The sequence below is a fragment of the Bufo bufo genome, chromosome 4 (genome assembly GCF_905171765.1).
Source record: "Bufo bufo chromosome 4, aBufBuf1.1, whole genome shotgun sequence".
In the NCBI taxonomy this organism is placed as follows: domain Eukaryota; kingdom Metazoa; phylum Chordata; class Amphibia; order Anura; family Bufonidae; genus Bufo; species Bufo bufo.
Window position 1 is genome coordinate 452,282,373 of NC_053392.1, and position 443,074 is coordinate 452,725,446.

The 443,074-nt window shown below is 43.9% G+C and overlaps 2 protein-coding genes, 2 long non-coding RNA genes and 2 pseudogenes across 7 annotated transcripts; 4 read left to right on the forward strand and 2 right to left on the reverse strand.

Moving 5' to 3' along the window:
• Positions 1–48,966: 48,966 nt before the first annotated feature.
• LOC120999268 lies at positions 48,967–49,589 on the reverse strand (annotated as a pseudogene).
• A 4,664-nt stretch (positions 49,590–54,253) lies between these two features.
• Positions 54,254–55,677, forward strand: LOC120999269 (annotated as a pseudogene).
• A 20,542-nt stretch (positions 55,678–76,219) lies between these two features.
• Positions 76,220–281,627, reverse strand: NDUFAF7 (NADH:ubiquinone oxidoreductase complex assembly factor 7). Of its 2 annotated transcripts, XM_040429430.1 has the most exons (11): positions 281,541–281,619; positions 252,479–252,564; positions 249,990–250,147; positions 247,310–247,390; positions 205,872–205,982; positions 205,062–205,275; positions 199,338–199,396; positions 189,084–189,197; positions 148,764–148,907; positions 119,454–119,627; positions 76,220–76,438 (listed from the first exon to the last, which is right to left on the reverse strand). In XM_040429430.1, exons 2-11 carry the CDS (start codon positions 252,555–252,557, stop codon positions 76,238–76,240), a joined length of 1,335 nt encoding a protein of 444 aa, XP_040285364.1. In that variant the 5' UTR covers positions 252,558–252,564; positions 281,541–281,619; the 3' UTR covers positions 76,220–76,237. The 2 variants fall into 2 exon arrangements, with proteins under 2 accessions (XP_040285364.1, XP_040285365.1); XM_040429431.1 differs by lacking the exon at positions 252,479–252,564 and having other exon boundaries at positions 281,541–281,627.
• Positions 94,223–100,754, forward strand: LOC120998666. 2 transcript variants are annotated; one of them, XR_005778457.1, is made up of 4 exons: positions 94,223–94,310; positions 100,209–100,444; positions 100,556–100,636; positions 100,715–100,754. It is a non-coding gene; the product is annotated as an uncharacterized LOC120998666 (long non-coding RNA). The 2 variants fall into 2 exon arrangements; XR_005778458.1 differs by lacking the exon at positions 94,223–94,310 and having other exon boundaries at positions 100,225–100,262; positions 100,337–100,444.
• On the forward strand, positions 100,908–102,062 carry LOC120998665. Its single transcript, XR_005778456.1, has 3 exons — positions 100,908–100,932; positions 101,024–101,183; positions 102,005–102,062. It is a non-coding gene; the product is annotated as an uncharacterized LOC120998665 (long non-coding RNA).
• A 39-nt stretch (positions 281,628–281,666) lies between the features above and the next one.
• On the forward strand, positions 281,667–372,148 carry CEBPZ (CCAAT enhancer binding protein zeta). 2 transcript variants are annotated; one of them, XM_040429429.1, is made up of 16 exons: positions 281,667–281,823; positions 284,177–285,678; positions 289,627–289,858; positions 302,058–302,208; positions 305,895–305,983; positions 307,912–307,965; positions 316,481–316,583; positions 325,167–325,226; positions 327,823–327,889; positions 339,694–339,794; positions 341,242–341,299; positions 349,424–349,617; positions 356,710–356,717; positions 366,547–366,606; positions 370,795–370,879; positions 371,902–372,148. In XM_040429429.1, exons 1-16 carry the CDS (start codon positions 281,719–281,721, stop codon positions 372,030–372,032), a joined length of 3,000 nt encoding a protein of 999 aa, XP_040285363.1. In that variant the 5' UTR covers positions 281,667–281,718; the 3' UTR covers positions 372,033–372,148. The 2 variants fall into 2 exon arrangements, 1 of the variants encoding a protein (XP_040285363.1); XR_005778455.1 differs by lacking the exon at positions 356,710–356,717 and having other exon boundaries at positions 366,544–366,606; positions 370,795–370,876; positions 371,898–372,148.
• The last annotated feature ends 70,926 nt before the right edge of the window (positions 372,149–443,074 follow it).

Here is a 443,074-nt window from a genome sequence, read left to right on the forward strand (position 1 = left end):
GGCCTTGTCATGCCACTCTGCTGCAAAGGCTTGCTGAACACAGACATATGAATACAAAATAACTAAAACATAACAGGCAGAACAGATAACAGACAGACGACGTTAATGAACAAGTAGGGAAACCCACAGAGCACAGACAGACACGGATCCCATGGGTCAGCAGCATGGGAGAGAGAGTACAAACCAGGAGCAGGACAGGACAAGACAACACACACCAGGAGAGCTGACACAGAACTGAGGAAACCTCAGCCTTATATACAGGTTCCATGGGTGCAGCAGAGAAGCCACACCCATGGAGCAGACAGAGGATTAACTCCTAATAGGAACACAGGGGAGTTAACCCATACAGAACCACAAATGACACAGGAACAGAACTTCAGCGAGGAGCGCCGAATGAGCAAGAACGGAAGGTCACAGTCAAAGGTAACGACTGTGACACATCCGCCTTAAATCTGGTGAAAAACAATGACCATCTGGCCTGCCGTGGGTTCAGTCGCTTAGCTGAATCCAGGTAGGCCAGATTCTTGTGATCCGTAATTGCCGTAATAGAATGAATTGCTCCTTCCAACCAATGCCGCCATTCCTCGAACGCCAACTTAATGGCCAGCAATTCCCTATTCCCCACATCATAATTTCTTTCAGCAGTCGAGAGTTTTTTTTTAGAGAAAAATGAACATGGGCGCCATTTACTGGGTAAAGGACCCTTGCGACAAGATTGCTCCTACCCCTACCTCAGATGCGTCAGCCTCAACAATAAATGGCTGAGACACGTCCGGTTGCACCAGAATAGGGGCTGAAGCAAAACATTATTTCACAGCAGAAAAGGCCTGTAATGCCGCATCAGACCAGATAGAAATATCAGCACCCTTCCTAGTCATGTCTGTTAAAGGTTTAACCACCGATGAATAGTTCAAGATAAATTGTACTTTCAGATTTTCGGGTCGATTCCAGTCCAACATGGGACGGACCTTCTCGGGATCCATACGAAAACCTGAGGATGAGAGCAGGTAACCCAGAAATTGCACTTCCTGTACAGCAAATACACATTTTCCATCTTAGCATACAACTTATTCTCTCTTAGGATCTGTAACACCTGTCTCACATGATCCTGATGAGTCTCCATATTAGGTGAATAAATTTGTATGTCATCAAGGTATACAACGACAAACCTCCCCACCAGATGATGAAAGATGTCATTGACAAAGTGTTGAAAAACCGCAGGAGCATTGGTTAACCCAAAGGGCATGACCAGGTTTTCAAAATGACCCTCAGGGGTATTAAATGCGGTCTTCCACTCATCCCCCTCCTTGATACTTACCAGATTATATGCCCTCCTCAGATCCAATTTAGAGAACACCTTGGCACCGACAATCTGACTAAGCAAATCTGGAACCAAAGGAAGGGGGTAAGGATCACGGACGGTAATACGATTGAGCTCACGGAAGTCCAGACATGGTCTCAGGGTACCATCCTTTTTCTTTACAAAGAAAAATCCAGCAGCCACTGGGGACTTGGATGGTCTTATATGTCCCTTTGCCAAACTCTCGGTAATATACTCTCGCATGGCCTTTCTTTCGGGTTCCGAAAGATTATACAACCGAGATTTGGGCAATTTAGCACCGGGAATAAGATTGACGGGACAGTCATACTCACTGTGGGGAGGCAACTCCTGATTACCACTCTCAGAGAACACATCAGAAAATTCATAAATGAACGAGGGTACAGTTTTAGTGGTAACCATAGAGAGCGATGCATTAAGACAGTGGTCCATGCAAAAATCACTCCAATCGAGAATCTGTCTGGCTTGCCAGTCGATGTTAGGGTTATGTTTGCTTAACCATGGTAAACCCAACACCAACAGAGCAGATAGACCCTCCAACACATAACAGGAGATAGATTCCTGATGCAAATCACCCACTCTTAAATGAATGTCATTCACTACCTGCGACAGGCATTTTTAGGTGAGAGGGCTGAGTCAATTGCAAAGACAGAAATACTTTTCTCTAATGCATTAGTAGTCAACCCGTGAATACATACAAACTGTCCATCAATCAAGTTAACTCCTGCCCCACTGTCGATAAATGCTTCGATTTTCACAGTTTTGGACTCTAGCGTCACCTCGGCAGACAGGAGAAAACGGGTACTACTAGTAAAAGACAAAAGTAGGTTTTCTTGTTCCCCACCCACACCACCAATAGTAATTTGGGGATTAAAAGTTTTTTCCTTTTTGTTTACACCTTGATGCTACAAGTACGGACAAATATTCACAAAATGTCCCTTATTGCCACAACAAAAGCAGACTCCTTTCACATGACCAAAACTTTTGCCAGAAGTTCCAGGAGTAGCTCCTACTAACTGCATAGGCTCCTCGCAAGGTGCAACCACCAGTGTCTCTACACCATAAGTGTCAAAGGAAGCAGTAGCCTTATTGAACAGTACTTCCTGAAGGTGAGGACCCCTAGATCTCTCCCTCAGGCGTCTGTCAAGACGTACAGCAAGGGACATAGCTGCTTCCAATGACTCAGGATTTTCATGAAAAGCCAATGCGTCCTGCAGTCTCTCAGAGAGACCCTGACAGAATTGGCTACGGAGAGCAGGATCGTTCCACTCTGTATCGGTAGCCCATCTTCTAAATTCAGAGCAATAGGTCTCCGCGGAACGTTCTCCCTGCCGCAAACCCCGTAACTTGGTCTCGGCCTGAGAGATCCGATCCGGGTCATCGTAGATAAGACCCAAGGCTCTAAAGAATTAATCTACCGACCGGAGGGACGGTGATCCGGTCGGCAGAGAAAAAGCCCAAGATTGGGCGTCCTCTTTAAGCAATGAAATAATCATACCCACACGTTGACACTCATCCCCAGAAGAGTATGGACGCAGCCTAAAGTATAATTTACATGACTCCCTGAACTGGATGAAATTGTCACTACCCCCGGAAAATCTGTCCGGGAGAGCCACCTTCGGTTCAGGGCAGGCCTGGGACCCACCACCGGAACCAGAAGCCTGTGGACTCTGAATCTGCAAGACCGTCGCACGGAGGTCTGCTACCTCCAAAGTCATATTCTGCAGCTGTTCGACCAGTGCAGACATAGTATCCATAGCTGCCAGATCAGAACAAAAATGGCGGTATTGGCTCTGGATAATATCACAGATGTAATAGGGCAGAACACCAAAAGACAACAAGAAGAAAGGGTAAAGACACTAGGCCCCACCGCTAGGGAAGGAAAAGGGTCACCACCTATAAAACCCTGCTCCAGGCCCTAACTCCTATCCGTATGGGCACCTCTCGATGGTAGAGATGCCCATACACAGGAACCTAGAAAACCCTGGTGACCCTCGGATGCCCTAAAGGTAATGACAGGGCAGAGACAACCTGTTCCTTCCCTGGTGAAGGAACTAGCATCTCGCTGAGGCCTAGTAAACAACCAGGGGGGGAGGAATACAAAACACAACAAGCGGGACACTTAACTTCTGAGGATGATGGATGAACAGGACTTCAACACTAACCACTCTCCAGCTCTTCCAAAATCAAATGAAGCCATCCAGAGCAAGGAGTGATGGGTAAAGTAAGACTAAATAGGGATGGGTAAAGGTCACATGATCCACACCTGAACAGGAGGTATGGACATACCAGCAACCACAGACAAAGTGAAACCAAAAGAGGCTGTCAGATCACTAATGTGCAGATAATCTTTCAGACCTTCTAAGACCCGTCACAGGAGGGACAAAACTCCATCCAATCAAAAAATATTGGTCGCTATTACAGTATGATGAGGATTGGAGTATTTATGGCAGATAAGGGGATTAAATGTGTAGCGAAAAGAATGCCTACCCTGTCACAAAGTGTCATCCCCAGTTTACTTAAAGAGACACCGCATCCTCCCAACCCACATGGTTACGCCAATTAGGAAGTTACATTCGCGGTCATAAAATCTGCATTTGTTGCAAATGTATGCAAAATACCAAATCTGTAACTTCCACTGCCAATAGTAACTTGTTTGCTATTAGACAAGAAGGAGTTAGGAATCCACTCAGATGCCGCCACCTCTACCAGATTCAAGCGTGTCCATCTTTCACAAACTAGTAACCAGGGATCTGGAACTAATCAACACCACTAGGAGCACATCGAACTTGAATAAGGAAGAGCATATAGCCCTCAAGAACTTGGAAAAGGATCGCAAGCTAATAATAAAACCCTCAGACAAGGGGGGGAACCTAGTTGTAATGGATCAGGACATCTATAAAAAGATGTGCCTAGATATCCTACAAGACAAGGAAACATACGAAGTCCTAGTGCAGGATCCTGGTCCTCTATAGAATTGAGGAAAATCCTGACTAAAGGACTCAGGGACAAACTGATAGATGAGACAGAAATGGACTTTCTCCTACCTAAGTTTCCGGTCACGGCTACCTTTTACTCCACACCAAAGATCCATAAGGGCACCATACCACTAAAAGGGCGCCCCATTGTATCAGGGGTAGGGAGCCTGGGGCAAAATACAGGCATATATATTGATAAAATCATCAGACCCTTTGTGGAAACATTGCCGTCCTACATACGTGACACTTCAGATCTCCTACTGAGACTCAGTGGCGTATGTATGGACGACCAAACTATTTTTGCATCCATAGATGTTGAGGCCCTATATAGCTCTATTCAACACCATCTAGGCCTCAAAGCAGTCGAAGGCTACTTGTCAATGAGGGATAAAAGATGCTCTATGCATAACCGTTTTTAACTTGATCTGCTGAACTTTAGCCTTACTAGAAACAATTTCATCTTTGACGACCGATACTACCACCAGCTCAAGGGCACTGCGATGGGCAGTTCGTATGCGCCATCGTACGCAAATTTGCTCCTGGGCTGGTGGGAAGCCAACTATATCGGATCAGAGAAGATGGATAAGTGGCAAGAGATGATAGTTGTCTGGCTAAGGTTCATAGACGATATCTTTGTACTATGGAGAGGATCAGAGGAGTCGTTTATGGAATTTATGGAGATAATTAACAACAATGACCTAGGTCTCAGGTTTACCTCCGAACACAATCATGACTCCTTGCCATTCTTGGATGCTTTGATAGAAAGAGGCTCAGGTAACAACATAACTACCTCCATCTACAGTAAAAAGACGGCCACGAACAGTATGCTTTGCTGGGAAAGTGCCCACCCTTATGCCCTACGGAAGGGCATTCCCAAGAGTCAATATCTCAGACTCTGACGGAACTGCTCCACTATGAAAAAATTCTAAAGTGAAGCAAAGGATCTAAGATACAGATTCAGGGAAAGAGGCTACCCAGACGGAGTACTGCGAGTGGCCTTTGAGGCAGCATGCTCGGAAGATAGAGACACGCTGCTCATACCAAAGAAAGAGAGGAGGGGGCCAATGAAGACACAGAAATCTGCTCGAATCATTGGCACTTTTGATGACGCACACCAGCAAGTCAGACAGGTGCTATCCAGACACTGGGACATACTCAAAACAGACCCAGATCTGGAAGATATAATAGGACCCTATCCCCTAATAACATATAGGAAGGGTAGAAGCATAAGGGACAGATTGGTGAACAGTCACTACCAGCCCCCTCAGAACCCCGGTAACTGGTTGTCAAGGAGGCCCACTGGTACCTTTAAATGTGGAAGATGTACGGCCTGTAGTCAAATATTGAAAACTAAGGAGTTTATAGGCTCGTTTACACATATAGAATACACCCTACGTGACTATATAAACTGTCTCACTATGGGTGTAGTGTATCTGGCACAATGCTCCTGCCCTCTTGACTACGTTGGCAAAACGAAGAGGGAATTCAGGCGACGAATCAGAGACCACATTAATGACATCCAAAATAAAAAGGATACATCAGTGGCACGTCATATGAATCAGTACCACAATGGAGATACCACCTGCCTTAAATTCATAGGCATCCAGTATGTCCCCAAACCGAAGAGGGGTGGAGATTGGGACAAAATGATCCTAAAGGCAGAAACGAGATGGATCTACAAACTCAAATCCATGACACCTAATGGTCTCAATGAGTACCTCTCATACAAGCCATTCCTGTAAAAATTATATATATAGTAGATTAGACTATACTTATATATATTCAGGAAATCCACTAACCCACCCCTCCCTAGCTACCAACTATCCAAAACACATCTTTATGTACATGAATAGGATATTGCAGACAGCAAAGGATAATCTATACATCCATATAATTATATGAACTAGCACTGATGATGTTTTGGTACACCTACTTTCTGTGTTTAGGCACACAGGGATCATACTGAATCCCCATGTTATGATCGGGGCCTTCAGTGAATCTACTCTATGTATATGTATCCACTCAGTTAGATTTACTCTGTATGTATATATATATCCATATAACTATATGGACAGGTACTGATGGTGTACTGGCATACCTGTTTACTATATACACAGGAGCTGAGTATTGTGTATTTTGGTACACCTACTTTCTGTGTATAGGCACACAGGGACCATACTGAATCCCCATGCTATGATCGAGTGATTCTACTCTATGTGTCACGAGGGTATCAAGAGCCACGTCTGACTCCGTTATACCCGGGGTCAGGAAGTCGCAGCGGGTGGCTGCGCGCTCTATATCTAAAGATCACGTTGTTTCTCAGTGATTGTTTTCTGTGTTTGCCTTGCTATCCTTTTTGTCTCTCTCAGGGATCCGTAGCTTCTCCTCCTCAGCTGTTTCTTGTCTGCCACTCCCTACCTCCTTATATTCTCCCCTCACACTTCTCTAGTTGCCAGTTATAGAGCTTCCTGCCTGGACATCTATACTGACCCACTGGAGTGGTTAATCCTGGTTGTCGTTCCTGAGTGCTACCCTCCGGATCCCTGTTGGGCTTATTGTTGTCTCCTGTTGTCGCCCACCTGGGAATATATGTTGAGTCTGTGTTGTCTGTCCTCCCCTTGGTGTTTTCCCTTAGAGTTAGTGGTGCGGACTAGTGTTCCCATCGCCCTGTTCACTACCTAGGGCTCAGCTCAGGGAAAGCCAGGGCTTTAGGCACGTGATCGGCGTACGGGTGAGGAACCCATCTAGGGACGTCAGGGCAGCCAGGTGCCAGCCGCCAGGTGAGTCAGGGGTCACCATCTTCCCTCTCACTTGGGCAGGGCCTTCCTCGTTCCCTCCCTCTGTGTCACGTATGTGATAGCCACGCCGACCGTGATATTATAACTGGCCTTTACTTTTTGAGAAAATAAAAAATAAAATAAAAATTATATAATTTTTTGTTTGTTGTTTTTTTTTTTCTCTCTCTACTTAGAATCCAATATGGATCCTATTGATGCCTTGGCAGAACAGCTTCAAAGCCTGTCTTTGGAGGTGGCAGGATTGAAGGCGTCTGTTCTCCAACAACAGCAGCAAATGCAGCAGACCGCACCCCCAGCGGTTGCTATGGGTAACCAGGTTGTCACTGAACCCAAGGTTGCTCTTCCCGACAGATTTTCTGGGGGAAGGGACAAATTTGCGACGTTCCGTGAGGCCTGCAAATTATATTTTAAGTTGCGCCCTTACTCCTCAGGTCATGAACAACAGCGGGTAGGGATTGTCATTTCCCTGCTTCAGGGGGATCCGCAATCCTGGGCGTTCTCGTTACCCCCTGGTTCTCAGGCTCTTCGGTCAGTGGAGGGATTTTTTGGGGCTTTGGGTCTCATATATATGGACCCTGACCGAGTCGCCCTGGCTGAGTCGAAGTTACGGAGACTCCTACAGGGAGATCGGTCAGCAAAGGAATATTGCTCAGAGTTCCGTAGGTGGGCTACGGATACTCAGTGGAACGACCCGGCTCTCAGGAGTCAGTTCTGCTCTGGGTTATCTGAAAGGGTTAAGGATGCACTGGCGCTGTATGAGACCCCCCTTTCCCTTGATGCTGTTATGTCCCTCTCTATCAGAATAGATAGACGTCTTAGGGAGAGATCGAAAATTCCGGAGCAATTGGTTACCTCTCCCAAGCAACAGTCAGCCTGTACTGACTTAGATGAGCCTATGCAGCTAGGCGGAACTTCTCGTCAGGTCCGTCCTCCCGAGGTTCGCCGTAGGGGGGGGGGCTTGTTTTTTCTGTGGGGGGAGGGGTCATTTCATTAATGTCTGTCCCTCCTTTCTCAAAAGCAAAAGACCGTCGGAAAACTACTAACCCCGGGCTGTGCGGAGGATGTCAGCCGGGGGGTATACGTTTCCTCCATACGAACATCTCAATTTGTGTTACCAGCGGTCATTGTTTTTGGTGTTAAGACGGAGTCTATTTCTGTTTTTCTAGACAGTGGAGCAGGGGTAAACTTGATTGATGCCCATTTTGCCCGCACTATGGGTTTGTCTCTCTGTACGCTGCAGAGACCTATTCCCGTATTCGCTATAGATTCTGCTCCTCTGTCTCAGAGAAACCTCACCCACATTGTTCGTAATTTACACCTTCGGGTAGGGGACCACCATAATGAGTGTCTTTCATGTTACGTTCTGGAGGGCCTTCCCTCTCCGGTGGTATTGGGTCTTCCCTGGTTGGTAGCGCACAATCCAGTGGTGGATTGGCAGGCCAGGGAGATATTGGAGTGGAGTGAGCATTGCAGAGAGAATTGCTTAAATAACAATTGCTTAATCGCCTCCATAGCTTCCCTACCTACATTTATTTCGGACTTTGAGGACGTTTTTTCTGAAAAGGGTTGTCAGAAACTACCACCTCATCGTCCTTATGATTGCCCGGTTAACCTGATTCCCGGGGCAAAATTACCCAAGTCCAGGTTGTATAATCTTTCGGGTCCCGAGAGACAAGCCATGAAAGATTATATCTCCGAGAGTCTGGCTAAGGGACACATCAGACCCTCTTCTTCACCCGTGGCTGCAGGGTTTTTCTTTGTTAAAAAGAAAGATGGGGGCCTGCGTCCTTGCTTAGATTTCCGTGAGTTAAACCAGATAACCATCCGTGACCCATACCCTCTTCCTCTCATTCCTGACCTTTTTAATCAGATTGCGGGTGCTAAGTGGTTCTCCAAACTTGATCTTAGGGGGGGCCTACAATCTGATTCGTATCAGGGAAGGGGATGAGTGGAAGACAGCTTTTAACACCCCTGAGGGGCATTATGAAAATCTAGTTATGCCTTTCGGTCTTACCAATGCCCCTGCTGTCTTCCAACATTTCGTTAATGATATTTTTAGTCATCTCATCGGCAGGTTTGTAGTCATATACCTAGATGATATCTTAATTTATTCGGCTGATCTGAAAACACATGAGGTGCATGTCAGGCAAGTACTGCAGGTCCTACGGACGAATAAATTATATGCGAAAATTGAAAAATGTGTCTTCGCTGTTCAGGAATTACAGTTCCTGGGATATCTATTATCTGCTTCAGGTTTCCGCATGGATCCTGGGAAGGTCCAGGCAATTTTAGATTGGGATCTTCCTGAGAACCTTAAAGCCCTACAACGGTTTTTGGGTTTCGCTAATTTCTATAGAAAGTTCATTAAAAATTATTTAGTGATCGTTAAACCCCTTACCGACATGACTAGGAAGGGGACGGATTTTTCCAAATGGTCTGACGCCGCTAAAGATGCATTTTCCTCTCTAAAGGAGAGGTTTACCTCGGCACCTGTTCTAATTCAACCTGATGTCTCCCAGCCTTTTACTGTCGAGGTAGATGCGTCAGAGATGGGAGTGGGAGCTGTATTGTCTCAGGGTCCGTCTCCTGGCAAATGGCGTCCTTGCGCTTTCTTTTCCAAAAAATTATCTTCTGCGGAGAAGAATTATGATATTGGAAATAGGGAACTGTTGGCGATTAAACTGGCGCTTGAAGAGTGGCGTCACTTCTTAGAGGGAGCAATCCACCCCGTCACGGTGATTACGGATCACAAGAACCTTCTGTACCTAGAATCGGCTAAGCATCTCACCCCTAGACAAGCTAGGTGGTCGCTATTCTTTACCAGATTTAACTTTGTAATCACCTATCGTCCTGGGGCAAAAAATACCAAGGCAGACGCATTATCTCGTAGTTTCCCTGGAGGGGGTAATGTTTGTGATCCGGTACCTATTTTACAAAGAGGAGTGGTTGTCTCTGCTGTACACTCTGTTCTAGAGGGAAAGGTGTTAGAGGCTCAGCGGGACGCCCCGGCCTCTTGCCCCTCAGAGAAATTGTTTGTACCGTTAAACCTGCGTCTTGAATTATTAAAAGAACATCATAATTCGGCACTTGCTGGACACCCGGGTAGTAAAGCAACCTTGGAGCTTTTATCTCGTCGTTTTTGGTGGCCAAGGTTGCGTCAGGATGTAATGGATTTCGTGTCTACTTGTTCTACTTGTGCACGCGCGAAAGTCTCTCATACACGTCCAGCAGGGTCTTTATTGCCACTTTTCATCCCCAATAGGCCATGGACACATCTGTCAATGGATTTCATCACTGACTTACCGTTGTCGGCGGGTAAAACAGTTATCTTGGTAGTAGTAGACAGGTTTAGCAAAATGGTACACTTTATTGCGCTACCCGCACTTCCTAATGCTAAAACTCTCGCTCAGGTGTTTATCAGTGAAATCGTGAAGCTTCACGGGGTCCCTTCCGATGTGGTTTCGGATCGGGGAACCCAGTTTATTTCTAAGTTTTGGAAAGCTTTTTGTTCTCGTTTGGGGGTTCACTTGTCCTTTTCCTCAGCTTTCCATCCTCAGTCGAATGGACAGACTGAGCGTACCAACCAAAACCTAGAAACATATTTAAGGTGTTTTGTGTCTGAAAACCAAGAGTTGTGGTCATCATATTTACCGTTAGCTGAGTTTGCCATAAATAATCATTATCAGGAGTCCACTGGCAAGTCACCATTCCTTGGTGCATACGGTTTTCATCCCCAATTTTGTACTTTCAAAGAGGGGGGGTCTTCTGGGGTTCCCGAAGAGGAAAGGTTTTCTTCATCTCTTTCATCGGTATGGCAGAAGGTGCAAGTTAACTTGAAAAAGATGAGTGGTAAATATAAATGCATGGCCGATAAGAAACGGTCGCCAGGTCCGGACCTAGGAGTGAATGACTATGTGTGGTTGTCTACTACAAATATTAAGTTGAAGGTTCATTCTTGGAAACTGGGTCCTAGGTTCATTGGTCCCTATAAAATAGTAGCCGTCATTAACCCTGTGGCTTTTCGCCTGGAGCTACCTCAGACTTTTAAGATCCATAACGTCTTCCATAAATCGTTACTCAAGAAGTATGTTCCACCTCTAGAACCATCGCCGCTGCCACCTCCTCCTGTCATTGTGGCTGGTAATCTGGAGTTTCAAATAGCCAGAATTGTTGATTCTCGTCGGGTCCGCCGCTCTCTTCAGTATCTGGTGCATTGGAGGGGTTACGGTCCCGAGGAAAGAATGTGGGTTCCAGCGTCAGAGGTAAACGCCAACAGGTTAATTCAGACTTTCCATGCCTCTCATCCGGAGAGACCTGGTCCTGAGTGTCCGGAGGCCCCTCGTGAAAGGGGGGGTACTGTCACGAGGGTATCAAGAGCCACGTCTGACTCCGTTATACCCGGGGTCAGGAAGTCGCAGCGGGTGGCTGCGCGCTCTATATCTAAAGATCACGTTGTTTCTTAGTGATTGTTTTCTGTGTTTGCCTTGCTATCCTTTTTGTCTCTCTCAGGGATCCGTAGCTTCTCCTCCTCAGCTGTTTCTTGTCTGCCACTCCCTACCTCCTTATATTCTCCCCTCACACTTCTCTAGTTGCCAGTTATAGAGCTTCCTGCCTGGACATCTATACTGACCCACTGGAGTGGTTAATCCTGGTTGTCGTTCCTGAGTGCTACCCTCCGGATCCCTGTTGGGCTTATTGTTGTCTCCTGTTGTCGCCCACCTGGGAATATATGTTGAGTCTGTGTTGTCTGTCCTCCCCTTGGTGTTTTCCCTTAGAGTTAGTGGTGCGGACTAGTGTTCCCATCGCCCTGTTCACTACCTAGGGCTCAGCTCAGGGAAAGCCAGGGCTTTAGGCACGTGATCGGCGTACGGGTGAGGAACCCGTCTAGGGACGTCAGGGCAGCCAGGTGCCAGCCGCCAGGTGAGTCAGGGGTCACCATCTTCCCTCTCACTTGGGCAGGGCCTTCCTCGTTCCCTCCCTCTGTGTCACGTATGTGATAGCCACGCCGACCGTGATACTATGTATATGTATCCACTCAGTCAGATTTACTCTGTATGTATATATATCCATATAACTATATTGACAGGTACTGATCGTGTACTGGCATACCTGTTTACTATATACACAGGAGCTGAGTGTTGTACAGAGTCTCTAAAATCTGACCAGCACCATGAGCGAATGCTAAACCCAACCAATGTATACAGACATTAAGGCAACAATGCCCATGGTTACGTAGAATGGATATCATTGTTCTCTATTGGGTCCGGAGCACTGTTCAGGACAGAGAGAGTTAATGCCATTTCTATTCCTTAACCAGTACTGCTATAATCACCTACTTTTTCCTCTAAACTCAGACAGAACCAAGATTGCTATATAGCAATCACCAACTGAGACTTGTTGTACGGAAGCGTAGCCGGGGACGCGGAGCTAGATCCCCATAGCAACTTACTACGCCCACATAACATGTCACTTCCGGGTAGTGACGGAGCGCAGCGAGCCCGTACTCGCAATGAGGCGGTATCTCGTGATGTGTGTCTCCGTAGGAAGAGGACATGTGATCACTGACGCACAATGTGGGAGGAGCGGTGCGCTTTAAAGGAGACGCGGGAATAAGGAAAGATTGCCACTGCCACAAGAAGATAACAGACACACAGCCACTGCTTCCGGTGCTCTGTTAACCAATATCCCTGATGAGCCGAGTCCACACTTGGTGAAACTCGTTGGATAAAGGTACATTAGACATCTATTAGGGAGGTAAGAGCATAGGGCTTTACAGCCTAGGCCCGAGGTTCCTGAGGCTGGGGGTCATCCTTATAAGGATGAGTGCCCTGACTACAGCCACTGAGGTAATCACACTCAGTAGACTAGGTCAAGTAGGGCGAACACCTAGGGAGAGTTAGGGTCCTCATTAGTAGGCTCCTCCACCAGTATTCCCCCAACAGACTAGGACACCAGGCCTAATTGGCAACTACAGACCCAGTGCGCCCCCTCCCTTTTATAGTGCAGGTTTCTACTACACCTTATTGTCTCACTTATTTTATAAGACATGAATAAAAGTTATATATTAATTTAAATACACAAAGGCATTCTCAGAACCGTATATATCTTATTTGAGACCACTGAGACTATACAATAGGAGGTCCACTAACTAGAGATCCCTATTACAAATATACAATTAGGAAGTTACATTCGCGGTCATAAAATCTGCATTTGTTGCAAATGTATGCAAAATACCAAATCTGTAACTTCCACTGCCAATAGTAATTTGTTTGCTATTAGACAAGAAGGAGTTAGGAATCCACAGAGAGAGAGGGAGAGAGAGGGAGAGAGAGTGGCAAACATACAGTAGCTTATAGGTAATTTTATTTATCTTCAATACTTCAAAAGGTCCCAGAAACCTAGGGGAAAATTTAAAACTAGTGACTTTCAAGTGGATATTTTTAGGGGAGAGCCATACCTTATCTCCCAAGAACTGAGGTTTTCTTCGTCTCTTGTCTGTATTTACCTTCATGCCAGTCACGGCCTTGTTAATGCAGCCTTTGGTCTGATGCCGAATCTTCAAGTAATCTCTAAAAGAGGAATCTACAGTGGGAACCTTAGAAGACCTGGGAACAGGAAGAGGGGTACGAGGATGTTTTCCATAAATGACAAAGAACTAGGAGGACCCAGTAGACTCACTAGAATGTTATAGGAAAACTCTGCACAAGGAAGCAATTGTACCCAGTTGTCATGTTGGGCAGAGACAAATTGCCAGAGGTAGTTCTCTAATATCTTATTGACCCGCTCTATCTGCCTGTTGGTCTAGGGATGATATTCGGAAGAAAAGCCTTCCAGAGATTATAGGTAAACCGGACATCACAATTGGAAACTATGTGTAGAGGAAGTCCATACAACCGGAATATGTGCTCTACAAGTAATTTTGCATTATTTTTGCAGCTGAGGACAATCCTGATAAAGGGACAAAGTGAGCCATTTTGGAGAACCGGTCCACAACCAACTAAATACCTGTACACCTGGCTGTTTTAAAACGTGAATTCAAAAGATTTGAGGATGAATAAGCTTAAGCAGGCTAATGTGATTAAATGTAAGATAAGATATAGCTTTCCGCATCAATGCGTTCTAGCATCAAACAGTGCGTGGTTAGTCGAAGGACTTCATTTATACTCGGTACATTGGGACGAAGCCAATGAGATAGTATACTTCTTTTGGCCGCTGATAGAGTCACATGTATTGCAGCTGCTAGTCGTGATCGAGTTTCCGATCTCACCACATGGAATAAAATTAATTCTGGATCCATTGGGATCTTCGCCCTGGCATTTGGCATTAATCCTATCAATAAAGGATCTCCAGAATGCTTGGATTTTCACACAAGACCATAGTCCATGTGTGATATCTGTATTCGGAAGATTACATTTAGGGCAATGTGTTATTCTCTCAGGTGGAACAGGAGCTGCACCCCTCGGTAAGTGGAAGCCATATACACTCACCTAAAGAATTATTAGGAACACCATACTAATACGGTGTTGGACCCCCTTTTGCCTTCAGAACTGCCTTAATTCTACGTGGCATTGATTCCACAAGGTGCTGATAGCATTCTTTGAAATGTTGGCCCATATTGATAGGATAGCATCTTGCAGTTGATGGAGATTTGAGGGATGCACATCCAGGGCACAAAGCTCCCGTTCCACCACATCCCAAAGATGCTCTATTGGGTTGAGATCTGGTGACTGTGGGGGCCATTTTAGTACAGTGAACTCGTTGTCATGTTCAAGAAACCAATTTGAAATGATTCGAACTTTGTGACATGGTGCATTATCCTGCTGGAAGTAGCCATCAGAGGATGGGTACATGGTGGTCATGAAGGGATGGACATTGTCATAAACAATGCTCAGGTAGCCCGTGGCATTTAAACGATGCCCAATTGGCACTAAGGGGCCTAAAGTGTGCCCAGAAAACATCCCCCACACCATTACACCACCACCACCAGCCTGCACAGTGGTAACAAGGCGTGATGGATACATGTTCTCATTCTGTTTACGCCAAATTTGGACTCTACCATTTGAATGTCTCAACAGAAATCGAGACTCATCAGACCAGGCAACATTTTTCCAGTCTTCAACAGTCCAATTTTGGTGAGCTCATGCAAATTGTAGCCTCTTTTTCCTATTTGTAGTGGAGATGAGTGGTACTTGGTAGGGTCTTCTGCTGTTGTAGCCCATCCGCCTCAAAGTTGTGTGTGTTGTGGCTTCACAAATGCTTTGCTGCATACCTCGGTTGTAACGAGTGGTTATTTCAGTCAACGTTGCTCTTCTATCAGCTTGAATCAGTCGGCCCATTCTCCTCTGACCTCCAGCATCCACAAGGCATTTTTGCCCACAGGACTGCCGCATACTGGATGTTTTTCCCTTTTCACACCATTCTTTGTAAACCCTAGAAATGGTTGTTCGTCAAAATCCCAGTAACTGAGCAGATTGTGAAATACTCAGACCGGTCCGTCTGGCACCAACAACCATGCCACGCTCAAAATTGCTTAAGTCACCTTTCTTTCCCATTCTGACATTCAGTTTGGAGTTCAGGAGATTGTCTTGACCAGGACCACACCCCTAAATGCATTGAAGCAACTGCCATGTGATTGGTTGACTAGATAATTGCATTAATGAGAAATAGAACAGGTGTTCCTAATAATTCTTTAGGTGAGTGTATAGCTCTATGTATAATTTTAAAATATGTTTCTCTCCATATCTCATTGCTAACTATTTTCCTAATCTTGTCCCATCCCTCCAGTAGCTAGTCAGGGAGGTTCATGTCAGGAAAATCTTTCAGCCAGTTCTTAAATAAAAATAGATCTCCTTTCTTAGAATCCACCTCTCTCAAACAGTTATAAATGAACGATAAGTCTTTCCGGCTCTCTGCACCGCCCAGTAATGTATCAAAAAGGCCAGGTAGGAACTCTTTAGTCAAATCTCTCTGCTTTTGCTTGTATGAAGGCCTTAACCTGGTAGTATGCAAAAAAATGGTTCGGAGGTATTCCATATGTGGATTGTACCTCTTGAAAGTTATATAGTTTTCGTTCTTCTTGCTTCCACATGTGAATGACCATTGATATACCCTTCTTAGCCCACTGTACAAACTGTTTATTGGTTGTGGCAGCTTCAAATTTAGGGTGACCCCATAAGATCATGTTTTTTGAGATCCCACACGGAAGGTCAAAAATTTCCCTGGTTGCTCTCCAAGTCGCGATAGTATCCCTAAGAAGGATACTCTGTTTTACAGATAGAGGCAATCGAGAAAACATAGTATGTAACTTATTTTTCCACATGGAGAACTGAGTAATTAGACGTGCCCTGCATCGAATCCAGACCATGCCTCATCAAACTGGCTAAGTTATATTTTCTAATGTCCAGGAAACCTAGTCCCCCTCTGGACTTAAGTGTAATTAGTGTCCGCATAGATATTCTACTCCTCTTATTCTGCCAGATAAAGGAGCGAAATGCCTGCGATAGTTGGTGGACGTCAGTATGCTTCAGAAGGAGTGGCAAGGTCTGCATGGGATAAAGGAGCTTGCTGAAGCTCATCATTTTTATCATATAGCACCTGCCCAGAAAGGATATAGGTAAATTCCTCCACAATGTTAGTTCTGCTACAATTTTCTTAATTAAAGGAGGGTAGTTTAAGGAATAAAGCATATCCGAAGTTCTACCAATCTTTATACCCAGGTATTTGATGTATTGAGTGGCCATCAATACTGGAACCTCCATCTGAATGGCCTCCTTCTTGCTCTGAAAAGGGGACAAGTCTAGCAATTCAGATTTGGTTGTATTAACTCTAAAGCCTGCCAAAATAAGAGAGAAGATCGAAGAGCACCGGGGCGTCAGATCTGGGATGGGCTAAGAATACCAGTAAATCATCAGCAAACAACGCATGTGTTAGGGTCTGGGAGCCTATATATATGCCTCTAATCGAAACGTTCTCTCGCAGTGCTTTCGAGAGCGGTTCCAACGCAATATTAAAGAGCAAGGGAGATAAAGGACACCCTTGTCTGGTGCCCTTTTGTAACTGAAAGGGATCTGATAAGAAGCCCGGAATATAGACCCTAGCCATCGGCGCACTATATAAAGATGTTATATATGTGCGGAATTCTCCTGAGAACCCCATGGCGTCTAGCACCTCATTCAACCATCTCCAGCTCACATTATCAAAGGCCTTCTCGGCATCAATGGCTAGTAGAGCTGGAGATGGGTAAAGTCGTGGGTTGGCCCTAATGTCATCTAATAACGCCATTACTGTTCTGATGTTATAAACAGCTGACCTACCCTGTTTGAACCCTACTTGATGGGGAGAGATAGGCTAGCAAATTTCCTACCAAAGCTTATCTGCTAGCAATTTTGAGAGATATTTTAGGTCATTGTCTATAAGAGAGATGAGATGATATGATGATGCTAGCATATTATCTTTACCCTCTTTGTGTAAGACCTTTATATAGGCTGTATTCATATCAGTGGGTATCTGCTGTCCTTGTAATATCTCATTATATAGTTGTGTAAGTACATTGGTTACATTCGGGGCCATAACTTTATAAAATTCATTGGTATAACCATCGGGACCTGGGGCCTTCCCATTGCTCGAACTTCTAATTACCCCCAGGACCTCTTCTTCCGTGACAGGTCGGTTCAGTGCTAGTAGATCCTCCTGTGTTACCCTTGGCAAGTTCAAAGCTTTCAGCCATCCCACCCCTTGCGTATCTTTATATTCATCTCTAGAATAAAGGGTTTGTAAAATGTACTTAAAGGGCTTCTGTCACCCCACTAAAGTCATTTTTTTTTTTTTGGGCTAGTTAAATTAATTATACTGCGATATATGAAAATATAATGGTCTTACTTACTTTGATTCAGCAGTTTCTTCTAAAAACGAAGTTTTATAATATGTAAATTAGGTTTCTATCAGCAAGTAGGGCGGCTACTTGCTGGTAGCAGCTGCAGAAAACCGCCCCCTCGTCGTGGTGATTGACAGGGCCAGCCGGGATCTCCTACTCCGGCCAGCCCTGTCGGCATTTCAAAAATCGCGCGCCTGTGTTCATTCGGCGCAGGCGCTCTGAGATGAGGAGGCTCGCCTCCTCAGAACTCCCTCAGTGCGCCTGCACCGATGACATCACTGAAATAGAAGACGTCATCGGCGCAGGCGCACTGAGGGAGTGCTGAGGAGGCGAGCCTCCTCATCTCAGAGCGCCTGCGCCGAATGAAAACAGGCGCGCGATTTTTGAAATGCCAACAGGGCTGGCCGGAGGAGGAGATCCCGGCTGGCCCTGTCAATCAACACGACGAGGGGGCGGTTGTCTGCAGCTGCTACCAGCAAGTAGCCGCCCTACTTGCTGGTAGAGACCTAATTTACATACAGGGAGTGCAGAATTATTAGGCAAATGAGTATTTTGACCACATCATCCTCTTTATGCATTTTGTCTTACTTCAAGCTGTATAGGCTCGAAAGCATTCTACCAATTAAGCATATTAGGTGATGTGCATCTCTGTAATGAGAAGGGGTGTAGTCTAATGACATCAACACCGTATATTAGGTATGCATAATTATTAGGCAACTTCCTTTCCTTTGGCAAAATGGGTCAAAAGAAGGACTTGACAGGCTCAGAAAAGTCAAAAATAGTGAGATATCTTGCAGAGGGATGCAGCACTCTTAAAATTGCAAAGCTTCTGAAGCGTGATCATCGAACAATCAAGCGTTTCATTCAAAATAGTCAACAGGGTCGCAAGAAGCGTGTGGAAAAACCAAGGCGCAAAATAACTGCCCATGAACTGAGAAAAGTCAAGCGTGCAGCTGCCAAGATGCCACTTGCCACCAGTTTGGCCATATTTCAGAGCTGCAACATCACTGGAGTGCCCAAAAGCACAAGGTGTGCAATACTCAGAGACATGGCCAAGGTAAGAAAGGCTGAAAGACGACCACCACTGAACAAGACACACAAGCTGAAACGTCAAGACTGGGCCAAGAAATATCTCAAGACTGATTTTTCTAAGGTTTTATGGACTGATGAAATGAGAGTGAGTCTTGATGGGCCAGATGGATGGGCCCGTGGCTGGATTGGTAAAGGGCAGAGAGCTCCAGTCCGACTCAGACGCCAGCAAGGTGGAGGTGGAGTACTGGTTTGGGCTGGTATCATCAAAGATGAGCTTGTGGGGCCTTTTCGGGTTGAGGATGGAGTCAAGCTCAACTCCCAGTCCTACTGCCAGTTTCTGGAAGACACCTTCTTCAAGCAGTGGTACAGGAAGAAGTCTGCATCCTTCAAGAAAAACATGATTTTCATGCAGGACAATGCTCCATCACACGCGTCCAAGTACTCCACAGCCTGGCTGGCAAGAAAGGGTATAAAAGAAGAAAATCTAATGACATGGCCTCCTTGTTCACCTGATCTGAACCCCATTGAGAACCTGTGGTCCATCATCAAATGTGAGATTTACAAGGAGGGAAAACAGTACACCTCTCTGAACAGTGTCTGGGAGGCTGTGGTTGCTGCTGCACGCAATGTTGATGGTGAACAGATCAAAACACTGACAGAATCCATGGATGGCAGGCTTTTGAGTGTCCTTGCAAAGAAAGGTGGCTATATTGGTCACTGATTTGTTTTTGTTTTGTTTTTGAATGTCAGAAATGTATATTTGTGAATGTTGAGATGTTATATTGGTTTCACTGGTAAAAATAAATAATTGAAATGGGTATATATTTGTTTTTTGTTAAGTTGCCTAATAATTATGCACAGTAATAGTCACCTGCACACACAGATATCCCACTAAAATAGCTAAAACTAAAAACAAACTAAAAACTACTTCCAAAAATATTCAGCTTTGATATTATTGAGTTTTTTGGGTTCATTGAGAACATGGTTGTTGTTCAATAATAAAATTAATCCTCAAAAATACAACTTGCCTAATAATTCTGCACTCCCTGTATTATAAAACTTCATTTTTAGAAGAAACTGCTGAATCAAAGTAAGTAAGACCATTATATTTTCATATATCGCAATATAAGTAATTTAAGTAGCCCAAAAAAAAAAAAAGACTTTAGTGGGGTGACAGAAGCCCTTTAATATATCTACTATCTCGCGTGGTTGGTGGCATAGGATCCCCTGATCGTTCTTTAGACCCGTTATATGTGTGGATGGGCGTATTCCCCTCGCTAATGAGGCCAGCATTTTTCCTGACTTATTACCATATCTAAAGAATTTTGCTTCACGCCTTCTACCCTCTAGCTCCTCTTTTTGTCTCAACCAGTGTTCATATTCTAACTTCTTTTCCTGCCAGTCCCTTTTAGTGTCTTTCGAGGGTTTCCTCTGGTGGGCAGTGTAGGAATCCCTTAATGCGGAGGACAATATTTTTAGTTTCTGTGCTGTAGTCTTTCTGAGTCTATTTACGTAAGCTAGAATGTTGCCCCTAAGGACTGCTTTTCCCGCTCTCCATACCAACTGTATATCTCCTGAACTCGAGTTTGTCTCCCAATATTCCATCCACCAGTGCTTCAACATTTCTGTAAATTTTTCATTTGAGTCCAGGTCCGATGGGAATCTCCACAAGAAATCCGTCCCCCTTGGGATACTATCCGTAAGATCCATAATCACAGGGGAGTGATCAGATATTACTAGCTCTCCTATTTCCACCCCTCGAGTTCTGTGTAGTACCGACTCAGAAACCAATAGGTAGTCCAAGCAGGACCAGGAATCATGTACTAGGGAAAAATTATATTCCCTATCTTCCGGGTGTTTGACTCGCCAGGCATCATAAAGTCCCAGATCCTCTGCCACTTTGCTCAGGGTCTTATCCCTATGACAGGGTTTTATATATCTCACCTTTGTACTACGTCTATCTTCCTCATGATACATAACTGTATTCATGTCCCCTGCAATAATTTTATGGGATATCGTGTCTTGTAGGACTATGTTTCTTATGGAAGAGTAGAACTCTGCATTAGCTTCATTAGGACCATATACATTATATATGCTAAAGGATTCTGTCGGCAATTGCAGTATGAAATGCAGCCTCTTTATCTTCCATCATGGAGGTAACCTGGCATTTCAGATTTCTACGGACTAACAGCAACACCCCTCCTTTATTGCCCGCTGGTGGAGAGCCCAAAACCTGCCCCACCCACAACTTATGCATGCGAGGGAAGTCTTTTCTGTCTAAGTGGGTCTCTTGGAGTAGAGCTATGTCAATCTTTAAGCGTTTGAGGTGTCTGAGTATCATCATATGTTTTTGGGGAGACCTCAGCCCTTTAACGTTCCAAGTAGCGATCCTTATCATTTTGCCCTGTCTAAGCTACTTGCCTGACACATAATACTATCGCAGTCGAGATGAGTTAATCTTGAACTTCCCTCCCCCCCCCCCTTTCCCCCAACATAGAACATAAGCAGAACCTAGTACTAAACAAAGGCCCATTGTTGGGCCACAGGTGAAGGTAATTATCAACTCCTCTTCTTCCCAGCATAATCTTACCTCCCCTTCAGGGACACACTGGATTTAAACTCTGTCCCCAGAAAAATGTAGCCCTTATCGTAAAAAGGAACATATAGGCAACATAATAGCATCCATCTTAAAAGTACAATAACCCACAACGTTACCCAGCGTCTCTCAAGCATAGAGTCCTGGTGATGACCATGCTCTTCCTATCGTCTGGTCACTAGTCGCATTTCCCACCCTAAACGGTGGTATGTTGACCATCCTCTTCAGTCCTTGGGTATGAACTGTTGCAGATCCCGCTGCCTGCGGATCCTGGAAGGTGAGTAGCTGTCCATCTGGGGTATGTACTTTCAGCGTTGCTGGATAAATTAGCGCAAATTTGAGCTGTTCCTGGTAAAGGCTGGAACAAAGTGGCGAGAACTCCCTTCTGCGTTTTGCCACATCTGCGGAAAAGTCCTCAAAGAGAAGAATTCGGGATCCTCCCATCTCCAGTGGGTTTTTCAATTTTTTGTAAACTCTCAGGATCGAAGCTTTGTCGGAGTAATCCAAGTAACGGACTATCACTTGTCTTGGCCTTTGGGCCAGGGCTGCATGTTTTGGCGATCCTCCCTTTCGCTGGTCGGTTGGTGGTGGCACTGGGCCTATCCTGTGAGTCCTTTCCACCTTGCACGATGCTGACATTTGTAAAGAGATCGTCAGGTCTTTCCCACAGAGGGCCACTAGATCTAGTGTGGAGACCGACTCAGGCACCCCAACTAAGCTTAAGTTGTTCCGACGGGAACGATTTTCCAGAACTTCTATCTTGGCCTTCATCTGCTTGTTTTCCATCTGAAGCAGAGAGCACGCAGCCTGACATTGAACCTGTGCCTCTTCCAGTGTATTGACTCTCTCCTCCACCGAGTCGATACGACGGCCTTGTTCTGCAATGTCTTGGTGAAGGTGCGCTAGGGAGGCCGACACGGTAGTAGCTAAAGATTCTAAAGTCCGGTAAAATTCGCAACGCTACTTCTAGTGCCAGACTTTTATAATCTATTCCTGCAGACGGCAGTTGTTTTTCTCCGTCTCCACTTGTCTCGGCGTGAAGAAGTGCAGGAGGGTCATCATTTGATAGTGATTGCAGGGAAGACGGGTCCGCCAACTCGCGCGGTACCGCCAACAGCTGTGCTGCTTTCTGTTGTTTTTTTTGCTTGTTTCTGCTCCCCATGGTCCCCAAAAACCGGTCCATGCATCCCCGGCGGGAGATGAGGTACCGATATGTTCGGGTTCTGACGGGATTGCAATCCGGATAGCCAGGGAGCAGAGATTTGCAGAGCAAGTCTGAGCAGAGCTTCACTCAGTGCATCCGACCATTATGGCGCCGGTACCGGAAGTCCAGTCCTTATAACTTTTGTCTGTCCAACACTGAATTTAAATAACTTTACAATGGTACCATAAAGGTCCTCTGCCAAAGCAAAATAAACTTTGTTAAACCCAAAGCCTCATCTACTTATTGGTATAAAGTAATAAACACTTACATACATGTATAATTCATCATCTCAATTATTTGTTCAAGTGGTAATAATACTTTGACCACAACAAGTTTATACGTTTGGAGATAATAAAACAACACATCAATATCATATTTATTCAGATCTTCTGATATTCTCAATGCTGTTTGCAGAGTGCACCTAATATCCTTTGGCATTTTGGTTTGCAGATATACCACACTTTTCTAGCTGTTAGAACGAATAGACTTTTTTCATAAAGGCATACATCAGAACACAGGACTTCTCTTCTTTCATGGTGTGGTCCTAACTCACCCTATAAGACATTGGCGATAGTGACAAGACTGAGACAAAAATTGTACCTCGTGTACAGCAAAAACACACTTCTCTAATTTTGAGTACAACTTATTATCTCTAAGGATCTGCAACACCTGTCTAATGTGATCCTGATCTGTTTCCAAGTCTGGAGAATAAATTAGTATGCAATCTAAATATACCACTACAAACCTCCCCACCAGGTGCTGAAAAATTTTATTCAAAAAATTCTGGAAAACCGCAGGAGCATTGGTTAACCCAAAAGGCATGATCAGGTTCTCAAAGTGCCCCTCAGGAGTATTAAAAGCCATGTTCTATTCATCCCCTTCCTTGATCCCAACCAGATTATATGCCCCCCTTAAGTCCAACTTGAAGAACACCTTGGCACCAACAATCTGGTTAAACAAATCAGGAATCAAAGGAAGGGGGTAAGGATCCAATTGAGTTCATGGAAATCCAGACATGGGTGAAGACCTCGACATGGCCAAAGACCTCTTTTTTTTTTTTCCTTTACAAAAAAGAATCCTGCTGCCACTGGAGACTTGGAAGGTCTTCTATGTCCCTTAGCCAAACTCTCAGCAATATATTCTCTCATGGCCAGTCTTTCAGGTCCAGAAAGGTTATACTGTATTTGTAGCCCTATAAGACGCACCGGCCCATAAGACGCACCTAGGGTTTTGAGGAGGAAAATAAGCAAAAATTTTTTTTAAACCAAAAGGTGTGCTTTTGGTGGGTTTTGAACTAATGGTGGTCTGTGCATGACACTATTATGGGGGATCTGTGGATGACGCACTGTTATGGAGGGGATCTGTGGATGGTACTGTTATGGGGGGATCTGTGGATGGCACTGTTATGGGGTGGGTGATCTGTGGATGGCACTGTTATGGAGGGTGGATCTGTGGATGGCACTGCTATATATGTGTCACCCACAGATCCCCCACCCCATAACAGTGCCATCCACATATCCCCCACCCCATAATAGTGGCGTCCACAGATGCCCTAATATACCATATCTAAACCTGTGGGAGGGGGGAGGGGCCGGTGTCATGCAAATGCGGCGGGGCCGGTGCTGTCACTGTACTCCGGCCCCGCCGCTCACTCACTGCTTTATTGCTTAAACCCTTTATAATAATAACTTTAATTGACGTTCCGATCCCCAGCCCCATCTGTACTACTTACTAAATGTCCTGTAGCAGGCAGAGCAGGGTGGGCGGCCGGCCGTAACTCACTGACGTCACGTGCCTGCGCCGCCTACTTTATGAATGAAGTAGGCGGCGCAGGCAAGTGACATCAGTGAGTTACGGCCTTCCGCCCGCCCTGCTCTGCCTGCTACAGGACATTTAGTAAGTAGTACAGATGGGGCTGGGGATCGGAACGTCAATTAAAGTTATAATTATAAAAGGTTTAAGCTAGGGATGTCCCGATACCATTTTTTTAAGACTGAGTACGAGTACCGATACTTTTATTTAAGTACTCACCGATACCAATTACCGATACTAATTTTAACAATAAAATACACACACATGTATTTTCTGACCACTGACCAACCAAAAGGCCCAAAAACAGAACTATAACATTCCAAGGAGACATTATACTGTATGGGGGCCACAAAGAGACGTTATACTGTATGGGGGCAGCTACTATTATACTGTATGGGACGGCCACAAGGAGACGTTATACTGTATGGGGGCAGCCACAAGGAGACATTATACTGTATGGGGGCAGCCACAAGGAGACGTTATACTGTATGGGGGCAGCTACAAGGAGACGTTATACTGTATGGGGGGCCACAAGGAGACATTATACTGTATGGGGTAGGGTTGGGCGATATACCGGTATCACGATATACCGCGGTATTAAAAAAACGGCGATATGGCGATATCGCTGTTTCCAAAATACCGCGGTATTTTGTGACGTCATCAAAGCGGTCAGCTCACATTGTGCGCTGACCGCTTCTAAACGTGCGCCCGCCCGCCGCTGCACCTTGCATAGCGCTGCCGCTGAGTAACATTACTTCCTCTCGCTCCTGGCCTGGCTCCTTCTTGCTCCGCCTCCCTTAGTCAAGTCTCCACCCACCATCTGACATCATCACCGTCGTCACCCACCGGCTCTATTGTATATGTGGCGATGGCGAATCGATCCCCTGTGTGAGTACTGGTGTCTCTGGAGAGACTTTTCCTGCAGCTGCCTCACTAGTGTGTGCTCTGGTGACGAAATTATAAACTTACTACTTCCCGCAGCGGCCGCCCCGGCTCTCCCTCCTCCTTGCTCCCATATTCAAATCTCTGCCCACCGGCATCTGATGTCAGAATCAGAGCACACAAGCGAGGCAGCCGCGGGAAAGGTATATCGCAAAGTATTACTGCATGTATGGTGGCCTGTGGCCACAAGACCTTATTATAACGCCTCCTTGTGGCCCCCCCATACAGTGTAACGCCTCCTTGTGGCCCCCCATACAGTGTAACGCCTCCTTGTGGCCCCCCATACAGTGTAACGCCTCCTTGTGGCCCCCCATACAGTGTAACGCCTCCTTGTGGCCCCCCATACAGTGTAACGCCTCCTTGTGGCCCCCCATACAGTGTAACGCCTCCTTGTGGCCCCCCATACAGTGTAACGCCTCCTTGTGGCCCCCCCATACAGTGTAACGCCTCCTTGTGGCCCCCCCCATACAGTGTAACGCCTCCTTGTGGCCCCCCCATACAGTGTAACGCCTCCTTGTGGCCCCCCCATACAGCGTAACGCCTCCTTGTGGCCCCCCCATACAGCGTAATGCCTCCTTGTGGCCCCCCCATACAGTGTAACGCCTCCTTGTGGCCCCCCCATACAGTGTAATGCCTCCTTGTGGCCCCCCCATACAGTGTAATGCCTCCTTGTGGCCCCCCCATACAGTGTAACGCCTCCTTGTGGCTGTCCCCATACAGTGTAACGCCTCCTTGTGGCCCCCCCATACAGTGTAACGCCTCCTTGTGGCCCCCCCATACAGTGTAACGCCTCCTTGTGGCTGCCCCCATACAGTGTAACGCCTCCTTGTGGCCCCCCCATACAGTGTAACGCCTCCTTGTGGCTGTCCCCATACAGTGTAACGTCTCCTTGTGGCTGCCCCCATACAGTGTAACGTCTCCTTGTGGCTGCCCCCATACAGTATAACGTCTACTTGTGGCCCCCCATACAGTATAACGTCTACTTGTGGCCCCCCATACAGTATAATGTCTCCTTGTGGCTGCCCCCATACAGTATAATGTCTCCTTGTGGCCCCCCCATACAGTATAACGTCTCCTTGTGGCTGCCCCATACAGTATAATGTCTCCTTGTGGCCCCCCCATACAGTATAACGTCTCCTTGTGGCTGCCCCCATACAGTATAACGTCTCCTTGTGGCCCCCCATACAGTATAACGTCTCCTTGTGGCCCCCCATACAGTATAACGTCTCCTTGTGTTTTTTTTTCTTTTAAACGGGTATTTATCGCGATATATATCGTTATCGCGATAAATTTTTTAATATCGTTATCGTCTGAATATTTTTGATATCGTCCAACCCTAGTATGGGGGCCACAAGGAGACGTTATACTGTATGGGGGCAGCCACAAGGAGACGTTATACTGTATGGGGGCAGCCACAAGGAGACGTTATACTGTATGGGGGCAGCCACAAGGAGACGTTATACTGTATGGGGGCCACAAGGAGACGTTATACTGTATGGGGGCAGCCACAAGGAGACGTTATACTGTATGGGGGCAGCCACAAGGAGACGTTAAACTGTATGGGGGCAGCCACAAGGAGACGTTATACTGTATGGGGGCAGCCACAAGGAGACGTTATACTGTATGGGGGCAGCCACAAGGAGACGTTATACTGTATGGGGGCAGCCACAAGGAGACGTTATACTGTATGGGGGCGGCCACAAGGAGACGTTATACTGTATGGGGGCAGCCACAAGGAGACGTTATACTGTATGGGGGGCAGCTACAAGGAAACGTTATACTGTATGGGGCAGCCACAAGGAGACGTTATACTGTATGGGGGCAGCTACAAGGAGATGTTATACTGTATGGGGGCGGCCACAAGGAGACGTTATACTGTATGGGGGCAGCCACAAGGAGACGTTATACTGTATGGGGGCAGCCACAAGGAGACGTTATACTGTATGGGGGCAGCCACAAGGAGACGTTATACTGTATGGGGGCAGCCACAAGGAGACGTTATACTGTATGGGGGCAGCCACAAGGAGACGTTATACTGTATGGGGGCAGCCACAAGGAGACGTTATACTGTATGGGGGCAGCCACAAGGAGATGTTATACTGTATGGGGGCAGCCACAAGGAGACGTTATACTGTATGGGGGCAGCCACAAGGAGACGTTATACTGTATGGGGCGGCCACAAGGAGACGTTATACTGTATGGGGCGGCCACAAGGAGACGTTATACTGTATGGGGCGGCCACAAGGAGACGTTATACTGTATGGGGGCAGCCACAAGGAGACGTTCTACTGTATGGGGGCAGCCACAAGGAGACGTTATACTGTATGGGGGCAGCCACAAGGAGACATTACACTCTATGGGGGCGGCCACAAGGAGATGTTACACTGTATGGGGCGGCCACAAGGAGACGTTACACTGTATGGGGGGCAGCTACAAGGAGAGGTTATACTGTATGGGGCAGCCACAAGGAGACGTTACACTGTATGGGGCAGCCACAAGGAGACGTTACACTGTATGGGGGCAGCCACAAGGAGAGGTTATACTGTATGGGGCAGCCACAAGGAGACGTTATACTGTATGGGGCGGCCACAAGGAGACGTTATACTGTATGGGGGCAGCTACAAGGAGACGTTACACTGTATGGGGGCAGCCACAAGGAGACGTTACACTGTATGGGGCGGCCACAAGGAGACGTTATACTGTATGGGGCGGCCACAAGGAGACGTTACACTGTATGGGGCGGCCACAAGGAGACATTATACTGTATGGGGCGGCCACAAGGAGACGTTACACTGTATGGGGCGGCCACAAGGAGACGTTATACTGTATGGGGCGGCCACAAGGAGATGTTATACTGTATGGGGGCCACAAGGAGACATTATACTGTATGGGGGCAGCCACAAGGAGACGTTATACTGTATGGGGGCAGCCACAAGGAGACGTTATACTGTATGGGGGCAGCCACAAGGAGACGTTATACTGTATGGGGGCAGCCACAAGGAGACGTTATACTGTATGGGGGCAGCCACAAGGAGACGTTATACTGTATGGGGGCAGCCACAAGGAGACGTTATACTGTATGGGGGCAGCCACAAGGAGACGTTATACTGTATGGGGCGGCCACAAGGAGACGTTATACTGTATGGGGCGGCCACAAGGAGACGTTCTACTGTATGGGGGCAGCCACAAGGAGACGTTATACTGTATGGGGGCAGCCACAAGGAGACGTTACACTGTATGGGGGCGGCCACAAGGAGACGTTACACTGTATGGGGGGCAGCTACAAGGAGAGGTTATACTGTATGGGGGCAGCCACAAGGAGACGTTATACTGTATGGGGGCAGCCACAAGGAGACGTTATACTGTATGGGGCGGCCACAAGGAGACGTTATACTGTATGGGGGCCACAAGGAGACGTTATACTGTATGGGGCAGCCACAAGGAGACGTTATACTGTATGGGGGCGGCCACAAGGAGACGTTATACTGTATGGGGGCGGCCACAAGGAGACGTTATACTGTATGGGGGCCACAAGGAGACGTTATACTGTATGGGGCAGCCACAAGGAGACGTTATACTGTATGGGGGCGGCCACAAGGAGACGTTACACTGTATGGGGCGGCCACAAGGAGACGTTATACTGTATGGGGGCCACAAGGAGACATTATACTGTATGGGGCGGCCACAAGGAGACGTTACACTGTATGGGGCGGCCACAAGGAGACGTTATACTGTATGGGGCGGCCACAAGGAGATGTTATACTGTATGGGGGCCACAAGGAGACATTATACTGTATAGGGGCAGCCACAAGGAGACGTTATACTGTATGGGGGCCACAAGGAGACGTTATACTGTATGGGGCGGCCACAAGGAGACGTTACACTGTATGGGGCGGCCACAAGGAGACGTTATACTGTATGGGGCGGCCACAAGGAGATGTTATACTGTATGGGGGCCACAAGGAGACATTATACTGTATAGGGGCAGCCACAAGGAGACGTTATACTGTATGGGGGCCACAAGGAGACGTTATACTGTATGGGGCGGCCACAAGGAGACGTTACACTGTATGGGGGCAGCTACAAGGAGACGTTATACTGTATGGGGCAGCCACAAGGAGACGTTATACTGTATGGGGCGGCCACAAGGAGACGTTATACTGTATGGGGGCCACAAGGAGACGTTATACTGTATGGGGGGCAGCTACAAGGAGACGTTATACTGTATGGAGAGGCCACAAGGAGACGTTATACTGTATGGGGGCAGCCACAAGGAGACGTTATACTGTATGGGGGCCACAAGGAGACGTTACACTGTATGGGGGCAGCCACAAGGAGACGTTACACTGTATGGGGGCAGCCACAAGGAGACGCTACTGTAAGGAGTCAGGAAAACAATTTTTGAAGCCCCCCCTCCTCAGTATAATAGTCTTGTGGCCATCATACAGTAATGTATATTTCTTCTTGCCCTAATGCCTGCTTTTAGAGATCAATGTGCAGCTTGCAGGCAGGAAGGGAAGGACCAGGGCCATAGAAGACAGACACTATCACCTTTAGAGGGACTCGCTCCTGGCAAACACAGCTCTGCTGCAGTGAATGCAGTGGAGCAGACTGATGTAATTACAATGTATAGTTATTGCAGGGACTCAGAGAATCGTCTGAGAGTTTAATAGTTAAAAGAATCTAATGAGTCAGAGACTGTGTCACCGAGTCCCTGCCAGACTTCCTGCTCTGCTACATGCACCCTGTACACACCCAGCTCCACTACATGCTATGCTAATAATGCCCCCCCCCCCCCCCCCCCCCATTTCCCCCCCATTTCCCCCCCATTTCCCCCGGACGGACTTACAGGGAGCCGCAGAGCAGGGAGCCTGGCAGGGACTCGATGACACAGTCTGTGACTCATTGGATTCTTTTAACTAATAAACTGTCAGACGATTCTCTGAGTCCCTGCACTACGCTCCCTGTGCTGTGAGTCTCTGATTGGTTGGAGGGCGGGGAGGGGCAAGGCGGAGCTAGCTTCCACTGTCGGCTCCTATTACACAGTGCCTGCTGCTGCCCTCTGAAGCTGTTAGCTGTGCGAGGTGCAGGGGCTGCGGACTGACACAGACACATAGAAGCGGCGCACAGGTATCAGCAGTGGTATCGGGGACATTTGCACGAGTACATGTACTCGTGCAAATGCCCGGTATCGGTCCCGATACTGGTATCGGTATCGGGACATCCCTAGTTTAAGCAATAAAGCAGTGAGTGAGCGGCGGGGCCGGAGTACAGTGACAGCACCGGCCCCGCCGCATTTGCATGCCACCGGCCCCTCCTCCCTCCAGCTGATACATCGCAGTCTGCGATACTGCAGCATCGCAGACTGCGATGTAAAATGGCAGCATTCTCCCCATAAGATGCAGGGGCATTTTCCCCCCACTTTTGGGGGGGAAAAAGTGCATCTTATGCGGCTAAAAATACGGTATACCCTAGACTTCGGGAACTTAGCCCCGGGAATAAGGTTGATAGTACAATCATGCTCCGATGCGGAGGTAAATCCTGACATCCACTCTCAGAAAATACATCGGCAAAACCACATATAAAAGAAGGCAATGTCTTAGTAGTTAAAACAGAAAAAGATGTATTCAGACAATTGTCTACACAATGATTACCCAATCTAGAATCCATTTAGCTTGCCAATCAATGGTTGGATTGTGCTTGCTTAGGCCTCTTTTACACTTGCGTTGTCCGGATCCGTCGTGTACTCCATTTGCCGGAGGTGACCGCCGGATCCATAACACCGCAAGTGAACTGAAAGCATTTGAAGACTGATCCGTCTTCAAAATGCGTTCAGTGTTACTATGGCAGCCAGGACGCTATTAAAGTCCTGGTTGCCATAGTAGTAGTGGGGAGCGGGGGAGCAGTATACTTACCGTCCGTGCGGCTCCCGGGGCGCTCCAGAATGACGTCAGAGCGCCCCATGCGCATGGATGACGTGATCCATGCGATCACGTCATCCATGCGCGTGGGGCGCCCTGACGTCACTCTGAAGCGCCCCGGGAGCCGCACGGATGGTAAGTATACTGCTCCCCCGCTCCCCACTACACTTTACCATGGCAAACAGGACTTTAGCGTCCTGGCAGCCATGGTAACCATTCAGAAAAAGCTAAACGTCGGATCCGGTAATGCGCCGAAACGATGTTTAGCTTAAGGCTGGATCCGGATTAATGCCTTTCAATGGGCATTAATTCCGGATCCGGCCTTGCGGCATTTGTTCAGGATTTTTGACCGGAGCATGCTGCGGTATTTTCTCCGGCCAAAAAACGTTCCGGTCCGGAACTGAAGACATCCTGATGCATCCTGAACGGATTTCTCTCCATTCAGAATGCATGGGGATAATCCTGATCAGGATTCTTCCGGCATAGAGCCCTGACGACGGAACTCTATGCCGGAACAGAACAACGCAAGTGTGAAAGAGCCCTTAACCACGGTAAACCCAGAACTATTGGAGCGGGGAGACCCTCCAACATAATGCACAAGATAAATTCCTGCTGAAAGTCCCCACCCTTAATCTGATATCATGCACAACTTGAGACAAACACTTCTGAGCTAAAGGTGCAGAATCAATCGCAAAAATGGAAAGGTTTTGACAAACTGTGCATATGAACGAACTGAGCATCAATCAGGCTCACCCCTGCCCCGCTGTTGATAAACACCTCAATCCCCACAGTCTTTTACTCTAGCACCACCTCGGCAGTCAGGAGAAATCGAGTACTACCAAAGGAAAATGCGCGTTCTCTGACTCTCCTCTCACCCCTCCAATAGTCAGATGGGAATTAGACGTCCCCTTTTTTTTTTCTTTTTGACGCTGAATGCATGGACATACATTGATAAAATGGCCCTTTTGTCCGCAGAAAAAACACACTCCCTTTTTACTACTAATATGCCTAAAAGGAGATCCAGGAGTAGCTCCCTCTAATTGCATGGGTTTCATCCCCAGACCTAAACCCAGAAGTACCTTCACCCAAAGTGTCAGAGGAGGACAATACATCATGTGATAGAACGTCCCGAGAGTGGGGGTTCCTAGATCTCTCTCTTAGGCGTCTATCCATGTATATGGCAAGAGACATAGCAGCCTCCAGAGACACCGGAGTTTAATGAAAGGAAAAAGTGTCCTTTAGCCTCTCAGATAACCCCTGACAAAACTGGCTACGGAGAGCCGGATTGTTCCACTCAGTATCCATAGCCCACCTCCTAAACTCAGAGCAATACATTTCCGCAGAACGATCTCCCTGACGAAGGCCATGCAGCTTGTTTTCAGCCAGGGAGGTCCGATCCGGGTTATCATAGATCCAACCCAAGGTTTTGAAAAATGAGTCCACAGACCAGAGAGACTGCGATCCGATCGGCAGAGAAAAAGCCCATGACTGTGCATCCCCCTGAAGCAAAGAAATCACCACACCGACTCGCTGTTCCTCATCCCCAGATGAGTGTGGACGTAGCCTAAAATATAGTTTACACGACTTTCTAAATAAAATAAAATTATCAAGTCCCCCAGAGAATCTGTCTGGGAGGGCAACCTTAGGCTCCAGACAGGTCTGGTAACCACCACCACCAGGACCAACAGCCTGTGGGCTCTGGATCTGCAAGATGGTAATGCGGAGATCAGCTACTTCCAAAGATAGACCCTTAGCTGATCTGCCAGTGCAGCAATCGGGTCCATGGCTGCCCTCAAATTAACAAAAAAATTATGGTTTATAATGTCACGCTCGTGTGTGGGAGGGAGACACCACACCGGACGAAGAAAGAGAGGGAACAAGGAACAAGGCCTGAAAGCAAGGGAAGAAAGAAGGACACCTCCTATTCAAATCCCTAGTCACAGTCCTGACTGGCTATCAGTAAGAACAGACCCCAAAGGTAGGTGAGTTCATACGCAGGAGTACCTAGAGTCCTAACTCACCCTATAAGACCCTGGCGATAGTGACAGGACTGAGACTAACTGTTCCTCCATAAAGGTAGGACGAACAGGAGTCTCCCTCAGGCTTACAACAAAGGGCAGGGGAAAAAACAACACACAGATAAAGCAAAACAAAATGCAAAAGGGAAAGGAAACACTTAAAGGGGTTGTCCGGGTTCAGAGCTGAACCCGGATATACCCTTATTTTCACCCAGGCAGCCCCCATGAGGCTAGCATCGGAGCATCTCATGCTCCGATGCGCTCCCTTGACCTGCGCTACATCGCGCAGGGCACAGGCTCTTTTGTTTTCAATAACACACGGCCGGGCGGAAACTTCCGCCCGGCAGTGTGTTCGGTGACGTCACCGGCTCTGATGGGCGGGCTTTAGCTCTGCCCTAGCCATTTTACTGGCTAAGGCAGGCCTAAATCCCGCCCATCAGTGCCGGTGATGTCACCGGGGTTCCTGGTAGCCCCGGTATGTCACCGGATCTCCAAAAAATGCCTCTGCCCTGCGCAATTTAGCTCCTGTCAGGAGCATCGGAGCAGGGAGCTAAATCCCCTGTCAGGGGAGCTTCCGGGGTGAAAATGGAGGGATGTCCGGGTTCAGCTCTGAACCCGGACAACCCCTTTAACTTTCCAGTAGCTATGGCAGCAACAGGAACTCAGCCGATAACCAAACAACAGCAGACCACAGATACCACTGAAGCTATTAACCGCACATCATTGTGGGAGAAGCAACTATAAATAAGGAAAGTTAAATGACCACAATAGCAACACCTGGAGGTTAGAGGTGTGGTCAGTACAGAAACAAAATAGACGCCTATTGATCCACAAGGAAAAAAACACTGTCAGATCAGAGCACGTATTGCCAGTCTAACAGATCTTCTGTCACCCACTGTTGCGGGGACGTCCGTATGTCTCAGTACGTCCTTGACACATGGGGGTGTCTTGTAATTAGGGGACTGGCAAAAGGACTGTAGTTGTGTCTATGATTTCAACCCTATCCTCCTCCCAACCCTCTAGGTCAGTGATGGCGAACCTGTTAGAGACCGGGTGCCCAAACTGCAGCCCAAAACCCACTTATTTATCGTAAAGTGCCAACACAGCAATTTATCCTGAATACTACCCTTCCGGTTAGACTGTGAGATTCTCCCTCTTCTAGTCAGTCTACTTTTAACGAGTCATAAGGACAGGTCTCTGGTGTTATCAGAACATTTAAAATGTCACAGCCAACATATAACACGTAGCAACAACAAATCTGACAATACAGACATGAACACATGAAGGGCCCAAAGGAAATGTTTTCAGCACATTTGTTTCTTGAACTCAGTTGAAAAATGTTGAGCTTAATCAAAAATTTTAGCATCAATAAAAATAGAAATAAATCTCAAGAAAAAAATTGAAATCTCCAATGTGCATTAAAATAAAGATTGTACTCTATTTTCTTGTTTCATACACATTCACATTTTGATGTATTCATTTCTTGCTGCATCATCATTTATTCAAATCCATGCAACTTCACACATATTCAACACAACTTAAACTTAAAACCACACCCATTCATATTCCAATGAATGATTTATGGCTGCCATAGCAGTTACACAGCCCTCTCTGTGATATTTTAACATTTACAGATACACACACCACACCCAGAATTGCTGATAATCTCTGCCATTACTTGCACACGTCTTCTGGTCTTTACTTTGCAATCAATCAAAAGCTTATAACAAGACAGAAACAAATTTTATTAAAACCAAATAATTTTATATGACTCAATTGGTGGTGCACATATATAATAATAATTTTTCTTTAAGTCTGGGTTCACACCTTACAATTAGCTGCTTGGAAAAGAAGAAAGAAAAATAATTAAATAATCAGCTTTTCTGTGTTATAAAAGGTATTCTAGATCACTTACTAAACACATTCATTCTAATAATCATTCTATCCCCTCTCCCTACACTATTCAAAGTCACTTTGATTGAGCAGAATCCAACATCCCTTATCTAAGGAATGTTTGGGCTTAGCAAACTATACGTCTCTTAACAAGTCTTTTCTGTTAAGGCTGGGATCAACTATGTGTCTGCTAGCCCACATCCAGCAGTGAGCACCCCTTTCCTGACTCTTATCTCTTAAAAATTCATCCATTTCCTGAGACGTATACTTCAGCAAAGGGAGAAAAACAGAGCTATACAATCAGACTAGAGGAGGATGGGGCCATGAAATACCACTATCTGTGGGTCAATATCGCTTTGCAGGCCAGATACACCAACCCTTGTTGATAGGTGAGACATATTTCTTGTACCTTGTAACATCATATCTATATATATATACATCAACATGTATCAGACAATACTTAATCTTCCAGTACATGTGTTGTCTTTTGTTGGAGGTGATTGCAGGTGGGGCCTGCTGTAATCAAGGATGGATAAAACCAACCCTCTGTGTGTCAGTCTGGGGAGAGAAGATTTGGAAACAGAGGCCTACACAGGCTCTGGTTGGTCTCAGCCGGGAGGGCTGAGGGGCCACGAGGCTACGTGTAGCCAGATCTCTTCCCTGTCTGGACTTGTGTTCGGTGAGCGGACCTGCTAAGGCCTGGATCTTGAGACCCTGTGAATAAGCTGTGCTTAGTGGTGAGTTAGGGAAAAGTACTGTGTATTAGTTAGAGCCCAGACGGGCAGGTATTTATTTTTAAAGGTTATGTTTGTGCCGTTGCTGAAGTGTCAAAATAAAGCACCAGTTTGGACCTTAAATCCTGTTGTTTGTGAAGAAGTCTGTGATTGCGACCCCCTGTTAGAGAGCGATCCCTTACAATTGGTGGAGGATGCGTGCACATGTCCATGCTAAAAGGGCACAAAGTGTTGCTAGGGGCAACGGCATGACAAAAAGAGAAGGTGCTGCTGAATGCTGGTAATCCAGACACTGTTGATATCCTGCTTTGTTACTGTGTTGGCGTTAAAGGGCCGGAAGCCTGGTTGTCCGGTAAAGCTGTTGCTCTTGCTAATTTGGACGCTTCTGCTGTGTTGCAAGGAAAACTTGCTGAAATTTAAAAGGCCAAAAACTCAAGTTGCAGAAACGTCGCTGCTACAGGACTGTTTGTTACCATGGGTCACATGGAGGAATATGTCAGGCGGTCGTGGCAGATAAAACAATATAAAAGAAGAAGGAAGGTCTCTGCCTCGGCGCAAAGTCACTGGAGAAGACAATCTTGGTGCAAGAGTAATTCTTGGTTTTAATAGAAACAACGCGTTTCGGGGATTACAGACTCCCCTTCATCAGGTTTCATAATGATACAATGGGTGTAACACAAAGGTAGATATTTATAGATAAAACACATAAAAAAAACGCCAAAGAGACGCACCTGGGTGACGCCCCCTAAGGGGAGGGGCCACCCCCAGGTGTCATCCGATGTGCAGCTTCAGTTTTTGTAAAGAAAACAGACATGTAGACATATCATTGTTTTAGGGGTTTAGGACTAAAATCGCCGTTCGGTTAATACAATAAACTTTGTTTTCAGTTGATTTATTTATACTATTATTCAAAAGAAACTCTGTCATGTGATCGCAAATACAAGCGGTCACATGACCTGAGAGACCGGAAGCGACAGCATCCTCTAGTGATTGTATTCATCTCCCATCACTAGGGGGAGAAAAACCAGCTCCCCGCTCTCGATACAGGGTAAGTTGCGCATGCGCAAGGATTGTTTCAGAGCGGCCACTGAACACTGTGACGTCAGGTGTCACTTGATCGCTTGTTTCCTAGTCACCTGATTCTTTTGCCGGTACTAGGTTTTTACAGCGATCCTGGCCATAGGTTGGTGTATATTTTGTACAGGCTGTCGCTATTTATCAGGACTCTGGTGGATATTATAATACCAAATGGCTCATAGTAAGATAATGAATCATATAGCTAAAAAAGATTAAAAATAATGATAATATAGAATAATGATAAAAATTGGAATAAAAAGAAATCGGATAAAAGACATTGATAAAGATTTTGATAAAGAATAAATAATTGAGTAATATTCGGATAAAATTGTGGAAAAATAAATAATTAAATGGTGGCATGCTCTGCATATTAATTCCACAGGGCTAGCCAATGGTATCATTATATATAGCGTTCTAATGAAACAATAAATCAGATATTTAATCAAGGTATTAGATTTATGAAATAAAGCTAATGGACGAGTGATATCGTTTTTTTATATACAGTTGCAAGAAAAAGTATGTGAACCCCTTGGAATTATATGGATTTCTGTACAAATTGCTCATAAAATGTGATCTGATCTTCATCTAAGTCACAACAATAGACATTCACAGTCTGCTTAAACTAATAACACACAAAGAATTAAATGTTACCATGTTTTTATTGAACACACCATGTAAACATTCACAGTGCAGGTGGAAAAAGTATGTGAATCCCTAGACTAATGACTTCTCCAAGAGCTAATTAGAGTGAGGTATCAGCCAACTGGAGTCCAATAAATGAGATGAGATTGGAGGTGTTGGTTACAGCTGCCCTGCCCTATAAAAAACACACACCAGTTCTGGGTTTGCTTTTCACAAGAAGCATTGCCTGATGTGAATGATGCATCGCACAAAAGAGTTTTTAGAAGACCTACGATTAAGAATTGTTGACTTGCATAAAGCTGGAAAGGGTTATAAAAGTATCTCCAAAAGCCCTGCTGTTCATCAGTCCACGGTAAGACAAATTGTCTATAAATTAAGAAAGTTCAGCACTGCTGCTACTCTCCCTAGGAGTGGCCGTCCTGTAAAGATGACTGCAAGAGCATAGCGCAGACTGCTCAATGAGGTGAAGAAGAATCCTAGAGTGTCAGCTAAAGACTTACAAAAGTTTCTGGCATATGCTAACATCCCTGTTAGCAAATCTACGATACGTAAAACACTAAACAAAAATGGATTTAGAAACATAGAAACATACATTTCATGGGAGGATACCACAGAGGAAGCCACTGCTGTCCAAAAAAAACATTGCTGCACGTTTACAGCTTGCACAAGAGCACCTGGATGTTCCACAGCAGTACTGGCAAAATATTCTGTGGACAGATAAAACCAAAGTTGAGTTGTTTGGAAGAAACACACAACACTATGTGTGGAGAAAAAGAGGCACAGCACACCAACATCAAAACTTCATCCCAACTGTGAAATATGATGGTGGGGGCATCATAGTTTGGGGCTGCGTTGCTGCGTCAGGGCCTGGAGGGATTGCTATCATCGAAGGAAAAATGAATTCCCAAGTTTATCAAGACATTTTGCAGGAGAACTGAAGGCCATCTGTCCACCAGCTAAAGCTCAACAGAATATGGGTGTTGCAACAGGACAACGACCCAAAGCATAGAAGTAAATCAACAACAGAATGGCTTAAACAGAAGAAAATACGCCTTCTGGAGTGGCTCAGTCAGAGTCCTGACCTCAACCCGATTGAGATGCTGTGGCATGACCTCAGGAAAGCCATTCACACCAGACATTCCAAGAATATTGCTGAACTGAAACAGTTCTGTAAAGAGGAATGGTCAAGAATTACTCCTGACCGTTGTGCACGTCTGATCTGCAACTACAGGAAACGTTTGGTTGAAGTTATTGCTGCCAAAGGAGGTTCAACCAGTTATTAAATCCAAGGGTTCACATACTTTTTCCACCTGCACTGTGAATGTTTACATGGTGTGTTCAATAAAAACATGGTAACATTTAATTATTTGTGTGTTATTAGCTTAAGCAGACTGTGATTGTCTATTGTTGTGACTTAGATGAAGATCAGATCACATTTTATGACCAATTTGTGTAGAAATCCATATCATTCCAAAGGGTTCACATACTTTTTCCTGCAACTGTATATTTATGTATAGTATATAGATTTTATAGATTGATTTCAAAGGCCTCATTTAGCCCATAAGGGTTCAGGCTATTAAGTTTGAAAATCCAGTACATCTTGTGGCGTCTGAGGTACTGGACATCTTTTTGGAGGTGAATTGGAATGAATTCAATAGGTGTTACAGTGAACCCAACACTGGTACCATCGTGGTGTTCAGCCGCGTGTCTAGACACGCTATGTTTCATGAATTTTTTCTTTATATTTGAACGGTGCTTATTGAAACGGTTCCGTAAAGTTTGTATGGTGCGGCCTACATATTGTAGATGGCATGGACATTCAAGTACATAGATTACATAGCTGGAGTTACAGGTCAAATGGTGTTGTATTGGAAAAGATTCTCCAGTGATACGGCTATGGAAGGATGATCTTTGAAGGATACTATTGCAGCATAAGCATCTTTGGTGGCCGCATTTGAAACTGCCTTTCTGGGCTCTAGTATCTGTGTCCTGCTCATTATTAGGCTGTGTAGTTGGTCTTAAGATTTTTCAAGGTTTTGGCTCTTCTATTCGTAAAACGAGGGGTATCTGGAATGATCTGGCTTAGTATAGGGTCTCTTTTCAAGATATACCAATATTTTCCCAGAGTTGCCTTTATGGCGGTATGTTTCTGATTATAGGTTGTCACAAAATTACAGCAGTATAACCCAAGGTCAGTATTTTCCCTTCTTTTCTTTGTTGGAGCCAGGCATTCTAGTTGTGTTAGAGTTTTAGCTCTATCTTTGGCGCCCATAATGATCTTATTTGGGTATCCTTTTTGCTTAAACCTGGATGTGAGAATATTACTTTGTGTGTTGAAATCTGTATCCAGGGTACAGTTGCGCCGGATGTGTTTATATTGGCTAAATGGGATGTTTGCCTTCCATTTCCTGTAGTGTGTGCTGTCGAAGTTGAGATAGCTGTTGCTATCTACCTTTTTAAAGAAGGTACGGGTTTTTATTTCATTATTTGAGATAAAAATCTCCAGGTCTAAGAATTCTATTTTCTTCCTATCTGATGTGCCTATAAACGAGATGCCCCAATTGTTGGCATTGAGGTGAAGTATAAAATCCTCAATTGTAGATTTCTCTCCATCCCAAATAAAAATAAGATTGTCGATATATCTTTTGAAAAAGACGATATTTGGCCAGAATTTACTTTTATATATGAAGGTTTCTTCAAACATACCCATAAAAAGGTTCGCTAGGCTTGGCGCGAAACGCGTCCCCATCGCGGTCCCCCTTGTCTGTTTGTAGATCTGGTCTTGGAAGGTGAATGTGTTATGAGTAAGAATGAATTCTATACCATTTATAATGAAGGTTTTTTGTTCCGTAGGCATTTCGGGATCGTTGTTTAAAAAAACGGAAACACATTCTAATCCCAGTTTATGCGATATGTTGGTATATAAGGCTGAAACATCTAGGGTTAACCAATGATAACTCTCTCTCCATTCTAAATGTTATAAGGGATGTAGAGTCTTTAAGATATGATTTTAGGGTTAAAACATATTTCTGGATGTGAACATCAATATAGTGAGAGAGATTGCGCGTGAGTGAGGTCACTCCGGATATAATGGGTCTGCCTGGGGGATTTATTGCATCCTTGTGAATTTTTGGAAGATGGTAAAAGGTCGCAAGCGTGGATTCTTTTACTAGGATGTACTCTTTCTCTTTCTTATCAAGCACTTTAGCTCCTGACTTAATTAGTCCCTCAAAATCCTCTCTATCTTTGGCAGACGGATCATTAGAGAGCGGTTCGTAGTAGTTGGTGTTTGAGAGTATGTTATGGGCTTCTTTTAGCTACTCCTCTCTATTTTGGATTACAATTCCACCTCCTTTGTCGGCGTTCCTTATCACTATTTCTGTGTTGGACTGTAAATTTTTGAGGGCTATTCTCTCACATGGTTTGAGGTTATGTTTTTTATGTGGATCTAGTGTCGTTCCCTGGTTGATTTGTCTAAAATCATTGGACACTAGGGAATAAAAAGTGTCCAAGAAGTTACCCTTATGGTGTATGGGGTAGAAACTGGACGGTGGTTTAAGGCCTGATGGAATGGCTTTCACTTCATCTCCATCAGATATTGGAATGGTATCGGTTATTGTTCTGTTTTTTTTTGTTGTGTTCTCTAACATTTTAAAATGTCGTTTCAGAGTGAGTTTTTTAATAAACCGGTTAAGGTCTAAAAAAAGATCGAATTCATTGATTTTATTTGTTGGGCAAAATGACAGGCCTTTGCATAATACTGCAATTTCTGCATTTTTTAGAGCATATGATGACAAATTGAAGATACCCATTGGATTTTCAATGTTATTTGGATTTTGGTTCCCAATCAAGTTTTTCCTTTTTATTTTTGTTTTTGTTTTTTTCCTGCTCGGCATCCTCTTCTGAGTTTTTTCTTTTTGTCGGTTTTCGGCCTAGTGGGTAAAAAATGTGTGATGTTGATTGTTTTGGGACTTTTCATGATGGGATATGCTGCCGTGGGGTGTATGAGGGGTGGTAGAGCCATAGTTGTTTTGGGACTTTCCATGATGGGGTGAGCTGCTGTGGGGTGTATGTGAGGTGGTAGAGCCATAAAGGAGGGGCCTGCTATAGATAGATCTTCTATAGATTCGCGGTCGGGATGATTGATGTTGGTATATGTATTGGACACCAGAGGATCAGGTGTTGTGAAGTGCACAGGGGGTGTGTGCGTGTGTACAGTGAGAAGTGAATCGGCTTCTACATCTGAAAAATTAGAGGGGGTGGAGCACCTAGACTGGGCTGTAGAGATGGATTGTGGGTGGGTGGGAAAAAAAGTGGGCGGGAGGTTTAGTGGTCCACACTCTGCCATGATCTTTTCAGGAAATACAATTGATGGAGATGTGGTGGCGATGGTATTATTAGAGATGGAAAAAAATGGAAAAATTGCCTAACTTGCTGGGGGGTAAGTAATGGAGTGTGAAATTCCAATTTGGAGGAGTTGGGTTGTGAGATTGGGGTACCCCTATTGAGTGGGTTGGTATTGGTATGACGTTTGTCCATATTGAGTGTATTTTTCTGAATTTTGGATTCAGTATTCCTAGTGGGTAGGGAAGCTGGGCGGGTGGGTGGTTCCCTATAATCAGATTTGGGATGAAACTGGGTATGGGGATTTTTAGTGAATTTATTACTGTTTGAATACATCTTACGTGGTTTGTAATATTTATGCGGATGATGATGATTTTGTGTTTGTTTTGCGTATGTGTTTGAAGCTAAGGGGCCTGTTGCATCTTTGCTTGCCATGTTGTAGGGTCCCGAGATGCTTTTGGCATCTGGAAAGTGGGGTGGGTTATTTGGCCTGGAAAGTGGGGTGGGTTATTTGGCGGAATGGATTTTTTCCAGAATTTTATATTATCATTGGCAAAGTCACTGCGATCCCGGGCCAGCTTGCCGCTTTTTTTATAGAGGATTTCTTTTTCAAACGCAAGTACCCTGGTGGTAATAAGTCGGTCAAATTTAGGAAAATTAGTGTGTGATCTAAAAATAGACAGTTCTGCATAGCAATCAGAAATTTTTACCCCTAGATCTATATAGAGGGACCGTCTTTTTTCAATCAGTCTGACCATGAGTCCCTTGGCACACTCTAGTACAGACCTGGGCAAACTACGGCCCGCGGGCCGTATACGGCCCGGCGGACCTTTTAATCCGGCCCCCGGCATTTTTGTTGCCGCCGCCGCCGCCGGCCCTGTAACAGCACGGAGTCACTGTCCGGAGTGAGGAGGGGGCGGGGCCCGCGGCCGCTCTGCGCTCCGCTCTGCTGCCTGGCCTGCCTGTCTCTTTAACAGAGCAGACCAGTGGCTGCTGGAGCGTGATGCAGCTGCCGCACAGGCAGAAAGAGGAAGGAGGCGGAGCCCCAGCCAGCAGCCACAGCCAAAGCCAAGCAACTAACAGAACTTACAGGTATTTGGTGGGGGTGGGGGGGGCTCATATAGGACAGGGGGACAGTGTGTGCTTTCCTGCCTGCTACTACATCACCCCCCCCCCCCAGGGATTGTGGGGGTCATTAAGGGTTGGACTTGCTGCTGATGTTGAGTGTGCCAGTGTGTGTGTGTCCGTCCCTGTGTGTGTGTGTCTGTCCCTTTGTGTGTGTGTGTGTGTGTGTGTCCGTCCCTGTGTGTGTGTCTGTCCCTTTGTGTGTGTGTGTCTGTCCCTTTGTGTGTGTGTGTCTATCCCTGTGTGTGTGTGTTTGTCCCTTTGTGTGTGTGTGTGTGTGTCCATCCCTGTGTGTGTGTGTTTGTCCCTTTGTGTGTGTGTCCCCGTCCCTGTGTGTGTCCGTCCGTGTGTGTCTGTCCCTTTGTGTGTGTGTGAGTGTGTCTGTCCCTTTGTGTGTGTCCCCGTCCCTGTGTGTATGTCTCTCCCTGTGTGTATCACCTTGCCCACAGTGTTCCTATGTCTTGACGCAGCTGCTTCAGAACGTTCTGTGCGGGGAAGAAGATGGAAGAGGAGGCAGCGCCAGCATGGAGTCTGTGCGATAGACACAGGGAGGCACACTAAGGACGAAGGTAACACTTCCACATGATCTACACTAGTGTTATCTGTGGTTTTACATAGGACTGCAGGTAACACTACTACATTATTTAGCACTAGTGTTATCTGTGGTTTTACATAGGACTGCAGGTAACACTACCACAAGGTTAGCTCACACAGGGCGCCTGAACACCTAAGGCCGGCCCTGGCTGCGCACCCCAGCGCCAAGGGATGACTGATGTAATATGCCTCTTATATGTGGAGAGCGGTGATGTCACAGATGTAATATATTACTTATAAGTGATATATTACATCAGTGACATCACCACTCTCCACACATAAGTAATATATTACATCAGTGACATCACTGCTGTCCACATATACCGGTAAGTAATACATTACATCAGTGACATCACCGCTCATCACATATATGTGGAGAGCGGTGATGTCACTGATGTAATATATCGCCTATATGTGGACAGCGGTGATGTCACTGATGTAATATAACATTATATGTGGAGAGCGGTGATGTCACTGATGTAAAATATCACTTATATGTGGAGAGCGGTGATGTCACTGATGTAATATAACATTCTATGTGGAGAGTGTTCATGTCACTGATGCAATACAGCGCTCCAGATGGCGACCAAAATGGTCGCCAATGCGCCTTAAAATTTGCAGATGGCGACAAGACTTGTCATAGGCTACAGGCCTGAGGTCTATTTGGTAGTGAAATCCCAGCGCAGGCAGGCATGATGATGTCATCACGCCCGCCTGTGCCAGGACGCGGTGATTTTATGCAGTATTGAGTTTAGCCTTTTGGCCCGGCCCTCCAAAATATTTTCAGTTTCTCATGTGGCCCCATCGAAAAAATAATTGCCCACCCCTGCTCTAGTAGATACTTATCCCATTCAGTACCAAAAGTCATATCGTCTTTGAAAGAGTTGTCAAAACGAAGTCTTAGACCACGAGGTACAATCTGTTCCTGTACATAAATTTCCAAAAAAATGGCATCCAGATGGTGTTGTATCCCATCAGTTATAAGTTTTTCCAGTTTATAAAATAGATCTAGTAATGATTTTTCATCTATTATACTTGCGTTTTCCGCTTCGGCGGTTGTAGTTGTGCTGTATTTCCCTTGATTCCTGGTGTGTTCAAAGATCAGGCGTTCACGTTGCTCGATCCTATTCAGGATATAATCCATGTCTTCTATTAGTTGGTCAAGGTCCTCTTTGGAACTTTTTAGTAAATCCTATGTGCTGCTCACACAATCTGGAGTATCCAGAAACGAAGTCTTTTGTCAAGGACAGATCTAGATTTCCCTCCGGAAAGAGGGAAAAGAAGGGGGGTGGAGAGAAGCGCACAATAGGGTAATATTGTTTACACAAACAAATAAATATAGTGGGATTTATCCACACTCACCTTGTAGTGTTGTGCTTAGATAGGCACAACTCTACTGTAAACTTGGTAATAGTAAGGTCTTTTGTCCAGGGATGCAGCCGCAGATGGTTTATTCTTTTCGGTGGGGTGTCCACTCCCCCAAAAAAGAAAATTTCAATATAAAAGAAGAAGGAAGGTCTCTGCCTCGGCGCAAAGTCACTGGAGAAGACAATCTTGGTGCAAGAGTAATTCTTGGTTTTAATAGAAACAACGCGTTTCGGGGATTACAGACTCCCCTTCATCAGGTTTCATATTGATGCAATGGGTGTAACACAAAAGTAGATATTTATAGATAAAACACATCAAAAAACCGCCAAAGAGACGCACCTGGGTGATGCCCCCTAAGGGGAGGGGCCACCCCCAGGTGTCATCCGATGTGCAGCTTCAGTTTTTGTAAAGAAAACAGACATGTAGACATATCATTGTTTTAGGGGTTTAGGACTAAAATCGCCGTTCGGTTAATACAATAAACTTTGTTTTCAGTTGATTTATTTATACTATTATTCAAAAGAAACTCTGTCATGTGATCGCAAATACAAGCGGGTCACATGACCTGAGAGACCGGAAGCGACAGCATCCTCTAGTGATTGTTTTCATCTCCCATCACTAGGGGGAGAAAAACCAGCTCCCCGCTCTCGACACAGGGTAAGTTGCGCATGCGCAAGGATTGTTTCAGAGCGGCCACAGAGCGGCCACTGTTTCATTAGAACGCTATATCTAATGATACCATTGGCTAGCCCTGTGGAATTAATATGCAGAGCATGCCACCATTTAATCATTTATTTTTCCACAATTTTATCCGAATATTACTCAATTATTTATTCTTTATCAAAATCTTTATCAATGTCTTTTATCCGATTTCTTTTTATTCCAATTTTTATCATTATTCTATATTATCATTATTTTTTATCTTTTTTAGCTATATGATTCATTATCTTACTATGAGCCATTTGGTATTATAATATCCACCAGAGTCCTGATAAATAGCGACAGCCTGTACAAAATATACACCAACCTATGGCCAGGATCGCTGTAAAAACCTAGTACCGGCAAAAGAATCAGGTGACACAGTGTTCAGTGGCCGCTCTGAAACAATCCTTGCGCATGCGCAACTTACCCTGTATCGAGAGCGGGGAGCTGGTTTTTCTCCCCCTAGTGATGGGAGATGAAAACAATCACTAGAGGATGCTGTCGCTTCCGGTCTCTCAGGTCATGTGACCGCTTGTATTTGCGATCACATGACAGAGTTTCTTTTGAATAATAGTATAAATAAATCAACTGAAAACAAAGTTTATTGTATTAACCGAACGGCGATTTTAGTCCTAAACCCCTAAAACAATGATAGGTCTACATGTCTGTTTTCTTTACAAAAACTGAAGCTGCACATCGGATAACACCTGGGGGTGGCCCCTCCCCTTAGGGGGCGTCACCCAGGTGCGTCTCTTTGGCGGTTTTTTGATGTGTTTTATCTATAAATATCTACCTTTGTGTTACACCCATTGTATCATTATGAAACCTGATGAAGGGGAGTCTGTAATCCCCGAAACGCGTTGTTTCTATTAAAACCAAGAATTACTCTTGCACCATGATTGTCTTCTCCAGTGACTTTGCGCCGAGGCAGAGACCTTCCTTCTTCTTTTATATTGAAATTTTCTTTTTTGGGGGAGTGGACACCCCACCGAAAAGAATAAACCATCTGCGGCTGCATCCCTGGACAAAAGACCTTACTATTACCAAGTTTACAGTAGAGTTGTGCCTATCTAAGCACAACACTACAAGGTGAGTGTGGATAAATCCCACTATATTTATTTGTTTGTGTAAACAATATTACCCTATTGTGCGCTTCTCTCCACCCCCCTTCTTTTCCCTCTTTCCGGAGGGAAATCTAGATCTGTCCTTGACAAGAGGTGGCAGATAAAACGGCAGGAAAACCTGTCTAAACAGATGGGTTGTACCCAAAGTGAAGTGGGGCAGTTTGATGCAGAGCGGGAGGCTTTGGAGGCACAACTGCAGTTGGCCCTGAAAAAGAGTCTTCAATGCTGAGGGGACAATTTGTAAAGGTCCAAGGTGTCGGTGATGTTCCTGGAGTTCCAGAGGAAAAGTCTTCAGTAGAGCGTGGGACTAATCGTCCGGAAAAAGATGGGATTCAAGGCCAAGGTGTTTCCCATCATGGCAACCACTGCATTGAGGAGTCTGCATGTGATCGTGGCTACAGGGCAGGAGGTTTCCAAGATCCAGAAGAAGAAGATCTAGAAAGATGATGACCTCAGGGGAGATGTTCCTGGAGCATCCTCATATCCTGGGACTGCAGAACCTGTGATGTCAATGGGTAAGAGCGTTTGTTGTTGCTTGTGTAGCAGACAAAGTGAAAGTGAGCATGGCTATGGAGGTTGGGCATGTTGCTGACCAGTGCTCTGGTACCTTAGAACCTGTAAACTGTGGTGTCAGCTGGCGGCAGTCGCTATGCGCCGAGACGGTAGGTGTTAAGACACCGGGACTAGAGACTGCTACAAAAATGTATGACATTGTGGTGAATAGCAGTCCAGTCCAAGTGTTGTTGGACGCAGGGAGCCAGGTGATTCTGGTACATGCCAGCTTGGTAGCTGGGGACTATGTGTTGGACAAAATGCTAAGTGTGCTGGACATTGATGGAGATAGCAAGAGCTATCCTGTGGCTCTCACTGAGTGTGAGACTCTAGTGGGAACTGGCACTTATGAGCTTGGAGTTGCAAATACGCTCATGCATGGTGTAATGTTGGGCTGTGATTTCCCCTTGTTCTTGGGAAATGGAAACACTTCTGCAGCATGAGTCAAAATTTCTGCAGAACTTGTGCCTATCTCTTTAAATGAAGGTGTGAGGGAGATGAACATTGAACACAATGGTTTAAGCGAAATGACCATTGAAAACAATGGTGCAGATAAGGTGCAAAGTGAACATGTCAAGTTAACAGAAAGGCCTAATGAAAATGTGAAGTTATGTGAATATATAATTGTGATGATGATGATGACACCCCTGCTGGTAAAGAGTTAGGTGATTTTGAAATGCTGATTGATAATGTTGGTAGCACAGAGCTGAGGGAGCCCACTGTAGTAAATGTGCAGGAAAGTGTGGCAGTGTTAGAGGGTGTGGCAGTGTTAGAGGGTGTACCATACGTACCAGGTGTGGATAAGCAGTCTCCATAGTGTTCCATGGTTAGTGAGCTCATGTGCAGTGTTGATGAAGATGTTGTAATATACAATGCGAACCAGGCAAATGAAAGAGGGCCTGAGCGGGTTCAGGACATGAACCTGATTAAGTGGGGAGAAGTCAGCATAGTGTCTGAGAACTATACCCATGCAGTGAAAGAATTCTTTCTACTCTTTCACACATAGTATCTCTCTTTTTCCTTACTCTCTGAATTTTGATCTTGGCTTCTGGAACTCTTTTCATAATATGTATTTATACAATCGACAGGCTCTACTTTTGGATTCTTTGGCTCCCGAACATGCTCATGCCCTTTCGTGGACTGCTGCAGCTCTTGACTGAACTGTTTGCACAGTTGCTTCCAGCCATGGTCGTGTCCAGACCCTTTCTCCTTTGCTTTGTGGAGCTCCTTCAGCAGAGCATGCTTGCCCCCGCTCGCTTCTTTTAAATGCATCTGGTTCACTTCTTTTTTGACAGTTTTTATAGCATTTCTCCAGATTTGCTAGTTCTGGAACGTTCAGAAGTTCCATTTCGACACTCTTCCTTCTCTTCAGAAGTGGTTTTCTCAGGTTTCCTCTGCTTCTTCATTAGCTTTTTCCACTTTGGCAGACTCTCTTTCAGCCTCTTCTTTGGTCTCTGCAGCATCTGAGGATTTCTCCCACTCCAACTCATCGGCCTTAGCTTCTTCAGCCTTTGTCTCTTTGGAGTCTCCATTCACTTTGTTAGCCTTCTCATCCTTCTCGGAAATTGCATCATATATCTGCACTCTTAATTCTTCCTTTTCTTTCTCATTGAGGTTCGAGGCACTGGGGATATTGGGGTCCTTATCAGACTCTTCATCTTCCTCTTCTGGCATTCCCTCCAGAGGGTCACCCAAGACATTTTTCTCCATTCGGGCAAGCTCCAGGAGAGCCATCCCATAGTAGTAGACAGCATCTGCATACTGGTCATCCATTTCCCCGTATTTCTTCCTCAGAAGGAAAAGCGTCGGCGATGGAGCTGATGTCTTTCATGGCCAGGTCCTGGCTACTCACTGCCATGAGTCTCTGGGCTTCTTCATCCATATCAGCCCTTTCAACTTGTTCAGCAGAAACTTCCTCCATCTTCTCTGCCTCGGCCGGCACCGCACTGCAGCGCCACCATCTTCAGACCCATTCTCAACAGGTGCTGACTTGGCTTTCTTTGCCTCTTCTACCTGGTGCTTCAACTGTTTCATCTGAACATCATTTTTCTCTGGTCTTTATACTGCTTTGCGCCTTTCATCTTCAGTTGCATTAGCACATCCTTCAGAAATTGCAGTATTATCCAAAGGCCTGTCATTTTGCCCAACAAATAAAATCAATGAATTCGATCTTTTTTTAGACCTTAACCGGTTTATTAAAAAACTCACTCTGAAACGACATTTTAAAATGTTAGAGAACACAACAAAAAAACCCAGAACAATAACCGATACCATTCCAATATCTGATGGAGATGAAGTGAAAGCCATTCCATCAGGCCTTAAACCACCGTCCAGTTTCTACCCCATACACCATAAGGGTAACTTCTTGGACACTTTTTATTCCCTAGTGTAATAAGTCGGTCAAATTTAGGAAAATTAGTGTGTGATCTAAAAATAGACAGTTCTGCATAGCAATCAGAAATTTTTACCCCTAGATCTATATAGAGGGACCGTCTTTTTTCAATCAGTCTGACCATGAGTCCCTTGGCACACTCTAGTAGATACTTATCCCATTCAGTACCAAAAGTCATATCGTCTTTGAAAGAGTTGTCAAAACGAAGTCTTAGACCACGAGGTACAATCTGTTCCTGTACATAAATTTCCAAAAAAATGGCATCCAGATGGTGTTGTATCTCATCAGTTATAAGTTTTTCCAGTTTATAAAATAGATCTAGTAATGATTTTTCATCTATTATACTTGCGTTTTCCGCTTCGGCGGTTGTAGTTGTGCTGTATTTCCCTTGATTCCTGGTGTGTTCAAAGATCAGGCGTTCACGTTGCTCGATCCTATTCAGGATATAATCCATGTCTTCTATTAGTTGGTCAAGGTCCTCTTTGGAACTTTTTAGTAAATCCTATGTGCTGCTCACACAATCTGGAGTATCCAGAAACTAAGTCTTTTGTCAAGGACAGATCTAGATTTCCCTCCGGAAAGAGGGAAAAGAAGGGGGGTGGAGAGAAGCGCACAATAGGGTAATATTGTTTACACAAACAAATAAATATAGTGGGATTTATCCACACTCACCTTGTAGTGTTGTGCTTAGATAGGCACAACTCTACTGTAAACTTGGTAATAGTAAGGTCTTTTGTCCAGGGATGCAGCCGCAGATGGTTTATTCTTTTCGGTGGGGTGTCCACTCCCCCAAAAAAGAAAATTTCAATATAAAAGAAGAAGGAAGGTCTCTGCCTCGGCGCAAAGTCACTGGAGAAGACAATCTTGGTGCAAGAGTAATTCTTGCTTTTAATAGAAACAACGCGTTTCGGGGATTACAGACTCCCCTTCATCAGGTTTCATAATGATACAATGGGTGTAACACAAAAGTAGATATTTATAGATAAAACACATCAAAAAACCGCCAAAGAGACGCACCTGGGTGATGCCCCCTAAGGGGAGGGGCCACCCCCAGGTGTCATCCGATGTGCAGCTTCAGTTTTTGTAAAGAAAACAGACATGTAGACATATCATTGTTTTAGGGGTTTAGGACTAAAATCGCCGTTCGGTTAATACAATAAACTTTGTTTTCAGTTGATTTATTTATACTATTATTCAAAAGAAACTCTGTCATGTGATCGCAAATACAAGCGGTCACATGACCTGAGAGACCGGAAGCGACAGCATCCTCTAGTGATTGTATTCATCTCCCATCACTAGGGGGAGAAAAACCAGCTCCCCGCTCTCGACACAGGGTAAGTTGCGCATGCGCAAGGATTGTTTCAGAGCGGCCACAGAGCGGCCACTGTTTCATTAGAACGCTATATCTAATGATACCATTGGCTAGCCCTGTGGAATTAATATGCAGAGCATGCCACCATTTAATCATTTATTTTTCCACAATTTTACCCGAATATTACTCAATTATTTATTCTTTATCAAAATCTTTATCAATGTCTTTTATCCGATTTCTTTTTATTCCAATTTTTATCATTATTCTATATTATCATTATTTTTTATCTTTTTTAGCTATATGATTCATTATCTTACTATGAGCCATTTGGTATTATAATATCCACCAGAGTCCTGATAAATAGCGACAGCCTGTACAAAATATACACCAACCTATGGCCAGGATCGCTGTAAAAACCTAGTACCGGCAAAAGAATCAGGTGACACAGTGTTCAGTGGCCGCTCTGAAACAATCCTTGCGCATGCGCAACTTACCCTGTATCGAGAGCGGGGAGCTGGTTTTTCTCCCCCTAGTGATGGGAGATGAAAACAATCACTAGAGGATGCTGTCGCTTCCGGTCTCTCAGGTCATGTGACCGCTTGTATTTGCGATCACATGACAGAGTTTCTTTTGAATAATAGTATAAATAAATCAACTGAAAACAAAGTTTATTGTATTAACCGAACGGCGATTTTAGTCCTAAACCCCTAAAACAATGATATGTCTACATGTCTGTTTTCTTTACAAAAACTGAAGCTGCACATCGGATAACACCTGGGGGTGGCCCCTCCCCTTAGGGGGCGTCACCCAGGTGCGTCTCTTTGGCGGTTTTTTGATGTGTTTTATCTATAAATATCTACCTTTGTGTTACACCCATTGTATCATTATGAAACCTGATGAAGGGGAGTCTGTAATCCCCGAAACGCGTTGTTTCTATTAAAACCAAGAATTACTCTTGCACCATGATTGTCTTCTCCAGTGACTTTGCGCCGAGGCAGAGACCTTCCTTCTTCTTTTATATTGAAATTTTCTTTTTTGGGGGAGTGGACACCCCACCGAAAAGAATAAACCATCTGCGGCTGCATCCCTGGACAAAAGACCTTACTATTACCAAGTTTACAGTAGAGTTGTGCCTATCTAAGCACAACACTACAAGGTGAGTGTGGATAAATCCCACTATATTTATTTGTTTGTGTAAACAATATTACCCTATTGTGCGCTTCTCTCCACCCCCCTTCTTTTCCCTCTTTCCGGAGGGAAATCTAGATCTGTCCTTGACAAGAGGTGGCAGATAAAACGGCAGGAAAACCTGTCTAAACAGATGGGTTGTACCCAAAGTGAAGTGGGGCAGTTTGATGCAGAGCGGGAGGCTTTGGAGGCACAACTGCAGTTGGCCCTGAAAAAAAGTCTTCAATGCTGAGGGGACAATTTGTAAAGGTCCAAGGTGTCGGTGATGTTCCTGGAGTTCCAGAGGAAAAGTCTTCAGTAGAGCGTGGGACTAATCGTCCGGAAAAAGATGGGATTCAAGGCCAAGGTGTTTCCCATCATGGCAACCACTGCATTGAGGAGTCTGCATGTGATCGTGGCTACAGGGCAGGAGGTTTCCAAGATCCAGAAGAAGAAGATCTAGAAAGATGATGACCTCAGGGGAGATGTTCCTGGAGCATCCTCATATCCTGGGACTGCAGAACCTGTGATGTCAATGGGTAAGAGCGTTTGTTGTTGCTTGTGTAGCAGACAAAGTGAAAGTGAGCATGGCTATGGAGGTTGGGCATGTTGCTGACCAGTGCTCTGGTACCTTAGAACCTGTAAACTGTGGTGTCAGCTGGCGGCAGTCGCTATGCGCCGAGACGGTAGGTGTTAAGACACCGGGACTAGAGACTGCTACAAAAATGTATGACATTGTGGTGAATAGCAGTCCAGTCCAAGTGTTGTTGGACGCAGGGAGCCAGGTGATTCTGGTACATGCCAGCTTGGTAGCTGGGGACTATGTGTTGGACAAAATGCTAAGTGTGCTGGACATTGATGGAGATAGCAAGAGCTATCCTGTGGCTCTCACTGAGTGTGAGACTCTAGTGGGAACTGGCACTTATGAGCTTGGAGTTGCAAATACGCTCATGCATGGTGTAATGTTGGGCTGTGATTTCCCCTTGTTCTTGGGAAATGGAAACACTTCTGCAGCATGAGTCAAAATTTCTGCAGAACTTGTGCCTATCTCTTTAAATGAAGGTGTGAGGGAGATGAACATTGAACACAATGGTTTAAGCGAAATGACCATTGAAAACAATGGTGCAGATAAGGTGCAAAGTGAACATGTCAAGTTAACAGAAAGGCCTAATGAAAATGTGAAGTTATGTGAAATATATAATTGTGATGATGATGATGACACCCCTGCTGGTAAAGAGTTAGGTGATTTTGAAATGCTGATTGATAATGTTGGTAGCACAGAGCTGAGGGAGCCCACTGTAGTAAATGTGCAGGAAAGTGTGGCAGTGTTAGAGGGTGTGGCAGTGTTAGAGGGTGTACCATACGTACCAGGTGCGGATAAGCAGTCTCCATAGTGTTCCATGGTTAGTGAGCTCATGTGCAGTGTTGATGAAGATGTTGTAATATACAATGCGAACCAGGCAAATGAAAGAGGGCCTGAGCGGGTTCAGGACATGAACCTGATTAAGTGGGGAGAAGTCAGCATAGTGTCTGAGAACTATACCCATGCAGTGAAAGAATTCCTGGCCGGTCTGACCATCCCGAAGGAGCATGCAGAAGAACGTGACCATGCTGAAGCAGAGGCTCGTGAAATTGAGACCAAAGCACACTCTCTGGAAGAGGCCTTAAAATGAAGACTTAGTTAGAAAGGCTTAACAAGCAGCTGCACACTGAAATGGGAGCAGAGCTTGAAGATGAAAGGAAGCAATGTTCATTGGATGTAGCAGCTAGAAAGAAGCTCAAGATGTATCTAAAAGACTTAGAGGGACAAATTGACTCTGGAAACAAAAATAGAGAAGAAGCCATCAAACAACGGTGTAAATTGCAGGTGCAAATGAAGTATAACCAGAAAGAGTTGGAAGACACTAGAGCATCCAGGGATAAAATTTTAAGTCAGTCAGTCTAAAGAAAATAAAAAGAAACTTAGAAGTCTGGCGGACAGGATCCATATGCAGGAGGAGCTTTCTGCTGCAGAGCGTGCCAAAAAGCAAGCCTTACAGGAAAGAGATGAATTGGCCAACGACAGACTGAGAAAGGCTACTCTCCAGATTGACCAGATGAACGCTGATCTGAATGCAGAACGTTCAGAAGAATGCCCATCAGCAATCGACAAAACAAGGAGTTCAAAACAAAATTGCAAGAATTGGAAGGCTCTGGCAAATAGAAATGCAAGGCAATCCATCACAGCCTTGGAAGCAAAGATCACACAACTGGAGGAACAGCTTGATACTTAAACAAAAGAAAGACAGCCTGCAAGTAAACCAGCCCGTCGCTCAGAGGAAAAGCTGAAGGATGTGCTAATGCAACTGAAGATGAAAGGCGCAAAGCAGTATAAAGACCAGGCAGAGAAAAATCATGTTCAGATGAAACAGTTGAAGCACCAGGTAGAAGAGGCAAAGAAAGCCAAGTCAGCACCTGTTGAGAATGGGTCTGAAGATGGTGGCGCTGCAGTGCGGTGCCGGCCGAGGCAGAGAAGATGGAGGAAGTTTCTGCTGAACAAGTTGAAAGGGCTGATATGGATGAAGAAGCCCAGAGACTCATGGCAGTGAGTAGCCAGGACCTGGCCATGAAAGACATCAGCTCCATCGCCGACGCTTTTCCTTCTGAGGAAGAAATACGGGGAAATGGATGACCAGTATGCAGATGCTGTCTACTACTATGGGATGGCTCTCCTGGAGCTTGCCCGAATGGAGAAAAATGTCTTGGGTGACCCTCTGGAGGGAATGCCAGAAGAGGAAGATGAAGAGTCTGATAAGGACCCCAATATCCCCAGTGCCTCGAACCTCAATGAGAAAGAAAAGGAAGAATTAAGAGTGCAGATATATGATGCAATTTCCGAGAAGGATGAGAAGGCTAACAAAGTGAATGGAGACTCCAAAGAGACAAAGGCTGAAGAAGCTAAGGCCGATGAGTTGGAGTGGGAGAAATCCTCAGATGCTGCAGAGACCAAAGAAGAGGCTGAAAGAGAGTCTGCCAAAGTGGAAAAAGCTACTGAAGAAGCAGAGGAAACCTGAGAAAACCACTTCTGAAGAGAAGGAAGAGTGTGGAAATGGAACTTCTGAACTTTCCAGAACTAGCAAATCTGGAGAAATGCTATAAAAACTGTCAAAAAAGAAGTGAACCAGATGCATTTAAAAGAAGCGAGCGGGGGCAAGCATGCTCTGCTGAAGGAGCTCCACAAAGCAAAGGAGAAAGGGTCTGGACACGACCATGGCTGGAAGCAACTGTGCAAACAGTTCAGTCAAGAGCTGCAGCAGTCCACGAAAGGGCATGAGCATGTTCGGGAGCCAAAGAATCAAAAAGTAGAGCCTGTCGATTGTATAAATACATATTATGAAAAGAGTTCCAGAAGCCAAGATCAAAATTCAGAGAGTAAGGAAAAAAGAGAGATACTATGTATGAAAGAGTAGAAAGAGTATAGATGGATTAAGCATTATCTACTGGGTAGAAAGTCAGTGTTTGTCACAAACCGAGCTCTGCTGGCCTGGGTGTGGCAGAATAAAGGAAAAAGTGCCACACAGGCCACATCTTCCAGTGAACAAGGTGCGATGTGGAAAAATGCTCAGACCTTCGGTCTGAAGAAGAGGGGGGGGGGGGGATATGTGGTGATGTGTACAGTAAGTGCTGGAATGTGTGTATATCCCACCCAGATACCTCAGCAGGGTGAGATAAATAAAATCCAGAAAGCTACAGGGGTTTCAGCAAAGCGTAGTTTGCTGAGACAGTTTTTTCTACATTTTGTTCTGGGTTGGTTTTCATTTGGACTGGTTGATAAGTTTGGTAGTGGGATCTGCCAGTCCACACCCTTCCAGTACGTGTGTTGTCTTTTGCGAGGTGATCGCAGGTGAGGTCTGCTGTAATCAAGGAGGGATAAAACCAACCCTCTGTGTGTCAGTCTGGGGAGAGAAGAATTTGAAACAGAGGCCTACAAAGGCTCTGGGTGGTCTCAGCCAGGAGGGCTGAGGGGCCATGAGGCTACGTTTAGCGAGATCTCTTCCCTGTCTGGACTTGTGTTCGGTAAGCTGTTCTTAGAGGTGAGTCAGGGAAAAGAACTGTGTATTAGTTGGAGCTCAGAGGGCAGGTGTTAATTTTTGATGCTTATGGTGCCAAAATAAAGCACCAGTTTGGACCTTAAATCCTGTTGTCTGCGAAGAAGTCTGTGATTGCGACCCCGTAAAAGCGAGTGATCCCTTACAATATATATATATATATATATATATATATATACAGTACAGACCAAAAGTTTGGACACACCTTCTCATTCAAAGAGTTTTCTTTATTTTCATGACTATGAAGGCATCAAAACTATGAATTAACACATGTGGAATTATATATATAACAAACAAGTGTGAAACAACTGAAAATATGTCATATTCTAGGTTCTTCAAAGTAGCCACCTTTTGCTTTGATTACTGCTTTGCACACTCTTGGCATTCTCTTGATGAGCTTCAAGAGGTAGTCCCCTGAAATGGTCTTCCAACAGTCTTGAAGGAGTTCCCAGAGATGCTTAGCACTTGTTGGCCCTTTTGCCTTCACTCTGCGGTCCAGCTCACCCCAAACCATCTCGATTGGGTTCAGGTCCGGTGACTGTGGAGGCCAGGTCATCTGGCGCAGCACCCCATCACTCTCCTTCATGGTCAAATAGCCCTTACTTTCAAAGTTTTCCCAATTTTTCGGCTGACTGACTGACCTTCATTTCTTAAAGTAATGATGGCCACTCGTTTTTCTTTACTTAGCTGCTTTTTTCTTGCCATAATACAAATTCTAACAGTCTATTCAGTAGGACTATCAGCTGTGTATCCACCTGACTTCTCAACGCCACTGATGGTCCCAACCCCATTTATAAGGCAAGAAATCCCACTTATTAAACCTGACAGGGCACACCTGTGAAGTGAAAACCATTTCAGGGGACTACCTCTTGAAGCTCATTAAGAGAATGCCAAGAGTGTGCAAAGCAGTAATCAAAGCAAAAGGTGGCTACTTTGAAGAACCTAGAATATGACATATTTTCAGTTGTTTCACACTTGTTTGTTATGTATATAATTCCACATGTGTTAATTCATAGTTTTAATGCCTTCAGTGTGAATCTACAATTTTCATAGTCATGAAAATAAAGAAAACTCTTTGAATGAGAAGGTGTGTCCAAACTTTTGGTCTGTACTGTATATATACACACACTAATAACATCTTCATATTCCTATTCTTAATGCTAGCCACAGATCCATTGGCACATACTAGGTACATTAATTATTCATTATTAACTGATAAACAGTTCCTGATGTATCACACTTATCGTCCTTTACAGCTTATATAAGTTACAAAACAAATCTCTAATGCTATGGCCATAGGTCTTTCCTACGCGGACACACACATAGAATTAGGGTACCAAAGACTTAGGCTACTTTCACACTAGCGTATTTTGCGGATCCGTCATGGATCTGCAAAAACGCTTCTGTTACAATAATACAACCGCATGCATCCATCATGAACGGATCCGGTTGTATTATGTCTTCTATAGCCATGACGGATCCGTCTAAGGGCTCTTTCACACTTGCGTTGTCCGGATCCGTCGTGCACTCCATTTGCCGGAGGTGCCCGCCGGATCCGTAACAACGCAAGTGAACTGAAAGCATTTGAAGACGGATCCGTCTTCAAAATGCGTTCAGTGTTACTATGGCACCCAGGACGCTATTAAAGTCCTGGCTGCCATAGTAGTAGTGGGGAGCGAGGGAGCAGTATACTTACAGTCCGTGCGGCTCCCGGGGCGCTCCAGAATGACGTCAGAGCGCCCCATGCGCATGCGACACGTCATCCATGCACGTGGGGCGCCCTGACGTCACTCTGAAGCGCCCCGGGAGCCGCAAGGACGGTAAGTATACTGCTCCCCCGCTCCCCACTACACTTTACCATGGCAAACAGGACTTTAGCGTCCTGGAAGCCATGGTAACCATTCAGAAAAAGCTAAACGTCGGATCCGGTAATGCGCCGAAACGACGTTTAGCTTAAGGCCAGATCCGGATTAATGCCTTTCAATGGGCATTAATTCCGGATCCGGCCGTGCGGCAAGTGTTCAGGATTTTTGGCCGGAGCAAAAAGCGCAGCATGCTGCGGTATTTTCTCCGGCCAAAAAACGTTCCGTTCCGGAACTGAAGGCATCCTGAACGGATTTCTCTCCATTCAGAATGCATTGGGATAATCCTGATCAGGATTCTTCCGGCATAGAGCCCCGACGACGGAACTCTATGCCGGAACCCAACAACGCAAGTGTGAAAGAGCCCTTAAACACCATTGAAAGTCAATGTGGGACGGATCTGTTTTCTATTGTGCCAAATTGTGTCAGAGAAAATGGATCTGTCCCTATTGATTTACATTGTGTGTTAGGACAAAACTGCATGCAGCGTTTTGGTGTCCGCCTCCAAAGCGGAATGGTGACTGAACGGAGGCAAACTGATCCATTATGAGCGGATCATTTTCCATTCAGAATGCATCAGGGCAAAACTGATCTATTTTGGACCGCTTTTGAGAGCCCTGAACGGATCTCACAAATTGAAAGCCAAAACGCTAGTGTGAAAGTAGCCTTAAAAAGTTATTTCTGAACATTTAACACAAGTGCCGTTCTGATCATTGCAGACACTTGGGCGCTTCTGTCTTGCCAGTGCCATAAATTACCATCCTGACACTGCTCTCTTTTCAAACTCATACTCAGAACGCCCCTGACACATTTCAGGAGCTCTGATGTCTACAATCTGCAAGCTCTTACTATACTAAGTCCTACAGATTTTGACTGTAATCTGCTCAGTTCTAAAACTTCCAAGAGAATGTTGCTCGATTTTACCCCACCCACAGTTTGTAGCAGATTTGCACAACTCATGCAACCACTAATAATCTGCCCACAGATTATCAGATTCCTGAAAATGCCCGGGTTACGATTGGGAGTATCGGTACCAAACTACCCTCTCTATGTAACACCCTAGCAACAATAAGCATATTCATTTGCTCAAATCCCACTTCTATCACCAAGTGTTTCAAAACGTGAACATTTGAGAATGAAGAAGTTTACGTGGGCTAATTAAATAAATATGTATACTAAGTGTGATTAAATATAAGATAACACTGACAAATCACATAGAATAATAAAAAATTTATAGTCATCACTTTTATGGGGTAGGACTCCGGTCGCCATGTGTGTACAAGAGATAGGGCAAATCAATACTTGTCTCCTACTTAGAATGAAATCTTCAATGGAATGCACACTAATTTATGTGTGTAACAGAGTTTAAACATTTTAGCCCCTCCTGCAGTGTACCACACACATATCTCTAAGATACCCACTTCTCAGGAAAGTGACCTTAGCACAATGGGGGATGGGTATAATTTAACTATGATTAGAATGTATGTGAGGCGGCTCACTAAGACCCAAAAAATGGAATAAGGTGCTCAATCCAGACAGAGCATACCCAACGCTTGTATTAGGGAATAGAGGATTGTAAGTACAGGGATGGCACTCTAATCATAGATTGTGTATGGAAAAGTATATTTATTATGAGATGGCCTGGTAAGTAAAATGGTAACAGTGTACAATAACAAAAGATGCACAATAATAAAAGTTGATAGTTGATAAAAACGAAGATTCTAAATATAAAAGGATTAAATGTAATACAATGTAATATTAAGAATTATAATATAATAAATTGTAATATAATATATAGAATCTTCAGTTGAATGGTAAATCCTGGGAAATAAGAATATAGAAACAGTATATATATGTAAACGGTTTATGAAAGACTCTATGAACATTTTTTTTCTAGGTATTTTTATCTTTTTATCTGTTTAAGAAAGACTCTATGAACATTTTTTTCCAAGTATCTTTATCTAGACAATTACTTTTTATCTAGGTATCCTCTATATTTTTATTTTTATTTCTATATACTACTTATCTACTATTTTTTCCACTACATATATGAGGGTTCCTCTTGTAAAATAAAGACAAAAACTATAATACCCATCAAATCAACCAACTTGCAAAATCAATCACCTCATTATAGGAGTGATTGACACCATCTATATACCACTCCTAGCCTTATGTATTCTCATTTTCCTATATATTTTTATCCATCTTTTTATATTTTTATTCATCTATTTATTTTCTGACAACCTGTACATTTTTATTCTGGCCACAAACCTAATGTGCCAAACAAAACTGAAATAAAGCAACCAATCGAATATATCAACCTTATTGGCAATGATAATTGGTTGTTAAATAAGTTAATCACTGCCCTATAAATATCACCGCTTCCACTATAATCCTCCACTTACTGATGAAGGGATAGACTCCCGAAACGCATTTAAGAAGCTGAGGATTACTGGAATATTCACTACTCGTAACAGAGTAGGAGAAACACCGTGAACAAGCCTGAAAGAAAGTTCGAGATCACGTGACCGCTCACATCACTCTCCAGATGCGCGAACCACGCCCCCCGGCGTCCTAGGCAACACGAGGCACGCCGCCGACTCCTGAGAATCGGACCGGATCGTAATAGCCTCCCAGGAACAGCCGACTACTATCAAAGAATCCAAGAGAACAAGCGTCGGGAAGAGTAAGTGACCTCTGTAGCCAGAGACAGTGCGGGACGCCGCACTCAGGCACAGAGTCACAGATTGCCATATTTGCAAACCACATTTTGCAAACACATTGAATAGGCGCACCATCGATCCTCTGCTGAGCGGCAATTTGTTATCCATAATATATCCCATAAACTGAGCTACAATTGCACAAAGGGGCAACATTGGATATAAATCCTCTATATAGCGATTATGAAAGACTATCCCATACATCTTATACTTGATTTTATTCTCTGATCAGTGACCACCACTATATGTAAACTGTTTATGAAAGACTCTATGAACATTTTTTTCCAAGTATCTTTATCTAGACAATTACTTTTTATCTAGGTATCCTCTATATTTTTATTTTTATTTCTATATACTACTTATCTACTATTTTTTCCAGGACAATTTTTTCCAGGACATCCATCACCTCTCACCTAGTGGTGATCATCTATCACTCTACAACTTTTTCATTTATTACAATTTTTTTTATTTATTACATTTATTAAAAGGGACAACTTTTACTCACATTTTATATCTATCTACCAGATCTCACAAACACTAAAATATAAATAAATTAATACCTTGTACCCAAATTAAGAGTGTGCCTGCTTATCCTTTATCTTTCTGTAATTTCATGTCTCTGACTGGGTGAGTCAGATCAAGCAGCTCAGCACCTCTACCATTTACCTGAGCGGTAGAGCCGTCTATTCCACTTCTTTACTTTGATTATCAACTTTTATTATTTGCATCTTTTGTTATTGTACACTGTTACCATTTGGCTTACCAGGCCATCTCATAATAAATATACTTTTCCATACACAACCTATGATTAGAGTGCCATCCCTGTACTTACAATCCTCTATTCCCTAATAAAAGCGTTGGGTACGCTGCGTCTGGATTGAGCACCTTATTCCATTTTTTGGGTCTTAGTGAGCCGCCTCACATACATTCTAATCTCAGTATCCAATTTACCCATTGGCTGAGCTCCTAATCTCTAAAAAATGGACATATGGGACTGTATGGAAAAGAAATCTAAAACAATAGAGACATACACATTTGACTTAACAGATGATTTCCTCCCACTAAATTCAACAAACAGATCCAACTCTGAGATTTTCAGAGAATTAGAGAAACTCCTACACAAACAACTCAGACAAAAATGGGAGATCAAATCACTAAACCAATATTTATTAAAAGGCCTGATACCAAAGGGATTAATGTTGATTAAAGACCCAGCAGAAGATCTCTACAGTGAAACATTCAAACAAGAATGGAAAGGGTTTCTACAAGCACAATCATGCATACTAATCCAACTGATAATCAAAAGACGGTCACAGATCCTAGAGGATACTATTGATCAAATTTCCAAATTAAAAGGAATAATAGACAAGATACTAAAAGATAAGTCGTTTAATACATGGCAAGAAAGAATCTGCACCAGCTTAGATCATTTAGAAAGAACAATTATAACTAGAAAAAACAAAAAACTAAAACCCAATACACAATCGAGTCAGACCCAGAACCGGTCAAACAATCCGACCAATCAGAGAGAACATCCACCAAATCTCCCTAATAATGTCACGGAAGACCGTCCTGAAAGACAAGGAGATAAACAAATCAGGAGAAATATCCAAGACCGCTATAATATCCCGACCAACAACTATTTTGAATCACTCTCTTCAACTCATTTTTTAGACTAAACCCCACCCCACCACAGAACAAGGATACGTCACTATTCCCGCTCCCGACAAAGACACAAGAGAGCACTGACCCCCACACACAAATACAATCTAAGACACAGGAACAAAACACACAAGGTAAGCCCATCCAGACAACACAGAGAAAGTACACCGAAGAATACCCCTCACTACATTAGGGAACACCGAGAGGAGACACCAATGAACACCCCCGATCACCAATATCACCAACACGAACCACCAGATGACAGATCCACAAAGAGACAACCCACTCAGGACACTAGATCACAGAACACAAAGAAGACAAGAAGGGGCAGACACAAGAAGAAGACAGAACAGATATCACAGGACCTAGAAAACACATCTAATATTATTGTAAATTTAAGTAACACGACCCTCAATGAGACACAACAGAAACTACTAAACAAGGGACTTAAATTTTCCCCTATAACCAAAATGGACAAGTTCAGTGCATACATAGGAATAGAGAAATTTGTGAGGAAACTCTGCCTAAAAAAATATTTCATCAAGAACCCAATATCTAGAGACAATCCCCAACCATCAATCTACAACCACACTGACCTTAAGGTAAAATCTACGAAATATCCAAAACAGGAAATGGGAGACGATATAGTCACATTCCAGAAATGCATAGAGTCAGATATTAGGAAAATGAATCGAAATAAAACACATTTCAACATGACCAAAAGAGAGATTCACGCAATTAAACAATTACAATTGACTCATAACCTAACCATAAGACCAGCAGACAAAGGTGGAGCGATTGTCCTACAAAATACAGAGGACTATACTACAGAATGTAAGAGACAACTATCAGACCTCGATACATACACCACCCTCAGAAAAGATCCCACAGAAGATTTCTATAAAGAACTAGTAGCATTGACACAAGCTGGTAGAGAAAGGGGCATTCTAAACGAACAGGAATTCACATTTATAACCAACTCACAGAACAGAATTCCCATTTTCTACTGTCTACCAAAGATTCACAAAAATCAAACCAATCCACCCGGTAGACCAATAATTTCAGGAATCGGATCCCTCACCTCCAACCTTTCCCAGTACATAGATAGACTATTACAGCCCACTGTCAAATTAATACCATCCTATGTCAAAGATACAACAGACATAGTGAGGACACTGAAACAGATAGAATATCAAAGTCATTGGCTACTGTGCACTATGGACGTGAATTCACTCTACACTATCATCAATCACAACCATGGTACTGCCGCCCTGAGAGAATAATTGCATTATTATCAGACCCTACACAAGGACCAAATAGATTTTTTTAATATAAGGTGTATTGTTCATCCTGACTCACAATTATTTTATGTTAGACCGAGTATTTTACCTACAACAACGCGGTACCGCCATGGGTACCAGGTTCGCCCCCAGCTACGCCAATATTTATATGGCCCAGTGGGAACACGATTACATCACCCCACTGCTGGGGACGAGCCTGGTACTATGGCTGAGATACATAGATGACATTATATTTGTTTGGAGTGACACGAGGGACAAATTGGATGAATTTTTGAAGGCCATCAATGTAAATGACAGAAATATAACACTTACAGCAAATATAAGTGAAACACAAGTAGAATTCCTCGACCTACTGTTTAAAACAACAGAAAACAAACTATACTGCAGTACATATCAAACGCCAGTGATGAAAAACAATTTTATTTTACACTCGAGTTGGCACCTACCAAGCTGGCTATTAAATATCCCGACTAGTCAGTTTAGACGTCTTAAGAGAAACTGCACGTTAGACAGTCAGTTTGAGATAGAAGCAGTGAACTTGAAAAAACAATTTATAGCCAAGGATTATCCAATGACAATAATAGATAGATCCTTGGATAGAGTAAGGTCAATGGATAGAACAATGTTCTTTGACCAAACCACCACAAACACGATTAAAAAGGAAGAAACCCCCAGAATCATCTTACCATACAATGCCCAGTACAAGAAACTTGAGACCAGCATCTATAAACACTGGCACCATATCTTGAGAGATAAAATCATTGGCCAGTCACTATCTGACAAACCGCTGATCACCTACACCAGAGCCCCTAACCTTGGCCTACGATTAGCCCCAACAATAAAAAAGAACACGACTAAACCCAACTCAAGCTGGCAATCTCTGCAGAGCTTTTTTAGGTGTGGCAAATACCATAACTGCAAGATTACAAACTTCCCGAGAAAGACAACCACGGTGAATGCAACCAACAGTACATACAAACACCAGATCCGGGAACATCTCTCGTGCCACTCTGTAATATATATCCTACAATGCCCCTGTTCTAAGCAGTATATAGGACGTACAAAGCGACTACTCAAAACAAGAATATCAGAACACATATCGAACATCAAAAAAGGTTATGAGCTACACTTTGTCTCTAGACACTATAAGGAACAACACAACTGCGACCCGTCATCACTCACCTATGCAGCCATAGAGAAAATTACACGCCAATGGAGAGGTGGCAACCATATAGCGGCTATGTCTAGGTCCGAATCTAGAAAAATATTTGAGTTCAATACAATGATCCCGAAGGGTCCCATTGCAGAGATCGAAATCTTTGGCTTCTTATGAATAGGATCTAATGCCATACGAATGCCATACGAACATAATGAACATATTGATTACTTGGGTGGGGTGCCCCCCTCGGGAATTGGATCGTAGTCTGGCTGTCTATCAGCACTCCGACCCCTCCTCCCAGGTGGGCCCCTCCCCCTTTTTCCACCATCAATACTCCCCTCTCAACCAAATCTGCATTCACAACCTAATCTGCAGTTTGAGTCCATATGTATACCACACTGTATACAAAGCTATTAATATCTGACCAAACCAAAATATTCAATTAAAACTACTATTGATCCCTATTACCCTTAGGCTAATTATCTGACATCTAACTGATGGCTATAGACATATAATTTCTATTGATTCATCTCAGTTTGTCCCAATGGATTTATCTCTATGGTTTTATCTTTATGAATTTACCCTTGCTACAATTTTTAATATAGTCCTTTTATTATATGGTTTGCTTTATAATTTATCTTTTGGATATCTATTTTATATTGTTTTTACAACCATACATGCCATTACATCTGGATCCCACCCCTCACATCTCTAAGTCCAGTACAAATGTTACCAAACACTGGGGGATAACGTCCAAGACCACTCCCCCAATTACTAATTGGATCCAATTAGGTCCATATATCTAGACCAAAGGAAAACAGGCTACTCATTCCCACTGAAGAAGGAGCAGTGTGCTCCGAAACGTGTATGGAGTATTGAGTTAGCCATACTCAAACCAGCTAGCTAAACAAGAAGGCTCCCAAAGTGAAAAAAGCTCCAGAGCAAACTAAATCATTTAAAAGCTGCAGCGTTTTCCCGCCATCAGCCTCCACGTGGAACGCCGATGTTAATCGAGCGGGAGAGCCAGCATGTGCAGGTGACGTCACCGGAAGTGACGAATAGCAACCGCAGCAAATAGACAGAGCGAACAGCCCCGCGAGCGGGAACACCACACGTGGACGCTGTCCGCCCCTCACCTGCCTACCATTAACCATCAGGAGGGTAACGTACCTGCTAATACAGCAGTATTTTACATTACAACCTACCACTACTGGACTACGAATATAAGAATAAGCAAAGTATAACGGGATGTGATTACACCTCATACAGTAGGCACTCACCTCCTATCTTATCTCTGGATACTTTATTTTTGGGATAAGAGGGCAAACTAATCCAGACTGAATCACACTCCCTAAAGAAGGCATCCCTCACCCAATCCACTTCCTGGATACTATTGGACTGGATACTTTTACCTACCCCCAGAAGGTCCGCATGACTTATATAAAGAACATTACCTACGGCTTTTATTGATTACAATATTTTGTATTTTTATATATACTGTATTTTTATATATACTGTTTCTATATTCTTATTTCCCAGGATTTACCATTCAACTGAAGATTCTATATATTATATTACAATTTATTATATTATAATTCTTAATATTACATTGTATTACATTTAATCCTTTTATATTTAGAATCTTCGTTTTTATCAACTATCAACTTTTATTATTGTGCATCTTTTGTTATTGTACACGGTTACCATTTGGCTTACCAGGACATCTCATAATAAATATCCTTTTCCATACACAACCTATGATTAGAGTGCCATCCCTGTACTTACAATCCTATAATTTAAAGAGGACCTTTCACTTGTATAAACTATGTGAACTGAGTATGCTGCCATATAGAGCGGCGCCCCGGGGATCTCACTGCACTTACTATTATCCCCGGGCGCCGCTCCGTTCTCCCGTTATAGGCTCCGGTACCTTTGCTCCTTAAGTTATAGTAGGCGGGTCTTCCCTTGTCCTGTGGGTGTCTCCTTCTCCTAGGCTGCAGCGCTGGCCAATCGCAGCGCACAGCTCACAGCCTGGGAGAAAAAAACCTCCCAGGCTGTGAGCTGTGTGCTGCGATTGGCCAGCGCTGCAGCCTAGGAGAAGGAGACGCCCACAGGACAAGGGAAGACACCGCCTACTATAACTTAAGGTTCTCTACTTTGCGGTGTAGACGTTCCTGGTCAGACAATGAGAGGCAATCCGCTTGCATGGGCTCTTCAGAGGGGGTGGACTGTAGAGGAAAGACCTGCTTCTGGAAGGATGAGGCCAGGCAAGGTGGTTTCCTAGTGCGTGCGACCTCCTTAAAATGTTCCCTGAATCTCATATCAATTCTTGTGGCCAAGGTGATCAGGCCATTCTGAGTGGATGGACGATTGCAACCAGCTAATTCATCCTTAATCTGCTCAGAAAGACCCTTCCAGAACACCACCAGTTGAGCATCATTGCGCCATGCAATTCTTGCAGCCAGGGTACGAAACTAGATGGCATACTGACCCACAGTCAGAGAACCTTGTCATAGATGCACCAGAGCAGAAGCAGCGGAGGACGTGTGGCCAGGCTCTGCAAAGACCAGCCAGAAGGTAGCCAGGAAACACTGCATTTGAGTAGTCTCTGGACCTCCATCTTCCCAAATAGAATTTGTTCCTCATGAGACAGCAGGGACACAATGAAGGTGACCTTGGACTGCTCAGTAGGAAACATCTGCCTGTGCAACTCAAAGTGGATCAAGCACTGTTTCGGGAAGCCACAACAAGTCTTTAGATCTCCACTATAGCGTGGTGGCAGAGGAAGTTGCATGCCAGTGACACTCAAATCCAGGCTTACAGGCACGAGAACTGCAGGGGTAGCAGATCTGTTGCTAGTGTCTTCCCATTCACCGCCACGGTCCTGGTCTCTGTTCTTGCAGGCATCATCCTTCCTGGAATCCGATAAATGGTTTCCTTCCAGCCCTGCACACTGCATTCCTACCAGCCTCTTCCCTGTAAGGGCCATTGTGTATCACTCACTGTTTTTTTAAAGGTTTTGCCATCTGACCTGAGTGGCCATTCCCAGCCATCCTGCACCTATATAAGTGGTCCAGCCTCTTCCAAGATGCCTGAGTGTCAAAGTTCCTTGTGTCATGTAAAGGTTGCTGTTTGTGCCTGTGTTCCTGACCCCTGCTTGTATTCTGGATTTCCCTTACTGTTTGATCCTTATCTGTCCTGTCTCATCTCTCCTGTTGCTGACCTGGATTGTCTGACCCGTATCTGTGCCGCCTGCCCTAATCCATTGCTTGTACGACTACGCCTCTGCCTCATCCTTGGTCCTGCATTGTTGCTCCTAGTTACGACTCGGCCTGTTGACTATATCCGTACCTCTGGTACCTCCTGGACCAGCTGCCTCGTATGCTAATCCTCCTGGTCACCTGGTGTTCCCCTCGGGAAAGTCTATTCCCACTATTAGGGTTACTGTGAAGAACGAGCGGCTCAATTAGACAACGCCCTTAGAGGAGGTAGTACACGTGGCACAGTGGGTGTACACACGCTGGTTCGTGACAGTACACTCAGGCCATGGACCCCGCTGGACCCCAAGTCTGTTGTTCAGGAACTGTTATATGAGATTTCAGAGCGAACCACAGGAAGTCCTGATGCAATTCATGCATAATGTCACAGCCCGCATAATGTCACAGCCCGGAAAGAAAGATACTAAGGTATTACGTTTCAATATCAAATGTGCTCACGGTACTGAGAAACGTAAGGAAGTAAAACTTCCAACTTTTATTAGTTATGCATTAAAAGAGGAAGGACCTCTATATCACCAAATAAAACTTAGAAAACGTACTTAAATAAGTGTACATGGGCCTTCATGAATAAGTGAATGGTGACTGAAATGCTGGCCTTCACCGCACTGATTTAGATTCACTGTGAGAGTCCAGCAGTCACCATTCTATAGCGGCGTGTAGGATGATGACGCCGCACTAGAGGTCCATTCAATTCACATGGACCTCCCACTTCTACAGCGTATGAAATTCACAGCACTGTATCATGAGGTCCCATAGCAATCAGCTGCCTTCTCTATATTGTATTATAAGTGTATCAGAAAACAGCAGTGGTTGACAAGTAATCAGGCTGATTAAAGGATATGAGCACAATCACAACACCACAGACCTAAAGAGGAGGTAGAGGGTGAGTGTCTCTACTCCTTACTTTATTTACCCCTGGTGAATGTTCACACCAGTGGGTATTGCCTGGTATTAGGTCGGCTGGTTGCCATAGTATTGTTTGTAATAGCATCCCTGCCCTATCTACTGCTCAATGCGTTTCGCCTATGGCTCATCAGGAGTATTGGGTGCAAGCAGGACAAACACATAAAACGCTGTCCGCCTCGTGTCTCAAGGCGTCGGCGCTAGTACCCCTGCAATACCCATACCAGTAAATCCGGATTTGTGTGCCACTGGTGTGCAACTTCCTCTGCCATCACGCTATGGTGGAGTTCCAAAAACCTATCGTGGCTTCCTGAACCAGTGCCTGATCCACTTTGAGTTACACGGGCAGAAGTTTGCCACTGAGCGGTCCAAGGTTGCCTTCATTGTGTCCCTGCTTTCTGATGAGACCCTTGCTTGGGCAAATCCTATTTGGGAACATGGAGGTCCAGAGACCACTAATCTGCATTACCCTGGCTGCTGAACTTGCATGGAATAATGGGGCTCAACTGGCGGTGTTCTGGGAGGGACTTTCTGACCGGATTAAGGATGAATTAGTTTCCTGCGACTGTCCGTCCACTCTGAATGACATGATCATCTTGACCTCAAGAATAGATATGGGTTTCAGGGAATGTTCTAAGGACGTCGCATGCACCAGAAAACCACCTCAACTTGGCTTCATCCTTCCAGAGGCCGATTCTTTCTCTAGTATCCACCCTATCTAAAGAGCTCATGCAAATAGAGTTCCTTTATTTGTCTGACCAGGAACGTCTACGCCGCAAAACAGAGAACATGTGTCTGTATTGTGAAGGCAAGGCCCACTTTGTGAGTAATTGTCCACAGAAGTTGGGAAAAGCCAATGTCTAGGATCAGTTGGAGAGGTGGTCCTAGACAAGGAGACGTACTCTCCGAAACTTTCCGTTCCGGACTCTCTTGCACAAGGGAGTTACACTGTCTGTGCCTGCATTCTTGGACTCTGGGTCAACTGGTAACTTCATTCAGCAGGCTCTGGTCCATCAGTCCCGGCTCCCTACCATCCGACTAGTAAAGGCCTCTGTCAGGGGCTTCCATAAATGGACTGCAACTTCCTGAACCAGTGCTTTCTATTACTATGCCCCTTAAGTTGCAAATAGGGGTTTGCATTCAGAGATGATCTCCTATGTGCTGCCAGCATCCGTGAATACGGTTATCCTTGGTTTACCTTGGCTGTGTCACCATACTCTAGTTCCAGATTCTGCTTTGGGGATCATCCTGTCTGTCCACCTGTTTCTTTGCCTACAGTACCTGAAGACCTGCCTGGATTGCGGATGTCTTCAGTAAGAAAGAGGCCGAGACCCTGCCTCCTCACCGTTCATATGATTGTCTGATTGAGCTTCTGCTTGGTGTCACTCCTCCTCGTGGTCGAGTGTACCCACTGTCGCTTCCTGAGACCCAAGCGATGTCTGATTACATCAAAGAGAATCTTGAGATGGACTTTATCCGGAAATCTACTTTGTAAGCTGTGCAGGGTTCTTCTTTGATAGATCCTTACAGCCCTGTATCGACTATCGAGGTCTCAATAAGCTCAGGGTCAAGAATCGATACCCTCTTCCGCTAATTTTAGAACTCTTTGACAGAATCCGGGGAGCTAAGGTTTTCACAAAATTAGACCTGCGAAGTGCATACAACCTTATCTGCATTCGAAAGGGCGATGAGTGGAAGTCTGCTTTCAACACTCGTGACGGTCACTATGAGTATCTCGTCATGACCTTCGATCTGTGCAATGCTCCCGTGGTATTCCAGGAGTTGGTAAATGACATCTTCCGGGATCTTCTCTATGTCTGCGTGTTAGTGGACCTGGAAGATATACAGAACAATTATCCAGATCTGACCACTCACCGAGGCATGCATGTTTAAACTTTACAGTTGAGAGAGAGTCGACTTTATGCCATACTCGAGAAATGCATCTTTGAAAAATATAATGTACCGTTCCTTGGATACATCATCTCAGATGCAGGGTTGAAGATGGATCCTGAAAAATAGAATCTTCGCGCCGTACAGCGCTTCCTTAGATTTGCTCATTTCTATCGTCAGTCCATCCTGCATTTTTCGTCTCTTACATCTCCGATATCCGCTCTTACTAAGAAAGGGGTGAATGCCAGAGTGTGGGCTCCTGAGACTGAAGCAGCTTTCATCCAATTAAAGAGGTCCTTTGCGTCTGCACCTGTTTTGCTTCATCCCGTCTCCTGCCAATTATTATTAGAAGTGAACGCCTCCTCCATAGGAGCTGGTGTTGTTTTACTACAGAAAGGTTCTAAGGGAAAGATGTTTACTTGTGGATTTTTCTCCAAGCTCTTCTCCCCTGCTGAAAGGAATTACTGTATAGGAGATAGAGAGCTTCTGGCCATAAAACTAGCCTTGGAGTGACGTTATCTATTGGAGGGGGCCCAGCATCCGGTGATAATCTTCACCGACCACAAAAACCTTACATATCTGAAGACAGCCCAGTGTCTGAACCCTCACCAAGCCAGATGGGCACTGTTCTCCCGTTTAGATTTTGAGTTTCACTTTCGCCCGGCCGAGAAGAACATCATGGTGGATGCTCTGTCTCAGTCATTTGACTTCTCCGACCAGCAGGAGGAGCCCCAGTACATTGTAGATCTTGCTCATTTGATCCCTGTGGCTCCTGTCTTGGTCAAAGACATCCCTCCCGGGAGGACATTCGTACCATCTGTCTAGAGAAGACGTATTGTAGCCTGGGGGCACAACTCCAAACTGGCTGGTCACCCAGGGATCCACAAAACCTTAGAACTTTTGTCACGCCACTACTGGTGGCCCACTCAGCCTAAGGATATGTGTGAATACGTGTCTGCCTGCACAGTCTGTGCTCAGAATACAGTCTCCAGGACGAAGCCACCTGGGCTGTTGTTACCTCTTCCTGTTCCAGATGCTATGGATTTTGTTACAGATCTGCCCTCTTCTGCCAGATGTACAGCTATCTGGGTGATTGTGGACTGGTTCTCCAAGGTGGCTCACTTTGTTCCTTTGGCTGGACTGCCCTCGGCTGCTGAAATTGCTAAACTGTTCATGAAACACATTCCACTTGCAAGGACTACCTTGGCATATTGTTTCCGATTGCGGAGTCCAGTTTACTCTGGAAAGCTATTTGCTGGCTGCTCAAAATTGAGCTACACTTCTCTTCCGGTTATCATCCCCAGACCAACGGGCAAGTAGAGCGGTTCAATCAAATATTAGAGAACTATCTCCTGCATTTTGTCTTGGCCCAACACGACAACTGGGTGCAATTGCTAACTTTGGCTGAGTTCTCCTATAACAACCACTCCATTCTGGATCCTCTCCATTCTTTGTTGTTTATGGACAACAGCCTTGTACTCCTCTCCCTGTTCCTACATCTTCTGGGGTACCAGCTGTGGATTGCTCTTTAGGGATTTTTTTTATAGATTGAAGTACACCAAGGACTGCATCAACAAAGTAGTGAATCACATGAAAAAGAATGCAGAAAAGAGAAGAAGAGCACCGCTTCAGTTCTCATCAGGAGATAAGGTATGGCTCTCTAAAATTATCTGCTTAAGGGTTCCCAGTTTCAAGTATGCTCCTAGGTTCCTTGGAACCTTTGAAGAATTGAGGAGGATCAACGAAGTGATATATAAGTTACGTCTGCCTCTCTCTCTGCTGATTCCTAATGCCTTCCAGGTGTCCTTACTGAAACCAGTAGTTCTTAAAGAGGACCTTTCACTACAATAAAAAATCTAAACTAAGCATACGGACATGGAGAGCGGCGCCCAGGGATCTCCCTGCACTTACTATTATCCCTGGGTGCCGCTCCGTTCTCCCTGTATAGGCTCATGGCTTCTTCTACCTGACTCCGGAGATTTTGACGAGGTATTTGAGGTCAAAGACATCCTGGACATTAAGAAGTTTGTCAAGAAGACCTACTATCTTATGGACTGGAAAGGCTTTGGAGGAGAACATTCATGTTCCAAAAGAGATTTGTCTCGTCGTGGACTCAAGAAGAGGGGGCCGGGTACTGTAACTGTGGCTGCTATGCGCTGCTGTTCCCCTGCTTACCGCCGCGGTCCCGGGCGCCGCGTTCAGTCGTGATCTGCTGCTAGGGTTTCCCATTCACTGCTGCAGTCCTGGGCTCTGTCTTTGTTGGTACTCTTTGTACTGGGATCCACTCCACAGTTTCCTTTCAGCCCTGGCCACAGCATGCTTGCTGCTTGTTCCCTGCAGCACTTCCTTAAGGGCCGGCTCAAGTCACTTCCTATGCTTTATAGGTTAGATCATGTGACCTCGCTGACCAATCCTGCTTGTGTTCCTATGCACCTGACTTGTGTTTGTGTTTCGGGACTCCCTCAAAAGTATTTCTGTGAAAATGAAAGGATTCCATAGCAGGAAACTGCTTTTAAGGTTTGCAGCAGCTGCAGTTGTGCTAGCAGGCACAGCCAGCCTCCCTCTTTTCTCACATCTGGGCTGACAGTTTTCATGTTTGTCCCTATTCTACACACACAATTCTTCTTCTTTGTAATTATAGCCTTTCCCCCTTCACTGTCCCTGGCAGTAAAATACAAGTGTCATTGATTTCTGACTGTCCTTGACTCCCTAGGATCGTTTTCTTGGCAGATATTGATACACCCAACTACACTCATTCACAGCCAGCACAGAATTACGTTCTGCCCCTTCTGTCAGGGCACCTCCCTGCCTGCTGCAGTACTAATTGGTTCATCAGAGAAAGCCCTTCCCCCCCCACCTCCTCTCAGGGTCATGTGAGAACCATTCTTCTTCCTCCCTAGGGCTTTTTCCCTATAGATATTTGCCAAATCTGAAAAGATTCGGGTTCGTCTGCTGACCAAAAAATTTCGTACCGAACCCAGTTCAGTCTGAACTGGTTCGCTCATCCTTAAGATTTACACCTATTAGACATATGAGATGATACAACCCCTTGAAGTTCTTCCAACTCATCACTGATAATGTTGAGGATGTGGAGCGGAGGTAGTATTTTTTGTCAAAACTGGATCACACAAGACAGGCCAGTATTTCTCTAAACCAGTTTTCTTCAACTCCATTCCTCAGAGGTCACCTTACTTTCATGATTTGAGAATATGTCACTGAATGAATAACTGTCCTGATGCATTGAATAATAATATCACCTGCTCAATACTAACGATATCCTGAAAACATGAGAACTGGAGTTGAGGAACACTGCTCTAAATGTATCATATCATCCCATTTATTGCAGTATGTCACCACATTCCAGACCTTTTTGGATACTGCTGGTTTAGTTGTAGGAAACAAAGTGTGTTAATCACTTAGAAACAATTAGGATGATTCAATTACTTTGCTGCCTGATGTCTCTAGGAGATCAAAGTGTAAACGGCGAAACTTCACAGGGAACTAGCAAGCTATAGAACACTATTTTTCAGACAGCTTTCCACATGTGAAGGTGCCTGAAAGAGGACCTTTAACCACTCCTGACATGCCTGTTTTAATAGCTTCATGCATTCCCCATGTAACAACAATTCTGGAGCATCTATTCTTATAGCTCTATGTTGTGCCATGCCTTTATTATTTCTACTAGAAGTTATATATAAATTGCTATTAGCCTTCAGTAAGGGTAAAAAGTAGAGGTAACTAGTTGGGGGTGTGTACCTGCACATACTCACTCTATCCAATCAGTGCTGCCATGTTCAGACTGTGCAGGTACTGCACCAACTGGTTACCTCCCCTCTCAAGACTAACTGCAATTCATTCATAACTTCTAGCAGGAATAATAATGGAATGGCACAACATAGAGCCATAAAAATAGATGCTCCGGAATTGTTATTACATGGGGAATGCATGAAACTATTAAAACAGAAATGTCAGCAGTGGTGAAAGGTCCTCTTTAAATAGCCTAGGACAGGGATGCTCAACCTGCAGCCCTCCAGCTGTTGTAAAACTACAACTACCACTGTTCCCTGCTGTAGGCTGATAGCTGTAGGCTGTCTGGTCATGCTGGGAGTTGGAGTTTTGCAATAGCTGGAAGGCCGCAGGTTGAGCATCCCTGACCTAGGACATATGGCCATAAGCTGGCGAATATTAGTGTGCGCGTGTACTCGTCAGAGAAGGCGGCCCAATACAGGCTGGTAGGAAGGGGGCAGGCAGGAAGCAGGCTTTAGCTTGCTTGGACCGAGTAGCACTACTCTAGAGGCCAGGCCTGCTGAATAGGAGAAGGAGGATGCCAGCGGGTCCGCATTGCCAGAGACTACATAGAAAAAAGCAGGGAATCCTTACAGAACAGCCATAATAATGAAAGAATATTTAAAGAAAAACTGAAACACTAAATGCTTTCAAATAAATACTTAATAACAACTACAGTGATGAAACTTACTACCAGCATATTGGAACTGCTGTGGGTATGACGGTGGCATCTTTGCATGCATCACTTAATGGGGTACTTTATCACATCATACTCCCTGAAAGACCATATAGTACTATATAAACGCTTCATCAACATTTTTTTCTCTATATAGCAAGGACCTTGTTAGAAATACTTAGCTTTTGCATTGAACTAAGCAAAAATGGGGGTATGATTTTAACACAGCCTTAAATGTTCTCAGTAAGTGCAAAAACTAAATGCAATAAATGGCAAATGTTTGCAAATAAATTATATTAAGTAAATATTTAAAAACTAATTACAGTATTCAAACAGTTCAGAAAAAAATGTTTATTACAGTGGAGACACCAAGTCAATTGAATTGTAATTCGGTAAATCCAGCTACTGGGTAAGTATCGACTTTTGAATGTCCATTGATTCTTTCCATCCTACTATGTGGAAACATGGAAAAAAACTTGAATCGCTGTCCCATTTTACATGGATTCATGAGAATGTCATAGCTTTGTTTTAAATGTTGCTGAGTAGTCACACATTTATTGTTTTCTAGGAGTACCTGAAACGATATAAATATATATTTTAAATTACTACAACAGTACTTTTGCAGGGTATCACTGTGTACTCTGTAGTATCTACCAAAAAATCAAAACAGTAATCAAACACAAGTAACACCGTATCAGAAGCAGGCATTTCCCTGCAAGCTACTGTAAACAGCAGAATAAATCTCTCTTCTGTCCTGGACTCCAAATATGAAAGCTCTTTGTTGAATTGCTACATTGTATCAAACTCTTTAAATTTACATATAAGCTTCCAGTCTCGGCAGAAAGAAAAGCTATAAAAATGGTGAGGCGACAAACACAAAATGCACTAAGCAATAATTAAGATTTAGGCATTCTGCACACGTCAGTGAATCCCAGATGTGTACTGTCTGTGTTCTCCATGAACAGCACACGTTTTGAATTAATATATTCACAAGTTTAATCCCTTATGGCCCATTTTGCTTTTGCATTTTTGTTTTTTCCTCCACACGTTCCAATATCCATAACTTCTTAAAGGGCTTCTGTCACCCCACTAAAGTGATATTTTTTTTTTGGGCTAGTTAAATTAGTTATATTGCGATCTATGAAAATATAATGGTGTTACTTACTTTGATCCAGCAGTTTCTTCCAAAAACGAAGTTTTATAATTCGGCTCTGAGATGAGGAGGCTCGTCTCCTCACAACTCCCTCAGTGCGCCTGCGCCGATGACATCACCGAAATAGAAGACGTCATCGGCGCAGGCGCACTGAGGGAGTGCTGAGGAGACGAGCCTCCTCATCTCAGAGCACCTGCGCCGAATGAACAGAGGCGCGCGATTTTTGAAATGCCGACAGGGCTGGCCGGAGGAGGAGATCCCGGCTGGCCCTGTCAATCAACACGACGAGGGGGGCGGTTTTCTGCAGCAGCTACCAGCAAGTAACCGCCCTACTTGCTGGTAGAGACCGAATTTACATATTCTAAAACTTCGTTTTTGGAAGAAACTGCTGGATCAAAGTAAGTAACACCATTATATTTTCATAGATCGCAATATAACTAATTTAACTAGCCCAAAAAAAAAAAATCACTTTAGTGGGGTGACAGAAACCCTTTAAATGTTCCGTTTATTCAGTCATATGAGGGCTTACTTTTCTGCGGAAAAAAAATTCCAGATGAAATGCAGAATGCAAAAGTAAATTCCCCATTAAAAGTGCCCTGTCTGACCCAGGAAGAAGTACAGCGGCGTCTTAAAAAGATTAAAATAGACAAATCGCCAAGACCAGATGGCATACACCCCCCCGCATCCTAAAAGAATTAAGTAATGTCATAGCCAGACACTTATTTCTCATATTTAAGGACTCTATAATAATAGGGAGTGTTCCACAGGATTGGCGCATAGCAATCGTGATGCCAATATTCAAAAAGGGTCCAAAAACAGAGCCCGGAAACTATAGGCCGGTAAGTTTAACATCTGTCGTGGGTAAACTGTTTGAAGGTTTTCTAAGAGATGCTATCATATAGTACCTCAATGAAAATAAGCAAATAACGTCATATCAGTATGGCTTCATGAGGGATCGGTCATGTCAAACTAATTTAATCAGTTTCTTTGAGGAGGTAAGTTCTACACTTGACAGCGGCGAATCAGTGGATGTCGTATATCTAGACTTCTCCAAAGCATTTGGACACTGTACCGCATAAAAGGTTAGTATATAAAATGAGAATGCTTGTACTGGGAGAAAATATCTGTATGTGGATAAGTAACTGGCCCAGTAATAGAAAACAGAGGGTGATTATTAATGGTACACACTCAGATTGGATCACTGTCACTAGTGGGGTACGTACCTCAGGGGTCAGTATTGGGCCCTATTCTCTTCAATATATTTATTAATGATCTTGTAGAACTAAACTGTGTAAAGTAATTAACACGGAAGAGGACAGTATACTGCTACAGATGGAGCTGGATAGATTGGAGGACTGGACAGATAAGTGGCAGATGAGATTTAACACTGATAAATGTAAGGTTATGCACATGGGAAGGAATAATGCAAGTCACCCGTGCATACTAAATGATAAAACACTGGGTAACACTGACATGGAAAAGGACCTAGGAATTTTAGTGAACAGCAAACTAAGGCTACTTTCACACTGGCGTTTTGAATTCCGTTTGTGAGATCCGTTTCAGGGATCTCACAAACGGTTCAAAACGGATCAGTTCAGCCCCAATGCATTCTGAATGGATAAGGATCCGTTCAGAATGTATCAGTTTGGCTCCGTTCCGCCTCCATTCCGCTCTAGATGCGGACACCAAAACGCTGCTTGGGGACGGATCCGTTTTTACTGACACAATATTGTGCAATTGAAAACGGATCTGTCCCCCATTGACTTTCAATGTAAGTCAAGACGGATCAGTTTTGACTTGGACTTTTTTTTTTTAAAGAATAATGCAAACTGATCCGTTCTTAACGGATACAAGCGTTTGCATTATAGGTGCGGATCCGTCTGTGCAGATATCAGACGGATCTGCACCTAACGCAGGTGTGAAAGTAGCCTAAGCTGTAGAAACCAGTGTCAGGCAGCTGTTGCCAAGGCCAATAAGATAATTGGTTGCATCAAAAAAGGCATAGATGTCTGTGATGAGAACATAGTCCTACCACTTTACAAATCACTAGTCAGACCACACATGGAGTACTGTGTACAGTTCTGGGCTGCTGTGAACAAGGCAGACATAGCAGTGCTGGAGAGGGTTCAGAGGAGGGCAACTAAAGTAATAACTGGAATGGGTGGACTACAGTACCCTGAAAGAAGTCATGATTTGCCACAAAATGCTAAATTGTCTTCAAATTTTTATTATTATAATTTTTTAGATTATGGGTTTTTAATCAAATTTAAAGTCAAAATTACTATTAATTAATTCACATAAGTGCATTTAAGATATAAAATGCAAAAAAAAAAACTTAAAGGGGTTGTCCGAGTTACCGGTATGTAAAACAAAATATAGCACTGTAATGGGATACTCAGCAGCATGCTGTATGTGTAAGCCTCAGCTATGAGTCTGTGCTTCTAATGGTAGAAGGGGTTAATCTTTCCTGAAGAATCTGACTTTGAAGATGACACAAGACCAAAATTGTTTTCTCAGGAGGAGATGAATGATTTGGTAAGAGACTTGAATCTTCCCAAAGATGCCGCTGAGTTACTCGGATCAAGGCTGAAAAGCAGGAATTTATTGTTGACAGGAGTGTCATCTTCATGGTTCAGACATCGCGAAAAGGAGTTCGTTACTTACTTCCCCCAAGATAACAAGTTGGTTTATTGCATCGATATCGAAGGTCTGATGGGTCAATTTAAAATCCAATATGATTCAGAGCAATTGTGTCTTTTTATAGATTCTTCAAAAATAAGTCTCAAAGCAGTTTTACTCCACAACGGTGGTATTTACGCTTCCATACCTGTAGGTCATTCCGTACACTTGAAGAAAACCTACGAGAACTTGGAATTGGTTCTTCGTAAACCTAAATATGAAGACCATGGTTGGCAAGTGTGGGGACTTGAAGGTCTTGTGCATGCTGCCCGGGCAAAAAGCTGGGTATACCAAATACTCTTGTTTTCGGTGTCTATGGGACAGTCGAGGCTAACAAAATCACTAAACCAAGAAGAGTTGGCAGCAGAGGGCTAAATGTCCTCCGAGAAACTTTGGTACCTTCCCATAAAGGTCTTCTACCACCTCTCCACATAAAATTGGGATTGATGAAGCAATTAGTAAAATCAATTCCAAGAGATGGAGAATGCTTCAAATACTTGGTCACCAAGTTTCCAGGCCTGTCGGAGGCAAAATTGAAGAAAGGTGTGTTCGTCGGACCAGACATTAGAAGGCTTATAGTTGATCAAGAGTTTGTCAATACCATGACGGATCTTTAAAAAGAAGGGTGGATTGCATTTAAAGAAGTCGTACAGAAATTTTTAGAGAATAAGAAAGATCCTCACTACAAAAAGATCGTCGGACGAATGCTGAAAGCATTTCAAGCTTTAGGTTGCCTTATGAGTTTGAAAGTGCATTTCCTCCAGTGCCACCTTGACTACTTTCCTGAAAATCTGGGAGCTGTAAGTGAGGAACAAGGTGAACGATTCGACCAAGACATTAAAGAGATGGAAAGGCGATACCAGGGAAAATGGAGCATTACAATGATGGCAGACTATTGTTGGATGCTTCAAAGAGACATTCCAGATGCTACTCACAAGCGTAAATGCACCAAGAGGAGCCTCACAGGGAAGAAGAATCGAGTTTAGTGTGTGTAGGTGAGCTCATTTCAGTTCAAAAAAGGATTTTCATGAAAAAATTATAATAAAACTTACATTTTATCTCTATTTGCATTTATTTTGAGGTATTGCCTTATTTAACATAGTTACCTAAATTGTCGGGAAACGTGATGTCCTATGACACAATGGAAGTAATTTTCGGATTCAGCGCACCAAAAAACATAAAGATTACGTCGAATAACCAAAACAGCTCTTGAAATTTATTTTTTTGCAGACCTGTGAGTTATCAACATTAGGATTATTCACTTTTGAAAAAAGACGACTGAGGGGAGATCTAATAACTATGTATAAATATATCAGGGGTCAGTACAGAGATCTCTCTCGACTATTTATCCCCAGGACTGTGACGAGGCGTCTGGAGGAAAGAAGGTTTGTACACAAACATAGAAGAGAATTCTTTACGGTAAGAGCAGTGAGACTATGGAACTCTCTGACTGAGGAGGTGGTGATGGTGAGTTCACTAAAAGAGTTCAAGAGGGGCCTCGCTGTATTTCTGGAGTGTAATATTATTACAGGCTATAGCTACTAGAAATGGGTGGTTGATTGAGGGAGTTATTCCGATTGCCTGATTGGAGTCGGGAAGGAATTTTTCTTCCCCTTAAGTGGGGAAAATTGGCTTCTACCTCACAGGTTGTTTTTTTTTGCCTTCCTCTGGATCAACTTGCAGGATAACAGGCCGAACTGGATGGACAGATGTCTTTTTTTGGCCTTATAAACTATGTTACTATGTAACTACAGTAATAACTGGAATGGGTGGACTACAGTACCCTGAAAGATTATCAAAATTAGGGTACTTCAGTTTAGACAAATTATGCCTTAGGGGAGATCTAATAATATAATGTGTATAAATATATCAGGGGTCAGTACAGAGATCTCTTCCATGATCTATTTATAACCAGGACTATGACTGTCACGAAGGATTTTTTCGCCTAAAATAAGGAAAATTTGCTTCCACCTCATGTTTTTTTTTTCCTTCCTCTGGATCAACTTGCATGATAGCAGGCTGAACTGGACAGTAGGGTTGTTTCGATACCAAAATTTTGATTCGGTTTCGATATCATAAAAAAGAATTGAGATACTCAATACCATGCGAAAAAAATAAAACACCAAAAAAGCTGCGTGCATTCCGCATTTTATGGACCGTCAGGCCCATAATAGAACAGTCTGATCCTATTTTTTGCAGGGACAAGGTGACTAAAAAAAAATGGCGAATTGCGCAGTTTTTATTTATTTTTTTCTTCTGTTACGCCGTTCACCGCATAGGACATTTTTTTATATTTTAATAGTTTGGACTTTTCGGACGTGGCGATATGTAATATGTTTATTTATTGTTTATATATTTATGCAAAATTGGGAAAGGGGGTGATTTATACTTAATATTTAGTTTTTTGTTTTTTACTTTTTATTTAAAAAACTATTTCTCCCCTTAGGGGATAGAAACTGGGATCTTTTAATCTCTTGTTCTATTAACCCTAATAGAGCTCTATTAGGGTGAAAAGGACTTCACACTCACCCTGCTGCCCTGTGCTTTGTGCAGATGGCAGCAGGGCGCTTACCATGGCAGCCAGGGCTTCAGAAGCGTCCTGACTGCCATGGTAACTGATAGGAGCCCCAGGATTACACTGCTGGGGCTCTAATCAGAAGCTGCCACTGCACCACCAATAAGGAGGAGAGGAGGGGACCCTGTGGCCACTGCCACCAATGATTTTAATATTGGGGGGTGGGGAGGAGAGGGCGAACTGCGCCACCAATGATTTAAATACTGGGTGGTTGAAGGGAGGGGGCACATTGCGCCACCAATGATTTTAATACTGGGTGGTTGAAGGGAGGGGGCACATTGCGCCACCAATGATTTTATTACTGGGGGGTTGAGGGGAGGGGGCGCACTGTGTCCCCCTATCTGACACCACATCAGAAGGAATACCATGTAGCTTCACAATGTTATCGACAAACACTTGTGCGAGAGTTTTAGTATTAGGTAGACCTGATAATGCTTTAAAGTGCAACATCTTGCTGAACCACCAGAATCACTGTTTTTCCTGAGGAATTCGACAAATCTGTGATAAAGTCCATAGACAAATGAGTCCAAGGTCGGGACGGAATGGACAACGGAAGTAGAGATCCTGAAAGCAGAGTATGTCTCACCTTAGCACGTGCACAAGTACCACAAGCTGACACATAACCCTCAACACATTTACGCAACCCCGGCCACCAGAATCTACTAGAAATGAGATCGACAGTGGATCTGTTCCCAGGGTGTCCTGTGAGAACCGTACAGTGATGTTCCTCGAACACCTTGTGCCGAAATTTTGCAGGAACAAAAAACTTCCCCAGAGGACAGGAATCTGGTGCATCTGTCACTGCCAGTTCTGTGAGAAGGTCTGGCAGACGTTCTTCTCTACCTCTTGTATGATGTTCTTTGTTTTGGTTTCACTTTCTCATCTCCTTTCTTTCTGCCAGGTGTCACTTATTTCGACTAATCGTCTTCCTTTATATTCCCTCCCTTACTGCCTCACTTTGCGGTTTATACTACTTCCTGGATGAAGTGTTCACTGCTGGAGGCTGCTTCTGCTGTTTGTTCAGATGAGTCTTTTACTTTATTGTGTTTCCTTGCTGGCTTGATTCTAGGTGACCCTGACTCTGTCCGTATTAAGCGCAGGGAGCCAGTGGTCGTGTCCCCTCACTATTATAGGGTTTTCAGGTGTCACACAGTCTTAGGTACGTGGGCATGCAATTGTCTACCATAAAGACCCTTGCATGTGCATAGCAATCAGGGAGAGCTCTTAGGGTTTTATAGGGCTCACCTATAAGCTCATTAGTTTGGGATCAAGCCAGTCGCTCGTTTATTTATATGTTCCAGCAATCTGCTAACTTCATCCGTGACATTATAAACCACCATAACCGTCTTAAGCATGGATCCGGTTTCAGCCTTGATTGACCGCATGCAAGGTCTTTCGCTGGAGGTAGCAGATCTCCGAAAAACTGTGTTTCAGTTTTAGGTGACCGGTTCTGCTGGCGTTCATGGAGTTTGTTCCGAGCCTAAGATCTCGCTCCCGGATACGTTCTCCGGGGGTAGTGAGAATTTTGTTCGCTTTAGAGAGGCTTGCAAACTCCATTTTCGCCTACTTCCCCATTCCTCTGGTGATGAGGAGCAGAGGGTGGGGATCATCATCTCGCTGCTCAGGGATAACGCTCAGTCTCGGGCCTTTTTGCTGCCGGTGGGGGCACAGCCCCTCCGATCGGTGGATGAGATTTTTGTATCCCTGGGGCAGATATATGATGACCCAGATCGTATTGCTCTGGCTGAATCTTAACTGCGTCTTTTATGCCATGGCAAACAGTCTGCAGAGATATATTGTTCTGAATTTCGGAGATGGGCAGCTGATACTGGTTGGAATGATGCTGCACTCCGAAGTCAATTTTACCATGGTCTTTCGGAAAGATTGAAAGATGCATTCGCTTTTCATGAGACCAGCGTCGTTAGAGTCAGCCATGTCTCTAGCTGTTCGTATTGACAGGCGTCTTAGAGAGAGAGAGGAGACTACTCTTTCCTGTCATATTCAGCCCAAGGACAGTGGGGCTGTCTCATTCAGTGCGCAGGGGTCTCAGTCTGTCTAAATCCCCTCTGAGGAGGAGGCCATGCAGCTGGGTTGGTCTCCTCTGATAGTAGAGGATTCAGCTCTCAGAGGGGGGTTTGTTTCTGTTGTGGGGGTATAAATCATTTGGCTAATGTTTGCCCCTCTAGGAGATTCATGGAGTTTTCTGAGGGTAATAAAAACAAAACAAAAAAAACCCTCTAAAAACTTTCCATTTGCTACTATTAGCAAGGTTGATGCGGAAATTGAAGGTTTGCCGTTTGCTTGTAGTTCCCGTTTTCTCCTACCTGCCAGGGTGGCGCTAGACAGCAAGAACATTGTGAGATTTTTGTAGATAGTGGAGCAGCTGTCAATCTCATTGATAATCAATTTGCAACAACGCATGGTTTCCAGGTATGCACTTTGGAAAAGGATATACCTGTTTTTGCTATCTATTCAGCTCCACTTTCTCAAAGATTGTTAAAGGGCATAGTTCACAATATCCGTTTGACTGTGGGTGACGCTCATGTTGAGTATATCTCATGTTTCGTCTTAAGCGGATTACCTACTCCTCTAGTGTTGGGGCTACCTTGGCTCACTAAACATAACCCCACCATTGATTGGCAAGCAAGGCAAATAAATGGTTGGAGTGAGTTTTGCAGAGAGAATTGCCTCATGGCGTCTCTTTCAGAGGTTTCTACCAAGACTGTGACATCTTTTCTCTCTCTGAATTTTCGGATGTGTTTTCTGAGAGTGGTGTCCAGGAGTTGCCCCCTCACCGGGAGTACGACTGCCCTATTAATCTCATCCCAGGCGCTAAGCTGCCAAAATCACGACTATACAATCTCTCCCAACCTGAAAGAGTCGCTATGCGTACTTATATCTCTGAGAGCCTGAGAAAGGGACACATCCGACCCTCGAAGTCACCTGTTGCCGCTGGTTTTTTTTTTGTTAAGAAAAAAAGATGCTTCTTTAAGACCTTGTCTGGATTTCAGGGAGCTGAACCGTATCACGATTCGTGACCCATATCCGCTTCCTCTGATCCCGGTTTATACTACTTCATGGATGAAGTGTTCACTGCTGGAGGCTGCTTCTGCTGTTTGTTCAGATAAGTTTTTTACTTTACTATTGTGTTTCCTTTCTGGCTTAATTCTAGGTGACCCTGACTCCGTCCGTATTAAGTGCAGGGAGCCGGTGGTCGTGTCCCCTCACTATTATAGAGTTTTCAGGTGTCTCACACAGTCTTAGGTACGTGGGCATGCAATCCTCTACCATACAGAGCCTTGCATGTGCATAGCAGTCAGGGAGAGCTCTTAGGGTTTTATAGGGCTCACCTATAAGCTCCTTAGTTTGGGATCAAGTCAGTCGCTCGTTTATTTATATGTTCCAGCTATCTCTAACTTCATCCGTGACAGCATCTCCCTGGGCCTCCAACACTTCTGCCTCAAGGTTGGGATAAAGGGCAGATATTACCACCCCTTAGGCCAATATCGGAGCAGGATATTCCGAATCCCCCCCCCCCCCCCCCCCGGAAAGCTACGCGACAAACCATCTGCCTTGACAATCTTAACCCCAGGGCGATAGATAACAATGAAATAAAATCTGGTAAAAAAAAAACAACGACCTTCTGGCCTGTCTTGGGTTCAGGCATTTTGCAGACTCCAGATAAGACAGATTTTTGCGATCGGTAATTACCGCAATAGGATGAATTGCTCCCTCCAAACAATGACGCCAGTCCTCAAAAGCTAACTTAATGGCCAGCAACTTTCTATTACCCACATCATAATTTTTCTCAGCGGCAGAGAGCTAGATTTTCGGGTCGATCCCAGTCCAACAGAGCACAGACCTTTTCAGGATCCATACGAAAACCTGAAGATGAGAGTAGGTAGCCCAGGAATTGCACTTCTGGAACCACAAATACACACTTCTCCATCTTAGCATACAGTTTATTCTCTCTTAGGATCTTTAACACTTGTCTCACGTGATCCTGATGGGACTCCATGTCAGGAGAATAAATCAGAATATCATCCAGATACACCACAACAAACCTACCTACCAGATGATGAAATATGTCATTGATGAAATGTTGAAAAACCGCAGAGGCATTGGTTAACCCAAAAGGCATGACCATATTTTCAAAATGACCCTGAGGGGTATTAAAGGCTGTCTTCCATTCGTCCCCCAAGGTTTTAATACTGGGGAGGAGGGGGAGAGGGCGCACTGCGCCACCAATAATAATGAACATTTTTATACAGAAGAAGGGTGCGGCACCTGAGGGGTTAACTGCCACTGATCGCAGCTCCCCCCAAGCACCCGCCTCCTGGATTTGTATTAAACGTTTACTTTCATTGGTGGCCCAGTGGGCCCGCCCCTCTCCCCTCACTGGTGGCAGCGGCACAGGGGGGAGGGAGAGAGTGCTTCCTTCTCCCCTGTGCTGCTAAGGAGAACACGGAGTGCGCTGAGAGCAGCGAGCTCCATATTCTGTGATACTAGACTGCGCAATAGCAAAGCCTAGTATCGAAAAAAGGCAAATCCCGGTATCGAGGTCGATAACAGACAAAAGTATTGATTGGGTACCGAAAATTCGATACCCGAACAAAGCTAATGGACAGATGTATTTTTTTAGCCTTAAAAGCTATGTTACTACTGTATGTCATTTTTGCTGCACGATGCAATAAAAACAAAAAACAATGGCAGAATTGCAGCCTTTTCTTTATCCTGCTTCCTAAAAAAGGGAAATAAAGTTGTATGTACCCCAAAATACACCCAATAATAATGGCAACTCATCCCACAAAAAATAAGACCCCATACAGCTCTATAGAGAGAGAAATAAACATATAGGGGGACATTTATGAAGACCGGCAATTTAGACGCCAGTCTTTGTCCCTCCTGCACTGGTGGTTCATCTGCGCCATCATCTACAGTTGCAAGAAAAAGTATGTGATATGGATTTCTGCACAAATTGGTCATAAAATGTGATCTGATCTTCATCTAAGTCACAACAATAGACAATCACAGTCTGCTTAAACTAATAACACACAAAGAATTAAATGTTACCATGTTTTTATTCAACACACCATGTACACATTCACAGTGCAGGTGGAAAAAGTATGTGAACCCTTGGATTTAATAACTGGTTGAACCTCCTTTGGCAGCAATAACTTCAACCAAATGTTTCCTGTAGTTGCAGATCAGACGTGCACAACGGTCAGGAGTAATTCTTGACCATTCCACTTTACAGAACTGTTTCAAATCAGCAATATTCTTGGGATGTCTGGTGTGAATCGCTTTCTTGAGGTCATGCCACAGCATCTCAATCGGGTTGAGGTCAGGACTCTGACTAGGCCACTCCAGAAGGCGTATTTTCTTCAGTTTAAGCCATTCTGTTGTTGACTTCTATGCTTTGGGTCGTTGTTCTGTTGCAACACCCATCTTCTGTTGAGCTTCAGCTGGTGGACAGATGGCCTTAAGTTCTCCTGCAAAATGTCTTGATAAACTTGGGAATTCATTTTTTCTTCGATGATGGCAATCCGTCCAGGTCCTGATGCAGCAAAGCAGCCCCAAACCATGATGCCCCCCACCACCATACTTCACAGTTGGGATGAGGTTTTGATGTTGGTGTGCTGTGCCTCTTTTTCTCCACACATAGTGTTGTGTGTTTCTTCCAAACAACTCAACTTTGGTTTCATCTGTCCACAGAATATTTTGCCAGTACTGCTGTGGAACATTCAGGTGCTCTTGTGCAAACTGTAAACATGCAGCAATGTTTTTTTTGGACAGCAGTGGCTTCTTCTGTGGTATCCTCCCATGAAATCCATTCTTGTTTAGTGTTTTACGTATCGTAGATTCGCTAACAGGGATGTTAGCATATGCCAGAGACTTTTGTAAGTCTTTAGCTGACACTCTAGGATTCTTCTTCACCTCATTGAGCAGTGCTCTTGCAGTCATCTTTACAGGGCAGCCACTCCTAGGGAGAGTAGCAGCAGTGCTGAACTTTCTCCATTTATAGACAATTTGTCTTACCGTGGACTGATGAACAGCAATGTTTTTGGAGATACTTTTATAACCCTTTCCAGCTTTATGCAAGTCAACAATTCTTAATCGTAGGTCTTCTGAGAGCTCTTCTGTGTGAGGCATCATTCACATCAGGCACTGCTTCTTGTGAAAAGCTAACCCAGAACTGGTGTGTGTTTTTTATAGGGCAGGACAGCTGTAACCAACACCTCCAATCTCATCTCATTGATTGGACTCCAGTTGGCTGACACCTCACTCCAATTAGCTCTTGGAGATGTCATTAGTCTAGGGGTTCACATACTTTTTCCACCTGCACTGTGAATGTTTACATGGTGTGTTCAATAAAAACATGGTAACATTTAATTATTTGTGTGTTATTAGTTTAAGCAGACTGTGATTGTCTATTGTTGTGACTTAGATGAAGATCGGATCACATTTATGACCAATTTGTGCAGAAATCCATATCATTCCAAAGGGTTCACATACTTTTTCTTGCAACTGTATATAAGGCTACTTTCACACTCGCGTTTTGTGCGGATCCGTTCAGAACGGATCCGTTTGTATTATCTTTAACATAGCCAAGACGGATCAGTCTTGAACACCACTGAAAGTCAATGGAGGACGGATCCGTTTTCTGTTGTGCCAGTGAACGGCTCAGTTTCATCAGACGGACAACAAAACGCTGCATATTTAGACCATGTTCTATGCCTAAAACAGGCATAGAAAATGATAAATGAGACAGGCCTGCTGACCCGCCCTTTTCCCCACCCACACCATGCCCCCTTTTAGACCTGGCGTGAGTGACGGAAACACCCAAACAGTAGTTTACATACACATTTATGGCATTTCTGTAACCAGTAGAACCCACCTAACAATTTAAAGGGTGTGGGTTGTCTTAGATGGCACAAGCTTGACACTTAATATTGGGCACTGAAATGTCATATCTGTGGAAAACTTGCAATTTTATTTTAAACAGTTCCCTGCTTATTAATTTCTGCAAAACACCTGTGGGATTAAAATGCTCACTCCGGCCCCCTTAATAAATCCTTGAAGGATGTAGTGTCCTATATAGGGTCACTTTTAGGGGGCTCCTTTTTTTTTCCCACTCCAGAGCCTCTACAGTTGTCAGCACAAAATATGCAAATCACAACTTTGGACCTCAAATGTTCATGGTGCTCTTTTACTCCTGACCCTGTTCTATGTCTAGGTAAAAGAATAGGGCCACATGTAAGGTGTTTAGAAAACCTGTAAGCATAGCATAATAATAAGAGGGCTGACTTTTCGCACTGGCATAGGCTGGGCACGACATATTGGGCACTCTGTGCTGGGCGATTACGACAAAAATTAAAATCGTGATTAATTGAACATGTAACCTCTATTTCGATTATTGAACGATTATTTGGGGGTGTGGCTTGGGGCGTAGCTTAGCACATGGTGTGATATGACACCAGTGGCTTGATCATATTTTGAGTTCTGCGCTTTAAAATAAAAATAAGGTGATTTTTTTCTCTATTTGGGATTTTTTCTTTGCATCGCCATTTTTTGATAGCCATATTTTAGTTTTGTTAAACAGACCTCTATGGGGGCTTGGATAAGTTGAAGTTTTTATTGGTCCTATTTATTGGGTTAAATGACGGCATGATCGCTGATCCTCATCATTGTGGCCGGTATTCTGCTGTATTATACAGCCGGCAACTGCCATGTATGGATTGGGCTCAGAGCAGCAGCCCTCTCATTACAACTCCCTGCACATAATGCCATACATGTATGGCATTATGCGTTAAAGGGTTAATGGGAGGCAGTGATGGTCAGTTCGCAGTGTTCGCCAGCGAACACATGCGGGCTGCCATCTTTAGTAAGGTAGACTCACCCGTCTCGAAACTGCCTGCTCCCGGTGACTGCATTTAATTTCAGACCGGCTCCCGACACAGGCACAGGAAAGGGCTTACCTGTGCATTGCCGGATGGGTGAGTCTACCTTACTAAAGATGGCAGCCCGCATGTGTTCGCTGGCAAACTGACCATCACTGATGGGAGGCACATGGTGTTATTGATATTTTAAACTTCCATGTGCCTCATATATTAATATTAAGTGACACCAACATTAACCCCATGTAACCCATTATATGAGGACATGATTGGGTCACTTGCTATTAATATGAGGCACATGGAGGTACTAATGTAATAAAACCATGGGCCTCACATCAATACAGGCACACAGCATAAAGCACATACCTGTAAAACAGCAGGAAACCTCCTGTAGCAAGATCTTCCTGGATCCTGCCGTCAGGACCCCTTATGACATCACCAAACCAAAAAACCTGACAGGCAAAGTACCTTCGGTTAATCAGGCTGAGGGTCGGGTTTGTGCATTTGATACTTTTTATGTGTTGTTGCCAGTAAATCAACTACAATGTATCTCACGGATGGGATCCAGCCTGTGCGTGCTGCTGCTGGAATCTTATACTTTAAGGCTACTTTCACACTAGCATTTTGGCTTTTCGTTTGAGAGTTCAGTTCAGGGCTCTCAAAAGCGGTCCAAAACAGATCAGTTTTGCCCTTATGCATTCTGAATGGAAAAGGATCCGCTCAGAATGCATCAGTTTGCCTCCGTTCAGTCACCATTCCGCTCTGGAGGCGGACATCAAAAGGCTGCCTGCGGCGTCTTGCTGTCCGCCTGACGAAGAGGAGTTAAACAGATCCGTCCTGGCACACAATGGGGATGGATCCATTATCTCTAACACAGTCTGGCACAATAGAAAACGGATCTGTCCACCATTGTCTTTCAATGGTGTTCCAAGACGGATCCGTCATGGCTATAGAAGACATAATACAACCGGATCTGTTCATGACGGATGCATATGGTTGTATTATTGTAACGGAAGCGTTTTTGCAGATCCATGACGGATCCGCAAAAAATGCTAGTGTTAAAGTAACCTAACACGTCACTATCTCAGAGATTTATTACATTCCAGAGTGCCTCTAGCTAATCTAAAAACTACTTAGATGCTGTCCTCCGACATGTTTCGCCAGAACACTAGCATCTTCCGGGGTTTGGGCTGCCACTCTGCTTTTTCTTGTTCATGTGTCATATTGCTTCGGAGCAGCTCATCCCCATTCACTTGAATACTGAGCACAGCCGCTATACAATGTACGGTGCTGTGCTTGGTGAGCTTCGAGACGACAGCAGCACTCACAGAAGCGCCCCTGCCTTCTCAAAAAGCTGGTTGGCGTGGGTCCCAGGTGTCGGACCCCCACCGATCAGTATAAAAATCTTGGAAAACCCTTTTAATTCTACTCTGATTAGGCCAAATGTAGCCCCCTCCCCTCTCGTTTAAACCTGATTTAATTGTATAAATTTGAGGTACTTGGTATTTTAAATGCAACATCTGTTAAGTGTAACTCTTTAACGCCTTCTACCACTTTTCAGCTTCCTACCCAGGTGTCACAATGCGGGGGAGGGGAGGAACAACAGAATGACAACAGAAGGAAAATGACCCGAAATTAGGACATAAGGGTAGGGAAAGGAGAAGGTCACCACCTAGGAAAACCCTAAACCTAGCCCTGACTCCTGTCAGTATGAATAGACCCTGAAGGTGGGAATATTCATACACCGTATACCTAGGCCCTAGATAGCCTGAAAATCCCTAGGCGTAGTGACAGGGTCTGAGTCTCAGATGAACGAACCAGCGTCTCCCTGAGGCCTAGGAAACAATGAGCAAAAGGGGAAAACAAAATACAAAGGGGAGAACACTTATCTTCAATAGAAAATGGATGAGCTGGAACTCAGAAGAGGACAACACACCAGCTCTTCCAACTCCAGGCAGAAAATATCAAACGCATGGTAGGAAGTGTGAGTCCAGACTACATAGAGGAATAGTAATGACCACAAGTAACACCTGAAACAAGAGGTGTGGTCATACCAACAACAACATTGCAAAGTGAAACCGAGAGGCTGTCAGATAACCTCAGGTAATGCAAGTCTCTCAGATCTTCTAACTGCTGTCACGGGAGGAATCGTGACAGTATACCCCCCCCAACCCCACCCCACACCCAGGACTGGCCTTGGTAAAAGGCTCTCACCAGGCGACTAGTATTGATGTCGTCCACTGGAACCCACATTCTCTCCTCTGGATTGTAACCCTTCCAGTGAACGAGATATTGGAGGGATCTACTGATATTGGAGGGATCTACTGAGAGTCCACTATACTGGAGATCTGAAATTCAAGATTACCGTCAACCATGGAAGGAGCGGGAGGCAAGGGGGACGGTTCAGCAGGTTTGACATATCTCTTCAGCAATGATTTGTGGAAAACATTATGAATTTTTAAAGCCTGCGGAAGTTCTAGATGAAAGGCTACCGGGTTAATAATGGCAGAGATCTTATATGGAGCAATAAACCTTGGACCCAACTTCCAAGAAGATACCTTAATTTATTGAAATAAAAATGATCACAGGAACACCAAAAAAAAGTTCTTAATTTTTTTGTACAGTTGAAAATAAGTACAAAAAGATACAAAGATAGTGGTGTATGCAGACACCTAAGACAAATATGGGAAGTCAAGAATTATATGAGCGATACAGCATTAGAATGATTAAAATACTGTAACCTTTTACTCAATAACACCCTCCCACCCACCCCTTCCCAACTTGAGCAGAGAGACAGCAATGTCGGCACATTAAGGACAATCATGCGCCTGGGCATCAAGACAGCGCTGTCTGAGTATAGTGGCTCAGACGGTCAGTCACTACACATTAACTATGTAGAACGCCTGGGGAGGGAGTGTATCAAGGTCAGTTGTCCCCGTACACAATCCTGTACTAGCGCCTGTGAAGCTAGTTAAGGCTACTTTCACACTAGCGTTCGGGGCTCCGCTTGTGACTTCCGTTCAAAGGCTCTCACAAGTGGCCCCGAACGGATCCGTACTGCCCCAATGCATTCTGAGTGGATAAGGATCCGCTCAGAATGCATCAGTCTGGCAGCGTTCAGCCTCCGTTCCGCTCAGCAGGCGGACACCCGAACGCAACTTGCAGCGTTTTGATGTCCGCCTGGCCGTGCGGAGGCGTGCGGATCCGTTCAGACTTACAATGGAAGTCAATGGGGACGGATCCGTCTGTCCTGGCTCCGCTTTGACACGGATCCGTTAGAAACCGTTCACGTCTCTGCGCATGCCCAGTAACTTCCTGTCCCTCCCCCTCATCGTCGGCCATTTTGGATTATCGACTTGGTGAGACTGGTAAGTATGAAGTTTTGTCTGTTTGTCTATCTTTCTTTTTTTACTATCTATCTCTCTATTTCTAGGGTGGGGGGGCTGCTGGCACTTGGGAAGGGGTGTGTGTCTGGAACAGTGGGAGCCGCTGGCACTGGTGGTGTGGGCGGTGCTTCTGACATTGCGGGGGTGTTTGTGGCTGGAACTGCGCGGTACTTCTGGAACTGCAGGTTTTTTTGTGGCTGGAACTGTGCGGTGGTTCTGACATTGCGGGGGTGTTTGTGGCTGGAACTGCGCGGTGCTTCTGGAACTGCAGGTTTTTTTGTGGCTGGAACTGTGCGGTGCTTCTGACATTGCGGGGGTGTTTGTGGCTGGAACTGTGCGGTGCTTCTGACATTGCGGGGGTGTTTGTGGCTGGAACTGTGGGGGCTGCTGGCATTGGGGGGGCTGAGGGCACTGTGGGAAGGTTGTTTGGAACTGGGGGCCTGATGTCATTGTGGGGGGCTGCTGGCACTATGCGGGGCTGCTGTCTCTGGGGGTGTTTATGGCAGTTGGGGGGGGGGGGGATTATGGCTCCTTTCGGATTCATTTTTTTAATCATTTTATTATTAGGGTCGTTCCCAAAAAAATAAAATAAAAAATATCTGCGGTGGGCAAGCCCAGATCTATATTTTAAAAAGTAAGTATTAAAAAAAAAAATTGTTGATATATGAGGAAATAGTGCTCTACAAGTTCCTTTAACGTTATCTGCATTTTGTCTGGTATTCTGTTGCGTACAGATGTCGTCAAAGAAGACAACCGTTGGGGGGGGCGTGGCCTGACCGAGCTCGATGGCGGCTGCTTGTTAGCAGAGCTCTCGCCACCAGACCCTATTTTAGCCCTCATCACAGCACTACTCAGTGTCCGGCATGAAGATCCAGTCGAAAGACTGTATGCCGATAACCTCCGGGCGAAGAGACGACTCAAGCCCGAGCCGGGACATGGATAAATTCCTTAACAAGCCGGCTTCTCAGCCGCCAGCGAGGGCACCTAAGATGGCGCCGAAACAGCATGGCGCGGCCCCACGCGACTCAGCCTCACAAGCGTCTCAGTCTCATACACTGAGGGAGGAAGAGGACCCAAGCGAACACAGCTCGCAGCACGGCGATGAGAGATCCGCTCTCACCAGAGAATTTCTAGAAGGGGCGCTACAGAGAGCACTAGCTCCGCTGGCTGCTGATCTAACATCCATAAAGGCGGACATTCACCAGATCGGAGACCGAGTAGAATCACTTGAACAGACACAAGACGCTATACTTACATTCAACTCAGCGGTGAAAGAATCCTTATTCTCCCATACTAGAGCGATGAACTCTCTCTTACTACAAATGGAGGACCAGGAAAACAGGAACAGGCGGAGTAATATTAGGCTCCGGGGCCTTCCTGAGGCTGAGGAAAAAGAAGACCTATTCCAGGTAATGGATTCCCTCTTTCACATATTGCTGGGCCCAGAACAAGCAGTTCATGTCACTGTAGAAAGGGTACATAGGGCTTTAAAGCCGAAACCGACATCCCGTGACAACCCTAGAGATATAATATGCGGTATCCTGAGTTATAGAGACACCGAATTGATCTTACAAGCCGCTAGGAAGAAGGGTGAGATAAAGCTTCAGGGGGCCAATGTGCAGATCTACCAAGACCTTGCAGCTTCTACCTTGCAAAAGAGGAGATTATTAAAGCCTCTCACTGACCTTCTCCGCACCGCAAAGTTCCCATACAGGTGGCTTTTTCCTTTTGGGATCCTAATCACGGCTGGAAACCGCCGCATAACCGTCCGCACGCCAGAAGATCTCCCACCAGTCTGGGAGGCACTGCAACTTTCACCGGTGGAGATTCATTCCTGGATGCCTGTACCACCCATGGAGGACTTTCCGCCGTTGCCTTCAGCATCAAAATGGATGCGGCCTAAACCCCAGAGATCCGGGAAGAATAAGAAAGCCTGGACCCAAGGAGCACCGGACTGAGGTTTTGCCCATAGAGCTGGTCTCCTCTTGTTCCTCATTTTATACATAGGTATTACCTCTCCTGGGACTGCTTTGACGCGTTCGTCGAATCTAATAAGATAGTAGCCCATGAAAATATGTATAACTTTTCTTACTTTTTTTTTTTTCCTTAACATGGTTTTGAGCTATTTTTCACTTTAAGTTGAGGTGTATGTGGCGCTGAAGCGTTTAACCCTTTCTACTCATACTTGCTCACTCCCGGTTAGCAGAAATGTATGATGGAGTAGTATAATTTTCTCTTCTTGTATTATGGTACTCAGGGCTAAAAGCAGGGGTTCTGGGCTGGTCGGGATACACATGTCATTTACATGTGTAATATATTTTTTCCTCCCCCCAGCACAAAATTCCTGCTTTTTCAGGAACTATTCTACATTTATGTTCTTTGTTACACGGTTATAACAGTTTTTGTTGTGTACATCTGTGTCATCTGGTTGGATATACGATCTCAGCCCGTGGATCTATAACTAATTCCCAATGGCTCCGTTAACATTATGTCTATCCACATTTAATGTGCACGGATGCAACAATCCAGTGAAAAGAAGTAGAGTTTTTCAAGTCCAAAATTGCGTCTGATATCGTACTCCTTCAGGAGACACATTTTTCTGACTCACATGTGCCTAACCTTAAAAACTCTCCCTTTAATACTTGGTATCATGCCACTTCTAGCAGTTCTGCAGCCAAAGGGGTCAGTATTGGCATTAGGAGAGGTGTTCCCTTTACGATGCAGGCCGAGGTAAAAGACCCAGAAGGTAGATATCTCCTTTTGAGGGGAGAGATAGGTCACCACACTGTTACGTTATGCAATGTATACGCGCCTAATATAAAAACGACTACTTGGTTGAATGAAATATTGGGTATAATTGAGGCTTTTGCTTCTGGCACAACTATAGTAGGCGGGGACCTAAACTTGGCTCTAAACCCACTACTTGATACTTCCACCCGAAAATCAGCCATTTCCTTTCGCGCTCTTAAATCGGTCCAGACTCGTCTTAGAGGACTCCATCTCAGTGATGTCTGGAGGTCGGTGCATGGTGACAGGCGTGATTATACATTTTACTCTAATCCCCATAAGTCTTACCAGAGGCTTGATTACCTCCTTGTCTCAGATAGGTGCTTACCTGAGGTGAAGTCCTCCACAATACATAGTATCGCGGTCTCTGACCATGCACCGGTCTCCTTCATCCTCAATTTCCCGGATCTGTGTGGCAGGGAGTGGTCCTGGAGATTGAATCACACTCTTTTGGATTCCAGTACTCAGGTAGAGTCCATATCTCAGAAATTAGGGGAATATTTTAACATTAACGTAGACACTTGCACACCAAGCGCCACTGTGTGGGAAGCGCACAAGGCAGTGATCAGGGGGGAATTCATTGCACTTGGTTCTTATATAAAAAAGAGGCGAATGGACAAGATGTCAGATTTGTTATCTCGCATTGCCACACTAGAAATGTCCCATAAACGATCACTCGCATTGAGGGATTTGGAAGATCTGAAAGCTTTGAGACAGGAACTTGAGGAGTTACTAAACATTAAAGCATCTAGGGCCTATATGAGGGTTAAACATAAACAATATGTACATGGAAACAGAGGGGGAAAAATTATGTCAGCTCTCATTAAAAAACGAGACGATCAGGTCTTTATCAAAAGCATGAGAACACAAGGAGGGACCGTTACCTCTGACACTAAGCAGATTTCTAAGATATTTAGGGATTATTATCATACCCTGTACAACCTTAGGCCAGAGGAGTCAATAGATATACGGTCAGCTAGAGATAGAGAAATAGGGAATTATCTGCAGCATCTGACCTTACCAGCCCTAGATGACCCCACTAAATTATCTTTGTTGGCCCCAGTCACTCTACAGGAAGTGCAAAAAATCCTTAGCTCCACACCGTCCGGTAAAAGTCCTGGCCCAGATGGGCTTACGGTTGCCTATTATAAGAAATTCTTTCCAGTTTTAGGTCCGCAGCTGGTTGTTTTCTTTAACTCATTATTAAAGGGGTTCCCTTTGACTAAACAGGCACTAGAGGCTCATATTGTTGTCTTACCAAAGCCAGGCAAGGACTTGGAAGTTCCAACCAGTTACAGACCGATCTCACTGCTAAACGCAGACGTAAAATTATGGGCAAAACTTTTAGCTAACAGACTCCCCTGAGCAGTCTGGCTTTGTGGGGGGCAGGGAGTGCAGGGACAGCACCTTCAGAGTGTTACAAGCTCAACAATTTGCTTTGAAACATGGAAAGAAGCTGGTGTTTCTCAGCACAGACGCAGAAAAGGCTTTTGACAGAGTGGACTGGAATTATATGAAGGCCACTCTGTTGAAGTTCGGTCTTCCTCCTCAGTTTGTGGAGGCGGTGCTGTCCCTGTATTCTAACCCCTCCGCTAAGGTCCAAGTTAATGGTATACTATCACCTGCTTTTAAGATCTCTAACGGGACCCGGCAGGGGTGTCCGCTATCTCCCACGTTATTTATATTGTGTTTGGAAACGTTTATACAAGCCTTGAGACAAGATCCAGCTATCACAGGGCTAAGAGTAGGCAAGGAGGTTCACACTGTGGCCGCATTTTCGGACGATATGCTTCTCTTTTTGACAAAACCTGAAGAAGCATTACCTGCCATTTTAAAACAACTAGAAGTCTACGGCTCTCTGTCCAATTTTAAGATTAATTTGTCTAAATGCACAGCATTAGGTATTAATATCCCGCGAGCGACGTCAGAACCCCTTAAGAGAAATTTCCCTTTTCAATGGCATGACTCCTTCATAACGTATTTGGGTATTAAGGTGACGAAGGACCCCAATCAATTATTTTATCAAAACTTCCCTCCACTGCTGCTAGATATCAAACAGCAATTAGCCGATATAAAGATCCCCTTTCTGTCTTGGATAGGGAGGAAAAACCTGCTTAAAACTTATATCTTACCTAAGCTATTATACACCATGCAGTCATTACCAATACCACTTCCCCAATCCTTCTTAGCGAAGATACGCAGCCTCTTCTCCTCTTTTGTTTGGGGTAACTGCAGAGCAAGGTTGGCATATAGAACACTTGCCAAACCCATAACTAGGGGAGGTTTTGGACTCCCTGACACAGCCACCTATTATAAAGCAATCCAGTTGAGATTACACTCTGAAATTAGCAGCCCTTCGGTAAATAAACTGGGATGCAATATAGCTAGACACTTATTGGGCCCTAGTAGATTAGCAAGCTTATGGGATCCCAAATTGATAGTGAGAGGTGGCGATAGTCGGGGAAGCCTGGACCCCCTCAGAGGAGTTTTGGTGGTATGGTCTAAGATGTCTACACTTATTCGTTCCCCCCCTTGCTTGTCACCATTCACACCCATGTGTTTTATTCCATACTTGGTTGTGAGGGGTTTTCAAGATGACCTGGGACTGTGGGCGGCATTGGGCACGGAGGCAATAGGGGACATCCTGCAACAGAGAGAGATCCCTTCCATCCTCAGCTTACAGTCGAGGTTCCCACATATAACATGGTCTCCCCTTCATTATTCACAATTTCGGAAAATATGTAACCAATACATGGCTTGTACACCTGACCGTCTTGACCCCTCCTGGTATGACGCTATTTTGCTTCAACAGGAAAGCAAGAAAGGGTCTATTTCTAGGATATATAACAAAATGCTAGATAGTGAAAATTCCACTAGACCCCTATTTATCTCCCAATGGGAAAAAGATTTGGGCATTACCTTTGATCCTAAAATAGTAGATAAGATCCTTTGTCATTCTCACGGGTTCTCTAAATGCATTCGGATCCAGGAAAATTCCTATAAACTAGTCACCAGGTGGTATAACACCCCGGTCAAACTTCACGCCATGGACTCCTCCCAATCGGATAGGTGTTGGAGGTGTAAGGTGGATAGAGGAACTTTGCTACACATATGGTGGGAATGCCCCTTGATTTCCCCGTTTTGGGATACAATATCAAAACACATACAAGAGATTTGCACTGTCTCCAGTATACTGACTCCCCTAGGGGTCCTGCTAAACTTACCCACAACCAATTTCATATTAAAAAAACACTTATTGCTGGCTTCATTAGTTGCAGCGGCAAAACTCTTAATTCCAATGAACTGGCTATCCAGTAAACCGCCGGCCCTGACTGATTGGATCAATAAAGTGCAAGAGATACGTCAAATGGAAGAACTGTCTAGCTGGAGTTCTCTGGCCCATGACAAATATTTGAGGGTATGGACTCCATGGCTGAAGTGGCAGGAAAATTATATATCGCCAACGGTGGAATAAGATCTGACTCACATAACCAAGGGACAGGGCAGGGGTCTGGCAGTGTTTTAGAAGAAGATCTTTTGAGACTGATGTATTTTAGAAAATGTATGATTATCTTCCACACCTTGCCCAGATAGGAAAAAGGTAACTGATACTAATGAGGATTATTTGTTGGATTGCTTTAGACAACATAATAAAAATTGTGCAATATTCACTTAGGAGAAGCCATTACCATCGCTTTTAGTGAATTATATGTATATCCTCATGCTATTTTCTGTACTGGACCACAGATGTACTGTTTGTTGTTGTTAATTCTTTTATATTTGTTCACAAAGTGCACTTGTATGTACACTTATGTTATAACGACGAAAGAAAATTTTAAATAAAGATTTGTCAAAAAAAAAAGAAGACAACCGTTGACTGGAGTGACCCACCCAGAAGGCGCCGCCGTATTCAGTGGCCGGTAAGTATAAAATCAACACTTGGAGTTTTTACTGTTTGATTCGTTGCATTAATCAGTATGTGCTCTTATTATAGATTTCGTCTTCATCATCTGCGGAGGGCTCTCCAGCAATGGCCAGCTCACCTGCCCAATCGCCAGCGTCCAGGGGAGGTGGACCAAGCCCGGACCGGGGCTGTCAAGAAGTAAGTGTATATATATATATATATATATATATATATATATATATAGAGAGAGATAGTAATTTTTTGTTTTATTTAAGTACAGTCTTCTAAAAAAAAAATATTTGTTTTTAGCAATCTGCACCTAGAGCCGCCAGCGAGGATCCCCCAGTCGCCTCCAGAGTCCGCGGGAATGAGCGTGGCGGTCGTAGACGTGTAAGTATTGAATTAAGTCGTTTTAATTAGCATTTTGTATTAGGATTTACATTAAATTTTGGATTTCCTTTTTTTCAGGGTTCCGTAGGCTCCACCAGGGAAGATGAGGAGTTCGGGGGTTCCGAGCATAGATAACCTGCTCCTCATCCAACTGGTGGAGGCGCGTCCATCATTATGGGACCACTCCGACCGCCACCACGCCGACCATCGTCGTACCCAGCGGCTCTGGAGGGACATCTGTGCTGAAGTTTTTGAGACCTGGGGGGATCTCGATGCGGCGGCTCAGGAGAAATATGGTAAGTAAAACAATATGTATTTTAATACTTTAAAATATTGTTCTTTTCCTTTCATCATGCTGATTTTAGTTTTTATAGTTTTTTTCGATAGTCAAACTGGTTACAACGCGTTGGCGATCTATCCGGGACCGCTTCAGGAGGGATTACAACAAGGAGGTTCAGGCCCCGAGTGGCTCCGGAGGAACCTCAGGGGCCACCTACATCCATACGGCGGCCCTGGGGTTCCTACGAAAGGCAATGGCACCAAAAAGGTAAATATTTATAACAACTGTTCAAAAAATAAATTGTAAAGGGGCTGTCTGAGACAGGGTAGCGTTTGGCTCCCCTGTTTTGGCCAGCCCCCCACAGTCAGATGGACAACTGTTCTCTCCGTCTGACTGTAAGGGGCTGTCTGAGACAGGGTAGCGTTTGGCTTCCCTGTTTTGGCCAGCCCCACACAGTCAGATGGACAACTGTTCTCTCCGTCTGAGTGTAAGGGGCTGTCTGAGACAGGGTAGTGTTTGGCTTCCCTGTTTTGGCCAGCCCCCTACACTCAGATGGACAACTGTTCTCTCCGTCTGAATGTAAGGGGCTGTCTGAGACAGTGGAGCGTTTGGCTCCCCTGTTTTGGCCAGCCCCCCACAGTCAGATGGACAACTTTTCTCTCAGTCTGAGTTTAAGGGGCTGTCTGAGACAGTGGAGCGTTTGGCTCCCCTGTTTTGGCCAGCCCCCCACAGTCAGATGGACAACTTTTCTCTCCGTCTGAGTTTAAGGGGCTGTCTGAGACAGTGGAGTGTTTGGCTCCCCTGTTTTGGCCAGCCCCCCACAGTCAGATGGACAACTGTTCTCTCCGTCTGAGTGTAAGAGGCTGTCTGAGACAGGGTAGCGTTTGGCTCCCCTGTTTTGGCCAGCCCCCCACAGTCAGATGGACAACTGTTCTCTCAGTCTGACTGTAAGGGGCTGTCTGAGACAGGCTAGCGTTTGGCTCCCCTGTTTTGGCCAGCCCCCTATGGTATACAGTAGACATAGCATAGAACATGGATGTTTTATTTAAAGAACAATTCCTAACTTTCCTTTTTTTTTTTTTCTACAGAAGTGCCAGCAGCACTCGGGAGCCTGACCAACCTCCTGAGGCGGAACCGGAACAGATCGCCAGCGCCAGCCCTCCTGTCCCTCATGCATCGGCTCAGGATAATCCGAGTCCCCTACCGGGTCCCTCCGCTCAACAGAGGCTCTTAGGTTTTCGTCAAAATTTGAGAGCCCTGGTGAGCAGGCAGAGATCCGGTAGGCCAAATCGAGCTGATTATGCGAACCTTGTAGAGGTCGTATCCGACGCTCTAGAAGGTTTTGCCCAACATCAGATGGAGTTTGGTGCTGACTTGATTCGCCGCTGGGAGGGGGCGGACTCGGCGTTTCAACGCAGCCCAAACTACCATTATGGGCTAAGCATGATCAGTTTGATGGACTCAATGACGCCCGAGCAGTTGCATGAGTTCAAGATCATGCAAGAGAACGGGGCATGGGAAATTATGCACCGCCCCCAAATCCCACCCCCATCCCCATCCCACACCTATCCCCCATCCCACACCTATCCCCCATCCCACACCTACCCCCCATCCCACACGAGTGGCCAGTACCGCCAACCTTTCCCTTCCCACCCCCCCCCGAGCATGTGTTTCCTTCTGCTTCTTTTTCTTCTCCTGCCCCGTATTTTCCTCCTACTTCTTTTCAAACTCCCTCCACCTCTACACATGCTCGGGTCCCCTCCTCCTCAGACCCTTCCTTTCTCCACACCCCGCAATTACGCCCTGCATCCTTTCCTGTGGCCAGTAGTTTTACCTCAGTGGATCGCCAGGACAGGGGGGCTACCATTGCCAGCCCTAGACCATCAACCCCACGACAGTCCACCTCCCCTCACCGTTATGAACAATTATAAATATAATTTTTGTTTATATTTATTTTATTTATTTTCTGTATAAAAAATAAAAAAATGTTTATACTTTACTGCACTGTGTCTGTGTTTTTATTGTCCTGTACAGGGAACCTTGGCACTATAGCTGTGTTGAAATTAAAACTACCCTAGTCCACTACTGTGCGTTTATTACAACACCCTTAGTAGTTTTTATATCAAAACAGCATTAGTGCCAATGTCGTAAGATCCATTAGAACATGACCATCAATAATGAGCTATCTTTTGGCTCTTTATTGATCGTAGAACCTATGATTGACACATGAACAAGCAAATGCTTGTTCATTGTTCAATCTTGTGCCCTTTCATATGAGCCCTTGTGGGAGTCACGGTCCATCAGCATCATCAGGAATTCATTAATAAACTGTGATTTTAACGTTTAATGATTTCCCGATGACGCTAATATAACTAGTGTGATTACCACAAGGGACACGCAAGGGACATACAGTTTTTAAAGGGGTATTCACATAGACAATGGGGGGATTTCACTTGAATATGTCCCCATTGTCTGATAGGTGTGGAGAAAATATTGGTAGGACCCGCACCTATATCGAGAACGGAGCGGGGAGCACTGTTGCTGTAGGACACATTTCCCATGGTACGTCCACCACCAAGCGCTAATCCCCGCCTCTCACATAGAAGTGAATGGAGGGCGGCAGCACAGTGCGACCCGCACCTGTAAGACAATGTAGATATATCTTAAAGTGGTATGCCCCCATTGTATGAGATGAGAAAACCCCTTTAAGGCCTCTTGCACACGACTGTATGCCCCAAGAGACATACGGTCCGTGAGCGGGCCCTATGTCCCGTAGTGGCATTGATCGTGCGCACGAGAGCACACAGCATCATAGTGTACAATCATCCTGTGCAAGTTGAGCTGCCCGCGGGGATATAGTCTTACACTAATAGATCATATGAGTGCGGGACAATAGCCCAGTTAGCGGCACAACATGGTCAGCATCATGATGCTCTGTACTCCTGTACGCACGATCAATGACGATCAGGGACATATGGCCCTCTAACGAACACTATACATCTTTAAGTGCATGTAGTCATGTACAAGAGTCCGAAAGGTGTGGTCCATTATCAAAGCCGGACCAGCTTTGGAACTTCAACAAGATAGCCCTGGAGAAATATAGGAGCATTACAACCCTATAGATCTGAATACATGAAGATGGAACCTAGAGATGCTTTTCCTCCCAAAACGGATCCGCTAAATGGATGACAAAACGGAAACAAACGTGACAAACGGATCCGTAAAACAGACGGATCCGTACAAACGGATCCGTCTGAATGGCTTCCGTTTGGCTCCGTTTAGTCAGTTTATTGACGGATCCGTTTGAAATGCCCTTCAAACGGATCCGTGAAACGCTAGTGTGAAAGTAGCCTAAGGAGACTCAACCCACCCTTGCCATAGAGATAAAAAATTATTTGGACAATTTCGTTTAGCATATACTTCCCTTTTTAGTCTCAGGGTTACATTCATCCAATTAATAAACTCTTGCCTTGTGGGCGGAGCCTCTCGTATCCAATGTTTAGCTATCAGTACCCTAGCCTGGAACAGGAGTCTGTGAATACATAAGGAGTTCCTATCCTCCTGTCCTGGGAAATCTAGTAGCCCCAACACACAGATCCCAGGGTCAACATATCTGAGTTGCCGTCGCTATAATGCTTCTGACATCCTCCCAATAGGATCGCAGCCGTGGGCAACTCCAAATCATATGGAGCAATGTCGCTTCCTCTTCCCCACATCTAGGACACATTGAATTCGGACGAACACCAATCCTGAAAAGAAATTGTGGGGTCTTATATACTCGATGAATAAGGAACAGTTGTTACAATCGCTGGGATTCACTAACCGTTAAAGAGGAAGTAAGGGCCAAAATATCTGTCTATTGTTCCTGGGACAACACTCCAAGATCCTTTTCCCACTGGGCCTTTGCCCTAATGGTAGTAGAAGAGGAGGTAGTATCAATAATATATCTATAAAGCAAAGATATGAGGCCTTTAGTGGAGGAGCCATTTAATAAATGCTTAATCACGGAGGGAGAGTCAGCTATCCGCACTCTCTTGGGAAATTGTGCCTCAAACGCATGCCTCAATTGTAAAAACTGAAAAAATGCCATATTGGGCAGGTTCTTGCAACTGTATAAAAGATTAAAAAATTCCAGCTGATTGAAGTTGTCCCAAGAACAATAGACCCTTCCTCTCCCATTTTGTTTCGCTGGGGTAGGCCCCACCGCCTCCAGATCGGTTCATGATCATGGAGGAGTCTACTGAACGAGGAGGCACTACTTAAGCTGCAGCAGCCGTCCGGAGCCGATTCTGGGAGTATAGCCGCAGGATGGAGCCAGGAGAATTCAGGTGCTCAGCGAAGTGTGACTTCCTACATTGCCGGACAGGCCGCGCCCTCCAGGTACCTTCAAATTAATGTTTCTTGTGGACAGCCACACAGAATCACCCACTCTCAGGTTTGGATCACTCATACGTCTCTTGTCAGCCATACGTTTATACTTGTTGCCCATCTTTTTAAAATTATTTTGAATTTTACGCCAAATAGATGACAAAGAGAGGAAAATCTTTCCTCTTCAGGTAAACCAGAAGTCTCAGTACCAGAAAATGTGCCAAACTGCGGATGGAACCCATAAGCCCCAAAAAACGGGGACTTATCAGTGGACCCCTGCCTACGGTTATTTATAGCAGACTCAGTCAAAGACAAAAATGAAGACCCCTCCTCCTGATTCTCTGAGACAAAGCATCTCAAATAAGTTTCCAGATTCTAGTTAGGGAGCTCAGTCTGGCCGTTCGACTGAAGATGAAAGGCCGAAGAGAAGGACAATTGTACCCCCAGGCGAGTACAGAACGCCTTCCAGAACTTGGAAACAAAATGAGTCCCCCTATCAGACACCACATCAGAGGGAATACCATGTAGCTTCACAATGTTATCGATAAACACTTGTGCGAGAGTTTTAGCATTAGGTAGACCTGATAATGCTATAAAGTGCAACATCTTGCTGAAGCGATCAACAACCACCAGAATCACAGTTTCCTAAGGAACTTGGCAAATCTTTGATAAAGTCCATGGACAAATGAGTCCAAGGTCTGGGCGGGATGGACAACGGAAGTAGAGATCCTGAAGGCTGAGTATTTGTCACCTTAGCACGTGCACAAGTACCACAAGTTGACACATAACCCTTAACACATTTATGCAACCTCGGCCACCAGATTCTACTAGAAATGAGATCGACAGTGGATCTGTTCCTAGGGTATCCTGTGAGAACCGTAGAGTGATGTTCCTCGAACACCTTGTGCCGCAATTTAGCAGGAACAAAGAACTTCCCCGGAGGACAGGAATCTGGTGCATCTCCCTGGGCCTCCAACACTTCTGCCTCGAGGTTGGGATAAAGGGCGGATATTACCACCTCTTAGGCCAATATCGCAGCAGAATCTTCCAAATCACCCCAACCAGGAAAGCTAGGCGACAAAGCATCCACCTTGACGTTCTTAACTCCAGGGCGATAGGTAACAACGAAATTAAATCTGGTTAAAAAACGACATTCTGGCTTGTCTTGGGTTCAGGCATTTGGCAGACTCCAGATAAGGCAGATTTTTGTGATAGGTAATTACCCTCTATTACCCACGTCATAATTTTTCTCAGCGGCAGAGAGCTTCTTCGAGAAGAAAGCACATGGGCGCCATTCACTAGGTGAAGGGCCCTGCGACAACACTGCTCCTACCCCTACCTCGGATGCATCAACCTCCACAATGAATGGCTGTGACGCATCCGGTTGCATCAGTATAGGAGCAGAAGCAAAACATTCCTTCATAGCTGAAAAGGCTTGTAATGCCTCATCAGACCAGACTGAGACATGCAAACTTTTCCTAGTCATGTCCGTTAAAGGTTTAACAATCGTCGAGTAGTTCAAAATTAATTTACGGTAGTAGTTGGTGAACCCCAAAAATCGCATAAGCACTTTCAGATTTTCTGGTCAATCCCAGTCCAACACAGCACAGACCTTTTCAGGATCCATACAAAAACCTGAAGATGAGAGTAGGTAGCCCAGGAATTGCACTTCTGGAACCGCAAATACACATTTGTCCATCTTACCATACAGTTTATTCTCTCTTAGGATCTGTAACACTTGTCTGTTAACCTGATGCGACTCCATGTCAGGAGAATAAATCAGAATATCATCCAGATACACCACAACAAACCTACCTACCAGATGATTAAAGAGGTCATTGATGAAATGTTGAAAAACCGCAGGGGCATTGGTTAACCGAAATGACAATATTTTAAAAATGATCCTCAGGGATATTAAAGGCCTTCTTCCATTCGTCCCCCTCCTTGATCCTTATCAGAATATATGTCCCCCTCAAATCCAACTTCAAAAACACCTTGGCACCAACAATCTGATTTAACAAATCTGGGATCAATGGAAGAGGATAAGGATCACAGACAGTAATGCGATTAAGCTCATGTTAGTCCAAACATGACCTAAGAGTTCCGTCCTTTTTCTTAACAAAGAAGAACCCTGCATCCAATGGGGATTTGGATGGTCTAACATGACCTTTAGCCAAACTCTTGGTGATATATTCTCGCATGGCTTCTGTGACGGACTGAACTGTCACTGGGGCTGCTGGAGGAGCCTGAGGGCTAGCCTCCTTCCTACAGACTATGGACCGAGAACAATGTAGACCCCCTCAGACCTTTTGGGGTTACAAGGAACTATGAACGCTGATTTATGTGTGTAATTTATATGCCACATATTACCTATGGCCCATTAAAAAGGCATGGTGTGGATTCAGCAACACAAAAAGGGTTAAATCTTCACTGAGACTCCCACTGATTGTGTTAGTGATGGGATTAAGATAGTTGATTATAATAGCAGCTGACTCCTATGATACACTCAGGAGATAATCCCATCACATGTGTCTCCTCGTCCCCTATTTATTCATTATGGAGGTGGTGAAGATATCTGTTTGCATGTTAATTGTGAATTGCGTCAAAGACAATGCCAGTGTGTTTGTTAATTGCGTCACAGACAATGCCATTGTGTTTGTTGAATAGGGTTAGTTTTGTGTTTAAACTGTACAAAATTGGCTGCTATGTCATGTCCTCAGTATGTCATGTGTATATAAGTCAATGCTGTGTGTTCAATAAAGATTTCCTGTTTTACCCTTCATCATGTTGAGGCTGGTGTTTGGGTAACTGATCGACACTGGGGATTGCTATACGCTGAAGATTTGCTATACTCCCCTGGCTATAACTACTAGCTCTTGTAAGAGCTGTTCCTGCTCTCTGGATTTAGGAGAGGTTCACCCACTGGAGCCTGGAGCCTTGTCGTAGGTCCAGGGTGGGTAGGAGACGGCGAGACCTCAACCAAGCTTCGCAGCCAGACTGTCACCATGTCTGTAGATATGGTGACAGCGCTGAGATCCCCACTGTTACACACAGCCGGGGATCTCAGTTAACCGGACTAGCCAATCACGCGATCCTAATGCCGGCTAAAAGTTTCTGATCCGCACACTCCGTGACTGTGCGGATCAAAACCATGTTAAATATGTTAAATATATTGTGGGGATTTGCTCTGGTAGACAGGGTAAGCGGACGCAGTACAGAGGCAAAAAACAGTTGGTAAAGCAAAACTTCAGTGTTTATTCACACATAAGGAAAAAACAAAATGACAGTTCACAGTCTTGGTGTTAGTTCACACAATGGAAAGTCCAAGGAACAAAACAATCACCTTGTTAGCAGTTTTTTCACCAGCGGTCCACAACAGGCTTTAGGGAGCCTGTTTCCCATAATGCGGCTCTCAGCCCTCCAGCATGGCCCAAAGCCTCAGATCCCAAACACAGACTGACTGCGCTCACCAGTTAGAGAGGAGTAATCCACCCCACCTGACAATGCTGACTGCTTTTAAACCTGCCAAGACCCGGCCTGGAACGTGGGGGGGGGGGGGGGGGGGGGGGGAGAAACCCAGCCAGCACTTTGGCTACTCCCAGTAAAATCCGTCCCGGATGAGCTTTACAGTCATACTAAACAGCTGAAGTGTCAGACTGCAATCTGCAATACAGACACTACAGGAAAAAAAAAACGGCTCTTACCTCACCGAGGCCAGGAACTAGGGGTGGGTGGTATAGGCGATATGCAATATAAATTTGGGCCACGATATGGATTTTCGCCATATCGCCGGACCGCGATATGATCGCGCTCTCTGCGCGCACCATTTTCTCCTGAGCCGGCCGGCACAGTGGAGGGAGAAGGAGGGAGTCCCTCCCTCCCCACTGTGCACGGTTGCCGCTGAACACCAATGAGGACAGAGTAGGAGGGGAGGGACTGTGGCCACTGCGCCACCAATGAATGTGCCGGCCATATCCCACAGGGTCCCCCTCCCCCCCCATCATTGGTGGCAGTGGGCAGTTCCGATCGGAGTCCCAGCAGTGTAATGCTGGGGCTCCGATCGGTTACCATGGCAGCCAGGAGTCACGCTACCGAAGTCCTGGCTGCGATGGTATGTTAGTGAGCAGCATTATACTCACGTGCGCCGTGGCCGCCGGGCGCCCCTTCTTCTGTCTGTGCGGCTCATTGCTAATGCTTATAGCATTAGCAATGCGCCGCACAGACCTATGAGAAGAAGGAGCGACCGGCGGCCACGGCGCACGTGAGTATAATGCTGCTCACTAACATACAATCGCAGCCAAGACTTCAGTAGCGTCCTGGCTGCCATGGTAACCGATCGGAGCCCCAGCATTACACTGTTGGGACTCCGATCGGAACTGCCCACTGCCACCAATGATGGGGGGAGGAGGGGGACCCTGTGGCCACTGCCACCAATGATTAATACTGGGGAGGGGGGGGGGGTGGGTTTGAGTTACCATAGGGGGGCAGATCAGAGGCTGGGGGGGGCAGATCAGAGGCTGGGGGGGGCAGATCAGAGGCAGGGGGGGCAGATAAGAGGCTGGGGGGGCAGATCAGAGGCTGGGGGGACACATGAGAGGCTGGGGGGCACATGAGAGGCTGGCTGCCATGGTCAGCTCCCTGCTGTTGTGTGCACGAAGCACAGGGCAGCAGGGAGAGTGTAAAGTCCTATTCACCCTAATAGAGCTCTATTAGGGTGAATATGACAAGGGTTCTAGCCCTTAAAGAGGGTAATAGTTAATAAAAAGTAAAAAAAAAATAAAAAATATTATTATAGCATTATACTCACGTGCGCCGTGGCCGCCGGGCGCTCCTTCTTCTGTTTGTGCGGGTCATTGCTAATGCTTATAGCATTAGCAATGCGCCGCACAGACCTATGAGAAGAAGGAGCGTCCGGCGGCCACAGCGCACGTGAGTATAATGCTGCGCACTAACATACAATCGCAGCCAAGACTTCAGTAGCGTCCTGGCTGCCATGGTAACCGATCGGAGCCCCAGCATTACACTGCTGGGACTCCGATCGGAACTGCCCACTGCCACCAATGATGGGGGGAGGAGGGGGACCCTGTGGCCACTGCCACCAATGATTAATACTGGGGAGGGGGGGGGGGTGGGTTTGAGTTACCATAGGGCGGCAGATCAGAGTCTGGGGGGCAGATCAGAGGCTGGGGGGGAAGATCAGAGGCTGGGGGGGCAGATCAGAGGCTGGGGGGGGCAGATCAGAGGCTGGGGGGGCAGATCAGAGGCTGGGGGGGGCAGATCAGAGGCTGGGGGGGGCAGATCAGAGGCTGGGGGGGAGCAGATCAGAGGCTGGGGGGGAGCAGATCAGAGGTTGGGGGGGGGCAGATCAGAGGCTGGGGGGGGCACATGAGAGGCTGGGGGGCACATGAGAGGCTGCCTGCCATGGTCAGCTCCCTGCTGTTGTGTGCACAAAGCACAGGGCAGCAGGGAGAGTGTAAGGTTCTATTCACCCTAATAAAGCTCTATTAGGGTGAATATGACAAGGGTTCTAGCCCTTAAGGAGGCTAATAGTTATTAAATAAAAAGTTAAAAAAAAAAAAGTTTAAACCCCCCCCAATATAGAAAACAATATATCACAATATATATCGCATATCGCACATGCTTAAAATTATATCGCAATATAAATTTTAAACCATATCGCCCACCCCTACCAGGAACCTTGATGACACGTACCGACCATCAATGATGGCCCCTTGTTCCTTCCTACAATATATATAATATTTTATTACTCCCCCCCTTCCCGCAGCTCCTGATGTGCCCCACCTAATTTAAGGATGGCCGAGCGGACAGGCGCACGCAATCGCCTGCCCCCCCTCTTCCTTCCCCCATTTTCAGGATGGCCGAGCCATTAGCAGAGTGTCAGCATACAGCTGACACTCTGCTTGAAACAAACGACATCGGTGCTGGCACCGATGTCAGCTGTTTAACCCCTTCCATGCTGCGGTCCATAGGGACCACTGTATGGAAGGGGTTAAGAGATGAAGGGAGCTCCCGCCCTATCCCATCAGACTGCTGCTGTGCTGTGGCAGCGGCAGATGCGTGATGGGTTAACAGAGGGAGGGATCTCCCTCCCTCCCACATCCGGCCGTTGCGCTGCTGTGGCAGGGCCGGATGGTTACCATGGCTTCCGGCTTGCCATGGTATAGCTGATCAGGGTCCTGTTAAAGGCAGGAGCCTAATCAAGCTTACTGTGAGTGACAATGCACTGCAGTACACTATAGAGTGTACGGCAGTGTATTGTAAACCATTAGACCCACTGGATCGTTAAGAATCAAGTGGGTCTGGGTAAAAAAAAAAAAAAGTGAAAAGTAAAAAAAAAAAGGAAATTCTAATTTCTTCTTATAGCAACACATTTATAATTGATAAAAAAATAAATAAACACACTACACATGTTTGGTATCATCGCGTCTTTAACGACCTGTTCTAAAAAAGGATCACAAAGGATTAATGGTGAACGCCATTAAAAAAAAAAAAGAGAAAAACTTTGATGGAAGTGAAATTTTTCCCACCTCACTTCCATAAAAAACTTATTAAAAGTGATCAAAAAGAGTACCAATCAAACCGGCACCTCATCCCAAAAAAAAGAGCCCCTACATGAGACAATAGCCCAAAAAATTTAAAACATATGGCCTTCAGAAAATGGAGACACAAAAAACATGATTTCAGCATCCGTAACAACCTGCTCTACAAAAATATAACATGACCTAACCCCTCAGGTGAACACTGTGAAAAAATAAAACAAAAAGCCATTTTTTGTCGCCTTACATCACAAAAATTGCAACACAAAGCGATCAAAAAGGCTTATACCCCCCAAAATAGTACCAATAAAAACATTAACTTATCCCGCAAAAAATTAGACCATACCTAAGACAATCGATCAAAAAAATAAGAAAACTATGACTCTCAGACAATGGAGACACTAAAATATGATTTTTTTTTTGCTTCAAAACTGCTATTGTTGTATTAAAGTGAAATAAATATAAAAAAAGTAGACCTCTTAGGTATTGTCGCATCCCTAACAACCTGCTCAATAAAAATATCACATGACCTAACGGAAATTAAATAAAAACAGTGCCTAGAAAGCCATTTTTTTCCCTTAAAATGGTACCAATCAAACTGTCACTTCATCCAGCAAAAAAATGAGACCCTACCTAAGACATTAGGTCAAAAAATAAAAAAGCTATGTCTCTCAGACTATGGAGACACTAAAACATAATTTTTTGTTTCAAAAATGCTATTATTGTGTAAAACTTAAATAAATAAGAAAAAGTATACATATTAGGTATTGCCACGTCTGTAACGATCTGCTCTATAAAAATGTCACATGACCTAACCCCTCAGGTGAACGCTGTAAAAATAAATAAAAACTGTTCCAAAACAACCAATTTTTTGGTGGTCACCTTGACCCATAAAGTGTAATAATGATGGATAAAAAAAAAAATCATATTTACCCAAAAATGGTACCAATAAAAACGTCAACTCTTTCTGCAAAAAACAAGCCCCTGTACAAGATGATCGGCAGAAAAATAAAAAAAATATGGCGTTCAGAAAATGGAGACACAAAAACATAATTTTTTCTTGAAAAATGCTTTATGTAAAACTGAAACAAAGAAAGTAGACATATTTGATATCATTGCGTCCGTAACAACCTGCTCTATAAAAATAGCACATGATCCACCCTGTCAGATGAATGTTGTATAAAATAAAAACGGTGCCAAAACAGCCATTTTTTGGTTACCTTGCCTCACAAAATTTTTTATATAGAGCAATTAAAAATCATATGTACCCCAAAATAGTACCAATAAAACTGGCACCTTATCCCCTAGTTTCTAAAATGGGATTGCTTTTTGGGAGTTTTTACTGTAAGGTGTATCTGGGGGACATGGCATCTAAAAATCAGTCCAGCAAAATCTGCCTTCCAAAAACCATACGGCGTCCCTTTTCTTCTGCGCCCTGCTGTGTGACCTTACATCAGTTTACGATCACATGTGGGGTGTTTCTGTAAACCGCAGAATCAGGGAAATAAATATTGAGTTTTGTTTGACTGTTAACCCTCGATGTGTTAAAGAAAAGAACGGATTAAAATGGAAAATCTGCCAAAAAGTGAAATTTAGAAATTTAATCTCCATTTTCCATTAATTCTTGTGGAACACTTAAAAGTTTGTAAAATCAGTTTTGGGTAACTTAAGGTGTGTGGTTTCTACAATGGGGTAATTTATGGGAGGCTTCTACTATGTAAGCCCCACAAAGTGACTTCAGACCTGACCTGGTCCTTAAAAAGTGGGAAATTTTCTTAAAAACTTTAAGAATTGCTTCTAAAATTCTAAGCCTTCTTACGTCCTAAAAAAATAAAATATGACATATAGAGAATGTTAAGTAATAAATATTTTATGAGGTATCACTTTCTGTTTTAAAAGCAAAGAAATAGAAATTTTGAAAATTGCTAACTAAAAAAAATATATTTTTTCATAAATAAAGGTGAAATATATTGACTCAAATTTAGGACTATCGTGAAGTACAATGTGTCACGAGAAAACAATCTCAGAATGGCCTTGATAAGTAAAATTTTTCCAAAGTTATTACCACATAAAGTGACATGTCAGATTTCCAAAATTTGATCCCTTAAAAATGACCACCACAGCGCCCGCCCCTTTATTAGTGACCTCCACAGAACCCTGTCCCCTTAACAGTGGCCTCTACAGCAATCTACCCCTTAACACTGACCTCCATAGCGGACTGTCCCCTTAACTGTGACCTCCACAGCAGCCTGCCCCTAGGGTGGCCAGAGGTCCGGTTTTAGGCCGGACAGTCCGGCTTTCTGACGTGCAGGGCCTGGAAGGACACAGGGATGTTCTTTTGAACAGCTCAATCTCAAACAGCAGCACTGTGCTGTCTGAGCGTGAGCTGCAGGGAGAAAGTCACCCTCCCTCCCACCCCTGCAGCTCACAAAAGTTGATTTTTACCTTCCTTTTTTCAATCTCCGTTAGCTGTGGAGTGGGATGAAGCATGGTCTAACCAAGTTGGGGTGGGGTTTTTAAGTCCGTCTTTTGAGGGTGGCTGTTCAGCCACCCTACCTGCCCCCTGAACTGTGACCTCCACAGAACTCCGTTACCCTTAACAGTGTCATCCACACAGTGTCATATACAGACTAACCAATCAGAGCGATCGCTGACAAGGGACTGCTCTGATTGGTCCCTTGCCAACAGTTATCATGTCTCCTCTGTCGGGGAGAATGGAGAGTCTGGGGCTCTGACATTTTAGCGTCACAGCCTCCGGTAAGAGTTTGGGTGTAACTGTACGTCAAATTGTGGAAACTATCCTGCAATCTGGACAGGAAAGGGTTAATAAAAACTCACTAGTGCCGGCTGCATAGTTCTTCAGTTCTAGCTCCTCCCATTGATTACATCATAAAAGGTCCTTAAGTTGTACTTGGAATTTTCATTTCCTTTCAATAAAGATGTAAGACCTTCCTCTCCATGTGCTCTCCTGCCACTGCTGATCACACAGATCATTGTCAGGCAGGAAGAGAGGTGAGTGCAGATGCACAGTTCTCTCATTGATCGGGGAAAGCAATGTATGTGCGCTCTGCCAGATCATTAAGGAAGCAGTCAGGGGGTCGGTCCATGCTAGATCACCCTGACTGTGGATTATAAGATGCAGGCACTTTTTAGCAAGATTTATTCTTGCTAAAAAGTGTGTCTTATAAAGCGAAAAACACAGTAATAACAATTTTTTTATGTATCACTCAAAAATACCAACATTTTCCAAAATATCTATACATTTTTTATTTCTTTTGTATACCTAAACGTAAAACATATCAACCCAAATCTACTAATAACTTGAAGTACAATGTGTTCTGAAAAAACAAACTCAGAATCGCTTGGATAAGTAAAAGCCTTCCAAAGTTAGTACTAAATTAAATTACATGTCTTGGTCAGGAAGGTGAAAACTGGCTGTGTCTTGAAGGGGTTAACAAACCAAGCTTATTAATTCTTTTACTCTGGTCCCCCAAATTCAAGTGTGCAAGGTGATCTCTATACTATAGGTCAGGCATGCTCAACCTGCGGCCCGCCAGCTGTTGTAAAACTACAAATCCCACAATGCCCTGCTGTAGGCTGTTCGGGCATGCTGGGAGTTGTAGTTTTGCAACAGCTGGAGGGCCGCAGGTTGAGCATGCCTGCTATAGGTCTTTAACAACACACAAAAATAAATTGTTCTATGTTACTGGGATGTATAAGAGAAGTTGTCAAAATGTGACCCCTTCTTTGACATGAATCAACACTCTACAGCTTTTGGCTAAAGATGTGCCTCAGCCTTCCTGTCCTTCCTACCACCTGAATGCACGATGCACTGTGAAAACTTCTGCTCAATTTTAGCTGCTGCATCCTACACCTTTTGGACCAGAAAATGGGGAATTACCTAAAAGCAAGCACAGACTTGTCAGCATGCATTGGGCAGAAAGTCTGTGCTGAAGCTTCAGGCAATTGCTGCAAAACACTGATAGACATTTATCAAGACTGGCATTCCCATACACCAGTCTCGATCCCTGTGTGCTGGAGTGAGAGGCACTTAAATTATTAAGATGCAGAATTATTTAGTCTATGCTAGCCAGCTATAACTTAGATCAGTTTCTGGCACAAGTTATAGTAAATCCAGCAAGGCCCACCCATTTCCCAAGAATTAGGCCTTGTTTCTGCACCTAGCTCAAATCCAGGTACTCTTATAATGAGATGCAGAATTCAAACATCTCTGACTCCTTGCCTGAGAAAGAAATAGAGGAATGGAAGTTTCCTCATCAGATGTTATTCCTGATGCAGATATTCCATCTCAGGTAACACTGAAAACCTTATTAAAGGTGGATTGCAGTCAGTAATCCCTTTAAGATGTGCCACTTCCATATTACCCCCTCTAAGGGCCTCTGTAGGCCGCTCACCCCTGCAGCCCGCGACCCGGACTTAAACAAACTGCCTGTTCTGAATTCTAGGGCAGCTTACCCCAGTAATGCAGACTATTTTCGCTGTGTGCACTTCCGGGGTGGGCAGCCCCAGAACTCAGAACAGGGTATATGGTATTTCCTAGTGGGCTAAAGGACCTTCCTGATGTCATTTCCCATGTGACCAGACTTGTGGGGGAGGAGCAGGAGCAGCAGAGAGCTGTGTTCGTGTGCTTACACAAAGGAGACCGGTTAGAATGTGCTGAGGACTAGCTGAAATATTGTGCAGGGGACACAGGGTGTGTGTATGTCTCTCTCCCGGTGTGTGTATATGTGTCCCCTGCATCAGGACATTCTGTGCAGGGCAAGATGAAGAAGGAAGAGGAGGCAGTGCCGCCAGCATGGAGTCCCGTGGGAGAGGCACACTAAGAATGTAGGTAACACTAACAGGCATGACGCCAGATACACCATTCTCCATCTTAAACATTATCATTGGAAGATGGATAAGAATATAAGATATAGAGGATGAGGCCCTTGGTTATATAGAAGTTTCTATGAATTATTGTATACTACAAACTATCATCTAGCTCCTATTTATTTATAAATTATTGATCACCTGAATTGTATTTTAGAATGTCTTGTATATTAGAATTTTTTTAACATATTGTTCAATATTTTTGATAATTTATATCTGTTTATAACTATGTTTTGACATATTAACACTAAGTAAGCGGTTGCGGTCTTGATGCCACAAAAAACGCACATGCGTTTTTCAAAACCGCACCAAAAACGCATCCAAAAAAATCGCATTATAAGAAAAAGTGATTCCAGCCCAGATTTTGTGGACTGCACATGACGGTATAAAAGGAGGGGATTCAACACCAGGGGTATAGCTACTGAGGAAGAGGATTGAAGTCCTCGAAACGCGTTTAGCGTTATATCCCTGCCAACAACCAAGCTTTTGGATATGATGGATGTAATTTGAATTATTTCCTATAAAGTGGAGCGCTCCATTTTTTCATCTGACCTGCAGCTCTCATAAGAATATCGGACCAAGATTACCGGACTGAAATCCCCAAATCCCGCGATATCTCTGGTACATCACGTGGGACACGCCAGAGAGCGGGGAGCGTGAGAGCGAGCAGTGGAACAAGCGGCTGAATTAGACGGCCGGAGATCCGTTCATGTGGGTAAGCTAAAACTTCCCTGTGAATCTGTGGCATATCTTATTGGTGAAAGTCTTAATATCCAACAGTGCAAGAACTGCTGAAGATAATTATAAAGAGGGAGATTTTATCCCCCAACAGCAACTAACACAGCTTGTGGACTTGGCTACATTTGTCTTATTTAAAGAGACAGGTTCCCTGTTTGATTGAATTGGATTCTCATTGCCAAACAGGCACAGGACTATCTCACTTTTCTAAGAGACCCTAATTGGGTGCATTGCGTTACCCTATCAGTGCAGTATATATTGAATTTTACTATTTATTTTTTAGGGGTTCTTTTAACAATGATGTTTTAATGTTCAAGTGTATGTATTTCTGCTTTTATTCGATTATTGAACTAGCGGTTTATTATTAATAAATGATTGTTTGATGTGCAACCACATAGTGAGTGCCAGCCGTTTTTTTCCAGTTTATGCACACTCCTTGGACTGATTGAGTGAGCAGTCCCTCGGCTAGAGCACCCCTACCGTATTGAGGAGGGTGGTGAGCTATCCACATACTTTCCAACACTAACACATTATCAGCACTAGTGTTATCTGTGGTTTTACACGGTACTGCAGGTAGCACTAATATATTTTATGCACTTGCACTGCCCCAGATCTGGCAAGATAGTCAAGGAGTTCGGTGGCAGTCCTGCCTTCCTGGGAGAGCTGTGGTATGTCTTGCTGTCATGCGTGTTCTAGTCACCAGGGGACCAGGGAGTGTTATTTAATTTTATTTTTTATTAACAATTTAGGGGCTGGCACTACTGTGACGGGCAACTAAAGAAGGCATTCTACCGTAAAGGGGAATTCAATTTTGTTGGGCCCAAAGTGGACTGGGTGGAATTGGGACATGTATAGATAGACATTAGGCAGGTTTACAGGCATGGTTTAGTGTGTGCCGCTGATAATAGCTTTCCTTGGGCTTTTTGGAAGTTGATTTATGAACATCTACTACATTATCTGTATTCAGAGAGTTATCGCTGTTACATAAGCCTGCAGGTGACATCTACTACACTATTTTTACTCAGAGAGTTATTACTGTGCTATTTGTAGTGTTACATAAGACTGCAGATAATACTTTTATGGAATATCCACAGGAGTCCGATTCAGATACCACAGGTCCCATTCTACCATAGAAGTAAATGGAAGGAGCCACACATGCTGAGCCACCTCTACATACACTGCCATAGGGAATTGTTCTCAAGAGAGTCAGCATCTGTATAACCACTGAAAATTTAGAATTCCCCTTAAATTATGGTCACACAGTTCTGCAGGTTACCCCATGGTTGCTACATAGGAATGCACCTTTAGTAAGATATCGCCTACCTTTCATGATGTATTGCCCAGCTACCTAACTGCTCTGCTCAGCAACAGCAGAGGCTTAGAGGGAACACTGATTGCAGTAAAATGAATATTAAATGGGTATTCTGCATCTTGTTATAAGAGTATCTGGATTTGAGCTAGGTGCAAGAAGAAGCTCTAACTATAACACTTTGTCCTGTTGTAGTTAACTCCAGCAGCCTATACCGGCAGAGGATCAGACTGCAGGAGTTCACTGTATCCGGGATAGCTGGACACCACAATACACCGCCATATCCCTATTCACTATAATGAGATCAGGCCGCTTTCTGGGACATATACCCGGCATATACACCAGATACAGTCAATTCGGTCAGTCGGTTCCTCAGCCAGAACAGACTTCTGGAGATCACAGTGCATATGTGAACCCGGTCTAAGGACTTCCCCCAGTTGCTGATAGCATAGGGATTGCAGTTGAAACACAATTAATAAAATTGACAAGATTGTAGTACAAATCAATAATGTAATGTGTTCACAAATGTATTCACATTTTTATATAAATGTATTATACATGCTGTAGAAAAAGGAGGACATCTACTAAACCAATGTATCCCATCACTATGTCATACTAAACTACAAAGCCAAATCTGAATTCTTACTGGCAAACAAGGCATTAATTCAGGCATACCTTCATTCTTAAATCAATTCCCATGTTCTTCAAAAACTCTTGTTGTGTAATAGGGCCTAGTGAGACAACAGTATTTCCAACAACTTTTTTTAAGAAGCTGAAATCAACATCTGCTGTAAGATCTGCTGTACCAGGGTCTATTAGTACATCATGCAGCTGATGAGCCCCAAATCCCTAAAACACAAAGAAAACAAATTCTGGAGTCATAAGAAAATAAATGTTGCTTAGTTTGATGGCATCATGACATACTAAAACACCAACAGCAGCAAAAATTAGTTTGTCACTTTGTCGAAGTTTCTACTGTAGGGTGCATCAGGGGGGCTTCAAAATGGGACATCATGTCTAAAAACCAGTCCAGCAAAATCTGCCCTCCAAAAACCATCTGGCGCTCCTTTTTTTCTGTACAGCAGTTTATGACCACATATGGGGTGTTTCTGTAAACTGCAGAATCAGGGAAATAGATATTGAGGTTTGTTTAGCCGTTAACCCTTGCTTTGTTAGAGGAATGGATTAAAATAGAAAATTTGCCGAAACATTTAGGAATTTTATCTCCATTTTCCATTAATTGTTCTGGAACACCTAAAGGGTTAACATAGTTAGTAACATAATTTATAAGGTTGAAAAAAGACATCTGTCTAACTAGTTCAGCCTGTTATCCTGCAAGTTGATCCAGAGGAAGGCGGTGCGGTAAAAGCCAATTTTCCTTATTTTAGGGGGAAACAAATCCTTCCCGACTCCAATCTAGCTGTCTGCAACTCCACCCTCTTCATTCTGTGCAGGGCCGACACCTTCAGATTTAAAATTTTCACCATTTATATAACTAATGAACATTTTAGGGTTAGCTCTCTTTGGCAATGAATCTCTCTGTCTCTAGTTTGGCTGCTTTTATTCGTCTTTTACATATTCAACAATGTTTCCTCGCTTCCCTTCTGTTTTAGTGATTTAAATGCTTTCTTTTTGTAAATTATTGATTTCTTTGTAATTCTATTTATCCACATAGTTTTTTTTCTTGTTCTTTAGCCTTTTATTCCCACAAGGTATGTACCTCTCATAATTAGATTTTAGGATGCTTTTAAATATATCCCATTTTGTGGCTGTATTTTTATTTTTGAGGACTTTGACCCAGTAAGTTAGGCCAATGATCTCTCTTAGTTGGATCTGTCCCTCAAGTCGGGTCCTGAACCAGTTGGGAAAAGTAATTGTCTTTGGTTATTATCAAGAACCTGTTTCCTTTATGAGATCTAAAGGTTTCAGTTTCTCAATCTATACCTGGGTAGTTGAAGTCCCCCATAATTACGATCTCATTATGATTTTGTCACGAGGGTATCAAGAGCCACGTCTGACTCCGTTATACCCGGGGTCAGGAAGTCGCAGCGGGTGGCTGCGCGCTCTATATCTAAAGATCACAGTGTTTCTTAGTTATTGTTTTCTGTGTTTGCCTTGCTATCCTTTTTGTCTCTCTCAGGGATCCGTAGCTTCTCCTCCTCAGCTGTTTCTTGTCTGCCACTCCCTACCTCCTTATATTCTCCCCTCACACTTCTCTAGTTGCCAGTTATAGAGCTTCCTGCCTGGACATCTATACTGACCCACTGGAGTGGTTAATCCTGGTTGTTGTTCCTGTGTGCTACCCTCCGGATCCCTGTTTGGCTTATTGTTGTCTCCTGTTGTCGCCCACCTGGGAATATATGTTGAGTCTGTGTTGTCTGTCCTCCCCTTGGTGTTTTCCCTTAGAGTTAGTGGTGCGGACTAGTGTTCCCATCGCCCTGTTCACTACCTAGGGCTCAGCTCAGGGAAAGCCAGGGCTTTAGGCACGTGATCGGCGTACGGGTGAGGAACCCGTCTAGGGACGTCAGGGCAGCCAGGTGCCAGCCGCCAGGTGAGTCAGGGGTCACCATCTTCCCTCTCACTTGGGCAGGGCCTTCCTCGTTCCCTCCCTCTGTGTCACGTATGTGATAGCCACGCCGACCGTGATAGATTTGCCGCCTCATCTATCTCCTTTAGTAGTAGATTTTATGTGTACCATATACTATGGTATATTAGGTGGCTTATAATAAACTCCTATTAGTATTTTATTATTGTTTATGCCTCCATGTATTTCTACCCACAGTGACTCCACATGTTCATGTCCCTCACTTATATCTTCCCGGAATGTGGGTTTTAGACAGGAATTTACATAAAGGCAAACCCCTCTCCGGTTTTGACGATCCTTTCTAAACAGACTGTAACCCTGTACATTAACTGCCCAGTCATAACTATCATCCAGCCATGTCTCAGTTATTCTCAGTTCTCCTCCTCAAACATCACTAATTCCAGTTCACCAGTTTTATTTGTCAGGCTTCTGGCATTGATGTACATACACTTTATGTATATTTTTTACCCTACACCTTTCCTTATGAACTGTTCTACTCCCTTTTTCCTTTCCTCCCCCAGTTACATTACCTTGACTCAGGTCTCTATCTTCCCTTCCTATAATGTAATTACCCTCCCCAGTCCTTAAACACTCCTCCAACCTTCTAGCCATATTCTCCCCCGAAACAGCTGCACCTTCCCCGTTTAGGTGCAGCCCATCCCTACGATAGAGCCTGTAGCTGACAGAAGTCGGCCCACTTCTTCAGGAACCCAAACCCCTCCTTCCTACACCAGTTCTTGAGCCACTTGTTCACCTCTCTAGTCTGTCGCTGCCTTTCTTGTGTGGCTTGTGGTACAGGTAGTATTTCGGAAAACAATAGCTTTAAAGGTCCTTATTCTAAGCTTGTGACCTAAATCCTTAAAATCATTTTTAAGGACACTCCACTTACATCTAACTTTGTCATTGGCTCCAATATGGACCATGACTGCTGGGTACTGTAATCAACCTTATTGGCCTTTGCAGTAGCTGCCTGACACTGGTTTCTACAGCTTATTTTGCTGTTCACTAAAATTCCTAAGTCCTTTGCAATGTCAGTGTTAGGCCTCATGCACACGACCGTTGTGTGCACCCGTGGCCGTTGTGCCGTTTTCCGTTTTTTTTCGCGGACCCATTGACTTTCAATGGGTCCGTGGAAAAATCGGAAAATGCACCGTTTTGCAGCCGCATCCGTGATCCGTGTTTCCTGGCCGTGAAAAAAATATGACCTGTCCTATTTTTTTCACGGCCAACGGTTCACGGACCCATTCAAGTCAATGGGTCCGTGAAAGAACACGGATGCACACAAGATTGGCATCCGTGTCCGTGATCCGTGGCCGTAGTTTAGTTTTTATACAGACGGATCCGAAGATCCGTCTGCATAAAGCTTTTTCAAAGCTGAGTTTTCACTTCGTGAAAACTCAGAACCGACAGTATATTCTAACACAGAAGCGTTCCCATGGTGATGGGGACGCTTCTAGTTAGAATACACTACAAACTGTGTACAAGACTGCCCCCTGCTGCCCGGCAGCACCCGATCTCTTACAGGGGGCCGTGATCAGCACAATTAACCCCTTCAGGTGCGGCAGCTGAAAGGGTTAATTGTACTATCATATCCCCCTGTAAGAGATCAGGGCTGCCAGGCAGCAGGGGGCAGACCCTCCCCCCCCCTCCCCAGTTTGAATATCATTGGTGGCCAGTGCGGCCCCCCCCCCCCTCCCTCTATTGTAATAATTCGTTGGTGGCACAGTGTGCGCCCCCCCCCTCCATTGTAATAATTCGTTGGTGGCACAGTGTGCGCCCCCCCCCCCCTTCCTCCCTCTATTGTAATAAATCGTTGGTGGCACAGTGTGCGCCCCCCATTGCCCCCCCCCCTCCCTCTATAGCATTAACAACGTTGGTGGCCAGTGTGCGGCCTCCCATCTCCCCCCCCCCCATCATTGGTGGCAGCGGAGTTCCGATCGGAGTCCCAGTTTAATCGCTGGGGCTCCGATCGGTAACCATGGCAACCAGGACGCTACTACAGTCCTCGTTGCCATGGTTACTTAGCAATAGTACAATAGTTGAAGAGTCATACTTACCTGCTGCTGCGATGTTCGTGTCCGGCCGGGAGCTCCACCTACTGGTAAGTGACAGTGACAGGTCTGTGCGGCGCATTGCTAAATGAACCGTCACTTACCAGTAGGAGGAGCTCCCGGCCGGACACGAACATCACAGCTCCCAGGTAAGTATGAATCTTGTACTATTGCTAGTAACCCGCTGCCACCAATGATCGGGGGGGGGGGGGGGCGCAAGATGGGAGGCCGCACACTGGCCACCAATGTTGTTAATGCTATAGAGGGAGGGGGGCCAATAATTGCCACCAACGATTTATTACAATAGAGGGAGGAAGGGGGGGGGGGGGGGGCGCACACTGTGCCACCAACGAATTATTACAATAGAGGGAGGAAGGGGGGGGCGGGGGGGGGGCACACTGTGCCACCAACGAATTATTACAATAGAGGGAGGAAGGGGGGGGGGCGCACACTGTGCCACCAACGATTTATTACAATGGAGGGAGGAAGGGGGGGGGGGGGCGCACTGGCCACCAATGATATTCAAACTGGGGAGGGGGGGGGGGGGGTCTGCCCCCTGCTGCCTGGCAGCCCTGATCTCTTACAGGGGGATATGATAGTACAATTAACCCCTTCAGGTGCGGCACCTGAGGGGTTAATTGTGCTGATCACGGCCCCCTGTAAGAGATCGGATGCTGCTAGGCAGCAGGGGGCAGTCATGTACACAGTTTGTAGTATATTATAACTAGAAGCGTCCCCATCACCATGGGAACGCCTCTGTGTTAGAATATACTGTCGGAAATGAGGTTTCACGATCTAACTCATATCCGACAGTATATTCTAACATAGAGGCGTTCCCATGGTGATGGGGACGCTTCAAGTTAAAATATACCATCGGATTGGAGAAAACTCCGATCTGATGGTATAAAAGGGACTCCGGACTTTACATTGAAAGTCAATGGGGACGGATCCGTTTGAAATGGCACCATATTGTGTCAACGTCAAACGGATCCGTCCCCATTGACTTGCATTGTAATTCAGGACGGATCCGTTTGGCTCCGCACGGCCAGGCGGACACCAAAATGACTTTTTTTTTCATGTCCGTGGATCCTCCAAAAATCAAGGAAGACCCACGGACGAAAAAACGGTCACGGATCACGGACCTACGGACCCTGTTTTTGAGGACCGTAAAAAAAAACGTTCGTGTGCATGAGGCCTTACCCAGTGTTTTACCATTTAGTATGTACTGGTGACATTTATTTTTCCTTCCCATGTGCATAACCTTACATTTGTTAAACCTCATCTGCCACTTCTCTGCCCAAGCCTCCAATCTATCCAGATCCATCTGTAGCAGTATACGGTCCTCTTCCGTGTTAATTACTTTACACAGTTTAGTGTCATCTACAAAATTTTTTATTTTACTGTGCAAACCTTCTACAAGATCATTAATAAATATATTGTAGAGAATAGGGCCCAATACTGACCCCTGTGGTACCCCAGTATTGAAAGTGACCCAATCTGAGTGTGTATTGTTAATAACCACCCTCTTTTATATCACTGAGCCAGTAACTTACCTACATACAGACATTTTCTCCCAGTCCAAGCATTCTCATTTTTATAATAACCTTTTATGCGGTACAGTGTCCAAATGCTTTGGAGAAGTCCAGATATACAACATCCACTGATTCGCCGCTGTCAAGTGTAGAACTTACCTCCTCAAAGAAACTGATTAAATTAGTTTGACATGACCGATCCCTCATGAAGCCATGCAGATATGGCGTTATTTGCTTATTTTCATTGAGGTGCTCCAAGATAGCATCTCTTAGAAAGCCTTGAAACAGTTTACCCACGACAGATGTTAATCTTACCGGCCTATAGTTTCCGGGCTCTGTTTTTGGCCCTTTTTTTGAATATTGGCACTACATTTGCTATGCACCAATCCTGTGGAACACTCCCTGTCAGTATAGAGTCCTTAAATATTAGAAATAAGGGTTTGGCTTAATTCTCTTAGGATATGGCACCACCCATCTGGTGCTGGCAATTTGTCTATTTTAATCTTTTCAAGACACCGCTGTACTTCTTCTTGGGTCAGACAGGGCACTTTTAATGGGGAATTTACTTTTACATTCTGCATTTCATCTAACAGTTTATTTTCCTCAGTAAACTAGGGACTGGGGAGGGTAATTACATTATAGAATGGAAAGATAGTGCAGATAGAGAACGGGGGCAAGGAAATGGGGCTGGGGGAGGAATGGAAGGAGGGAATAGAACAGTTCAGAAGGAAAGGTGTAGGGTAAAAAATATACACAAACCTCCTAATTGTATGTATACTAATGCCAGAAGCCTGACTAATAAAACTGGTGAATATGAATTAGTGTTGTGTGAGGAGGACTATGGCATAGTGGGAATAACTGAGACATGGCTGGATGATAGCTATGACTAGGCAGTTAATGTAAAGGGTTACAGTCTGTTTAGAAGGAATCGCCAAAACAGGAGAAGGGGAAGGGTCTGCCTTTACGTAAAATCCTGTCTAAAGCCCACAGTTCGAGAAGATATAATTGAGGGACATGAACATGTGGAGTCACTGTGGGTAGAAATACATGGAGGCAAAAACAATAATAAAATACTAATAGGAGTTTATTATAAACCACCTAATATACCAGAGTCCACAGAAAATCTGCTACTAAACGAGATAGATGAGGCGGCTGATCATAATGAGGTCGTTATTATGGGCGACTTTAACTACCTAGATATAGACTGGGAATTTGAAACCTGTATATCTCATAATGGAAACAGGTTCTTGGCAATAACCAAAGGCAATTACCTTTCCCAACTGGTTCAGGGCCCGACTAGAGGGACAGCCATACTGGACTTAGTATTAACCAATAGACCTGACAGAACAACAGATGTGCAGATTGGGGGACACCTGGGAAATAGTGACCATTATGTAATAACCTTCAAGTTATCATTCAAAATAGTGTTTCTTCAAGGAGGAACAAAAATACCAAACTTCAAAAAAGAAAAAATGTTGCCAACTAAGAGAGGCCATAGGCCTAATTAACTGGGACTAAGTCCTCAAAAATAAAAATACAGCCACAAAATAGGATTTTTTAAAAGCATTCTAAAATCTAATTGAGAGAGGTACATACCAAATGGGAATAAAAGGTTAAGGAACAAGAAAAAAACCAATGTGGATAAATAGAACTGTAAAGAAAGCAAGAAACTACAAAAAGAAAGCATTTAAATCACTAAAACAGGAGAGTAGCGAGGAAGCACTGAAAAACTATAAGGAAAAAAATTGAGTATGTAAAAAAAAATAGAAGCAGCAAAACTAGAGAGATTGTCAAAGAGAGCAAAACTAACCTTAAAATGTTCTTCACTTATATAAATGGAAAAAAGTATAATTCTGAAGGTGTCGGCCCTCTACAGAGTAATGAGGGGGGAGTTGCAGAGAGCGATGAGGAGAAAGCAAAGCTATTAAAAAAAATTCTCCACTGTGTTCACTGAGGAAAATAAACTGTCAGATGATATACAGAATGTAAAAGTAAATTCCCCATTAAAAGTGCCCTGTCTGACCCAGGAAGAACTACAGTGGCGTTTTAAAAATATTAAAATAGACAATTCGCCAGGACCAGATGGCATACACCCCTGTATCCTAAGTGAATTAAGTAATGTCATAGCCAATCAGTATTGGGCCCTATTCTCTTCAATAAATTTATTAATGATCTTGTAGAAGGCTTGCACAGTAAAATATCAATGTTTGCAGATGACACTAAACTGTGTAAAGTAATTGACATGGAAGAGGACAGTATACTGCTACAGATGGATCTGGATAGATTGGAGGCTTGGGCAGAGAAGGGGCAGATGAGGTTTAACACTGACAAATGTAAGGTTATGCACATGGGAAGTAATAATGCAAGTCACCTGTACATACTAAATGGTAAAACACTGGGTAACACTGACATGGAATTTTAGTGAACAGCAAACTAAGCTGTAGAAACCAGTATCAGGCAGCTGCTGCCAAGGCCAATAAGATAATGGATTGCAACAAAAGGGGCATAGATGCCTGTGATAAGCACATAGTCCTACCACTTTACAAATCACTAGTCAGACCACGCATGGAGTACTGTGTACAGTTCTGGGCTCCTGTGAGCAAGGCAGACATAGCAGAACTGGAGAGGGTTTAGAGGAGGGCAACTACAGTAATAGCTGGAATGGGGGGGGGGGGGGGCTACAGTACCCTGAAAGATTATCAAAATTAGGGTTATTCACTTTAGAAAAAAGATGACTGAGGGGAGATCTAATAGATTTGGAGTGTTTTTGCAAAGAAGAGTGGGCAAGTCTTGCCAAGTCAAAATGTGCCATGCTGATAGACTCATACCTAAAAAGACTGAGTGCTGTAATAAAATCAAAAGGTGCTTCAACAAAATATTAGTTTAAAGGTGTGCACACCTATGCAACCATATTATTTAATTTTTATTTTTTTTCTTCACTAGTCAGACCACACTTGGAGTACTGTGTACAGTTCTGGGCTCCTGTAAACAAGGCAGACATAGAGCTGGAGAGTGTACAGAGGAGGGCAACTAAAGTAATAACTGGAATGAAGGGACTACAGTACCCTGAAAGATTATCAACATTAGGGTTATTCACTTTAGATAAAAGACGACTGAGGGGAGATCTAATTACTATGTATAGATATTTCAGGGGTCAGTACAGAGATCTATCCCATCGTCTATTTATCCCCAGGACTATGACTGTGACAAGGGGACATCCTCTGCATCTGGAGAAAAGAAGGTTTGTACACAAACATAGAAGAGGATTCTTTATCGCAAGACTTCGAAACTCTCTGCCTGAGGAGGTGGTGATGGTGAATTCACTCAAAGAGTTCAAGAGGGGCCTGGATGTATTTCTGGAGTGAACTAATATTAAAAGCTATAGCTACTAGATATGGGTCGTTGATCCAGGGAGTTATTCTGATTGCCTGATTGGAGTCGGGAAGGATTTTTTTTCCCTTAAGTGGGGAAAATTGTCTTCTACCTCTCAGTTTTTTTTTTGCCTTCCTCTCGATCAACTTGAAGGCTAACAGGCCGAAATGGACGGACAGATGTCTTTTTTAGGCCTTATAAACTATGTTACCATGAATACAGTGGAGAAAAAAATATTTAATAGCTTTGCTTTGTCCTCATCGCTGTCTGCAACTCCCGCCTTATTACTCTGTACAGGGCCGACACCTTCAGATTTATACTTTTTACAACTTCAGATTTATACATATTAACATTTATATAATTGAAGAACATTTTAGGGTTAGTTGTACTCTCTTTGGCAATTAATCTCTCTGTCTCTAGTTTTGCTGCTTTTATTAATCTTTTGCATATTCTATTTTTTTCCTTTGCTTCCTTGCTACCCTCCAGTTTTAGCGATTTAAATGTTTTCTTTTTGTCATTTATTGCTTTCTTTACAATTCTATTTATCCACATAGTTTTTTTTCTTGTTCTTTAGCCTTTTATTCCCATAAGGTATGTACCTCTCATAATTAGATTTTAGGATGCTTTTAAAAATATCCCATTCCAATGGCTTCTCTTAGTTGGATCCGTCCCTCTAGTTGGGACCTGAACCAGTTGGGAAAAGTAATTGTCTTTGGTTATTATCAAGAACCTGTTTTCTTTATGAGATCTACAGGTTTCAGTTTCTCAATCTATATCTGGATAGTTGAAGTCCCCCATAATTACAATCTCATTATGATTTGCCACCTCATCTATCTCCTTTAGTAGTAGATTTTATGTGTACCATATACTATGGTATATTAGGTGGCTTATAATAAACTCCTATTAGTATTTTATTATTGTTTTTGCCTCCATGTATTTCTACCCACAGTGACTCCACATGTTCATGTCCCTCACTTATATCTTCCCGGATTGTGGGCTTTAGACAGGACTTTAGGCAAACCCCTCTCAAGTTTTGACAATCCTTTCTAAACATACAGTAACCCTGTACATTAACTGCCCAGTAATAGCTATCATCCATCCATGTCTCAGTTATTCCCATTATGTCATAAGCTCCTCAGACATCAATTCTAGTCCCTTTTTCCCTTCCTCCCTCAGTTCCATTACCGTGACTCAGGTCTCTATCTGCACTATCTTCCCCTCCCATAATGTAACTACTCTCCCTCCAGTCCCTAGTTTAAACACTCCTCCAACCTTCTAGCCATATTCTCCCCCAAAACAGCTACACCTTATCCGTTTAGGTGCAGCAGATCCCCATGATAGAGCCTGTAGCCGACTGAGAAAGCGGCGCAGTTGTTCTGGAACCCAAATCCCTCCTTCCTACACCTTTCTGGTGTGGCTCGTGGTACAGGTAGTATTTCGGAAAACACTACCTTTGAGGTCCCTGCTCTAAGCTTGTGACCTAAATCCCTAAAATCATTTTTAAAGATGCTCCACTTACCTCTAACTTTGGCATTGGTTCATATATGGACCATGACTGCTGGCTCTTCGCCAGCTCCTCCGAGTAATCTGTCAACCCGATCCACGATGTGTTGAACTCGAGCTCCAGGAAGACAACACACCGTTCAACAATCCCGGTCTTTGTGACAGATCGACCTATCTGCACCCCTAATAATTGAGTCTCCCACTACCAGCACCTGTCTGGCCTGCCCTATTCTCCTAGTCCCCGGCTTGCCAGAGCTGACATTCCCTTGACTGGCAGAGGAAATGTCTTGCTGCAGTAGTTCTCTCCCCGAACTGACATTCCCCAAATCTGTCAACCTTGCAAACTTGTTGGGGTGTGTTATATCAGGGCTAGCCTCCCAGGCACTCTTCCCACTACCCCACTTTCTAATTGTTATCCAGCTACCTACCTCACTTTCCTGAGCCTCCATGCTACCACCCCTCCACATCTACCCCATAGAGTGCCTGCTCAGTGAGCAGCAAACTCTTTTCCAAATTGCCAGTGTTGAAACTCTCTCGTTTAGATACACCATGTGCAATTCCAAACAAGTAGTTTGCTCACGTTTTGAACAAAGAATATACAACCTCAAACTGCTGTTCCAGGATTGCATACATTAGACAAGATGTGCACTGGACTGCGCTATCAATAATGGAACACATACTAATGGGGATTACGCAAGAAAAGAGAAAAAATACAATACAGTGCAGTGATAAGTCACTTAATATGAAGTCATACACTAAATACATACACACAGTTGAAATCAAACACGCGAATGGTCACAAACTCGCGTTGTTTTCTTGTATAAGTGTTGCTCCCAAAAATTTCAAACCAGAATTCAGTTTTTTTTTTCCTCTGGAGTTTGTAAAATCAGTTTTGAATAACCTGAGGAATGTAGTTTCTAAAATGGGGTAATTTATGGGTGGTTTCTACTATGCAAGTCCTATAAAGTGACTTCAGAACTGAACTGGTCCTCCAAAAAATTCTAAGCCTTCTAAAATGATATTTACAAAATGATGTCAACATAAAGTAGACATATGGATCCGCAAAACACGGATGCCGCCCGTGTGCCTTTCGCAATTTGCGGAACAGAACAGACGGCCCATTATAGAAATGCCTATTCTTGTCCGCAAAACGGACAAGAATAGGACATGATCTATAATTTTTGCGGGGCCATGGAATGGAGCAACGGATCTTTTGCGGCCCCATTGAAGTGAATGGATCCGCACCCGAGCCGCAAAAAATGCGGTTCGGATGAGGAACCAAACCACAGTCGTGCATGAGGCCTTAAAAGCAGAGAAATTCAAATTTTAAAAATTGCGAATGCTTAAAAATTTTCAAGAAATGTAGGATTATTTTTTTTACTAACTAAAGGTGATTTAGATTGACTCAAATTTACTATTATTATGAACTACAATGTGTCACAAGAAAACAATCTCAAAATGGCTTGGATAAGTAAAAGTGTTCCAAAGTTATTACCACATAAAGTGACACTTGTTAGATTTCCAAAATTTGGCTAGGTCCTTAAGGTGAAAAATGGCTTGGCACTAAAGGGGTTAATGGCTGACCAACCCCTTTAATTGAATGATTATATACAGTATTTTTTCGCCCTATAAGACGCACCTGCCCATAAGATGTTTTTTGAGGAGGAAAATAAGAAAAAAATTAATTTAACTAATGGTGGTCTGTGGATGACACTATTATGTGGGATCTGTGGATGACACACTGTTATGGGGGATCTGTGGATGACACACTGTTATGGGGGATCTGTGGATGACACACTGTTATGGGGGATCTGTGGATGACACACTGTTATGGGGGATCTGTGGATGACACACTGTTATGGGGGATCTGTGGATGACACACTATTATGGGGGATCTGTGGATGACACACTGTTATGGGGGATCTCTGGATGGCACTGTTATGGGGGATCTCTGGATGGCACTGTTATGGGGGATCTCTGGATGGCACTGTTATGGGGGATCTCTGGATGGCACTGTTATAGGGGATCTCTGGATGGCACGGTTATGGGGGATCTCTGGATGGCACGGTTATGGGGATCTCTGGATGGCACGGTTATGGGGATCTTTGGATGGCACTGTTATGGGGAAATCTGTGGATGACACTGCTATGGGGACATCTGTGGATGACACTGCTATGGGGGGGGGGGGATCTGTGGATGACACATATATAGCATCTTATGCTATGTGCCATCCACAGATCCCCCCCATAACAGTGTCCCTGCATTGTAAATGACCCCCAATACAGGGGCTGGGAGCCGGCATCTGGATTAGGAATGACAGCGGGGACCGATGCAGTCCCTGTATTCTAATGCACCGGCCCAGCTCACTGTTGTATAATCTTATCTAACCTGTAGGCATTGTTAAGATATAATAATCATGTGTAATCAATCTTACAACATTAAGTTGGCAGGCCGGGAGGGCGGGCGACGCGTCACTCACTACGTCACGCGCCCGTGCCGCCTGCTTCATTCGCCCGGCCCCTCCTCCCTCTCAGTTGATACACCCGCCGACCACACTGTGCGGCATCGCGGCGGCCGTGTATCATTGTAAATTGCAGCATTCGCCCCTGCTATTTTTCTCCCACGGTTTGGAAGTGTGCCTCTTTTTTTTATAGATAATTTATAATAGTGTATAGGCACCTAGTATATTTTTTTATATGCCCAATTAATTGTTTAGGTGTCCTGTCACTTTTATGTATTTTTTTTTAAGACGTTTTTGGTTCTACCATGGAGTTTAGGCCTAATGCACACGACCGGTTTTTTACGGTCCACAAAAACGGGGTCCGTAGGTCCGTGACCGTTTTTTCGTCCGTGGGTCTTCCTTGATTTTTGGAGGATCCACGGACATGAAAAAAAAGTAGTTTTGGTGTCCGCCAGGCCGTGCGGAGCCAAACGGATCCGTCCTGAATTACAATGCAAGTCAATGGGGACGGATCCGTTTGACGTTGACACAATATGGTGCAATTGCAAACGGATCCGTCCCCCATTGACTTTCAATGTAAAGTCAGGAGTCCCTTTTATACCATCGGATCGGAGTTTTCTCCAATCCGATGGTATATTTTAACTTGAAGCGTCCCCATCACCATGGGAACGCCTCTATGTTAGAATATACTGTCGGATATGAGTTAGATTGTGAAACTCAAATCCGACAGTATATTCTAACACAGAGGCGTTCCCATGGTGATGGGGACGCTTCAGGTTAGAATATACTAAAAGAACTGTGTACATGACTGCCCCCTGCTGCCTGGCAGGTGCTGCCAGGCAGCAGTGGGCAGACCCCCCCCTGTTTTTAACTCATTGGTGGCCAGTGGGCCCCCTCCCTCCCCTGTAGTTAACTCTTTGTTGTCCAGTGCACCCGCCCCCCCCCCTCCCCTGTAGTTAACTCGTTGGTGGCCAGTGGGCCCCCCCTCCCTCCCCTGTAGTTAACTCTTTGTTGTCCAGTGCGGCCGGCCCCCCCCCCTCCCTCCCCTGTAGTTAACTCGTTGGTGGCCAGTGGGCCCTCCCCCTCCTAATTAAAATCTCCCCCCTATCATTGGTGGCAGTGGAGAGTACCGATCGGAGTCCCAGTTTAATCGCTGGGGCTCCGATCGGTAACCATGGCAACCAGGACGCTACTGCAGTACCGGTTGCCATGGTTACTTAGCAATTTGTAGAAGCATTATACTTACCTGCGATGTCTGTGTCTGGCCGGGAGCTCCCCCTACTGGCAAGATCATTAAGCAATGCGCCGCACAGACCTGTCACTTACCAGTAGGAGGAGCTCCCGGCCGGACACAGACATTGCAGCTCGCAGGTAAGTATAATGCTTCTACAAATTGCTAAGTAACCATGGCAACCGGGAATGCAGTAGCGTCCTGGTTGCCATGGTTACCGATCGGAGCCCCAGCGATTAAACTGGGATTCCGATCGGTACTCTCCGCTGCCACCAATGATAGGGGGGGGAGATTTTAATTAGGAGGGGGAGGGAGGGTCCACTGGCCACCAACGAGTTAACTACAGGGGAGGGAGGGGGGGCCGGCCGCACTGGACAACAAAGAGTTAACTACAGGGGAGGGAGGGGGGGCCAGCCGCACTGGACAACAAAGAGTTAACTACAGGGGAGGGAGGGGGGCCCACTGGCCACCAACGAGTTAACTACAGGGGAGGGAGGGGGGCCTTTCGCACTGGACAACAAAGAGTTAACTACAGGGGAGCGAGGGGGCCCACTGGCCACCAATGAGTTAACTACAGGGGAGGGAGGGGGGGGGGGGGGGCTGGCCGCACTGGCCACCAATGTGTTAACTACAGGGGGGGGGGGGGCCTGCCCCCTGCTGCCTGGCAGCACCTGCCAGGCAGCAGGGGGCAGTCATGTACACAGTTCTTTTAGTATATTCTAACCTGAAGCGCCTCTGTGTTAGAATATACTGTCGGATCTGAGTTTTCACGAAGTGAAAACTCAGCTCTGAAAAAGCTTTTATGCAGACGGATCTTCGGATCCGTCTGTATGAAAGTAACCTACGGCCACGGATCACGGACACGGATCATATTTTTTTGACGGACAGGATACACGGATCACGGTCTCCGCTGCAAAACTGAGCATTTTCCGATTTTTCCACGGACCCATTGAAAGTCAATGGGTCCGCGAAAAAAAACGGGAAATGGCACAACGGCCACGGATGCACACAACGGTCGTGTGCATGAGGCCTTTTAGGGTGAGAGAAACGTATTGGCTTACACAAGCAGATGCATTATTTAATGGTATGATGTTAAAAGTTCAGTGAGGAAATTATCCCATCAGAGAATTAAAAGCTGGTGGAACAAAATTACACTTTAAAAGTATTTTGTTAAAAAACTAATTCGCTGCGGGTCCAAGTTTTTTTTTTCATCATTTGGGCTTGAGAATGAGACTAGTTCAAAATGTGAAGCTATCTGCAATGAATCTACCAGGACATTCATGCAACCTATTATGGATTACAACATTCAAGTGTTAGATTCATTGGATATCCATATTGTTTTTACCAATACACATCTGGATCATTATTGGATTTCAAGGGATGTGATGATTTTAATAAAGAGATAGAGAATAATTTTAAATATTTTGGAAGAAACAAATGAAAGAAATAAACACTGAAAAATTTTCATGACACAGTTGGGACATGGAAATTTGTTAAGTTGTAGCCTTGTGCTGAAATGTAAAAAATAAATTCAAATTTTCACCCATCAATCTGCACTCCATCCCCCTTCATGAGAAACAAAAAACTGAATTTTAGTAATGTTTGCAATGACAATTAAAATTTAGTTCTGGATGCCTCTCATTTCTCTTGATCATGTTTGAGAGGTTTCTACACCTTAGGCTACTTTCCCACTTGCGGCAGCAGGGTCCGGCATTGTGAAAGTAACCTTAATTGGTGTCCCAGTATAATAAATTCTGTTAACTGGACATAGTAACATAGTATATAGGCCGAAAAAATACATTTGTCGATCCAGTTTGGCCTGTTATACTGCAAGTTGATCCAGGGGAAGGCAAAAAAAAAAAAACACTGAGGTAGAAGCCAATTTTTCCCACTTAAGGGGAAAAAAATTCCTTCCCGACTCTAGAATAACTCCCTGGATCAATGACCCATCTCTAGTAGCTATAACCTATAATATTATTACACTCCAGAAATACATCCAGACCCCTCTTGAACTCTTTTAGTGAACTCACCATCACCACCTCCTCAGGCAGAGAGTTTCATAGTCTCACTGCTCTTAGGCCCCTTTCACATGGGCGAGAATTCCGCGCGGGTGCAATGCGTGAGGTGAACATGGTTATAAGGGAAAATAATAGCATTCTTAATACAGAATGCCTAGTAAAATGTCCATTGAGGGGTTAAAAATAATAAACACATTTAACTCACCCCATCCACTTTGTCGCGTAGCGGATCTCATCCTCTTTATACTTTCTTCAGGACCTGGCTAAAGGACCTTTGATGATGTCACTGCGCTCATCACATGGTGATGGAGCATGTGATGAGCGCAGTGACGTCGCCAAAGGTCCTTTTCTCCCAGGTCCTCAAAGAAGAAGAAAAAAGACAAGCTGGGCTGCGTGAACAAGTGGATGAGGAGAGTTAAAAAAATGTTTAACCCCTCCATCCTTAACTTACTTAGCATTCTGTATTAAGAATGCTATTATTTTCCCTTATAACCATGTTATAAGGGAAAATATTAAAATCTACAGAATACCTAACCCAAACCCGAACTTCAGTGAAGAAGTCAGGGTTTGGGTCTGGGTACCACATTCAGTTTTTTCTCACACGCGTGCAAAATGCATTGCACTCGTGCGGAAAAAACTGAAGAACGCAATCGCATACAAAACTCACCCCACTCGCAGGCAAAATCGCACGATTTTCCCGCGACGCACCCTATCCAGCCCTCACACGTGACGCCCGTGTGAAAGAGGCTTTAACGTAAAGAATCCTTTTCTATGTTTGTGTACAAACCTTCTTTCCTCCAGATGCAGAGGATGTCCCCTTGTCACCGTAACAGTCCTGGGGATAAATAGATGATGGGATAGATCTCTGTACTAACCCCTGATATATCTATACATAGTAATTAGATCTCCCCTCAGTCGTCTTTTATCTAAAGTGAATAACCCCAATGTTAATAATCTTTCAGGGTACTGTAGTCCCCTCATTCCAGTTATTACTTTAGTTGCCCTCCTCTGTACACTCTCCAGCTCTGCTATGTCTGCCTTGTTTAAAGGAGCCCAGAACTGTACACAGTACTCCATGTGTGGTCTGACTAGTGAAGAAAAAATATAAAAATTAAATAATATGGTTGCATAGGTGTGCACAACTTTAAACTAATATTTTTTTGAAGCACCTTTTGATTTTATTACAGCACTCAGTCTTTTTAGGTATGAGTCTATCAGCATGGCACATTTTGACTTGGCAAGACTTGCCCACTCTTCTTTGCAAAAACACTCCAAATCTGTCAGATTGCGAGGGCATCTCCTGTGCACAGCCCTCTTCAGATCACCCCACAGATTTTCAATCGGATTCAGGTCTGGGCTCTGGCTGGGGCATTCCAAAACTTTAATCTTCTTCTAGTGAAGCCATTCCTTTGTTGATTTGGATGTATGCTTTGAGTCGTTGTCATGCTGAAAGATGAAGTTCCTCTTCATGTTCAGCTTTCTAGCAGAAGCCTGAAGCAGGGGCGTAGCTAAAGGCTCATGGGCCCTGGTGCAAGAGTTCAGCTTGGGCCCCCCTTCCTTCAGTGCTTTATGGCCAGGGGCAGGGAAGCACATTGCCTTCGTGCTGCCTAAGGCAAACATTGAAATGGCACCCCGCTGTACAAATTCTTGACATTACCCCTTTCCCTCCAGCCAGAGGTGTAACTTGAACAGCTCGCACTTTCTATAATACTGGTGTCTTCTTATGTGGCACAAGGGTCTTTGGGCCCCTTCAGGCTCCTGGGCCCGGTAGCGACTGCTACCTCTGCACCCCCTATAGCTACGCCCCTGGCCTGAAGGTTTTGTGCCAATATTGACTGGTATTTGGAACTGTTCATAATTCCCTCAATTCCCTCTAGCTAAACTAAGGCCCCAGTTCCGGCTTAAGAAAAACAGCCCCAAAGCATGATGCTGCCACCACCATGCTTCACTGTGGGTATGGTGTTCTTTTGGTGATGTGCAGTGTTGTTTTTGGGCCAAACATATCTTTTGGAATTATGGCCAAAAAGTTCATAACACCTTTTCCCACATGCTTTTGGGAGACTTCAGATGTGTTTTTGCAAAATGTAGCCTTGCTTGGATGTTTTTATTCGTAAGAAAAGGCTTTCGTCTTGCCACTCTACCCCATAGCCCAGACATATGAAGAATATGGGAGATTGTTGTCACATGTACCACACAGCTAGTACTTCCCAGATATTCCTGCAGCTCCTTTAATGTTGCTGTAGGCCTCTTGGTAGCCTCCCAGAGCAGTTTTCTTCTCGTCTTTTCATAAATTGTGGAGGGACGTCCAGTCCAGTTCTTGGTAATGTCCCTGTTGTGCCATATTTTCTCCACTTGATAATGACTGTCTTTACTGTGTTCCTTGGTATAACTAATGCCTTGGAAATTCTTTTGTACCCTTCTCCTGACTGATACCTTTTAACAATGAGATCCCTCTGATGCTTTGCAAGCTCTCTGTGGACCATGGCTTTTGCTGTGGGATGCGACTAAGGCCTCTTTCACACTTGCGTTGTCCGGATCCGGCATGTACTCCACTTGCCGGAATTACACTCCGGATCCGGAAAAACGCAAGTGTACTGAAAGCATTTGAAGACGGAACCGTCTTCAAAATGCTTTCAGTGTTACTATGGCACCCAGGACGCTATTAAAGTCCTGGTTGCCATAGTAGGAGCGGGGAGCGGGGGAGCGGTATACTTACAGTCCGTGCGGCTCCCGGGGCGCTCCAGAATGACGTCAGAGCGCCCCATGCACATGGATGACGTGTCCATGCGATCACATGATCCATGCGCTTGGGGCGCCCTGACGTCACTCTGGAGCGCCTGGGGAGCCGCATGGACAGTAAGTATACTGCTCCCCCGCTCCCCGCTCCACTTTACCATGGCTGCCAGGACTTTAGCGTCCCGGCAGCCATGGTAACCATTCAGAAAAAGCTAAATGTCGGCTCCGGCAATGCGCCGAAACGACGTTTAGCTTAAGGCCGGATCCGGATCAATGGCTTTCAATGGGCATTAATTCCGGATCCGGCCTTGCGGCAAGTGTTCCGGATTTTTGGCCGGAGCAAAAAGCGCAGCATGCTGCGGTATTTTCTCCGGCCAAAAAACGTTCCGTTCCGGAACTGAAGACATCCTGATGCATCCTGAACGGATTTCACTCCATTCAGAATGCATTAGGATAATCCTGATCAGGATTCTTCCGGCATAGAGCCCCGACGACGGAACTCTATGCCGGAAGACAAGAACGCAGGTGTGAAAGAGCCCTTAGAAACTTTCAGGAAAGACAAACTAGAGCAGCTGAACTTAATTTGGGGTAAATCAGCTGCACTTTAAATGATGGTAGGTGTATGCTGACTCCTATTTAACATGATTTTGAATGTGATTGCTTAATTCTGAACACAGCTACATCCCCAGTTATAAGAGGGTGTGCACACTTATGAAACCACATTATTTTTCTATTTTTTTTTTCTTCCCTCCACCTAAAAGATTTCAGTTTGTTTTTCAATTGAGTGGTACAGTTTATAGGTCACATTAAAAGGTGGAAAAAGTTCTGAAATTATTTATCTTTGTCTCATTTTTTTACAGCACAGAAACCTGACATTTTAATAGGGGTGTGTAGACTTTTTATATCCACTGTATATTTAAACAAAAACCATAAAATCCTGCAGTTATCCCACTTGCCACTAAGGGTCCTATTACCCCTGCTCGCTAGCAGAGGAGACTGCTACTATTACATTCAGCAATCTCCTCCTCAGTATGGGGAGGAGCGATCACCTATGCCATTGCTCATCCCCACACTCAATCACTGAATCACTGCTTGATTATTTATTATCTGCCGTTGACAAACGAGGATTTTTAAACCTGCTAAAAGATTCAGATTTTGCTCATTCATCGGGTAATTGGAGGCAGTATTACACTGCCAGATCATTGTTAACGAGGGTTCATACGAACTCTTGTTAGTGATAATTTGAACAATTATCTTCAGGTGTAATAGGGCCTTAAAGAGGAGCTTTCACTAGAATAGAAAATCTAAATTAAGTATACAGACATGGAGAGCGGCGCCCAGGGATCTCCCTGCACTTACTATTATACCTGGGCACCGCTCCGTTCTCCCGGTATAGGCTCCGGTATCTTCATATGTTAGGCTCCACCCAGTTGAGCCTGCCGGCGTCTCCTTCTCCCATGCTGTAGCGCTGGCCAATCGCAGCGCTCAGCTCATAGCCTGAGAGAAAAAAAAACTCTCAGGCTATGAGCCGAGCGCTGCGATTGGCCAGCGCTACAGCATAGGAGGAGACGCCGGCAGGCTCAACTGGGTGGAACCGAACATATGAAGATACCGGAGGCTATACCGGGAGAACGGAGCGGCGCCCAGGTATAATAGTAAGTGCAGGGAGATCCCTGGGCGCCGCTCTCCATGTCTGTATACTTAGTTTAGATTTTCTAGGCCGCCGGACTAAAATTACTGCATGTCAGGTTTTTTAGTCCGGCGGCTTTCGCCGTGCACCGCCGTGCTGCGCCGGAGCTCCGCCCCCGTCCCCATTATAATCAATGGGGACGGAGCGGCGGCCCGGGGGCACGGCGAAATAGCCGCAGGACGGATCCGACATGGTGAACAGCATGTCGGATCCGTCCTGCCGCAAGTGTGAAACTAGCCTAAATAAATTTAATTATTTTAATATTTCTTCATAACCAAGACCCTCCAGGCCCCTAATCAGTTTAGTCGCTCTGCTTTGTACTTTTTCCAGTTTCAAAGTATCCTTTCTATGGATTGTTGCCCAGAACTGAACTGCATATTGCAGATGAGGCCACACCAAATCTTTGTAAAGTGGTAATATTACATCCCTGCCCTGCGAGTCCATGCCTCGTTTAATGCATGAGAATATCCTAGTAGCTTTAGTAGGAGCTGATTGACATTGCATGCTGTTATTTAATAGATGATCTACAAGGACACCCGAATCCTTCTCTACAAGTGACTGCCCCAGTGTTACATCCCCTAGGACCTATGATGCACGGACATTATTACTACCCAGATGCATAACTTTACATTTATCCTCATTGAACCTGATTTGCCAAGTTGATGCCCAGTCACTCAGAGTGTCCAAGCCAGCTTGTAGTTTTTGGACATCTTCCTTAGGCTACATTCACACGTCCGCAATTCTATTCCGCATTTTGCGGAATGGAATTGCAGACCTATTCATTTTTATGGGGCCACACTATGTACTGTCTGGATCCGGAAATGCGGATCCGCACTTCCGGGTCCGCAATTCTGTTCCCGAAAAAAAATAGACCATGTCCTATTCTTGTCCGCAATGGCGGACAAGATTAGGCATTTTCTATTATAGTGCCGGCGATGTGCGGTCCGCAAAATGTGGAATGCACATTGCCGCTGTCCGTGTTTTGCGGATCTGCAAAACACATACGGATGTGTGAATGGACCCTTAGACTGCACAGTACTACATAGCTTAGTATCATCTGCAAAAATTTTAATGGTGCTATTAATTCCATTCTCAATATTATTAATAAATAAATTAAATAATAGAGGACCCAGCACTGAACCTTGGGGTACACCACTTATAACCCAGGACCATTCTGAATAGGAATAATTGACCATGACTCTCTGGACACAGTCCTTCAGTCAGTTTTCAATCCAATTACTAACTATACTTTCCAAGCCTATAGACCTTATTTTACCTATTAAATATCTATGAGTATCAAATGCATGTGCAAAATCCAGAAACACTACATTCAACATCCAACATTTTTTGCCACAACAGAAGTTAAACTAACTGGTATATAATTACCTGTGGAGGACCTAGATCCCTTTTTTAATATGGGCACCACATTTGCCTTGCACCAATCACTTGGCATTGTACCAGTCCCTAGAGAATCTTTAAAAAATGTAAACAGGAGCAGAGCAATGACTAAACTGAGCTCTTTAGGAACGCTTGGGTGTAATCCATGTGGACCCAGAGCCTTGTTCACATTTACCTTATTTAACTTAGCTTGACCATATCTACAGTTAGCCAGTTGAGTATATTACTGGATGTACTAACAGCCCTGGCACCACCGATATCATCTCCTGTCTCCTACTTTGTATATACAGAGCTAAAAAAAACATTTAGTAACTCTACCTTTTCCTTATCTTCAATGACTATCCCCCCTTAGTGACCTTCCTTGGTTTTTTAGCATTTATACATTTTAATAATTTTTGGGGATTTGTTTTGCTTTCTTTTGCCACCTGCTGTTCTTTTTGTATTATTGTAGATTTTATCTCCCTTTTTACAAATTTAATTAAACCCTTTGTAAACTTCAAAGGCTACAGCTGATTTTTAAATGCCTTTTTGTCATGTATTGCTCTTTTTACAGCAGCTATAAGCCATGGGGGGTTTAATTTTAGCTATTTATACTTGTTACCTCCAAGAATAAATTTTGCAGTGTAATTACTAAATGTAGCTTCAAAGCTCTACCATTTATCCTCTATATTATTATGTGACAGTATCTGCTCCCAGTCTATGCCCGGAAATGCTGCCCTCAGCCCTTGGGAATTGCCCTTTGTAAAAGTCAGTGTTTTTGCTCTCCCTGCCTGAGTTTGCTTTGTTCAGGGAGAATATAATTATATTGCGATCACTATTACCTAGTGTTTCTCCACCAGTAACATTTCCAACAAGCTCTGCATCATTAGAATTTATGAGACCCAACAGAGCATCAACCTTAGTGCGATCTTCTACAAACCAACCCATAAAGTGGTCCTGTAGCAAATTGAAGAAACTTCTCCCCTTAGCAGTTGAGACAGAACCATGACCCCAGTCAATCCGGGAAGTCAAAATCTCCCATTATGACGAATGTACCAGCCTGAGCAGCCCGCCCTATTTGATTATACAGTTGAACGTCTATGGCTACTTTCACACTGGCGTTTTGGCTTTCCGTTTTTGAGATCCGTCATGGGCTCTCACAAGCGGTCCAAAATGGATCAGTTTAGCCCTAATGCATTCTGAATGGAAAAGTATCTGCTCAGAATGCATCAGTTTGCCTCCGTTCCGTCTCCATTCTGCTTTGGAGTCCAAACACCAAAACGCTGCTTGCAGCGTTTTGGTGTCCGTCTGATGAAACTGAGCCAAACGGATCCGTTCTGACCCACAATGAAAGGTCTGCACCAAACGCGAGTGTGAAAGTAGCCTATCTCCTCTGTGATAATGGGTCTATCTCCCTTTGTAATTCCAACCATAAAGTTTCAACAACCTCATTCACAATTGCCTCTTTCACAATCGCCTTCATATCACATAAAGGCACATGCCACCTTTTTTTCTATAGGCCATTTAACCCCTTAAACCCCGGGCCTGTTTTCACCTTCTTGCCCAGGCCATTTTTTGCAAATCTAACGTGTCACTTTATGTGGTAATAACTTTAAAGAGGACCTTTCACTACTGTACAAACTAAAAACTAACTATATCAGTGGGCAGAGCGGCGCCCAGGGGTCCCCCTGCACTTACTAGTATGTCTGGGCGCCGCTCCGTTCGCCCGGTATAGGCTCCGGTGTCTGCGCTCCCTCTGACTGATTTTTTGTATGAGGCGTGTCCCTTGCTGCAGCGCTGGCCAATCGCAGCAAGGGACACGCCTCATACAAAAAATCAGTCAGAGGGAGCGCAGACACCGGAGCCTATACCGGGCGAACGGAGCGGCGCCCAGACATACTAGTAAGTGTGCAGGGGGACCCCTGGGCGCCGCTCTGCCCACTGATATAGTTAGTTTTTAGTTTGTACAGTAGTGAAAGGTCCTCTTTAAAACGCTTTTACTTATACAGGCCATTCTGAGATTGTTTTCTCGTCACATATCGTACTTTATGACAGTGGTAAAAATGAGTAAAATAAAAATCATTTTTATTTATAAAAAAAAAGTACCAAAATGCAAATTTCTTTACTTTTATAATATAATACCTCCAAAAATAGTAATTACTTTACATTCCCCATATGTCTACTTCATGTTTGGATCATTTTGAAAATGACATTTTATTTTTTGGGGACGTTAGAAAGCTTAGAAGTTTGGAAGCAAATCTTGAAATTTTTCCACTTTTTAAGGACTAGTTCAGGTCTCAAGTCACTTTGTGAGGCTTACATAAGATAAACCACCCAAAATTACCCCATTTTAGAAACTACACCCTTCAAGGTATACACAACTGATTTTACAAACTTTGTTAACCCTTTAGGAGTTCCACAAGAATTAATGGAAAATGTCGATGAAATATCAGAATTTAACTTTTTTGGCAGATTTTACATTTTAATAAAAAAAATTCCAGTAGCAAAGCAAGGGTTAACAGCCAAATAAAACTCAATATTTATTACCCTGATTCTGCGGTTTACAGAAACACCCCACGTGTGATTGTAAACTGCTGTACGGGCACACGGCAGGGCGCAGTAGGAAAGGAACCCATATGGTTTTTGGCAGGCAGCTTTAGCTGAACTGGTTTTTAGATGCCATATCCCATTTGAAGCCCCCCTGATGCACCCCTACAGTAGAAACTCAAAAGGTGACCACATTTTGGAAACTACGGGATAAGGTGCCAGTTTTATTGGTACTATTTTGAGGTACATATGATTTTTAATTGCTCTATATTGCTCTCGTTTTTTTGTGAGGCAAGGTAACCAAAAAATTTATGTTTTGACACAAATTTTATTTTTTATTTTTACAGCGTTTACCTGAGGGATTAGGTCATGTGACTTTTTTTTATAAAGCAGATCGTTACAGACGTGGCAATAACTAATAGGTCTACTTTTCTCATTTATTTAAGTTTTACACAATAATAGCATTTTTGAAACCGAAATAATGATATTTTAGTGTATCCATAGTCTGAGAGCCATAGATTTTTAATTTTTTGACCGATTCTCCTAGGTAGGGTCTAATTTTTTTGCGGGATGAGGTGACGGTCTGATAAGTACTATTTTTGGGGGTCATACGCCATTTTGATCCCTTACTGTTGCAATTTTTGTTATGTAATGTGACAAAAATGGCATTTTTTTTAACAGTTTTTTTTTTTCTTACTGTGTTCACCTGAGGAGTTAGGTCATGTGATATTTTTATAGAGCTGGTTGTTACGGAAGTGGCGATACCTAATATGTATACTTTTTTTTTTTACTTTAGCACAATAATAGCAGTTTTGAAGCAAAAAATAATCATATTTTAGTGTCTCCATTATCTGAGAGTGATAGCTTTTTTATTTTTTTACCAATTCTCTTAGGGTCTAATTTTTTGCGGGATGAGGTGACGGTCTGATTGGTACTATTTTGGGGGGCATATGCCTTTTTGATCACTTGCTGTTTTTTACACTTTTTTTTATTTATTTTTTACGGTGTTCATCTGAGTGGTCATGTAATATTTTTAAAGAGCTGGTTGTTACGGACGTGGCGATACCTAATATGTATATATTTTTTTATGTATTTCACTTTAGCACAATAATAGCAGTTTTGAAACAAAAAAATTATGTTTTAGTGTCTCCATGTTCTGAGAGCTACAGTTTATTTTTATTTTTTGGGCGATTGTCTTAGATAGGGGCTCATTTTTTGCGGGATGAGGCGACGGTTTTATTGATACCATTTTGTGGGACATACTCCTTTTTGATCGCTTAGTGTTGCACTTTTTGTGATGTTAGGTGACAAAAATGGCTTTTTTTTAACACCGTTTTAATATTTATTTTTTTATTGTATTTATCGGACACGGTGGATCATGTGATATATTTATAGAGCCGGTCATTACGGATGCGGCGATACCTAATATGTGTGTTTTTTTTCTTCTTCAGTTTTTTATTATAAAATAAGGGGAAAGGCGCGTTTTGTTTTCTTTTTTACTTTATTAATTTTATTACTTTATTAACTTTATTTATGATCCCCTCTGCAACGCATTACAATACATCTGTATTGTATTGCATTGCCTGTTATCATACACTAACAGGTGTATGGCTCTCCTCAGCATCCATAGAAGGCAGTTCCCGCTGCCGTGCAAGGCATTGGGCAGCCTCTGCACGTCATTGGGCTGCCTTGTGATGCATCGGGTCCCTGCAACAGCAGTGCGTGGACTTGATGCAATCACTTACCCGACACAAATCCCTTCTATGTCGCTGCATAGAAGGGGTTAATCCACAGCGATGCCAGCGGATACAGCAGGGGCACAGCTACCACGGACTGCCTCCGATGCCCGCATGATCACTATGACGTACTATTATGTCAAATTGCGGGAACGCAGTGGTTCCCATGACGTAGTAGTACATCATAGGTCGGGAAGGGGTTAAAGGACCTTCCATCTCCCCTTGACTTTGTCATTGGTACCAGTATAGACCATGACTGCAGGGTCTTTCCCAGCCCCACCCAGCAATCTTTCTACCCGATCCGCAATATGCCGAACCTGAGCACCCGGAAGACAACACACTGTTTGGCATTTACGGTCTCAAGACAGATGACCCTGTGTGTCTGCCTAATAATAGAATCTCCTATCACTAGCATGTGCCTGACCTTTGCTGCACTCCTTTTCCCATCCTTCCTACAGCAGTCATCCTCCTGGTTGCTAGGAGAAATGTTCTGCTGCAGTATTGCTGGTCATGGGCTTGCAATGCTTTTGTGTGTTGCAAGCTGCACATTTAGATCCAAGATCTGGGCTTCCAAATATGCAACATGCTTGCATCTAGTGCAAATATATTTACCCTCAAATGGCTCTTCAAGGCATGCATACATTGCAAAAGACACACTGAGCACGTTTAAATGGGGATGAACTGTAAAAAAAAAAACAACTACAGTAAATATGAATTTAGATTTAGAACCCTGACTAGAATCAAGAAAACAATGCACAAGGAAGATATATCAAACCTTACTTTCTTGCAATCTGGTTCTTTATCTCTTACTTAGGCCTCATGCACACGACCGTATTTTTTTGCGGTCCGCAAAAACGGGTTCCGTTTTTCAGTGACCGTTTTTTCGTCCGTGGGTCTTCCTTGATTTTTGGAGGATCCACGGACATGAAAAAAAAGTCGTTTTGGTGTCCGCCTGGCCGTGCGGAGCCAAACGGATCCGTCCTGAATTACAATGCAAGTCAATGGGGACGGATCCGTTTGACGTTGACACAATATGGTGCAATTTCAAATGGATCCGTCCCCCATTGACTTTCAATGTAAAGTCAGGAGTCCCTTTTATACCATCGGATCGGAGTTTTCTCCAATCCGATGGTATATTTTAACTTGAAGCGTCCCCATCACCATGGGAACGCCTCTATGTTAGAATATACTGTCGGATATGAGTTAGATCGTGAAACTCAAATCCGACAGTATATTCTAACACAGAGGCGTTCCCATGGTGATGGGGACGCTTCAGGTTAGAATATACTAAAAGAACTGTGTACATGACTGCCCCCTGCTGCCTGGCAGGTGCTGCCAGGCAGCAGGGGGCAGACCCCCCCCCTGTTTTTAACTCATTGGTGGCCAGTGCGGCCGGCCCCCCCTCCCCCCTGTAGTTAACTCTTTGTTGTCCAGTGCGGCCAACCCCCCTCCCTCCCCTGTAGTTAACTCTTTGTTGTCCAGTGCGGCCGGCCCCCCTCCCTCCCCTGTAGTTAACTCATTGGTGGCCAGTGGGCCCCCCCTCCCTCCCCTGTAGTTAACTCTTTGTTGTCCAGTGCGGCTGGCCCCCCCTCCCTCCCCTGTAGTTAACTCGTTGGTGGCCAGTGGGCCCTCCCCCCTCCCTCCTAATTAAAATCTCCCCCCCCCCCCCCCCATCATTGGTGGCAGCGGAGAGTACCGATCGGAGTCCCAGTTTAATCGCTGGGGCTCCGATCGGTAACCATGGCAACCAGGACGCTACTGCAGTCCCGGTTGCCATGGTTATTTAGCAATTTGTAGAAGCATTATACTTACCTGCGAGCTGCGATGTCTGTGTACGGCCGGGAGCTCCTCCTACTGGTAAGTGACAGGTCTGTGCGGCGCACAGTAGTAGGGAGGGGGGGCCGGCCGCACTTGACAACAAAGAGTTAACTACAGGGGAGGGAGGGGGGCCCACTGGCCACCAACGAGTTAACTACAGAGGAGGGAGGGGGGGCTGGCCGCACTGGACAACAAAGAGTTAACTACAGGGGAGGGAGGGGGGCCCACTGGCCACCAACGAGTTAACTACAGAGGAGGGAGGGGGGGCTGGCCGCACTGAACAACAAAGAGTTAACTACAGGGGAGGGAGGGGGGCCCACTGGCCACCAACGAGTTAACTACAGAGGTGGGAGGGGGGGCCGGCCGCACTGGACAACAAAGAGTCAACTACAGGGGAGGGAGGGGGGGGGCCGGCTGCACTGGCCACCAATGTGTTAACTACGGTGGGGGGCTGCCCCCTGCTGCCTGGCAGTCATGTACACAGTTCTTTTAGTATATTCTAACCTGAAGCGTCCCCATCACCATGGGAACGCCTCTGTGTTAGAATATACTGTTAGAATATACTGTCGGATCTGAGTTTTCACGGAGTGAAAACTCAGCTTTGAAAAAGCTTTTATGCAGACGAATCTTCGGATCCGTCTGTATGAAAGTAACCTACGGCCACGGATCACGGACGCCAATCTTGTGTGCATCCGTGTTTTTTCACGGACCCATTGACTTGAATGGGTCCGTGAACCGTTGTCCGTCAAAAAAATAGGACAGGTCATATTTTTTTGACGGACAGGATACACGGATCACGGTCTCGGCTGCAAAACGGTGCATTTTCCGATTTTTCCACGGACCCATTGAAAGTCAATGGGTCCGCGAAAAAAAACGGAAAACGGCACATTGGGCCACGGATGCACACAACGGTCATGTGCATGAGGCCTTAGTGAACCAAGCCCAGTTAGAGCCAAGAGAGAGAAAGAGAGTTATACATTGAATAATAAAACAGTATGTTGTATGCTCTATCAACAGATACCGGCAGCCAGAATTTTATGTTTTATGTGAACGTATATGCAGGATTCCATGCTTTAAAAAAATCATTTGGCTCTTTTTTTTAATTTATTTTTTTACTAATTTAGGTGCCAATTTACATTTTATTGTACCTCACTCTGGAAAACAAGCCTGTCATGTCTGAATGCAGGCAACAAAGCATTTTTCCTTATTATTGTCTTTAGGGCTTAAGAAATCATGCATTAGAGGTAAATGTAAAGGCAGTGGCGGCATTAAATGTCAATCTGTGTAAATGCACCCATCACCACCTCATACACAAAATTTGTAACTTACCCTGAATGTGTCTGTCTTGTCTCCTGAATGTCCATAATCTGCTATCAGAGCGGCTCCTCCAAAATTATTTATTTGACTAGCAAGTTTTTGAATAATAACTGCAGAATTAGGAGATATCTCTATATGATCCCGCTTTTCATCTGCCTAAAATAAATATTTCATGGCAAAAATAAGTACCTGGAGGTTTTAAAAGAATAAAGGTAGCCCAGTTTATCCAATTACTACTGTACAGATACATGAAAATACAAAGCAGCACAATATACATAGCAAAAAAAAAAAAAAAAAAGACAAGTCCAGCATCTAGCGGTCTAAACTTCAAAATGTGGCTTTTGTTAAATCTAGGAGGAGTTGTCTCACTTCAGCAAATATCATTTATCATGTAGAGAAGGTTAATACAAGGCCCTTACTAATGTATTGTGATTATCCATATTGCTTCCTATGCTGGCTGAATTAATTTTTCCATCATGTTATACACTGCTCGTTTCCATGGTTATGACCACCCTGCAATCCAGCAGCAGTGGTCGTGCTTGCACACTAGATGAAAAAGTGACAGCCTTTTTGGTGGCCAGGACCGTGGGAGCACACACAGGCAGGTGCTTTTTCCCATAGTGTGCAAGCATAACCACCACTGATGGATTGCAGGGTGGTCGTAACCATGGAAACGAGCAGTGTATAATGTGATGGAAAAATGAATCCAGCAAAGCAAAGGAGACAATATGGACAATCACAATACATTAGTAAGTGCCTTGTGTTAACTTTGTCTACATGATAAATGCAATTTGCTGAAGTAAGAGAACCCCTTTAAATCTATTCTATTATCCAGACAGTTTCAGGCTGAGCAAAACCCATTGTCACTGCACCAGTCACAAAATCGTAGAACCTAAATTGGATGCCTATAAAGTTGGAAGCTGTTGTCATTGACTTTCATTGTAAAATAAAAATTAAAAAAAATTAAAAAATAAGTTTCATTTTACAAAGACAAAAATGTATAAGCTTCTGACTGTGTGGGTTGACTCATGGAACAATCACTAGTACAGTAACACGCTTCCACTCCATTCATTCTCTATGGGATTTGTGGAAATAACTGAGAATAAATGGAGCGACAGCACACATGCGTGACACCTGCACCATTCATTAAGGGAAATCCAGACACCCGTTCTTGTGACAAGTGACAGTCTCAGTGGGTAGACATCTACACCAAAGATGCTTATCCTTTTTATCATATCTTAGAAACGCTTAGAGGGCTCTTTCACACAGCAGCATTTTGAATAAGTATAAGTAAATAAAAAAAATAAGGAGTAAAACACATGGAGGAGGAGCAAATCTTTCCATATTTTTTTTTTATATATGTAGGTCCCACCAGTGGTTTGGGCTTAAATGCAATTTTTCACCAGATACATCATTATGAATCCAATTCAAATGCGAGAAGTACACTTATTAGTACTCTGTATTAGTACTTGGTCCTATTTCATTATGTGACCCCATTGTGTAGAAATCAGCATTTTTATTTTATGCTAATTAGCCCTTGGGTGCAACGTAGTCAGTGCCGTTGCACCATGCTGCCTCTGTCGCTCTGCCCCTTTCCATTTTCTTACATGCCTCCATCACTTTGACTGACAGAGTTAGGTAGATGTACTCTGGAGTCTAGACTTCGTCCCAGAAAGTTTGAACTTTAAAGGGAGTGAGTCAGGATTTTTCTGTATCCGTATCAGGATGATCCATCCTGACTTTTCAGGATAAGGGACACTTTTTCTACCGCCTTTACATAATCTAGATGAGATCTGGCCACAATCAGTAAATCTTTCAAATATGGAATAAAATTATATCACTTTCTCTTATAAGCATCTGATACTACTTTTGTAAATACTCTTGGTGCCATAGATAGGCCAAATGGTAGTGCTTGAAACTGGAGGTGATTAAGAACCTCTTTTAATTTGACTGCCATCCTCAAGTATTTTTGATGAGGAGGATGAATAGGAATATGATAATAAGTAGCCCTGAGGTCTATTATTAAGGTCTACCTGAACCCTGGTCCCATTGCTGACCTATCTTTTTATTAGTTGAAGATGCTGACTATCCAAAGAGAATCCTTTTTTACTGCAACTTGATGAATTCCAGTTGCCTTCTCTATCCCTATACCTCCTATCTGATCTGTTGTAGGGATGAAAGGAACACTTAGACCTGGGAAAAGATGAAAAGTAAAAACCTGGCACTAGGATTTTCTTTTTCTAGTCCGCTACCTTTTATAATAAATCTTCTAAGGACTGACCAAAAAGAAATGATCCCTTACAAGGGATCCCACACAACTTTCAAAGGAAGATCCCCTCCCAATAATTTTTTGCCATAAAGCCCGGTGAGTAATTTAGAAGCCTGAACTGTCAACCTAACTGGATCCTCTGAAACATCAGCTTTCTGCAATGTCAGAAGGGAAGCTAAAAATGTTTCTCTCGGGCACCTATCCCTCAACTGCTCTTCTAACTGGTCTAACCATATATAAAACATAACTTTTAGTCAAATATTATTAAAATAAAATCCCATTAAACATAAATACACATAACAATCATCACATATGGATGATAAGTACACTATGTATGATAGGAGGGTCAGTATTTTATAAATTTTTTGAGGGTTATTTGCCACAGCTGTGACTACTCACGATTTCGTAGTTAATCAGATAATAGTTGAGACAAAGCATTATCCAGATATAATATCAAGTTCTGTGTGACATCATTTAAAGTTGTCTGCCTCCGATCACAGAGAAAGATGTCTTCTAATTCTGGATAATGTAACCCTTATATAGCTCTGGGGAAGGGGGGGGGGTTGTTTTTGTGAATCTTACCCTGTAATACTAACATTCCCTGCCTACAAGCAGAGTAATCGCCCAAAAGGGGTGGCACCACTTATTGGTGGCTGACCCTCAAGATAACTGTTCCTTCCTACATTAGTATCCCATCATCCATATGTAGTCTTCCCTGCCCGACGTGTTTCCCCTATTTCAGGTCTATAGGTTCCTCAGGGGATCAGATAATAGTAGGTACAATGGCCCTGATGATATGCCAATTAATATTAGCCATAGGTGATTACTCTGCTTGTAGGCAGAGAATGTTAGTATTACAGGGTGTGACAGAGTGTCTGGAGAAGTAGTGGACGGGGTCTATGTATGCCCAAGATTCCTCACTTCTGTCATTTAAAAGCAAACAGGGAAATGTTCAGGAGAGGTCTCTGCAATGCAGGTCTGCATAAAACCTGTTTTTAGGGCCTGTGTTGCTGGAGTGGGGAGAGAAGGATGGGCCCCACTCCATCCGGACAGTCCGGGTTTTGGGCTGTCAGGTAATTACTCCTCAGGTGTGCTAGCCTGATATAAGGCTGAGAATGCAGACACAGCCCTCAGCCTGGGAACAGGTTACCTGCATGGAGCCTGTGAGAGCACTTCAAGAGGTACGGACTTTGCTATTTTGTTTGGGTGCTTGGTATTAGGCCGGCACTTGGTCAGGGAGGTTTCATGCTGTATAGTTAGAGCCGGACAGGCTTAGGATTTTTGTTTGTTATATTTTATGTTCTGTACCTCAACTTGACAATAAAACTGGCTGAGGTCAGTTAAACGAAGTTCCTGCCGTGTGGACTGTAACTGCTTCGGTGTGCCTACTAAACTGTGTCTGTCTACCCAGGAGACGACAGCCCCGCTACCTAATCCCTTACAAGGGCAAGAATCCCAAAAGCAAACCCATGTGCGCCGCCCCAGAGCTATATCAGGTGAACATTATCCAAAATTAGAAGACATCTTTCTCTGTGATCGGAGGCAGCCTACTCCAATTGATGACATCACACAGAACTTGATATTTTATCTGGATAATGCTTTGGCTCAACTAACATACTACTTATTATCATCCATATGTGATGATTGGTATGTGTATTTATGTTTAATGGGATTTTATTTTAATAATATTTGATTAAAAGTTATGTTTTAAGTAGGTTTAGTCCAGTGAACCCCCAATATTTCACTTACAATGCTATCTAGTTTATTTTCAGTGATTTCTTTGGTCTAACCATATACTAATAGATCTGTCAGTTACTGTTGCACAATACTGAGAAGGATAGGGGATGTTTAAGGATTCCCATGTCTTTAATAGGAAGAGAAATATTCCTAGATGGCTACATCTAATTTTAGGGGCCTTAATTAAAAAAACACAACTTCTTCAAAACGTTACTTCCATTTAATGCCCCTAGGAATAAAGAAAGTTTTACCCAATTTCTTCTGTGAACAAGAGAAAGTAGAGTATTATGGACAGGAAAACACCTAAGGCGTCATTCTTACAGTCTCTCGAACACTACATCCTGTAGTAATTCAGGATCCTTTACCTCCTCATTATTCACTAAAATGTGTTTTGAGGGGTTAAAAAATAAAAATATTTTTACTCACCTCATCCTCTTGTTCGCGCAGCCGACATAGTCTTCTTTCAGGACCTGCATAAGGACCTTTGATGACATAATCGCGCTGGTAAAGTCAGCGCAGGTCCTGCTGAATGAAGATAGAAGATCCTTCTATCTTCATTCAGCAGACCTGCGCTGACGTCACAGCACTCACCACGTGGTAAGCACAATTACAACATCAAAGGTCCTTTTGCAGGTCCTGAAAGATGAAGAAAGAAGACTATGCCGGCTGCGCGAACAAGAGGATGAGGTGAGTTCATTTATTTTTTAACCCCTCAAGCCACATTTTAGTAAGCATTCTGTATTAAGAATGCGATTATTTTCCTTTATAACCTTGTTATAAGGGAAAATAATACAGTAAATTGACTTATCAATTTACTAACATCATCTCCTAGCAATCATGCGTGAAAATCGCATTGCATCCGCACATCCGCGATTTTCACACATTCCCATTCATTTCTATGGGGCCTGCGTTGCGTGAAAAACACAGAATATAGAACATGCTGTGATTTTCACGCAATGCACAAGTGATGTGTGAAAATCACCACTCATCTGAACAGTCCCATTGAAGTGAATGGGACCGGATTCAGTGCAGGTGAAATGGGCCTAAGGCATATTAGTTAGGGATCGACCGATTATCGGTTTTACCGATATTATCGGCCGATATTCAGGATTTTGAACGTTATTGGCATCTATTTTGCCGATATACCGATAACGTATTGGGAACACAGAATGATGATTCATACTGGGGGGCTTGGGGGGGCGCACTGCGCCACCAATGAAGATAAGTCTTTCATTAATTCATATACAGGAGGCGGGAGCTGGCTGCAGAATCACATAGCCGGCTCCCGACCTCTATGAGCGGTAGCTGCGATCTGCAGTAGTTAACCCCTTAGGTACTGCGGATCGCAGCTACCACTCATAGAGGTCGGGAGCCGGCTATGTGATTCTGCAGCCAGCTCCCGCCTCCTGTATATGAATTAATGAAAGACTTATCTTCATTGGTGGCGCAGTGCGCCCCCCCAGTATGAATCATTGGTGGCGCAGTGCGCCCCCCACCCCATCCCAGTATTAAAAATGTTGGTGGCGCAGTGCGCCCCCCCCCCCCCCAGTATTAATCATTGGTGGCAGTGGCCACAGGATCCCCTCTCTCCTGCTCCTCCGATTGGAGCCCCAGCAGTGTAAGCCTGGGGCTCCGATCGGTTACCATGGCAGTCAGGACGCTACTGAAGCCATGGCTGCCATGTTCAGCTCCATGCTGCTGTGTGCACAAAGCACAGAGCAGCAGGGACAGTGTGAGATCCTATTCACCCTGATAGATCTCTATCAGGGTGAATAGAACAAGGGTTCTAGTCCCTAAGGGGCTAAAAGTTAGTAAAAAAAAAAAAAATATATAAATGAAAAAGAAAGATTTACAAAAAAAAATAAAAAAATACACGTTAACAATAAACATTAATTTTCAGCAGATTTGTGTAGGAAATTTTTTTTTTTTATGAAAGTTCCCAGAATATCGGTATAAATTGTCGGCTATCGGCCTGAAAATTCACAAATTATCGGTATCGGCCCTAAAAAATCAATATTGGTCGATCCCTAATATTGGTACACCATAGACTTTTTCCAGGGTGCAGGTGCCCATAGAGAGAGCTTTGAGTGTCGCCTCTGGCACCTGTGCCATATGTTCGCCACCACTGGCTTAGGACATATGATGCATATAGATTATTGATACCCAGATGCATAACAGTACAATATCCACATTGACTCTCAATTGCCCAGAGTGTCCAAGTAAAAATGGAGTTCATGGACATCTTCCATAGACTCTACAGTGCTATATAAGGGCTATATAACTTGTCATCTTCAAAAGTAGAAACATTGCTATTAATAAAATCCTCTTTATCATTAATAACTGAGTTAAATAATGGTGGACCCATGACTGAACATTACGTTACACAATTTAGCCACTTTCCTATCCAATTACAAACTTACTTTCTAATCTTATAGACCTTATTTTACCCATCAAGCGTCTATAAGGAACAGTATCAAATGGCTTTGCAAAGTGCAAGAACACTATATCCACAACCGCTCCTCTCTCCAGGCTTCTACTCGCTTCATAAAAAAAAAAAATGGGGGGGGGGGGGCAACCTCAGGGGCGCCAAGGAGGGGAAAGGAAGGGGGGGACCCGTGCCCACCCAATGCACCCACACCGACACCCCTGAAAAATGACTCGGCTCAAGCTCCGGAGCACAACATCAGAAAAACAAAGAAAAATGGAGCTCAAAATGCCAAATGATCAATATAATAAATATTTTCAGACCAGGAGTGGACCAACCAGGATGGCGCTACCCCAACGCGCGTTTCGGCGTGCCCCCTGACGAAGGCACGCCGAAACGCGCGTTGGGGTAGCGCCATCCTGGTTGGTCCACTCCTGGTTTGAATTTTGGTGAGTCACATCTGCTATTCCATCTCCCGGTTTCCTTCCATTTGGATGTACATTTATTGTCAGGGTTTTCCTGCTGGCCGGGTGTATATGTCCATGTTAGCGTGGGCCCTGCAGTTATTTCTGACTCGCCTTTTTCATCCATACTGATTGTCATCTGCGGGTAATTTATTTTCTTACTATACATTTATCCCGCCGATTTTACACATTAACAACTCATGACCGGAGTGCCCCTCCCAGGGTGGCGCCGTTCTTCCCTCCCCCTACTCCTTTTTTGTTCCCTGCCTTACTGCATCTTTTGTATGTAACTTTGATGTTTTGTTATGTCACAATAAAATATTTATTATATTGATCATTTGGCATTTTGAGCTCGCTTCATAAAAAGGCTATCACTTTTGATATTATTATTATTCAGTCACATATTCCTGTATATAAGCCCATAAGAGCCCTTCAAACATTTTCCCACAATAGAAGTTAAAGGGGCTATCCAAGACTAAAATATGTCCCCCACATGCCCGGGCCCCACATACTGAATATACTTACCCGGCTCACCGTGTCGCTCCTGGTCCCTGCGCCACTGCTGCCGCATCTCCCCGTGTGCGGATGAAAACATCCGGTGTCGGGGGAAGCAGCCAATGGCAAGTGGACACAAGGACGAGCCTCCATGGCGTCACCCATGATGCTAGGCACGAGGAGAAGCTGCAGCGGCGGTGAGTATATTCAGTGTGAGGGGCCCAGGCATATGGGGGACATTTTTTTGTCTTGCATACCCTCTTTAAGCTTACTGGTCTATACCCAGGGAAGACCTACAGCCCTTTTTGAAAACGAGTACCACAGTACCACTCACTAAATAATGTCTAAAAAATTATGAACAGAGACCCAGCAGAAAATGAGTTCTTTAACCCCTTCAAGACTGAGCCAGTATTCACCTTCCTGCCCAGGCCTATTTTTGCAAACCTGACATGCATCAATTTACGTGGTAATAACTTTGGAATGCTTTTACTTATCTAACCAATTCTGAGATTGTTTCTTGTTTGATGTCATACTTCATGTATGAGGTAAATTTGGGTCAACAAATTTTCCTTTATTTCTATAATTTACGGAAAATTTTGAATTTTTTTATTTGAATTCCTGTGCCTTTAAGACAGATAGTGATATCACATAAAATAGTTATTACTTTACATTTACCATTTGTCTACTTTATGTTTGCATCATTTTGTAAACGTCATAAATTTTTTTTTAGGGCGTTAGAAGGCTTCGAATTTTAGAAGCAATTCTTCAAATTTCCAAAACCCACTTTTTAAAGGATCACTTCAGTTATAAAATCATTCTGAGGGGCTTACATAATTGAAACCACCCATAAATGACTATTTTAGAAACTACACCCCTCAAGTTATTCAAAACTTTGTTAACCTTTTAGGTGTTCCACATGGAGGTGAAATTTCAAAATTTCACTTTTTTTTTGCCGATTTCCCATTTTAATACATTTTTCCCTGTAACACAGCAAGTTTTGGTACTATTTTGGGGTATATACTGTATGATTTTTGATAGTTCAATATTATGCTTTTAGTGAGGTAAGGTAACCAAAAAAATTGCTGTTCCTCGAACAGTTTATATTTTTTTATGGTGTTCACCTGACAAGATAGATTATGTGTTATTTTTATAGAGCAGCTTGTTACGGATGTGACGATACCAAATATGTTTTTTTTTTTTCTTTCAGTTTTACACAATAAAAGCATTTTTGAAAAAAATAATAATGGGGGTCAATTATTTTACAGAAAAACGCCTATATTAGGCGTATTTCAGGTGCAGATTGATGTGCACCGGTTGACTGAGTCTCATAGGCTTCCGTAGCTGGAAGACTCTGATGCCTGTAGAAGGTACTGGTCTGCAACACCAGCAATTGGGTTCCTGTCAGCATGGAGACCCGATGGAGATGGAAAGGGTACTCATACCCTCTGCAAACCCCATGCATTCCACGGTCAGCATTGACTGTAGCATACAAGGGGTTAATATGCCGGAATTTGTGTATTTACCAATACCGGCATATACAGCAGGGGCTTGGCTGTCAGTAACAGCCGGACCCCTGCCACTTATCGATCAGAGCACTGTACATGTACGGTCCTGGGTCTTAAGTTATGTCACACAGCGCTGTACATATCCTAAGGGTTAAAGAAAGAAAAAAAATGGAAAAAATGAAAGAAAAAAAATTAATAAATAAATGAATAACAGAGTAAAAGCACTTTATACATCCAAATAACGCGCTTCGTGGCTATAGCCCCTTCCTCAGATGCTGGACTGAGGTTTACAAATGGAAGTCTTGGAATATATATACCTAAAAGAATCATGGCGCCCAAAACACCCTAAAACAGGTGGCGCTAATATCAGATTAATCTAAAATGATAACTTAGAGTATAAAATAAGAATCCTTAACAATATGTAACAAATTGAATATGCTCATCAACCTCACATATACAGGAGACCAAATATAATGCAACTTTAAAGGGAACCCATCACCTCCAAAAACTACCCCAAGCCGCCAGCAGTACCTGACAGTAGCCAGCAGCGTGTTTCCGATGATAATTTTCTTCCTAAAGGCCGATGCGGCAAAAGCTCAGAAAACGTTCTTTTATCCCCTGCCGACGTGCTTCTCTAGTCATGCTTGAAGTCAAGATAACCACGGCGCCTTCCCTGCCCCTTTGCTGTGACTGAGAGAGCGGATGCAGAGAGTTCGGCAAAGCCAGCCGAACTGTCAGCTGTCAGTCACAGCGAAAGGGGCAGGGAAGGGGACATGGTTATCTTGACTTGAAGCAAGGAGGCCGCTGCCCCCTTGACTTCAAGCATGACTAGAGAAGCGCACCGGCAGGGGATAAAATAACATTTTCTGAGCTTTAGCCGCATCGGCCTTCAGGAAGAAAATTATCGTCGGAAACACGCGGCTTGGGATGCTGGCGGCTTGGGATGGTTTTTGGAGGTGACAGGTTCCCTTTAAAGCACTGTGCCACGGTGCACTCAGGGGATGGGTTGCTCAGGTAACCTGATGCTATATCAGGGTCATAAATCCTACAGCCGACTCTCAGTGCTCTGTACTTAAGAGCTTTGTCCCCTCTGTTCTATAGCTATGTTCTATGCACATTTGAGGCCCAATGTGGTGATTTACGCATCTTGTCCTGACAACAGAAGAGGCATGGGAATAATAAGTGGACGCCCTGGGAAGTGTCCCCATTTTGGAAACTTTGCATACCAGAGTATTATGGGTGCAGTGAGCATTTAGACCCCACAGGAGTTTTGTAGAAATTAATAAGCAGAGGTCTGTGCAAAATTTAAATTGCATGTTTTCCACATAGACATTGGATATAAAAAGTCTACACACCCTGTTAAAATGTGATGTAAAAAAATGAGACAAAGATAAATCATTTCATAACTTTTTCCACCTTTAATGTGAACTATAAACTGTACAACTGAATTGAAAAACAAACCGAAATCTTTTAGGTAGAGGGAAGAAAAAATATAAAAATTAAATAATATAGTTGCATAAGTGTGCACACCCTTAAACTAATATTTTGTTGAGGCACCTTTTGATTTTATTACAGCACTCAGTCTTTTTTGGGAATGAGTCTATCAGCATGGCACATATTGACTTGGCAAGATTTGCCCACTCTTCTTTGCAAAAACACTCCAAATCTGTCAGATTGCGAGGGCATCTCCTGTGCACAGCCCTCTCCAGATCACCCCACAGATTTTCAATAGGATTCAGGTCTGGGCTCTGGATGGGCCATTCCAAAACTTTAATCTGGTGAAGCCATTCCTTTGTTGATTTGGATGTATACTTTGGGTCGTTATCATGCTGGAGGGCGAAGCGATAGCGCTCCTCAACTTGCACAGTAAAGAGCGCATTAGAGCAGCGGAGTACCAGCATGTACCGCCAAGCAGCAACTGTTCCCTGAGTGAGCAAGCAAAGACACCTCAGCAGATCTACCATAGAGGCCATAGAACGTGTGCATTAGTCAAACTGCAGCCGACTCTTAAACTGGCAGAACGGCAAAGGCAAAATAGTCAGAGAAAGAGCGCCAACCCTCATGCGATCCCTAGAGATAGAAAGAGATGCATGGTGGGAGGCCAAAGTCCAGAGCTAGAGTGCCTGCACCACTATCCACGGAGAGACCACGTACTGCAGCCAGCTAGTTTCCCACCACTAGGCCCAAAGCCTGCAAGCAGCGTATCCAAGCCAGCACATCAAAAGTCTGCACAGAGCATCGCAAATCAGCGCAGAGCATCGCATCATATCAAGAAAAGACACATCTCCTTTAAGACTAACATTTGTTCCTGCTCTTCAAAATAAGATCAGAGCTTTCCTTTTATTACTTATCATTGCACATACAGTGGATATAAAAAGTCTATACACCCCTGTTAAAATGTCAGGTTTCTGTGATGTAAAAAAATGAGACAAAAATAAATCATTTCAGGCAAGATTTGCACACTCTTCTTTGCAAAAAGACTCCAAATCTGTCAGATTGCGAGGACATCTCCTGTGCATAGCCCTCTTCAGATCACCCCACAGATTTTCAATCGGATTCAAGTCTGGACTCTGGCTGGGCCACTCCAAAACTTTAATCTTTTTCTGGTGAAGCCATTCCTTTGTTGATTTTGATGTATGCTTTGGGTCGCTGTCATGCTGAAAGATGAAGTTCCTCTTCATGTTCAGCTTTCTAGCAGAAGCCTGAAGGTTTTGTGCCAATATTGACTGGTATTTGGAACTGTTCATAATTCCCTCTAGCTTAACTAAGGCCCCAGTTCCAGATGAAGAAAAACAGCCCCAAAGCATGATGCTGCCACCACTATGCTTCACTGTGGGTATGGTGTTCTTTTGGTGATGTGCAGTGTTGTTTTTGGGCCAAACATATCTTATGGCCAAAAAGTTCAACCTTGATTTCATCAGACCATAACACCTTTTCCCACATGCTTTTGGGAGACTTCAGATGTGTTTTTTCAAAATGTAGCCTGGCTTGGATGTTTTTCTTCGTAAGAAAAGGCTTTCGTCTTGCCACTCTACCCCATAGCCCAGACATGTAATATTGTAAGCTCTTGCGAGCAGGGCCCTCACTCCTAGTGTTTCAGTTGCATATTATCCAGTTATTTTTGTCTTGTATATGAACCCTATGAACTTGTAAAGCGCTGCGGAATATTGTGGCGCTATATAAATAAATTTTATTATTATTATTATTATATGAAGAATACGGGAGATTGTTGTCACATGTACCACACAGCCAGTACTTGCCAGATATTCCTGCACCTCCTTTAAAGAGGACCTTTCATTACAATAAAAAATCTAAGCTAAGTATACAGACATGGAGAGCGGCCCCCAGGGATCTCTCTGCACCTACTATTAACCCTGGGCGCCGCTCTGTTCTCCCGGTATAGGCTCAGGTATCTTCAGATTTTCGGCTCAACCTGGAGGAGCCTGCTCTTGTTCTCCTGGGAGTCTCCTTCTCCCAGGCTGTAGCGCTGGCCAATCGCAGCGCTCAGCTCATAGCCTGAGAGGTTTTTTTCTCCCAGGCTATGAGCTGAGTGCCTGGGTGAAGGAGACGCCCAGGAGAACAAGAGCAGGCTCCTCCCAGTTGAGCCGAAAATCTGAAGATACCTGAGCCTATACCGGGAGAAAGGAGCGGCGCCCAGGGATAATAGTAAGTGCAGGGAGATCCCTGGGCACCGCTCTCCATGTCAGCATACCTAGTTTAGATTTTTTATTGTACTGAAAGGTCCTCTTTAATGTTGCTGTAGGCCTCTTGGTAGCCTCCCAGACCAGTTTTCTTCTCGTCTTTTCATCAATTTTGGTGGGACGTCCAGTTCTTGGTAATGTCACTGTTGTGCTATATTGTCTCCACTTGATGATAACTGTCTTCACTGTGTTCCATGGTGGTATATCTAATGCCTTAGAAATTATTTTGTACCCTTCTCCTGACTTATACCTTTTAACAATGAGATCCCTCTGATGGTTTGGAAACTCTCTGTGGACCTTTTGCTGTGGGATGCGACTAAGAAAATTTCATGAAAGACCAACTAGAGCAGCTGAACTTTATTTGGGGTTAATAAGAGGCACTTTAACCACCTCCCGTCCGCCCATTGAATATAAACGTCTGGGAGGTGGTTCTCTATCTCTGAATGGACGTTTAAAAACGTCCATTCAGAGATCGCAGCTGCATGCTAATCGTGACGGTCGGCTCTATAAATATATCACATGATCGACCCAGTCCGATAAACACCATAAGAAAAAAAACTGTGTCAATAAAAGCCATTTTTGTCACCTTACATCACAAAAAGTGCAACACCAAGTGATCAAAAAGGCGTATGTCCCACAAAATGGTACCAATAAAACCGTCACCTCATCCCGCAAAAAATGAGCCCCTAAATAAGAAAATCTCGTCTCCTAGGTGATGGGGGGCAGGACGGACCCGGCTGCACACGTCTCCTCAGTGTGGCCGGCGGCCTCGGGTTCCCCCAGCAACCAGATTAAGCCTGAGCACAGAGCTGGACACTCGATGCTCAGCCATTTGCAGTAGGGTGAGTCATGTGACGCTGGCCACGTCACATGACCCCTGCTAGTCAGTATTTAAACAGGCAGCCTGCTGGCCACAGGTTGCCTGTTATTTAGGTTCCACCTGTGATTTTGTCTGACCTGGCGTACTTACCTTCTGCTGATTTCCTGACGAACCTCTGCCTGCTCCTTGTGTACTTTGCTGCTCTCCTGGTATTCTGACCCCGGCTTCCTCCTGACGATCCTCTGCTGACTCCTTTGGTACTTCACGACTCACCTGGTATTTATGACCCCGGCTTCTCCTGACTATTCTCTGCTTGCTCCATTTGTACTTTGTTGATCTCCTGGTATTGATTTGGTCCGTTCACGTTCTGTTGTTTGTCTGATCTGTCCTCCCTGCACTTATTCCAAGCTAGGGATTGCCGTCCAGTTGTCCCCTGTCATTAGGACTTGCAAGGCAAGTATGCAGGGCCAGGGGTGAGGTGGAGCGCAGTGGTCACTTCCCTCCTCCCGTGTGTGTACGTGACCATTACAATTATTTCTTTACTGAAAGGTGACACTCAGTCTTGGGCTTTTTCTTTGCCAATCGAATCACAATCCCCCCGGTCGGTAGATTAATTTTTCAGAGCTCTGGGACTTATCTACAATGGTTTACGGCAGGGAGAGCGTTCTGCCGAGTCCTATTGCTCTGAATTTAGGAGATGGGCAACTGATACTGACTGGAATGACCCAGCCCTCCATAGTCAATTCTGTCAAGGGTTATCCGAGAACCTGAAGGACGCATTGGCATTTCACGAATATTCATAATCATTAAAGTCAGCCATGTCTCTGGCTATAGGTATTAATAGACGCATGAGGGAGAGATCCAAGGTTCCTCTCGCTCGGGACGCACTATCAAACGGGGAAGCGGCCTCGTCAGACATTTTGGGTAGGGAGGCACTTGAGCTCATGTCTGATGATGAGCCAATGCAGTTGGGGGAAGTCACTCCTGGACCTGGAAATAAAAATGGTAGGGTTAACAGGGCTCCAGATAGCGACCAAAATGGTCGCCAATGCGACTTAGAATTTACAAATGGCGACAAGACTTTTTAGTCTTGTCGCCATTTGCGACTAGACCCGCCGCCGCCGCTCTGCCGTTGAATACAGCGGCGGGGCACAGGAGATGATAGTTCTCTGCCCCGCCGTCGATGTTCTTCTCAGCAGCGCAGTGGAGAAGGAGTCTCTCCCTCCCCCCTGTGCTGCTGCTGCCGCCACCGCCAATGAGAAGTGAGACAGGAGGAGGGGAGGGGCTGTGGCCACTGCGCCACCAATGAAGATAACTGACGTGTTAATACAAATACAGGAGGCGGGTGCCAGAATCAAATAGCCGGCACCCGATCTCTATGACAGGGGGCTGCGATCAGCGGCAGTTAACCCTTCAGGTGCGGGTGCCGGCTATTTGATTCCGGCACCCGCCTCCTGTATTTGTATTAACACGTCAGTTATCTTCATTGGTGGCGCAGTGCGCCCCCCCAACACCCCAGTATAATAAACATTGAGTGTGCCCCCCCCCCCAGTATAATAAACAGTGTGTGCCCCCCCCCCAGTATAATAAACATTGGTGGCGCAGTGGGAAGTGCCAATGAGGGTTAAAAAATAAAAAAAAAATTAACTCACCTCCTCCAATTGATCGCGCAGCTGCCGGTCTCCTGTTCTTTCTTCAGGACCTGTGGTGACGTCACTGAGCTAATCACATGGTCCATTACCATGGTGATGGATCATATGATGTACCATGTGATGAGCACAGTGAGGTCACCACAGGTCCTTTGACAGGTCCTGAAGAAAGAACAGGAGACCGGCATCTACGCGATCAATTGGAGGAGGTGAGTTAATTTATTATTATTTTTTTTAACCCTCATTGGCACTGCCCACTGCGCCACCAATGCTTATTATACTGGGGGGGGCACACTGCGCTACCAATGTTTATTATACTGGGGGGGGGGGGGGGGTGCACTGCGCTACCAATGGTTATTATACTGGGGGGGTGCACTGTGCCACCAATGTTTATTATACTGGGGTGTTGGGGGGGGCGCACTGCGCCACCAATGTTTGTTATACTGGGGTGTATATAATGTTTATTATATTGACCTTCTACTAAGCATTCTGTATTAAATAATGCTATTATTTTCCCTTATAACCATGTTATAAGGGAAAATAACACAGTGAATAGACTTTCATCTTAGCAACCGTGCATGAAAATCGCACCGCATCCACACTTGCTTGCGGATGCTTGCGATTTTCACGCTGCCCCATTAACTTCTATGGGGCCTGCGTTTTTGTTTTTTTTTGCGCGGTATTGATTATCGCATTACTTTTTTATGGTGACGAAGGCGAATCGAAATTTTGGTATCGAAACAACCCTACGCCGATCTGATCGGCGTAGCGTTGTCACGATACCAAAATTTTAATTTGGTTTCGATTTGGCGACTAAAAATTTAATTTGGCTCCTAAATTTTTCAGTTCAGGAGCCAATGGCTACAAGGTATTTTTTTTAGTCTGGAGCACTGGTTAAGAAAAGACTCTGCTTTTCTATGGTAAAGGGGGACATTTTGTTAATGTATGTCCTTATGTTAAACGTCAAGGTGAAAAAAATATATGTTTAGTCCTCTTCTCACTCTTTGTGGGGAATCTGAGAATGTACTTTTGTCCCTTACCGGTAGGACCCGATTTCTCCTGCCTGCCAAGGTGGCGCTAGACTCCAAAACTGTGGGAAATGAAGTATTTATTGACAGTGGGGCAGGGGTTAACCTAGTGGATGGCCAATTCGTCCGTATGCATGGTTTGACAACAAGCGGATTAGACAAAAATATTTTGGTGTTTGCTCCACTCTCACAAAAGTATTTTGTCACAAATGGTGCAGGACATTCGCCTAAAAGGTGGGAGAATATCATCAAGAATCCATTTCATGTTTTGTGCTGGAGGGTCTGCCTGCTCCTCTGGTGCTAGGTTTACCGTGGTTATCCAAACATAACCCTACCATCGATTGGCAAGTAAGACAGATTCTTGATTGGAGTGATTTTTGCATAGACAACTGTCTTAGCACGTCGCTTTCTGTTGTAACCACTAAAATAGTACCTTCTTTTATTTCTGATTTTTCTGATGTATTCTCTGAAAGTGGAGACCAGAAGTTACCTCCACATCAGGAGTATGATTGCCCCGTCAACCTTATGCCCAGAGCTAGATTGCCCAAGTCTCGCTTGTATAATCTTTCTGAACCCGAAAGAGTAGCCATGCAAGAATATATCATCGAGAACTTGGCTAAAGGTCATATTAGACCATCCAAATCACCAGTGGCTGAAGGGTCCTTCTTTGTAAAAAAAAAAAAGGACAGATCGCATTACTGTCCGTGATCCCCATCGCCTTACTTTAATCTCAGATTTGTTCAATCAGATTGTCGGTGCAAAGGTGTTCTCTAAGTTGGATTTGAGGGGGGCATATAAACTGGTAAGGATCAAGGAGGGGGACGAATGGAAGACGGCCTTTAATACCCCTGAAAGTCATTTTGAGAATTTGGTCATGCCTTTTGGGTTGACCAATGCTCCTGCTGTTTTTCAACATTTCATCAATGACATCTTTCATCATCTGGTGGGCAGGTTTGTGGTGGTGTATCTGGATGATATTTTAATTTATTCCCCCGACATGAAGCATCAAGATCAAGTGAGGACAGGTCTTACAGATCCTAAAGGAGAATAAATTATATGCTAAGATGGAGAAGTGTGTATTTGCGGTTCAGGAAGTGCAATTCCTGGGTTAACTACTCTCATCTTTGGGTTTTTGTATGGATCCGGAATGCAATTTTTGAGGTTCACCAACTATTACCGTAAATTTAACTTGAATTATTCGACTGTTGTTAAACAATTAACAGATATGACTAAGAAAAGTCTGGATTTCTCAGTCTGGTCTGATGAGGAATTACATGCCTTTTCAGCAGTGAAGGAGTGTTTTGCTTCTGCTCATATACTGGTGCAACCTGATGTGTCACAGCCATTCATTGTGGAAGTTGACGCATCCGAGGTAGGGGTTGGAGCAGTCTTGTCACAGGGTCATTCTCCTAGCAAATGGCGCCCATGTGCTTTTTTCTCAAAAAAACTACACTGCTGAAAGAAATTATGATGTAGGTAATAGAGAGTTGCTGGCCATTAAATTGGCTTTTGAGGAATGGCGTCATTGATTGGAAGGGGCGATTCATCCCATTACGGTAATTACTGATCACAAACATCTGGCTTATCTGGAATCAGCTAAACGTCTGAACCCAAGGCAGGCCAGATGGTCGTTGTTTTTTTACCAGTTTTAATTTCAATGTCACCTATCGCCCTGGGCTTAAGAACCTCAAAGGGGATGCTTTGTTGCGTAGCTTTCCCGGGGGGTTATTCGGAGGATCCTGGCCCGATATTAGCTGATGGGGTGGTTGTGTCCGCCCTTTATCCTGAATTTAAGGCAGAGGTGTTGGAGGCCCGGATTTTCATCCTCAGTCGAACGGACAGACTGAGCGCACTAACCAGAATATGGAGACTTATTTGAGATATTTTGTCTTGGAGAATCAGGAGGAGTGGTCTTTATTTTTGTCGTTGGCCATAAATAACTGTAGGCAGGAGTCCACTGATAAGGCTACTTTCACACTAGCGTTCGGAGCGGATCCGTCTGATGTTTCATCAGACGGATCCACTCCGATAATGCAGACGTTCGCATCCGTTCAGAACGGATGCGCCTGCATTAAAACTTAGAAAATTTTCTAAGTGTGAAAGTTGTCTGAGCGGATCCGTTCAGACTTTACATTGAAAGTCAATGGGGAACGGATCCGCTTGAAGATTGAGCCATATTGTGTCATCTTCAAGCGGATCCGTCCCCATTGACTTACATTGTAAGTGTGGACGGATCCGCTCGCCTCCGCACGGCCAGGCGGACACCCGAACGCTGCAAGCAGCGTTCAGGTGTCCGCTCACTGAGCGGAGCGGAGGCTGAACGCTGGCAGGCGGATGCATTCTCAGTGGGTCCGCCTCCACTGAGAATGCATTGGGGCCAGACGGATGCGTTCGGGGCCGCTCGTGAGCCCCTTCAAACGGTGCGCATGAGCGGACACCCGAACGCTAGTGTGAAAGTAGCCTTAGTCGCTGTCTTCCGGAGCATATGGGTTCCATCCGCAGTTTGGCACATTTTCTGGTACTGAGACTTCTGGTATACCGGAAGAGGAAAGATTTTCGTCTTCGATGACATCTAATTGGCGGAAAATTTAAAACAATAAAAAAATAAATGAATAAAAATCTCCGGTTCCTCCATTCTTATTTAAGCTAAGTGCATTTTGTTTTGCATTTTGCTGTTTGCTTGTGTTTGTTGTTTTTTAGGCCTCAGGGACACGCTGTTTCCTTCAACTGGGAAGGAACCAGTATTCTCATTCCCTGCCACCACTTATAGGGCTTTCCAGGGTCTCCAGGGCTAAAGTTCCGGTGTATTAGTATTTCCACCTTCAGGGTCTACTCATATTGGCAGGATTCAGGGAGAGGTCTAGGTATTCCTAGGAGGTCACCATCCCTCTCCCTTAGCTTTGAGGCCTAGACTCTGGTCTATTTCCTTCTGTGTGTTATCTGGTGTTTTCCCCTCCCCATTACCTGTGACAGTAGCTTCTGAACAGCCTCTAGGGTACCAGTACAAATATTTTCTAAAAACCATACATTTATTTGTCTCTCAGCTTGCATTTATTTGCAATCATCATTAGTTCTATTCTAGGGTAAATACCATTTTTTGATCAATTTTTATTTTGCTTTTTGGGAAGCAGGATAAAGAAAAGGAGCAACTTTGGTATTGCTTTTTGAGTTTTGTTATTGCAGTATACACCATGCAAGAAAAATGATGTTATCTTTATTCTGCTGGTCAGTACAATTAGAGACACAAACGGTGGCCCAGTCTAAGCGCTGCACGGGTCCCCTGTGTAGTGGGGAGCGGGGGCCCAGCTCTCACATGAGTGCTGCACTCCTGCTCTAAGGCCCCTTTTCACATGAGGATCGCACAGCATTATAACTCTAAGGGTTACATAGCATCATAAATCAATATAATGCTATGGACCCCAGTAATGCTGGGAGGTCAGGATGGGAGCTTCTACATACTTCCGCTGCAAGTCTGATGTGTAAGAATCGCTCGTCTGAAAGGGGCCTAACAGCCCGAACCGGCAGGAGTGCCAATCCGGGCGGTTTAATAATTTACATGCCGCGGGCAAGTGGATTGCCTGTCTCCCATCGGCACCCAGCAAATGCAATTGCAGGGTGCTGATGTGTGTAAAGGCTGGCTGGGGTCTGATATAAGCCCCAAGCCAGCCTTGAATATTTTCCAGCAGGCTTTGCCTCTCTGGTGCAGCCTGCTGGTTAATGTCAGTATACCATTTACATTTTTTTAAATCAATCAAAAAGTTGTCTGCGATAATCCCATTGTTGGGACTATTAAGTGGTAAAAAAAAACACATTTATTAAATAAAAAAATCCAGTTAAAAAGAAAAAACTTTTTTTGCATTGAAAATATGCTTTTGAATGAAAAAAAAATCTCCCCCATATGTTTGGTACCACCGTGTCCGTAACGACCCGCACAACATAAATATAATTTCAATTATCCCCTATGGTAAACGCCGTAAAAATAATGTAAAAAAAAAAAACTGAGTTGCTTAACTTATTCTTAGTTGTCACCGAAAAAAATGAATAACAAATCGATCAAAAAGTGTAATTTACTCCAAAATGATACAAATGAAAACTACAAGTCGTCCCTCAAAAAGCAAGCCCTCACACAACTGCATAGAAAGAAAACTAAAAAAGTTATGGGTCTTGGGAAGCGGCGATGCAAAAAGATTTTCTTAATTTAAGGGATTTTATTGGACAAAAGTAGCAAAACATAAAAAAACTATATGTATTTGGTATTGCTGTAATTGTACTGACCCAGAGAATAAAGATATTATGTTATTCATACCGAATAATGAACAGCGTAAAAATGTTTACGTAAAAGGTCAGCGGCAGTATTGCCGTTATTACCATCTTCCTCCCAGTAAGAGTTAATAAAAGACAGAAAGTTACGTGTCCCACAAAATAGTGCCATTAAAACTACAACTTGTCCCGCAAAAAACAAGCCCTCATACAGCTATACAGACAGAAAAATAAAAAAGTTATAGCTCTTGGAAAGCGATGATAAAAAAATGAAGAAAAAACGGTGGTCAGTAAGGCCCAAAATAGGCTAGTCACTAAGGGGTTAAATGAGTAGACAGTTTAAACAACCTGAAATTGCATTAATAAGTCACGTGGCAGAGGAAAAGTAGTTAGCCTACACGTTATCTACCATATATTCCAGAGCAACACATTGTATATACATCACCTTATGGGCTATGATATACTATTGTGTAGTATACACATTTGTTAAATGGTGTAATATGTTGCGCAAGATTTTATCCATATCTGGACTGGCTGGACAATTCCTGTGTTTGAAGATGACTTCCTCATATAGATAACCTGAAATTACCTGATATTTTAACAAAGTTAATGTGGAGGTAATAGGGTTAAACTAGTGAAGTGCTATACACGTTTTGGCTAAAGAAAATATCTCTCTCACAAAGATTCTCTCATAATATGACCAGACATTTTCAGCCTTGAGTAAAAAGAGTGGACAAGAAAGTGGCGACATCTTTCCAAAAGCGAGTGATCAGCTGAAAGTTTACAGTTGTATGTGACCTAGGCCTACACAGAAGTGTTTTCGGCCAATTGATTTTTCTTCCGCATTACAAATATACAAATGCCACCACTAAAACAATATTATACAATCAACCAATGAGGAGGTATGCTTAGATTTTAATAGATCAACGGATATGCATCTTTAGTTTTTAAATTTTGTACTATCCAATTAGATATGCTACACATGTTAGTCAATGGGTAAAAATGTTATAAGAAAGGAAAGAACGACTATGGCGCCCTTTTGTTGGAGAAGAAACCCTTTTTTAAAGATTCAAAGTACCTAGAAATCTAAACTCCTTTAACCCTTTCATGACCAAGGGTCATTGATGCCCCAGTGTCCAGGTCAAAATTAACAAATCTGACATGTGTCACTTTATGTGGTAATAGCTTTGGAACACTTTTACTTATCCACGCCATTCTGAGATTGTTTTCTCGTGACACATTGTACTTCATGATAGTCATATATTTGAGTCAATATATTTCACCTTTATTTATGAAAAAATCCCAAATTTACCCAAAATTTTGAAAAATTCACAATTTTCCAAATTTCAATTTCTCTGCTTCTAAAACAGAAAGTGATACCTAATAAAAAATTTATTAGTTAACATTCCCCATATGTCTACTTTATGTTGGCATCATTTTGGAAATGTCATTTTATTTTTTTAGGACGTTAGAAGGCTTAGAAGTTTAGAAGCAATTCTTACAATTTTTAAGAAAATTTCCAAAACCCGCTTTTTAAGGACCAGTTCAGGTCTGAAGTCCCTTTGTGGGGCTTACATAGTGGAAACCCCCATAAATGACCCCATTATAGAAACTACACCCCTCAAGTTACTCAAAACTGATTTTACAAACTTTGTTAACCCTTTAGGCGTTCCACAAGAATTAAAGGAAAATGGAGATGAAATTAAAAAATTTCACTTTTTTGGCAGATTTTCCATTTTATATGTATTTTTTCTTTAACACATTGAGGGTTAACAGCCAAACAAAACTCAATATTTATTACCCTGATTCCGCGGTTTACAGAAACACCCCACATGTGGTCGTAAACTGCTGTACGGGCACACGGCAGGGCGCAAAAGGAAAGGAATGCCGTACGGTTTTTGGAAGGTAGATTGTGCTGGATTGGTTTTCTGAACGCCATTTGTTTTTTATTTTTGTGCCGATCGTCTTGTGCAGGGGCTCGTTTTTTGCAGAAAGTGTTGAGGTTTTTATTGGTACCATTTTTGGGTACATAGGATTTTTTGATCATTCATTAGTACACTTTATGGGGCAAGGTGACCCAAAAATTGGCTGTTTTGGAACAGTTTTCATTTATTTATTTTTACAGCGTTCATCTGAGGAGTTAGGTCATGTGATAGTTTTATAGAGAAGATCGTTACGGACGTGGCAATACCTAATATGTATACTTTTTCTTATTTATTTAAGTTTTACACAATAATGGCATTTCTGAAACCCAAAAAATGATGTTTTAGTGTCTCTATAGTCTGAGAGCCATAGCTTTTTTATTTTTTGGGCGATTGTCTTAAATAGGGTCTCATTTTTTGCGGGACGAGGTGACGGTTTGATTGGTACTATTTTGGGGGTCATAAGCCTTTTTGATCGCTTGCTGTTGCATTTTTTGTGATGTAAGGTGACAAAAATAGCTTTTTTGGCACTGTTTTTTATTTTTATGGTGTTTATCGGACGGGGTCCATCATGTGATATATTTATAGAGACGGTCGTTACGGACGCGGTGACACCTAATATGTGTATTTTATTTTATTTTTTTATTTTTTTATAGGAAAAGGCAATGTCTTTTTTTATTTACATTTTTATTTATTTATTGATTTATTTTTACTTTTATTATTTTCACTTATTTATCAGTTCCCTCTTGGATCTTGAAGATCCAGTGGGGCTGATAGTTGTAGTATACTTTGCAATGCTCTTGCATTGCAAAGTATAATACTTCCAGATTGCCTGTAGGTGGCAGCACTGGACGCCTTTGCCATGGCAACCGGACGCTTTTGCAAAGCGTCCGGTTGCCATGGCAACCATCGGGTGCTGCAATCACAGCGCTGCAGCCCCGATGGTGGAGAGAGGGAGCTCCCTCCCTCTGTTAACCCCATGGATGCCGCAACCGCAGCATCTATAGGGTTACAGGAGAGTGTCAGCATAGAGCTGACACTCTCTGCTGATGGCGGCGGCTCAGGAATGGAGCCGCCGCCATCACACACAGAATGGGGAATCGGGGGCAGCGCTGGAAGGGATGGGGGGGTCGGGGGGTACAGACTACAATGGGGCAGCCGCAGGAGGGGCGGCTAGAAAATCCTTCCAGGGGGCGGATCGCATGCCAGGAAGGAGACAGAGGAGCAGGAAGGAGATCGGCACAGATCGGCGGGGCACAGATCGGGGGGGGGGGGGGCGCACACAGAGGGGCACCATGTACTTAGAGCGGCACAGATGGGGGGGGGGCATGAGGAACACTATCGACTTTCAGGCTCTGATCTGCAGAGCGCAGATCAGAGCCTGAAACGGGCATTTTAACACTGCCGCGATCCGATTGGTTAGTCTGCACAGACTAACTAATCGGATCGATTGCCGGCAAGGGGCCACTCTGATTGGCCCCTTGCTGGCATTACTAGACTGTATGCTGTCCGTGACAGCAGCAGCACAGGGGCAGAAGCTTTAATCCAAGCGTTTTGCAGCGCTTGGATTAAAGAGCTGGCTTGACGTCTATACACGTGATAGCTGCACGGGGTATGTGCAGCTATCACGTATATATACAGATTGCAGTCGTGAAAGGGTTAAGGACCGGGCTCATTTTCACCTTAAGGACCAGGCCATTTTTTGCAAATCTGACCAGTGTCACTTTACGTGGTGATAACTTTAAAACGCTTTGACTTATCCAGGCCATTCTGAGATAGTTTTTTCGTCACATCTTGTACTTAATGGCACTGGTAAATGGAGTAAAAAAAAAAATTATAAAAAAATACCAAATTTACCAAAAAATTAGAAAAATTTGCAAATTTCCAAGTTCTACTTCTATAATACATAGTAACACCTACAAAAATAGTTATTACTTTACATTCCTCATATGTCTATTTCATGTTTGGATAATATTGGGAATGACAAAAAATTTTGGGGACGTTAGAAGGCTTAGAAGCATATCTTGAAATTTTCAAAAACCCACTTTTTAAGGCTGGGTTCACACTTGAGCGTTTTACAGCGCGTTCAAACGCGCTGTAAAACGCTCAACACATGAAAACCAATGCTTCCCTATGGCCCTGGTTCTCACTTGAGCCTTTTACAGCGCCTTTTGAGCTTCTTTGGGGCGTTTTGACGTGCGTTTGTGGCCATAGGACACTGCAGTCAATCACACAAACGCGCGTCAAACGCGTGTTTACTATTGCAAAAAACACGCATAAAAACGCGCTCAAGTGTGAACCCAGCCTAAGGACCAGTTCAGGTCTGAAGTCACTTTGTGAGGCTTACATAATAGAAAGCACCCCATTCTAGAAACTACACCCCTCAAGGTATTCAAAACTGATTTTAAAAACGTTGTTAACCCTTAAGGTGTTCCACAAAAGTTATTAGCAAATGGAGATGAAATTTCCGAAATTAAACTTTTGGGCAAATTTTCCATTTTAATCCATTTTTTCCCAGTAACAAATCAAGGGTTAACAGCCAAACAAAATGCTATATTTATTGCTCCGATTCTGTAGTTTGCAGAAACACCCCTTATGTGGCAGTAAACTACTGTACGAGCACACAGTAGGGCGTAGAGGTAAAGGTGCGCCGTATGGTTTTTGCTGAACTGGTTTATTTACACCATGTCCCATTTGAAGCCCCCCTGATGCACCCCTAGAGTAGAAACTCCATAAAAGTGACACCATCTAAGAAACTACACCCCTCAAGGTATTCAAAATGGATTTTACAAACTTTGTTAACCCTTTAGGTGTTGCACAAGAGTTATTGGCAAATGGAGATGGAAAATTTGCCAAAAATTTTTAATTCTCAAATTTCATTTTAATCAATTTTTTCCAGTAACAAAGCAAGGGTTAACAGTCAAAAAAATGCTATATTTATTGCCCCGATTCTGTAGTTTGCAGGAATACACCATATGTGGCCGTAAACTACTGTACGGGCACACGGTAGGGCGTAGAGGGAAAGGTGCGCCGTATGGTTTTTTTAAGGCAGATTTTGCTGGACTGGTTTATTTACACCATGTCCCATTTGAAGCCCTGCTGATGCACCCCTAGAGTAGAAACTCCATAAAAGTGACCCCATTTTGGAAACTACGGGATAAGGTGGCAGTTTTCTTGGGAATATTTTTAGGGTACATATTATTTTTGGTTTATCTATATTACATTTTTGTTGCCAATAACTCTTGTGGAACACCTAAAGGGTTAACGACGTTTGTAAAATCAGTTTTGGATACCTTGAGGGTTGTAGTTTCTTAGATGCGGTCGCTTATATGGAGTTTTTACTCTAGGGGTGCATCAGGTGGGCTTCAAATGGGACATGGTGCCAAAAAAAAAGGCCATCAAAATCTGCCTTCCAGAAACCTTACGGCGTTCCTTTCCTTCTGCGCACTGCCGTTTGGTCATACAGCAGTTTACGACCACATATGGGGTGTTTCTGTAAACTGTGGTATGAGAGTAATAAATATTAAGTTTTGTTTGGCTGTTAACCCTTGCTTTGTTAGTGGAAAAAAACGGATTAACATGGAAAATTTGCAAAAAAATAGCTTTTTTGGCACAGTTTTTATTTTTTACAGTGTTCATCTGAGGGGTTGGGGGGGGTATTTTTATTGAGCAGATTCTTACGGACACGGCGATACCTAATGTCTACTTTTTATTTATTTATGTTTTACACTATTATCTTTTTATAAAGAAAAAAAAAACATTTTAGTATCTCCATAGTCTTAGAGTCATTTTTTTTTTAGTTTTTAGCCGATTAGCTTATGTAGGGGCTAATTTTTTTACAATTTTTGTGATGTAAGGTGACCAAAAAAAACTTTTTTTTGCACCGTTTCTTTTTTTTTTTTTTACCATGTTCATCTGAGCAGATTATTACGGATGCGGCGATACCTAATAAGTCTACTTTTTTTTAATTTATTTTAGTTTTACTAAATAATATTTTATAATTTTTTTTTTTTTGTTTTAGTGTCTCAAGTCTGAGAACCATTTTTTTTTTTATCAGATTGTCAGTGGCTAAATTGGGATATAAATTTAGTACTCCATGGAAGTGTGGTACTCCCTGAAGCAACCGTCAATGCAGAGGCCCGGATGATCGGGGCATGTGCCGCACTGAGTAGTGGTGTCCTTCTGTATCCCCCTCCTGCGACACGCTGAACTTTTTTTGGGTCCGTCCCTTCTTTCCAGTATGGGGGATAACACCTGGAAAGTGTTGGCCAGGGACTATCCGGGCGCCTCCAGTTCCCGAGATACTCTGGCATGCTCTTTCCCGGTCCGAAAAGATCAGGGCCTTGAGGCTGCCTCATAGAAATGAAGGAATGTCCCTGTGTTGCCAGCGCTCCGGGACAGCACAAAAGAGTTGTACAAGGCAACCTGTACCAAGTAGACCGCAACTTTTTTGTACCATGCCCGGGTTTTGCGCATGGTGTTATATGGCTTGAGGACTTGATCAGAGAGATCAACTCCTCCCATATACCGATTGTAGTCGATGACACAATCGTGCTTGAGGACAGTTGCCGCGGTACCTCACACAGAGACAGGGGTGATGCCGTTACCATGAATTGTGGACAGTACAAGGACATCCCTCTTGTCCTTATATCTGACCAGCAACAGGTTTTCACTGGTAAGGGCACGGGTCTCACCCCTGGGGATAGGTACCCGGAGGGCGTGGGCAGGGAGGCCACGTTGATTTTTCTGCACGGTCCCACAAGCGGACGTGGATCTGGCGGCAAGGGACTGGAACAAGGGGATACTAGTATAAAAGTTATCCACGTACAGGTGATAACCTTCATCTAGCAGTGGGTGCATAAGGTCCCACACAAGTTTCCCGCTAACAACCAGAGTGGGGGGACATTCTGGGGGTTGAATACGGGAATCTTGCCCCTCGTACACACGAAACTTGTAAGTGTACCCTGAGGTACCCTCACAAAGTTTGTAGAGCTTCACGCCATACCTCGCCCGCTTTGAGGGAACATACTGGCGGAAAATGAGTCTCCCCTTGCACGCAATGAGAGACTCATCAACCGCGACCTCCGTTCCAAGTACATAGGCCTGTACAAATTTGGCGCTAAAGTGATCAATGACCGGCCTGATCTTGTACAGGCGGTCATAGGCAGGATCACCTTTGGGGGGGGAAGGGGGAACTTGCTGCATTATCTGAATAATGCAGGCATTTCCGGATGGCCTCAAACCGGGTACGTGTCATGGCCGTACTGTAAAGTGGGGTCTGGTAGAGGACGTCCCCACTCCAGTAATGCCTGACACTAGGTTTCTTGACTAGGCCCATGTGCAGCACGAGGCCCCAAAATGTCCTCATCTCGGCTGCACTGACCGGGGTCCAGCCACCGGGCCTAGCCAAAAAGGAGCCTAGGTGTTAAGCAACAAACTGTTGGGCGTACAGGTTTGTTTGCTCCACCATTAGATTTACAAAGTGGTCACTGAAAAAAAGACTAAAAAAGTCATATTCAGTTTAGCCCACTGTGGAAATCTGGATTCCTGGTTGGCCTACAAAATCAGTAATCACGGGCTCAAATCGCTCTGGGTTACACCAGACAAGTTCACCGGCAGGGGGCTCCGGTGGATTTAACTGGTGGGCCGGAAAACTAGTACAAGCCCCAGAGCTGCTCGTACTAGGGTGGGCCACAGGGTCCCTAGCATGGCGGTCCCCTTGCTCCGCCTGGCGGCGTCTCCGCCGCCTTGGGGCCTCATCATCATGGGGGGCTAGATGATGAGGACGCGGATGACAACAGGAAAGTGGGGTCATCCTCGTCCTCACTAGGGCTCTCGGACTCAGAGGCAAGCTGGGTGTATGCCTCCTCGGCCGAGAACATCTGGAGGGCCATAGGGGAGTGTGTGTCTGCGTGTGTGTGTGTGTGTGTAAATCTTTATTCAGTGTGTGTGTGTGTGTGGGGGCACGGGTGTTCGCGTACTTATACATAAAACTAAAAAAAAAAAAAAAGACAAACTAAAAAAAGGGAAAAAATTTGAAAAAATAAAAAATTCAAAACCGCCGATCAACCGTCCGAAGTTGATCAGCGGTGGGGTGTGCAATGCGCTAACAGTGGCCGGACACTAAGAGTGCCGGCCACAGTCAGCGTACGGACACACAAAAAAAAAAAGACTGCGCCCCAAAAAAGTTGTGGGGGGAGGGGGGCAAGCAGCAGCACCCCTGGGGGGTCTAGGGTGATGCAATCAAAGTTTTTTCCCCCACTAACTTTCCCTTTTATATCCCTGCCTAGCCCAACCTTTCCCTAATTACCTGGCTGATCAGATGAGGGGTGCTGGGGCACAGATGGGGTGATGCTGGCTGAGATCCACACGTGCAGCGGCAGCGCTCCTCTCTCCTCTGCTCCCCGGACACAAAAGGAGGAGGAGCGGAGCGTTGCCAAAATTTGAACGTCCCGCCACCCGCCCACCTACCAATCAGAGGCGATCCTGAGAGGTGATGTCACATCACCTCTCAGGATCGCAGGATAGTGATTGGTGATATCACACCACCGATCACCATCCTGTTCCGGGTTATCGGGTCCTCAGAGACCCGAATAACCCGGAAACGCAGCAAACCGCAGGTCTGAATTGACCTGCGGTTTGCTGCGATCGCCTACACGATGAGCACACGGTGAGCAGGCACCGGGTTCCGATCACCGCGCGGCGGTGATCCTTAAGTACCAGGACATCAGGGCGTACCTGTACGCCCTGTGTCCTAAAGAGGTTAAGCTGCATTAATGCAATTCCTTTTAATTTGCATTACTGAAATAAATGGACTTTTGCACGAAATTCAAATTTTTCGAGTTTCACCTGTATTAGGTGCTCTTAGTAATGACTACCAAATTGTTACCGGACAGAAAAAATCGCAAAGAATTGCGGACCTACAAGGAGCCTTAAGTATCACCAAAGAAATTGCACAAAAATCTTTGCATAGTAAATATAAATAAACTTTATTGACAATGTAAAATACATACATGAAGATAAAAAAAAAAGGGCAGCACAAAGGTGGAACACAAGGGAGAGGAATAGGACCCAAGGAGGGGCTGGGAGGTCAGCACACCAGGAATCAGGGAAAAATATATTATAATAATCAGATGCTAGCTAGGCGAAGAAGAAGCCAGATATCTGGCGAAACGGCGTTGGGTCAGGAGGTGGCTGAGAGATCGACACACCACTCAGGGTATGCTTATCCTTTTCTTTTAATCACCAAGTCTGTTTAAACTCACATTTGTCTCCATTTGCCATTGCTTGGGGTTTATTGTCTTGAGGTGTCTTGGTGACTAGCATCTGATTATTATAATATATTTTTCCCTGATTCCTGGTGTGCTGACCTCCCAGCCCCTCCTTGGGTCCTATTCCTCTCCCTTGTGTTCCACCGTTGTGCTGCCCTTTTTTTTTATCTTCATGTATGTATTTTACAGCTCTTAGTAATGAGAAAGAGTATCCTCTAGATGAAGCATATAAATTGCCGAAGTCCGGCGTGGGTAAGATCTCAAAGCGCATGTGCGAAGACATCCTGGCCGCCACAGCAAAGCAAGCACGAAAACCGCAGTCTGGTAAGAGATACCTAGCTCTACATATATAATAACGAAAAACCAGTTTAATCTGTTAGTATCGGACAGTGATATTTGACTGTGCAGTGCGATACACTGCAGTATGTGGTAACCAGCACTGTTATAACATTGCTGCAGTGCGGTACCAGAAGAGGGTCTAACCAACCCAGAAGACTGCAGGACTATTCACATAATCAATAGTGTGAAATACTACAGCATAAAAAAGCCTGCAATATAAACCGCACTAATACTAGTGCAAAATTACTACAATCTACAGGAATGGACTCCGTACAAGAGTTTGGAGTAAAGATCACAAAGCCGCCATTTGTGTTATTACATGCGTGAGCTCCGCATGTAAATATATCTAAAAAGAAGACCGAGACTGTTTGATTATTTTATGAAATAATTGATGTTTTTTAATATGATATGTATTTAAAATTTTTATTAAATGTAATTTTGTCACTGTGATCCAGCCACTTAAATGCATATTTAGTTGTACCTCTCTAAACGCCTTTGGGTAGAAGGCAGGCAGGACTCCAGTTAATTACTGCTATGGTACCAGGTGAGCATCCCTATTGATAAAATATTATAAGAATCTATTATTTTAGAGACGTTACGATTTTACCATTCCAGTCTGTCATTCCATACCAGACCATACTACACCTGGCATTGTAATGTCTGCCTGACTTTTGAAGTTACTCTGTGAGCTTCTGTCACAGTCCCTCCAGTGACAGAGGTTAGAAGATCTGAGAGACTGGCTGCACGTTAGGTTATCTGTCCGCCTATCTCTTTTCACTTGTTGCAATGTTGTTGTTGGTAATGATCACACCTCTTATCTCAGGTGTAGCTTGTGGTCAATACTGCTCCTCTATTTAGTTTGGACTCACACTTTATACCATGCGTTTGATATTCTCTGCCTGGAGTTGGAAGAGCTAGTGTGTTGTCCTGATATGAGTTCCAGCTCATCCATTTTCTATTGAAGATAAGTGTACCTCTCTTGGTATTTTGTTGCTCCCATTTGCTTGATGTTTACTAGGCCTCAGGGAGACGCTGGTTCGTTCATCTGGGAAGGAACCAGTAGTCTCAGACCGTCTAATCCTAGAAATTTCCAGGGTTACTAGGGCCTAGGTTTATGGTCAATGAATATTCCCACCTTCAGGGTCTTTTCATACCGACAGGAGTCAGGGCTAGCTTTAGGGTTTCCTTAGGTGGTCACCATTCCCCTTTCCCTAGCCTTGAGGCCTAGTTTCTGGTCATTTTCCTTCTGTTATCATTCTGGTGTTCCTCCCCTCCCCCTACACTGTAACAGCTTCTCTATCATTTAAAAATAAACATGTGAATATCTTTCCATGAAGAATTGTCTCAAGACAATTTTGTAATATTGTTTTTATTTGTTACAACTGTCATTTGTAATTTATATGTGAAATGTGAAGTTTTCCTGTACAAAGGTTAAAGAGCAATTGCACTTTCCATAAACAATTGATATGTCAGAGGCTTTGATTATTGGGGTCCAAGTGCTAAGACCCCCAACAATCGCTAAAATGAGGAGTTAGAACTGCTCAGTGAGCACTCTCTCTTTGCTGCTGAAGATGGCCTCTGTGAGGGAAATGAGGAGGCATAATTTAATGCCTGCCCATTTGCTGTCCAGGCGATGGGCATCTGGCAGAAGAAACAGGCTCCACAGGTGGCCCAACCTCAAAGCGATAAAGTGACAACATTTCAGACCTCCAGCAGCTGGGCTGGAAGAAAACTTAGCTGACAGGACAACCGCTCTGCGGGAGGGCTGAGCTGGTTACCTGCAACAAAGAAATCCCCCAGACAATCCGGAACCAGGAGTTCATAAGAAATTATGACATTAACGCACATCTTAGCCATACACCGACTATGTTTTTGAGACCCTGGGAACAAGCCAAACATCCCCCTGCTCTTCGCTTGTGTATTGGACGCAAGAATGGGGAGATGTAGAGAAGCATAATAGGAACCAAATAGCAATGCCATGTTTGGTCTCCACGTGTACCAGGGATGCAGCCGTATGCATTGGAACCAGAACTGCCCATCTATCCATATTGAATTAGAATTTTTAGCTACCAAAACCAAAGGCAGAGGGAGTGGGATCCTCCCAGGGGGAGGGAGGGGCGTGACTGACCAAGGGTTAAACGCCTGTGCTGGGCAGTAGCCATAGTCTTGCTCTGAAGGGAGGTGATGCTGTGTATTGTGTCTGGAGAGACCTGTAAACTCTGCTGACGTCACTGCCTCCCATGTGACAAGAGCATCATACATACAGTACAGACCAAAAGTTTGGACACACCTTCTCATTCAAAGAGTTTTCTTTATTTTCAGGACTATGAAGGCATCAAAACTATGAATTAACACATGTGGAATTATATACATAACAAACAAGTGTGAAACAACTGAAAATATGTCATATTCTAGGTTCTTCAAAGTAGCCACCTTTTGTTTGGATTACTGCTTTGCACACTCTTGATGAGCTTCAAGAGGTAGTCCCCTGAAATGGTCTTCCAACAGTCTTGAAGGAGTTCCCAGAGATGCTTAGCACTTGTTGGCCCTTTTGCCTTCACTCTGCGGTCCAGCTCACCCCAAACCATCTCGATTGGGTTCAGGTCCGGTGACTGTGGAGGCCAGGTCATCTGGCGCAGCACCCCATCACTCTCCTTCATGGTCAAATAGCCCTTACTTTCAAAGTTTTCCCAATTTTTCGGCTGACTGACTGACCTTCATTTCTTAAAGTAATGATGGCCACTCGTTTTTCTTTACTTAGCTTCTTTTTTCTTGCCATAATACAAATTCTAACAGTCTATTCAGTAGGACTATCAGCTGTGTATCCACCTGACTTCTCCTCAACGCCACTGATGGTCCCAACCCCATTTATAAGGCAAGAAATCCCACTTATTAAACCTGACAGGGCACACCTGTGAAGTGAAAACCATTTCAGGGGACTACCTCTTGAAGCTCATCAAGAGAATGCCAAGAACCTAGAATATGACATATTTTCAGTTGTTTCACACTTGTTTGTTATGTATATAATTCCACATGTGTTAATTCATAGTTTTGATACCTTCGGTGTGAATCTACAATTTTTCATAGTCATGAAAATAAAGAAAACTCTTCGAATGAGAAGGTGTGTCCAAACTTTTGGTCTGTACTGTATATACTGTAACTGACTTTCACATTGTCTGTTAAATCTGACTGTACTATCAACTGTATTTGCATCTCTGACCACTGCATATATCCTGTATAGTGTTGTGTCTAGTGTGCCCTTAATGCGATTAAATAAATTATTTAATCTTATGCTGTTCTTTTGTCTCGATCCACGAATTCCACACGTCTGTGTCTCGGTATTACATTAAATGCTACCTGGTCTTGTTTCTGGCCTGACATAACCCCGTTAACAGACTGGGCTTATATCGAACAAGGAACTGGTGGCAGTCTACCGGGTTGGCAGGGCTGTTTCACTGGGGCAGTGAAAGGGCTCTCTCAGCCTGCCAGGGTTGTGAACGAGTGTTGTGCCATGTCGGAGGTTGAGTGGGCCACCATCTCTCACTCCCCATGCCTTTCTGTGCCCGTGTGGACAGGGGGTGTCTGTGTACAACTGTGCCGAGGTGACCTTACGTAATACAACATTTCAAAAGTTTATTCATATCAAATATTTATTTAATGTGCAGCTGCTTTTTTAAGGCAACTCTATATTTCTGATACTATCTCTATTACATGGATTTATCATGAACATATTTCCTGACCTCTGGTTTAATCATGAACATATTTCCTGACCTCTGAGGAAATACAGGACACAACATACATCAGTATTCATTCAGTATTTGTTTTGATATTATGCAGCATGTAACTATAACAGTGCTGTATAAAATAATGAGAGAGAAGAAGAAATGAATGGCACATCCACTGCTAATGCTATGATCTCATCCCTGCATTTCTGCAGGAGACAGCACTGAATAGCGCATGTGCACTACCTCCATGCTACATGCTAAATGAGGCATTTGCGTACATTTTGATCAAAAGGCAATAAGCCCACTCACCACGCCAAGGTTGCCTCTATGAGTGGGTCCTAGCCTAGAATTGGCCCGGCGCTGCACAGCGACCGCCAGCGCTGTGGCACCATCCCGGCAGGCGGCGGGACCCAGTGGCCAAACAGCACCCCTGCTGCTTGACCATGCCGTACCTAGCTCTGGGTCCCACCAACCAGCCAGGAAAACAGCACAGCGGCCCCCACGCAGCACCGCATCATGTGAACAGTTGTCAAGGCTCACCTGCTCTGAAGCTCACAGGAACTCCAACTAAGAGCATGATAGCCTAATTTAACCCCTACTACTGAATACTAGGCTAATTAAAATCACCTGGCTAGTGGAAGGAGTGCAGATACAGGGACAGAGTTCTATGGATAAAATAATGAGAGAGAGCTAGGTACGGCAAGGTCAAGCAGCAGGGGTGCTGTTTGGCCACTGGGTCCCGCCGCCGGCCGGGATGGCGCCACAGCGCTGGTGGTCGCCATGCAGCGGCGCGCCAATTTTAGGTTAGGACCCACTCATAGAGGCAACCTTGGCGTGGTGAGTGGGCTTATTGCCTTTTGATCAAAATGTACACAAATGCCTCATGTAGCATGTAGCATGGAGGTAGTACACATGCGCTATTCAGTGCTGTCTCCTGCAGAAATGCAGGGATGAGATCATAGCATTAGCAGTGGAGGTGCCATTCATTTCTTCTTCTCTCTCATTATTTTATCCAAAGAACTCTGTCCCTGGATCTGCACTCCTTCCACTAGCCAGGTGATTTTAATTAGCCTAGTATTCAGTAGTAGGGGTTAAATTAGGCTATCATGCTCTTAGTTGGAGTTCCTGTGAGCTTCAGAGCAGGTGAGCCTTGACAACTGTTCACATGGTGTGGTGCTGCGTGGGGGCCGCTGTGCTGTTTTCCTGGCTGGCTGGTGGGACCCAGAGCTAGGTACGGCATGGTCAAGCAGCAGGGGTGCTGTTTGGCCACTGGGTCCCGCCGCTGGCCGGGATGGCGCCACAGCGCTGGCGGTCGCCGTGCAGCGCCGCGCCAATTTTAGGTTAGGACCCACTCATAGAGGCAACCTTGGCGTGGTGAGTGGGCTTATTGCCTTTTGATCAAAATGTACACAAATGCCTCATTTAGCATGTAGCATGGAGGTAGTACACATGCGCTATTCAGTGCTGTCTCCTGCAGAAATGCAGGGATGAGATCATAGCATTAGCAGTGGATGTGCGATTCATTTCTTCTTATCTCTCATTATTTTATAACAGTGCTGTATCACATTATGGGCAATCTTCCACTTGTCTGCATTTTGGTTAATACATTTTTTAAATTAGAAAACTGATCAAAATACTGCCTTGTGAAAGGGCCTTTAAAGCGAACCTTTCACCAGGATTTCACCTAATAAACTATTACCAGTACCTTATAGATTATGCTCATTCTGTTTAAATGCATTCTTGTCCCGCTTTCCTGGGATGTATATTGATGAAAAAAACGACTTATAAAGTCCTTGTCTCCAGCTCCTGCAGTCACGGTGGAAGTCAAGGGGGTAGCCCTTCCCTCACTCCGGGCTGTAACTCCCCTGCCCTAACCCCTCCTCTAACTAGTGTAACTGACACCCGGCTCAGTCACCGGGACCGCGCTTGTACTGGCGGCGCATGCGCCGTTGGTCTCAGTAGCAGCGCGATCCCGTCTATCGCGCGACTGAAGCGCGATCCTGTAAGTGAATTGCGCATGCGCCGTCTGTCCCCGATGCCTCCCTGTCTTCTGTTCTTCAGGCGCGCGCCTGAATAGAAGACAGGGAGGCATCGGGGATGGACGGCGCATGCGCAATTCACTTACAGGATCGCGCTTCAGTCCGCGCGATAGACGGGATCGCGCTGCTACTGAGACCAACGGCGCATGCGCCGCCAGTACAAGCGCGGTCCCGGCGACTAAGCCGGGTGTCAGTTACACTAGTTAGAGGAGGGGTTAGGGCAGGGGAGTTACAGCCCGGAGTGAGGGAAGGGCTACCCCCTTGACTTCCACCGTGACTGCAGGAGATGGAGACAAGGACTTTATAAGTCGTTTTTTTCATCAATATACATCCCAGGAAAGCGGGACAAGAATGCATTTAAACAGAATGAGCATAATCTATAAAGGTACTGGTAATAGTTTATTAGGTGAAATCCTGGTGAAAGGTTCGCTTTAAGGTTCTGTACCAAGATAAAAATGCTAAAATGTATCCACCTTTTTTTTTTTTTTTTTTTTTTTTAACATTAAAGAAACTTTTCTGTCCTGTCAAAAATCATTATACAATATTCTTACAGGAAAGTCAATAACAACAGGACAACAACACACATACAGTTAAGTAAATTTCTGGCAGTACTCCCCCCCCCTTTTTTTATGCAGCACTGTATGGTAAGAATATGGTTGGACTTGATGGACCATCACAGCGGCCTGCCCCTTAACAGTAACATCCACAGTGCATACCCCTTTAACAGCGACCTCCACAGCGCCCTGCCCCTTTAATGCTAGGGCTGCACGGCGACATGTGTCGCGCAACATTTTGTATTAACAATTTTTATAATGATAGGCTATGGTGTCGCACTGTGACATGTGACATACTGTGACATGACAGTCGCAAAAAATCCATCCAAGATAGATTTTTCTACGACTGTCGCGTCGCAGTATGTCACAGTACAACACCATAGACTATCATTATAAAAATTATCGTGCAACATCAATGTCGCGCGACACATGTAGCAGTGTATACGCCCTAATGTCATGAGACTTTTTGACACGCGACATATGTCGTCGTGTAGCCCTAGCCTAAAGCTGACCTACAGCAGTGAAGAAAAATGACTGGGTTGTTATGGCTACCTGGAGTAAAACTGTGTGTATGTGGATACTAAGGGCCTGCGAGCTTTTATTGGCTGATAAGGGACATGTGACCGTGTGTACGGCAGTTAGGATATGAAGAGAAAGACTTGCAGGCTTGTATTGACTAATGCAGGTCATTTTTGGGAATATCTCAGGAACAGTACGTCCAAGAGAGCTGAGACCCGGTCTAAAACTGTCACGGCGGACGGGATCTCAGATACACAGATAAACCAACAAACAAGTTTCTAGGCGAGAAGCTGGGAAAGGTCACCTCCTAGAAAATCTCTGACTTCTCTCCCTACACTGATAAGCCCACATTCAGACCTTGAAGGTAGGAATAATGTGTCCTTGTGCCTGGGCTGAAAATACCCTAGAATCCCTGAGATGGTGAAAGGGGAATAGGGGCAGCCTGCTCCCTCAGAACCTGGAGGGGAAAGACGACACACAAACAGCCTAGACAGCAAACAACAAAAACAGAAACCAAACTTATCTTATCTGAGCTGGAACAGACAATCCTTGCTTCCAAGGCTAGACTGATTTCTATAACCCGCACGGCACCCTGGGAGTGAAAGTAATTTAAGCCAATGACCCCATCCAGAGCACCTGAAGTGAGGCGGGTCTAGCACGACTCCAAAACAAAACAAATGATTAGACACGTGCAGCTAATCTGACAGACCTCCGCACATCGTCTGAGCAGGGCATGACAAAAACCTTCTCGGACACCTGATGCATCTGTTTTCCAAATTTGGTGAAGATCGGTCCAGTCGTTTAGTCGCTCATAAAGAACAGACAGACAGACGTCGGGACAAATAAAAACTCATTGTGTACCGGCATGTTACCTTCACAGTATTCTTTCCCACATAGTAAGTGATATGTGTACCAAGTTTAGTAGAAATTTATCAATGGGTTTTTGAGTTACAGAGCAATATGTGTCTAGCAAAAACAGTTGGAGCATACAAACTCCATGCAGCTGCTGTGTAGAGGCGTATGACCCCCACAAGATATCTTTCCAGGTAGCAAGGGATGTGTACACCAAGTTTCGTTGAAACCGATGGTTGCGTTTTTGAGTGATCACGGAACATACATACATACATACACACACATATACATATGTCCTTCTTTATATATATAGATTATGATCCTATATCATGTCTGGGAGGTAATAATAATTTGATAATTTGAAGGTACAATTAAAGTCAAGTGTTATAAAGAATCCAGTTAACATCTAAGCAACTAAAGGCCATTCTCACATTAGCTAAAGTTAATGTTCATGAGTAAGGATAAGCGAAGCAAGCTTCAGATCCAAGATCTGAAGTCGCTTCATTTTAATGCTCTATGCAGATCTCACTCCATATAGCATTAAAATGTATGAGCTCCGGCGGGGCAAAGTGAATAACTTTGATATTTTATTATGAAACTTAAAACCATTTTCCAAGAGGTATCCAAAGTCAGCTTCGGTACCGATTGGTACCTTGGTACCAAAGCCGCCTTTAGAACCAATTTTTAAAATGGAAGTCAAGTTCAAAAATCATATCCCGAAGTTATTCACGAAGTCTAGCAAAACTTCTGTGAAACTCACTTGTCCTCGCCAGAGCAGATACATTTGAATGATCTCTGTACAGCATTTAAACGAATTCTGAAGCGATGCGACTTCGGATCTTGGATCCGAAGCTCGCTTCGTTCATCCCTATTTATGAGTCTATGATAAGGAAGACACTGAACAAGAACGGTGTGTATGGCAGGGTTTCAAGGAGAAAGCGGCTACTCCCAAAAAATACATTGCAGCCCATCTAAAGTTTCCTAAAATTAACCTGAACAAGTTAGAAGGTTGTTGGAATAATATTTTGTGGACAGATGACACAAAAAATAGAACTGCTATAAAAGTACTATGTTTGGAAAAAGGAAAACAATGCATTCTAAAATAAAAACCACATCCTATCTCTGAAACACAGTGGTGGTTTTATCATGGTTTGGGCCTGCTTTGCTGCATCTAGACCAGGATGGCTTATCATCATTGATGGAAAAATGAAATCCTAATTATACCAGCAAGTTCTGAAGGAAAATGTCAGGACATACAGTATGTCCGTGAGCTAAATCTCAAGAGTATGTGGGTCAAGCATCAAGACTATGATCCTAAGCACACAAGTCATTCTTCCAAAAGAATAACGTTAAAGTTTTGGTATGGCCAAGTCAAAGTCCGGATCTTAGTCCAACAGAAAAGTTGCGGAGGTACTTTAAGCGAGCAATTCATGCAAGGAAACCCACCAACATAACAGAGTTGAAGCTGTTTTGAACGGATAAATGGGTTAAAATTTCTCCAAGGCAATGTGCAGTACTTATTAACAATTACTGGAAACGTTTAGTTGCAGATTAATGCTGCACAAGGGGTCACACCAGATATGGAAAGCAAAGTTTCACATACTCACAGACATGTGATATTGGATTATTTTTAGTGTAATATTTTTTACTCATTTGATTTTGGTTAATCGACTTTTATATAGTTTTAGGTCAAATGTATGCAGATATATAGAAACTTCTGAAGGGTTCACTAGCTTTCCAAAACCAATGTATAATTATTACATAATTACCATGAGTGATTCATTAAAAACAATCCATTATTGTAAGGCCATAAGACTACCAAGAATAATTCCACTTTCCATTCAATGCACGATTGGGGATAGCCAAGATTCAGACTGGATTATTCACATGATCAATAATTCCAAAACTGAAATTCAATCTGGAAGTAATTCACAATAAAATCCAGCATTTCAAATGTAGAATGAAGTGAGATTCTACTGGCACATTTTCTTTGACACAATACAGTTCTCAGGAAAATATCACATTAAAGGGATTCTGTCACCTGGATTTTGCCTATAGAGCTGCGGACATGTGCTGCTAGATCGCTACTAGCACATCCGCAATATACATTCCCCATAGCTCGCAGTGCTTTTATTGTGTCAAAACAATATATATGTAAATGAGGAAAGTAAGGTGCCCAAGGGGCTGTTACTAACGTTTCTGGTGCCAAGCCACGCCCACTGCGAAGGAGCCCAGCACCTCCTGCATCCTCCGAATCTCCTCCTTGCTCCCCGACTTCACAAAGTTAGAGCGCCGTAATCTCGTGTATGTGCGAGTACGCCGCATGTCAGTGCCGGCATAGTGTTCCTTCCCTGTGCTGGCATCAGCCTCAGGGAACGAACTGCGTATGCGCTAGCTGCGAGATTACGGCGCTCTAACTTTGTGACGTCGGGCAGCAAGGTGGAGATTTAGAGGATGCGGGCAGTGCTGGGCTTCTTCACAGTGGGTGTGGCTGGGCACCAGAAACGTTAATAACAGCCCCTTGGGCACCTTATTTGCCTCATTTACACACACACACATATATATATATATATATATATATATATATATATATATAAATAAAATCTGTTTTCTTTGACACAATAAAAGCACTGAGAGCTATGGGGAATGTATATTGCGGACATGCTAGTGGCGATCTAGCAGCGCATGTCCGCAGCTCTATAGGCAAAATCCAGGTGACAGAATCCCTTTAAATTTTTGCATAAAAAGAAAAACAAACCTGAATAAATGTTCTTGCGAGCATTGAAATGCTAGAACCAAGAACAAATCTTAATTTGTTTGGGACCTCTGGATCAATGTCAATTAATATTTCTCGCCATCCATCTGATGTTTTCTATTAAAAATACAAAACTGAAAATTAGGCTGTGAAACTGGTTTAGTCTATTTAAAAGGGTTGTGCCATGAAACACATACACTGATCAAACCAGCACCTGGATCTGAATACTTTTGTAACTGCATGTAATTAAAAATTTTGAATAGCCACCAAAATATCATCAATCATGGTATAACCTATTTAATGCATTAGAAAGGTCTCTAATGTGGTGAAAACTATCTATGGCAACATTTACCATCATCATACGTGCATTTACATTAAGATATAACCTGAAGTTCCAGGGCCATTGAAAACTATACTTGCCACAAACCCATCTATCATACAAGTATGCCATTTTTATCATAGGTGTCCTCCTATGTGGCACAAGTGTCATGGAGAAAAGTTATAGTCCGTGAACAATGGTCAAACAATCGTGTCTGTTGTACATATTATGAATGTACACAATGTGTGACTTGTGATTTATACACAGTAATATAGTATAAATACAAAGCATAAGTATTACAGTGCACATATATAAAGTTTGTGTAATATAAATCACACTTATGTTTTCATCCGTGTACAGGGAGAAGCAGCAGAGGCGGTGCGGGGACCAGAAGCGGGGTTAGGCTACTTTCACACTAGCGTTCGGAGCGGATCCGTCTGATGTTTCATCAGACGGATCCGCTCCTATAATGCAGACGTTTGCATCCGTTCAGAACGGATCCGTCTGCATTATAACTTAGAAAATTTTCTAAGTGTGAAAGTTGTCTGAGCGGATCCGTTCAGACTTTACATTGAAAGTCAATGGGGAACGGATCCGCTTGAAGATTGAGCCATATGGTGTCATCTTCAAGCGGATCCGTCCCCATTGACTTACATTGTAAGTCTGGACGGATCCGCTCGCCTCCGCACGGCCAGGCGGACACCCGAACGCTGCAAGCAGCGTTCAGGTGTCCGCTCAATGAGCGGAGCGGAGGCTGAACGCTGGCAGGCGGATGCATTCTCAGTGGATCCGCCTCCACTGAGAATGCATTGGGGCCAGACGGATGCGTTCGGGGCCGCTCGTGAGCCCCTTCAAACGGTGCGCACGAGCGGACACCCGAACGCTAGTGTGAAAGTAGCCTTAGTATATTACCTATAAGGAGCCCGGCACATAAGGTGGGCAGTTTGAGAACTTGGATAACCCCTTTAAAGGGTTGTCTCACTTCAGGAAATGGCATTTATCATGTAGACCAAGTAAATACAAGGCACTTACCAATGTACTGTTAATATCCATATTGCCTTATTTGTTGGCTTGATTCATTCCATCGCATTATACACTGCTGGCTTCCAGGGGTTACAGCTACCGCTTCAGTGCAGATATGTGGTGGCCAGGATAGGAGCTGCTGTGCATGCATGCCTATGCATACTCCCACGGTCCCGTCAATCAGAGAGGCCGGTGCTTTTTCCTATAGTGTGCAAGCATGGTCACCATTGGTAAATTGCAGTGTGGTCGTAACCCTTGGAAACGAGCAGTGTATAATACGATTGATATATGAATTACACCAGCAAAGGAAGCAAAATGGACAATCATAACACATTAGTATGTGCCTTGTACTAACTTTGTCTACATGAAAAATGCCATTTGGTGAAGTAACACAACAGCTTTAATGTTACAAAAAGAATGATTTTTTTCGACATCCTCAACATTTCCTGTAGAGTATGGGTGTGGCCAACTTCTACAATGTGTTATGCAAGTGAAATATTAACAGGATTTCAGTAAAATAAGCATTTAGGTTTTAAAATAAAGAGGGTCATTTATTAACCAGAAATACGGCTATATTAGTCGTATTTCTGGTGCAGATTGCGCCGCAATCTGTGACTTCTCCCCACGTGTCAGGTCTAAAAAAGTGGGCGTGGCATGTGTGGGGAAGGGGACGGACCAACAGGCCCATCTCATTTACCATTTTGGTTTAGGCGTAGAAAAAAGTCTAAAATGTAGGACAGCAAGGAAGCAGTCTTACATTTAGAAGCGGCCAACCTGGATTCAGGAGGATGAATAGATCTGGCTTTGCTGACAGTGCCACATCTTGCCACTGTTGCTGTCTGCCTTCCTGCCTACCATCATGTTCCATACTACTGCTGTTGCCTACAAACATGTACCATATGGCTGTTGCTGTCACTATCTCCGCAGCTCCTACTCTTTACTGCTAATTCCCTACTGCCAACATAAGTAATGCTACGCATCTGCCACTATTACTACTACCACTTCTACTACTACTCATAGACAGACGATCTACTGCCTTGTACGTTCAATCCTATGCTTCTTCTGCTGCTGTTAATATGGCCACGTGCCTCTAATACCTTACTCTTCTTACATCCAAACTGTAATATTTGTAGGCTTGTTCACAACGAGCCACTTTTTCTTCTGCCAAATAAAACTTGTGTGTGTCGTATGGGCAGGCATTCTGACCCCGTCAAGGCATAATTTTGTTACACTTGGTCCACCAACAAGCCAACTTTTTTTTTTTATCCTACAACTGTGTGTGTTTAACCACCATCTGCCCCCAATAAGGGGGAATTTTTGGAAGCTTTGGAATACAAAAATGCATAATGTGACATAGTGGTGTGCTCTTAAATTCAAAGATGAATTACACTTTTACAATTTTAGACTGAAAAAAAGGAAAGGTGTAGCTTGCAAAACTATGGGAACCCAAGGAGATTTGAGCGCTCAGACCTTAAATAGCCTTTTAGGGTTAAGGCTTGTTCACAATCATATGAAAGGCCATGTGATGCAAATTTCAAAGCTTTATAAATACCAATACTCCTATTATCTTATCCCAAAAAACAGCAGCCAAAGGTTCTTCTAAGCAGCTGCTTGAAAATGGAAATGGTTGAGGGCCACAAAGCAGGGGAATGCTGTAAGAAGTAGGGGTGCACCGAAATTCCGGCAGCCGAAAATATCGGCCGAAAATGCACCTAATCCACTTCGGCCGATATTGTTACATATCGGCCGAAAATATGGAGTGTGGGATTTGTCACCCACCATCTGCGGGCGGGCGGTTTACTTTGTCACTGCATCTTTATTTTACCTTACAATCGTGAGGCTCCAGTAACTAACAACTCTGCAGGCAGAGCGGAGGCCGGCGTAACGTCACTTACTCACGTGACGCGCCTGCTCCGCCTCCTTCATTCATAAAGTGAGCGGAGCAGGTGCGTCACGTGAGTAAGTGACGTTACGCCGCCCTCCACTCTGCCTGCAGAGTTCTTACTGGAGCGTCACGATTGTAAGGTAAAATAAAGATGCAGTGAGTGATGCTGTGAGCAGCAGGGCCGGGGCTGTTATGGGTAGGGGGATCGGTCTATGGCACTGCTATGGGGAGGGGGGATCTGTGCACGGTTATGGGGAAAGGGATCTGTGCACTGTTATGGGGAAAGGGATCTGTGCACTGTTATGCCCATAACAGTGCACATATCCCCTTTCCATAACAGTGCACAGATCCCCCTCTCCATAACAGCGCCACCCACAGATCCCCCTCTCCATAACAGCGCCACCCACAGATCCCCCTCTCCATAACAGCGCCACCCACAGATCCCCCTCTCCATAACAGCGCCACCCACAGATCCCCCTCTCCATAACAGCGCCACCCACAGATCCCCCTCTCCATAACAGCGCCACCCACAGATGAATTTCATTCATGAAAAAGAATTATTAATAAAATCATTAAAAAAAAGTATTTTAAAAGTATTTGGGCAAAAAGGCAGTTTCGGTTTCGGTTTTCGGTCAAGGGCATCCTGAATTTTCGGTTTCGGTTTCGGACCAGAATTTTCATTTCGGTGCACCCCTAGTAAGAAGATATAAAAGAGTTTTCTGGTTGACACTTCCTCAGTTTGAGATTAAGAAGTGGCAATTAATAGGAACAGAGGAGGTCATGAGAAGGTCTGAAAGACTAAGAAACATTTCAGAGACAGCTGACCATAGTATTGCTAGAAAGGCAACTAAGAATTTCTGCTTGACTGCAAAACACTTTCAGGAAGACTTCGCAGACTCTGGAGTTGTGGTATATTGTTCTAATATTCAGCGACACCTGCACAAATATGGTCTTCATGGAAGAGTCTCACCACAACATTCAGTGTCAGAAACTTGCAAAAGAACATCTAAACAAGCCTGATGCCTTTTGGAAACAAGTCCTGTGGATCGATAAGGTTCAAAATAGGGCTGCAGTAAACAATTTTTTCAGTAATAGAGTATTCTACAGATTATTTTTACGATTAATTGAGTAATCTAATAAGAAAACACATCAGACCCCTGCCATCAGTCCCCAACACTCTTCGTTACCCCCTGTGCGATCAGCCCAAGTGCATCAGTTCCCCCCCAGTGCCATCAGCTCAGTTCCCCCCAGTGCCATCAGCTCTACTATCCCCCTGTGCCATTAGCTCTCCCCCACCCCAGTGTCTTCAGCTCTCCCCCACCCCAGTGACATAATCTCCACTCCCACGTGCCTTCAGCTCTCCCCCACCCCAGTGCCTTCAGCTCTCCCCACCCCAGTGACCCCAGTGCCTTCAGCTCTCCCCACCCCAGTGCCTTCAGCTCTCCCCACCCCAGTGCCTTCAGCTCTCCCCACCCCAGTGCCTTCAGCTCTCCCTACTCAGTGCCATCAGCTCTCCCCCACACCAGTGCCCTCAAGATGACATTATACTGCATGGAGCCACAAGGGGACATTATACTGCATGGGGCCACAAGGTGACATTATACTGTATAAGGCGGCTCGGGACAAGGTGACATTATACTATATGGGGAGGATTATACTGCATGGGGTGGCTGAGGCCAAGGAGACATTATATTGCATGGGGTGGGCCAAATAGTGACCTTATACTGCAAGGGGCAACAATCCCCCCCCCCAATACAATATCTATTCAGTGTCTGCATGGCATAAATAGCTGAGGGCTTGCTGAGATTTTTAGTGCACTTAAGGCCACAGGTTGCTTCTTTAACATTAGCTTATTGTATAATGCAAACACAAAGCATCACCTACCTCAGGCAGTAACAGTGACAACCCCATGACAGCAACTAGGGCCCACACAGCACACAGGGTGATGCACTGCAGGGAGTCACCAGCCCAAGAAATGTACAGCAAGCCACACTGACCTGAAACGACACTTACCGGCTGTGCTAAGCCCCGCCCTCAATCTGTTTATGGCCAATCAGCATTTGTCTTACCACTAACCAATCACGGGCCTGTTATCGCTGCTCTCACATGAGGTATATATAGGAGAAGCAGCTGCCTGAGGGATTGTCATATTGGTATGGAGACTGCTGGCTCCTGCAATCGCTTCAATCCCCCTCCGTGGTCACATGACACAAACGAATTCTCAATGCAAAAAATTTGCATCAAGGATTTTTTTTGTGTCGAATTACTCGAGTACTCATTGCAGCCCTACTTCAAACAGAACTCTTGGCCACAATGAGCAAAAGGTATGTTTGGAGAAAAAAGGGCACAGAATTTAGGTTAGGTTGAAAAGAGGATGGTTTCTCCAAATGGATAATGATCCTAAAAACACCTCAAAATCCACCTCAAAATCCAACATAGGCCATCTCAAAAGGTGCAAACCGAAGGTTTTACCATGGCCCTCACATTCACTTGATCTGAACATTATTGAAAGTCTGTGGATAGACCTCAAAAGAGCAGTGCATGCAAGACGGCACAGGAATCTCAGAAAACTGGAAGACTTTTGTAAGAAAAATGGATGAAAACCCTTCAATCAAGAACTGAAAGACTCTTGGCTGGCTACAAAAAGCATTTACAATCTTTGATACTTGCCAAAGGTGCCACTAGGTACTAACCATGCAGACTGCACAAATTTTGCTTCAGGTCCATTTCATTTTTGTTATTTTCGAAAACATAAAAGGTCAAAATAAAAAAATATTTTGTTTATCCGAAGGGAATGTGTCACTTTTAACTTTAGGCCTTTTAATCTTCAACTTGCTTAACTGTTCACAGTAACAGTAATTTTAACCAATGGTGCCCAAACTTTTGCATGCCATTGTACCTGGAGCCAAGGAATACCTGTGAGCTGGCAAATTTTCCATGACAAAAAACAAACCTTAGATTGAACAGCACCAATAATCGTAGAACTATCAGTGGTATAATACCTTTGGCCAAAGGTGTAGTATCTACAGAGGTGATCTGTACAGGACCAAGGAAAGTAAGTAACGGAATGCTCATTTAAACAGAAAACTTCAAATTAAACCCCCAAAAAAAGCAAATCTACAAGAATGATAAGAAATACATATCAGTAATAGGACCTTTTAAGAGTCCTAGTTCCAGACGTCCGTTCTTATAGCCTGTATCTCCAAGTGCATGAAGTCTGTATTTGGGTCCCTGATTTGTTCGTCTGTTTGCCTTTGATTTGCCTATGTTCTGGTTCTGTATCATACCACACCTGTGTCCCGGATGATTTGCACCAGAGTTTCTGATTCCGAGGGACCATCCCAGGAGGTAGCTGTCTGGTCACTGACCCATAGCAAGGGTTTGGCCCAATGTCAAACCGGTTACTTGGCACTGTTGTTCCACAACCATTGTCCATACGCATGACCCCTAACAACGCAATAGTAGCACAACTCCTTGCACCTCTGAATGTTCCTTCTGTCTTGAGGAGACATACTAGTGCTCATTTGAATAGGATCATCTCTGGGAACAGATATCTTGGATGGGATGGACAGCAAATCTGGACTGAAATTTGGAACAAGTGTGGCAGAATATTCTTTCTTGTGTTCTCTTGTGGAGGGTAGCTCACTAACAAAATCTTAAGCAAGTCAAAAAAATACAATATTCCTTGAGAGGTCTACGTCCCCGATGAAGCGAGACAAGCTTGGACTTGGCAAATGCAGCCCTATCAGGTTCGTCATACAGTAAACAAAGAGCAGAAAAAAATTATCTACAGATGACAGCTCAGGAGATTTGGGGGAAAGGAAGAAAGCCCATTCCTGGGCATTCCTTTGCAGAGAAATAATATTCCCAACTTTCTGCTGTTCTGACACTGATGAGTGTGGTCTAGGACAGAAAAATAAATTTTCAACTCTACCTAAAACACACAAATTGCTTCCTATCTCCAGTAAAATTATCTCTCAATTTAACTTGGAGTTCAAGGAGCTGTGAGGGAGCAGTCGCAAGAGGTGAAGAGTCAATAGTCTCCTGGTGATGGCCATTTTCGTAAAATCCTAGACCAGCTGAGCAAAACTTTGCATCTGGTCCACCAAAGCCTCCTTTGGATCCAAGTGATAAAAGGAAACACCACAGTTACATTTTTGGTATGGCATGTGATGATGTCATATCAGGTAAGGAACTGTGCAGACCTGACCTTTACCTACACCACCGTCCTTAACTAGTTGGACAATCTTCTCTAAACAGCAGCCTTAAAATAGAGGAAGGTCCCTAACCCAAGTGCACAGGACCTACTTAGGGGAGACAAAAAGCAGAAGTCAGACAGAGAATACCAAAGGAAGAAAAAAACAGAGCAATATACCTAGCGGGGTCAAAACTAGGAGGTAACATCAGAAACAGAATCAGCAGAGGTGAAGTCACTAACAGCCAGCAGGTCAGATGTCTAGGAATCCACATGAAACACAAGCTAAGCATGTAAGGCAGGAAAACGAAATCACACGTAACTATGGCCAACAGTTGCCGGTTTAATTACCCTGCCTTCAAGAAGCACATGATGCCGATACGGATTGGTCCAGGGTCCTTGCTCCCTGATAGGCTGACCAGCTCCACAGTTAGCAGGGCTGATCACTGCCAAAGTGATAGAGCGACACCGGCAGCACAGATATAGCGAGGCTGGACTTGTTGTCTACACATGACATTTTGTAATTTTTTCATGCTGCTGTCAATCAGGGCAGCAATGGTAATGGTAATAACTAATCACATTTTGCTCTCCTGCAATCCTGTAGAGAAAGCAAGAGACGTGCACTTCAAATAGTGAAAAACCACTATAATAGGATAAGTCACACACACAAGGGTTTTACAGTACTCACAAAATGAAAAGTGTGAAAAACATTGTTGGACACATGTTGATGGTATCTGCGTGAGCTGTATTCTATAACTTTTTAGTGCTTGTCTTTTTGTGAGCATGCTGACTCTTCTATTTTGGAAATGCTATTTTAGTGGATATGCCATGAAGTGTCCCAGATGGGAACATCCTTTTTAAAACCCCAATGATCAGCCCAAACCATCCTCGGTCAGACAGAAAAGGACAATACTGTTTTGTACGATTGGTGTTTGGTGTGTGTGTGGCTCGGGTTGGGGATTGCTTAGGTTACAGTTCAGCTAGACTGACAATCTTGGTCTTGTTTTTTAAAGATGACAATCTAAACTTTGGAACTGGGATCACTGTGCTAGCTGCTATACAGTCCAAAATACAGCCATTCTAAACAGGTGCCAGTGAAAGGTGCATGCATGTATTGCCCATCTTATGGCATCTAACACTGCAATTCTGGATACAGCTTTAAAACAAGATCCAGGTGGCTGTAATACATCACCACTTAAGTGACCATTCCCCGGCCTGAACAATGCGCTGCAGCATTTCCTCTTTTATTCCCTGTAGAAATGTATGAATAAATTCACAACATAACAACAAATTGGGACAGTGTCCCTTCACATTACCCCTATCCAATCCCTTCTGACAGTGTAAGACTTTATAGGGACACACCTCTATGAGCTATGTATAAGTCAGTGTATTTACGAAAACAAACATGCCAGGAGAACGGACAATTCTCCTTATCAATATAAACCCATAAAATCATTTCACCAGAATGATTCCAGCCCGATTGAGCCTTCATCTGGGCCTCACATCACACATGCACTACATCCATGTTAATCAGGTATCCAATCATGAGCATGATTAGAGCCAAGATTCAAGGCTTCTGAGTAGGGCTGAAACGATTATTCAAATGAATTGAGTAACTCAACCCAAAAAATCCTCAATGCAAATTTTTTGCATAGAGGATTTGTTTGTAATATGTGACCGCGGGGCGCAAGTGAAGGAAGTGCTTACTATTACTCACCGATTCGTGGTCTCCCGTCAGGACCCAGTGCATCGTGTGAAGAAGAGGATGGAAGAGCTGTGGAGAGTGGGTGGTGCCCCTAGCAGCTGGGCACTTATGCCTAGGAGGGGGAGTGGGGGAACTGATGGCATGGGGGAGTTCATGGCACTTGGGGGAGCTGAAGCCATGGGGGAGTTGATGGCTCTGCGGGGATCTGAAGGCATGGGGGAGTTCATGACAATGGGTAGAGCTGACGGCACTGGGGGAGCGGACTAATGGCATGGGAGGCTGGCTGTTTTTTCTTATTAGAGTACTCGATTAATCGCTTGATTACTAAAATAATCGATAGCTGCAGTTCCACGACAAGAGATGTAAGTGTGCATAAGGCCCCATTCACACAAACGTAGGCATCTGTGCTCGTATCGCAAACAGTGGGTCCACAATACACAGGCACTAGCCATGTGCACTCTGTTCTGTGGATGCAGAGCCACTGATTTGAATGGGTCCACGATCCGCAACATACTGCAAAAGATCGGACATGTTCTATCTTTTGCGGAGCGGAGGCGCAGATCGGAAGCCCACGGAAACACTGAGAAGTGCTTCCGTCTGCTTCCACACCACAAAACATAGGACATGTCTTTTGCCGTATTATGTGGATTGCGGATTGATTCAAGTCAGTGGGTCTGCACTGACATACAGTGCACTTCTCAGCATGGGGACCCTACGGTCATGTGAATGAGCCCTAATGGTGTTTGGATCACATGATGAACTACATTGCTCTAGAGACAGAAGAGCAAGGATAAATAGCGTGTATGATAGACACAAGACAAAACGCATGCCATGGCTGGAAACATCCTGGTGAGTCTATAGTATGTGTTGTTACTGTTTAACGTACTGTAGAACTTTAAATAGTTGCCCTGGACAATATGCACCAGTATTAACTCTTTGGAACTACTATATGATGAAACAAGGTCAGTTTAACAAATAGACTTTTTGCGAAAAATAAGGCACATTGTGCATTCTCTGTTTCATTACTAAAAAATTCAATAGCTCATAAATGTTTCAATTTAGTTAACAAAGGTAATTAGGTAATTATTTTAGTCAGGTTCAAAAAGGGTTAAAAAAAAAAACAACAGTACCTGTAATTTATGTATTGGTAATGCATCAAAAAATTCATGTGCTATGAAGAATGTATACCCTAAAAGGAAAAATAAATATCAATATTTATATATAAAATACTAATCATAAAACATTACATTTCATTCTCAGCTAACCCCTTGAGCCCCGGAAATTTTTTTGTTTTTGTGTTTTCATTTTCCACTCCCTGCCTTCCTGGAGCCATACATTTTTTATTTTTCCATTCACACAGCCATATAATGGACAAGTGCAGGACAAGTTGTACTTTCTAAAGGCATAATTTATTGTTGCATACAAATGTAGTGGGAAGATGGAAAACGATTTCAAATGGGCTGGAATTGGGAAAAAAATGAGATTCCACCACAGTTTTACAGGTTTTGTTTTATAAGGCATTCCCTATGCTATAAAACTGACATATTACCTTAATTCTCTGGGTCAGTTTGATTGCAACGAAGCTACATTTATATAGTTTCTCTTGTGTTTTAATACTGAAAAAAAAAAAATTGGGACAGAAATACATTTTCTAAACCCCAGAACTCTTTTCTAGTTATGTCTACAGAGCTCTGTAGTGGTTCATTTTTTGCGGGGTGATCTGTAGTTTTTGTTGATACCATTTTGGCATATGTATGACTTTTAGATAACTTTCTATTCAATTTTTTTGGGGGGGGGAGGTGAAGAAATAAAAAAAATGGCCATTTTGATAATTGTTTTTCATTATGCGTTCGCTTTATGGAATAAATATTTTTACATTTTAACAGTACGGGAGTTTAAAGATGTGGCGATGCCTATGGTGCCCCTAGAGGGGCTAGAATATGGGATCTTCAGATTGCTTTTATCTTACATTACGGTTTATTAGCATTGCATTGTAAACTCCATTTGCTGTTATGCTATGAAGCCCTGACACCTGCAGGTCTCCATAGGAACTACACCTACGATATGCTGGGTTTCTTCAGAGAGACTCAGAGCATCAGAGTGAAGGAACGGCATACACAGATTATCATGCAGGGGAGCTGTTTCACACCTAGAAGCGCACTTCTGGGTTTTCAGTGCTCAGATGCCGTGGTCACATTTGACCAAGTCATCTGAGGGGTTAAATTTCTGTGATGAGCATTATCGTTCGCAGACATTAGCCCTGAGTCTCTGATGTTTAAATCAGCAAAAACCCAGCAGCTATGGCATCTGCTTCACTAAAGTGTGGGTGTCTTATTTAACCCCTTCTATCCTGGAGTTTTTTTTTACTTTGCATTTTCTTTTTTTTTTTTTGCTCCCCGCTTTCCCAGAGACATAACTTTTTTATTTTTCAGTTCACATAGTTGTATGAGGGCTTATTTTTTGCAGGACAAGTTGTATTTTCCAACGCAACCATTTAATACTGCATAAAATGTATTGGGAAAAATATTCCAAAGTTGGTGGAATTGGAAAAAAAAAATTAAATTTTGCCACAGTTTTACTGGGTATTTTTTACAGCGTTCATTATGCGGTAAAACTGACTTGTGATTTTCATTCTCCAGGTCAGTACGAATCTGGCGATATCACATATGTATACTTTTCCTTGCGTTTTGATGCTGAAACAAAAAATACAAAAAACTTGAAAAAATAAATTTGTCATTTTCTGACTCCTATCCTAAAACTTTTTTGTAGTCTTGTGTGCTGAGCTGTATAAGAGCTCATTTCTTGTGGGCCGATCTGTACTTTTCATTTTCATTCTGGGGTGTGTACAACTTTTTGATCACTTTTTATTAAAAAAATTTGTGGGAAGAGAAGCTACCAAAAAATGGCCAATAGCCATTTTGACAATTTTTTTCAATTTTGCCCTTTTCCGTATGGGATTGATACTTTTATGTTTTGATAGTACGGGTGTTTTTGCATGTGGCGATACTCATGATGTGCATTTTTCTATTCTTATTTTGGGGAAAGGGGGTGATTTGAACTTTTATATTTTTTATTTATTTGTAAAAAAACGTATCTAGACTTACCGGTAATTCTGTTTCCTTGGTGAATCCACCGTGACAGCTACGGATGAGATTGACCCCTTAACCTATGTAGGGGCAGGAGTACACAGAGATAGAGAGTTTAAAGTGTGAAACAACTGAAAATATGTCATATTCTAGGTTCTTCAAAGTAGCCACCTTTTGCTTGGATTACTGCTTTGCACACTCTTGGCATTCTCTTGATGAGCTTCAAGAGGTAGTCCCCTGAAATGGTCTTCCAACAGTCTTGAAGGAGTTCGCAGAGATGCTTAGCACTTGTTGGCCCTTTTGCCTTCACTCTGCGGTCCAGCTCACCCCAAACCATCTCGATTGGTTTCAGGTCTGGTGACTGTGGAGGCCAGGTCATCTGGCGCAGCACCCCATCACTCTAATTCATGGTCAAATAGCCCTTACTTTCAAAGTTTTCCCAATTTTTCGGCTGACTAACTGAACTTAATTTCTTAAAGTAATGATGGCCACTTGTTTTTCTTTACTTAGCTGCTTTTTTCTTGCCATAATACAAATTCTAACAGTCTATTCAGTAGGACTACTAGGCTGTGTATCCATCTGACTTCTCCTCAACGCAACTGATGGTCCCAACCCCATTTATAAGGCAAGAAATCCCACTTATTAAACCTGACAGGGCACACCTGTGAAGTGAAAACCATTTCAGGGGACTACCTCTTGAAGCTCATCAAGAGAATGCCAAGAGTGTGCAAAGCAGTAATCAAAGCAAAAGGTGGCTACTTTGAAGAACCTAGAATATGACATATTTTCAGTTGTTTCACACTTGTTTGTTATGTATATAATTCCACATGTGTTAATTCATAGTTTTGATGCCTTCAGTGTGAATCTACAATTTTCATAGTCATGAAAATAAAGAAAACTCTTTGAATGAGAAGGTGTGTCCAAACTTTTGGTCTGTACTGTATATATATATATATATATATATATATATATATATGTGGTATCGCACAGGGAACGCCATAGAGACAAAACTTGTAAAACTGTGGAGGAATTGTGTTTTTTTCTCCAATTCCATCCCATTTGGCATTTTTTCACGTTTCCAACTAAACTGTATGCCATATTTAATGAGGTCATTAGAAAATACAACTTGTACAGTTTGTTTTCGCAAATCTAACTACCAGCAATGGCCATCAGAACATTGGCTCTTTATTGAATGTCCAGGAAAAGTGCTTTTAATCCTATGAAAAATGGTTTCAAAATGTCCAGCGGGTGGGCTTTGCTTTTGAAACTTCCTAAGCTCACTACCCTTCCCGCTCTGTGTTCTCCTCCCTTAAGCTTCCACAGCTTTTTCCTGTTCTCAGGGAGATGCAGACAGCACACTGCAGTTAAGTGCTGTATCAGCATGTTAGTGGAAAATAAACCTTAGGAGTTTAGGGGAGGAGCAGACTGCATGAAAGGGCGGTGAGCTTGGGCACTTTCAAAAGCAAAGATCATCCCGCTGGGCACTTGGGAACTGTTTTTCATAGGATTAAAAGTGCTTTTCCTGGATAAAGAGCCAAATGACATAAAGGTAGGTTTGGCATGCTTGTACAACGTTTAGATGGCCATTGATGGTAGATTTGTGAAAACTCCCTGACTGGATTTTTTGCAGATTTTCTACAAATTTCCTTATGCATTGTAAAAGGTGAAATCAGAGGTGGATCTGTACTGCTTGATAAATTAGAGACATAGGGGAGATTTATCAAACTGGTGTAAAGTAGAACTGGCTTAGTTGCCCCTATGGAAAATGAAAGGTAAAATCTGATTGGTTGCTATGGGCAACTAAGCCAGTTCTACTTTACGCCAATAACGATGCTATAGAAGCAGAAAACAAAAAATAGGCCACCAAAATCCAAACTGCACTCTAATCTTTTGAAGTATTGCGGTGGACCCAGCTAGTAGGTAAATTACACAAATAGCGTCCATTTTCATGGTAAAAACATACGTCATTGGCTTTAGAAATGGTTTTAGAAATGTTTTGTCTTGAAACCTTTTGTAACTGAATTTTTTTTATAAGAAAGGTAAAATAAAATAAAAATGATCACAAAAGAAAGGTGCCCTGTGCAAAATAATATCAAATACATGTAGGTCGGCTCAGAAATAAATAGATATTTGCCAGAAAGGCCCATTGCTAAAACAGAAAAATTGGCCTGGTAAAGAATGGGGGTAAGGAAGACTGTTTTCTGTTTTGGCCGTTACTGAACTTTTTACTGATCACCGTTAGAGATTTTTTTCATTTTTAGATCGTCATCTTTCAAGAGCTATAGTTTTTTTACTTTTCTGTCTATGTAGCCGTATGAGGGCTTGTTTGCAGGACAAGTCGTTTTTAATAGTGCCACAGTACACATAACTTACTTATTAACTATTATTAACTATTTCTGGGAGGGGGATAGAATAACACAGCAGTACTGCCACTGAGCTTTTACATTATAAATTTTGAGGCGTTCATATTTCAGCATAAATAATATAACTTTAGTCTCAGGGTCAGTACAATTACAGTGATACTAAACACATGTAGATTTGTTTTTTAGGTTTTACCACTTTTCTACACAATAAAAACCCTTTATTTTTTTTTTTAAAGAAGAAAATGTTTTTTGCATTGTCGCATCCCAAGACCCATAACTTTTAGATTTGTATTTCTATGGAGCTTTGTGGGGGCTTGATTTTTGTGGGAGGTCTTGTAGTTTTCATTGGTATCATTTTGCTATTTATCAATTTGGTCATTTTGTTTTTTTATGGCGTTCACTGTACGAGATAAATTACATGATAACTGCATAGTGTAGGTTGTTACAGAAGCGGTGATACCAAATATGTGGAGATTTTAGTTTTGCGATTTTTTTCCATTGAAAGCATTGTTTCAATGGATATTTCAATAGCAAATTTTTTTTATATATATATATATATATATATATATATATATTTTTTTTTTTAACCTTTTTTAACCATTTAACTACCTAGCTGAGCTCGAGCTTTGGGAAAAGTACTTAACTGTGGAATGGGGAGGGCTACTTTAACTGCTGAAATCTCCTGAATAGTAGAAGCTAGAAGCATGGAATTGGTTTTGTTTGAATGCTGGCAATCCAGGCTTTCATATAAAATTAAATGACAGCAGGAGGAAAGGAAAAATAGTAAAACAAATATATAGATATATGGCAATATCATAATTGTACTGACGTACATAATGTTATGTTATTTTTACCACAGTGAATGCCATAAATAAATTCCACAAAATAATGTAAAAATTGCTGTTTTTTTAATCTTTCCTCCTAAAAATAAAATAAAAGTTATTTAATACACTACATATACCTCAAAATGGTTCCTAAAAAACAACAACTAATCTCGCTAAATAAAAAAATAAATTTGAAGAAAAAATTAAACAGTTAGGACTGCTAGAAAACAAAAGGGGACAATATTATTGGTTCTTAAGGCTAAAATGAATTATGTCACTAAGGGGTTAAAAATGGAAGTGTCCCCTGAGGTGTGCGCCAACAAGATTTACTGCAAACAAACATTAAAAATCTACAATAAAAAAAGTTAAACTTGCCAAGGATACCATTTAGATGAGGTGTATAGTTAAAAAATTGCTTTAATTCGTCTACGCGTTCCAGGTGAATCACCCCCTTCATCAGGACAGTAAAACAAATTTAAAACATGCAGCCCAGCCTAAATCCCCTTCAGGACCGCCATAAAAAGGGGTGAATGTACAGCATATAATCTTAACACTTTGTAATTAAGCACAGTGAAATTTACCTGCTGGCACATCTTGTACATCATGGTACCAGGAAATTTCAAGTCCTGATTTTGTTATGCCTTTCTTATAGGCTGAAGTATCTTCATCATATATTGTTTCAATATTTTTTCCTGTTAGCTTAATTGTTTGAATTTCACTTAGTTTAGGGCTCACTTCTACTAAGTGTATAGAAATATCACATGAATTTAGTAGATGCTGAAACTGGCTGAAGACCTGTAGAAAAATAAAAATTTTTTTAGCAACTGTATAGAAAATGGTAAATCCAAGGATTTAGCAGATATCACATCAAATGTAAGAAGGATTGTAATAGTTGAATCATATAGTTTTTGCCAAGGAACATAGTAAAGTAGTAAAAACAACACAATGCCCAGTGCACCTTTCAGGTATCATGATACATTAATAACTGGGGATTTCTTCTTCTTTTAATGGAATTTGTAAAAATAAAACAAGCAATGCTCACCTCATTAATTCCCCTCTGCTGCTGTTCTGACACATTCTGGAATCCCCATGGGTCTCTACTTTCTAGTGTCTCTTAACCACGCAGAAAAAGTTTGCTCGCCCAAACACTGAGCATTTCCTGCATGTTGAGATACAGGCAGGCAACAGTGAGAGACCCAGTAAGTGTTGATCCAGCAGTGCAAGGAAGGTGGGGGATCTAAGGTGGGGAATTGCAAAGTGAGTATTGCTTGTTTTTTTCTTTACACATGTCCACCCAGAATTTTTCATCTGCTGGACAACCACTTTCATAAATCCATTAACTGAGGCACAATTGTAAATTTACTACATCTAAAATACACGTGTACACTTACTCTCAAAATGTCATCCATTAGACTACCTTTTCCAGGACCTAGTTCCACTAACTTGAGAGATTTTGATTTTCCACCAGACATCCATTCACTAATGCACCAAATTCCAATTAGCTATGTAAAACAAATAAAGAAGTTAATTTTAGAATACAGAAATAATAAACAATGCCATTAGGATAGATTCTTCAAGTAAGGCCATTATTTTTCTAATTCCCCAATATATTGGGCAAATTTTCAATAATCATTCTGGCATTTCATTTCATCTTAAATAGTGCATGTCTCCATGAAGAAGTTATATAGCAATCCTCTTTGAGTATATGTTATTAGCTTTTTATTCTGGATTTATTGTACACTACCTAGAGAGGTGCTTTTGGCTTACACCACGGTCTGCCCTGTTGAGACTAAACAGGTGAGGTATTCTTTGGAATTCAATTTTGAATTAAATACATGCATCTCTAGTATCCAAAAATAACATTGTATTTTTTTTTTTTACTGGGTGGGACATCTCATGTTCCAGGGAGTTTTGAATTTCTAAAAAATGTATTGATGATTTTAAAGTCATATCATGGGATGTTAAAGTAATAAACATTTTTGCCCTATAAGCCGCACTCCCCCACCCCCCTCAAAAGTGGGGAAAAAATAGCAGTGCGTCTTATGGGTTGAATGCTGCGGCCGCCGGGTGTATAGGCTGAGAGGGAGGAGGGGCTGGGGGCCGGCATCTGGTTCTATAATGGCAGCGGGGCCCGGTGCAGTCACTGTATTCTACTACACCGTGCCCAGCTCACAGTAGTATAATCATATCTAACCTGTAGGAATTGTTAAACTATTCAAATCATCTGAAATGCAGCGCTTGCAGTACTTACTACTAACTTCGTAGCAGTCAGGAGGCTGTCAGCGTAAATCACTACGTCACGTGCCTGCTCCGCCCACTTTATGAATAAAGCAGGCGGCGCAGGTGCGTGATGTAGTGAGTCATGCTGCCAGCGCTCGCCCGGCCTCCTGGCTGCTATGAAGTTAGTATTCAGTAGTAAATGCGCTAGATTTCAGATGATTTGAATAGTTTAACAATACCTACAAGTTAGATATGATTATACTACAGTGAGCGTGGCCCAGTGTAGTAGAATACAGTGACTGCACCGGGCCCCGCTGCCATTACAGAAACAGATGCCGGCCCCCATTCACTACACAGGGACACTGTTATGGGGGATCTGTGGATGACACATTAGATAAGATGCTATATATGTGTCATCCACAGATCCCCCCCATAGCAGTGTCATCCACAGACCACCATTAGTTCAAAACCCACCAAAAGCACACCTTTTGGCAAAACATTTTTTTTTTTCTCATTTTCCTCCTCAAAAACCTAGGTGCGTCTTATGGGCCGGTGCGTCTAAAAGGGCGAAAAATACGGTAAGTTATACTTTAAGGACATAATCCAATTTTTCAAATTAACAGGATTTATTTTATGTGATATAACGATTCTGAGATTCTTTAGTGACACTTTGTACTTTATGTTAGTGTTGAATTTCGGTCAATAGATTTTGTTTTTATTTAGAATAATAAAATAACAAAATTTGCACTTTTAAAATTCTGAATTTCTATCCTTTGAAGACAGACAGTCATACCTCCTAAAAACTTTAATTAATATTAACTATGTGTCCAGTTTATGTTGGCCTCATTTCTCAAACATGAATTAACGCAAAATGGAGGTGAAATTATATTTTTTTTTTTTGCGGGTTTTTAATTTTCATCCCCTTTACTGGAACATGGCAGATGATAAAAGAGAAATGAAAGGGGCGTGGTCTGGCTGCCGAGGCGCGCGGATGTAGTGTGCTTCAGCTCCGGAGATAGCACTACAAACCAGCGACTTACATACCGACTAACTTCGCGGTGAACCACCCAAAAGTGGAGGAACCAGCCACGGAACCTTACCTGAGCATGACGGGATGAAAAAAACAAATAATGAAGCACCCGCAACTGACGAAGTTTTACTTCACGAGAGAAGCGGGAAGTTCTCAAGATGGCGCCGGGGACAGTAATGCCGTGACACGTGAGCGTGCGGAAGGCCCGCATTCGGCTACTGGCTCAGACTCTAAAAAAGGGTCGGAGATACGAGCTTCCCCGAGAAAGGTGCCAGATGAGGACAATTTAGATGTCGGGCAGGAGGAAGCTAGCGACGAGACAGCCTCATTCCAAGATACCGGGAGAGAAGTGTCAGTGGGACCCGTAGACCCTCCACATACTCCGACAGGTACCCGATCATCCGAAGAAGTTGTTGCTAATGCAGGTACTCTGGGAGCACAAGGGGGCCCACCGGACACAGGAGAAGCAGAGATTCTAGCGCTGCCAGTTAATAATATGGCCCTGACGGACACTGTTATGAGGGACATGCTTTTAATCCAGAGGCGCTCTCTTTTACATGATATGCGCTCTTTAGTAGCTCCATTGCGAAGGGAGGTGGAGGACATTGGGGACAGAACAGAACATCTTGAGCGCAAATTTGGAGAGTTTGCGGGCTCTCATAATGATCTCATTGACGCCCATTATGCCTTAGAAGCAGAAGTTGAGGCAATCAAAAACAAGATGGCGGATTTGGAAGACCGCAGCAGGCGTAACAACATCAAGCTGCGAGGTATTCTAGAGGCTGTTGCGGCCAAAGATATCCCCTCTTATGTGAAGGCGTTGATAAAAAGTGCTTTGCCTCATTGCAGTGACAGAGATCTAGAAATTGATCGGGCACACAGAGTCCCTTTGCCCCAGGCATCTAGAGGAAAATATCCCAAGAGATGTTCTCGCCACGGTTCATTTCTACTCCACTAAGGAGCAACTAATGTCCTTTGCCAGACAAAATGGCGGGCTGCCCGCTCCCTACCACAAAGTATCAATATATGCGGACTTGTCAGCTGCTACACTTAGGCTCCGAAGGACCCTGCTCCCTATTACATCTGCCTTGCAATCCGCTAAGATACAATACAGATGGGGGTTCCCGGTACGCCTTATGATACACCATTTGGGGGACATGCACATAATAAAATCCGTAGATGAAGGTAGAAAAGTGCTACAAAGCTGGGACATTCTAATTGAATTGCCGAAGGAGCATCGACGGGCCCCTCCTGACAAAATTCAAAAGGATTGGGACGTTGCCCGCTGAGCGGAAAAAGATGGTTCACCGGGAGTCACCAAGGCTTTATTGCCTACATGATAGGTTTGAGTGTCTATCGATATGACGTATTTTACATTTAGTCTGAGACTACTGGTTGCCTACTCTTGACGTGCGCATTTTTTGTTTTGTGATATTTTTTTGTAAAAATGAACTTTTATTATTCCTATATTTAATAAATGGTGAAAACTTATAACTAACCTACTTAAATTAATTTAAAACTCTCTGCAGTGGACCGTTGGTGTGCTTAGTTAGGTGTATTTTCTTTAGTAACAGCCGTTTGGCAGTAGCAACTGTTGCTTTAATTAGCTAGCTATTTATTTTTGCTGTCTACTTAAGTAGATACTAAGTGTCTGCTAATATTGTAGCAGTTGCTTGCTATATTGCCTGCAGGCTATACAGTGTTAATACATTTTAGCACTGTATTGTGGTATTCTAACTTTTATTGGTAGTGATGCATTTGCTGCGCTGGCTGCCTGCTACCTGTCTGCTTTCATTTATTCGTTCAATTTTTAATCTGATGGCGGCGCAGTCACTCGCTATGCTACCTTTTTATGGCGGCACAGTCACTTGCTTTGCTACCTACTCGCTACTCGGTAGCTTGCACACTCTATCTTGGTCCACTGTAGCCTAAAATCTTAAACGCTGCCCCCCGACATGTTTCGCCATGTACATGGCGTCCTCAGGGGATCGGGCAGTCTGTGCAGAGAATGACGTTGCTGGATGTATTTATAACCTCCTATTAGTATGACGCGATAGTCTTTTAGCGAATAGCTTTACTCCATATTGGGTTTGTCCCTATTGTTTATTTCTTGATAGGCTATTCATTTCGCTTAGTCCTGACGTCAATATTCACGCGATCTTGCTCTGATCTCGCGCATGTCTTCATACTTAGAACTTTTTGACTGGTTCCGATCTGTGGACTGATCTGCAAATACTGAGAGCAGTACAATCTTATTTCTTTATTGATTTGAATAATTGATATAGCGCTCTTGTCTTTAATTAACAGGTCAACACTTTCCTGCTAGCTGATCTTTTCATAATTTTTAGTTATTTTAGAGACTGTGGGATTGGGGCGACAGGGGACTGCGCATGTCTTTATACTTAGATTTTTTCTCTCCTTTTTATTATATTATATTTCTTGCTTCTCTGCGCATGTCTCTATACTTAGACATTTTTTACCTTTTTCTTATTCCTCTTTTCTCTCTTTTTGCACGTGTCTCTATACTTAGATGATTTTTGCTTCCTCTTTTTTCTTTATGGGTTGGTATGTATAGTGCCTATTCACACTTATTCTAGTACTAGACTAATTTCCCTTAGTATTATTTAGATATTCTATTTTCCTATTTTTGACTGTATTGTTATTACATGTGTTATTATTTTAATTGGTTTTATATATATGTTTGATTGTGTTTTGATTGTTATTTCTCTTGTTTATCTTACAGATTGATCTACATTTCCGAATGCATTAAGAGGTAATAAACTTGATATAATTTCTTTTTGATTGAATATTGGTTTTGATTATTATTTCTCTCGTTTATCTTACAGGTCCGTCCACACCTACGGATCCATTAGGAGGTGAATACTTGGTATAATTTGTTCTTATTTGGATTTTGAAGGTCTTATTTTGTTTTATTTTGTTTTTCGCCACTTCTCTGTTATTTTATTCAAGGAGGTCAGATGTCATTTATTTCATTTGGATTTTCTCCTTTTTCCTATTAGGTTTTATTATTCTAATTTTTACAGGAAAGATGCATAAGTGAAACCTTCATTTAGGCCCTGGGGTGAAAGACTTTTGAGCCTGTATATCCAGCGGGTTTCTTCCTGCTGTAGTTTTTTGTCTATGTCACCCTGTCTCGGGCCTGGTTTGATTTTGGTTATCCCCCATATTTTCAAACTATCACTTTTGCCGCCATGTTCTGCTTGAATATGTCTAGAAAGGGTGGTGTCTGTTTTTAGATTAATATCACTCAGGTGTTTTGATATTCTTCTTCGGAGTGCTTGTACAGTTTTGCCTACATAAATTTTGGGGCAGCTGCATTGTATCGCATAAACCACTCCTGTTGTTTTGCAATTTATGTAGTGGGCAATTTTGTATTTTTTGTGATCAACTGGATTTTCAAATTCTTTGCATACTGGCATTCTGCTGCAGAATTGGCAATCTCCACATGGGTAGGACCCTTTTGTGGTTAGCCGTGTGGTTTTTTCTATTTGTTTGGAGTTATTCCAAAAATGGCTATGTACAAGCTGTTCTTTAAGGTTTGTGCCCCTTCTGTATGTAATTGAGGGGTATTTTGTAATAACACTTTTAATATCTTCGTCCAGTCTTAAAATATTCCAGTATTTTTTTAGAATATTGCTGACTTCTTGATGTTTAATGTCAAAAGTACCAATACAGCGCACTCTTGTCACTGCTTGCTTTTTCCCGATCTAATAAGAGATCATTTTTGTCCTTTTCTTTCGCCTTCCGATACGCTTTATGTAGAACTTTTTTTGGGTAGCCTCGTTCTAGAAATTTCTGATACAGGATTTTGCTTTCACGTTCAAAGCCATCCTCTGTTGAGCAATTTCTTCTCGCTCTATAGTACTGGCCTACTGGAATTCCTCTTTTCAGAGGTGTTGGGTGGTAACTTGACCAGTGGAGGAGACTATTGCTTGACGTGGGCTTTCTGTAGATTTCCGTTGTTATGGTTCCATTCTCTGAAAGGCTGAGGGCTACATCCAGAAAGTTGAGTTTGTTTTTATCTATTTCACCTGTGAATTTTAAACCAATTGTGTTTATGTTGAGAATTTTAATAAATTCATAGAATAAATTCATAGAAATCGTCGTCAATATAACGACCCCAATATGTGATATATTTAGTGTAATGACTATGTGCTTCAGTGAACACAATTCTATCCTCCCACCACCCTAAAAAAAGATTTGCAAAATTTGGTGCGCATTTCGTGCCCATTGCGGTGCCGGTGATCTGTAAATAATAATCCCCATCAAAAACAAAATAATTGTGAGTGAGTAAAAAACTTAGAAGTGACAAAACAAACTCATTGTGATCTTTATACTGGGTGCCTCTTGTATCTAGATAGTATTTGACTGCATCTATGCCTTTGGAATGCTGTATGCTGGTATATAACGCCTCTACGTCTAAGCTTGCTAGTGAGGTTCCCCTTTCTACATGTATATTCTGCAATTTGGTCAGTACGTCTTTAGTATCTCTTAGCTATGATGTCAGACTAGGGACAAATGGGGATATCACCTCATCGACATAGCCACTTATCCCCTCACACAAACTTTCATTTCCGGATACTATAGGTCTTCCAGGGACTGGGTGTCGTTTTTTGTGTATCTTGGGGATAGCATAAAACGTTGCAAGCACTGGATTCGGTTTGTACATGACTTTGAACTCTTCTTTAGTGATCAGGTTATTTTCTTTTGCTTGTTGTAGCATGCTCTTCAGTTCTTGTACAAATTTGATGGTAGGGTTAGTCTGTAATTTTTTATAGGTATTTGTGTCTTTTAGAAGATCCATCACCATTCTTTTATACTCTGATTTCTCCATTATCACTATGTTCCCCCCTTTGTCTGACGGTTTAATTTCCAAGCTTTTATTTTCTGTCAATTCCTGCAAGGCTTTCTTTTCTTTATTGCTTAGATTACTGCCAATTTGTGACTTTTTACCTTTCATTTTCTGTAGTTCTATAGTCACTAGATCTACGAATGTCTGGATATTATTATATTTTGTAAAAGGTGGCGTGAATTTAGACTGGGGGGTCATAGAGGAGAATGGTGGTTTAGGTACTGGAATTTGTCCCAGATGTTCTTGCTGTAAATCCTCTAATATTGGGACAGCTTCACGTTCGCGTCTCATTATTTCTTGGGTATCTTTATCTTTATTTTTAAACTCTTTATGCAAAGCCAATTTCCTTGCAAAGAGGTTTATATCTTTTACCCATGTGAAGCAGTCAAAATATGGTGCTGGTGTGTATGAAAGACCCTTTTGTATGAGTTTTTCATGTTCCGAATCTAGAATGATGTTTGATAGATTGATAACTTGCATCTCATTTGTTTTTAGAGGGAGTGCTAGGTCTTGGGTTGATATCCCCACTTGTCCCGGTCCCTTAGCTGTGTTCCTGACCCTAAAAAAGAAGACGACGAGGCTGGAGACAAAGAGGGTAAGTGTGAGCCTATATTTGGTGTTCCTATTGGGGCTTGTGCTGCCACAAATGGAAAGGATATAATAACAATTAGGGATGTCCCGATACCATTTTTTTAAGACTGAGTACGAGTACCGATACTTTTATTTAAGTACTCACCGATACCAATTACCGATACTAATTTTAACAATAAAATACACACATGTATTTTCTGACCACTGACCAACCAAAAGGCCCAAAAACAGAACTATAACATTCCAAGGAGACGTTATACTGTATGGGGGCAGCCACAAGGAGACGTTATACTGTATGGGGCAGCCACAAGGAGACGTTATACTGTATGGGGGCAGCCACAAGGAGACGTTATACTGTATGGGGGCAGCCACAAGGAGACATTATACTGTATGGGGCAGCTACAAGGAGACATTATACTGTATGGGGGGCAGCCACAAGGAGACGTTATACTGTATGGGGGCAGCCACAAGGAGACGTTATACTGTATGGGGCAGCCACAAGGAGACATTATACTGTATGGGGGCAGCCACAAGGAGACGTTACACTGTATGGGGGCAGCCACAAGGAGACCTTATACTGTATTGGGGTCAGCCACAAGGAGACGTTATACTGTATGGGGGCAGCCACAAGGAGACGTTATACTGTATGGGGCAGCCACAAGGAGACATTATACTGTATGGGGGCAGCCACAAGGAGACGTTACACTGTATGGGGGCAGCCACAAGGAGACCTTATACTGTATTGGGGTCAGCCACAAGGAGACGTTATACTGTATGGGGACAGCCACAAGGAGACGTTATACTGTATGGGGCCAGCCACAAGGAGACGTTATACTGTATGGGGCCAGCCACAAGGAGACGTTATACTGTATGGGGCAGCTACAAGGAGACGTTACACTGTATGGGGGCAGCCACAAGGAGACGTTACACTGTATGGGGGCAGCCACAAGGAGACGTTATACTGTATGGGGGCAGCCACAAGGAGACGTTGCACAGTATGGGGCGGTGGGCCATAAGAAGACATTATACTGTATGAGGCGGCCACAAGTAGACATTATTCTGTATGGGGGCAGCCACAAGGAGACGTTATACTGTATGGGGGCAGCCACAAGGAGACGTTATACTGTATGGGGCCAGCCACAAGGAGACGTTATACTGTATGGGGCCAGCCACAAGGAGACGTTATACTGTATGGGGCCAGCCACAAGGAGACGTTCTACTGTATGGGGCAGCTACAAGGAGACGTTACACTGTATGGGGGCAGCCACAAGGAGACGTTATACTGTATGGGGGCAGCCACAAGGAGACGTTACACTGTATAGGGGCAGCCACAAGGAGACGTTATACTGTATGGGGGCATCCACAAGGAGACGTTATACTGTATGGGGGCATCCACAAGGAGACGTTGCACAGTATGGGGCGGTGGGCCATAAGAAGACATTATACTGTATGGGGCAGCCACAAGGAGACGTTATACTGTATGGGGCAGCCACAAGGAGACGTTATACTGTATGGGGGGGCCACAAGGACACGTTATACTGTATGGGGGGCAGCCACAAGGAAACGCTACTGTAAGGAGTCAGGACAACAATTTTTGAAGCCCCCCTCCTCAGTATAATAGTCTTGTGGCCATCATACAGTAATGTATATTTCTTCTTGCCCTAATGCCTGCTTTTAGAGATCAATGTGCAGCTTGCAGGCAGGAAGGGAAGGACCAGGGCCATAGAAGACAGACACTATCACCTTTAGAGGGACTCGCTCCTGGCAAACATAGCTCTGCTGCAGTGAATGCAGTGGAGCAGACTGTGATGTAATTATAGTTATTGCAGGGACTCAGAGAATCGTCTGAGAGTTTATTAGTTAAAACGAATCGAATGAGTCAGAGACTGTGTCACCCCAGACTTCCTGCTCTGCTACATGCACCCTGTACACACACAGCTCCACTATATGCTATGCTAATAATGCCCCCCCCCCCCTTCCCCTGGACGGACTTACAGGGAGCCGCAGAGCAGGAAGCCTGGCAGGGACTCGGTGACGATTCTTTTAACTAATAAATTGTCAGACGATTCTCTGAGTCCCTGTGCTGTGAGTCAGTGCTGGTTGCCTCTGATTGGTTGGAGGGCGGGGAGGGGCGGGGCGGAGCTATCTTCCACTCTAGGCTCCAATTACACTGCCTGATGCTGCCTGTGAAGCTGTTAGCTGTGCGAGATGCAGGGGCTGCGGAGACACATAGAAGCGGCGCACAGGTATCGGCAGTGGTATCGGGGACATTTGCACGAGTACATGTACTCGTGCAAATGCCCGGTATCGGTCCCGATACCGATACTGGTATCGGTCCCGATACCGATACTGGTATCGGGACATCCCTAATAACAATACAGTCAAAAATAGGAAAATAGAATATCTAAATAATACTAAGGTAAATTAGTCTAGTACTAGAATAAGTGTGAATAGGCACTATACATACCAACCCATAAAGAAAAAAGAGGAAGCAAAAATCATCTAAGTATAGAGACACGCGCAAAAAGAGAGAAAGGAGGAATAAGAAAAAGGTAAAAAATGTCTAAGTATAGAGACATGCGCAGAGAAGCAAGAAATATAATATAATAAAAAGGAGAGAAAAAATCTAAGTATAAAGACATGCGCAGTCCCCTGTCGCCCCAATCCCACAGTCTCTAAAATAACTAAAAATTATGAAAAGATCAGCTAGCAGGAAAGTGTTGACCTGTTAATTAAAGACAAGAGAGCAAAACACATACAGATACATTGACGAGTTACAAGACCTGGTGTATAGTTATAATCACACGTACCACAGAACCATAAGGTATCGCCCTGTCAATGTAACAAAAGAGAACTCTTTAAACGTCTGGAAAAATATCTACCGCAATTACGCCGCTATTAAAAAAGTTAAACCGTTAGTACAAATAGGCGACAACGTCAGAATTGTATTCTATAAGGGGATGTTCGCGAAAGGCTATGAACAAACCTATACAGACGAGAAATTTACCATTTACGCCGTAAACACTAGGGGCCTCAGACCCCTTTATAAGTTGAAAGACCTGTCCGACGAGCTTATTGAAGGATCGTTCTATGCGGAAGAAGTCAAAAAAGTACCCCTCAATAAGCGACGCCTTTACCGGATAGAAAAAAATCGTGAAAAAGAAGGTTAGCGGAAAAACGCTGTATTTTGTAAAGTGGGTCAGTTACCCTGAAAAGTCTAACTCTTGGGTACCGAAAAGGCAGTTGTAAACTATGGAAGACGGATCGTTTTTTATTACGCTGCGCTGCAACGCCTCCTCTAAACTTAACCCCGAAAATACCATCGCTGATTACACCACTAAATTAGCAAAAGCAGTCCATCTTCGCGGCCCTTATGAAGCGGCCTAAGTCGAGATTCAGTATCCCCAAGAAAACCAAAGAACTACCGAAAGGCAGCACTTCTTATATAAAAGTTATAATTTATTCAGAAAACACAAAATCCCAAAACATTAAAATCATTGTATACAATTTACATCACTGAGTGCGGACTATGAATGTGTCCATCACACATACCTGCAACAACCAAGTTCCAAATAGGAACAAACATATGCCACCAGAAAGAATGCAAAATAAATGAATAACACATCAGATAGTACACAATACTTATCAATTGCACAAGATGGCGGACATGGGATGCAGGGAAGAACGCCCCACGCGTATCGGCAGGCAATACTGGCTTCCTCAGGGTTCAATGTGCTGGGGTAAGAGTGTCCCATATAAATACATCTTTAATAATTAAACAATGAGAGTCACCTGTAATAGATTTGATTGGAGGGAGGGCAGAGAAGTAAATGTTGTAGTGTTGCCCCGTTGATATCCTCGTTGCATGACCCATATGGACAGACCATGGCGCCGCATGTTGAGTAACGGCGTGCAGGAAGTGCCATGGCACGGAGGTTCGGCCGCTATGCGTTCCAAATACCGGAAATGCATTGCGGCCAGAACCTACGGGCTATCTCTCGAGCCTGCGTGTCAACATGCGTGCCAAATACAGGAAGAACCTCTCGATCCCCCATATCACATAAATAGGGACATCTTAAATATATCGCCAAGAGAATATAATAAATTATAAAGGAAATAAATAACAATTACCTTTAATTGAAACATGATTCGACATGCCCATATGTGCGCATATACAAGTCAATGTGAACCAAAAAAGGAAATAAATAATCAAAATCATGTATAAGTGAAGAAATAAAAAAAAAATGTGTACATATCATAAACCTTTGATTGATCAAAAAATGATAATAATTAGAGGTGGGACTCGAATCCGTAGAATCCCTGGAATCTTGTTGGATTCGTGGACTCGAATCCAGATGTAATTTAGTAAAATTAGAATCCGACGAATCCAGCGACGCGATATGGCCGACCCAAAAATGCTGCAATTAGTTTACCTAATGATACACGGCCGCCGCCATGCCGCACAGCGCGGTGGACGGGTGTCTCAACAGAGGGAAGAGGGGCTGGGGGCCAACATCTGGATTAGGAATGACAGCGGGATCGGTGCAGTCCCTGTATTCTAATGCACAGGCCCTGCTCACTGTTGTATAATCTTATCTAACCTGTAGGCATTCCTAAGATACAGTGGGGGAAATAATTATTTGACCCCTCACTGATTTTGTAAGTTTGTCCAATGACAAAGAAATGAAAAGTCTCAGAACAGTATCATTTCAATGGTAGGTTTATTGTAACAGTGGCAGATAGCACATCAAAAGGAAAATCGAAAAAATAACTTTAAATAAAAGATAGCAACTGATTTGCATTTCATTGAGTGAAATAAGTATTTGAACCCCTACCAACCATTAAGAGTTCTGGCTCCCACAGAGTGGTTAGACACTTCTACTCAATTAGTCACCCTCATTAAGGACACCTGTCTTAACTAGTCACCTGTATAAAAGACACCTGTCCACAGAATCAATCAATCAAGCAGACTCCAAACTCTCCAACATGGGAAAAACCAAAGAGCTGTCCAAGGATGTCAGAGACAAAATTGTAGACCTGCACAAGGCTGGAATGGGCTACAAAACCATTAGCAAGAAGCTGGGAGAGAAGGTGACAACTGTTGGTGCGATTGTTCGAAAATGGAAGGAGCACAAAATGAACATCAATCGACCTCGCTCTGGGGCTCCACGCAAGATCTCACCTCGTGGGGTGTCAATGGTTCTGAGAAAGGTGAAAAAGCATCCTAGAACTACACGGGAGGAGTTAGTTAATGACCTCAAATTAGCAGGGACCACAGTCACCAAGAAAACCATTGGAAACACATTACACCGCAATGGATTAAAATCCTGCAGGGCTCGCAAGGTCCCCCTGCTCAGGAAGGCACATGTGCAGGCCCGTCTGAAGTTTGCCAATGAACACCTGAATGATTCAGAGAGTGACTGGGAGAAGGTGCTGTGGTCTGATGAGACCAAAATAGAGCTCTTTGGCATTAACTCAACTCGCTGTGTTTGGAGGAAGAAAAATGCTGCCTATGACCCCCAAAACACCGTCCCCACCGTCAAGCATGGGGGTGGAAACATTTTGCTTTGGGGGTGTTTTTCTGCTAAGGGCACAGGACAACTTATTTGCATAAACGGGAAAATGGACGGAGCCATGTATCGTGAAATCCTGAGCGACAACCTCCTTCCCTCTGCCAGGAAACTGAAAATGGGTCGTGGATGGGTGTTCCAGCACGACAATGACCCAAAACATACAGCAAAGGCAACAAAGGAGTGGCTCAAGAAGAAGCACATTAAGGTCATGGAGTGGCCTAGTCAGTCTCCGGACCTTAATCCAATCGAAAACCTATGGAGGGAGCTCAAGCTCAGAGTTGCACAGAGACAGCCTCGAAACCTTAGGGATTTAGAGATGATCTGCAAAGAGGAGTGGACCAACATTCCTCCTAAAATGTGCGCAAACTTGGTCATCAATTACAAGAAACGTTTGACCTCTGTGCTTGCAAACAAGGGTTTTTCCACCAAGTATTAAGTCTTTTTTTGTTAGAGGGTTCAAATACTTATTTCACTCAATGAAATGCAAATCAGTTGCTATCTTTTATTTAAAGTTATTTTTTCGATTTTCCTTTTGATGTGCTATCTGCCACTGTTACAATAAACCTACCATTGAAATGATACTGTTCTGAGACTTTTCATTTCTTTGTCATTGGACAAACTTACAAAATCAGTGAGGGGTCAAATAATTATTTCCCCCACTGTATAATAATCATTTGTAATCCAGCTGTATTACTTACAACTGAGTTCCGGAGGAGGGAGGCTGGGAGGGCGGGTGGGCGGCGCGTCACTCAATACATCATGCACCTGCGCCGCCCACTTTATGAATGAAGCAGGCGGGGCGGGCGCGTGACGTAGTGAGTGACGCGTCGCCCGCCCATCCTCCCGGCCTGCCTCCTCCCTGCTATGGAACTTAGTTGTAAGCAATACAGCTGGATTACAAATGATTATTATATTTTAACAATGCCTACAGGTTAGATAAGATTATACAACAGTGAGTGGGGCCGGTGCAATAAAATACAGGGACTGCACCGGTCCCCACTGTCATTCCTAATCCAGATGCCGGCCCCCAGCCCCTGTATTGGGGGTCACTGTTATGGGACACTGTTATGGGGGAAGGGGTATCTGCGGGTGGCACATAGCATAAGATGCTATATATGTGTCATCCACAGATCCCCCCCATACATAACAGTGTCATCCACAGATCCCCCCCATAACAGTGCCATTCACAGATCCCCCCATAACAGTGCCATCCACAGATCCCCCCCATAACAGTGCCATCCACAGATCCCCCCCATAACAGTGCCATCCACAGATCCCCCCCATAACAGTGCCATCCACAGATCCCCCCCATAACAGTGCCATCCGATCCCCCCCCATAACAGTGCCATCCACAGATCCCCCCCATAACAGTGCCATCCGATCCCCCCCCATAACAGTGCCATCCACAGATCCCCCCCATAACAGTGCCATCCACAGATCCCCCCCATAACAGTGCCATCCACAGATCCCCCCCATAACAGTGCCATCCACAGATCCCCCCCATAACAGTGCCATCCACAGATCCCCCCCATAACAGTGCCATCCACAGATCCCCCCCCCCCCCCATAACAGTGCCATCCACAGATCCCCCCCATAACAGTGCCATCCACAGATCCCCCCCCCCCATAACAGTGCCATCCACAGATCCCCCCCATAAGTGTTTGGATCACTTTGTTTCTTACACCGTTCACACAATTCTTATGTACAGGATTTGAAGGATTCGAGATTCGAAAGATTCGCTATATTAGAGAACCTTTTCGTATTCGGATTCGAAAAAAAATTTGATTCGTCCCACCTATAATAATAATAATATACAACCCATAACAATATTCAATTGATTGCATGATAAGATAATGATAATAACCTTTATGAATTATACATAGAGCATGATTACAGAACTATAATACCTGTGAACAATGTGCAGTAATTTGAGTGTAAAAAAATAAAAAAAATATAAGAATGTGTTAATTTTAGTCCCCATCCTTATATAATAAATCAACCATGATTATGACACCCAATAGATAATGGTATGTGAAAATTAAATATTCATCATCATATATATGAATAAACAAAATACCAAACAACCACAATTCATATAAAACAGCGTTTTATATATAAAACATCCTTATACCACCAATTATCCAAACAAGTGATATCTTAATAACAATACATAAATCATGATCCTTCACAAAACATAATTATAGTATAATAATGAGTATAGGTATGGAAAAAAATAAATAAAAATAAATTGTTTCTTCTTTTTAGACATCGCACAAAAATAAGCAAAATTCTAAAAACGAAAGGGACAAAAGTTTCTAAAGATTCAGTATCCCCATACATGGGAAACCTTTGAGCCTAGAGATGGTGTGTTCTACGTAGAACATCGCGATGAACCAGAGTTTTTTGTTAAATCGGGTTATTACAGTCACAGAAAATAATGCACTATAATAATAGATGCAAGCATAACATATGGACTAAGCCCTCACTCTATTGATGAAATCTGACATACTTGGTCAATACATTTTGATCAAATCCCATCTAAGCCCACCTACCAATCGACAAGGTGATCTCAGTTCAGGCGGGTCCTACGCTAAACCTGCCTATGCCGTTATCCATTTATGTTCATGAGCGCAGACCCCGCACATATAGTGTGTTGCTCCTAGTTACCTCCATGTGCAGCAGCAACCGGTGGGAGGAGGAGCACACACCGGTTGCTGCTCCTCCTCCCACCGGTTGCTGCTGCACATGGAGGTAACTAGGAGCAACACACTATATGTGCGGGGTCTGCGCTCATGAACATAAATGGATAACGGCATAGGCAGGTTTAGCGTAGGACCCGCCTGACCTGAGAGCACCTTGTCGCTTGGTAGTTGGGCTTAGATGTGTTTTGATCAAAATGTATTGACCAAGTGTCTCAGATTTTATCAATAGAGTGAGGGCTTAGTCCATATGTTATGCTTGCATCTATTATTATAGAGAAAAAAATAAGGGGTTGGGTCAGCACAACCTGCCTGTAGGTGCAGATCGCTATGGCGAAATACATATACAAACGGAAAATGCAAATGTGATCGCACACTACATCCAGCACTCTGCCCTCCATGCTGGATGAGACATTGGTTTATATTTTGGCCAAAGCATAGTAAGCCACTCACCGCGTCAAGGCTGTCTCATGAGTGGTCCCTAACTCTTGTTCCTACCTGTTCATGGGCCATGACAGCCACATAAAATCCAGGGAATGCAGGTCAGCATGCAAGCCAAGTACACTTTGCTTGTAACCCCGTCCGGTGCCATTACAGCTTTCATCGGATCCAGGGATGCAAGTACCAACATGCATGCTGAACCCACCATATACTTCTCCTGGAGCCAAATGGCTAATGGTAGGTTCTATACAAGCAGACTCAGTTTTATACTGACTTTAAAACCAGCCTCAAGGACAGATTAACTGGTCAGGTGTGCAATGACTCCAAGGAGATCGCCACGCCTCCAATATATACTACAAAGAAAAAAATAAGGGGTTGGGTCAGCACAACCTGCCTGTAGGTGCAGATCGCTATGGCGAAATACATATACAAATGGAAAATGCAAATGTGATCGCACACTACATCCAGCACTCTGCCCTCCATGCTGGATGAGACATTGGTTTATATTTTGGCCAAAGCATAGTAAGCCACTCACCGCGTCAAGGCTGTCTCATGAGTGGTCCCTAACTCTTGTTCCTACCTGTTCATGGGCCATGACAGCCACATAAAATCCAGGGAATGCAGGTCAGCATGCAAGCCAAGTACACTTTGCTTGTAACCCCGTCCGGTGCCATTACAGCTTTCATCGGATCCAGGGATGCAAGTACCAACATGCATGCTGAACCCACCATATACTTCTCCTGGAGCCAAATGGCTAATGGTAGGTTCTATACAAGCAGACTCAGTTTTATACTGACTTTAAAACCAGCCTCAAGGACAGATTAACTGGTCAGGTGTGCAATGACTCCAAGGAGATCGCCACGCCTCCAATATATACTACAAAGAAAAAAATAAGGGGTTGGGTCAGCACAACCTGCCTGTAGGTGCAGATCGCTATGGCGAAATACATATACAAATGGAAAATGCAAATGTGATCGCACACTACATCCAGCACTCTGCCCTCCATGCTGGATGAGACATTGGTTTATATTTTGGCCAAAGCATAGTAAGCCACTCACCGCGTCAAGGCTGTCTCATGAGTGGTCCCTAACTCTTGTTCCTACCTGTTCATGGGCCATGACAGCCACATAAAATCCAGGGAATGCAGGTCAGCATGCAAGCCAAGTACACTTTGCTTGTAACCCCGTCCGGTGCCATTACAGCTTTCATCGGATCCAGGGATGCAAGTACCAACATGCATGCTGAACCCACCATATACTTCTCCTGGAGCCAAATGGCTAATGGTAGGTTCTATACAAGCAGACTCAGTTTTATACTGACTTTAAAACCAGCCTCAAGGACAGATTAACTGGTCAGGTGTGCAATGACTCCAAGGAGATCGCCACGCCACCAATATATACTACAAAGAAAAAAATAAGGGGTTGGGTCAGCACAAGGGACCACTCATGAGACAACCTTGACGCGGTGAGTGGCTTACTATGCTTTGGCCAAAATATAAACCAATGTCTCATCCAGCATGGAGGGCAGAGTGCTGGATGTAGTGTGCGATCACATTTGCATTTTCCGTTTGTATATGTATTTCGCCATAGTGATGTGCACCTGCAGGCAGGTTGTGCTGACCCAACCCCTTATTTTTTTCTTTGTAGTATATATTGGAGGCGTGGCGATCTCCTTGGAGTCATTGCACACCTGACCAGTTAATCTGTCCTTGAGGCTGGTTTTAAAGTCAGTATAAAACTGAGTCTGCTTGTATAGAACCTACCATTAGCCATTTGGCTCCAGGAGAAGTATATGGTGGGTTCAGCATGCATGTTGGTACTTGCATCCCTGGATCCGATGAAAGCTGTAATGGCACCGGACGGGGTTACAAGCAAAGTGTACTTGGCTTGCATGCTGACCTGCATTCCCTGGATTTTATGTGGCTGTCATGGCCCATGAACAGGTAGGAACAAGAGTTAGGGACCACTCATGAGACAGCCTTGACGCGGTGAGTGGCTTACTATGCTTTGGCCAAAATATAAACCAATGTCTCATCCAGCATGGAGGGCAGAGTGCTGGATGTAGTGTGCGATCACATTTGCATCTATTATTATAGTGCATTATTTTCTGTGACTGTATAAATGTAGCCATGTACATCCGCAACATTCATTATCATATCGTGCAGGATGGTTTATATATATTTTTTCCATGATTTGTTTAAAATCGGGTTATTACCCTAATATGAACGAACTGATAAAAAACTTTTAATAACAAACTTGATTCTAAAAAAAAACTGATCAATTGCATCTAAGATACGACGATATTGACAGAACTGTTTCTGTAACGAAATCGCCTTTATACGAGTTTATGCATAGTGAAAAGTTAGGCAATATATTGGGTCTTCAGGGGTATTCGCGTGATCGCTTGAACAAGAATGTAGACGCGGAGCGCATCGTTTTGCGCTACAACGAATCTGGCTTGCCTGTTTTAGAACATTTCGCAGATGCGGATTTAGTTTTAACAAAAGAGAACAATTCTTTACCTATAAAGAGAAAAATTCATCCCGATATTAAAGCCAGATTTTATACAATGTTTGTTTATACTGATATAACTTAGCATCAACTTGTTGGCGATAGATACGTACAGCTTTTAAAAACCGTGGAGCTAAGCGGCAAAAATTGTGAAATAGTCACGCAAAAAGATAACAGGCCGGACTATATACCTCTCTGCAAGCAACACTTTGACACCACTACAATATCGATACTCACGGATCAAGCTAAATCTGTTAAATTCAAATAAGGGAAAACTATTGTGCGATTATACTTTAGACCTCGTGCTGTGACTACGCATTAAAATGTTGTCTCAGAAAGTGTACAGCGACCCGGATGCGTATACGCATTATATATAGCGCAAGCTGGTCATGGTTTGGATGGCTTTCACGGCGCAGAACTCACGCGCGGTTCTGGTCTCACTGGGTTATTTCTTCCGGCGAGTCGTTCCCCTATTCAAGAAAAGTGTGGAACTTGTAAAACCGCACCTAAAAACAGCTGCCAGATATATCGCTAAAGATGTTGTTGCTACGGCGTCGACTGCCATTATAGATCGAATAAATATACCTACGCAAGGGCAGGAAGGCTCCGGCGTTGTGCAAATTCGGAGACAAACGCTGAAAAGAAAACGTGGTTGCGACGGCAGCGTCCTACCCCCTTTTATAAATAAAGTAGAGCCGACTAAGAGACGTCGCCGCCAGAAAACAAGAAGTTCACCCAGTGACATCTTCTAATTAACAGCTATGGCTTTTGCACACGACGCATCCGCCGAGTATGCAAAATCAGAGCTGGATATCTTTCAAATACCGCCCACGTAAACTAGTATTGATGTAGAAGTACAACCGATATCGGCCATCGCAGACAACACGCCTTTGGCGTTCATAACGGGCAGCGGTGAATATTATTACGACCTAAACAACACTCTGTTACACGTCGTTTGCAGAATCTTTAGCCCGGATAACACACCCATACCCAACATCGCCCTTGTTAACTACCCTATTGCCAGCCTTTTTAAACAATTGGATATAACGCTCGGCAACACGTTGATTTCAAGAAGCGACAACCTTTATATGTATAGAGCGTATATAGAATCCCTAATAAATTATAATTCAGAGACTTTAGCAGGCCAATTTACAGATGGCTTATTCTATAAAGATAACGTGGGGCATCATGATGACTGGGCTCTCGACGGCCATAATGTCGGTTTCTTCAAGACTTGCTCTAGAAGTGCGGAATTAATGGGGCCTATTTTCGCCTATATATTTAATCAGCCTAAGTTAATACTGCACGGCTTATATCTAAAGATAAAGTTGATCAGAAACAAAGAAACCTTCTGTCTTATGTCGGCCGAAGCGACCAATTTTAAAGTCCAAATACAGCACGTTTCGTTGTTTGTCAAAAGAGTTCAAGTATCTCCTGCTGTGAGAATCGGACACAGTCGCGCTCTGTTAACCGCTAACGCAAAGTACTCGGTCGATCGCGCGTCGCTTAAAGTGCATTGCGTTCCCGCCGTTACTCGTATATCTAAGGCTACTTTCACACTAGCATTCGGGGCTCAGCTTGTGAGTTCCGTTTGAAGGCTCTCACAAGCGGCCCAGAACGGATCCGTCCAGCCCTAATGCATTCTGAGTGGATGCGGATCCGCTCAGAATGCATCAGTTTGGCACCGTTTGTCCTCCGTTCCGCTCAGCAGGCGGACCCCTGAACGCAGCTTGCAGCGTTCGGGTGTCCGCCTGGCCGTGCGGAGGCAAACGGATCCGTCCAGACTTACAATGTAAGTCAATGGAGACGGATCCGTTTGAAGATGACACAGTATGGCTCAATTTTCAAACGGATCCGTCTCCCATTGACTTTCAATGTAAAGTCAAAACGGATCCGTTTGCATTATCATGAACAAAAAAAAAAATATATATATATTTTTTTTTTGTTCATGGTAATGCAAACGGATCCGTTCTGAACGGATCTAAGCGTTTGCATTATAGGTGCGGATCCGTCTGTGCAGATACCAGACTGATCCGCACCTAACGCAGGTGTGAAAGTAGCCCAACCACGAAAATTTCTGGGAAACCTCCCGAAATCAGAAAAACTAGCGTTTGTGGACAACAAATCATTTTCAGGGAATTACCAAAGAAATCCTTTGTGCTTCAATTAATATAATGTGAATTATGCCGCCTTATATTTGGACGGACAACAGATACCCGCAAAACCGTTTCAGTTTAATTTTCAAGACGAATCGGCCGTTCGTGAATATATGTCGCTTGTACACATTTAGGGGAAGCAAAAGACTGACAACGCTTTATCCGTGGATCGGTCAGAATTTTTTAACGGGTACACTATGTTCACTTTCGATTTATCACCGGATCAAGAACCCGGCAGCCATTTCTCTCTAGTAAAAACTGGACATCTCAGAGCTGAAATTAGTTTGCCGAGCCAGTGGTAAACACTATTAACAAGATTGTGTATTCCATTGTCACTACCAGAGCTTTGAGACGTTCTCATAGCTCTGTTTTTCCACCCCTGTGATGATGTCACTACTAGAGCTTGGAGGAGTTCTCTCTGCTCTGTTTCTCCGCCCCTGTGATGAGGTCTTTACTTTCTGTTTCCTTCCTCCCAGCTGTTCCTCCTGTGTTTGATTTCTCTGCCTTTAAATCACCCCTCCTCCTTTGTAGGGTGCGGATTATATTTCTCATTTGAGTTGTATCTCTTGCTTGAGTATCTTCACTTGTGTGCTATCATTTCACTGGAACTGTGTTCTGCTGCAGCAAGTAGTCCGGATATTGCCAGCTGTCTTTGGATCTGTCTTCACTGCTGCTGCAGCTCCTTCAGCTAAGTGTGCAGACATTGTAGTGTTTCTGTTTGTTTTCTGACTGGATCCGAGGCGACCCCAGTTCCATCCATATACTGAGCAGGGCACCGGTGGCCGTGCCCCTTCCACTATTGTAGGGGTTACAGTGGTCATCAGTCTTAGGTACGCAGGCATGCCTCGTTCCACCATTTGGATCCGGGCATGTGCTTAGCAGCATAGGGAGAGCTTTGAGGGTCTGACAGGGGTCACCCTTTATCCTCCCTAGTTTGGGTCCGGTCAGTAGCTCTATTTACTGTGTATGCTCTTGTTGCTCACATACAGCCGTGACATTATAATCCGCCAAAACCGTCCTTTTTGACATGGATCCGCTTTCTGGCCTGGTTGACCGCATGCAGGGTCTTTCTTTGGAGGTAGCGGATCTCCGTCAATCTATGACTCAGCTTCATGCATTGGGCTATGCTCCGGCCCATGGAGTCTGTTGCGAGCCAAAGGTCTCACTTCCGGAAACGTTCTCCGGGGGCAGTGAGAATTTTGTTCGCTTCAGAGAGGCATGCAAACTCCATTTTTGATTGTGTCCCCATTCCTCTGGTAATGAGGAGCAGAGCGTGAGGATTGTCATCTCCCTGCTCAGGGGTAATGCTCAGACTTGGGCTTTTTCGCTGCCATCAGGGGATCCCTCCCTTCGATCCGTGGAAAGATTTTTTGTGGCCCTGGGGCAGATATATGATGACCCGGATCGTGTTGCTCTGGCAGAATCTAACTTACGTTTTTTATGCCAGAACAAACTGTCTGCGGAGCTTTATTGTTCTGAATTTCGGAGATGGGCAGCTGATTCAGGTTGGATTGATGCTGCACTCCGGAGTCAGTTCTGTCATGGTCTCTCAGAGAGATTGAAAGATGCGTTTGCTTTCCATGAGAGACCAAAGTCCTTAGAGTCTGCCATGTCATTGGCGGTACGCCTTGACAGGCGTCTAAGAGGAAGAAACAAGACCTCTCTGTCCAGCCATTGTCAGTCTAGGGGCAGTGGTGCGGACTCATTCAGTGTGCAGGGGCCTCATCCTGTCTCGGTCCCCTCTGAGCTAGGTCGACTTGCCCCTGATATAAGAGGATTTAGTCCTCAGAGTATGGTGTGTTTTTGTTGTGGGGGCATAGGTCATTTGGCAAATGTTTGTCCGTCTAGGAGATTCTTGAACTGTACTAAGAGCGATAATAAGAGAAAAACCTCAAAAGGTAAATCATCAAACTCTGCTTCATCTGCTACTTTGGGCAAAGTTGATGTAGGAATTGATGCTTTTCCTCTGACCTGCAGTTACCGTTTTCTCCTGTCTGCCAGGGTGGCGCTAGAGAGCAAAGTCATTTCTTGTGAGATTTTTGTCGATAGTGGAGCGGCCGTCAATCTTATTGACACTCAATTTGTAGCCATGCATGGTTTTCAGCTTTGCACATTAGAAAAGGATATACCTGTTTTTGCTATTGACTCTGCTCCACTCTCACAGAGATCTCTGAAGGGCATTGTTCACAATATCCGGTTAGCTGTAGGTGACACTCATGTGGAGGATATATCTTGTTTTGTCCTTAACGGATTGCCTTCTCCTCTAGTTTTGGGGTTACCCTGGCTCACTAGACATAACCCCACTATTGATTGGCAAGGAAGGCAAATAAATGAGTGGAGTGACTTTTGTAGAGAGAATTGTCTCACAGCGACATTTGCAGAGGTGTCTACTAAAACTGTGCCATCATTTCTCTTTGATTTCTCGGACGTGTTTTCCGAGAGCGGTGTTCAGGAGCTACCTCCTCACCGGGAGTTTGACTGTCCCATTAACCTCATTCCCGGCGCCAAGCTGCCAAAAGCACGCCTCTACAATCTCTCACAACCGGAAAGAATCGCAATGCGAACCTATATCTCCGAGAGTCTCGATAAGGGGCATATTCTTCCCTCAAAATCACCTGTTGCCGCTGTTTTTTTTTTTTTGTTCAAAAAAAAGATGGCTCTCTGAGACCTTGCCTAGATTTTAGGGAGCTGAACCGTATCACGATTCGCGATTCCTATCCCCTTCCTCTGATCCCGGACCTCTTCAACCAAATTGTTGGGGCCAAGGTTTTTTCCAAATTGGATTTGAGAGGCGCGTACAACCTGGTCAGGGTCAAAGAGGGGGATGAATGGAAAACGGCCTTTAATACCCCTAACGGGCATTTCGAGAATCTCGTTATGCCTTTCGGCCTGATGAATGCTCCGGCCGTCTTTCAGCATTTTGTTAATAGTATTTTCTACCATTTAATGGGGAAATTTGTATTGGTGTATCTTGATGATATTTTGATTTTTTCCCCTGATGTTCAGACCCATCAGGATCATCTTTTTCAGGTTCTGCGGATTCTGCGGGAAAATAAATTGTACGCCAAGCTGGAGAAATGTCTTTTTATGGTATCGGAGATTCAATTTCTGGGTTTTCTCCTCTCTGCTTCTGGTTTTCGCATGGATCCGGAGAAGGTCTGTGCTGTACTTGAGTGGGAGCTTCCTGAGAATCAGAAGGCATTGATGCGCTTTCTGGGTTTTGCGAACTATTACAGAAAGTTCATTTTGAATTATTCCTCTGTTGTCAAACCCCTCACTGACATGACAAAAAAGGGGGCGGATTTTTCCTCTTGGTCGGAGGAGGCGCTTGCAGCTTTTTCTAAGATTAAAGAGAGTTTTGCGTCTGCTCCCGTCTTGGTGCATCCCGATGTTTCCTTACCTTTTATTGTTGAGGTGGATGCTTCCGAGGTGGGTGTGGGTGCGGTTTTGTCCCAGGGCCCTTCTCCTGCCAAAAGGCGACCCTGTGCCTTTTTCTCTAAAAAACTCTCCCCGGCAGAGAAAAACTATGATGTGGGAGATAGGGAGTTGTTGGCCATCAAGTTGGCTTTCGAGGAATGGCGCCATTGGTTGGAGGGGGCCAGGCACCCTATCACCGTTTTTACCGACCATAAGAATCTGGCATGCTTGGAGTCGGCCAGGCGTATGAATCCGAGACAGGCCAGATGGTCTCTGTTCTTCTCCAGATTCAATTTTGTCGTTACATTCCGCCCTGGGATCAAAAATGTGAAGGCTGATGCGCTCTCTCGCTGTTTTCCGGGAGGAGGAAACTCCGAGGACCCGGGTCCCATTTTGGCGGAGGGGGTAGTTGTTTCTGCTCTATATTCTGATTTGGAGGCCGAGGTCCAGGCTGCCCAGACTGAGGCACCTGCCCGTTGTCCTTCTGGGAAGGTGTTTGTGCCTCTTGAGCTACGTCACAAACTCTTCAAGGAGCATCATGATACTGTTCTTGCTAGTCACCCCGGGAGTAGAGCCACGGTAGATCTCATTGCTCGGAGATTTTGGTGGCCGGCTCTTCGTAAGTCGGTGGAGGGTTTTGTGGCTGCTTGTGAGACGTGCGCTCGAGCTAAGGTCCCTCGTTCACGGCCTTCAGGTTCCCTTTTCCCGTTACCCATACCTTCCCGTCCTTGGACACACCTGTCCATGGACTTTATCACGGATCTTCCTCGTTCCTCAGGGAAGTCGGTGATCCTGGTGGTGGTGGACCGTTTTAGCAAGATGGCTCATTTCGTACCTTTCCCTGGTTTACCCAATGCTAAAACATTGGCGCAAGCTTTTGTCGACCATATTGTTAAATTGCATGGCATTCCCTCTGATATTGTTTCCGATAGAGGCACGCAGTTTGTGTCCAGATTCTGGAAGGCTTTCTGTTCTCGCCTGGGGGTTCGGCTGTCCTTCTCTTCTGCTTTTCACCCGCAGTCGAATGGTCAGACTGAGCGCCTCAATCAGAATCTGGAGACATATTTGCGCTGTTTTGTGGCAGAGAACCAGGAGGATTGGTGTTCATTTCTCCCTCTTGCTGAGTTTGCTCTGAACAACCGTCGTCAGGAATCTTCTGATAAGTCACCATTCTTTGGTGCATATGGGTTCCATCCGCAGTTTGGGACATTCTCGGGAGGGGCTCCTTCTGGTTTACCTGAGGAGGAGAGATTTTTCTCGTCTTTGTCTACCATTTGGCAAAAGATTCAGAGTAATCTTAGAAAGATGAGTGAGAAGTATAAGCGTGTGGCTGATAAGAGACGTGTGCCTGGTCCGGACCTGAATGTGGGTGATCTGGTGTGGTTGTCTACAAGAAATATTAAACTGAAGGTTCCCTCCTGGAAATTGGGTCCCAAGTTTATTGGGCCTTATAAAATCTTGTCAGTCATCAATCCTGTTGCCTTCTGTCTTGATCTTCCACGGGTTTGGAAGATACATAATGTATTTCACAGATCTCTCTTAAAACCATATGTCCAGCCCACGGTACCCTCCTCTTTGTCTCCTCCTCCGATTTTGGTTGATGGCAATCTGGAGTTTGAGGTTTCCAGAATTGTGGACTCTCGCATTGTCCGCGGTTCTCTTCAGTACCTCGTTCATTGGAAGGGTTATGGTCCTGAGGAGAGGATGTGGGTTCCGGTGTCGGACATTAAAGCCACTCGCCTCATCAGGGCATTTCATAGGGCTCATCCTGAGAAGGTGGGTCCTGGGTGTCCGGAGTCCACCCGTAGAGGGTGGGGTACTGTCACTACCAGAGCTTTGAGACGTTCTCACAGCTCTGTTTCTCCACCCCTGTGATGATGTCACTACTAGAGCTTGGAGGAGTTCTCTCTGCTCTGTTTCTCCGCCCCTGTGATGAGGTCTTTACTTTCTGTTTCCTTCCTCCCAGCTGTTCCTCCTGTGTTTGATTTCTCTGCCTTTAAATCACCCCTCCTCCTTTGTAGGGTGCGGATTATATTTCTCATTTGAGTTGTATCTCTTGCTTGAGTATCTTCACTTGTGTGCTATCATTTCACTGGAACTGTGTTCTGCTGCAGCAAGTAGTCCGGATATTGCCAGCTGTCTTTGGATCTGTCTTCACTGCTGCTGCAGCTCCTTCAGCTAAGTGTGCAGACATTGTAGTGTTTCTGTTTGTTTTCTGACTGGATCCGAGGCGACCCCGGTTCCGTCCATATACTGAGCAGGGCACCGGTGGCCGTGCCCCTTCCACTATTGTAGGGGTAACAGTGGTCATCAGTCTTAGGTACGCGGGCATGCCTCGTTCCACCATTTGGATCCGGGCATGTGCTTAGCAGCATAGGGAGAGCTTTGAGGGTCTGACAGGGGTCACCCTTTATCCTCCCTAGTTTGGGTCCGGTCAGTAGCTCTATTTACTGTGTATGCTCTTGTTGCTCACATACAGCCGTGACATCCATTCATGAAAATATTATGGAAATAAACAATAGAAGGGAAGTTTTATATGATTTTCAATAAAATGAATAATTACGAAATTACCTGCATTATCCAAACTAACTTTCACGCTCGACGCATATTTAAAGGAGTATGAAATATTTCATGGCAAATTTATGAAATTTTTTGCTAAAAATTCTAAGACTATAAGATATCAAAACAGACAAATACAGGACGTTGCTAGTTCGGTCTGCGGACATTACTGCATCTATATCTTACATTGTATCACTAAAGGAATGTCTTTTGAAAATGTATTAAAAATATTTACGAGTGATTTTAGAAAGAATTACAGTGTTGTGCGCTCCTTTGTAACAAAGCGCATGAAAAAATTATGTATACGTTGCTGTAATTACGCACAAGCGTGTCTACCCTGAGTTATTGAAAAATGTACCGTGATCCGTCGTAAATAAAGACATTTTTCTTAAAGAAGGTCTGTCATCAAAGTTTCACCTTTTTAACCCTTCCCATAGCTTTCTAGCAGCCTTACAGTTAATAAAAACGTTACCTTTATGAGCAATCCTGGACTTATAAAACCGGCAAAAAACAACTTAGTAGCATATGCAAATGAGGGCTCGCAAGTGCCCAGGGGCGGCGTTACCCTCGTAGGTGCCCAGCTAGCTCAGCCTTATTCTCGCTTCCCTCCCGCCCATTCTTTCCCTCTGACCGCCCATCTACTTACTTCTTGTTTCGCCGAGATCCTGCGCCTTGCGCACTCAGTCCGTCGGCCGGCCAGTCTTATTAATTTGTACAGAGTAAACCACATGTGTACATACAATGCATCCATAACACAATTGGTTACAGTGTAAAGTAAATACACGGTATTCACTCCATTATTTTCACCCATCTCATAACCATCACAGGTTTCTCAACTGATTTTAGCTGTGTCTGATAATACTGCCTTCAGGTTAGTCCTCCTCAAGTTTGAATAATTATCTAGAGGTGGATTATTTATAGACGCGCTCAAAAGCTTACTCCCTCCCTGTCTAGAAGGGTCTGTTAGATAATTGCCCTGTATAGTACCATATTGACATGCGAAAAGGTGACACTACCATGTGAATTTCTTCATCTGTTAGAAAGGCCTCAATAGAGGTCTGCCATTTTTTTAAAGAATGCTGTAGTCATTTGTGTCTTTCATCGTTCTACTTCTACTAGTTCCTGAAATAAGCATAGTTTCAGCTGCGTGATTATTTCAAAAGGCGTAGGGCAGTCTGGATGTAGCCATTATGCTAATAAGAATCTCTTTCGAGCCAGAAGCATCAAATGTACTATCATCAGAATATGTTGGTGTCCCGAGATACTATGAAAAATAGCTAGTTTTGGAGTATCTGGAATCAACATATGCAGCTTATCAAACAGTATTTGCCATATCTCACCTCAGAATGTTTGAACTTTCTAGCAAGTCCAAAGACCATGGTAGAGGTTCGTATTCTCTGACTGCCACTTAGGGCAACTGGACAGTTTATTGGGATTGTTCCTTCCTGACATAGTTTTGACGGACTAAATAGTCACTGGGGCTGTTGGAGAAGCATGAGGGCCAGCCTCATTCCTACGGACTATGGACCCAGAACTATGGAGACCCCCTCAGCCCTTTTGGGGTTACAAGGAACTATGAACCCTGATTTATGTGTGGAATTTATATGACGCATATTTCCTATTGCCCATTAAAGGTGCAGGGTGTGAATTGAGCAACACAAAAAGGGGTTAACTCTGCACTGAGACTCCCACTGATTGTGTTAGTGATGGGATTAAGATAGCTAACTCTAGGAGCAGCCGACTCCTAGATGAGTACATCACCCTATGATACACTCAGGACATAATCCCATCACATGTGTCTCCTCTCTCCCTATTTATTCATTATGGAGTGGGGAGAGGGAGATGTCTGTTTACATGTTGTTCATGGTTGATTGCGTTATGTTGTTAGACTTTGTGAACTGTATATATATTGAGTTGGTCTTCAATAAAGTGAGTTCCTGTTTTGGCCTTCAACATAGAGCCTCGTCTCATGTGTGTGGGGATTTCTATACGCTGTATACTCCCCTGGCTATAACCCCTAGCTCTTGTAAGAGCTGTTCCTGGTTCCTGTGGTGGTTACGGTGTCAAGCGGAGTGCTTGGAGGCCTCAGGAAGCACTAGGAGCATCCATCAACGGAGGTACCCAGTCGGGGTGCCAGGAGATCCGTTACAATAGTAACCATAGACTGACCTGCGCATTATGCGGAACTGTGTTTCCCTCCATACTAGAGGATCACACCATATCCCATCCCCCTAGAACATCTGCTAGTAGTTCTGTCTCTGGCATGTCTTTCTTCCAATTATGGAAGACGGATGCTATCTTCTTTTTGAATAGAAGACATCTAATGTCTCTATATAAAGGAGGAAAGGGTAATTCTGAACAATCGCATAACTTGTTTTTAAGCAGACCTACAATTCTATAGTACGACAAGAAAAAGGCTTATTTTATCCCAATCCTTAACCGAAATTCCTGGAAAGTTTAATACCTGCCTTCCTCCGCAGGTTAGCCAGTGTCTGGGTTCCCTGCCACCCCAGTGTCTTCCCAATATTGTATATACCCAAAGTCATGGGGTCAATATATTTGGAGCACTGGAAAGATAGGCCAAAAAAAAAGTCTGATTCTCTTCCAAGTACAGTATGTATCTTTAAATAAAAGACTGCGTCTGACAGTGGAAGGAATCTCTGCATCTAAGGAATTTGGTATGTAACAAAGTAGGTTCCAGGGATGGAAAACATCAGTTCCCAAGTCATAGTTCGTATCTCGGCTTTGACCTTTTAGCCAATCTATGCAATGTCTCATCAGACTTGCCGAATTGTATGTTGTGAAGTCAGGAAAGTTAACACTTACATGTTTTTTTTAAGTAATTGGAGAGTGTCTAAAGATATCCTTGGCCGTTTACATTGCTTTCATATCTGAGTGTTTAATGAGTTGGGGGATCGTCTGCAGAAAGTAAAACAGTTTTGGGGCGCTTATTTTTAGGTGGTGATATCTCCCTAAAGTAGATAATGGAAGGTGCATCACTCTTTCTAGATTCCCCAAGACCTTTTCAATTTGAGGGAGAAAATTCAGTGAGTACAGATGCGTCCTCTCTTACCTGATCTCCAAACTGGAAGTGGTGTCAGTTTTCTCCTGACAGAAAAACAACATTATATCGCGAGACTGTAACTAAACTCTAAAAAGCTGCAACCACTGGGCGGTGAGTTCTTCACATTTAGCTTATTGCTTAAGCTGCAGAGAAGTTGGCCTCAAATATGAGATATTTAGCTAGCTAGATTTGTTGTGATCTATTGAGAATATTAAATGTGCGAAAGTCAAACACATGAGAATAAAGGAACACTAAATACAGAATCCAAATATCATGTGTGATACTACCTGCTTAGCTGTGTATCTAATCATATCATGTGTGATACTGTCTGCTCAGCTGCGTATCTAATCATATTATGTGTGATACTGCCTGCTGAGCTGCGTATCTAATCATATTATGTGTGAAACAGTGGCTCATTTTACATTCCCAGGTTTTTCTGTCTCTATCATTCTTACAATTTCCTCTAGAGAGGAAGGTTTTATGTTAAAGAACAGATATGAGCAGGAGGCCAGATGGAGGGAGAGATAAGAATTCTGGTATAATTTGATTTAGTGCACTTAGAAAGTTTGCTTTTTGGATGAAGACCAATGTCTCAAAAGAACTAAAGCCTTACATTTACACTTCTAGGTGTGAACAATAGAGGAGGGGCTGTATTTAACATAATCAGGGACTAATCAAAGAACAGCTGGATACAATGGTGAATAGTCAGAGCAAACAAACTGCTAAGGCTGAACGGATCTCACAAACGGAAACCAAAACGCCAGTGTGACAGTAGCCCAATAAAGAGACAGGGCATGGAGACTGGAACCTTGATAAAGGCCGTAAATATGAGGCCTGGACACTTAGATGATGGGAAATTTGTGAGAAGCTATAATGCTAAATGCTAACATACCAGGGCTAAACACAGACGATTTTCATCCAAAGCCAGAAGCATAAATCCGTCCTTTACTGTATATTTTTAATTCCTTTCCAATCCATTTCTGTAGGCAGGTCTGCTTCAAATCCTCATCCAAAAAATGATCAGCAGACAATCAATAATCTATAAGTATTTTAAATGTCATTGCGGTATATACTGACACCAAATGTGTCTGAATTGTATTATGTACATTTGTAACATGTAATGGGACTTTTACAAGTACATAATAATCTCTACATAATACTGTGGTTGGTGTGTGTTATTTTGAATATAATAAATATAATACTAGACTAGCCCTGTATACTGACACCAAGTGTATCTCAATCATAGTATACGGTATATAGAATTGTAGGGAACAACGTCACAGGTCAAAATATATGGTAATCTTTGCACAGAAAAAAAAAAAAAAAGAAGAGTATCCGTTAGAGGGATTTGTTTAATGTATACAATATATTTTTCATATTTGTTAACCCATAGGATACCAGCGCCATACATGTACGGAGCAGAAATGCGGGACAGAAATCCCAGCGCAGTACAGGAAAGGCGCCCTGATTGGGCGGGTGCCGGAGCTGCGCTCGCCTGATCAGCGGCAGGGGTCTGGCAGTCACTGATAGCCGGACCCCTGCTGTATGCGCCAGCATCTGTGAAATCACCAATGCTGGCGCATTAACCCTTGCACGGCCGTGGTCCTCACTGGTGCCGGGGTCCCCGCGCTGCTCTGACGGGGACCCCATGGCAGGGAAGGCAGCACGATGCCTTCCTTAGACATTGTGGCTGCCTTCCGGGAGAGGCTGTGAGACAGGGTGGATAAAAAATAATAATAATCAAAAAAAAAATCAGATTTTTTTTAATATAAAATGCTTTTTGAGGAAAATATATTTCCATCCAAAGGTTATTCCATCATGAAATAAAGATTAGTTTTTTAACCACCTCAGCCCCCAGTGCTTAAACACCCTGAAAGACCAGGCCACTTTTTACACTTCTGACCTACACTACTTTCACCGTTTATTGCTCGGTCATGCAACTTACCACCCAAATGAATTTTACCTCCTTTTCTTCTCACTAATAGAGCTTTCATTTGGTGGTATTTCATTGCTGCTGACATTTTTACTTTTTTTGTTATTAATCGAAATTTAACGATTTTTTTGCAAAAAAATGACATTTTTCACTTTCAGTTGTAAAATTTTGCAAAAAAAACGACATCCATATAGAAATTTTGCTCTAAATTTATAGTTCTACATGTCTTTGATAAAAAAAAAATGTTTGGGTAAAAAAAAAATGGTTTGGGTAAAAGTTATAGCGTTTACAAACTATGGTACAAAAATGTGAATTTCCGCTTTTTGAAGCAGCTCTGACTTTCTGAGCACCTGTCATGTTTCCTGAGGTTCTACAATGCCCAGACAGTACAAACACCCCACAAATGACCCCATTTCTGAAAGTACACACCCTAAGGTATTCGCTGATGGGCATAGTGAGTTCATAGAACTTTTTATTTTTTGTCACAAGTTAGCGGAAAATGATGATTTTTTATTATTTTTTTTTTTTCTTACAAAGTCTCATATTCCACTAACTTGTGACAAAAAATAAAAAGTTCTATGAACTCACTATGCCCATCAGCGAATACCTTGGGGTCTCTTCTTTCCAAAATGGGGTCACTTGTGGGGTAGTTATACTGCCCTGGCATTCTAGGGGCCCAAATGTGTGGTAAAGAGTTTGAAATCAAATTCAGTAAAAAATGACGAGTGAAATCCGAAAGGTGCTCTTTGGAATATGGGCCCCTTTGCCCACCTAGGCTGCAAAAAAGTGTCACACATCTGGTATCCCCGTACTCAGGAGAAGTTGAGGAATGTGTTTTGGGGTGTCTTTTTACATATACCCATGCTGGGTGAGATAAATATCTTGGTCAAATGACAACTTTGTATAAAAAAATGGGAAAAGTTGTCTTTTGCCAAGATATTTCTCTCACCCAGCATGGGTATATATAAAATGACACCCCAAAACACATTCCCCACCTTCTCCTGAGTACGGAGATACCAGATGTGTGACACTTTTTTGCAGCCTAGGTGGGCAAAGGGGCCCATATTCCAAAGAGCACCTTTCGGATTTCACTCATCATTTTTTACAGAATTTGATTTCTAACTCCTTACCACACATTTGGGCCCCTAGAATGCCAGGGCAGTATAACTACCCCACAAGTGACCCCATTTTGGAAAGAAGACACCCCAAGCTATTCCGTGAGGGGCATGGCGAGTTCCTAGAATTTTTTATTTTTTGTCACAAGTTAGTGGAAAATGATGATTTTTTTTTTTTTTTTTTTTTCATACAAAGTCTCATATTCCACTAACTTGTGACAAAAAATAAAAACTTCCATGAACTCACTATGCCCATCAGCGAATACCTTGGGGTCTCTTCTTTCCAAAATGGGGTCACTTGTGGGGTAGTTATACTGCCCTGGCATTCTAGGGGCCCAAATGTGTGGTAAAGAGTTTGAAATCAAATTCAGTAAAAAAATGACGAGTGAAATCCGAAAGGTGCTCTTTGGAATATGGGCCCCTTTGCCCACCTAGGCTGCAAAAAAGTGTCACACATCTGGTATCCCCGTACTCAGGAGAAGTTGAGGAATGTGTTTTGGGGTGTCTTTTTACATATACCCATGCTGGGTGAGATAAATATCTTGGTCAAATGACAACTTTGTATAAAAAAATGGGAAAAGTTGTCTTTTGCCAAGATATTTCTCTCACCCAGCATGGGTATATATAAAATGACACCCCAAAACACATTCCCCACCTTCTCCTGAGTACGGAGATACCAGATGTGTGACACTTTTTTGCAGCCTAGGTGGGCAAAGGGGCCCATATTCCAAAGAGCACCTTTCGGATTTCACTCATCATTTTTTACAGAATTTGATTTCTAACTCCTTACCACACATTTGGGCCCCTAGAATGCCAGGGCAGTATAACTACCCCACAAGTGACCCCATTTTGGAAAGAAGACACCCCAAGCTATTCCGTGAGGGGCATGGCGAGTTCCTAGAATTTTTTATTTTTTGTCACAAGTTAGTGGAAAATGATGATTTTTTTTTTTTTTTTTTTTTCATACAAAGTCTCATATTCCACTAACTTGTGACAAAAAATAAAAACTTCCATGAACTCACTATGCCCATCAGCGAATACCTTGGGGTCTCTTCTTTCCAAAATGGGGTCACTTGTGGGGTAGTTATACTGCCCTGGCATTCTAGGGGCCCAAATGTGTGGTAAGGAGTTTGAAATCAAATTCTGTAAAAAATGACGAGTGAAATCCGAAAGGTGCTCTTTGGAATATGGGCCCCTTTGCCCACCTAGGCTGCAAAAAAGTGTCACACATGTGGTATTGCCGTACTCAGGAGAAGTTGAGGAATGTGTTTTGGGGTGTCTTTTTACATATACCCATGCTGGGTGAGATAAATATCTTGGTCAAATGACAACTTTGTATAAAAAAATGGGAAAAGTTGTCTTTTGCCAAGATATTTCTCTCACCCAGCATGGGTATATATAAAATGACACCCCAAAACACATTCCCCACCTTCTCCTGAGTACGGAGATACCAGATGTGTGACACTTTTTTGCAGCCTAGGTGGGCAAAGGGGCCCATATTCCAAAGAGCACCTTTTGGATTTCACAGGTCATTTTTTACTGAATTTGATTTCAAACTCCTTACCACACATTTGGGCCCCTAGAATGCCAGGGCAGTATAACTACCCCACAAGTGACCCCATTTTGGAAAGAAGAGACCCCAAGGTATTCGCTGATGGGCATAGTGAGTTCATGGAAATTTTTTTTTTTTGTCACAAGTTAGTGGAATAGGAGACTTTGTATGAAAAAAAAATAAAAAAAAAAATCATCATTTTCCACTAACTTGTGACAAAAAATAAAAAATTCTAGGAACTTGCCATGCCCCTCACGGAATACCTTGGGGTGTCTTCTTTCCAAAATGGGGTCACTTGTGGGGCAGTTATACTGCCCTGGCATTTTCCAGGGGCCCTAATGTCTGGTAAGTAGGTAAATGACCTGTGAAATCTGAAAGGTGCTCTTTGGAATGTGGGCCCCTTTGCCCAGCTAGGCTGCAAAAAAGTGTCACACATCTGGTATCTCTGTACTCAGAAGAAGGTAAGGAATGTGTTTTGGGGTGTCATTTTACATATACCCATGCTGGGTGAGAGAAATATCTTGGCAAAAGACAACTTTTCCCATTTTTTTTATACAAAGTTGGCATTTGACCAAGATATTTATCTCACCCAGCATGGGTATATGTAAAATGACACCCCAAAACATATTCCCCAACTTCTGCTGAATACGGAGATACCACATGTGTGACACTTTTTTGCAGCCTAGGTGGGCAAAGGGGCCCAAATTCCTTTTAGGAGGGCATTTTTAGACATTTGGATACCAGACTTCTTCTCACGCTTTGGGGCCCCTAAAATGCCAGGGCAGTATAAATACCCCACATGTGACCCCATTTTGGAAAGAAGACACCCCAAGGTATTCAATGAGGGGCATGGCGAGTTCATTGAAAAAAAAAAATTTTGGCACAAGTTAGCGGAAATTGATTTTTTGGATTTTGTTCTCACAAAGTCTCCCTTTCCGCTAACTTGGGACAAAAATTTCAATCTTTCATGGACTCAATATGCCCCTCAGCAAATACCTTGGGGTGTCTTCTTTCCAAAATGGTGTTATTTGTGGGGTGTTTGTACTGCCCTGGCATTTGAGGGTCTCCGCAATCATTACATGTATGCCCAGCATTAGGAGTTTCTGCTATTCTCCTTATATTGAGCATACGGGTAATGAGATTTTTTTTTTCCGTTCAGCCTCTGGGCTGAAAGAAAAAAATGAACGGCACAGATTTCTTCATTCGCATCGATCAATGTGGATGAAAAAATCTCTGCCAAAAAAAGAAAAAGGAGGGGAAAGGCGTCTGCCAGGACATAGGAGCTCCGCCCAACATCCATACCCACTTCAGCTCGTATGCCCTGGCAAACCAGATTTCTCCATTCACATCAATCGATGTGGATGAATAAATCATTGCCGGGATTTTTTTTTTTATATATACAAAGTGTTTGCCAAAGTATATGAACACCGCCACCTCCTCAGCTCATATGCCTCGGCAAACATATCTTTTACTGCAGAGGAGAAATCTCGTCTTGCAGCGCCGCATACACCGACTTGCGTGTAATCTGACAGCAGCACAATGCTTCTGTCCGAATGCACATCAGTGCTGCAGCTGGTCGATCGGTTGGTCCACCTGGAAGGTAAAAAAAACAAAACAAAAAAGAAAAAACCAGGCCGCAAAGCAATAACTTTATTAACTTTAGAACAGAACATATTAACTTTTTTAAACTTTTTTAACTTTTTTACTTACCGGTAATTTTTTTTTTTGTTTAGTTTTTTTTACCTTTATAGAACAAACCTCTCCTTCCCCATGGGACAATGTGCAAAGCGCAAATCGCCCAAAGATGTGGCGAAGTACGTTATGCACTTTATCCCAGGTGAAAGGAGAGGTTTGCAGCAGCTGAGAGTAAAAGGGCCCTAATAGCCCTGTGTGCCTGTCCTGTGAGATGCAATCCCTATGCTAGGTGTACCTGTGTGTGGTACTTCCGGAAACACTCTCCATAGCATAGGGCAGGGTGGTCAGCACAGTCAGGACAGAAATAGCGGGTGTCACGCCTTATTCCACTCCTGCTACAGACACGACATCTTTTTCGGGGTGACGGTTGGGTTGAGGTACCAGGAACGACACTGGGGAAATGTCGCTCGTGTAGACGGCTAACTACACTGGGGGATGGGGCCACGGAACCTCCTGGGTAAAGGAGGTTCTCGATGATCTCTTCCTGGAATTTGAGGAAAGATCGTGTTCTCCCAGCCTTACTGTAGAGAACAAAACTATTGTACAGCGCCAATTGAATTAAATATACAGACACCTTCTTATACCAGCGTCTGGTTCTGCGGGAAACTAAATACGGAGACAACATCTGGTCATTGAAGTCCACCCCTCCCATGAGCGCATTATAGTCGTGGACACAGAGGGGCTTTTCAATGACACGGGTTGCTCGCTCAATTTGGATTGTCGTGTCTGCGTGAATGGAGGAGAGCATGTAAACGTCACGCTTGTCTCTCCATTTCACCGCGAGCAGTTCTTCGTTACACAAGGCAGCCCTCTGCCCCCTTGCAAGACGGGTGGTTACAAGCCGTTGGGGGAAGCCCACGCGACTAGTTCGCGCGGTGCCACAGGCGCAAATCCGTTCTAGAAACAAATGCCTAAAGAGGGCCACACTTGTGTAAAAATTGTCCACATAAAGATGGTACCCCTTGCCGAATAAGGGTGACACCAAGTCCCAGACTGTCTTCCCACTGCTCCCCAGGTAGTCAGGGCAACCGACCGGCTCCAGGGTCTGATCTTTTCCCTCATAGACACGAAATTTGTGGGTATAGCCTGTGGCCCTTTCACAGAGCTTATACAATTTGACCCCATACCGGGCACGCTTGCTTGGGATGTACTGTTTGAAGCCAAGGCGCCCGGTAAAATGTATTAGGGACTCGTCTACGCAGATGTTTTGCTCGGGGGTATACAAATCTGCAAATTTCTGGTTGAAATGGTCTATGAGGGGCCGAATTTTGTGGAGCCGGTCAAAAGCTGGGTGGCCTCTGGGACGGGAGGTGGTGTTGTCGCTAAAATGCAGGAAACGGAGGATGGCCTCAAATCGTGCCCTGGACATAGCAGCAGAGAACATGGGCATGTGATGAATCGGGTGCGTTGACCAATATGACCGCAATTCATGCTTTTTTGTCAGGCCCATGTTGAGGAGAAGGCCCAAAAAAATTTTAATTTCGGAAACTTGGACTGGTTTCCACCGGAAAGGCTGGGCATAAAAGCTTCCCGGGTTGGCGGATATAAATTGTGTGGCATACTGGTTGGTCTCTGCCACGACTAAGTCCAAGAGCTCCGCAGTCAAGAACAGCTCAAAAAATCCCAGGGCCGAACCGATTTGAGCCGTCTCAACCCGAACTCCAGACTGGGCGGTGAAAGGGGGAACTACAGGTGCGGCTGAAGTTGGTGACTGCCAATCAGGGTTTGCCAGCACCTCAGGGATTCTAGGGGCTCTACGGGCCTGTCTTTGCGGTGGCTGCGACGGGGTAACTAGTGCACGTGCCACCGTACCAGCTTCAACTGCCCTTCTGGTGCTCGCCACGTCACCATGTTGTACGGCAGTGCTGGTACTAGGTCCAGGGAGGGCTGCGCTGCTGGTGTATGCCTCACCACGTGATCCGGCAGCGACAGCCCCACTCTGCTGCTCTTGAAGCGGATCCTGCATAACCTGTGGTCTAGCGACATGGGGCCGGGTACGCCTGGTGCTGCCAGGGACCTCCACCTCCTCGTCCGAACTTTGGGTCAGAGAGCCACTGCTTTCCACAGGTTCATATTCTGACCCGCTAGATTCATCAGATGAGGGTTCCCACTCCTCATCCGACTGGGTCAGAATCCTGTAGGCCTCTTCAGAAGAATACCCCCTGTTTGACATTTTGGACTACTAAATTTAGGGGTATTCCCTGAGACTACCCAAGAAAAAAAGCAAACCTGTCTTACAAAGGGGAGGCTAGCGAAGTACCGGAGGCCGCTGCGGTTGATAAAAAATATCAAAACTGATTTTTTTATCGCCGCAGTGCGTGTAAAATGAATGTGCAGTGATCAAAAAATATATATTTTTTGTCACTGCGGTGGGGCGGGCGTGGGTGAACGCACGTGTGGGCGACCGATCAGGCCTGATCGGGCAAACACTGCGTTTTGGGTGGAGGGCGAACTAAAGTGACACTAATACTATTATAGATCTGACCGTGATCAGTTTTGATCACTTACAGATACTATAAAAGTACAAATGCTGATTAGCGATACGCTATTCAGCGAATAAAAGTGACTGCGGTGCGGTGGGGTGGGCGCTAACTGACGCTAACTACCTAACCAAGGGGCCTAAACTATCCCTAAAACCTAACAGCCAATACTAGTGAAAAAAAAAAAGTGACAGTTTACACTGATCACTTTTTTTCCTTTCACTGGTGATTGACAGGGGCGATCAAAGGGGTGATCAAAGGGTTAATTGGGGTGCAGGGGGGTGATCTGGGGCTAAGGTGTAGTGTTGGTGCTACTCACTGTGAAGTCTGCTCCTGTGCTGGATCCAACCGACGAAAAGGACCAGCACAGGAGCAGACAAGCCATATAACAGATCATATTTACTAATATGATCTGTTATATGGCTTGTGATTGGATTTTTTAAAAATCGCCAGCCTGCCAGCCAATGATCGTTGCTGGCAGGCTGGTGACTAACTTGTTCTTTAACTTTTGCCGGCCCGCGATGCGCATGCGCGGGCCGGCTTGGAGCGAAATCTCGCGTCTCGCGAGATGACGCGTATATGCGTGACTGTGCGCAGCGCTGCCACCTCCGGAACGCGAATCTGCGTTAGGCGGTCCGGAGGTGGTTAATTATGTAGAATAAGGCTGTACGTGGACTCCCATATTGTTGAATGGATTAGGCAGTGGCTGAGGGACAGACAACAGAGGGTTGTAGTCAATGGAGTATATTCAGACCATGGTCTTGTTACCAGTGGGGTACCTCAGGGATCTGTTCTGGGACCCATATTGTTTAATATCTTTATCAGCGAAATTGCAGAAGGCCTCGATGGTAAGGTGTGTCTTTCTGCTGATGACACAAAGATTTGTAACAGGGTTGATGCTCCTGGAGGGATACACCGAATGTAAAAGGATTTAGGAAAACTAGAGGAATGGTCAAAAATCTGGCAACTAAAATGTAATGTTGATAAGTGCAAGATAATGCACCTGGGGTGTAAAAACCCAAGAGCAGAATATGAAATCAGTGATACAGTCCTAACCTCAGTATCTGAGGAAAGGGATTTAGGGGTCATTATTTCAGAAGACTTAAAGGTAGGCAGACAATGTCATAGAGCAGCAGGAAATGCTAGCAGAATGCTTGGGTGTATAAGGAGAGGCATTAACAGTAGAAAGAGGGAGGTGCTCATGCCGCTCTACAGAGCACTAGTGAGACCTCTTTTGGAGTATTGTCCGCAGTACTGGAGACCATATGTCCAGAAGGATATTGATACTTTGGAGAGAGTTCAGAGAAGAGCTACTAAACTGGTACATGGATTGCAGGATAAAACTTACCAGGAAAGATTAAAGGACCTTAACATGTATAGCTTGGAAGAAAGACGAGACAGAGGGGATATGATAGAAACTTTTAAATACACAAAGGGAATCAACAAGGTAAAAGGGGAGAGAATATTCAAAAGAAGAAAAACTGTTACAAGAAGACATATTTTTAAATTAGAGGGGCAAAGGTTTAAAAGTAATATCAGGAAGTATTACTTTACTGAGAGAGTAGTGGATGCATGGAGTAGCCTTCCTGCAGAAGTGTTAGCTGCAAATACAGTGGAGGAGTTTAAGCATGCATGGAATAGGCATAAGGCCATCCTTCATATAAGATAGGGCCAGGGGCTATTCATAGTATTCAGTATATTGGGCAGACTAGATGGGCCAAATGGTTCTTATCTGCCGACACATTCTATGTTTCTATGGAGTCATTTATCAAACTGGTGTCAAGTAGAAATTGTTTAGTTGCCCATAGCAACCAATCAGATTCCACCATTCATGGGCAACAACGTCAGTTCTACTTTACACCAGTTTGATAAATGACCACATTAGATTTCGATCTAGTCTCCTTTACTCCCTATTAGAAACCGAGAAAGCAACCAAATATCAGGTACATAATAAGCAAATTTAAAAAACAATATGCTATTTTTCTTTCCTACAGGGGAAACTCACAGAGGGTGTAGCAAAGGATGGATCTGAGCTGTCGTCCATATGGGTCACAGGAGTTTCCGATGCTGACATGTTTGTGAATACAGACCACATATCAGCAGTTTTCCCATGGAAGACCCGCTCCCCTTTAAACAGAAAGGTGTCTGTCGTCATCGGCAGGCACAGTAGCACACTTCCTGGTGTGCGCACGGCACCTGACTCCCATGTTTCCACACCTAACCTGATTTGAAGTTAAGTAACGCGGCCCCACACTCCTGGGTATGTTTGCGGGGTCACGTCTCGTCTGCAATATGGTGAGTGGCCTCCAGTGTTACTGGCCTGCTTCCTCCTGTCGAGGAAAGGAAGGCCGCAAGTTTGCCATGCAGCGCAGGCTCCCGATCAACATGGGAAAGCATATGGATATTCCAGCTGCCCAGCCTTAGCTACTGCCACGGGATGACAGAGGAGATCCCCTGATTAACCAGGATAGGGTAAGAAATAGAAGAGAGTTTATACGCTCTATCACAGGGGTGTAAAACAAGTAAAGAAAGTAAATAAAATAAAATAAATAATCAATCTTCTTCCCCCCCTTGCACACTGACCCCATAGGGACAGGAAACACTGATGGGAGGGAGTGGATGGGGGCAATTTAAATTCTCTCTCTGTGTGTTCCTGCCCCTATCGAGGTCAAGGGTCAATCTCATTGTGGCCGTCATGGTGAATGAAATGGAAATATTATGTTTTAAGCCATGTGCTGGACTACATTGGATTGTGCTGCATAGATACAAATACATTTTATCATTGCACTGATCAGAAGGCCACAGTGGCTGTGCCCACACAGTGCTGGAAATGGCTCTGGCCCTAGATGCATTATTATGTCAGGGTGGGAATAGGAGTTACAGAAAATAATAAAAAATACAGGAGCATTGAACATAAATACCTCTCCAAATACTTGGCTTATTTCAGGTGATGTAACAAAATCTCCGTGCTCCCCCAGCATGTCATGATGCATATAGTAGCCCTGGATAACATTAGGAACAAATGTGGATACAAATCACATATTGCATTTTTGTATTTAGCATACATAGATAATGATTTCTTTTTTAATGTAAAATGTATACAGCTGTAGATCACATACAAGAACACAGCAGGGGTGCACAACATTTTACAGTTGGAGGGCCACACTGAACCAACCCCAATGGCTGCAATAACGCTTAGCTTTTATAATCTGTATGGCATATGAACAGTATATAGGTACAGTTTCCAGGGGGTCCCCAGTCTTTCCCTTGGGGAGAAAGACATTCATAGTCTGCCAACTATTAAACTCAAAATACTCAAGTATCAAGGGGCCATATTCTCCTTATAAATGGGGTATCACTGAGATGACTACACTGTGCACTATGTGTACTTGCTGGGCCTAAAACTGTATGATGCTCCTCTTCAACATGCTGCATGGCTACAAAGAATAGCATCACAGGCCGCAGGTTGTGCACACCTGTTCTAAAGGTACTTGTCACGGCCACGGTTCTGGCCGTGACTCCTTGGGAGCCGCATACAGTTGCCCGCGGTTTGGATTGTAGTTTCAACCGCAGCTTGAGGCATTATGTTGTTAGCCTCAAGTGCGGTTGCCGCGGACAACAGCTTTGTGTGCGGTTCCCTTGGAGTTGTGTGCGTGTTTGTATGCACTTTGGTATGTTTGTGTGCACTCTGTGTTGTGTGTGGTGTGCACTTACATGTTCCCCTCACTGTGGTTGTCCGTGGCAACGTTTAGTCGTGTACATGTGGTGGCAGTGTCCCGGCCTTCGGGCTGACTCCCAGGACATGAGTGCCACCCATGTCGTTGCCTGCGGCAACAGCCACAGTGTGTCTCGTGTTTTGGACACTTCTCCTTTAAGTGTGTTTTTTCCCTTCCCTGGCTTGGAAGGGTTAACTTCCTTCCTAGTGTGTGTGTGTGTGTGCACTGGGTGTGTCCGTTTGTGGGTGTGGCTGCATGGGCTATAAAGCCTCAGTTTAGACCTGATGTCTGGGGGGTACTCCAGCCTTGTTGTAAGCTGGAGGAACTCTCCTGGTCACATTTCCATCTGCCAGTGTGGGCCACCCTTGTGGTCATAAGTTGTTATTCACTATGTTTATGAAGATGAGTGTTTACTTCATGTATGGTGTTTGGTAGATGTTTGGTCTTTTCTTATTGCAGCATATGGTTTCCTGTGATGTGTGTTGTGTGCTCTGTCTTTGGTGTTTGTGGACAGCAGCACTTGGGTTCCAGGTTGTGTGTCTGTGGCAGGTAAGTGTGGTACTAAGCTCACTTACCTGTCACTGCCATGTGTCTGTTTATGTTCCCCCTGTCTGTGTTGCTTGGCCACTTTAGACTCCTGTTCCTCCGTGTCCAGGAGTAACGGGCTGTCTACCCAGCTCCTAGTTTAGGGCCATCTTGAGGGCTAGCAGGGACTTCAAGGTTCCGGAGCATGAGCCCTCCTACCATCAAGGTCGGCTCATGTAGCTAGAAGTCAGAGTCAGGGTCAGGTTCGGGATGCAATTAGGAGGTCACCTGCTCCCTAATCCTGTTGTCCTGGTCGAGCAGCGACCACTACATCTGCTGATACTGCACGGCTGAGGGTTTTCCCCATCCTCAGCCGTGACAGTACTATAGAAATTGTAGGTAAATTATTGTTGGATTGAACAACATTTTCAGAAAATGTGGAAATAATTTGCCCATCTTGGGTAAATTATTTTGTAATCATGAATCTCCAGAACTACAACTCTGTTTATATTCTTGCAATAAAAAATTAAAAAATAAAATAAAAAGGTTTAAACAACCAAGTGATATTTTCAAAATTTCTATAGTCATTTAAAGAGGTTGTGCAGTGGAATCCACAGGATAAGCCATCACCATCAGATTGGAACAGGTCTGACTCCTCGCACCCCTGCTGATCAGTTGTTTGAAGGGGTCATGGCGCTACATATCCTAGGAGATATTTGTCAAATCTTCTAAGCCAGTTTTGTTGTGTAAAAATGCTGCAAGAGACTTCGCATGACAGTAAATAATATATTCCCCCACTGTATTTTAGGACTGTACCTATATTACAGTTTTATTGTACATGCATACGTTTTTACTGCAAAAGGTTTTTTTTTTTTTTATTGACAATTTCTTTTACAAGTGAAATACACTGAATTAAAGGGGAATCTGTGACTACATTTATGGACTATCATAAGGAATCTGGACTCCATAACAGACCAAGACAGTGGCGACATAATCCCTTTAACCTGTTTCACATATGAAAATCATAATTGATATAAAAACACATGCGTTTTTTGATTATGCATTTTTTTTAATGCAACAAAAAACATAAACCCACCAGAATTAATGTAAATATGCAGTAAAGTTACATGTCTAACGGAGGTAAAATTACCTAGAATTTGTATACTCTTATTATCTCCTAAATGTAAAGCTTCATAAAACATTACTGGCTTCACAAAATGAAGCAATCTAGATGTGTATTTGACTGCTGATGCATTGTTACTCGCCTGCAAACCATCCTCCAGGTATGCAAATAATAAAGATTTTAATACTAAACTAACTAAACATTTGCAAAAACTAAGAGACAAATAAGAACACATACCTTTATAGGATTTGTTAAAACCTCTTTCATATATTCAGCTACTGTAATAGGACCTGTTGACTTTATCTTCATAACGAGATGTTTGAGTAGTTGATTGCATTCATCAGACTCTCCAGTATTGTTGCCATGATATCTGCAAATGTGACTTGCAGCAAATGCTAAAATATACAAGTACAAAGAAATGTTTAAAAAATGATTTTAGTGTATAAATGCAAACAAACTGGAGATAAGTGAATCGATCCTAAACAAATAATTCCTCAAAAATTGAGCTGCCAAACAAATACAAAGTTTTGCAGATTCGCTTCGGACAAATGAAGCAAAACAGCACCCGCTCCTAACGGCTACTAGCAACTCACCCCTACCCATCAGGACACTGTTCTGTACAGTATGGCTGCTGCTGTCACCACAGCTGCTACTCTTTCTACTGCCACTACTATCAGCCCTATCTAGCTGCCTCTACTACTACTATTTCTACCCCTACACCACCACACACATCTACTGCCCATGCTGTGCTGCCACACGCCATTATTACCACCACAAACCTTACCTTACCCTTTCCACATCCACACTGTACTGTTACTGATGTCAAAAATAGGTTTATTTTTCAAGGCTTGTTCAGATCAAACCACTGTTTCTCTTGACAAATAAACCATAGGTGTTTCTAAAAAGGAACAGGCCCCCATTAAGGCTTAATTTTTGGACGCTTCTTCCCAACGAGACATTGCTTTTTGTGATTAAACCATGAATGTTTAATCTAGGGCTGCAGCTAACGAGTATTTGAATAATCGATTAGTTGTCGATAATTTCATCGATTAATAGGGAAAAAACACCAAAATGACAAAAAAAAGAGGTTTATATGATTTTACTTGAAAAATTATGTTCAAAGGCGATATTAAAACAAATTGTGGATGGCACCGTTATGGGGAGTGGGATCTGTGGGTGGCACCGTTATGGGGAGTGGGATCTGTGGGTGGCACAGTTATGGGGAGTGGGATCTGTGGGTGGCACCGTTATGGGGAGTGGGATCTGTGGGTGGCACAGTTATGGGGAGTGGGATCTGTGGGTGGCACCGTTATGGGGAGGGGGATCTGTGGGTGGCACTGATATGGGGGGGGGGGGTCTGTGGATGACACTGATATGGGGGGGGGTCTATGGATGACACTATATAGCATCTTATGCTATATGTGTCATCCACAGATCTCCCGCATAACAGTGATATCCACAGATTCTCCTCCACATAGCAGTGCACAGATCCCCCTCCCCATAACAGCCCCGGACCGCCGCTCACAGCAGTGGACTATTCTGGCAGTAACTTTTACTCAGCGCATCTTTATTACCTTACAATGAAGCTCCGGTAACAGGCAGAGTGGGCGGCGGCGTAACGTCACTCACGTGACGCACCTGCTCCCCCCATTTTATGAATGAAGCAGATGGAGCAGGCGCGTCACGTGAGTGAGTGACGTTACGTCGCCGCCCGCTCTGCCTGTTACTGGAGCTTCATTGTAAGGTAATAAAGAGGCGCTGAGTCAAAGTTCAAGAACCCGCAGGCATAGCGCCTGACCGCCTGCTCCTCCCGCATAGCAACGAATCGGCCGATTATTCGATAACAAGATACGTCGAGAACGAAGCCAGTTATCGAATATTATCGATAACTTCGATTAATCATTGCAGCCCTAGTAATCACTTCTGGACCCTACCATTTTCACCTTCCTGTCTTGATGTCAGTGGTAAATTTTAATCAATATGTTTTACCTGATAAAATTGATAAAAAATATAAAAATAAAATCCAAAAAGAAAATTTTGAAAAATTCACAATTTTCCCCCGTTGAAGCTTAAAGGGGTTATGCAATGGTTTTATATTAATAAACTATTCTCAGGATAGGTCATCAATATCCGATCAGCTGTTTGAAGAGGAGGTGGCGGTCCATGAGAGCATTGCTTCCTCTTCATTACACTACTCGAGTACTCACTCCATTAAAGTGAATGGAGTACTTGAAATTCCAATCACTTCAGAGAAGACAGGCAGTGTAATGAAGAGGAAGCAGCTGATCAGCAGGGGTGCCGGGTGTCTGATCCTCACGGAACTGATATTGATGACCACTCCCAAGGATAGATCATCAATAAAAAAAACCCCAGCACAACCCCCTTCATTTTGAGGCATTTCTTCCAAACATGCTACAAACTTTACTTTTTGTGATAATGCAATGTGTTTTTAACCTCTTCAGGACCCTGCTATTTTTCACCTTCCTGACCCTTTCTTCATGTTAGTGGTACATAATAATTCCTAGTCTCTATTTTTCCATTCTCTATGTATATTTCTAAGTCCAAAAAACTCAAGGTTTCTTGGCTAATTATTTCAGTGAACCTGACGTTCCATTCATTGTTGTTTATATATTACAAAAACTGCAAACCTTCAATAGTACCTTCCTAGATGAATATACCATCATATATAAATCTCCTTCATATGATAAACTTTTCCATACTTGTACCTATCAAAACTGGATCTGTGTTTCTTTTGCCAATAACACAAACAAATTGGCGAAACTGGGGGGCGAATTTCCGCTCCATCGCTGTCCCGTTCATGCGTTTATAAAAATGAAAAGATATAATTAAATATTTACAAAAATGGGAGGGGTGTACTGACTTTTGTGAGATACTGTATATATACAAATAAATGTATAAAACGTCCAAACCAAACAAAACAGCCAACATTATCACCACATTCATTTCAACCCCTAAGCTGGAATAAGTGTGAGGATGACACACAAACAGGGAACAACAAACAAACACAAAGAGTGGGTTGTATGGTAAAGGGTCAAATGCCAGTTGGACAATGAAGTACAAAAATGCCAGAGGCAAACAAGAAAACCAACACGCCAGAAAGTCAGAACCAGATCAATACAATACCAAATCGCCAAACCAAACTCAATAATTTATGGCCCTGATTCTGCAGTTTACAGAAACACCCCATATGTGGTTGTAAACCGCTGTACGGGCACACGGCAGGGGGCGCAGAAGGAAAGGAATGCCATACGGTTTTTGGAAGGCAGGTTTTTTTGACACCATGTCCCATTTGAAGCCCCCCTGATGCACCCCTAGAGTAGAAACTCCATAAAAGTGACCCCATCTAAGAAACTACACCCCTCAAGGTATTCAAAACTGATTTTACAAAAGTCGTTAACCCTTTAGGTGTTCGACAAGAATTAATGGCAAATAGAGATACAATTTCAAAATTACACTTTTTTGGCAGATTTTCCATTTTAATAACTTTTTTCCAGTTACAAAGCAAGGGTTAACAGCCAAACCAAACTCAATATTTATGGCCCTGATTCTGTAGTTTACAGAAACACCCCATATGTGGTCGTAAACCGCTGCACGGGCACACGGCAGGGCGCAGAAGGAAAGGAATGCCATACGGTTTTTGGAAGGCAGGTTTTGCTGGACTGGTTTTTTTGACACCATGTCCCATTTGAAGCCCCCCTGATGCACCCCTAGAGTAGAAACTCCAAAAAAGTGACCCCATTTTAGAAACTACGGGATAGGGTGGCAGTATTGTTGGTACTAGTTTACGGTACATGATTTTTGGTTGCTCTAGATTACACTTTTTGTGAGGCAAGGTAACAAGAAATAGCTGTTTTGGCACCGTTTTTATTTTTTCTTATTTACAACATTCATCTGACAGGTTAGATCATGTGATATTTTTATAGACCAGGTTGTCACAGATGCGGCGATACCTAATATGTATACTTTTTTTATTTTTTTATTTAAGCTTTACACAATAATTTCTTTTTTTAAACAAAAAGTGTTTGTGTTTCCATAGTTTTTCAGTTTTTGGGCGATTACCTTGGGTAGGGTATGATTTTTGCGGGATAAGATGACGGTTTTATTGGCACTATTTTAGGGTGCGTGTGACTTTTTGATCGCTTGCTATTACACTTTTTGTGATGGAAGGTGAAAAAGAATTGTTTATTTAGCACAGTTTTTATTTTTTATGGTGTTCATCTGAGGGGTTAGGTCATGTGATATTTTTATAGAGCCGGCCGATACCTAATATGTATACTTTTTTTTATTTATGTAAGTTTTACACAAAAATGTTTTAGTGTCTCCATATTCTGAGCCATAGTTTTTTTATTTTTTGGGCGACTGTCTTAGGTAGAGGCTCATTTTTTGCGGGATGAGGTGACGGTTAGATTGGTACTATTTTGGTGGGCAAACGCCTTTTTGATCGCTTGCTATTGTACTTTTTGTGATGTAAGGTTACAAAAAAATGGTTCATTTAGCACAGTATTTATTTTTATTTTTTACTGTGTTCATCTGAGCGGTTAGGTCATGTGATATGTTTATATCACATGAGACGGTCGATACGGACGCGGCGATACCTAATATGTCTACTTTTTTTTCCCCCGTTTTTTTTTTAACTTTATTTGGGGAAAATAACGTTTTTGTTTATTTTTACTTAAAACTTTTAATTTTTGGGGGGAAAACTTTATTTTTACTTTATTTTTTGTCCCACTTTGGGACTTCAACTTTTGGGGGTCTAATCCCTTTTACAATGCATTCCAATACTTCTGTATTGGAATGCATTGGCTGTATGAGTAATACTGTGTGTATTACTCATACAGCTTCCGGCCTGTGAGATCCAGGGGGCTGGATCTCACAGGCTCGTCACCGGAAGGCAGCGCAGATGCCTAAGGAAGGCATCGCGCTGCCTTCCATGCCATCAAGTCCCCCCTACAGCCGAATGGGGACCCGATGGCACCGCCGCCCGCCGGATAAGGTAAGACCGCAAACCGCAGGTCTGAATTGACCTGCGGTTTGCGGCAGGATTTCAGCGGACATCCTGTTCCGATTAACCCCCGCCGCAATGTAATTTTAAACTTAGGACGTACCGGTACGCCCTGGGTCCTTAACCACCTCCCGACCGCCTAACGCAGGGATGCGTCCTGCGGACGGCCGGGTTATTCCTCCTGGACGCATATACGTGTCATCTTGCGAGACGACGTGCATATGCGACCCGCACATGCGCAGTGCGGGACGGCAAAAGGCGCACAAGGAGTAGGTCACCAGCCTGCCAGCCAATGATCAGCGCTGGCAGGTTGGTGACTTTTAAAATAACGAACCACCAGCCATATAACACATTATATTTATAAATATGTGTTAAATGGCTTCTGTGCTCTCTGCTGGGTCCTTTTCGTCAGTTGGTCCCAGCAGAGAGCACAGATCACAGTGAGTACACCAAGCACTACATATTTAGCCTCAGATCACCCCCCCATCACCCGAATTATCCCCTTGATCACCCCTGTCAATCACTAGTGAAAAGGAAAAAAGTGATCAGTGTAAACTGTCACTTTTTTTTTCCCACCAGTATTGACTGTTAGGTTTAGGTTAGTTTAGGCCCCTTTGGTAGGTATAATAATTATAGTGGATGGCACTCCATTGTGTAGCTGTCGGTGCTCAGTGGAAAAAATCGGTCGGAAATAGGAAGAAACCACGGCACTCGTTTCAGATTATCAGAAATAATTCATTTATTGTCCATCCCAGAATCTGATCTTTTTGAAAATGGCCAACGTTTCTGTCCACTAGGACTTTGTTCACGGCCTTAGTATAGGGGATCTGGAGGCATCGGGTGGACAACCCGATGCCTCCAGATCCCCTATATTAAGACCGTGAATCAGAACTGATCACAGTCAGATCTATAATAGTATTAGTGTCACCTTAGCTCGCCCTCCACCCAAAACGCAGTGTCACCCACGCCCGCCCCGCCGCAGTGACAAAAAATGATATATATTTTTTTATCACTGCACAATCACTGCGGCGATAAAAAGAAATCAGTTTTGATATTTTTTTCAATCGCAGCGTCTTCCTGTACTTCGCTAGCCTCCCATTTGTAAGACAGGCTTGCTTTTTTTCTTGGGTAGTCTCAGGGAATAATCCCTAAATTTAGTTGACCAAATGGCAAGGAAGGGGTATTCTTCTGAAGAGGCCTACAGGCTTCTGACCCTGTCGGATGAGGAATGGGAACCCTCATCTGACGAATCAAGCGGGTCAGAATATGAACCTGTAGAAAGCAGTGGCAGTCTGACCCAAAGTTCGGACGATGAGGTTGAGGTCCCTGATACCACCAGGCGTACCCGGCCCCGTGTTGCTAGACCACAGGTTGCGCAGGATCCGCTTCAAGGGCAGCAGAGTGGGGCTGGCACTGTCGGATTACGTGGTGAGGCATACACCAGCAGCGCAGCCCATCCTGGACCTAGTACCAGTACTGCCGTAGAACATGGTGAAGTGGCGAGCACCAGAAAGGCAGTTGAAGCTGGCACGGTGGCACGTGCAGTAGTTCCCCAGTCGCAGCCACCGCACAGACAAGGCCCGTAGAGCCCCTGAGGTGCAGGCAAACCCTGATTGGCAGCCCCCATCTTCAGCCGCACCAGTAGTTCCCCCTTTCACCGCCCAGTCTGGAGTTCGGGTTGAGACAGCTCAGATCGGATCGGCACTGGGGTTTTTTGAGCTGTTCTTCACTGCGGAGCTCTTTGACTTAGTCGTGGCAGAAACAAACCGGTATGCCACTCAATTTATAGCCGCCAACCCGGGAAGCTTTTATGCCCAGTCTTTCCGGTGGAAACCCGTCCAAGTTTCCGAATTTAAAACTTTTCTGGGCCTTCTCCTCAACATGGGCCTGACAAAAAAGCATGAATTGCGGTCATATTGGTCCACGAACCCAATTCATCACATGCCCATGTTCTCTGCTGCCATGTCCAGGACACGATTTGAGACCATCCTGCGTTTCCTGCACTTTAGTGATAATAGTACCTCTCGTCCCAGAGGCCACCCAGCTTTTGACCGGCTCCACAAAATTCGGCCCCTCATAGACCATTTTAACACCACATTTGCAGATTTGTATACCCCTGAGCAAAACATCTGCATAGACGAGTCCCTGATACATTTTACCAGGCGCCTTGGCTTCAAACAATACATCCCAAGCAAGCGCGCCCGGTATGGGGTCAAATTGTATAAGCTCTGTGAAAGGGCCACAGGCTATTCGCAAAAATTTTGTGTCGATGAGGGTAAAGATCAGACCCTGGAGCCGGTCGGTTGCCCTGACTACCTGGGGAGCAGTGGGAAGACAGTCTGGGACTTGGTGTCACCCTTATTTGGCAAGGGGTACCACCTTTATGTGGACAATTTCTACACAAGTGTGCCCCTCTTCAGGCATTTATTTCTAGAACAGATTGGCTACTGTGGCACCGCGCGACCTAGTCACCGGGGCTTCCCCTAACGGCTCGTTACCACCTGTCTTGCAAGGGGGGAGAGGGCTGCTTTGTGTAACGAAGAACTGCTCGCGGTGAAACGGAGAGACAAGCGTGACGTTTACATGCTCTCCTCCATTCATGCAGACACGACATTCCAAATTGAACGGGCAACCAGTGTCATTGAAAAGCCCCTCTCGGTCCACGACTATAATTTGATCATGGGAGGGGTGGACTTCAATGACCAGATGTTGGCTCCTTATTTACTCTCCCGCAGGACCAGACGCTGGTATAAAAAGGTGATTGTATACCTAATTCAATTGGCTATGTACAATAGTTTTGTTCTCTACAGTAAGGCTGGGAAAACAGGATCCTTCCTCAAATTTCAGGAAGAAATCATCGAGAACCTCCTGTATCCAGGAGGTTCCATGGCCCCAAGCACCAGTGTAGTGAGCCGTCTACACGAGCAACATTTCCCCAATGTCGTTGCTGGTACCTCAAACCAAGCGTCACCCCGAAAAAGATGTTGTGTCTGTAGCAGGAGTGGAATACGGCGTGACACCCGCTAATTCTGTCCTGACTGCCCTGACCACCCTGCCCTATGCTTAGGGGAGTGTTTCCGGAAGTACTACACGCAGGTACACTTAGTATAGGGATTGCTTGACACAGGACAGGCACACAGGGGTCTTAGGGCCCTTTCACACAGAGCTGCTGCAAACCTCTCCTTTCACCTGGGACAAAGTGCATAATGTACTTCGCCACATCTCTGAGCGATTTGCGCTTTGCACATTGTCCCATGGGGAAGGAGAGGTTTGTCCTGAAAAAGGTAAAAAAATATAAAAAATCACAGGTAAGAAAAAAAGTTAATGTTCCAAAAGTTCAATAAATATTATAAAAGTTAATGTTCTGTTTCAAATGTTATATAAAGTTAATGTTAATAAATTTATTGCGTTGCTGTCTGTTTTTCATTTTTTTTTTACCTTCTAGGTGGACCAAGCGATCAACCAGCTGCAGTACTGATGTGCATTCTGACAGAAGCATTGCGCTGCTGTCAGATTACACAAAAGTCGGTGTAAGCGGCGCTGCAAGACGAGATTTCTCCTCTGCAGTAAAAAAGATACGTTAGCTGAGGCTTATGAGCTGAGGGGAGGTGTTCATATGCTTTGGCAAACACTTTGTATATAAAAAAAAATAATAATAATAAATTCTGGCAATGATTTATTCATGTGAATGGAGAAATCGGGTTTGCCAGGGCATACGGGCTGAGTGGGTTTGGATGTTGGGCGGATCTCCTATGTCCTGGCAGACGCCTTTCCCCTCTTCTTTTTTTTTTTTGCAAATTTTTTGGCAGAGATTTTTTCATTCACATTGATCGATGCGAATGAAGAAATCTGTGCCGTTCATTTTTTCTTTCAGCCTAGAGGCTGAACGGAAAAAATAAATCTCATTACCCGTATGCTCAAAATAAGGAGAATAGCAGAAACTCCTAATGCTGGCAATACATGTAATGATTGCGGAGACCCTCAAATGCCAGGGCAGTACAAACACCCCACAAATGACCCCATTTTGGAAAGAAGACACCCCAAGGTATTCGCTGAGGGGCATATTGAGTCCATTAAAGATTAAACTTTTTGTCACAAGTTAGCGGAAAGGGAGACTTTGTGATAAAAAAAAAACAATTTCCGCTAACTTGTGCCAAAAAAAAAAAAAAACTTCTATGAACTCGCCATGCCCCTTACGGAATACCTTGGGGTGTCTTCTTTCCAAAATGGGGTCACATGTGGGGTATTTATACTGCCCTGGCATTTTAGGGACCCTAAAGCGTGAGAAGAAGTCTGGAATCCAAATGCCTAAAAATGCCCTCCTAAAAGGTACTCATTGGATTTTGGGCCCCTTTGCGTACCTAGTCTGCAAAAAAGTGTCACACATGTGGTATCGCCTTACTCAGGAGAAGTAGGGCAATGTGGTTTGGGGTGTATTTTTACATATACCCATGCTGGGTGAGAGAAATTGACAACTTTGTACAATTTTTTTTTTTTAAAGTTGTCATTTACAGAGATATTTCTCACACACAGTATGGGTATATGTAAAAATACACCCCAAAACACATTGCCCTACTTCTCCTGAGTACGGCGATACCACACGAGTGACACTTTTTTGCAGCCAAGATGCGCAAAGGGGCCCAAATTCCAATGAGTACCTTTAGGATTTCAAAGGGCATTTTAACGCATTTGGATTCCAAACTACTTCTCACGCTTTAGGGCCCCTAAAATGCCAAGGCAGTAAATACCCCACAAGTGACTCTATTTTAGAAAGAAGACACCCGAAGGTATTCCGTGAGGGGCATGGCAAGTTCACAGAAGATTTTTTTGGCATAAGTTATCGGAATTTTTTTTTTTTTTTTTTACAAAGTCTCATATTCCACTAACTTGTGACAAAAAATAAATTTTACATGAACTCACCATACCCCTCACAGAATACCTTGGGGTGTCTTCTTTCTAAAATGGGGTCACTAGTGGGGTATTTATACTGCCCTGGCATTTTAGGGGCCCTAAAGCGTGAGAAGTAGTTTGGAATCCAAATGCGTAAAAATGCCCTGTGAAATCCTAAAGGTACTCATTGGAATTTGGGCCCCTTTGCGCATCTTGGCTGCAAAAAAGTGTCACTCATGTAGTATCGCCGTACTCAGGAGAAGTAGGGCAATGTGTTTTGGGGTGCATTTTTACATATACCCATGCTGGGTGAGAGAAATATCTCTGTAAATTGATAAGTTTGTATAAAAAAAATGTAAAAAGTTGTCATTTACAGAGATATTTTTCACACACAGTATGGATAGATGTAAAAATACACCCCAAAACACATTGCCCTACTTCTTCTGAGTACGGCGATACCACATGTGTGACACTTTTTTGCAGCCAAGGTGCGCAAAGGGGCCCAAATTCCAATCAGTACTTTTAGGATTTCACAGGGCATTTTTACGCATTTGGATTCCAAACTACTTCTCACGCTTTAGGGCCCCTAAAATGCAAGGGCAGTATAAATACCCCACAAGTGACCCCATTTTAGAAAGAAGACACCCCAAGGTATTCCGTGAGGGGTATGGTGAGTTCATGTAAAATTTTATTTTTTGGCACAAGTTAGTGGAATATGAGACTTTGCAAGAAAAAAAAGAAAAAATTCAATTTCCGCTAACTTGTGACAAAAAATAAAAACTTCCATGAACTCACTATGCCCATCAGCGAATACCTTAGGGTGTCTAATTAATTTTTTTGCACCATAGTTTGTAAACGCTATAACTTTTACCCAAACCAATAAATATACACTTATTGCATTTTTTTTTATTAAAGACATGTAGAACAATAAATTTAGAGAAAAATGTATATAGAAATGTAGTTTTATTTGAAAAATTTTACAACAGAAAGTGAAAAATGTAATTTTTTGCAAAAATTTCGGTAATTTTTGATCAATATCAAAAAAGTAAAAATGTCAGCAGCAATGAAATACCACCAAATAATAGCTCTATTAGTGAGAAGAAAAGGAGGTAAAATTCATTTGGGTGGTAAGTTGTATGACCGAGCAATAAACCGTGAAAGTAGTGTAGTGCAGAATTGTAAAAAGTGGTCTGGTCATTAAGGGGGTTTAAGCTAGGGGGGCTGAGGTGGTTAAGGATTCGGCAAACATGGCGTACCGGTACGTCCTAAGTCCTTAAGTGGTTAAAGGGGTTGTCTCACTCAAGCAAATGGCATTTATTATGTAGACAAATTTAATATAAGTCATTAGGGTTGCATTGGGTAATGAATTATCGATATCCAATCAATACTTCTGTGTCCGGATCGATACGATAACGGGATTGACCATTTTCAGATACTAGGCTGCGCTACTACGCAGTTAAGTATCTGTTAGAGAACATGGCACGCGCAGCTCTCAGTGCGAACCATGTTCTCTTCAGAAGCACAGAGGAGGAGAGAGTTCCTCCCCACTGTGACGCGGCCACCACTGCCACCAATGAGGAGATAGTACTGAGGAGGAGGGGAGGGACTGTGGCCACTGCACTACCAATTAATATAATTTATTCCTAAATACAAATGTAGGCGGGTGCAGGCCATATCACATACCTGGCCTCTATGACAGGGTACAGCGATCCGCCATACTTTGTCTATTAACCCCACAGGTGCGGCACCTGAGGGTTTAATAGATGAGGTTCAGCAGATCGCTGTGCCCAGTCATTGAGGGCGCGTGTCGGCTGTCACCCGCCGCCTACATTTGTATTTAGTGATAACTTATATGCATTGGTGGCGCAGTGCACCCCTCTACCCCAATATTATTCTAATTGCTGGCGTAGTGTGCCCCCCCACCCTAGTATTATAATCATAATTATAATTAGTGGCGCAATGCACCACCCCTTCTCTGTATATTCATTGGTGGCAGTGGCAGCTTTCAATTAAAGCTCAAGCAGTGAAATGGCGGGTCTCCGATTGGTTAGGAGGTGGCTAAAGTGGAAATTAAAAAAAATATATATTAAAAGTTTAAATCACCCCCTTTCCCAATTTTACATATACAAATCTAAACGCAATTAAAAAATATATTAGGTATTGCCACATGCAAAAAAGTTCTATTAAATTATTTTAAAATATCTCCTAAGCGGTAAACGCTTTGCCATTTTTCAGTCACCTTGTCCCACAAGAAAATAGGATAGGACTGTTCTATTATAGGCCGGATGTTCCATAAAATGCGGAATGCACACGGCTTTTTTGTTGTTTTATTTTTTTTCGAGTGGTATCGAGTATCGCAATACTTTTTTATGGTATCGAAATTAGGGCTGAAACGATGACTCAATTGAGTCGAGTAATTCGACACAAAAAAAATCCTCATGGCAAATTTTTTGCATCGAGGATTCGTTTGTGTCATGTGACCACAGAGCGGGAGTGAAGTGCTTGCTACTACTCACTGCTCCGTGGTCACCCCCTGCACTGTCCTCCTGACACATCGTCAGGACATAGTGCACATATGCGTGCACTATGTCCTGATGCTGTGTGATGTCAGGACGACAGTGCAGCACGCGAAGAAGACGACCGAGGAGTTGTGGAGCGGCGCTCCTACAGAAGAGGTAAGTATCAAAGGGTCAATGTTAAAGTGAATACAGTTTGTAGTGGCTCTCCCTCCTTTTCAAACTTGGTGAGGGTGCTCTGTAATATGTGACTCACCCAGTCACAAAAATTATTGTTTATAAAGAGAAGGAATAAAACAGGCACTCGCCACCTGGGACCAATTAAAATATAAAGGACGACTATTTTATTGGATAAGAATAGTTAAAAACGGATAAAATACCTATAATAAATCAGGTGGTACTAGAGGAGTATCTCTCACAATTAGTGCATACATATAATTAATGTGAATAAATAGTGCATAAATATATTGACATATAACAATCAAAATAAATACGGTTTCAAGATGGTAAAAAATGTAGAAGTAAAAAAAGGTGAAAAGTAAAAAATGGTAAGTAAAAATACCGTATTTTTTCGCCCTATAAGACCCACCGGCCCATAAGACGCACCTAGGTTTTTAGGGAGGAAAATAAGAAAAAAAACATTTTTTAACCAAAAGTTGTGCTTTTGGTGGGTTTGGAACTAATGGTGGTTTGTGGATGACGCACTGTTACAGGGGGGATCTGTGGATGACGCACTGTTACAGGGGGGATCTGTGGATGACGCACTGTTACAGGGGGGATCTGTGGATGACGCACTGTTACAGGGGGGATCTGTGGGTGGCACTGCTACAGGGGGGGATCTGTGGGTGGCACTGTTACAGAGGGGATCTGTGGGTGGCACTGTTACAGAGGGGGATCTGTGGGTGGCACTGTTACAGAGGGGGATCTGTGGGTGGCACCCCTTAACAGTGCCACCCACAGATGTTCCCCCATAAAACTGTCATCCACAGATCCCCCCCCCTCCAGTGCTGCAGTATACAAATATAAAATGTCTCATTCAATTAAAAGTGATTACACATGCCCCTCACTCCTAATATTACCGTACATCCTAACAGCTTCTGTACAACCCAGGCAGGCAGGCCGGCCGGCGCGTCACTCACTGACGTCATGTGCCTGCACCGCCTGCTTCATTCATGCGGCCTGCCTGCATTCTACAGAAGCTATTAGGATGTACGGTAATATTAGGAGTGGGGGGCATGTGTAATCACTTTTAATTGAATGACACATTTTATATTTGTATAGTGCAGCACTGGAGTGGCGGGGCCGGACTACAGTGACTGCACCGCCCCGCCGCAATTGCGTCTAATGGGGCGAAAAATACGGTAGTAAAAATAATGACATAGCAGAGGGGGGCGGCGGCAAAGAGTTCAGGTGTGGGCAGTTACTTATGCTGGAAGAGGCGTGCTTGGGCTCTAAAGGAAGGCGGGCTGGTCACTGTAGGGGCTGGGCTGGGCTCCAGAGAAGGATAATAACGCCCCTCTGGGCACCTTGGACACTCATTTACGTAACAGAAAATGTTGATTTTATCTCTAATGTAACCATGAAACAAAAAATTAAGACTACAGCAAGAAATAAGGTATTTTATTGTACATGGCCGTAGTAACACATCCTAGTCCGATTTTTGCAAATCTGACATTTGTCATTTTATGTGCTAATAACATTGGAACGCTTTTACTTATCCAAGCCATTCTGAGAATGTTTTCTTGTGACACATTGTACTTCATGACAGTGGTAAATTTGAGTCGATATATTTCACCTTTATTTATAAAATAAAAAGACAGATAGTACCTCATAAAATACTTATCAATCAACATTCCCCATATGTCTGCTTTATGTTGACATAATTTTGTAACAGTCATTAAACATTTTTAGGACCCCATTTTAGAAACTACACCCCTCAAATTATTCAAAACTGATTTTACAAACTTTGTTAAAGGAATTAAAGGAAAATGGAGGTGAAATTTCAAAAGTTCATTTTTTCTTTATGTTAATCAATTTGTTCTTGCAACACAGCAAGCGTTAACAGCAAAATAAACCTCAATATAGGGTTGTTGCGGGTATCGAAATTTCGATACCCAATCGATACTTTTGTCCCGGTATCGATACGATACCGGGATTTCCGTTTTTTCGATACTGGGCTGCGCTTCTGCGCAGTCTAGTATCTCTGAACATGAGCGCGCTGCTATCGGCGCGCTCATGTTCTCTCTCAGCAGCACGGGGAGAAGGAAGCTGTCCTCCCTCCCCCTGTGCTGCTGCCGCTGCCACCAATGAGAAGAGAGGGGCGGAGGAGGGGCGGCAATGAGAAGAGAGGGGCGGAGGAGGGGCGGCAATGAGAAGAGAGGGGGTGGAGGAGGGGCGGCAATGAGAAGAGAGGGGCGGAGGAGGGGCGGGCGCACTGCGCCACCAATGATAGGATTACTATCAGAGCGATGGGAGGAGACATCAGCTTCACTAGTGGGCGTTCCTTTTCCCTGCGCTGCGATTGGACAGCGCTACAGCCAGGGAGAAGGAACGCCCACTAGTGAAGCTGATGTCTCCTCCCATCGCTCCGATAGTAATCAGCAGCATGTGGAGCAGGAGAGGAGACAGTAATGGGGCACTGCGGGCGAACGGAGCGGCGCCCAGGACTAAATGGTGAGTGCTGAGACATCGCTGGGCGCCGCTCTGTGTGGCCTAATAGTGAAAGTCTGGACTCATATACAGTAGTCAGTCTTTAACACATACAGGAGGCGGGTGCCGGCAGCAGAATCGCATTGCCGGCACCCTGCCCCTGACAGGGAGCTGCGATCAGCGGCAGTTAACTGCCGCTGATCTGCTAGTACCCGCCTCCTGTATAAAGGGGTAAAATCATTGGTGGTGCAGTGTGCCCCCCCCTCAATCCCCCCATCCCATTAAAATCATTGGTGGCACAGTGCGCCGGCCCCTCTCAACCCTCCAGTATTAAAATCATTGGTGGCAGTGGCCACAGGGACCTCTCCACTCCCCCTCATTGGTGGTGCAGTGGCAGCTTCTGATCGGAGCCCCAGCTGTGTAAGCCTGGGGCTCCGATCGGTTACCATGGCAGCCAGGACGCTACAGAAGCCCTGGTTGCCATGGTAACATCCCTGATGCTGTGTGCACAAAGCACAGAGCAGCAGGGACAGTGTGGAGTCCTATTCACCCTGATAGAGATCTATCAGGGTGAATAGGAAAAGGGATGAAAGATCCCAGGTTCTAGCCCCTAAGGGGGGAAATAGTTATTAAATAAAAAGTGAAAAAAAAAAAAACACTAAAATATGAAGTATAAATCACCCCCCTTTTCCCAATTTCACATATAAAATATATAAATAAACATATTCCATCGCCACGTCAGAAAAGTCCAAACTATTAAAATATAAAAAAAAAATCTAGGTGGTGAATGCCGGAACAGAAAAAATAAAATAAAAACTGCGCGATTCGCCATTTTTAAAAATGAGGAATGCACGTGGCTTTTTTTGTTTATTTTTTTCGCGTGGTATCGAATGGTATCGAGTATCGCAATACTTTTTCATGGTATCGAAACCGAATCAAAAATTTGGTATCGCAACAACTCTACCTCAATATACATTACTCTGCAGTTTACAGAAATACCCCATATGTGGTGGTAAACTGCTTTATGGGCACGTGGCAGTAGTCAGAAGGAAAGGAGCGCCATAAGGTTTTTGGAGGCAGATTTTGCTAGAATGGTTTTTGGGCACATTATTTGGGCACAGACCCTGACGTACCCCTACAGTGAAAAACCTAAAAAAGTGACCCCATTTTGGAAACTACACCCTTCAAAGAATTTATTAAGGGGTGTACTGAGCACTTTGACCCACTAAGCGGTTTACGGAATTTGGAAACACTTAGCTGTGAAAATGAAAAGTTTCATTTCTTCCAATAACATTGTTGCTTTAGCCCCAATTTTTTTTTTTCAGAAGGGGTAACAGGAGAAAAAGCACCCCACAATTTGTTACCCATTTTCTCCGGAATACGGCAACACCCCATATGTGGTGGTAAACTGCTGTGGGGGCACAGGGCGGGACTCAGAAAGGAATGAGCGCCAAATGGCTTTTCCAGCACATATTTTGATGGATTGGTTTACAGGTGCCATCGCTTTTTATTTTTTGAGTGACCGAGTCTTATATGGGGGTTCATTTCTTGCGGGATGAGGTTACATTTTATTGGTACCATTTTAGGGTATATATGACTTTTTGATCACTCGATATTACGCATTTTGTGAAAATGACTGTTCTGGTAAAATAAAAATAAAACATTTTTACAACGTTCACCTGACAGAGTATATCACGTGATATTTTTATAGAGCAGGTTGCTACCGAAACGGCGATATCCAATCTGTAAAAAAAAAAATTTTGGTCAAATTTTACACATTCAAAGCATTTTTGAAAAGCATAAAATCTTGTTTTTGTGTTGCCAGGTTCTGAGAGCTATTTTATTTATTTTTTTCTGGCGACTGTCCTAAGTAGGGTCTCATTATTTTGCGGGATGAGATAACGGTTTGATTGGTACCATTTTGGGGTATATACAACTTTTTGATCGCTTGGTATTACACTTTTTGTGAGGCAAGGTGACCAGAAAATGGCTGTTTTGGCAATGTTTTTATTTGTATTTTTTTACAGTGTTTACCTGACGAGGGTGAATCATGTGATATTAGGTCCGTACCGATCGGCTCTATAAAAATAAGACTTTTTAACTTAATTTTGGGAAAATTATGCTTTTTTTTTTACTTGAAACTTTAATTTTTTATGTCAAATATTTTTTTTAAACTTTTTTTTTTGTCCCATTATGCGACTTCAACTTTTGGGGGTCTGATCCCCTGTACAATGCATTACAATACATGTGCATTGTAATTAGGGATGAGCAAATAGACTTCGGATGAAACATCTGAAGTCGATTCGCATAAAACTTCATTCCAATACTGTACTGAGCAAGAGCTCTGTACAGTATTAGACTGTATTGGCTCCAATGAGCCGAAGTTATTACTTCGCAAAGTCTCGTGAGACTTCGCGTAATAACTTCATAAATAAATTTGTACTGTAAAAAAACATTTCCCGAACTCAGGTTCGGTTCCAAGGTACCACATATATGTACAGGGTGGGCCATTTATATGGATACACCTTAATAAAATGGGAATGGTTGGTGATATTAACTTCCTGTTTGTGGCACATTAGTATATGTGAGGGGGGAAACTTTTCAAGTTGGGTGGTGACCATGGTGGCCATTTTGAATCCAACTTTTTTTTTTCAATAGGAAGAGGGTCATGTGACACATCAAACTTATTGGGAATTTCACAAGAAAAACAATGGTGTGCCTGGTTTTAACGTAACGTTATTCTTTCATGAGTTATTTACAAGTTTCTCTTTGTTTACAGCCATTGACATGTCGCCGAGGTTAACACGTGAGGAGCGGATAGAAATTGTGTTGGTCTGGTGAATGCAGTAACCGGGTCATTGCAGCAGATTTCAATGTAAGACACCCTACGAGACCACCCATCTCCCATGCTACAGTTAGCAAACTGCTTGCTAAGTTTCGTGAAACTGGTTCAGTGTTGGATTTGCCGAAATGTGGACGCATAAAATCTGTCTCTAATGAAGAAACATCAGTGGCTGTCCTAGCTTCATTCAGCAAGAGCCCACAGCGTAGCACTCGCCGCATGTCACTGGAGAGTGGCATTAGTCGAACATCCCTTCGGCGGATATTAGCTACTCACAAATGGCACCCTTACAAACTCCAGCTACTGCAGCATCTCAACGAGGATGACCCAGATCGGCGCACTGAATTTGCAGAATGGGCAAAACAAAAATTGGAACAGGACCCTCAGTTTACGCAGAAGATTTTGTTCAGTGATGAGGCAAACTTTTATGTGAATGGTGAAGTTAACAAACAAAACCACCGCTATTGGTCTGACACTAACCCACATTGGAAAGATCCCTCCAAGACTGTTGGAACAAAAGAAATGATGGTATGGTGTGGTATCTGGGGTACAAAGATAGTGGGGCCATTCTTCATCAATGGAAACCTCAAGGCCACTGGCTATGCGAAATTGCTACATGATGATGTGTTTCCCTCTTTATGCACTGATGCTGACACGTTCCCTGAGTTTTTCCAGCAAGATGGTGCACCATCACATTATGGGTGTCAGGTCCGAGCATTCCTAGATGAACACTTTCCTGGAAAGTGGATTGGTCGTCGTGGGCCAGTTGAATGGCACCCAAGGTCTCCCGATTTGACCCCTTTAGACTTTTATCTTTGGGGTCATCTGAAGGCATTTGTCTATGCTGTGAAGATACGAGATGTGCAGCACCTGAAACTACGGATACTGGAAGCCTGTGCTAGCATTTCTCCTGCGGTGTTGCTATCAGTGTGTGAAGAGTGGTAGAAGAGGGTTGCATTGACAATCCAACAAAATGGGCAGCACATTGAACACATTTTACAAGTGGTCAGAAACTTGTAAATAACTCATGAAAGAATAAAGTTACGTTAAAACCAAGCACACCATTGTTTTTCTTGTGAAATTCCCATTAAGTTTGATGTGTCACATGACCCTCTTCCCATTTTATTAAGGTGTATCCATATAAATGGCCCACCCTGTATATTTTATCTATATTTGAGTTCATATAAAATTAAATAGCGCTGAAGTGGTGTATGCTTTTGTTGGTTCCTCCAGTGAGGAAAGTTTTGGGGAAGAGTCTGGTTCAGAATATGAACCCATTGAAGGCAGCGACACATTGACTGCAAGCTCTGGTGGCTCTGATTGTGACACCCACATGCCACAAAAAATCCAGAGAAGGCAGCAGAGTTTAGTCACCAGTGATGAGGAATGTTTGACGAGTACCAGCCGTGATGTGCCCAGGCTGTCTACAAGCCACGTGGCACAAAGAGCAAGTCACAGCATTGGCGAACAGGGGGTGAATCTGTGCGTTAAACTACCAGCGCTGAGGTCTATAGTCAGCTTCAAACACGATCTGCCCAGTCTGACATAAATCTGGTATGGTCCTCCTCAAATAATATGCCAAACATTCCACCATTTTCAACACAAGCCGTCATTAATGTGCAAACGGAACCTTTTTTCCGCACTTGATTCTTTCAAAACTTTATTACTGGGGAAATTTTTTAGAAATTGTGCGACAGATTTATATGCCTGGCAATATTTGGCAGAAAATCCAAATTCATCTTGTGCAAAATCCAAATTTTGGAGGCCAACTAATTCCTTGCCCTAACATTCAATATGGGAATCGCCAAAAAAAGCTGAGCTGACATCCTACTGGTCCACAAATCCCATACATCATATGCCAATTTTTAGATCTGTGATGGCTAGGTCACGTTTCCAAATTTTGTTGAGATTTTTACATTTCAAATGATAATTCCCTTTGTTACAGCGACAATCCAGCTGGGCAAGTCAGACTTTACAAACTGAGGCCCCTTGTCTCATACCTTAAGGCTGGGTTCAGACCTGAGCGTTTTACAGCGCTTTCCTACGCGCTGTAAAACGCTCAACAGGCAAGAACCAATACTTCCCTATGGGCATGGTTCTCACCTGAGCCCGACGCCCTAAGAATTACAGGAGCTTCTTTGGGGCGTCTTGTCGCGCGTTCCCGTACATAGACTTCAGCGGGAACGCACAACAATGGGCGTTCGCTTGTTCCGGAGCCGCGTCTGTAAACGCGCATACAATCGAGCATACAGAGCGCTCCATCCCGTACGCTCAGGTCTGAACGCAGCGTAATGGGAAATTTAGAGAAATTTATACTCCCAAGAAAAATGTCGGTTGATGAATCCCTGTTCCACTTTACTGGCCGACAGACGTTCAAACAAACGTGCTAGATACGGTGTCAAGATGTATAAGTTGTGCGAAAGTGGTATCGGCTACACTTATACATTTAGGGTGTATGAAGGAAAGGGCAGCCAGTTGGATCCCCCCGATTAACCATCCCATATGGGCACGAATGGGAAAATTGTCTTAGATCTAATAAATCCATTACTAAGACAAGGCCATCATCTGTATGTCGACAACTACTATACAAGTATTCCACTGTTCAGACACTTAAAATGGATATAAAAAGACATCTGTCACCTGTGTGTGTTTTCATAGAGGCACGGACACAGCCCGGACTAGGCTGTGTAGACACTTGATACAAAAGGAAAAAATTGCGGTCCAGCTTCCAATAAAAAACTTGCAGCTTTATTAATTGCAATAAAATCCAAACACAAGTCACATCCGCAGTTTACACTGTCTACATGTTTCGGACCCTACTATTCCAGTATTCCTCCTTTTAATCATATGTTGCACCAGTTAACCTGGACATCAGCATCAAATGATTATTGGGGGAGCGTCTGACCGATGTAATGGCGATTAGAAATGCCGTCTTGTACGACATGTGTTTGATAGAGATATCTGACAAAGGCATGAATGGGGGCTTCATCAGTCCTCGCAATACTAGATTTAAGTCCCATTGTGGTACCCTCGGGGTAAGGGACGGTCTTATTCTGGACGCCGCTCATATTAACCTCCTAATCCATCGGTGGCTGGATAGGTCAGAGTCATAGAAAGCTCCCAATGCGGAAATTTGTACTTTTAAAGGGAGTTTGTCACCAGATTTTGACCTTATAGACCGCTTACATAGCGCTCTAGCATAGCAGTCTATGATTCTAATGGTACCTTTGATGTTTTCTTGTGAAGTTCCCCCAAGGCAAAAACTGACTTTTATTCATATGTAAATTAGCGCTCGCAAGTGCCCAGGGGCGGCATTCACCTCGTTGGTGCCCAGGCTGTTCTGCCTATTTTCGTCATATCCCCGCCCCAGCCTCTTCCTCTGCCCGCCCCGATCTTCCTTTGTGTCCTCCTTCTCTGCAGCGAGATCCCGCACCTGCGCTATCCATAGCTTTGCCGAGGCATGTGCACTGCGATGCCAATTGTGGACATGGCATCGCAGTAGCTACTGCGCATGCCCCCGGCCAAGCAATGGAGAGCACAGGCGCGGGATCTTGCTGCAGAGAACTTGAGAAGGAGGACGCAAAGGAAGAGCGGGGCGGGCAGAGGAATAGGCTGGGGCGGGGATATGACGAAAAGAGGCAGAACAGCCTGGGCACCAACGAGGTGAAAGCCGCCCCTGGGCACTTGCGAGCCCTAATTTACATATGAATAGAAGTCAGTTTTTGCCTTGGGGGAACTTCACAAAAAAACATCAAAAGGTACCATTAGAATCATAGACTGCTATGCCAGAGCGCTATGTAAGCGGTCTATAAGGTCAAAATCTAGTGACAGACTCCCTTTATCGTACTCGGTTTAAGTCCCATGCCCCTTTGGAGAAAATCTAAAATTTTCTGAATGCAAGGGGGAGATTTATTTGGAGAGGAATCTCCTAGCCAGGAGCAGTATTTTTTAGAGAGCAGAATTGATCTACTTTTGCATTTAGTTTTGACGCGAAAAGGTCTATTTGGGGGGGTTCCCCATTTCTTGCAAACTTTCAGAAAAGTTTCCTGGCACAAAGACCACTCCCCGGGTCTAGAGTCTTCCTGCTGAGGTAGTTGGCTTCTATATTTTCTGAGCCTTTCAAATGGACGGGGTCTAGAGTCTTCCTGCTGAGGTAGTTGGCTTTTATATTTTCTGAGCCTTTCAAATGGACGGCTGTAATGGAAAGAACATTTTCTTCTGCCCATTGGAAGATTTGTACTGCAAGCTTCTTTAGAACTGGAGATTTCGTGCCCCCCTGGTGTTTTAGGTAGGCCACCGTTTTTGTATTGTCTGAAAATACTTTCAGATGTTTTTTGAGTAGTAGGTTTTGAGATACTTTTATGGTTTCCCACATGGCTCTCAACTCTTTGCAATTTGACGATCTGGTTTTTACTTCGTCTGACCATTTGCCTTGCCAGTTTGAGGAGTCCACTTTCGCACCCCATTCCTGGCCGCTTGCGTTCGTTATGATTTGGACCTCTGGGACTGTGTCTCAGGTTACGCAATAGGTTCTTTCTTTCCTTCCACCAATTTAGGTCTAGTTTTACATGGTGAGGAATTGATCGTTTTCCATCCAAGGAGGATTGCTCTCCATCCCAATTTCGCAGTATCCAGGATTGTGTTGTTCTGGAGTGGGCTTGGGCCCAAGCTACGGTGGTAATGCATGATGTCATTGACCCCATTATGCTCATGGCTTCTCTTATCGAGCAATTTTTCTGAGCCTGGAATTTTTGTATCCTTTCCCTGAAAGCTTCTATCTTTTCTAGACGCAGGGATAACGACTGGGAACTTGAGTCTAGCAATACTCCCAGAAATTTTATTTTTGTGTCTGGTATTAAACAAGACTTTTTCGTGTTTATTAACCAGCCCAGTTTTGACATCTCCTGTATGATGTAGTCGGTCAGCCTGGATGTTGTCAGTGAAGACTCTCCTACAATGAGGAAGTCGTCTAAATAAGGGAAAATTTTTAGACCCTCTAGTCTGAAATATGCTATTTCTATTATAATTTTTGTAAAAACCCTTGGGGCAGATGAAATTATTTATTATGCCTTTCTGATCTTTTAGTGCGAACCTGAGGTAGGTTTGCGATTTTTGATGTATTGGGACATGATAGTATGCGTCCTTGAGATCGATGGATGTCATGTATGCCCCCTTTTTGATTAGGGGAATTATGGACGCAATAGACTCCATCTTGAATTTTCAGTAAGTTACGTGCTTGTTTAATTCTTTGAGGTTTATGATGGTACAGGAGGATCCGTCGGGTTTTTGGACCAGGAATAGTCTGGAGTAAAACCCCCTCCCCCTTTCTGGCTTGGGGACCTCTGTTATGACGCCTGAAGTTTTTAAGTCTAGGACTCCCTGCCAGATCTTTTGTAACACGCTTGGGCTGTGGGATGTCACCTGTAGAGATGAGCGAACTTCTGTTTTAAGTTCGGCGTCTAAAGTTCGGCTTCCGGTTAGCGGAGGATCCCGATATGGATTCCGAATTCCGTTGTGGTCCGTGGTAGCGGAATCAATAATGGCCATTATTGATTCCGCTACCACGGACCACAACGGAATTCGCAATCCATATCGGGATCCTCCGCTAACCGGAAGCCGAACTTTAGACGCCGAACTTAAAACAGAAGTTCGCTTATCTCTAGTCACCTGGAATCTTTTTGGGGGTTTTGAGGAAAATTCTATGCAGTATCCGCTTTGGATTATATTTAGGGCCCAGGGATTTTGGGTCACCTTCTGCCATGGCGATAGAAAATTCCTCAATCTTCCCCCGACGCTGGCGTCATTGCTTATTGGACTGTTTATTTTGTGGATTGAGGCGGAAAACCCTGCCTTTGGCTCCTTTCGGATAACTCCATCGTCCCGTCTTCCCTTTAACTCTTTAGGATTTTGACTGGGAAGAGTAGGGACGAAAAGGTTTTCTCTTTTTCTCTTCTGGGAACCCCTTTTTTGTGTCCGCTGCCTTTTCCAAGATTGTGTCGAGAACAGGCCCGAACACATACTCTCCAGAGAAGGCAATGGAACATAGTTTGGCTTTCGATGCTCTGTCGCCTCCCCAGGACTTAACCCATTGCGCCCTTCTCGCATCGTTTGATAGAGCTGCGTCCTTCGCGGCAAATCTGACAGATTCCACAGAGGTGTCAGCTAAAAAGGCAGTGGCGGATCTAAGAACTGGGATGGAACCTAGGATTTCTTCCCTGGGAGTCTTGTTTTTTAAGTGATTCTCAAGCTCATTAAGCCAGATATACATAGTTCTGGCAACTGATGTCGCAGCTATGTTGGTCTTAATAACCAACATGGAAGTCTCCCAGCATTTACGTGGCAGAGAATCGGCTTTCCTCTCCATAGGGTCAGATAATTGTGAAGAGTCCGGAAGTGTTAGATGACACCAGTGCTTAAATACTGAGCACTGGCTTCTACAGACCGGCCACATCAGCTCCCCCCAACATCTGTGAAGTTAGACAGTGGGTCCCTCCTGATCAGTAAATATATGACACAGAAACCCTGTGGACATTGTTTTAGTAGTCCTTATATCAATCCTTCTTTTACAGGCTATCAACTGACAGGACTCAGTATCATCATATACTTCCCACCGACTGTATACAGGAGCTAAGTATCATTTCTTTATTTATCTTGTCCAAAACAATGATAGAAATGGCTGCAGCTCTCACCTCTGACTTTAATCCACGAAGCACGGAAAAAAGGCCAGAACTGGGCCTAATAGAATATCCGATAGAAAGAGAGAATCCAGCTTCTTGTGGAGTAAAAAATAGTTCTTTATTGGCTCATCATATAAAATCCACCAAAATCACAAGAAAAAGGTGTACCGTAACATGTTTCGGGCTACAGAATCCAGCCCTTCATCAAGATTGATATAATGAGCCAATAAAGAACTATTTTTTACTCCACAAGAAGCTGCATTCTATCTTTATTTATCTTGTGTATCCTTTTTTTGCCCTACAAATTAGGGTCTGTCTACCACCCCCTGATGATCTGCCAGGCGCAGGTGAAACGCGTCGGGATTTATATGTATTCATCATTATTTACCATCTAAGTAGGGTTATTATAGGTCGACTATAGCCATAGGTCCGGGGACAGGGTATCTCTACCATCTGGGGATATCCCTGGGCTTAATTAATTAATGCTCACCACAGGTCCTATTCAGTAAAAGAGACAGACGGAGATGCCGGGCTACGCGATCAAGTGGATTAAGGTGAGTTAAATGATTTTTTATTTTTTTTTTAACCCCTCCAACGCTGTTTTACTATGCATTCTGTATTCAGAATGCTATTATTTTCCCTTATAACCATGTTATAAGGGAAAATAATAATGATCGGGTCTCCATCCCGATCGTCTCCTAGCAACCGTGCGTGAAAATCGCACCGCATCCACACTTGCTTGCGATTTTCACGCAGCCCCATTCACTCCTATGGGGCCTGCGTTGCGTGCAAAACGCACAAAATAGAGCATGCTGCGATTTTCACGCAACGCACAAGTGATACGTGAAAATCACCGCTCGTGTGCACAGCCCCATAGAAATGAATGGGTCGGGATTTAGTGCGGGTGCAATGCGTTCACCTCACACATTGGACCCATGCAGAAATCTCGCCCCTGTGAAAGGGGCCTTAACCACCTCCGGACCGCTGTACGCACAGACGCGTCCTGGAGGTGGTTGTTTCATTCCGAGTGGACGCGCCGGCGCGTCCTTTCGCGAGACGCGAGATTTCGGTCACAGCCGGCCCGCGCATGCGCATCGCGGGCCGGCAAATGTTCGACAAGAATTGCATCAGCAACCTGCCAGCCAATGATCGTCGCTGGCAGGTTGCTGATTTTTAAAAAATCGAATCACAAGCCATATAACAGATCATATTAGTAAATATGATCTGTTATATGGCTTCTCTGCTGGTCCTTTTCGTCGGTTGGATCCAGCAGAGAAGCAGACTGAACTGTGAGTACACCAAACACTACACCTTAGCCCCAGATCACCCCCCTGCACCCCAATTAACCCTTTGATCACCCCTTTGATCGCCCCTGTCAATCACTAGTGAAAGGAAAAAAAGTGATCAGTGTAAACTGTCACTTTTTTTTTTTCACTGGTATTGACTGTTAGGTTTTAGGGATAGTTTAGGCCCCTTGGTTAGGTAGTTAGCGTCAGTTAGCGCCCACCCCACCGCACCGCAGTCACTTTTATTCGCTGATTAGCGTATCGCTAATCAGCATTTGTACTTTTATAGTATCTGTAAGTGATCAAAACTGATCACGGTCAGATCTATAATAGTATTAGTGTCACTTTAGTTCGCCCTCCACCCAAAACGCAGTGTTTGCCCGATCAGGCCTGATCGGTCGCCCACACGTGCGTTCACCCACGCCCGCCCCACCGCAGTGACAAAAAATTATTATTTTTTGATCACTGCACATTCACTTTACACGCACTGCGGCGATAAAAAAATCAGTTTTGATATTTTTTATCAACCGCAGCGGCCTCCGGTACTTCGCTAGCCTCCCCTTTGTAAGACAGGTTTGCTTTTTTTCTTGGGTAGTCTCAGGGAATACCCCTAAATTTAGTAGTCCAAAATGTCAAACAGGGGGTATTCTTCTGAAGAGGCCTACAGGATTCTGACCCAGTCGGATGAGGAGTGGGAACCCTCATCTGACGAATCTAGCGGGTCAGAATATGAACCTGTGGAAAGCAGTGGCTCTCTGACCCAAAGTTCGGACGAGGAGGTTGAGGTCCCTGGCAGCACCAGGCGTACCCGGCCCCGTGTCGCTAGACCACAGGTTATGCAGGATCCGCTTCAAGAGCAGCAGAGTGAGGCTGTCGCTGCCGGATCACGTGGTGAGGCATACACCAGCAGCGCAGCCCTCCCTGGACCTAGTACCAGCACTGCCGTACAACCTGGTGAAGTAGCGAGCACCAGAAGGGCAGTTGAAGCTGGTACGGTGGCACGTGCAGTAGTTACCCCGTCGCAGCCACCGCGCAGACAGGCCCGTAGAGCCCCTAGAATCCCTGAGGTGCTGGCAAACCCTGATTGGCAGTCACCAACTTCAGCCGCACCTGTAGTTCCCCCTTTCACCGCCCAGTCTGGAGTTCGGGTTGAGACGGCTCAAATCGGTTCGGCCCTGGGATTTTTTGAGCTGTTCTTGACTGCGGAGCTCTTGGACTTAGTAGTGGCAGAGACAAACCGGTATGCCACACAATTTATAACCGCAAACCCGGAAAGCTATTATGCCCAGCCTTTCCGGTGGAAACCAGTCCAAGTTTCCGAACTTAAAATTTTTCTGGGCCTTCTCCTCAACATGGGCCTGACAAAAAAGCATGAATTGCGGTCATATTGGTCCACGAACCCAATTCATCACATGCCCATGTTCTCTGCTGCTATGTCCAGGACACGATTTGAGACCATCCTGCGTTTTCTGCATTTTAGCGACAACACCACCTCCCGTCCCAGAGGCCACCCAGCTTTTGACCGGCTCCACAAAATTCGGCCCCTCATAGACCATTTCAACCAGAAATTTGCAGATTTGTATACCCCTGAGCAAAACATCTGCGTAGACGAGTCCCTAATACATTTTACCGGGCGCCTTGGCTTCAAACAATACATCCCAAGCAAGCGTGCCCGGTATGGGGTCAAATTGTATAAGCTCTGTGAAAGGGCCACAGGCTATACCCACAAATTTCGGATCTATGAGGGAAAAGATCAGACCCTGGAGCCGGTCGGTTGCCCTGACTACCTGGGGAGCAGTGGGAAGACAGTCTGGGACTTGGTGTCACCCTTATTCGGCAAGGGGTACCATCTTTATGTGGACAATTTTTACACAAGTGTGGCCCTCTTTAGGCATTTGTTTCTAGAACGGATTTGCGCCTGTGGCACCGCGCGAACTAGTCGCGTGGGCTTCCCCCAACGGCTTGTAACCACCCATCTTGCAAGGGGGGAGAGGGCTGCCTTGTGTAACGAAGAACTGCTCGCGGTGAAATGGAGAGACAAGCGTGACGTTTACATGCTCTCCTCCATTCACGCAGACACGACAATCCAAATTGAAAGGGCAACCCGTGTCATTGAAAAGCCCCTCTCAGTCCACAACTATAATGCGCTCATGGGAGGGGTGGACTTCAATGACCAGATGTTGGCTCCCTATTTAGTTTCCCGCAGAACCAGACGCTGGTATAAGAAGGTGTCTGTATATTTAATTCAATTGGCGCTGTATAATAGTTTTGTTCTCTACAGTAAGGCTGGGAGAACAGGATCCTTCCTCAAATTCCAGGAAGAGATCATCACGAACCTCCTTTACCCAGGAGGTTCCGTGGCCCCATCCACCAGTGTAGTTAGCCGTCTACACGAGCGACATTTCCCCAGTGTCGTTGCTGGTACCTCAACCCAACCGCCACCCCGAAAAAAATGTCGTGTCTGTAGCAGGAGTGGAATAAGGCGTGACACCCGCTATTTCTGTCCTGACTGCCCTGACCACCCTGCCCTATGCTTAGGTGAGTGTTTCCGGAAGTACCACACACAGGTACACCTAGCATAGGGATTGCATCTCACAGGACAGGCACACAGGGCTATTAGGGCCCTTTTACTCACAGCTGCTGCAAACCTCTCCTTTCACCTGGGATAAAGTGCATAACGTACTTCGCCACATCTTTGGGCGATTTGCGCTTTGCACATTGTCCCATGGGGAAGGAGAGGTTTGTTCTATAAAGGTAAAAAAAACTAAACAAAAAAAAAATTACCGGTAAGTAAAAAAGTTTAAAAATTTTAAAAAAAGTTAATATGTTCTGTTCTAAAGTTAATATAGTTATTGCGTTGCGGCCTGGTTTTTTCTTTTTTGCTTTGTTTTTTTTACCTTTCAGGTGGACCAACCGATCGACTAGCTGCAGCACTGATGTGCATTCTGACAGAAGCATTGCGCTGCTGTCAGATTACACGTAAGTCGGTGTATGCGGCGCTGCAAGACGAGATTTCTCCTCTGCAGTAAAAGATACGTTTGCCGAGGCATATGAGCTGAGGAGGTGGCGGTGTTCATATACTTTGGCAAACACTTTGTATATATAAAAAAAAAAATCCCGGCAATGATTTATTCATCCACATCGATTGATGTGAATGGAGAAATCGGGTTTGCCAGGGCATACGAGCTAAGTGGGTATGGATGTTGGGCGGAGCTCCTATGTCCTGGCAGACGCCTTTCCCCTCCTTTTTCTTTTTTTGGCAGAGATTTTTTCATCCACATTGATCGATGCGAATGAAGAAATCTGTGCCGTTCATTTTTTTCTTTCAGCCCAGAGGCTGAATGGAAAAAAAAAATCTCATTACCTGTATGCTCAATATAAGAAGAATAGCAGAAACTCCTAATGCTGGGCATACATGTAATGATTGCGGAGACCCTCAAATGCCAGGGCAGTACAAACACCCCACAAATAACACCATTTTGGAAAGAAGACACCCCAAGGTATTCGCTGAGGGGCATATTGAGTCCATGAAAGATTGAAATTTTTGTCCCAAGTTAGCGGAAAGGGAGACTTTGTGATAACAAAATCAAAAAAATCAATTTCCGCTAACTTGTGCCAAAAAATTTTTTTTTCTATGAACTCGCCATGCCCCTCATTGAATACCTTGGGGTGTCTTCTTTCCAAAATGGGGTCACATGTGGGGTATTTATACTGCCCTGGCATTTTAGGGGCCCCAAAGTGTGAGAAGAAGTCTGGTATCCAAATGTCTAAAAATGCCCTCCTAAAAGGAATTTGGGCACCTTTGCCCACCTAGGCTGCAAAAAAGTGTCACACATCTGGTATCTCTGTATTCAGGAGAAGTTGAGGAATGTGTTTTGGGGTGTCTTTTTACATATACCCATGCTGGGTGAGATAAATATCTTGGTCAAATGCCAACTTTGTATAAAAAAATGGGAAAAGTTGTCTTTTGCCAAGATATTTCTCTCACCCAGCATGGGTATATGTAAAATGACACCACAAAACACATTCCCCACCTTCTCCTGAGTACGGAGATACCAGATGTGTGACACTTTTTTGCAGCCTAGGTGGGCAAAGGGGGCCACATTCCAAAGAGCACCTTTCGGATTTCACAGGTCATTTACCTACTTACCACACATTAGGGCCCCTGGAAAATGCCAGGGCAGTATAACTACCCCACAAGTGACCCCATTTTGGAAAGAAGACACCCCAAGGTATTCCGTGAGGGGCATGGCGAGTTCCTAGAATTTTTTATTTTTTTGTCACAAGTTAGTGGAAAATGATGATTTTTTTATTTTTTTTTCATACAAAGTCTCATATTCCACTAACTTGTGACAAAAAATAAAAACTTCCATGAAATCACTATGCCCATCAGCGAATACCTTGGGGTCTCTTCTTTCCAAAATGGGGTCACTTGTGGGGTAGTTATACTGCCCTGGCATTCTAGGGGCCCAAATGTGTGGTAAGGAGTTTGAAATCAAATTCTGTAAAAAATGACCTGTGAAATCCGAAAGGTGCTCTTTGGAATATGGGCCCCTTTGCCCACCTAGGCTGCAAAAAAGTGTCACACATCTGGTATCTCTGTATTCAGGAGAAGTTGAGGAATGTGTTTTGGGGTGTCTTTTTACATATACCCATGCTGGGTGAGATAAATATCTTGGTCAAATGCCAACTTTGTATAAAAAAAAATGGGAAAAGTTGTCTTTTGCCAAGATATTTCTCTCACCCAGCATGGGTATATGTAAAAAGACACCCCAAAACACATTCCCCACCTTCTCCTGAGTACGGAGATACCAGATGTGTGACACTTTTTTGCAGCCTAGGTGGGCAAAGGGGCCCACATTCCAAAGAGCACCTTTCGGATTTCACTGGTCATTTTTTACAGAATTTGATTTCAAACTCCTTACCACACATTTGGGCCCCTAGAATGCCAGGGCAGTATAACTACCCCACAAGTGACCCCATTTTGGAAAGAAGAGACCCCAAGGTATTTCGTGATGGGCATAGTGAGTTCATAGAACTTTTTATTTTTTGTCACAAGTTAGTGGAATATGAGACTTTGTAAGAAAAAAAAAAAAAAAATCATCATTTTCCGCTAACTTGTGACAAAAAATAAAAAGTTCTATGAACTCACTATGCCCATCAGCGAATACCTTAGGGTGTGTACTTTCCGAAATGGGGTCATTTGTGGGGTGTTTGTACTGTCTGGGCATTGTAGAACCTCAGGAAACATGACAGGTGCTCAGAAAGTCAGAGCTGCTTCAAAAAGCGGAAATTCACATTTTTGTACCATAGTTTGTAAACGCTATAACTTTTACCCAAACCATTTTTTTTTTACCCAAACATTTTTTTTTTATCAAAGACATGTAGAACAATAAATTTAGAGCAAAATTTATATATGGATCTCGTTTTTTTTGCAAAATTTTACAACTGAAAGTGAAAAATGTCATTTTTTTGCAAAAAAATCGTTAAATTTCGATTAATAACAAAAAAAGTAAAAATGTCAGCAGCAATGAAATACCACCAAATGAAAGCTCTATTAGTGAGAAGAAAAGGAGGTAAAATTCATTTGGGTGGTAAGTTGCATGACCGAGCAATAAACGGTGAAAGTAGTGTAGGTCAGAAGTGTAAAAAGTGGCCTGGTCATTAAGGGTGTTTAAGCTAGGGGGGCTGAGGTGGTTAATGTTGATAAGGTATCCTCAAAATTGTTTAAAAAAAATAAAATCCAAATGATGTGAATAAGTAACTGACGAATAAAAACCAACTTCAGTCTCGTCCTAAAGAAGATGGTCATTTCAGCAGTAAGTCTGAGAGATTCTATGTTCAGATTTCTGAGTGCTGGGGAACTAGAATTCCCAGCAGGTCCAGTCAATGTGAGAGCGCTTACCAGAACGCGCGTGAAGCGCTCTTCTCCCGCACTGCTGGAACCTGACGAGCGCGCTCATGCTGCACAGCAACCTCTGACAAGTTCCTGAGCTGGAAACTCAGATCCGGAAGTCGCGGGAGCCACGTGACTTCCGGTGCTGCGGGTTCCACGCTGTTCCAGCTACTGAGCGATTGACGGGATGGAGAAAGGCATGGATGTGGAGGGAGAGTGGAGCGCCGAAGACTCCGACGCTGGCGGAGATGGTTTCACGCTGGAGGAGGTGTTGCGCTTAGGGGGCACTAAGGTATGGTCATCTCCACTTTGTATGTGTATGAAAAGCGCTCCATGTGATGGCTGCTTTTCCCTGACCAAACACTGCTGCTGTGACCTGCAGACCAAGCATCTTAAAGGGTGTTATCCAACTCCTATAATGCCACCCAGACCAAGCATCTTAAAGGGCGTTATCCAACTCCTATAATGCCCCCCAGACCAAGCATCTTAAAGGGCGTTATCCAACTCCTATAATGCCACCCAGACCAAGCATCTTAAAGGGCGTTATCCAACTCCTATAATGCCACCCAGACCAAGCATCTTAAAGGGCGTTATCCAACTCCTATAATGCCCCCCAGACCAAGCATCTTAAAGGGCGTTATCCAACTCCTATAATGCCCCCCAGACCAAGCATCTTAAAGGGCGTTATCCAACTCCTATAATGCCCCCCAGACCAAGCATCTTAAAGGGCGTTATCCAACTCCTATAATGCCCCCCAGACCAAGCATCTTAAAGGGCGTTATCCAACTCCTATAATGCCCCCCAGACCAAGCATCTTAAAGGGCGTTATCCAACTCCTATAATGCCCCCCAGACCAAGCATCTTAAAGGGCGTTATCCAACTCCTATAATGCCCCCCAGACCAAGCATCTTAAAGGGTGTTATCCAACTCCTATAATGCCCCCCAAAATGTCTGAGCACTGCATACAGGTTATACTTGCCCAATTTCCTGTGGCGCCTGATGCCCTTACAGCCACCACTGCATCTCCTTGTCGCGCGAATTAAACCATATAGGGATGGGGCAGCCAATAGCGGACCGCAATGGGGATGAGCCTTCCTGGTATCGGTGATGCCCCATCATGGCCTGCTATTGGCTGCTTCCCTCCATCACTGAACGCTTTTCTGTGTCAAGGAGATGCACTGGTGGCTATGTGGACATCGGGAGTGTGGTAAGTATAATCTGTATGAGGGGCATTGGGAATGTGGTCATTATAGGGGTTGGAAACCTCCTTTAATGACTTAGGCTCCATTCACACGTCCGTGTGTGTTTTGCGGACACCGGCAATGTGCGTTCCGTATTTTGCGGACCGCACATCGCTAGCACTTAATAGAAAATGCCTATTCTTGTCCGGACAAGAATAGGACATGTTCTATTTTTTTAGGGGAACGGAATTGCAGACCCGGAAGTGCGGATCCGCAATTCCGGATCCGGGCAGCACATCGTGCTGCCCCATAGAAATGAATGGGTCCGCAATTCCGTTCCGCATTTCGGACATGTGAATGGACCATTAGGATGCTGTTGGTTCATGCAGGACCACAGATCTATTGAGTACATTATAGTAGACCCTAGTTTGAGCACAGAGCATCAAAGATCATTATGGGGCTGTGGGTTTGGATTAGAGCTGTAGTGTTCCATCTGGGAAATGCAGTCATCACATGGAGTGTATTTCCCGGTCTGAACACACTATGATGCAGTTAAAGGGCTTTTCTGAGATTTTAAGGCTACGTCTATACGACGACATTTGTCGCACGACAGATAGGGTACAACTACACTGCAACATTTGTAGCACAACATTTTGTTGCACTAATGTCGCGTGGCAATTTTTATAATGGCAGTCTATGGTGTCGCACTGCAACATACTGTGACGCAACAGTCGCAGAAAAATCCAGTCGCAGCATGTTGCAGTGCGACACCATAGACTGCCATTGCACTAATGTCGCGCAACAATTTTTTTAACCAAATGTCGTCGTGTAGACGTAGCCTAATACTGATGACCTATCCTCAGGATAGGTCATCAGTATCTGATCGGTGTGGGTCTGACGCTTGGGACCCCTACCGATCAGCTGTTTGAGAAGGCATCGGTGCTCCTGTGAATGCAGCGCCTTCTCACAGCTTACCAAGCACAGTACTGTACATTATATAGCGGCTGTGCTTGCTATTGCACTCCGCCCCATTGAAGTGGATGGGGTTGAGTGCGATACCAGCACAGCCGCTATATAATGTACACTGACAGCAGCGCCCGCGCCTTCTCAAACAGCTGATCAGTGGGGGTCCTGCACCTATCAGATACTGGTGACCTGTCCTACAGTACAGAAGATTTATTTTCATGTTCTCTGTATTCCTGGGTGAACAGCAGTTGTCGGGGTAGATTTCGATGGCTGGAGAGCTACAGTTCTCGCCTTTCTCTAGATGTGCATTATCGTTACTCAGGTTACGTTATCACATATATCAATATGATCTTGTGACCTAATCATTGATTTTAACAAGATGTAGTTCTGTACATAGAATGTTCTAAATTGTGTTTATTGCATATACCATAAGAATTCATAATACATGCATTTTAGACATTAATACTTGATTTACCTTTTTTTTCCCCCCACATTTAGCAAGATTATGTAATGCTTGCTGGCTTGCAAGATACAGGTGAATTATTGGACAGTGGCAAGAAAGGTGAAATTGATGATCTAGAGGACGGTGAATTGAAGGCATTCATAGAACAGTTGGGCATCCACAAAATAAGCAAAGAAGTACTAGAACAAGATGATGATCCTACTGAACATGAAGAAAAGAAAAAGGAAACTAAAATCTCTACGAAAGAGAAGAACGTGGCCAATAAAGGGAATGTGTCAAATGAAATACAAAATGGGAAAGACAAAGAGGGAAAGGAAAAATCTAATGTCTCAAAAAAGGAGAGCAACGTGAGAAGTGTGGCCTGTAAGAACAAGGGGAAGCCTGTCTTTGAGTTCACAGGACGGTCAACTCTGCTTTTGAAACCTGGAGGAAAGTGGTTTGACCATGACTATACTAAAGAGTTTACAATGCATTCCCAGAATGAAGATGATGTAAAGAAATACAAAGCTTTGGCTGAGAAACTATACGAACATGAGGTAAATGTGTATAACAATAAGAAAGAGCTCCGTAAAGGGGCTAACACAGTGTGGATGAAAACTGTTGTGTCAACGGGCACATTAGCGGACAGAATGGCTGCAATGATCGTTCTTATCCAGGATGCCCCCGTTCATACTTTACAGTTTGTAGAAAACCTTGTGAACTTGATTAGGAAAAAAGGCAGCAAACGACAAAACATCATGGCATTGGATACCTTTAAAGATTTGCTCCAGTCTGACCTTTTGCCTGACAATCGCAAACTTCACACTTTTGTCCAGCATCCCTTTGATAAACTTGAAGAGATTTCCAGTGGTAACAGAGATGCCAGAGACCGCCGCCTCATATTGTGGTATTTCGAAGAGCAGCTGAAATTGCATGTGGCAGAATTTGTCAAGGTGTTAGAGACCTTGACGCATGACAGTTTGATCGCGACTAAAGCAAAATCCCTGAATGTGATTCATGAACTTCTCTGTAATAAACCTGAAGAGGAGAAGACCCTTCTAGTCTTGTTGGTCAATAAACTTGGGGACCCACAGTATAGAGTAGCCACTAAAGCCTCCTATTTACTCGAGATGTTACTGAATAAACATCCAAACATGAAAGTAGTCGTTTGTCTAGAAGTAGAACGACTCCTGTATCGGCCTAACATCGAGGAGAAAGCTCAGTACTACGGCGTTTGCTTTTTGAATCAGATGATGTTCTCCCACGAAGAATCAGATTTAGCAAATCAACTCATTACAGTTTATTTTTGTTTTTTTCGGGCTTGCATAAAGAAAAAAGAAATTGACACCAAAATTTTGAGGGCTTTATTGACTGGGGTTAATAGAGCATATCCCTATGCCAACATAGGAAGTGAAAAGGTGAAAGAGCAGCTAGATACCCTGTTCAAAATCCTGCATGTTGTAAACTTCAACACCGGGGTGCAGATCCTAATGCTTCTGTTCCAAGTCATGGATTCCCAACAGACTGTGTCTAATAGGTACTTTGCCGCTTTGTATAGGTAAGCAATATAGCTCCTTCTGGTAGATTTAGATTTGCCTTGTATTATCTTATGTTTTTATCCATTCAGTTTTGTATCTCGGCATGAGAGGGAATTCCTCTGCTTTTTGGGAAGACTTTTAAAAGTAAAATGCTTGCTGCTGCTCTGTTGAGTTGCCCTTGGCAGCCTAATTTTAGAATTTGCCAGGTAGTTTTGTAAGATTTTTCCACTGTACTTTCACACAACTTTACATAAATCAATAGTAAAAGCAACCACAAGAAACTGGATTATGCTTTCAGTGAGAAATGTCCAGTTCTCATGTTATGAGCTGTTAACCCCCCCCCCCCCCCCCCCCACCCCCATTCCCCTTGCTACTTGCTTTTCAGTTTTGTCTTGAGATGGACTAGCTCCTCTGGAGGACTATATTACATATGTAAATGCAAGTCTATGGAGAGGTGAGGGGGTTAGGAGTAAGCAGCAGCATGAATGAGACAGGACTGAAAAAGACACTAAACAGACTGCACAGCTATACAGGAGGTTTATATCTCGGCAAAAGTGCTAAATTCACAACCGGTACAGGTCACTACCTATCTGTAATGTCCTCCATAGACCTGGCGCATACTTTTGAGTGAGTAAGAAAAGCTTAGTAAGCAACTTCTCTACTCTGTGTGCAGTGGATGGTAGCTAGTCCCCACCCACCATGTCTAAAACCCTTTGTAATAGGTTAATATTAAGATGTTTTAATATTTCCTTTGTTTGGCTTCTGCAGCTTAAAGGGACACTGACAGGCCCTATAAACATATTTCGATATTCCTATGCAGTCCTAGGTCTATTAAAGTGTATTCCAATGATATAAGAGTACCCCCTGTCCGCATTTTAAACCTTGTAAAAACAACTTTATATTCATCTGTCAATCACCTTCCTTTGTGCCCAAGGGGCGGTTTTTCTCCTACCTTCGTGCCCAGCCGAGCCCCAACTGTCGCAGCAGGAGACACAGAGAGCAGCCGCATAGAAGAAAACGGGACGCAGACGCATTAAATTTCAGGCTTGGGAGGGTGCCGGATAGAGGTATCCAGTGCATGCACAGATGGTCCGATTGAGGCCGATGCCCATAAGTCTATATCGGGCATGCGCGGGATCTGACAGTGGATAATAATGAGCTGGACGGCGGTAGGAAACGACAGTTGGGGCGCGGCTGGGCACGAAGGTAGGGGAAAAACCGCCTCTTGGGAACAAAGGAAGGTGATTGACAGATGAATATAAAGTTGTTTTTACATGGTTTACAATGCGGACAAGGGGTACTCTTATATCATTGGAATACACTTTAATAGACCTATGACTGCATAGGAATATCTAAATTTGTTTATAGGGCCTGTCAGTGTCCCTTTAAGTTTCACACTATATAGTGACTGCAGAGAGCTGTTGTGTGATAAATCCCTCACACTGGCTGACTGGCTTGGTCTCCAGCCCCTCTCTTACCTCTCTAGAATGATGTTCTAAGCTGATATATGACCAAATCAAAGTTCAACTTTGATTGTGCATGTGTGGTGGATATATTACAGAACAGCATGAAACATGAAAGCTCCAGAAGCTAAACGAAGCAGTTTATTCTGAGTGCTGTCCGCATTTTTAGTGGCCCCATCAAAGTGAATGAGTCTTCATCTGACCCGCCAAAAAATGCAGATCGAATGTGGGCCAAAAATACAGTTGTGTGATTGCCCACATAAATACCGTGAATAATTGAGCTGTTTGGGTTAATAGTAGAGTGAACCTGGCCCTGTAATGTTCTGCTCTTATACAGGGCACCATATTTAAAAACTGCTTAGTCGATGTAGGCATATCTGTCTCCTGAACAGTAATGGTTACAGTGCAGTATCCAGATAAGGGGAAAAGAAGCATCTGTCAATTGGTGAAAAAGATGTAGATGTAGCATAGACAACCTTTTGCATACAGTATTGATGTTTTGAAAAGAAAAATGTATACCAAAGATATGCTTGCTTATGCAATAGAGCCACATTTTACTCATAAGTATTTTTTATTTAAGAATTTTTAATGAGTAATATATACAATATTCAGTTTACATAAATATTTCCTGTAGTTACATGTCTTTCTGCCCAAATATTTATTGCCTAGCCACTGAACAGTTGATAAATGCTAGATCAGTAGGGGACTGAACCGTTGTCCTGCAGCCGATATAGACAAGGACCCCTCCGTTCTGGTGATAAGTGGGATCACAATGGTCGGGTTCACTGTGGGCAGGCAGCTGGGAAGCTAGAGGTATAACCAATAGGAGGAGAGAGATTGTGATCCCACTTTATAGAGAGCTAGTAGTGAGACCGCATCTGCATCCAGTTCTGGAGACCCCACCTACAAAAATACAGATAAAATGGAATGGGTGCAAAAGCAGGCTTTAAAAATGGTGGAGGGTCTTAAAGGGAACCTCTCACCGGGATTTTGTGTATAGAGCTGATGACATGGGTTGCTAGATGGCCGCTAGCACATCCGCAATACCCAGTCCCCATAGCTCTCTGTGCTTTTATTGTGTAAAAAAAACGATTTGATACATATGCAAATTAACCTGAGATGAGTCCTGTCCCTGACTCATCTCACGTACAGGACTCATCTCAGGTTAATTTGCATATGTATCAAATTGGTTTTTTTACACAATAAAAGCACACAGAGCTATGGGGATTGCGGATGTGCTAGCGGCCATCTAGCAACCCATGTCCTCCGCTCTATACATTATTAAGACCGGCATTTGTAGTGGAACTGCCGAAGTTATGAAGAGGGTCCGGCTACCTTGCTAGCTTAAATTTAGAATATTTTCTACGCCTAAAACATGCATAGAAAATGATGAATGAGACGTGCCTGCTGATCCTTACCTTGCCCATCTCACGCCCCCTTTTTTAGACCTGGCGTCAACGGGGAAAAGTCCAAGATTGAGGCGCAAATAACCTTTGCGCTGCATATACTCCAGAAAACTGGCATATATCTGGTAGTAAATGACCCCCTTAATCTGTATAGCCTTGAGGAAAGAAGCAAACGGTAGGACATGATCAAAACCATAAAATATGTTAAAAACACAAATAAGGTTCAGGAGGGGAATGTTTTTAATAAAAGCAAAATCGACACAAGAAGAAGGGGGCACAATCTAAAATTGCAGGATTTTTTAATTTTTTTTTATTTTTACACCTGAAGAGTAGTTCAGGCGTGGTTGGGAAATTGATAGCAAGTGCATTTAAACATGCCTGTGATAAACACACGTCTAGCCTAAGGGTACTTTCACATTGCGGCAGGACGGATCCGACAGGCTGTTCACCCTGTCGAATCCGTCCTTCCGCTATTTCGCCGGACCGCCGCTCCATCCCCATTGACTATAATGGGGACGGGGCGGAGCTCCGGCGCAGCACGGCAGTTCGCAGTGAGAGGCCGTCGGACTAAAAAGTTGGACATGCAGGACTTTTAGTCCAGCGGCCTTTCGCCATGCACTACCGTGCTGCGCCGGAGTTCCGCCCCGTCCCCATTAGTCAATGGGGACGGAGCGGCGGCACGGCAAAATAGCGGAAGGACGGATCCGACAGGGTGAACAGCCTGTCGGATCCGTCCTGCTGCAAGTGTGAAAGTACCATAAGTTAGGTAAGAAAAGAAGGGCAGACTGGAAAGACCTTGTGGTCCTATTCTGTTTATTCCCCATCCAGCCTAACCTTTACTTGCTGTGCAGCAGCTCTTCCTGTAATAAAAATTGGTTTTCACAGGGTAAATGCTATGCCCTAGCTATATAGAAAGGTCCTGCTGAAATACGATTTATGCAGGAGACTTGCTAGAATATTATGTAAGGAAAGGTCGTAAGATGTAGCTTTACCATGTGAATATATTGTCTTGGATATAGAGTAAGCTAATCTGGAACTTTTCCAGAGTTGACATACCAGGTTGTTACGACTGTGTTAACTGTACTTTTTCAATTAACAGAAAGCTTCTAGATCCTGGATTATCACAGGGCTCCAAGCAGACAATGTTCCTCAATCTTCTCTTCAAATCAATGAAAGCTGATGTTGTATTGAGACGGGTGAAAGCTTTTGTGAAGAGGTTGCTACAAGTCACATGTGGCCAAAAGCCATCATTTATCTGTGGAGCCTTATACCTGGTATCCGAGATTTTTAGATTAAAGCCCGGATTAAAGGTTTTATTGCATGAAAATGGGGTATGTATTTTGGGTACATGAACCTACTGGTTTTAGTTAACTTTTTTTTTTTTTGTGTATTTATTGAATACTTTAAATGCAGCTATAGAGGACTGTCAGCTCTTCTGATATGACTGTTTTAGTAAACCCACCCATGAAATAATTGACACTTCATGGATTGGACAATTTTTGGAGTGTAAAGATGGCCAAACACATGAGATGAAAGTCGGCGGGACTAATACTGCTGCGGGAGTCCTGGGCGGGCTCCTTATGAGTGAGGCCCCATAGCAGCCACTTACCTGATTCTACTATAGCTACGTCCATGGTTACAGCAAAGGTGTACAGTCACAAGAAATAAGTCAAATGCCCACAAAAATTTTTTACATTTTTAAGTAATGGCATGTATATAATATATATTAATTTTGGATATAAAAAGTCTTCACACCTCTGTTCTGTGATGTAAAAAAAAATGAGACAAAGAGAAATCATTTCAGAACTTTTTCCACCTTTAATGTGACCTATAAACTGTACCACTCAATTGAAAAACAAACTGAAATCTTTTAGATAGAGGGAAGAAAAAAAAATAAAAAGAAAATATGGTTGCATTAGTGTGCACACCCTTAAACTACCATATTTTTCGCCCTATTGGACGCACTTTTTCCCTCCCCAAAAGTGGGAGGAAAATGGCGGTGCGTCTTATGGGGCGAAGGCTGCCATTTTTACACTGATACACCGCCGACCGCAAGCTGCACAGCGCGGCCGATGTGTGTATCAGCGAGGAGGGGCTGGGGGCCGGCCTTTAGTCACTGTATTCTAGTGCACTGGGCCCCGCTCACTGTACTAATGGTATCTGTAACTGCAGGCAGGCAATGGTTAACTATACATATGTTCAATCCAGTACTGAGCAGCCTGTACTTAAGATCATAGCAGGCTGGATGCAGGAGGCTGGGCGGGCAAGCGGGCACTGGCAGCGTAACTTCCTATGTGACGTGCCTGCTCCGCCCACTTTATGAATGAAGCAGGCGGCGCAGGCACGTGACGTAGAAAGTTACGCTGCCAGTGGCCGCCCACCCTGCTTCCAGCATCCAGCCTGCTATGATCGTAAGTACAGGCTGCTCAGTGCTGGATCGAACATATGTATAGTTAACCATTGCCTGCCTGCAGTTACAGATACCATTAGTACAGTGAGCTGGGCCCGGTGCAATGGAATACAATGACTGCACTGGGCCCCCGCTGCCGAGCCCCTGTATTGGGGGTCATTCACAGTGGCTGACACTGTTATGGGGGGGATCTGTGGATGTCAAATAGCATAAGATGCTATTTATCTGTCATCCACAGACCCCTTCCCCATAGCAGTGTCGTGCCATCCACAGGCGCCCCACGTAGCAGTGCCATCCACAGGCGCCCCACGTAGCAGTGCCATCCACAGGCGCCCCCCATAGCAGTGCCATCCACAGGCGCCCCCCATAGCAGTGCCATCCACAGGCGCCCCCCATAGCAGTGCCATCCACAGGCAAAAATGGATTAAAATGGAAAATCTGCCAAAAAAGTGAAATTAAGAAATTTTATCTACATTTTCCTTGTAATTCTTGTTGAAAGGGTCAACAAAGTCTGTAAAATCAGTTTTGAATACCTCGAGGGGCGTAGTTTCTAAAATGGGGTAATTTTTGCGGTGGTTTCTATTATGTAAGCCCCACAAAGTGACTTCAGACCTGAACTTGTCCTTATAAATTGGGTTTTGGAAATTTTTAAGCCTTCTTATGTCCCAAAAAAAGAAAATGTCATTTACAAAATGATCCAAGTAGACATATGAGAAATGTAAAATAACTATTTTAGGAGGTATCACTATCGGTTTTAAAAGCTGAGAAATTAAAATTGTTTTTTTTTGTAAATTTGGTATTTTTTAATAAATAAAAATAAAATATTTTGACTCATTTGCCACTGTCATGAAGTACAATATGTGACGAGAAAACATTCTTAGAATGGCTTGGATAAGTAAAAGCGTTTTAAAGTTATCACCACATAAAGTGACACGTCAGATTTCCCAAAAATTTCCTGGTCCTTAAAGGGAACCTGTCACCAGTTTTATGGTGTCCTAACTAAGGGCAACATAAATAAGTGACTGATTCTCTTAGCAGAATGCTGGGTCACTTTCTTTCATTGACCCAGTCAATCTGCCAACATCTTGTATTGAAAAGTTCCAGCTGATAATGATGACTCCTGAATATTCATGAGCTCCTGACTCTCCCCGCCTACCTGCTGCTGATTGACAGTTATTTTCCATATGAATCAGCAGCAGGTGGGCAGGGGAGTGGCATTAGCTCTGAATTAAATATACGCTGGACTCAAATCAGCTCATTAGCATGCGGCATCTTTGTGTGTATATTATGAGTTAACCATCTGTCACACCAGTAAGTGAATACATCTAAGGTACTTTTTAGTAGTTAATGATTGTATATAATTAGTTAGATTATAATCAAATATCCACATGGCAGGTTCCCTTTTAAGGTGAAAAATGGCAGGGTCCTGAAGGGGTTAAGGATTCTATAATGTCAGGGAGTGTTCTTTAGGATTGGCGCTTAACAATTATGGTGCCAATATAAAAAAAAAGTCAAAAACAGAGGCCAGAAACTATAGACCGGTAAGTTTAACACCTTCTACCCCAGGCCTGTTTTCACCTTGCTGCCCAGGCCATTTTTTGCAAATCTGACCTCGTGTCACTTTATGTGGTTTACTTATCTACCGTATTTTTCGCCCTATAAGACGCACCTGCCCATAAGACGCACCTAGGTTTTTGAGGAGGAAAATAAGAAAAAAAATATTTTGAACCAAAAAGTGTGCTTTTGGTGGGTTTTGAACTAATGGTGGTCTGTGGATGACACTATTATGGGGGATCTGTTGAGGACACGGTTATGGGGGATCTGTGGGTGACACTGTTATGGGGGGATCTGTGGATGACACATAGCATCTTATGCTATGTCATCCACAGATCCCCTCCATAACAGTGTCACTGTAGTGTGATTGACCCCCAATACAGAGGCGTGGGGCCCCCACCCCCTGTATTGGGGGTCATTCACACTACAGGGACACTGTTATGGAGGGGATCTGTGGATGACACATAGCATAAGTGGGGGTCGCATCTGGTTTTATAATGACAGCGGGGCCCGTTGGAGGCAGGCCGGGCACTGGCAGCATGAGTCACTACGTCACGCGCCTGCGCCGCCCACTTTATGAATGAAGCAGGCGGCGTGGGCGCATGACGTAGTGACTCATGCTGCCAGCCCCCGTCCTCCCTCCTCTCTGCTACTGAGCGCTTGTAAGTACCGTAATACAGGTGCTGATTACCCAGAATTTGTATACATTAACAATGCCTACAATTACAGATACGATTATATACAGTGAGTGGGGCCCGTGTAGAAGAATACAGTCACTGCACGGGCCCCGCTGTCATTATAAAAGCAGATGCCGGCCCCCAGCCCCTCCTCCCTCTCAGCTGATACACCTGCCGCGGCGTATCATTGAAAATTCGGCAAAATGCAGCATTCGCCCCATAAGACGCACTGCTATTTTTTCCCCACTTTGGGGGGGGGGAGTGTGTCTTATAGGGCGAAAAATAAGGTAAGCCATTCTGAGATTTTCTCGTGCCACATTGTACTTCATGACAATGGTATATTTTTGAGTCTATATATTTCACCTTCATTTATTTAATAAAATTACCAAAAATATGAACAAATTCAAAATTTTCGAAATTTGAATTTCTCAACTTTTTTCCCATTACTCACCTGACAGGGTTTATCATGTGATATTTTTATAGAGCTGGTGGTTACAGATGTGGCAATACCTAATATGTATATATTTTTTTAAACTTTAAGTTTTACACAGTAAAAGCATTTTTGAAAAGAAAAATATATTGCTTTTGTGTTCCCATTTTCAGAGAGCCATATTTTATTTTTTAAAAGATTTGTCTTATGTAGGGTCTCATATTTTTTTTGGGATGAGATGATTATTTGATTAGTACCATTTCGGGGTACATATGACTTTTTGATCGCTTTCTAATACACTTTTTGTGAAGCAAGGTGACCAAAAAATGGCTGTTTTGGCAATGTTTTTTTTTTTTTTTTTTACTGTGTTCATCTGATGGGGTGCATCATGTTATTTTTAGAGTTAGAGCCGATCAATACGGAGGCGGCAATACCTAATATGAATATTTTCAGGACCTCCTTATTTACATCACACGTGGAGGATGTCCTTTATACCTCTAAGGGCTGTTTCACTCAGGCGAGTCCATTGCGGGAATCGCGCTCCGTGTGTGTGTGATCCTCTGCTCTGGACTTGCAGGAGCGCATGGCATTATCATTTATAATGTGTCTCTGCATGGCCTTTTTTCCACAGAATCATAGTGACCTAAAGCTGTCAGTATGATTCTGTAGAAATAAGGTCAAGCAGAGGCTCATAGCATTATAAATCATGATAATGCCGTGCGCTCCTGCAAGTCCAGAGCAGAGGATCAAATTCACACACGGAGCGTGATTCCTGCAATGGACTCGCTCATGTGAAACAGCCCTAAAGGGACAGGTAGCACAGAGAGGTTAAAAGCCCCTCCCTCCTCTCCAATGCCAGCGTTCTTCCTGTCCCATTAGGTTGGGAGTAACAGAGAGGTTCTGTTATATGAGAAAAATGTTATCTATTTTAAAGGCCCAGGTTGGATCGGGGGGTCCTGCCTCCCCTTCCTTTCTTTCTTTGGCCAGCTAGCACCCCTCAAGGTATCTATGAATGCCACCGGGTCTGGTTGCAATGTCTGCTTCCTCCTACGTTGGAGGCTCTTGGCTTCGTGCGGCGCTTTGTCCCTTCTTCCTCCGGTGGCTCCACGTGTATGTGCGTTGCCATGTTGGAGGCGGGCCCCTGCTTGTATTCCAGCATAGGAGCGCGCCTGTGAAGTCCTCTCGCAAGATTCGGCGAGAGGACGGACAGGCCTGGGTAAGCAACCAATGGATCCCATTCTGAGGGCAGATCCATTCCGGAATTGCCGGGGGCACACTAGGAAGGCGCAGATTAACGGAGGCAGGACTATAATATCTGGTAAGTGATCAGTGTTGTGTATCTCTCTCCATGGAAGGACCTGTGTCTGGTCGGTCCGTGCCGAGTTCAGACCCTTCTGCCCCGGGGCTTGTATGTTATATCTAAATATGACTCTGTCTGATGAACTTCTTATGTTCACCTAGAAAGCTGTATTTCCTTATGTAGTTTTAGGATGATAGAGATTCATAAAACACTATCTGAACCAAAAAAGAGTTAAAAGATGTGCTACATGTAATAAGAAGCTGGCGGATTCCTACGCTGAGCAACTTTGCAGATATTTCCTGTTGATGAAAATTTTAAGTCTCTCATTTTGGAGGAATGGGAGGAAGCGGGGAAAAAAGCTGTGTAATTTAAGGCTCGTGATTTTAAAAACCGTTTAGCCTTTTATGCTGAAGATACAAAACTATCAGTAGAGACCCCAAAAATAAACGTACCCATTGCAAAAGTAATCGAAAAAAACACCTTGCCCTTTGAAGATTCCTCGCAGTTAAAGATGCTATGGATAGAAAAATTTATGGTCTTCTTAAAAAATCCTGGGAAGTATCTTCTGCATTAACACGAATATTGCCGCCACCTCAGTGTCTCGTTGACTTTTTTTGTGGCTGTGACAGCTTGAGAACCATTTAAAAATTAAAACCCCAAAGGCAGATATTTTAGAGTCCATTCCACTATAGAAGATGGCCACAGCGTTTCTCTCTGATGCTTCGGCAGAGTCCATAAGATTCGCGGCCAGAGGCAGCTTTCTATCTAAAGTCCAGACTAGCGTTGTGGCTTAAGACCTGGTCAGGAGATATTCTGTCAAAAAACAAGTTGTGCACCATTCCCTTTTCCGGTACCTATGTTTTCGGTCCTATTTTAGATTTAATTCTAGAAAAGGCTACGGATAAAAAGAAAGGTTTTCCTGAAGACAAAAGTAAAAAATCCCAGTACTTTCGGAAGCCTGGTCCCCGTTATACGCCCCATTCTTACAAGGGCAAAGGTAAGTCGGGAAGATGGAGTTACCCTAAAGGGAGGCAAGGGTAGTTTTTTTTTTTCCTTAATCCCAACCCTTCACAGCAGAAACATTGACATTCTTCCTGTGGGAGGGAGATTAAAATCCTTCGTTCCACAATGGGAAGAGATTACTTGCAATACTTTTGATTTTAAAAATTATACAATTCGGATACAAGATAGAATTCTTATGCCCTCCTCCCCAAAAAATTGTAATAACTAATTTCGCTCAACCAGAACAGATCTCTGCAATACTTTTAGATCTCGAGAAACTTCTGAAACTTCAAGACATCAGGGCTGTTCCTCCAGAAGTGATAGGTCTGGGTCACTACTCAAAGATTTTCCTTATAAAAAAGATGCCTATTATCATGTGCAAATTTTCCCAGACCATCAAAAATATCTCAGATTGCAGTTCAAAAAACTCATCCCTTCTACAGTTCCAGTGCCTTCCCTTCGGCCTATCTTCGGCTCCAAGGATATTTTTTAAAATAGTGGCAGAGGTGATGTCCTGGTTGAGAAGTAAAGAGTATAAGAATAATACATTATCTGGACGATTTCCTATTGACAGCTCCATCTGCCACAATGCTAAGAGAACAGCTGGAATACACCCTGTCCAGCCTCTCTCGCTTAGTGTGGATCATCAACCTAGAAAAATCAAACTTGGTTCAAGAAATGAGGAAGATTTTCTTAGGTACACTTTTGGATTCGGGGAAACAACATTCATTCCTTCCAATAGAAAAACAAGTAAAAATGTGCCAGGAAATCTCCTTATTCCAGAAGAAAAAGGTCTGGTCCATAAGATCGGCCATGAAAATCCTGGGATTAATGACATCTTGCATTTCCATGGTCCCCTGGAGTCAGTTCCACTCAAGACCCCTGCAGAAGACAATCCAAATTTTTTGGAATCGGGATCTGAAGACTTTAGATCAAAAACTCTGCATCCCAGACTCTGTAACCGGAGTCTTTTGTAGTGGAAAGATCCAGAGAATTGTTCGTAGGAATTCCTTGGACTTCAGAACTTCAGATTATAGTGACAACAGATGCCAGCAAGTCAGGCTCGGGCATCCAGATACAGGACTCTTACTTCCAGGGCCAGTGGGATCACACACTGTCCCAGAAATAATCAAATTTCCAGGAGTTAAAAGTAGTCTTGGAGATCTTTCTAAAATCAGATCTACTACAAGGTCATCATGTTCGAGTTCTCTCGGACAACATTGTAACAGTGTTCTTTCTGACGCATCAATGGGGATCAAAACTCCCACCCCTTCAGCATCTATCAGCACAGATTTTCAGCTGGGCAGACAAAAATGTTCTGTCAATTTCAGCAGTCCACCTAAAAGGGGAACAAAATGTTACCGTGGACTTTTTAAGCAGATACTCCATACAACCAGGGGAGTGGTGTTTCAAGAAGGAAACTTTTCATCTACTTTGCAGAAGATGGAGGAACGCCGCAAGTGGATCTTTTTGCAACACGGAAGAATTCCTATCTTCCCTGTTTCTTCTCACTAAACCCCTGGGACAGACCACTGGCAGTGGATGCCTTTTCTCAAAAATGGGACATGTATATGGCTTATGCCTTTCCCCTGTTTCCTCTGATTGGGTTGGTCTTAAAAAAAAAAAACTGAGATCAGAAAAACTGCTCTGATCCTAGTAGCTCCACATTGGCCGAAACAGAGCTGGTTTCCAGTTCTAGAAAACTTAGCATTGGAGGTACCGTTCTTTCCCCAGAAAAATACCTATTGTCTCAAGGGCCTATATACCATCCACAAGTGCACGAATTGAAACTGACAGCCTGGATTCTGAAAAGCAGATGCTGAGAATCCAGAGGGCTGTCGAAAAAAGTTATATCTGCTATGCTTCAGAGCCACAAAAGAGTCACTTCAGCCATCTATGTGAAGATTTGAAAAAAAAAATTGTTCCTGGTATCTGTGCTTGCAGAAGGTTTCGGACTCTCCTTCCATACAGGACATTCTAGAGTTTCTGCAAGAAGGTTTTGATATGGGTCTTGACCCAGTACAATAACAGTTCAAATATCGGCCTTAAAGGGGTTGTCTCACCTTCTACCATCCCGGCATCTCTGCTGCTCTTTGGGCTTCATTCTGAGCTGGAGCTGGGCGGGGCTTCTCCTCCTGATAGTAATCCTTGCCTCTCCATGCGCACTCACACATTGCACATTGTTAACTATATATTTGCATATAGAGATAACAGTGGGTCCCAGCAAGCGGTAATGTCTGTCTCCTGATGAGGTTACCAGGACACGTATATTGCACTGCCAGCGACTGCATGAAACTTTCAGGTCAGATCTGAAGCTTTCATACAGTCATCTTTCACAAGATGACAGCCGGCACTTGCGATCTGTATATTACAGGTTCGGGGCTAATTGGGCAATCCCCGAACCTGTTATACTATTTAACCTCCTAGCATAACTGTACAGAACAGCTTCAGGGCTGTTCTATAGAAGAACTAGGTGGCCAGGTGCAGGAGCTAATCCAAGAATACATACCAGGTGGCCGGGGACGGGAGCGAATGCACATACACTGGCCTCTCTATGTACGCTCGCTCCCGCGATTCCCAGCCACCAAAAGGCCACCGCAAGGGCATTCCAGCAGTGGCCGTAACCCCTAGAGACGAGCAGGGTCTAAAGGAAGCTATAATGAAAGGAAACTGGGAAGAGAATCCATATAGAAAATAGAAGTACATTACAAAGTGACTGAAAATAACATCATATACACAATAACTATGACTTTATCAGGTTCGACAACCCCTTTAAGTTGGTTTCTTGACTTCACTCTTGCAGAGCACAATTGTATAAAAACCTTTACTCGTGCTGTCTCAAGGATCCGGTTGTCACTTGTCTTAGAAGAACTATGTAAATCTCCATTTGAACCATTAGATCCTGGACGACAGAATTATCTTAAAGTTGGACCCGGCTTTTATACCAAAGGTCGTCTCAACCTTTCATCGTTGCCAGGAAATTGTTCTCGCCTCTTTTTGTACTAACCCAAGGAATGTGAGAGAACAGCTTTTTAATACTCTGGACGTTCATCGGGCAGTAAAACGATATATAGAAGCCAGTCGCCCCTTCAGGGAGGAGTCAGCCCTATTTGTGCGGAAGAACAAAGGGAAGCAAGCTTCAAAGTCCACTATTGCAAGGTGGATTAAATCAACAATTCAGCAAGCATATACTTAGATCTTGCCCATTCTACCTGATCAGTGTCGGCTTCTTGGGCAGAAAGAGCTAATGCTATGGTGGAACAAATTTGCAGGGCAGCTACCTGGTCTCATTTTCAAACCTTTTGTGTAGGCATTATAGATTAGACCTCTCTCTTCTAATACAGACCTTGCTTTTGGACGTAAAGTCTTACATGCAGTAGTCCCTCCCTAAAAAAGTTATCTGTTATTGCTCCATGTGCGCTGTCATGGAGGACGTCCTGGAAAACCTAATTTAGTCTTACCGGTAAATACTTTTCCATGAGTCCGACATGACTTTGTTTTTAATTTTTTACAAATTTTTATTTATTTTTTTACAATTTTATATGAATTAATTATGGGAAAAGGGCACTTTTTTTATTTTTATTTTATTTTTTTACTTGTGTACATGCGGCAGTCAGCGCTGACACAGCATACAAAGGGTTAAAGTGCCTGCATTGGTATTATCACCGATGCCAGCGTGTTCAGCAGGGGCTTGGCAGTCAGTGACTGCCAGGCCCCTGCTGCTGATAGGGTGGGCGCATCTCCTACACCCGCCCTGGTCAGAAAGGGTTTAACATCTGTTGTCGGTAAACCGTTTGAAGATTTTCTAAGAGATGCTATTCTGGAGTATCTCTGTCCAAAATAGGCATTTAACGCTGCATCAGCATAGCTTCATGAGGGATCCGTCATGTCAAACTAATTTTAAAGATGTTGTCTCACTTCAGTAATTGGCATTTTGTAGAGAAAGTTAATACAAGGCACTTACTAATGTATTGTTGTTATCCATATTGCTTCTTTTGCTGGCTGGATTAATTTTTCTATCGCATTATACACTGTATGTTTCCATGGTTACAGACCACCCTGCAATCCATCAGTGGTGGACGTGCTTGCACAATATAGGAAAAAGCACTAGCCTATGTGCGCTCCCATGGTCCCGGCCACCAGAGAGGCTGACGCTTTTTCCTATAGTGTGCAAGGACAACCACCACTGATGGATTGCAGGGTAGTCTGTAACCAAGGAAACAAGCGGTGCATAATGTGATGTTAAAATGAATCCAGACAGCAAAAAGCAATATGGATAATAACAATACATTAGTAAGTGGCTTGTATTAACTTCCTCTACATGATAAATGCAACTTACTGAAGTGATACAACCCCTTTAATCAGTTTCTATGAGAAGTTACGTTTTAGATTTGACCGGGGGGAGTCTACGGATGTCATATTGTCATATGTTGAGTGTTCCAAAGCATTTGACACTGTACCACATAAAAGGTTAGTATATAAAATGAGAATCCTTGGACTAGGGGAAAATGTCTGTATGTGGGTAAGTAACTGGCTGAGTGATAGAAAACAGAGGGTGATTATTAATGGTACACACTCAGATTGGGTCACTGTCACTAGTGGAGTACCTCAGGGGTCAGTATTGGGCCCTATTCTCTTCAATATATTTATTAATGATCTTGTAGAAGGCTTGCACAGTAAAATATCAAGTTTTGCAGATGACACTAAACTGTAAAGTAATTAACACGGAGGAGGACAGTATACTGCTACACATACACTGACGAGTAAAAGGGTAACAGTGTTTTGAACTTTTGACCTTCAGGCTCCATATCTCACCATCCACTACAGCTTCGAACATGTGACTACTATCGTTTTATAGACTGTGATCTTGTCTATCTCATACATTAATTGGATTTGCAACTATTTGACATATGATTAGTTAAGCAGATTCTTGTCATGTAAGCCGAGTTTGTTTTAAAGTGGTTTTCCACTCCAACTACCGAAGTTATTCAACAAAGTCACGCGACTTCGCGAATAACTTACTTCGGCTCTTCGGAGCCTATACATTCTAATTCTGTACGGAGACAGTATCCGGAGCTCGCTTTGCACAACACTAATGGAGGCCATTGATGTTCCAAGCGTGGCGTCTGTATGCAGGTCAGGGGACTTGTTGTAAACATGAAGTATTCTTGTTAAACTATTGGACAACAGTACCCATAATTTAATAATGCCTAATACTAGCTGCATGCATGTGCTTTTACCATAAATATGGTCATACCTTGCCTGTTATTTCAGCCAGTCCTGTGGACGAACGCCAACTTTGCTGCAGTGATGACATGCGATAATAACTGATGACCCATTGTTATTTTCATTGATGGCAGTGGCCACAGGGTCCCCTCCCCGTCTCTTCATTGGTGGCGCAGTGACAGTTCTGATTGAAGCCTCAGCAGTGTAATCGCGGGGCTTCAATCGGTTACCATGGCAGCCAGGATGCTACTGAAGCCCTGGCTGCCTTGGTAAGCTCCCTGCTTCTGTGTAAATGATGTGTTTATTTGTATTTTGATACAGATGGAGTTACATCATTCCATTTGTATAGAACAAGTAAAAAGAAAGTAACATATAAGAACATAGATCAAGTATTATAGTATGATCCCTGCTTCTGTGTGCACAGGGCAGCAGGGACAGTGTAAGATCCTATTCACCCTGATAGAGCTCTATTCGGGTGAATAGGACAAGGGATTAAAAGATCCCAGGTTCTAGCCCTTAAGGGGGCTAATAGGAAGTAAAAATATAAGATATATAAACAATAAAAAAATAAACATATTACATATCGCCACACCCAAAAAAGTGCCAACTATTAAGATATTAAAAAATATCTCCTATACGGTAAATGCCATGACAGAAAAAAAAAACACTTACGATTCGCCATTTTTTTAGTCAGTGTCCCCCACAAAATAGGACTGTTCTATTATGGGCCGGACGGTCCATAAAATGCGGAATGCACGTGGCTTTTTTGGTGTTTTATTTTTTTCGTGTGGTATCGAGTATCGCAATTCTTTTTTATGGTATAGAAATCGAATCAAAATTTTTGTATCGTGACAACCCTAATTCCTTTGGTGTACTTATAAATCCAAAAGTTAAATAGCTTTTAATTAGAAATTTGTTTTCATTGCTTTAGGAAAATGATGAAGAGGAACATTTTTATGACTTACCTGATGATGATGATGATGATGATGATAATAGCATCACTGACAAGGAAGCCAATACTAATATGAATGCCTCAGAAAATCTTACATCTGGTTCATGGATACATCAGCAATCTCTTCAAGGTAAATCATTGTTGTGCTTTCCATAGTTAAAAATAAAATTATTGGGAGGTTATTGCATAATTCAGGCTAACTGATGGCATTTGGCATTGAAATCAATATGTGCTTCAACGGAAATGTTTCTCTACATTTTACTCTTAACTACTTCCAGACAAAGACACATTTTGTAAATCTGACATGTCACTTTGTGATAACTTTCTATGCTTGTACTTATCCAAGCGATTCTGGGACTGTTTTTTCTTGGCACACTGTACTTAATTTTAGTAGTCCAATTTGAGTCAATATATTTTACCTTTTATTTGTAAAAAAAAAAAAAATACAAAATTTATGGAAACTTTGGAGAATTGTGCTATTTTCTAAATCTGAATTTATCCCGTTTGAAGACAGATTTTGATACCTCACAAAGTAGTTATTACTTAACATTCCTCATATGTTTTCTTTATGTTGGCATCATTTTAGAAAGCTTTTTTTTAATTTTGAAGCAATTTTTAAAATTTTCAAGAAAATTTCCTGAACCAGCTCAATTATGAAGTCAGTTTGTAGGGCTTACATAGCTGAAACCAGTTGTAAATTAACCCATTTTAGAAATGACTCCCCTTAAATTAGGCTACTTTCACACTAGCGTTTCTATTTTCCTGAATTGAGATCCATCATAGGATAACTGAACAGAACAGAATACTCCAAAATGCATTCCGTTCCATTTGGTTGCATTCTCATACCAGAGAGCAAACCGCAGTAAGCTGCCGTTTTCTTTCCGTCATGGGATGTGGAGCAAGACGTATCCGTCATGACCCACAATGCAAGTCAGCGAAGACGGATCCGTTTTCTCTCTCACTTTCTGACACAATAGAAAACGGATCCGTCCTCCATTGACTTTCAGTGGAGTTCCTGACTGAATAATCTTGGCTATGTTAAAGCGAACCTATCATCTTTATGCTGCCCATACTAACTGCAGAATAAAGTAGAGACAGGCGAGTTGATTTCAGCGGTCTGTTATTTATAAGTTCTAAGTAAGTGGTTGCCAAGAACCAACATCACAATCATTGCAGACTGGGCCTGGAAAAGAGTCACGGCCACCTGAGAAGAGTCCTGGTTATTCATGAATTCCTGCTCTCCCTGCCCACCTGCTGATGACTGACAGTCTTCTACCTAGTTTTCTCCCTTTCTCTCTAGGAGAGAACTGCCAATCATCAGCAGATGGACGAGGAGAGCAGGAGATTATGGATAACCAGGACTCTTCTCAGGTAGATTTGACTCTTTTTTTTTTTTTTTTTTCAAGGTCTGGGCTGCAATGATTATGATGCCGGTTCTCAGCAACCACTTACTTTTAGCTCATGAGTAACACACTACTGAAATCAGCATTTCTGTCACCATTTTATACTGCCCTCAGTGAGGTCAGCATAAAGTTGATGACAGGTTCCCTTTTAAGATAATACAACCGAATCTGTTCATAACGGATCCTGATGGTTGTATTATCAGTAACGGAAGCGTGTTTGCTGAACCCTGCCGAATCCAGCAAAAACGCTAGTATGAAAGTAGCCTTAATCAAAACAGATTTTACAAACGTTGAAAACCCTTTAGGTTTTCCACAACAATTAAAGAAAAATGGAGGTGACATTTCACTTTTTTTATTTGCAGATTTTCCATTTGAATCTTTTTTTTTTTCCGCAAAAAAAGCTTCAATATTTATTAACCGGATTCTACAGTTTATAGAAACACCCCATATATAATTGTAAACTACTGGATGGGCACACTGCAAGGCTCAGAAGTGAAAGAGCGCTATATTGTTTTTGAAGGACAGATTTTGCATGGGTTTTGGGTGCCATGTCATATTTTTAGGAGACCGTAAGGTACCCCTACAGTAGAACATGCTGTATTGTAATGCATTGAACTCTGTTTTATAGGCCTCCGTAGCTGGTGGACCCCTAGGCAGCCATTGCTCCCCCCCCTTCCCCCGCATCACAGCATGCGGGGGGGCTGATGGGGTGAGAGAGGGAGCCCGCTCTCTCTGCAAACCCATGGATGCAGCAGTCAATATTGACCGTGGCATCTGAGGGATTAATTCCCACATTGGCTTTTCAGCAATGCCGACCGATATAGCAAGGGTCCAACTGTTAGTTGCATCCATTGACTAAGGCCTCATGTACACAACCGTTTTTGTGGTCCGCATCCAAGCCGCATTTTTTGCAGCTCGGGTGCGGACCCATTCCCTTCAATTGGGCCGCAAAAGTTGCGGACAGCACTCAGTGTGCTGTCTTGTCAGCATCCGTTACACCGTTCCGTGGCCCCGCAAAAAAAATATACCATGTCCTATTCTTGTCCGTTTTGCGGACAAGAATAAGCATTTCTACAATGGGCCGCCCGTTCCGCAAATTGCGGAAGGCACACTGGCGGGTTCCGTTTTTTGCGGATCTGCGGTTTGCGGACCGCATTAAAACGGCACAGTCGTGTGCATGAGGTTTAGTTCTGCAGAAGGACTGCTCATGTACTAGTTTCCTTGTCTGTCCACAGTGTTGGTCACTGGAGACCAATGATGCATGAGAGTGGCGATTATAAAGAATGAATTGTTTAAGCGCAGGGAAACGTTAAAGGGGTATTCCGGTTGGTTGAAGTTATCCCCTATCCACAGGGACCCCACTGATCTTGAGAATGGGGGCCCTGTGCCCCCTCAGCTTCCCCTGAAAAGAACTAAGCGGCCGGTCACACATGCAGGCGGCTGCTCCATTAATATCTGAGTTCTGGACGTAGCAGAGTACAGCACTCGGTCATCTCCGGAACTCTAATAGAAATGAATGGAGCGGCCACAAACATGTGTGCGCAACTGTCTGCTTTTTTTTTTTTTCTTTCTTTTTTCTTAAGGGGGAGCTGCAGGGGTATGGAGCTCCCGTTTTTGTGATCAGTGAGGGTGCCAGCATTAGGACCCCCACCGATCTGATAGCTATCCCCTAACTTTAACCAACCGGAATAGCCCTTTAAAGGGATTGTCTCATTCAGCAAATAGCATTTACTATGTAGAGGAAGTTAATACAAGGCACTTACTAATGTATTGTGATTGTCCATCTTTCTTCCATTGCCGGCTTGATTCATTTTACCATCACATTATTCACTGCTTGTTTCCATGACCACGACCCCCCTGCAATCCCGTAGAGGTGGCTGTTTTTGCACACTATAGGAAAAAGCACTAGTCTGTGCAATCCCGGCCACCAGAGAGACCAGTGCAGTTCAGTTTTTTCCCCTGTTTTCTGATGGATCAGAAGAACAGAAAGTGAAATGCAGAGAGACCAGTGCTTTTTCCTGTAGTGTGCAAGCACAACCACCGCTGCTGGTTTGTAGGGTGGTCATAACTATGGAAACGAACATTGTATAATCTGATGGAAAAATTAATCCAGCCAGCAAAGGAAGCAATATGGATAATAACAATACATTAGTAGGTGACTTGTATTAACTTTCTCTAAATAATAAATACTATTTGTTGAACCCCTTTTAAGTTCCATTAATTTTTTTAAGCGCATTTGAATTGTCTACTGAATCCCATTCATATGGGAATTAATCATTTTTAAAGCCACATATCCTTTGAATAAAATTTAGACCATGTTTATTTGTGATTTATAGAAACAAAGTTAAAGCTGAGCTTTTAACTTCCTGAATTTAAATTTTTTATTTTATTTTTTTTATGTGTTTTAAAAAAGGTTTAAAAAGTTCAAGCCAATATGATCCAATGAATCGAAATCCTTCATTCTGTGGAGCTGATAACACAAGCATTTGGGAACTTAAAAAGGTATAACCAATTAAAACCCAATTGTCGTGTATGGTCATAGACAAAAATTTTGAGACCTATTTTGGTTTTCACAAAATTTGCTGCTCCACTTTTTATGGCGGCAATTTGCATTAACTGTAAATTGTTATGAAGAATGATCAAATGAATAGCAATTAATTGCAAAGTAACTCATTGCCATGAAAATTGACTTTATCACAAAAAAACATTTGCACTGCATTTCAGCCCTGCTACAAAACAACCTGCTAACATCATTTCAGTGATCTTTTAATTAGCTCAGGAGTAAAGTTAACATGGAAGTAATATCACAGTATCCTAAATGTCACTCAGTTTCCTTAAAGGAACTTCCCGAAAATGGCCTTTTAGGCTTGATTCAAATCTCCGTTTCATTTTCCATTCTTCTGCTCCATCAGAAGAACAGAAAAAAAACAGGATCCTATAAAATAAAATAAAAAATGGATCATGTGGATCAGTTTGGCACATTTGGCATCCATTTTGAACCATTTCCATCTGAGATCTTTTTTTCTGTATGCAGGACATTTTTTTTCCCCGTTTAAATAAAAGAAACACAAATGGAAATGGCTGAGATGGATGCCAAATGTGCATAACTGATAAACTGATGCACAGGATTCCTTTATTTTCATGTTTTTAAACAAGCACCTGTTCAGTTTTTTCCCCTGTTTTCTGATGGATCAGAAGAACAGAAAGTGAAATGGAGATGTTAATCCAGCCTCAGTCCGAAGAGGTGAGATCTGCCTGCAGCAGTCACCTGCACTACATGGGGATGGGGATGAGTGATGAATACTGCAGTTGCTTGTCCCCATACAGATTCATTGTTTCTGGCCAGCAGATCGCTGTTTACACAGCACATTCAGGAACAAGCATTCATAGGAATGTTTGTTTAACCCTGGAATTTTTCTTCCCAATACATTCTATGCAATATTAAATGATGGCGTTGGAGAGTACAACTTGTTCTGCAAAAACAAGCACTCATATGGCTATGTGAACAGAAAACAAAAAAAAAGTTATGGCACTGGGAAGGCGCGGAGCACAAAACGAAAGGTCAAGAACACCTGCGGGGTAGAAGGGGTTAAATAATCGGCCCAATAATAGTCCTGTGTAATCGGACCATTAGTCATGAAAATTTTAAAGCATTTAATTTTGGTCTTCAAAGGGATTCTGTCACCTTGTTTTAGCTTATAGAGATGCGGACATGCACGGCTAGATCGCCGCTAGCATGTCCGCAATATACTTGTCCCATATCTCTGTGGGCTTTTATTGTGTTTAAAAAAATAAATCATTTTATAGATATGTAAATGAAACAGGTAAGGAGCCCAAGGGGCTGTTCTAACCTTCTTGGAGCCCAGCTACGCCCCCTGTGAAGGAGCCCAGCGTCCTCTGAATCTCCTCCTTGCTCACAGTTAGATCGCCGTAATCTCGCGATGCACAAGCGCAGTGCTGGCATAGTGTTCCTTTCCTGTGCTGGAATCTGCCTCAGGGAAGGAACTGCGCGAGATTACGGCGATCTAACTTTGTAAGCAAGGAGGAGATTCAGAGGACGCAGGCGGTGCTGGGCTCCTTCACAGGGGGGCGTGGCTGGGCTCCAAGAAGTTTAGCACAGCCCCTTGGGCTCCTTACCAGGGTCATTTACATATCTATAAAATCATTTATTTTTTAAACACAATAAAAGCATACAGAGATATGGGACAAGTATATTGCGGACAGGCTAGCGGTGATCTTGCCGTGCATGTCCACAGCTCTATAGGCTAAAACGAGGTAACAGAATCCCTTTAAAGAGATATGAGGACATGATTCATTTGTAAATATCTGAATAGTGTGCATAAAATATGGTAAAAAGCTATACCCTGTAAATTGCATTATAATGGTACATGTTGAAACATTTGTTAATTTGAACTTTGTTTGTAACGCAGCTCTCTGAACACTTTCATCCATCTGTTGCATTATTTGCAAAAACCATACTGGAGGTATGTAATTCGTATGTAGTGGTTTTAATATGCAGCATTGCATATTTCTGACAATTATTAACATTGAATAACTTTTTTGAAGCAATGTCAATGGGCAAATGCATTTGATGGGGTATTCCGAGATAAATATATATTTTTATATATATATATATATATATATATATATATATATCTCGATTTATTATTTTTTATATATATATAAAAATAATAATAAATAAATATATATATATATATATATACACACACACTGCTCAAAAAAATAAAGGGAACACTTAAACAACACAATGTAACTCCAAGTCAATCACACTTCTGTGAAATCAAATTGTCCACTTAGGAAGCAACACTGAGTGACTATCAATTTCACATGCTGTTGTGCAAATGGGATAGACAACAGGTGGAAATTATAGGCAATTAGGAAGACACCCCCAATAAAGGAGTGGTTCTGCAGACCACTTCTCAGTTCCTATGCTTCCTGGCTGATGTTTTGGTCACTTTTGAATGCTGGCGGTGCTTTCACTCTAGTGGTAGCATGAGACGGAGTCTACAACCAACACAAGTGGCTCAGGTAGTGCAGCTTATCCAGGATGGCACATCAATGCGAGCTGTGGCAAGAAGGTTTGCTGTGTCTGTCAGCGTAGTGTCCAGAGCATCGAGGCGCTACCAGGAGACAGGCCAGTACATCAGAAGACGTGAAGGAGGCCGTAGGAGGGCAACAACCCAGCAGCAGGACCGCTACCTCCGCCTTTGTGCAAGGAGGAACAGGAGGAGCACTGCCAGAGCCCTGCAAAATGACCTCCAGCAGGCCACAAATGTGCATGTGTCTGCTCAAACGGTCAGAAACAGACTCCATGAGGGTGATATGAGGGCCCGACGTCCACAGGTGGGGGTTGTGCTTACAGCCCAACTCCGTGCAGGACGTTTGGCATTTGCCAGAGAACACCAAGATTGGCAAATTCACCACTGGCGCCCTGTGCTCTTCACAGATGAAAGCAGGTTCACACTGAGCACATGTGACAGAGTCTTGAGACGCCGTGGAGAACGTTCTGCTGCCTACAACATCCTCCAGCATGACCGATTTGCCATTGGGTAAGTAATGGTGTGGCATTTGTTTGGAGGGCCGCACAGCCCTCCATGTACTCGCCAGAGGTAGCCTGACTGCCATTAGGTACCGAGATGAGATCCTCAGACCCTTTGTGAGACCATATGCTGGTGCGGTTGGCCCTGGGTTCCTCCTAATGCAAGACAATGCTAGACCTCATGTGGCTGAAGTGTGTCAGCAGTTCCTGCAAGATGAAGGCATTGATGCTATGGACTGGCCCGCCCGTTCCCCAGACCTGAATCCAATTGAGCACATCTGGGACATCATGTCTCGCTCTATCCACCAACGTCACGTTGCACCACAGACTGTCCAGGAGTTGGCAGATGCTTTAGTCCAGGTCTGGGAGGAGATCCCTCAGGAGACCTTCCGCCACCTCATCAGGAGCATGCACAGGCGTTGTAGGGAGGTCATACAGGCACGTGGAAGCCACACACACTACTGAGCCTCATTTTGACTTGTTTTAAGGACATTACATCAAAGTTGGATCAGCCTGTAGTGTGTTTTTCCACTTTAATTTTGAGTGTGACTCCAAATCCAGGCCTCCATGGGTTGAAAAATTTGATTTCCATTTTTTTTTTTTGTGTGATTGTGTTGTCCGCACATTCAACTATGTAAAGAACAAAGTATTTCAGAAGAATATTTAATTAATTCAGATCTAGGATGTTATTTTTGTGTTCCCTTTATTTTTTTGAGCAGTGTGTGTGGTATGTATGTATGTATGTGTGTATATATATATATATATATATATATATATATATAGATATATATATCTCTATCTAGCTATATATCTCTATCTCTCTATCTATCTATTTTTGTATTGATGAAGTATCAACTGAATAGTTCATCGGTTTCTGATTAGTGGGAGTCTGACACTCAGGACCCCAGCAGATCAGCGGTTGGAGAAGGCACGGGTGCTCGTAGTGCCACCATTCTCTCAGCTCACCCAGCACAGCGCTGTACAATGTATAGGTCTTGCATCTGAGCCCTGTTTCCTTTAATAGGGCTGAGCTGCACCTATGCTATGTTACAGATGAACGTGACTTTACAAGGCCTAGCCGTGCCTTCTCAAACAGCTGATCAGAAGTCCTGGGTATCCCGGGAGGCCCCCACATGTCAGTTCCTGATGACCTTGTAATGGTAATTCATAAACCCTTTTAATGGTAATTCATAGTGTGTATGGGCAGCAGTTGATTATAATGTGATTTCTATAACCTGCATTTTTAGATTTTGGGATAGCACCTAGGAACCATCATATTTTGGGGAATATAACAAGACTAAAATATTATTTTTTTAATGTTTTTTTATTTATGTTTTCATATAAAATGACAGAAAACAATCTCAAAAAGGAGAAAATGACAACTAGGGATGAGGGGTCCATCCCCATATCAATAAGTACATAGCACATAATGCAGCAGACCCATACAGTCTAAGAATTAAAGAAGGGAGTACTTTACAGAATAATACAGTCCCTCATGGAAGTCCATATAGACTATGCCTAAGTGTGATCTCGTTGACAAATGCTTGGGGATGAGGAGGAGGGGTAAAGAGATAAGGAGTGGGGAGAGTGGTAAGGAAATAATACAATTACAAAATATTCTGAGCATTTTATGGCACATGGATCAAACTCCGAGAGTTGTGAATAGTTATTAGACACCAAAAACCATCTAGAATCTTGAAAAAGTAAAGGGAATGTTCATAGTGGTGTGCCAGATGAGTTTGTTTCAGAGACCAAGTAGTAAATTGAAAACAGAAGAGTAATTTATATTTAATACTGGTGGGTAGTCTCTGTATAAAAGGGTCTCATAGCTTAAAAAAGGCTTTGACTTTACTTTCCTTCTGTAAAGAAGCATTTATCCTGTCCGATTGGAACGCAAAAAGTCACTTTTGTAAAGATGGTTCAGGAGATAACCATTCATGTAGAATAGATTTCCTCGCCACTGCAGATATTAAAGAGTAATTTCCATTACGCCCCATGACAGCACCTTTTTAGAGAACCTATTGGATGTCCTAGACGGCGTAAGTCTTCACTAGGAGCCGCTGTAACGTCCGTATATTTTTTTTTCTCTGTCCCCTTTTTCTGCGATGGTGTGATGCTTGGCGGCCACCTTGTTCCCTTCATGCCTACGGCCGGGCGAAGTTCCGGAGGAAGGTGTCCTCTCCCTGGCTCACCAATTCGGCGTGCTCCCTGCAGGTCCTGTTTCTGGAAGTGACGTGTGCGTTCCACACAAGACAAGACAGGGAAGGGGAGGGGCTGAAAACATGGCGGGCCGTGCGTGGCCCGTAAAAAGGGGACGCCGGCCAGCCGACTTGGAAGGCAAAGTGTATACAGCCTGGTCCAGTACAGCCAGACTTTCCTTCCAGATTCCCCTCTATTGTGTCCGTCGATATGCAGGAGGAAGGGGAAGCACAGCAGCGCATGGAGAAATAGGAGCAGCACACAGATGCTGTCATGGTAATCCTGGGAGGGGTAAGAGGGGAGATTATTTTTAAATATTCTCTAGTAACCTGTTTTTGGGGCTATGTGTTGATACAGAGGCCCCCAGGAAGGCTACCCAAAAGTCAAAAGGGAGAGAATGTGGGGTATGCAAAATGAAGTTGAGCCCGTCTTACCCAAAAGCCTGTTGCTAACCCTGCCTGGACAAATTGGTAGTGAAAGAATCCCCATCTTTTTTCCAGAATATACAGAATCTGGTCAGGATGGAAGTCCGTTCCTCTGTGGAACAATTTATAAAATCGCTTCCTGGTTCTTCTAGGCAGAGGAAGGCTCAAGAAACAGATTTAGACTTTTCAGAGTCAGACTTGGGAAGAGGTAGTAGTAGAAAGCTCAAATTCTTCCTCTGAGGACCTTACGGGAAGGCCCATGTTTAAAGTGGAAGACACGGACCTTCTTTTAAAAGCTGTAAGGGCCACCATGGAGATAGAGGTTGAAAAGGAGTCAAAATCAAGACCGGAATTAATGTTTGACAGTCTGAAGCCAAGAAAGGCCAGAGTATTCCCTGTCCAAGATTGTATTAAAGAGTTGATAAAGAGGGAATGGAACAAGCCGGATAAAAAGTATTTTGTTGCCAAATCAGTTAATAGAAAGTACCCCTTTAATGATCAGGATGTCACAGAGTGGCAGGAGGTTCCGAGAGTAGATGCTCCAGTGGCGAAAGTTAATAATTAGTCAGCACTCCAATTTGAATGGATAAAAGGGCAGACACTTATATTAGGAAAAATTGGGAAGCATCTACAGTCTTGGCCAATTTTGAGAATTACATAAATATTGGAAAAGTTGCTGCTTAAGTTTTTATAATAGCAACTTGCATATACTCCAGAATGTTATGAAGAGTGATCAGATGAATTGCATAGTCCTTCTTTGCCATGAAAATTAACTTAATCCCAAAAAAACCTTTCCACTGCATTTCATTGCTGTCATTAAAGGACCTGCTGAGATCATTTCAGTAATCGTCTTGTTAACTCAGGTGAGAATGTTGACGAGCACAAGGCTGGAGATCATTATGTCAGGCTGATTGGGTTAAAATGGCAGACTTGACATGTTAAAAGGAGGGTGATGCTTGAAATCATTGTTCTTCCATTGTTAACCATGGTGACCTGCAAAGAAACGCGTGCAGCCATCATTGCGTTGCATAAAAATGGCTACACAGGCAAGGATATTGTGGCTACTAAGATTGCACCTCAATCAACAATTTATAGGATCATCAAGAACTTCAAAGAAAGAGGTTCAATTCCTGTTAAGAAGGCTTCAGGGCGTCCAAGAAAGTCCAGCAAGCGCCAGGATCGTCTCCTAAAGAGGATTCAGCTGCGGGATTGGAGTGCCACCAGTGCAGAGCTTGCTCAGGAATGGCAGCAGGCAGGTGTGAGCGCATCTGCACGCACAGTGAGGCGAAGACTTTTGGAAGATGGCCTGGTGTCAAGAAGGGCAGCAAAGAAGCCACTTCTCTCCAAAAAAACATCAGGGACAGATTGATCTTCTGCAGAAAGTATGGTGAATGGACTGCTGAGGACTGGGGCAAAGTCATATTCTCCGATGAAGCCTCTTTCCGATTGTTTGGGGCATCTGGAAAAAGGCTTGTCCGGAGAAGAAAAGGTGAGCGCTACCATCAGTCCTGTGTCATGCCAACAGTAAAGCATCCTGAGACCATTCATGTGTGGGGTTGCTTCTCATCCAAGGGAGTGGGCTCACTCACAATTTTGCCCAAAAACACAGCCATGAATAAAGAATGGTACCAAAACACCCTCCAACAGCAACTTCTTCCAACAATCCAACAACAGTTTGGTGAAGAACAATGCATTTTCCAGCACGATGGAGAACCGTGCCATAAGGCAAAAGTGATAACTAAGTGGCTCGGGGACCAAAACGTTGACATTTTGGGTCCATGGCCTGGAAACTCCCCAGATCATAATCCCATTGAGAACTTGTGGTCAATCCTCAAGAGGCGGGTGGACAAACAAAAACCCACTAATTCTGACAAACTCCAAGAAGTGATTATGAAAGAATGGGTTGCTATCAGTCAGGAATTGGCCCAGAAGTTGATTGAGAGCATGCCCAGTCGAATTGCAGAGGTCCTGAAAAAGAAGGGCCAACACTGCAAATACTGACTCTTTGCATAAATGTCATGTAATTGTCGATAAAAGCCTTTGAAACGTATGAAGTGCGTGTAATTAATTATATTTCACTACATCACAGAAACAACTGAAACAAAGATCTAAAAGCAGTTTAGCAGCAAACTTTGTGAAAACTAATATTTGTGTCATTCTCAAAACTTTTGGCCACGACTGTACATTAGTTAAGCTTGATTTCTTAAGAGAGAAACCCATACTTACACCTTTACATGGTTCTGTTATTGCTGTGTTTTACATGCTGAAGTACATGCTGAGGGGGTGTATAACAACAAAGCCTGAGCTCTCCCTCATGAATATTTGTGGGCATGAACAATCTGACCTTCTCCTCACCCTGCTCTGCACATCCTAACTTTGCATTAAAAAAAACAGTCACATGATCATCTCCTAGCTCTCACAGACAGATCATCCTGTCACATTGCAGATACACAGACTCTATGTATCTAAGCTCTGTGTATCTAAGCGCTACGTATCTAAGCTCTGTGGCAGCTCTGTGTATCTAAGCTCTGTGGCAAATCTGTGTATCTAAGCTCATAGTAGCACTATTATCTATCAGTATATTTGTGTTATATAGAGAGCTCTGATAGTCCTTTTGATTTAATCTCAAACAATATGTCCCCTTCTTGTAAAAGGTTATTGGTATCTTATATATAATGTTCCATTCAGTAATTGGTGAATAAAGCAATTGTTGATCAGAGGCTTATAGCCTGTACAATACCAATCCTTAGCTGCAGCGTCTGTGTACCTGGGTTGTCAGTGATGTTGCCAGATACGCGCTGTTAATTCTGCTGCGCTCACCGACTCGTAGCATGGCGTCCCACGTGATCGGGAGCTGCAGCAGTGTTTTGTCTCAGGATGGGTATGTGGATGCCGGATGTCCTTATGTGCCAGCGTACTTTGTTAGGCTGAATTAGATAATCGGCTCTTTATAAAATTAAAGGGGATGCTAGAATATATTCATTATACTTTTCACTGCTGGTTACCATACACGTTTCGGAGCGTAATGCTCCTTCCTCAGTGGCCTGCAGTGAGAGGTTGGTGTAGCCACCGATTTTATTATATAATTATTTATCACTATATTCCTATGGAGTCCTGCCAGAGGCGGGGCTTGATAGGAACATCACTATGGCAGACCTCAGAGCCTGCAAAAGGCTGAGGTTGCCACAACAACCTAACAGCTCCTGCAATTGCATCATGGAGAGCCGATTTAGTCACCAGGAGTTCATTGCTTCCAGTATTTGACTGCTTAGATGCTGTGGTCAAAAATGCCCATGACATATAAGAGGTTTAAGGTCTGTGAACAGACTCTGCTACCAGGTGTCTGCTGTATAAAACAGCAGGCGCTCAGTGGTTATGGCAGTTTTCATGGTTATGCCATCTTCAAAGACCTGACATCTGCTGTACGTGTACAGCAGATGTCATGAAGGGGTTAAGGGCAGCTACATATATATGTAATTCTTAGGGCAGCTACAAATATATATATGTTCTTCTTAGGGCAGCTAGACCATTGTACATATTGATTTACAATAGATACATGCCCCACAGTGCTTCAGTGCACATTCTTACCCCTCAGTTTCTCCTGCTCGGCACTTGTTCCTCAACTTATCGTGTCCTGATGCTGCGAGCCTAGTCAGGTGGGTGATACTGTGGGTGGTTTAGGAGTGCAGTCCTGGACTGCAGTGATCGAGTCCTGCAGTGTCTCTGCTCCACCTCTACTGGCTCCTGAGAGGAAGCTGAGGCTGAGCAGAGAACTTGAGCAATCTGGCGTGTACTCTGCACGCTGTCGCCGCTCCACTTGCTATCTGTCATTGTGCCCTGCTCCCATGTGGTCCACCCATTCTTTTCCATATCTGAGTGCTGGGCAAGCAGCTGAATGGCACAGTTGTGTATTGGTGACTGTGGAGTCAGCAGGGTCCTTTTAGGGATAGGAGCCCTGGGCAGTTGCCCAGTTTGCGCCCCCCTAACACCAGACCTGGAAATGATTATTATATAGTGTGATGGAAAAATTTATCTGGACAATCACAATATATTAGTAAGTGCCTTGTATTAACTTTTTCTACATGACAAATGTCATTTGCTACTTCTCATTTGCATGGTACATCCTTAGTGGATCTTGCATTTCATCTTCTCCATACTTCTAAGTACTTCTGCAAGTTTTCTCTGCAGCTAAATCAGTTAGGAGCCAGAGCAGTGGTCAACCCTGTAGCTCTTTATCACTGTCTGGGTCAGGTCTTGGACTGCAGAAGCTGCTTCCAAAAAAGTTTGGCTTCCCTTGCTCCAGAGAGAGAGACTCTTTGAGAATTGTTAGGAAACAATCATTGCAGAAGCAACTGTAGTCAGAATTTGTTCTGACTCCAGCCTCCGTCGAGATGACCAACAAAACATAATGATTTTGCCTCCCTAGCGTCACCTGCGATGCTAGGGTGGCTCGTCCCCCCCCCCCCCCCCCCCCCCCAGATGTTTTCATCCTCGCACGGGGAGAAGCCGCTGCGGCGTTGAGGGGAACAGAGGCGGCGCGGGGAGCCAGGTAAATAGATTCAGTGTGAGGGGCCCGGCATATGGGGGAGCATTTCTTAGTCTTGGATAACCCCTTTAATATTTTTTCACTAGCTGCAACATGCTGCTGAGGCTAGTTAAAAAGAAAAAAAGGTGGAGGCTAAAGGCTAGATAAATTATTTTAAGCACAAAAGAAAAGCTAGGTTGTTACTAATAGAAGGTAGCTAATAGTTTACGCTGGCTAAAATCCAGAATATGGGACAGTTTTGTTATCTGTGTTATTTTCTTTTGCTTTAGGGAAATTCTGTGCAATACATGGGTGATCCTTTGGAAGATTTCACGCTGATGCGGTTTTTGGACCGATTTGTGTACCGTAATCCAAAACAACAGAAAATAAGAGGTAATCCATTGGTTTACTTAGTTTTGCCACAAATATTATCTAGAATCTGTCTTTTATGAAGATCTAACCAGTAAAAGGTTATTTATTTATGTCTTTTTCTACGTTTTAGTCCACACAGTAGTGGTGTACAGTTTGCATCTCCTTCTGTTGGGGGGAAAAAAAATCTGTTGCAGCATGGAAAATATAACTGGCTACATTTTTCAGTCTAAAGAAGACCAGTGTTCACTTGTATATTAAAGGGCAATCAGTTGTGCTATTTTCTTACCTCATAGGAGCCCAAGTAAAAGTTTGTGTGTGTACTGTATGCATCAGTGACTGGCCCAATCAGGAGCAGAGCTGTCCTCTTAAAAATGTGTCATCAGAAAATGACCTATTGTGTAAATCACATTTTTATGTTTAACATATAAAACATTTTTTATATTTTCCATGTCAATAACTATATTTAAACAAAAATCCTAAAAATCTTGCAGTTTTCCCACTGGCCACTGAGTGTTATTGGTCTGTAGCTACTCCTTTTCTATACACACACGTGATATTATAGGCAGGATAAGACTGACAGATAAGACAGGGTCCACCATTCAGATTAGGTGATAGTTAAAGCTTATCTATTCTTTCCTTGTACAGTTACCTCTGCACAGGTCACAGAGCATGCCTACAAAACTCTCCCATAGAAGTCAATGAGGTCCCTTTCTGTCCATTGTGTCTATGGACCATGGGGCTGCCATAAATCAGTTTTCTTAAGGGGTTGTCTCACTTGATGATAAAATTGCATTTATTATGTAGAGGAAGCTAATACCAGCCACTTCCTAATGTATTGTGATCGTCCATATTGCCTGCTTTGCTGGATCAGTTTTCCATCAAATTATACACTGCTTGTATCCATGGTTATGACAACCCTGCAATCCATCAGTGGTGGTCACGCTTGCATACAATAAGAAAAAGAAGCGGCCTATCTGATGGCCGAGACTACAGGAGTGCAATTAGGATGGCTCTATTTCTATAGTGTGCAATCATGGCCACTGCTTCTGGATTGCAGGGTGGTCGTAACCATGGACACGGGAGGTGTATAATGCAATGAAAAAATGAATCTAGCCAGCAAAGGAGGCAATATGGACAATCAATACATTAGGAAGTGATTTGTATTAACTTTCTCTACATGATAAATGTGATTTGCTATAGTGAGATAACCCCTTTAATGCTTTTTAACCACCTCCGGATCGCTGTACGCACAGACGCGTCCTGGAGGTGGTTGATTGATTCCGAGCGGACGCGCCGGCGCGTCCTCTCGCGAGACGCGAGATTTCCTGTGAACGCGCGCACAGGAACGGAAGGTAAGAAAGTGGATCTCCAGCCTGCCAGCGGCGATCGTTCGCTGGCAGGCTGGAGATGTGATTTTTTTTTTAACCCCTAACAGGTATATTAGACGCTGTTTTGATAACAGCATCTAATATACCTGCTACCTGGTCCTCTGGTGGTCCCCTTTGTTTGGATCGACCACCAGAGGACACAGGTAGCTCAGTAAAGTAGCACCAAGCACCACTACACTACACTACACCCCCCCCGTCACTTATTAACCCCTTATTCACCCTTGATCACCCCTGATCACCCCATATAGACTCCCTGATTACCCCCCTGTCATTGATTACCCCCCTGTCATTGATCAACCCCCTGTAAAGCTCCATTCAGACGTCCGCATGATTTTTACCGATCCACTGATAGATGGATCGGATCCGCAAAACGCACACGGACGTCTGAATGGAGCCTTACAGGGGCATGATCAATGACTGTGGTGATCACCCCATATAGACTCCCTGATCACCCCCCTGTCATTGATTACCCCCCTGTCATTGATCACACCCCTGTAATGCTCCATTCAGACGTCCGCATGATTTTTACGGATCCACTGATAGATGGATCGGATCCGCAAAACGCACACGGACGTCTGAATGGAGCCTTACAGGGGCATGATCAATGACTGTGGTGATCACCCCATATAGACTCCCTGATCACCCCCCTGTCATTGATTACCCCCCTGTCATTGATCACACCCCTGTAAAGCTCCATTCAGACGTCCGCATGATTTTTACGGATCCACTGATAGATGGATCGGATCCGCAAAACGCACACGGACGTCTGAATGGAGCCTTACAGGGGCATGATCAATGACTGTGGTGATCACCCCATATAGACTCCCTGATCACCCCCCTGTCATTGATTACCCCCCTGTCATTGATCACACCCCTGTAAAGCTCCATTCAGACATCCGCATGATTTTTACGGATCCACTGATAGATGGATCGGATCCGCAAAACGCACACGGACGTCTGAATGAAGCCTTACAGGGGCATGATCAATGACTGTGGTGATCACCCCATATAGACTCCCTGATCACCCCCCTGTCATTGATTACCCCCCTGTCATTGATCACACCCCTGTAAAGCTCCATTCAGACGTCCGCATGATTTTTACGGATCCACTGATAGATGGATCGGATCCGCAAAACGCACACGGACGTCTGAATGGAGCCTTACAGGGGCATGATCAATGACTGTGGTGATCACCCCATATAGACTCCCTGATCACCCCCCTGTCATTGATTACCCCCCTGTCATTGATTACCCCCCTGTCATTGATTACCCCCCTGTCATTGATTACCCCCCTGTCATTGATCACACCCCTGTAAAGCTCCATTCAGACGTCCGCATGATTTTTACGGATCCACTGATAGATGGATCGGATCCGCAAAACGCACACGGACGTCTGAATGGAGCCTTACAGGGGCATGATCAATGACTGTGGTGATCACCCCATATAGACTCCCTGATCACCCCCCTGTCATTGATTACCCCCCTGTCATTGATCACACCCCTGTAAAGCTCCATTCAGACGTCCGCATGATTTTTACGGATCCACTGATGGATCGGATCCGCAAAACGCATACGGACGTCTGAATGGAGCCTTACAGGGGCGTGATCAATGACTGTGGTGATCACCCCCCTGTCATTGATTACCCCCCTGTCATTGATCACACCCCTGTAAAGCTCCATTCAGACGTCCGCATGATTTTTACGGATCCACTGATAGATGGATCGGGTCCGCAAAACGCACACGAACGTCTGAATAGAGCCTTACAGGGGCGTGATCAATGACTGTGGTGATCACCCCATATAGACTCCCTGATCACCCCCCTGTCATTGATCACCCCTCTGTAAGGCTCCATTCAGACATTTTTTTGGCCCAAGTTAGCGTAAATTTTTTTTTTTTTCTTACAAAGTCTCATATTCCACTAACTTGTGTCAAAAAATTAAATCTCACATGAACTCACCATACCCCTCACGGAATCCAAATGCGTAAAAATTTTTAGACATTTATATTCCAGACTTCTTCTCACGCTTTAGGGCCCCTAGAATGCCAGGGCAGTATAAATACCCCACATGTGACCCCATTTCGGAAAGAAGACACCCCCAGGTATTCCGTGAGGGGCATATTGAGTCCATGAAAGATTGAAATTTTTGTCCCAAGTTAGCGGAAAGGGAAACTTTGTGAGAAAAAAATAAAATCAATTTCCGCTAACTTGTGGCAAAAATAAATAAATTCTATGAACTCGCCATGCCCCTCATTGAATACCTTGGGGTGTCTTCTTTCCAAAATGGGGTCACATGTGGGGTATTTATACTGCCCTGGCATTCTAGGGGCCCTAAAGCGTGAGAAGAAGTCTGGGATCCAAATGTCTAAAAATGCCCTCATAAAAGGAATGTGGGCCCCTTTGCGCATTTAGGCTGCAAAAAAGTGTCACACATGTGGTATCGCCGTACTCAGGAGAAGTTGGGGAATGTGTTTTGGGGTGTCATTTTACATATACCCATGCTGGGTGAGAGAAATATCTTGGCAAAAGACAACTTTTCCCATTTTTTTTTTATACAAAGTTGGCATTTGACCAAGATATTTATCTCGCCCAGCATGGGTATATGTAAAATGACACCCCAAAACACATTCCCCAACTTCTCGCGAGTACGGCGATACCACATGTGTGGCACTTTTTTGCAGCCTAGGTGGGCAAAGGGGCCCACATTCCAAAGAGCACCTTTCGGATTTCACAGGTCATTTACCTACTTACCACACATTAGGGCCCCTGGAAAATGCCAGGGCAGTATAACTACCCCACAAGTGACCCCATTTTGGAAAGAAAACACCCCAAGGTATTCCGTGAGGGGCATGGCGAGTTCCTAGAATTTTTTATTTTTTGTCACAAGTTAGTGGAAAATGATGATTTTTTTTTTTTTTTAATTTTTTTTCCTTACAAAGTCTCATATTCCACTAACTTGTGACAAAAAATAAAAACTTCCATGAACTCACTATGCCCATCAGCGAATACCTTGGGGTGTCTTCTTTCCAAAATGGGGTCACTTGTGGGGTAGTTATACTGCCCTGGCATTCTAGGGGCCCAAATGTGTGGTAAGGAGTTTGAAATCAAATTCTGTAAAAAATGACCAGTGAAATCCGAAAGGTGCTCTTTGGAATGTGGGCCCCTTTGCCCACCTAGGCTGCAAAAAAGTGTCACACATCTGGTATCTCCGTATTCAGGAGAAGTTGGGGAATGTGTTTTGGGGTGTCATTTTACATATACCCATGCTGGGTGAGAGAAATATCTTGGCAAAAGACAACTTTTCACATTTTTTTATACAAAGTTGGCATTTGGTCAAGATATTTCTCTCACCCAGCATGGGTATATGTAAAATGACACCCCAAAACACATTCCCCAACTTCTCCTGAATACGGAGATACCAGATGTGTGGCACTTTTTTGCAGCCTAGGTGGGCAAAGGGGCCCATATTCCAAAGAGCACCTTTCGGATTTCACTGGTCATTTTTTACAGAATTTGATTTCAAACTCCTTACCACACATTTGGGCCCCTAGAATGCCAGGGCAGTATAACTACCCCACAAGTGACCCCATTTTGGAAAGAAGAGACCCCAAGGTATTTCGTAATGGGCATAGTGAGTTCATAGAACTTTTTATTTTTTGTCACAAGTTAGTGGAATATGAGACTTTGTAAGAAAAAAATCATAATTTTCCGCTAACTTGTGACAAAAAATAAAAAGTTCTATGAACTCACTATGCCCATCAGCGAATACCTTAGGGTGTCTACTTTCCGAAATGGGGTCATTTGTGGGGTGTTTGTACTGTCTGGGCATTGTAGAACCTCAGGAAACATGACAGGTGCTCAGAAAGTCAGAGCTGCTTCAAAAAGCGGAAATTCACATTTTTGTACCATAGTTTGTAAACGCTATAACTTTTACCCAAACCATTTTTTTTTTACCCAAACATTTTTTTTTTATCAAAGACATGTAGAACAATAAATTTAGAGCAAAATTTATATATGGATCTCTTTTTTTTTGCTAAATTTTACAACTGAAAGTGAAAAATGTCATTTTTTTGCAAAAAAATCGTTAAATTTAAATTAATAACAAAAAAAGTAAAAATGTCAGCAGCAATGAAATACCACCAAATGAAAGCTCTATTAGTGAGAAGAAAAGGAGGTAAAATTCATTTGGGTGGTAAGTTGCATGACCGAGCAATAAACGGTGAAAGTAGTGTAGGTCAGAAGTGTAAAAAGTGGCCTGGTCTTTCAGGGTGTTTAAGCACTGGGGGCTGAGGTGGTTAAATGCTGTTAAGAACAGCTCAGGCAAGATGGCAGCCCCCATAATCATGTCAGGAAATAGAATAAAACAATCTACAATTAGAAAATAAAACAGATTAGAAAAAAAGGAAATGTGTTACTTTCTGGTATTAATTGGCAGAAAGATTTTGGTGATAAATTTCCTTTAAATTCAGAAAGCCTATAAATACTTTGTCGCTGGAATAACAAAGATAGTGAAATATTTTATTCAATAAAGCAACTGCTGTTTATCCAGCACATTTAGCAATTGGCATGATAAACTGGAAAATCTTCTCCAGTACTAGAAATTTCTGTCATGAGACCATTGTATTTTACACTGAGCAAAAATATAAACGCAACACTTTCAGTTTTGCTCCCATTTTGCATGAGCTGAACTCAAAGATCTGAAACATTTTCTACATACACAAAAGACCCATTACTCTAAAATATTGTTCACAAATCTGTCTATTTGTGTCAGGCTACATGCACACGACCATATGTGTTTTGCGGTCTGCAAATTGCGGACCCGCAAAAAAAAAAAGGATGACGTTCCGTATGGCATCCGTTTTTTTTTACGGATGTTTTTTTTGCTGATCAATTGTAATAATGCAAATCCTTGTCCGCAAACTAGAAAAAAAATAAAACATGCACAATTTTTTTTGCGGGGCAACGGAACGGACATACTGATGCAGACAGCACACGCAGTGCCGTCCGTGTTTTTTGCGGACCCATTGAAAAGAATGGGTCCGCATCCTATCAGCAAAAAAAAAAAGAAAAAAACGGAATGGACACGGAAACATTGCACAGGTGTGCCTTAGACTGCCCACAATAAAAGACCACTCTGAAATATGCAGTTTGATCACCCAGCACAATGCCACCGATGTCCCAACGTTTGAGGGAGCGTGCAATTGGCATGCTGACTGCAGGAATGTGACCAGAGCTGTTGCTCGTGCAATGAATGTTTATTTCTCTACCATAAGCCATCTCCAAAGGCGTTTCAGAGAATTTGGCAGTACAGCCAACCGGCATCACATCCGCAGACCACATGTAACCACACCAGCCCAGGACCTCCACATTCAGCATGTTCACCTCCATGATCGTCTGAGACCAGCCACCTGGACAGCTGCAGCAACAATCGGTTTGCATAACCAAAGAATTTCTGCACAAATTGTCAGAAACCGTCTCGGGGAAGCTCATCTGCATACTCGTCGTCCTCATCGGGGTCTGGACCTGACTGTAGTTCGTCGTCGTAACCGACTTGAGTGAGCAAATGCTCACATTCTATGGCGTCTGGCATGTTGGAGAGGTGTTCTCTTCATGGATGAGTCCCGGTTTTCACTGTCCAGGGCAGATGGAAGACAATGTGTGGGTGAGCGGTTTGCTGATATTGTGGATCGAGTGGCCCATGGTGGCGGTGGGGTTATGGTATGGGCAGGCGTATGTTATGGACAACGAACACAGGTGAATTTTATTGATGGCATTTTGAATGCGAAGAGATATCGTGACGAGATCCTGAGGCCCATTGTTGTGCCATTCATCCACGACCATCACCTCATGTTGCAGCATGATAATGCACGGCCCCATATTGCAAGGATCTGCACACAATTCCTGGAAGCTGAAAACATCCCAGTTCTTGCATGGCCAGCATACTCACCGGACATGTCGCCCATTGAGCATGTTTGGGATGCTCTGGATCAGCGTATACGACAACGTGTTCCAGTTCCTGCCAATATTATGCAACTTTGCACAGCTATTGAAGAGGAGTGGACCAACATTCCACAGGCCACAATCAACAACCTGATCAACTCTATGCGACGGAGATGTGTTGCACTGCGTGAGGCAAATGGTGGCCAGATAGTGACTGGTTTTCTTACCCCCCCCCCCCCAGTAAGGCAAAACTGCACATTTCAGAGTGGTCTTTAATTGTGGGCAGTCTAAGGCTACTTTCACACTTGCGTTAGGAGCGGATCTGTCTGGTGTCTGCACAGACGGATCCGCTCCTATAATGCAAACGCTTGCATCCGTTCAGAACGGATCTGTTTGCATAACCATGAAAAAAAAAAAAATAATAATTTTTTATTTTTTTTTGTTTTGTTCATGATAATGCAAACGGATCCGTTTTGACTTTACATTGAAAGTCAATGGGGGACGGATCCATTTGAAAATTGAGCCATACTGTGTCATCTTCAAACGGATCCGTCCCTATTGACTTCCATTATAAGTCTGGACGGATCCGCTCGCCGCCACGCGGGCACCCGAACGCTGCAAGCAGCGTTCAGGTGTCCGCTCACTGAGCGGAGCGGAGGCTGAGCGCTGGCAGGCGGATGCATTCTCAGTGGATCCGCCTCCATTGAGAATGCATTAGGGCTGGGCGGCTGCGTTCAGGGCCGCTCGTGAGCCCCTTCAAACGGAGCTCACGAGCGGACACCTGAACGCTAGTGTGAAAGTAGCCTTAGGCACACCTGTGCAATATTCATGCTGTCTAATCAGCACCTTGATATGCCACACCTGTGAGGTGGGATGAATTATCTCGCCAAAGGAGAAGTGCTCACTAACACAGATTTAGACAGATTTGTGAACAATATTTGAGAGTAATGGGTCTTTTGTGTATGTAGAAAATGTTTCAGATCTTTGAGTCCAGCTCATGCAAAATGGGAGCAAAACCGAAAGTGTTGCGTTTATATTTTTGCTCAGTGTAAAATACAAGCAACTATTAGGATGCCCAGGGGCAGTTAGGACAGCATAGCAGAGTTCAGGGGTACATTTTTTTTCTACTACTTTTGTCCCTGTTAAAAAAACAAATAAGGGAATTTTTTGAAATGGTTAGAGATGATCTTCGCACTGCACTATATATGATCTTACCGATCTTACCATGTTATCAGAATACATGTAAAATATTCTCTTTAATATGTCTCTTTGCACAGAAAACAACAGGGGATATTTAATGCACCAAAAGAAAAGATTGAACCAAGAAAGACAACCAGGTATTTTTTTGATTTAGATGTATGGTTTGTGGCTTTTTCCTCATTTGTTAACTTTGTCTAGCCCTTATAAAACGACATCTTCTGTACAAACTCAACACTGACTCCTCACAAAGTTGAACTCCTTTTTATATACAGAGTTAGTCATTGATACATTTTATGCATCTTTCCTCTACATTTTGAAAATGATTGCTAAATCGGCCCCTGTATAAATTTATCAACACTAGGACCACCCCTGCCTTGATGAACATCTTGTCTCAGGCAGTAGCCGACCTGCCTCTGTTGGGGGAGGCAGTTTATGACAGGATACGGCTCCCAATCCCCACTGTGCTACCTCATAGAGTGGCGCAGGAGGTTGCAATGACTGTGACCTTAAGCGGCAGGTCTCACCTGATCATTCCACTGCGTGACTTCTGGTTCGGGAGGTCGTGGTGATGCTCTGGGACACGGCAACTTAGGCCGGAAGAGCCCTGTGGCCTGTTTCGCAGATGGGGAATGGGATGAGGTGGTTTGGGTTTTTTAACCTAGGCATTACAGGGGGGTGGTGGGGGAAGCATTATATATACCTGGCACTATGGGGACGCATTATACACTGGCACTGCGAGGGACATTATATTGGCACTACAGGAGGAGCATTATATCCTGGCACTACAGGGGGGTATGAAGAAGCATTATATGCTGGCACTTAGGGGTGGCAGGAGCATTATATGCTCGCACTGCGTGGGTAGATGGGAAGCATTATATATGGGACTACATGGTGAGAAAGAGTAGCATTGCATTTATTGCCACTACGGGGGGGATGGAGGAGAGTTATATAATGTACTACAGGCAGAATAAATATATATACACATACATACATACATACATACATACTGGCACTGCGGGTGGGGGGAGTTAGGGAACATTATATACTAGAATTACAAGGTGATAGCCACTGTGGGGGGGCAGAGGAGCCTTACATATACTGGCACAACGGGAGGGAGCATTATACATAATGGCATTACAGAGGGGAGCATTGTACGTACAGGCACTTCAGGGTGGAATTATAACGCAGTGGGCTCTACAGAGGAGTTATAACTACAGGAGCCACTGCAGTGTTGTATTATAAATACTGGGGGCACTATGGTGACATTACTACTACTCTGGGGCTGTTATTATTTTTGGGCATAAAATAGAGGGACTCTTTTTATTCATCCTTATGCTCAATTGTATGTACTTAGCTTGTCTGGTACCACCTGTTAGAGCTGCATTAAGGGTCATTTAGTTAGAGGTTAGGGACGGCCCGGAGGGGTTGCTCTTTTCTCGGCTGGTGCTCAGCCTAACTAGGCATATAGGTTAGACAAGGCCAAGTAGGGAAAACCTTAGGGATACCCAGTCCGTTGTTGGATCAGTCCCATGTATCACTCCATCCATACGTTGTGTTAAGATCAGTGTTCTTTTTTTGTTGTGTACGGGTTGTATTTTGCACTCATTGATTTAAGGGTACTTTCACACTTGCGGCAGAGGATTTCTGCCGAATCCGTCCAAACGTATGCAAACTGATGGCATTTGTCAGACGCATTGAAATGCCGGATCCGTCTCTCTGGTGTCATCCGGAAAAACGAATCCGACCATTTATTTTTTTCAAATTTTTAGCTGTCTGAGCATGCGCAGACCGCATTGCCGGATCCGTTTTTCCGGAACACTTAATGCCGGTTCCGGCACTAATACACTTCAATGTAAATTAATGCCCATTCCGGCAAGTGTTCAGTCTTTTTGGCCGGAGAGAAAACTGCAGCATGCTGCAGTATTTTCTCTGTCCTGAAATGGCAAAAAGACTGATGCATACTGAACGGATTGCTCTCAATTCAGAATGCATTAGGATAAAACTGAACAGTTCTTCTCCGGTATTGAGCCCCTAGGATGGAACTTAATACCGGAAAAGAATAACGCTAGTGTGAAAGTACCCTTAGTGATTAAAGAGGACCTTTCACCGATTATTACACTATGAACTAACTATACAGACATGGAGAGTGGCGCCCAGGGATCTCACTGCACTTACTATTATCCCCGGGTGCCGCTCCGTTCTCCTGCTATGCCCTCCGGTATCTCCGCTCACTAAGTTATAGTAGGCGGAGATTCCAGTCACTAAGTTATGGTAGGCGGAGTCTGCCCTTGTTCTGCTCTAGCGCTGGCCAATCGCAGCGCAGAGCTCACAGCCTGGGAGGTTATTTTCTCCCAGGCTGTGAGCTCTGCAATGCGATTGGCCAGCGCTACAGAAGAACAAGGGTAGACTCCGCCTACCATAACTTAGTGAAAGGAGATACCGGAGAGCATAGCAGGAGAACGGAGCGGTGCCCGGGGATAATAGTAAGTGCAGTGAGATCCCCGGGCGCCACTCTACATGTCTGTATAGTTAATTCATAGTGTAATAATCAGTGAAAGGTCCTCTTTAAAGTGGACTGAACCAGCCACAGTTTATAGTGGTGGGTCCGCTTTATATTGTCAATTTGAGCTAGTTCGCTCTGTTTGAGCTTGCAGCACTGGTTATGTCCTATTCAAGGTTTGACTTTTGCTTCATGGATGTTTTCAATGTTACTTTGTCTTTTTCATGTTTTAGTGAACAGTGCTACCTTTTTGGGAAAAGAAGAGAGTGAAATCCCTGTAGATGAAATTTTCTTCCACAGGTAAAATATATTTAAAGAAACACTAAATGTAGAATCCAAATGAAGAAATTACAACAAATGGTCCCTAACATTTATATTACTTTTCTTGTACATCTTGATTCCTAAATCAGAACTGAAAAACATGAAAGTGAAGTAAAAAAGTGCCTTATTCTCCCAAACATGACACCCCCAATCCTTGCTCTTTTGTTTCTAAGTGAATGAGAGTCGGGAAGTTTAGATAGAGGCGGCTGAGGCTGGATAATTCCATAAGTTGCCAGAAATATGAAACAGATGTATTCGTTGTAATAAATCAGAGCAAATGGACTTTTTCTTTTAGACATTTCGGTAGTCATCTGACTGCCTTTTTAATTTAGAATGGCTTGTACGAGAATTCTCTGGTGTTAAATACAGGTGACTCGTGCTTCAGTTATGGAGTTAAGATGTTGATTGTATTTGCATGACTTAAGCTATTAGGTGTGATTAAACTGCCTTAGGAGAGGTATTAGAGCAGGCATTTTATATCTGGTGCCCACTCCAGAACGAAACGGGCACCATAGATGACTGTTTTCACTCTGATCCCATACATTTAGTCCCTCAGATCAGTTGTGACCACGGCATCTGAGGCAGCTTTCTCCGGGAGCGCTGTGGTCCCAGGCCCAAATGGCTTTCCCTTGCTGAGATTTGGGATGCCATTTGTTGCTGGTGATAGGTTGGAAGACTACAAGGCTTATCACAGGTATATTCTCATGGACACTTGCAAGTGGCAATGCTCCATAAGAATATACTTAATTTCCCATACACTAGTGTATTAAACCACAGTAGAATGAGTTTGGGTTTCCTAGGGGGGCTTTCAAAAAGTTTTAAAAAAAAGTTTATAAAAAAATTCCAGATAATAAAATAAGACGTATTTATTCCGTCCGGTTTATGTTAAATTGGAGAAACCAAACTTGAATAGAAATGGAGGGGTGCAACATCTACTATCTGCCACTCACAATGCTGTTGTAGCACCTCTCCCGAGGCAGTTTAAATTAATCAAATAGCTTTAGTCTTGCAAATGCCATCAACATCTTACTTCCATGACTGAAGTACGAGTCACCAGTAATTAATGTTGAAGAATTTTCATGGAAGCCATTCTACCTGAGAAAGCCAGTCGGATTACTAGTGAAATGTCTACAATAAAAAAAGTTCAGTTGCTCAAATATGAGATGCAGTAACAGTGCCAGCTTTAGTACACACAGGCCCCAGCTAGCTTTAACTCACACACAGGCATTTTTGTGGTTGAAGCAACCTCACTGATTTAGGGACAGAATCTACAAACATATAGCATTATTAAAAATATATATAAACGCGTATAGCATAAGGGCAGTGTTTACACAATTGAGAACTACTGCAAAAGTCACCAAATTTTCTAGACTACTTAATCTTCCTACTTAGGCCTCATGGACACGGCCGTTGTTTTGGTCCGCATCCGAGCCGCAGTTTTGGCGGCTCAGATGCGGACCCATTCACTTCAATGGGGTCGCAAAAGATGCGGACAGCACTCCGTGTGCTGTCCGCATCCGTTGCTCCGTTCCGTAGCCCCACCAAAAACAATATAACCTGTCCTATTCTTGTCCTCGCTTTGCGGACAAGAATAGGCAGTTATATTAAAGGCTGTCCATGCCATTCCGCAAATTGTGCAACGCACACGGACTCCATCCGTGTTTTGCATGAGGCCTTAGGCAGTGACAATTGATCCTTTTCTATACTGCTGCATAATAAGGCAAGTTTACATTTTAGGAGCTTTGGAAAACTGTGTAACCAATGTGGGCATATGCTGGATTAGGGTTGTCATGATACAAAAATTTTGATGAGATTTCGATACCATAAAAAAGTATTGCAATACTCAATACCACACGAAAAAAATAAAACACAAAAAAAGTTGTGTGCATTTCGCATTTTATGGAACGTCCTGCCTACAATAAAACAGTCCTATCCTGTTTTTTCGGGGGACAAGGTGACTAAAAAAAAAGGCAAATTGCGTGTTTATTTATTTTCTGTTACGGCATTCATCAGGTCTCAGGACCCCCCACATGGGCGATTACAGAAAGGCCTTATCTGCCATCACATTATGTCTGACATTTATCATTGTCTTTTAGACTGTTTTTTCTTTTTTTGTGTCAAGAAAAAGCGCAAAAAAGGCGCAAACAGGGTTTATTTTCGCCTTTTCAAATAGACAATTCTGCAGTTCTTGACCTGCAGTGACTCTTTTCACTCTTGTCGATGCAGCGCTCGCAAATTTACTAACTGCGCCTTTTGACAAAAAAGTGCAATTTGGGGCGCAATGGGCCACTTAGAACAAAAATGTACACCAGGTACAGGGAGGTGTGAGTATAAGTTCTACACTTTCTAGCCTGCGCCTTTTTGATAAAGAAGGTGCAAGAAAGTCACACTTCACACAGAAAAAAAGAGGGTAAAAAAAACCTCTACAATAGAGATACATTGATGAATGTCTGCCTATGTGCTTCTATATTTCTATGCATATAATTTTGGATCACATACTATAAGACTAGAATTCCACTAAGATTTTTTGGGCAAAAACGCTCATTCTGCCGCATTGCGTTTATTCATTGAAAAAACACTGCGGCCAGATGTTGGCTGTTCTTCAATAGGGAAGCGCAACAAGCCATATCCACACAGCGTTTTTTCATTTGGCGTTTTTTTTTTTTATCCTTTTGCTGTTGTTCAGCTTTTTATGCCTCAGTGGCAGTTTTTCAAAAACTTGTTGAGACTCTTGCGTTTTTTCCGGAAAATCTTGACTTTTTTCTCCAATAGGAGTCTGAGAGTTAAAAAATGCCATGAAAAACGCCATGTGGGTTTTAAAATTGGCGTTTTTGCGATTAATTTTTTATTTTTATTCTTCTACTTTTGGACACAAGTACTACAACTCCCATCATAGAAAAGACTCTTGGGAGGTGTAGTCCAGAGGCTGAGGGAAAGATCACAGCAGGTCTCACTCCTGAGACCCGCTGTTAGCCGAACTTAACTGTATAAGCGGGCGGCATTCATTCACTATTCTGTGCTACACTGTACTGACAGCTGATCTCTGTCACAATTCATAATCCCAGTCGGGAGCTCTGATTGGTCAGTACCTATTCACCAATCACAGCTCCCGGCGGGATTATGAATTGTGACGGTGCAAAAACTGTAGCAGTTTTTCTGGCTTTTTTTCCAAGACAAAAAACTAGCCTTATAGTAGTTTTCAATGTATGTGCTACTTCAGAGCATTGTTTACTATGATTACTATAAAGTAAGCTCATGACTCTATAGCCAATGAGTGACGGTTGCTTTCAGCAGCTGGCACTCATTTTTAAGGTACGTTCACACATAGTAATATGCTGCTGGAAATCCACAGCATATGCTACTCGATAATTTTCCATATATTACACTGAATGTAAATAATGAAACTAAAAAGATGCCCAGGAAGCCAGCCTGTGAATATGATGACGTAAATATCATCTGTGCTTCAAGGGAAAAAATTATTATAGGACATGCAATAGCATTCCCTTCCGAAAAAGTATGGGTAGACTCGTGTCAAAAATGTAACAACAAAATTTACCCAAAAAAACTTTACACGTTTGTAAAGACAAACCAACACAATGTATGGCAAGCTCTTGGTCTGTACAAAGATGTCACAAACATCCCAAAACAACCTTCCAACAGTGACCGCTCAGAAGGAACAAAGAGTCATTCATCCATTCAGTGCTATAACATTCAGTTTGAGTTCAGTCTTTCTTTTCAGAGCTGGATCAAAATTTGGCCTGAAAGTCATTTACAATGACCAATCTATGTATGCTAATAAAAGAGAATACGCAGTCTTAACCCTTTATGGACCGGGCTCATTTTCACCTTAAAGGGATTCTGTCACCTCGTTTTAGCTTATAGAGCTGCGGACATGCACGGCTAGATCGCCGCTAGCATGTCCGCAATATACTGGTCCTATAGGGCTGTGTCTTTTTTATTGTGTTTAAAAAATGATTTTATAGATATGTCAATGACCCTGGTAAGGAGCCCAAGGGGCTGTACTAACCTTCTTGGAGCCCAGCCACGCCTGCGTCCTCCGAATCTCCTCTTTGCTCACAGTTAGATTGCTGTAATCTCGCAATTAAAGTGTCACTTTGTGTGAATAACTTTAAAACGCTTTTACTTATCCAGGCCATTCTGGAAAAAAAACAAATTTACCCAAAATTTTGAAAAATTAGCAAGTTTCCAAGTTTCAATTTCTCTACTTCAATAGTACATATTAATACCTCCAAAAATAGTTATTACTTTACATTCCCCATATGTCTACTTCATGTTTGGATCATTTTGGGAGTGACCTTTTTATTTTTTGGGGAAGTTACAAGGCTTAGAAGTTTAGAAGCAAATCTTGAAATTTTTAAGAAATTTTCAAAAACCCACTCCATAATAGAAACCACCCAAAAATGACCCTATTCAAGAAACTACACCCCTTAAGGTATTCAAAACTTATTTTACAAATGTCGTTAACCCTTTAGGTGTTACACATGAGTTAATGGCAAATGGAGATAAAATGTAAGAATTTAAATTTTTTGGGCAAATTTTCCTTTTTAATCCATTTTTTCCAGTCAATATTTATTGCCCTGTTTCTGTAGTTTGCAGAAACACCCCATATGTTGTCGTAAACTGCTGTACGGGCACACGGTAGGGCGTAGAGGGAAAGGAGCGCCATGTGGTTTTTGGAAGGCAGATTTTGCTGGACTGGTTTATTTACACCATGCACCCCTAGAGTAGAAACTCCATAAAAGTGACCCCATTTTGGAAAGTATGGGATAAGGTGGCAGTTTTGTTGGGACTATTTTTAGGGTACATATGATTTTTGGTTGCTCTATATTACATTTTTGTGAGGCAAGGTTACCAAAAATAGAAATTCTAAAATTTCATCTCCATTTGCCATAAACTGTTGAGGAACACCTAAAGGGTTAATAAAGTTTGTAAAATCAGTTTTGAATACCTTGAGGGGTGTAGTTTCTTAGATGGGGGTCACTTTTATGGAGTTTCTGCTCTAGGGGTGCATCAGGGGTTCTTCAAATGGGACATGGTGCCAAAAAAAAGGCCATCAAAATCTGCCTTCCAGACCATATGGCGTTCCTTTCCTTCTGCCGTTTCGTCATACAGCAGTTTACGGCCACATATGGGGTGTTTCTGTAAACTGCAGAATCAGGGTAATAAATATTAAGTTTTGTTTGGCTGTTAACTCTTGCTTTGTTACTGGAAAAAACGGATTAAAATGGAAAATTTGCCAAAAATAGCTGTTTTGGCACAATTTTTATTTTTTTGACAGTGTTCATCTGAGGGGTTAGGTCATGGGGTATTTTTATAGAGCAGATTCTTGCGGATGGGGCGATACCTAATAATATGTCTACTTTTTTCAAATTTATTTAGGTTTTACATTTTAGTATCTCCATAGTCTATAAGAGTCAGTTTTTTTTTTTGTTTTTAGCCTATTATCTTAGGTAGAGGCTCATTTTTTGCAGGATGAGAGGACTGTTTTATTGGCACTATTTTGGGGGGCATATGACTCTTTGATCGCTTGCTATTGCACTTTTTGTGATGTAAGGTGACAATAAAATACCCTTTTTTTGCACCGTTTTTATTAAAAAATTTTGACCGTGTTCATCTGAGGGGTTAGGTCATGGGGTATTTTTATAGAGCAGATTCTTACAGACGGGAAGGGGAAGAGGGAGGAGATTTGACCAAGGTCATTTTGGCTTCACAACAGGTGAATCTGAGTCAACAGATGAGTCCACCAAGTCTGCTTTTTTAGGGAGAGCAATGCGCGCAGGGGGAGGTAACTCCTACGTGGCGGCAGAAAACACCACAGAATCCAGAAAAGACCAGCCTCCACCTATGTATCCGGGATACAATCAGGGAGTACGAGAGAGAGTGACGAGACGGATGCACAAGAAATAAATAATTTGGTGGTCAACATATCATCTATTGAATTGGATGGTGACCAGATCAATGTTTTGCGACATGGACTTTCTTTTTGTCTTATGGCGGACACTGATTAGTTCGAGATGGAACTTGATTTACAACGTTTTTTTAGGCGGCTCAGATTAAAAGCATTTTTTGATAACAATGTCAACATCAGGAGTACCCCCCAATAATGAAGTTGCTGAATTGTCCTTGGCCAAATTTGTTCTAAGCAACAAGAGCAACTTCATGCCCCCACATAATAATCATATTGTGGAATCGTATATCCAAATAGTCACTAAACAGATTGGGAATTTGCAAAAACGTAGTAGACAGCAACAGTATAATTCTAATATGTCATACAAAGAGAGGGCAGCCCTCAAGGTATTGACACAAAACAGGGACATCACTATCAAACCAGCCGACAAGGGGGGAGCTGTGGTTGTCATGGACACGGACAGATACTTAGGGGAGATACATATGCAGTTGGGTGATGGAGAAGTGTATGAAAAATTGAAACAGGATCCCAAATGGGAGATTGCCAGGGTAGTAATAACTGACATTGTTGATACAGCACATGCACGTGGCATTATTGATTCAGATCTATGCCAGTTTCTCAAGGTACCTTTTCCCATCACCCCGCTGATCTATGTTCTCCCGAAGATACACAAGCGGTTGGTAGACCCCCCCGGGCAGACCCATTGTGTCGGGCAGGGGGTCTATCTTCAACATCGCTATATTTTTAGACAGATTTCTCCGTGTCCACGCAACCTCAGCTCCCTCCTATGTCAGGGACACGGGACACTTTTTAACCAAGTTGAGTGAAATCACTCTACCGGTCCACTTCTATTTGGTGAGTTTTGATGTGGTGTCCTTGTACACGTCTATTATGCATGACTATGGACTAAATGTCGTTTATGTGGCCCTGGCCAGCACAGGGCTCACTCTTGATGCGCGCCGTTTTGTCCTCTACCTCCTAGAGTTGGTCCTCAAGAGGAATTATTTTCTCTTTGGCAACACCTTTTACCAAAAGTCACGCGGTTTGGCCATGGGGTCCAACGTGGCACCAACTTATGCCAATATTTTTATGGCGGAGGTCGAGGACAAATTGGTATACGCATCACAGTTCCAACAGTGGGTCCTGTGCTGGTTGCACTACATCGACGACATTTTTATGATTTGGAGTGGTTCGATGGACTCCTTGAATGAGTTCCACCAACACCTTAATAGTGGTGTACCCGGGCTTCAATTCACTGTGACGGCCTCTTCTGAGGAGTCGCAGTTTCTTGACGTCAGGGTGTACCGTGAAGGTGTTTTAAAAACTGACTTGTACAAAAAAGCCTACAGATAGGAACAATCTTCTAAGATATGACAGCAATCATCCACGCCGCATGCTTGACTCCTTACCCTGGAGCCAGATGCTGCGTGTGAGACGAGTGGTGTCTGATGATGACAAATTTATGGATCGCATTGATGAGATGTGCAACAAGTTCTCTAATAGAAGATATCCAGGCAGGTTGCTAGATAGGACGAGGACCAGGATCTCCTCGGCTGACAGTGTCCACTTTTCAAGCTTCTCCTAGGAGAATGAATATGGGACGCATCCCGTTTGTATCCACCTATGGCAATCAAAGTGCTGATATAGCACAGATTTTGAGAAGGGAGTGGCACATTTTGCATAGGGGTCTCCCTACAATAAGTGAATTTGACAAACCGCCATTGATGGCATACAAACGGGGTACTAATCTGCATGACAAACTGATTAAGACTGACACGTGTGATGTTAATAGAGGGGGCCAGACATATTTGAAGTTGTTTGGGTTGCTGTAATTGTGGGAACATGTTGAAGGGCAATACTTTTGTTCACCCATACAGTGGCAAGAGATTCAATATTGCAGAATATTACACGTGCCAGTCTCTGTTTGTCATCTACATGATCGTTTGCCCCTATAGTCTGATCTACGTGGGAGAGACGACCATGGAGATTAGGGAGCGTATCAACAAGCACAAAAGCACTATAAGGAAAAAAAATGATGGATAAGCCGGTGGCTAAACATTTTGTTGATTGTGGACACACTGTCAGCCAACTGAGATTCCGGGTCATCGATTCTGTCCAGGTCCCTAGGAGAGGAGGGGATAGGGAGCGCATGTTAAGGAAAAAAAGTTAAAATGGATTTTCACATTACAATCCCTACAACCCCAGGGACTTAACATTGAATTCAATGTTAACAGTGTAGATAGGTAGGATATTTTCATTTACTAATGTCCGATTCGATATATAATGTTTTTTGCACTTTGTGTAGCTATTCCCTTGTGGTACAATTTTTTAGGTTCACTAGCTCCTCAGTATATGCCGACACTCATTGCCTCATCCATTGCCCTCCTTTTTTTCCCTAAGCCGAGGTTCAGTGACAATTAAATTGTCATTGATTTACCCATTTACTATTAGGTGGATCTAGGACCTATTTGCCGGTCATGTGACGATCACGTGGGCTGATGATGCACTCTACATGTGATTTGCTGTATGAGCGCTCATTGGCTGTGGGTGCTGTAGGCACAGAGTGAGGTGTGGCCGCATCGCGGATGCTTGTGACGGCGGCCCGCCCATATTGAAAAGTGATGACGTCACTGACATGCGCAGTAGGTCTGTTGAGACGCTGACTTTGGGAATCGACATGACTGAGGTATGTGGATCAGTCTCAATGATGTGCAGGTACACGTAACTTTTATTATTTATCATTAGTCTGATTGGAGCTCAGACTATTTTAATTAGAACACGTGCTGATGAGATTGACCTTTTAGCTTATTGGCTACACTATGCCACATGGGTGGCCACTCTGTTGTATATATGACTGTTCACTCTTTTGTATCTGTATACATGATAAAGGCTATTGCATAGCCGAAACGTCGTATTCTTTTGTGTGTGCACTCTTGGTTCCCAATAAACAGTCACACCGGACATGCTGCTGTGAACCTTTTCACTTTTTACCATTGCTTATGGGACTGCTGTGGATCGGTGGTCCTATCACGGCTGGTGCATTCCGGATTTGTCGTGAGGTCCATTTGTGCTGCTCTGCAACTTTCTTCTAGCACACAGTGTGCTGTCCGCATCTGCACTTCCGTTCTGCAAAAAATAGAACATGCCCTATTCTTGTCAGCAGATACGGACAAAAAAAGGCATTTCTATTAAAGTGCAGGCCATGTGCGGTCCGCAAAATGCGGAACACACATGGCCGGTGTCTGTGTTTTGTGGATCTGCAATATGCGGACCGCAAAACACTTGCGGACGCGTGAATGGACCCTTATGCTGAGTATTCAGCAAAGTACTGCAATTTTTGTATGCATCTGTTGGTAAGCTAAACTTCTGAGAAATAAAAAATTTACTGTAGTAGAATCATAACATCACAGTTATGTAATATTATATTGAAGGTAGAGTCACTACCAGTTTTTAGACTATTAATTTTTCATGCTTTTTTAGGTTTTATCAGTCATCTATCTCCTTTATGATTAATATAGTTGCTTCTAATATATAAAGCTGAGTCGTATTTACAATTACGAAATTTGGCACATAGGTACATCAGTTGTCCGGGAATATTTTAGGGTCTCGGCTCTCTAGCACGTACAGTTTGGCATTTTTTCTTATAGTGTGCAAGCACGAGCACCACTGCTGGATTACAGGGTGGTTGTAACCAAGGACACTAGCAGTGTATAATGTGATAGAAAAATGAATCCAGCCTGCAAAGGAAGCAATATGGACAATCACAATACATTAGTAAGTGCCTTGTATTAACTTTCTCAACATGATAAATGCCACTTGCTGAAGTGAGACAGCCCTTTAAGTCTGCCCTAGGTCAACTATCAATGACTGAGAGCTATGTACGTATGTATGCACACAAACGTACAGTTTTTTTCGCCCTATAAGACGCATCGGCCCATAAGACGCACCTAGGTTTTTGAGGAGGAAAATAAGAAAAGAAAAATTTTTAACCAAAAGGTGTGCTTTTGGTGGGCTTTGAACTAATGGTAGCCTGTGAATGACACTGTTATGGGGGCATCTGTGGATGGCATGACACTGTTATGGGGGCATCTGTGGATGGCATGACACTGTTATGGGGGCATCTGTGGATGGCATGACACTTATGGGGGCATCTGTGGATGGCATGACACTTATGGGGGCATCTGTGGATGGCATGACACTTATGGGGGCATCTGTGGATGGCATGACACTTATGGGGGCATCTGTGGATGGCATGACACTTATGGGGGCATCATTTGCTATTGGGCATCCACAGATCCCCCCCATAAGTGTCAGCCACTGTGAATGACCCCTAATACAGGGGGTGGGGGCTGGCATCTACACTAGTTTTTAAATGGCAACGGGGGCCCAGTGCAGTCATTGTATTCTATTGCATCGGGCACCGCTCACTGTACTAATCGTATCTACTGTAACTGCAGGCAGGCAATGTTTAACTATAGATATGTTCAATCCAGCAGCCTGTACTTACGATCATAGCAGGCAGGAGGCTGGGCGGGCGGGCATTGGCAGCGTAACTCACTACGTCACGTGCCTGCGCCGCCTGCTTCATTCATAAAGTGGGCAGAGCAGGCACGTGACGTAGGAAGTTACGCTGCCAGTGCCCGCCCAGCCTCCTGCCTCCAGCCTGCTATGATCGCAAGTACAGGCTGCTGGATCGAACATATCTATAGTTAAACATTGCCTGACTGCAGTTACAGTAGATACGATTCGTACAGCGAGCGGGGCCGGTGCAATAGAATACAATGACTGCACCGGGCCCCGCTACCATTACAAAACTAAAGGCCAGCCCCTCCTCGCTGATGCACATGCCGGCCGCGCTGTGCAGCATGTGGTTGGTGGTGTATCAGTGTAAAAACGGCAGCATTCTCTGCATAAAACGCACTGCCACTTTCCTCCCACTTTTGACGTCTTATAGGGCGAAAAATACTGTATTTTGTGTTTGCATTTTTTACGTATCAAATGTGGACCGATTCATTTCTATGGGCCAGCAAAAAAATTTGGACAGAACACGAATGTTATGTGTGCTGTCCGCATCCATTTATCATGTAGAGAAAGTTAATACAAGGCACTTAGTAATGTATTGTTATTATCTATATTGTCTCCTTTGCTGTCTGGATTCATTTTTCCATAACATTTTACACTGCTTGTATAGAATATAATTGATAGTTTATTGTACATAGAGAAATGTCTGACTGTCTGCATGCATTTGCCAAATATTGGTGAGTACTTAAAGGGAATCTGTCACCTGGGCTCGGCGCATGCCCAGTGACACATTTAAAGCTGTTGCCCTCAGGAGCTTCTACATTGCGCAGGCAGTCCACGGTATTGCGCCTGCGTGAGATTTCACATAGCGGAGGCAAGGAGTTCAGGTGAGGGCAGTTACTTATGCTGGAAGAGGCGTGCTTGGACGCTAAAGGAAGGCCGGCTGGGCACTGTACGGGGGAGTTACTGGGCTCCAGAGAAGGATAATAACGCCCCTCCTCTGGGCACCTTGGACACTCATTTGCATAACATAAAAAGTGGATTTTTATCGCTAATGAAACTATGAAACAAAAAATCAAGACTACAGCAAGAAATAAGGTATTTTATTGTACACGGCAGTAGTAACACCTTAATATGTTCAAACCCGGTGACCGGTTCCCTTTAAGGTAGTTGCTCGCACCAGTACATGTGTATATATTGAAGCATGCTTTTAGCAAAAAGCTTGATGCAACTGCAGAAAGAATTTCCAAGCCAGCATTAGCCATGACATTTGGTCCATGTATCCTGTAGGATTTGCTTTAACTCTTAATATATGCTTTTATTAAAAATTTAGATACTTCAAGAAGTTGTCTACAGATAAATGGAAGCAAAAGCGTAATGAAGATGAGGAGAGTTTACAGGATGTAGATGATGATGAATTTGAAAGAATCCTTGGTAAGAGTGCATGTAAGCTGTTCACTAAAGCCCTCTAAAAGATACAGTTCATCACAAATCCCACTGTAGCCTCTTGATTTCCCTGCAATAGTTGCAGACCGCTTAAAGGGAGTCTTTCACCTAAAATCACCATTATAGAACTCTAACATCAGGATCTCCATTACATTCCCCATATTAGAATGCTACCTTCCATATTGCTGTCCATCGCCGATTTTCTCAGAAAAACACTTCTATTCAGTATGTTAATTAGCTTCTGAAGGTGCCCAGGGGCGGGTGTTAATGCGGCCGTTGGCCAGACCCCTCAGTGCTTTTCATACGACACCCCTCCCCTTTCACCACTCTGGTCCGCCCTAGGTTCTTCTGATTACTACGTCCTCTTAGTGAGAAATCCAGCGCCGTTCAATAGATTCACCGTCCCTGCGCACTTCAATCCCCATTATGGGCAGAGGCACAAGGCCGGCTAGATCTGGATGTACTGGCCGGCACATGCGCATTAAACGCTCTTGTGCCTCTGCCTATAATGGGGAATGAAGTGCGCAGACGCGGTGAATCTGTTAAACGGCGCTGGTGCTGGATTTCTCACTAAGAGGAGGACGTAATCGGAAGAACCTAGGGCGGGCCAGAGGGGTTTCGTATGAAAAGCGCCAAGGGGCCTGGGCACCGGCCGCATGAACATCGCCCCTGGGCACCTTCAGAAGCTAATTAACATATTGAATAAAAGTGTTTTTCTGAGAAAATCGGCGATGGACAGCAATATGGAAGGTAGCATTCTAATATGGGGAATGTAATGGAGATCCTGATGTTAGTGTTCTTTAATGGTGATTTTAGGTGAAAGACTCTCTTTAAGACAGTAGCATTTTGGCTGCTAAAAGTATATTGGGGTATATCTGTGTTATCGCTTAAAGGGGTTGTCCAAGTTGTATTTATTGATGACCTTATCAATATCAGATCGGCTGGGGTCCGACACCCGGCAACCCCGCCGATCAGCTTTTTGAAGTGAAGGCGCGCGCCGTGCCAGCGCTGCCTCCTCTTCACTGTTTACCTTCTTGCCGTTGCATCTGCAGCTGTGAGCAGGTGTAATTACACCTAACCGTCCCATTCATTTCAATGGGACAGATAGTTCCCATACACTTGTATAGGAGCGATCCGTACCATTGAAATGAATGGGACTGCTTGGGTGTAATTACACCTGCTCACCGCTGCAGATACAACGGCGAGAAGGTAAACATTGAAGAAGTGACAGCGCGCGCCTTCTCTTCAAACAGCTGAGCCGATCTGATATTGAGCACCCATCCTGAGGATAGGTCATTAATAAATATAACTTGGAAAACCCCTTTAATATGTCATCCTTTATACCTCAAAAGCAACGATTCTGCCTACACTTTTCCCCTAACATTACATGAAACAGTTTTTTTTTTTTTTTTTTATATATTTCCATGTATTATAGATTCATATGAAGGAGACAGTTTTTCCACTGGAATGAACAATGATCTTGATTTTGCTGGGTAAGTTTGTGAAATGTTTTCTTCAGTTTAATGTACATAGCAATGATAGTTTGTCATGGCAGTAACAATAATACCAACATACACTGGCTCCTATAGGTAACCACTGTCTACAACAAACTAGAATCTCCACACCAAAATTATCAATATACAGCACATGGATAATTAAATTATTCTTTATTAATTTCTCCCCAAACAATAATAAACAGTTTTAAAAAAGTCAGCATCGGCATATACAAAGAAAAGAGCCACAATACATATCATATATCAGTAAGAAAAGAATCCCAATCATGAACCTAATACTATAAGTATAGTTCCCACCCTTAAAGGATAACTGTCATATTTTCATAAAAAAATCTATTTTAGCATATGTTACTGCTGCAGCAGCATTATGCATAAAGCAATCTTTAGCTTCTTCACTTACCACTGTTTTCCTTGAGTTTTTCCCTTAGTTACGACTGTTTTGAATCCTACATTATGAGGATCTTCTTAAGATGGCTCCTGTGCCAGTTCTCTGAGGCCAAAACTGCATTCCCTCAGGTCACATACAAACTAGCTGTAGCCAGCTGCTTCCTGTGCGCATCGCGCGCGAACAATTCTGGCGGGGGGCGAAGCTTCATTCCGCTTTCTTCATTCGTGTCTGGCAGGCTCTATTGGCGGGGGGGCGGAGCTTTCTTCCCGCTCTCTCTCTTACCCTGCCTCCTTTTTCATACGGCTTGGCAAGCTCTGCTCGTTCTTGCCGGGACGGATCGCTGAACACCAGTTCCTGCGGCCTGCATTTCTCTGCTCCAGCTCTGTGACCTGGTAGGACTGTTAACCCTTTCTAGTGCAGCAGCCCCTGGCCTGGACGTTTTTTTCCAGACCTTCCAGCCAACATGTCCGATCCCTCAGTGGCCTCTGGACCCTGGTACCATACCTGTACCGCTTGTCATGCTCCCTTTCCACAGGGGCAGTCTGACCCACATTGCCCTGCATGTCAGGCCCCATTACAGGGTCCGCCACCTGCTGTGTTACTCCCTGGCCTCTTGGATCCTCCTGCATGGGCTAAATCTCTTTACCAGGCCGTGGAAAGCCTCACTAATGTTGTGGGCCGCCTTGCGGATGCACTGCCTACTACACAGCAGGATGAGCCCCCTGCTGTACCCTCCGGGTCCGCTACCCCGGCCGACCCGCCTGAGTCCCTCGCTCCCAGGGACGTCTCTAGGGCCCGGCCACACCAGAAGCGGTCCAGGGCGGAGCGCATGTCATCTTCGGATGCTTCCCTGTCACCCCCAAGGGTGCAGTCCCAGTCGGCCCCTCCTCCTCACAGGAGGTTCCCTCTGAAGCAGAATTAGGGGATTCAGATTGGGATATGGACTCGGCCTTGCCGGCCAAGCTGGCCTCGGCTGTGGGCCATCTTATTACCAGCATTCGTCATACTTTCAAAATTCACGATGATCCTCCGAGCTCTGACAAGGCCGGTGTGTCGTTTCTTCGCCCCAAACAGGCGTCCGCGGTATTTCCTCTCCATGCCGACTTCTCGTCGGTAGTCTTCAAGGCCTGGTCTCGGCCTGATGTGCGTTTTACTCCCCCCTAGGAAGCTGGATATCTGCTATCCCTTCCCGGCGGATTGCATCACAACTTGGGCATCGCCACCTAAGGTTGACCCTCCTGTGGCCCGCTTGTCTAAAAGCACGGCCATTCCTGTGTCGGACGGCTCCTCTCTTCAAACCGCTGAGGACCGGCGCATGGATTCCATTACTAAGGGCATATTTGCTGCCTCCAGCTCCGCCCTCAGGCCGGTCTTTGCTTCCACCTGGGCTGGGAAAGCGGTTTCAGAATGGGCGTCTCAGCTGGATCAAGAGCTTGAGTCAGACGTTTCCATTCAGGACCTCCGTGCTTTAGCCCAACTCATTGTTTAGGCGGGTAAATTCATTTGTGAGGCCTCCCTTGATTCGGGTGCACTCATGGTCCGTTCATCTGCCCTGGCCGTTTCGGCCAGAAGAGAGCTTTGGTTGATGGTTTGGACGGCGGATTCCGCTTCCAAACGGTCTCTTTCTGGCCTTCCCTTTGCGGTTCTCGTTTATTCTGGACCCGCCTGGATGAAATCATATCCGAAGCCACGGGGGGGAAGAGTACCCATCTTTCCCAGTCCAAGACCAAGAGCGCCACTCGGGGCCATCCTGGTTTCTCTCGCTTTAGGTCCTCCCGCAGGGCTGCCACCCCTCGATCAGTTTCCGGTCCATCTTCTAATCCTACCCAGGATAGGTGTAAAAGGGGTAATCGCTCCGGTTCCCATAGAGGACCGATTCAAGGGGTTCTATTCAAACCTTTTTGTGGTTCCCAAGAAGGAAGGTTCGGTATGACCCATATTGGATCTCAAGCGGTTAAACCGTTTCCTCTGTCTTCAGCGGTTCCGGATGGAGTCCCTCAGGTCGGTGGTGGCCTCTCTGGAAAAAGGGGAGTTCCTGTCCTCTATCGACATCCAGGGCGCTTACCTTCACGTCCCGATCGCTCGGTGTCACCAGAGTTTCCTGCGCTTTGCGGTGGGGATCGACCATTACCAATTTGTCGCCCTCCCTCTTCGGCCTGGCGACGGCCCCTCGTGTGTTCACGAAGGTTCTTGCCCCTGTCCTGGCCTTGCTCCGTTCCAGGGGTGTTTTTCTACTTCCATACTTGGACGATCTGCTCATCAAGGCGCCCTCCTTTGCGCTGACGTACACCAGCGTGAACCTCACACTGCAAACCTTACGGCGGTTCGGCTGGATAATCAACATTCCCAAGTCCTCACTTGTTCCATCCAGGCAGCTTGTCTTTTTGGGGATGCTTCTGGATACAGAAGCAGGGGAGGTTCGGCTTCCGTCAGCAAAGCGCCAGCTCCTTCATCATTCTGTTCGGAGCCTTCTTCTCCGCCGCCAACCGTCCTTCCTGTTCAGCATGCGGGTGTTAGGACAGATGGTGTCCTGTTTCGAAGCATTCCCCTTCACGCAGTATTACTCCCGCGCCTTTCAGACGGCCATTCTGTCTGCCTCGGACAAGTCCCCGGAGAGTCTGGATCGGCCCTTCCCCCTCTTTCCCCCCCCCCCTATGTTCGGTCCTCTCTCCTCTGGTGGTTGCAGACCCCTCTCCTGGGGAAGTCCTTTCTGCCAATGACCTGGTTGGTGGTTACCACCGATGCCAGTCTGCAGGGTTGGGGGGGGGGGGGGTGTTTCCTCCCCGGTCCGTCCAGGGTACTTGGCGTACATCAATCATCAAGGGAGGTGTCTCAAATCCTCCGCTGGGCAGAAAGTCATGTTCCGGCCCTATCGGCCATTTACATTCTGGGGGTGGACAATTGGGCGGCGGACTTCCTCAGCCGGACGACGATCGACCCAGGTGAGTGGTCTCTGCACCCCGACGTGTTCGAGTCCATTTGCCTCCGTTGGGGTCGCCCGGACGTGGATCTCATGGCCTCCAGATTCAATCACAAGCTTCCCACCTTTCTGGCCAGGTCCAAAGACCCGAGGGCGTACGGCGCCAACGCGCTCGTTCTTCCGTGGACGGAGTTCTCTCTCCTATACGTTTTTTCTGCCCCTCCCTCTTCTGCCACGGGTTCTCCGAAAAATTGCGGCGGAGGGCATACCTGCAATTCTGATAGCCCCGGATTGGCCTCGCCGGCCTTGGTACGCCGACCTGATGCTGCTTCTGGCAGACGCGCCTTTGCCGCTGCCCCTAAGAGAAGACCTCCTCTCTCAAGGGCCGATCTTCCACCAGCATTTAAGGTCGCTACGTTTAACGGCATGGCTATTGAGACCGCAGTTTTAGCACGGCGAGGGTTTTCTGCGGATGTTGTTCGTACCATGCTCTGTGCGCGAAAACCGGCCTCGTCCAGGATTTATTACCGTACCTGGCGGGCTTACCTGGGTTTTTGCGAGGCCCTGGATGTTCACCCTCTTCGTTTTTCCCTTCCCACGGTCTTGTCCTTCTTGCAGTCTGGTCTGGTCTGGACCTGGGTCTGGGTCTCAATACGTTAAAGGGTCAGATCTCGGCGCTTTCGATCCTCTTCCAGCGTCCTCTGGCTCCTCTCGGTCCTGTCAGGACTTTTCTCCAAGGAGTCGCTCACTCTGTCCCTCCGTATCGCTCTCCCATTCCACCTTGAGACCTTAATGTTGTGCTTGCGGCTCTCCAGTCTTCCCCATTCGAGCCCCTGCGGAAGGTTTCTCTTCGCCTTTTGTCCTGCAAGGTTTTTTTCCTAGTAGCCATCACGTCCCTTCGGCGAGTGTCTGAGTTGGCGGCACTTTCTTGCACGGAACCCCTTTTGGTCTTCCACCAGGATAAGGAGGTGCTCCGCCCGGTTCCTGACTTCCTTCCGAAGGTGGTGTCCGCTTTTCACCTCCATGAGGACATTGTCCTTCCTTCCCTTTGTCCGTCCCCTTCTCATCCTCGGGAACGGGAGCTTCACCGTCTGGATGTGGTTAGGGCCCTGAGGATCTATCTGGAGGTCACCGGACCCTTTCGGCGCACGGACTCTCTCTTTGTGGTTCCGGAGGGTCCGCGCAAGGGGCTGGCGGCATCCAGGGTGGTTATTGCCCGCTTCATCAAGATGGCTATTGCTGAGGCTTACCGCGCCAAGGGCAAGGAGACGCCCTTTGGTGTTACCGCTCATTCTACCAGAGCGGTCGGTGCCTCTTGGGCTCTGAGGAATCGAGCTTCGGCTGAACAGTTGTGTAAGGCGGCCACCTGGTCGTCTTTGCACACTTTCACCAAGTTCTACAGGGTGAACACTTATGCATCGGCGGAAGCTGCCTTGGGCCGCCTGGTCTTGCAGGCGGCGGTTTCTTGATGCCTCTGGTGGTTTTCATCTTGGGCTGTAGTCCCTCCCCTTTTGGACTGCTTTTGAACGTCCCAAGGTTCCTGTGTCCCCCAAGGAATTGGGCGAGAAAACAAGATTTTTGTATAACTTACCAGTAAAATCTCTTTCTCGCTCTTCCTTGGGGGAAACAGCACCCACCCATTTTTTTTTGGTTACCGTTACGGTTTGGTTGCCTTGTCGGGTAGTTGACTGTTGGTTTTATACGGTTGGTCCTTGCCTTTGTTTTCACTACTTGGGCACGCAACTGGTAGTCTCTCTCTCCAGGCTGAGGGTATAGCTGCTGGAGGAGGGGCTTAACAGTTTTTTCACTTAGTGTCACGCCTCCTAAGGAGCTGAGCTATACCCAAGGTTCCTGTGTCCCCCAAGGAAGAGCGAGAAAGAGATTTTACTGGTAAGTTATACAAAAATCTCGGGTTTTTTTCCCAAAAAAACTTAGTTAGTATATGTGTGTATATGTGTGTATATAAATATTTTGCAGACTGTTAGATTTACAGTGCTTTATTTTTACATAACTCTGACAATCCCTTTAAACAAATCTGCAGGGGATTCTCACAAAAATCTCCTCATAAGCTCCCAATCTGACAAACCTCTCCCCCTTAAGCACGTACCTTGCGTGATGGGGAAGAAAGCGATGACTCTGTGAACTCCAATGAGCTACCAATCTCCAGATCTTTCCTTAGCAAAGTTCTCAACAAGGAGCTTTTAACTCTGTCCTGGCCATGCTTCATGAGATCAAGCAAGATGTTAAGCAAATTGGCCAAAGAATAGATCAGCTGGAGCACAACTCATCACTTATACAGAAGCATCTACCTCCTCTTTTTCTACATGCCAAGATCATTGTAACAGAACTGTTAGTTGGTTAGAGGACCTGGCTAATAGGGGGAGACGTAACAACCTTAGAATTAAAGGCGTCCCAAAGTACTCCACAAAAAAAAAAACTTACAAGTCTCGGGCAATGGACTGTTTGTTCATGTCTTGGGAGACGAGTGTCTGGGTGATCAATATTGAAAAAGGTTTACAGGGCCCTCAAGCCTAAACCGAAGCAACAAGAACCACCCGGGGACATTATATGCCCATTTCACAGTTTGGTTGTGTGTGATGACATTCTCAAAGCTGTTAGAGGACTTGACCATATCACCTGGGATGGTGCTACTATATCTATGTTTTAAGACTTGTCCAACATCACCCTTTCTAAAAGAAGAGTTTAAAAACCGCTCATAGATGCTCGACGCAAGAACATTGCCTATAGATGGTTGTTTCCCTTTGGCATTAGCTTTATAATCGCTGGCAAACGGATGATTATCCAGAAACATGCTGACCTGAGAGAAATCTTAGAGTTGCTGGATCCTAAAGACACTTATTCCAGATTGGTCTGCCATTCAAGACCTCTGTAGCCTTCCTTCCATTGCATCTCCTTTGCCTTAGGAAACTGCTGCTTCTTGGAAACAGTCCAAGAACCATAAGCCAAGCAGGAAAACTTCTGGGAAAAAGCTCGACTTGTTCCAGGACTGATCCCTGTATTCTAGGCTAGTGAGACATACACGTTAACTTGCCACTTTTTCTTTTGTTTCTTCATATGGGCTGTGTCTTTTTCGCTTTTTCTTATTTAGGTTATACAGTCCTCCAGATCTGCAGATATTGCTGCATTTTTCATTATACAGTATATAGGGACAGGAATATACTATAACTGTCCCTATGTACAGTAAAAGATTCCCACTGCCTCCCTGCATTGCCAGTAGTGAGCACTTACTACTCACTCAGGCGTCTCTCCCGGCAGCTGGTTCTTTACACAGCACACCGGGAGAACAGGCGAAGAGCTCACTGACAGCACTGGCTATGCTGATCAGTGAGCAGGAACTAAATGTATAAATATATATTTAGTTTATAGTGTACTGTCCCCACTACAATATGAGGGAGCAGTGAGGGCAGACGCTCACCAGCTCCCATCCCATCTTCTTAGGCTACTTTCACACTAGCCTTTTGGCTTTCCGTTTCTGAGAGCCGTCATGGGCTCTCAGAATCTGTCCAAAATGGATCAGTTTTGCCCTAATGCATTCTGAATGGAAAAGGATCCACTCAGAATGCATCAGTTTGCCTCACCGTTAAGTCACCATTCCACTCCGGAGGCGGACACCAAAACGCTGCCTGCAGCGTTTTTCTGTTCGCCATGTGTTGCGGAGCAAGACGGATCCTCTGACACAATAGAAAACTGATCCGTCCACTATTGACTTTCAGTGGTGTTCATGACTGATCCGTCTTGGCTATAGAAGACATACAACCTTATCCGTTCATGACAGATGCATGCGGTTGTATTATCAGAACGGAAGCGTTTTTGCAGTTCCATCACGGATCCGCAAAAAAATGCTAATGTGAAAGTAGCCTTAGTCAGCGCAGTACTGTGCTGTTAGGAAGACTGATTTCAGCCCAAGTTTTCTTCTGTAAATAAACGGTTTCCTTAAATAAAGTATATTAGAAAAATGTTACCTAGTGTGGGGATTCGCTCTGGTATTTAGGACTAGCGGATGCAATATAGAGGCAAAGTACACAGTTGTTGAATCAAACATCCGTGTTTATTCACACATTGGTGTATAAAAAAATGTAGGTGGCTTGGTGTTTGTTCACACACAAGGAAAGTCCATAAACAATAAAAGTCACCTTTTCTCCTGGTTGTTAATTCACACCCTGTTAGCCGTTGAGCCTCATCAAGTCCATAGGCAGCCTGTTCACCTTTAGAGGGGCCCGAGTCCTCCAGCCCGGCTCAAACCTCAAATCCCAGCACAGCCCTCAAATCACAGCACACAGACTCCTGAGCTCCACTGTCAGAGGGAGGTAAATCCACCACACCTGGCTGTGCTGGCTGGTTTGTATGCCTGGCGAAACCCGGCCTGGAACACGGGGAGTAGTCACCCACCCAGCACTGTCCCGGATCAGCTATAACAGCCATGCTAAATCTTTAGGTGTCAATTAGCAATAGCTGCTGCTGGCACATAAAATACCGGTTCTTACTTCACCGAGGCCAGGAACCTTGGTGATACATACCTTCCATCCATGATGATTCCAGGTACCTTCTTACATTACCCATTAGCAAAAGAAATAAAAAATGTGACTGTTACACTTTAAAGTGTGAAAAGAAACACATGCCAACGTGGTGCAAATGTTTCATAGTATTAATAGTTTGTGCAAGAAATAAGAAAGCATAAAAGTCCTTACATAGAAATCATAATTTCATTTCAACATAGTTTTCCACTGATTTGTTTACTGCAGTAGAAACTTTTTTTTTTTTTTGTCGATGTTAGAAACGTAAGACCAAATGAGAAGTCTATGAAGAAATCAAAAGTCAATGATTCTGATTCTGATTGGGATGATGATGATGATGCTGCCGACGACGACGAAGAAATTTCATTGGCTAGCATGGGTGAAGAAGACTTTAAAGGTGATGAAACTGCAGGAATTTTTATGGACACTTCAGAAACATCTGATAACGAGCAAGGTAACATTATGGATATGTGGCAACTTAATGTGACTATATCACTGTCACCTTTTTAAGAGTTATGTTTTATTTTAATCTCATTTTCTTTGTAGAATTTAAACAGGAAATGATCAACAGTGGAGTTAACTAGATTTCATGTTTTTTTTTTTTGCTAACTTTGTAATATGTAATTTACTTGTTTACATACTCCCAGATTGAAAGTAAAATTTCTACAGTTTCCTGTTTGGACCCATTTAAAATGGTCACCAGTAGTGTTGAGCGAAGCAAGTTTGGATGCTTCATCCGAAGTCGCTTCGTTCAAAACTTCGGAATACTGTACGGAGATTCGTTTCCATACAGTAATAGAATGAGCCAAAGTTAGTTATTCATGAAGTCGCGCATGATTTCATTGAATAACTTCGGTAGTTGATTTTCGAGTTCGGGTTCAAGTTTTAAAGTGGTTTTCCACTTTAAAAATCAATTACCAAAGTTGTTCAACGAAGTCACGTGCGACTTCATGAATAACTAACTTCTGCTCATTGGAGCCCATACATTCTAATACTGTACGGAGACTAATCTCCATACAGTGTTATTCTGAAGTTTTGAACGAAGTGACTTCAGATAAAGTGTCCGAAGCTCGCTTCGCTCAACATTTTTCACCAGCAATCTGTCGTGGTTGTCTCCATTTGCAGAGCTGTTTGGGAGGGGGGTGGGCCGACCCTCACTGCACACAACACTGTGGCACAGTATATATACTATGATGGCATATCATAGGTAGGATCGCATCTTAACCATCTTTTGTAGAGGAGTGTAGTGAGGTCTCCGCCCCTTAGACAGCTCTGCAGGTGGAGGTACCAGTCCTACTCACAGGTTGCTGGTGGACATTTTAAATAATTCATGAAGAACCCCCTTTGATGGCTGTTTTAACATTCTCCACTGTAAAATGAGTGGCTAAGGGCTCTTTCACACTTGCGTTGTCCGGATCCGGCGTGTACTCCACTTGTCGGAATTACACTCCGGATCCGGAAAAACGCAAGTGTACTGAAAGCATTTGAAGACTGAACCGTCTTCAAAATGCTTTCAGTGTTACTATGGCATCCAGGACGCTATTAAAGTCCTGGTTGCCATAGTAGGAGCGGGGAGCGGGGGAGCGGTATACTTACAGTCCGTGCGGCTCCCGGGGCGCTCCAGAATGACGTCAGAGCGCCCCATGCGCATGGATGACGTGATTCATGCGACACGTCATCCATGAGCGTGGGGCGCCCTGACGTCACTCTGGAGCGCCCCGGGAGCCGCACGGACGGTAAGTATGCTTCCCCCGCTCCCCGCTACACTTTACCATGGCTGCCAGGACTTTAGCGTCCCGGCAGCCATGGTAACCATTCAGAAAAAGCTAAATGTCGGCTTCGGCAATGCGCCGAAACAACGTTTAGCTTAAGGCCGGATCCGAATCAATGCCTTTCAATGGGCATTAATTCCGGATCCGGCCTTGCGGCAAGTGTCCCGGATTTTTGGCCGGAGCAAAAAGCGCAGCATGCTGCGGTATTTTCTCCGGCCAAAAAACGTTCCGTTCCTGATGCATCCTGAACGGATTTCACTCCATTCAGAATGCATGGGGATAATCCTGATCAGGATTCTTCCGGCATAGAGCCCCGACGACGGAACTCTATGCCGGAAGAAAAGAACGCAGGTGTGAAAGAGCAAAGGGTGACTCAATCTGAAAGTTAGGTGGACCACACCTCCTGATACAACATGCATACCACTTAGGCTTAAAGTAACATGCATATATCTTCAAAAAATCATCAGAACTAGAAAAGAACAAAAATCTTGATTTAATCTTTAAATAAATAAAAAAGTAACAAATACTAGAATTACACTCCTTGAAAGGTAACTGCACCCGTAAAACCTTTACATTTCCTGTCGGCTGACAACCTGATGATTGCAGCTATCTTGACGGACTGTGGACAAACAGGTGGTATTTAAAAAAAAACAAAACATTTGCACCTAAAACCCACATCCAAGCAGACGTTTACATACAAAAGAAATATAAAAATATATCAAGCTGTACAAAGATCATATGCCACAAATGTGTACACCAACAAGAGCTTGTCCTCTTAAAAACACTGAAAAAGAGGCCATGTAATGTTTAAAATTCCTCCACAGATGTGTGCTATACACAATAGCTACCATGTTACCAAAATCTACATTTTCTGAGAGTGCACGACATACCATGTATAAAATTATAAATGTATTAATAAGCACAGCCACAGCAAATAGTGGTTACATAAAGTTTAAGAAAATTAAAATTTACGACTAAAACGCGTAGTCCTTATGACAGAAAATGGTCGGCAAAAACCTCTAAGATATCCGTTTATACATAACACACATGTCTACACTCAATGCTGCATGTGTTAAAGATATGCAAATACCACAGGAACGGTTGAATTCTATATACACTAGCAGAAGTACCTGGCTTCGCACAGGTATATTTCATCTAATGTTTGTGTGTGTTGTTAAAAGATATCGACAGTATCCCCCATAACAGTGACCTCTACAGCACCCTGCTCCTTTAACGGTGAACTCCACAGTCCCCACCCCTTAACACTGCCCCCACCCCCCACAGTGCCCTGCCACTTTAAAATGGGACCTCCACAGCAGCCCATCCCCTTAACTTTGACCTTCACAGCACCCCACTCCCTTGACAGTGACCTCCTCAGGGGTCCGCCCCCTTAACACTGACCTCACAGTACCCTGCTGCCTTAACCACTTGCTGTCACGGTAACGCCGATAGGCGTCCGGACGGCAGCGCTCTCAGGTCTCAGTGACGCCTATTGGTGTCATCTCGTGAGACCTGAGATTTCCTGTGAACGCGCGCTCACAGGATTGCGCAGTATTCAAGTTTAACTACAGCCTGCCAGCGCTGATCATTGGTTGGCAGGCTGTAGATTTTTAAAAGAACCAATTAAATAGGTATATCAGACGCTATTTTGTAAATAGCGTGTGATATACCTGCTACCTGCTCCTCTGGTGGTCCCTTTTTGCTTGGATCGACCACCAGAGGACACAGGCAGCTCTGTAAGTAGCACCAAGCACCACACACACACATTACACCCCACCCCCCCTGTCACTTATTAACCCCTGATCACCCCCCTGTAAGGGTCCCTTATCACTTCAAGTTAATTAGCGCCCACCGCACCGCAGTCACTGATTAGTCGCTGATTAGCGTCATCGCTGTCGCTAATCAGCACTAGTACTATATAGTATCTGTAAGTGATCAAGACTGATTACAATCAGATCTATACAAGTACATTAGGGTCACCTTAGGCTCTACAAAAAACGCAGCGTTCGCCCGATCAGGCCTGATCTTGTGCGCACACTTGCGTTCAGTCCGCCCCAGTCCGCAAAAACACAGTAAAATCGCTGCGGCGCTATTAAGATCACTTTTGAGCTTTTTGGATCTTTATTAGCAATGGCAGCTTTACTTCGCAAGCACTCCTTTTTACTAGGCAGGTGTGCTCTTTTTCCTGGGTAGTCTCAGAGGAATACCCCCTAAATTTAGTTAGCCCAAAATGTCAAAAAAGGGGTATTCCGCTGAAGAGGCCTACAGGATTCTGGCCGTGATGGATGAAAGCGATGGGGACGCCTCACCCGCTGAATCCAGTGGTTCAGAATATGAACCTGTAGACAGCAGTGGCACTCTAACCGCTAGTGAAGATGACAAGGTTAAGGTCCCTGCTATGGTCAGGCGTACCCGAACCCATGTCAGTGTTCTGCATACCCTGCATGATGAGCCTCATTTGCAGCAGAGTAGTACTAGCGCTGACCTTTTTTATGGTGCATACACCATCAGCGCAGCACATCCTGGACCTTCTACCAGCACTGCTGTGTTCCCTGGTGAAGTGGCGAGCACCAGAAGGGCAGTTTAAGCTGGTACGGTGGCACGTGCAGTAACTCCCCCGTCGCAGCCACCACGTTCACAGGCCCGTAGAGCCCTTAGTCTCCCAGAGGTGCTGGCAAACCCAAATTGGCACTCCCCTGCTTCCGCCGCACCTGTATTGCCCCCTTTCACCGCCCAGTCTGGAGTTCGCGTGGAGACAGCTCATTTAGGATCAGCCCTTGAGTTTTTTGAGCTGTTCTTCACCGCGGATCTCTATGACTTAGTTGTGGCAGAAACCAACCGCTACGCTACACAGTATATAACCGCCAATCCGGAAAGCTTCTATGCCCAGTTTATCCGGTGGAAACCAGTCACAGTTTCCGAATTAAAAATATTTTTGGGCCTTATCCTCAGCATGGGTCTAACAAAAAAAAAATGTATTGCGGTCCTATTGGTCTAAAGACCCAATACATTACATGCCCATGTTCTCTGCTGCTATGTCCAGGGCACGTTTTGAGGTCATCATGCGCTTTATGCATTTCACAGACAATAAAACCTGTCATCCAAGAAGCCACCCTGCTTATGATCGGCTCCACAAAATTCGGCCCCTCATAGACCGTTTGTCATCCAGGTTTGCAGATGTGTATACCCCCAATCAGAACATCTGCATAGACGAGTCCCTTGTGCATTTTACCGGGCGCCTTGGCATCAAACAGTACATCCCGAGCAAGCGCGCCCGGTATGGGGTCAAACTGTATAAGCTCTGTGAAAGGGCCACAGGCTATACATATCGTTTTAGGGTCTATGAGGGAAAAGACTCAAAACTGGAGCCGGTCGGATGCCCTGACTACCTGGGGAGCAGTGGCAAGATTGTCTGGGACTTGGTGTCACCCTTACTCCACAAGGGGTACCACTTATACGTGGACAATTTTTACACAATCTTGGCCCTCTTTCGGCACTTACATATAGTCGGAATTCAATGCTGTGACACCGCGCGACCTAGTCGCCGGCGCTCCCCCCAACGGCTCGTTAATACCCGACTTGCACGGGGGGAGAGGGCTGCCTTGTGTGACCAAGAACTGCTCGCGGTGAAGTGGAGGGACAAGAGGGACGTTTACCTTCTGTCCACCATTCACGCAGACACGACAGTACAAATTGAAAGGGCAACTGGAGTCATTGAGAAACCCCTCTGTCCACGACTATAACCTTCACATGGGAGGGGTGGACTTCAATTAGGGTTGGATGATATCAAAAATATTCCCATGATAACGATATTAAGAAATTTATCGCGATAAATACCCATTTAGCAGCAAAAACACTTGGGGCCACAAGGAGACGTTGCACCGTATGGGGCGGCCACAAGGAGACGTTGCACTGTATGGGGCGGTGTGTTGTAGTGTAGGGACGCCTCTTACGATCCATCTAACTGGGGTAAAATCCTATTAGGATAATTTGTGGAGGAAGTCTTCCTTGAGAGATTTTAAAGAAGAGGACAGGGCTCCACATGGGCTAGAAGTGACAACTGGTATTGGGGGGGGGGGGGGGTCATTCTGTGGTGATGTCACTCTCCACCCCCAAAATAGCACTACTTGAGGAAGCTGACATCAAATATAAAATCAAATATAAATCAACCCAATGGACAGTGACTGCAGTCATTACCTGAAGGCGTAGTGAAATAGCCAGGGGTTATGTTAGCAGTCAGTAGTGGGCTGTCTGTCAAAGGGCGACGGAGATGAAAACACCCTCAATGTAAACCATCAGTCTACCGGAGCCCAGTACACACGATATATACAGATATACACGTCATGTATGTACACAGTGACGTCTCTATTTATATGCGTATCACATCACAGGTGGACACTGGAGTGAAGACACATGCGTTGGTGACACATATTAAAGAGGACCTATTATGGGTCCAAAGAATATGAACTTAGTAGCAGGCTGCATAGAGCGGCGCCCAGGGATCTAAGTGCACTTACTATTATTCCTGGGCGCCGCTCTGTTCGCCTGCTGTGGCCCCCGGTAATTTCTCAACATTCGGTGCAAGTAAGAGCAGACGCCAGTGTCTCTCCTTCGCCCTGACAGCAGCGCTGTCCAATCACAGCACAGAACTCAGAGCCAGGGAGAAAAAAAAACTACCTGGCTCTGAGCTCTGCGCTGTGATTGGACAGCGCTGCTGTCAGGGCGAAGGAGAGACACTGGTGGCGTTGTCTCCTACTTGCACCGAATGTTGAGAAATTACCGGGGGCCACATAGGGTTGGACGATATCAAAAATATTCCCACGATAACGATATTAAGAAATTTATCGCGATAAATGCCCATTTAGAAGAAAAATACACTTGGGGCCACAAGGAGACATTAAACTGTATGGGGGCAGCCACAAGGAGACGTTACACAGTATGGGGGCAGCCACAAGGAGACGTTATACTGTATGGGGCGGCCACAAGGAGACGTTATACTGTATGGGGCGGCCACAAGGAGACGTTATACTGTATGGGGCGGCCACAAGGAGACGTTATACTGTATGGGGGCGGCCACAAGGAGACGTTATATTGTATGGGGCGGCCACAAGGAGACGTTATACTGTATGGGGCGGCCACAAGGAGACGTTATACTGTATGGGGCGGCCACAAGGAGACGTTATACTGTATGGGGCGGCCACAAGGAGACGTTATACTGTATGGGGCGGCCACAAGGAGACGTTATACTGTATGGGGCGGCCACAAGGAGACGTTATACTGTATGGGGCGGCCACAAGGAGACGTTATACTGTATGGGCGGCCACAAGGAGACGTTATACTGTATGGGGCGGCCACAAGGAGACGTTATACTGTATGGGGCGGCCACAAGGAGACGTTATACTGTATGGGGCGGCCACAAGGAGACGTTATACTGTATGGGGCGGCCACAAGGAGACGTTAATTGGTATACTTTTCTATGTCATTTTTCACCATTTCGGGTATCTGTAACTAGTCAATTGACTTCTAGTAACAACAAAAACATTACAGGGTTAAATCAGCCCCCCAGCCTCTGATCAGCCCCTCATGTGCCCCCCCAGCCTCTGATCAGCCTCTCATGTGCCCCCCAGCCTCTGATCAGCCCTCCAGCCTCTCCCTCTTATCAGCCCCCTCTGGTAACTCAACCCCCCCCCCCCTAGTATTAATCATTGGTGGCAGTGGCCACAGGGTCCCCCTCCCCTCCCATCATTGGTGGCAGTGGGCAGTTCCGATCAGAGTCCCAGCAGTGTAATGCTGGGGCTCCGATCGGTTACCATGGCAGCCAGGACGCTACTGAAGTCCTGGCTGCTATGGTATGTTAGTGAGCAGCATTATACTCGCGTGCGCCGTGGCCTCCGGTCGCTCCTTCTTCTGTCTGTGTGGCGCATTGCTAATGCTTATAGCATTAACAATGCGCCGCACAGACCTATGAGAAGAAGGAGCGCACGTGAGTATAATGCTGCTCACTAACATGCTGCTCACTGCCCACTAACATGCAGAGACTGAAGAACATTCCCGGCACCCGACCTCTGACAGGACGCTATGATCCGCGCAATTAACCCCTCAGGTGCCACACCTGAGGGGTTAATTGCGCGGATCACAGCGTCCTCTCAAAGGTCGGGTGCCGGGAATGTGAGTCACAGAATTCCTTCCCCCACGCCAAACTACTAAGAGCGCCGCCGTAAGCGGCCAGCAGGTATCGGCAGTGGTATCGGGGACATTTGCACGAGTACAAGTACTCTGCAAATGTCCTGTATCAGTTCATGCTGGGGCGGGCGGACGCAGATTTAGAAGCGGTCAGCGCACATGACCGCTTCTATGACGTCACGAAATACCGCGGTAATTAGGAAACAGCGATATCGCCATATATATTGGTATATCGCCCAACCCTAACTTCAATGACCAGATGTTGGCTCCCTATTTAGTGTCCTGCCGCACCAGACGCTGGTATAAGAAGGTGTCTGTTTATTTAATTCAATTGGCTGTGTATAATAGTTTTGTTCTCTACAGTAAGGCTGAGAGAACGGGATCCTTCCTAAAATTCCAGGAAGAGATCATTTCGGAACTCCTGTATCCAGGAGGGTCCGTGCCCCAAGTCCCTGATGTAGTGAGCCGGCTACATGACAGACACTTCCCGAGTGTCTATCCTGGTACCCCAACTCACCGTTCCCCAAGAAAAAGATGTTGTGTCTGTAGCAGGGCTGGAATAAGGCGTGACACCACCGTTTTTTGTCCTGACTGTCCTGACCAGCCTACCCTATGCATAGGGGAGTGTTTCCGCAAGTACCACACACAGGTACACTATTAGTGTAGGGATCGCGTGACACAGGACAGGCACACAGGGGTCTTAGGGCCCGTATGCTCAATATAAGGAGAATAGCAGAAACTCCTAATGCTGGCCATACATGTAATGTAATTGCGGAGACCCTCAAATGCCAGGGCAGTACACACTCCCCACAAATGACCCCATTTTGGAAAGAAGACACCCCAAGGTATTCGCTGAGGGGCATGAAAGATTGAACTTTTTGTCACAAGTTAGCAGAAAGGAAGACTTTGTGAGAAAAAAAAAAAAAATAATCAATTTCCGCTAACTTGTGCCAAAAAAAATAATCTTCTATGAACTCGCCATGCCCCTCACGGAATACTTTGGGGTGTCTTATTTGCAAAATGGGGTCACTTGTGGGGTATTTATACTGCCCTGGCATTTTAGGGGCCCTAAAGCGTGAGAAGTAGTTTGGAATCCAAATGCGTAAAAATGCCCTGTGAAATCCTAAAGGTACTCATTGGAATTTGGGCCCCTTTGTGCACCTAGGCTGCAAAAAAGTGTCACACGTGGTATCGCCGTACTCAGAAGAAGTAGGGCATTGTGTTTTGGCGTGTATTTTTACATATACCCATACTGTGTGTGAGAAATATCTCTGTAAATGACAACTTTTAAAAAAAAATTATACAAAGTTATTTCTCTCACCCAGCATGGATATATGTAAAAATACACCCCAAAACACATTGCCCTACTTCTCCTGAGTACGGCGATACCACATGTGCGACACTTTTTTGCAGCCTAGGTGCGTAAAGGGGCCGAAAGTCCAACGAGTACCTTTTAGGCTTTACAGGGTTGCTCACAATTTAGCCCCGCCCAAAATGCCAGAACAGTAAACACACCCCAGAAATGACCCCATTTCGGAAAGTAGACACTCCAAGGTATTCACTGAGGGGCATAGTGAGTCCGTGGGAGATTTTTTATTTTTTTTGCCAGGAGTTAGCAGAAATGGAAACTTTATTATTTATTTTCCTCAGAAAGTGTCATTTTCCGCTAACTTGTGAAAAAAAATTAAATCATACATGAACTCACCATGCCCCTTCGCGAATACTTTGGGGTGTCTACTTTCTAAAATTGTGTCATTTGGGGGGTATTTATGCTATCCTGGCATTCTAGCACCTCAAGAAACATGACAGGTCCTCAGCAAGTCAGAGCTGCTTCAAAATGCGGAAATTCACATTTTTGTACCATAGTTTGTAAACGCTATAACTTTTGCGCAAACCAATATATATTCTCTTATTGGATTTTTTTATCAAAGACATGTAGCACAATAAATTCTGACACAAACTTGTATAGAAATGTGATTATATTTGAACAATTTTACCAGAAAAAGTTAAAAATACGCTTTTTTGAGAAAATTGCGGTCTTTTTTGATATCAGAAAAACTAAAAATCTCAGCACCAATCAAATACCACCAAATGAAAGCTGCATTTGTGAGAAGAAAAGGAGGTAAAATTAATTTGGGTGCCAAGTTGCATGACCGAGCAATAAACCGTTAAAGTTGTGAAGTGACGATTTTTAAAAAAGGGCCTGGTCACTAGGGGGGTATAAACCTATGGTCCTTAAGTGGTTAACAGTGACCTCCACAGCAGTTGCCCCTTTAATAGTGGCCCCTGCCCCCTTAACAGTGATTTCCTTGGTGTCCCCTTTAACAGTGACCTCCACAGCTCCCTGCCCCTTTAATGCTAGGGTTACACGACGACATGTGTTGCGCGACATTTTGTCTCAACAATTTGTATAATGATAGGCTATGGTGTCGCACTGCGTCATGCTGCAATTGCGACACGACAATTGCAAAAATTCTATCCAAGATGGATTTTTCTGCGACTGTCTCGTCGCAGTTGCAGCATGACGCAGTGCGACACCATAGACTATCATTATGAAAATTGTCGCGCAACATTGTTGACATCATGTCGTTGTGTAGCCCTAACCTAAAGCAGTGAAGAAAAATGTAGTTATGGAAACCTGGAGTAAAACTGTGTGTATGTGGAGACTAAGGGCCTGCAAGCTTCTATTGGCTGATAAGGGACATGTGACCGTGTGTATGGCAATTGGAATATGAAGAGTAAGACTTAAAAAGTATTAAAAAGTGCAAGTTTGATTTATGATTATCATTCAGTCCCATTACTTTTGGTTCCTTAACAAGTGGGAGGCACATATGCAAACTGTTGTAATTACATCCAAATCAGGTGAACGGTGTAGGAAATACCTCAAATTAAAGCTGACAGTCTGCAGTCATAGACTTGTGTCAATGTCCCAATATTTATGGACCTGACTGTATATTGCATGCTGGTAAAAGTACAGAAAAGCAGCTAGTATTTCGCTGTTATTAAAGCATTAATGTTCATGTTCAATGGTTTAACCCTTTCTACCTCGGGTCAGTTTTCACCTTCCTGCCCATACAATTTTTTGCAAATTGGACATGTGTGGTAATAACTTTGGAACACTTTTGCTTATCCAAGCCATTCGGAGATTGTTTGTTTTCTCGTGACACATCGTATTTTCATGACCGTGGGTAAATTTGAGTCGATGTATTTTTCTTTTTATTTATAAAAAAAAATCCCAAATTTACCAAAAATTTGGAAAAATTCACAATCAATTTTCTAAATTAAAATTTCTCTACTTTTAAGACAGATACTAATGCCTCATGAAATGGTTATCAGTCATCATTCCCCATATGTCTACATTTTGTAAATGTCATTTCATTTTTTTTAGGACAATAGAAGGCTTAGAAGTTTAGAAGTCATTTTTCAAATTTTCAACAAAATTTCTAAAACCATTTTTTTTTTAAGCACCAACTCATATATAAAGTGATTTTGAGGGCTTAGATAATGGAAAACACCCATAAATGACCCCATTTTTGAAACGACGCCCCTCAAATTATTCAAAACAGATGTTATAAACTTTAACCCTTTAGGTGTTCCACCAGAACTAAAGGAAAATGAAGGCGCAATTTCAAAATTTCATTTTTTTATGCAGATTTTTATGTTAATCAATTTTTTTATTGCATTACAGCAAGGGCTAACAGCAAAATAAACCTCAATATGCATTACTCTGATTCTGCAGTTTACAGAAATACCCCATATGTGGTGGTAAACTGCTCTATGCGCACGTGGCAGTGGTTAGAAGGAAAGGAGCAGAGGCAGATTTTGCTAGAATGGTTTTTAGGCGCCATTTTGAATTTGAAGAGACCCTGACGTACCCGTGGAAACCCTCAAAAAGTGATCCCATTTTGGAAACTACACCCTTCAAAGAATATATTAAGGGGGGTACTGAGCACTTTGACCCCATAAGCTTTTTACAGAATTTGGAAACACTTGGATGTGAAAATTAAAAATTTAATTTCTTCCAATAAAATGTTGCTTGAGCCCCAAATTGATTTTCACAAGGGGTAACAGGGAAAAAAAGCAATGCATAATTTGTTAACCATTTTCTCCTGAATACGGCAACAGCTTATATGTGGTGGTAAACTGCTGTGGGACACATGGCAGGATTCAAAATGGAAGGAGCGCCATATGACTTTTGCAGTGCAGATTTTGATGGATTGGTTTGCAGTTGCCACTGTTTTAAATTTTTTTGAGTGATTTACTTCTGTGGGGGCTTTTTTGCAGGATGAGGTGACTTTTTCATTGGTACCATTTTATGCTACATAAGACTTTTTGATCGCTTGGTATTAGGGATCGACCGATTATCGGTTTTACCGATATCGGCCGATATTCAGTATTTTTACTTCAAAATATTTTTATTGTTTCATAAATATAAAAATGAATACTCGCCGATAGGCGTGAAAAGGTTAACATTGACAATCCTATATAAATCGGCATGCTTGAATTACAGCCGTTACAATAGTTGTACAGATATTGATATAATCGGTATATCACATTTCTTGGTAAAACATAAATTTGGAAGAAGGGGGGGGGAGTCAGAGGGGAGGAGGGTATAGGATAATGTGTATCTAGAAGTCTCATGTTTCTACATACCATGCATTAGTCATACAATTCCCAAATTAAATCCTAGCTTAATCAGTGAATCCTCTAAACTTCTTCCATGGGCCCCAAATAACCGAGAAACGTTGAGGTGTTCTGGTATCCCAATGTGCTATTTGTTCCAATCTATAGATCTGGTCACATTTCATAAACCAATGCTGCAATGATGGGGGAATCTATTTTTCTCCAGTATACTGCCACTAGAAGGCGTGCTGCTGCTAATAGTGTCTTACCCAAAGTGTGAACCTCTCTCGATTTAGTACTGGATAACTCTCCCGTTAGGCCAAAAAGGCATAATTTAGGTGACGCTCGGACTGTTATTTTACATACCTGGGATAAGACCTTACATACCTCCTGCCAATAGTTTTGAATTTTATGACATGACCACCAGACATGAATTTGAGACCTAATATTAATCTCACACCTCCAGCAGATGGGGCTGACCTCTGGGAACATAGTGTGTAGCCTTTGTGGTGTATAATACCAGCGTGTGAGGACTTTATAACTATTCTCCTGCAATTTTACACATCTAGAGACTTTCCCTGAAGCCGTTAACACTTTTGGCAACTCCCATTTATCAAATTTTATGGCTAGTTCATCTTCCCATTTATCAATAAACGCACATCTATTTGTATCATTTGAGGAAATGAGCGAGGAATATAAATGGGATATTTTCTTTTTAGGTTCTAGTTTTTGCAAGGCCATTTTTTCGAATATTGTATGATCTGTGCCCCATATTGGAGCTCTAGTTAGTTTTTTAAATATATCATAACAATGTGTAATTTGGAACGTAGTACATTGTTTCAAAGCAGGATGTAACTGTAATTCTGATAATGTTGGTAAATCACCATCTTGGCACAAGGACAAAATTGGCGTCGCATTACTCTTGTCCCCTTCTCTGACCGTGTTCCAGAAACATAAATTTGACTGACATAGAACGTCTCTTACTTGCATAAGTAGAGCATAATTAGGTATCAGTTTCTGAATCATATTCATCATACACCATCGAGTAATTGTGTGTTTAGTTATTGAGCTGTGTGTTATAAGCATTTTATTTACCTTTGTCAAATCTAGGAAAAGTAGGGACCTTAAAGGAAGATTCGACATCGCTTCTTCCACTTAATGTCCAGTCGATCTGGGGTAGGACGTAGCCAATCTAGACTTCTAGCGCAAAGAATTGCCTTATGATAATTATAAACATCTGGTATTCCCATACCTTCTCGTGTGGGATGTCGAATTACGTATGATGAGGGCATTCTCGCTTTCTTTCCTCCCCATAAAAATCTAAGGAATAATTTCTGAACTTTTTTAAAGAAGGCCAGGGGGATAGGAATCGGTAAAGCTTGCAAGTAATAAAGCACTTTAGGGAGGAGTATTGTTTTTATAAGGGATTTGCGGCCAAACCAAGAGACAAAGGGGATATCCCAAGCTACTTATCAAATCTTCTAATTGTTGAGGAAATAGGCAGGAAATTTTCATTATACAGTTGATTAAACGATATTCAGTATTTTGACCGTTATCGGTATCTGCATCTATTTTGCTGATATTCCGATAACGTATTGGGAACCAGGATCGCGCTGCTCTCAGCGCTCTCCGTGTTCCCTCAGCAGCACAGGGGAGAAGGAAGCAGTGTCTCCCTCCCCCCTGTGCTGCCGCTGCAGCCAGTGAGAGGAAGGAGGACAAGAGGAGGGGAGGGGCTGTGGCTGCTGCGCCCACCAATGAAGAGAAATCTCTCATTAATTCATATACAGGAGGCGGGAGCTGGCTGCAGAATCACATAGCCGGCTCCCGACCTCTATGAGCAATAGCTGCGATCTGCGGTAGTTAACCCCTCAGGTGCCGCGGATCGCAGCTACCGCTCATAGAGGTCGGGAGCCGGCTATGTGATTCTGCAGCCAGCTCCCGCCTCCTGTATTTGAATGAATGAGAGATTTCTCTTCATTGGTGGCGCAGTGCACCCCCCCAAGCCCCCCAGTATTAATCATTGGTGGCGCAGTGCGCCCCCTCAAGCTCCCAAGTATTAATCATTGGTGGCGCAGTGTGCCCCCCACCCCAGTATTAAAAACATTGGTGGCGCAGTGCGCCCCCCCACCCAGTATTAATCATTGGTGGCAGTGGCCACAGGATCCCCTCTCCCCTCCTCCTCCGATCGGAGCCCCAGCAGTGTAATCCTGGGGCTCCGATCGGTTACCATGGCAGCCAGGACGCTATTGAAGCCCTGGCTGCCATGGTAAGATCCATGCTGCTGTGTGCACAAAGCACAGAGCAGCAGGGACAGTGTGAGCGCCTATTCACCCTGATAGAGATCTATCAGGGTGAATAGGACAAGGGCTCTAGTCCCTAAGGGGGCTAAAAGTTAGTTAAAAAAAAGAGAAAAAAAACACCTAAATATTAAGTATAAATGAAAGAAAGATTAAAAAAAAAAAAAAATACACGTTAACAATAAACATATTAATTTTCATCAGATTTGTGTAGGATTTTATTTTATTTTTTTTAAATGAAAATTACCAGAATATCGGTATAAATTATCGGCCATCGGCCTGAAAGTTCACAAATTATCGGTATCGGCCGTAAAAAATCAATATCAGTCGATCCCTACTTAATATTACACTTTTTGAGGCAAGGTGGAAAAAAAAAAAAGTTTTGGCATAGTTTTTTTTACAGCATTCACCTGAGGGGCCATCTCATGTGATATTTTTAGTGTCTGTTGTTACGGACGCGGCGATATCCAATGTTTAAGTTTTACACAAGTAAAAGCATTTTTGAACAGGATAAAATCTTGTTTTTGTGTTGCCATTTTCTGAGAGCCACTTTTTTTTATTTTATTTTTTGGGTGATTGTCTTAGGGTCATTTTTTTGCGGGAGGAGATGACCGTTTGGTACCATTTTGGCATACATACGCCTTTTTGATAGTTTGGTATTACACTTTTTGTGAGGGAAGGTGACCAAAAAATTTGTTTTGGCACAGCTTTTTTCTTGATATTTTTATAGAGCTATTTTTTTTATAAAATTTTATTATGAGAAAAGAACACTTTTCTTTTCTTTTTTTACTTGAAACTTATTTTTTTATGGAAAACTTTTTTTTTTTTTTTCCCCACAACTTTTGGGGGTCTGATCCCCTGTCCAATGTATTGTAATGCATTGGCTGTAAGGCCTCTTTCACACGGGCGTCCTGGATTTACTCTGGATGCGTCGTGTGTGCATTGCGGGAAACCCGTGCGAGTGCGCACGCAATTTCAGTAGTTTTGCACGCCTGTGATAAAAAACTGAATGTGTTACCCAGACCCGAACCCGGACTTCTTCATTGAAGTTCGGGTTTGGGTTAGGTGTTCTGTAGATTTTATTATTTTTCCTTATAACATGGTTATAGAGTAAAATAATAGCATTATTAATACAGAATGCTTACTAAAATGTCAATTGAGGGCTTAAAAAATAAAAAAATTAACTCACCTCATCCACTTGATCGCGCAGCCGGCATCGTCTTCTTTCTTCTTCTAGGACCTGCAAAAGGACCTTTTGATGACGTAAACTATGTGGTGAGCGCGGTGACGTCAGCGCAGATCCTGCTGAATGAAGATAGAAATCTGGTGAGCGCAATTACGTCATCAAAGGTCCTTTTGCAGGTATTGAAAGAAGAAGAAAGAAGACTATGCCGGCTGCGCGATCAAGTGGATGAGGTGAGTAAATATATATTCAGTGCGGGTGCAATGCGTTCACCATTTCACCCGCGCAGAAAACTCCCCAGCCATCGGGTCCCCGTCGCCTCAGCAGGGGGACGGGAGGGAGCTCCTCCCTCCACACACCCTACACATGCCACGGTCAGCGCTGACCACAGCATAGTGAGGGTTAATGCGCCGGCATCTGTGTTTTCACGGATGCAGCGCATACAGAAAAGGTCTGGCTAACGGGAACAGCCGGTCCACTGCAGTACTACGGGAAGTCACTTCCCGCAGCGCCGTACTATTACAGCGCTGGTTAGGACAGGGTTAATATACTTGGTTCATGTTTACTAGCAGTTCCTCTTACCTGCATGTCAGCGCTGTGATCTCAAAATGGCCTCTCATGCCATCTGAAGTCTCAAATGTACTGCAAAAAGAATGCATACAGACTATTTCCTTTGTCCATCTGCAGTGTAAGTCAATTGAGGTCACTGATTCATGGGACTAGTGCTTTTGGTACTGACTGCAGTGCTTGCTTGCTGATAAGAAGAACTGCCGTTAAACATGAGTTTCACATATTAAACCATCAGACATGAGTGCCAATGGTTTCATGACAGGAAATTACCAACTATCTGTTCCTATTACATGTACAACAGGTAATATATAATGACCAACCCTTTTTAGTGTTTAAAATTATATTCACAGTTCATTTGTCATACCCTATTCATGGCCACAATGGCGCAAAAAAAAATGGTCTAAAAAAATTATACTTATACTATTACAGTATACACAGTCAGATCCTTTCACTATTGACTTCTACTGTTTGCTTATATCTAGATCATTCTGCTTGCACCCCTTCTTTTAAAGCACATATACATTTTTCATTAATGAGGCATTGCTCTTAAAGGCTCATTTGCATTCATTAAAACATAATTTCTCTCCCCAATGTGGGCACATATGAACATAGGACCAACATATATGCCTTCAGCTGCCAAGCACACATGCAACAGGTCAGCCAGTTTCATAGATAAAAATCTGCTGACATATTCCCTTTAATGTTTACCATAATTTTGAGATTTTATGTTTTTGTTTTTTTTTAATTCACAGAAGAAATTAAAGGAAAGAAGAGACAATTTAAAGAAGACGACATGTTTAGCTGCTGCTGAAGAGGTAAACCTTCAGCATTATTATTTATTTTTATTACAATACTTTTATCAATAAATCATAACATGATGAAAAGGGTTTTCAAGGGAATAATTGGGCAAAAATGGAGGAATAGGTTAAAAAAGTAACGTTTGTTCACCAATCCCTTATTGCTGCTGTTTTCAACACTGCTTCGGTCTCTGCCTTATCTCCAGTTTCTGCCTCTGCTCTAGACACAGAAATGGCTTTGGACTGCCTTCTTAGAAACAGCAGCGACGCGCATCAATCTGATTGGCTGAGTGGGCAGTCCACAACATTTTATGTGTATCAAGCACTGTAGCAGGAAGTTGAGAGCAGCAGGGACTGGAGCAGCATTGAAATAGAAGAGGTGGTAGGTCATGTGAAGTAATGATTATATTTTTTCCAATCCTTATTTTTTTATTTTTTTTCAAACAGCGTATACCCTATGGCTGATCGCATACATTTAAAACCTCTGATCTGAGTGCCCCAGAAGCAAGAGCTGCGCATCCCCCATGCTCTTTACAACATGGGAACCTGTTATTGTATAGTAATAGCCTGAAGCCTCAAGCAGGCTCCAATAGCTACTAGAATATACCAATACGGGCCAGCAGGTGGCAGCACTGTATTGGTATATTGTAAAAGGAGTTTTCTGTTATGGCTATCTAATGATAGCCATCACAGAATGGGCAATCCAATGATTGCCAGTTATAGTCACCCAGGGTGACTTAAACAAAAAAAAGTAATTAAGTAAAAAAAAAAAATGGTGGTTTTTTAAAATGTAAAAAAAATATTAATATATAGTAAAAGTTCAAATCACTCCCCTTTTACCAAAATACATAACCAGTTAAAAAAATATATATATACATCATGGGCATCGTCACATGTGAATATGCCATACTATAAACTATAACAATATCTATCCTATATGGTGAATGGTGTAACAGAAAATTCACCTGCCAAAAAAAAATGTAAGAAGTTATCAAAAAGGTCGCACACAATGAAATGTACAGATTGCCCTGCTAAAAATAAACCTCGTATACAGCTCCGTACACATAACTAAAAAAAATAGGGGTCAGAATATGCATTAGAAAATTTTATTTTCTATTTTTTTTTTTCCAGTATGATTGTAATTGTACTAACAGGTTGATTTTACTGCATAGGCAATGCCTTACAAATAAAAAAATAGAACTATTGCAGAATTGCGTTTTCTTTCCAATCACCCCTTTTAGAATTTTTTTCCAGTTCCCCACTACATTCTATGCAATAACGAATAGTGCCATTAGAAAGTATAACTTGTCCAGCAAAAAATAAGCCCGCATAAGGCTATGTGAACGGAAAAATCAAAAAAGTTATGGCTCTGGGAAGGCGGGGAGTGAAACTTTAAAACTGTAAAATCGCAAGGGTCCTTAAGCCCTTTCATAAGAACGACACAGATTGCGTCCGGATCTGATAAGGAAGAAATGAATGTCTTGCACGCAAGGTCAGTCAGTTTTGTCTGCAACTGCGTTCAGTTTTTTTCAGCGCAGTGCAATTAGTTTTGATGTGTTTTTCATGCACATGAAAAAAACTGAAGAACTACAAACCATCTCCTAGCAACCATCAGTGAAAAAAGTTTTGCATTCGGATACAATGCATTTTTCATGGAAGCCCCATTCACTTTTTGGGACCAGGCTGCGTGAAAAATGCAGAATATAGACACTGCTGCGATTTTCACAGAACACAGAAATGATGAGTGAAAAATCAACGCTCATGTACACAGACCCATAGAAATTAATGGTCAGGATTCAATGCGGGTGCAGTATATTCAATTCACACATTGCACCCGTGCGGAAAACTTGCTTGTGTGAAAGGGGCCTAAGGGTTAAAGAGTAACTAAACTTTTGAATACATTTTTGTTAACATGCCCCTAATGCCCTAGCAACAGTTTTTGTAATATACTTTATTAATGTATTTTTATATACTTTTCTCTCCCTAAAGCGCACCTTTCCCTGTGCACTTAAAATGGACTTTTCAGAGCACCGCAGACTGCTCAGCGGAGTACGGAGTACACATTTTTTTCAATGGGGCCACAGGCCACATATTGCTGCTCCTGCCTGTGCCTCCCGGAGGTTTACTAAATTATGGTATAGCACATGGTTACACTGTAACCATGTGCTATGCCGGAATTATCTGAGGTTCCTGCTTCGCTAAGCTAAGAGCTGATATATGCAGGACGCTTAGCTAAGAGTAATTAAACCATTACAAATGACTGATTTAAACATTAATCCCTTCCCCACATATACAATTTAGGCCTTAGTGACCATTTATTTAATCATCACATTCCAAGAGCTATATCTAATATACCGTATTTTGCCCTATAAGACGCACCGGCTATAAGATGCACCTAGATTTTAGAGGGTGAAAATAGTAAAAAAAAAAAATTGAACAAAAGGTGTGTTAAAATTATTACATTAGAGTGGGTCGCTTTAATCAGGAGTGGGGTCATTAGGGGTACCTTAGGAATGACTTTCTGGCAGGGAACAGCTCTCACAGCAGTCACGTGTGACAGGGAAGTCTGCTCCGCCCCTCGTCTGCCTGCTCCTGCGCTCCCATCAACTTGCTGCGGTCGGCCGCTCCCTACCACAGACACCCACAGAGGCAACCCAGCCCCTGCATCCCACCATCTGCAGCAGGGGGCTGTCCCTGTCTCCTCACACCCGCAGCGCGGTGGTGGTGGTGCAAACTCAGGATGGAAACATGAGTGCCCTCTGATCCTGCATTTACCGGTATATACCAGAGCAAAAATCAAACTCGAAGCCGGAAGCAGAGGGCACTTCTGGCAACTTGACAGCACACCCACTAGTTGCCGGTAGTACCCTCTGCTTCCTTGCTCAGAGTTTGACTTTCGCTCTGGTATATACCGGATATGATTTCCATCATGAGCCTGCTTCACCACCGCTGATTCCATCTATCAATGTGGCCCTTTCATCCCAGCACTGCAGCGGCACCCGGACGTTTTTTCCCCTATATTCACCCCATAAGACGCACTAACTCTCTCTCTCTCTCTCTCTCCCCCCCCCCCCCCCTCATTTTGGGGAGAAAAAAGTGCATCTTTTAGGGGCAAAAAACACTATTTTTTTTCACATGTAGCCATGAGAGGGCTTGTATTTTGTGGGACAAGTTGCAGCTTTAATGGCACCATTTTGGAACACACATAAGTAATTATTAATCATTGGCTTTGTACATTGTAAATTTTGCTGCATTCACTTCGTTGCATAGATAATTTTACTCTGTGGGTCTTTATGATTACAGCGATACCAATTCTTTTACTACTTTTGCACAAAATAAAATTCAAATTTTCATTAAGGGGTTCATAACACTTTTTGATCACTTTTTTTTTGTGGCGGATAAGCAAAAACCAGCGATTGCCTGCATTTTTTTTTTTTCTTTACGATGTTCACTCTGCGGGATAATTTATATGATCAATTGGATCATTACAGATGTCTGCAATACCAAATATGTGGAAGGGATTTTGTTTTTGAAAAGCACCCTTTTGATGTATGATTTTTATTTTTTTCTCAACTTTGTAGATTTTTTATTTATTTTCATTTTATTTTAAATAACTCTATATTCAGTTATTCACTTTTTACTTATTAGTCCCACAGGGGACTTTGACATTCAGCTCTCTGATCTACATAATACATTGGACTGCTTATATAATAGTGTATTATCCTGTCAGTAGATAACCTAACAAGCACCTATTAGGCCGTGCCTCTGGCAGAGCCTAATAGGCACAGAACCCAGACCTGAGACCTTCATTGTCAAGAACCTGTGCATAGCTTGGCATTATACAGCCAAACTGAGAAGACTGCTAATGAGAATTGGATCAGTAAAAAAAATTGTAATAGGGGAACTTACTAGGGCCTATATTTACAGCTGTCAGGTGAGAAAGGAGACTAGTGGAGATGTGACACATAGAGGGGCCTGAAAATTGAAGTGCATGCAAGAGGTTTTTGGAGTTGTAGGCTGAAAACAGATAGATTGGTCATGTGTCACTATTCAGCAGCGATTCTGAGGTGGGGGATGTCCAGAGATTGGGGGAAAAAAAGCTATATTTTTCAATGGCACCAGTAATTTAAAATATCAGTAAACAAGTCTTTGATACTGTTTATATGAACCTGAATTATGATCTAATCTTCTGTATTTTTGTTCCAGTTTGCGATATGTTTGGATGACAACACTGGTTCTAAATTTGATAATATTGGAATAAATGCTGTGTCAAATAAGGAAAATGCAAGTATGTATATTATGTAACTGACCTTTTTACTTGTAGAGTTTATAAAAATGTTTAATATACAGTAGTAACTGTCCTGAACTTTAAAGAGAGTCTGTCAGCACTTTTCTCACATGAAACGGTTTTGAATCTCCATTAAGTTCATATACTCGGTTCAAAAATTGTAACTTTTGTCTGCGATTTCTGTGGCTGTGATGCAAAAAGTTTCAAGCAATATGCTAATTAGCTCTTAAGTGCCCAGGGACGGTTTCTATTGCTGCAAGTGCTAAGGCCCCTCATCGTTACTGGTCAACAAGTCCTTCCTTATCTTTCGGTAAGGCAGTTCAGCATTCTGCCTATGTCAGCGTGTCTGCTCCTAAAATCCTACCCCTGCGCACATCACATACTGGGCCCTGGGAATACGCCGTACAATTCCCCCACTGTGGGAAGCTTTATCACTGAGTGGACTGTGCGTGCACAGTTGCCCTCTCGATGGTGCCGTGCGTGGGATTTCAGAAGCAGAGACACTGATGTAGGCAGGATGCAGGGCTGTCTTACAGAAAAAAAACTGGAGTAGAAAAGGGGAGTTAGAAAATGCCCCTGGGTACTTGCGAGCATATCACTTCAAACAGTTTTTTTTAGCATCACTGCTGCAGAGAAGGCAGACAAAGAAACAATTTACAAACTGTGTATATGAACTATAATGCAATTCAAGCAGTTTGAGAAAAGTATGCTGAGAGACTCCATTCAAGTGGGATGGTAGCATCTTTTCATACCTGGTTTACAACAGCTGTTGGTAGCTCCACTGCCAGCCATCTGTTATGTGTTAAAGGTCTGAAATGTATGCATTTTTTATGTTTGATAACTTAGCTAGCAGATATCATAGAATATGAAAATACTTAATTAACATTGTCAACTCTTTAACACGGTTTCCTTATTCTTCTTATATAGCTATCATTTTTGTATAAACTTTTTTTTTAATTTTTTTTATTTTTTTTATTTAAAGAAATTGAAATGTTGCATTTTTTATATTTCTCCTTGATAGGTATCAAAGCAACTCAAGTGGGAGGAACAAGAAAACAGCTGGGTTCACAACAAAGATGCTAGAAGTATTATCAAGAAGAAGAAAAAATTCAAACAAGCAACTAATTATAAAAAAAGGCAAAAATTAAAAAAATAAGTTTATATTGTGTTCCTGGTGTATTTTGTATATTTCAAATGCCTTCTAATTTTATGTAATAAATCACAATGGGCTTCTGTTAGGTCTAAAACATTAATTTACAAATCTTATGTTCATTTTGACTGCATTTTTCAATTTTTACAAGTCATGTAAAGGACACTAAACCTCTAAACACAAAAAAAAAATTAAAACATGTATAAAAATGTCCCTCTTTCAATTTGCCACGTCTCAATTCTGTCTCAGTGGGAACAAGATCTTCTTTTTACTGAGAAAGAGAAGGCTCAGCTCTTTCTCTTACACCCGATGTGTCCCGCTGCTCTAGACTGCAAGAAAATTACTATAAGGTTCTCATGCGTTCGGAACACACTCCAGAAAGGCTGCACCAACTTTTCGCCGACTACTAACCCACTTTTGCTGGAGATGTAGCAATGCGAGAGGCACCATCAAGTACTTTGGTGGGGACTGCCGCACAAATTATAATGGGTACTGGTTTTATGTCTGTCACGCTATAGCCCATGCCTGTACGATTACTTTTTTTGCCCTTAACTATGTCTATTAAGGCCTACCTGGGCACTCTGCATGCCCCATGCTCCTTGATATCCCTTAAATCGCACCTGTTTTCAGTGGCAAGAACTTTAGTGGCCCTTCAATTTAAAGCGCTGAGGCGCCATCGATAAATGGTTAAATAGATGTTACCAAGTTATAGAATGGAACCGATACATTGGGACCTTTTGTACACACGCATGGATTCTTACATATATGTGGTCTGTCGGAAATATATAAAAATTTCCTTACATGTTAGGTTCCCTGCCTGTTGAATGAGGTTTTGCCATAGATATGTAGTCTTAAAGGAGTTGCCTGGGCTTTTAGTATTGAAGACCCTATCTCAGGCTAGGTCATCAATATCAGATCGGCGCGGGTCCGACACCCCCGAATGATCAGCTGTATGAGGAGCAGCATTGCGCACATGCCCTCTCTCCTTGCTGTTGCGGTCTATAGCTAATCATACAGCTGATTGGCAGGGGTGCCAGGTGTCGGACCCCCGCCAATCTGATATTGATGGCGCCAATCCTCTGCATAAATTATGTAATTTCTTCTTAACCTCTGACCTGAGGATGCGAAATGCGCATCGAGCTGTCTTCTGGCCATAATTTCCCTCGATCATGTCTACAGGTGGGTCTCCCCATCCCCCCCAGGATATGTTCTGATTAGTGTTGAGCGAACTTGTGTTTTAAGTTCAGCGTCTACAGTTCGGGTTATCGAAGTATCCCGTTATGGATTCCGCTACCATGGACCATAACGGAATTTAGAATCCATAACGGGATTCCTCGATAACCTGAACTCCAACTTTAGACGCCGAACTTAAAACACAAGTTCGCTCAACACTAGTTCTGATATGTTATACATCTTTTTCGGGGATAATGAGGCCAGTGACTTGGTATAGCAATTGTGGTCATTGTTACCCACTTCTGAAGTTGTTCACACTATCTGTGTTTTTAATTATGTATTAATGTAATATTTTGTGATTTACCATATTGAGAATGTGTCTTTATGTTCCTTGTTGGAACATAATTGTAGGCCGTTTATTGTATGAGGCTATGTTTCTATTGATATGTAACAAAACCTGGCCCTTTTTGTTTGAACCTTTTTTGGATTCATGTACTGTTCAATGAAGTGCCTTTTAATATAAAGTTCTATAACATAAAAATGTCCCTGTTTGATATGCCTATAAGACTGTTAGCAAGCAGTCTTACTAAAATCTTGCAGGCAGAGAGGAGTCCTTTTCTCCCTGTCTACACCATCCTTGGCTGCAGACTGACTTTGTGCATCAGCATAAGATCACAAAAGAAGGGTGTACGTTTGTTGTCTACTTTGTGGTCAGATCTTTTAGAATTTTAGTGTAAAAATTACAGACCTACCGTTATATTGCTGAGAAAATGCCACTATTAATATAACTTTTACTTTGTGCAAGCTACCCAGCTTTCCTGGGACGCTGATAGGCATATATGACAAGTTACGGCACGGTTTGGCAGCTATAAATGCAATTTATTTGGGTCCATTTAGTATTCAGTGGTCCCTATTCTATGTTATCCAGCTTTCCCAGGATCCTGAAAGTAATATATAGGGTACTATCACATAATTTTGGGAGCAAGAATGAGGGTTTAGGTAGGTGTATTTTTTAAGGAAGGAAAATAAGCATGCAAGCAAACGAATACAATAACAAGAAAAATATTGTATACAAATGTAAATGATGCAAACAATTATAATCGTCACAATAAGTTTATGAAAATAAGCAAATAACGCCATATCAGCATGGCTTCATGAGGGATCGGTCATTTAATCAGTTTCTATGAGGAGGTATGTTGTAGACTTGACCGCGGTGAATCAATGGATGTTGTATATCTGGACTTCTCCAAAGCATTTGACACTGTACCACATAATAGGTTAGTATATAAAATAAGAATGCTTTGACTGGGGGAAATGTCTGACTTAGTGATAGAAAACAGGGTGGTTATTAATGGTACACACACAGATTGGAAAAAAGACAATGCAACAGCACACTGCAAACAAATAAAGTACAATAATGCCATAATTATAGAATACATTCTAGTTCTAATGCTACGCTTATTTAGCAAATTTGGGATTCTTGGCAAATACATTTTGTACAAAATTATTTGGGCCCGTCTGCCAAACGTCAAGGTTATCTCTAGAAGACTGGGACCTAACACTAAATATTACCTGTTATGTGCCATAATGGCAATGGAGATAACCTTTCTAAATTTCATTTTTTTGGCAGATTTTCCATTTTAATCCATTTTTTTCCTGTAACAGCAAGGGTTAACAGCCAATCAAAACTCATCTATTACCCTGATTCTGTGCTGTACAGAAACACCTAATATGAGGTCGTAAACTGCTGTATTGTGACACACCAATGCACAAAAGGAAAGGAGCGCCATATGGTTTTTGGAGAGCATATTTTGCTGGACTGGTTTTTAGACACCATGTCCCATTTGAAGCCCCTCTGACACGCCCTACCAAAAAGTGACCCCATTTTGGAAACTATGGGACAAGGTGACTTTTATTTATACTATTTTGGGGTATATGTGATTTCTTTATATTACACTTTTTGTGAGACAAGGTTACCAAAAATGTATGTTCTGGCGCTGTTTTTGCAATTTTTCTGCCCTCCCAACACGGCTTCTCATTATAGATGAAGAATATATGAGCTAGGGAGAATTTCAGAGGAGACAGACTCTGTGTGTCTCAAGCAAATTCCCAAACTTATTATCAAAACATGCAGTCTTATAAGTAATGGACACAAAAGAGGCACACCGCCAAGGGGGTGGAAATCGAAACTAGTAATTTGATTAGTTATTCAGATAAGGTAATACTTCCGGACCATACTAACAGCATTTTAGTAGTTAAGCTTCTGCAGCATCTTTTATCTCAAGGTTAGCATTCTTAAGCAACATCATAAGAAAGACTGAAAGAATAGAACCTGTCTGGCCTTAAAGATACAGGCAGCCAAACATTACGACAGTTTAGACCATTTCCGTCACATTTATTTTGGTTATACACAATGAAAGCATTTTTGATAAAAAAAATTCATGTTTTTTGTCTCCAATTTCTGAAAGCCACATTTTTTTATTTTTTGGGCAATTGTCTTATTTAGGGGCTCATTTTTTTAAATGGATGAGATGATGGTTTGCTACCATTTTGGGGTACATACTAATTTTTTTTGATCACTTTTTATACCATTTTTTGGCAAGTGAGATGGGCAAAATTTCAATTACCAGTAGTTTTTCTTTTTCTTTGTGTAGTGTATTTTATTTTTTGCATTTTTAATCAATTATAAATGTGTGGATATAGGAAAAAGTTAGATATGTTTTTTTTTACACTTTTTATACCCAGATCCACTTGGTTCTTGAAGATCCATTGGATCTGATGGCTCTACAATATACTGCAGTACACTGTATAGTGTAATGTGATTCGTTAAGATAAGCCTTCTTAACATGAATTGAACCTCTTTCCTTGAAGTTCTTGATGATCCTATAAATTGTGATATGAGGTGCAATCTTAGTAGCCACAATATCCTTGCCTGTGAAGCCATTTTTAGGCAACGCAATGATGGCTGCACGCGTTTTCTTTGCAGGTCACCATGGTTTAACAATGGAAGAACAATGATTTCAAGCATCACCCTCCTTTTAACAGTCAAGTCTGCCATTTTAAACCCAATCAGCCTGACATAATGATCTCCAGTCTTGTGCTCGTCAACATTCTCACCTGAGTTAACAAGACGATTACTGAAATGATCTCAGCAGGTCCTTTAATGACAGCAATTGATGCAGTGGAAAGTTTTTTGGGATTAAGTTAATTTTCATGGCAAATGACTATGCAATTCATCTGATCACTCTTCATAACAATCTGGAGTATATGCAAATTGCTATTATAAAAACTTAAGCAGCAACTTTTCCAATATTTATGTAATTCTCAAAACTTTTGGCCACGACTGTACTGGTGATGTGTTTTTTCCTTCCTATGTGCATAACATTACATTTGTCAGTGTTTAAACCTCATCTGCCACTTCTCTGCCCAAGCCTCCAATCTATCCAGATCCCTCTGTAGCAGTATACTGTCCTCTTCTGTGTTAATTACTTTACATATTTTAGTTGTCATCTGCAAAAATCTTTAATTTTACTGTGCAAAGCCTTCTACAAGGTCATTAATAAATATTTTAAAGAGAATAGGGCCTAATACTGACCCCTGTGGTACCCCACTATAATAGTGACACAATCTGAGTGTGTACCATTAATACCCACCCTCCGTTTTTCTATCACTGAGCCAGTTACTTACCCACATACAGACATTTTCTCCCAAGGTCCAAGCATTCTCATTTTATATACTAACTTTTTATGCGGTAGTGTCAAATGCTTTGGAGAAGTCAAGATATACAACATCTGTAACGGGCCACCCCCTGGGGCCCTGTTCGGGGTAAGAGTACCCGGGTGTAGGAATGCCGAGTGGTATAGGGTGGCCTAAAAATGTCCCTTTTATGTTGTATGAGTGTCACGGTGCTCCTACCTGGATACGGCTGGAACCCAGGCATTGGCTCTGAAGGGGGGGAATAGTTTGAGGAATTTGAATAAATAATCAAGTCCAGACCTTGTGATGAAGTTGGAATATCAGCTTTACTTTGATAAACTTTCATCAGACACAATCTTCAAACTTTGTCTTAGTCCCAGCAGGCTTTAGCATTAAAACTCTGGCAGGCAAACCCATCTTGCCTGTTGCTCTCTGGCTCTGCTGTACTGACCGGCTGACTGTATGACTCTGCTTCTTCTTTATGCTGCAACTTCTCTCTTTGTAGTCTGTCTCCTAATTATTCCAGGGAACTCTCCTCCTGGATCCTGAGCCTCTAAGCTGTGGCCTCCACATCCAGCAGAGCTGAAGGTGCTCTGGCTGGCTTGGCTTGAGCACGTCCAGAAGAGACGGGGGGGGGTAAGCTAGACTAGCTCGACTGGTCCCCACCCTTCCTGCAGGAAGTGGGACTCGCCCACTCCTCCACAGAGGGGTTTGGAATGAAATGGAAAGCTCCGTTCTCTCTAAGTACAGCTCTGCCGTGTTTGATGCCACCTGCTGGTGAACCAGACACACATACCACGTAAACATACAGTTACATTAGGAATAGGAATGCACAATGTAGTGGACCTGAAATAAATGCACAAGAGGACATATGTTAGCATACACAGATAGAAGGAGGGCGTAGGAGTAGTAATGCTACTCTGGGGTGTTACACATCCATTGATTCACCACTGTCAAGTCTAGAACTTACCTCCTCATAGAAACTGATTAAATGACCGATCCCTCATGAAGCCATGCTGATATTGCGTTATTTGTTTATTTCCAGAAATACAATTGTTCGTCTGTCACCTAAATTGGTGGGTGACCGTAAAAAAATTAGGAGAGCATCAAATAAGGAACGTAGCCATAGACGTGGTGTTGCTAGTGTTAGTGTTGTTAGAGCTCCTGCTGCAGGGAGAGGACATTGTCGATCTATGCCAGCCATGCGCCCAAATGCCTGATTAGGGGGAAAAAAACTCCTTCCTGACTCCAAAGTGAGGAAAATTGGCTTCTATCTCACAGGTTTTTTTTTTTTTGCCTGCCTCTAGGTCAACTTGCAGGAAAACAGGCTGAACTGGATGGACAGATGTCTTTTTTCAGCCTTATAGACAATGTATGTTACTAAATTAAACACCTTTTGTAGGCCCGAATATTATTCTAAGAATTGAGAGGCCAGAACAAGTAAAGGGGGTAGTAGAGTGGATGGCTGACAGTGCCTCCAGTTCCTTCACATTGTCTTCCACCTGGTCCACTGCTGAAAGCCCAGAGTTGGCACTGGCGGTCCACGGGCATCCATCTTCCAACTCAACCCCTTGCACATCAGCCAAGCAGTCTGAGCCCCAAGTCATGCAGCAGTCCCTTATCCTTTTTGATGACTTTGCTGGCATGGTTTCCATGGGCTATCCTCCTAGCCCTGCCCCAGAAGTGAAAGAGATTGAGTGCACTTATGTTTGAGGATGAGGACTAGTGTTGAGCGCGAATATTCGAATAGCGAATTTTTTTTATTGAATATCGCTAATTCGCAAATATTTTGAATTTAGTGCTATATATTTGTTTTTTCAAATATTTTTTTTTTTTATTTTTACCCGAGCTTTTCAAAAGGCGTACCGCCTTTTGAAAAGCTCAGGTAATAATAATAATAAAAAAAATATATAAATACGAATATTCAAAAAAACAAATACACTGCTCAAAAAAATAAAGGGAACACTTAAACAACACAATGTAACTCCAAGTCAACCACACTTCTGTGAAATCAAACTGTCCACTTAGGAAGCAACACTGAGTGACAATCAATTTCACATGCTGTTGTGCAAATGGGATAGACAACAGGTGGAAATTATAGGCAATTAGCAAGACACCCCTAATAAAGGAGTGGTTCTGCAGGTGGTGACCACAGACCACTTCTCAGTTCCTATGCTTCCTGGCTGATGTTTTGGTCACTTTTGAATGCTGGCGGTGCTTTCACTCTAGTGGTAGCATGAGACGGAGTCTGCAACCCACACAAGTGGCTCAGGTAGTGCAGCTTATCCAGGATGGCACATCAATGCGAGCTGTGGCAAGAAGGTTTGCTGTGTCTGTCAGCGTAGTGTCCAGAGCATGGAGGCGCTACCAGGAGACAGGCCAGTACATCAGGAGACGTGGAGGAGGCCGTAGGAGGGCAACAACCCAGCAGCAGGACCGCTACCTTTGCCTTTGTGTAAGGAGGCACAGGAGGAGCACTGCCAGAGCCCTGCAAAATGACCTCCAGCAGTCCACAAATGTGCATGTGTCTGCTCAAACGGTCAGAAACAGACTCCATGAGGGTGATATGAGGGCCCGACGTCCACAGGTGGGGGTTGTGCTTACAGCCCAACACCGTGCAGGACGTTTGGCATTTGCCAGAGAACACCAAGATTGGCAAATTCGCCACTGGCACCCTGTGCTCTTCACAGATGAAAGCAGGTTCACACTGAGCACATGTGACAGACGTGACAGAGTCTTGAGACGCCATGGAGAACGTTCTGCCTGCAACATCCTCCAGCATGACCGGTTTGGCATTGGGTCAGTAATGGTGTAGGGTGGCATTTCTTTGGAGGGCCGCACAGCCCTCCATGTGCTCGCCAGAGGTAGCCTGACTGCCATTAGGTACCGACAGGACCGTTTCTAGGGACGGGCGGCCGCCCGGGGCGCTGTCAGAAGGGGGGCGCCGGCAGGGGCGCCCTGTGTGGTGTAAAAAAATAAAAATTGGTTATATATAATTGCCGGCTGGCGGCGCCCGTCATGCTGCACCTCCTGAGCGGCTAAGCGCTTGCCGCTCCTCTAAAGAATCTTCTGCCTGCTGTCTCTGCTCTGTGCTCATGTTAATGTAGCGTGGCCGAGCTCTGGTCGGTCCGCGGTACTGGAGCTTCTGTTTCCTGTACCCGGCCGGACTGACAGGAAGTGCTCACTTAGTGTGCACTTCCTTTCAGTCCGGCCGGGTACAGGAAACAAATGCTCCTGTACCGCGGACCGACCAGAGCTCGGCCACGCTACACTAGAGGTGACAATAGAATGGAAATTAGTGACAGGGGGGAGAATGGAAATTAGTGACGGGGGGGGGGGGGGGGGGGGAATGGAAATTAGTGACAGGGGGGGGGGAGAATGGAAATTAGTGACAGGGGGGGGGGAGAATGGAAATTAGTGACAGGGGGGGGGGGAATGGAAATTAGTGACGGGGGGGGGGGGAATGGAAATTAGTGACAGGGGGGGGAGAATGGAAATTAGTGACAGGGGGGGGGGGAGAATGGAAATTAGTGACAGGGGGGGGGGGAGAATGGAAATTAGTGACGGGGGGGGGGGGGGGGGAGAATGGAAATTAGTGACAGGGGGGGGGGGGAATGGAAATTAGTGACGGGGGGGGGAGAATGGAAATTAGTGACAGGGGGGGGGGAGAATGGAAATTAGTGACCAGGGGGGGGGGGGGAGAATGGAAATTAGTGACGGGGGGGGGGGAAATGTTAATGAGTGACACAAGGGGGGGGGGGTAGAAGAGAGTGACAAGGGGGGGGAGGTGGAAATGAGTGACAAGGGGGGGGGGGGTAGAAGAGAGTGACAAGGGAGTCCCCCAGAGCCAGGACTGCAGAGCCAGAGACACCAGATCATCTTATTGTCCTGGTGGTAAGTAAACAATGCAATATGTTTATTATGTCAATTGTTTTAGTTTATTAAATTAAAATTTACCTCACATTTAGGGTCCATTTCCCACACGTCCGTATGTTTTTTGCGGATCCACAAAACACGGACAGCGGGCAATGTGCGTTCCGCATTTTGCGGACCGCACATTGCCGGCACTAAGAGAATATAATGCCTATTCCTTGTACGCTATTGTGGTACAAGAATAGGGACATGTTCTATATTTTTTTTTTTTTTTTTTCAGGATCGGAAATTGCGGCCCCATAGAAATGTATGGGTCCGCCAATTCCATTCCGCAAAAAGACAGCTACAAGAAGCTGGATTAACCGTAAGGGAAGCATAGCAGTTATTTTAATTTAAAAGCTGAGAAAGGGGTGGAACATATGTGATGTCTGATAAGGGGGGGGGGGGGGCGGCAATTTTTATCTTGCCTAGGGCGGCAAAAATCCTCGCACCGGCCCTGCCTCCCTCTGACATCTCGCCTGACCTGTGCCCGAGTGCCGAGTCCTCTCACTCTTCAGACAGTGCGGGCGGCACTTACTGACGTCACGCGCCTGCTCCTCCCACTAGGCGGCTCAGGCGTGTGACATACAGTGAGTGAGTGAGCGCCGCACTGCCTGCCTGTTACCGCCCGCCCTGAGCCCCTGAGCAGTGCTGATGCCTGCTGTGAGGCGAGTGATGGTCTGGGGGGGCATTAATTACAATGGGGGGGGGCATTAATTGCAATGGGGGGGCATTAATTACAATGGGGGGGACATTAATTACAATGGGGGGGGGAGCACTGTGGGAGACATGAAAATGGGGCCACTGTCACTGTGGGAGACATGAAAATGGGGGCCACTGTCACTGTGGGGGACATTAAGTTTAATAAGGATCAGTATGGACATTATTTAGAATGGAGGCTGCTGTTGGTGTCATTACTCATTATAACTGTATAATGTCAGGCCTAGTCCTGAGCTGAGTTATATCACCCTGCCCATGCCCTGTATAATAATGTACCCATCCCTGATACCCCTTAGTTATATTACCCGGCTGGGGTAATATAACTAAGGGGTATCAGGGTACATTATTATACAGGGCAGGGTAATATAACTCAGGACTAGGCCTATCAGACATTATACAGTTATAATGACACCCACAGCAGCCTCCATTCTAAATAATGTCCATAGTGATCCTTATTAAAAATAATGTCCCCCCACAGGCAGGCAGTGCGGGCGGCGGCGCTCACTCACTGTACGTCACGCGCCGCGTGACATACAGTAAGTGCGGTGAGCACCGCCGCCCGCACTGCCTGCCTGTTACCGCCCGCCCGGAGCAGTGCTGAGAAAGAAGCCTGCTGTGAGTGAGAGCCTGAGTCTGTGGGACACTGTGACCGTCCGTGCAATGTGGTTCCACATTTTTTACAATAGGGAGACACTTATTTCATCGAGCAGTTTTGAGGGGGGGGGGGGAGTTTTTTTGACACTCGCCCTGAGAGAAATTTTACCTAGAAACTGCACTGGGTACCGAGATGAGATCCTCAGACCCCTTGTGAGACCATATGCTGGAGCGGTTGGCCCTGGGTTCCTCCTAATGCAAGACAATGCTAGACCTCATGTGGCTGGAGTTGGCAGATGCTTTAGTCCAGGTCTGGGAGGAGATCCCTCAGGAGACCGTCCGCCACCTCATCAGGAGCATGCACAGGCGTTGTAGGGAGGTCATACAGGCACGTGTAAACCAGGTCTAAATTGAAATCACAATGCGATTAATTCAAGTTATATTAATCGCATTGCGTTTTAAACTTGTAGCTGTTGCTGGGTCTCTAATGGAATTGGTCAACTTGCTAGAATTAACGAAGTTAACGAATATGGAATCTAGCAGTGCTAATTGGTAATCGCAATGCGATTAATTCAAGTTATATTAATCGCATTGCAATTTAAACTTGTAACTGCTGGGTCTCGACTCTTTAATGGAATGGGTCAGCTTGATAGAATTAACGAAGTTAACGAATATGGAATCTAGCAGTGCTAATTTGTAATTGCAATGCGATAATATTTGCTATTATTTTTAACCGCATTGCGAATACAACTTTTATAATCCTCTATTCTTAGAAAACAGAACATAAATGATACAAAATAAACACCTGCCCGGCTGGGCTCTAACTAAACCTAAAAATGAAAAAGACCCCAGGGGTTTAGAGAGTGAAGAAGGGGGAACAGTGCCCACCCAATATATCCACAAATAACGCCCCTGAGAAATAACTCGGCACAAGCTCCCGAGTACAATGGCAGAATAACAGAAGAGAATGGAGCCAAAAATGCCAGATGATAAAAAGTATAAATGTAGACTTTTATTGTAATGTAACAAGACACAAGTAAAAATGCAATTACATGCATATGATGCCAGAGGACAGGGAACAAAAAGGAACAGGGAAGGAAAAAACGGCGCCACCCTGGGAGGGACACACTGGTCAAGAATACATAAATACAGAGGATCAATAGGGATGTGTATGGTATAATAACCTACCCTACGATCACATACATGATAAATGGTGAGTCACTGATCAACTGCAAGGAACTAAAAATAATGAAAATAAAGTGAGTAAAACAAGCAGCTTTAGTAGATAGCTGCACTGAATGCAGACCTGGATATCGGTGAACCATCCAGGAAAGAAAAATCAAAAGGGTAAACATGCAGGAGGGACTCACCAAAAATGGACCAGAAGTGTAACAACTAGGATGGCGCTACCCCAACGCGCGTTTCGGCGTGCCTTCGTCAGGGGGTAACGCCATCACTGTGAATCAAATGTTTTAAAGTCTCTCTGAGCCAATCAGGAGCCAGTACTTACTTGTCCCCAGGTGTGTATGCTGACCGGCGCGCGGACACTCCAGTGCAAACACGTCCGGCTACCCCGCAGCCAGCGTCCCATCGGGCCACGCCCACCCCACGTGACGAGTCACATGATCGGGCGGAAATGACGCAACGTGAGGACGCACAGGCACGGGGCGCCGGAGGCGGCGCCAGATGACGCGCGCACGCATCACAACGGGGGAGAAGCAGTAAACATCCACCTATCTAATTCTGAAATCGGGACATCTCCATCTGGTAAAGAAGTGAAATAGCAAGGAAGGAGGGGACAAAGAAAACAAAACAAAAAACGGGTGTGACCGCACATATAAATATATAAATAAATACCCATTATCTCATGCAGTGTATCAGAAAGGGAACGAACCATGAGATACATATGGAATGTGTAATATATACAATATAGTGCAATTTAGTAAATATGACAATATATCCAATACTTGATAGGCACGTATATATAATAATACAGAGTACAAGAAGTAATAATACACTTATACAGAGGAAAGAGTGCAAAAATGCAATTACACAAAAATACAAAGATACATGATTATTCATAAATACACAATACATACACAGAAATAACAACATGATTGATGATTCTCATATACATCATAATTGTGATAGTCAATGAATACATGATTGAATAAATACATAAATACATACGGTAACAACGGAAAAAGTAATAATGAAAAATAATGATAATAATAATTAATGACGGGAAAAGTAATACTGATGTAATAAAAAGAAATGATATGAATGAACGTGATGGGAATAAAGAAGCGTAAAAATAAGGAAGCGTAAAAATGAAAAAAGTGAGGGTGCATGTGTAAAGATATGCATATATGTACATAAACATATAGATCACATAAATACATGCATATTAGGTAAAGTGAATATATATATACACATGTGTTGCGATGACATTAAATACCATGTATGGTAAGAGGTCTATAACAATCAGAGATTTGTATAGAAGAAAGCAACACAACAGAAATTACAAAAGATATTACTAGTTGCAAATAAAGTGCAAAGCCCAATGGAAAGTGCTGGTGAAGAGACAAGACCGGTAGAATAACAACCGGAAAATGTGTTGTATATGTAGCGCTCCTGAATGCAAAAGGGCAAAAAGAAGAAGAAGGGAATCCCGTATCTAATCAGTCTTTTTTAGAGATGGGCTCCAGGGCAGTAAAAGAACCAGACGGGGTGGTAGAAGACACCATAGATGGCGGAAATCCCAAATCCCTAAAGCTGATCAAACCAATGGTGTTACGCAGGAAGGGGAATCAAGCCCAATGAATAATATTGATGAATAATCTACTGTGGTAAATATCTCCTCTGTACCCCTGTCTGATGTACAAATTGATGTGCTTTCTAAGGGTCTTTCATTTTGTCCCTCTACCAAAGTTGATTGGTTCCATTTGGAGGTCGATCTGCAGCGCCTGTATAGGAATATCGAACTTAAGGTTTGGTTTGCGGGTCACCCTCTGATGGATCAATCGACTGGTGGAGCCATAGATACTGAACTAAGATTGAAATCTTTTGGACTGTTTAATAAGAGTGATTTTTCGCCACATAGTAATTCACCTGCACTTGACACGTTTAAGAAGGCTGTCTCTGGTGATATAGCCTCTTTGCGTAATGAGGTCATGAATATGCCTTTAAAATATCCCAACATGACTACTTCTGATGTAATCACACTGGAGGGTTTGTGCCATGACAGCAGCCTCACCATTAAACCAGCCGATAAGGGTGGTGCGGTTGTTGTCATGGACACCTCTAAATATATCCAGGAGATTAGGAGGCAACTGGGTGACCAGAGTGTATACAAGGTATTGGCTGGTGATCCAAGGTTTGACATTGCTCGATGCATCAAGAAGGTCCTTGACGCAGCTTTGGGTCAGGACATTATTTATGGTGAGCTCTATTTGTTTTTAACTATGTCACAACCACGTACACCGGTCATATACGTGCTCCCGAAAATTCACAAATCAATGGTTGACCCGCCAAGTCGCCCTATTGTTGCAGGCACCGGATCCATTTTCTCTAACATCTCCATTTTTTTGGATCGATTACTCCGTCAGTATGCGGTCAGTGCCAGGTCCTACATTAGGGACACCGGGGATTTTCTTGACAAGATCTCCGATGTTATGTTGCCGGATGATTGTCTCCTGGCGTCTTTTGATGTTACGAGTCTGTACACCTCCATTGACCACAACAGGGGGGTGGCTGCGGTCCGGGGACAGCTGTCTGGCAGCAATCACTCTCCCCAGTGTCAGGATTTTATTATCCATCTCTTGGACTTAGTCCTGAGAAACAATTATTTTTTGTTTATGGAGAGTTTTTATATTCAGTTACGAGGGACCGCCATGGGGTCTAATGTGGCACCTACTTATGCCAATGTCTTCATGGCGGCCCTCGAGGAGGACCTTATCTATGTATCCCACCACTTCAGTAATGTTCTGGGGTGGTGGAGATACATAGATGACGTCTTCCTGATCTGGCATGGTGATTCCGTTTCTTTGGAAATTTTTCATGATTTTTTGAATAACATGGACCCTGACATCAGCTTTACCCTGGTACACTCAGCCACTCATGTTCAATTTCTTGACACCACTGTAACTATAGTGGGCAATCAATTATCTACTGATATTTTCACCAAGCCCACGGATTGTAACACTTTGTTACACTTCAAAAGTTGTCACCCTAGGTCAATCATCAATTCGGTACCATATAGTCAACTGCTTAGGGTCAAAAGGGTGGTACAGGATTCAGATATACTCCCCACTCGGTTTGCACAGATGGTACATAAGTTCAAAGAATGTGGTTACCCTACCCGGGTGATCAATAAACATCTTACTAGGGTGAAAGGTTCACAACAGGTGCCACCAGACAGTACATGCAATAAAGTGGACAGGATACCGTTCATATCTACATATTCAGAACAGAGTGTTAAAATTGCCCGTATTATCAGCAAACATTGGTCCATACTTAAAAGTAATCTTTCCAATATTACAGCTCTTACTGTTCCGCCTCTGCTTTCCTATAGGCGCCCCACCAATTCTCTTGATAAGTTGGTTCAGGCAGACATTCCTGCTAAAACTTTGGTACAGTCCCATATTGGCTCTCGTAGGAGGGGTTCCTATCCTTGTCTTGGGTGTGTGAATTGTCCATACATGACCCAGGGGGAGAGGTTTACTCATCTGGTCACGGGGAGCCAGTATGAGATTGGTCACTTTTTGACATGCAATAGCTCATATGTTGTCTATGTGCTTTCCTGCCCATGTGGTCTCCTATATGTTGGGGAGACCACTTGTGACATGAAGACACGTTTGAACAATCACCGGTTCTCAATTAGACAAAAAAGGAAAGATCTGCCTGTCCCTAAACATTTTGTGGAGGCCAATCATAAGCAGAGGGATTTAAAATTCATGATAGTGGACCAGATCACCCTGTCTAGAAGGGGAGGTGATAGGACATTGGCTCTCAAACAGAGGGAGCTGAGATGGATCCATCGCCTCAATACGTTGAGACCAGGTGGTCTTAATGTTGATTTTAAGTGGAGTGTGATATAGGGTGGGGCTCCTCACTGTTCTCTCTTGATCCTCTCCCTGTTGTGCCCTGTGATATGTGAATTCTATTGGTGTCATCAACTATGGAATTAATTATGATAACTGAATTACAGTTAATTTTAGATCTACTATAAAACATATTTTCTTTTCTTCCTCCAGATTCTTGTCATCTATGCTCTATTGGCGTTGTCTATGGATGGTGGGCGCTTTTCTCTACGTCCTTTTGCTGTAATTTTGGTGATGGGGGAGATCCATGGGGCGCATAAGTATTCTTTATGCTATACATCATGTGGGTCGACTGTAATAGGGTTGTTTGTCCTGAGTGGTGGTTTCTTCAATTGTTTTACTTTACAGACTTAGGGGACGGTTTTTGGGTTTGGGTTCTCGGGCATTGACGTGTCCTTGACCCCGCACCCTGTATGGACCTTTGGTCGTGAGAATGACAGGACCTCTGGCTCCCGTCCTTCTATCTCTTAGTATCAGTATGGCACAGATCTTGTAGGTGTTTTGTCCTAGTGCCGTTATACTCTATACCACGTTCACTCTACTCTCTAAACCTGTATACAGTGACCTGGTGGGGTGCTCAGTGGCTCCTGCCTGTTTATTCTTTTGAATTCTCTAGATTACTGTGCCCTCCGTTTCTCTCCCTTCTCCCTTTTTCGCTCCTTTCTGACTGCGCTAGCCCTCTGTCTGAGGCATGTCATTGCGTGCAGTGTTTGGCTTGCTGTTGCTGGGGCAATGACGCCGGTATAGCTGGCGTCGTTGGCCGGGCGACGCTTGCCTGGCATCGCGGGCGTGGCTGGGCCCGACGCCTCCCCTGGATTGGTCACGTGACGGTCACGTTGGTCATGTGTTTACTCACGTTTCCGTGGTGACGTCGCTGGGCTGCATCTCTGGGGATGACGTTGTTGGGACTTTGGGCATGCGCGGTCTGACTGTGAGGACGCAGACTTTTGGCGCCCCTGTCCATGCACCGCCTTGTGAGTGTTTTTACTTCATTGATTGTAATCACTTTTAATATGTATACACAGGTGATATCACAGTGCGTTGATGGATCTTATTGTCACTAATTAATGCACGGTTATGTTGGTATTAGGATTATCACTTCTATATATGATTATCACTTCTATATATGATGCAGTATAACATGTAAACCATGTAAATCAATATTGATGTAATTTTCACTATGTTGTGTTGTCCACTGTATTTTACACTTGGTTATATATTTTTAATTGAATTATTTTCACTTTGATTGTTGCTATGTATTGTGGGTATAAATACCCCTGTATGATACCATTGAAACGTTGCAGAGGGGAATAAAAGATCCATCATTTCTTCACTTTACTTGGAGTGCTGCCTCATCCTTTGGATAATATGTATATATATATATATATATATATATATATATATATTTATTTCTATATATACACTCACATAAATTTCAATCATCCAGTACCAGCAATAGTACCTTCCAAAAAAATCCCCTATTACCTCATTCGAGATATTAAGGGCTCTTTCACACTTGCGTTGTTCTGTTCCGGCATAGAGTTCCGTCGTCGGGGCTCTATGCCAGAAGAATTCTGAATGGAGAGAAATCCGTTCAGGATGCATCAGGATGCATCAGGATGTCTTCAGTTCCGGAACGGAATTAATGCCCATTGAAAGGCATTAATCCGGATCCGGCCTTAAGCTAAACGTCGTTTCGGCGCATTACCGGATCCGACGTTTAGCTTTTTCTGAATGGTTACCATGGCTGCCAGGACGCTAAAGTCCTGTTTGCCATGGTAAAGTGTAGTGGGGAGCGGGGGAGCAGTATACTTACCGTCCGTGCGGCTCCCGGGGCGCTTCAGAGTGACGTCAGGGCGCCCCACGCGCATGGATGACGTGCTCGCATGGATCATGTCATCCATGCGTATGGGGCGCCCTGACGTCATTCTGGAGCGCCCCTGGAGCCGCACGGACTGTAAGTATACTGCTCCCCCGCTCCCCACTACTACTATGGCAACCAGGACTTTAATAGCGTCCTGGGTGCTATAGTAACACTGAACGCATTTTGAAGACGGATCCGTCTTCAAATGCTTTCAGTTCACTTGCGGTGTTCCGGATCCGGCGGGCACTTCCGGCAAATGGAGTACACGACGGATCCGGACAACGCAAGTGTGAAAGAGGCCTAAGTTAGTCAATTTTAAACCACCTTTAACCCTTGTTTTGTAGTTCGTTTTAACTCCAAAACAAGCGAAATAAAACATTGTGATAATAATTATCCTATCCAGAACCCATCATATACTTATTGTTGGACCTCAAACTTTGTTATGCTTTCACATTTTTATATTTTTTTATATGTTATAATGTAGTAATTTCTTCTTTTTAAGTTCCTACTCAAGACTCCATTAAAGAAGGTGTTGGAGGAGAATGTCTCTGGAGGAGCAAGAGCAGGCCGTACCATTGGGCCATATTTCAGACTGTAGCCCACCAGATGTGGGTAAGAGGTGAAGCTGTGCCCTCTCACCAACCACCTTCATTACCCTCATAGTCACTGGAGGAAGTCGAGGAGTCGGATGACGACGATGTTTTTACCACCCCCATCCTGGAGTAAAAATATTTGCAGTGGATTTCTTAACTTATTCACTGTCCACACACAGGTGTCAGTTTAGTCTTCACCACAGGCAGATTTTCCTCAAGCCAATACTAATAAACCAGTTGCATTTTTTTACTTTGATATCTCTTTTATAATACACATGTTTGTTAATTTTATTTAGGAGTATTTGAATTCACTCCAAGCAGGGTAACTATATAGTAGTATCTATCCACTCTTAACGGTCTTCCAGATACCAATTTTCAACTGTCAGCCTGTTCAGCTTTCCTATCTCATGACCACATTTCATAAGCACAGCTGGGATATTCTCTTCCTTTTTAACTATACCTTTTTAGACCAAAGATATTTGTATAAACCAAAAAAGAAAAATTTGCAGGGAATTTGGTTGTTTATTGAACTTTAAGCATTTTTTCCCCAAAATTATGGCATATCAGTCAAGTAGTGTAAAAATGGAATAGTGCCAAGTACAAATTAAATTATAAAATTATGATTATTTGCAAAAAAATATATATTACTACGTGTGTGAACAAAATTCCGCTAGATTATTAATTTCTCAAAATATAAAAAAGTATAATAAAAAAATTTGTATTTGAAAATTGATTACATGCAGTGTAGAGATTAATAATTATTAAAACTGTATGTGCATTTATTTTTTTCATGTCATTTAAAAATGAAATTTATCTACTACAAAAATTATCTGATGCAATAAAAAAAGATTGTTAGAAGAAAAAACCAGCATGGATTAGAAATATTTTAGCGATTACGCAAATTTATTTGTAGGAGCATTGCATCCTCATTAACAAAAGAAAAACGGGATGAATTTAGTGGAATCTCTCAAAAATTTTTGACATGACTTCTAAAATAATCATGTGATAATTTTCATTACATATATTCTTTAACAAATTAATAATGTATATAGCTACATCAAAATGTGCCAATAATTCTACATTCACAAAACCGGATTACCACACGGCTGCGTATGACGCCAGTCACACAAAACCATGTAGAGAGAGGGCAACACAGAAGTCAGCCATCCCTCCCAGGACGACAGACGACACCATGTTCGAACCTCGATCCTTATATATAAAAAAATATATAAATGATAAAATAATAAACTTTTTTTGTGTTCATCAATCAGTCCTGTACAGTTTTAACTGCACAACAACTGCTGACAATGGAAGGCCAGTTGCAGCCCCCACCTTTAACAGTGACAACCACAACAGGGCTCCCCCAAACACAATTTTTTCAAAATAACAAACTAAAAAAAAAAAAAATATTGTGAATGTTGATTATTACCACTTAAATTAAATAATCATTTTTTTGTAATAATATTTTAATTATTGATTATACATAATGAGCATAGCACATGTCAGAATAGCAAACATGCACACCAATTTCTGAGAATTCAAATACTATATACTAGAGAAACTACTATGGCAAATAAGTGGTCCATGCCGGTTGTCTCCGAACAATCTTGACAGACTGCTTCAACACATATTTTGTTGTAATGTAATACAAGGATCAATCATAATTTAGCAGAATAATGGCAGACAGTAGAATTTAAATACTAAAGCTACCGAACAAGGGCTACCCATCGATCTGCGTAACCCAGCACTGTCATGACAGGCAGCAGCTTATAAATGATAACTCTTCACTAAAAGGACTACAACATTATTTACACAACTACGCAGGCAGGATCAATAAACACCCAATCTTATAAATGTGAACGCTATAGTGTACGTTCGACACATTCATAGGACTAAATATTCAGATTAAATAAAAGCAACGGCACCATAAGATTAACTTTATTGGTCAAAGTACTACAACTAAGTCACCAGTACCAAGACACACAGCAGCAGCAGCAGGTAGAAGTTACGTTGGAGTATAAGGCCTATAAATATCTCGGCCTAACTCCCCAGGACAGGCAGCAGCAGCCAACGGTGTTTTAAAAGTCCTACAGACAAGTCAACGTGATCTCGATGACAAACAGCAGCAGCAGCAGGTAGAAGTTACCTTGGAGTATAAGGCCTATAAATATCTCGGCCTAACTCCGCAGGACAGGCAGCAGCAGCAGCCAACTGTGTTTTAAAAGTCCTACAGACAAGTCAACGTGATCTCGATGACAAACAGAAGCAGCAGCAGCAGGTAGAAGTTACGTTGGAGTATAAAGCCTATAAATATCTTGGCCTAACTCCCCAGGACAGGCAGCAGCAGCCAACGGTGTTTTAAAAGTCCTACAGACAAGTCAACGTGATCTCGATGACAAACAGCAGCAGCAGCAGGTAGAAGTTACGTTGGAGTATAAGGCCTATAAATATCTCGGCCTAACTACCCAGGACAGGCAGCAGCAGCCAACAGTGTTTTAAAAGTCCTACAGACAAGTCAACGTGATCTCAATGACAAACAGCAGCAGCAGGTAAAAGTTACGTTGGAGTATAAGGCCTATAAATATCTCGGCCTAACTCCGCAGGACAGGCAGCTGCAGCAGCAGCAGAAATGTGGGCAGCAGCAGTGTGTTCCCGGGAATGGGCCCCCACCAGACCCCGGGCAACACCATACATCAACTGAGACATCTCCGACAGCAGCAGCAACAGCAGGTGACATGTGGGCAGCAGCAGTGTGTTCCTGGGAATGGGCCCCCACCAGACCCGGGCAACACCATACATCAACTGAGACATCTCCGATAGCAGCAGGTGACATGTGGGCAGCAGCAGTGTGTTCCTGGGAATGGGGCCCCACCAGACCCAGGCAACACCATACATCAACTGAGATATCTCCGACAGCAGCAGCAACAGCAGGTGACATGTGGGGAGCAGCAGTGTGTTCCTGGGAATGGGCCCCCACCAGACCCGGGCAACACCACACATCAACTGAGACATCTCAGACAGCAGCAGCAGCAACAGCAGGTGACATGTGGGCAGCAGCAGTGTGTTCCCGGGAATGGGCCCCCACCAGACCCGGGCAACACCATACATCAACTGAGACATATTGAGATTAATAATTATAGATAGCTAAAAATTTATGTAAATATATAAAGGAATTAACATCTACATATAGAACAAGGTCTCTCATTTTACAGATCAGGCACATGGAAAGTGCAGCGGAACACTTTGTTATCGCTTACAACAACATCATGTGTTTTTTCTCGAAGCCAGAGGGCTGTGGAAGTGTCGGTGTTTAGCAGCGGCTCTTTCGTTCCTCCTCATGTCTGTGAGGAGGAATGTGTCCTGACGCTCCACCCACCCATACACGATCAGTATCGCACACACGCTAGTCTACATCCAACTGCTACACCCATCCCTCATGTGCCTGTGTGAGCACTGAAGGCAGTGATGAGCCAAGTTTCATCGGCCGGAGTCTAAAAGCATTCCGTCATGATCCGACGGGGGCAACGCAAACTCCCTTTGGCGATGAAGCAGCGTTGTTCCAAGGCTGTTGGAAGGGTCCACATTGGGGCTTCCACCAGTGAGCAACCTGCATGATCTCTTGCCGGTCCTAGGGCATAATGATCCATTTTAAGGGCCTATTCTGAACAACCGGGATATTAGTGTCAGGCGCAAAGGGTGCATGCTTCAGCATGGTGGGGCTGACAGGCACAGCGGATCGCCAACACTGTCATCCAGCACAGTGCATTTTTGAGTCTGTTAAGAGGGGAACAAGTGTTCTTCAGTTACATAGAACAGACAGTAAACTGTTTGGGCTTTATTAATCACGGTTATGGTTTTATTATGTATTTTATATAATTAGAAATAATTTTTAATTGAAGTTCTATATCTATGTACAATAATATGGTCCAATAGAATGCTGATATCAGCATTGGTAGCAAATTTGATTGCTTCCAGGCTGAAATGGGTGAGATAGATATATTAATATTGCATTATAGACAACATCTATATACAGTGGGATGCGAAAGTTTGGGCAACCTTGTTAATTGTCATGATTTTCCTGTATAAATCGTTGGTTGTTACGATAAAAAATGACAGTTAAATATATCATATAGGAGACACACACAGTGATATTTGAGAGGTGAAATGAAGTTTATTGGATTTACAGAAAGTGTGCTATAATTGTTTAAACAAAATTAGGCAGGTGCATAAATTTGGGCACTGTTGTCATTTTTTTTTTATTCCAAAACCTTTAGAACTAATTATTTGAACTCAAATTGGCTTGGTAAGCTCAGTGACCCCTGACCTACATACACAGGTGAATCCAATTATGAGAAAGAGTATTTAAGGGTGTCAATTGTAAGTTTCCCTCCTCTTTTAATTTTCTCTGAAGATTAGCAACATGGGGGTCTCAAAACAACTCTCAAATGACCTGAAGACAAAGATTGTTCACCATCATGGTTTAGGGGAAGGATACAGAAAGCTGTCTCAGAGATTTCAGCTGTCTGTTTTCATAGTTAGGAACATATTGAGGAAATGGAAGACCACAGGCTCAGTTCAAGTTAAGGCTCGAAGTGGCAGACCAAGAAAAATCTCGGATAGACAGAAGCGACGAATGGTGAGAACAGTCAGAGTCAACCCACAGACCAGCACCAAAGACCTATAACATCATCTTGCTGCAGATGGAGTCACTGTGCATCGTTCAACCATTCGGCGCACTTTACACAAGGAGATGCTGTATGTGAGAGTGATGCAGAGGAAGCCTTTTCTCCGCCCACAGCACAAAAAGTGCCGCTTGAGGTGGGCTAAAGCACATTTGGACAAGCCAGCTTAATTTTGGAATAAGATGCTGTGGACTGATGAAACTAAAATTTAGTTATTTGGCCAGAACATGGGGCGTTATGCATGGAGGAAAAAGAACACAGCATTCCAAGAAAAACACCTGCCACCTACAGTAAAATATGGTGGTGGTTCCATCATGCTGTGGGGCTGTGTGGCCAGTGCAGGGACTGGGAATCTTGTCAAAGTTGAGGGACGCATGGATTCCACTCAGTATCAGCAGATTCTGGAGACCAATGTCCAGGAATCAGTGACAAAGCTGAAGCTGCGCTGGGGCTGGATCTTTCAAGACAACGACCCTAAACACTGCTCAAAATCCACTAAGGCATTTATGCAGAGGAAAAAGTACAACGTTCTGGAATGGCCATCTCAGTCCCCAGACCTGAATATAATTGAAAATCTGTGGTGTGACTTAAAGAGAGCTGTCCATGCTCGGAAGCCATCAAACCTAAATGAACTAAAGATGTTTTGTAAAGAGGAATTGGTCCAAAATACCTTCAACCAGAATCCAGACTCTCATTGGAACCTACAGGAAGCGTTTAGAGGCTGTAATTTCTGCAAAAGGAGGATCTACTAAATATTGATTTCATTTCTTTTTTGTGGTGCCCAAATTTATGCACCTGCCTAATTTTGTTTAAACAATTATAGCACACTTTCTGTAAATCCAATAAACTTCATTTCACTTCTCAAATATCACTGTGTGTGTCTCCTATATGATATATTTAACTGACATTTTTTATTGTAACAACCAACGATTTATACAGGAAAATCATGACGATTTAGGCTACTTTCACACTAGCGTTCGGGGCTCCGCTTGTGAGTTCCGTTTGAAGGGGCTCACAAGCGGCCCCGAACGGATCCGTCCAGCCCTAATGCATTCTGAATGGATGCGGATCCGCTCAGAATGCATCAGTCTGGCTCCGTTTGTCCTCCGCTCCGCTCAGCAGGCGGACACCTGAACGCAGCTTGCAGCGTTCAGGTGTCCGCCTGGCCGTGCGGAGGCAAACGGATCCGTCCAGACTTACAATGTAAGTCAATGGGGACGGATCCGTTTGAAGTTGACACAGTATGGCTCAATTTTCAAACGGATCCGTCTCCCATTGACTTTCAATGTAAAGTCAAAACGGATCCGTTTGCATTATCATGAACAAAAAATGCAAACGGATCCGTTCTGAACGGATCTAAGCGTTTGCATTATAGGTGCGGATCCGTCTGGTCACATACCAGACGGATCCGACCTAAACGCAGGTGTGAAAGTAGCCTAACAAGGTTGCCCTAACTTTCGCATCCCACTGTATTTACCTACCACATCTGATCTATTTAAGTGCTGATTATTTCTCCTCCTCCATACAACCGCATTTTAGAGGACCTGATTACTGTACATTTATATAAATCCTCAAAGAATACTAATTTATAAAAATAGAAAAAATAAATCTTCTTTCTCACGGGCGAGTTAAACGCGCGGGAGGAATGCGTGAAGTGAACGCATAGCACACACACTGAATCCTGAGCCAATTATTTTTTATGGGTCTGTGTACATGAGCTTTTATTTTTCACGCATCAGTTGTGCGTTGCTTCAAAAATGCAGCTTGTTTTATATCCTGTGTTTTTAAAGCGACACAGGCCCCATAGAAGTTAATGGGGCTGCGTGAAAAACGCATCGCATCCTCAAGCAGGTGGGGGCACGTTGCGTTTTTCAATGATGGTTGGTAGGGTATGTTGTTTTTTAACTGAGGCGTGAAAAGCGCATCAAAACGCATTGAACCAATGTGGAAAAAAATGAAGAACTTAACACAATCGCAGATAAAAGTCATTGACTTTGCTTGCAAAATCACAGGATTTTACATGAAAGCACACGCGACGCATTCGGACCTTATCTGCGACGCCCGTGTGAAAGGAGCCAAACTGCTAATCGTTATGCACAGTTTACTGTCAGTTCTATGTAACTGAAGAACACTTGTTCCCCTCTTAACAGACTAAAAAATGCACTGTGCTGGATGACAGTGTTGGCAATCCTCTGTGCCTGTCAGCCCCGCGATGCTGAAGTATGCACCCTTTGCGCCTGACACTAATACCCCGGGTGTTTAAAATAGGCCCTTAAAATGGATCATTATGCCCTAGGCAAGAGATCATGCAGGTTGCTCACTGGTGGAAGCCCCAATGTGGACCCTTCCATCAGCCTTGGAACAACGCTGCTTCATCGCCAAAGGGAGTTTGCGTTGCCCCCGTCTGATCATGACCGAACGCTTCCAGACTCCGGCTGATGAAACTTGGCTCATCACTGCCTTCGGTGCTCACAAAGGCACATGAGGGATGGGTGTAGCAGTTGGATGTAGACTAGCGTGTGTGCGATACTGATCGTGTATGGGTGGGTGGAGCGTCGGGACACATTCCTCCTCACAGACATGAGGAGGAACGAAAGAGCCGCTGCTAAACACCGACACTTCCACAGCCCCCTGTCTTCGAGAAAACACATGATGTCATTGTAAGCGAAAACGCAGTGTTCTGCTGCAGCTTCCATCTGCCTGATCGGGAAACCTTAGGTCAGATTGTGTGCTGTGTGGCCATGCACACTAATTACTTTAAAAAATCTATTAAGAAAATAAATAATGTCTGATTATTTAAAAATGGATCAATACTGACATTAATAAATACATAAATATAATTAAAAAACAACTGTACATTTCATATTTTGAATAATCTACATATTATACAGTAAATACATTTAGAAATACAATATATATGTGAATATAACTATAAATATATTAAAAATTATCATGGTTTGTAGAGTGAAACTAAATCGCACCTCCTCATTCCTATACTATTGACTACTGTATGTAATAAGCAGCATTTCTTATGATATAACATGGCTATACAGCGGTTATATCAATCATTTGCTGTGCACTATTAAGAGGCAATTAGTATACAGTTTGATCAAAGAGCATAGGCCCACTTACCGCGACAAGGTCGCCTCTTGTTAAGTGGGAACCTACTCTAACCGTAGTGCAGTGCCGTGTGGCGACCACCACGTCTCCACACTGCTTTAGCAGGCAATGGGATCCAGCAGCCAACCAGTTACCCCGCTATACAGCGGAGCCACCTAGGCCTCGGATCCCACAGCTCCACCAGCACAGCACAGAAACAGTGACGGCCGCCATCCAGCGCCGCATGTGAACTGGTGCTAAAGGATCACCTGTTCACAGCTTCTCAGGAACTCCAACTGAGATGTGGTAGGAATTAAAACCCTGTGCAGACTACTGCTAATTTAAGTAAAGAGCACCTCTGTCACATGGGGAGGAGTGCTGACTTAGTATGGGGGAAAAAGACTATAGAGAATTTAAATCATGGTTTGTAGAGTGAAACTAAATCGCACCTCCTCATTCCTATACTATTGACTACTGTATGTAATAAGCAGCATTTCTTATGATAAAACATGGCTATACAGCGGTTATATCAATCATTTGCTGTGCACTATTAAGAGGCATTAGTATACAGTTTGATCAAAGAGCATAGGCCCACTTACCGCGACAAGGTCGCCTCTTGTTAAGTGGGAACCTACTCTAACCGTAGCGCAGTGCCGTGTGGCGACCACCACGTCTCCACACTGCTCCAGCAGGCAATGGGATCCAGCAGCCAACCAGTTACCCCGCTATACAGCAGAGCCACCTAGGCCTCGGATCCCACAGCTCCACCAGCACAGCACAGAAACAGTGACGGCCGCTATCCAGCGCCGCATGTGAACTGGTGCTAAAGGATCACCTGTTCACAGCTTCTCAGGATCTCCAACTGAGATGTGGTAGGAATTAAAACCCTGTGCAGACTACTGCTAATTTAAGTAAAGAGCACCTCTGTCACATGGGGAGGAGTGCTGACTTAGTATGGGGGAAAAAGACTATAGAGAATTTAAATCATGGTTTGTAGAGTGAAACTAAATCGCACCTCCTCATTCCTATACTATTGACTACTGTATGTAATAAGCAGCATTTCTTATGATAAAACATGGCTATACAGCGGTTATATCAATCATTTGCTGTGCACTATTAAGAGGCATTAGTATACAGTTTGATCAAAGAGCATAGGCCCACTTACCGCGACAAGGTGATCCTTTAGCACCAGTTCACATGCGCCGCTGAATGGCGGCCGTCGCTGTTTCTGTGCTGTGCTAGTGGAGCTGTGGGATCCGAGGCCTAGGTGGCTCCGCTGTACAGCGGGGCAGCTGGTTGGCTGCTGGATCCCATTGCCTGCTGGAGCAGTGTGGAGACGCGGTGGTCGCCACACGGCACTGCGCTACGGTTAGAGTAGGTTCCCACTTAACAAGAGGCAACCTTGTCGCGGTAAGTGGGCCTATGCTCTTTGATCAAACTGTATACTAATTGCCACTTATTAGTGCACAGCAAATGATTGATATAACCGCTGTATAGCCATGTTTTATCATAAGAAATGCTGCTTATTACATACAGTAGTCAATAGTATAGGAATGAGGAGGTGCGATTTAGTTTCACTCTACAAAACCATGATATATTAAAAATTATCACAATCAATACTATTATTTATTAAAACATGATCAATACATTACAATAAATAAAATCGTTAATCAATATGTAAATAATTAAAATAATATGTCATACACCCTATTACTGAATTAAAACATACATGATTATATTAAATGTAAAAATTAAAAAAACACATAAAAAAACAATACATATATATATATATATATATATATATATATAAATTTTTAAAATTCATGATTAATAAATTAATAAATAGATAAAATATAATGCAAATTCATATAAATATATATATACAGTCAGGTCCATAAATATTGGGACATCGACACAATTCTAACATTTTTGGCTCTATACACCACCACGATGGATTTGAAATGAAACGAACAAGATGTGCTTTAACTGCAGACTGTCAGATTTAATTTGAGGGTATCTACATCCAAATCAGGTGAACGTTGTAGGAATTACAACAGTTTGCATATGAGCCTCCCACTTGTTAAGGGACCAAAAGTAATGGGACATAATCATAAATCAAACTTTCACTTTTTAATACTTGGTTGCAAATCCTTTGCAGTCAATTACAGCCTGAAGTCTGGAACGCATAGACATCACCAGACGCTGGGTTTCATCCCTGGTGATGCTCTGCCAGGCCTCTACTGCAACTGTCTTCAGTTCCTGCTTGTTCCTGGGGCATTTTCCCTTCAGTTTTGTCTTCAGCAAGTGAAATGCATGCTCAATCGGATTCAGGTCAGATGATTGACTTGGCCATTGCATAACATTCCACTTCTTTCCCTTAAAAAACTCTTTGGGTGCTTTTGCAGTATGCTTTGGGTCATTGTCCATCTGCACTGTGAAGCGCCGTCTAATGAGTTCTGAAGCATTTGGCTGAATATGAGCAGATAATATTGCCCGAAACACTTCAGAATTCATCCTGCTGCTTTTGTCAGCAGTCACATCATCAATAAATACAAGAGAACCAGTTCCATTGGCAGCCATACATGCCCACGCCATGACACTACCACCACCATGCTTTACTGATGAGGTGGTATGCTTAGGATCATGAGCAATACCTTTCCTTCTCCCTACGATTCTCTTCCCATCACTCTGGTACAAGTTGATCTTGGTCTCATCTGCCCATAGGATGTTGTTCCAGAACTGTGAAGGCTTTTTTAGATGTCGTTTGGCAAACTCTAATCTGGCCTTCCTGGTTTTGAGGCTCACCAATGGTTTACATCTTGTGGTGAACCCTCTGTATTCACTCTCGTGAAGTTTTCTCTTGATTGTTGACAATGACACACATACACCTACCTCCTGGAGAGTGTTCTTGATCTGGACAACTGTTGTGAAGGGTGTTTTATTCACCAGGGAAAGAATTCTTCGGTCATCCACCACAGTTGTTTTCCGTGGTCTTCCGGGTCTTTTGGTGTTGCTGAGCTCACCGGTGCGTTCCTTGTTTTTAAGAATGTTCCAAACAGTTGTTTTGGCCACGCCTAATGTTTTTGCTATCTCTCTGATGGGTTTGTTTTGTTTTTTCAGCCTAATGATGGCTTTCTTCACTGATAGGAAAAAAAGGAGACAATGCGGCAGCACTCTGCAAATCAGACAAAGTACAACAATGCTTACAAAAATTATGGTGCTAATACTACGCTTAAAAAGCGAGATGCTTGGTCAATGCATTTTGTACAAAACCATCTAAGCCCGTATGCCAAACGTCAAGGCGATCTCTGTTACACGGGTCCTAACACTAAATACTACCTGTTATGCGCCATAATGACCGCCATAAAATTCAGGGAGTGTTGGACCCACATGCATGTTGGATCCACTCTGCCTTTTTCCGTTTTTTGTGCCAAAATGGCCTCCATTACAAGGGATGCAGGTACCAACATGCATGCTGAGCCCACTCTATACCCTTCCTGGTGCTAAACAGCTTCCAATGAATGTAGTGAGAGCAGGCCACAGCTTTATACTGAAAATAATTAAAATCAGCCTATGGGGCAGACAGGCTAATCAGGAGTGCACGACTCGCTGGAGTGCCACATCTCCAGCATTGTAAATCTGCAAAAAAAGAGGGTTAGTCAGCACCTCCCAGTGCGCAGGTGCACGCCGCCATGGCAAAGACCTAGAGGAAAAAAAGGAGACAATGCGGCAGCACTCTGCAAATCAGACAAAGTACAACAATGCTTACAAAAATTATGGTGCTAATACTACGCTTAAAAAGCGAGATGCTTGGTCAATGCATTTTGTACAAAACCATCTAAGCCCGTATGCCAAACGTCAAGGCGATCTCTGTTACACGGGTCCTAACACTAAATACTACCTGTTATGCGCCATAATGACCGCCATAAAATTCAGGGAGTGTTGGACCCACATGCATGTTGGATCCACTCTGCCTTTTTCCGTTTTTTGTGCCAAAATGGCCTCCATTACAAGGGATGCAGGTACCAACATGCATGCTGAGCCCACTCTATACCCTTCCTGGTGCTAAACAGCTTCCAATGAATGTAGTGAGAGCAGGCCACAGCTTTATACTGAAAATAATTAAAATCAGCCTATGGGGCAGACAGGCTAATCAGGAGTGCACGACTCGCTGGAGTGCCACATCTCCAGCATTGTAAATCTGCAAAAAAAGAGGGTTAGTCAGCACCTCCCAGTGCGCAGGTGCACGCCGCCATGGCAAAGACCTAGAGGAAAAAAAGGAGACAATGCGGCAGCACTCTGCAAATCAGACAAAGTACAACAATGCTTACAAACATTATGGTGCTAATACTACGCTTAAAAAGCGAGATGCTTGGTCAATGCATTTTGTACAAAACCATCTAAGCCCGTATGCCAAACGTCAAGGCGATCTCTGTTACACGGGTCCTAACACTAAATTCTACCTGTTATGCGCCATAATGACCGCCATAAAATTCAGGGAGTGTTGGACCCACATGCATGTTGGATCCACTCTGCCTTTTTCCGTTTTTTGTGCCAAAATGGCCTCCATTACAAGGGATGCAGGTACCAACATGCATGCTGAGCCCACTCTATACCCTTCCTGGTGCTAAACAGCTTCCAATGAATGTAGTGAGAGCAGGCCACAGCTTTATACTGAAAATAATTAAAATCAGCCTATGGGGCAGACAGGCTAATCAGGAGTGCACGACTCGCTGGAGTGCCACATCTCCAGCATTGTAAATCTGCAAAAAAAGAGGGTTAGTCAGCACCTCCCAGTGCGCAGGTGCACGCCGCCATGGCAAAGACCTAGAGGAAAAAAAGGAGACAATGCGGCAGCACTCTGCAAATCAGACAAAGTACAACAATGCTTACAAACATTATGGTGCTAATACTACGCTTAAAAAGCGAGATGCTTGGTCAATGCCTCTCAAGTTGCAACACTGAGAGGCATTGACAATTTGCAAAAAAGTTTGCTTCTCACCGAGCAAGCACTCTTTGGGGTAGATGAGGGAGAGGGTGACAGAGAGGAGGCTGAGGAAAGTGAGGTAGCTAGCTGGGTAACATTTAGAAAGCGGGGTAGAGGGAAGAGTGCCAGGGAGGCTAGCCCTGATCTGACACACCCCAACAAGTTTGCACGTTTGGCAGATGAGGGGGATGTCAGTCCAGGGACGGCACTGCCGCAGCCGGACACTTCCTCTGCCAGTCAGGGGAATGTCAGCTCCGGTAAGCAGGGGACCAGGAGAGCAGGGCAGGCCAGACAGGTGCTGGTAGTGGGAGACTCAATTATTAGGGGAACAGATAGGGAAATCTGTCACAAAGACCGTGATCGCCGAACAGTGTGCTGTCTTCCTGGCGCTAGAGTTCGACATATCGCGGATCGGGTTGACAGATTACTGGGAGGGGCTGGAGAAGATCCAGCGGTCATGGTCCATATCGGAACCAATGACAAAGTTAGGGGTAGGTGGAGAGTCCTTAAAAATGATTTCAGGGATTTAGGGCAAAAGCTTAGGGCAAGGACCTCAAAGGTAGTATTTTCCGAAATACTACCGGTACCACGGGCCACACAAGAAAGGCAGCGGGAGATTAGGGAAATTAACAAGTGGCTCAAGAACTGGTGTAGGATGGAGGGGTTTGGGTTCCTGGAGAACTGGGCCGACTTCGCTGTCGGCTACAGCCTCTATCGTAGGGACGGGCTGCACCTCAATGGGGAAGGAGCAGCTGTGTTGGGGAAGAAGATGGCTAGAAGGTTGGAGGAGTGTTTAAACTAGGGACTGGGGGGGAGGGTAATTACACTATAGAAGGGGAAGATAGTGCAGATAGAGACCGGGGGCAAGGTAGTGGGACTGGGGGAGAAATGGAAGGAGGGACAAGAACAGTTCAGAAGGAAAGGTGTAGGGTAAAAAATATACATAAACCTCTCATATGTATGTATACTAATGCCAGAAGTCTGACTAATAAAACTGGTGAACTGGAATTAGTGATGTGTGAGGAGGACTATGACATAGTGGGAATAACTGAGACATGGCTGGATGATAGCTATGACTGGGCAGTTAATGTACAAGGTTACAGTCTGTTCAGAAAGGATCGTCAAAACCGGAGAGGTGGAGGGGTCTGCCTTTATGTAAAATCTTGTCTAAAGCCCACACTCCGTGAAGATATAAGTGAGGGACATGAACATGTGGAGTCACCGTGGGTAGAGATACATGGAGCTAAAAACAACAATAAATTACTAATAGGAGTCTACTATAAACCACCTAATATACCAGAGTCCACAGAAAATCTACTACTAAACGAGATAGACAAGGCGGCAAATCATAATGAGGTGGTTATTATGGGGGACTTCAACTACCCAGATATAGACTGGGAAACTGAAACTTGTATATCTCATAGAGGAAACAGATTCTTGGCAATAACCAAAGACCATTATCTCTCCCAACTGGTTCAGGACCCGACTAGAGGGACGGCCATACTGGACTTAATATTAACCAATAGACCTGACAGAACAACAGACGTGCAGGTTGGGGGACACCTGGGAAATAGTGACCATAAAGTAATAACCTTCCAATTATCATTCAAAAGAGCGTTTCTACAGGGAGAAACAAAAATACCAAACTTCAAAAAAGCTAAATTTAGCCAACTAAGAGAGGCCATAGGCCTAACTAACTGGGACAAAGTCCTCAAAAATAAAAATACAGCCAAAAAATGGGATATCTTTAAAAACATCCTAAAATCTCATTGTGAGAGGTACATACCGTATGGGAATAAAAGGTTAAGGAACAAAAAGAAACCAATGTGGATAAACAGAACTGTAAAGAAAGCAATAAATGACAAAAAGAAAGCATATAAAACCCTAAAACAGGAGGGTAGCACGGAAGCACTGAAAAACTATAAGGAAAAAAACAGAACATGTAAAAAACAAATAAAAGCGGCCAAACTAGAGACCGAGAGATTAATTGCCAAACAGAGTAAAACTAACCCTAAAATGTTCTTCAATTATATAAATGTTAAAAAGTATAAATCTGAAGGTGTCGGCCCTTTAAAGAGTAATGAGGGGGGAGTCGCAGAGAGCGACGAGGAGAAAGCAAAGCTGTTAAATATTTTTTTCTCCAATGTATTCACTGAGGAAAATAAACTGTCAGATGAAATGCTGAATGCTGAAATAAATTCGCCATTAAAAGTGTCCTGTCTGACCCAGGAAGAAGTACAACAGCGACTTAAAAAAATCAAAATAGACAAATCGCCAGGACCGGATGGCATACACCCCCGTATCCTAAGGGAATTAAGTAATGTCATAGCCAGACCCTTATTTCTGATATTTGCGGACTCTGTACTGACAGGGAATGTCCCACAGGATTGGCGCATGGCAAATGTGGTGCCAATATTCAAAAAGGGTCCAAAAACAGAGCCTGGAAACTATAGGCCGGTAAGTTTAACATCTGTTGTGGGTAAACTGTTTGAAGGTTTTCTGAAAGATGCTATGTTAGAGCATCTTATGGGAAATAAGCAAATAACGCCATATCAGCATGGCTTCGTGAGGGATCGGTCATGTCAAACTAATTTAATCAGTTTCTATGAGGAGGTAAGTACTAGACTTGACAGCAGCGAATCAATGGATGTCGTGTATCTGGACTTCTCCAAAGCATTTGACACTGTACCTCATAAAAGGTTAGTATATAAAATGAGAATGCTCGGACTCGGAGAAAACGTCTGTAAGTGGGTAAGTAACTGGCTCAATGATAGAAAACAGAGGGTGGTTATTAACGGTACATACTCAGATTGGGTCACTGTCACTAGTGGAGTACCTCAGGGGTCAGTATTGGGCCCTATTCTCTTCAATATATTTATTAATGATCTTGTAGAAGGCTTGCATAGTAAAATATCAATTTTCGCAGATGACACTAAACTGTGTAAAGTAATTAACACTGAAGAGGACAGTATACTACTACAGAGGGATCTGAATAGATTGGAGGCTTGGGCAGATAAGTGGCAGATGAGGTTTAACACTGAGAAATGTAAAGTTATGCACATGGGAAGGAATAATGCAAGTCACCCGTACATACTAAATGGTAAAACACTCGGTAACACTGACATGGAAAAGGATCTAGGAATTTTAATAAACAGCAAACTAAGCTGCAAAAAACAGTGTCAGGCAGCGGCTGCCAAGGCCAATAAGATAATGGGTTGCATCAAAAGGGGCATAGATGCCCGTGATGAGAACATATTCCTACTACTTTACAAATCACTGGTCAGACCACACATGGAGTACTGTGCACAGTTCTGGGCTCCTGTAAACAAGGCAGACATAGCAGAGCTGGAGAGGGTCCAGAGGAGGGCAACTAAAGTAATAACTGGAATGGGGCAACTACAGTACCCTGAAAGATTATCAAAATTAGGGTTATTCACGTTAGAAAAAAGACGACTGAGGGGAGATCTAATTACTATGTATAAATATATCAGGGGGCAGTACAGAGATCTATCCCATCATCTATTTATCCCTAGGACTGTGACTGTGACGAGGGGACACCATCTGCGTTTGGAGGAAAGAAGGTTTGTACACAAACATAGAAAAGGGTTCTTTACGGTAAGAGCAGTGAGACTATGGAACTCTCTGCCTGAGGAGGTGGTGATGGTGAGTACAATAAAGGAATTCAAGAGGGGCCTGGATGTATTTCTGGAGTGTAATAATATTACAGGCTATAGCTACTAGAGAGGGGTCGTTGATCCAGGGAGTTATTCTGATTGCCTGATTGGAGTCGGGAAGGAATTTTTTATTCCCCTAAAGTGAGGAAAATTGGCTTCTACCTCACAGGGTTTTTTTTTTGCCTTCCTCTGGATCAACTTGTAGGATGACAGGCCGAACTGGATGGACAAATGTCTTTTTTCGGCCTTATGTACTATGTTACTACTATGTAATGCATTTTGTACAAAACCATCTTCACTGATAGTGACAGCTCTTTGGATCTCATCTTGAGAGTTGACAGCAACAGATTTCAAATGCAAATAGAAAACTTGAAATGAACTCTGGATCTTTTATCTGCTCATTGTAATTGGGATAATGAGGGAATAACACACACCTGGCCATGGAACAGCTGTGAAGCCAATTGTCCCATTACTTTTGGTCCCTTAACAAGTGGGAGGCACAAATGCAAACTGTTGTAATTCCTACACCGTTCACCTGATTTGGATGTAAATACCCTCAAATTAAAACTGATAGTCTGAAGTTAAAGCACATCTTGTTCGTTTCATTTCAAATCCATTGTGGTTGTGTATAGAGCCAAAAATGTTAGAATTGTGTCGATGTCCCAATATTTATGGACCTGACTGTATAAAATAAATAGAAAAATAATTCATCAATAAATTCATAACAAAATTTATCAAAAATAAATTAATTGTAATTAATAAATAAATCAATTCATATATAAATATAAATAAATAAATAATTTAATAAATAATTAAAAATATTAATAAATAAGTTAAAAATATAAAAAAACAACGGATTTTTGGAGGGAGAGAAAGGGAGAGTGATGGACAAGGGACCTCTCAACGGCCTGAACCAACAGCGGGGGCCAAGAAGTCACTGCCGATCCAGGACTCGTTCATCTTGATGAATGTGAGTCTGTCCACGGAGTCAGTGGACAGACGGGTCCTCTTGTCCGTGACCACCCCACCTGCCGTGCTGAAAGTCCGCTCAGACAGTACGCTGGAGGGGGAGCAAGACAGTAGCTTCAGCGCATACTGAGCGAGCTCACGGCAGGTGTCCAGCCTGGTGACTCAGTACTCCATGGGGTCGTCGGTGCTCATGCTGTCGGAAGCACCGACTGACCCCATGTAGTAAGCCACCATGTGGGCCAGCCGCTGGTGGTGACTACTACTGCTGCTGCTGCTACTGGGTCGCGCAGACTGGTAGAACAGCCTCATCTCACCCATAAGGTCACCAACTTGGCTGGTGTTGCTGGGACCAGCCGTCGGCTGGGTGAGATGGGCAGGGATAACTGGAGCCTGAGGCCGTGGGTTAGCCTCCTCCAGCCGTTTGATGAGACAGGCCCGCAGTTTTTCTATCCGGGCCTGTCTCCGGCTGGCTGGGATGAACTACTCCAGCTTCCCCTTGCATCTAGGGTCTAAAAGGGTGGCCAACCATAAATCATCACTCTCCTTCTTTTTCCTGATCCGGGGGTCCCTCCTGAGGCTGCGCAGCATGTGGGCAGCCATAGTGAAGAGGACAGCCCGCTGTGCCTCCTCATGGCTGCCAGGGACCATGACATCCTGGTCCTCAAGCTGCTGTTCATGATGATCCCTGTTTCTGCTGCCCCACCCCCGGACTAACGGTGCCCCCAACACTGTCTCTCCCTCCTGACCAGGCACAGACACCTGGACGTCGTGAATGTCTTCCTCCTCCTCCACGTCGTCCTGGGCCTGGTCCTGGTGGAGCAAGGCCGCCTCATCTTGCTCCACCAAGGCACTCTCCCCAGCCTCGAGCAGGCGATCTAGTGTCCTGTCCAGCAGGAACACTAAGGGGAGCACGTCATTGAGGCCGACATGCTACCCGCTGACCATCTTGGTCGCCTGCTCAAATGGGGCCAACACGTGGCAGACCTGCTTTATCTGCCCCCACTCCGCATTAGTGATGTATGGGAGTGGGTTGGTTGGCCCTGGAGTGCCTAGGTCCAGCAGGTATTCCCTCACCGCCCTTCTCTGCTCCCACAACTTCTCCAGCATGTGGAGGGTGGAGTTCCACCGCATCACGCTGTCGACAAGCAGCCTGTGAGGGGGCAGGCTGTTGTCCTGCTGCAGTCTGGACAGGGAGGCAGTTGGGGAGCGTCGGAAGTGGCTGGCAATCTGACGGACACGTTGCACAATGTCACTCAACCCTGGAAATGTGCAAAGGTATTTCTGTACAACCAGGTTGAGGACATGTGCCATGCAGGGGACGTGTGTCAGACTGCCAGCATGGAGGGCAGCGAGGAGGTTGCTGCCGTTGTCACAGACCACCATACCTGCCTGGAGCCTTCGGGGTGTCAGCCACTTCTGGACCTGATCCTGTAGTGCTGATAGAACATCAGGTCCAGTGTGTCTCCGTTCCCCTAAGTTAACAAGCTGGAGCACGGCCTGGCAGCGGACATGCCCCACACATGAGTAGCTACGGGGAGGCTTGCTGGGGGGCTCAGCAGCTGTGGAGACAGTGGCTTGAGGGAGACTAGTGTTTCTACCCTGGACACCCCGTGGCGGCACCACAAAGCCTGATGCCGCTGTTCCCTCCCCGGCGCCTCGGAGGGACACCCAATGGGCGGTAAAACTAATGTAGCGCCCCTGCTGGTCCAGGCATCCATTGTCAGATGCACCCTGTTGCTGACAGCGTGATCCAGCGACAGGGATACATTCTGCACCACATGCTGGTGGAGGGCAGGGACGCCCGTCCTGGTGAAGAAATGGCGGCTGGGGACACGCCATCTAGGTTGGGCCTGCTCCAACATCTGCCTGAATGGATTGCTATCCACAAGGTTGAAGGGCAATAACCCTTGCCAGGAGCCCATTGAGAGAACGCACGCGTCTGTCCCCGGGGACGTAGGGCGCAGGGCGCGGTGCGTTCGAAAGCCTCAGCAATTGAGGGCTGGCGCTGGTCGGCAGAGGAACAGGACATGGAGGAGGGTGCAGTGGAGGCAGAGGTATGGCTGCTGGTACCAGTACCTCTAGGAGAGGGAGCGGTGGAGTGGGACTGAATTTGAGTCTGCTGTTGCTGCTGAACAGTGGCAGGAGGTGCTGTCCCCTGCACACTGGTGGTGGCGCTGCTGCTACGACCACCCGGCGTCTCTTCCCACTCCCGCCAGTGATTGACTCTAAGGTGCTGGGTCAGGGCAGTGGTACCCAGCCGAGCCAAACACCTCCCTCTCCTCACCCTGGCATGGCATAGCTGACAGATGCCAATTGTGACATCATCTGCTGCCAGGGTGAAATAGGCCCAAACAGGCGACTTCCGCCCAAACCTCTGGTCAGAGGTCAGGCTCGGTGCGCACAGTAGGAGCTGGCTGCTGCTGCTGCTGCCTACCGCTCTTACCAGTGGAGCCCCTGACACTGGGCTCCCTGGTGACCTGGCGCACCATTTGCCTCGCCTGCCTACCTTCGTCAGTGCTGCTATCACGTGACGAAGGAGGTGGCACACACTCTGGGTCACCCTCCTCCTCAGACTCAAGGCCCCTATGTGATGGACTGAGAGGACCAGCTAACGTGGAGCCCCTGCTAAGGCTCTGATGTCCCCTCACTGACACCTGAGTCTGACTAGGTGCGGGAGTAGTGTGGCTAACCCCGCCCGCACCCGTTGGAAGGGATGTCACAGGGGTACTCACAGGAGGTACCCCCTCCTCCTCCTCTATCCCTTCCATAAGGTCCTGACGATCCGGTGGACTAAATTCCAAATCACCCTCCTCCATTAACTCCCCCAAGATTTCCCTCTCACTGTCGCTAAACAGGAGCAGGGTAGTATCTTGGGACTGGGGGGTGGTGAAGCAGGAGGTGGAGTTGCCCCACCGCTGCTGATGCTGCTGCTGCTGCTCCTGCTGCGAGCCTGGGCGGATGAATCAGTGGTGCTCGATTGTGCCACATAAGCCACAATTGCATCCGCATCGTCAGAACCGATTGGGCGGCTGCCACGCCCATAAAACTCTGGGATCAGGCATGCTCCACTACTGACTGCGCCTGCCTGTCCATGACTGGCGGAGCATCCACATGCTGGCTGCTGTCCAGCGGTGTTCCTTCTCCTGCCCCTACTACTACTCTGGCTGCGTGCCCTGCCTTTGTGGCTCATTTTTTTATTTTTAGAAGAACCACCAAAAAAGAAAATATATATAAATATATGGGAGAAACTTTATTGGGACGGTGACAATAAAAAAAAAAAAAAGTAATATTAAATAACAAAAATAATAAAATAAAAGTTATTGAAACCCAAAAGAAATTAACTTGAAAAAAAAAATTAAAGACAGAAGACTAATTAATTATTAATATATGTTTTTTTATTATTATTTTGTACTACTATTGTTTTTAAACCTACCTACACAACAACACAGACAAAGACAAAAAGAACACAAGTAACACTAAAACTTTTTTTATTTTTTTTTTCTACTACCTACAAAGACACGGACTAAGACAAAACGAACACAAGTAACACTAAAACTTTTTAGTTTTTTTTCTCCTAACTACCTACAATGACACAAAGACAAAAAGAACTCAAGTAACACTAAAACTTTTTTTTTTTTTTCCTCCTACCTACAAAGACACGGACTAAGACAAATCGAACACAAGTAACACTAAAACTTTTTTATTTATTTTTTTCTCCTAATACCTACGATGACACAAAGACAAAAAGAACACTAAAACTTTTTTTTTTTTTCTCCTACCTACAAAGACACGGACTAAGACAAAATGAACACAAGTAACACTAAAACTTTTTTTTTTTTTCTCCTAACTACCTACAATGACACAAAGACAAAAAGAACACAAGTAACACTAAAACTTTTATTTTATTTTTTTTCTCCGACCTACAAAGACACGGACTAGGACAAAACAAACACAAGGTACACTAAAACTTTTTTTTTTTATACTACCTACAAAGACACGGACTAAGACAAAAATGAACACAAGTAACACAAACTTTTTTTCCCCTCCTAACTACCTACAAAGACGGACGGACGGACTAGGACAAAAAGAACAAACTCGGGACAGACAATGAAAGACTACAGGGTGGGCCATTTATATGGATACACCTTAATAAAATGGGAATGGTTGGTGATATTAACTTCCTGTTTGTGGCAAATTAGTATATGTGAGGGGTGAAACTTTTCAAGATGGGTGGTGACCATGGCGGCCATTTTCAAGTCTGCCATTTTGAATCCAACTTTAGTTTTTTCAATAGGAAGAGGGTCATTTGACACATCAAACTTATTGGGAATTTCACAAGAAAAACAATGGTGTGCTTGGTTTTAACGTAACTTTATTCTTTCATGAGTTATTTACAAGTTTCTGACCACTTACAAAATGTAATCAATGTGCTGCCCATTGTGTTGGATTGTCAATGCAACCCTCTTCTCCCACTCTTCACACACTGATAGCAACACCGCAGGAGAAATGCTAGCACAGGCTTCCAGTATCCGTAGTTTCAGGTGCTGCACATCTCGTATCATCTGAAGGCAATCGTCTATGCTGTGAAGATACGAGATGTGCAGCACCTGAAACTACAGATACTGGAAGCCTGTGCTAGCATTTCTCCTGCGGTGTTGCTATCAGTGTGTGAAGAGTGGGAGAAGAGGGTTGCATTGACAATCCAACACAATGGGCAGCACATTGAACACATTTTATAAGTGGTCAGAAACTTGTAAATAACTCATGAAAGAATAAAGTTACGTTAAAACCAAGCACACCATTGTTTTTCTTGTGAAATTCCCAATAAGTTTGATGTGTCACATGACCCTCTTCCTATTGAAAAAACAAAAGTTGGATTCAAAATGGCTGACTTCAAAATGGCCGCCATGGTCACCACCCATCTTGAAAAGTTCCCCCCCTCACATATACTAATGTGCCACAAACAGGAAGTTAATATCACCAACCATTCCCATTTTATTAAGGTGTATCCATATAAATGGCCCACCCTGTACAAATTTACACAGAAGGACACTAAACTAAGACCCTACACTAAGCTAATATATCCCAAGTTAACCTAAACCCTAACTATAACTGTAAATAATAAAGTAGAACCTATACTAAACCCTAAAAACTAAGCTAATTGATCCTGAAAGTACTATCTAATTCCCTATCTGTATTTGATCAATTCAAACTAACTAGTCCCTACTCTACACTGAACTTTATATAATAAACTGAGCCCTAACACTGCCTAAACTAACTTTCTGACCTACCCTGCACCCTACAAACTATCTAATTATTCACTTCCCTAATCCCTATCTAATAAACTGTAATTTCTATTAATGCACAATTCACAGACTGACAAACGCTTTTGTTCCTCTCACTCCAACAACTAAACCCACAAAATGGCAACCGGGCGGTGTCTTTATTTATATAGTGAAGGGGCAGGCTACTAAACGATTGGCTGCTATGGATGTTGCTAAGGTGTGACAGGGCCTTCCCATTGGCTATTCAAGCTAGGAGAAGGGAGGATTGACGATTCAGTCAGTTAGTAAAAAAAAAAAAAAATGACAATTTTATCGCGTTTATTTAAAATCGCATTTCTTTTTTCATGGCCACTGCTGTGGTAAATGTCCCGCCATTTATTTTTCTATAGACATTTTCTCTTATTTTAACAGATGTCTAGTATACCAACTATCCAACACTGTTTGATAAATTTTATGTGAAGCGATTTTTAGGATTAAAAGATTGTCAACCCGCTATACTCGATATGGGACAATAAAATCGCCTTACTCGATAATGACGTAGTTGTCATTATCGCTTAATGCGATAGTAACTTTAATACGGTGTTATGCTAACTTTTGTGGAGCATTAAAACATAGGGAGATAAATCGCCTTACTCGATAATTACGTAGTTGTCATTATCGCGTAATGCGATTGTAACTTTAATATGGTGTTAAGCTAACTTTTGTGGAGCATTATACATAGAAAGATAAATCGCCTTACTCGATAATTACGTAGTTGTCATTATCGTGTAATGCGATTGAAACTTTAATATGGTGTTAAGCTAACTTTTGTGGAGCATTACACATAGAAAGATAAATCGCCTTACTCAATAATTACGTAGTTGTCATTATCGCGTAATGCGATTGTAACTTTAATATGGTGTTAAGCTAACTTTTGTGGAGCATTACACATAGAAAGATAAATCGCCTTACTCAATAATTATGTAGTTGTCATTATCGCGTAATGCGATTGTAACTTAAATTGAGGAAGATGTAGAATACTTCGCTATCTTCGTTGATGTATATTCTACATGAACGAAGATAGCTAAGTATTCTACATGAACGAAGATAGCGAAGTATTCTACATCAACGAAGATAGCGAAGTATTCTACATTGTAGAATACTTCGCAATGTTCGTTGATGTAGAATACTTCGCTATCTTCGTTCATGTAGAATACTTCGCTATCTTTGTTCATGTAGAATAAAGAATACTTCGCTATCTTGATTATTTTATTAATATAAAGAGTTTAAAGACATAGAATATAGCGCTATATTTGAGTTAAATATAGATCTACAGGATTAAAGAATAGCAAAGTTGCCTTATTATTAAGTTATAAGGCAATTAGAAGTTATAATTTATAACTTCTAATTCTAAGCTTAAAAATCGCAATATGCAAATGATTAAATTGTATATTAATCGCGATATATACAAAAATGCAGAATATTCGATTTCGACTGAATATTCATGCGAATATTCGCGAAATATCGCAAAATATAATATGGCACCTCCCGCTCAACACTAATGAGGATGTGGGAGTACCACCACAGCACGTCACTGATAATGATAACGACAAAGCACAGGTGACAATTGCTATGGCTTTCTGCACTGTGCAGTCCAGCCAGGAGGGCAGCGGTGAGGAGTGGGTATTGGAGTGGGTAATATCTGCTGATGACCAAGATACTGTTTGGAAACTGTTTGCACTACCGTTTATGCCAAGTAAAGCTGTGTTCAACATTACTACAAGTCTGGACTCCATTTATTCAACTTATTCATCATCTAAGTTCAACTACCCCCCTTGCACTGCTTCGGACCACTTCACGTCTGGGATCCAAGGATATCCAGGTAGGAACACAGTGACACATGTGTACAACATCTACAGAGACATTGTAGGCCACTCTACACCACTCTGGCAATCCTACCCTGGGTACCAACATTACCATCTACAAAGGGGACTCCATGTCCTTGTTGCTTAACAGCAACTGGCGTCACCTTTACTTGCTCTATAAGAGGGACATATTTTTTAGAAACCTCCTAAGGGGCAAGGGATACCCCAGGTGCTTAGTTGGGCCCGTTGCATCCAAGTGGCGTCACGAACAGGATTCTGGCAAAGACATACTGTGTGCCGCAAACCATTATACTACAGAACTGTATTCAACTGTGTGCCATATAGCAAGGAAAAATAAATAAATAGTTCTATGTGTCAAAGTCGCAAACTAAGCAGCAGTCCTGGAAATAGGAGTCGATCCAACCTCCTTATCACATGCAATCAATAAACCAGAGTCCAGGTCCGCGCTTCAAAGGAGATATAGTTTGGAAACGCCTTGTTAAAGAAAAGCGCAGTTTAAATCGTATCCCACGATGAAACTTCCCCACAGGCACACGCCACACTGCCGACCGGGCAGCGATATTTCAGATGATTTTATATGCTGATTTCTAGCGGTGCTGTTGTGAGTATAATACAGCCTTTATTCTTTGACATATTCACGGGTACTGCACTATGTTGCTGGTCTTTTGAAGGGTTACCGCTGTCCTGTGAAGTTTCGGTCGGCAGTGTGGCGTGTGCCTGTGGGGAAGTTTCAGCGTGGGATACGATTTAAACTGCGCTTTTCTTTAACAAGGCGTTTCCAAACTATATATCCTTTGAAGCGCGGACCTGGACTCTGGTTTATTGATAACTGTGTGCCATATAACTCAGGATTTACCCACAACTACTTGAGATTGACTTAAATGACTTTGAATACTTTATTGCGGTGTGACGCTGCGCGCCAGCGCCCAAAGAGTTAAATCGCCATTTTTGTTTGCTTTGGCACAGCATCTTCTTCATGCTCAGAGGCGTGAAACTGAGGAAACGCCCCTCGCTGAAGCACAAAAATTAAGCCCTGCCCACAGGGAACTGTATTGCATTATGGAGGGGGAAGTGAAAGCCCCACCCCTGTCTGTACCCATTGTGACACAGTGAGAGGTTTGGTCTGGGAAAATAGGTATTTTCATCCCAGCATTTGCTGCTGGGCTGATTTACAGCCAGATGAGGTCAAATACCGGACCGGATTTTAAGTGCCAGTCCGGGTTTTGGCAGCACCTAGCTGTCCTTAAATAGGGAGCTGGACTCAGAAGCCATGTCTGTGTGCTGTGATCTGAGGCATGTGCTGGGCTGGAGAGCTGAGACTCATGGATCAGGGGAACAGGCCGCCTAAAGCCTGTATTTGAACTAGGGTTGTTTTGATACCATTTTGATTTTGATTTCTATACCATAAAAAAATATTGCGCTACTCGATACCATTCGGTACAACGCAAAAAAAATAAAACACCAAAAAAAGCCGCATGCATTCTGCATTTTATGGAATGTCGGCCCATAATCGGACAGTCCTATCCTATTTTTTGGGGGGACAAGGTGACAAAATAAAAAAATGGCGAATCACGCGGTTTTTCTTTTTTCTTTTACGGCGTTTACCGCATAGGAGGTTTTATAAATATTTCAATAGTTTGGACTTTTCGGACAAGGCGATATCTAATATGTTTATTTATTTATTGTTTATATATTTAATATTATTCTACTGGATCAATATAGCCAGTGCATACACGGGTGTACTTCCTCCAAATATTCCTCAACACAATGAATAAAGCACCAATATACCCATAAATATGTCAAAATTTATTATATTCTCATTAAAAAACAATAACGTGGAAACAAATAAAGTGGCAACAAGCGATTGCTCCCATCTATCCTACGACACCATAATATAATATCATACATAGGCTACCATCTGAAATACATCATAAATATAAACGTGTGTCTATGTCCTCTCAGACTAACTATGCAGCCATATATAGTTAACATGCCATAATGTCATATAAGACTACAAAGAGCACAGGAATCGCATGTGCATCATATCCTATATCTATACTATATAATTGGTCCACACAGACCGGGACCACTCTCACCAGTATGCTCATGCATCCAAAAACGTATCCTAGGAATATAACTACACAATCCTATCCACTCTTACCTAGTCACTCTGGTATGTGTGATGGCTCTCAATCGCTAGCTGGCGTGCCCCTCTACGCGCGTTTCGCGTTAGCTTCTTCAGGAGGAGTCTTATATGACATTATGGCATGTTAACTATATATGGCTGCATAGTTAGTCTGAGAGGACATAGACACACGTTTATATTTATGATGTATTTCAGATGGTAGCCTATGTATGATATTATATTATGGTGTCGTAGGATAGATGTGAGCAATCGCTTGTTGGCACTTTATTTGTTTCCACGTTATTGTGTGTATGTATGTTTTTTAATGAGAATATAATACATTTTGACATATTTATGGGTATATTGGTACTTTTTTTATTGTCTTGAGGTATACATTTTATATGTAAAATTGGGAAAGTGGGTGATTTATACTTAATATTTTGGCGTGTTCCTTAAACTTTTTTATTTATTTTTTATGTTTATTTAATAACTATTTCCCCCTTAGGGACTAGAACCTGGGATCTTTTAATCCCTTGTCCTATTCACCCTTATAGAGCTCTGTCAGGGTGAATAGAACCTCACACTCTCCCTGCTGCCCTGTGCATAGTACACAGAGCAGCAGGGAGCTGACTATGGCAGCCAGGGCTTCAGTAGCATTCTGGCTGCCATGGTAACCGATCAGAGCCCCAACTGCCACTACCACCAATGAGGAGGAGGGGAGGGGACCCTATGGCCACTGCCACCAATGATTTTAATACTGGGGGAGGGGGAGAGGTGGTGCACTGTGCCACCAATGATTTTAATACTGGGGAGGGGGAAGGGGGAGGGCGCACTGCGCCACCAATGATAATTAACATTTAATACAAATACATCCGGCAGCAGAAACACATTGCCGGCACCCGACCTCTGACAGGGAGCTGTCAGAGGCAGGGTGCCGGCAATGTGTTTCTGCCGCCTGTATTTGTAATATATTAAATGTTAGTTATCATTGGTGGCGCAGTGTGCCCTCCCCTCCTCTTCGTTCCTATTGGTGGCAGCGGCAGCAGCAGCACAGGGGGAGGGAGAGACTGCTTCCTTCTCCCCGTGCTGCTGAGGGAACATGGCCGCGCTGAGAGCAACGTGATACATATTCTCTGATACTGGACTGTGCAGTAGCACAGCCTAGTATCGATAAAATGCAAATCCCGGTATCGTATCGATTGGGTATCGAAAATTCAATACTCGAAACAACCCTAATTTGGACTTCCTGAGGCAGAACTGCCACCAAGGTGATGTCATGCCCCACTCTAACGATGTGCGGAGGTCAGCCAGGATTGCAGCACGAGTCTAGCATTTGTTTTGATGCTGTGCTGGATCCGCCTCGCATCAGGTGCACTGGGTGGAGTCATTAGTTTAAATGGTCTCCAGCTAAAGTGCTCTGAGCGGATTATACTGTTCATTAGTGTCTGGGAAGTTTGGAAGGAAGGTTGGCTGTTTGTTCCTGCTCTCAGCAGATAAGTGTCTTTTCTTGTTTGGTTGTTTATGTCATCTTACCCATCCAGGTTCTGTGCGAGCTGGCTGCTCCTTTCTCCCCACTTCACCATCTCAGGGAGTTCAGGGTTCTGTTAGTTTAGGCTGGTGGACACAGCAAATCTACCATCAAGGTTTGTCTGTGGGCTGAGCATTGCAGGGAAAGAGGTCAGGGATAAATTAGGAGGTGACCCTTCCCCTGTCTCTCGTCTAGAGCCTGGTTGGTGTGTTGTCTGTTTAACTGTGCACGTCCGCCGTGACATTATAATCTGCCATACTGTGACTGCCATTGCTCAGCGTTTATGTGATGGCGTCAATTGATGCACTGGTTGACCGCATGCAGGGTTTGTCCCTGGAGGTTGCGCATCTACGTAGTACGGTCACACAGTGTCAGAGGGTGTTGGCTTCAGGTACAGGTCAAATTGTTGGGGAGCCTAAAGTCGCTCTTCCGGAGAAATTTGCAGGGGGTACTGATGATTTTTTCAGTTTCAAGGAATCATGTAAGTTGTACTTTCGATTGTGCCCATTTTCATCAGGTAATGAGGATCAGAGGGTGGGTATCGTCATGTCTTTGCTGAAAGGGGACGTGCAATCCTGGGCTTTTTCCCTGCCGCTCGGTTCTCTGGCTCTCCGGTCGGTGGAGGAATTTTTTAAAGCCCTGAGATTGATTTACGATGACCCAGATCGAGTTTCGATGGCAGAGTCATAATTACGTAACTTACTACAGGGTAAACATACTGCTGAGGTTTACTGCACAGAGTTTAGGAGGTGGGCTACTGAGTCAGGGTGGAACGACCCCGCGTTACGTAGCCAGTTTTGTCAGGGGTTATCTGAAAGGTTGAAGGATGCTCTGGCTTTTCATGAATACCCAGATACTTTGGAAAATGCAATGTCTTTGGCGATACGTTTGGATAGACGTATCAGAGAGAGGTGTATGGGTCCCTCTGTGCAGGGGATTCCTCCCGCGTGTGGTTTTGTTTCACCAGCTGCCCAGGGAGATATTGCTTGTTATTCTGGAGTAGGAGAGGAACCCATGCAGTTAGGTCAGATAGCTTTCCATTCGGATAGTAGAGACTTTCGTAAAGCGCACAATTTATGTTTCTTTTGTGGAAAGAGGAGTCATTTTGTTTTTTCTTGTCCGTATGTTGAATCACAGGGGAAAGTGATAAAGAAAAAAGAAAAAGAAAAAAAAAAACTCCCTCACACTTGGTAGTATGAATGGTGTGGTAGAGCAGACTGGTATGCAAGTTCCCTGCAGTTCCCGTTTTCTCCTTTCAGCTATGGTGGCGCTAGAGTCTCGAAATGTGTTTGTTGATGTTTTTCTTGATTGTGGTGCTGGGGTAAATTTAATTGACTTTCTGTTTCTTGAGGGTTTGGGACTAAGTATTTGGACGTTAGAGAACGAGATTCGTGTTTTTGCCATTGATTTTCCCCCTCTTTCTCAAGGGAGCCTTACTCACGTTGTTCATGATATTCATTTAAGGGTGGGTGATTCACATGCTGAGATTATTTCCTGTTTTGTCATGAAGGATTTTCCAGCTCCAATAGTTTTGGGGTTGCCATGGTTGTCTAAACATAACTCAATTATAGACTGGCAGGCGAGACAAATCATTGGTTGGAGCAAGTTTTGTTCGGATAATTGTCTTGTCACATCTATTTCTGAAGTGTCCGTTACAGCCTTGCCTCAGTATCTCTCAGATTTTTTGGACGTGTTTGCGGAGGGTGGGGCTCAGGAATTGCCCCCTCATCGTGACTATGATTGTCCTGTGAATCTCATTCCGGGGGCTAAGTTGCCCAAGTCTCGGCTCTACAACCTCTCTCAACCCGAGAGAGAGGTCATGCGAAAGTATGTCGCCGAGAGTTTGGCAAAGGGTCATATTAGACCATCTAAGTCTCCAGTGGCTGTAGGTTTGTTCTTCGTGAAGAAGAAAGATGGATCACTGAGACCGTGTTTGGATTTCCGAGAGCTGAATCGTATTACAGTCCGGGATCCATATCCCCTGCCTTTGATCTCTGATCTTTTTGATCAGATTGTTGGAGCCAAGGTGTTCTCCAAGTTGGATTTGAGAGGAGCATACAATCTGATCAGGATCAAGGAGGGGGATGAGTGGAAAACGGCCTTCAATACGCACGAGGGTCATTTTGAGAACCTGGTAATGCCTTTTGGGTTGACGAATGCGCCAGCGGTATTTCAGCGATTCGTCAATGATATTTTTCATCATTTGGTGGGGAGGTTCGTAGTAGTCTACCTTGATGACATTTTAATTTATTCTCCTGATCTGAAGACCCATCAGGATCATGTGAGACAGGTTTTGACGATCCTGCGAGAGAATAAGTTATACGCCAAATTGGAGAAATGTTTGTTTGCGGTGCAAGAGCTTCCATTTTTGGGATACATGCTTTCTGATTCTGGTTTTCGTATGGACCCCGAAAAGGTCCGGGCGGTTCTGGAGTGGGATCGACCGGAGAATCAGAAAGCTTTGATGCGATTTTTGGGGTTTACGAATTATTATAGAAAATTAATTTTGAATTATTCCACGTTAGTCAAACCTCTTACTGATATGACCAAGAAGGGCGCTGATGTCTCTGTCTGGTCGGATGAGGCATTGCAGGCCTTTTCGGCTATTAAGGAGCGTTTTGCGTCTGCTCCCATTCTGGTGCAGCCGGATGTATCTCAGCCATTCGTGGTTGAGGTTGATGCATCAGAGGTGGGGGTTGGGGCGGTGCTTTCGCAGGGTCCTTCTCCTGGCAAGTGGGTCCCGTGTGCCTTCTTCTTCAGGAAGCTCTCGGTCGCCGAGAGGAATTATGATGTTGGAGATAGGGAGTTGTTGGCGATCAAGTTGGCCTTTGAAGAATGGCGTCACTGGTTACCTTTCGCCCAGGGGTCAAGAACGTCAAGGCAGATGCCTTGTCTCGCAGCTTCCCTGGGGGAGGTGATTCAGAAGATCCAGCGCCGATTTTGGCGGATGGAGTGGTGGTCTCCGCTCTGTACCCTGAATTGGAGATGGAGGTGTTGGGAGCTCAGGAGGGGGCTCCTGGTTCGTGTCCTCCAGGGAGGTTGTTTGTTCCTGAGGGCCTATGATACAAGGTGTTCAAGGAACATCACGATACTGTTCTCGCTGGACATCCTGGTGGTAAGTCCACCTGTGATCTGGTGTCCCGGAGGTTCTGGTGGCCAGGTTTGCGTAAGAGTATTGAGAATTACGTGGCAGCTTGTGAAACCTGCTCTCGGTCTAAGGTTGCTCATACTCGACCGCCTGGTTCACTTCTTCCATTGTCTATTCCATCTCGTCCTTGGACACATTTGTCCATGGACTTTATTACGGACCTACCGAGTTCCTCCGGCAGAACAGTGATTTTGGTGGTAGTCGATCGTTTCAGTAAAATGGCTCACTTTATACCACTAACAAGTCTGCCTAACGCTAAGACTCTGGCGCAGATTTTTGTGGATAATATTGTTAAATTGCACGGTATTCCTTCGGATATTGTCTCTGATAGGGGCACGCAGTTTGTCTCCAGGTTTTGGAGGGCGTTCTGCTCTCGACTTGGCATTCAACTTTCTTTCTCGTCGGCTTTTCATCCACAGTCGAATGGTCAGATGGAGCATACCAATCAAAGCCTGGAGACCTACTTGAGGTGCTTTGTGGCTGAGAATCAGGAGGACTGGTCCTCATTCTTGCCCTTAGCAGAATTTGCATTGAATAACCGTAGGCAGGAGTCCACGGGTAAGTCGCCATTTTTTGGCGCATACGGTTTCCATCCTCAGTTTGGTACCTTTTCTGGGTCTGGTTCCTCCAGGATGCCAGAGGAGGAGAGATTCTCTTCTGCCTTATCCTCTATCTGGCGGGGGATTCAAGGGAATTTGGAGAGGATGGGTGAGAGGTATAAACGAATGGCTGACAGGAGACGTGTGACTGGTCCGGACCTGTGTGTGGGTGATTTGGTGTGGTTGTCCACTAGGAATATCAAGTTGAGAATGCCATCTTGGAAACTGGGTCCAAGATTTGTTGGTCCATATAAGATTTCTGCTGTGATCAATCCTGTGGCATTTCGACTTGATCTGCCGCAGACTTGGAGGATCCACGATGTCTTCCACAAGTCTTTACTAAAAAAGTATGTTAAACCGGTGGTACCATCGCCATTGCCTCCTCCTCCTGTTCTGGTCGAGGGAAACTTGGAGTTCGAGATCTCCAGGATTCTCGACTCGAGAGTTCTGCGGGGTTCCCTCCAGTACCTGGTTCACTGGAGGGGATACGGTCCTGAGGAGAGGATGTGGGTTCCGGCGTCAGATGTCAACGCCAGCCGTCTGGTGAGGGCCTTTCATAGGTCCCATCCGGATAAGGTTGGTCCAGGGTGTCCGGAGGTCACCCGTAGAAGGGGGGGTACTGTCATGCCCCACTCTGACGATGTGCGGAGGTCAGCCAGGATTGCAGCACGAGTCTAGCATTTGTTTTGATGCTGTGCTGGATCCGCCTCGCATCAGGTGCACTGGGTGGAGTCATTAGTTTAAATGGTCTCCAGCTAAAGTGCTCTGAGCGGATTATACTGTTCATTAGTGTCTGGGAAGTTTGGAAGGAAGGTTGGCTGTTTGTTCCTGCTCTCAGCAGATAAGTGTCTTTTCTTGTTTGGTTGTTTATGTCATCTTACCCATCCAGGTTCTGTGCGAGCTGGCTGCTCCTTTCTCCCCACTTCACCATCTCAGGGAGTTCAGGGTTCTGTTAGTTTAGGCTGGTGGACACAGCAAATCTACCATCAAGGTTTGTCTGTGGGCTGAGCATTGCAGGGAAAGAGGTCAGGGATAAATTAGGAGGGGACCCTTCCCCTGTCTCTCGTCCAGAGCCTGATTGGTGTGTTGTCTGTTTAACTGTGCACGTCCGCCGTGACAGGTGACTTTTTGTTATATTGCCATTGGGTGTGAAGTAACACCAACACTGCAAAAGTGACGTTTTGTTTTTGGCACCATGTGTGAAGTAGTGTATTTATCTTCACCACTGAACACTGAAGTTTGAATTATGAACATGTATTTTGCCTCTGTACTGCGCCCGCTTATCTTAACTACCAGAGCGAATCCCCACACCGTGTTGAGAAAGATAAGATAGTGCACCCTGAGCGGCTCCGATGGAGGATCGGACTGGAGGAGCCACAGCCAGCCCCTGAAAGAAGGGTAGTGGAAAGCCAGGAGCTGCCGGAGTCCCAGTCGACCCCTGGGGGAGAGCACCAGAAGGCCCCAGACCAGCTGGTGCGGCAGAGGCGGCTGGATCTTCCATTCTGCCGCCCAGGAGGAGGAACGGAATCGTCTTTCTACCAATGGACCCGTGACCGAGGATACGCCCGCGTCTGGTGAGAGAGGTGCAGCCCATCAGGATCAGCACCACCACTTAGTTGGTTCCTTGGGGCTCCACCAGCAGGCTGACCCAATTGAAAGCCTCGGTACCAGAAGAGCCGAAGATGCAGCAGTGCAAGGAAGAGGGCCCAGTTTCCAGTGCCCAAGTGCGACCAGGAAGTCTGGCCATGGCCCCTCGGATGTACGGGGAGGACAATAGGCTTGTTTTGGAGGCACACAAGGAGTATCTGTCGCGCCATCATTCCTATTGTCCGCAGACTTCAGCCCCGATTCCAGAGGAGATTTTAGCAGAATGGAACCGCAGTGCAGAAGAACAAGTGGTACCAAACCCAGAAGGAGTATCTGGAGAAAGTCCAATGGATCAGGACCCACATTGGCACATGAGTCTGGTCGCAGTCAAGTCCCAACTTGCCCATGGGAGCGAGAAAGATTCAGGACCATCAGGAGGAAGAAACCTTACCAGGACGAGGGTCCTGCTTGCCAGTAGAGCTGGACCATCTCCACCATTTTAAAAGGAATAAAAACTGAACTGACCTTGGGAGCCACAGTGTGGACTGACCCTGTCTGGTAAGAGCCTGTTGGCATGTTTTTATTGTTCTTTTACAGGTTGCCTCCTTTACCCTTGCCTGCAGGTCATGCTTAGTCAGGACTCCCCCCAACAATATCTCCTTGCCAAGTTGTGCCCAACGGCACCTTTTTTTCCTTTTTACCCTCTTTTCAGGTTATTTGGGAGCCTTTGCTAATGGTTGCTATTTCATACCCATGTGAATTACAAATAACTTTATTGCCTCATTTGGAGTACAATTACTTGTTTACCTTGGATTACAAATGACTTTTATTGCACTTAAAGTGACAGTGTAATGCACTTTGTCTTCAAGAACAGAAGAAAGAGACTCTAATGTGATTATTTGCACTACCCATTTATTGCACTATTTATTTGCAGTATTAAAAATGTGATTCATATATTTGCACTAACGTTTACATTTTCAGCAACGTTCAAGAAATGTGCCTATTGTATGCATTCTTTTACAGGTGCCACAATATGTTTTATCATGCACTTATTGTGCAACTTATGCATCTTACATATTAGCCATATGGTCTGCACTTTACTTTATTGCTCACAATGGACTGCCTCTGAGTGCGGCTGGTACGTTCCAAGCACGTCCTAACTTTTATTGCTCAATATTGATTGCCTCTGAGTACTGTTGATATCGCCGTTTGCTCCTTTGTCTCGTTCTCACAACCGAAAACGACCACCAGAAGTTCAATCCTTTGTTTGACGGTCCCCATCCCTCCCACCTCAGCCGGCGCCATGACACTGGTATCCTGCAGTAATACCAGGCTGGGCACAAATCAGCTGCAGGTCGGGACAACCAGACCATCGTGCGAAAGTTTCTGCACGATACGAACACAAATGCGAACTAATCTGCGCATCTCCATAGGATAGATTGCGACCATACGGCGAACAATAAATTTCCCAAAACAGTTCCCCCCCTTTTTCGCCATATGTCGTCATTTCAGCGGCTTCTTAACACTACAATCACTCAAACCTGACCTCTAAAGGGAATAAACATGTAATGGGGAACATGCTACACTACAGATGAACCAAGAAGAACTAACCAGAAGAACCTGGCCTATCATTCTTGGGCCTCTTCGGTTGCTTGACCGCGACGTCCAGCAAGGGTGGTGACAGCAAGTCTCTAAAGTGCCTCTAATAAAAAAAATGCCTTCAAAAGGAAGGGTGATTCTCCATGACGGTTTACTTAAAATGATGTGGTTCTTCTTGGGTTGGTCCTCCTGGAGTAAGAATCCGGTTGCTCCGGGCGATGGTTCTCTGTGATCATAACGTGGTCCTCTGAACGGCTCCTCGCGACTCGATTCATCAATCAGCAGGTCATTCTCACCGCCACATAGAAAAGAAATAGAAAGCACAGCAGTAACAGGACATACACTCCTATTTCCTTAATCCCCGATCCTATAGAAAACAACATATCACCGAAGCCCCCCAGACCTTTAAAGGGGTTCCAACCTTCATCTGCAATCACACGTGCTTGCCCCTGTAACGCCTTAACTCTATCTAGATGGGCCTGAACCTTGTCACCAGTATTTTCCACCCAGGTGCAGCAATCCTCCCCGATGAATTCACAGAAACCTCCCTTTTCAGCTAAAAGATAGTCGAGAGCCATCTTCTCCTGGAGGAGAAGAGTTTTTAATTGTCGCTGTTTGGAGGAGACTTCTCTCATGGCTTCGACTGTCTTGTTGAACATCTCTTCCACTATGGTAAAAATTTGTTCAGCCGCTTCATAAGTTCTATACCCCATCCGGTCCATGCCTGAAACCATGCCCAAGCACGGTCCCCTGCAGAGAACAACTCCCTCCTAGTCCTTCTTTCCATACTCACCCTCCTCTGCACCATCAGATCCTCGTGACCATCAGCAATGTAGGAGGCGGGGACTAACCTGACTAAGAAGCATGACCCTCTGGCATTTGTGGGAATTACTCTGTAAGCAGCCTGCCCACACAAGAAGTAATAGGGCCCAGTTAGAGAGTCACAAAGGTTATTAGGGTTCCGGTTACAGGAGTTGAGCAACATCTGGATGGATAAAGGGATTGCTGCACCATCCTGAATGTCACACCCTCCCCCCCAGCAGATATAGTCGTATCTGGTGGTTAGGTTGTTACGGTCAGGGATTCTATGGTCGATCTGGACAGTGATCCCAGATGAGCATTCGGTCCGACCCATGGACATAGCTCCAAATCCAGAGCTGATATTAAAACAAATCTGGGGTTGCCCTAATTGACCGGATACTCACACGGGTCTACTAAACCTACTACAAGTCTCAGGGCTGAAATCAAGACCATAAGTGACGTTACCATCTAAGAATGTATGGTTGAACTCTATGGATAGGTGACGCTCCACAGATTTACCTAAAGGGTTGATATTCCTCATGCCCACCCTGATGTCACAAAGGGCATGAACTGCTGCCATGGCCGGGAGGCTCTGACCCAGAGGTGGTTTGGAGCACACCCAGCAGTTGGATCTATTTGCCATCTTTGCTAACTGCAAATGCATTCTGAATAACAAATTTGGATGTGACTCCTCATAACATTTTCCAAAGTGCATTAGACAGAAAGAATAAATGAATACGAGGTACCTGATCATTGCGCTTTGTGGTCCAGTAGCTTCTTGCAATGGCTGGCGTAGATCCATCCGTCACGTTCCTCAACCTTGAGGGAGGTTGGTGTTGTAAGTAGAACCTGGTACGGCCCGGTATATCTCACCTCCAGTCCCTGGCGCTGATGTTTTTTAACGACCACCCAATCGCCTGGTTGCATGGAATGCAAACCAGTTATAGATTCTGGATCAGGAATATATTCATAAACTCTCTGGTGTATCTTTTGGAGTTCTCGTTGAAGAGACTGCACATACCTCGTCAGCTGAGAATGTAAAGATGACAGCTGCTGGGGAAAGTACAACCCTGTCTTTGGTCTACTCCCGAACAGAATCTCATATGGGGACAGTCTTGGTGCATTGCGCACAGAGTAGAGAGCAATGGACAAACACTCGGGCCACGGTTTACCCATGTCGGGAGAGATTTTAGAGATCTTGTTCTTGATAGTACCGTTTAGTCTCTCCACCTTGCCACTGCTTTGGGGATGATAAGGAGTATGGAGACCCTGATTGATGTGGAGAGCCTCACATATCTCCTTGAAAACTTGTCCCGTAAAGTGAGTCCCCCGGTTGGATTCAATGGCTTCGGTACTTCCCATCGACAGAAAACCTCAGAAAGGATCTTTTTGGCGGTTGTTGTGGCATTAGCTTTTTTAACAAACCAAGCTTACGGCCATCCAGAAAACATGTCTACACAGATCAAAGCATACTCGTGGGGCCCACTCTTAGGCATGTTGATGTAATCAATTTGGATTCTCTGGAAATGGTTTTGGGGAATGTTTCTTTGGGGTTATAGTCGGTCGTCCAGGGTTGTGTAAAGCACAGACCAGGCAAGCACTAGAAAATTTTGTGGCTGTGGTGGAGAATCCTGGAGCTATCCAGTACTCTTCCACTTGAGCACACATGACAGTTTTGGACTGGTGACTGGGGGTAGTGCGCTAAATGGGCCCATCATTGGATACATACTCTTGGCAAGCACCACTTACCACCGATAACCCCAGATCTAAATCAGCCCCCTCCGTTGCAACCCAACGCTGCCCATTTCCGCTTCTCTGAGTTCTCTGCCTGAGCCTGCAACTTCTTGAACTCATCCAACGATACATCAGCGGGTTTAGCCAGCATTAGTGTCAGGGGAGGGGGGTCTAGGGCTCCTTCTTTAGCAGCCAGATCTGCCCTTGCATTGCCCCTAGCTTCCATGGTGATCTCTGTGGTGTGAGCCTTGACCTTTAAGATAGCCACTTCTAATGGGAGTGTAAACGCTATGAACAATCGGTTGATTAGTTCACCGTGCTTCACAGGTTTCCCGGGAGCTAGTGAGGAATCCCTCTGGCCTTCCAAATTGGACCGAAATCATGGGCTATTCCAAAAGCGTACCTTGAATCCGTGTATACCATGATCCTTAATCCTTCTCACAGGCTCTGGCCAAGTGAGTGTAGTTCGGCCTCTTGGCCCCGACATGAGGCTGCTGAGTGAGCCTTTATCTACTATTTTGTCGATTGTTGTTACAGCATAGGCCGTGTGAGGTTTACCATCTGATATGTAATAACCTAGAGCCATCTACAAAAAGATCTATTGCTTCCGGAAGGGGAGGTCCCACGACAGGGCTAACTGATTCTGTCTCAAGCTCCATGAGCTCGAGACAGTTGTGATCATCTGAGTTTTCAGTCATGGTCGTGTTAGCGTCGGTCGCAATTCTTTCATCCCCCCTCTCTTCTCTGAGTCTGATTGGGTCGGGAGAAGAAGATGCAGGATTGAGGATGGTACATCGTCTTAGTGTAAGGTTAGTAGGGGTGAGGAGAGCCACTTCATATTTGGTCAAACGGCTGCGGCGAAAGATGTTTGGTTTGGACCTGGTTCAGGATCTCTTGGAGGAGTTGTGGGGTGAAAAAGGGTCAAAGGAGAATCTAAAACTATATCACCTACTTTGTGCAATAGTACAGCGCAGGCGGCTACAGCTCGGGCGCACCCAGTGAGCCTTTGATGACACGGATCCAGTTCAGTTGAAGTGTACATGATGGGTCTATACCTGGATCGTGTAATTGGGTCAGTACCCAGTGGCATGCCCTTTACTTTTCGTGACGGAAAAGGGAAAAGAGTAGGTTGTAGTTTGGGAATACCTAGTGTGGGGCTCTAGAAAGTTCCTGGATCCAGATCCTGGAGAGTTGACCAGTTTTCATCAGTTAATTGAAATGGTGTTTGTGACGGAAGAGTATAAGAGATGACCCAGTTTGGATGAAATGTTAGGGATCCCAATCCTGCTATAATTGATTCGACCTAGAAGGGCTCTCAACTGCGGGAATTAGAGGTCGATTTAAAGTCTTTGAGAGTCTGTATCCGTTGCACTGTTAAATGGTCGGGTTCCTTTTGAGATACAGTGGCCTAGAAAAGTAACCTTCTCCATTACAAAACTGCAATTTCTCCCTTGCTAGCCTTATTCCCCGTGGTTAAGCAACGAGAATGGTATGCCTATAGCATGACTCCTTATGGGGGCAACAAACCAAACAAAATCGTCCACATATTGCAATAGGGTGACCTCCGGATCCTCTGGCACCCACTGATTCTAATACCACCTTTAGCTTACAACTGTATTCCGACGGGCTAGTCATGGACCCCTTGTGGTTACCGGGGTCCATGTAAGTTGATTCCCCTGGAATGAAAAAACAAAGAGATATTGACCACTGGGGATCAGTGATACGGAGGAAAAAGGCATTGGACAAGTCGATGACACTAAAGTACGAAGCATTAGGAGGGATGGAAGCAAGTAATGTGTGAGGATTAGGCACTAATGGGGCATCAATGACAATGATTTTGCTAATGGGTCTGAGATCATGGACCAGTCGGTAAGTGACTTCCTGGCCCTTGGCTGATTTCTTTGCCACCGGAAATAGAGGAGTGTTACATGGGGATTGAGTAGTGATGAGCGGGAGGTGCCATATTCAATTTCGCCGAAATTCGCGAATATTCGCTTGAATATTCGTGTCATATTCGTCGAAATTGAATATTCGTCATTATTCTAGTTATCGCGATTAATATGCGATTTAAATAATCGCGTATTGCGATTTTAACTTAAGGTAACTTTCCTATTGGTTTGATATCTAGAATTAGCGAAGATGATGAATATGACGAATGTATTCGTCATATTCCTCAAAACGAAGATAACGAAGTATTCTCCATCTTCGTATTAGCTCCATATTCGTTAACTTCGCTAACTCTACCAATAAAATAGGAAAGTTGACTAGAGACAGCTAAGTTTTTAATTCGCTATGCAATAATATTACTTTGCTTTTTTTTAATAAATAAAATTATAATACTTGATAATTATTATAATTATTCTATTTATAAAAAAAAAGCAAAGTACTATAATCGCATAGCGAATTAAACACAGCTGTCTCTATAGTCAACTTTCCTATTTGATTGCTAGAATTAGCAAAGTTGACGAATATGGAGCTAAAACAAAGATGGAGAATACTTAGTTATCTTCGTTTTTGAGGAATATGACGAATACATTCGTCATATTTGTCATCTTCGCTAATTCTACCAAGCCAACCATAATATAGCAGTGCTAAGTTGAAATCTCAATTCGATTACTTCAAGTTATATTAATCAAATTGCGATTTCAACTTAGAGCTGTGTTTCTAATGGGTCTGCTTGCTAGAATTAACAAAGTTAACGAATATGGAATATAGCAGTGCTAAGTTGAAATCGCAATTCGATTAATATAACTTGAAGTAATCGCATTGCGATTTCAACTTAATTCTCACATCCGACAGTACATTCTAGTATGGAGGCGTCCCATGGTGATGGGGACGCTCCATGAGCACGGAAGTTGGCAGAAGAGGCAACGGGCACTGACTGGAGCAGCCAGGAAGCCAGGAATCCTCAGGACAGGTAAGAACTACTTTTGGGAAGTGGGAAAGAAAAAAAAATAACAATAAAAAAAAAAAAATACTCAAAATAGCGAATTTATAGTGCTATATTCGAAATATTTGCGAATTAGCGAAGTGCCGATATTCGCAAAAAAATTTCGTTATTCGAATATTCTCTAGGATTGAGTTGGGGTCAAGACCCCGATTTGGAGATACCTGTTGATCTGGATTTTGAGGCTGTACAACTGCGCTACACTCAGCGGGTACTGCGGTAATCTTGGTAATACGCAACCGGGGGCAATCCGTATAGTGGCTGGAGGTAGTGGCAGCAGGTCAACGTCATATTTGTCAACCACCCAAAGTTTAGGATCTACCTCGGCCATTACGTCCAGGGGCACAAAGTTGCCAGGTTCTCCAGTATACGGAACTGCCACCACTGCACACAGCAGCTCGTCTGTGAGTTCACTAGTAACCACAACACCATCCGGGGTACAGGAGATTTTGGCTTGAATTTCCGACAGAATGTCTGCCCCCAAAAGATTAATAGGGACATCATCTGAGATCAACAAAGATCTAACTGCTTCTGTGTGTTGGCCTAACTTACAGTGCAATGGTTTAGTCTCTCTGAGAGTCACTGATAGACCTGTAAGTCCAACGTTGGGGGTAGTCTTGCCAGAGAGTGGAATCCTGCCTCTGAGGTCTTGGGTTTTTAGAACAGTTCTGGCTGCGCCGGTGTCAATGAGGCAGGATAGAGGGTATGTCAATTCATCAAGAAACAGATTGACATGAGCTGACACCTGTTTGCCATTTCCCTAGCGGGCTGAGTTGTTGGACTGTGTAACAGCTCCGATGTTCTGGGTAGGTACGGGATCCGGGATGAAATGGTAGGTTCCCGTAGGGCCATCCGTATTGTGGTCCGATTTTCCTGGGTTTGGTTTATGTGCATAGGGTCGGTCAGGGGTGGTCTTACGAGGTTTGGGAGAATCCTGGTCCTCCTCATTCTCATACTCTGGACAGTGCTACACGACCTCTCTGACAGCAAAGGAAACAGACAGGACTAGGATATTTATTCCCTTTGTTTCTCCTTTGCCTAGGATGGTTACTCTGGGCAATTAACTCAAATGCTGTCATGATTTTGGCCTACTTGGCCTCCTTCCTTGCATGCAAGTCCAGCTCTATGGCCTGGATCGTTGCCATGAGGGAGTGGAAGTCCATTGAGTGAGCTTCCGGCCATGCCATCATTAATCTATCCCTCTATTAATCTATTAATTAATGAATCCATTAATCTATTTAGGCACTAATCCAGGCAGTAATTTTGCATTCAACATCAGATGGATTGGAGATATGGGTTGTGAATTATCACGGACATCTGGACCTGCCTCGAACCCTGCGTCTGATACCCCTTGTTTCAATCTCCGCCAGTAGATGGAGGCATCCTCATCTGGACCTTAGATTGCTGTCATGAACTGGAAGGGGGACACAACACTGTACATGGTAGGCATTTTGTCTGTCAAGTGTTTGCAAAATTCCTTACCCCCCGTCGTGAGTTGCTCATGTGTGGTTATACCACACCTGGAAATGATGTAATCCGCAACATCTTCACCTACAGCGGCTCTGAGGATGCGTGCACAATCTGCTCCACTCATCCCATAGCTCAGCTGATTGACATTCATTTTCTTGGCAAACCCACGCGTATTAGTCCTGTGATCCGGGAGGTCATTCAAGATCTCCCTGATCTCCCCTGCGGTAAAAGGTACGTGCCAAGTGATATGGCTCGTAGTGTTTTGTCCAGGGGGTCCCTCACATTCCTGTACCCGGACTGGAAACACCCCGGGAGGTGGACCAGCCTCTGCGGGAGGCCTCTTCGAAGGTGGTAGGTCGCTGGAAGGGGGTTGGAGAGGCTCTGCCACAGTCACCGTTTCCCTCAGATTGGCCAAAGACGGATACAAAGGCTCTATTTTTCGAGGACTAGCTGTTGGCTCAGAGTCCGGGGCTCTAGGAGTCGGTTCAAATGGAGGTGTCTGCCTGTTCAGGCTGTCATCTAATTGCCACAATTTGGTAATGAGTAGTCTCCGACTACCATCAAACGTGACTCCATAAACCTCACTGAGTCTGGCTCTCAACTGTTCCTTTCGATAGCCCCTATAATCCCCTTCCGGGCTCTGTTGGAAATCATCCCTTTCTAAGGCCGCTATGCACTCTGGTTTGGGTTTATTGATTATGGAGATGCCTCTGGCTTCACATAGTGTGACTAAATCGGATTTCCCGGATTTTGTCGGTCCCTGAGTTGGTGGTGGAGATGGAGACAGAGCGGCTGAGGCTGCTGGTATGGCCTGAGTAGCCAGTAGGTTTAAGCCTGCCTGCAGCTCGGTCTCATCCCTGTTTTTTTGGGACTCCGTAGTTTTAGTTGGACGGGAGTACATGACAGTGTTAGTTCGCACTGTCTGTGAATTTTGAATGCCCTGTTGCTGGAGCTCGATGGATTCCTGCAGCCACAGTTCTGCCTTCTGGAGGGAACCATGGCTTTGGAGTCTAGTGGGGAATTCACGGACAAACTTTTCCCAAATCCAGACCTCAAAGGTCCTTTTTTTGGGGATGGTCCACTCTGAACCTACAGTCCATTGGTGCCAATCTTTGAGGGGCTTAACAACTCCTCCTCCATAGATGGATTTCATGTACTACTTGGCTGTCCCATACTCAGAAGTGGTACCCTTCTGTTCCCTAGATTTCCCTACACCCATGCTCGAGCCTTCTAAAAGTAGGTGCGCCACCTACACCTGGACGGCTGCTACTCCCCTTCATTCGCCTCTGAGTTGCACTAGGATTTCTGGCACCGACACACGGACTCCGTTCACCCTAGTTAGACCTCGGGAAAAGGAGTAGCAGAGTGAGGAAAAGAGCTCTCACCGACACACGGAGAGTCTCCTAATGAGATATACCAGCCTCGGTTTTGGCTCTGAATAGTGACCTGACCACAAGGTAGGGCTTCCAATTGACCTGGAGTAGAATGTGCACACAGGAAACACACAGTACTCCTGTGGAAAAAGGGGCGCACAGAGAACACACAGTACCGTCTGTGGGGACGGGGTACACACAGAGAACACACAGTACCTTCTGTGGGGACTTGGGGCGCACAGGAAACACACAGTACTCCCGTGGGGGAAGAATCAACAGAGAACACACAGTACCAGCTGTTGGAAAAGGGGGTCATCACAGAGAACACACAGTACCTTCTGTGGGGACGAGGGCCGCACAGGAAACACACAGTACTCCTGTGGGGAAAAGGGGTTACTCACACAGCTATTGGTATGCCCGGGTGATATATACCACCTTGTCTCTTTAAAAAAAAAGCTCATCAACTCACTTTCTTTTGCCTATATTATTCTATATAGTCAAGCTGAACAGCACACAAAGCCCTTTTTGCAGTGACTGATCAAAAACCTCTCGCTCAGCAGCAACCCTTGAATTCAGACTTTAGTATTCCCAACCAAATCTACAGAGAAGAGAGAGGGAAAGAAGGAGAGAGAGAATGAGAGAGATAGAGAGAGAGAAAGAGAAAAAGAAAGAGAAAGAAAAAACGCCAAAATATGAAAAAGGAAAAACTGAATAATAGACAAAAAATTTGATTACAACAATAAAAACCTAAATATAAAAATGGGTTAGTAATAGAAGACCTGTAAAAAGGAGAGAAAAATACAACATAGAAAACTTCAGTTACAGGAAGTCTTGCTATATACATTGAGATTCAGTAAAAAGTAAATGTTAACTTAAAACCAAACCTCAAATACAAAAAAAAATAAAAAAATAAAAACCCTTTGGTACACATAAAACTGTATAGGACTGAATTAACAAATCAATGTCTTGGAGGGTTCACCTCAAACCGTGAAAAATAGCAGGAGAATTTCTACCCACCCAGTCATTGAAATGTTAATTTGCCCAGCCCCAAACCAGCTTCAGATTCATTTTACCAAAGAAGCAGGATTTAACATTACAAGGTCCCAAAATCGGTTTTTCGGGGGAAGGGAACATATCTTAATTTACCCTTCTCTGGCACACAAAATTTGAAACTCTGCTGAATTCCAGAAACCGATCTCTTTCCTCTCTGAGCTTCACATTTTCACATTTTAACCGTTCATATTGGGATTTAAAATCTGCTTCATAGATCAATGACCTTGGCTGTCCCTGGGTTCTCTGCCTTTGCAAAGAACCATGTCTGGGACCATTACCCCACTTGCTGAATAAACCACTTTACTTCTAGGTGTGGTTCTGGGGTACTTAACATACCTTTGTCTGTTGCCATTAGCAACGTCAAAATATCGTGCAATGTGCCCAATTTTCCTGCATGCAAAACAACGAATAGCTTGTCTCCCTGCACAATACCTTCTCTGGGCATGGGCACATGGTGATCTGACTTGCTGCACAATATTAATCATCCCAGCATGACTAGATCCCACACTACTATCTGTATTGAGTCCACTTACCACGGACTCATCTGAGGAATCTTCTGGCATTGTGTTAACTAGAGTTGAGCGAACCAGAACTGTAAAGTTCGGGTTCGTACCGAACTTTAGGTTTTTCGGCACCCGGACCCGAACCCGAACATTTACGTAAAAGTTCGGGTTCGGGTTCGGTGTTCGGCGCTTTCTTGGCGCTTTTTGAAAGGCTGCACAGCAGCCAATCAACAAGCGTCATACTACTTGCCCCAAAAGGCCATTACAGCCATGCCTACTATTGGCATGGCTGTGATTGGCCAACTGCAGCATGTGACCCAGCCTCTATTTAAGCTGGAGTCACGTAGCGCCGCCCGTCACTCTGCTCGGATTAGTGTAGGGAGAGGCTGCAGCTGCTGTGAGGGAGAGATCAGGGAGCAATCTTATCAAGAACTGGTTAATGTACTCAGGGATCTACAGAAAAAGTGTTTTGTGGGTGCAGTGCACAATTTTTTTAAGCCTGCCCTGAGCCAACTACTGCTGAAAACGAACTTTTTTTTCTTCAGTTAATCAATAGCAATACATGATCGGCAGCCATTTTATGCAACGATAGTGCACCAGCACAGGCTATCTGCAAGTCCAGAAATACAGCTTTGGCATACTGGGGTGAAAAAAGACTCTAATATACTGCACATCTGGGATTAGACAAGCATAAGTGACTGTCACATTTAGGACAGAAATACAGTTTTTTGGTTACTGGGTTGAAAAAACCCTCTAATATACTGCACATCTGGGATTAGACAAGCATAAGTGACTGTCACATTTAGGCCAGAAATACAGTTTTTTGGTTACTGGGTTGAAAAAACCCTCTAATATACTGCACATCTGGGATTAGACAAGCATAAGTGACTGTCCCATTTAGGCCAGAAATACGGCTTCTTGGTTACTGGGGTGAAAAAAGCCTCTGATATACTGCACATCTAGGATTAGACAAGCATAAGTGACTGTAACATTTAGGACAGAAATACGGCTTTTTGGTTACTGGGGTGAAAAAAGCCTCTGATATACTGCCCCTCCTGCTCCCTCTTCTGCTGCTGCCTTGGCCCCTTCCTCTGCCTCTGGAAACAGAGGATGTGCCACCAACAACACCACCTCCGTCACCAAGCATCTCCGGAAGCGTTCAGCTCTCCATCTCACAAAGCTTTGAGAGAAAGCGTAAATTCCCACCTAGCCACCCTCGATCCCTGGCCCTGAATGCCAGCATTTCTAAACTGCTGGCCTTTGAAATGCTGTCATTCAGGCTGGTGGAGACGGACAGCTTCAAACAGCTCATGTCGCTTGCTGTCCCACAGTACGTCGTTCCCAGCCGCCACTACTTCTCCAGGAAAGCCGTGCCCTCCCTGCACAACCAAGTATCGGATAAAATCAAGTGTGCACTGCGCAACGCCATCTGTGGCAAGGTCCACCTAACCACAGATACATGGACCAGTAAGCACAGGCAGGGACGCTATATCTCCCTAACTGCACACTTTGTAAATGTAGTGGCGGCTGGGCCCCAGGCGGAGAGCTGTTTGGAGCACGTCCTTCCGCCGCCAAGGATCGCAGGGCATCATTCTTTGCCTCCTGTTGCCTCCTCTTCCTACTCGGCTTCCTCCTCCTCTTCTACTACCTCCTCATCCGGTCAGCGACAGACCTTCACCACCAACTTCAGCACAGCCAGGGGTAAACCTCAGCAGGCCATTCTGAAACTGATGTGTTTGGGGGACAGGCCCCACACCGCGCAGGAGTTGTGGCGGGGTATAGAACAACAGACCGACGAGTAATTGCTGCCAGTGGGCCTCAAGCCCGGCCTGGTGGTGTGCGATAATGGGCGAAATCTCGTTGCAGCTCTGGGACTAGCCGGTTTGACGCACATCCCTTGCCTGGCGCATGTGCTGAATTTGGTGGTGCAGAAATTCATTCAGAACTGCCCCGACATGTCAGAGCTGCTGCATAAAGTGCGGGCTGTCTGTGCGTGCTTCCGGCTTTCTCATCCTGCCGCCGCTCGGCTTTCTGCTCTACAGCGTAACTTCGGCCTTCCCGCTCCCCGCCTCATATGCGACGTGCCCACCAGGTGGAACTCCACCTTGCACATGCTGGAGAGACTGTGCGAGCAGCTGCAGGCCATAGTGGAGTTTCAGCTGCAGCACGCACGGGTGAGTCGCACTGCGGAACAGCACCACTTCACCACCAATGACTGGGCCTCCATGCGAGACCTGTGTGCCCTGTTGCGCTGTTTCGAGTACTCCACCAACATGGCCAGTGGCGATGATGCCGTTATCAGCGTTACAATACCACTTCTATGTCTCCTTGTGAAAACACTTAGGGCGATGATGGAAGAGGATGTGGCCCAGGATGAGGAGGAGGAAGAGGGGTGATCTCTAACACTTTCAGGCCAGTCTTTTAGAAGTGGCTCAGAAAGAGGATTTTTGCAACAGCAGAGGCCAGGTACAAATTTGGCCAGCCAGGGCCCACTACTGGAAGACGAGGAGGAGGAGGATGAGGAGGAGAAGGATGGGGATGAAGCATGTTCACAGCGGGGTGGTATCCAACGCAGCTCGGGCCCATCTCTGGTGCGTGGCTGGGGGGATACGGAGGACGCAGATGATACGCCTCCCACAGAGGACAGCTTGTCCTTTCCCTATAGGTTGCCTGGCACACATGAGCGACTACATGCTGCAGTGCCTGCGCAACGACTGCAGAGTTGCCCACATTTTAATGTGTGCTGACTACTGGGTGGCGACCCTGCTGGATCCCCGTTACAAAGACAATGTGCCGTCCTTAATTCCCTCACTGGAGCGTGATCGGAAGATGCGCGACTACAGGCGCACGCTGGTAGACGCGCTCCTGATATGGAGCGTGTTAGCAGGAGGCAGCATTTGAACAACATGGTGGAACAGTACCTGTGCACACGCCTACACGTACTGACTGATGGTTCTGCCCCATTCAACTTCTGGGTCTCCAAATTGTCCACATGGCCAGAGCTTGCCCTGTATGCCTTGGAGGTGCTGGCCTGCCCTGCAGCCAGTGTACTCTCTGAATGTGTATTTAGCACAGCAGGAGGCGTCATTACAGACAGACGCAGCCGCCTGTCCACAGCCAACGTGGACAAGCTCACGTTCATTAAAATGAACCAGGCTTGGATCCCACAAGATTTGCCTGTACCTTGTGCAGAATAGACATTTATACCACCATCAAACATACATTCATGTACTCAAGTCAAGTGCAATGATTCTTTGTTTTTTTATTTGTCCCAATATTTTGGGGGCTACTTACCCCAATAAAAAATAAAAAAAACATTGTTGGCTACCTGTTCCTCCTACAACACCACATTCACCGCCTCCTCAACCTCCGACACCATATCCACCTCCTTCTCTGAGTTGCAGGTTAATAATTTGTAATTTTTTGTTATTTTATTTCATTTGTTTGCAGAGCAGTTGCCATGCTCTTAAGCACATTTTACTGCCTTTTACATCCCTCTAGCCTTTTCAAGGACTATTTTAGAGCCATTTAATTTTTAAAAAGTGCCAATTTTAGTACCCTAAATTGAAAAAAATCTTATTTTCAATTGTCGGGTGACATTTTACCATTTCTGGCGTATACAAACCCCTGCTGTGCCTGGGTGACAGGGGCCTAAATCTCTCAAAATCCTCTGTTGTATTGCTGGGTGACATGAACCCCCTTTTGCTGTGAATGAACCCCTGCTGTGCCTGGGTGACAGGGGCCTAAATCTCTCAAAATCCTCTGTTGTATTGCTGGGTGACATGAGCCCCCTTTTGCCGCGAATGAACCCCTGCTGTGCCTGGGTGACAGGGGCCTAAATCTCTCAAAATCCTCTGTTCTATTGCTGGGTGACAAGATCCCCCTTTTGCCGTGAATGAACCCCTGCTGTGCCTGGGTGAAATGGGCCTCGTTCTCTCAAAATCCTCTGTTCTATTGCTGGGTGACATGAACCCCCTTTTGCCGTGAATGAACCCCTGCTCTGCATTGCTGACAGGGAACAAAATTTTGTGAAAACATCTGTTACTGATCGGAAGATGTGCGACTACAAGCGAACGCTGCTGATGGCATTCCTACCTGACAGCGGGGGCACAGTGGAAGCACAAGGCGAAGGCAGAGGAGGAGGAAGAGGTCGCCAACGCAGCTGGGGCACCGCCAGCACCTGAGAAGGCAGGGCTAGCATGGCCAAAATGTGGAAAAGCTTTGTCAGCCTTGGAGGTGCTGACCTGCCTTGCAGCCAGTGTATAGTGTGAACGTGTTTTTAGCACGGCAGAGAGCATTATCACAGGCCGCAACGAACCAGGCATGGATCCCACAGGACTTGTCCGTACCTTGTGCCGAATAGACATTTATACCAGCCTCAACCATCCATTCTTGTACTCAAGTGCACTTATTCTTAGTTTTATTTTGTTATATGTCCCAATATTTTGGGGGATACCCCAATTTAAAAATAAAAAATAACACAAATCAGTGTTGGCTACCTATTCCTCCTTCACCACCGCTTCCACCTACACCGCCACGTCAACCTACACCGCCACATCCACCGCCTCCTCAACCTCCTACTCCTAGATCCAGATTGTTATTTTTAATTTTTCAGTATTTTATGTGTTTTTAAGTCATTTGCCTATCCACATTTGTTCGCAGAACAGTTGCCATGCTCCTAAGCACATTTTGATGCCTTTTGCAGCCCTCTAGCCCTTTCCCTCTGGCCTTCACACACACAAAGAACCATGGCTGACAAAACCACATGGCCTTCACACACAAAGGAAGATAAAATGGCCGACAAAACCACATGGCTTGACACACAAAGGAAGACAAGATAGTATCTGCAATATCCAGCAATAGAAAAACCAAACTAAACAAAACAGTTTCTATATTCCTTGTGCACCACCCCCGAAACCAGAGCAAACCTCCACTCTGTGGGTGATTTACAGGCTAACAATATAAAAATACTCTCTAAATACTGTCTCTAATGTACAAACACTAAAACAAATTGCTGCCTCTACAAAATCACAAGAAAAAAGCAAAATATAGCAGCACAACGGAAAACAGGGGTAAATACCGTTCCTTATTGTGGTGGTGCCTGCCGTGTCGGAAGTCAGTCTCTGACTCCCCCAACTTTAGATGCACTTGTAAAAAAAATGCAGCACTCTCCAGTCTTGATTCTCTCAAAGGTTTATTCACCAACACTTTGCGACGTTTCGACCTGTGTTGTCTTTATCAAGCAACTGCTTTATAAAGACCACACAGGTCGAAACGTCGCAAAGTGTTGGTGAATAAACCTTTGAGAGAATCAAGACTGGAGAGTGCTGCGTTTTTTTTTTACAAGTGCATCTACAAAATCACAGTAATATAAAAGTTAAGAAGTTACAACATAAACACAATACTCTGTACTGCTCAGCAAACACAACACAATCTCACCATACAATTTCTGTACAATCAACTCAGATCCACCAAAAACGACACAACGGAAAAGCACTTACCTCGTCCTTACACAAATAGATCGAAAACATTCTTTTACCAAGCAGAAATTTCCTTTTGACGCAGCAGATAAAATTACAGTTTAACAAACCCCCTGTTTAGATAATGAGGGCAATATCTGCCTGCTGTGGTGTTAAACTTACAGTTTAACAATTCCAATAAATTTCATTACATTCAACATCTGGTTGTGATCCTGCGCCTTATGTCCACACGTCCACTTGACTTCCATGGTCCAGTGGAGCTTCAGTACTAAATTCCTTTCACGGCATCGGGACCTGCCTTCTAGGGGTGCCCAGTAGAATATTCATATCACAAATTTTAATCTCGAATATTGCCACTTCGAGAATTCACAAAGATTTTGAATATAGTGCTATATATTCGTATTCGTGAATATTCTAGATTTTTTTTCATCTGAACCCATGATCCCTCCCTGCTTCTTGCTTGTGGGCCAATGAGAAGGCTGCAATGCTGAGCTTAGCAACATCCCTAGCAACCAATAGGAAAGTTGCCTACCTCTTACTATATAGGAAACTCCCCAGCAGCCGTTTTTTGCAGTTCTGAGAGAGACAGCAGTGTCATTGCTGTGCTCTGTGCTTTACTGTGTCATTACATTAGATAGTTAGTTTATATAATACAGATAGTTAGCGGGAGATAGTCAGTGTAGGTGCATCGTGATATAGTGTAGCTGATAGTTTCCAGTGCAGGGTGTTAGGTAGTGCGATAGGTCCTGCTGTCCATGCATACATGATACAGACATAGTGCTGTGATGTCACAAGTTCACAACAATACTCAGTGCACCAATCAGTAATATGTAGTCAGACCTGATAAAATGTGAAGTTGCACATATTGCGCCAAAATATGAGCATCATTATTTGCTGATTTGCGCAATCGCGAATATATTGGAGCACTCTATCTGCATATAAAGCTATTGTAATGTTATGCCGTGCCAACCATTTTCTCCAGTCTCAGGAAATTTTTAGCAGCTTGAAAAATGTAGCAACAGTGACCTACGCCTGTATTGCGCGCGCAATACGCGCATATTACATTGCCTATATTCGCAATAAAGAAAATAATGGAGAATTCTTAAATATCCTGAATTCGAATATTGTCCCTGCCACTCATCACCAGTGACCAGGAGATCCAGCCTCAGGCTGAGTCTTCTAGGCAACCTGTTAGTGTATTACTCAGTGTAATACACTAACAGGCAATGCATTACAATACATATGTATTGTAATGCATTGCAGAGAGGATCAGACCCCCAAAAGTTAAATTCAGAAATAAAGTAAAAAAAAAGTGTTTTTAATTAAAAAAATTAAGTTTCAAGTAAAAAAAGAAAAAAACGCCCCTTTACCTTGATTTTATAATAAAAATAGAAAAAAAATGAAAAAACGCACATATTAGGTATTGCCGCGTCCGTAATGACCAGCTCTATAAATATATCACATGATCTACCCCGTACGATAAATACCATAAAAAAAATTAAATAAAAACTGTGTCAAAAATGCCATTTTTGTCACTTTACATCACAAAAAGTGCAACACCAAGCGATCAAAAAGGTGTATGTCCCAGAAAATTATACCAATAAAACCATCACCTCATCCTTTAAAAAATTAGCCCGTACATAAGAATATCACTCAAAAAATAAAAAATAAATATAGCTCTCAGAACATGGAGACACTAAAACATAATTTTTTTGTTTCAAATATGCTATTATTGTGTTAAAGTGAAATATGTGTCCGTAACAACCAGCTATATAAAAATAGCACATGATCTACCCTGTCAGATGAATATTGTAAACAGCCATTTTTTGGTTACTTTGCCTCACAAAAAACGTAATATAGAGCAATTAAGAATCATATGCACCCCAAACTAGTACCCATAAAACTGTCACCTTATCCTATAGTTTCCTAAATGGGGCCACTTTTGGAGTTTCTATTGTAGGTGTGCATCAGGGGGGCTTCAAATGGGACATGGAGTCTAAAAACCAGTCCAGCAAAATCTGCCTTCCAAAAACCATACGGCGTTCCTTTCCTTCTGCTCCCTGCCGTGTGCCCTTACATCAGTTTATGACCACATGTGGGGTGTTTCTGTAAACCGCAGAATCAGGGTAATAAATATTGAGTTTTGTTTGGCTGTTAATCCTCGATGTGTTAAAGAAAAAAATGCAATAAAATTGAAAATCTGTCAAAAAGGGAAATTTTTCAATTTCATCTCATAGAAACATAGAAACATAGAATGTGTCGGCAGATAAGAACCATTTGGCCCATCTAGTCTGCCCAATATACTGAATACTATGGATAGCCCCCGGCCCTATCTTATATGAAGGATGGCCTTATGCCTATCCCATGCATGCTTAAACCCCTTCACTGTATTTGCAGCTACCACTTCTGCAGGAAGGCTATTCCATGCATCCACTACTCTCTCAGTAAAGTAATACTTCCTTATATTACTTTTAAACCTTTGCCCCTCTAATTTAAAACTGTGTCCTCTTGTGGTAGTTTTTCTTCTTTTAAATATGCTCTCTTCCTTTACCGAGTTGATTCCCTTTATGTATTTAAAAGTTTCTATCATATCCCCTCTGTCTCTTCTTTCTTCCAAGCTATACATATTAAGGTCCTTTAACCTTTCCTGGTAAGTTTTATCCTGCAATCCATGTACTAGTTTAGTAGCTCTTCTCTGAACTCTCTCTAGAGTATCTATATCCTTCTGGAGATATGGCCTCCAGTACTGCGCACAATACTCCAAGTGAGGTCTCACCAGTGTTCTGTACAGCGGCATAAGCACTTCACTCTTTCTACTGCTTATACCTCTCCCTATACATCCAAGCATTCTGCTGGCATTTCGTGCTGCTCTATTACATTGTCTTC

Bases quoted from the DNA above. Each gene is read 5' to 3' on its own strand.
- CEBPZ (XM_040429429.1), top strand. From the start codon at position 281,719: ATGGAGAAAGGCATGGATGTGGAGGGAGAGTGGAGCGCCGAAGACTCC. The intron at 289,859-302,057 runs GTATGTATTTTG...TCATTGCTTTAG, and splicing joins TTTTATTGCATGAAAATGGG to GAAAATGATGAAGAGGAACA. The intron at 325,227-327,822 runs GTATTTTTTTGA...TTCATGTTTTAG, and splicing joins GAACCAAGAAAGACAACCAG to TGAACAGTGCTACCTTTTTG.
- NDUFAF7 (XM_040429430.1), bottom strand. From the start codon at position 252,557: ATGGAGCGGAAATTCGCCCCCCAGTTTCGCCAATTTGTTTGTGTTATT. The intron at 250,148-252,478 runs GTACAAGTATGG...TGTATATTTTAG, and splicing joins CACAGATCCAGTTTTGATAG to CATTTGCTGCAAGTCACATT. The intron at 148,908-189,083 runs GTTTGTTTTTCT...TATTTATTTTAG, and splicing joins TCGCAAGAACATTTATTCAG to GCAGATGAAAAGCGGGATCA.